The 522,871-nt window shown below is 47.1% G+C and overlaps 3 protein-coding genes and 2 non-coding genes across 13 annotated transcripts; 3 read left to right on the forward strand and 2 right to left on the reverse strand.

Annotated features, from left to right (window-relative positions):
* Positions 33,061-423,853, forward strand: MEGF11 (multiple EGF like domains 11). 9 transcript variants are annotated; one of them, XM_018053635.1, is made up of 25 exons: positions 33,061-33,248; positions 167,918-168,023; positions 172,381-172,482; positions 177,077-177,177; positions 221,723-221,815; positions 336,135-336,381; positions 337,927-338,047; positions 344,555-344,691; positions 348,506-348,718; positions 356,314-356,488; positions 389,014-389,134; positions 390,065-390,228; positions 391,294-391,396; positions 397,226-397,372; positions 397,759-397,893; positions 403,060-403,188; positions 404,813-404,941; positions 405,709-405,837; positions 407,169-407,405; positions 408,880-408,998; positions 411,231-411,297; positions 411,950-412,051; positions 414,547-414,603; positions 422,234-422,440; positions 423,086-423,853. In XM_018053635.1, the coding sequence occupies exons 2-25, from the start codon at positions 167,926-167,928 to the stop codon at positions 423,244-423,246; spliced, it is 3,294 nt and encodes a 1,097-aa protein (XP_017909124.1). In that variant the 5' UTR covers positions 33,061-33,248; positions 167,918-167,925; the 3' UTR covers positions 423,247-423,853. The 9 variants fall into 9 exon arrangements, with proteins under 9 accessions (XP_017909124.1, XP_017909117.1, XP_017909119.1 ...); XM_018053628.1 differs by adding an exon at positions 404,197-404,325 and having other exon boundaries at positions 422,234-423,169; XM_018053630.1 differs by lacking the exons at positions 422,234-422,440; positions 423,086-423,853 and adding exons at positions 404,197-404,325; positions 414,814-414,956.
* Positions 127,992-128,509, reverse strand: LOC102188771 (E3 ubiquitin-protein ligase RBX1). Its single transcript, XM_005685125.3, has one exon. The coding sequence runs from the start codon at positions 128,495-128,497 to the stop codon at positions 128,171-128,173; it is 327 nt and encodes a 108-aa protein (XP_005685182.2). The 5' UTR covers positions 128,498-128,509; the 3' UTR covers positions 127,992-128,170.
* RAB11A (RAB11A, member RAS oncogene family) lies at positions 432,125-452,568 on the reverse strand. The gene is made up of 5 exons (XM_005685123.3): positions 452,384-452,568; positions 445,855-446,050; positions 445,183-445,376; positions 444,168-444,248; positions 432,125-433,886 (listed from the first exon to the last, which is right to left on the reverse strand). Exons 1-5 carry the CDS (start codon positions 452,421-452,423, stop codon positions 433,747-433,749), a joined length of 651 nt encoding a protein of 216 aa, XP_005685180.1. The 5' UTR covers positions 452,424-452,568; the 3' UTR covers positions 432,125-433,746.
* MIR2290 (microRNA 2290) lies at positions 452,770-452,849 on the forward strand. Its single transcript, NR_129665.1, has one exon. It is a non-coding gene; the product is annotated as a microRNA 2290 (primary transcript).
* On the forward strand, positions 452,895-452,966 carry TRNAQ-CUG. The gene has a single exon. It is a non-coding gene; the product is annotated as a tRNA-Gln (tRNA).

A 522,871-nucleotide genomic window follows, 5' to 3' on the forward strand; every position in this document is an offset into this window, starting at 1 on the left:
TTCTTTCTTTACTTATTTAAAATCACGACAGTACATGCTTGTTGCAATACATTTCAACAATACTGAAGGATGCCAAGTGAAAAGGCTGAAGTTCTGCTTGCATGCAAAGTCTACTTCTTCCATGTAATTTACCATTGTCGATATCTGATACATATCCTAGAAGTCTTCCTTATTTTCTTTCCTTCTTTCATTTTAGTTTTTTGGCTGTGCCGTGTCCTTGTTGCTCTGAGTAGGGACTCATTGTGATGGCTTCTCTTTGTGGTGGAATACAGGCTGTAGGGTGCAAGAGCTTCAGTAGTTGTGGCGCATGGGCTTAGCTGCCCCATGGCATCTTCCCAGACCAGGGATTGGACCCGTGTCTCCTGCTTTGGCAGGTGGATTCTTAACCACTGGACCACCAGGAAAGTCCTAGAAGTCTTTAGATATAACCCCAAATGTTTGCAGCTTTTTGAAGTGCTTGTCAGCCTATGAAGCATCAGCTATTGTACTTACAGCTAACGTTTCCCAAACTTTCACTAGCTCCCAGGCCCTGTTCCTATGTTTCTCATTTAATCCTCAAAATAATGCCTTGACTGTAATACTGTTACCAATTACATTCTGCAAGTGAGGAAACCAGAGTACAGGAGGATTGACTAATTGCCCCGGGCCACAGGCTTGAGCCAGCCTTGGAAGCCAAGCAGTTTGGACACAGAGCCCTGGCAGCAATGGCTCAGCCGTGCCACCTTTCAGCTGCTAAACAGCCAGGCACAGAATGGGGTACCTTCTCTACAGTGGACCATGGGATTAACCTAGTCATTTTAGGTTTAGAGAACTGGAAACATTGGGTTTCAAAGGTGACCCTACTACTTGCCTAACTTCCCTGGGCCTTCATGATTTCAAACACAAAATGCAGCTAAGCAGGACAGATGTTGTTGGGTATTGGTATCAACGACTCAATGACTCTAAAGGGTCATGTAAATGTCTAACATGATCCCATTTATCTGAAGAATCAGCTTGCTTCCATTTGTGCTCCGTCTCAGTGGAAGAGTCATCGGAGGACAAACGGCTGCTGACATTGCTTTGCCGTTTGTATTAGGGGTGATTTAATTTCCTATATGTTAAAGGCCATTAATCCTTGATTTTCACTTTTCCCAGCAAATACAATGGCTCCCTTTTGGCTCTCTAAACACCCCGTGAATCCTTATAATCCAGTTTGCAATGATTACTCTAAAATATTCTACTTAACTCTAATTTTTTAAAGAGAAAATTATTGTGCTTGCCAATTGTATCTCAGCGAGGTTAGCGTATGGATACTTTTGCCCCTCTACCACAAAGGGGCGCTGTTTCATTGATTTTTGTTGTGGGGGCGGGTGCTTCAGATAAAGTACCTTCTGTGCTGGTATCTGAGCCGTTGAGACTTGCCTTTCATATACTGTCATTAAAATGCAACCAATTATTTGAGACAAAAACCAAAGCAGCAAATAACCTCAGCGTTAAACAATACCTTTATCCAAGGAGCTCAAAGATCCAGATGCTCCAAAATTAATTAGAAACTAAGCTTCATTGATTAATACAGGAAAGAAAAAGAAAATCCTTTAAGTCTTGAAGCAGACTAGAAGAAAATTCATTCAGTCATGTGGATAGCTATTTATCAGGCAAATATAGGAACATTGCTATTTGTCATTTTAATTTTTTTGTATTTGATGAAATTGCTTTCACCCATCTTGTAGGATTATTATTGCCAATGAAGTATCAGTCATGGTATACAGTTAAAATTAAGTTATACTTGACTTTTTTTACATTTTAGGCCAGAGCAAGGCCTATGTCTGTTTGTATTAGGTTTCTATTGCTGTATAATGAATTTCCACCAAAATTTAGCAGCTTCACTCATTTATTTATTCATTTAATTTATTAATTTTTAAAGTTGCAACTGTTTATTTGGCTGTGTTGGGCCTTAGTTTCGGCTCATGGGAACTTTGTGGTCTCAGTTACCGTGTGCAGGCTGCAGCGTGTGGAATCTTAGTTCCCCAACCAGGGATTGAACCCATGTCTCCTACATTAAGGCAGACTCTTAACCACTGGACCACCAGGGAAGTCTCCAAACACTTGTTTATTACCTTGCAGTTTCTGGAGTCCGAAGCCTGGGCATGGCCTAATGAGGTTCTTGGCTCAGGATCTCACAAGACTGAACTCAAAATGTCAGCTGCGCTGATTCCTTTCGGGAGCTCGGAGTCTTCTTTCAAGCTCACAGGGCTGTTGGCAGAATTCAGTTCCTTGCAGCTGTAGGACTATAGCCCCTCTTCTCTTGCTGGGTGTTAGGCAGGACGCTAAGCATAGGAAGAAGTTAGGAGACCACCCGCGCACCCCCTCCATAGGCCCTTCTACACTTCATATCTCTTTCACCAGGAGAATCCAGTTCCTCTGAGGACCACTGAGGATAGTCTTCTATTTTAAGGTCAACTGATTGGAGAATTTAATTGCATTTGCAGGACCCCTTCACAGTAGCACCCAGATTCGTGTTTGACTGAGTAGCCTGCGGAAGGGGTGTGTGCACTGGAGACGAGAATCCTGGGACCATCTTAGAATCCTGCCTAGCTGTCTTAGTCCGTTCAGGCTGCTGTAACAAAATACTACAGACTGGGTCGTCTGTAAACAACAGAAGTTTATTTCTCACAGTTTCGGAGGCTGGAACTTAGAGATCAGGGTGGTAGCATTATTGGGTGGGGACCCTCTTCTGGGTTTCAGACTTCTCTTTGAATCCTCATATGGCAGAAGGGGCTACAGATCTCTCCAGAGCCCACCTTTTTTTTTTTCTTTTTTAAAAAATTTATTTTTATTTTTAATTCATTAATTCTAATTGGAGGCCAATTACCTTACAACATTGTGGTGGTTTTGGCTACACATCGATGTGACTTGGCCACAGGTACACATGTGTCCCCCATCCTGAAGCCCCCTCCCACCTCCCTCTCATGCATCCCTCCGGGTTGTCCCAGAGCACTGGCTTTGAGTGCCCTGCTTCATGCATCGAACTTGCATTGGTCATCTATTTTACATATGCTAATATACATGTTTCAATGCTATTCTCTCAAATCATCCCACCCTCGCCTTCTCCCACATAGTTCAAAAGTCTGTTCTTTACATCTGTGTCTCTTTTGCTGTTTTGCATATAGGGTCGTCGTTACCATCTTTCTAAATTCCATATATATGTTGAAATACTGTATAGGCGTTTCTCTTTCTAACTTACTTCACTCTGTATAATAGGCTGCAGTTTCATCCACGTCATTAGAACTGACTCAAGTGTGTTCTTTTTTATAGCTGAGTAATATTCCATTGTGTATATGTACCACAACTTCCTTATCCATTTGTTTGTGGCATCTAGGTTGCTTCCATTTCCTAGCTATTGTAAACAGTGCTGTGATGAACATTGGGGTACACGTGTCTGTTTCAATTCTGGTTTCCTCGGTGTTGTATGCCCAGCAGTGGGATTGCTGGGTCACAAGGCAGTTCTATTTCCAGTTTTTAAAGGAATCTCCACACTGTTCTCATGGTGGCTGTACTAGTTTGCATTCCCACCAACAGTGTAAGAGGGTTCCTTTTTCTCCAAACCCTCTCTAACACAGACCTTCTTTTTTTTTTTTTTTCAAAGCCTCTTTTTTAAGGCACTAATTCTAGTCATGAAAATTCCACTTCATGACTTAAGCAACTCCCAAAGGTCCTACCTATTAATACCATCGTCTGTGAGGGTTAGGATTGCAGCATATGAATTTGTCGGGGGGACACAAACATTCAGACCATAACACACATTTGAACTCAATAAGTTATACTTAAAACCACAGTATTTATTAAGTTTCTGAGAGCAGCATAAATGACTTTCTTAAAAAAAGAAATGAGAGAACCAAGCTAGTAATCCAGAGGCTAAATGAAAGTAAATGAATGATAGATAATGCTGCTTTGGTTAATTCAAGCTAAGGAGGAGAAAACTCCACCAATACAAACCCACATTCTATTAATTTTTTTAAAAAAGTATTTATTTGGCTGAACTGGGTCCTAGTGTGGCATGTGGGATCTTTAGCTGCATCATGTGGGATCTAGTTCCTGAACTAAGGCTCGAACCCAGGCCCCCTGCATTCAAGCACAGAGTCCCAGCCACTGGACCACCTGGGATGTCCCTCTACTAATCTTAAGCAGCACGGATTTACACGGGACCCAGAACCTACTAAGGAATCATTGCATAGAGCCCAGCCCCCTTTGCTAACACGGGATCATCTTGGAGAGGGCATCTTGGAGGGCGATCTGGTGGGTAGAACCATCTCCTTTTGTTTTACCCCCTTTAGCTGCTACAGAGGAATGATGCTATATCCACCCCTCCCCCACCCCCACTCCCAGATTGGGATCCTCCCTTAAAATCCCGCTGTGACAGGTGATAGGAGGCCTTGGCATTTTTGAATGTTTGAATTTTAAATTTAAAATGTCGTCTTCATTACAGGCGTCTTTGATTGTGTGGCTGGCTACCGTCATCAAACCCAGGAGAGTGGGAGGCTACTGGTATGTGCCGTCCATCTTCTGTGTAGATTGTGAAGGCGGTCAGAGCCACGATTAAGGAACCTTCTCTGATTGCAGTGTTTTGGTAGGGGAGAGCAGGAGGGTTTTCTTTTCTTTTTTTCTTTTTCTATTAAATCTGACATTTTAAGAGAGATCATTAAAAAAATATTTTCCTACCCAGGAGAAAAAAAGGCTTGGATCTTGGATATCTTTCACTGAAACCATAAGGCTCTTGTTATGTTCATCATTTTAGCCTTCAAGGCCTTGTCTTTTCTGACTTAGAGAACTAGAGGCATTTTGATCCCCTTCCAGTTCTACAATGTTCTTTAATCAGCTGGAGGCATCACTGTTGATCAGAGAACAGTACTTCCTCCCTCCCTAATGCGAACAGCACCTGCCAATCCCCCATCCAGAAGCAAGAGAGAAGGGCTCGTCTCTGAGCCTACAGAGCACTGTCTTCTCAAACGTACATTAAACCATAGAAAAGAGCCTGAAACCTCATTAATAGATGCAGAGCACAATGGTGCATAGAGATAGAAACCAAGCTCACAGACCCACATGTACAAACAACATATTTGTTTATTTACAGCCATTGTCATATGCCTGATACTGGCAGCATGAGGTTTTATTTCCACTAGCATTAAGCTCATCCTCTTAGTGAAAATGTTAAAAGGGTAAGTAAGTAAACAGTGTGTACACAGTAAGTACTGTGTATTGTTAATTGTATCATTGATTAATACAGAGCAGGCTGTAATAAATCACACATTTTTCTTTCAAACCACTTGTTTTAAGCTTTCTCCAATTTTAGAAGGGTACGATCCATATATGAAAACATATAAATGTATATAGATATAAAAATATAAATGTGTGTATATATATATATCACGTATATATTGTATATGTAAAATCAGTTATGATTAGCTGGGTTGTGCTGCAGTAATAAACAACCCTCAAATCTCAGTGATTTAAAACCGCAAAGCTTTATTTTTTGCTCACACTATTTGTCTCTCCACTCTGGGGTGTCAAATGTTGTTTTTTGAAAGAGGGGCACACCAGATGGCTTGTGAGATCTTAGTTCCCTGACCAGGTATTGAGCCTTTGTCCTCAGCAGTAAAAGCATGAAGCTGTAAGCACTGGACTGCCCGGGAAGTCCCCGTCCCTGCACTCTATGTCATCCTTACCAAGACACCTGGACTGATGGGGTTCCTTTTAGCACTTCTGCAATTACTTTGCAGGGGAAAAAGAATGAGACAGTTGTGGACTTGGTGTTAAAGATTCCAGCTGGAAATGACAGCAGTGACCTCTGTTTACATGCAAGTGTATGCGCTTAGCCGTGTCTGACTCCTTTGCAACCCCATGGACTGTAGTCTGCCAGGCTCCTCTGTCCATGGGATTATTCCGGCAAGCGTACTGAAGTGGGTGACCATTTCCTTCTCCAAGGGATCTTCCTACCCAGGGACTGAACCCACGTCTACCCCAGGCTTCTACATTGCAGGCAGATTCTTCACCACTGAGCCACTAGATCACTAGCTAAAGCAAGTTATTTGGTCACACGCAATCCCAAGGGCAGAAGATATCCAGAAGTATTTGGTGAACAGTACTGATTCTCTCTCTCTCTCACACACATATACATGCTATATACGTTTAATATGTAGGTTGAAAAGGGAGGGGAATAACTTCACTTGTAGCCACATGAAGAGAGTCAACTTTGATTTATCATTGTAATATTGTTACTAAGTTTAGAATCATTGAAAACAATGGCATAAGCTATGTTCACAGAATATACTGCAATCATTGAGAAGCATCAGGCAGATCTTTATGTACAGACATGGAAATATCCCTCAGAAATACTGAATTTTGAGAAGAACAAATGGCAGAATATCATACTTCCATTTATTAAAAAAACATAGACATATAAATATATTTATGTGCATATGTCTCTGTGTGTGTGTGTGGCATGCATTGGAAAAGACCTAGAAGAGCTATTACCAACAGTTACTACTAATTGGGAGCACAGAAGGATTTGTGTGGCAGGTAAGAGATCATCACTCTTTTTTACTTTACTTAATCCTGTATTGTTTGAATTAATTACATCCATTTGCTCATGTATTGTTGTGTTATTTTCCTAGGGCTGCCTCAACAAATTACCACGAAATTAGCAAAACAGAAATTTACTTTCATAGTTCTTGAGGGCAGAAGTCCGAAGTCTGGCGGGACCGTGCTCCCTCCCCCAGCTCCTGGGGAGAACCTGTCCCGTTCCTCCTCCAGCGTTGGTGGCTGTTGGGGTTCCCTGACTTGTGGGGTTCCCTGACTTATGGCCTCATCCCTCTGCCTCCAGAGTCACACCGCTTCCTCCTCTTCTGTGTGTCTCCTCTAAGGATATTTGTCACTGGATTTAGGAGCTACCTGGATAATCTATCACGGAGGGATGACTCTAGGTTTGGCGCTAGGAACTGGGACATCGGTGGTGCCACAGGCTAAATTCTCATCTCAAGACCCTTAAGACTCCTTTTCCAAGTAAGGTCACATTTATAGGTTTCAGAGATTAGGACGTGGACATAACTTTTTTAGGGGAAAGTGGAGTGACGGGCACCACCGTTCAACCCACTACACCTATGTAATGTGAAGAAAATTAGAAAGGAAGAGATTTAAAAAAAAAAAAGGAAATCATTATTAACAATGATTACTTCTAGGAGGGAAAAATTTCCAAGTTTTCTATAGTGAACTCATATAGCATTTATAATCAGTAAAAGCAAACAAACAGACAAAATAAGAGAGCAGTAATCACCACCACCACCATAACATGAACCAAAACACAGGCAGGTCCTAACTCACACATAAGCTGCTGCTAAGTCACTTCAGTCATGTCCGACCCTGTGCGACCCCATAGACGGCAGCCCACCAGCCTCCCCCGTCCCTGGGATTTTCCAGGCAAGAACACTGGAGTGGGTTGCCATTTCCTTCTCCAATGCATGAAAGTGAAAAGTGAAAGTGAAGTTGCTCAGTTGTGTCTGACTCTTAGTGATCCCATGGACTGCAGCCCACCAGGCTCCTCCGTCCATGGGATTTTCCAGGCAAGAGTACTCATACATATATACCCTGTTAACTAATGACCCTGACACATTGGAAGGGAATGGAAAGGTCCTGTCCTCACACTTAGTAATGGGGCCAAGTGTGGGACTTAGATTTAGGCCACAGGGCCCTATAGCAACCTTGGGCTCTAAGAACCCCAGAGATATTAGCCTTCAGTCATGCAAGGTAGAGCCTTAACCTAGGACTGTACCCAGGAAGAGCCACCTATGTTAGCGGAAGAGAGAAAATAGTTTCCTGTTGGCTTGTAGAAATTAGATTAATGTCTTTTTCTCAAAGAAGCAACATTATTATTATTTCTGGCTGTGTGGTGCAGCATGTGGGCTCTTAGTTTCCCCACCTGGGACTGAACTCACACCCTCTCCAGTGAAAGTGCAGTTTAACCCCTGGACCACCAGGGAAGTCCAAGAAGCAACATTATTAAGTGGAAGTTAAGCATGAGCCCAGTTTCAGCAGGACAATGTGTCTTATTTCATCTATACTGTGTATACATATTTTTCTAATTAGTTGCCAACTATCTTCAGCTTAAGATTTGGTGTTTGGCTTCTCCTGATCTGCACTGGGCCTGTGGGCAGCCACATGGCAGCCGCTGCTGGGGCTGGGGAGGGGCTCCAGCATGGGCAGATGGGGAACCCATTTAGATGGGGCATGTGCAGCGGTCTCCCTCATTCCCTGGTCTCCTGACCTGACTCTCCTCATTCAAATTGTCCACCCCTGCCTCCCTGGCCACCGCAGGCATTTGAGTTTGCAAACCTCTGATGAACAGAATGAAAACCTTTGTGGTATTAAAGCACAGTACATTATGGGTTAAGTGTGCTTGGGCACACTCTTGCTTCCAGGGAAAAATGCCTTCTGAGTTCCAAATAGCCAACAAATGAACTTGAAGCTGGCAACCCGTTAATAAATTGGCGACTCCTCTACAGTGATGTTTTATAGTCTGCGTAAACAAGTAATGGAAAATGCATATCCGTATATGCACTCAGATATCAGAAATTCAATTCCATAGGCTATTTGGGAACAAAGTTTTAAAATTCTGCTGAGGATGATTATGTATGTCTGAATCTGCATGTAGGCAAGCATGTGTGCACCCTCAGGGTCCCAGAAGTGCTGTTGCTCGGCTCTGGCCAGAGCCTGTTCTCATAACCCTACCTGTGTGGCTTGTTGGGTCATGAGCCAAAATTAGTCTCATCGTGATTGGGTCAGATCCGGGGACCTTTACAGAATTTCCTCTCTTCTATGTTGCCTCCTGGTGGGTGTTTCCAGTGAAGCTCTTGAATTTTTAATCCAAGTTGAGCCATGAAGGTGAGATGAAGTGGGTCATGTGGAGGGTTGCCTCAACCGGGGCTGAAGCTTTTTGGGAAGGCAGTCCTTTTCTGTAATTTCCAGAGCAGACTGCTGACTTTCAAGACCTTCGTGAAGAAGAATTCTCTGAAGGTTTTCCTCTCCTAAGTTAAGCGTTTAATGAGCACCTACTCTGTTCATAGCAACTGATTAAGGCACACACGCAAATTAAGATGTGGACAGTGCTTGCAGACCAGGAAGCTTTCACACTGATCAGGCAGTGGAGACACAAGGAGGCAAAACGATGTCATGTGAAACAGATGAGATGCCACAGGTAATGAGCCATGAATTGCCAAATGGACATGTATTTGAAAAAGAGCATTGCTAAATATACTTGGAGATTCTAAGTATAACAGTTCAGGCCAGGGGATGGCCAAGCAGTGGAGGCGGTGGCTGAACTGAGTGTAAGCAGAGAAGAAGGTGAAACATCAAGCCGACACACGACAACAAGGGAACAGAAGGCGGCTTTCGCTGAGTGACCGGTTACCCAATCCTGGGCTTTGTGGTATAAGCAATGGAGACCCCTGGAAAGCTTTCAAGCAGAGGAATGGTACGATCCCAGTCACACATTGACAGATCAATCTGGAGATGATGTCAGGATGGTTTATTCGAAGAAGGAGGAGGAGATGAGAGCAGGAAGGAGACTGGAGGGATGCTCCTACAGAGGAGAAATGGTTTCAACTTGGGTAGATCAGAAAGTGAATTGGTAGATCAGAGGGGATGGGAAAGAAGGGATAGATGAGGGAGGGTCTTGAAGGACTTGAGAGCAGGCAGGTTGCAATGAATGGGGAGGAGGAGGACCAGCAACGGCATCACAGAGGGATGTCTTTAGGTGTGGAGCTGGAATCTAGGACAACAGTAGTGCCGTGGGCTGAACGATTGGCCAAGTGTGGCAGGAGGTCCACTGAGAGCTGACGAGAAGAGCAGACTGACTTGAGTCCTGCCCTGAGGCCCTCACGGGGCACCCAGATGGCAGTGACCCAGCTCTGATGCCATATTCTCAGCTACCCTATGGTGCTTTTCATCTGCACGTATCCGTCTCTTTACTCGCACTCTCTGGGCTCAACACCAATAAGTGGATGGAACTTATCGTAGACGCTGAAACTCACTTGGTAAATCTCCATGCCCCCATTGCTTCCTCCAGACAGTGGTCAGTAGTCTCAGACCCAGCAGACCAAACTCCACACATCATTGCCTGGTTGGGTGAGGATTTGTACCTGAATGCTGTGAGAGATGTGCGGTGGTTATTCTAGTCTGAATCTCCAGCTTCAGGAAGACCCACTGCTCTGAAATTCAATGAGCTCTTTTATTATGCTTCCAGGGTACAACATTCCTCACTGTCAGAAAGCCCTTCCTGATGCTCACTTTACATTGTTCACACCAAGCTTGGACCTTTGCAAGGAATTTTCTGTCTTCCTTTTTTCGTTTTGGCTTGCTTTGAGGCTTGAGCGATTCTAATTCCCTGACCAGGGATCAAACCCTTAAGAGTCCAAACCACTGGGCTGCCAGGGAATCCCCCACAATGGATTCTCAATATGGGCCTCCTCCCCTGCCCACTTTTCAACTAGGCCCCCTTGACATTTATGAACTCACGTGGCGGGGAGGGGGAGTAACCCCAGAAGAAGAAATTCCAGCAAAGACATTATTATGTTCCCGTTGAATACGCATTACTGCAACACCTTCATCCGAATGGGGGAAAGCAAAGAAACCAACACCCTGACTGTTTGGGGTTGAGGCTAAATGCAGGGACCAAATCACCAAGTGAAGCCTGTTCTTCGATCGGATTGAGGATGCATTATTTAACGGGACTCTGAGTAAACCCATCTTCGTTCCTTTTTATCCTCCACTTCCCTTTGTCCTCTTCAATTTCCTCCTCTTGGGCATCAAGTCATTTCTCTTTGCCCTTTGTGCTCCCTCCACTTCAATCCTCGCCTCCCTTCCTTACCCCTTTGATATTTATTCCAAAAAAAATTACCCAGCCCATTCTGCAGTGGAAAGCCAAGCCCAGGGGCGGGTGCAACTGTTGGAATATATAACCATGACTCTTTTTCAGGTAGCATCTAAGATGCCAGTCTTAGCAGCCTCATTTAAAAAACTATTTATATTCACAAAAGTCTATAATAGCATTTTTATTGTGTATGCCTGCGATTTGGGCACATTTTTTTCCCCATGCCAGTTTCTTATTATCATTCAACACTGACTACAGCCCTAAATGATAATGAAAACAGAAATATTCTTTTTAAAAGGCGATGACTGCTTTCCATGTCCTTTACTATACGGGTGCTCCCCTGCCTGCAGGGGCTGGTTTAGTGTTTAAAACCATCCTCACCCGGCTCCCTCAGAACCCAGGTTCACATCCTTGCAGCATTGAGTCAGCCTTTCATTCTTCTGCAGAGAATAAATTGAATACCAGGCGATTGAGTGTGCGGGTGTCTTTCAGATGAGCCCTGAAAACCCAAAGGCTCCCTTTGGCCGCTGGGAATGTTGGAGCCCTTCCTGTCTTGCTGTCCTTGCCCTGGGTTCCAGAACCTGGCCTGCTCCCAGATGTCACACACTCGCCTTTGAAGACAGACCTTTCTTTGGGCCTTTTTTCCCCCCTCAGTTCCTGCTGTTTCTTTGCTTCTATATCACGACCTGCTGCTTTCACCCCTTGGTTTTCCCCTGCATTAAAAAAAAAGAAAAAATAGAGTAACAAAACAGTTTTCCCTCAGAGTGAAAATGCTACACATACAAGCTTGTTATCTTTATTCCATTCTTATGAATAACTCACCAACTCTCATGCCATGTGTATGATTGACTTACAATTATGGGTTGTATTTTTTTACAGCGACTCTGAATGGTATTCTTCCCTGTCTGTTCCTTAAGCCAAGCCTGGAACTCCTGGGCCACAAGAGAAAGGGTGGATTATATAGACTCCACCCTGTCGTCGTTTTTTTACCCAAAGCCTAGATATTGGATCTGTAATTAGTGATTAGTGATGCAGTAATAATACCTTCCATTTGCCATTTTGTGCCTTTTCAAAAGTTCTTTATGAGTTCTTGTGATTGATTCTCACAAAAATGCTTTTGGCACAGGGAGTGCTGATATTATGGCCTGATTTTATAAGGAAACATACAAAGCGAGGTTAAATGACTTGTCCAGGTTCTTCAGTTCAGTCACTCAGTTGTGTCCGACTCTTTGTGACCCCATGGACTGCAGCACACCAGGCTTCCCTGTCCAACTCCCAGAGCTTGCTCAAACTCATGTCCATCAAGTTGGTGATACCATCCAACCATCTCATCCTCTGTAGTCCCCTTCTCCTCATGCCCTCAATCTTTCCCAGCATCAGGGTCTTTTCCAATGAGTCAGTTCTTTGCATCAGGTAGCCAAAGTACTGGAATTTCAGCTTCAGCATCAGTCTTTCCAATGAATATTCAGGACTGATTTCATTTAGGATGGACTGGTTTGATCTCCTTGCAGTCCAAGGGACTCTCAGGAGTCTTCTCCAACACCTCAGTTCAAAAGCATCATTTCTTTGGTGCTCAGCTTTCATTTAATTTCATGGCTGCAGTCACCACCTGCAGTGATTTTGGAGCCCCCCAGAATATTCTCTGGTTGTTTCCATTGTTCTTACAGGGAGTTCTTATAGCAAGCCTGAGAGGGGCCTGGGATGGAACCGGATTTCCCAATTTCAAGATGTGTGGCTTTCCTATGGCCACTGTGTTTGTGATGAACTCAAGGCAGTTGTTTTACATACAAGATTTCATTTGATCCTGTGATGAACTTAAGAGTGAGCACCTATTATAACCCTCATCTTCCGGAACAGGAAGGAGAAGCCCAGTGAGGTCGAGTTACCAAGGTAATACGGTGATAAACAACGGGCTGGATTTGACCCCAAGGCTTCTTAACCATTTCAAAGTGTGTAGCTCAGCGGGTGTACATTCACATTGTTGTGCAACCCATCTCCAGAAATCTTCATGTTGCAAAACTGAACCTCTGTACCCATTAAACAGCTCCTTAACCCCTTCCTTCCCCTTATCTAGTCCCTAGCAACCAATATTCTAACTTCCTGTTTCTACGAGTTTGACGCTTCTAGTACTTCATAGAAGTGGAGTCATACAGCATTTGCCTTTTGGTGACTAGCTTGTTTGGCTTCGCATGATGTCCTCAAAGTTCATCCGTGTTGCAACGTGGGTCAGAACGTCCTTCCTATGGTGGTTTCTGCCTTTGGGCTATTGTGAATAATATTACTGTGAACAAAGGTGTACAAGTAGCTCTTGAGGCCCTGCTGTCAATTCTTTTGGGTATACACCCAGAAGTGAAATTGTTGAATCATAAGGTAATTCTATTTTAACTTTTTTGTGGCATCATCATACAAAGAAGATTTTAAAACATAAATGTTGTCACTCTCTTGCTTAGAACCCTCTATCGACTTCCCATTACTCTTAGAATAACATCCAAGACCCCTACTCTGACCTACAAGGCCTGATGTAACCACCTCATGGTCAACTCACCAGCCTCCCTTCTCCCTTTCTCTGCTCCAGGCATCCTCAGCATCTTACTGCTCCTGGTGACCCCAGGCATAATCCTACCACAGGAATTTTCCACCTGCCATTCTGTCTGCCTGAAATGCTCTTCTTACCAGCACGGCTCTCACCCTTATCTTATTCAGGTTTCAGTTCAAATGTCTTTTCCTTCAGAGAGAACTTCTCTGACCACCCCCATCATCTCTGTGTCTTTATTTTCAAAATTTTAAAGTTTATTTTTATTTATTTTATTTGTTAGGCTGTGCCAGGTCTTTGTTGCAGCACTCCAGATCTTTTCATTGCGGTATGTGAACTCTTACTTGCGGCGTGCATGCTAGGTCACTTCAGTTGTGTGCAACTCTTTGCAATCCCGTGGACTATAGCCTGCCAGGCTCCCCTGTCCATGGGATTCTCTAGGCAAGAATACAGGGGTGGGTTGCCATGCTCTCCCCTGGGAACTCTTCCTGACTCAGGAAGACCCATGTCTCTTGTGTCTCCTGCAGTGGCAGGCTGGTTCTCTACCACTAGTGCTACCTGCTGCTGCTAAGTCCCTTCAGTCATGTCCGACTCTGTGCGACCCCATAGACGGCAGCCCACCAGGCTCCCCCGTCCCTGGGATTCTCCAGGCAAGAACACTGGAGCGGGTTGCCATTTCCTTCTCCAATGAATGAAAGTGAAAGTGAAAGTGAAATTGAAAGTGAATTCGTGTCCGCCTCTTCGCAACCCCATGGACTGCAGCCCACCAGGGTCCTCTGTCCATGGGATTTTCCAGGCAAGAGTACTGGAGTGGGCTGCCATCGCCTTCTCCGAGTGCTGCCTAGGAAGCCCTTAGTTGTGGCATGTGTGGAATCTATCCCTGGCCCTTTGCATTGGGAATGCAGAGTCCTTAGCCACTGGACCACCAGGGAAGTCTCTCTACATCTTTATTTTTAATTCATCACTTTATCCCTAGCAGGTAAGTAGGGAATTTAAATTAATGGCACACACATAAAACACTAACCATGTGCCTAGCTCTGTTCTAAACACTTTACATAGATTAAATGTAAATATGCTAGATAATTTCCCTAAGGCTCTACAACTGGTAATTGACACAGCTGGGACTGAACCAAGGCAGCGGGGGTCCAGAATCCACTATATTATACTTACCTCAATATAAATGTCTATGTGTAAAATCTGTTTATATCATGTATGTGCTTTGTATTGTCTGTCTCTCTCATTGGGTGTAAGCTCCAAGAGGACAGGGACTTTGCTTTGTTCACTACTCCCCAGGGCTTAGGACAGCATCTGGCATGTATTAGGTTTTCAATAAAAATGCATTGAATGAATGAGTGAATGAATGAAAGGGTTATCTGTATATCATAAAAAGACTCTCCATAGTTTTTTTCTGATAGTTTAAAAAATATGTCTATTTATTTGGCTGCACAAGGTCTTGGTGGCATGTGGGATGTAGTTCCCTGACCAGGGATTGAACCCAGGCCTCTGCATTGGGAGTGCTGAGTCTTCACTATGGGACTACCAAGGAAGTTTCAGCTCTCAGTAGTTTTTCCTCTTGAAGTTGATGGCATCCCCAAAGCATTGCTAGCCAAGAGCAGTCACACAGAGTAGGTGTTCAATACTTACTTATTCAGGGAATGATTTGTCAGCTGCTTGTGGACACAGACATGTGTCTGTTTTATCTCTGTCTCCCCCACAGCCCCAGTCCACTGCTGGGCTGCCCAGCCTTTGTTGCTGTTGTGGGAGAGAAGAACTTATTGAGAGAATCTCATCTCCTGTGTTGTGGTAGTGAATGGGGGCAGTTGCTTTGGCGGAAGTAGCTACAAGGAAACTGAGGGTGTGAAATACAGGCCAGAGACTATGTGCAAGAAATACCGTTTTTGGAATCTTTTATCCTTCTCAATCCTACACCCCTAAAACATCATTTTCCATTGGATTTAGAGTTAGCTTATTTTAGACACTAAAAAAAGTTTGTCAAGTGGTTTCCAAAAAGAGTGTTTCAGAAAATATCCATCATCTTCTTTGTCATTTTCCTCCTCTCTTCCATGATGCAAAACATATCTCCTCTTATTAGCTGTGGGAGAGCTGGAACTTCAGAGTTCTGCCTGGTGCCTTGCACAGAGAAACTGCTCTAGAATCAAATGCCAAAATAACAAATTTTTAAATAAATTGTTCTCTTTAGAAATTGCTATGAGGGATTCTGCTTTTTTGTCAACAAAGGTCCGTCTAGTCAAGGCTATGGATTTTCCAGTGGTCATGTATGGATGTAAGAGTTGGACTATAAAGAAAGCTGAGTACCAAAGAATTGATGCTTTTGAACTGTGGTGTTGGAGAAGACTCTTGAGAATCCCTTGGATTGCAAGGAGATCCAACCAGTCCATCCTAAAGGAGATCAGACCTCGGTGTTCATTGGAAGGACTGATGTTGAAGCTGAAACTCCAATACTTTGGCCACCTGATGCGAAGCGCTGACTCATTTGAAAAGCCCTGATGCTGGGAAAGATTGAGGGCAGGAGGAGAAGGGGACAACAGAGGATGAGATGGTTGGATGGCATCACCAACTCAATGGACATGGGTTTGGGTGGACTCTGGGAGTTGGTGATTGACAGGGAGGCCTGGCATGCTGCCATTCATGGAGTCGCAAAGAACTGGACACGACTGAGCTACTGAACTGAACTGAACTGAACTGATGAGGGATTCAGTTCCACAACTGGGTAGTTTTTAGTTGAGGATCTGGTTGCGGTTCAACATGTTTTTTTCCTCTCTCTAATTTCTAATATACTTAGGAAAGTCCTTCCAGCTACATGTTTTCAACAGATTGTCATCAAAATGAAGGTCAGAATTAAAGGAGACAGGTATCTATTGAAGAGTGGCATCAATGCATTAAAAGGTACCCTGGTGGCCTTAAAGACTTAATGCAGCTTTTTAAAACAGCTAATTTATACACCAGGCTACTGTAGCTCACTCTGGCACACTAGATCACATTATACAGAAAAGGAGATGGAACACACATATAATAGGCAATGGCCAGGCTCCGTTATGACCTTATTTTCACTGATAAAGACAAATCTCATAATTCACTGGTAGCACTGCCAGTCTTTTATCTTTCCCTGGACTCATGAGGATACAAGTCACATCCACTGAGTCCGCTCTCTGTGTGACAAGGAAACTCAGGCAGCCAATCATCGCAAAGGTGATTCATTCATCTGCATTCAGAAATCCTGTTGGTTAAAAAGCAATAAAAGTGTTAGGGACTTTTTTTTTTCCCCCCCTTTCACTCTATAAAAAGTGGCTCACTGCTAAAATATATGTCTTCACTCATCTCTCAGAGCTGCTGTAAAAATAACATTCGGCAGTGGGAAGTGGAACTTTTGTCCAAAGAACTGACGTGTGTATATAGTATTTGTATATTTCTTAGATGTCCACGGACACTTGTCAATGCTTTTGTGTTCCGGAGACCTGCATGGATAAAATTTACTATGGTGTGGGTTCTTGATTTTTAAAGTGTTTGTGAGGCTTTGTAGAGTGCGGGGTTGCAGAATGAAGTGATAAGAGAAACAAGGGGACCAGAGCAGTAGGATGGGCCGCGTGAAGTGAAATATCGAATTTGACTCGCACGGACCAGTTGGTTGTAAGAAAACTCTCTGCTCTCTTTCCCCTGCCCCCTGCCTGCTCTTGCTCCATCTCAGAGTCCTGGTTGCCCACCTCTGCTTCACACTCTGTCCTGTTCTCTGAGCCCTGATTTGGCCACAGAGGCCAGTTGAGGGCCAAGCAACTCAGACATGGCCTCAGAACACACAGCAGATTCCAGAAGACCCCGAGTTGCTCAAGGGAAGCAAGAAAGAGCATCAGAGGGGTGGAGGGTTGGGTGTTTCCCTGTTGCTGAAGGGGGGTGGGTTCCACCCAGCTCCCCTCTGCTGGAGCATTAATCCAATAGGGGAGCCTAGATGTTTATTTTCAGAGCAGGAGCTGCATCTTCCTTAGTGCGCTGCACTGCGCTAAGTGCAATGTTGGTGCTGGATAAATGTTAATAACAGCAGCCATAACGATGATGACAGTCATAACGTGATAACCCCACTTCCTTCATGCCAAGGGAGTTTAAGAGACTTAGCCATGTATTGTGATTGATGTTAATATATCCAAGGGCAGTGTTCCTTGTCTGGCAAACTCCGACCCACTGGTATTTTCCTGTTCTCCCATCTGATCGGGGAAAGCAGGTAGGAGGCAGGAAAGAGACCCCAGAGCCCAGGGTTTCATGGGCATTCATCTTTAGAACTGTCACTCTGAAAATGAGCAAATGCCTCTCATGTGTCTTGTCTGCCAGTCAGACCCCTCTGTCCGCTGAGACCCTAAAAAAACAATAATGATACCTTTATTTTAATTATTCTCTGTTTTAGTTCCACTTCAGGAACGTGCCTTTAAAATAAGCTACACCAGAGCGTCTTCTCTCTCATCTTGCTCCTAATTAAGGACAGTAGGGGGTTTTCTTTGTTTGTTTTTTTTTTTTTTAAACAGTTTTAATTACACTGATCTTAGCTTAAAAGAGGACCCATTTAAATGCTGAGAAGATATGTATTTTCTGACTCAGTGAGGGTTTTCCCCTCTCATTCCTTTTAGAAGAGGACAGAGTTGAGGACCCTTCTCTGAACACCAAATCTTAACTAAGCTTGCCTGGCCCTGGATGAAGGACAAGAAGCCTGGGTGGGGTCCCGGGCTGCAGCAGAAGAGAGGCCTACAGCTTCAGGAGAAGTGCCATTTTGCCAGAAAGAGCAGCCATCATGCTGGGAAGCCAGAGTTGGGGTGTTAGCTCTAGGAAACGCTGAAGCTGCAGCGGTGGCCATCTCAAAAAATGAATGATCCGCTGGGAGCCCTTCCCTGCACTCCATGGCACTTGCCAGGTCACGCATAGGAAGGTGGTCACCAAGCCACTTCCTTTCCTTCTCTTCTTTCTTCTGGAGCCTGGTCCAGCATGGCCTTGGAATACTGCTGCTTTCTGCTGCTTAGAGTCCAAATGATTCAAGGGTAAAAGACTATGAGCACTGAAGAAAGAGCAAGGTTTGAAGCCCAGCCTGGGCAACACTGGTGATGTAGTCTTCAGCAAATGATTTTCCCGTTGAGTTTTGGGATCCTTTTCCATAAAAGGGGATGATGATGCCTTCTTGGGAGGGTAGTTGGGAAGGATGCATACGGTAACGAATGCTAAGTGAGGAAAGCCTTTTGGCACAAGGTTAGGGTTCCCTAGATGTTTGCAGCCCCTCTCCTTTGTCTGATAGGTATAGGGAAGTAGAAGGGTGGGCAGATATTTGAAGCCCTGTATAATAAAGACAGCAGTTCACAAACACACACACAATATCTATCGCTGCCTCTCTGCCTGCCCACATCCCATTCTTTCCTCATGCCCTGTTTCACTACCTCCTCCTTCATAAGGTTAATTCTGATTATTTTGCCTACATGGATCCTGCTCAACTCTTATGTACTTATTGTCTTAACCACACAACTTAATATTTCATTATAAAAAGCCATGGTTTATATATTAAGATCTCTTTCTAATAAGGTATGGAGAAGGAAATGGCAATCCACTCCAGTATTCTTGCCTGGAGAATCCCATGGACAGAGGAGCCTGGCCGGCCATGGTCCATGAGGTTGTAGAGAGTGAGATATGACTGAAGCGGCTAAAAACTAATAAGGTAAGCTCCTTGGGAAGGGACTAAGCATGCTTCTTTTTCCTGTGTCTTTGCAGCGTCCAGCACAGTGCCAGGCATGCAGTAAATGTTCAATAATTGATTATTAAGTACAGTACCATTCCTAGTTCTACCTGAGGGTAGAGGCTGTATTTTATATGTATTTCTTGCATCTCCACAGTAGTCTGCCCAGTGCTAAGCATCTAGGCACTCATAGGTACTCAGTAAACATTTTTCAGGTTGAAATTACCTTTTGCTGTTGAAGGAAGGTGGGTCTGAAGGGTAGTTAAGCCACTGATATGAAAAGTATAGTAAGAGACCCAGGCAGTAAAAACTGAATCTACAGAAGGTTGTGAAATGCCTGGGATCTGGGGAAGACATAGCTTCTTTTATAACAGTTTGTAAATCATGTCCCGGTAGGGCAGAAAAACAATAGCAAAGGCAGTTTGGAGCTTTGGAATCAGGTTTCAACTGGGACATTTTATTGAATATTTGATATGCATATGGGGGCCAGGTCTGGAACCAGGTGGCCTTTGGCTTATGGTAAAAAATATGCTTTCTCCTGACTCGGGGGCCCCCTGGAAACTTGTCACCTCTTGGTGACCCTGGTGACAGCTCCCTGATTCTTCTGATAGCTTTGATCTTGGCCCGTAATCCTTAAATAGACAAAACTTTCAAAGAAGCCAATTTGCAATGAACTGAAAGTCAATCGGGCCACCTCAAGAATGTGAAATTAGGCCTCTGGGGATGGAACGGTAGCTATTTTTCAATTATCCACAGGTCGGAGGCAGCAGTGGGGCTGTCCATCTGGAGTCACACTGAGAAGGTGACCTTCTGCCTCCCCTAAGTGTGATGGGAAACTCAGCTGGACTGCTGGACTGTCTGTCCCCCAGCCCATCATGAGGCTCATTGTCCTGTGTGTGTACATAGCCCTGGCCCAATCCCCTTCCTGGACCCTGACTGAGGGGCCCCCTAGACTGGTGGCCAGTGTGTCCCCTGAACACGGGAGCTCTGTTCTGTAGGCCTTTGTGCCTCTAAGTGTCCACTTAACACAGCAGACACTACAGGAACCTTGAAATGCAGTCTTGTAGGCTGCAAAACCCAGTAAAGTCACAGTCTCCAATCCTGCCTCAGTGCTAGCTTCATGCTGTTCCAGTGGCAACAGGCAGGGGTGGCCTTAAACGCGCAGAACCAGGGGTCAGGGTAAGTTCCACATTATTGTTGGTGTTCCACACAGCCTGGTTTCTCTTTCCCCCAGCCCAGTTTCTTCCAGCCGTCCTTCCCACCATCCCCACAGTGAAGGGCAGCCAAGCTCGGTGGGAGTTCCAGGGCAGCCAGGGAGCCGTCCTCGAGTTCACAGCCTGCACGCTTCCATTAATTCACAAAGCGCTCTCCACCAGGGAGCCAGACAAGCTGCATTATTATCATCATCAATCATGCCGCGCTGAAGAAACTGAGGCAGCTGAGGAGAGGAGGGCTGCCTGAGTCGGCTCATCCAATGGGAGGAGAAGGAGGAGAGAGCGAAAGCGCAGGCAGCCTGGGCTTGGCTTCCTCTGGGGAGCTTGGAGGTAGGCTAAGCAGCCGCCACTGGAGCTGCATTGCAAATCAGGCACCTACCAGGGCCATCTTCATTTTGGGTCTCTACATTGAATACATTTTGATTCAATTTGGATATTCTGGATTAGTGGAAGGGAATGAGGTTTAAAAGAGGTCAGTTCCATTACTCAGCGTTATTAATGATGTTGTCGGCCGTTAAAATCTCAAAAAAACTAGGAAACTAATAAATTTTACATATTGAAAAATCACAGATGGATCAGGCAAATGGATAAATTCTTAAAAGTATTTAATATCTGTTAAGAGGACAGAATGATAAATTCAATATTGAAAACCAATATCAGATTCACAATTACAGGCCATTTATCATAACCAACTTGCATGGACAGCATCTTACTGCGGGGAGCATGGTGTGATTCATAAGCAGAGACCCGGAACAAGTCCATATGAAACGAGAAATAAATCTGCTTTCCATATTGGAAACTTATTTCCACTTCCTATCTTTATTGCCAACAATAATGTTAGCTTTCAAGAACAAATTGTTACACATTAAATCCATGCATAATGAGCCCAATTGAGTCAGAAACTTCCCTAAAAAGAGCTTTAAATTATTCCAAATTGGGATATTAGCTTTAATTCTAATTCCTCTGAGAGAGCCCACCAATCTTATAGTAAGTTTCATCGTTTCAACAGTTTGTTTCCCAGGGTTGGGCCCCATTCTGGATTGTTTCTTCCTCCTTCCCCACCTCCCCTCCCCTGAAGAATTAACACAGTCGGTCAAAAGAACAAAACATGATAACATTTAACAGAAGTGTTCAACAAGCTGTAAGAACATCACAATTTATATTTTTGATTTTAAGATGAATGATTCTGCTTTCTTTGAATCTTTTTTTTTTTTTTGCTGTTTCTTTGGTTGCTCTGGGTCGTCGCTGCTGCACAGGCCCTCCCTACTTGCCGTGAGTGGGGTGTCCTCTTCAGCTTTGGAATCTTTTTTTTTTGCTGTTTCTTTGGTTGCTCTGGTTGTCGGGGCTGCATGCGGGCCCTCCCTACCTGCCTTGAGTGGGGTGTCCTCTTCAGCTTTGGAATCTTTTTTGTTGTTGTTGTTATTATTTGGTTGCTCTGGTTGCCGCTGCTGCACGCGGGCCCTCCCTACTTGCCGTGAGTGGGGTGTCCTCCTCAGCTTTGAATCTTTTTTTTTGCTGTTTCTTTGGTTGCTCTGGTTGTCGGGGCTGCACGCGGGCCCTCCCTGCTTGCTGTGAGTGGGGTGTCCTCCTCAGCTTTGGCGTGCAGGCTTCTCCTGTTGCCGAGCGCAGGCTCTAGGGCTCAGCAGCTGTGGTGCAACCGGCTTAGCTGCCCGTTGGCATGTGGGAGCTTCCCGGACCAGGGATTGAACCTGTGTTCCCTGCATTGGCAGGTGGATTCTTAACCACTGGACCACCGAGGAAGTCCTCTTTGAATCTGTGAGTGACTGGGATGATTTGAATTCAGACCCTTGCCTGTCACAGCCAAGATATCAGCTCAATCAATGTTTTGGCATCTATATGTCCTGGCATCAAGTGGTGGGAGGGGATTTGGCCATGAATTCTCTCATTTTACCTACTCCTCAGGCTGACCCAGCTGACATGACTCCAGTCAAGATACAAGATGGTTTTTTTTTAAATTTTTTCTTGATTTCAAGAATGAGGTGCTCAAATGTATTAATAGAAAATCTGGATGTGTAGGGGGATAAAGCTCCTAACTTCCTAATGGAGGCCACTGCTTAATTACATTTTTGGGGGGCTGTGCTGGGTCTTTGTTGCTCGGGCTTTCTCTAGTTGTGGCGACTGGGGGATACCCTTTGTTGCAGTGCACACACTTCTCACTGTGGTGGCTTCTCTTGGTGCAGAGCGCAGGCTCCAAAGCACCTGGGCATCAGGAGTTGCAGGCACAGGCTTAGTTGCTCCTCAGCATCTGGATTCCTCCCAGACCAGGGATTGAACACGTGTGCCCTGCATTGGTAGGTGTACTCTTATCCACTGTGCCACCAGGGAAGTCTTTGATTACATTTGACATGTGTTTTCCATTGTGCTTGTGTGTCTGTATTTTTTTTTTCTGTGCATTTTTCTTTACACAGTTCAGATTATATACACACAATTTTCTATCCTATGCCAGCATACTTTTTCTGGTTATATAATACTCCATTTTATTAAAACACCCTTTCACTAATGCTGGTCACTTAGTTTGTTTCAAACTTTTCTCTATTATAAATAACATTGCAACAATCATCTTTGTGCATACATATGTGGGTGAATTTCTGATTTCTTTAAGATTTGTTCCGAGAAATCCCATTGCTAGATTAAATAGTGTGAACATTTTATGGTTTTTGATATATACTAAGGCTAAAAAGAGGATCTTATGTAAACCCCTCATTCCCAAATTTTTAAATTGCTTGTACAAGTTGAAGCCACAGCCTATAGGTTAAAACCATGGAGTTTGAAGTCAGATCCATCTGCACTGAAGTTCCAGGTCTGTTATGGATTAGCTGGGCGTCTTAACCACTCAGAGTCTTTATTGCCACACCTATAAGGGCATCATGATACCTACATCTCGGTGTTGTTGGGAAGAGAAAATGTGACGATGGTTTCCACCTGCTTAGCATAGCACCTCTTGACACACAGTAAGTATTCCATAAAAGGCAGATGGTATCGGGCTTTACTTTTTTGTGTGTGACAGAATATTTTATGCATTTTAAAAACAAAATTGTATAAGAATTAAAAAGTTGACGTATAGTTGATTTACAGTGTTGTGTTAGTTTTAGGTGTACAGCAAAGTGATTCAGTTTTAGGGACTTCCCTGGTGGTTAAGAATCTGCCTTCCAATATACAGGGGATGCTGGTTTGATTCCCTGGTTGGGGAACTAAGATCCCACATGCTGTGGGGCAACAAAGCCCTTGTGCCACAGCTGGAGAGCCGGTGCCCCGGAGCTGGAGGAGAGGCCCGTGTGCCACAGCTGGAGAGCCGGAGCTGGAGGAGAGGCCCGTGTGCCACAGCTGGAGAGCCGGAGCTGGAGGAGAGGCCCGTGTGCCGCAGCTGGAGAGCCGGAGCTGGAGGAGAGGCCCGTGTGCCGCAGCTGGAGAGCCGGTGCCCCGGAGCCTGAGGAGACGCCTGCGTGCTGCAATGGAATCCACATGCTCCAACTAAGACCCGACACAGGCAAATACATAAATAAATATTTCTAGAAGTGATTCAGCTATGCATATATATGTATATGTAATATATGCATTTATAACGTGTAATATATACATAAAGGCGCCATATAATTTTAAAACACTTAAGCCTTAATAATAGTAATCTCCATTATCTCCAGAATAAAATTCTAGCTCCTTGTTCAACATCAGAGCCCAGCTCTTTTCCCCCGCCTTTTCCTCCCCTTTCCTCTGCAGTCACATTTGCTCCAGCTGCCTGTGGCAAGCATCCTTCACGGCCGCACCATCTGTCTCCAGTAGCTGCGCTCTCGCCACTTCTCTCTCCAGCCTGTCCTTTCCATTTTCTTCGCTGTTTGTCAAACTCTACTCATGGACTTCAGCTTGGCTTAGGCATCCCCACTTCCGTCATGCCTTCCCAGTGCCTCTCCAGACAAGAAGCAGATGTGTGTCCTCTGTCCTCACGTAGCACCCTGTGTGCACCTGGAGTGCAGAATCTCTCCCTCTCACATCTTATAGGAGGTAAGGTATGTTTCAATCTTTCCCACTACACTGAGAGCTCTCTAAAGGTCAAGATCATGTCTTATTAATCTTGGTTTTCTTTAATGCCTTCTACAGTGCCTGACACAATAGAAGGACTCAATAAAAGTTTGTTAAATGTAACATAGGTAGTGGGTTTGATCAAAGAAAGCCATGAATGGCATTTAAAGGCAAATTGAATTGCAACTGAATTGAAAGTTGATTGGACTTTAATTTTTTATTTACCATGAGATTTTAAATACAAATGCATTTTGCACAATTGTGAAGTGTTTTCTAAGCCTTGAAATACTTAATGCTATTTGCAAAGCATTTCTATGCAAATTGTGGAGATTTTAAAATGTGCAAGGAATTTCAGAGGACCCCATATAAACATTTATCAAAATATCTCATGAGAGAATACAGAATGTGTTCAGTATGTGGGTGGGGACCCTCAAGCCCAGGGAGGAGAGACCATGGAGTTATTAGGACCTGGATTTCCTGCCTTAACTTAAATAATATGGTTAAAGCTGAAGTATAAAACAGGCTTCATATTGACTCTACACACCACTTAACTAGCCTGGTGAAATATCTGGGTCGTGTCTAATTGACAAGCACTATCATTACCATTATTTTTGTTTGCTTGACTCAGTGCTGGCTCTCCAATACCTAGATAGTGCTTGGCACATCATAGGCCCTCAATCAATATTTGCCAAGTGACCAAATGAATCAGCAATCACATTTGGTATGACCCAATCTGCATTCACTTGAAGTTGTTTAGTTCAACCTGACAAATCTTTATAGAGTGCTTTCCACGTTCTGGACACTTTGCCAAGGAGCTGAGGGTATGAAGATGAATAGCATATGGTTCCTGTCTTCACAATCTCAAAGTCTAGTGTAGAAAGCAGACACACACAGATAAGTGCAGTGTGCTGAGGCTGGTGATAAGAAGAAAGGCCTATATAGATGGTGCCAGGTAACCCAGAGGAAGGGTGTTCTATCCAGCTCAGGTGCTTCAAGGAAAACTTCCTAGGGGAGGCCATACCTGAGTTGCCTCGCTGGATGAGCAAGGGTTAGGCTAAAGAAAGAGGGAAGGACACTCCAGAGGAGACATCACTAACAGAGATAAAGGTATGACGTCTTGTCCATGAATTCATCTCATCCCATTCATGTTGATGGAATGAATGGCCTACTATGTTTCAGATATCGTTCTAGGTGCTGGATATATGGCAGGGAACAGAGCAAAGTCTCTTTCCTGGGGGACCTTGTGCTCTGCGGGATTGAGAGCCCACGGGCCTCTCAGTATTGCTGGAGGACCCACTGGAAAGCAGGGAGTGATGGTAGAGGACACTGAGGAGGAGGAGGACGGCAGTCTGTTTTCTGTGGAAGAATTGAATTGATACCTTACCTACTTCCACAAGGAATTTGAGGCACTTACAAAAAGCTAAGGATTTGCCAAATCCAACTTTCACTGGGCAGGAATCCCAAACCCCTTCCTGAGGAGGAGATTCTTCTGTCTCCCCCGAAGTCTCTTGATTGCTGCACGGAGATTGTCAATAGCGTTGGAAAAAAGAGGCTGCTCCTGGACCCTGTGCACTAACTAAGGGGTTAGGGTTGCTTCAGTCATTGGATTGCGACCCAAGGCTGTGAGTGGAGAACCTGGAACATAGTGAGAACTTCATAAATGTGTGTTGAATGAAAATATGAGGGTGAGGACTTTATCTGTAAAGTAAAGGAGTGGTTAATTCCTTTGAGCTCTGACTTCAGCCTAAGACTGAATGGCATTATAAACTTCCTGGAAAGTCAGATGGTTCCTATACCAACACTCTGTTCAACTCAAGTCAAAGGATAAAAAAAGTCACAAGTAAAACGTACGTGGTTTTATTTCCAAGTTCAACCAGCCATCCACCCATCCATGCATCCTTCCAACATGGCAAGGCACTGTGCAAGACACTGGGGATACTGAAATGACTTCATGGAATTCACCATCCAGTTCACCACTGTCAAATAACAGTGAGAAAAGTGCCAACTGAAGTAGGTGAACAGGTAGGGTGAGGGGGCCAAGGGGGGCCTTGCCAATGAGCAGACATTTGAAGAATGAGACTGGAATTTGCCAAGCTTGAGAGAAGCTGGGAAAGGCATTCAGATTCTGAGAATAGGAAAAACAAAACTAGGGAGCCCAGAACACTGTGTTGAATTCAGCACATTCAGGTAAACTGGTATGGGTATCCGCTAAGAATGTAAGGGTTCGTAGATTATTGAACATGGGGAGAAAGGGGAGTGATTAGAGATATAGGGTTTTTTTTTTAAATTATCTATTGCAAAGAAAATTAAGATATTGTAGTATTGAAGAAATATGGCAATATTGACTTGAGTCAGAGGCTTAGTCTCTATCCAATGGTTTTATTGTAGCTACTATTCTTTTGGCAGCATTTGTTTACATTTGCTTTGGACCCCAAATCAAAGCAAGTAGGAATGTGACAAGGGTGTGTGGGTGAGATGAGCTACTAAGCAGTTTATATCCTGCTGACTGCAGACTGCTGTGGTAAAGGGGCTATTTCCTTTGATTTAACTTTTGCCCCTAATAAACCACATTTTATAGTGACTTTTTATCTAGAGAGCATCAATGATATAACGATAACCTACGTAAAATCTGTGGGCTTCCCCGGTGGCGCTAGCAGCAAAGAACCTGCCTGTCAGTGCAGGAGACAGAGGAGACAAGGGTTCGGTCCTCGATTCGGGAAGATCCCCTGGAGAAGGGAATGGCACCCCACTCCAGTATTCTTGCCTGGAGAATCCCCATGGGCAGAGGAACCTGGTGGGCTGCAGTCCATGGGGTCACAAAGAGTCAGACACACCTGAAGCTATTCAGCACACACACAGGAACGTGAAATCTGCACATATGGATACGCTAAATTCATTCATCGATTTTCAGACTCTCAAATCCTCCAAGGATTTTCCTGAATCTCCATTATACCTCAGAAAGCTTGTTTTGCGTCCAATTCTCTTAGCTCCATAAAAACGATTCAGAAATTCACCGTGCTAGTTTCCAGTGTACAAAGCAGAGCTCTTTCTCTTAGACAAATTGGTCTTGGGCAAAGTATGCCACATAAATTGCTTCCAGATCATCTTGAGCCTGTGGGATGACTAAGGGCTTAAGACAAGATGCATTTCATAGCATCATTTTGTACTCTTCCTAGTAAACATGAAGGAAAGAGAACAAGAGATCCAATCTGAGTTTGCCTGGATGCAAGGAAATCTGGCATCTGAATGACACATTTCTTGGGACTGTATAATACTCTATAATAGCGGAGCATCAAAACAAGTAATAGAGTAATAATTTCATGATGATAACCTATAATTTATAGAAACCCATGAAGTGTAGAATTCTGAGATCTCCAGCACTAGCCTCTGAGAGTGAGTCACAAACTCAATTCTCAATTCAAAGCAATTGGCACTTCTGAAGTTTATGTGTAAATAGATCTCAACCAATCTCATTAAATATTCAATCCATATTCAAAGTTATTAAATATTGAACATGATTTAATAAATACAACCAAGTTAATCAATTCTTCGATTGGTGGTTGTGGGTTCATAAAAAGCCTGTGAAAAGAGTCATTTCATTAGAATTTTTCCTGTTTGTTTTTTTTAAGATGCATTTACTTATTATGGCTGCTCTGGGTGTTTGTTACAGTGCACAGGCTTCTCACTGCACTGGCTTTGCCCAGGCTCTAGGGCACATGGGCTGTGTAGTTGCGGATTGCGGGCTATAGAGCTCAGGCTCAGTAGTTGTGGCTCATGGGCTTAGTTGGTCCAGGTTATGTGGGATCTTCCCAGACTAGGAATTGAACCTGTATCCCCTGCATTGGCAGACAGATTCTTAACCACTGGACCATGAAGAAAGTCCTTTCCCCTGTTTTTAAGTGAGTGCAGGAACTGTACCATCTGCCCATATGGGCATTTTGTGTTGTGTTGGGATGCACGTAGGTGTGTTGAGCTGTTAGCTCTTAGAAAGTTGTGTCCCGGGCAGGATCATTGTGTGTAGGTCTTCTTGAGGATGTGCTGGGTGGACTGTTATTGTGTGTCATGTGAGCAGATGTAACCCTGGTGAGTCACCTTACATCCTGCCTGCTCCACAGCTGCTTCTTTGCACCTTGTCAATGGCTAGGATGCAGGGACCCCACATCCCCTCTAATTCTTTGGAAGTATCCAAAGGTTGATTTTTCTCAGGGTTGTGCAAGGGTAGAGTTGGCCCTTTGCTCGTCTTACTTCAGCCCCAGCCCTGCAATGAGAGACATTGTAGCATGGAGGACAGAGCTTTGAAAAGGCTGGAGTTCAAATTTGGGTTTTGTCACTTTCTAGCTACGTGAACTTGGGCAAGTTACCTCTTGTAAGGCCTTTATCGCACGCTTAGTTGCTCAGTTTTGTCTGACTCTTTGTGACCTGTGGACTGTAGCCTGCCAGCCTCCTCTGTCCATGGGATTTCCCAGGCAAGAATACTGGCGTAGGTTGCCACCTCCTTCTCCAGGGGATCTTTCTGACCCAGGGATTGAATCTGTGTCTCCTGCATTGCAGTAGATTCTTTACCCTTTGAGCTATCAGGGAAGTCCCAGTCTTTAGTTTTTACTTATTCTTTTTACAAGGCAAGGCCTGATGTGAGGCTTTGTGATAGACATGTAATAGACATGAAAATACCTTAGAGTCTACTGGGAAGATAGACATTTTTTTCAAGTGCTTTAATATGGCAGATGTCATTTGAGGGCTTGAAAGATCTTAGAAGTTCCAAAATTTTTCCACCATTCACAGATTCCAGCCATCCCTGGTGTGTGTTGGATGCTCTTCCCTGGGACTTTGAACTGGAACTCTGCAGGAAGAGGAAGGGGGAAAAAGGGATCCCTCAACAAGGAAAGGAGGGAGAAGGAAGGAAAATGAAGGGAATTTCCCACAAGCTTGAGCAAAGGGGGGTGTGGACCATTATGTTCTGAGCTTGGACGCTCTGCCCAGCATCCTATCCTTCTACCTGCTTCTGAGGAGGAGGAAGACCTATCTTGGTGACCAGAGTTTGACCTCCTTACCTCCCACCACTGTCCAGGCTGAAGGGTATAGAGGTGGAAATGGACCTGGGCTTCAGATGCCACCTCCGTGGGGAAGAGATACGCTAGAACCGTGTAGAAAGAAGGCTTAGAGAGGCTGGGAGAAGAAGGTGGAGGGTGGGAGCAAGGACTATGACGTTAATTCTGCTTGAGCTCCATTTACTTTCTGTATGACTCTCAGCTGGGGAATTCTTCTCTCTGAACCTTGGTTTCCTCCTCTGTGAGATGGGGGTGATAGCAGTGCTTACCTCATTATCATTCCCATTTTGCAGATGAGAACACTGAGGCATAGAGAGATTAAGCAACCAGCTCAAGACTACATAGCTGACAAGTGAAGGGCCTAGTCTTTGAACTCAAGCAGATACTTCCAGCGTTCCTGCTCTCTGTCATCTCTGTCAACTTTTCTGTCTTATGTCTTCTTGCCCCAGTTAGAGTGGAAGTTTTTAGAGAGCAAGGCTTATAGCTTGGAATAGTGGACTTTTGTCTTCCATTATGCCTTCAGATGAATAGTCTGGTCCTAGATGTTGTCATAACTTCCCAAATAAACTTGTTGCAGTTGGATTGAAACTTATACAGCAAGAGGAGTTGCACAGCAGTCCTTCCCATAAGCAGGCTCTCAGGGATTGAGAAATGAATGATGCGATGCTGGGCTCCAGCATGACCCAGAGCCGACCCTCAGAGATGTTTGCTAAAAGTGTTCCTGGCTCTGTTGGGACATGTGTCCTTGGAAGCCTGCCAGCTGGTGGAGAAGGTGCAGCTTTATAGATCCGTGTGGGTTTTTAGAGTATGGCAGAAAACCAGGCAATCCTTGCCCAGTGTGGAGGGCCCAGCAACCCTCAGCCAGGCAGTTCACACCAGGCAGTGTGGGAGTGTGTGTGAGAGAGACAGGGAAGTGGGTTGCTTCCCACGCATTTGCTGTAGGGGGGTAGGAAGAACTGCCCACCTCCCCAAACCTGTTATAACTGAAGTTTGAGAAGGTGGGAGTTGCAACTCATAATCCACAAGGGAATATGAGGATGAAGAAAAAACATTTGAAAACCTACCTTGCATAATATTAGTTGCTAGTAGTGCTAGCCATTATCGCGTGCAGCTACATGTAGCATTTGGCTTATTCCTCACTGGGCTCACAGGATTATCATCGTTCCCATTTTACCGATAGGGAAACTGAGGTTGGAGAGGATAAGTGGCTGTCCAATGCCACAGTTAGTAAGTAGTGGAGCAGGAATAGAAACCCAGAAAGTTAGAACCCATTCTTTTAACCTTTGGCATTTCTGATACCCACAAGCTGCAGTTGCTCAGAGCTGGAGAAACCCTTGCTGCTGCTGCTGCTGCTGCTAAGTCACTTCAGTCGTGTCCGACTCTGTGCGACCCCATAGACGGCAGCCCACCAGGCTTCCCCGTCCCTGGGATTCTCCAGGCAATAACAATGGAGTGGGTCGCCATTTCTTTCTCCAATGCATGAAAGTGAAAAGTGAAAGTGAAGTCGCTCAGTCGTGTCCAACTCTTAGCGACCCCATGGACTGCAGCCCACCAGGCTCCTCCATCCATGGGATTTTCCAGGCAAGAGTACTGGAGTGGGGTGCCATTGCCTTCTCCTTAGAGAACATCTATTTCAGCCTCTTCAGAATCAGGTGGAGAAATGGAAGGCCAGAGAGGGGTGGTGATGGACCCAGGTGACACAGCTGCTTGGTGACAGCCCTAGGATTTGACTGCAGGACCCAGAGACTGAATGCATCTTTGACTTTTGTGCCCTAGGTGTGTCTCACTGGCTTCAACATAGTCCCAGCCCCGACCAGACGCTTCTTCTGGTTGTGTGATGTGAACAACAGAGGCCCAGGGTTTCTTTATTTGATTTGATGTCCCACGGCAGGGAACTCAAGGTGGTATTTGTGTGGGGTTTTGCCTGGATGGAGGGTCGGCTTCTGGCTGGTACCACGGAAGGGACAGTACTGAAGCGGAACAAATTCTGGCCCCAGCAAGTAGGGATGAAATTAGGAGAAATGTGATCCTGTCTTGACAAAGCCGAGCTGCCGAAGGGGTTCCGTGGGAACCGAGATGCTGCATCTCCTCTCCGGACCCCACTGGGCTGAAATGGGGGTAGTGCCCGGAAAAGCCTCTGGGGTGGGACTTGCCCCACCAGACCCAGAATTAAGTCCCTTATAAATAGTTGACCTGAGAGGGCTAGGTGCTCAGACACATGTATAGACATGCATTTCCTAAAGCCTCAGACAATATGTCTGCTTTATGCACACACACACACACACACACACACACACACACACTCACACAATTATTCTCCTGGGCTTCCCTGATGGTCCAGTGGTTAAGACTCTCTGCTTCCACTTCATGGGGTGTGGGATTGCTCTCTGGTCAGGGAAGTTCCACATGCCGCAAAATAAATAAATAAATAACAACAATAATAAAGCAGTCTCCTGAGGGGTGTACAGCACCTTCTCCCAGTCTGGGCCTTCCCGGTCTGTTGTAGTTCAAGGAGAAAAAGAGACAAACCACACCAGGAAAGCACCTTGCTGCTACTCTCTCCCTGATAAGCAGGAGTGGTTGGTTAAGTTCCCCATTGCTTGGAGATCAGGTGGGTGGGAAGAAGGGGTTCGTCACCTTTGTCACTTGCCAACCAGGACCTCCCCTTCTGCCTGGCTTAGACCCCCTAAGAATGCTGTGAGGCAGTGAAGTGGCCAAAGGTGCTCTTGGAGGAAGAAGGCTTTGTCCTAGTGGCCCTGGGAGCTTGGACCAGGCAGAGAGGCTGGAAGGAGTGGGTGGCCTCTTGTGGCCTGTCCACCCCCCCTCTTTCTGGGGGTCAGTGGAGGAGACCTTCCCAGACCACGGGGAGCAGTGATGGTCTAGGCCTTGCCTCTGGAGTAGACCTCAGCAAGGCGAATCCTGCCCTCTTCTCTCTGGGTCTGTTTCCTTACCCACCACTGCTCAGTGCGGCTGAGTCCTGACTGTCTTGAGTTCTTGGCCTTCTAGCCTTCCCCCCGCCCAGCTGTTTCTTAAGCCCTCTCTCCGGCCCTGGCTCGTCCCTCTCTCTCCTTCCTCAGCCTGTTAACAGCACGACCCCCGGGGGCTTCCCCCCTCCCGGGGGTGGGATTCCCCGACCTGAGCTGAAAGACTGACACGCCTGGCAGGCCACTCTAAGGGATGAGAGAGGAGGGTAAAGATGGGAAAAGGTTAAAAGGAGGAAAAAAATAGTGAAAAGAGGTAGAAAGGGGTTAGAGAGGGAGAGAAGAGGAAACGGAGAGAAAAGAGTGAAAGAACGGAAAGCTGTGTATGTGGGGGGGTTGTTGGCGTTAGGTGAGAGGAGAGGTCAGGAAAGGTTGAATCGGAAAAAAGGGAAACCAAAGGAAAGCTGGAGAGAGAGACGGAAAGAGGAAAAAGAACAAGCGAGCGAGATCGAGAGCGCAGGGTTGGAAAAGAACGAAGAGGGAGAAGGAAAAAAAAAAAAGAGGCTGGAGGTGGGGGTGGAGGGGTAGAGAACGGAGGGAGGGAGCCGCGAGCAGGGAGGAGGGAGGCTGGCAGGGAAGGAGGGAGGAGGGACCGAGGGACGGAGCGGGTGGGGGCTGGCTCGGTGGCGGCAGCAGCAGCCGCGGCTCCAGCCGCCCGCCGGTTCGCTCTCTCGCTCGCCGTTCCCGCAGCTCGCCCGCCGGCTCTGGACTGCCAGCAGCTCCGGCTCCTGGCCCGGCGCTCCGGCGCGGCTCGGGCTCCGGAGGACAGGACCGCAACTGGCCGGCTGAGCCCCGGGCGGGCCGCGAAGCAGGTAGATGGCTAGGCGGGGACGGCGAGGACGCGGAGCCGTGGAGCGCTGGGGGCACACGGGGCCGGGGGTGGGGGGTTCTGATCCCGGGGAGGGGGCTGTGCATCCCCTCGACTAACTTTCCACTGGCCCCGTGGATCCCCGGTGCTCAGCCGGGGTCCGGGCTGCGGAAGCTGAGTTCGGTGCGGGAGGAGGTGAGTGTGGATAGAATGCCAGGGGTCCGGGCAGGACGTGGGGCGCCCCGGCGCGGGCAGGCGCGGGCTCTCTGTCCGCAGTCGGGACGCAGCACCGGCGGCCGGGGAAGACCCGAGCGCAGCGGCGCGGCGCGGTTGTCCCGGGGAGGGCGCCTGCCCGCCTTTAAGTCTGGGGACTCCCACCTCCGAGCGGCCCCGGGCGCGCCGACGTCCGCGCGCAGAACCTGCGAGGCGCGGTCAGATCCCCCACGGTGGCTAGCCTTGCCCCTAGCTACATGTAGCCGAGCCCAGGCTGGTGCCACGCGCACTTTTGCTTTTTGGAGGCGCGAAACCGAACGTCTATCTCCTTCCTTTCTCGTCCCGGAGTCCCGACTCTCTTCGGGGAACTCCCGGACGCCCGACCCGGGGAAGTCCGGGTGGATTCCCCGGAGGTCTCTACTGCCCGCGGCCGTGACCCCAGATCCCGAAGTTCAGAGAAGCGAATCACTGACAGTGCGCGCCTGGAGCGCGGTGCTGAAGTTCCCAACTTGCCGTCTAGCCTTGGGGGGTGGTGCTGGGGATGGTTGGTGGTTGTGGCCTCTTGGAGCAGCAGACGCAGACGCTTCCCCCCTGCACTTCGTTTATTTTCCTGATTTGCTTGAAAAAATACACGAAAAATATGCAAAACCGTTCCTCTCGGGAGTCAAACATTCATGTGTGGGACGGAGCCGCCCCCTCGGCTGGAACCTGGGAGCGCGGAGCCTTGGCTTGACCGTTCTTCAGCCCCGGCTCTTTCTCCCGACCTGGACTCCCGAGTTCCATCCTAGGGTAGCCGCTTCTCGGGATCCATCCCCGCTAGCCCGCGATGCGAGGCTGGTCTGACTCCCTCTCATGTAGTCGTGTTCTTTAGAAAAATATTTCGAACTGCCTCCGCTCCATCCCCCCGGCACTGCAAAGAACGAGGCCTCGGGCAGGTTGGAGGAGGCCTTCGGGTGGTTTGGGCTCCGGGCCATCTCAGCTTGCTCTGGCCAGGGTACTCGTGCCCGAACATCAGCGCCCCTGCTGCGCCCCTTCTGCGCTCTGCCGGGAAAGCAGGGGTTAATGCTCCGGCCAGGTGGCGGCGAGCGCAGCCTTGCGTGGGTCGGCTTTCGGAGCTGCCCGGGGCGCGAGTCCTGTGGTTCCGAGTCCAGTCCGGCAGGCTGGACTCAACACAGTTCGGCTTCCGCGGAGCTAGCGGGACCCCGGCTTCGCAGCCCTCTTTGTTGGGAGTGCTTGCTGTTGGAGAGGTTCTTTTGAAGGGTTTAGAGCCTGTTTAGTGGGACCGACAGCTGGGGGCTTTTGGAGAGGGTCCCTCGGCCCTTGTCCCTTGCCAGTTGGGCGGGGTCCCCGAGGGCGTCGAATCCACCGTCTAAGAGCACCCCATCCTCAGCTCCTTTGGCGGGTTTCCCCCAGTGCGCATACCGCTCTCTGCGTTGCTCACACGTTTTTTAAGCCGCTAGAAATTCAAGATCCACGACTGCAGTCTCCACCTCTTCCTCCCAATTCACAGATCTGCAAACGAGGGCCCAGAGAAGTTGGAAGGATTCGCTTATTGCTAGCTAAGGGTGTAAGGGACCGGTAAACCAGGTCTCTGGACTTCTCATTCAGGGATTCCCCGCCCGCCCCACCCCGCCCCCCATTACTCTGTGCTCTCCTTACCACTTTCTCAGCGCAGGGCCAGTGTTCCCAGCCAGGCCACTGTCAGCCCTCTGCAGTGGACTGGCTGTGTATGAGGCTAGAGGCAGAGGGCTGGTGTCTTGTTAGGTGCTGTGCTTCGGTCACCCCCCACGACAAATCACTTAGGTGACAGCTGGTCCAGTATCTATCCTGTGCCCGCACTGAAGTCTGGGGGTAAAGGGAGCTCTTAAGACTCTGCCCAGTCCCCAAACGTGCAGTCTATAGGGAAAGAATAGTCACTATTTCGTAGCCAAGGGAGGGAGTACAGGCTTCCCAGGTGAAATCACTGTTTGGAGGGGGAGAGGCTAGGGTGGTCCTTGGAGAAAGGAGGGTTTGGAATTGAGCCTTGGGTAGATTTCTAATTGAGGGAGCAGGATCACCCCGGCATGGGCACAAGGCTGGAGTCCTGAGAGGGTAGAAAAGCTCTTAAGTGTTCGGTCAAAAGACAGCAGAGTCAGGACCAGTGAGAACTGGCCTTTGAGTGAGAAACAGGAGGGCAGTTAGAAGACCCACTGCTTAGAACTCATGCCCAGAACCTGTGGTCAATGCCTTCAGCTCCCACCTCTCCTGCACTGCACGAGGATTCTAGTATGCAAAAACAAGAGACATCCGGACCTCTCGGAAAAAACCCTGGCCCAGAGGTCTTCCAGTTCCAGATCCAAGGTGAGCAATTGGCTGAGTGCCCATAGAGCCGAGGGTTCTGACTTCAGCACTTGCTTCAATATTCAGGCACTTGCTTCTCCTTTTCCCTTTTCCCCTTGTTCCCTGGGGTTTGAAATAGTTTCCCTGCCCCTTTCCAAACATAACTTTTAGGTGCTTGAGGTTTGGGGCTTGTGATTGGACTTACTATGGACAGGGCGTTTACCGTGCTAGGAAAATTTAGTCAATAAACAGTTCTTGAGCTTTTAACTTTGTGCCAGGCACTGGGCAGACAGCCAGGAACCAGTCAGGCAGAGTCCCATACCTCACAAGGCTGGCATTCTAGGTGTCATTCTCAGGCTTAAAGTCTAGATGTAGAGTGGAGGCAAATATAAGCGATGTCTGAAGAACTGCTGAAATGGGACAATAGAACAGAATAATCCTGAGCCTCCTCTCTCGTGGTTCAAGGCTCTGAGGTGAAAAGGCTTGAGGCTACTGGCTACGGCATTTCAAAATTCTGTGGGCTACCATGACTCTGGCTCCTGGTTGCCAAGGGTAACCCAGAGGCAGCTGCATTGATGACCTTAGATGTGGCACTGGAGGACTGCTCTGCAGAGCTTCTGCCAGTCAGAGTGGTGGGAGGGAGCTGCTGAGTACTGGCAACCATGATCTTGCTAGGTATCCATAGAGACTGGTGCCAGGTAACTGCAATACTTCTTAAATTCTAGCACCCACAGCTTCTTGGTGAACACTGTAGCCCCATTGTACAGATGGGTAAATGGAGCCCTACTCTGCAGTTTGAGACAGTTATGCAGAGAGGATCCCAGGCCCTGAAAAGTCCAGGTATCCCTTATCCCTGATTCAATTTAGAATAATGCTCTTCCTGTTTTGTAGACCAGTGCTTCTCAGACTTCAATGCAGCATACTTGCTTGAACACAAGATTGCTGTGCTCCACCCCCAGAATTTTTGATTCGGCAGGTCCAGAGTGGGCCCAGTAATTTGAATTTTTAACAAGTTCCCAGGTGATGTGGATGCTCTTGGCCCCAGGACCACAATGAAAGAACTGCTATGTGAGAACAAGGGAAAGAGAGTGATTTTCCTGAGATGATGTAGTGAGGGAGCCTGGGTTCCTGATTTAGCTCTAGGAACTCCAAGAATTTGCCTAGGGATGATCCCCTCCCCCTTACCCACCAGGAGGCCATAGAATTAAGAGAATATTTTATCTTCATCAGTACACATACAGAGAGAATATATCCAATATAATTAGGGAATAAATAGGTGTCCTGTGCTGGGATGTAGGCTCGATGCCCTGTGGCTCTGTGGGGGTTTATTTTAGCACTGATATAATTGAAAAGATGTCATCCACTCCAAGAGCCCCTCATGAAACTTTCATGGCCCCAGTGGTCATTGTCCAAAGAGGCATCTCTTCTTCATTTAAAAGGAAGTCAGAGAGATTGCTTCTCCTGCTAATGGGACTATCTTGTGTTTCATTTGACAGCATCTATGTAATGTGTTCATAGGGGACAAAGAAAAAGTTGAATAGCTGAACAGAGAGGCATTGGAGGAAGTCCACCTCACGGGTTTACAGATGTTTGTGGAATATTTCACAATGTTTTGAAACTGTCTGTTTCACCTGTGTCTCTGATGTGAAGCTGTATCTCAGCAGGAGAGTTTGTTTCACCTTAGCTGGTTGGGTAAGTGTAACAACACATTTTATCCCCAATGTGTTAATTAGACCCAAAAGAAAAGAGTCATAAAAGAGTTGTTCTCCTAAATGCTAGCATTTTTCATCTGGATTCTATTTATTGATTATTTTACAGTTGAGAAGGAGCAAAAAAAAAAAATCCATGTTTTTATAGCAAATAAAGCTGGCTGCAGTAATTATGCAGGCTCAACATGTCTGTTCTGGAGCAGGAAGTTGGAATTCAGCCTGACTCTCAAACATTTGGGTGAGATCTAATTGAGAAAGACATTTCAAAGAACAAATATTTAGGAATGCGGACTTTCGGTGATGGTCTCTGTGGGCGAAGCGTGAGTCCGTTGCTTTTGGCTTGATCCTTTGAGGTTGAGGGGAGGTGATGGGGAAGGACCTGGTAGAAATGTTGAGACCACAGTGCAAATGTGAAGCTGAAACTTAAAGATAATCAGTGAAGCTGAGTAAAGGGAAGAAAGATAACTGATGAGCAAAGGGAGAATCAATTAATCAAATATAGATCGAATACGTATTGAAGGTCCAATCTTGGGAAAGGCACAACAAGGGCAAGGAATAGGATTTTACTTGTTATGTATCTCTCATGATGCTTGGCTCAGGTACCGTAGTGACAAAAGCCCTTGATTGGTGTGGGTATCAGTCAGGGGTGCTGCTGCTGCTGCTGCTGCTAAGTCACTTCAGTCGTGTCCGACTCTGTGCGACCCCATAGACAGCAGCCCAAAACCTGAATTCAACTGGCTGAAACAATTATGGCTTAGCATCTCCTACTACAACAGATGTGGGTCGTCTGCCCCAAGCTTAGTTCTTTCAGTGGTTCAATACATCATCAAAGATACAAATTCTTTTCATCGTTTCTTGGTCTCAAGGTCACAAGTTGGCTGTAACAAATCCAGGTATTACACCCTTACGATTATGTGCAGAGGCAGAAAAGGCAGGAGGGGAATCTTTACCAGAAGGCTCAGTAGACTTTCCCTCAAGTCTCACTGGCTGAATTGTGAGTCACATGTCCATGCATAAGCCAACCACAAGCAAGGGAAGGAGACTACCATAATTGGTTTAGAATAATCTTGATTTGTTGAGTCTCAGAGATGAAAAAATTTAGAATGCTTTTGGAAAAAAGAAGAGCAACCAACAATACCTGCTATAGCATTTAAGACTTGGGTTTTACTTTTCTGTACTTCTTCATAGCCCTGTGACTCTGAGCAAAGTATTTTACTTCTTTGAGTCTCAGTTTATTCATCTGTGTAATGGGAATTTATTGGGAAACTAGATATGATTTAACTCAATAATTGCACTTGATTAGTATGTAAGAAGTGGAAAGTTATTTGATCTCTGATGTCCAAGAATTATAATCTAGTGCAACAGACTTGTAAGGTCTAGACCATGTAGACGATCAAATAATCAGAGAACAGAAAGAATGAGAGAGTAAATCAATAACCGCGACTTGCAGGCCAACCATGGGATGAGGAGTGTAACATCAGTGGGGGCCATGGAAGTTAGAAAAGACCTCCTGGAGGAGGTGGTTCATAGGGCATACTGGAACTCCAGCATCTTAGTACGGATGGGTCATGAGCTTCTGCCCAGCTTACTGTACTGCCTCTTGCTTTTCTTTTCTCGGTGGGGAAATGGGAGCTTAAGCCAAGTTGGGTTCTTATCTCTTTTCTGTCTTTGACAGTGCAAATATGGTCTGCAGCTCTGGGAGGCAGTCACCGTGACCTCCTTGCCAGTCTTCAGTTCCTGGTTTCCACTCCTTTGAACGGCCCATCAGTCTCCACCTCTCAGACATTCTGGTTGCTGATTAGATACTATTATTATTAGGATATCTGGCTGCTACCATAAAGTCTATATGCTTAAAGTGGAATCTAATGTCTTCCCATCTCTCAAGCCATCTGCCCTTCTGGATTCTTCATTCTTGTTGTTGGCAGCACCATCTTCCCAGATGCTTGGGCTCAAAACCTTAGCAACACTTCTGATGCCTGCCTCCCTCTATTTCAAATATTAAAGCACCGACTTTCTTTTCTCTTCATTATGTTTCTTGAATATAAGTCCTCCTTTCTGGCATGAGACGTTCCCTTTGTGCAGGTTCTTTCTATCTCATGCTGGGTGATGGCGGTAGCCTCCTGCTCTGATCTCCCAGCCCCAAGCCATAGTGCCTTGGGGTCGTGGGGACAAATGACCAGAGAATAAATCAACAATTGGGACTTGCAGGCCAACCTTGGTAGGAGGAGCATCACGTCTCCTACAGGAGCATTCTTTGGTGTTCGGCAAATAGAATGGTTACTAATTCGAGTACAGAGGTGGTGATGAGCCTAGAATCCGTGCTGCAGACACATTATATTCCTTGAGGTGCTATTTCGCAGCTTCTCATATCTCCCTCCTTCAGGTCACCCCCAAAAGTCATTTTTATCCACTCATTATCTTACATTTTCCCCCATAGTACTCACTGGATGCAGCCCAAACTCCCCAACAGACCCCTGTAAGTCTCTACAACTTGCCTGCGTCCTTTCTCCTGGTGGGGTGGCTCACTATCACGTCTGACTCTGCTTCGAGTTCTGCCTTTTTCTGTGTTTGAGTCAAACCACCCTTTCCTTCAAGGCCAGGCTTAGAGCTGCATCCTCATTAGACCATCCCAGACCACCAGAGCCCACAGTGATCGCGGAGCACCAGTCTCTCCTTCCCCTGAATTTCTGTAGCAGTTATTGCTGACAGCACAAATTTGGTACTTAACAATGCACTCCAGGGTCATTGTTCATACTCTGGGGTCATTGTTCAGCATTTTATTGCAATGTTCCTCATCTTCCCAACTGGATGTAAGGCCATCAAGGTCTGAGATGGGGTGGAAGCGAATCCTTCTTTGTATCCAGTTGAAATCTGCAAGCACAGGGCACTTCAGTGAATATTTATTGAATTAATAAATCAGGAATAAGGGGAATAAGATTATTTACCTGAAAAGTCAGTTCATCCTCACCCTTTTTTCCTTAACCTCAATTTGGAGAAAAGACTCACTTTGATGAAAGCCTGCCTGCTGTACGCCAGGCACTAGTTTAGGTGATTTTTAGGAGCTGTTGGAACTCAGTCTTGTAAACACCCTTGAGGTTGGGATTATGGTTGTCATTTTACAGATGAGGAAGTGGAGGCTGGGAGAGGTTAAGCGGCTTCCAGGCTTACTCAGCAGCGGGAGGCAAAGGGAGGGCAAAGTCAAGTTCTCTCCTCTACGCTCCATTTCATACATCTTCTGGATGTTCTCCCGACCTGTGGGTGCCCTGTTATCCCAGTCTCTTTTCCCCATTTGCTCTGTCCCCCTGCCTCCTTCCATCTCTCATCTGTGATGAGACTCAGGCCCTCTCTGGTGTGCTGGGGGACTTTTAAAACTGTGATGTTTACCATGGCTCTTTCCTGAAGACCTTCCACCCCCTGTTATGATGTGGCTTGTTTTGACCTCTCACTTTTTGGAAAAGAGATATTTAATTTATTTATTTGGCTGCACAGAGTCTTAGTTTTAGCACGCGGGCTCTCTAGTTGTGGCTTGCGGGCTTAGTTGCCCCATGGTGTATGGGATCTCAGTTCTGCAATCAGGGATCAAACCCATGTCCCCTGCATTGGAAGGTGGATCCTTAACCATTGGACCACTAAGGAAGTCCTGATCCCTCATCTTCTTATTGATACCTTGACTATCTTTCCTGCCACACTCAAGCCTGATCCTGAGATTCCTTTAAGAGCGAAAAAAAAAAAAAAGATGTTCTGCCAGTGGGATCAAGCTGGATCTGAGCCAGCTCTTCTGAACCCCAAGCCCTCCCTTTACCCCCATCTGACCCTGTGTACCCATCCACCCTCACCTGGTACACTCCTGTTCTGTGTCCCCAGCGTCTTACCTGTGGAAGGAAAACACTGCTGACTTACTAATAGGAAGGAGCTCTCTGCTACCTCCCAGTGCTATGAGTGGTGTTCTCCCACCCTTTATAGCATTCTTCTTTCCTTTCATTCATTCATTCTGAAGACACTGATCATTGATCACATACTCTGTATAGCAGGGAACAAACCAAAGCCCTTGCCTTCAGAGTGTGCGCTGAAGTGGGGGAGACAGGTGGTAAAAAAGTGAACATACTATATACTTTGTGCTGGTTGCAATGAAGAAAAATAGCAAGGCAAAGGGCATAGATGGTGATGGGATGCAGCGTGGTCAGGGAAGGCCTCTCTAACGGTGACATTTGAGCAGAGACTGAGAGGAAGGAAGCCATGTGGATATCTGGGGGTAAAGGGCACCTACAATGCAGAGGGAATAGTAAGTGCAAAGGCCCTGGGCTGAGAACGCCTTTGGTAAGTCCAAGGACAAGCAGGAAGGTGGCAGTGGAGAGAAGCAGGGGAACTTGGGAGGAGGTGGGGGCTGCCCATCTCTAGCCTCTTCAATGCCTCAGAAACACTGTCACCTTCTCACAGCTGTGACCGCTGGCTGAAATGACCACATCCGTCCACTTAGCCAGGTCCCACTCAGTCTTCACACCTCAGCTTGGCACCCCACCTTCTAGGGACTTCCATCTCTGCTCTCTCTCATTATCTACCTCTTTCCTGAGCTGCTGTAACTCCCACCTCGCTACTGCACAACGCAGCTCTTCACTACCTGCCGCCTGGTTCACCTTCACTGGGGCTCTGTCTGTGTAGGTCTCACCTTTCTAACAAACTACCTCCTCAAAACTGGTTTAGTCCTTCTCCGCAGGAGCCAGTCCTGAGCTGGCCTCTGTGCCTACCTATCGGAGATGCTGGTGGCAGAAGTGGGAAAGGGCAGGCTCTGCAGAGATCTGTGGGTGGAACCTTCTTCATACCACATTCATAGTCCCTTCACAATAGACAGGAAAACGTTTATTTTGAACCTCCTTGGGACACTTTGAGCTTGAGCCTCTGCTTGTAGCAAGGATAGGAATCTTCCTTTCTTCAGGACTTGGATAAAAGTTTGGCTCTGCTCGGGGCGAGGGAAAGAGGAAGCGGGGTGCAGAGAAAGTCACTTATTAGCCTTTCTTGTTCAGTCAGAGTAGAATAATATGCTTCAGGAGTGAAAGAGGAAGGAATTTACCTAAGATTCCTGAGACTTCCCTGACATCCAAGGTCGGGATCCTGAGTGTGGAGACTGACCGATGAGTGACCTTAACCTTTACCTACTGCAGTCGCCCCTCTTCCCATCCATTGTAGAAGAAAATGAACAATAACCCTGATTTTTAGGGACTCTATCTACTCCCCAGGTTGTTCTCTGCATTAATTTTTAGGCCAATGGTTTTAAAACTTGAGAAATGTACAGATGGTTCCATTTTAAAGGGAGAAAATGCTTCCCACAGACCTCTAATATTGTCATAAATTATTAATATAATAATATTTAAATCTATATAAACAAAAAATTAGAAACAGCTTCGGCTTATAACTCATACATAATCTCAGTGCTCAAACGAGTTTATAAATTAAAATGCAAACTACAAAGCCATTAACTTTCAGATTAACGATATTAATTTAACATGGTAGATGCCGTTATAGTGCGAAGACTAAATCAGCCCTTGTGACATGATCACGGTTTGGGTCGCTTGCTCCACCACATGCCCTGTGGTGACTCAACTCTCCAGTACTCTTCTTAGCTGGAATGTTTGTTCTTACAGCATGCTGAGGGATCGTCTGGCCAGACCTTGTATTTGTGTGTTAGGTGGCCACTTTTTTTTTTTCACGTTAGCGCATGACAATGAAAGGAGATTTAATTCTAGGGCAACAACAGACACTGACCCAAAGCTGGGTCTTCAGACTGAGTGTGGCTGCTTGGGCACTGAAATGAAATCACAACGCTAGTGTGGTGCTTTGGTGCCTAAGGAACTCTGGCTTGAGAAACAAATGTTGAGCGCTCCGAAACAGCGCCCCCAGTGGTTTGAAAGAGTTAATGCTAGAAGTGAGGCTGATGGCCCTGCAATCCTTTAATAGAAATGTTTGGTACTTTTGTTATGTAGCACTGTCTCAAGGGGTAGGTAGAATAGTGTTAGCCTCATCGCACAGGTGAGAAACTTGAGGCTCAGAGAGATTGAGCAGTCAAGGTCCCATTGGACACTGGGGTCATCTGGACTCCATGCAGGTCTGTGGACTCAGAGTCCCTGAACTTGCTAACAGGCTTCACTGCCCCCTCCCTACAGACCCTCACCGGGGTTCAAGGTGCTTTGAGTGATCAGAATACAAGGACTCTGCAGTAACTTGAGAAACACTAGACTCTCTCAGTAGATTCACAGCTTTCTGGGAGTAGTCAGGGTGTTATTCGGTGCAGAAAAGAGGAGTGTAGGCAATAAAGACGGGTTGGATAATGGTTCTCAGATCCTCCAGTGGATGGCAGTAGCAGGAGATGGTGCCTTCCCTGAAGGCTCTTGGGAGGAGTGGATACCAGTGACCTCAGGAGAGAGGATATCTTAACAACTGCTACCTTGATTAGGGCTTCACACTTTAACAAGCACTTTTTCGGTGCATTTATTTTCAAGTTTGTCCTTTTTAAAAAAATTTATTTTTATTGTGATAAAATACACATAATATAAAACTTGCTACCGTAACCATTTTGAAGTGTACGTTTCACTGGTATTAAATACTACATAATGTTATGCGACCATCACCACCATTCATTTCTATTACTCTCTAGTGTGTATTTTACAACAACTTTGCAAAAAAGGTCACCATCCTCAGAAACGGGGGCTCAAGTGACTTGTCCAAAGTCACACCTCAAACCTGTGCCTGCCTCTCAACTGTGACCTTGAGTAATAATGGTGGGGTTGGTTTCCCAAGGGCCTGTTGGGGGGCCATGTGGGATGGCCAAGCTTTCTGAGGTCGGGGCTGAATGGGATGACCTTGGAAGAGCCATCCTGGAATTGATTCTGCTCATTGGTCAGGGTCAGGATGACTCACTGCTGTGTATCTGGGATATGCCTTTCCTTGGATCAAAAATTATTTAAAACCCTCTCCTGCCCTTGGAAGCTGCCCTTCCCCTGCCTGACTTGATTGGTTTATCAACCAAGCTTAAAATAACTACAATAAATAAAAACACCCCAAAACTTTTTTATCCTGCAGTGAATGAGCAACAATCTACATATGCAAATAAATGGCAGGCCTGTCCCTATGAATATTAATTTGGGAAGAGAGCTCAAAGCCCTAAAATACACTCAAAACCATCAGTGTGGCATTTTGCAACTGTTCTAGCTTGCTCTGAAATCACAGCCTTATTATATCTTAAGGTATTATAAAATATAATAAGCTCTAAGCTGACATCCCTTTTGAACCTCTGAGGCTACCAAGAGGACATAGATATCTCAGGTAGGCAAGGCAGAGGCCAGGGTTGGTGGCTGAATCCTGACTCTGGGACTGTGGCTGACCTTGTCCTACCCTGGCAGGCCTAGGCCTTAGCTCTTCTCAGATCCCAGCATTAGCAGTGAGTCCCCAAGGTCAGGGGACAGTTCTGGGAAACACTGAGGGGCAACTACTGGCCTCAGGGAGATAGAAGGTGGGAAAGGGAGGGTCATGAGAATTAGCTAGTCTTACCCCCCAAACAAGGCAAATGAGGGAATTGAGACCCTGGGTCAGTGGGTGACTTAACCCAAAGTGACATGGTGACTTAATAGAGAATGAGAAATCTTATTCATATTTTGCTCTGAAAAGCACATTTCCTTTTCTGTGTGTGTGTGTGTGTGTGTGTGTGTGTGTGTGTGTAGGAAGTGGTGGGCAGAGTGGCATTTAAAGTTTGTATACTTTGGGGGAAAGCATTATTCTTCTAATGTGAACGTTCACCCTGAGACAGGCAGAGACTGAAAATCTAGTCTTGTATTCCATTTGGATGGAAAGAAATGATTGCCTTCCTCCCCCAGGAAACCTCCAAATTAGATTATACAAAGGCCAGAATTAATGTAAGGTTGCATGGTAGGGCACACCCCAGGCAGAGTGCTGAAAGGGCCGAATGGAGAAGGGCAGGAGTGCCTCTGAGGAAGCCAGAGGTTAACCATTGGCTAGGGAGGACCACACGGTGGAGGAGGAAGAGCTGGCAGTGACGTCTGTGCTCTCGCCCAGGGGAGGCTCTGCTGGGGGAGGGGAACGGGGTGGCTCCTTGGTACCCTCCCTAGCCGGGTCTCTCTTTTGTGCTACCTTACTGTAAGCTCGAGCCTATAGGCTCACCTTTGGGCCTCCTTTTCCGAGTCAGTATTTAAATATCGGAATATACACGCCCACCACTCAGTAACTTTGCTTTGTGAGGATCAACTGAAGATTTCAGGTTCCTGCACCTTGCCTGGTGCAAAGCAGGGATTCAGTTGTCCTTGTTGTTTAGTTGCTCAGCTGTGTCTGACTCTTTTGTGACCCATGGACTGTAGCCCGCCAGGTCCTCTGTCCATGGGATTTCTCAGGCAAGAATACTGGGGTGGGTTGCTGTTTCCTTCTCCAGGGGATCTTCCCCAGCCTGGGATCGAACCCACGTCTCCTGCTTGGCAGGCGGTTTCTTTACCACCAAGCTAGCAGGGGGCACCTAGGCATTCAGCACCTCTAGCTTTCTTTCTTTTCCTGGGAGGTTTATCAGACTGGCTGTGCTGGGTCAGCATGGAGATGCGTGCTTCTGTGCTTATGTCTGTGTTTGTGTCTGTGTTAGTGGGTTTCTACTAGTGTGTGTGTGCATGTGTCTGCTTTCATCCATGTTTGTCTTCAAGTGTGTGGTGGAGTGGGTAGCTGTGTGAGTCTGCGTCTTTGTGAGTGACTGGTGTCTGTGTGTCAGTTTCATGGCAGCGTGTCTATTTATGTGTGTTTCTGTGAGTGTTCTGTGTACTTTAATGGTGTGTTGGTGTGTGACAACAACAGTGTTGTGTGTGTGTGTGTGTGTATGTGTATGGTGCATTGTAGGTGTGACGGGAAGAGTGCATGGGGTTTGGAAGGTTCACTGTGCCATGGACCTGGGTCCCCTCTAAGGTGCTCCCACCCAAAGCCCTCACCTGGTTCTGACTGCAGGTCCTAACTGCCCAGGTCCCCTCGCCACTACCTCCCTCTAGAGGCCCCTGGGTGCCTTCTCCCTGGCCTGGCCCTGGATTATTTGTATTTGAGTTTGCATATTACATGCATATTATTTGCATTGTCTAAATAGATTCTGCTTTCAGTTCTGCATTTTCAAGGTAAAATGGAGTTGCTCCTCTTCAAGGTCATTATATTAACAATTGCTGCTTTTGCTTTTACTCTTTCTGGTCCAGGACTCCCTCTCAAAACTGGGCAACTAGGGTAGGAAGAAAGCTCAGAAACCTCTGCTTGTCCCTCTGTTGAGCAAAGGGATAGGTTGGTGGGTAGAGGCGCTGGGACCCTGGGAGGAGCGGCTAGGGAGGACACTTTCTTTTTCCACGGTAGTTGCTTCTGACCAGAGCCAACTGTGTCAAATCAGAGCTGGAGACAAATACACTCCGAATTGTGCCCTATGGCCTGCTTCTCAAGCACCCACCAACACCCCCTGTAGGGGTGTAAAGGAAGGGTCACTGGATGTTTCAGCACCTTTGTACCCATATTTGGCTGGGGAGGACCTTATGGGAAACAAAGGAGCCAAAAATGTTTTTTCTATTCAAACACCTAATACCTTATATACACATACACACACATTCACTTATTTTCTTCCAGTTTTATTGAGCTGTAATTGACATATAGCCCTGTGTAAGTCTTAGAGGTGCAGCGTAATGGTTTGACTTACACACATCATGAAGTGATTACCACAGTAAGTTTGGTGAACATCCATCATCTCATATAGATACAAAATTGAAGAAATAGAAAAAATGGTTTTCTCTTGTGATGAGAACTCAGGATTGATTCTCTTAACAGCTTTTGTATGTATCATAAAGCAATGTTAATTATATTTATCCGGTTGTACATTACATCCATACCTAGTACAGAATTAATAATATTTCTAACACCACAGTAAATATCAACCCCAAAAGCTTCCTTAGGAAGGCTATACTCCCAATGTGTCTTCCTTATGTGCCATCACTGTGCTCTACATTACCCATTTAGATATAAGCGTTGAGTCCTGGCTGCGTGCTTCCTAGCATGTTACCTAACATGTCTGAGCACCCATTTTCTCATCTGTGAAAGGGACAGTAATAATAGTACCTAATTCTTATAGCAGTACATTGGGTTGTTGTGAAAATTAAATGAACAGCGGAGGTAAAGGGCTTAGCTTAGTGCATGGGACATAATAAAGACTCAGTAGATGAGAGCATCACCAGTTCTCATGGGCTCCACTTGAAAGCAGAGGCTCTGTAGTATGTCTTTTACTGCCTAGTAGGAATTGTTTATCAGATGCACCTCAGCCTAGCAACAAGCCTGAGTCCCTTCAGTGTCTTTCGGGAAGTCAAGTTCCCTTGGTGGCGTTTGCTTTTCCATGGGTGGAAGGATTTCCAGAAGCAGCAGGAAGCAGGAGATTCTTGGCCTGTGTCTCCAAGGATTTGGGTCACTTCCCCCATCAAAGGGGTAGCTGTGTCTTGTTTCCTTCTCAAAGTCACGATTCATCTTCTCTTTGGGTCTTTGAGTAAAGCCCTACTGGCACCACAGGCCATCCACGATTGAGTAGAATTTAGCTTCCCAGAAAACAGAGATTAAGGCAAAACTTGGTGCTATTGCTTCCCCTGGGGTAGGGGTGCAGTTCCAGGGCAAGGAGAGTGAGAAGACAAGCTATGCAACAAAGGCGGGAAAACAAATGCCAGCCAGCCACAGCTTCACAAGGAAGTGAGGGAAGAAGGCCAGTTGCTTCCTCACACGGGATGTTTGTGGTTAAGCCCAATGGGACCAGTGTGACTCAGAACAGTTTGCTCAGGGTGGAAGGGAGAGAATCTGTCTGCCAGTGTCTTGGTCTCTTGTTGCTCCAAGTTTTCCCCATGGGGAAACTCCCTTGCACTTCTGGGTCACATCACCTGGTCCCTCTGGGCAGCCGCTGGGGAAGCCAAATCCCAGACCCTGTAGTATGGTGTCTCAGCGAGCCCAGAAGTGAGAAGAGCCAGCCCGTCTTCTTCCGGTGGACAGAGGACGGAGCCTGGGCTCTGCTAGGGGAGGCTGTGCCAGAGTGGCACCCCAGGGGAGCAGTGGTAGGGTAGAGGCGGTGTTGGAGGAGATGCTGGCGTGGCAGCCTGGTTCTCCTGTGAGAAAGCAGCTGGTGGATGGTATGGGAGGCAGCTGCGGCTGAGCAAGTCTGGGGAGGCACCAAGTGGGCTCCAATTCAGCCACCATTACTCAGTTAATTAGTGCACATTTGGGACCAGGTGCTGGAGTCTGGACCTTCCCCTGAAGGCAGTGGGGAGCCATCACCTTTCCTGAGCAGGTGAGAGACCTACTCAGTGCTCAGCGGTGACAGAGTATGTGAGTCTGCTCAGACCACTGTAACACAGTACCACACACTGGGTGGCTTAAACAACAGAAATCCATCTCCTCGCAGTTCTGAGGCTGGAAGTCCAGGATCACGATTCTAGCGAATCTGAGTTCTGGTGAGAGCTCTCCTCCTGGCTTGCAGACAGCTGTCTTCTTGCTGCGTGCTAGCTGGCATGGCTTTTCCTGGGTATGTGCTCACTCACAGGAGGTGGCGGGGGAGAGAGGTAGAGAGAGTGCTTTCTGGTGAACTTCCTAGAAGGATGCTAATCCTATTGGATCAGGGCCCTACCCTCATAACCCCGTATGTACATGAGTTCTTGCTAAGTCACTTCAGTTGTGTCTGACTCTGTGCGACCCTATGGACTGTAGCCCACCAGGCTCCTTGTCCATTGGATTCTCCAGGCAAGAACACTGGAGTTGGTTGCCATGCCCTCCTCCAGGGGATCTTCCTGACCCAGGGATTGAACCTGTATCTCTTATGTCTCCTGCATTGGCTGGTGTGTTCTTTACCACCAGCACCACCTGGGAAGCTCTCTTATGGCCTCATTTGACCATGATTACTTCCTTACTCCAAATACTTACTCCAAATACAAGACTCTTGAGAGTCCCTTGGACTGCAAGGAGATCAAGCCAGTCCATCCTGAAGGAAATCAGTCCTGAATATTCACTGGAAGGACTGATGCTGAAGCTGAAGCTCCAGTACTTTGGCCACCTGATGCAAAGAACTGACTCATTGGAAAAGACCCTGATGCTGGGAAAGATTGAAGATAGGAGGAGAAGGGGATGACAGAGGATGAGATGGTTGGATGGCATCACCGACTCGATGGACATGAGTTTGAGAAAGCTCTGGGAGTTGGTGATGGACAGGGAAGCCTGGTGTGCTGCAGTCCATGGGGTCACAAAGAGTCAGACACGACTGAGTGACTGAACTGAACTGGACTGGACTGAACTGAACGGAACTCAACTGAACTCCAAATGCAACTGCACTGGGGTTAGGGCTGCAACATAAGAATCTTGAGCAGGGAGGAGCACAAACTTCCAGTCCATCACACAGGGGTTATTTGGAGAAGGCCTGTTTTCCAGTCTGCTTGTCTTTGCCCACAAAAGGTCAGATGGGGGGCAGGCGGGACTGCTGCCAGAAGCCCTGGTATTCCCATCTCAGATCAGTGTAACAGAGGCTGAGAGATCACGGTTGCCCATGGAGTTTCACGGAGAAGGCAATGGCACCCCACTCCAGTACTCTTGCCTTGAAAATCCCTTGGACGGAGGAGCCTGGTGGGCTGCAATCCATGGGGTCGCGAAGAGTCGGACACGACTGAGCGACTTCACTTTCACTTTTCACTTGCATGCATTGGAGAAGGAAATGGCAACCCACTCCAGTGTTCTTGCCTGGAGAATCCCAGGGGCGGGGGAGCCTGGTGGGCTGCCGTCTATGGGGTCGCACAGAGTCAGACACGACTGAAGCGACTTAGCAGCAGCAGCATGGAGTTTCATTCAGCAGTGGGAGAAGGTCCTTTCTGGGTCAGAGACCAGAGTGTCTGGGTTTGAATGTCAGCTCTGCCATTTGGAAGCTGAGTGACTTTGGACAGGCAACTCAACTTCTAGTTATTCAACATGTGTTCATGGAACACTTATGTGCTGAACCCTGTCCTAGCTGCTGGGGATACAGCAGTGAATGACACAAGATGAACAGATTGAAACCCGTGCCCTTGTGGAGCTTACATTCTAGTGGAGGCAGCCAGCCTATGAGCAAAGTAAGCCAGTCGATGACAGAGCATGTCTGAAGGCCACAGGGAGTGATGGAGTGGGGATGGGAACACAGTTTTAGGTAGTGGTCAGGGAAGGTCTCATTTAAAAGGTGACATTTGGGGCTTCCCTGGTGCTACAGTGGTAAAAAATAAATCTGCCTGCCAATACAGGAGACACAAGTTCGATCCCTGATCTGGGGAGATCCCACGTGCCACAGAGCAACTAAACCCACGGGCCACAACTGCTGAGCCCGCGCACCCTAGAGCCTCTGATCCACAACGAGAGAAGCCGCTGCAGTGAGGGGCCCATGCACCGCAACCAGACAGTAGCCCGCACTAGCTGCAGCTAGGGGAACGCCCACGCAGCAACAGCGCAGCCAAAAGAAACAGCATGATAAAGAAGATGAAAGCACCAAGGAGGCGAGAGAGGCGCAATGCTACTCTCTCAGGGAGATCTTTCTGCGCCTCAGTTTCCTCACCTATACAATGGGGTTAGGATAGCACCTGCTGCACAAAGCTGCTTTGAGGGGTGAGTCAATCCATGCAGGGCCTTAGCCCAGGCCTGGCGCACCATAGACACTCATTAATGTTGCCTGGTATTATTGTCACTGCCCCTCAGGTAGGATCCTGTCCCTGCCACCTCCGGGCAGCATGCTACAGGGCTTTTAGACTACAGGGGTTTCGGTGGCCTTCATCTCTCCAGGAGTCAGAGCAGCTCTCCTCCAACCCTCCCCATCTCCTCATTAAAAGGGGACATGCACCCTTGCAGCTTGAGAAGCAACACATGCATTTTCTTTTTACTCGAACATCTAACTCCCAGAGGGAACTGCAGGAGCGCCTTTAGCAGTATCCAGGCTTAGGAAGCAGCTTCCAGCCTTTCTCTGGAGCATCTGCAGACTGAGCTGAGCCGGCGTTTATGGCCCAGTTCAGGGCTGGGCTGCGGGGAGGAGTCACCCACCATGAAAATCAGACTCCCAGCAGTGGGGACTTGGGACCCTGTCCCGTTTTCCCCGCCCCAAGTGACTGAACGGCTGCCCGCTTCTCATCAGCAGGCACCGGGAGTTCCTTCGGCAATTGGGACACCATTATTTACTGTCGCAGAGATTTTTGTGGCTGTAATTTACCATCACTGTGAAGCCAGGGACCTGAATCCCAGTAGCCCTCAGTATAGATATTGCATCTAATCAATCCTCTATTACTATGCAAATACATCCTATAGGTTACTGATGTCTTTTCCTTTCAAACACTTAATACATAATTAATGGTATTTCTAATGCCATGGAAGACACCAACCCCAAAAGCTTCCTGCTATAATTTATACCCACTCAGACAAAAAGATTGGTTTATTGGTTCACTTATCATGCAGTAGGGTACCTCTCCTTGCCCTCCCCAGGGAGGGCCCCAAGTGTGGATGGGCCCGGGAAGCACTGGGAAGGCAGCCTACCCTCCAGGTGGCAATAGCAGAGCAGGAGGTTGGCTACGTGCGGGAGGGCACCGCGTGCCAGCTTCTTTATTGATTGTCTCATTCAGTTCTCTCACACCGACCTATGAGGGAGGTCTTCCTGTTATCCCACTCTGCAGATGAGGAAACTGAGGCCAGAGAGGTAATATGACCCAAGGTTAAACGTGGGTCTCTCTGCAGGTGGTGAAATGCACAGGAGAGCTTGGAGATCCAGACTCAGACTGTGACCTGTGTGACTTGGGCAAATGGCTTGACTTCTCTGAATCTTAGTTTCTTAACCTGTAAAATGGTGGCCAGAGTTGCTCCTCTACAGGATTACTGGAGAATTAGAGATAATGGCATGTGTTAGGCACCAAAAACATGCTTGCCGTTTTCCTTTTCTCCGAGTGAATAGTAGAACGTTAAGGTTTTTTGGCCCTGCCATGCAGCCTGTGGGATCTTAGTTCCCTGACCAGGGACTGACCCTGTGCCCCCTGCAGTGGGCGCATGGAGTCCTAATCGCTGGACCACCAGGGAATTCCTGAGAACATCACTTCTGAGAGTATCATTTTGGCAGCATGGTGGTCGTTTTTGGCAGAGAAAGTGATTGGGACGGAGACAGGTGTTGGACAACCTGTCTTCAGGGAACACACCTTCTCTGGGCAGACTGGGCTCCATGAGAAAGAAACCCCGTCACCAGTCCACGTGGGGAGGCTCTTCCCCAGGCTCTGAGCAGCACCAGCCTTAGGAATAAAGGAAACGTGGCTCCCGTCGTCGAGGCAGTGCAGCTGGTGGAGATGGACAGGCTCAGTGCCCAGCGCGATGAGGTGTGACGGGGGTCAGCACACAGGCGCGGGCCCTGATGGTGGGGGCAGTCGGGTGGGGGCGTCAGTGCACGGAAGGGGGTGCTGAGTGGCGGGTGGGGTGCGGGCCAGGCCCAGCACGAGGAGGGACCTGAGAATAAGGAAGGAGGTGAATTCTGAATGTGAGATGGTAGGCACCGCAGTCCAGTTGTTCCCAGGCAGGGGGTTGGGGTGGGTTGCCCATCTTGGCTCTCTCTCTCTGCCCCTCTGCTCTCACAGGGAGGAAATGGACCTGGGTGGGCAGAGCCTGCTCCCCAACCTAGGGCAGGAAGAGAGATGGAGGCTGGGCAGAGGCAGGAGGGACTGCGGATGATGAGGAAACTGCCTGTGAACTGTGGCCAGCTTGGTGCAGGGGCTTACAGGGGACCCCCAGCAGCTCAAAAACTGAGAGTCAAGTTGCTTTCCTTCTCACCATGCCCCTCCTCTCCCCAGCCTTGGAACCCCCAGGCTGCCCCCCACTCTTCCTTGTTCGACCAGTCTAGACCCTAGTAGATGTGGCTTATGCCTCCAGAACAAAGAGCTGCTCCTCATTCAGGGGCCCTCGACTTTGCCTTGACTCTTCCCCATGTTTTGCTCGGGGCGGGGGGTCTCCCTCACTGCTTCCTGTCCCCCTAGTCCACACTCCTAATGGCAGGCAGAGGGATTGTTCTAAAGTGCAAACTGGACCATGTCCCTGTCTTGTCGGAAACTTCTTAATGGTTCCCTGGTGTCCTTGGGATAAAGTCAAAACTTATTAGCACAGCAGTCAAGGCCTGGCTGCCTCTCTCCATCCCCTCTCCGTAATCTACCCTGCGCTTTATGCTTGGTGATAACCACCTGCTTCCACTTCCCCTCTCCCAGGGCATGCAGGGCTGCGTCACACCTCTGAGCCTTGCTCAGGCTGTTTTCTGACTGCAGCGCCCTTCCCTGTTGCCTTTGTCTGGCTGCCTCTCACCATCTTTCAAAATTCAGCCCAGATACTGCCTCCTCCAGGAAGGCTTCCCTGAACTCCTCTCCCTCCACTGGGTGAAGTGGCCTATATTCCTGCTCCTTTGGCACTCTTCTTATTACAGTCTTGTAACTGCAAAACCATAGTGAGGGGCTTAGAAGCAGGGATCTGATCAAAAAGGGACTCAGTATCTAGTGCCATCCTTGGCACCTAGGGCTAAAGATGTGCTGTTAGACTGAACTAGGACAGTCCTCATCCTTGATATGAGGCCCTGATGCCTGCTTGTGGCTCTCCCTGGCTACTGGAGAAGAGGTGGGATTTGGCTGCTGGATTTTAGAGTCTGTCAGTGTTCTGAGCCCCTGGAGGGTCTTGGGGAGTGATGGGGTGGAATGATATTAAGGAACCCTCAGAGGCTGGAGCAATGAAGAGGATGATCCAGGAAATTGAGACACCTGGGTGGGTGAAGTCACTTAATACACTGTTTCCATTTTCCCTTCTGTTCATGTCTTTGGATGTGTGATGTATCATATTTGGGATTTGAATTGTTTTAATCAGCTTCCTACTTTTGATCCCCAACTTGATCTCCTCTCCCCACCATGTACAGCAAAAGGGACGTATAAAGAGGAAATCTTCAAAAAGTAGGAGCCCCTGCAATGGTCTTCAGGGAGACAGTGGCACCCCTTTTCCCACTTTGGGCAGAGTAGGAGTCAAGAGGTGGCTGCGGGGGAAGGCAAGGCAGTGTGACATCACCGGCTTCTGAGCTCCAAGGTGGGAAGGGCAGAGCGGGCCTGGTTCTAGGCCAGGAACTGCTCCGGGGCTCCCCGGCAGAGGCTCTGTGTCCTTCTGGGTATTTTCCACCTTTAATTTCTCAGCATTTTATGAACAGGGAGTAAATCAGGATCCCACACCGACTGCTTCATGTAAAGGATTAATAAACTGGAGATTTATGGGGCAGTGGCTGAGGAAGGCAGTGAGAGGGAGAATGAAATGAGGCTTGGTTCCAAAGGGGCAGGGGCTGGCTCCAGGAGCTCCCTCCATGGTGTGGGGCCTGCTGAGGGCCCCTGCTGGGACCCTTGTCCTTCAGGGCTTGATGGCCAGGCTGCACTTTGGCCTGTTTTCTACCTAGGTTTGACTCTGACAAGCCCAGACTCGAAGGGATGGAACTGTCCTGGGGTCTGTGGAGCTTGATAGACCAGCTTGGTATCGAATCTTTAGAGGGGCATAGAGATATAAGGTCTGGGCCTGGACTCTATCTAGAGTTCACATTCTCTTTGTTACGTTGCAAATAACAGAAAAGCAGGACCCCATCGAGGTACACAACAAGAACCTAAATCCTTTCTGCCTCTTTGGCTGCTCTCCTCAGCGTGTTGGCTCATCCTCCTGCTAGCGCCTCAGGGTGATGAGATGGCTGATGTCGCTCTAGTCATCACCTTCATAAATGACAGTCTTCCTTGGAAGAAGGGGTTGCCCATCTCTTACTGGGCCTCTCCTTTTATAAGCAAGGAAACTCCCCCGATGCCCTACCACAGGCCAGAATTAGGTCATGTGCTCCTTCCAGTCACCAGCATAATGTAAGGAATTACTGTGATTAGCTTAGAGTAATGAAATTCCATTTGGGTTATGCTTCCCTGAGTCATGGTGGAGAGGAGGGGGCACCTGAACAAAAGTCAGGCACTCTGGGGATGAGGAAGTTGGCATGGCTACGGGGTAGGCACTTACTGCAGTGACTTTGGGTAATCTGTTTTAGCTTGTTGAACCTTAGTAAAGTGATAATAATAGTACCTGTCTTATAGTGTTTTGAGGATTAAATGTGATAATGCATGCTGAGTGCAGACCCAGGTGCCTGGCATGCAGTATGTGTTAGTTAGGTGTTCATTATAGAAGCAGCTGAGTGAAGCCAAGCCCAGATTACCCTGTTTGTGTCAGCACTGTGTCAGATGAGGGTGGTGGTATCTCTGGCAGGCTCACATCTGCCGGGCTTATTATGGCCCTAATCCCATGGCATCCTTGATGGCAGCATGGACTGGGTCCTCCACTCACTTGTGGCTTTGGTGAAGTCAGTTCACTTCTCTGAGCCTCAGTTTCCTCCTCTGTAAAATGGGGACGCTATTACCCCATAAGGTAGTTTGGCATGTTAAGGAAAGAAGGCAGGAAGTACGGTCCCTTGCAGGTGTAGGCCCTGCACGCTATGACCTCAGTGAAACTTCCTGGCCTTCCTCTCCCACTCCCCTCTTCCTCTGAGTGCTCATTTCAGAGACTGGAGGTCTAAGGTCATGGTCCATTTTCTTGGGGGTGATAAGGTGAAGCAGGCTATATTAGTCAGTGTTCAGGTCCCTAAGGGATTGGGATGCCAGGCAGCAAACAAGGCCAAAGCCCAGAATTTTAGAGGGGCCCACAGACCAGGGGCAAAGGGAAAGCCAGAGCTCAGATGCTGTGCAGCTGCCCGGAGCCCCCAGAGGCCTTCACTTACCTGTTTGGCTTTGCCGGTCTTAGTTGCAGGTAGGATCTTTGATTATTTTTAAGTTGTGACGTGTGAACTCCTAGTTGCATCAAGTGGGATCTAGTTCCCTGACCAGGGATCGAACCTAGGGCTGCTGCCTTGGGAGCATGGAGTTTTAGCCCCTAGACAACCAGGGAGGTCCTACTCTAGGGGTTAGATGATGAGTGTCTGATTGCACAGCTAATTCTAGCCCCTACCATCTGCTTTGACTGAGGCTGGTCCAGCTGAAGGGAAAGGCCTTCATGACTGAGGGTGGGGAAGGGGACAAAGAAGCCAATGGGCTGGGAAATTGCTGGGCTTGATGGAGGTGGTCTCTATAGCCTGGGGGTCTTGGTGCCTCTGGGCCATCCTTACTCCTAAAACCTGCACCTGGGGCGAGTTCAGCTCTGTAGGCTCTGGACCAGAGACCGTCAGCTGGGGCAGTTTAGCGGACTGGTTCTGAACAAGGCCTCCACGTGCACCCTCTCCCTGGATTCAAAGCTCAGCTCTGTTACTCATCATCTGGGTGCTGTGGACAGAATCCCTTCACCTCTGTGTTCCTCAGTTTGCCCAACTGTAAAATGGGATGTAACTCCAAGGGTTACTGTGGGGAGTGGATATGGGTAGACAGACACCCAGTGTGGGGCCTGGCACACAGTAAGTGCTCAGTGAGGATTAGCTGTTGTTGTTTGAGGATGATAAACAGATGCGTTTCCAGCTTTCATAGAGCAAATCATATTTTCTCTTCCATGGCCCATGGCTTTGCTACCGAGGAGGAGAAGGGTGGAGAGGAAGAATGGAAAAACCCTGCTTCATTAGTGATTGTCAATACAACTGTCCAAAGGGCCAGAAAAGCTGGTGTGAGCACAATAGGGTCCAGAATTGGAGGATTAGCAAAGATGGGAGGGGTGGCAGCTTGAATCAGCAGCTCAACTCCTGGCCCAGGAGAGGTTTGGAGCATTGCTCCTATAGAGAGCTCTGGGGTAGCCTGTGCATGAAAAGCACCCCCAGGCCCCCTCCTCCTAGAGGAAGCCTTGTGGGGCCCTGACATTATTTGGGAGCCTGGAGAGCCAGCCCCTGTTTGGGCCCCATGCACCCTGTCAGCAACCCTGTCAGTTGCTGACAATGCCTGTTCTGACTCAGCCATTAGCTAGAGACTGTCCCGCATCCCATAATAGTCCCTCACTTCCCTGGCAGATTATGTTTGTCCATGTTTTGTCACCCAGGGCTCTGCACACACCCAGCAGGGCTCATCTGTGGTGCAGGTTTTCATGTGGGTTTCGCTTGCTTTGGGTTCTGATGTCTGGAAAGCCCTGCTCAGGGCTGGCAGGGGTCTGGGTGCACTACAGGGCTCTTCTGTGTCATGGGTCTGACGTAGCTCAATGTTTCCCAATTGTGTTCTGGGGAACACTGCTCTACAGAGTGCTCTATAAAGGTTCTGATGGGTCCTGCAGGAAATGGATGGGATTGCTTTGTTTAGCCCCTTTGTTGAACTTGTTTAATCACACATCTTAGTTTCTGGAGAACCCTCTTAACATTCTAAGGAAATGGTGTTAGTGGGACCCACTTTGAGTAACAGTGGTGTAGAAAAGAGAGCAACTGACAAAAAGCAGGGGCGCCACCTCTGCGTTCCCGGTCATGGGGGTGCACACAGGCTGAGTGATGCGGCCAGCCGATCCCTGTCTCTGGGTTTCAGTATCTTCAGCTTTAAAATAAGACTGGTGATGACCACGCCTTTTACTTGGCTTACATAGTATGGTGGTGGTTTTTTTCCTTTAAACTCTTTCCAATGGAAAATTTCAAATAGATCCCCAAGTAGAGAGAGCAGTGCAGTACACACCCCATCCACATCACCCTACTTCAGCGGTAATTTGCATTTTGCTTATCTTGTTTCATCTATGGCACCCCACAAACTTTTTATGAAGATGATTTTGAAGCTGATATAAAATTAAGTCCATGAAAGCACTTTGCAGTCTTCAAAGTGCTATTCAAAGGTAAGACATCTATCTTTACTCTTATTAGGTTTATTATTTCTTATGTCTAAGGTTCAAAGAGCTGCATAAACGTAAGGCATCTTTCATTGTCATTATTATTCTGCTTATAATTTCTACCCAGTCATATCACCAAAAATGCCCAATCATGTGGATACTTATGGCACTCCATTTGTAAGATGATATGGTGAGCTTAGATGGGGTGTAAACCCTAAAATCCAGCCCTGCTGCTGGAGGGGCTTACAATCTAGTGGAGGGATGAGACAGACTGAGGATCCAGAAGACAGCCTGGCAATACCCGGTGCGGCCTGGGCAGTGCCAGACGAGGGATTCAACAATTCTGAAGCAATTCAGGAAAGGAAATGAGAAGAGGGCCCAGGGATGTCTAAGTGTTCAAGAGTTAGTCACTCGTTGTGTCCAGCTGTTTCTGACCCCGTGGACTGTAGCCTGACAGCTTCCTAAATCCTCCAAGCAGGAACACTGGAGTGGGTTGCCATCTCTTCCTCCAGGGGATCTTCCTCACCCAGGGATCGAATCCATGTCTCCTGCATTGCAGGCAGATTCTTTACCAACTGAGCCTCCAGGGATGTCTGGTTGGAGCCTTTTCCTCCTTGGAGAGATTTTCCTCTCCTAGCGAGCCTGGAAGTTTGGCTGAGCCTGGAGGCAGCTGGAGGGATAAGATGCTGTTTCTAGAACACAGGCATCTAAGCACCCAGTGATTGGATGGTTCTGAAGGAGGATAGACTACGTCAGCCTTTGTGAATGATGCTGAGTTGCCTGTCTCCCAGGAGATAACGATGCTATCATCATCTTCCCCATCAGGATGGGGACTCCACCTCTGCAACTTTCAGAAAGAACTTGACGCATCCTCAAAACAGAGGTTGGTACTAAAGAAATGAATGAAAGAACAAACAAGCCCCAAGTAACCCAAACCTTTCTGAGGCTGATTCATGGCCCAGTGGGTCACCCCTTCTAATCACTGCAATCCAGTTCCTCATCTTGCCCGGCTCCCTGTTCCTGACCTGGGGCCATTGGCATCACTGTTGATACTGCCCATCTTTCCCTGTGGTCTGAGCTTTGCTGAGGGCCTTCAGCCTCAAGGACCCTTGCGGGCCCTCTTCCTTCCCCGAGGCAGAGATTCAGAGTTTGCAGCCTTGGCAGGGCCACCAAAGCTATCATTGCTCCGAATCGTCTGCATGGAAGATGGAATCTCAGTATCAGAGTGTAACTTGTCAGGGAACAAACAACTCTCTGTTGGCTGCAGATGCATTTGGCTTGAGTTTTGCTTTTAAAACATGTGAGCCAAGAGAGGATTTCACATAAAAATAGGTATTTCCAATTTCCTTTGAATAATTAGAAGATTTGCAACTCCAGGCCTGCATTCCTGCCTGGCCACAGTGGAGGGAGCTGAGTGGTGGCTTCCTGTCCAGCGAGGGTACATGCTGTCTGGGTCACCACGGTCCCTTGGGAGTCTTGGACTCACTGACATCTCTGGCTGGGTCCCAGTGGGCATTCAGAGTGAGGACCTCATCACAGAGAGCTCCGCTCTATGCAAAACCATAAAGCCAGGTAACCCCAGAGTTATTTCTGCCTGACTTTTTCTGGTCATGATGATCTTGTCATGATTCGATCATGAACATTCTCCCTGAGTGATATATTAGGATCCTGAGAGGAAACGGGTGGCACACTCAACCTGGGTAATTTGATGAGAACTTAATAAAAGGGCTGTTCACAAAGGTTTGGGAAATTAGCAAAGGACAGTGCAGTATCCTGAGACCAACAACCGTATGAGCAGTTAGCACCCCAACGCCTGGGCCCATGAGGACTTGGAGAGGGTACTGCATACAGAGGGCTGTCTGAGAAGAGCGCGGCTTTGCAGAAAGGATGTGGCCACATCTTAGTGATCCTGCTCATTCTCCTCCAACTCCCTGCTGGTTGTCCCGTTGGCAGAACCCAATTGATCATGGGTGAACCCAGAGATCAAGGGAGCCTCTGATGCAACCCATACCTGTCAGCCTCCTGGAACCCAAAGCAGAGGGAGAAATATGCAGAGAAGATCCACAGGAATTCATGGAAAATGTCCAACACAGTGTTATACTAAGTTGACAAATCCAAATCCATCCAGCTGTAGTAGGAGACGGTTCAGTCTGCGTGGCCCAGTCTCAGGGAGCAGCCCCCTCTGTTGGGGGGCGCTGTTATTCCTGGGGGCTGAGGAGCTTCTCTGCTGCAGGCCCTGGCCTGGTTTTCATCCTATCCTCTCCAGTGTGTGTCTGTGTGCATGTACAGGTGGGCCCTCACCCCCTCCACCAGCCACACCCTTCTCTGGGACTCTGTGGGTGTCCGCAAGTGGCCCTAACGCAGCCGTCCCCAACATTTTTGTCACCAGAGACCTGTTTCATGGACCAAGGGCTGAGGGCGATGGTTGCAGGGTGATTCAAGCATGTTACATTTATTGTGCACTTTATTTCTATTATTATTAACATATCAGCTCCACCTCAGATCATCAGGCATTAGATCCCGGAGGGTGGGGATGCCTGCTGTAAAGGGGAGCCCGGGGGAGGAGGAGGAGGAGCAGGCCTGGCTGTACGTGAGGGCTCCGTGGTTGGGGGCAAGGCTCGGGCAGGGCAGCCTCTCTTATGGACTCTATTACCTGAACACTCTCTGTGTGCAGCGTTTTCTGAAGAGCCTTCCTGCTGTGCTGTGATTTAAAAAGCTCCCTCACCCCAAATTACCTTACTCACGAGCCTGCCTTGGATTTTGAGATTCTGGTAGCTTCCCAGCCTCCGAGAGTGTTACAGCGTGATAACCTTCTTGTCCCCTCATTGAGCAGAGGGCAGATGGAGACCCAGAGAAGGGAGGTCCAAGGTCGCAGGGTGGTGTTGGTCTAAAGCAAGAACAAGAACCTGGACTAGCTCTTGGGGTCTTGTGCTTCCACCCCTAGTTACTCTGGCGGGTGTTTGAGGGGGCCGGGGCAGTCCCAGAGGATGGGTGGTTGAGCCCAGGAGGCCTTAGGAGGAGGAATCTGAAGCATAAATGGATCTGCTGTCTCACTGGGCTAGGGCGATCCTTCCCCGGGAGGCTCAGGCAAGAAAGGGGATGAAGAAACGGAAGCTAAGAGCCATTTCAGAGCACGTCCCAGACAGCAGAGCATGGACCATGTCCATGGAATGAACTGGAAGGAAAGACATCGTCTGCTTTTTCCCTTCTCCTCTACCCCTCTGCCCGTTCTTCAGGAAGATGTTGAGAGGCAGGGAGAAGCTCAAAACGTGGGGCCAGGCAGGAGATGCAGCCCCCTGGGGGGGCAGTGGGCATGGAGAAGAGGAGGGAGTTCCCTGAGGAAGGGGGCCTGAACCCAGTTCTCCCATTAAGCCGTGTGATCTTGGGCACAAATCATCTGAAGTGCCAGTCTTTTGTTTTCATTTATACAGAATGAGGAAAATAATGCCTTATGGGATTGCTGTAGGATTTATTTTTATTATTAGCCAATATCCATAATAATGTCAAGAATAAAAGCTATTGTTTACTGAGGCTTACTATTGCGGCAGGCACTGGGTGCATCAGTTTCCATGTATGGTCTCATTTAAGCTTCATGCGTCCCCATGGGGAAACTGAGGCTCGAGATGATTCTCGGGTTAGCAGTAGAGCAGGGGTTTGAGAGGTAGTAACGGAAGACGTTCTCCATAAATGGAACTTCTGGCATGTTTTCTATGGACCTAAGGAAGCTATCTCATCCATATCAGTCTTAGCTCCCCGCGGGCTGTGGGCATCCTGAGTCTTCTTCCACTGTGGGCTTTGTTCAGAGGTCTTTATGGACCTGTGTGTGTTTCCTGCTTCTTGCCGCCTCCCTGGGAATCTTGTCCAGGTAACGATTTTCTAAAGGAGGAAAAGGGCCTGGAAAATGGGAAAACAATCTTCTGGCTTAACCACTGGCCCCCTGCAGCCAGTGTGCTCAGCAGAGCCTGGGGCCTGGAGGGCTGAAGGGCTGCCGCTGGGTAAGTGTGTAAGTGTGTGAGAACATAGGTGTGCTTGTGGACCTGCGTGAGTACCCGCTTGCATGTTTATGTGAATATGTAATATATGCATGCGTGTCTGTGTGAGTCTGAGGCAGGCTGTGGGTATGAAAGTGTCAGGAAGTAGATGTGTGGTAGGAGCATGTTTTCACGTATGAATGTGTGTGTGTGTCTGACGGTATGTGTTTTCAGACTGTGTGTACTTCAGTGTGTGTGCCTGTATTTGAGTGTGCGTCACAGTGTAGCTGGGGTCTCAACCTCTGGGCTGAGCACTGGTACCTCCTGTCACATCAGTGGCAGCATTAGATTAGAAATAAAGCGGACAATAGATGTAATACACTTGAATCATTCTGAAACCATCCCCTCCCTGCTGGGTTTGTAGCAAAATTGTAATTGTCTTCCAGGAAACCAGTCTGTGGTGCCAACAAGTTGGGGACTGCTGGTGTATAGGATAGTGTATTGTGTGAATGCATGTGCGTGTATATCTGTGTGTGTGCGTCTGTGATCATGTATGTGTGTGAACTACTTATGGGAGTGTATGTGAGTGTGTGCTTACAGATGTGTGTCTGTGTGTGAGTGGGTGTGACCCTGATATGACCCTCCAAAGGGCAGTTGTTAGGGAAGTGTTTTAATGACCCACACCTGGTGGGTGGATGAAGCTGGTGGGGTGTAGAGTGGTGTCACCTGCTGAGTGCTGGTCCCCTGATGCCTCACTGGGGCTGCTAAAGCCACATTGCCCTCTGCACAATTCCTCAGACATCACCCTTCCAGGGCGAGCGCTGGGTTTTGATGCTGTTCTGAAGCAGTGTGGCGTGTGGACAGAGGGCAAGCACACTGCAGAGGCCTCTCTTTGGGGTGGGGCAGGGCAGGGCTGCTCGAGTTTCTCCCCGAGGAGGAGAAATGTCTCCTAGGCTGGGCCTTGGCGCTGCTCCCTAACAGGCGCTGGTGGAGGTGCTGGGCTGTGCCCTAGTGCGAATCCGTGCCAGGCCGCTCACCTCCGCGAGGAGTGCAGATGGCAGGGCCAGGCTTCTCCGGCCGGCTGCTCCACTGGCCAGGGCCTGTCTCTGCCACACACTTGCCTCCTGTCTCAGGGTCTCCGAGATGCCCAGGGTACACGGCTGCATTTTTTTCTTTCCTTTTTAAATTTTTTAAACTTATTTATTTATTTTTGGCTGCACCAGCTCTTCGTTGCTGCGTGTGGGCCTTCTCTGGGTGCAGCGAGCAGGGGCTACTCTCCAGCTGTGACGCTCGGGCTTCTTGTTGTGGGGGCTTCTCTTGTTTCAGAGCATGGGCTCTAGTGTGATGGGCATTAAGAGTTGTGGCTTATGGGCTTAGTTGCCCCGCAGCATGTGAGATCTTCCCGGACCTGGGATCGAACCCATATTCCCTGCATTGACAGGTGGACTCTTAACCACTGGATTACCAGGCAAGTCCTGCCACGTTCTTTCTTGCACTCATATCCTCTATGACCAGGACCTTTCCCTGTTGGGGAAGAGCTAGGGGTCTAGTTCTTGGGCTAGGGGCAGAACTGTATACCTCCGGGAGAAATGGGTGCTTAGAAGTGAGATTAATATGAGTTTTTTAAGACTTGCCCATCACTAAACCAAGCCATGAGATTCACTTCTCCGTCTTGGGAAATATTCTAGCTAATCCTTGTATAGCTAGATAGTGTAAAGTCAAGTCTGATGCTATAAAAAGCAATATTGCATAGTAACCTGGAATGTTAGGTCCAAGAATCAAGGAAAACTGGAAGTGGTCAAATAGGAGATGGCAAGAGTGAACATCGACATTTTAGGAATCAGTGAACTAAAATGGACTGGAATGGGTGAATTTAACTCAGATGACCATTATATCTACTACTGTGGGCAGGAATCCCTTAGAAGAAATGGAGTAGCTATCATAGTCAATGAAAGAGTCTGAAATGCAGTACTTGGGTGCAGTCTCGGAAATTACAGAATGATCTCTGTTCATTTCCAAGGCAAGCCATTCAATATCACAGTTATCCAAGTCTCTGCCCCAACCAGTAACGCTGAAGAAACTAAGTTGAACAGTTCTATGAAGACCTACAAACCTTCTAGAACTAACACCCCCAAAAGATGTCCTTTTCATTATAGGGGACTGCAAAAGTAGGAAGTCAAGAGATACCTGGAGTGACAGGCGACTTTGGCCTTGGAGTACAAAATGAATCAGGTCAATGGCTAACAGTTTTGCCAAGAGAATGCACCGGTCATAGCAAACACCCTCTTCCAACAACTCAAGAGAAGACACTACACATGGACATTACCAGATGGTCAACATCGAAATCAGATTGATTATATTCTTTGTAGCCAAAGATGGAGAAGCCCTATACAGTCAGCAAAAACAAGAACAGAAGCTGACTGTGGCTCAGATCATGAATTCCTTATTTTGAAATCCAGACTTAAACTGAAGAAAGTAGGGAAAACCACTAGACCATTCAGATATGACCTAAATCAAATCCTTTATGATTATACAGTGGAAGTAAGAAATAGACTAAAGGAATTATATCTGATAGAGTGCATGAAGAACTATGGATGGAGGTTCGTGACATTGTACAGGAGGCAGTGATCAAGACCATCCGCAAGAAAAAGAAATGCAAAAAGGCAAAATGGTTGTCTGAGGAGGCCTTACAAACAGCTGAGAAAAGAAGAGAAGCGAAAGGCAAAGGAGAAAAAGGAAAGATACACCCATTTGAAGGGAGAGTTCCAAAGAATAACAAAGAGAGATAAGAAAGCCTTCCTCAGTGATCAATGCAAAGAAATAGAGGAAAACAATAGAATGGGAAAGACTAGAGATCTCATCAAGAAAATTAGAGATACCAAGGGAACACTTCATGCAAAGATGGGCACAATAAAGAACAGAAATGATATGGACCTAACAGAAGCAGAAGATATTAAGAGGAGGTGGCAAGAATACACAGGAGAACTGTAGAAGAAAGATCTTCATGACCCAGATAACCACGATGGTGTGATCTAGAGCCAGACATCCTGGAATGTGAAGTCAAGTGGGTCTCAGGAAGCATCACTGCTAACAAAGCTAGTGGAGGTGATGAAATTCCAGTTGAGCTATTTCAAATCCTAAAAGATGATGCTGTGAAAGTGCTGCACTCAGTATACCAGCAAATTTGGAAAGTTCAGCAGTGGCCACAGGACTGGAAAAAGTGAGTTTTCATACCAATCCCAAAGAAAGGCAATACCAAACTACCACACAGTTACACTCATCTCACATGCTAGCAAAGTAATGTTCAAAATTCTCCAAGCCAGGCTTCAACAGTATGTGAACAATGAACCTTCAAATGTTCAAGCTGGATTGAGAAAAGGCAGAGGAACCAGAGGTCAAATTGGCAATATCTGTTGGATCATCGAAAAAGCAAGAGTGTTCCAGAAAATATCTCCTTCTGCTTTATTGACTGCGCCAAAGCCTTTTACTGTGTGGATCACAATAAACTGTGGAAAATTCTGAAAGAGATGGGAATACCAGACCACCTGACCTGCCTCTTGAGAAACCTGTATGCAGGTCAGGAAGGCACACCTAGAACTGGACATGAAACAACAGACTGGCTCCAAATCAGGAAAGGAGTACATCAAGGCTGTATATTGTCACCCTGCTTATTTAACTTAGCAGAGTACATCATGTGAAATGCCAGGCTGGGTGAAGCACAGGCTGGAATCAAGATTGCAGGGGGAAATATCAGTAACCTCAGATATGCAGATGACACCACCCTTGTGGCAGAAAGTGAAGAGGAACTAAAAAGCCTCTTGATGAAAGTGATAGAGGAGAATGAAAAAGTTGGCTTAAAGCTCAACATTCAGAAAATGAAGATCATGGCATCTGGTCCCATCACTTCATGGCAAATAGATGAGGAAACAATGGAAACAGTGAGAGACTTTATTTTTTGGGGCTCCAAAATCACTGCAGATGGTGACTGCAGCCATGAAATTAAAAGATGCTTGCTTCTTGGAAGAAAAGCTATGACCAACCTAGACAGCATATTAAAAAGCAGAGACATTAGTTTGCCAGCAAATGTCCAGCTAGTCAAAGCTATGGTTTTTCCAGTAGTCATGTATGGATGTGAGAAGTGGGTTACAAAGAAAGCTGAGCGCCGAAGAATTGATGCTGTGGTGTGGGAGAAGACTCTTGAGAGTCCCTTGGACTGCAAGGAGATCCAATCAGTTCATCATAAGGGAAATCAGTCCTAAATATTCTTTGGAAGGATTGATGCTGAAGCTGAAGCTCCAATCCTTTGGCCATCTGATGCGAAGAACTGAGTCACTGGAAAAGACCCTGATGCTGGGAAAGATTGAAGGCAGGAAGAGAAGGGGATGACAGAGGATGAGATGGTTGGATGGCTTCACTGACTCGATGGACATGAGTTTGAGCAAGCTCCAGGAGTTGGTGATGGACAGGGAAGCCTGGCGTGCTGCAGTCCATGGGGTTGCAGAGTTGGACATGACTTTGCCGTCTAGTCAAGGCTATGGTTTTTCCAGTGATCATGTATGGATGTGAGAGTTGGATTGTGAAGAAAGCTGAGCACTGAAGAATTGATGCTTTTGAACTGTGGTGTTGTAGAAGACTCTTGAGAGTCCCTTGGACTGCAAGGAGATCCAACTGGTCCATTCTGAAGAAGATCAGCCCTGGGATTTCTTTGGAAGGAATGATGCTAAAACTGAAACTCCAGTACTTTGGCCACCTCATGCGAAGAGTTGGCTCATTGGAAAAGACTCTGATGCTGGGAGGGATTGGGGGCAGGAGGAGAAGGGGATGACAGAGGATGAGATGGCTGGATGGCATTACTGACTCGATGGACATGAGTCTGAGTGAACTCCGGGAGTTGGTGATGGACAGGGAGGCCTGGTGTGCTGCGATTCATGGGGTCGCAAAGAGTCGGACACGACGGAGCAACTGAACTGAACTGAACTGAGTGACTGAACTGAACAGAACTGAATCCTTATATAGCATTTATATTATGACCAGTCCTTTATGTGTATCAATTCACTTTATCTACACAATGGCCTTGTGGGGTGGATTATGTTATTATCCTTTCATTTAATAGATGACAAAAACCAAGGCTCAGAGACATAAAGTAATTTGTGCAAGGTCACACAGCTGGTAACAGGCAGAGTTGGGATTTGACACTAAGTGGTCTCATTTTAGAAACTTCTCTTCACTTCTATAGTATTTTATTTTTCAAAGTAGCAAGTGGTCCTGTTGTTGATTGAAAGAGGTCAATCACTGTCTTGTTAGGCCAAACAGACATCTTGAGGGAGGTTATAATAGTGGACGAAAGAGGCTCCATACTTACCCACCCTGAATAGAGTTGCATCCAGCGGCTCTGGCTACAGGGGCTTTGTCCTTGCATTGCCCTCTGCCCCCGCATAGTAAGTGCCCAACAAATGATTTTAAAAATTTGGCAATAGCTTTATTGAAAAATAATCCACATACCATACAACTCATCATTTAAAAGCATGCAATTCAATGGTTTTAGTGTATTATTTATATTTATACTTACTTATTTGGCTGTGCTGGGCCTTAATTTCAGTGTGCAGGACCTTTAGTTGCAGCATGTGGGCGCTTAGTTGAGGCATGTGGGGTCTAGTTTTCTGTCTAGGAATCAAACCCAGGCCGCCTGCATTGGGCTTATGGAGGATAATGCTGCAACGAAGTTTGTGAACACGTCTTTGCACGGATGTGTTTTCATTTTTGTTGGGTATATATGTAGGAGTGAAATTGCTGGGTCATATGGTAACTTTGTGTTTAACATTTTAGGAAGAGCCAGACTGTTTTCCAAAATGGCTGCCCCATTGTACATCCCCACCAGCAGGGTGAGGGTTCCGGTTTCTCCACATCCTCGTTAACACCTGTTATTGTCTATTCTTTTTTTTTTTTTTAATTTTAAATTTACCCATTTTTTAAATTGAAGGATAATTATAGAATTGTGTTGGTTTCTGCCAAACATCAACATGAATCAGCCATGGGCATACATATGTCGCTTTCCTCTTGAATTCTGTTCTTTTGATAGTTGCTATCTTGATGGGGGTGAGGTGATATCTTGCTGCGGCTTTGATTTGCATTTTCCTAATGATGACTGATGTTGAGTATCTTTTGTGTGCATATTGGCCATTTGTGTATCTTCTTTGGAAAAATGTCTGTTCAGATCCTTTGCCCATGTTTTGATTGGGTTCCAACAAGTTTGTTGAAGGAAAGAAAGGAGTGAGTGAGTGATGGAGATCCTGGGATGTCAAGATGAGTTAGACTCAGTCCTTGCCCTCAAGGAGCTCACAGCTCAGAGCTAGAGACACGCACACACACAACTGAGGATTCACATGGGTGTGGTGAATGCTTGAGAGGCAGTGGGTGTGAGAGGCTGGGTCAAGGAAGGAAGTTCCTGAGGGACTGACTTCTCCAGGGAGATGGGGGTGAGTGGGAATGAGGAAAGTCTATTGAGTTGGAAGAACTTGCCCTGGGAGGAGAAGGCATGGGTGTAGGTGGGGAGCAGCTGGGAAATAAAGAGCAGGGGGACGGTGAGGCAGGTGGGGCCAGGTATCTAGAAGATTGTATTGAATCCAAGGAGAAACCAGAAGAGGTGCCAGCGTGGTTGATGGTGTAGAGTGGCAGAAGCTTAACATGGCTTTAAATTTGCCATCCAGACACTGCTTGTCCTCGAGCCCTCTTGACAGAATTGCTGAAGCTGCTGTTGTGGTACCGAGTGGGTCCTTTTATGTTTTAGTAATTATTCTGTCACCCACCAAAAATAATTTCATCCTGGGAAGAAGGAAGGTTGGGTGGTATTGAAAACTGCTGCCGCATAAGTGCAAGTGGCCTAATTGGGATTCATAAATCCACTTTTTAACAAGCACAATTAGGAATACTTATTGCAGGCCAGCTTGAGGAATTCAGGAAAGTGCTATTAGCAGGAGCAGCTTTTATGTGGCTTTACATAATGGGGTGGAAGACTTGGTTTGATCCTGGCATCCCAATTAATCACAAGGGGAGCAAGCCTCAAAAGTGGAATTTTACCCCAAAGTTTAGTTCTGAGTAGGTTATTAGACAATGCTATCATGGGATGAGGTATGTTCTAGACTGTCCTTGGCGGGCATGGAGTGGCAAATCCCATAAGTGTGGGGAAAGATAAGAGAGATCCTCCATAAGGGGTATCATATGGACAAGCAATCTGTGTTCTATCCACCCTGCCACACTTTTTTGATTTTCTGTTCACTCAGGTAGGTCAAGTGCATTGGAGAGGGTGGTGGTCTGGCAGTAGAGGGAAGATTAAACTAAGGGTCATGATGATTGTGAAATCATTTGAGACTTGGCGGTATCAGGGGAATGGAGGGCAGAAGCAGCAGTGATTGATGGAAGGAGAAACCCTTGTGGGCTAGAATAACCTGGAACACTTTCAGGGGAAAAGCAGGATTGAGCTGGAGCTGGGAGGACAGGCAGGATTTAGGAGTGTGGAAGGGAGAGGGAGTCCTATAACCACTGTGAACCCCTGACCCAGGCAGCCAGGAGAGATACCAGGAGGGAGACAGGCAGATCTGTTGGTGGTGATGGAGCGATGCTGTGTGGGGGCCTGTGTGGGGCTGGACATGAGCTAGGAGGTCTGAGGGCTAGGCCTGGTCCTGCCACGTGTCACTGTAGAGCTGGAGGCAAATGCCTTGCTCTCTGGATCTCAGAGTCATCTTGAATGCTCTCTGAGGGTCCTTCCAGCCTTGACACTTGACACAGCCAAGCCTCCAGCTGTCTACAAAGTTGGGGAGCTGTAGGAGAAAGTTGGAGGGCAAGGCTGAGAAGCGATGGTGGGGTCATTGCCTAGGGAAGGCAAAGGATGCTCCTGGGAGATCCCAGCATGGAAACATAACGCAATAAGGACAGATTGAGCCTTTGGGGATGTAGACTGAAGAGGGACAGCTGACGATCCTCACATGTGTGCTGCCAGAGCGCTCGTGGGTCTGGCCAGCTCAGGAAATCCCCACAGAGAGGAAGGATTTCCAAGTGCTTCTTGATAAAAGGGAGTGTAATGAATGAATGGATGGATGGGAGCATGATGGACTTGGTGCCTGGTGTAAAGGAAAAATCCCTGCTTTGGAGTCAGGCAGGCTTGGGTCTGACCCCCATTCTGCCTTTATGAGCTGTGTGTTGTTGGATATGTTACTTAACTTTCTGAACTGAGGTGTTTGATCTGCAAAATGGAGATTTAATAATATTTCTGTCGTTGTTGTTGAGTCTCTAAGTTGTGTCTGACTCTTTGTGACCTAATGGACTGCAGCATGCCAGACTCCTCTGTCCCCCATGAACTTATGGAGTTTGCTCAAATCTAACCATCTCATCCTCTGCCGCCCTCTTCTCCTTTTGTCTTCAATCTTTCCTAGCATCAGGGTCCTTTCTAATGAGCCGGCTCTTTGTATCAGTTGGCCAAAGAATTGGAGCTTCAGCATCAATCCTTCCAATGTATATTTAGGATGGACTGGTTTGATCTCCTTGCTGTCAAAGGGACTCTCAAGAGTGTTCTTCAACACCATAATTTGAAAGCATCAATTCTTCAGCATTCAGCCTTCCTTATGATCCAACTCTCACATCCCTACATGACTACCGGAAAAACCATAGTTCTGACTATATGGACCTTTGTTGGCAAAGTGATATATCTGTGCTTTTTAATATGCTGTCTAGGTTTGTCATAGCTTTCCTTCCAAGAAGCAAGCATCTTTTAATTTCATGGCTGCAGTCACCATCCGCATTAATTTTGGAGCCAAATAAAATCTGTCACTGTCATAAACTTGTAATAATCACATGAAAGAAAATGAAGTGCCTGGCATCCAGTATGTGGTTAACTGTGCTGGTTCCCTACTTCCTAGTCCTCACCCACCTCCCCGATGTGCACCTCTTTGATTTGGAAAAGTGGGATTCTTACATTTGCTCTGCCTCCAGCTAGAGTCTTGCTGGGACCCTAAGAAGGCACAACACGTGTAAAAAGTACTGTGTACACTGTGTTTTGCAACCATAAAGGAACAACTCTTGTTTTGGCAAGACTATTGGAGTGATAGCTAGGGTCAAGATGGCGGAGAAGAAAGGGAAGGGATGGTAGTTGGGGTCTCTGAGCAGGGAAGGTTATCAGCGGTACCCTATTAACACTGAGGGTCAAATGGCAGGGGAACTTTGCAAAGCTTGGCCTGCATTACCAGAAGGGGTGCTGCTTCCATGGAGGTCTGAGCTTCAGGTGCAGCCCTGCCCTTAGGTGGACCAGGTGAGGGATCTGGAAGACCTGGGCATTAGAGGGACCTGGATTTTCAGGAGAAGCTTGTCTGATCTTGAAGAGTGGAATCAAGCACCACAGTAGGACATGAAGACAAATTGGAGTTGTGTTGGTTGAGGTAAAGATGGACACTATGTGACTCCGTTACGGTTGCAAAGTACAGATGCTTTCATACGCAGCATCTCATGGGTAATGTGTGCACTGCATGTCATTATTCCTGTAGAGGAACTTACATGTGAAGAGCTAGAGGCTCAGAGAGGTGAAAGGACTTGCCCAAGACTACAGAGTTTGTAAGTGGTGAAGCTGAAATGCTGGCTTGGGTTTATCTGCCTTCAGAGCTTTTAGGAGTCAACTTTAAATAGTAAAGACATCTTTTTCTTTACACTTGTAAAACATATTGAATCCTCCCAACACTCCTTTTAAAATATTTTTAATTTGAAATAATTTTAGGCTCATGTAGAATTTGCAAAAATAGTACAATTCTCAGGTACTCGTCACGGCTTCCCCCAATGATAGCATCTTACATAATCACAGTATAAGTAAGAACACTAGGAATTGACATTGCCACCATTCTAGTAACTAAACTACAGATCTTATTTGGATTTTGGCAGTTTTTACAAGGACGTACTTTGTGCATGTGTGTCTGTGTGTACCAGAATTTTATCATATCCATAGATTTATGGAACCACTACCACAATCAGGATACAGAACTATTCAATCACCCCCACAACTCCCTTGTGCTCCCCTTTTATAGTCCTGCCCTTCCTTACCTGCTCCCCTGGTGACCACCGATCTGGTTTCCATCACTCTAATTTTGTCATTTTGAGAATGTCATATAAATGGAGACACACAGTATGTAACCTTTTGAGATGGGCTTTTTTCACTCTGGATAATTCTCTGGAGATTCATCCAGGTTGTTGTGTGGCTCAATTTGTTCCTTTTTATTGCTGAGTAACATCCCTTGGTGTGTTAGTTCCTAGGGCTGCTGTAACAAAGTACTACAGGCGGGGTGGCTTAAAACAACGGAAATGTATTTTCTCACAGTTCTGGAGGCCAGAAGTCAGAAATCAAGGTGTCAGCAGGGCCATGTGCCCTCAGAAGGCCCTAGGGAAGAATCTTTCCTTGTTTCTTCCTAGACTCTGCTAACTGTTAGCAACACTTGGTGTTCCTGGCTTGTAGGTACACTCACTAATCCATCATCACCTGGCCTTCTCATGAGGACACTGGTCACTGGATTTCAGGATTCCCTTTGTCCAGGATGACCTGATCTTTTTTATTTTTTAATATAAATTTATTTATTTTAATTGGAGGTTAATTACTTTACAATACTGTATTGGTTTTGCCATACATCAACATGAATCCTCCACAGGTATACACATGTTCCCCATCCTGAACCCCCTTCCCTCCTCCCTCCCCATACCATCCCTCTGGGTCGTCCCAGTGCACCAGCCCCAAGCATCCAGTGTCATCCATTGAACCTGGACTGGCAATTCATTTCATATATGATATTATACATGTTTCAATGCCATTCTCCCAAATCATCCCACCCTCTCCCTCTCCCACAGAGTCCAAAAGCCTGTTCTATACATCTGTGTCTCTTTTGCTATCTCGCATACAGGGTTATTGTTACCATCTTTCTAAATTCCATATATATGCGTAACTATACTGTATTGGTGTTTTTCTTTCTGGCTTACTTCACTCTGTATAATAGGCTCCAGTTTCATCCACCTCATTAGAATGGATTCAAATGTATTCTTTTTAATGGCTGAGTAATACTCCATTGTGTATAGGTACCACAGCTTTCTTATCCATTCATCTGCTGATGGACATCTAGGTTGCTTCCATGTCCTAGCTATTATAAACAGTGCTACAATGAACATTGGGGTACATATGTCTCTTTCAATTCTTGTTTCCTTGGTGTGTATGCCCAGGATTGGGATTGCTGGGTCATAAGGCAGTTCTATTTCCAGGTTTTTAAGGAATCTCCACACTGTTCTCCATAGTGGCTATACTAGTTTGCATTCCCACCAACAGTGTAAGAGGGTCCCCTTTTCTCCACACCCTCTCCAGCGTTTATTGCTTGTAGACTTTTGGATCACAGCCATTCTGACTGGCATGAAATGGTACCTCATTGTGGTTTTGATTTGCATTTCTCTGATAATGAGTGATGTTGAGCATCTTTTCATGTGTTTGTTAGCCAACTGTATGTCTTCTTTAGAGAAATGTCTATTTAGTTCTTTGGCCCATTTTTTGATTGGGTCATTTATTTTTCTGGAATTAAGCTGCAGGAGTTGCTTGTATATTTTTGAGATTAGTTGTCAGTTGCTTCATTTGCTATTATTTTCTCCCATTCTGAAGGCTGTCTTTTCACCTTGCTTATAGTTTCCTTTGTTGTGCAGAAGCTTTTGAGTTTAATTAGGCCCCATTTGTTTAATTTTGCTTTTATTTCCAATATTGTGGGAGGTGGGTCATAGAGGATCCTGCTGTGATTTATGTCGGAGAGTGTTTTGCCTATGTTCTCCTCTAGGAGTTTTATAGTTTCTGGTCTTACATTTAGATCTTTAATCCATTTTGTGTTTATTTTTGTGTATGGTGTTAGAAAGTGTTCTAGTTTCATTCTTTTACAAGTGGTTGACCAGTTTTCCCAGCACCACTTGTTAAAGAGATTGTCTTTTCTCCATTGTATATTCTTGCCTCCTTCGTCAAAGATAAGGTGTCCATAGGTGCATGGATTTATCTCTGGGCTTTCTATTTTGTTCCATTGATCTATATTTCTGTCTTTGTGCCAGTACCATACTGTCTTGATGACTGTGGCTTTGTAGTAGAGCCTGAAGTCAGGCAGGTTGATTCCTCCAGTTCCATTCTTCTTTCTCAAGATTGCTTTGGCTATTTGAAGTTTTTTGTATTTCCATACAAACTGTGAAATTATTTGTTTTAGCATGCATTGGAGAAGGAAATGGCAGCCCACTCCAGTGTTCTTGCCTGGAAAATCCCAGGGATGGGGGAGCCTGGTGGGCTGCCGTCTATGGGGTCACACAGAGTCGGACATGACTGAAGCGACTTAGCAGCAGCAGCAGCTCTGTGAAAAATACTGGTAGCTTGATAGGGATTGCATTGAATCTATAGATTGCTTTGGGTAGTATACTCATTTTCACTATACTAATTCTTCAGATCCATGAACATGGTATATTTCTCCATCTATTAGTGTCCTCTTTGATTTCTTTCATCAGTGTTTTATAGTTTTCAATATATAGGTCTTTAGTTTCTTTAGGTAGATATATTCCTAAGTATTTTATTCTTTTCGTTGCAGTGGTGAATGGAATTGTTTCCTTAATTTCTCTATTTTCTCATTATTAGTGTATAGGAATGCAAGGGATTTCTGTGTGTTGATTTTACAGATTACTTATTTTGGGCTGCTCTGGGCCTTTTTTCTGCACTTGGGTTTTTCTCGTTGTGACAAAGGGGGGCTGCTCTCTAGCTGTGGTGTGTGGGTTTCTCATTGCCATGGCATCTCTTATTGTGGAGGACAGGCTCTAGGGCCCACAGGCTCAGTAGTTGTGGTACTCAGGCTTAGCTGCTCTGTGGCAAGTGGGGTCCTCCAAGACCAGGGATTGAACCAGTGTTTCCTGAATTGGCAGATTCTTTCCTGAATTGGAGATTCTTAACCACTGGACTATAAGCAGAGTCCCTGACCTCATCTTAACTAATTATATTTGTTAAGACCATATTTTCAAATAAAGTCGTATTTTGAGGATCTGGGTGAACATGAATTTTGGGGTCACCTCAGCCTCATCCACTTGGTATTGGCGCACTATAGTGTGTTTAACCAGTTACACATTGAAGGACATCTGGGTTGTTTCCAAGTTTTGACTGTTACACATAAAACTGCTATAAACTTTCTTGTGAAGGATTTTATTTGAATATAAGTTTTTATTCCTCTGGGATAGGTACCCAAAAGTGCAACTGCTGGGTTATATGATAGTTGCATGTTTAGCTTTTTAAGAAACTGCCAAGTTCTTTTCCAGAGTGGCTGTATTATTTTCAATGCCTCCAGCAATGCATGAGTGACTCAGTCTTTCTACATCCTTCCTAGCATTTGTTCTTATCACTAACTTTTATCTTAGCAATTCTGACATGAGATCCTGAGTGATATCTCACTGTGGTTTTAATTTTCATCCCCCTAATGACTGATGATGTCAAACATCTTTTCATGTGCTTATTTGCCATCTGTATATCCTCTTTGGTGAAGTAGTTCAAGTATTTTACCCATTTTTTCCACTTGGATTGTTGACTTCCTACTGTTGAGATGAGAGAGTTCTTTATAGTTTCTAGATACTAGTCCTTTGTTTTATGATGTGCAAATATTTTCTCCCACTCTGTCTTTTCATTTTCTTAATGCTGTCTTTTGCAGAGTGAAAGATTTGATTTTTAAAAAATTTATTTTGGCTGCCCTGTGTCTTCATCGCTGTGCACAAACTTTTTGCTGTGGCACATGGGCCTCTCTAGTTGTGGCATGTGGGCCCTGGACCACATGGCTCAGTAGCTGTGGTACAAGGGCTTAGTTGTGGTATAAGGAATCTTAGTTCCCCAAGCAGAGATTGAACCTGCATCCCCTGCACTGGAAGGCAGATTCTTGATCACTGGACTACCAGGGAAGTCTTGTTTTTAGCAGTATCAGTGTATCTAAATAAGATTTAGGTCACGGTTCACTTTTTGCCCGTGAATGTCTCATGGGTCTGGTATCATGTGTGGAAAAGGCTATCTATCTTTCCTGCCCCAGCACTTTTAAGCTTCAAGTTGGTGGGATAAGCAGGCCCTTTAGAATGATTTTGCTGATCAGGAAGTTATGCTGCAAATTATGTGGGAGCTAAAATCTAGGTTTTCATGGTCTAAGGACATCCCTGCTTTAAAGATGAGAAAACTGAGGCCAGTTAGTGGCAAAACAGACCCTGGATTTCCAGCAGGGACTATCTTTTGTAAAGCAAACAGACAAGCAAGCAAACAACAAAAAACGAGAAGCTGGACACTTTGACGATAGAACCTATGACCCCCACCTTAGATCCCGGGACACCTATTGAGCCCCAGCCAGGAGGGTGGGGTGACGGGCGGTCAGCAGTGATCTGAGAAGTTGGTCCTAAATGGGAATGAGGTTCAGGTGCAGATCCCAGGGATTCCCTCCTCCTTGGCTTTGAGGAATCTTAACTCCTGCTGGAGAGCTGGTGTGCTGGCAGTGTTTGGGAACTATTGCCATGGCCCGAGAGCAGGCTTTTAGCTTAATTGAACTGAGCGTCTTAAAATGGCAACTCACCAGCCAGCTTTCATTTTGTTCCTTTCGTTTAATTGTATTTTCCTCTAGAGATTAACCAAATCAGTGTAAATGCTTGGTGATTCTGTTTTTTTCTGCCATCTTTAAATTTTGGGGACATATAGACAGGTGATTGTCGACTGTAACTAAGGCAGCTGCGAGCAAACAGAGTATCTCATTCCTTAGCTGACCATGCATGCATGCTTAATCACTCAGTCGTGTCTGATTCTTTGTGACCCCATGGACTGTAGCCCACCAGGCTCCTCTGTCCATGGGATTTTCCAGGCAAGAATATTGGAGTGGGGTGCCATTCCCTATTCCAGGGGATCTTCCCGACCCAGGGATCAAACCTGAGTCTCCTGCATCTTCTGCCTTGGCAGGTGGATTCTTTACCACTGAGCCACCTGGAAAGCCCTTTAGTTGAGAAAGGTACCTAATAAGTCTCATAATAAAATAGTGGCACCGATGTCTCCTTCTGAGAAGGATGCTGGTGAGATGTGCCAAGAGATACTGAGAGATATGGAGAGTGTTTTGGCTGTAAGGGCCCACAGAATGGCGGAGTGAAAGCTGGAGTGAGTAGGGACTGAAAAGTGAACTCCCTTAATTACTCTTCTGGGGCTGAGCCTCCTTCTGGGGAGGCCTTACCTTTCTGGAGGGTTCCTGGGGAAATATGGAATCAGAAGGCCTGCATTCTAGGGTAGCTCTGCCATGGACTGGCTATGTAGACAAAGGCAAATCTCTTCCCTTCTTTGGGTCCCCTTGGCTCTGATGTGAGGGACTAGACTGGACAGGGGACCTCATGTCACCTCAACTTCAGTGGCACCTGCTACATCAGGGCTTGTCTGCTTCATGCCCCCAGTATTAGCATCTATGGAGGGTAAAAGCAGCAAAGTGGGGCAGAGGGAGGTGTTGGGTTGTGATGCAGTCACAACAAAGGCTTCAGCCACCTGGGCTTCTCTGGTGGCTGAGTTGCAACCTGCAATGCAGGAGACCTGGATTTGATTCCTGGATAGGGAATGGCTACCCACTCCAGTTTTCTTGCCTGGGAAATCCTGTGGACAGAGGAGCCTGGTGGGCTATAGTCCACGGGGTTGCAAAAAGTTGGACATAAGTTAATGACTATACCATCATCACCACCCTGTGGGGCAACCTTGCATCAGGGATGGCCTATAGCATCATCCCACCCTGTGGCTAGAGGCCCACACTTTTATGACCATCCTCTCTTTGGCCAACTAACTAGCTGCCTTCAGGTTTGGGATGTGACCTTGAGAGCTCTCTCTGGCTGGGAACAGTTCCCAGAGAGGAACTTGGGAATTAATATCTCACTCCGGGAGAGGGCATCTGGATCAACAATCCCTCTCTAGCGTCCCCTCTTTAGCTATCCTAGCCTGAGATGCATCAGTCGCTGGGGGTGGAAAACCTGACAGTCAGCTGCCTCTCACCTGGCCCAGGGCCTGAGCAGAACTGAGTTCTAGGGCTTGCCTGTCTGTGGCCTCTCCTCTGTGGCTTGCCTGGGACCTGAGCTGAGACAGAGAAGAATAAGTTTGGTGTGAGTTTGTGCAGCAGGGCCCTGAGAAGACAGGCAACATCTTGTTGCTTAGGACCGGCTGGCTGCCAGGAACTGGGCATGACGTTACTATGGGAGGCAAAGGAGGTCCTGAGTGTGACCTGACTGCTCTGTGCCTCAGTGTCTCCTTGGAGTGATGGGGTATCTTTTACAACCAAAGCCTCAAATATGGATCCCTTACACTGGGGGGATTTTAAGTGTATAGATCTCAAAGGAATCTGGTATCCTTCCCCAAAAACCCCACCAGACCAACGACTGCCACTGAGCGGCCACCCATCTCTGCCTTAGCATCGATGGAAATTCCAATTTACAGACTGTGGTTCTGGAAACACTTTGTGACAGAAGCCATCAATCTCTGCATTTCAAATTTATTTTATTCTTCCAGCCTGGTTGCCTGTTCTGCTGTGAACTCTATCTGTCTAATCAGCTTGCAGGCAGTTGAAGGAGAGTGGGTGTCCCCTTGATCTAGGGGCTTTCTGTGCATAATTTCCTTTAATTCATCTCAGGCAGAGCTTGGAAAGCCAGGGTGGAGAGTGATTTTCAAAGTCTCTCGCTGGAGTTCAAAGATGCATCTCTCCAGCTGGACCAGTAAATTACAGGAGTAATTGGCCATGAATTTCCAGTGTGAAATGATTCCCAGGTCCTCCCAGGGGCCCTGACTCTCTTCTTCCCTCCCTCAGTGGAGGTGGTGGCCGTGCCTTTGTGCGTCTGGAGAGCATTTCCTTCCAGTGCTGACCAGACCCCAGGTACCCCAACCTGTTGGCCTTTCTGGCCCCTGGTCCCCCATACCCTCCCGCTCCCCATTTCCATTTGGTCTTGAGCCTGTGCTGATGTCTCATTTGTGGGAGGACTCCAGGTCAGTTGTGCACTCCGTTGCTGACAGAACCTTTATCCTGAAGGCATGTCTTCCCACTTTATTTGCCTGTATGACAAATGCAATTTCTGCATCAAGACTATCAGTCATTTTCTGATGTGATCTATGCAGCTCTGCGTGAATTGAATCAGTTCCGGTATTATTGTGACAGCTTATTTGGTAAGGAAATAAGATGTGTAAACTAAAGTGGAGGTGTGCATGGTGCCATGTGGAAGTTCCAGGGGCTCAGTCACCCCTGCTGGGCCCTTCCATTTCCCCTCTTCCTTGCCCTGGCCTCCCCACCCTTCTGCCCTTGAAGCTCAGGAAAACGATCAATGCAAGGACATGAAGGTGTCCTTTTCAGGAGAGGTAAATATGCTGGGATGTGTCAAAAGGCAGACAGATAAAAAGATGCATTGAGACTAGAATTCGGGTTTAGCATTTTGGTCTTAATGCAAAGGGGTGGGGGAGGCATTGTAGCTTTGAGTGTGAGTGTGAGTTTGTGTGTGTTCAGTCGTGTCCAACTCTTTGCAGCCCCATGGACTGTAGCCTACCAGGTTCCTCTGTCCGTGGAATTTTACAGGCAAGAATACTGGAGTGGGTTCCCATTTTCTACTCCAGGGTACCTTCCCGATCCAGGAATCGAGCCCTCATCTCTTGTGTCTCCTGCACTGGCAGGGTTTTTACCACTGCACCACCTGGGAAGCCATTGCAGCTCCAACTGGAAGTTAATGGTGGACAGACATCCTGACTGTTTCCCTGGATTCCCTGTGTGTCTGCCCCCAATCTACTCTTCAGCCCTTGGGACCATGGTGACCGGGGGTAGCAATCCTGTTCTTATTCCTTCTCTCTTCCCCCTGCCCCGCCATCGTCCTTCCACACATATTCATTTTGCACCAGCTCTGAGCTGGGTCTTGGTCATGGTGTTATGTGGGAGGGAAGTGTCCACTCTCCATGTAGGAAGGATGTCCACAGCTCCCTGAGCTCCTCTGGGGAGATGCAAGACTTGGGGGTTGAGCTGGTGAGTAAGCAGACACCACACAATGCGGCGAGGAGGAAGATGTGTGAGAGTCTGGAGGAGAGATTGAGGTCACTCTGTCCGAGGAGTCCGTGACATCACTGGATTCTACCTGGCCGGCTTTCCACACAAGAAATCTCAACTAACCATGCCACCAATTTCCTTCTCCCTGAGGCCTGCCCCATTTCTCTCTGCTATGCAGAACAGGCCTGGGCCAACCCAGGAGAACAAGGGATTGGTGTCCCCCCTGCCACTGGCCCCAGCCCCCTGCCTGCCCAAGACCCTCCCCTGGCCAGAAAGCTTGATGAGAATGCTTGCTCCCTGCAGTGAGAGGACCAGAGCTGGGAGAGGTCCGGCCTCCCTGGCTGGGAGGGAGAACCTGCAGGAAGCAGGGGCAAAGTTTTGCCTTCAGAAGTAGCTAGCTCATCCTCAGTCTCTTCTACTCCCTGGATGTATCCAGTTGTTTTGGAGTCCCAGATAGCGGGGTGGGTCAAGAGCCGTTTTCTCCATCTTGGACAGTGGTGGGGGACTACCCTGGGCCTCTGATTGTTCCCTGGAGGCAGTTGCTGGCAACATTTCCCCAATGGATGGGGAAGCTGGTCTGCTCAGCTACTGGCAAAATAGAAACAGAACTTACCAGGCTGAGTTCTCTAAAATGGCATGGTCCAAAATTATAGCTACTAGCTACATGTGGTTGTTAAATTAAAATTAATTAAAAATAAATAAAATTTAAAATTCAGCTCTTGGATGGAAAGAGAGATACCATGTGAATGTTAATTAGCAGAAAGCAGGAATGGCTGTATTAATATTAAAGTCCACTTCAGAGCCAAGAAAATTACCATGGATGGAGAGGGATATTACATAATGGTAAAAGGGCCAGTTCTCCATGAAAGTATAGCAGTCCTAAACATCATGCACCAAACAGCAGAGCTGCAAAACACATGAAGCAAAAATGTCAATGTTTGGTCACAGTAATTAAATTTCAAGTGCTCAAAAGCCACATGTGGCTAGTGGCTACTGTGCTGGACAGCAAGATGGGAATATTTCCATCACTGTAGAGCATTCTATTGGGCAGCATTGCTCTAGATTGTTAACCCCATGGGGAGAGAAATTTTACCATTTTGTTCACTGCTATATCCTCACTACCATCTCTGAAAGTCCCCAACATATACTATCATTGTTCAGTCACTAAGTTGTGTCTGACCCTTTATGGCCCCATGGACTGCAGCACGCCAGGCTTCCCTGTCCTTCTCTATCTCCTGGAGTCTGCTCAAACTCATGTCCAAAATCACTGCAGATGGTGACTGCAGCCATGAAATTAAAAGATGCTTGCTCCTTGGAAGAAAAGCTATGACCAACCTAGACAGCAAAAGCAGAGATAAAACTTTGCCAACAAAGGTCTTCCTAGTCAAAGCTATGATTTTTCCAGTAGTCATGTATGGATGTGAGACTTGGACCATAAAGAAAACTTAATGCGGAAGAAATGATGCTTTTGAACTGTGGTGTTGGAGAGGACTCTTGAGAGTCCCTTGGACTGCAAGCAGATCCAACCAGTCCATCCTAAAGGAGATCAGTCCTGGGTGTTCGTTGGAAGGACTGATGCTGAAGCTGAAGCTCCAATACTATGGCCACCTGATGCAAAGAACTGAGTCACTGGAAAAGACCCTGATGCTGGGAAAGATTGAGGGCAGGAGGAGAAGGGGACGACAGAGGATGAGATGGTTGGATGGCATCACCGACTCGATGGACATGAGTTTGAATAAGCTCTGGGAGTTGGTGATGGACAGGGAAGCCTGGCATGCTGGAGTGCATGGGGTTGCAAAGAGTTGGACATGACTGAGCGACCGAACTGAATTGAACATGTCCAATGATTTGACGATGCCATCTAACCATACTAGGTGCTCAGTATTTGGAGACTTGAGGACTTTTGGCTGTGGGACTGCTACTGTCCTGCTTTTGTGACTTTGCTTTTAAGATTTCTTTTTTTTTTTTAATGCGGACTATTTTTAAAGTCTTTATTGAATTTATTACCATGTTGCTTCTCTTTTACATTTTGGCTGCAAGGCATGCTCCTTGTAGCCGCGAGGCATGCTCCTTGTCCAGGAATTGAGCCCTTACCCCTTGCATTGACAGTCCAACCGCTGGACTGCCAGGGAAGTTCCTTGCTGTGTGACTTTATCTATATTGCTTCTCCTCCCAGTTTCTCTTCGCCCATAAATTGGAGGATTGTGCTTATCTCTGAGATCTTGTTCAATTTCAATGAGCTATGATCTTAAGTAACTAGTTGGCTGATTTTCTTTATTCACTAGCAAGGGGTCAGAGAGAGCAGGAGAGACTGAGGGGGCAATTTTTTGAGTTTTAATTTCAGGTCTGAACTAGCTGTTGTTGGAAGTGTTAGTCACTCAGTTGTGTCTGACTCTTGGTGACTCCATGGACTGTACCCGCCAGGCTCCTCTGCCCATGGGGTTTTCCAGGCAAGAAGACTAAAGTGGGTGGCCATTCCCTTCTGGGGATCTTCCTAACGCAGGGATTGAATCTGGGTCTCCTGCATTGCAGGCAGATTCTTTACCGTCCGAGCCACCAGGGGCCAGTTCTCCTCTAATGTAGGGTGTGCAAGCTTTGCCTCCCATCACTTTTCCTTCTTGCCCTTTTCCCTGATCTTGCCAAACAGCTTCTTGGCCCTCTCTAGCTTCGCCCTGTGCCCCAAGATATGCATGGCTGGGAAGTAGGGCTCACCCCGCTCACAGAGTCTGGCCTGCCCTCCCTTCAGCTGTCTGGAGAATGCAGCTCTTGTTCCCTCTGGACACCTCTTGCATCCTGTGGTTTGAGGCAACCTGCCTGAGCCTCTACTTGAGTACTGATTCTTCCCCTGTGGGCTGAGGGGAGTCCCTGGCAGTGGGGACTCTGATCTGGTGGCTGCCTCAGTCCATCTGCCAGCAAGCCTCTGGGGACAGTCCCTGCCATGGGGACACTGTGTTTGTGGGTTGAGACCAGGCAGAGAGCTGGCACCAGAGTGGGGGCGGGAAATGCTGTGTTGTTGGGGGGCAGTGTGCCAAGAGGAGGAAAAGGTCTGTAATTACCTTGATTACTGGGCTTCTGGCAGAGTACAGGGCCAGCCCAGCCTGGCTGCAGGGCTCTGTGGGCTGAGGATTTGACAGTGTTAGAAGATACCTTTTCCTTCACCGTCTCCCTTTCCTGGGGGCCTGGGACAGGGAGGGCTTCCTGTGGCTTCTCCTTTGCAGGCAGTTTCCCCTGGACACACCAAAGCTGTGCCAGGGAGGACAGGAGAATGTGGAAGACGGCTGTGAGCTGGTGAGCAGGGTGAATCTTGCCGTTATACACCAAGCCTGTGGTCTTGGTGTCTAAGTGCCATGTGTGATGAGTATCCTCTGACCCAGGGGTCCCCAACCCCAGGATCTAATGCCTGATGGTCTGAGGTGGAGCTGATGTAATAATAATTGAAATAAAGCACACAGTAAATATAATGTGCTTGAAGCATCAGGAAACCACCCCTCCCCCTCGTTTGTGAAAAAATTGTCTTCCATGAAACCCGTCTCTGGTGCCAAAGAGGTTGGAGACTGCTGCTCTGCCCTGCTAGGTCTCTGTCTGCCTCTCTGCCTCTTGGATTGCCACTGTGTCTCCCAAACACACCCCTGCCCTTCTGTGCCCCTGCTCTATGCGTGGAGTAGGTCTGTTTGGCCTGGACCCTTGGATTTCTGCTTTCTGGTTGGGTTTGGCCAAAGCAGGCTCCTATGGAAGATTGGGGAGTGGAAAGAGAAGGAGATGGGGGGTGGGTTCTTCCTGACTCCCTTCCTGCCCTGGGCTTCTGCCAGGGGCCGTGTCCCTCCATAACTGCAGTCCCTTCCTCTCTGGCTCCCGTCACTGATTCTTCACTTTGCTCCTTCAAAGTGACCAGTTATCAGGGTGGTCATGTCTTCCTACCGAGGCGAATCTCTGAGTGTTTTAACTAACATTCCATGTGGATTCCTTTATCCTACCTTCACCTGTGTAAATAGTCCCTTTCAGTAAACTCTGCTCAGTTAAACACTTCTGGGTGGAATACAATGATCTTTTTGAGTCGACGTATGTCTGGGGATATCTGTGTTTTTATTTAACCATGCTGCATGTGAGGATCTTTGTTCCCCAGCCAGGGATCAAACCTGCCCCTATGCAGTAAATGGGAAAAGTCTTTACCACTGGACCGCCAGGGAAGTCCTGGGGATATCTGATTTTGTTTTGCTAGGCCTGTGCCCTGGGTCTGTAAAGTAATCAGGGTCCTTAGGGCAGTGAATCAGCGTGTTTTTTTCTCTAACTCTGCTGGCAGGAGGAGTTATGTAAGGAAGGGAATATATCCTGGCATTTTGAATATACCCAGAGGAAGGGAGGAACTACTTCCACATGGCTCCCTTATGGACCATGTGGATCAGGAGAGTATCTTACCAGCATTGTGGTCAAAATATTTGACAGTACATCATAGCATCAACCAGTCAGAATGAGGCATTGACCAATGGGAACAGGTTCCTGATAGAAAAGTGAAAGTCGCTCAGTCATGTCCGAATCTTTGCGACCCCATGGAGTCCATGGAATTCTCTAGGCCACAATACTGGAGTGGGTAGCCTTTCCCTTCTCCAGGGCATCTTCCCAACCCAGGGAATGAACCCAGGTCTCCCGCATTGTGGGCGGATTCTTTACCAGCTGAGCCACAAGGGAAGCCGTTCTTAATAGAGTCCAGTACAAATGTTGGCCTGAACACAGCTGCTTGGGCTAGTTTAGTCAAGGCGCGGAACATTTCCATAGCCACAAGGATCCTTCATGCTGCTGTTTTATAGTTACGCCTACTTCCTTCCTACCCCCAGCCCCTCATTGCATGCGCGCTAAGTCACTTCAGTTGTGTCCAACTCTTTGCAACCCTATGGACTGTAGCCTGCCAGGCTCCTCTGTCCATCGGATTCTCTAGGGAAGAATACTGGAGTGGGTTTCCATGCCCGGCTCCAGGGGATCTTCCTGACTCACGGATCGAACCAACATCTCTTGAGTCTCCTGCATTGGCAGGATTCTTTACCACTGCACCACCTGGGAAGCCCATTATATGTACGTAGTTTATCATTTTTCCAGTTTGAGTGAAATATAGAAATTTTATTTCCCTTTACATCCTCATCCTCATCCTTATTTCCCTGTAACTCCTCATCTGTAATATAATAATCTTAAATATTTCCTCTACACATATTTAATACCAACTTAAAGAGTATACAAAAACTTTGCTCCTGTGTAGATCCATTCCCCTTCTCCTTTGTGCTGTTATTTGTCATATAAATTACATCTTTATACATTGTGTGCTCATCAACATGGGTTTATGATTATTGCTTTATACAGTCGTCTTTTAAATCATATAGGAGAAAAAAATTACAAACAAAAATAGATTTAAACTGTTTATTTTATTTTATTTTTTAATTACATTCCCATCACTTATTTTGTAACTGGAAGTTTGTACTTCTTGACCCCTTTAAAACTGTCTTTTATCTTACCTATGTACTGACATTTAGTGATGTTCTTTATTTCTTTATGTGAACTCAAGTAACTGTATACTCTTCTTCCATTTCAGTTCAGAAGATTCCTTTTAGTATCTCTTATAGGGCAGATTTGCAAATGATGAGTTCTCTCTGTTGTTATCCGAGAATGTCTTAGTTTCTTCATTTTTCAAGGGAAGTTTTGTTAGGTATAGAATTCTTTGTTGATAGTTTCTTTTTCCTTCAGCATTCTGAATATATTATCCCATTGCCTTCTGCCTTCTGTGGTTTCTTATGAGAAAATAGCTGTTCTTATTGAGGACCCCAAGTAATGAGTTGCTTTTCTCTTGCTATTTTCAAGAGTGTCTCTAAACATTTTCTGACGTGTCTAAGTGTAAATTTCTTTGATGTTATCCTACTTAGAGTTTTTTGAGCTTCTCAGAAATGTAATAATTTTCACTAAATTGGGGACATTTTCAGCCATTATTTCTCTCTATATTTTCCTGCCCTTTTCTGTCCTCTCATTTTTGGAGTTCCATTATACAGATATTGATATGTTTAACAGCGTACCACAGGTCTCTGGGTTCCTGACATTTCCCCCCATTTTTTTCCCATTCAGACTGGATAGTCTCAATTGAATTATCGTCAAGTTCTCTTATTTTCTTCTGCCTACTCAAATCTGATGTTTTTTCATTCTAGTTATTTCACTTTTTAACTCTTGAAGTTCTATTTGATTCATTTTTATGATTTCTGGCTGCTTGCAAAGTTGTTTTTTTTTTAATTTTTAGTTTTCAGAAGTTGACTTATTATGTACCTTGAAGTGGATTTCTTTAGGTTTATGTTGTTTGGGGTTTGATCTTGAATGTATGGGTTTCCCAGGTGGCTCAGTGGTAAAGAATCCGCCTGCCAAGCAGGAGTCATGGGTTTGATCCTTGGGTCAGGAAGATCCCCTGGAGAAAGAAATGGCAACCCACTCTGGTATTCCTGCCTGGGAAATCCTATAGACAGAGGAGCCTGGCGGGCTACCGTCCATGGGGTCACAAAGAGTCAGACATGACTTGGAGATTAAACAGCAGCAACAACAGTTTGAATTTATGGATTGTGTCACTTGGTGAATCTGGGATGTTTAGTCTATTTTCTATCTGTTGTTCATATTGGGTAATTTCTGTTGTTCTATCTTCCAGTTTACTGATTTTTTTTTCCCCTCTGCCTTGTCCATTCTGCTGTTAAGTCCATCTGCTAGGATTTTTATTTTATTTATTGTTTTTCAATTTTAAAATTTCCATTTCATTCTTTAAATATCTTCTATTTTTTGAGGCTTTTTATATTTTCATTTGCCTCAAGTATGTTCGTAGTTGCTCAAGAAAACATTTTTATAATGATTGTTTTAAACTGTTTGTCATATAATTCTAACACCACTGTCATTTTGGAATTGGCATCTGTTGATTATTCTTTGTCATTGTTTGGGACCCTCCTGGTTCTTGCTATGGGGAGTGATTTTTTTTTTTTAATTGAAACCTGGTCATTTTCATGTTATGTCATGAGCTCCTGGGCCTTATTTATACCTGTGTTTTAATTAGCTTTCTCTGACAACTCTCTGGCAGGGAAAGTAGGGATTCCTGCCTTGTAAATATCAGGTAGGGTTAGAAGTCTAGATTTGGCCCCTATTGACACCTAAGGGTAGGGGTGGGTTTTTGTCCCTGCTGGGCAGCAGTGAGACTTCTGGCTCCCAACTACAAGGGGCAGTTTGTTACCAGCTGGTAGGGATAAACATCCTGGCTGCCTACTTAGCCTTTTTGACATTATCCCTATGGTGGGGGTGGCACATTGGAGTGCTTTATTATAATCTTGCAAGGATGGAGGTTTGGGCTCCCCACTTAGCTTCTGCTGTTGGTGTTTGGCTGGAGTACAGTGGGTGTGGTTTAAAAGTTTTCTGCTTGCTAGACTGCCTTCTTCCTGGTCCTTTGGCTGAGAGAGCAGGCTTTTGTTAGTACTTGCTGTGTATGCACCCGGGCAATTCTAGGTTCCTGGTGTCTTCAGTTCCAAGTCTGGGACATATAAGGCCAAAAGAAAACCCAAGGAACTCATGATAGTGTGTGCTTGTGAACTCACTATCATGTGAGGTCTTGAAGTTTCTAGTTGTTCTGGCATTTTCTTTTTATTTTTCACAATCTTCTTTGTTTTGCATATAGTGTCTGGGGTTTTCAGTTGTACTTAGCAGGAGGAATAGGGGGAAATACACTTACTTTATCTTCCTGTAAGAGAAAAATTCTTAAATTTTGTGTCTCATTGCTACACACTAGGCCAAGCCTCTAACCAAGCAGGGAGATGCAAAGAAAAGACAAGAATGAACGTTTATTGAGAACCCACAGGGTGTTATGTGTTTCTATGTGCAGAAGTTGATTGAGTTCTCACAACTTAGTCATGATGGTTTTATTATTCCTTTTTTATAGATAAGAACAACTTGAGGCTCAAAGAAAATAAGTTTAGGGAGAGAGAAGGGGCTGAGCTGACCTTGAACTCAGTCTCTCCAACTTTGGTACAGGTGCCCTTTCTACCAGAAGTCACTCAGCAGCTAACATCTGGGTTTGCCACTGGCAGCATGAGGCCCAGAAGCATCCTTTGGGACTTTTTTTTCCCCCTGCCTTTTAAATGGTACTGATGAACCTATTTGTAGGGCAGGAAGAGCGGTGCAGATGTAGAGAATGGGCTTGTGGACCTGGTGGGGGAAGGAGAGGGGGGACAAATTGAGAAAGTAGCATTGATGTATATACACCACCATGTGTAAAACTAGACGGCTAGTGGAAAGCTGACGCACAGAACAGGGAGCTCAGCTCGGCGCTCTGTGATGCCCTAGAGGGGTGAGATGGGGTGGGGGCGGGAGGGAGGCTCGAGGAGGAGTGGGTATATGCATATGTATAGCTGACTCATGGTGCTGTACAGCAGAAACTGACATAACATTGTAAAGCAATTTTATGCCAATAAAAATTAATAATAAAAATGAAATAATTTAAATTCTATTCCTAACTCATAAACTTAAAAAAGCATTTGTTTTTTTTAAACGTTTTATTATGAAAACCTGCAAAGGAATAGAAAATTGGAGATAGTAGTACAATAAAAATCCATGGACTGCAATCAACATTCAACAATTGTTAAGATTTTTCTATGTTTGCCTCATCTATTATCTTTTTCACGGAATCATTTGAAAGTAAGTGATGAAATCATGATATTTACTTCTAATCATGTCAGCTCAATCTCCAAAAAAACCCCCATATTTTTAATATAATTATAAGAATAATATCACAACTAACAAAATTAATAATATCTAATGTCTTCTAATACCCAGTTCATATTAAAGTTTCTCTGCTGTCCCTCAAATGTCTCTTATGCTGCTGCTGCCAAGCACTTCAGTCGTGTCCGACTCTGTGAAACCCCAGAGACGGCAGCCCACCAGGCTCCCCCGTCCCTGGGATTCTCCAGGCAAGAACACTGGAGTGGGTTGCCATCTCCTTCTCCAATGCATGAAAGTGAAAAGTGCAAGTGAAGTCGCTCAGTCACGTCTGGCTCGTAGCGACCGCATGGACTATAGCCCACCAGGCTCCTCCGTCCATGGGGTTTTCCAGGCAAGAGTACTGGAGTGGGTTGCCATCGCCTTCTCCAAATGTCTCTTATAGTTGTCTTTTTTCCCAAACTAAGCTCCAGTTAAGAATTGTGTGTATCTGTAGTGACCTTAATGGGAAAGAAATTAAAAAAGAGAGGATATATGTATATGTATAGCTGACCTGCTGTACAGTAGAAACTAACACAACATTGTGTAGCAACTATGCTCGAATAAAAATTGATAAATTTCAAAAAAGAATTGCGCACAGTTGCATTGCCTGTTTGCTCTCTTTCTCCTGTTTCATCTGGCGACTGTTCCTAACCTTGAAGAGTCTAGTTTTGGTAAACTTGGATAGAATGAGAGGAAAGAGCAGAGGTGATTGGGGTCAGAGCTGGGACTGCTTGACTCATTTCCCCCTGGAGTCAGAATTCTCCTTGGGATCATATCCTTCTTGTAAGCAGGTAATTGTGGCGCAGGAGGGGGTCTGAGAAGTAACTCTTCGTGTATTCACAGGACATTTAGGAGAGCTTAGATCTTGTGCTCGAGTTCCTGCATTGGGACCCCAGGGCTTCCCTAGAGCCCCCAGGAGCCCTACCTCCTCCTTCATCGCCAGTTTCAACTAGAAGACAGGAAGTTGAATCCTGCTGCCTCTTGAGAAACCAGATGGAGTGGTGGGTGCAATGCAAAGTGATTTTCCCCTCTTGCTGCAAAAGATTTATCATGCTCCACAAGCACTGCACATTGGCCCGTGTGTAAGGCAGACCCTCAGAATCAATGGATCCGTGTTCAGATCTCCACCAAGGTCTCAGTTGTGCTGCCCCACCTGAGCATTGCAGAAGGTGCTTTGGGAGTGCTGGGGTGGGCAGAGGGGCAGGGGGTTGAGGTGTGTGGGAAAGGGGGCTGGTGTTTGCAAGTCAAGGCTCTCAGAGCCTCTCTCCCTATGGCATGAACTGAGGGTCGGTTTTTTTTCCAGTCATGAGTGGGTTTTTCACGCATTGGAGAAGGAAATGGCAACCTACTCCAGTGTTCTTGCCTGGAGAATCCCAGGGACGGAGGAGCCTGGTGGGCTGCCGTCTATGGGGTCGCACAGAGTCGGAGACGACTGACGCGACTTGGCAGCAGCAGCAGCTGCAGGGGTGGAGGACGGCAGCTGTCTTGCGTGGCCAGATGCTTCTGGTCAGTTCTTTCAGGCCCTCGAGGGTAGGAGGACCAGGTCACCAGGGCTGAAAGAGAATGGCGTCTTCCTCTGTCACTGTTTACATGTGCCCTTCAGATGTATGCTCCGGCACTAGCTGTGCCAGACTGCCTGCCTCTGATGGGACGCTTGCCTCCCCTTGGGGACCAGAGCTCCAGGGGAGAGAACACAGTCTGGCAGTCAGTCCGGAAGGAAACCCGACCACAAGTACCAGAGGAAACTTCCAGAAAGGGAAGGGCTCCTCAGAATCCTGTATTGGATGAACCATTGGGGATGGGGCAGGGCGGTGTTGCTGCTCAGACACTGAGAGAGAGAGAGGGCAGTTGCGGAGGGCCAGAGGCAGACGCTGTGGGGCCAGGGAGGCCCTGGGGAGGTTGGGAGGCTTTAGGGGGCTGTCTGCCAGGCAGCTGCAGTTTGCTCTCCTCCTTGAAGGGGCAGGGGCACGCCCCCCTCTTTTCACTCTGGCTGCGGGGCTGTTATGAGGAGAATAGGACTTGACCTTAGTATGGAAGGACACAGCACCAACTCCCCACAGGCATGATTGCCCTCCATTGCCATTAAATATGTTATTATAAAAATGCAGAGGTCCATTTGGGCTGCCAGGAAGCTGGCACTGGGCTTTGATTGCTGTGAGGGCTGATGGCTGTGCTGAAGACATATGTATGTGTGCATGTGGTGTGTGTATGTGTGTGGCATGTGTACACATATTAGTGCCTATGTATGTGGTGAGTGTGTGAGTGTGCATGCTTGTGTCGTGTGTGTCTGGTGTGTGTGTGCATGTGTGCACACTTGTGTGGTGTTCATCGTGTGTGTGTATGTGTGTACCCATGTACATGAGAGCCTCAGGACTTACAATGGCTTTGGCCCCCATCTGCCATGACACTTTGCACCCCAGTGGCATCAATGTTAAGGTCAGGATACAGGTTTTTAACCATAGGAAACATTACAGGGTGTTAAAGGCATCCTTCAGAAAAACAGTGTTCGGGCAGGGAGTGTTTGCATTCACTGTAGAATCACAAGTTCTTTTGTACAGGCTTCCCTGCTCCTTAAGCATCAGTGGGGTTTGTTTTTTCTTTTTTAATTGGAGTTTGGTTGCTTTACAATGTTGTGTTAGTTTCTTGCTGAACAGCTAAGTGAAACAGTTATATGTACACACATATCCACTCTTTTTTAGATTTCTTTCCTCTCCATCAGTTCACAGACCCTTGAGCAGCGTTCTCTGTGCTGTACAGTAGCTTCTCATTAGTTATTCATTTTATACATAGTTGGGTTTATATGTCAGTCCCAACCTCCCAGTTCGTCCCACCCTCCCGTCCCCACTTGGTAGCCATAAGTTGGTGCATCAGTGGTTTTCACAACCCCTCACATCCCCCCATCATGCATAAACCCCCTCAGACAGCTCTGCTTGGCCTCAGCACCCCTGGGCTCTGTGGGATTGTCCTGCTCTTTTTCTTTCTGGTATCTCCTACTGTGAAGAAGTCTATCCTCCCCGCCCCATCCTGAGGGCAGCTACAGGGTGGGGGCTCCTTCCTAAGTCTTGAAACAGCCTCTCAAGGCCCCACTTTTAGTCTGGAGGAATAAGAGGAAGCAGGCAAAGATAAGAATGGGGGGAGGGGAGCTGTGTCCCTGAGGTTAAGGCCAGGAGGAGGAAGGGGCAAAAGAGTGAAGAAGGATGGATGCACTGGGGTCAAATGTGGGTGAGTGAAGAAGCGTGGGTTTTATTGGGGTCCTAGGAGTTGCCAGTGTGGGTTACCCAAGGTGTGAGGGCTTCTGTTTGGGCTTGCCACGGGACATCAGGTACTGCCCCTTCAGAGACTCTATTTTAAAAAAATACTTGTTTACACATTTTTCTGGCTGTGTCAAGTCTTAGTTGCAGCATGTAGGGTCTGTGTTGTATCATGTGGGATCTTTTGTTGCAGTGGGCAGGCTCCAGAGTGCATGGGCTCAGTAGTCATGGCCCACAGGCTTAGTTGCCCAGTGGTATGTGGGATCTTAGTTCCCCAGCCAGGGGTCAAACCCACAACCCCTGCATTGCAAGGCAGATTCTTTAACCACTGGACCATCAGGGAAGTCCCCAGAGACTCTTCTGACCCCAGGTGGCATGAAGGCCGTTTGGTCTTGACCACAGCCCCTCTCTGATGAGGTGTGCATGCCGGGGCAGCCCAGGCCGCTGGCTTCGGGTTTGTGCCTAAATCCTTCTTTGGCAGAGGGGAGGCTGAGGGATGTGTTGGCTCTCAGCGTTATCCTTAGGGATAAGACCCCAGCCAGGACTCTGTAGAGGCAAATTGAGATCTTAGGGCTGGAAGGAGGCTCCATGCAGGCATCCTAGACTTATCACTAGAACTTTGTACCTTTTGACCACCTTCACCCATTTCACCTACCCTACCGCCCCCACCTCTGGGCAACCATCAGTCTGTTCTCTGTATCTATGTGTTTGGTGATTTTTCTTTTTAAAGTCCCACATATAAGTGAGATTGTGAAGTATTTGTCTTTCTTTTTCTGACTTATTTCACTTAGAATAATGCCCCTAAGGCCCATCCATGTTGTTACAAATGGCAGGATTTCCTTCTTTTTTTTTTTTAATGGCTGAATAATACTCCATTGAATATATGTGTGATATTTTCTGTATCTGCTCATGTAGTGATGGACACTTAGGTTGTTTTTCCATCGTTCAGCTTTGGGAATTATCTGCAGTGAACAGAAGCGTGTAGATATTTTTTCAAGACAGTGCTTCATTTCCTTCGGATAAATACCCTGAAGTCTACCTTTTGGATTGTATGGTGGTTCTATTTTTAATATTTTGAGGAACCTCCATACTATTTTCCATAATAGCTGTACCAGTACACACTTCCCACCAACAGTGCACAGGGTTCTCTTTTCTCCACATCCTTGCCAACAATTGTTACTTCTTGTCTTTGTGATAATAGCCATTCTAACAGTTGTTAGACCTCAGTGAGGTGTTATCTCATTATAGTTTTGATTTGCATTTCCCTGCGATTCATGGGGTCACAAAGAGTCAGCCACGACTGAGCGACTGGACTGAAATGAACTGAACTGAAGTGATGATTAGTTATGTTGAATATCTTGTCTTGTACCTGTTGGCCATTTGTATGTCTTCTTTGGAGAAATAACACTTCACATACATTTTGAGTCCTGCTTTTGTACTTGATCTTATAGCTTGAGGATTTCTTCAAGTTATTAGAAATTTCTGGAAAAATGGCTGCAAAACAGACTTATCTTGTACATATACTGTAATTTTTCTTCCCAAACTCTACTGATAGGTATTTAGATCGTTTCTAGTGTGGACTACATTATACAACATTTTAAGGGGCATTTTTATACCGTTGATATGTTTTGACTATTCAATTACCCACTTAAGTACCAGTCTGGGGCTTTGAGCTGGGCTGTGGTCCCAGGAACGGGGACTGGGTGTGGGAGCTTTTAGGACTGGCCTGGGAAGAGAGGGTCCAGGTCCTGCTGATGGCCAGTGAGTATACAGGGGCTTCTGAAACACCATGTCTAGGAGACTGGGTAGGGAGCAAGTCAGAGGTCTGAAGGAGACAGGTATAGAGTGGAGATTTGAGAGGGGTAGCAGCCAGAAAAACACCCAGGCAGTAGGGCTGGGGGTGGGAAGCAAGGAGGGATAGAAAAGAGGGTGAGGGATGGGAGACTATTTCCAGCAATGGGATCCATGGTGTTTGAATGCCTGGGCTTCCCTGTCGGCTCAGACAGTCAAATGCTTGGACGCTTAGATGTGTCCATCTCTTTGCCACCCCACAGACTGTAGCCTGCCAGGCTCTTTTGTCTATGGGATTTCCCAGGCAAGAATACTGGAGTGGGTTTCCAGTTCCTCCTCCAGGGGATCTTCCCAACCCAGGGATTGAAACTATATCTCTTGTGGATTCTTTACCACTAATCCCATCTGGGAAGCTCCAGATGGTAAAGAATCTGCCTGCAGTGCAGGAGACATGGGTTCAATCCCTGGGTTGAGAAGATCCCCTGGAAAAGGTAAGGGCTACCCACTCCAGTATTCTTGCTGGAGAATTCCACAGACAGAGGAGCCAGGCGGAGCCCTACAGTCCATGGGATCTCAAAGCATCAGACATGACTGAGAGACTAGCACTTTCCTAAGAAAAGTGTTGAGCTCCACTCTGACATATATAAATTTATTAATAAAGTATATACATGTACTGCTTGTCAATGTACACTAAGTATTTAATAAAAATTATTTTTCACCTTTGAGGTAAATAATACAAATAGATTTAATTTTTTTCCCTTGAAAACCATGGGTCTTTCTGTTCACTCTTCTTGGGCAGGAAGCTGGGCCAGGACCATGCAGAGGGTTGCTGGGACTCAAAACCATGAGGAGGAACATCTGGATGGAGAGGAAAGGGCCCTTGGGTGGGTTCAGAGTCACACGCAGTGGGTTACTCCTGAGATGGTTATTTAACATTTTTACGTGGGATTTGAGAGTCAATATTCATGGTGAGCTTCAGGCTTGCTGATGACATCAAGATCATGTGGGTGAGGGGCTCCCCTGGTGCTTCGGTGGGGGTGGTGCCTGGGTTCCATCCCTGGTCAGAGAACTAGATCCCACATGTCACAACTAAACATCCTGTGTGCCTCAACTAAGACCTGGCACAGCCAAATTTAAAAAAAAATAATAAATATTTAAAAAGATGATGTGGGTGGTGAAATACTAAGATGGGAGCAAATAAACTGTAGGGAAAATGGAAGAACTTTATGAGAGATCAGAGAAATGGTAGATGAGGAACAAAGTGAGTGAGAATAAAGGAATATATTTAGCAGTGGTTTCCAACCTGGGGTCTCTTTAAGAAGGATTTCCAAAATTTCAAAAAGAGCTCCCTCCTACCCTGCACTGAACATTCGTGCACGTTAAGAGACCATTTTCTCTGCTTTTATCTGAAATGCTGTTAAGTTCACATGGCAGGTAGTTTCATGCTGATCAGAAGCTCTGGGCTTATGAATGCCTTTGATTAATTTAAAGTTGGAAAAACTATTTTAATTATTTCTTGGCAAGATTTCTTGAAATCCAGGGGACTTTGTTGAGGAGAGGGGCTCAGATGGAATTGACAAAAGGGGTTCTTATGGGAGGAAATGTTGAATTCTTGCAGGCTGATAAGATGTGAGACTCTGAGCTACCCATTGGGTCACAGTCAAGGACAAAGGCATTTTGAAGACTTGATAGGTGTAATTAGAACCTAAAAACACCAGCTCAATGAGAGACAATGGCCCAAAAGACAGAGAAAATTTACATTTAATGAATCTGGAGATGAGACTGCATGTACTGTCCTACTGAGAAGACACAATGCATTGAATTGTCAGATCAGACTCTCATGAAGCACAGATTTACCCAGTATGAAAATGTATGAATAATTTCAGGGATACGGGAGGCACAAGTGAAACAAGGAGAGGTGTGGGACCATTAAAGCAACCCACTAAGTCCTTTTTCATCACCTTGGGATATGATCTGCCCTGATTTATGTATGAGGTCTCTAAGAGCTGTATGTCGGAGAAGGCAATGGCACCCCACTCCAGTACTCTTGCCTGGAGAATCCTAGGGAGGGGGGAGCCTGGTGGGCTGCCGTCTGGAGATTGCACAGAGTCGGACATGACTGAAGTGACTTAGCAGCAGCAGCAGCAAGAGCTGTATATAACTACATTGCTCCCACAGAAGGCAACTATTTTGGCTTTGAAATATCTCCACTTTCTACTCAGTTACATAGCTTAGGTGACAAAAGGGATCCATGCTCCATAAATTCGTAGATTTCTGTATTTATTTACCATAAGCAGTACTACCTTGCGTGTGTGCTAAGCTGCTTCAGTTGTGTCCTACTCTTTTCGACTCTATGGACTATAACTCGCCAGGCTCCTCTGTCCATGGGGATTCTCCAAACAAGAATACTGGAGTGCCACACCCTCCTCCAGGGGATCTTCCTCACCCAGGGACTGAACCTGGGTCTTTATGTTTGGCTGGCTGGTTCTTGATCCCTAGCGCCACCTGGGAAGCCAAGCAGTACTAGACACCCAGGTAAACCAGGTACATATGTTAAAAAACATTCTGTAGATAAGGACTCACTCTTAGTAAACACCATCAGTTTATTGCCAAAGATGTGTCATTAGCCTGTCTCCTATGAGGTTTGACCAGTTGTCTACTTTCTTTCCCAGGAGGCACCCCCCTTCTCCTGCTTACCATTTCCTTCCCAGGAAACCATTTCAAACCATGATATGTTTACAGTTGCTGCAGGCATTAGTTGAACTGTTTCTGGTTTTCAACCCCTTAGTTCCTGGTTGAAAGTAATTGGGATGAAAGCTACATTTTAGGAAAGTCACAAAATAGCCATTCTTTCTATTCCAGACCCTATCTTCATCAAGTAGGTAAACCTTCTATTTTTACTAGGTATTCATTTATTTATTTTTGGCCATACTGTGTGGCTTGCAGGATAAACCTGGCCCTCAGCTTTGAGAGCGTGGAGTCCTAACGACTGGACCCACCAGGAAATTCTCCTAGTAAACTTTTTAAACACGAATTTGTTATGGGTCTCTCTTTAATAGTAGAAGTAGTGTTAGTTGCCCAGTCATGTCTGACTCTTTGCAACCCATGGACTGTAGCTTGCCAGGCTCCTCTGTCTCTGGAATTCTCCAGGCAAGAATACTGGAGTGGGTTTCCATTCCCTTCTCCAGGAGATCTTCTTGACTCAGGGATCAAACTCAGGTCTCCTGCATTGCAAGTAGATTCTTCACCATCTGAGCCACCAGCAGAGCCCCTATAGGTCTCTCCTTACCGCTGCTTAAAACCCTTCAATAGCTCCCATCTCTCTTTAGATCATATTCCAAATCCTTAAGATGGGCTTGTATTATCTGGTATCTGCCTGCCTTTCCAGCTTCATCTCCCACCACTGACTCTTCCTCTGAGCTTCATCTACACTGACCTTATTTTAGTGTTCTGAATAGTGTTCCCTCTTGTCCCAGGGCCTTTGTACATACTATTTCCTCTGCTTGGAAAGCTCTTTCTGTTACCCACCCTTCTCTGGTTAATTCCTAAGCATCCTGCCTCTCACAGCTTGTGCTGATGCCTCTTGGGACTCACTTCACATCGCACATCGTCTCATCCCCACATCTTACTCTAGTCCCAGCTATTCCAGACAGGCTTTAACCAGCTTTGCCCAGATGTGATCTGACAGTTCTCACCTTGGCCCATTCTGCATACCTCTCACTTCCTGTCCCAGGACTTTCCTGACACTGAGGCGGGAGACTCCCAAAGCAACGTGTTCACTGCTGATTCTTGACCACTAACGCCACCTGGGAAGCCAAGCAGTACTAGAGACCCAGGTAAACCAGGTACCAGGTAAACTGAGGCACGTCAGGCTGGGAGCTCTTTCAGGGCAACACGGGGTCTCCCAGTCTGGCAGAGTGCTCCCCTAGGGCCAGAGGTGCTTCACAGAGGGAGTTCCCTGTAACAGGGCCCGGGTCTCCCCCATCAGACAGGGAGCTCCCTGTTGCAGGGACTGTGTCTCCTCTATCAGACTGGCGTCTCTGACAGGCAGGCCCCTTGGCTCCCCTGTGACATGGACCCAGTTGGTGGTAGTGGCAACTGATTTGCACCACTGTCCCTTCACTGGGATGTGAGAAGCAGGGATGATCATTTTTAAAGTCAACTCTTTCCCAGGTGAGAAAAGCCATTTGTTTTCAGAAGCAGCATTTCTTAGCCTTTGAGTCAGTCTTCTTTTTCTTAATGTTTATTATTTAGTTATTTGACTGTGCCAGGTCTTCATTGTAGTACACAATATCTTCGATCTTTGCTGTTGTGGCATGTGGGATCTTTCGTTGTGGCCTGTGAACTCTTAGCTGCAGCTGGCCAACTCTTAGTTGCAGGATGTGGGATCTAGTTCCCTGACCAGGGATCGAACCTGGGCCCTCTGCATTGGGAGCATGGAGTCTTAGCCACTGAACCACCAGGGAAGTCCCTGGGTCTGTCTTTGGATCAGGAAGCAGCAGAGGAAACAAACAGAAGTCCATGGCATCCTTTGAAGACAGAGGGCTGCAAGGGGGCTCCAGCAGGGCGGGGCCTGGGGTTCTGCACTAGCAGAAGTTCACAGGTGCAGCTCAGCGCTTTCCTGCCCGAAGGGGAGAGAGACTAGGATCACAGTCACGCAGGAAAGGAACACGGCTCTCTTAGGAGCGGTGCTGCCCCAGGCTAGGGGGTCAGGGGTTACGCACTGAGCCCAGGGGTTCTGAGAGCCTGGAGGAATGAGGGGTGTCACAGTTCAGGCTTGCCCTTACCCCTTCCTCCTTAAGCGGAACTTGTTTCTCTCCTGTGGTCTCAGGGCTCTGCTTTGTGCTTCAGAATCCTTTACACTCATCACCCTCTGAGGTCAGTGGACAGGAAGTATCCTTCATTTTGTAGATGGGAAACAGAATCAGGGAGATTAAATAATCTCTAGTGGTATATACAGCCAGGAAGAGACAGAACTGGGATCAGAGCACTGAAGCTCATGCATTCTCTCCATCCTGTCATCTCCAAATACCGTTTCCCAAATGAACAGCAAGGATGAAATCATAGATTCATTTGATGTTTGTAGTATCTGAAGAGGCAGGCAGGTACAGCGGAAAGGCCACCATGCTGAGAATGAAAATGTTTTTACCTGCGAGTCAGTGGTCTTAGGTGAGTCATTTAGGATCACTAAACTCAGCTTCCTTGTTTCAAAAATGATCGCCTTCCGTGCTTTAAAGGACAGCTGAGGGGCTTGCCTGATATGATGTGGTGGTTGAGGCTGGAGGCAAATCCTAGCTCTTTTACATTCTAGCTGAGTGACCTTGGGCAAATCACATAGCCTTTTTAACGTCCGTTTTCTTTTCTGTGCCTGACGCATGCCCATTCGCTTCAGTCGTATCTGACTGTTTGTGATTTCATGGACTGTAGCCCACCAGGATCCTCTGTCCATGGGATTCTCCAGGCCAGAACACTGGAGTGGGTTGCCGTTTCCTTCTCCAGGGGATCTTCCCGACCCAGGGATTGAACCCGCGTCTTTTATATCTCCTGCGTTGGCATGCAGGTTCTTTACCACTAGCGCCACCTGGGAAGCCCCTTCTCTTCTGTAAACTGGGATAATGATGAAACCTATATTCTAGGGTTGTTATGAAGATTTTAGTATAATGCCTTTTCCAGAGGAAGCCCTAAGCATTTGTTCAACTGCTGTTCAGTAGATCTTTTTTTTTTCATTAATTCTTATTGGAACATGGTTACTTTACAGTATTGTGTTGTTCTCTACTGTAGACAAGGTGAATCAGCCATATGTGTACATATATCCCCTCTGTTTTTGGATTTCGTTCCCATTTAGGCCACCGCAGAGCACTGAGTAGAGCTCCCTGTTATACAGTCGGTTCTCATTCATTATCTGTTTTATACATAGTCGTGCATTTATATGTCAGTCACAATCTCCCAATTCCTCCCAGTAGATTTTATTAAGAGTGTAACCCAGGCATCAGCTGGAGTCTCCAGGTCCTTGTGGTCTAGATGAGAGACGCTCTAATGCCCCTCCCGTGCTCTCTGCAAGATGTGTTGGAGATGACAGTGGTATACAGGTCACCTGAACTGGGTGGATGACTCAGTCTGAAGCCGTGTAGAAGTGAGAGAGGCTTCCCCTCATCGCCCCTAGGCCTCATCTCATCTTGCCTTCTCTCTCGTAAAGCAGGCAATAGTCCTCCCTGGGTGCCCTCTCCATGGCACCCTCTCATGGTGCCCCTCTGGGCTACCGCCGCGGTGGTTGCCTGGTTTCAGTGTCCTCGGACCCTGAGGAGCCAGGTCTCACAAGCAGCATATCAAAGGCTTTTCTTCCCCTAGAGACAGTTCCCTCCCTAAGAGGGATTCTGGTGCCAGCTGTTAAGATAATGGATTTTTCCATTCAACTATGTGATGCAAAGCATCGATTCAAACCCTAGTGTAGGAGCTTAGAGTCAGGAGGGACCTTAAACATCAGCTGAGTGGTTTGTGCTTAGGCCTTGACAGAGCGGCTATAATAAATTAAATGACCATTCCAAAGATCAGGACTTTACTCCGGCCTGGGCTTAGATAGGGGTGTGGTCCCTGCTGCAGGACAGAACAGCAAAATAGGATTTTATGTTTTGGGGGTACACTTAAAACGGTGAAACTGCTCTGGTTCTCGATCCAAGGCAGCCCTCCATCTCACCCCTGGCCTGGTTTGGGGGGCAGAAACTACTTTTCCTCCATCCCTGGAAGCCCCACCAGGCCAGTGGTAAAATCTCCCCTGTGAACACTCAGTATGTTAGATTGGAATACAATTGCACCAGGAAAGACAATAAATAAGCCAATTAATTTTATCTCACCTGCTTGGAATTGGGGGTCTTTCTTGAACGGAAACAAGCAAATTTATGCAAATGATATGCAAATAAGACCCTTCCTGGATTAACAGAAAGGAAATTGATGCTCTGGGTAGAGCCTAGGGCCTGGCACCGCACTGGATGTAATGTGAATTGAAATGTGCCATGCAGGGTGGGTGAATGGAGTCCCCTGGGGATGGAGTGAATGTCCTCAGCTCCAGAGTCGGGTGGGAGCTGACAGGTCATCTGGAGTGGTGCCCCTCTAGGAGGCTGGTCCAGGAGGGGAAAGGGCCTCGCAGGTCTTTGTGGGAGCACCTGGCTCCAGGCCTGGGTTTACCGCTCACCAGCTTTGTGAGCGTGCGCCTAAACCCGGAGCCCGGTCCTTAGCCTCTCCATTGTGTACAATACTGGGCCCTTGGGTGGGTGTGAGGATTAGACAAAAATGAGAAAGTGCTTTGCCAACCGTGAAATGTGATACCCACATTAATTATGTTTCCCGTGCTTCCCTTGCTCACTGTCATTCCTGTCACTGCCCAGCGCTGCTTCACTGTTCTGCGCCCCCTCCAAGACCAGATGTTTTGCAACTTTGATTCTCTTGGCTTCCCTTCTCTAGTGCCCGAGGATTCCGCTTAATCCTTCCCGCTCGACAGAACACAGGCGACCTATCTCCCTGGGAGAGTTGGGTGGTAATTAGGTTAAATAATTTAAAGTAACTTTTAATTTTTAAATAATTCTAATTTGCATTCGCGCAATTTACTTTTCCTCTCTTCCTATTCCTCTCCCCACCCCCACCGCCTTCCTTGTCTTCAGTTCAGTTCAGTTCAGTCGCTCAGTTGTGTCCGACTCTTTGCGACCCCATGAATCAAGCACGCCAGCCCTCCCTGTCCATCACCACCTCCCGGAGGTCACTCAGACTCACGTCCATCAAGTCCGTGATGCCATCCAGCCATCTCATCCTCTGTAGTCTCCTTCTCCTCCTGCCCCCAGTCCCTCCCAGCATCAGAGTCTTTTCCAATGAGTCAACTCTTTGCATGAGGTGGCCAAAGCACTGGAGTTTCAGGTTTAGCATCATTCCTTCCAAAGAAATCCCAGGGCTGATCTCCTTCAGAATGGACTGGTTGGATCTCCTTGCAGTCCAAGGTCTTACTCAGTCGTTTATTTATTTAAAAGTTTGGGGTATTTTGATTGGTTATCAATTTGCTCCTAATGGCAGCTCGCCAGTCTGACTTGGAATAATCACAGACTGTAAAGCAAAGGCAGGAGGCAAAACCTGCTGACTTGGAAGCATCTGAAAGGCAGCTCTGCCCAGTCAAACAGTCCCTCTCGGGGAAGGGAAATAAAGGGGGAAAGTACAGGCGCTTAACTTGTAGCGTTCTGCCAGGGAGTTCTCGGTGGAGGCTGTGAGAAGCCGGGCGGGTGCCTGTGAGCTGCGGCCCTGGAGTCCGAGCACTGCGCTCAGGTCCCGGCAGCACCTCGGGCAAGACGGCTTCTCCCTCCCGGCCTTGGGCTCCGCATCTGTCTAATGGGTGTACCCGCACCTTGCCCTCGGTGGGCGGGTGTGAGTCTTCAGCGGGCACCTGTGATTGGAAGGTCTCGCGGGCTCTGATCACCCAGTGGATGCTGGCAGCTGTGGGAACAAAGTGATTTCGATCTTTGGGACCAACAGGAGAGAGCTGGGAACTTGGCAAGGTGTTTTTCTTTCTTCCTTTCTTTTTAAAAATTGTAAATGCTCATAGAATTTTATTTTTTTAAATTTTTATTTGGAAATTGTTTCAGATTTATAGGAAAGTTACAAGGATCAAGGTTAACCTTTTTCTACTTTTGCTTTCTCCAGCTCACACTGGCTCACACTCTCTCCCGCCCCGCTCCCTCCCAGCTCTGGGTCTAAACTGTAAGCGATTTTACCCCCATTTGTTAATGCCTGGAGACAATTTTGTTATCACACATGGGACGGAGATAGGTACCATTGGTATCTAGTGGGAAGAGGGCAGGGACATGTCACATATCCTAGGAGGCACAGGACAGGGGTCCCCTCACCACTCTGCACAGAATTATCCAAGCCAGAATATCAGTAGGGCTGAGGTTGAGAAACCCTGTCTTGTGTGTGTGTATCTGAACTGTTTGATAGTTGCTGCTATACCCCTTAATAGTTCTTGTTTTAAACAGTATTTTAAAAAAAGTTTTTATTGGAGTATATTTGACAATGTTACATTAGCTTCTGCTGTACATCAAATGAGTCAGTTATGCATATACATATATCCCCTCTCTTTTAGATTTTCTTCCCATTCAGGTCACCACCCCTTAATATTTCAATGCATATTTCCCCAAAGCAAGGGCACTCTCTTAACATAACCATAGCTCAGTTATCAAAATGTCACGGAATTGACACTGATATAGGGAGGCTTAGGTTTGATGCTGGCTGGAGTCTTCAGGGAACTTGTGGGACTTGGTGTAAAGGGCAGAGAACATGGAAGTGAACAGAAGCTTGGGCTCTGGTCTATTGAGATCAAGTTCCATGACCCTGGAAAAAATTTTTTTGTGATTTTCCTTCCTGTAAAATTGGATTGACAATGGTTCTGTGGCCCTGCCAGGGCTGTAAGTGAGGCGCAGTGACTGGAGAGGAAGTGCTTTGTGAGCACACAGGACTACTTGGGACTTCCAAGAGGGTGCAGTGGTAGAGAGTCCCCCCGCCAATGCAGGAGATTCGAGAGATGCGGTTTCCATCCCTGGGTCAGAAAGATCCCCTGGAGAAGGAAATGGCAACCCACTTCAGTATTCTTGCCTGGGAAATTCCATGGATGGAGGAGCCTGGCGGGCAAGAGTCTATGGGCTTACAAAAGAGTTGGACACAATAGAGCGACTGAGTGTGAGCACACACACACGCACACACACATGCACACACACACAAGACTACTATAACATCACCAACTTCACCTGGAGCCGTCTTGCCAGCATCACCAGAGGCTGGGGTGTGAGGAGCAGCCTCCCTCACCCTGGTCCCTGATCATGAGACTCCAGTTGACAGACTTCCGCCTTCAGGGGCAGAACAGTGGATGTGCCGGTGGCCAGTGGATCAGGCTTCTGTGTGTGTGGAGGAAGGTGACATGGACCTGGGAGGGCCTGCTCTCTTCCCTGCCAGAGGAGAGGAAGGGAAAAGAAGGGGCTGCACCACCCAGGCTCTGAAGATAGAGAAATGCTTGGCCAGACATGTTCCTAGATTCCACTCTCTCTCCAGAACCTGTTCCTTTTTCACTAAAAAAGTAACCTCTCTGCTGGAATTGTCCCAAAACAGTATATTTTAGGATTTGGAATTGGAAAGAAGAAACAAACATTTATTAACTGCTTTCTATGGGCCATCAATTTCTTATATTACAGCTTCTTTTTCATTATCCTATGTACCTTGTGAGATAGATAGTAATTAAAACATTTGTTTGGAGAGGAAAATGGGGCTCAGAGAGGTTAAATAACTCCTCCAAGGTCACACAGCTGGTAGGTGGCAGAACTGGGATTAAAATGTTGATGGTATTTACATCAGAGCTGGTGTTGCCTCCAGTTTAAGCCCTGGCTCAATCATCACCTAGCTCTATGACCTTGGACAAGTTTCTTAACCTCTTTGAGCCCCAGTTCCCTCTTTTGTAGAAAGGTGATAATTATGTCTGTCCTAGCTGCCAAGAGAGAAAGTGCTTTGTTCATAAGTTAGCATTTTGTTATTAGCTTGAGGGGAATTCCCCTTTGGGTTGGTCTCATTCCCTAATACGTGGTGAGTGGGAGGAGGCTCAGTGGGTAATTGACTTAACAGAGTCAGCACCACTCAGTGATAGACAGCCTGGTCGCTCAGAGATGGAACCAAGGGCACATCCATAACCAGATACATGCGAGGGAGTCCATGCCTTTCTTTAAGATCGAGCTCCCACTATGTGTAGAGACCTGGTCCGCTCCCTGACCTCCAGCCCTCTTTCTGGAAGCTACCTTCAGTGACCTGTAAAACTTCAGAAAATAATACCAGCTACTTTATCACAGAGGCCAGTTCTGATGGCTTATGGCAAAGAAGGGATGCCTCAGCATTGCCGTCCTCTGTGACTTTGGTTCTGCAAGCCAGGAGCGGAGTGGGCGGAACCACTGCTGACTGCCCAGGGGGGTCAGTTGCTGCTCCTCCCAAAACTCTGGGCTCCCAGCCCTCAGGGGCAACTCACCATGGATCGCTCTCCTTGCCTCCTAGAGGGTCTGTGCTGGGAAATTCCTTCCCTCCCCTGTGACATCTCAAGTGGTGGGGCAAGTCTGAGAACTGCGGCGCCGTGTCAGCATCGCCCTCTCAGTCTCGGGTCTGGGCGCACGTGCATCTCATTCATGACCGAGTCCCCCTCGAGCCGGGCAGAGTGGAACCTTCTGAAGCGAGGGCAGAAGATTAGCCCCCTCAGATGCCCCCCTCTCCGGCACCTGCTGGAGTGGTCCTGAGACCTGGAGAGGATTTGGGTAGGACCAGACTGTCTTTTCACTTTCATGCATTGGAGAAGGAAATGGCAACCCGCTCCAGTGTTCTTGCCTGGAGAACCCCAGGGACGGCGGAGCCTGGTGGGCTGCCGTCTATGGGGTCGCACAGAGTCGGACAGGACTGAAGCGACTTAGCAGCAGCAGCAGTAGCAGCAGCAGCAGTAGCAGCAGCAGCAGCAGCAGCCGCAGCAACAGACCATAGGTGCTAATGGGAGGGGGGTCCCATGGTGGAGAGAAGCTCAGGGGTGGGAGTGGGGGCTTCTTGGGTTAGTCTCACCACTTGGGGTCTCATGATGCCTGGCTGTTTGCCCAACCCTTGGAGCCCTGTGTGTGGCCCCCCACCTCTTTAATTCCTAGGGCTCTTCAAGAGTCTCTGCAACCTGGCTCTGCTTCCAATGAGCCAGTGTACCTGGTACCTGGTTGCTGACCCACTGCCCCCTGCCCTTTGTTCCCTATGAGGCACCCATTTCTCTCCTCGTGTCTCTGCTCCTATCCCCTCTCTGACCATCACCCCCTCTTTGGGAGGCCCCTCCTGATCTTCTGAGTCTTTGCTCCAACTGGGAGCAAGTCCCAAGGCTTGGCTGCCTCATCTCTACAACAGCGAGCCTGCCTGGCCCGAGGGGACGTTTGCAGAAGTCCAGATCATCCTCTGCAGCTTATCTTCCTCCTCTCACCGACCCTGCCAGAGTTTGGGATACAAGCCCAGAAAGAAAATTATTATATCCAAACACAGTGATGTTGAAATTGTGAAAAGAAAAAAAGCCCCCCAAAGTGAATATGCTGTTTGCTTTATGCAAAGGGTGCTTTGAAAGGAAGATTAAGGATTGGGTTGGACATGAGGGAGACCTTTCCGATCTCTCCAGTCTCCACTGGGTACATCATCAGATCACCTCCACAGAACTTGAGATAGCAGGGGCCCGCACAGGAGTAGGGTGTAGGGAGGGGGGTGTAAATGAGCTGATGGCCTCAAATCCTATACATGTCTTTGCCCAGGGATGGCACAGTCCCTTTAGGAGCATTCACTAAACATTCAACAGCTGAGTATTTATGGTTCACCTCCTGTGTGTCAGATACTGTGTTAGGTGCTGGGCAGAGAGGTGAGCAAAATAGACATGGTGCCCCCTCCCTGGGCTCACAGTGCAGAGAAGGGACGGACCTCAGTCAAGCTCTGGACCGCGTGCTTGGAAGGAAAGGAACATGGTTCTAGGAAAGTGTAGAGCAGAGAAACTGGCCTGGATGGTGGGGGCCATGTAGGCGAGGCCAGGGGAGAGGCCAAGGAAGAGACACCTGTACCGGGACTAGAGAATGTGTGGAAATTCACTGGGCAAGAGGGATCGGGGTGGGGCCAAGAGTGTTATGGACAGAGATCCACAGTGGGGGCAAAGATATGATATAGCTTATATATGGAATCTAAAAAGAAATGATACAAATGAACTTATCTACAAAACAGAAATAGACCCACAGATATAGAAAACAAACACAGTGAGGAAATATGTAGGGGAGGGATAAGTTTAGGGATAAATTTAGGAGTTTGGGATTAACATATATGCACTACTGAATATTATATAGATAACCAACAAGGACCACTGTATAGCACAGGGAACTCTACTCAATATTTTGTAATAACCTGTAATTATTTTTAGGGAAAAAAAAAAAAAGAGAAAATCTGAGACTTCCCTGGAAGTCCAGTGGTTAAGGCTCTATGCTTCCAGTGCAGAAGGCATGGGCTTAATCCCTCCTGGTTGGGGAGCTAAGATCTCACATGCTGTGTGGTATGGCCCAAATTCTTTTTTAATTAAAAAAAATGTGAGAATCTGAGAAGTTTTATATATACATATATAGATAAATCCCAGGTAGCTCTAGTGGTAAAAAGCCCACCTGCAAGAGATGTAAGAGACGCAAGTTTGATGCCTGGGCTGGGGAGACCCCCTGGAGAAGGGCATGGCAAACCACTCCAGTATTCTTCCCTAGAGAATCCCATGGAGCCTGGTGGGCTACAGTCCAGTTCAGTTCATTTCAGCCACTCAGTCATGTCCGACTCTTTGCGACCCCATGGACTGCAGCAATGCCAGGCCTCCCAGTCCATTACCAACTCCCAGAGTTTACTCAGACTCATGTCCATTGAGTCAGCGATGCCATCCAGTCTGTAGGGCTGCAGAGAGTTGGACATGACTGAAGTGATACATCTGAATATATCTGAATCACTGTGTTGTATACCTGAGATTAACACAACACTGTAAATCAACTGTACTTCAAGTTTTTAAAAAAGATAGTGATCTGGGAGAACTAAAAGAAAGTCTGCATGGCTGGGGTGGAGAATGGGAGGACACGGCTTCTCAGAGGGTAAGAGGGGTTGGAGGGGGTAGGAGGTGCCCAGGGCAATGCATGACTTGTGGTCTTGATACCCTGCCATCTTGAAGGATTTTAAGGTGGTGGTGGGAGGAGGCAGAATGGATAAGCAGAGGAGGACTGAGCAGGGTGGAATCAGAGCATGATTCCTAAGCAGACTTGGGGGTAGATGTGGCCCTGGAGCTCAGGTGGGAGCCTGGGAGGAGACAAAGGGATGGGTTCCAGCCCTGAAAGCCTTGGCTAGCTGAAAACTGCCCTACTCAGCCTGAAATGCAAACACAGCATTTTCGGTGTGGTGTGGGTGGAGAGGAGGGCACAGATCCTTGTTTGTTTGCTTTCAGTTTTGTTGAAGTACAATTGATGCAGAGTAAACTGCATATATTTGGAGTGTACAATTTGATGTTTTGACATACGTATACATCTGAAAAACCCATCACCACAATCAGGATAGTCAATATATTCAATATCCCAAAATGTTTCCTTTGTGACTCATCCATCCCCAGGCCCATGTCCCAGCTCTGTGGTTACAGAGCTGCCTTTCTTCATTATGGATGAGTATGCATGTTCTAGAAGTTTATATAAATGGAAGCATACATTATGATAATGTACTCTTTTTTGCCTGTCCTCTTTCATGAGCATAACTACCTTGAAATGTATCCATATTGGGCATGTAGGTTCTTCCTTGGACTTTGCTGCTCATTTTTTATCTTAAGTGAATCTCCTAAGCCCTGGCAGCTCAAATTGGGGTCTAAGGACCTGCAACCTCTTCATCACCGGGAGCTTGTTATCAAGGCAGAACCCCAGGCCCCACCACAACCCTACTTGCTCAGAACCTGAATTTTAACAAGATCCTCAGGACTCTGGTGAAGAATCTACCTGCTAATTCAGGAGACATGGTTTCCATCCCTCGGTCACAAAGATCCCCTGGAGGAGGGCATGGCAACCCACTCCAGTGTTCTTGCCTGGAAAATCCCATGGACAGAGGAGCCCGGCGGGCTGCAGTTCATGGGGTTGCAGGAGGTGGACCTGACTGAGCGGCTGAGCGTGCACACACACAGGACACTGGTCTGCATGCTACAGTTTGAGAAGCACTGTCTGATGCTCTCCGGTCCTCAGTCTGTTTATTTTCCTTGTGGACTGCAGGTGTAAGAAGTTGAGCGGCATTAATTACACTCAGTTAATATAGTAGCTCATTGTCATCATCATGCTTCATGTGGCCTCTGTGTATTTTCTCCTCCCATCTTCCCTCTCATTCTCTCCTGTAGCCACCCACTCTAATGTGGTTGGAATATGTTATAAAATCTGCGTGTGTCCTGGTAAAATATGTAGTGTCATTCTGTGTGAGTATGTGACTTGAAATTACATACATTTTATTGTGCTACAAACCTCCTTCCATTCCCAACTTTTCTCACTCCACACCATGTTTTGGGACCCACTGTATAGCTCTAGGTGCCTTCGGTACTTGGTTTCTTACTGATGCTGAGTTCTCCGTGTGTTTTTTCCACCTGTTACTTATCCATTCTCTCAGTGATGGATGAGGGGCCCGTAAGATGTCTCCAGCTCCCCTCTACCACAAAAGGCTTCACTTTTGTAGCTTGAACCTGAGTCTTCATCTTTGAAAAAGGAGTGTCTTTGACTGAATGACCCCAGTTGCCTGCAGCTCTGATTCCAGTCGCTTATTTTGCTGGTGGAAAGACAGCCAGTTGTGGGTCTCCAAACTGTCAAGCAGAAGATCTGAATAGTTGTTCTCCTTTGAGTTAAGTTTCTGGCTGACACCGACGATAGTCTGAAATCCTTTGATAGTCAGAGTCCCTAAGACCTTCTCTTTTCCCCAGAGCTCATGAAGTGCCTTAACTTCTGATTTTTTTTTTTCCCTGTGAATAATACACCACCTGCTCCAGGGAGCTGAGTGTTGTACCAGTTTGCAGCTCTGTTTAAAATCCCGATTCTGCAAACTCCTCAGAAGGGAGTGACAGTTCCTACTCCTGTGTAATCATTTATAGATCAGGTAATGATCTCCCTCTTGGCTTAATGACAGTTTTGTTCTCAGGGGAGCTGGTCAGCTTCTCAAATACTGCTGACGTTCCTTCTGGTGGGGCCTGGTGGATCAAGCACGGTGCCTCTGTCTGCCACTCATTCTTACCCCTGGTGCCAACAATAGGCAGGAAAAGTCACTTCTTCCAAAGGAATCGCAGGGCCAGTGAGTCTGTGGAGTAAGCACGTGGTGGAGGGAGGCGAGGGGAGAAGTCTATTTACCTTTGGCTTTGGGGTCATTGGAAGACTTTACTTCCCTCCCTATTCTACATGCTGGTATCCTGAGAGAGACATCCTTGCAGAAGAGGAGGCTGGGAGCATCTAGGGGCAGGGTTCTTCTGTGGATAAGGGGACCACTCAATGACTTTTCAATGACATTCAGTAACTCTTATGTAGGATTCTGTAACATGCCAGGCTGCCTGCCGGTTTTGTGAGGCTTAAGGCAGAAGGCCTGGCTGGTTACCCAAGAGAACTTTGGGGGAACTCTGCCTCATTTATGGGCAAATAGGTCAGTGCTGGTGGCTTAGATAGTAAAGAATTCACCTGTAATGCAGGAGACACAGGTTCAGTCTTGGATTGGGAAGATCCCCTGGAGAAGGGACTGGCAACTCACTCCAGTATTCTTGCCTGGAGAGTTCCACAGACAGAGGAGTCTGGTGGGCTACAGTCCATGGGGTCGCAAGGAGTCAGGACACTGAGCGACTAACAATACACAGGTCAGCGCTGAAGGAACCCAAAGACCAGGAGGTTTGTTCCTCTGGACTGCTATGAAAGTGAGCTCTGCTCCCAGTTACCTGGGCTGATGGGAAGCAAGCAGAGATCACACCTGTTTCCTAGCATCATCTCTAAATAAAAAATTACTTAAGAAAAATCAGTCTATGCTAGTGGTTCCCAAGGGTGGCATGTGGATTTGTGCTGGGCTGGACCAAGTTTTCACAGATGAGATTAAGAAAATGAAAACAGTGTAGTGATCATCAACAGTGTGAGACTGTCATCTTGCATCCCGGTATTCATGAAACTGGGATGATAGGAGAAGATTATAGAAAATACCGAAAAGTCCTTTAAGTCAGTGGTCCCCAAGATATTTCATGGACTGAGGGAGGGGGATAATTTCAGGATGCTTCAAGAGCATTACATCTATTGTGCACTTTATATCTATTGTTATTACGTCAATTCCACCTCAATCATAAGGCAGTAGATCCAGGAGTGTGGGGACCCCAGCTTTAAGTGACTAAATCAAGAACTGGTGAATAGTAGGTCCTGTAATGTACATGGGTTTTGGTGTGTGTGTGTGTGTGTGAGTGTGCAAGCAGTTGTGTAGCCATTTTACTTGTCGGTGAACCTCCAGAGCCTGAGAACTGCAGGCAACTCTGGAGTTAGACTTTGATTCCTTGCTTCCAGTTAGTCTGTAATATACATTACTTTGTTTCTAATGAAACAGTGTTTGTTAAGATCAAAATCTTACTTTGGAGAAAGGCATAAATGCCACAAATGAGACTGATTTAGCACATGTTTACGTTTTAATGAAAATATCCAGTTAAAAAATTGCCTAGGTTAAAATGTAAATAAGCAATAGCCTGAAGGTGCTAAGATGTCCTCAACTGAGGGTAATTGAGATTCCCCGGCTCTTCTGCTGCAGATGGGTGGGCGTGGGGCCACATTCAAAGGCCCCCAAACTGGGCTGGGACCTGGGCGCCTCTGTGGTGTCCTGGCCTGCTACTGTATTTAAGTGGTCAGTCAGAGCAAGATCGTAATTAAATTGTGGCCGTAGAGCTAGACAACTTAACTAGAGTCCCCTCATGCTACATGCTCCAGAATTTAATTTTCCAAATAAACTCAGTGTGGCTTTGATGCCCGGGGAGGATCAATAGAATGGAAATTGCTTGCAGTTTCCCCTAAAGTGTTACAATGGATTACTGCTCTCACATTTCCCCTCTGTGCTCCTTTTTTTTTCCCTGCCGGAGAGAGCCTGGGATTCATTCTAGGCACATACTGTTTGAGGAAACAGACAAAAATAAATGAATACAAAGGGAAACTACAAGCCAAGTTGAAGAGGAGGATGAGACCATGACCTCCTCCCTGTGGGGTGAGTGAGGGCTCCTGGGTCAAGTGAAGGAGAAAAGCACCCCTACCCCACTGCTTGGGGTTTATGGAGGGGGTTGTGTGTGGGGTTCCTGTGCTCTGAGAAGGGAATACCTGGAATGTCTGCCTCCCCTCAGTCACCTCCCCAGGAAGGTGAGCCAAATCTCAGGGATCAACCCAGGGTGCTTCCGGGCACTTCCCCACCTACTGATCTGCTCTGGAATCTTGGGGAATGTTCTAGGTCTTTCACTAGATGAGGTTTTATTTTTGTTTGTTTTTTTTTTTGGCTGCGTGGCATGTGAGATCTTAGTTCCTTGACCAAGGATCAAACCTGTGCCCCTTGCACTGGGAGCGTGGAGTCGTAGCCACAGGACCACCAGATAAGTCCCCTATCTGAGGTTTTAATCTGGAGTTTTCAACCATGGAGCTAACTTTACAGGATCAGGTCTCATGTTCTTTTCTGTTCCTTTGGGGGAGATGTCAGTGAGCTTGTACGGTTGGCAGGAAGAAGGGACTGTCAAAGCAAGGTTTCTAGGTCATAGGCCCCTCTAGTGAGGCCTCCGGGGGCTGCTCCCTGGTTTGGTGATGGGAGACAGGCTGGAGCCCTGAGAGGAGGAGGCTGCAGGGCAATCCTCCAGAATTTTATTGGGTGTGTTTGTGTGAAGACAGGGGCACTGTGCAAGGGCAGCCAAGGAAGTGGGCAGAAACAGATTAGTCGAGAGCACGTGGCCTGAGTGCCCATCAGGGTAACATGAATTCAGGTTGAATATAATTGAAACCAACTGCATGCAATCTCTTTATTTTGCTTTTGGGGAAAACGAGGCAGGGAGGTTTGTGCTGCTGCACGCACTGTCCTACCTTCTGGCATGCTGCTTCTCAGTGGAGCAGGTGCTGCAAGGATGTCACAGAAGAGGGAGCCTGAGCTTGCTCCAGGCACCTCTGTGCCCCACCTCCTCATGTGGCACAGGTTCCAAAACCACCAACTCCCCCTGAAGCAGGTGCTGGCAGTGCCTCCTGGGGCTGACAGATTAACCATGTTTTGTGATATCTGGAGAGTGAAAGTTCTAGAAAATTAATTAGTGGCAGTAGACACCGGCTACCCAAAGGCTGAGAAATTGATGGGGTTTTTGTTTCTTTTTTGTCATGGAACAAGTTATCAGCATGTGTGTTGATTGATTTCTTGCTAAATTCCTCTCTTTAAAAAAAAACACTCTTGCAGTTTGGAGTCCCTTGAAGCATTTTAATGAACTCCCTTCCTGAGTCACTTGTTCTTCATGGTGCTGAATCTCCCCTACCTCCTGTCTCTCTCTCTCTCCTGATTCTGATTCTCAGATCTGTAAGGCTTTCTGAAGAGCCAGGACCCAGGTGAGGCAGTCAAGGCACCTAGGGCTGAAAAATTTAAGGAGACCCTGGCTCTCACGGTCTGTGAGTGTAGGGTTGGCACCTGAGAGAGGCAGGGCCTCCTTCAATTTGTATGTTCTCAGTGCCTGGCTTCCTCACCCAGGTCTTGCTATCCTGACTGCCGTCCACTCTTGTACATCTGAGGGGAAGCAGAGTCAACATCTGGGAATTCAGACACAAGCGCTCACGGATATGAACAGAGTCCACAGTAAACTAAATAGACCCTGGTGGAACCAGCCCCACACAAGAGCCTATTTTCCTGTGGTGGCCAGATGTCCTCCACTGACTGGGATGGGCCTTCACAGTTGCTCAACACTCCCTTTTGTGGTCTCTTAGGTTCCTGATGGCACCCCACTCTAGTACTCTTGCCTGGAAAATCCCATGGACGGAGGAACCTGGTGGGCTGCAGTCCATGGGGTCACTAAGAGTCGGACACGACTGCGCGACTTCACTTTCGCTTCTCACTTTGATGCATTGGAGAAGGAAATGGCAACCCACTCCAGTGTTCTTGCCTGGAGAATCCCAGGGACAGGGGAGCCTGGTGGGCTACCGTCTATGGGGTCGCACAGAGTCGGACACGACTGAAGCAACTTAGCAGTAGCAGCAGTAGCAATAGGTTCCTGAGGCACATCTCATCCTCAGAGAAAAGGCCTCAAAAAGGCTGCCGAGCTGGGGATCGGGACAAACTGAGCCCCCCACCCCCCAGGTTGCTTTTTTGGGTCTCGAGCTATTTAGAAGGCATTGGTCCAGGTGAAAGCGAAAAAACAAAAACACAGCTGTTACCAATTTAAAACGTGCCATTCCTCTCATCTCACCAGCCCTGGAACCAAAGGAGAGGAATTACCGACTATATGACATAGGAGGAGAAAGATAACCGTGCATGCTAAGCAAGGGGAAGAGTGGCTGCTGAATACATGATGTAAAGGAGATCGTCACCGCAAAATTAAACACAAAAATATTCAGTCAAAAATAGCTACTGTCTATACACTATAGGCTTGCCATATGTTTTCTACTTTTAAAAGGCTCTTGTAATTTCTGGATAACCCATTTAACTCTCTGGATCCTGCTACCCAACCCCGAATCCTCCCAGACTTCTGTGCTATCAGAGAACGTATTTTCTTGGCTTTTAACCCCTTGTGGGGATTTTTGCAGCCATGTACATGAAAAGTTTCTGGAAAGAGGAGAACCCTAAAATGATCTCGGGGGTTTTCTTTTGTTTTTCTCCCTTTTTTTTTTTTTTTTTGCAGCATCACATGGCATACAGGATCTTAGGTCCCAGATCAGGGATTGAGCCTGTGCCCCTGCACTGGAAACATGGAGACAACGCCAGGGATGGTCTTTCTCTGGCATTTTCTAAGCTTCTTTACTCACATCAGCAGAAATCTCTCAAATCATGGGACTCCGAAAATACTCTCTGGCTCCTTCTCCTCTGCCTCTTTTCAAGGTTTAGCATCTTTGAACAGGGGTATTAGCAAGGGACGTATCAAATGGGGAAGAAGGAGGTGACTGGCTAAGGAATCCTCATGAATATTGAGTAACTTCTCTCAGGTACCGGATGATTGTTGAACTGACGGTCCTCCCCTCAGATGCTTCCATGGGTGACCCAAGTATCTAGGGCTACCTCTCAGGCAGATAGGAACCACCACTCCTTGGTCGCTTGTGGCCAAGGTCCATTCTAAAACCACCTAGGATCCTCCCCAGAGCAGAAGGCTAGAGAACATGGGCTGACTTTGCAGCAGGAAGAAATTAGGGAAGCCAGAGGAAGCCCTCTGTGAAAACAAAGGTTAATTTTTAGACCAGTGTTGTCCAAAAGAACCTTCCACAGTGATGGAAATGTTTTATATCGACACTTTCCAGTATGGTAGCCGCTAGTCTGTGTAGCAACTGAGGACGTGAAATGTGGCTTGTGTGGCTGAGGACCTGAGTTTTACATTTTACTTGCCTTTGATTAATGAATAGACACATGTGGCTGCTCGGTTGACTAGTACAGTTCTAGATATTCAGGCTTGAAGGAGGGTGGCCTGGGGAATGGAGCGGAGCCTAGGAAAGGAAGCACCTGCTGGGAAGAGGGGCTTTGAGTCCTTTTGAGAGAAGCTGGGACAGCTCCTAGGAGCAGCATCTTCTAATAGCAGAGACAGGTCCAGGGGTGGGGCTGGGCTGGGTTTCAGGAAGGATATAACTCTGGTTTTCCAGATTATAGAGTATCAGGGTTTAGGCCACTGTTCTTCCCTTTCTCTGGAAAATTGCACAGAATCGTATCACTTAGAGCACTAGGGTTCATCTGATCCAACCCACCCTTCTACAGAAGAGGCCAGGTCGGGGAAGGACTCAGTGGCAGGCTTGGGCAAAGATTCAGCTCTCTTGATCCCTAGCCCAGAGGTTTTCCCAGGGACCATGCCTCAGTTCACCAGGGCCAGTTTTTTCTTGACTAGGCCCTGCATCCATGCTTCATTCTCCTCTTGGAAGGGGTGGGATCGGGCTGTTCCCAAAGGTCCGTAATGGAGCAACCCTAGTCCTCTCCCCAGCGCATTTCCAATCTTTGGCCTCACTCTGCCTTTTGGGTGAGACTTTTTGGATGACTGCCTATTCCACCTCCAGGTGGCAATGGACGCAGGATCTGCTGATGACTTTTGGATTTGGGCCAGGTAAATGTGGACTTGGCAGTTTCCTTAGGTTCCCAATCCCTCTGGAATAGAATGAGTTGCCAAGAATAGAGCAAAAAGCCCTGAGCAGGCGACCCATCACCAAATGTCCTGAAGCCTGGAGGGAGGATCCTTTCTCGGGGAGATAGCACATGTGAGTGCATGTGTCTCAGACAAAAGGAGGGGGCGTGGCCAGCCCCTTGGAGGACAACAGCTTTGGAGAAGAGACCTCTGGTAATTGAAGGGAATACTGCCTTCATCTGCTGGGATGGGCTGTTGACTTGTGGCAAATGGTCCAAGGGTGGTCTCTGCAGGTAGGTGGCCAGGGGGCTTTCCTGTGGGTCTGGCTGAGAGGGAGGGTTGGACCCTTCCTGAATAGCTCACAGGGTTTGGTGTGGTCTCTCTGGACCCCACTGCCTCATTCCTGGGGGGCTGAGCAGGGGAGAGAATCAGGCATTGGCCCTCAGCTTGGTAGACCTTATTTTATTCCACTGTTAGTTACAATTGGCTGTTTACATCCTTCACTAGTCTAACTCCAGTGCCTACCGTAGTTCCTGGCTCACCGGAGAAGCTGGAATAGAAATTTACTAACTAAATAATCATTTTTTGTAAAGAAGGGCTTTTGTAAAAAGAGAGTCCTTTGGTGAAATTTTGGACCCCCAATCTATTTGGGGTTTGATTGTCGTAGACATGGCCAGAAGTTTGGCATTTTGGGAGATGCACTGTGTCCTGAGTGGGCAAGCATAAAGACTGGAGGAAACAGTGTCCCAGCACGGAGCACCTCTGAGGGCGCTGCCCCAGCATCTGGAAGATGCTGAGAAGGGGGAACATTTGAGCTGATATTACCTTCTGTGACAGGTTCCTCCCAGGATTCCCACCCCTCCCCTCCCCAGATGTGCACTGTGGTTAGGCAGCACACCGAACCTAGGGATCAAAACAGAGTAGACAGAATGGGCAGGCGGGCAAATCTTGTTAGACATGGTCAGAAGACATGAGTTCTGCAGCCAGCCCTGCCATACATTCATTGGGTGACTAACAGCAAGCCCTGATCCTCTCTGGGCCTCAGTCTCTTCATTGGCAAAATGAGGTATATTGGTCAGGGTCCAGCAGAAAAGAGATCTTGCAAAGGTGGGGGCAGAGTATAGGGACCCTGCATAAGAGATATGCAGTGTCCCCACCCCCCAGAGAGTGAGAGCAGGGGCTGTTTCCAGCCCTGGACCTGAAGGATAGAGGAAGGCAGTATTAGGAGAGAGAAAAGGAGAGTCAAGTAATCACCGACCTCACTCTCTTCCCTCCCATTTGCTGCTGGGACAGGTTGCTCGTGGACGCCATCGCGGCAAGTCGGCCTCCCAGACCACAGGGTAGTCTGGGGAGGGAATGGGCCACATCCAGCCCATGAGGGAATGTACAGTGCGGCAGCTGGGGGAGGCTGTCCGAGGGAGGCAGGGCGAGGGGCAGGCGTCTGTTGATTTCCGCTGGCGTCCTGGGTCTCTGCTCCTGGGGACAGGGCCTCCCCTGCCCGGCTCCGTAAAGGTACCAGTCATCCTCCTGCGGCAGGGCAAACTTCCACTGCAGCCGGTCCTGGAAGGGGGCGGAGGGCCCTCTGCCTCCCCCGCCGTCCCCCGCCATCCGTCACTCTGCCAGCCGCGTGAAGTAATGATAGATTAGTGCACATCAGGCCTCCCATCCTGCGGGCCTAAGAGCCGGGGCTTTACCAATCAGCGAGGGGCGAAGCGGCGCGGGGAGCTGGAGGCGCCGGGAATTAATAAGCACTTGGAGACGGCAGGGATATTGAACTCATTCCTTAAATCAATCCTTAACCAAGAAGGATGAGGGAATGAAATTTTGGACAATTAGTGGGTAATGACGACCTTGTGAAAGGAGCTATTGACGAGAGTGTGACAAGGCGGGCCGGGGCGCAGGGAAGGAATGGATGAGGAAAGGGTAGTGAACCGGAGGTCCCGACCCTCCCAGAGAGCAGGGCGGGTTGGGCTGGGGGCGCCCCCAGGTTGGGTCTGGGGAGCCCGGTGGGTAGAGGAAGTCAGCGTGGTCTTCCTGGGTTAAGAAAAGGGCCTCACTAGAGAGAATTTCGTGCCCGAGACTTGGTGACCCAGGATGCAACCCAGCACCGCCCTCCCCCTCCCTCCTCTCCATCCCCTTCTGCTGGGACCCCCACCCTGTGCGAAGTACTGGGCAGTGTAGGGTTAGGGTCTCTGTATCTTGGACAGACCCACAGTTGAATAACAGATTTCGAATAAGGGACCCACAGTCCTCTTCATCCTTGGAATCTCGGGGGGGCTTCATGGTGAGGGGCTTGTCACCATCTTACATCAGCCCCAGCATTATGGGAGCAGGACCAGGGTCCAGAGGCAGGGCCTTGCTTGCCCTCCATCTTGGAGGGAGCCCGCCCCTGCTCTCAGCCCCGGCTTTTCTGCCTCTTTGGTGTTTTCTGGACTTCTCTCTGGCATAGCTGGTCGGGCAGAAACACTGGCTCCCCGGGGCCCCCTCCCCCGTCCTTCACCGTGGCCTCCCACAGCAGCCACAGGCGCCCAAGAGGCCCTTTCTTTGAAGGAGGCGTCTTCAGTGGCTTCCTCAGGAAGCAGAGTGGAGAAGGAAATGGCAACCCACTCCAGTGTTCTTGCCTGGAGAATCCCAGGGACCGGGGAGCCTGGTGGGCTGCCGTCTATGGGGTCACACAGAGTTGGACACGACTGAAGGGACTTAGCAGCAGCAGCAGCAGGAAGCAGAGGCTGTGGCAGGGATTCAGAACGCTGGTGGGGGTGGGGAGGGATGGAGGGAGGGGAAGGGAAAGGAGCCGAGTAAGGACATGGCCTCCAGTAAAGAAGAGCGTTCTGGAGCCTGAACCAGAACGCAGAGTGATCTCCTGCTCAGAGTGGGTCTTTTACATCTGTCAGTTGCTGACTGTCAGGAAAGTGAAAGTTTAGTCGCTCAGTCGTGTCTGACTCTTTGAGACCCCGTGGACTGTAGCCTACCAGGCTCCTCCGTCTATGGGATTTTCCAGGCAAGAGTACTGGATTGGGTTGCCATTGCCTTCTGCAGAAGATCTTCCCGGCCAAGGGATCGAACCCAGGTCTCCCACATTGTAGGTGGACGCTTTATCGTCTGAGCCACCAGGGAAGTCCCAGGAAGGGGAGTTTCTGACTTCCTAGACAGGTGGCAGCAGTCAGCTGAGGGCCCTTCTTGTGGTGGGAGGTGGGGATGGTAACAGGCCACCCAGAGGGCAGATGGCAGGTCAGAGTATTAGCTGCAAAGGCTTTCAGAGCCTCTCTGGCCGCCCCCTTTCATTCCATCAGGGATAAGAATCAGAATCCCTTCCATTTGCCTAACATTTCACAAACTTCAGGATTCCCTGGTGGCTCAGATGGTAAAGAATTCGCCTGCCGTGCTGGAGACCTGGGTTCAGTCACTGGGTGGGGAAGACCCCCTAGAGAAAGGAACAGCTACCCACTTCAGTTTTCTTGCCTGAAGAATCCCATGGACAGAGGAGCCTCGTGGGCTGTAGTCCGTGAGGTCGCAAAGAATTGGACGTGACTGAGCAACTAACACTGCCACCAGCTACAGGGTGCTTAAAAAAATTCTCATGTTATCCTCACAGCTCAGCTCACTTTGCAAGAAAGGTTTGATCTGCATTTTACAGTCAGGAGCCTGAAGCCCCAGGAAGCTGAACAGTGTGCCCAAAGACCATCCTTCTAGAAAGGTGAACCACTAGTTCAGTGGGACCTGAGCCACTGAAACCACTGCGTTGATTCAGCTCAGACTGTCCACCAACTAGGTGTTCCCTTTGAGAGACCCTGCTCTCTTAAGGGAAGAGTGACCCTAAATAAAGCCTGTTGTTAGTGTCTTGCTCATGATTCTCCCCACCCCACCCCACCCACTGCCTGTTTAGCTCATCTCCTTTGCCGAATGCAGGAATCTGAGAGCTTTCCCTTTCTGGACCGAACTCCCCCAGAGACTGAAGGACTTCAGGAAGGAGGCATTATCTCAGAGCTCTTCCCCTCTCAGTTTTCACTCCATCTTCCCCCTCCGCCATTGCCTACCCCAGTTCTTGACTCAAGCCTTACTACAGCTGTTATTATTGTGTGGTTTTAGGGACACTGCGTCTTTAATACAGCTTTTTAGGTAGAAAGATGACCAAAAGGAGCCACATTTAAGTTAGAATGACAATGTAGGTTTCCTACTGGATTTTTTTTTGGCAGACAGTCTCTTAGTAAATTACATCTGATGACCCAAAATAAGTCATGCCCAGGATTTATGCTTTCTGTGGACTTGCAGAGCCCAGCTCCCAGGACAGCAGGAAAAAAGGGAACCTGAAGAAGGACTGACTAATTGCAAAAATTATCTGTGTGTGACTTATCCTTATGGTCCAAGTGCTGTCAGTCTGGCTTCTATTCCAACACCTGTAGGAGGTATGGGACAGCACTGTCAGAATCTCATCCAATAACCTGATGTTGGGGTGGAGTTATTCTGGTCTGGGATGCTTTCTTCTCAAGACTTAACTACAAAAATTAAAATGAAACAAAACAGGGAAGGGAAGCTTGAGATAAGGAACCAAGGACATGGCATCTTTGAAAGTTTTCCCAAAGGAGATGTCAGTGTTCGCTGAGACCGCCAAAATTTACTTTAGCTATTATTACGGATGAATAATTACGGGCAAACCAGCAAGTAATGTGGGTTCACAGCAGGTTAATTGGGATTAATGGGTTTCATTCGATATTTCAGAAATATTCCAGGCAGAAAGGACTGGAAAGGCCCTGAGGTAGGAATGAGCCTGGCTTGCTGGAGGGACAAAAGGAAGGTGTGGCAGTCTGGGGCAGGGAGAACCAGGTGGGCATGATATGAGATGAAACCAGAAAGATGGGCAGGGACCAAATCATGGAAGGTCTCGTATGCTAGGAAGGAATTTGGATTTCATTCAGATTATAAATGGAAGACTCTGGCGGGTTTTAAACAGCAGAGTGGTGTGAACTGATTTGTATTTTTTAAAACTCTTTCTGGCTGCTGGGTGGAGAATAGACTGAATGAGGGACACAGGAGTCCATCGAGGAAGCTTCTGCAAGTGAGAGATGCTGGTGCGGGGATCCGGCTGGGAGCGGTAGTGGAATTGCACATACGCTTTAGAGAGAGCCAGCAGGATTGCTGATGGAGCGGAATCAGTGTAACGCTAGCATCAGTGAGAATGATGGTGTCCTCCTCATGGTGGCAAATGCTAGGGCAGGGGGAGCAGAGGGCAAGGGGGGACCAAGTTCCGTTTTGTTCATGTTGAATTTGAGAAGCCTGTCTGCCATCCAGGGAAGATGTCAAGCAGGCAGTTGGTGATGTGGATCTGGAACTCAGAGGCAAGGGCCCTGCTGTTATAATTCTGGGTGTTGTCACTGTACTGATGGTGTTTAAAAAAGGCTGTGGTGTGCCAAATCACTCGGGAAGTGATGCATGGAGAGCTAGAGGGACTTCGTGGCATCCTTGTCTTGCTCTGCCAGGCAGGGCCAGCCCTGGCACCTGGAGCAACTTTGCTGAGAGCATCTTGTATCCTGGTCGTGTCTTCTGTGGGGTGTAGGAGTCTGTGGCTGTTCCACATCAGAGCCGAGCCTGGGCCAGGGTCTCTGGGTCAGCAGGGCATGGAGGGTGGATGGAGGGAGACCATTCATTTCATCTTCTTAGTGCCCCCCTACACTTTCTCAGCCTCCTGACTCAGGACCTCACAGGGAGCCGGGAGCTTTTCTTCCTGTCCTTTCCCTGTTAAGTCCCTGTAAATCCCCCAGCTGCCCTTAGTCTGGGAGATGAGGACACAGGTGAGAAGGAAAAGGAGAGGAAATGGAGAAGAAGAGAGTGAGAGAAGGGCAGAGGGTGGCCCTGGGAGGGCTTCAGGGGTCAGGAGGACCAAAGGAGAACCAGAATGAGCTGGGGGAGGACAGAGGTCGCAGGACAGGGGGAGGACAGAGAGTTTAAAAAGTGCTCCCTTTTCTCCAGTGCTGGCTTTGGGGACTCGTTCCCTTTACCTACCTGGGAAGTAAACACTGCCCCTCATCTCATAAGGAAAGTGGTCTGAAGCTTTAGGACAAGGTCAGATGCCCTCTGGACCCCCACCTTATACCAGGAACTTGACCTACCCTCTGCACTCTGCACTGCCCTGCAAAGGGATCGCACCACCTCATGGCACTGGCCTCAGGCCTGAAGCTCAGGAGGTTTACAGCATCTGCCTGAGACCACAGGGGTTTGGGGTGGGTGGAGGTGGGATTCAAGTCTTCATCTATCAGATGTCAAGTCTAGGTGCCTGTGCCACCCACCTCCTTTTGGTTTATTTTTCTCAACAACTAAGCCTAAATTCTTTAAAAAAAAAAAAAGATGACTTTGGGGGAGAATATTATTTCTAAAGTGCTGGGAGGGGAAGGGCAGTGGTGTTGCTGTAGCTTGAGAGGATAAGCCTGCGCATGCTCAGAATGGGTGACTGGTGCTCCTGGTGTTGCCCAGCCATTTGGAGGCAGAGTTCTGCCAGGAGAGCCTGGATGCTATTTCACCTCCTGTCCCCAACCCTCCCCCGCCCCGCCCCCGGTGGGCACAGCTGTTGGCGGCTGCAGTCACCTGCCTGGGATCAGCAAACAGATGTCCCTGGGTTTCTGGGACAGTTCCAATTTCAAATGTTCTTTCTAGTTGTCAAACAAATGTACTGCTTTTTAGTTCAGAAATTATGGAGCACCTTATGCATGGCTATAAATCCTGTCAGCTCTTGTAGGTTCTGTCCCAGAAAGGTGCAGCCCTAGAAAGGCAGGATGGTAATTTTAAAAGACTGCTTAGCAACTGGGATTAGGGTCTGAATGGATACTGGAAGGGTCACCTATAGAAGAAGTGGCTTTCTGTCCAGAACTCCACAAAGCCCAGAGGAGACATGCTAGACCTGGTGAGAAAGATCCAGTGGGATAGGAATTATTGTTCCCATTTTACAGGTGAGGAAGATAAGGCTCGGAGAAGTGAGCCACCAGCTCAGGGCCTTCAGTAAGTCATAGATGAAGCTTGTACTTGAAGCCAGGTCCCCTAATTCTTGGTATAGTGTTCTCTCCATTATCTCATTCTCAAGAAGAAAGACCTCTGATGTGGGTCCATCCAGCAGGACTGCAAGGTACAGCTATCCAAGCTGCGCACTGCACCATTTCACTTACATTGGTGTTGAATATGACAGGTGCCCACAGAGTTGTGAAATTCAGCTCTGGGTCCAGGGAAGTCTGGCCCTTCTCTGTCCATCTATTATCCTCCTACCTCAGTCCTTACTGGTACTACAACTGAAGACGTAGGAAGGGTGTTGACTCCCAACCTCCAGCAGTAGGTGGAGTAAGTGATGGCTTCACCTTGGTGTTTTTCGCCTCGTTCAGGCTGCAGTGGGTCCCCCACCCAGGCCAGTGGTCCTGCTCCCAGGTGTACTGTGCTTTTTTGTCCACTCACCCAGCACCATTTGCTTAGGGATGGACTGGAAGAAGGTGGGTTTGGGGCCTCTGGTGGGAGATGAGGCCAGCTGCTGTCCTGACATTTAGGACAGCTTCCTCCTCCCTCTCGCTACCCCCCAACCCACCCACCAACATACATACCTGGAATTAAAACTGTGGCACAAGCTCTTCTTAAATATGACACATCAGCTCCTGCTGTGCAGGGAGAGAGGATTTACAGGTGAGAAATCAGTAGACTGATCTTCACTCTGCTCCAGTGGTCAGGCTGTCGCTGATTGATACCCCGTGCACAGCACAGCCTGGACGGCTCTTTTTTATAGGCTCCGCCCGCCTTCCCATAACTCAGGAGGGAAACTGTAAATCCTCAGAGGCGGCAGAGCAATCCTCTATTAGGACAGCCACCTGGAGTTCCTGACAGGCTCCTCTCTCCAACTCCACATCTCACTGTCAAGGCAGCTGTGAGCGGAGGGGATGTGCCCTGGACAGGGAGTCAGGAGGTCTGGCCAGCTCAGAAGCTGCAGGCTGGGAAGAGCCGGTAATGACCAGGGTCACCTGGTCTGACGAATGGTCAGCCTATGCATTCCTTCTGCCAACAGGGAACTCACTACCTACCAACCCATCCATCTTTGGAGAACTCCCCTACTTCGGGTCACAAATTTCTTCTTCTCTCAAGCTGGGATCCTTCTTCCAAGTGTTTTCATCTTTTTTCTTTTCTTTGGTGCTGAACCGAAGGAACCTGCTGCTGCTGCTGCGTCTTTTCAGTCGTGTCCAACTCTGCGCGACCCCGTAGACGGCAGCCCACCAGGCTCCCCCGTCCCTGGGATTCTCCAGGCAAGAACACTGGAGTGGGTTGCCATTTACTTCTCCAATGCGTGAAAGTGAAAAGTGAAAGTGAAGTCGCTCAGTCGTATCCGACTCTTCGCGACCCCATGGACTGCAGCCCACCAGGCTCCTCTGCCCATGGGATTTTCCAGGCAAGAGCACTGGAGTGGGGTGCCACTGCCTTCTCCATGAAGGAACCTAATGGTAGAGTAATTGCCGTGTTTAACTTCCCCGCTAGAACCCAGCTCATTTAATTCTCCCTATAAAAAACAAGTCAGTACTGTATAATGAAACATGTTGTAGTGGCTTAATATTAAAGCAGAATGGAACAAGCCTGGATGGGTGGGCAGAGCGCTCTCGGTTTCTCCTGTCCTTCCCTGCTCCCCAACACGAGTGTAACAGTTACTGTGAAGACGGACCCGTGCCTCAGTGTTCCCTTTATTTTAGCCTTTGTCAAACCTAGTGTTTCTCAATCATTACAGTGTCTCAGCGTTAGCTTACAGGGTTGTATGCACCCATATGAATACATCTTCAGAAGTGATTTAAGTGATTTGCACAGGCAATTTTGACTATAGGCGATGTTTCCCTTGCATGATAACTTTTGAACTTAACCTCCACCCAAGAAGAGATTTGATCATGTCTTTCTTCCCCCCCCCTTTCCTTTTAAAAAGTGTTTCCCCCTTTTTTCCCCTTTTCTATTGAGGTATCACATAAACAGTCAAATGCATACATCTGAAGTGCACAGTTCAGTGAATTTTTACAAATGGATACAGCTGTGTGAGTCCCACCCAGCTCATGATACAGAGCATTTTGTCTGCCTGCAAGGTTGCTCAATCCCCTTCCTGGTCAATACCATCTCTCTTCCCAGAGGTGACCCTTCCTAGTTGTTGCTGTTGCCACATCTTAGCTTTACTTGTTCTTGACCTCATCTAAATGCAGTCACACTGCAAGCCCGCTGTCTGGCACTCACGCTCAGCATAATGCCTCGTGGCACGCCACGGTGATTCCTTCTTTATTTCTTCTTCTTTTTTTAGGGTATAATTGTCTTCAATGTTCTGTTAGAGTCTGCTGTCCAGTGAAGTGAATCAGCTATATGTGTACATATACCCTTTCCCTCTTGGGTCTCCCTTCCACACCCCACAAACACCTCACATTTCTAATGTGAGAGCCGTATTCCTAGAACCGGCAATGGATGGGCATATGTCCTTCCAAGTGTCTATGCCTTCAGCCCTCTAGACCCTTCCTCAGAGAGGCCACCTCAGGGCTCCTCAGCCTGGCCTCCCACCCCGAGCGGAGCCCAGTTTGTCTGGCCCTTTTCACTTGGATTTCAGCCTCTAATGGCATGTGATTTGACCCGTGTGAAGAGAGTGGGGCAGCACACTCATTTAAAGCATATCCCTTAAGTAGGGGAAAAGTTGGCTTAAAACTCAACATTCAAGAGAGGTGGGAGGGGGGTTCATGTTTGGGAACGCATGTACACCCGTGGTGGATTCATGTCAATGTATGGCAAAACCAATACACTATTGTAAAGTAAAATAAAGTAAAAATTAAAATTAAAACAAAACAAAACAAAACAAAAAAACTCAACATTCAGAAAACTAAGATCATGGCATCCAGTCTCTTCACTTCATGGCTAATAGTTAGGGAAGCAATGGAAACAATGAGAGACTTTATTTTGGGGGGCTCCAAAATCACTGCAGATGGTGACTATAGCCATGAAATTAAAAGATGCTTGCTCCTTGGAAGAAAAGCTATGACCAACCTAGACAGCATACTAAAAAAAAAAAAAAGCAGAGACATTACTTCGTCTACAAAGGTCCATCTAGTCAAAGCTATGGTTTTTCCAGTAGTCATGTATGCGTGTGAGAGATGGACTATAAAGAATCTTGAGCGCCGAAAAATTATTGCTTTTGAACTGCGGTGTTAGAGAAGACTCCTGAGAGTCCCTTGAACTGCAAGGAGATCCAACCAGTTCATCCTAAAGAAAATCAGTCCTGAATAGTCATTGGAAGGACTGATGCTAAAGCTGAAGCTCTAATCCTTTGGCCACCTGATGCGAAGAACTGACTCACTGGAAAAGACCCTGATGCTGGGAAAGATTGAAGATGGGAGGAGAAGGGGACGACAGAGGATGAAATGGTTGGATGGCATCACTGACTCAATGGGCATGAGTTTGAGTAAGCTCCAGGAGTTGGTGATGGACAGGGAATCCTGGCATGCTGCAGTCCATGGGATTGCAAAGAATTGGACACAACTAATTTATTGAGCTGAACTGAACTAAGTAGGTGGAGACTTGACAGAGGAATGGATAAAGAAAATGTGGTACATATAGACAATGGAATATTACTCAGTCATTAAAAAGAATGGGCTTCCCTGGGGCTCAGATGGTAAAGAATCCACCTGCAATGTGGGAGACCTGGGTTGGAGACCTGAGTTGGATCCCTAGGTTGGGAAGATCCCCTGGAGAAGGGAATGGCTACCCACTCCAGTATTCTTGTCTGGAGAATTCCAAGGACAGAGGGGCCTGGCAGGCTGCAGTCCATGGGGTTGCAAAGAGTTGGACACGACTGAGTGACTTTCTTTTTCATTAAAAAGCGTGAAATAATGCCATTTGCAGCAACATGGATGGACCTAGAGAGTGTCACACTGAGTGAAGAAAGTCACACAAAGGAGAAATATCGTACGGCATCCCTTATATGTGGAATCTAAAAAGAAATGACACAAATCAACTTGCAAAACAGAAAGAGAATCCCAGACTTAGAAAATGAACCTATGGTTGCCGAGGGGAAGGGACGGTTAAGGAGTTTGGGAAGGTCATGTACACACTGCTATATTTATTTATTTATTATTTTTTTTTCACGTTAACATAAATATTTTTATTCAAAGTAACTAGTTTTCAAAACAAAAGTTAGAAGAGTGGCACTGTTTTACATTTTTGCAAATCTCTTTTATATCTGACTTAGCAGAAGACAGCTGGATTCGCTGCTCTGTTTTTTCATTCAATACGTTGCTTTGGCTGAAGGAAGAAAAGAAAAATTGGCCTTGTACAGACATGCAGCTGGAAAAGGAACTTTGTGAACCTCCTGAAAGTGTTTCCATTACTCCCGCAAGTCCTCAGCACACACTTTGAGAATCATTGCAGTAAATTAACCCGCCTCTCAGTTAAAGACTAAGAGATTGAAGTAGTGTTAGAACTGGCAGTTCTGTCCACAGCCAAGGCATCTTAAACAAATTAGAAAGGGTGGTGGTGAGGAAGGGAAACCTGAAGTCTCCCGTTAACTCTAAATGACACTGATTTCCAATTTGAGTTCACAGATTACTCCATCGCCAGCCAAGATGACATATTACTTTTTTTTCAAGTTAACTTTTCTAAACTAAAATGAGAAAGCAACATGTCATACACAAAGTTAACACCTGTACAGCGTTCTCACAGTTTATAAGGGCTCTTTCTGTGCCCACATGATCCTGTTTAGTCCTTAGCAGCCACTTCACGGAGGAGGAAGAGCTCGGAGAAGACAGACCACTCGCCCAAGATCAGCAGCAGCAGCCAGGCTGTGGACCAGGCTTCCTCGAGACCAAGCGACGTGCTCACAGGACGGTCCTGCTTTGGCTCTGATGAACAAACACCTCACTTTCAAAACCTGGCCTTCCACCCTAGAGAGGGGCGGGAGGCCCTTTACTTGTGTTCACTTTTTGCATATACACAAAAGACAGCGTCTGTTCTAGAATCCAACTGGATTTTATTTGACACAGAATACGGTATGGCTGCCTGAATAGCAAACTGAAAAGACAAAGCAGAAGAGACACAGTTCTATCTAATTTATAATAAGTAACAGGAGGGCAAGGCATTCAGTGGATAACAAAAACAGTTGAGCTTGATGGAAGAATTCTTTTTCTAGTGCCCATACTTTTGGAATTCCCACTCTCTGTTGTCCAACAGACACACCTGCCGTGTTTTGAGCCAGCGAGAGATGCAGTGGAAGTGGAAAGCATGGTTACAGACGCCCCATGCCACGGTGCACTCTTCAGAAGCAGCGGACGCTTGGTTGGCTTGGCATTCTATGCAAAGATCCATAATGTGGTTCCTGCAGATGGCACAGTTATCAACCACAGTATCCCAGGCCCAGAGGGCTACTGCATTCCACTTTTTCACTTCAAAGCGCTTCTTGCCCGCGCCGCTGTTGGTGCCGCTCGGGGTATCCACATCCATCGCTGCCGCCATTTTGGAAACACACAGTCTCCACACTGCTATATTTAAAATGGATAATCAACAACACCTATTTATTGTAAAGCACATGGAATTCTGCTCAATGTTATGTGCCAGCCTGAATGGGAGGGGGTTTGGGGGAGAATGAATACTTGTATATGTATGGCTGAGTTCCTTCTCTGTTCACCTGAAACTACCACAACATTGTTAATTGGCAATTTGTTGTTCAGTTGCTAAGTAGTGTCAGAGTCTTTGCCATCACATGGACTGCACATCGGTAGGCTTCCCTATCCTTCACTATCTCCTGGAGTTGGCTCAAATTCATGTCCATTGAGTGGGTGATGCTATCTAACCATCTCATCCTCTGTCATCCCCTTCTCCTCCTGCCCTCAATCTTTCCCAGCATCAGGGTCTTTTCCAATGAGTCAGTTCTTTGCATCAGGTGGCCAAAGGATTGGAGCTTCAGCTTCAGCATCAGTCCTTCCAATGAATATTCAGGGTTGATTTCCTTTAGGTTTGATCTCCTTGCTGTTCAAGGGACTCTCAAGGGTCTTCTCCAGCACCACCCCAATACAAAATAAAAATTTGAAAGTTTGAAAAAAAAAAAAAGCAGTAGATGGAGATTGTGCTGTCAGCTTTCCTGATGTGGAACACTCCTGGGCTCTCTTTGCTCATGTGATTGCCATGTCTTTCCTCATCTAGGGCTGTGCTATTGATATTTTGCATCAAGAGCATACCCCTTACATTCATCCCTGTTGTGTTTCATATTCTCCTATTCAGTCTATTGCTTCAGCCTGTCAAGATCTTTTGAGATCCTCATCCAATTCTGTCAGACTTCATATTAGTCAAGGGTCCTGTGAGCCTGTACTCCAGATGTTTGTCCAAGTCATGAGAGCTGTGTGACCTGATGCCACAAGCTGACCTCGGGATGGCTGTATCCTTTAATCAGTGCGTCCAGGCAGCTCTTCCCTCTGCCTGGAGCACTCCTCCTTTAATACATGTGCAACTGGCCCCTCATTTCCTTCAAGTCTATGCTCAAATATCAGTTTTTCAGTGAGGTCTTCCACACCACTCTATGTCAAGTTTCAACCCTTTCTTCCAGTTCTGACATTTTATATCTCTTTTCCTTCTTTCTTTCTGCCATAGCACTTTTACCCACATAACATATATATTATTCACTTATCACCTCTAGAGTATAGGTGCCTCTAGGTATAGAAGTGTGTGTGTGTGTGTGTGTGTGTGTGTGTGTGTGTGTGTGTGTGTCCTTTTCAGGCCTAGGACAGCACCAGGTATGTGGTAGGCAGCTCAGTTGTGTCCGACTCTTTGCCCATGGACTGTAGTCTACCAGGCTCCTCAGTCCACGGAATTTTCCAGGCAACCCACCAGTACTCCAGACCAGTACTGGAGTGGGTTGCCATTTCCTTCTCCAATGTGGTAGGCACTCAACAAATTATCTTACTCACAGTAATTAGCACAGAGTTCAGATGCAGGATAAGGGGAAACTCCCACCAATCACAGTATTTTAAACAAATAGAGGTATTTATTTCTTGCATAACAAGATTTCTGGAAATTGTGTGTCTGATACTGTCATAGTCGTTCCACCTTGTCATTGAAAACCTAGGCTTTTTAACTTCTCTGACTTTACCATCCTGTGCATGTTGGCATGTCACCTTATGGTTACAAAGTGGCTGCTATACTTCCAGGTATCACAATCATGTTCCTGGCAGGAAGTGGGAAGAGAGGGAGAGGTTTTTCTCAGGAGGCTTTGTCTTTTTATTTATGGAAGAAAGTTCTTCTTAGCTGACTTCTCAATACATTTTATACCAGAGTGGTGACATGTGCCCACCCTTATACTAATCACAAGCCAAGGGGGATGAGATCACCAGTCTTAACTCATCCTTTGGGGCTGGTGCCCCTCCTGAGGTGAAAGGGTCTCCATCTATCATATAAACAAATGGGAGTTCCATTACCAAAGAAAAGGTGGGGGGCGGAGGGAATGACTGTTTCATGAGAGACAGTGAACGTCTTTCAGAAGATCTGTTATGCTATTTTCTGTCCTTTGCTAATGTGGAAGGATGGCGCTTAGTCTGTTTTGCCTTGTCTGCAGGGAGGCTGCACCCAGTTCTGGGGGCCATCATGGCCTCGTCCATGCTCTCACTGACCTCTGGAATCCAGCCCAGCCGTGGGGTCTCAATAATCCTTCCCACCAAAGCTCTCCCTCCATCACTCTCCTCCCATCTCCTCGCATTCTACTTCCCCAAAAGGTCCCAGAAGGTGCTCTGCACCTAGACCTGCACCCCAAGGTCTGTCCCATGGTCTAGCCTGTGCGATCGTGGACCCTCTGGCATCAGTGCTCAGGCCTGGATCTTCCCCTTCTGCCCTTCCCTGTGCCGAGAAGCCCCTGAGAGTCTGGCTGTGGTGGTGGGGAATGGTGGTGGGGAATCGTGGTGGGGAATGGCGGTGGGGTTGTGTACAAGGTGTGTCTAGAGCATTCACAGTTGTAGACCAAGTCAGAAGGCTGAAAAACCTGAGAGGATTTCCCCTCCAAACTCCCAAACAATGGAACCAAAGCGTCTTAAATGGCCCCAACCTTAGGACTGGGGATGGGTCATTCCTTCCTGGGGTTTTTGCTTTGTCCTTGGGCCGTGGGATTCCTGGGCCCAGCTCTGGGGTGAAGGATGGGAAGAAAAACGTTTCTGGGTGGGCACAATAGGTGCTAGCACAAACTGGCACCAGGTGTCACGTGGAAGATGGGCCCCATGGGCATTGTGTGTGTCATTAATTCACCAGCCCATTGCCGCCCTCATCACTGCCCCCTCAGAGCTGGTGCTTTCGTACCTGCTCGAGAGTGGGAGGGTTGGACCCACCCCAGGAAGTAGTGAGTTACCCATCACTGGAGATGTTCAAGCAGAGGCTTTGCAGCCCTTGGGCTGGAGTGTTATAGAGCAATTTCCTGCATCTGGGGAGGAGTGTTTCTTGCTGTGGAAAGAGCACTAGATCACTGGTCCCACAGCCTGAATTCTGCTCCAGCTGTAGCACTTGTTGCCTGAAGGTCTTGGAGCAAATCTCTTAAACTCTCTGACCCTTGCTTTTCTCACTTAGAAAGTGGAGGTGCTAACAACTGTGAGAGGATTGTTTGAAATCAATGAGATTGTGGCCATGAAAACATTTCATAAACTTGACAGATTTAGCATCATTATTACTCAAGTTAAGTTTAGGCAATGGCAAGTTGGCAAGAAGACCAACTCTCAAAGGAAAATTCCATCCTCGTTTAAATTGAGGTATAAACCACAGCTTAAAATGTTTCCAGTAGGAGTAAGGGTATTTTTTCCAGCCTTTATTGAGATCTAACTGACATATAATATTGTGGAAGTTTAAGGTGCCCAATGTGATGGCTTAATTCACGTATATATTGTGAAATGACTTCTACAATAAGTTAGTTTAATACTTCCATCACCTCACATAGTTACCTTTCTCTGCATGTGTTGAAAACCTTTAAGGACTACTCTCTTAGAAACTTTTAAATATACCATACAGTATTGTTAACTATAGTCACCAGGCTGTACATTAGAGCTCCAGGATTTATTTGACTTATAACTGAAAGTTTGCATTTTTTGACATGTATCTCCCATTTCCTGCACCCCCTAGTCCTTGACAACTACTATTCTACTCTCTGTTTCTATGAGTAAGGCTTTTCTGAATTCCACTTATGAACAAGATCATACAGTATTTGTCTTTCTCTGACATTTCACTTAGCATAATACCCTCAAGGTTTATCCATGTTGTTCTAGATAACAGGTTTTCTTCTTTTCCTAGCTGAATAACATTCCATTATATATAGATGTAGATGCACGTCATAGTGTCTTTATCCATTTATCTGTCATTGGACACTTAGGGTGTTTCCATGTTGTCTTTGCTATTGTCAACAATGCTGCAATGAACATGGGGGTCAGATATCTCTTCCAGATAGAGACTTTGTCTCCTTTGGATACATACCAAGAAGGGGAATGTTGGGCCATATGGCAGTTCTATTTTTAGTTTTCTGAGGGGCCTCCATGCTGTTTCCCATAGTGGCTGCACCAGTTTCAGTTCAGTTGCTCAGTCGTGTCCAACTCTGTGACCCCATGAATGGCAGCACGCCAGGCCTCCCTGTCCATCACCAATTCCTGGAGATCACTCAAACTCATGTCCATCGAGTCAGTGATGCCATCCAGCCATCTCATCCTCTGTTGTCCCCCTTCTCTTCCTGCCCCCAATCCCTTCCAGCATCAAAGTCTTTTCCAATGAGTCAACTCTTCACATCAGGTGGCCAAAGTACTGGAATTTCAGCTTTAGCATCAGTCCTTCCAAAGAAATCCCAGGGCTGATCTTCTTTAGAATGGACTGGTTGGATCTCCTTGCAGTCCAAGGGACTCTCAAGAGTCTTCTCCAACACCACAGTTCAAAAGCTTCAATTCTTCGGCTCTCAGCTTTCTTCACAGTCCAACTCTTACATCCATACATGACTACTGGAAAAACCATAGCCTTGACTAGACGGACCTTAGTCGGCAAAGTAATGTCTCTGCTTTTGAATATGCTATCTAGGTTGGTCATAACTTTCCTTCCAAGGAGTAAGCGTCTTTTAATTTCATGGCTGCAATCACCATCTACAGTGATTCTGGAGCCCCCCAAAATTAAGTCTGACACTATTTCCACTGTTTCCCCATCTATTTCCCATGGAGTGATGGGACCAGATGCCATGATCTTTGTTTTCTGAATGTTGAGCTTTAAGCCAACTTTTTCACTCTCCTCTTTCACTTTCATCAAGAGGCTTTTTAGCTCCTCTTCACTTTCTGCCATAAGGGTGGTGTTATCTGCATATCTGAGGGTATTGATATTTCTCCCGGCAATCTTAATTCCAGCTTGTGCTTCATCCAGCCCAGTGTTTCTCACGATGTACTCTGCATAGAAGTTAAATAAGCAGGGTAACAGTATACACCATTGATGTATTCCTTTTCCTATTTGGAACCAGTCTGTTGTTCCATCTCCAGTTCTAAGTGTTGCTTCCTGACCTGCATATAGGTCTCTCAAGAGGCAGGTCAGGTGGTCTGGTATTCCCATCTCTTTCAGAATTGTCCACAGTTTCTTGTGATCCACACAGTCAAAGGCTTTGGCATAGTCAATAAAGCAGAAATAGATGTTTTTTCTGGAACTCTCTTGTTTTTTCGATGATCCAGCGGATATTGGCAATTTGATCTCTGTTTCCTCCGCCTTTTCTAAAACCAGCTTGAACATCTGGAAGTTCACAGTTCACGTATTGCTAAAGCCTGGCTTGGAGAGTTTTGAGCATTACTTTACTAGCGTGTGAGATGAATGCAATTGTGTGGTAGTTTGAGCATTCTTTGGCATTGTCAAGAGAACGCACTGGTCATAGCAAACACTCTCTTCCAACAACACAAGAGAAGACTCTACACATGGACATCACCAGACGGTCAACACCAAAATCAGATTGATTATATTCTTTGCAGCCAAAGATGGAGAAGCTCTGTACAGTCAGCAAAAACAAGACCAGGAGCTGACTGTGGCTCAAATCATGAACTCCTTATTGCCAAATTCAGACTTTAATTGAAGAAAGTGGGGAAAACCACTAGAACATTCAAGTATGACCTAAATCAAATCCCTTATGATTATACAGTGGAAGTGAGAAATATCTGGGTTGTGAAGCTCTTTTTTGTACAGTTCTTCTGTGTATTCTTGCCATCTCTTCTTAATATCTTCTGCTTCTGTTAGGTCCATACCATTTCTGTCCTTTACTGAGCCCATCTTTGTATGAAATGTTCCCTTAGTATCTCTAATTTTTTTGAAGATATCTCTAGTCTTTCCCATTCTGTTGTTTTCCTTTATTTCTTTGCATTGATCACTGAGGAAGGCTTTGCCGAAAAGTCCAAAATGCAGTACTTGGATGCATTCTCAAAAACGACAGAATGATCTCTGTTCATTTCCAAGGCAAACCATTCAATATCACAGTAATCCAAGTCTATGCCCCAACCAGTAAAGCTGAAGAAGCTGAGGTTGAACGGTTCTATGAAGACCTACAAGACCTTTCAGAACTAACACCCCAAAAAGATGTCCTTTTCATTATAGGGGACTGGAATGCAAAAGTAGGAAGTCAAGAAACACCTGGGGTAACAGGCAAATTTGGCCTTTGAATACGGAATGAAGCAGGGCAAAAGCTAATAGAGTTTTGCCAAGAGAACGCACTGGTCATAGCAAACACCCTCTTCCAACAACACAAGAGAAGACTCTACACATGGACATCACCAGATGGTCAACACCGGAATCAGATTGATTATATTCTCTGCAGCAGTTTACATTCCCACTAACGGTGTAGAAGGATCCCCTTTTCTCCACATCCTCGCCGATACTTGGTATCTCTTAGTCTTTTTGAGAGTAGCTGTTTGAACAGGTGTGAGGTGATTGCTCCTTGTGGTTTTGACTTGTCCTTCACTGATGCTTAGTGATGCCGAACATCTTTATGTATCTGTTGGCCGTTTGGATATTTTCTTTGGGAAAATGTCTATTCAGGTCCCTCGTCTATTTCTAAACTGAAGTATTCAGTGGTGGGGTTTTTTTTTTTTTTTCCCCTCTCTTGAGTTGTATGAGTTCCTTATGTATTTTGAATATTAACCCCTTATCAGGTGTATGAGATCAGGAATATTGCTCCCATTCTGTTAAAGAGCATTTACAAAGAGATGCCATGTAGACTTTTCTGAAAACACAGAGTTCAAAAGTCACAGGTAGAGGACTTAGAAATCTTTAAGTAGAAGTTGGAGCTGATTGTCTGGCCTGTTTTAAGAGGTTGTTTAGTTGCTAAGTCATGTCCAACTCTTTTGCGACCCCATGGACTGTAGCCTGCCAGGCTCCTCTGTCCAAGGATTTCCCAGGCAGGAATAAGATGTAGGTTCATGCTTGAGTGGGAAGTGCCATAGAAATGGGCCTCTGTCTGAAGGGGGAGTTTGAGGTGAAGGGAATGTCTGGGGAGAAGAGGCGTTTCCACTATTTACCTTCTCAGAGTTGACCGAGGAAGCCCTCACCTCACTTCCCTGCTACTCTTTAGGATCTGGGAGAAACTTTCCAACATTCAGCTTCCTGGGTTCCATCTGTAGAGACTGTATTCAGTGGAGCTGGGTGAGGGCTCAGGAACCTGCATCTTCTAAAGTCTCCTCTCTCCTGAGCCATCCCTGGGTGATTCTGCTGTGCTGCCAGGTTTGGGACTCGATTCAGAGGTGGGTGCGGAGGGCCGTCTGTGCCCAAGGCCAGCAGCTGTCCCTGGATCCTGGTACCCAGCTCTGTTCTCAGCCCGAGGGCAGAGTGGGCCGGCTTTGAGGAAGCTGCTCCGAGGCGGGGTCCAGATGGCTCCTCCTGATGAGAGGAGAGGACTGTGTTTGTGCAAAGCCGCCTTTGGAGAAAGAACTTTAAACGGTTGGCTGCAGTTAAACCGAATTTCATTAGCTTTTCTATACAAAGCCTCTGACTCTTGGCTCTGCCCAGGAGAAGAGGAACACCTGGGGTGGTACCAACTCGGGATGTTCCCAGCAGGCCTCTGGTTAGGGGATGAAAATGATGCAGGGCTTTAAAGTGACCTTTTAAATACTTAGACCTCTTTCTGGCCCTGTATTTATAAAAAATAATCTTTGGAATCTGCAGCGCATTTATTTTCAGCCCATTTGCAAGTTGTTCACGCAAGCGAGCATTTCATCAGCCAAATGGGAAACGCTGTGTCTCACCCGGAGAGCCAAACGTTTCAGAGGGGCAGCAGCAGGAGGGCATCTGGGGATTAATTTAAAATAAAATCCTATTCCCGTGTTCCCATTACCACCTTGGAGGTTGGTGTGTGTATATACAATCTCACACCCTTCTTTCATCTAAAATTAAGAAAAAAAAGTTTGCAGCAGAACTTTAACCTTCCCTTTAGAAATCAGCCCGAAAGGTCAGAGCTGTGCCCCTGTAGATTTCCGGGGCTCAGCTGGGAACTGATTAAAACTGCCAGCCATGGCTTGTCAGCTTTGTCAGAGACAACTCTATAAATTCTTTGTTATTCACTTTGCTGTATGTTATAAATACATTTATCTTCCTCTGTCAGGCGTCTGCAGGACAGGTGCTAGTGGGCTGGCAGTCCTGTTTAAGCGCTTCCAACAATGTCCTCTTTCAGTGACATTAGTGCAGGGACAAAGACGGCAGGAGATTCCGGAAGCAGCGCCGCGGTAGGGCGGTGGGTGGTGATGCTGGTGGGACCTCAGGGAACACCTGGTACAGAGCCCTGTGTGCAGGAGGTGCTCCTCCTCCAGCCCGAGCGGATGTCCTGTGGCCAGACTGGTGGGGTCCAGTGGCGGGATCGTGTCACTTCCCTGACACACAGGGACGGTGTGAGGTGATGTTGGTGGGACAAGACACGTGTGCTTCTTCACTCACTCTGATTAAAGCAGAGTTTTTGTCCTTCTTTTTTGTTTTCCAAGGATTAGTACTATCCTGCCAGCTGTGATCAGGCAAGTGGAGAGTGGATGGCATGGCTCCCTGGGGGTTGAGCAGGGAGGGGGGCAGTGGCTGGGCGTGGAGTCATCACGGGCTGTGACATACCTGCCTTATCTGTGTGTGATGTGCCAGTACTGCGCATGTTCTGGTTCAGGGGCTGAAGCTGCTAGAGCATCTTCAATCCCCTTTATTCACCTCTAAAACCTATAAGCGAGGTGCAGGGAGGTGAAAAGGCTTTCCCACAGTCTCAGAGTCTGGGCTTCCCCTTGAAGCCTGGCGTGTAAGGAGGGGAGAGCCTTGAGGGGCAGGAGCTCACGCTGGTAGCAGGCAGCTCCCAAGGCCTCATGTGAAGGGATGGAGCTGGGGCTCAGGGGGGTTTGGTCTTGGCTCCATGACCTTCCCAGGGCATCTCCGCTTGCTGAGCTCTCTTCTCTGAGTCCAGAGATAATGTAGCAGGGACCAGGTTTGGAGCAGTGGTGGTTGGGAGAAGGAACCAGATTTGGGTTACGTTTTGAAGGTAGAGCCAAGAGAATTTGCTGAGAGGTGGGGTGAGGGATATGAGAGAAAGAGAAGAGTCAAGGATGACTCAAGTTTGGTGGCTCAAGTCCCTTAAATGAGGAAGGTTATAGGAGGGGCAGGTTTGGAGGGGAGATCAGGAGTGGGGTGTGTTCAGTTTGAGATGTCTGTTAGATATCTGTGTAGGCAGATTGAGAAAGAAGGTAGAAACACAAGTCGTGAGTTCACGGGCAAAGCTACACTGAAGTGAGAAATGTGGGAGTGACCTACTAGATCTAATAGGTTCTAACAGATGTTGCTTAAGCTGTGAGACTGGAAGAAATTAGTAAGGGTGAGAAGATCTGACTCCCTCCTCCTTAACCTCTGTTTGCCTCCTGTCCTGAATTTGAGGTATGCTTGCTTCCCAGACTCATAGAGGCTGGTTTCTTTGGGTCTGCGCAGCCTCTTTCCTGCCCCATGCTCCCTGCCATCCTCCGGAGGCAGAGGTGGGAAAATTCTTTGGCCAAGGGGCTCTCCCTCCACGGTCCTTCCTCTAAGCTTCACTGTGTGCACATCCACCTGGTCACTGCAGGTTCGGTGACCTGTGACCTGGGGCTTGGGTCTGGTGACGTAGGCAGCACGGTGAGCACAGAGTGGGTCAGGGTCCCAGCTGGCCCTGCCTGTACATCCCAGAGTGACCTGGAGCAGCCTCCGTTTCCATATCTGCCAACTCAAGATTCAGACACGATCCATCTCCTTGATCCCTGCCTGCTCTAACATCCTGATTGTGGTTCTAATCTGGCCCTTGGTTTTCCCTGAGGGGCATCTTGTTGGCTGTCAGAGAACTTGGTGGTTTCCTGGGGAAAGAGGGAGTTGCCACTGGAGTAACCAGGGAGGAAGGGATGTGTGTGTGTGTGTGTGTGTGTGTGTGTGTGTGTGTGAGAGAGAGAGAGAGAGAGAGAGAGAGAGAGAGAGAGAGAGATGGCTGTTAAAATATTGAACCACTTCCATATTGATTGGTAAATAGCTGGGTTGCTTCTCTATCACCCCAGGCTCTCCCTTGGGACCCACGACCTTCACTGAGACCATATCAAGATCCATCAACTTAAAGGGGTACCTCCAGGCCCAGCGTGAGGATGATTGGTCATTTCTTCTCCCCCACCAGTTGTTAAAAGATTTTAAGTATCATCCCCAGTGTGTGTGTCTTTCTCTGGTAGGTCCCAACAGGCAGGTGGCATCTTAGAGATGCCTCTGTCTCTCACATCCGTCCAAAATCTAGGAAAACAAATATGATCCCAGTAAATAGATGCATCTTCATGACAGGAAGTCACAGGCAGTCTAATGGTGGAATCCCTGTTAAATCTCTGGATTATTTATAACCCAGATTTTGACAGATGCTGGATAGATTATTTAAGCCTGTTTCTTTTCTCCTCTTCTCTGAAGACCCCATGTGCCAATTAATTCTGCAGCCTCTTGGCTCTTGGGGGCAAAGACTGTTTGCCACCAATTCTAGAAGGGATGGCTGGCTCCTAGTGAGGCTGACTTCAGTGTAGTGAGATGGAGAGAGTGAGCATGGGGGTGGGGGGAGGAGAGCAGCAACAGTTCAGGTGTTAAACTACTGAGGTGGAAAATTGCTCTGACAGTTATGATGTTGTTGTTTCAGGTAGCAAGGGTTACACTATCAATTACTTCAGCCACGCCTGCTGGCGTTGCCGGGCTGCCTGTCTTGTGCAAAGCTGCTCATTGCCTGGTGTCAGAGCAGGGGCTTTTGCCTGTCTCTGGGGAACTGGTTGGCAGTCCTGCTCCAGAGATGGCCATGTTCCAGGATCCGGGTTGATGGGACCCTGGGCATCACTGCCCCGAGCTGCTGATACCCATTGTTGGGCACTGGATGGGCCCCAGAGCCAGCAGGGGGGAGGCTGAAGAGGCTGGCATTTAGGGAGCATCCTCGTGGGTCAGGCCCTGTGCCAGGCACTGTTTGTGCATGAGTTCCCATGACCCTATCTGCCACTCTGCAAAGGGAGGCCACTGAGGCTCGGAGAGAAGCCGCAGATTTCTCTGGGAGCCCAGCAGGAATCAGAACTTGAGCCTGGGGTCCTGATTCCAAAGCCCAACCCTTTACTTCTCCATGCCCCAGGTGCCTCCTAGAGGGTGGGATAAGAAGCGGCTCCTCCCTGTTCATTCAGTGGCCAAAGGGAGCAGGAAGTGCTTCCGGATCACACCATGAGTTGGAGCTGGTTTCTTCCTGGGCATTTGATCAAGCCAAGAAGAACCTGCCTTACTCTTTCCAGCAGGCCATCCACTGAAGAGCTTTCATCCATCACCTATTCAGCTCTAAGTGAGACGGCAGTGCTGTGGGAGATGTGGAAACTGTAAACCAGGACCTTTTCCCCTAAAGAGTTGAGAGCCTGGGTAGGAAGCAGCAAGAAATGAGTGTGGAAGGGCAGTCTGCTGTGCTGGAGGTTTTCTATAAGAGGAGTAAGGCAGGAGTAAAGGGGACGGAGGCTTGGAGGGGGTGGTAAGGAAGAGGGGAAAGTGGAGAGGGCTCTGGGGTGGGGGATGGTTGTGGGGAGGTGTGTATAGGCAAGGAGAGGGTGTGCAGAGAGCAGCTTCCTGGGAGGCCTGGATCCCCCAGGAACCCATAGTCTGGTCCTGAAGGGTTCATTCCTGGGCTCTGGGCCCCTGCAGCCAACTGAGCAGCCTGGCCCCTGGGCTGAGCGCAGTCCCCATTGCCATCTGGCGTGGGGACAGGCAGGCTGGGCTGTGACTGCCTGCCGCGCAGGGACCATGTGCATCCTCAAGGCCACAATTGGGGGGGCAGTCCTCGTAATGGGGATGTGCCCCCTTGGGCTGTGTTCTCCTGTCAAGGGAAGGGAGATTTCCAGAAAGTTCTCTCCATGGAGACTTCAAGCACGGATATGGTGCAGAGAGAAGCGCAGTCGGGCGCCCGCAGGGCTGAAGACCGAGGATTCGGGGAGGATGAGGTCTGCCATGCCCCCAGAGGTTCCCAGGCAGGGCCCCTGTCAGATGTCAGGGGTCAGCCCAGGCCCCCGGGTAACCAAGCTGCTGAGTAATTTCTGTTGTGTCCACCATGGGAAGTGATGCTCGGAGGTGACAAACACAGCAAAGCAAAGTTCTGCATCCATGGGAAGTAGGGTGGGAGGAAGGGGAAGGTATGGTTTCTAGTCCCGGCTCCTTCACTGGGCCGCTCCTGCTTTTTGTGTCCTTACTTTGTCTCTGATAAATAGAGACCCTCTTTCTAGTCCTTTCTAACCCCCGAGAGCACTGAAGATCCTGTGAAAGGAGAGGTGTGACTTGAAACCACAGTGGGCTTTTATTGAACAAATGGGGATGCCTAAGCTCAGGAACATGCTCGCCAGTCAACTGCCTCACCCTCCGTGGTAAGAGGTCTGTGTTTCTCAGGGGTCTGGCGGTGCCCAAGCTTGGCTGGGAGCTGGAGGAGGCGGTGGGTAAGTGGTGCTGCAGAGCTGGGCCTCCTGGAGGAAAAGTCCAGGAAGCAGGCAGGGGCTGCCAAGGCCGGGTGGGTGGTGGTGGGGGGTTTGTGGTGAGGGGTGTCCCCAGGCACATCTGCCTGCGCTCTCCTCACCCTGCCCCCTCAGCCTGGGTATTGTCCCATTCAATGCCTGTGATTGAGTTTGGGATAGAAGCCAGTCACTGAAGAGCATCTGGGCAGCAATGGGGCAGGGAGGTGGCTCCTCCCTCCCCCCTCCTCCCAGGGCCTGCTGTGAATAGAGCCGGAAACCCTGCTCCTGGCCACCCCCACCCCCTCCCCCGCCCACAACATGCAGACGATGGGACTGGGGCTGTCTGGAGCCGGGAAGACCGACTCCCCCATAGCTGCTGGGAGCTTTTGTCTGGGGATCCTCCAGACCTAATGAGCTGTTCTCTCTGGGAGAAGCATTTGCTGTAGAAGTAAGGAAATTCAGAGAGAGTAGTGAGGAAACGAGGACCCCCCAGAAGACCAGGAAGCTGAAATTTCTCCCATCCTTTCAGAATCCAGGGATATCAGCCAGGAAGGAAGTGATTATCTGGGTGGTGAGCTCTCTTGATGGGTTGAGAAACTCAGACCCAGAGAGGGGGTGGTCTGCCCGTGGCTGGAGGTAGAGCAGCACCTGCAGCCAGCATCTGACCTCTGGGCCAGGGCTCTCTGCCCACGTCCCCGTCTTCCTGCTGGGAGCGGTCTGGCTGATAAGACCTTGGTTCTCCCAGGGGGTCTGCCAAGGCTGCGAAGGAGAAGGCAGTGATGGTTTGTGGGTGCCCGGGAGGAGGAAGGTTCTGGCTCCTCCCTTTTCTGTTCTCCCTTGAAGGAATCTCCTCCTTGGAGGAGTCTGAGGGGCAGGAGACCTTTTTCTGGGGACTTTGATCAGCACTCTGCAGTTTCCCAGAATGCAGCCTATGTTTTTTGGGGGGTGAGGTAGTGTGTCTCAGCTGATTGGGACAGTCCATCCCCACTCAGGGAATTCCAAATAAGTCAGAGAGGTAAGGCTGGCCAATTCTGCAGTATTCCCAACACATTGGAAGGCTAATGGGCATCTCCTCAACCCCTAAAACGTTCCTTTTTTGTTCCTTGGATCTTTCCTAACTTCCACCGAGACTAAGGGTGATGGTGGGGAGAAAGAGGATGGGTCTGATGGTCTACAGCTGAGTTTTCATCCAAATTTAGTCACTGACAAGAGGTGTGGTTTTGGAAAGTCCTTCCCTCTCTGAGCCTCAGTTCCCCCATTTGAAAAATGGGTGGCTGGATTATGATCCAGAGTATCCTTGCCCTTACATCTTAAGATTCTACTAGATTCTCAGGTGAACCTCTTCATCCGTTTGTCTATTCTTTCTTTCAGCTGACAAGCCTTTATTGTGTGCCTGCTCTATGTAAGTCACCCTCTTTTTAAGGGGTAGGTCTGTCCACCCGTGGACAAGTAGAGTTGACTTCCTCAAGGTACTAAGTCACCACAGGGTGGGGGGAAAGCCCCCCTCAAGGCTCTGAGACTCCTCAAAGAATATTAATTATTCTCCAAGGAAGTCTTATTTCTGAGTAGCTTTCTTTCTCTGGTAATTAACATTACATGTCATTAACAGTCAGGGAACATTGTATGATCAAAGACAGCATAATTTGTAGCAAGATTCTGAGGAATAGCACAATATTTGTTAATTATGTTATTGATTCTTATGGTCTGGAATGTCCTAATTATTCCCGATCCCAACTGGACCTCATGGTGCCTGCCAGGCTAGCTTTGAACTGCTGTCCTCCCCGTGGGTGGCCTGGCCTCCTGCTCTGGGGCTGGTGGGACCACAGCTTTCAAAAGGATCAGAGAAGCTTTGTCTCCCCAGAGCCACATGAAAGCGGGAGCTGCTTGGGACGTGGGGGCTGCCTCTCTGAGGCTCCCGCCACAGCTCCAACTGAGTCAACAAGGGAAATGTAACGTCATGCTTTAATTAGCCAGATGCTGTTAATTGACTTCCTAGGGGCTCCAGCAGGCCCTGCTTCAAGGGGGCAGAGGGAGGGGCGTTCTTCTAGGCCTGAGGCCACTTGCTGCTTCTGATGATGTGATACTTGGTGGTGCCCTGCCGGCCTGGTGGGCACAGGAAAGCCCCCGGGGGTGGGGGGTTGGGCATCAGCGGAAGTGTCTAGGGTAAACCTTCCCGCCTGGCTCTAAAAGTGCTAAATGAGGTGGTGTATTTCTACCAGTGGCATCATTACAAAATGATGCTTGTTTCTTAATCGGCTGTATTTATGAGTGGGCTGAGCTCCCTCCCTCTTGCTGTTGAATCCTGCAATTAACCTTTGTAATGCGTGACAACAGACTTCCTACTCAAAGAGTTTTGTCTGAACCCCAGTGGGCTGCGTTCTGAGTGATACTGACAGAGGGGTGTGGTCTGTCCAGCTCAGGAAGGTGCCTAGGGTATAGGGGTGGGAAGATAGACTTACCCTGAAAAGATCCAGGGACACCATCACCAATAGTAATTAAAAAGCAACTCCTCCCCAGGCTGAATGGGCTCTTCTTTTCTCACAAAGACCCATGAAGTAGGTCCTGCTAGTATCCCTACTTTACAGAGGGGGAAGCTAAGGATCAGAGAGATCAAGTGACTGTCAAGTTTACAGAGCCAGGCAGAATCAGGAATCGAGGCTGTCTAGACCATCTGGTGTTACTACTTGCCATGCCACAGAGGGTTTTTCCTAAGTGGCTCTGGGGCGTTTCTGGAGAGTCTACTGATGCTGCTAATCGGCGTTTCCCATCAGTGGAGCTCCAGGGTGCTTGTGCCTGTGGTTGTGGCTATTTGGGAAAGGGAGGTGAGGAGGTCGGAAAGGATCTGTGGATCGGAGGGCAGAGGGCAGACGAGAAGGCTGGAGAGCTCTTCCTATCTGGCACAGACATTTGACTCCCTCCTCCCCTGGGCCTCTGCCTTTCCTTCTCATGCCTGGTTTTCCCAGCATCTTCTTGCAGCTTTGGACACTGAAACACTCACTGAGTGGCGAGGTGACTTCACCAAGAACCTGCTGCCGCTCAGTGGTGAAACCACATCCAGGAACCAGTCGTCATATTTTGGCAGGGGAAATGAAGCAACGGGAGAGAAGGTTCCTGCTTCAGGCAGCCTCTGCCCTGACGGGATGTCAGACCAGGGGGAGGGAAGGCAACCAGAGACCTGGCTCCAGACCTGCCCACCCCATCCTCCAGTCCCTCAGGAACAGCCGCAACGGGAACAGAAGTGGGGGGACTGTCCAGGCTGTTAGGAGGGAGGTACTGGATGGGCAGGGATGAAGTGGAGGGCAGGGACACAGTGACCAAAGGGCTGCCAGCCCCTGGGACAGGCATGGGGTCAGCTGGTGTGGCCCAGAGATTTGACCGCAGAGGGATATTGTGTCCCAGTCCTGCTGTGTGTTCGTGTTGTGTGATAAGTCGCTCAGTCGTGTCCGACTCTTTGCGACCCTTTGGACGGTAGCCCGCCAGGCTCCTCTGTCCCTGGGATTCTCCAGGCAAGAATATGGAGTGGGCTGCCACGCCCTTCTCCAGGGGAGTCTTCCTGACCCAGGGATCAAGCCTGTGTCTCTTACGTCTCTTGCATTTGCAGGCAGGATCTTTACCACTAACGCCACCTGTAGCAGCCCCCCTACCATCCTGCCTGCTCCAGCCCCACTCCATCTAATCGCCTCTCTTCATATCTCAGTCAGTGGGAGGTTGCTTATTTTTCTTTTTCCTCCTTTCTTTTTATATTCTGGGGCTACTGCCAGGGGACCCTGGGAAGGGGCACTGGCCAGAGGAAGGGGCAGATAAACTGAGACCTGAAGGTCTCCACAAAAGTAATTTCACATGAGAGCAATCATAACAGACTTTTAAAAATTTCATTCTTTAATTTTTTTTTCTTTAACTTGCCCTCCTCTCCCTTCCCCCTGCATCATGCTCTTAGTCCCTGCCCACTCAGGGAGTCCCTCCTGTCAACATCCCTCTCTGTATCCCTCCATATCCTCTAACTCCAACAATTTACAAATGTGTGCGTGTGTGTGTGTGTGTGTGTGTGTGTGTGGCCTGTTTGCTTTAGGAAAGCAGGATTGTACTATGTAGCCTCTGACTTTTCCCTCCCTAGTACCTCCTGGCAATCCTTCCTACTAGACCAGTGTTGCTCTCATGCATTCCTTCTAAGAGCTGCCAGATAAAAAGAAATTATTTCCCTATTAATGAGGATTCACTGTCTTTTCACCTTTTTTTTTTTTTTTAATCAGAAGAGACCCTTTGGAAAATATAACCCTGGCCAAGTCGATCCCTGACTTAAAATCTTCCAGCAGCTGCCTATTTATCTGGGGGCAGAGTTGTGACTCAGAGGCACATTGTGTTCTGGGGTGACCCCCTCGCTAGCTCAGCAGGCACCAATGCTGCTTCAAACTCTGTTCCAGCCAGAATGAGTCAGTTTTACTTCCTCAAATACACCCGTTCTTTCTCTCTCTGCCCAAAGCACTGCTGTCCTACCTGGCTAACTCTTCTGCTTCCTTCAGGTCTTAGCATGTATGCCCCTTCTTCTGGCCATTCCCCTCCCCAGATCCCTTGACAGGGGCTTGGGGTCTGGGTCTTCTGGAAGATACTGGGCACATTGTGCTCTTCCTCCCATCAGCCTCTGACTTGATATGTTATGTATCCAAAGAAAGTGTTAGTCGCTCAGTTATCCAACTATTTGCTACCCTAGAGACTGTAACCCTCCAGGCTCCTCTGTCCATGGGATTCTCCAGGCAAGAATACTGGAGTGGGTTGCCATTCCCTCCTCTAGGGGATCTTCCCAACCCAGGGATCGAACCTGGGTCTTCTACATTGTAGACAGACTCTTTATTGTCTGAGCCATCAGGGAAGTCGTTATGTATTCAGGGCCTTGCCTAATGTCTGCGCTTACTAGGTGCTTCTGGGGAGTGAATGATTGAGTGAAGGGTGACGGATCAGGCCCCGTGAGGAGGCTGGCGTGAATCTTGGGCTGGGCCACCATGTAAGGTGCCTGTGCAAGAGGGCATTGAAGATCAGGGATCAGGACAGAAGCCGGATTGTTAAGGCCTCCATGGGGAATGGGGTTGGGGAGGACAAAGTCAGGTTGGGGCTTTGCAACAGATGAAATCCCTGGGATTCACTGTTGGGTCTCACTGGCAGCCAAAGAGACTCAGGGGGCAATTTGGGGACCTAACAACTATAACTCAGCCACCATCCTCCAAATTCCAGGTCAGGAAGGGTGTCCATGTTATGCCTACCTAAGGAAGAATGGCTTCAAGAGTGGGACTTTTCAGTGTGTTTTCAGGTAGGAGCATTATGGGAACCCACAGGAAGCAGTGAGAGAAAGCAAAGGCAGAGGAGATGAGTGAAGAGCGGTACTGTGCATTCCTTAGGAGGTGTCCATCTTCATAAAGACCGCAGCACCAGGAGCTAAGAGTCCCAGCTTGCTCCTTTGTGCCCACTGCCTTTCAGTGACTCAAAGTGCGCTCCAGGGACTGGTGCCAGCCGGCAAGCCATTGAGTCTATAATGAGAGAAGTCCAGAAATTGAGTGAAAGCACTAGAGCGTGTGTGCACGCTCAGTCCATCAGTCATGTCTGTAGTTGGCCAGGTTCCTTTGTCCATGGGATTTTTTCAGGAGAAATACTGGAGTGGGTTGCCATTTCCTTCTCCAGAGGATCTTCCTGACCCAGGGATCGAACCCATGTCTCCTGTGTCTCCTGCACTGGCAGGTGAGTTCTTTACCAATGAGCCACATGGGAAGCCCTGAAAGCTGGAGATTTGATAGCAACTTGACATTGGTACAGTCAGTGGAGTCCTCTTATTGGATGAGGTATAGAGCAGCGTGGGAGGCGGGAGAGGGGAGTTACATGGGACATGAGCCCCATGAGATCATGCAAGTAGGACCACATATTAGTCTGTGTCTTACTGCAAATTAAAAGCAAACTCTTCTAGACTATGAGGAACTCCCACCCAAACAATGACCAATGACTTGTCTCTCCTTCTCCCAAGGGCAGAGCAAGAAGACAGCAGCCAGTGGGAAGGGACGTCGGTTAGACATCTGTAGGAATTAAAAGTTGTACCTTGCTGTCAATATTGTCTGAAAGAAATGTAGGCTCTTTTCCTCTGAGGTCTTGAGAGAGACTGTCCCTTGCTCCCTGGGGAAGAGAGGTCAATCATGGCATCTAGAATAACCTTCCTGCTGGAGGTTGATGATAATAATTCCCCACTCCTGTGCCATTTATTATACATTTCAAAGCTTTCACTTGCTTTATCTTTTTGACCTTTATGACCATCCTCCACATAGATCAAAGGAGGCCTTATCATCCTCACTTTGTAGAATGGACAGTTAAGAACCAGAGAGGTTAAATCAGTTTCCCAAAGTTGCCCAGCAAATTAAAAGCGAAAAAGGATAGGAGACAACTCCAAGGTATATTTTTTTAATCAGTGGCTAGGAAAGTGGGTACAGGGGAACTGAAGGAGCCCAAAATATAAACAGTAACTACTATAGTGACAGTAGCTGTATTTGCTGAATTGTGACTGTATCAGATACTGGTGTAATTACCTTATTTAATTTTCACAATGGATACAATTACCACCTCCATTTGCAGATGAGGAAACAGAGTCTCTGCGAGATTAAATCATTTATCCACAGTCACCCAGTGACTAATTAACAGAACCGGTGTTTGATTTAGACCAGCTGACTCTAGAGAAATTCTCTGCACCGCCACACGCTGAGCCAGGTGATACCCGCACATGACCCATACCGCCCGCCCCAGCCTGGAACATGAGTTATTATGAGTCCCACAGACAGAAGCTGAGGCTTGGTCATGTCGGGGGCAAGCAGAATTCAACACCCTGAGGCTGGGGTTCAAGGTAGGCCTTGCTGATTCCTGACCTCAGTCTCCTGGCATTTTCTGCAGTCTCTCACAGCCACAAGCTCTGCCCCGGGGAGGCAGGTGGGCAGGCTGTGTGGATGGGTCAGCCCACGCGTGGGACCTAGTTTGCGCCTTCCCTCCCTCTCCTGGCAGCGAGGACCAGAAAGTCGAATGCATTCACTTCAGCACCTGGCAACTGCTAATTATTAACGCCCAGGCCGCTGGCAGCTCCCTGTTATGCCACATCATACAGAAGATTTATGGCCACTTTGAAAGTGGCTTTGAAATGAGACAAAACTCAATATTGAATTTTTTTCATCCCTTTCTCCCTTGGGGTTTCAGGGCATATGATATCAGCTTCCTCCTCATTAGCATATTTCTAACGAGCGCTTATTAAGGTGAATTTCACTGCCGCTCTCTGGGTTTTCATTAGAGGAGGGAGTAGGTGGGGGTGCCCAGCACGGCAGATGCAAGACCTCAGGGCTCTGGGACTGGGGCCTGTGCTTGGCTCCAACCTCGTGGTGAACTCTGCTCTCCCATCCCTGCGGGAGGGCTCCCCCTGTTTTCGCCAGGGGATAGGGCAAAAGGAGCATGGGTGGTGATCCAGCAGGGCTCACCATACTGGTGAGTGGGTTGCAAAGGCAGCAAACACTGGGGCTGACTGAGAGGTTGGAAGGTTCAAGGCACACAGAATCCAATGTGGCCCAGGAGGACCTCACCATCTCCTCGGCCCCAGAGTGCCTTGCCCTTCAAGGAGGCTCTGCTCAATGACCTCCTTTTTCTTGCCCAGTAGATGGTGGAGTGGGAGGGGCACTGAATTTGGGATCCAAAGACCTGGATTTGAGGTCAGCTCTGTCTGTCTGTTACCAGCTGTGTGACCTTGGTTGAGTCTCTTTGCTCTCAGTCCCATGCAAAAACAGAGACCTGTTCATTGATTCACTGATCCAGTCATTAGCTAGTTATCAAACAGTTACCAACATCTGGCATTGTGCCAGGTGCCAGGTGCCCATCCCCCTTGCCTTGGAGGGAAACCCCTCCTCCCTGTTGTCTGTTCTTGCTGCAGAGAATCACTGTAGAACTTTTTAGAGCTATCAGGGACCTTAGCTAGAGTCCAACTCTAGCTCTGAAAGTATAAGACTGTCAGTCAACATCCTTTTACAGATGGAGAATCTGAGGCCCCGACAAGCCATTAAGAGCCTTCCCATGGCTGGTGGGTGATGCTAGAAAGCTAAATTCAGGCCTCTAATCTCATGCCCTTTGCTTTGGCTGGATCATCTGCTTGAGAAGTGATTCTCACTCCTCCTTATCAGAAAACGGCTCAGAGAGGGTCAGTGACTCAGTCAGGGTCACACAGCCAACTGTTGGTAGACCTGGGGGTGAGAGGTCTGGTTCTGGGTTTCCCTGTACCTGGCCATTTTTCTCCACTTTTGGTTGGGCGCTTGGCTCATGCCCTCCTTGGAGTCCACAGACAGCCTCATCAGCAGATCCTGTTCTCTCATGGGCCCTCCCTGCAGGCTGGAGGTTGCACTGCTTGCTTGCTCTTTCCACCTTTATCCACGAGGACACAGAGAGCCGCAGAGCTCTACCATTTGGCTTTAGTGATTGTTCCACAGTGGGTGAAATTGGTTTGAAATAAATGTTTCCGCTGCCTTCCTCCCTGGGGGTGATTTTATCTTCCTCTCCACTTTGTGGAGTGATCCAGAGTCTGGCAAGCGCCTGTTCTCCCTAGATATGTCCTTTTAGATGCAAAGGTGTTGCCACGGCTACTACTGAGTCCGAGGTTTCTTGAGAGCTGGGCGTGTTGGCTGCAGAATTCCACAGTGAGCTGCCCCTTCCCCGTTGCCTCGGATGCATTTGGCATCTGAGCGCTCCATGAGCACAGCTGAAAGTTAGTCTAGGCATGCTCTTGCTTGTTAAAGTATTCAAACATTTTCTGGATGAGGCCCAGAATGGGGCAGGGCGCTGCTCATTCCTGGGGCACAAGCCCCACTGCTTTGCCTTGCTGGAGAACTGGCCCTTTCTGTACTAAATTTCATGTCCTTGGAGGGCAGATGAGGTGCTCAGGAATCATGTACTCAATTATTGATCCTATTCAGAGCTCTTGGCAGTTATTGCTCCCCATACCCCCAATTAGGGCTTTTCTGATAGCTCAGTTGGTAAAGAATCCGCCTGCAATGCAGGAGACCCCGGTTTGATTCCTGGGTCAGGAAAATCCTCTGGAGAAGAGAATAGGCTACCCACTCCAGTATTCTTGGGCTTCCCTTGTGGCTCAGCTGGCAAAGAATCTGCCTGCAATGAGGGAGACCTGGGTTCAATCCCTAGGTTGGGAAGATCCCCTGGAGAAGGGAAAGGCTACCCCACTCCAGTATTCTGGCCTGGAGAATTCCATGGACTGTATAGTCTATGGGGTCGCAAAGAGTCGGATATGACTGAGTGACTTTCATTTTCACCCCCAATTAGCTAGCTTGAGGGGCAAAGAGTGAGAAGTAAGGCTCATCCCCTTATAGGCCTGTCCCTAATTTCTCCCTTGATTCCTCAAATAGGAATAGAGGTGAGATGGATACATTTAAAGAAGATAGGCTAAGGGGTGACACAGATACACAGAGGACACTGTAAGCTGAGATAATCTCATCCCAGGGGTCTGGCATCCTTACCTGCCACCTCGGCTTTGCTCTGGGATCATCACCAGCTCCCCACCCATCTCCTGATGTCACAGCCCTACAGGCCTTAAAGATCATCTTTCTCAGCTAGGTTCAAGAGCCTTCACACCCCTTGCCATCCACTGTATGGAATGGATGGACTTTTCTCCTGTGTATGTTATGGTACAAGTTGTGAACCATCCTTGGGAAAGCCGATAAAACAGTCACTGAAATCATTTTCTGGATTCTTTGGTTCCGATGAGGAACCAGTTAGTTAAGAAAGCCTCCCTCTCAGTTATAGAGGACATTGGCGTACCACGGAGGCCAAAGACTGGCCCAAGCTCACACAGCTGGCGTACACAGCTCTTCCTACAAAAGCACGGTGTCCTTTCTTCCTCTGCTCAAACCTAGTGGGCGGAGGAAGCTCTGATCCAAAGAGATGACCCCCATCCCATATATAGCATGTGCACACACATACCTGCATAGCTGTGCACGCACGCCCGCCAAGTCAGAAGGGCAAAGACAGACCTGGAAGCATAGTACTAGAGAAGCAGGTAGTCCTGAGTTCAAGACTAGTTCATGAACTTCTAAACTGTGAGTCTCTGTCACCTGCCAATGGAGATCGTACTACCTACTTTCTAGGGCCACTGTGAGGATGGGGATTGGCCAGATACCCAACTCAGGGCCCAGCACAGGACAGTCTCTCGGGAACCATTCATTTCCTGCTTTCTTCTGGGGTTCAGTAAGATGCTCCACAGTTGGTAAGTGAATGGAATGTTCACTATTTGAGTCAGTTTTCTTGCAGATTCTCATCCAACAGGGGATATTAACAGAGCATCCTTAGTGAGAGCTGTTATGTATTGAATACAGCATTGGTACACAATGCTCACTTGAGCTCAAACTTCAGCCCTGGTTTACTCATCAGCTGGGTGCACCCAGCCCCTCATCGCCAGCTCCTCCCTGGCCCTCTATCCTTTTCTTTCTGCTCCCCATTTTGGCAGCACCAAGCCTCCGTGTGTCAGAGGTCTGCGCCATGGCTTCACAAGCTCCTGGCCTGCCTCCTGGTCTTCCCATCTCACTGAGTCCCTGAATGTGTTATGACAAATTTAGACATTTGTGGGCACACCACAAATGAGGATTAAAACCCTGGGGAAGCATGGTTAGACTTGGCATAAGCTTCCTGTTTTCTACCTATTGGTGATTCAGCTCTTTGGAGGTTGGCACCTTGCCACTCAGCCTGCCTGCAGAAAGAGCAGAAAGCAACTTGAATTGGAGCAGCTGGAGTCAAAGTAGAACCTGCCCCGACCTCCACCCTGCCTCGAGGAATGGGCGGTTCACGGTTCTGAGTTTTCTGTTGGGTCGGAAGTGAGACAGAGAAGACCTTTCTGGGGTTCCAGCGCTTGCTACCAAAAGGCTTGTTTGCGACTGTGCCTGTTTCCTTTCCTGTCTTGGTGAGTGGGTTATGGTGAGTGGAACCAGATCTTTTCGGATTTATTGAGATTTGGCATGATTTCAGGGTTCTTATTCCTCAAGGCCTGTCCTTGTCCAGGAATGGGTTTGAAGTAAAGGAAATAAAACTGAATAGATCATCAGTACGGAAGCTAGCCTTGGAAACTGCTTTTTGGGAGGTGCGGGGGTGGGGGGGGAGAACATCTCACTGGCTCTGGGGTGGAAATGCACCTGGAAGTGTGGGCAGCGGCTTGGCACCCCACACCCCAGTTAAATGAAGATTTGCAGGTTCCAGCTAACTGAGGTTGGGCTACGTATGCTGTTGTACCCTGGTGCTCAGGATGGCCTGTGCCGAGCTGAGCCTAACTCGGTGGCCTGGCTCAGATGTCACCTGCCTAGTGCCTCAGTCGGCATTGTTCCATGGAAACCTCAGAAGGAACCGCTCTGACACATTAAGATTTTTAATTTAGCACACACCACGCATATATGCCCCCAGACAAAACAGAATTGATTTATAATTCTCTTGATGGAAGCAAAGGCTTTAGTTGCTCCAGAAATAGATCGTTACCTCTGCCACCTTTTGTAATTTTTTCCCCCTCCCATTTTTTTTTTTTAAACACCACTGTGGTCTAAAAATAAGATTTTTCATTTCAGCCCTCTGTCGTCATCCACCGATGCCAGGCATTTATCTTTAGACTCTTAATTTATAGCATGTTTGTTCTGTTACACTTCATTAATTAATGCTCTTCCCAGGCCCCCATGCCAGAGTCTCTGTGTAATACTCTCTTACAGTAAGCAGGTGCTTTTATCCTTAATGAACAATTTCCTGGAAAATACTGAAATAAACAACGAATAATCAGGCCAGGAGCCCAATGAGTCTGGGAGTTGTGTCCCATTCTGCAAATTAAACCCGGGAAGATGAGGGTAGATTTTGATCCTTCAAGGTGCTGTTTTTGATGGCCCATTCCTTTGGAAAGGAGTGCAAAGTGTTGATGAAGGTGAGTGAGCATCTCGCCCCTCTAGAAAACCAGAGAGGAACCATTTTATCACGAATGCTCTCAGCCGTGGAGATGGTGGTCAGACATGACCTGGGCCAGAAAGGCAGCCAAATTGGCTTCTGATCCAGACTGGGAATCATCTCTTGCTGAGACTGTGGGTCAGCAGGGCCTGACTGGGCCAAATTGCAAACCTCCTGAAATTCATCTTGAGTTCCTTTCTCTGGGTCCTGGCAGACTTGTCCCTCTCCCAGAAGGTGGTCCTTATCAGAGGATCCTAATCATCTCAGTCTCTCTCTCTGTACACATCCCCCAGGAGTATTTGTATTGCATCCCTTCTGCCCTCAGCAAGAGGATTGACCACATTTGACTCAGTGTTTTATTGACTATAGTCACTTCCCATCATCCTCATCTCTTTGACTCTGCAGGACCCTCTGAATCAGGTTTTCTTACTATTCCCACTTCACAGAGGAGGAAACTGTGACTTCCAAAAGTCAAGTGACCTGCCCAAGGTCACATAATTGGTAAGAGGCAGATCTGAGGTTAGGACTCAGGAATTGAGACCAGAGCTCCAGGTGCTTGTCACCTATGGAGAACCAGAGCCTGTGGGGTGCAGGGGACAGAGCAGGTGCTGGAGTGAGGTGGCGTTCCCTGGGCTGCCCTGGCCAGGCTGTGAGCCAGGATTCATCAGTGTCATGGACAAAGTGCTGCAATAAATTTCTTTTAAAATCGGAATACTTGGTTCATTTATTATACCAGATAGAGCTGACAAAATCCTACATTATCCATCCATTTTTTGTGTCATCAGATCATTTTGGGTCTTTGAAATGGCATAATGTTTCTAATCACAGCATGTGTATAATCACAGCATGGACACAGGCCACTCAGTTATAATGGCAATCCCCACCCTCCCCTCACCGACCCCGGCTTGATGGCTTCCAGGGCTGCCTGGAAAGCTCTGTAAAGTGGCCTGTGTCCTCAAGAGTAGTGAGCTCAGGGCTTGAAAAATCCTGCTGTTTGGGAATGTGCACCCCAAGGAGCCTTGTGGGAGAGTCTGGGCATGGGGGAGGGTAAACTATAGGGGCACTGACAAAAGGTCCTGACTTTTTGGCAAAATGAAGATGGCTTTATTAAACTGAGAAGCTGAGACCAGCTCATCATAGAAAATGTTGACAGCAAAGTATAGAGAAGAAAGTAAGTTACCTAAAATATTATCACCCAGGTGCCTTTGCTAATATTTAAGCATCTTTCTGGACATCTCTCTTTTCTCTTGCTTGCTCTCAGAACACACATCACACACACACATACAATTCAGCTGCAATGTCCACGCTGTTTCGTAACCTGTTTTTCACATAATGATACATCAGGGTCCTCTTTCTGTGGTAGTGAATGTACGTGTATCATCTTTTATTTGTTTTTTCCTAACCTTTTTAAAAATTATAATTTTTTTTAAATTAAAAAGTTCTTTTCCTATTTTTTTAAAAAATTGAAGCATAATTGGTTTATAATTTGTGTTAATATCATGCATACAGCAAAGTGATTCAGTAATATATATATGTATTTTCAGATTCTTTTCCATTATAAGTTATTACAAGATACTGAATATGGTGCCCTGAGCTATACTATAGGTACTTGCTTTTATCCTTTTTGTATATAGCAGTGTGTATCTGTTTGTCCCAAGCTCCTAATTTATCCCTCTTGCCCTTTCTTCTTTGGTAACCATAAATTTGTCTTCTATGTCTGTGAGTCTGTTTCTGTTTTATAAGTTTATTGGTACCATTTTGTTAAGATTCCACATATAAGCGATATCATATGGCTTTTGTTTTTCTCTGTCTGACTTAATTTACTTGGTATGATGACCTCTAAGTCCATCCATGTTGCTGCAAATGGCAATATTTCATTCTTTTTTTAAGGCTGAGTAATTGTCATATATATACACCACATCTTCTTTATCCATTCATGTCGATGGACATGTAGGTTGCTTCCATATGTTCAGTTCAGTTCAGTTCAGTCGCTCAGTCGTGTCCGACTCTTGCGACCCCATGAATTGCAGCGCGCCAGGCCTCCCTGTCCATCACCAACTCCCGGAGTTCAGTCAGACTCATGTCCGAGTCAGTGATGCCATCCAGCCATCTCATCCTCTGTCGTCCCCTTCTCCTCCTGCCCCCAATCCCTCCCAGCATCAGAGTCTTTTCCAATGAGTCAACTCTTTGCGTGAGGTGGCCACAGTACTGGAGTATCAGCTTTAGCATCGTTCCTTCCAAAGCTATTGCAAATAATGCTGCAAGGAACACTGGGGTGCACGCATCTTTTCTAGTTAGTTTTTGTCTGTTCTGGTTATGTGCCCAGAAGTGGGATTGCCTTACATTTATTTTCTTAAAATATGTTTGCTTTTATGACTATGGTGATGATGATACTCATTATAAGAAACACTAATAAGAGCATTAAAAGAAACACTAAGAAGAACAGAAGTGATTGACTTGGAAAGCAGAAGTCCTGTGATGTTTCTCCCTTCCCCTCCTCTTACAAATGACCACTATTAATGCTCCAGTGTATAGCTTCCATATTTTTCCACACACCAATAGTTTAAATGTTTACATAATATTTTGTTATGTATACATGGTGGGATTTCTTTAGCAAAGACCACCTCAGTGGTGCTAGTGGTGAAGAAATCACCTGTAGTGCAGGTAGACGTAAGAGATGCAGGTTCGATCCCTGGGTCAGGAAGATCCCCTGAAGAAGGCCATGGCAACCCACTCCAGTACTTTTGCCTGGAGAGTCCCACGGACAGAGGAGCCTGATGGGCTACCGTCCACAGCGTTGCTAAGAGTTAGACGTGACTGAGGCAACTTATCACACGTGCACCCTGACTTAAGCATTCAGGTTGTTTCAATGCTGTAATGAATATCTCTTTATTAAGAGAGGACGCAACATTCTTAAACCTACCTTTGGCCTTGGTAAGTTTTTAAAATTCAATTGCAGAAGTGGAATGCTGGGTTAAAGACGTACATGAAAACATTCTGTTGTGTGTTGCCCATTGCTTTCTATGACACACCAATGCCCAATTCACAGATGTGGGGCCCTTCAGGCTTTGAGACAGTTGATATCTGACTTCAGATTCTCCTGGCCTAGATACATACAGAAGGTTCCAGAAGGAAACCTGGAGAGGCTACCCTAGTCTTAGACTAACAACCAAGCCCTCCTGTGTATGTTTAGCTCCTTAGTGGGGAGAAGAGGTGTCCACGGAGTGATGGGGCAGAGACTGCCCTGGTGTGGGCCCTGGGCTAGACTAGAGCATGAGGCAAGAAAGAGTCCAGCCTTCGAAAGGGTGCTGAGGACTGGACAGAAAGGTGGCAGGAACTTAGGGTCCCCACCCTCACAAGGGCACCGACGCCTGCATTTCCAGGGTTGGGCTGTGGCTTGATATTCATGAGAACTTGCTCTCTTATCCTTCCTGTGTAGTCAAAGGAAAAGGAGGCTCAGAACAGTGAAATGAGTTCTCCGTGATCCAGGACTAGAATCTAATTCTCCTGTCTTCACTGCTTTATCTCCTTGCTGCTGGGAGAGGCTGCTAAGTCGCTTCAGTCATGTCCAACTCTGTGCGACCCCATAGACGGCAGCTCACCAGGCTTCCCTGTCCCTGGAATTCTCCAGGCAAGAACACTGGAGTGGGTTGCCATTTCCTTCTCCAATACATGAAAGTGAAAAGTGAAAGTGAAGTTGCTCAGTCATGTCCGACTCTTAGCGACCCCATGGACTGCAGCCCACCAGGCTCCTCCATCCATGGGATTTTCCAGGCAAGAGTACTGGAGTGGGGTGCCATTGACCAACCCAATGTAGCGGGTGAAGAGAGAGAAGAGTGTGACGAGGGGAAGGGCAGCAAAGAGAGACACACTGGAGGGGAACTTGTAGAGTTCGAAGAGTCCTATAGCCTCTGAGCAAACATGGAGTGAAGCTCAGAGATGCAAAGCAACCTGTCCCTGGTCACACAGCAAGTTAGTGACTTAGCAGGCAGATAGGAAGAATGGGGCCGCCGGAAGCTGAGTTGCTCCTGAGCTGAGCTGGACCTCAGGAGGGAAAACCTGAGGAAGAGAGGAAGCGCAGCCACTCTGAGTCCTAACGGAGAGGAGCTGGGAGACTGACCAGACTCAGAGGCAACTGGAATGGAGATGGGCCTGATCCAACATGAGCGGGACCTGTGGGGATGGTATGCATCAGTTGCAGCAAATGTCTCTGATATTTGCCTGGGGCTTCCGCCAGGCAAAGGCCTTGGCCCTTTGAGTTAAGCCGCATCCTGGGTCCATCGCCCTCTCGTGGCCACTCCCATACACCCTCCAGCAGGTGTTTGGGGTCCAGGCGCAGGGCCTGCCTGAATTACTGTGTCTGCAGTGACTGGCAAGTGTTCAGTAAATGTTTGCTGAATGAGTAGATGAGACCATTTGATAACTGTACATTTCAGACTGGCCCTGGGGTCACCAAATACATATAGCGAAGCCCAGATTTTCCAGCAGAAGATTTTTCAATCAGCATTTCCCTAGATCCTTAGAAATTCAAATTCCATTTGAATGCAGAGTTCCAAAGAATAGCAAGGAGAGAAATAAAGCCTTCTTCAGTGATCAATGTAAAGAAAAAGGGAAAACAATCGAATGGGACAGACTAGAGATCTCTTTGAGAAAATTAGAGATACCAAGGGAACATTTTGTATAAAGACGGGCACAATAAAGGTCAGAAATGATATGGACCTAACAGAAGCAGAAGATATTAAGAAGAGGTAGCAAGAATACATAGAAGAACTATACAAAAGAGATCTTCATGACCCAGATAACCATGACACTGTGATCACTCACCTAGAGCCAGACATCCTGGAATGTAAAGTCAAGTGGGCCTCAAGAAGCATCACTACAAACAAAGCTAGTGGAGGTGATAGAATTCCAGTTGAGCTGTTTCAAATCCTGAAAGATGATGCTATGAAATGCTGCACTCAATATGCCAGCAAATTTGGAAAACTCAGCAGCGGCCACAGGACTGGAAAAGGTCAGTTTTCATTCTAATCCCAAAGAAAGGCAATGCCAAAGAGGCTCAAACTACCACACAAATGTACTCATCTCACACACTAGCAAAGTAATGCTCAAAATTCTCCAAGCCAGGCTTCAACACTACATGAACCGTGAACTTCCAGATGTTCAAGCTGGATTTAGAAAAGGCAGAGGAACCAGAGATCAAATTGCCAACATCCGTTGGATCACTGAAAAAGCAAGAGAGTTCCGGAAAAACATCTACTTGTGCTTCATTGACGATACCAAAGCCTTTGACTATGTGGATCACAACAAACTGTGGAAAATTCTTTAAGAGATGGAAATACCTGCCTCCCAAGAAATCTGTATGCAGGTCAAGAGGCAACAGTTAGAACTAGACATGGAACAACAGACTGGTTCCAAATTGGGAAAGAAGTGCATCAAGGCTGTATATTGTCACCCTGCTTATTTAATTTATATGCAGAGTACATCATGAGAAATGCCAGGCTGGATGTGGCACAAGCTGGAAGCAAGATTGCCGGGAGAAATATCAATAACCTCAGATATGCAGATGACACCACCCTTATGGCAGAAAAGTGAAGAAGAACTAAAAAGCCTCTTGATGCAAGTGAAAAAGGAGAGTGAAAAAGCTGGCTTAAAACTCAACATTCAGAAAACTAAGATCATGGCATCTGGTCCCATCAGTTCAGTTTGGTTCAGTCACTCAGTCGTGTCCGACTCTTTGTGACCCCATGAACCCCAGCATGCCAGGCCTCCCTGTCCATCACCAACTCCCGGAGTCCACCTAAACCCACGTCCATTGAGTCGGTGATGCCATCCAACCATCTCATCCTCTGTCATCCCCTTCTCCTCCTGCCCTCAGTCTTTCCCAGCATCAGGGCCTTTGAGTCCGCTCTTTGCATCAGGTAGCCAAAGTATTGGAGTTATAGCTTCAACATAAATCCTTCCAATGAACATAAAGGACCAATCTCCTTTTGGACTGGTTGGATCTCCTTGCAGTCCAAGGGATTCTCAAGAGTCTTCTCCAACACCGCAGTTCAAAAGCATCAATTCTTCAGTGCTCAGCTTTCTTTGTAGTCCAACTCTCACATCCATACATGACTATTGGAAAAACCATAGCCTTGACTAGATGGTCCCAGTGCTTCATGGCAAATAGATGGGGAAACAATGGAAACAGTGAAAGAGGTTTTTGTTGTTTTTTTTTTTGCCCTTCAAAATCACTGCAGATGGTGACTGCAGCCATGAAATTAAAGGACACTTGCTCCTTGGGAGAAAAGCTATGGCCAACCTAGACAGCATATTAAAAAGCAGAGATATTACTTTGCCGACAAAGGTCTGTTTAGTCAAAGCTATGGTTTTTCCAGTAGTCATGTATGGGTGTGAGAGTTGGACTATAAAGAAAGCTGAGAACCGAAGAATAGATGCTTTTGAACTGTGGTGTTGGAGAAGACTCTTGAGAGTCCCTTGGACTGCAAGGAGATCAAACCAGTCCATCCTAAAGGAAATCCTTAAAGGATTTATTAGGAAATGAAATATTCATTGGAAAGACTGATGCTGAAGCTGAAACTCCAATCCTTTGGCCACCTGATGTGAAGAACTGATTCATTTGAAAAGACCCTGATGCTGGGACAGATTGAAGGCAGGAGGAGAAGGGGAAGACAGAGGGTGAGATGGTTGGATGGCACCACTGACTTGATGGACGTGAGTTTGAATAAACTCCGCAATTTGGTGATGGACAGGGAAGCCTGGCATGCTGCAGTGCATGGGGTCGCAAAGAGTCGGACCTGACTGAGCAACTGAACCGAACTGAACCGAACTTAGGAATTCTAGGATTCAGAATTAGAGAGTTGGAAGGGTCTTGAGGTAGAAGGAGGGGATATGAGTTGGCAGGAAACTAATACTTTATTGAGTGCATTCTATGTGCTCGATTCTGGACCAAGCACTTTACCTGCTGACTCATTTGATATCCTCACAGCTCTGTGAAGTTGGTCCTTTCTCATGTGATTAATGTGAAACAGCCCCAGAGTAGTTAAATGACTTTATCCAGGCTATGTAACCAGTAAGGTGCAGTCAGAGTTTGAAGCCATGTCAGTCCAACTCTGCTATTCCCTTCCATGAGTGCTGGCATCAGTGTGCTATGTGACTTGAGGGCTTTAAGTCACCTGGGAGTAGTTTGCCCTTCTGTGGGATGAGGTGTTGACATGCGATGCTCCCGGGTTTGTCCAGGTGCCAGTTCTGGTCCCACGTGGCTTGCTGTCCAGCCTTCACCTTCACAGATCAGTTTAGGGGGGAGACTTGACCAGGTGATGGATCATTCTACAGGGCCCCTTCCTCAAGCTCTTTTCCCATCTGAGCATCTGTGTTTGCATCTCGTGTTTTAGAAATGTTCTTTGCAGAGCAGGAGGGAATGGGGACCAATCCCCGTGGGGCCATACGGCCCTGTGTGACTGGCTTGTCTGTGAAGGTTTTGGGGATGTGGCCATGACTTAATGCCAGGGCGCAAGGGACTCCCCCAGTTCAGAGAACCCCACAGCCCTGGGAGCAAGTGGGAGAGGGGAGCCGAGCAGGCCTGTAGTGGGTTGGGTTGGAGGGGGCTCAGGCAGCTTCTGGGTTGGCCAGGCCAGATGGGTGTGCCCTGATTTGCAATGAAATGGAAAGATGGAGATAATTGCCCTGTGAGAAATGGAATGGCCTCCGAACACAGCTAAATTTTCTCCCTTCATCTTCAGAGGGGCTGAAGGCTGGGGGCGCAGCTGCTGCCTGCCTGGGAATGGGAAGGCTGAGGCCTCAAAGTCAAGGGCTGCGTCTGTAGGAGAGGGAGGCGGGTGCTTCGTGAATTTGTCGGCTTCTACCCCTCTGCCTTCCTGCTTCTCCCCCGCCCCGGGGATATGCTGTGATTTCCCTCTGAAGCTGACTAATGTCAAGACCACTTGGTCTCCTCTGGGCTTGAGGGCGCAGGGGCAGGCCAGCCTTCTGACCCTGATTAATGGGCACTGCAGTTTTCCGTGGTGCCGTTTTCAGGATTTGCAGCCCGAGCTTTCCCGGGCGAGGAGAAAGCAGAATTTACCGGTTTGGTGGAGCCCTAGGACAAGGACGTTTACCGTGTCTCAGGAGGTGACTCTAATCCCGATTGATCCCAGTGGGCAGACTCCTGGCAGGGCCTCCATGTTGACGCTGGGAATTTCTGCTGCTCTTCTGCGGTCACGGAATCACTCTTTTGGAGATTAAGAGCTACGGATTTATTTTTTAAAACTTTTTTTAAGTGCAGGGAGATTAGAAAGCCTTCAACATAAGCCTGGCCCCTGGAGGGATTCCTGGAGGGTCGGAGGCTTCATCAAGGCGAAGGGTGAAGCTCTTAATTATGGGCTGATTGTGGCTCCTCTTTTCATCTGCACTAATCAGACCCCAGCAAGGCCAATAAACAGAGCGGGGCCTGGGGACTGGGGACCAGCTGAGAGCAGTGGGGAGATGAAGGGGAAGGTCAGCTAGACAGGATGATAACCTTGGCATTTACCCCAATGAGTGCAAACTTGGCTTTTTGTTTTATTCGGGAAAAAAAAACAGAGAAGTGTGTCTCTGTGTGTGTGTGTATTCTATAAATAGAAGATAGAAATCTCTCTCTATACCCACATGCTGGGAAGAATGTGAGGTGTTTGCTTTATCAGTCTCACTCTGGGGTTTGCTTCTGCCGCGTCCCGAGCCTGAAAGCGCCTTTTCATGAGGCTCTCGGAACTCTGGGCAGTACCCCCCCACCCCTCCCCGCTGACTGCAGCTAGCTTGAGCTATTGAGTGGGCTTCAATGCCCGCCCTGTGCTGGTTCCAGGAGCAGACATCCCCCGGCGCTGGCGGGGTGGCCCAGGCAGGAGTCTGTGAATTGCTCTCAGGATGTCGTGGTGCCCGCTGTATCCGTCGCCAACAGATTGGTGTCTCTGCGGTATGATGTCAGTGCAGGGTGGGATGCCTCGTATGCTGAGACCTGCTGGCAGTACAGGTTTTTGGTGGCCTCTGTCAGGACAGACACAGGCAGTGTGGCTGGTCCTGGGACTCGGGATGGCTGAGAGGTCCAGGGGAGGTGGTTAGCTGTAGAATCAACAATTTGTGGAGTCAACAAAGACAGTTTCAGCCCCCTCTCTGTACCAGCAATGCTCTGGGTGTTGGGGATGGCAGTGGACACAATAGACCAAAACCCCTGCCCTCAAGCAGTGTGTCTGTGTTTTAATTGTGTGCTAGGAGACCTGGGCTTGATCCCTGGGTTGGGAAGGTCCCATGGAGAAGGGAACGGCAACCCACTCCAGTGTTCTTGCCTGGAGAATCCCATGGAGAATCGAACCTGGCAGGCTATAGTCCACAGGGTCCCAAAGAGTCGGACACAACTGAGCGACTAACACACACACAAAGGGAAGGAAAATGATGGACAGGTTCCAAGGCTCCAAGAGAAGATCTGAGGCCATACCCAGATGGTTCATATACGAGAGGAGCACTTTTCAAAGTGAAGACGACTGTTCAGCAATGTAGGACAGGGACAGCAAGTGCCTGGCACCCATGTGTCCCTCTCCCATCCTGCGCCTGCAACAGACATCACTAATCAACCACGGCATGTTCCCTTCAGCCCCATTCCTCAGGAGAGCATTCCAAGTAGCTACTACCAATCGATCCCCAGCGTTGTGACTGGAAACCCCCAGGGCCCAGAGCCTGACCACTGCCACCCCTGCTGCCCACGCAAAGTTGCTGAGAAGGAAGGGCTCCCGGGAGGAGGCTGGGATGGACAGAGAGCAGGTTCCAGGTGCATGGACCAGGTTCCAGTGTCCAAGATTTTGGCACATTCAGGATGAGAAGGCAGGTGGTAGAAGCGAAGCAGGTGGGGGACGATTTTTGCACAGATGGACTGTGAGGTCATCACAGCTGATCCTGGGGCAGAGGCCATCTGTCTGCTTGCCCTCTGCCCTGGTTTTACGCATCTTGCCTAATGTGGGCAGCTGGTGTCTGGCCAGGTGTTTGTGGCCATCAGAGAGACAAGCTGGATTCCACAGGTGCTGGTGCTGGCAGGGGCCCAGGAGAAGACAGGATCTTCAGAGGATGCTGCCAACTCTGAGGTCTGCTCAGCCTGCAAGGCTGACCCAGGCCAGGACAGAAGGCCCAGGCGAGGCAGAGGGAATCTTTGCTGTGATGCCTCTTTAATACCCAGTGGTAGAGCCCCTTTAACACCAGATGCCAGGCGCAGAAGGCTCTCAAGTGTTAGCATAAACAGGAGGATATGAACTCTGAGGACGCAGATGGTCGGGACTGGGACTTCCTCCAGACTTGATGGAGAGGAGCAGAGTTGACCAAACTAGCATCCCAAAGAACTCTGTTGCTACAGAAGTCACTAGAAAGTTCTATGGGAAAGACTGGGTGAAACAACCAAACAGGTGTCTTTACTCTGGGTCTTCCCAGAGCCCAAGGTCTGCTCAGATACACTGAATATTTAAGATGAGGACATAGCATGCAGCATTTCCTGAACTTAGTCACTCATGGCAACTTTGGTCTGGGAGATTTTATCAGTAGCTCATGGGGCTAGTGCTTCATAGCACCCAACTTTGGAAAATGCCTGCCAAAGTTTCCCATGTTGCCAGTGCAAACCCTCCTAGACTCTCCACCAGCACCTGCACGTTCCTGCCTCCACATGCTGCCTTATGCAGTACTTGCCCCGAAGGCCCTTTATCTGCCCTCCGTTTCCGTATTCTGTCACTCAGCCTTGTCTGACTCTCTGCAACCCCATGGGCTATATGTAGCCCTCCGGGCTCCTCTGTCCATGGTCTATCTTTAGTCCCATCTGCTCTACCAAGTTTTCTATAAGACTCCAGGGGACTCAACTGCTTGCTGCTTTAGCCTCTGAAAATGGACTGTAGTTAACTTGGGTTATTTCTTTGCATCCTGGAAGCATAGCCCAGGGCTGGGCAAGTAGCACTCCAGGAGTTTGATTAGTTAAGGTCCTGCAGAGTAGCTATACCTGTAGGCAGGTGTCAGCCTCACCTCCAGGTGAGCAGGTGTAAAGCAGCCAATCGGGAAAGAAATTTCTCCACCTCCTGAACTTCACTCCCTTCCCCTGCGGCTTACTGTGCGGGGAGCATGGACCAGAGGGGAGGGGACCGGCTGAACTGTTTACATGTTTTCTTCCTCTGAAGGGAAACCAGGGGCATTTTCTTATTTAATTATTAATGCCCCGAATCAGATAGTGCCCGCTGTGTTAACCTCTGTCACTCCGAATGGAGTCAGCCTAATAACCACCAAGGCAGGATTGATTTTCCCTCAGCATCTCAGAAGCATATGTCTTTGGGATCTGTCCTCAGAGAGAGAGCCTGGGGAAGCCCCATTAAAGTTAATGGCGATGAGTTGCCCCCATGTGGGGACGGCTTCTCTGTGGCTGCTCTTCACTCCACCTCAGCGAAGTGGCTGAGACAAGTAGAAACACATTGTCTCAAATCAGATCCCAAAAGGAACTGACTGGCAACAGCCTAGGACTCGACCTGAGTTTCAAACCACTTACGGACACGTCAGAAAGATGAAGTCAACATGCTGGCAAAGACGTCAGGGCAAGATGGGAGGCGCTGGGCGCTGGACCGTGTCACCAGGCTGCAAGCTAGATGAGTGCAGCGTGCCTGGCATGCTGTAGGTGCCAAGCCATGCAGAGGGGAGGGTGCCTGGGCATGGATGGTGTTTGGAGGTGCAGAACTGAGGAAGAAGGGCATTGAGGGCAGGGGAGCAAGGCTCAGGGGTGAGAAAAAAACTGCAAGTGAGACTGGTGTGACCTAGGGAGGAGGGAAGCGTGGCAAGCTTGCCTTTTTTAGACTGGCCATGTTCAAAGAAAGAGCCTGAGGGCTGAGGGGGTCCTAGAGGGGTTGATTCTTGTACCCACAGGCTGGCATCTTTTCCCCCAGCCACACCACCACAGAGGCAGACTTGGCCTCAGACGGGGAACTTTGTGAACACTGGTGATCGGCTGTTCGAGGCTTGGGTGTGAGTCCTGGGGATCACCCTCTGCTCTGTAGCCTTGACACACGCCCATGACTGAGAAGCGAGGCGTCAGATCCACCTGGCTGGCCGTGTCCTGCGCTCCCACATCCACTTCCACCTCCTGCGCGCTTCTCCAAACACCTGTTACCCTCTCTGTGCCCGGGGGTCCAGGTATCTCAGTGGGAATCAGCCAAACTGCCCTGTCCAGATTTGACTCAGAGGGAAAGGTTTTCACAAAGATTTAAACAGATCTCCTCAATTATAGCCAGGATCCAAGTTACATTTGCCACCCCTCTCCCACCAGCATGGATCAAAAGCAGCGAGAGCACCATCTCCACTAGTCCAGGTGGCCTCACCCTTTGATATTCTAAGCTTCATAAATTTGAAGATGCAGCTGGGGGTGGGGGTAGGGCGGGGTGGGATAGGGGGAGGTCCTCTCAGAAAAACGCTCGACATTACAGCGTGGCCCTGGCTCAGATGGTGAAGAATCTGCCTGCAATGCAGGAAACCCAGGTTCGATCCTGGGGTTGGGAAGATCCCTCGGAGAAGGGAATGGCTACTCACTCCAGAATGCTTGCTTGGAGAATTCCATGGACAGAGGAGCCTGGCAGGCTACAGTCCAATGGGTTCCAAAAACACGACTGAGCAACTAACACACAGGATCAGCCAAAGTAATGAGACGGGGACTTCTCTGGGGGTTCAGTGGCTAAGACTCTGACCTCCCAATGCAGGGGGCCCAGGTTTGATCCCCGGTCAGGGAACTAGATCCCACGTGCCCACAGCAAAGATCAAAGGTCCCTCGTGCTGCAGCTAAGACCTAGCACAGCCAAATAAATAAATAAATATATTTTTAAAAAATCCACAACAGAGTAAGGAGACAAGGCCATGGAGACAATCAAGACCAGGCGTCTCTGCCCGGCGGTCAGACTTTGTATGCCTTTCTGTGCGTCCTTTGTTTCTGTATCTGATGCCTGATCAGCCCAACCTGCACCTGGAAGAAGATGCCCGTCCCCCGAACTCAATGCCTGTCTTGGGCAGCTCCTTCTCTTCCCAAAGGGGAAGGTCTCACCTTCTCTGGGAGGAGAATGCGTTGAAATGCCCGGCAGCCCTAGCACTGTGAGGCCCAGGGAGTGCGGAGCCATCTCTCCAGGTACTGATGGAGTTGGCAGGGTGAGCCGGTGGGGGAGTGAGGAGTGGCTGCGGCTGGTGACTGCTGGACACCGCGAATGGTGCAGAATCGCTTTTCTCTTTCGGTTAGCCGATTTTCAGAATCCATTTACCCAGATTATCTCCAGATCTCAAACAGAGAGAAAAGCCTCATTAATCATCAATTGGACCCCCATGGTTACATAGAATTTGTGACAATTTGTTTATCTTTGAAGGAGCTGCTAAGAAAGAGTTTAACAAGGAAAGTACTGAGGCAGGGGAGGAGAGAGTTTAACCTTTCAGGAAGGCAGGCGCTCCATTTGGCTTCCCTCTGAGTGCAGCCTGGGGGCGTGTGCAGCGTCCCTGCCACTCTTCACTGCCCCCAAGAAGGCTGAGCGCTTCCTCGTCGGTAAACTCTGGGCCAACAGACAAGAAATCCTCAAGCTTTTCAAGCCTGGGGACCTCTTTTCAATGTCAAAATATTTTCTATACCATCCCTGCCCCCAGGTATTAGAAGCTGCCTTTTTTTTTTTTTTTTTTTTTTTTAGTGTGGCTGATTGAGAATAAAAGCTCCTCTGAATTCGGTAAAGCTTTTAAGCAAATCACAATCACATCTATGAACACATGAAATATAGCGCTGTCTCTCTGAGTCACAGTATTCTTTCAGTCTGTAGCTGATGTTGGAGCATATATGGATTGCAGGTCCCCTGGAGGTAGCTCTGGGGTCCCCCCACACCCCCACTAGGGTGGGAACCCTCGGCCAGTTCTCTAAGGCTATAGAACCATGGAGTCCTGGACAGGAGGGAGCCTCGGAGGTCATTTCAGCTATTCCTACATTAATGGTTCTCTACCTCTATGAGGAGCCCTCTGATAGGGAATCCTCAGTTCCAGGGACCCCAGGGGGTTGGCATCTGCGTAGGCCCACTTAACACCTGCCTTAGGCTGTCACTTCAGGGGCTGGGATCAAGCTACTTCCTCAAACCCCTTACCGGGCTGTCCAAGCCCTTCACCTGCCAGTGGGCATGACGTGCAGAGACATATCACCCTGGGTGTCAGTAGGTGATAGCCCATGGGAGCAAGAGAAGCAAGGGCCAGCCTTCTGGGCAACTTGTTTGACCAGAGCTGCCAAGAAGGATTTTCTCAGCTTCGCTGTCCCCAGGGCCACACCAGATATCTTTCTTCTCTGTCTTCATTGAAGGAAAGAGTCGAGAGAGGAAGTGAATGGGCAAAGCATAACATAGATGAGGGACTTTCCTGGCGGTCCAGTGGCTAGGATTCCCCACTCCCATTCAGCGGGTATGGGTTCTCTCCCCAGTCAGGGAACTAGGATCTTGCATGCTGCACAGGGCGGCCAAAAAAAAAAAGGTTGAGGGAGAAGGAACAGGGGAGGGTGCTGCTTTTAAGGTAGTGGATCAGAGTTTCTCGGTCCAAGGATAGACTCAGGGGCTTCAAGACACCCTGAAATCACAGCCAAATGGTGTGCATGTAGGCATATTTCAGGGGAGAAGCTCTGTGACTTTCACTAGATTCTAAAAGCAGTCCATGAACCAAAAAACTTTGAGAAGCTCTGGCCAGAAATTTAACGTTTCCCTGACTCAGGCTTCCCACTACCCAGTTACTCAGAACTGGTGAAGTGTTACCGTGTTAGTCAAAGCCTGCAAGTGTGGAATATCAGATGCTCATTACATGATGATGGTGCAGAACTTTGCAGCTTAGCGAACCTCTTCCGCCACTTCATGTAAGGCGCCTCGGTGCCAGATGCCTGGGAAGACGCTGTGATTAATGACACTGCTCTCTTTGTTCTTCCTTGCAGGGCCCAGGATGGTGCGCTCAGTGGCAGGACTCATTGTCTGCTCCCTCCTGCAAATCGTCCTCTCCCTGAACCCCGAGGACCCCAACGTGTGCAGCCACTGGGAGAGGTAAGATGTGGATTTGGATGGCCAGACACTCCCTGGGGGCTTCACCCGGGTCTTGGCACTGCTGGGAAGCCATCCACCAAGGACCTGCAGTCCAGCTGGGGACACAGCACCATCCTGAAAGGCAGGCCAAACCCACATAGATTCTGTCTGAGACTACGGGGGTGGGGATGAGGGTGGGGGCGCTGAGTGACAGGCAGTGTAAATGAGGCAGCCTGGTAGCTGACACCTTCTTTCCTGAATTCACACTTCCAGCCACTTTACAGATGGGGAAAAAGAGTTCCAGAGGGGTTCAGTGACCAACCACTATAAAGATGAGGAGAAGGGACTGTGGTCCAGAGGTTTTGTTCTCCGAGACTGCGTTGCCTTCCTGGTCTCCCAGGACTGGCAGCAATGCAGCAGCTCGGATGTGTGAGCCTGGGGTGTGGGCCGACCGGGGAAGGGCAGCTGTGTTCTGGCCTCGGCACTAGGTCCAGGGGAACAGGCCAGGGCCCTGCAGAGGACCTGACTTTGAAGCACAAGGTGAAAGTATTGATTCTGGTGAGCAGAAAGACAGTGACCGGAGACCCAATCAGGAAAAACCGAATTAAACCCTGGAATTGATTGGCCATGCTGACCAGGATGACTCTGCCACTTAGATGTTAATAAATCAAATGAATAAAATTAAGATGGGGACCCGATGAAGGAAGCGGGTGGTAGAGGAGGGCTGGTGAGTGGGAGAGGGGATCATGCTCCATGCCCGTGAGGGTGAATGTCCCAGCCCCATGGCAGGGAGTGTCCCCTCACCGGGGGACCTGGAGAGACTGGCTGAGGAGGCGGAGGGATGCTGTTGCCTCCAGTGACCAGGTGCTCCGTGAGGGGTCCGGCAAAGTTGAGACTGGAGTGGAAAGGCTGGAATGGAAGTGGGCGGCCCCTTTCTGGGGAAGTGGGAAGGACAGTGATGCAGTCAGTGATGAGATCTTGGTTCACGCCCATCTGGAGTTTTCCATCTGTTAGCCCTGTGACTTTCGGATGTCTCTGAACCACTCACAGACTACTTCTGTCTCTTTGAAATAGGGGGCAGAATTACCCCTCCCTCACAGGCTTGTTGGATGATCAGGGTGCCAGTTTCCTGAAAGGGCTTTGAGGACCACTGCTGCTGCTGCTAAGTCGCTTCAGTCGTGTCCGACTCTGTGCGACCCCATAGACTGCAGCCCACCAGGCTCCCCCCGTCCCCGGGATTCTCCAGGCAAGAACACTGGAGCTCAATTATTGTCTTTTCTTGTTGACGACTCAGCTATGCGGGGACAGTTAACATCGATCCTGCTGCACATCAGGCCCCCTGAAGAGCAGGTGAAAAGCAGAGTCTCGTGGGGTCCTCTCTGCCCAGACTTTGATCCCCTAGGTCTGGGGCAGAGCCTATGCAGATACAGTTTTATAAACTTTCCGTGACTCTGAGGGGATTCCAGGCCCTTTACCCCTCCCAGTTTGGGGGAATGTAAACCCTTTTTTTCCCCAGTGGGTGAGGGAGAAGGCAGGTGACTTCCGCATTAGGCTTTGGTTTGCAGACCTCAGTCTCAGCAGCCCTGTCTCATCCACCTTTCCCAGCTGGGGTACCATTGCTTCCTGCTGATGTCTGTGCTGTATCCTAGCTTCTGGGCGGCCTCCTTCCTGTCTGCTCACCTCTGCCTGCCCAGTGCCTCCAACCTCTCCTCCAGGAAGCCTTCCCTGATGGCAGGACCCACCCTGACTTCCCTCTTCTCTGAGCGCCATGTGTACCAGTGGGTCAGTTCAAACTTAAATCAAACTCTCTAATTTTCTAAATCTGCCCAAAATGAACTCCTTTGGAATGTGAAAATATTCTGATCCAAACCTGCCCTGAGCAGGCATTATGGGCTGTTTGGGCCATCAGCTGAATTACTGCTTTGATAGATGAAAGAGGAGAGACTCCAGCAGCTAAAAGGAGGTCAAGGGGTTCTCCAGCCTCAAGGCGGGAGGCTGCGCAGTGAGGCCCATGTCACCAGACCCCCGTTCCTTCGTGGTTCTTCCAGCTGAGCTCCACTGCCAGCTGTGCACGGATGAGTCTAGTCTGTGTCATTCCAGAAACACACCCTGCCCCCCAGAGACCACTTAGGGAGAATTTCCCAGTTGGATTAGTGCTTCTGGCAGACTCCTCCTTAATTATGCCCCTCCACTGTAAAACCCAGCCGAAAGACCTCCTCTGGCGAGTAAAGCCCAGCTCTACAAGATTAATCTGGCCCCTCATTAGCATGTTGGCAAATGAGCATGTTAAACCACCCAGCCATGAAACCAGGGGCACGCACTTCACCCGGAAGCTTGGAGCTGGTTCAAGATCTGGTTGTCTGACTTCCTCGGCGTAGGGCCCCCCTGGCAGAGCCGGATCTGTCCCCCATAACACTCTCCCCACCGCCTCTGTTGAGCTGATGCCCTTTCTCTGAGCACCCACTGTTCTTATCTGTGCTGGGAGGGACACCTGATCCCCTGGGTGGGGAGTCTGGTCAGCTGAATATGGTCTTGCTCCCCATTCCCTACTGTGGTCAGGGAGGAACTATCCCTCAGTGCCCGGCGAGGAGGTGAGTCACTGCCAGTCGCATAATGATGATGGCCAGCGTCTATTAGGCACTGATGGTATACTCGTTAAGCTGTGTGATATCTCTTGTTGAGCATTTCACCTGCGTCATCTTGCTTTACCTTCCCATCACCCTGAGAGATGCTATCATCGCCTCCCATAATCCTCGCAGTAACTGTATGAAGTCCCTGGTAATATTTGTCGTCAGCTTACAGGCATGGAAATGGAGGCTTACGCTAGTTAAGCATCATATCTAAGGATGCATTGCTAACGAGTGACAGAGTTGAAACTTGACCCAGAGCCCCTGCGGCCTTATCCATTTGCTCTCCTGCCCCCAAGACTCGATGGAGACGCAGGAGCCCAGGGTCATAGACTTTCAGAGCTGGAAGGGGCTTGGGGCTGTCAGGGGTGGGTGACGAGCTCAGTTTCTCCAAGCTGAATTACTGCTCTGATGGATGAACGAGGAGAGACTCCTCATGGAGGTAAACAGGTCCGGGTCATTTCCGCACAGACGTGCCTCTGACGCATATCCATCTCTAAGGTGCTGGTATAGCAGCTCGGCAGGGGCCTCCTAACATCCTCTGTGCGGCAGAGACAGAATTTCCCACCACCCTGAGTCCGAGTGCATCGCTGACAGCTCCTGGCTTCCTTTTCCTGAGCTAGAGACCTTTGACATTTCTGGTGACAGCGAGCCTGCTGGGGATCCACTTGGAGGGGCTGGCCTGCCCCGGCCCTCCTCCCTCAAGTAAACTGACAGTTTCCTCAGCAAAGCAGACGGGCTTTTATAGCCTGGACCTGGCCATCTGGCCCAAGTCAGTTAGCCTTCTGGGGGAAAGCACTGAATAATACCAACTGACACAAAATTAATTCCTGACCTCTCAGCTGAGGTCCTCTCCCCTCCTGCACAGAAAGTGTGATCCTCACTTTCCACCCCGGCATGACTGCTTTCTCATAGCATTCTTGCCAGTCCAGGCAGGTAGAAAGGCTTATTTTGTTAAAGCTGAGAGCTGCTTGCCAGTGGCTTCTACCCACTGGTCCAGTTTACAGCTAATAGACAGGTAACAAGATGCCACTTTGATCAGGAGGTCTGGGGCATGGCCTCGATGTATCCCCAGCTATACTAGAGACATAATAGAGCAGAGGGTACCTGGGTGACCTTGAGGAAGTCACTTAACCAGTCTGATGCTCTGTTTTGTCATTTGTAAGATGAGGCTAATAACACCACTACCTACGTTATAAGATGAGGATTAAGAGGGCTTAAAACACTTAACATAGGACTTTCAAATATGAACAGTTACTGGTACCAGTTGTATGACCTGGGCAAGCCACCTTTAAGCCTTTGTTTCTTCATCTATAAAATGTGACCACTGATTTCATAACGTTGCAGCAAAGATCAGCTTCCATACATGCACTTGGAAAACCATGAAGATCTGAACAAGCATAACGTATTTTAAAACTTGCTGGCTTTGGGCCTTCCAGAACCAAGTAGAATAAGTGCAAACTTTATTCATTCTCTTAAATGAACAAATGAATTAGAACTTCAGAAGATGAGCTGAAAAGATGAGCTTCAAAAGATAGTAAGGGGCGTGTCCTGCATCTTTCCTGGGGTCAGGAAGGTTTGAAACCCGAGAGCACCCAGGGCAGAAGGAGAACGGAGTCAGGCAGGGGAGGTTGGAGCCCTGGACACTTGGCTGTGGGGCCTGGCTCCCCTGGGAAGGGAGACCCCATCCTGAATATCAGCTCCACCTCCCAAGAACTGACCTCAGCTTCCATCTCCTGTCTGGTTCTCAGCTATGCCGTGACCGTCCAAGAATCATATGCACACCCCTTTGATCAGATCTACTACACGCGCTGCACAGACATCCTCAACTGGTTCAAGTGTACCAGACACAGGTGAGTACCTCTCTCAGATAGTAGGTAGAGGGTGGGCGAGGGAAGGGAGAGGCAGCCCTCAGGCTCACCTTCCTCCAAGTTAGTGAAAAGCCCTCCTGGAAGATGGAGTCAGTGCCCCCCTGCCTCCCCTTGGTACCCACTCCCGCTATTCACCCAAGAGGTGCTGCTGGGGGCTTCTTTGTAGTCAGAGCAGCTCATGGGCAGGGCAGGTGGAAAGTGCTCGAGAACGATTACCCTGGGGGGGCATCCCTCACCCAATAACAGATGGGGAGTTAGTGGAAGAATATCTCGGCTTCCTTACCCCTAGGGCAGAGGGGCCAGCTCTGAGGGCTGTTCTTAAAAGATTTGTGGTCCTCAGGAGGGTGGAACCCCAGGCGCCCACAGCAGTGAGCTGCTCAAAAGCACACCCTGAACGGCTGCCTTTAGTTCCCTGTCTCATTTTCCATGCCCCTCCCAGGGCTTCCTGGGATCACCTAGACAAACTGCTTGCTTTTGAATCCTTGTCTCAGGGTCTGCTTCTGGGGGAACGCTAACCTCAGAGGGCTCCTGTTGGAGCAGATGTTGACCCACACAGGGGACAGGGCTTGGAGAACAGAGTGCAGGCTAGAGTCGAGAACCTCTTGGCGCCTTAGCCAGGCTGCCCATGGGAAGAGCTCCATCTGCATGATTGCACGTGGGAACCCTGCCCTCTGGTCTGCAGCCCTCCTGGAAAGTATGCTGTGCTCTCATGGCGCTGGAGAGGGGAAAGAGGAAGGAAGAGAGAACGTGTTTTGATGGATGACCCTGGGCAAGTCATTCTATTTTGGGATTCCCTGTGTACTCATCAAATATGTAATGACCCTTGCCCTACGTGGCTTCCCTGGTGACTCAGATGGTAAAGAATTCACTTGCAATGCAGGAGACCGGGATTCGATCCCTGAGTCAGGAAGATCCCCTGGAGAAGGAACTGGCTACCCAGTCTAGTTTTCTTGCCTGGAGAATCCCATGGACAGAGGAGCCTGGCGGGTCATTACATATTTGACGAGTACACAGGGAATCCCCAAATAGAATGGCTTGCCCAGGGTCATCCAACAAAACATGTTCTCGCTTCCTTCCTCTTTTCTCTCCCTAGTGCCATGGGGTTGCAAAGAGTTGGACAAGACTGAGTGACTAACACTTTAATACTTGCCCTATATACCTACAGGGTCCAGTGAGGTCAGGGATATAAAAAATACTTTGAACAAAGCAGGGGAAAGTGGAGAAAACTGAGGGGTTAGTTACAGGCAAGGTAGCTTTGTTACTTAAGGGAGTGATAATTCAGCAGGTGAAGGGTCAGTGAGAGAGAGGAAGCCTGGCAGGCCTGTTTCCCAGTTGCTGGGCATATGTGTTGCCTCCAGACTTCTTTTGCTTTGTCTTTGTGGGCCTGGTTGCTCCTTGATGTTCTGTAGGAATCATGTTGGGAAGAAACATGGATAGGGAAATTTGCTCTGTGCTAAAAAGCCAAAGTCCTCATTTTTTTTTTGGGGGGGGGGAGGCGGTTTGCTAGTAACTTGCTGTGAAACATTGAACATAGGTTTAATAGCTGCTTTAAAATCCTTGTCTGCTAATTTTAACATCTGGGCCATCTGAGAGTTGGTCTTCATTGATTGCCTTTTCTTCTATAAAGGTACAATTTTCTAGTTTCTCTATGTGTCTAGTAATTTTGAATTGTATTCTGGGCATTATGAATGAAAGAGACTGGATTCTCTTATGTTCTCTTATACTGTTGTTTCTGGTTGGTTGTTTTAGCAGCTAACTAATTTGGCTAAACTCAGTTTCCAAACTCTGAAAGTTCAATATTTTCAGGCTGACTGGACCATTTGTAACCTGCCCTCCACACATGCACTTCAGGGCCAGAATTTGGGGCAGAATTTTTTACAAAGAATATGGGACTTCCTCTTTGTGGTTCTCTCCTTTCTAGGGTTTTCTTTGTCACTTTCTAGTTACTGGGTTCACCCTCAGCTTGTCCTGTGATTCTTCCAACCAGTAGGCAGTGTGTCCTCTGTCTGAATTTTAGCCACCTGGAATGTTGTTGCCTGGGACTTGCCCCTGGGCTCATCTTGTCCTGTGTCATTCCCTTCTTTCAAGTGTCTACTTCCCTCCAATATCTGCCTTTTTTCTCTCTCTAGTGCTGTTTAGGTAGGTTGTCCCTCCGCCACACACACACAGATTGCATAGTTGTTTGCAGGAAGGTGGGTCTCACAGGAACTACTCAGCCATTACTGTATCCCCTTCACCTCCCCTAATTTGCCAAGGTAGCTGCCTGTCGCCCTGGTCAAAGGCAGAGGCAGACAGAGAAGTACTGCTCCCTCTCTGACTCTGTCAAGCCCTGTGCCAGAGCCAGGTTTGCTCTGAGGAGTGGCTTTGTGGCACTTGGAGGCTGGAGCTGCCGTCCATCACCACTGGGGAAGGGTGAGTGAGCGGCTGCTTATTAAAATAGGCTGCATTTCTGAACATGAATTATTTTGCTAAATTATTGAGTTGCTTTGCCGCTTTCCTGATGCCCTGGAGTGTGCATGCTGACAGCTGCGCCATCCGTCTCCTTCAGTGTGGGATGGCTTGTTTGAACACAGCATCCATCTGATAGCAGCCTGGCCTCTGGCCCCTTCTGTCTCCTGTTTGCCACCCCAACACTGGCAATCAGCAAAGATGGGCAAGCAAGAAGCAGGGGTGGGACCTCTCTCCTGGGAGGCTTTAATGATGCTGAGACTGCCTCTCCACTGGAAGGGCTTGGGGATAACCCTGTCTGGTGGGAGGCGTGGACTGCATGACCTCTGAGTCAACCCTGAGTCATTCTTTATCTGGGAGGCTTATACAACTCCTGAGATTGCCGGGAGCTGCCTTACTGTGCCGGGGAAGTAGCTTTGCTTGGAGGCTGGCTTACCTTCCATTATGGGCTTTTGACAAAGTAGAATGACCTTAGTTTACGACATTCCCAAATATCACAGATTTCCCTGGAGTCCCACACTGTCATTTGTCATAAAGTGAGCGCTGTAAGGACTGGGAGGGTCGGCCCAGCCCACACTGTCGGATTCCCTGCCCAAGTCGGCCTGACCCTCCTTGTTAAAGCAGAATAAGGATATCTCCAGTGATGGGGCCCGGCTGCTCTGCACCCGAGCAGGGGTCCCTGGGGCTGGCTCTCCTGCGGTGCTGGTGGAGAAGTAAAAGAGCTCTGGCTTCAAGTCCCAAGGACTTGGGTTGACTCTAACTTTGACCTTGGGAAGTTACTTCCTCTCTCTGGTCTTTAATACCCACTTCAAATCTCCCCCATTTTGACCTTGTGTGTGAAGAAGGGGCTTTGCCTGTCTACCCAGATTTGACTCTCTCTTTAAGGACTCCCTGGTGGCTCAGCTGGTAAAGAATTTGCCTGTAATGTAGGAGATCCAGGTTCCATCCCCAGGTCAGGAAGGTCCCCTGGAGAAGGGAATGGCTACCCACTCCAGTATTCTTGCCTGGAGAATCCCATGGACAGAGGAGCCTAACGGGCTACAGTCCATGGGGACACGACTGAGTGACTAACACTTTCACCTTTGGACTCAGTCCTCACACCATACCTTCCCTTGTCTTAGTGCTTCACAATGACAATCCCATAAGCCTAGCAAGCCACCCAGTAGGAACTGGCTCAGGGCTCAGTTCCCACTGGGTTAAACCCAGTGGCTCTGAAATGAGAGTGACTTCCGTTTGAATCCTGGCTCTGAAACTTTTAGCTGTGTGACCTTCAGCAAGTTATTAACTTCTCACTTTTCTCATCCATAAAACAAAGGGGGAGTTTTCATAAAACAAAATAAGAAGAAAAACTCTAAGGAAGAAAAATAAATAAACAAAGGGGGGGCATACTAATGCTACTGTCTCAGAGAGAGACTGGAATGAGATTCTGCCTGCAAGTGTCTGGCACAGGGCGGAGTCTCAACACCCCCTGCCAGCATCAGAACTGGAATCCAGGCCTGACTCCCCGCCCAGAGCTTCTTCTCTCTGGATCTTAGCTTCTTCTTCTGCAGAGCTGGTGTTGGTTCTGAGCCTTCCCAAGATGGCATGCAAAGCTCTTCCCCAGACGGTGTTATTTTTAGTGTGAGGGAGATTGATCTACTCTCTGGGACCCAGTCAGACTCAGGGGGTCCTTTGGCTGATTTGGCTTCGGTTCTCCAGTTGGGTGGACCAATCCTCAAGGAGCCATCAGCAGTCATGGTTGGGGTGGTGGCAGTTCGCATAGAAACTCCTGTCCAGGTCACCCTGTGGGCTGCTCCAGCCCTGAGTCTGGAGGTTTTCAGAAGCCTCCAGTTATCATCTACAATGTAACCCCCAAAGTATCTTCTACAGCCTTCTAAATATCACTGAAGGGACTGGGGAAAAATCAGCAGGTGTAGCAAACACTGCCGAGTCAGTAATACATTCTGCCTCACGATGGCCCGGATCTCACCATCGATTTTTCTTTATTGTGTTCCTTCATAGTCAAAGCTGCCATGCATTTTAAAGTCATTATTGAATGGCATCCTCGATATAGCTTAACACAAATATCATTCTAACAGGAGTGATTGATTTTCAATACTTTCAAGTGGCTTTCTCTCCTGTGCCTTAGGATCAGCTATAAGACGGCATATCGGCGTGGGCTGCGAACGATGTACCGGCGGAGATCCCAGTGCTGTCCTGGCTACTATGAGAACGGAGACTTCTGCATACGTACGTGGGGGCGGAGGTGGGGAGGGCTGGGCAGGGGGACCGAGGGGAAGGGAGGTAGGGCTGTCATCTAGGCCCTGGGCAGTGACCTGAGGGCTCCAGAAGTCCTTGCCTGCTGCCAGCTCTGGGGGGATAATGGGTCTGGTGCAAACACCTTAGCACAAATTTGTCTATCAGATCAGCCTCCTAAGAGGGTGGATATAAGCACATCAGTTCTAGGCTTTGACAGGATCAGGAGAGTAGTGAACTCTTCTGGAGTGGGTGCCTGAGGAGCAATGGGGAAGAAGTGCTGAGGCCTGGCACAGAACAGGGGTGCTCAAGGAGAAAAGAAGAGGCGAGTGGATCAATGGATGGGGGGGAAAGAGATGCGAGGATGGATGGACCGCTGGGTGGGAGAGAGGCAGCAGGGGAGGTGAAGTCCTTGGGTGGCAAGGCTGTAGTGCCTAGAAGGAGGATGCAAGAATAAGATCCAAAGAGGCTGGTTCCAGTAATTGGGAGGGTTTCCAAAAAGGACCGGGAAATACTGAAGTTCATGAAAGATACCTGCCAACTCTTTCCCTCTTTGTCTACAGAAAACTGAAGCCTCGGTGTCCCCAGAGAGATGAGGGCTAGGTTTCTGGCAGCTGCAGGCCTGCGACACCCAGGAGCCTGCAGGTCTGGGTTCTGGGTTTGGTCTCCATCTCACACCATGTGGCTTTGGGCAAGTCACTCAACCTCTCTGGAAGAATGATTGTAGGGCCCTGTTGTCAGGCTCTCGGGGACTCTTTCCCACTCACCTCTGAACAATGGAGAGGGCCAGTATGGAGCTTTCTACTAGGTATTCGGGGTTCCCTCCACTGAAGGAGAGTGATCAGAAAAGCTAGGAGCCCCCTGTTTAATGGCTGAGAGAAGAATCCAGCCCCAGAGCTTCTGCCTCTTAATTTGGGGAGTGGATTTCCTTGTTAGTATTCTCCTTGCGTTTTGAGAGGGTAAACCAGGTTAGTACCAGACAGAGAATTTGGGCAGAGTGGGCATATTGATGTTGGGAATGAAATGACAATTTTCCCCTACTGATGTTACATCTCCCCTAATGCTGAAGAAACTCAATCCTAATTGCATTACAGGAATGAATGAAAAATGCTCTCACAAATAGGTTCAATAATGATGGTTTCCCAGGAAAAGTACAAAGATACTCACCCAAAGCAAATCCCAAAATATTGCTTGCCAGGAGCAGGCCAGAGGACTGGGCTGGAACAAGGCCTAGGTCGACACTTCTCTTGCGAGAGGGCCACTGAGGGGACCCAGGTGTAGAAGTGAGATCAGGACTAAGGCTTTACTGCTGCTGCTCTGTCTGCTCAAAGCAGAGCAAGAGTCAGGTGTGGAGTGGGACACAGGACTCATTAAGCCCGAGCAGGATGGATGTGAGTGGCCCGTTGGTGCTCAGGGCACAGCGAAATTATAAAGGAATTTTGGTCATCGGCAAGGGCTCCGGGAATGGATGAGTGTATCACCTTTCTAATTTCCATTAGTGGATGTCGGTACAGCTCTTGGAAGATGAAGATGGGGCAGAAGCAGAATGTCCTGATTGCACAGGCTCAGCCTTGCTGACCAGGAAGGGCAGCTTATAGCCTCCCACCCTCTCCTTATGTAACAGCCAGTGACTACCTGCTGAGTCAGTGCCACAGGCCTGTCACGTCCGGGAAGCCAAGCTAGAAAAGCCACTTTCAGGTCTGGAGGCTTTTTCTAGGAGGGCACCACAGAGTTTCAGCAGTGAAATGGGGTATTGTGCATGCTGGGTGATGGCTCCGAGGGGCAAAAGTCAAACAGCCTGGGTGTGCATCTCAGCTCTGCCGCTCCCGGCATCTTCCTCTTTATCCTCCTTATCACTGTCTTCAGGCTGCACACCCCATGTCAGGCACCATTCTGATCACTTTGCATACATTGAGGCATCAACTCCTTACAACAGCCCTCTGGGGTAGCTACCCTTAGTTCTCCCATTTTACAGATGGAGAAACTGAGTCACAGGGCCATTAAGTAACACGACCAAGATCACACAGCTAGAAAGTGATAGGATTTGAATCTAGGCTGTCTGGCTCGAGTCTTCTCTGAGCCACTCTGGATGTGTTGCTTCTCTTCAGGATTTAAGATGGCCCCTCCCAGAACCTCAGTTTCCACTCGTGCAAAATGGGAATAGTAATACGTTTGCCACCAGGCACAGTGCAGGGTAGGGGCTTACATGCCACCTCCCCACTTCCTGGTTTTGGGTCTTAACATTTTCGTGAGTCTCGACCTTTAATTTCTCAGAAGTCCACTGATCTTCTCACTGGGCAAATGCATATCACATAGATAAAGCTACGTGCACACACAACCCTTTGTACACAGTTTCAGAGAGTTCATGGATTCCCTTGAAACCGTTATGGGGTCCTCTGGGCCGTAGTGAAGAGCTTCTGCCATATGCTTGTGTTTATCCACTCCACTTATGTTTGTTGCTTCCCATTATGAAAATGCTGGGGAATGTAGACACCAAGGAGTGATGGTTGTTGCCTTGGGGAGCCTGCCGCCTGGTGGGAGGAGGCGGTCTGGTTCATGAATATGTGCAACAGAGTGTTGTCCATGCTTTGACAGGCATCTCAGGAAAGCAGGGTGTATCAAGGAGTTAAGAGGAGAGGCTGTCTTTTTAGCCACACCCACTTGTTGAGCATTAATGAGAAATCAGCTGTAGACGAGGAAGGCATCACAGGGCGTTTCAACACAGTATTTATTAAATGGCTACGTTATCCTGCCTTGCAAACATGTTAACTGATGGGGCCTGATCAAGGGAAATGGGTTTGGACTAGTGAGAGCGAAAGAGAGAGAGAGAGTAGGGGCAGTTTCCTTGGTGGTCCAGTGGTTAAGACGCTGTGCTCCCAATGATGCAGGGGGCATAGGTTCAATCCCTGGTCAGGGAACTGGATACCACAGGCCACAGTTAAGAGTTCGCATGCCTTAACTAAAGATTCTGCATGCCGCAATGAAAATCAAAGATTCTGTGTGCTGCAACTAAGACCTGGCACAGTCAAAAATATAAATAAAAGTAAATATTATTTTTAACAAGTGTGGTGGGTCATGGGAGTAAGGGAAGAGGTTCACGAAGCAAGTAGACCCTGAGGTGAGGTCATAAGAGGAAGTTTCTAGGGAAGAGTACAAAAATGATTGCAAACAAATATTATCTAGACTGAAAATGGGAGAATTTCACAGCCAGAAGGAAACTCTAAGATCATGGAAGTCAATCTTATCACAATACAGATGGGACAGTAAGGTCCAGAGTGAAGAAGGGACTTTTCCCAGGTTCCCGAATCACAACTGGGGCAGGGCTAGGACTTGAACCTGGGTCCACAGACTCGATCTAGATCCTTTGATGCTGCCAACTCTACCTACTTCAAGTTCATCCTTATATCTTCCTGGGGGCCAGTTCGGTGCTGGGGCCCTTGTAATTTATGTGCTGACCGACACTGGGGGGATGGAGTGCAGAGAGGGATGTCCATGGAGGTGATTTTAGGATGAACGGGAAACAAGGAATGAGGAGCAGGTTACAGGGCCGAGAGTTACCAAGCACCACAGTCTGGGTGGCTTAAACATTCTGGAGTTTGTGTGAGCTGAGTGTGTGCCCAGTCGTGTCTGACTCTTTGCGACCACACAGACCGTAGCCCTCCAGGCTCCCCTGCCCATGGGATTTCCCAGGCAAGAATCCTGGAGTGGGTTTCCATGCCCTCCTCCAGGGGATCTTCCCGACCCAGGAATCGAATCTGTGTCTCTTGCATCTCCTGCGTCGGCAGGCGGATTCTTTACCACTTCGCCCCCTGGGAAGCCTGTTCTGGAGGTTAGAAGTCCAAAGTCAGGCCATCAGGGTGTCCCTTCTAGGGGACCATCTGTGGGCAAAGGTCTGTTCCAGGCCTCTCTCCCGGCTTCTGGGAGTCCTTGGCTTGTGGCTCCGTAACTCTGTTCTTCACATGACTTTCTTCTCCTTGTGCACGTCTCTAAATTGCCCCACTTAAAGGACACTAGTCATATTGGATTAGGGTACAGCCTGATGACCTCATTTTAACATGATTACCTCTGTGAGATCCTGTCTCCAAATAAGGTCTCATTCTGTGTTGCCAGGAATTAGGACTTCAATAGATGGATTTTAGCAGGACACGATTCAACCCATGACAGGCGGGTGTTAGCCACTACCTGGACTCTGTTCCTGCTTGTTGTGGTGGGAGAAAAGGGAGAGGGAACCAGCCAGTCCCCTGTGGGTTTTGTCACCTTTCCACAAAGAGTGGAAGCCCCAAGGTCTGGGAACTTGTGAGAGGAAGAAATAGTAGTGAGAGGGTGCAGGGTGGGCCAGGATGCAGGGTGCTAGAAGAGAAGCCTGTAAAGCTGGGAGCATTCAGGAGCTAAGGCTTTATAGTCCCTGAAACTCTGCTCCTCCCTCTCCACCCCTTGGAGGCCAGAAAACCTCCCAGCTCACCAAAGCCTGGGGGGAACCCATCTCACGCCAGAGTCTTTGGGACCCTGTACAAGAACACCGCCTGTGCTCTGGGAAGGGGCAGGGGGATATTGACTTCCCTCCAAAACCACCTTCCTGGAGCCTGTTTCTTGGCAGGTGCTAGGACACCACTTACTTGGGAGTGACAGCCTTAGCTGATTCTGCCACCAACTTGCTGTGCAACCTTGGGCAAGTCCTTTGCCTCTCTGCACCTACTGTGGCACAGGATGGATCACGCCTGTGTGTGGATGGAGGAAAGACGAAACAATAAATGAGTGTCCTAGAAAGCATAACGCTTGGTACCAATGCAGGTTGGCCTATTTTTCTCCTTTTTGTACCATTTCCTCTGGCCCAGAACTGCCATCGTCATCCCAGAGCCCTTGGCAGTCCTTCTAGAACCACCTGCACCAGAGCTACCCACTCCCTCCCTTTATCTAGAGACAGCTGAGTCCTGGCCACTCCTGGTTGTCCAGGTATCAAATATTTCCTGAAGATCATTGAGTACGAGCACATTTCCTTCTTTCTCCTTTCTTGCAAGATAGGGCAGTGGGCATCTTAGGAAGCTCTGTTCTTTGAAAATATTGGCCCATATCAGACTTGATGAGCTGGGTTATGAGCTGGGTTACAAACAGCACCCAAATCCCAGTGGCTTAAAACAATGAAGTTCTATGTCTTATTCACATTACATGTCCATTGAGGGCCAGCTGGGGCCTGCTCCTTGAAAACATCACCCCAGGACCCAGGCTGATGGAGCAGTCACCCTCTGTGATGTTGCTGGTTGATTTGACAGAGAGTAGAGGGCTTTGGCTGGAGAAGGCAGTGGCACCCCAATCCAGTACTCTTGCCTGGAAAATCCCATGGATGGAGGAGCCTGGTGGGCTGCAGTCCATGGGGTTGCTAAGAGTCGGACACGACTGAGTGACTTCACTTTCACTTTTCACTTGCATGCATTGGAGAAGGAAATGGCAACCCACGCCAGTGTTTTCGCCTGGAGAATCCTGGGGACGGGGGAGCCTGGTGGGCTGCCATCTATGGGGTCGCACAGAGTCGGACACGACTGAAACGACTTAGCAGCAGCAGCAGCAGCAGCAGAGGGCTTTGGCATGGGCTTCCCCAGTGGCTCAGCAATAATGAATCCGCCTGCCAATGCAGGAGACACAGGTTCAAGCCCTGGGTTGGGAAGATCCCCTGGAGAAGAAAATGGCAATCCATTCCAGTGTTCTTGCCTTGAGAATCCCATGGACAGAGGAGCCTGGCAGGCTACAGTCCATAGGGTTGCAAAGAGCTGGCCAGGACTTAGTGACTAAACAACAACAAAGAGGGCTCAGGCAGACCTTGAAGTCAGAGGGCCAGAGGTATTTAGTGAGTAGACTCAATCCTTATCACAGGCGCCACATAGATGCCATGGTAATCACAATGCTTTACCGATCCCTTGATATCCTAATCTCAGAATCACCCGGAACATTTGTTACCATGCATACCCCTGGGTCCCAGCCTCAGAGGCTCAGATTCAGAAAACCTGGAGTGGGGCTGGGGAATTTGCATTTCTAACAAGTTCCCAGGTGATGCTCACACTGCTATAATGGGACCTACTCTTTGAAAACCACTGGTGTTAGTTATGCTAAGGCATGATTGCTGTGCTGGCCTCATCTTTTGGTAAATTGCAAAGAGCCTAGCTGGTTCTCAACAGGTGCGTCTCCTTGATACTTAGGGCTTCTTCTGATGGGAGAAGAGCACGTCTCAGAGTAGCCAGCGAGGAGGGAGTTTCTCTACGCAACCCCCATGTCTCTTATCTCTCCTTGGTCAGTCTCCCCCAGAGGGAAGTAACCCCCGCCCCCACAAACTTCCAGATTGTGTAGTGAAGCCCTTTCAGTGGCCACTGGGAATGCCAAAGCCTCCCCCTCGCTGTGTGGATTTCATCCAGATCCAGAAGTGAAGGGATCAGCCAGAAGTTCTGGGTATGTGGCTGATGGGCTGAGCTCACTGAGGGGTGCGCAGCATACTTGGGTAACCTGGTTGAACAGTCCCCAAAAGACGGACCACCCAGGCCCAATGGGGTCAGTCTGTGTGGGTGACTGAGGGGGAGAAACCCACAGCAGAGATCCAGGAGGTTGGGTGCCAGGAGGGAGTCCGAGGGGTGCAGAAGACTTACTCCAGTAAACTCATGGCATTTTTTAAAGCGGGTTGTTTTTTTTTAAGTTTTGAATATTTACTTATTTGTTTGTTTGTGACTGCGTTGGGTCTTATTTGTAGCACGTGGGATCCTTCATTGCAGCGCATGGGCTCCAGGGCACACAGGCTCAGTAGCTGCGTTGGGGGGGGGTGGGGGCTTGGTTGCCCACGGCAGGTGCAAATCTTAGTTTCCCCAACCAAGGATTGAACCCGAGTCCCGTTGCTTTGGAAGGTGGATTCTTAACCCCTGCACCACCAGGGAAGTCCCTCCTCGTACCATTTTGGGATTGAGGAACCTCATATTTACTGTTTGCACAATCAGCTGTCGTTTACCTTGAAATTTAACTCCTGTTGACTTCTTTGCTGCCATCTCTTCTTGCCTCTCATTTCTTCCTTCTTGGTTCAGCTTCGTTGTTCTTGAAGGGTCTTTGTGTGTGTGTGTGTGTGTGTGTGTGTTTTCCAGAAGGGTCTACGAAGTGATTGGCTCTAATGTTCTAACTTGTCTGAAGATGCCATTATTTTTGCCGTCACTCTTGGTGGGTGGTTTCCTGCGGATGAAGTTCCAGGTTCTCAGTCATTTTCCTTCAGTGGTCTGAGGATGTTTTTCTGTTGTGCTCTGGACTTGGTCATTGCAGCGCTCTGCGGTTTCCCTAGATTGTGTCTGGGTGTGAAGTTACTTTTATTAATACTGTTGGCTTCTCGGAGGTATACATCTTCCTCAAGCTAAAGAGTCATGTCCTTTATCAGTTCTGGAAAGTTCCCAGGCATATCTCTTCAAATATCTCCTTTCCTTCATCCTTCCAGTTCTCTCCTTTTGGAGCTCCCACGTGTTGGACTCTCTCACTGCAGCCTTTGTCTCTCCTAAGCTCTAATTTTTCATCTCTTTATCTCTCCAGGCTGTATCTTGGCCATTTTCCTCCGATCCATTTGTCAAATCCTTTCATTCTGCTAATTAACCTGTCTTTTGAGGTCTTAATTCCAATGACAACATGTTTCATTTCTAGTTCCTCTTTTTTTTTTTTAAGATCTGCCTGTTTCCTTCCTGTAGTGTCCTATTCTTTCATTATAAATTCTAACCCTTCTTTTATTGCTTTAACTATTTTAAACATACTCCTTCTGTAGTCTCTTTAAATAGTTCTCTCTTGAGCTGTTAGTCCTATTAGATCAAGTCCTTAGGATCTCAGTTCTCCTGTTTGTGGAGGTAGCTGATTCTCCCTGATCATGCGTTGTTTCCTCACATAGGTTGTAATTATTTTTATATATATATTTTTTCTATGACCCTTTTTGCCTTTTTTCCCTTCCCCATGTCCTGGGTTGTACAAGAGCCCCACACACTAGTTTCACAGTCACTTATTAGGCACACTAATGGTTTTCACTGACTCAAGACCAGCCTTTGCACTGATAATTTGGTTTGAGATTACAGTGTGTGGTAAAGGCTTAGAGTCTTTTCCCTGCTTAAAAAAAAAAATTGTGAAATTCACATAACATAAACTATTTTGAAGTATTCAATTTAACGGCATTTAGTGCTTTCACCGTGTTGTATAACCATCACTTCTATCTAGTTCTAAAACTTTTTCGCCACTCCTGAAGAGACCCTGTACCCATTAAGCAGTCACTCCCCAGTCCCCGCTCCTGTTTTTCGCTTCTTGTGGGAGACATTTCTCCTCATCCAGAATCCTTGTTTATTTCCTAGGCTGGTTAGGCAGCATTTTCAAGTATCCCATCCTTGGAGCTGGCAGCTCCCAAGGCCCAGTCTGCCTGTGTGGGTGTTAACCACCATGCTCCCAGCCTGGGCTGAGGACTAGGGGTAGCAGCTAGCCAGGGCTGACGTTCCCTGGGCTACCTTAGCTTCAGCACCTGACCTTCTGCAACTCATAAATTCCCCCTACCCTTTTCTCACACTTAGGGATTTATCTTTCTCTTATTAGAGTTCAGGTATATATTTTTAAAGTATTTTCATGATGTTTGGGAGGCATTTTTGTAGCAGGAGGTGCCTACCTTAGCACTTTTTACCTTGTCACTGGAACTGCCCCTGTTTTATAGTGAGTGGCAGAATCAGGGGCTTTATAATCAGACCCTGTGACATTTAAGATTGCTAACTTCCAACAACATAATAAAACAGTAGTATAACCTCTGGTGGTCTACCCAGCCTTTCCCATACAGAGTGTCACTTGGTGTTCCCAGGCTGGAGAGGTGAGTGTTATTGTTACTGCCCTTGTTACAGTGAGGCTTCTCTGGTGGCTCAGTGGTGAGGAACCCACCTGCCAAGGCAGGAGACGCAGGTTCGATCCCTGGGTTGGGAAGATCCCCTGGAGGAGGAAATGGCAACCCACTCCAGTATTATTGCCTGAGAAATCCATGGACAGAGGAGCCTGGCGGGCTATAGTCCATGGAGTTGCAAGAGTCGGACACGACTTATACACTGAACAAATGCCTGCCCGCCCTGTGCAGCAGAGGGAACTTCAGCTGAGTGAGGCCACGTGATGCACCCACATGCACAAGTGCAGCCCAGGGTTTGAGATCAGCTTCCAATCCTGTGCTTTCCCTTCCTGCAGTGGGTTTTCTCTTGGCAGGAGGGACCTATGGCCAGGAGAGGAAAGTGGGTTGAGATAAGAGGGCAGGTGGAGAGGTGTATAGGGAGGGGAAGGGACTAAGGGTAAACTGGTTTGATCTTAAAATTTTGCTGAATGGGTCTGATAGGTGCCAGGATCAGGGTAGTGAGTGGGGGATGTCTGCGTGTGTGTGTGTGTGCGTGCATGCATGTGTACACAGAGATATGGGCTCTGTCTGAAACACATCAATACTAGGCGAAGTGATTCTCTGCTGATCCTCTTGAGAGGCTCCCCTGGGAATCCTGCCTGCCGCCATCACCAGGAACAGTGCTGATGCTGCTCCCTGGGGTCACCAACCGCTGGTGCTGAGCTTTGCTGCCTAGAACAGCATTCATCTTTCCATTTGTCCATCTATCTACCAACATTTACTCGATACCTGTGCCCTGAGGGCACTACAGAGTCCTGGGAATAGAGAGATGAATAAGAAGCATGTGGTCTAGTGGGAAAAAATGGTTATATATGTGTGTGTGCATTTAACTTTTCAAAAGTTCCAGCACAGTATAATCACACTGTAAAGAAGCAGGCAAAGACACAGAAGGTGTCACCAGGCTGCTGGAGGGGAAAGAATGGCTATCACACTGCCCCAGCAGGTCCTCGATGAGTGGCCAAAACCAGTGCAGCCATGAGCATCTCCTGCCTCTGTGGGTGTAGAGCACTGATTTAGGATGCCTGGAGCGGCTGATTCGCACTGACCCAGCTTATACAATACTGATGCCTAACCCTGCTGCCAAACAACTCAGGTGGAGGGAGAGACAAGTACCAAAGGCTTGCTATTGTTCACCCGTGAGTGCTTTTCAGGCCCTCAGTAAATAACTGTTGAATGAATGAATTCATGGTCCAGGCACCCCAAGGCCCAGCAGATTCTCTGGACACTCATCTTGTCAGCACCTGGGTTCCTCGTTTTCTGACCTGGTAGTTTGGGAGGTTTGGAAGCCACGTGGTGGTTGGTTCCATATGCTGGGTCCCCTCGGTCACTCTGTCTCACTGGGTGTGATGCTGCTGCCCCGTCCATCTCTCCCACTCAAAAGTGAGTTCCCCAAGCAAAAGAATCACGTCTTCTACTCCATGGGCTACACACAGGACCTGGCACTTAGTACTGAATAATTATTGAATGAGTGACCAACAGAGCGAATGGATGAAAGAGAATTCATTCTATTTCCTACCCCCAATACTGAGAGACCTCGTAGGAAGAAGCAAACAATTCTCTCGGGGGAATCCAAGGCCAGGGGGGTCAAAGAAGATTCTCTGAAGGAGGTCAGTTTTGAGCTGAGCCTGAAAGATGAGCAGGAACTTGGGAGGAGGACAAGAGATGGGCTAGGAGTATGAGTTCTGAAGCCTTTCGTGCCGTGCCGAGACTATTTCACCTCTCTATCTTTTCTTGGTTTTCTCATCTGTGAAATAAGGTAGAGCTGTGTTAAGTGCCTACCCTTTGGGCTGTCGTGGGGGTTAAATGAGTTACCACAAAGAGAGCATTTAGGCAAGGGCCTGGCACACAGTAAGAGCTCAGTAAATGTTAGCTACTGCTCTTTGTATTAATTTTGTGAGAGGGAGCATTCTCTGGAGAGGGGACAGCCAGAGCAGAGATGGAAGGGCACAGGATCAGCACACCCCCAGCAGGAGCACAGGCAAAAAGGCGGTGGGAGAAGGAGCCAGGGTGAGGCGGGTCTGGACCCTCAGCTCTGCACTGGGCGGACTGGACAATTTCAGGAGATCACTGAAGCAGCCAGTGACATGTTCACCGTGGTGTCCAGCGGCAGCAGTGTGAAGAGCCATGGGAAGGGAATAAAGCCAGGTTAGGAGGTGTGTGCAGGGGCAGTGAGCTGTGGCTGTGCCCCCGACCTTGGTCCTCAGACACAGGAGATCTGGGGTTGGGCAGGCTGTGTTCTGCTGGCTTAGGCCTAAGCTTCCCTGCCAGGCGCCCCCTCCCTCCCCTGCCCCCACCTGTACGAAGTTCCATCAGGGTCTTTTGTGCTGATGCAGCCGTGGAAGAATGTAGGTGCTGCTTCTGAATTATCAGCTGCAGCTGTAATTAAACCTCTGCTGTCCAGACTGGGCAGCCTCCGAGGTGAAGCCTTTATTGGTGTCAGAGTAGTTGGGCATTTATTTAAGTCCCCTTCCTGGTGTCCTGGGCCGTGTGAAGCCTGTGAAATAGCAAACCTGTCCCCAGCCTAACTCCCCACTTCTCTCTGGAAACTGCTTCAAGGTTCCCACTTTCCATCTTCTGAATTCCCTCGACATCTACAGGATCCCACCTCTGACTTCCTTCCGGTCCCCGCTGGGAGTTGGCTGCTTCTCTGAGGTTCACACTGTGCGCTAAACCCCAGGGCCTGGCCTCGGCCAACTCTGACCCATTGCTCCCATGCAGCCTCCTTGCTCTTTCTCCTCGTGTCCTTGCCTCAGCACACAGGAAGCCCTGTTTACTGCTCCCTCTGCCCCTGGATACCACGTGGCTCACTCCCCATTTCACTCAGTGTTTTCTCACATGCCATATTATCAGAGTCTTTCTGACCCCATGTCTGAAATAGCGGTTCCTTCCAGGACATCTTTCTGTAGGTCTTTATCCTGGGTTTTTTTGGGGGGGTTTTTTTGGTGGTTTTTTTAAATATAGTTGACTTACAATGTTGTGTTAGTTTCAGCTGTACAGTTAAGTGATAGAGTTATCCATACATACATATTTCTATCTTTTCAGATTCTTTTTCCTAAGAGTTATCACAAAATACTGAGTATAATAATTCCCAAGGATATATAGTAGGTCCTTATTGGTTGTCTATTTTATATATGGGCTTCCTTGATAGCTCAGTTGGTAAAGAATCTGCCTGCAATGCAGGAGACCCTGGTTCGATTTCTGGGTCGGGAAGATCCACTGGAGAAGGGATAGGCTACCCACTCCAGTATTCTTGGGCTTCCCTTGTGGCTCAGCTGGTAAAGAATCCTCCTGTAATGCAGAAGACCTGGGCTCAATCCCCAGGTTGGGAAGATCCCCTGGAGAAGGGAAAGGCCACCCACTCCAGTATTCTGGCCTGGAGAATTCCATGGACTCTATAGTCCGTGGGGTCTCAAAGAGTCAGTATATGTATTTTATATATAGTAGTGTATATCTCTTAATCCCGAACTCCTAGTTTGTCTCTCCTCGCCCCTTTCTCTCTCGGTAACCATAAGTTTGTTTTCTATGTCTGTGGGTCTGTTTCTGTATAAATTCATTTGTATCATTTTTTTCAGATTCCACGTATAAACAATATCATGATATTTGTCTTTCTCTGTCTGAGTACACTTAGTCTGATAATTTCTAGGTCCATCCACGTCACTGCAAATGGTGTTATTTCACTTTTTCTTTCAGCTGAATAATACTTCATTTACACAGATACCACATCTTTTCCATTTCTCTGTAGATGGACGTTTAGGTTGTTTCCATGTCTTGGCTATTGAAAATAGTGCTCCTATGAGCATTGGGGTGCATGTATCTTTCCTAACTAGTTTTCTCCTTTAATTAGCATTGTTGCTACCTGACATAGAGACATAGGATCTATCAGTATATTTTTTATTTTCTGTCTCTTTAACTAGAATATGCAGTGACGTGGATGGACTGGCCCCCACCTCTCCTGCTCGCCCCTCAATGCTGCTGCTTTCTCCAAATGCTGTGCCCTAGACTCCTCATCATTCCATATTTCACCTCCCCAGGGTCTTGGCAGGTCTGCTGATCCTCTATGCACCACCCTGGCATCTGACCTCTCCACGCACTCACTCTCAGGGACTGTGTACAGGCTGCCCCTGTTTCCTGGAACTGCTGGTCCTGTGTCCCCAGTTTCTTCCTGGAGGTTTTTGGAGACTGAGTGCAGAGCTGCTGATCCCTGGGAAGCCCCATGAATACCTCCCTCTTCCTCTTCCCTCTAGGTCCTGATCTCAGCCCCTTTTCCCCACAACTGCCCTTACAGTTGTCAACTTATTCATCTTCTGCCTGAATGGTGAGCTTGTTGAGAGTGGAGGCTCAGGACCTCTCTGTGTCCCTATCACCCAGCCCAGGGCCTAGCAGGGAACATGTTTTGTGTAGCCTTAGTTTATTAGAAGGAGGACACATAGGCTGGCTTTTCCTGGGGGCCCTCCAAGGACACCCAAAGGAGTGGTCTCTGGGCAGGACCTGAGACCCAGAGTGAAGGGTGGCCTGCCCCAGTTAGGGTCCTCATTTCTACTCACTCCATTCCCGTAGGACCCTAGAGCCTAGTGTCGTGTGTGTGTGTGAAGAGTCTGGGGACCCTGCTCTGGGGCTCTGCGGGGATTGAGTCTGTGGCTCCAGAGCCTGGGAGACCAACTCTGAGTTGGACTGACCTTCTGGTCATGGGGAGGCAGCAAATTTGTTCCTGTAGTGCTTTCTGGTTTGGATTTATAGAGTTCCTCCTCCCCTCCCGGCTCCTTGCCTTCAGAGGAGAGAGGTTTCAGAAAATGGCCATTCTGGGGATTGCGGTGATGGACCGGCAGTCCCCCGTCTCTGCGAATGCTGACTCTCTGATTAAGGACAGCCAAGTGGCTTCATTGAGAGTGGAAATTGTGACTTGGCGCCTCCCCGCCATGGCCACTTCAGTACACTTCACTTTGAAGGGCTTTGATCAGCTCCCTGTCAAGTGGGTGGGGTGGGAGCATGCTGAGGGAGATGGCCAGCCTCTCCTACCACGCGGGCCAGGCATTAGCCAACTCTCAAGGCAGGCCTGAGGGTCAGGTCCCCTCACCTTGTTGTAGGCCCCTTGTCCCTACCTTGTCTAACCCTGGGTGTGAGCATGAAAATACTTAACAACAGATATGGCACTTCTACGAATAGGTTAGAATGGAAGTCTTGGAGGTCTGTTGTGGGGCCATGGTTAATCCTGTAGGTGCTGGATTATGGGTAGATGCGTGGGGGTAGGCTGGGAGCAGGGCAGTGGTGGCAACCACCTACCAACCAGAGCAGAAGTATTTCACTACTGTAATATTCAATCCCCTTCTCCCCCGAACCAGAGCACCTGGGTCTCATTTGACCTGGAGACATGATACATCTGGACCCTTGAGGAAGGGGCATCTCAGCTGGAGCGTCTGGCTGGGGGGACTGCGGGATGCTGTGAGGCTACCTGTGTGAACGCTGCTCCAAGCTCACGCGAGGAGTGTCTGTGCAGCACGTAGTGCCTGACGCTGTGAAGGTCATGAGCACAGACCCTGGACTGGACTGCTCCCTCCTGCCTGTGTGACTGCGGGCAAATCACTTAGCTTCTCCAGGCCTCTGATTACTCCATGGTGTAGCAAGACTGCCTTCCTCATGGGGTTGTTGGGAGGATTAAATAAGCGAATCTATGCTAACCAAGCCCGTGGCAAGTGCTGTGGAAGAACTGCTTTTATTCCATGTGCACATGTATATTCATGAGTATTAGGTTTTGCTATGTGGGAAGAGCTCCCCTTTTGTGTGCTGTGTGTGCACATGTACACACTTGCTGTGTGTGTGTGTCACCCATGGACAGGGCCCCCATCCCCCCCGTCAAGTGCAGATCTGCCTGCTTGTGTGTGTTGAGAATCTGAGCGCACGTCTCCTCCACTCTCCTGAGAGTCACCTTTCCCATCATCCTTCCCCACTTCGCTTTCTCCTTCTCCCTTGCAAGCAGCCAGCGGTGGTGAATTGTCACCTGGGGAGCCAGATCCGCATCTTTGCTCCTGATGGGGTGGGAAGAGGGAGCTGACTGACACTATCAATCTCATTCCTCCGATGGAGACAGACCTGGAACCAAGGGCAAAAGCCAGAGGTGTCCTCCCGTCCCTCGTCAGACAAAACACTGCCCCTCGAGCCACCGTTACCCTGGGCTGAGCCTGACCAAAGAGAAGGAAAGAGGATGTTCCAAATCTGCAAGCTGGGGGGTGGTGTCTCAGGGGGCAGCTGGAAGCCAGCCCCTTTCCCTCTGGTGTGGCCAGGTGGAGGGACCAAGGCTTTGGCCTGTGTTTATCCGCAAGCTTCCGTCCACCAAACAAACTGCAGAGGCTTGATGGTAAATCAGCTTGCAGGCATGATTTAGAGGACTCTTTTTGTTTGCTCAGCTCAGCTTTTGGCAAGGTAAATGCATGAACTGCAGAAAATTTCTTTGAAACAACCGCAGGACTCCGACGCCCTCCGTAAAGGATTCTCCAAATTATATGGACTAGATGAGTATCTCTATTACATAAAGCCATTGCAGTGCCTGCTCAGGGCTCGGAGAATCAAGTCACCGTGCAGGCTTTTTGTGACTCTGCCCCGCCAGCGCCTGGTAATTGAAGATCTCCCTTTAAAAGTATGTCAGGTGGAAAGAGCGGGCTAATTTACTAAGTGGAGGGCCTTTGTTAGGGAGACTGATGCTTTGTTCTGCTTGTCCCTTTTAATCTTGTTTTTGTACAATAGCCTCACATAAAGCACTACCACCAATTTGATTCTGGGGAGGCGGATGGGGCAGGGCCGGGCCTGGCAGGAGGCCACGCAGGGTCTCCTGTGTGTCTGTCTTCTTCCTCATCTTGCAATCCCCTTTCCTCTTCGGGGCTCCTTCCTCCATCCTTAGGGGCAGGCCTGAGCCCAGGAGCAAACTCTGTGGCTGCCTTTGTCTTTTTCTAATCAGAGCACACCCTCCTCCTTTTTAATTGCCTCTCTGCATGGAAACCCCAGTGGCAAGATTCAAGTTTGGGACTCTATTCTCTGCCGGTTGCCACATTTGAATCTCACTGAGGTCTTCAGCCCTAAAGTCAAATGCCATCTGGTGTCTGATGGGACGGTTTGGGTTGGAGGGCCTCCAACAGTCTAGGGTACTAAGCATTTGTTGTCAGAGAGTTCTCTTCCACACTGGCTTCTGGCTCCGAGCAGAGGGGTTCACTGATCGCCGGTTGAGAGGAGTGGGACTTTGCCTCGAAGAGGGGGGCCACCTCCTTGGGGTTTGAGGCCACTATGGTGCTGGTGATGTGAGCCCTGACCCAGCTTTCAGAGGTGTTCTAGTCACCCACTGGCTGTGATCTTGCTGTGCAACCGCATGCAGGCACCCACCTCTCTGGGCTTCACCTCACCCATCCGTCATGTCAGAGACCTATCCGCTCTGAACATCTGTGAAACGGGAGCACCAATTATGGTGACTGTGAGGCAGAGGCTTTTCTCGTTGAAGGTGTTGTGGGGAGGGAGGTGGGAGGAGGGTTCATGTTTGGGAACGCATGTAAGAATTAAAGATTTTAAAATTTAAAAAATAAAAAAATTAATAAAAAAAAAAAAGAAGTCAATGGGCAAAGTTAAGGCTGAGGGAGTATGGAAAACAGAAGCATGCGCCTGCAGTTCTTAGTGAAACGAATTGTTATTGTTCTTGTTTAGTCGCTAAATTGTGTCCGAATCTTTGCGACCCCCATGGACTGCAGCACACCAGGCTCCTCTGTTCTCCACTATCTCCTGGAATTAGCTCAGATTTGTGTTCATTGAGTCGCTGATTCTATCTAAACCATCTCATCCTCTGCTGCCCCCTTCTCCTCTTGTTTTCAATCTTTCCCAGAATCAGGGTCTTTTCCAATGAATCAAGGAAATGGCACCCCACTCCAGTACTCTTGCCTGGAAAATCCCATGGATGGAGGAGCCTGGTAGGCTGCAGTCCATGGGGTCGCGAAGAGTCGGACATGACTGAGCGACTTCACTTTCACTTTTCACTTGCATGCATTGGAGAAGGAAATGGCAACCTACTCCAATGTCCTTGCCTGGAGAATCCCAGGGACAGGGGAGCCTGGTGGGCTGCCATCTATGGGGTCGCACAGAGTTGGACACGACTGAAGCGACTTAGCAGCAGCAGCAGCCAATGAATCAACTCTTTGCATCAGGTGGCTAAAGTATTGCAGCTTCAGCATCAGTCCTTCCAATGAATATTCAGGGTTGATTCCCTTTAGGATTGACTGGTTTGATCTCCTTGCAGTTCAAGGGACACTGAAGAGTCTTCTCCAGCACCACAATTTGAAAACACCAATTCTTTGGCATTCAGCCTTCTTTATGGTCCAACTCTCACATCCATACATGACTACTGGAAAAATCATAGCTTTGACTATATGGGCCTTTGTTGGCAAAGTGATGTCTCTGCTTTTTAATACACTGTCTGGGTTTATCAGAGCTTTCCTTCCAAGGAGCAAGTGTATTGTTCAGTTCAGTTCAGTTGCTCAGTCGTTTCCAACTCATTGTGACCCCATGAATCGCAGCATGCCAGGCCTCCCTGTCCATCACCAACTCCCGGAGTTCACTCAGACTCACTTCCATCAGGTCAGTGATGCCATCCAGCCATCTCATCCTCTGTCGTCCCCTTCTCCTCCTGCCCCCAATCCCTCCCAGCATCAGAGTCTTTTCCAATGAGTCAACTCTTCACATGAGGTGGCCAAAGTACTGGAGTTTCAGCTTTAGCATCATTCCTTCCAAAGAAATCCCAGGGCTGATCTCCTTCAGAATGGACTGGTTGGATCTCCTTGCAGTCCAAGGGACTCTCAAGAGTCTTCTCCAACACCACAGTTCAAAAGCATCAGTTCTTCAGCACTCAGCCTTCTTCACAGTCCAACTCTCACATCCATACATGACCACAGGAAAAACCATAGCCTTGACTAGACGGACCTTGGTCAGCAAAGTAATGTCTCTGCTTTTGAATATGCTATCTAGGTTGATCATAACTTTTCTTCCAAGGAGTAAGCATCTTTTAATTTCATGGCTGCAATCACCATCTGCAGTGATTTTGGAGCCCCCCAAAATAAAGTCTGACACTGTTTCCACTGTTTCCCCATCTATTTCCCATGGAGTGATGGGACCGGATGCCATGATCTTCGTTTTCTGAATGTTGAGCTTTAAGCCAACTTTTTCACTCTCCTCTTTCACTTTCATCAAGAGGCTTTTTAGCTCCTCTTCACTTCCTGCCATAAGGGTGGTGTCATCTGCATATCTGAGGTTATTGATATTTCTCCCGGCAATCTTGATTCCAGCTTGTGTTTCTTCCAGTCCAGTGTTTCTCATGATGTTCTCTGCATAGAAGTTAAATAAGCAGGGTGACAATATACAGCCTTGACGTACTCCTTTTCCTATTTGGAACCAGTCTGTTGTTCCATGTCCAGTTCTAACTGTTGCTTCCTGACCTGCATACAGATTTCTCAAGAGGCAGGTCAGGTGGTCTAGTATTCCCACCTCTCTCAGAATTTTCCACAGTTTATCATGATCCACACAGTCAAAAGCTTTGGCATAGTCAATAAAGCAGAAATAGATGTTTTTCTGGAATTCTCTTGCTTTTCCCATGATCCAGCGGATGTTGGCAATTTGATCTCTGGTTCCTCTGCCTTTTCTAAAACAAGCTTGAACTTCAGGAAGTTCACGGTTCACGTATTGCTGAAGCCTGGCTTGAATTTTGAGCATTACTTTACCAGCATGTGAGAGGAGTGTAATTGTGTGGCAGTTTGAGCATTCTTTGGCATTGCCTTTCTTTGGAATTGGAATGAAAACTGACCTTTTCCAGTCCTGTGGCCACTGCTGAGTTTTCCAAATTTGCTGGCATATTGAGTGTGCCTCACATTGCCTCTATTTGGTTCTTCAAGTGTATTGTAGGAAGAACCAAATAGAGGCAATGTGACTGGCAAAGAATCATGGACCAGTCACAGCCCTTGGAAATGCCGTTTGCTCTGTTACAGGTGGGGGCATCCATATTCCTGGGACACTCTTGACAAGTTCTGTGTGGGTGAGAGATTTATGAGCTTCCTGGGGCCAGGGCCCAAGGACCAGCATAGTTTCTCCTAAAGACTTCATTACTTGGCGAGGTGGGGAGGCGGGCACCAGGCAAGGTGGAGAAACTCCTTTGGGGCTTTTTGGGACACATCCTAGATAACTCCCTTTGGGGGACACTCACCCTCGCAAAGAGGGACTGGTGGATGGAAGCACACTTTGGCATCCCTTGGTGTACGTGACCTCATTTTCTCCTCGAGGTAACTTCCCAGGAACGATTCCTCTTTTTGTGTTATTTTTTGTTTTGTTTTGTTTTGTTTTCTGGCCACACCACTCAGCATGTGGGACTTTAGTTCCTGGCCCAGGGATCAAACCCACATCCCCTGCATTGGAAGGGTTCAATCTTTGGGTTGGGAAGAGTCCCTGGAGGAGGAAATGGCAACCTACTCCAGTATTCTTGCCTGGAGAATCCTGTGGACAGAGAATCCTGGTGGGTTATAGTCCATGGGGTCACAAAGAGTGGACACGACTGGGCGACAACACTGCATTGGAAGCGTGGAGTCTTAGCCACTGGATCACCAGGGAAATCCCCAATTCCTCTGTTTCCAGGTGTAAAACTGAAAGTCAGAGGAGTTGAAGACTTTGCCCAAGGGCACAGCTAGGAAGAGGTGGAGCCAGGTTCCCAGTGCCCTGATGTGGAGGAAGCCAGGCCTGGGAGCCCACAGGAATGCTACTTGTGAAAGGTTGCTCCCTGCCTGTGGCCAGAGTCTCCTTGTCTTAGTGTTCAGGCTCTGCTCAGGTCAGGGGCCTGCTTTGCAGCCCAGCTTTGCCCTTTGACTCGTGAGTGACTCAGACACATCCTTCCCCTCAGAGGTTTGCTTTCTTTGTCTACAATGTAGGGTTTCTGCCCTGTCCTGTAAGACAGTGTGATGGGGCTGTGTAATCACCAGCCCCGGCTAACCCCAGTGTGCCCACTGGGCAGTAGAAATAACAATCTTCTCCTTCCCCCCATGTTACCATCACAGCTAACTCATCTAGCACAGCCTGCATGCTGCACCTCACTTCTTTTAATTATATGTGTGTCCGACTCTTGTGACCCCATGGACTGTAGCCTACTACGCTCCTCCACCCATGGGATTTTCCAGGCAAGAGTACTGAAGTGGGGTGCCATTTCCTTCTCCAATTTATTATTTTTATTGGAGTGTAATTGTTTTGCGATGCTGTGTTAGTTTCTGCTATACAAGAAGGTGAATCAGCTCTCTGTGTGCATATAGCCCTTCCCTCTTAAGCCTCCGACACCCCATCCCACCCCTCTAGGTCATCACAGAACAGCGAGCTGCACTCCCTAAGCCACACAGCAGCTTCCCTCAGCTACCTCTTTTACACACAGCAGTGTATATATGGCAATGCTACTCTCCCAGCTCGTTCCCATATTGACTCATTTAATCCTCACCACAACCCTATGGAGTACGTAGGGTTAACATTCTCATTTCATAGATGAGAAAACGAAGGCACAGAATGCTTAGAGAACTTGTCCAAGGTCACACAGCAATGAAGTGATAACAGCTGGAAGTCAATCCCGGCATCTGGTGTCAGTTTCATGCTGATAACCAGTCTGTAACAGCCAATGGCCTGCAGGCTTAGCTACAACAAGGCCGCATTTGGCCTTAGCTGACATCTTTGGAGTTTGAGGGTTGGTAAGATCTAATTCAGAGAAGGCAATGTCACCCCACTCCAGTACTCTTGCCTGGAAAATCCCATGGATGGAGGAGCCTGGTAGGCTGCAGTCCATGGGGTCGCTAAGAGTCGGACATGACTGAACGACTTCACTTTCACTTTTCTCTTTCATGCATTGGAGAAGGAAATGGCAGCCCACTCCAGTGTTCTTGCCTGGAGAATCCAAGGGACGGCGGAGCCTGGTGGACTGCCGTCTATGGGGTCGCACAGAGTCGGACACGAATGAAGCGACTTAGCAGCAGTAGCAGTAGCAGGGTTTAATTGATATGCTGTTGGCTGCAGCTGCCTTTGTGACCCTTGCAGGTCACCCACTCCCCAGCCAGACCACCTGTCCTGCTCAGTTGCTACTCTAGTTGTTACTGCCTGATGGGATGAAGCCTGATCTGGGGAACCTATATATTTACTTTCAGAGCCTCACTTTCCTCATCTGTGTAATGGGAATATAATAGTACCTTCCATTTAGGCTTGTGAGAATTAGGTGAGCAAACTCATATAAAATGCTTGGAATAGTACCTGGCACCCAGTAAGTGCTTAATAACTTCAACTTTTGTTAGCCACAATGGCAGGATAATGCTTAGAGAACGTCTTTGTTAGGCCGAGGGCAAAGGAATCACAATGTTCAGAACTGGGAAGGAGTCAAGGGTTGGGAGGTACACAAGCCCCCTTCCCTGCCTTCTTAAAGAAAATGTCTGAAACTGTCAGAAAGAATAGCAGATACATATTGTTGAGTACACAGTACATGTCGCAAAGTGGGTGGAGACACCGAGTGTGCAGGAGATGAGCTTTGTAAGTGATGAGATCCCAGTCACGGCCCTGCTGGCTCCAGCGTGCAGCACGGGCTACGGTATAGAAAGCGAAGGTAGGAAGTCTACATCACCATGGTACAGATATACAACGGAATACTACTCGGTCGTCAAAAAGAGTGAAATTCTCCAACTTGGATGCAACTTGAGATTATCATACCAAGTGAAGTAAGTCAGAAAAAGACAAACAAATACCATATGATATCATGTATATGTTGAATCTAAAATGTGACACAAATTAGCTTATCTGTGAAACAATTTTATAGATATAACAAACAGATTGTGGTTGCCTAGGGGAATGGGGGAAGAGAGGAATGGAGTTTGGGGGTTAGCACATGCAAACTATTATACAGAGAATGGATAAAAAATTATGTCCTACTGAAGGGCACAGGAAACTATATTAAATATCCTGTGATAAACCATGATGGAGAAGAATATAAAAAAGAATGCATATATAATATATGTGTAACTGAGTCGCTTTGCTCTATGGGAGGGATTAACACAACATTGTAGCTCAACTATACCTCGATTCAAAGAAAAAATACGACATCTGCATCCTCAGGAGTTCAGCCTACAGCTGTCCCAGAGAGGGGTCAGAGAACCTAGGCTGCCAGTGACAGGAAGCTTCTCTGCCCACTGATGCTTTGAATCTTCCATTGAGAAGATCCACAAATTCCTAAATCACAAGCTTGTCTTAAAAGTCTTTGCTAATAACTTCACAATTCAAATGGTGGAAGGTGGACGGTTGTCTGTCTCTGGTTTGAAATGAGCCTATATCAAAGGCAGACAGTATGAGCCCGAAGGTTATTTCCAGCCTGCAATTCAGAGTGTCTGAGCAGAGAAGAGGTGAGCTGACTCCTGGGCAGCCTCCCTCTGAGTCTATGTAGAATTTCCCTTTGAGTAGGAGGCAAAGCCGCCATGCCTTGGCCCCTGTATTTGCCTTGATCGAGCTTTGAAATGCCAGTCTGACATGTGTACAAACGACACGTGGAGCAGTGTAGACACCTCGGCTGGAGGTCTTAATTGCCTGCTAAGAACGAGAGACGATCCTGATCTGGGAAGCTGCCTGGGGAAAATGGTCCATTTCCCAGAGCAGGACGCAGAGCAAGGGGAGCCATATGGCCCAGCGGTGGAACAGCTGTCTCTCGAGAAGGAACAATTTGGGAGCTTCCACCATCTGGGTGAATGATGAGACTTGCAATTTTCATGCATACGTTAAGGCAACCCACCAACAGAGCAGTCAAGGGGACGGATGATGGAGAGAGATGGAACGTCCCTGTGCCCTGGCCCGCAGCATAGCCATCCATCTTTAGGGACCCTGACTCAGCGGCCGCCTCCTGGCCGGGCTGCCCTGGCAGGGGCTTATGTCTAAGGTCACGTGGGCTGATGCCCTGCTAGTTCCCCTGAGTTCCCTACCGCGTCAATCTTCCACTTCCTCCGGAAAATATACATATCATTCCTTTAACTGTGGCCGCCGCTTGCCTCTTTGGCAGGGCTGGGAAAATCTAGTTGAAGAGTGCTTAGTGGTTTGGGGCTGTTATATTTTCTCTGCTCTATGATCCGTGTTGGGTTAAAAGGGCCAGAGCTGCTTTTCTTGCCGACAGAAGATAACTCAACCTGGACAGGCTCCCTCTGGGAGAATTAAAGGTGATGAGGGACTTCTGGTTGGCTGGAACTGCTAATACCCTTCCCTCAAAGAGGCCCTCTCCCTCCCCAGCTTCTCAGCTGGTTGGAATGAAGAACATACTCCAGCGTGTTTTCATTCTAGAGGTTAGCTCTTTTCCTTTGCACATGCTGCACATCCGGTGGGCAGGGGACAGGGGCGTGGTGGGACCCGCAGCATGCCAGCATCGTGATGGGTGACCTTCCGGCGGTGCTTTCAGGGGGTTGTGTGTTTCTCAGATCGCAGACGAGGAAGCAGAAGCATGGAGAGTTCACATCACTGGCCAGAGGTCCTTCAACCAAGAACCAGAAGACAGAATTCAAGCTTAGGTATAACTGCAAAGCCAGGGCTCTTTCTTAGAGACTGTGCCAGACCCAAGTAGCAGGGGATCTATCAGTGTTAGCTGAGGGTGTCCTCCTTAGGGAAAAGGCATCACTCAATTTGCTCTGTCTCAGGGACTCTCGGTACCCCTCCCACAGACTAGCCAGGAATTTTCATGTTAGAGAGCTTCTCCTGGGTGATTGGTTGGTCTCCAGAAGATTCCTGCTAAAATGTAGCTCTTACCTGAGGAGGTAACATGTTAATCTGCGTGCTTGCTGGGATGGAGAGAGGATAGTATAGGGGAGACCTAGTCAGAGCATACTGGTACCTTCTCTCCTTTAAAACTTGATCTGAAGCCAGCTGTGTCCCCTTATCCTCCTGTTAGGAGGAGTCTCCAACTGAAGTCTCCACAATCGAGGCATTCCCAACCCATGTAAGTGCGTTGGCTTTAGGTTTATCAATTGCCCAAGTCCATGGCCAAGGCATCCCATCAGCGGGGGATGTGGCCGGTGGTCCCCTCCACATCCCTCACTCCCTGGCTTGTGGGGATGAGACACAGCCTTTAGGCTCCTGGGCCCCCAGCCAGAGGAATATGCTCTCCCCAGAAACCCAGGGCAGGGTCTGGATGCCCTGCTGTTTAACCTTCTGCCTCTGTGTCACTTTATATCTTCCTGTTCTTCCCCTGTGTCCTCCTGGCAGGGGTTGCCCTGAAGGCCCACAAGGCAGGGCTTGGGGATGAATGTACTGTGGGGCTAATAGGCAGCTTATAGTGTTTGGCAATTTCAGTGTCTGCCAGGAGGGAACTTTGGGGTAAGTCAAAGTAGCCTCTCCCCCAGAGGGCTGGAGTCTTGCTCACTAATCCCCAGCAGCAGAAGGGATGATCTTGGCCTTTACGGTATAGCTTCTCAGATCCATTCCTTCTCTTCACCCCAAAGTCAGTGAAGCCTGGCTCTGGGATTCAGCCAGTGGATTCAAGCCCACTGGGTCTTCTGTGCTGGTGCCGGTGTAGCAGTGGCCTCTGATCAGTAAAGCTGAGGCTGGAAATGAAACATCTTCCTGCTTGGCTTCCCCCATCTGCCATCCCCTTGAATTTCCCTTTTGCCTGGTGGAGGCTGTTTGAAAGTTCTCCTCTTGTAGTGCCCACTGAGGGGGAAGGGCCAGAGGTGACAGCTATATCAGATGACCTTCAGAGGTGGCAGGGAGCTGGCACTCAGCCCCACGATGGCTGCCTCCCTCTTCTCTTCTCAGGTCCAGCTGGGCCTCCTTCCAGCTGCACCCTTTTCTCCCCCGCTCAGGGGCTGCTACGTGCTGGCACCTGGGAGTTGGCTGTCAGGGCGATAGCACCCAGCACCCTGGCTAGACTTTTGGGGGTTGTGTGTGGATAAGACTGTGTGCCCAGATGATGGAGGGAGAGGAAGAGGCACCAAGGGGGCAGTGGGTACCAGGGAAACCCACACTTAAGGGTGGAGGTTCAGTTTTCTAACCCCAGCATGGTCATATTGGGAGAGCAAGGGCCAGGAGTAAAATGAAGTAGCTGAAGCTCAGAGACCAGCTGCGAGATCCTCTGGACCTGAACCCCAGGCCTCATGTCCTTGAGGCTGAAGTCTTCGAATCAGGAGATCAGGGTGTGGATCCTGACCCTTCTCTACACCCAGATGGCAGGACCACAGACTCTCAGGGTTGGGTGGGACCCTGCAGTCCACAGACCCTGGACACAGCTCTCTGGATACTAACCTCTGCCTGGGCGTGTTGGCCATCATTCACACATTCTTCACATGTAAATGGAAGCCCAGGAAGCTGTGTAGCCTGGAGGCCTCATGTTGTCACAGCCAGAGATGATTATTCAGACTCAATTTGATTGCATTTGTTGACAGGGAACTCACTCTCTCCTAAGGAAGCCCAAGAAGATTTGGGCTACTCTTGGTGAGAGAACGGTATCTATTTTGGTCCCAGAACAAGTTTCTCTCTTCCATATAATAACTTTCTAGATGTTTATGAAACCTCTCTTCTCTTTCTGCCCCCCATTTTCCTTTCCATGGAAAATATCATTTGTTGATTTAGCAGCTGAATTTCAAGCATCTCTATGTGCCAGGCTCTGGGCTAGATGATGGAGAAAATGGACACGATCCTTCATTCAGGGAGCTCACTGTTCAGCAAGGCATCATTCCCAAACTTCTCTACCCTCCTTTGGCATTGTAGGAAGGGCTACAGGTCTGGCTTGATCAGGGTAGCACCATAGCCATACTTTGCTCTCCATACTTCCATGAACCTCTGTGTGAAACTGGGGGAATTGCTTATTCTCCTTGGGCACCATCTGACAGCAACATTTACCTACCTACCTCACAAGATGAATATGTGGGATCTGACATGAATTGGATTTTTACTCTGTTACATACAAATGCAAGGTGTTATTTATATCCAGTCCTGCAGAGGCATGGAGGAAGTCAGAAAAAGAAAAATGTTTATTTTGGCAGTGTCCTTATGACAGTAATTACGGCACCTTTTCAGAAATAGGGTCATCCGTTTAACAAACATTTATTGCGTGCCTACTCAAAAGGCTGAACAATGTGTTCATTTACTTCTTATTCAGACAGCATGTATTGAATGCCTATTGTACTCAGTGCTGACACAATGCGTGGATGTTCAGGGATGAACAAAAGAGATGGGGGTCTCTCCCTACCATGAAGCTGATACCTAACGAGAGACAGCCTTTCAACAGTTGCCCCCCTCCCCAAGTAAATCGAGAATGACACCTTCAATGGGGTGATGAGAGCCAATACTGGGGAGATCTTCAGATGAGAGGATGGAGAAATCAGGGAAAAGAGCAAGGGGCTGAGAGCTGAAGGGTGAATCATGAAACCCGGGGATGGCGAGGAGCTCCAGCCAGGGGAACTGCGTGGATGAAGACCCTGAGGTGGGACTGAGCTTTATGTATCTAAGAAACTGGAAGGTGGAGGGGCTCCTATGGGAGTAGAACCCCTGGCCTTGGCATCGCCACTGAGGCGGGGCACGCAGGCGGGAGTTTGGAGCAGAACTCGGGGGGCATGGAGGCATCGCTGCAGCTGTAGACAGGGGTGCCCTGCCCCGAGACTGCCAGACCGTGTGGACCCTCGCGGGTCTCACCTCTTCCCTTTGTGGGAACAGGTGCCCAGAATGAGCAGGCTTTGGTGGACTGGATTCTGGCTGTGACTCTGTTAACTTGCTGTGTGACCTTGGCCAAGTCACCTGCCTCCTCTGAGCTGCTTGGGGTTCTCATCTATTTACACTGGACAAATAAGTCTCACTATGAACCACACATGGGGAGGGGAGCAGAACAGCAACAACAGAGATCCTGGGAAAGAAGGGTTTTTACAAATTAAATCGCTGGGCAGATAGAAGGTTGCCCTGGTAACTGAGACCTGCCCTCAGTTTCCCTTCCATCCCCTCCCCTTCTCCTCCTTTTGCCAAGGTCAGGGGCTGCCTTTACCTATAATGCAGGCCTGTGGGGAGACAAGGCAGCCAGCAGTAAAGTGAGCACCCTAACAGTGAGTGCCTAGCTGGGAAGTGGTGGAGTTGGACTTTGAACACAGGAACACCAGCTCTGGAGGCCGTGGTCTAACCACAAGGCTGTCCTGCCACACCTTGTGTTTCGCCCGCAGCACTTGTGACTTGGTCTGTGTGCCTTGTAACAAGGAAGTCATTGCCACGCTCATTTTTTCAGATGAGAAATTGGAACGCCAAGAAGCATCCACCCAAGGTCACAGCGCCCAGTCTCCTGAATGAATGGTTTGATCTTGCCTTCCAGAAGACCTTGTTCTGGGCCTGCAGGAGGCGGAGCCCAGGCCTGGGGGCTGTGTGTTTGCACATGGGTGTGTGGGGAGCCATGGAAGTATGTGGGTTGCAGCCCTGACTGCTGCCTTCCGAGGGCTTCTCGGACTCCATGGCAACCCACTCTGGGCCGAATCTTGTGTTGTGAAGGTAAAATGTTTTGTTCAATGCCTGCCATTTGTGTCCCCTGTAGGCGCTCTGGGATAAGGAATGAAAGAAATGACATTAGGGGCTTAAAGAGCTGAATCACTTGTCACTTTTCCTGTAGTTTTCTACCTAGGGGGAAATAACTGTCTTGCCTTTTTGGGCTTTCTGATTTCTGGAAGCGCGTGTCCTTGGGCCCTGGGGAGCCAGCTCTGCTGTGGGCTCGCTCTCTGCAGTGTGAGGCTCGGGCTTCCATGCCAGCAAGCGTCCACCTGGCTGCTGTGCAGTGTGGGCCCTGGGCTGCATCTGCGTACTGGAAAGACCATCAGACAGGTCTCTGCTCTCCAGCAGCTGGTAGCCCAGCCTGTGAGATGAGCCCCCCACATTCAAGGCATAATTAATCATGAGCCAGTTGCTCAAGGAGGCAAGCTGGAGGAATAATACAGGTAGCCAGGGAGGCTGTACCAAGGGCCAGGGCTGAGGGGCTGGAAGACCCAGTTCTTGGCCAGCTCAGGTGTGGGTGACCTTGGGCAAGTGCCTTTAAGTCTTTGAGCCTCAGTGTCCCAATCTGTAAAATGGGCATTGTAACAGCCCTGTCTTGCTGACTTATTGTGAAAGTTGGGAAAGCAAATGAATGGCAAACATAAATGAGCTTTAGAAATTATAAAGTGCTGGATGAATAGTAATATGGTATGCTCTGAATATTCAGAGACAGAAATGTTTTATCTTTCTTTACTCTCTCCTTCTCTATCTTCTTTCCTCCCTTCTTTCCATTCTACTGTCCATCTGCAGATACCCACCAAATTTTTTTCCCTTGTAAATACTGTGCTAGGTAACAGGACAGGGCTTGGGGGGAGGAGAGCAGGGTGCTGATAAAGAACATCTGGTCCATCTTTTAAGGAGTTGGAGATGGGAGCCAGGAGTCACCAGAACTGAGATAGGAAGCAGCCCCCTCCTGGCCAGCTGGAGTTTCTGGCAGGATACCCTGAGCAGAGAGGCAGGGGCTGAACCTTGAAGGAAAGGTGGGAAGGTGGACAGGCAGGAAGAGAGAGGGTAAGGATCCTCTGACATTTTCCAGTAGGCTCCACTGTCAGGCACAGAAAGGAAAGGGTACAGCAACCCAAAGAGGATGCTCTGGTGTCAGCATGCTCTGGGCTGGAACACAGGGTTCTCTCAAGAGCCCATGCTGAGCAATCTGGGGGTCCCATCAGCATCCCTCCCTGGGACTCTGACCGGAAATGACATAGCCAGCTCAGTATATGCTGCAGTCTCTTCCCCTCTCTCCTCCTCCCTCCTTTTGCCCCAACCCATCTTCCTGAAGGACCAGAGGGGCTGGATCTGGATGAGCAGAAGACCATCACTAAAATGGAAGGAACAGGGGGCTTTGTCACTTCTGGGCCTGAGGAGATGCTTAGAGCAGGGCTGTGAATTAGTTGTCTCAGTGGTAAAGAATCCACTTACCAAGCGGAAGATGCTGGGTCAATCCCTGGATCGGGAAGATCCTCTGGAGAAAGAAATGGCAACATCTCCAGTATTCTTGCCTAGGAAATCCCATGGACAGAGGAGCCGGGAGGGCTACAGTCCATGGGGTCACAAAAGAGCTGGACGTGACTGCGCAGCAGTGGCAGCGGTGGATTGATTAGTGAAGAGAGAAGGGGAAAGGAAATGGGGGCATATATGAGAGGAGTGGGAGAGAGGGAAAAGCCCAAGAAGGGAGGAGGGAGGGAGGCAGAAGGGGACAGAGCAAGGAAAGCATCTTACAGGATTAGGTTGATGAAAGTTGGGACAAGGGAGAACAAGGGCCTTGTTTGGAAAAATCAATACTCCTCAGCGTGATACAAGAGTAAACGTCATCTCAGGGAATTCGGGCGATGATGTTTTATTGGGTCACATTGTGCTGAGGTCGGCAGCTGCTGGGAAGTTGGGACAGTGCATCCTTGCCCTGCCAGCCTCTCCTCTGCCTGGTGCTGCAAAGCCCCCAGGGACCCTGCTATCTTCCTAGGATGGGCCAAGGTGACAGAGACTAGGCTATTGCCAGGGATGCAACTTCTCAGGTCCTAACTCAGCAGGAGAACTGACCTTCAGGCAGGGGCCAAGGTTTAGCCACTGGATGAGAACAAACCTTTCTCCGAGCTTTTCAGCCCGGAGTCCCGTCCCCTCAGGGCCCTGCTGTGATGACAGTTACTCTCACTCAGGACTAATAAGGTTGACACTAATGTGTTCTCTCTCCCAGAGGAGTCTCGTGTATGTTAACAGAGGCTTTTGGAGAGAGTGCCTTATTTCTACAGCTTTAATGGTATTTATTTTCTGCACAGATAATACATTCACCTGGTTGAATATTTAACAGTTTACAAAAGAGGGTGTAATAGGAAGCCTTTCTCCCAGTTCCCCCTTCCTGAAGGAAGCCAGTATTAGTTTGGGGGCATCTTTTCAGAGATAGTTTATCCACATATAAGGAAGTATGTATACGCATTCTTCCCCTATGCTTTTTAATTTTTACATCAATGGCAGCATATCCCAAACCCAATGCTCTGCCTTTATGTTTTTCACTTCACCTCTAGCTTTGTGTACGTTATCAGTACACGGAGAGCTTTCTGATTCCTCTTTATGACTGTGTAGTCTTCCACAGAATAGCCTTACTATGCATGTTTCCCCTTCCCCTTGTGGATGGGCGTTTGGCTGTCATAGACAGCGCTGCAGTGAATGATCTGGGGCATTTGCCTTTTCTCAAGAGCAAGTATATTGAGATGGTGCCTTTCCCTAAAGATGTGGGGACAGGCCCTTGGATGAGACATTTAGGAGAGAATCCCTGCTCATTTTCATCTCAGTTGTTGCTGTTCGTGGCTTAGGGCTGCTCATCCTAAAGGAGATCAGTCCTGAGTGTTCATTGGAAGGACTGATGCTGAAGCTGAAACTCCAATACTTTGGCCATCTCATGCGAAGAGCTGACTCATTTGAAAAGACCCTGAAGCTGGAAAAGATTGAGGGCGGGAGGAGAAGGGGATGACAGAGGATGAGATGGCATCACTGACTCGATGGACATGAGTTTGGGTAGACTCTGGGAGTTGATGATGGACAGGGAGGCCTGGCGTGCTGCAGTTCATGGGGTCGCAAAGAGTCTGACATGACTAAGCGACTGAACTGAGGGAGGGGTAGGAGGGGGCGAGGGCCAGGGCCATCCTGCAGAGCAAGGCAGGGAGTGTCAGAGAGGGATGTCTGCTCCCCACCCCGAGTCACCAGGCCTGGGCTTGTTCTTTGCCCCAAACAGTGAGAGGCAAGTGACTCTAGCCTGACCACTGGACAGAGGAGAGAACTGGTCAGGATTGTCTTTGAAACCTCTGTCTGTTCAAGAGAGGTGCTTCATTCACTCTGCCCCTCCCAACACACCGGGACCCCTCTCTGGGAAGCCTTCCCTATTCACCGAGCCTGTGTGCCCACATAGCTCATTTACTGGCCACCCTGAAGATTTAGGCCCGCTCAACAGGCCATATTGGGAAGTGGGGAGGACCGTCAGCCTGGGGCTTGCATCTTGGCTTTGCCACTTAGAAACTATGAGACAGGTGATGGTGGGTTTTGTTTTTTAACATGAAAAGGCTTTTTAAGAACTAAAGTACTCAATGTTCAAATAGAGTTATTTGAAATGGAAGGAAACAGCATTGACCCTGGGTCCAGGGATCACTGGGTTTCATCAGGGAGTTGGAAATGAACTTCTCTAAACTCTATTGAGGGAAGAACTGCAGATGCCCCAGTCATAGAATGTCAGAAAGGCTCTAAGAGTCTGTCTTGTCCCCTGCCCCATCCTGAGTTGTTCAGGTGGAGGGTATGAGTGGTCCAGGGGACAAGTAAACCACAAAGCGAGGTCACAGGCCTCTAGACTCTTTGGACCAGGGATGTTAAAGCATCTTTTCAAAAAGGAGAAGTGTTAAGTTCCCAAGAAGTTAGGATATTCCTAAATATAACTCAGCAGGAAACAAATACAGCCCAGGCTACAAAGGGATGTGATTTGATAAGGACTAATTCATAAAAGGCTTCCCTGGTGGCTCAGTGGTGAAGAATCTGCCTGCAGTGCACGAGACCCAGGAGATGAGGGTCCGATCCCTGGGCAGGAAGATCCTCTGGAGGAGGGCATGGCATTCCACTTCAGTATTCTTGCCTGGAGAATCCCATGGACAGAGGGGCATGGCGGGCTGTCGTCATAGGTTCACAAAGAGGTGGACATGACTGAAGTGACCGAGCAGGCACGCAGTTCGTGAAAGCACCGACTCCTGTGTGTGGGCTTCAGGGGAATTTAGGGATCCTCGGCTGGATAGAGAAACTCACGGGGATGGTGGTGGTGAGAAGGGAGGAGCAGCTGACAGTGACCTTCACAGCTGCCTTTCCCTTCCACTTTGCATTATTTTTATTAAAGCCCTAAATCAGTGATGCTAAGTAGCTCCTGATTTAGCTCCTCATTAGGAATGAGATTTAAAACCAGCAGGACCACAGGCTGCTCAACTTCTGGGGCACATGGCTGTGACGGTGCTTGTAAACCCTGGTGTGGGTTTCCTCACACCAGCTGCTGGCAACAGCCTGGCCCCAGAATCCAGCACGAAATGTTAACTTCGGAGGTAGGAAGGATGCTTCTCCACACGTACGCACCTTTGGTCCCGGCCCCACCCTCCTTAGAAGCTGTGGCTTCCTGTCACTGTATCTGATCAGCTTCAGTCTCAATAGAGAAAAGCTCCCTGAAGGCTTGTCATGTAGAATCAGGATGAAACATGGGCTGGGGAGCAGAAAGGGGCAGACTCAGCAGCAACACAGGCAAGTTCTGAGGAGGCAGATTTCAGTTCAGTGAAGCAAAAAAGCTTTCTAGTAATTAGAGTGGTTCACAGACAGAAGGGGCTTCATTGATTGATTCATTCATACGTTTTAGCAGATGCTTATGAAGCTTCTGCTCTGTGCCAGGTCTGTGCTGGACCCTAAGGTTTCAAGAGAGAAAGGGAGCGAGCATCTTCCTTTCCGAGGCTCCTGGTCCAGAGTTGAAGACAGTGAAACAATCAGAACAGTAACATTTGACCTGTACTTTGACAAGGAAGGGCAAGTGCTAGGAGAGCGTGTATCAGGAGCAGCTAGCCTTTTGAAATGTCCAGGGATGGCTTCCTGAAGTTGGCCATGTTTAAGGTGGACAACAAAGAGGAGGGGAAGCGTGTCTCCGGGAGGAGGGGACAGCATGTGCAAAGGCCCGGAGGCAGGAGAGAGCCTTTCTCTCTTGAGGATGTGGATGTCGCTGAGTGACATTGGAGCAGAGTGGCTGCATTTCCTGCTACTAGGAGTCTCTCAGGAGGGGTTTGGCATGGATTGCAGGAGAGGGGCTCAAGCACTGGCTGAGGTGGTGGAAGTGGGGGTTCTGATTACTTGGCCCCTTCTGCTCTGAAGTGCTGTGGTTCTGAGTGCCTGCTGAATTCTCTGAGTTCTGAGTGTATGAGGGTCATGTGTAGGCTGCCTCCTGCTCTGCCAACCACCTTACAGGCATTGTTTTATTTAGCCCCTCATAACCACCCTTTATTTAGGAGACGCTATTGCGGCAGTCTTACAGTTGGAGAACCCAAGGTGTTGTTAGGGTATCAAGGCCACACGGCTAGCCAAGTGGAAGAACCAGGACGTGAACCTGGGTCTGTCCAACCTGAAGCCCACATGCTTAACCATGTCCCTCTGCCCGGGGTCTCTCTAATGAACATATTTTCACCTGCCAGCACCTCCCGTGGGACTCTGTCATGTGTGGCTGGGAGAAGCAGCTAGCTCCTTCAGGGAGGGCAAGCCACAAGGCAGAACCAGGGGACCAGTTTTTAAATCAGAGCATTAAAAACATGCTCAACAAGCCCCATGTTTTGCTTTCCTTGTAGGCGTTGAGGATCAATTTCCCAAAGGAAAAAAATAAATCAGTTGGAATGTGTCTTTCTGGAGAAAGCCTGGCATCTGTCAAACGGTGGAGGGGGGGCGGGAGACAAAAACCCAGAAAAAGATCTTCTTGGGTCGTGTGCTGGAGGTTGCTGACACAGGCCGTATGTTCCAACATCATTAACAAGTTGAAAAGCTGTTGCTCCTTGCAGGAATGCCGGATTGGTGGTTTGAACAGCTCAGCTGGGAAATCCTTTACCAAGTGAGGAAGGCTGAAGGTCCCAGGAGCGTCCACATGCAGATCTGGGGCCTGCAGGGTTGGTTGTGGGAACTGACTGTGACGCTGGTGTTTCTGTCAGGCCCAGTGGCCGCACATGTTGTTTTACCTGCAAACCCAATAGGAACCTTCTGACAAGTTGGCAGTTTAGTGTTAGTTGCTCAGTCGTGTCCAACTCTTTGTAACCCCATGGACTGTATCCCACCAAGCTCCTCTGTCCATGGGGATTCTCCAGGCAAGAATACAGGAGTGGGTTGCCATGCCCACCTCCAGGGGATCTTCCCGGCCCAGGGATCAAACCTGGGTCTCCTGCATTGCAGGCAGATTCTTTACCATCCGAGCCACCCAGCAATTTTAACTGATGAACAATTATTAATGGGAGAAGGAAATGGCAACCCACTCCAGTATTCTTGCCTGGAAAATCCCATGGACGGAGGAGCGTGGTAGGGTACAGTCCATGGGGTCACAAAGAGTTGGACAGGACTGAGCGACGTCACTCACTCACTCAAGCTATGTGGAGACAAGCCTTGAGAGGCAGGCTAATATATTGGGGTGACTAGTGTAGATACAAGACAGGACCCCAGGGGCATTTGTGATCTGATCCTGGAGTTTGATGATAAGTGGCCCCCAGGGCTCCTGGCTGGAATGTGAGGGCCCAAACCTGACTGAAATCCTTGTTGAACTTTGCTGGAACAATCCTTGACTCTAAGCTGGAGAGTCCCTGGAGTTGTTCTAAAGGGCATTTCATTGTCCCACCATGGGAAGACCTGGGACTTGGCATTGTTCTGGCCTCTTATCTGAGTTACATCTTCAACCCTAACCAGCTTGGCCCACATTAGAGACGGGCAGAGCGCTGGGAGAGGGGAGAGATGTTTTACAGATTCAGATACTCAGTCATTTCCGTGTATATTTATGGGATACTTGCTGGGTACCGGGTTGTGTGCTGGCATGTAGGATGAACTGCAGAGGCCTACCCCGAACTGCTGTGGTTCCAGGGACACCTTAGTGTCCTCGCTCACTCACTGTCTCCCTCTCCCACTCTCACGCTGAGAAAACAGGGACTGCAGCTGCTTGCTTCAGGTATTTCTAGCATGTAGCAGAGTGTCTGGCATGTAGTAGGTGCTTAATAAATGCTTTCTGGTTGAGTGAGTGCTCCGAGGCAGGGGAATGTAGTAGGTGATCTCAAAAGAAGTAATAGTGTGGTTCTTATGTGACAGGCACTGTTCTAAGCAGTTTATATATACTGATAATTTAACTTTGCAACCAACTTCTGTGGGAGAGCATCATTGTCCCAATTTTATTTTTTTATTGTAAATTTTTTGAGAGTGTTTTTTCCCTTTGTTAATGCCCCTAACAACCATGGGACAGTGATTGAGCAGGTTTTATTTATTTATTCATTTATTTATTGGCCTTGCAGCATGTGGGATCTTAGTTTCCTGACCAGGAATTGACACTGTGCCCCCTGAAGTTGAAGCACAGAATCTTAACCACTGGAGCACCCAGGAAGTTCCCATTGTTCCCATTTTGAAGATGAGAAAACTGAGGCCCAAAGAAGTGAAGGAACTTGCTTAGGGGTCACACAACTAGGAAGCAACATTCTTAGACTCTCTTCCGAGTCCATTCTCTCATTGCCTCATGCTCCTGGACTGTGGAAATCAGAGCTGAGCCCTTGCTCCTCTGTGTACAGCTCTCTGAGGGGGTGCTCCAGGCTCTTAGGGGCCAGAGGGGCTCTTTGTGGGGACGGATCAAGAGCAAACTGGAGGAGTGTTGACCGCCTGGGAGTCCCAAGGGCAGGGAAGACCTGGCCAGTTCCTCATTTTGGATTCCTCTGCATAAGCCCTGCCCGGGGAGCCTGGGACACAGCAGGGGAAGGCAGGTGAAGGTGGGTACTTGCATGAATAAGCAAAGGGTGCTGGGAAGCAGGTAGGACCCCAGGCTGCAGGTGCCACCCCCAAGTCCACATTTCCCCCCAAAAGTACAACCGCTAGTCTGTCTTGAGAGAAAGAGCCTGGCAGCCTGGGGCCTCCTCGTGTTCCATGCTCCTCTTTTCTGAGAAATGGAAGAGGAAGGGGGTGTGGATGGTGCTCCCCTGGGTAAATTATAATTCACCAGTGAGTTGAACCTGGACTGTGTCTCCTCCCTTCCTACCCTCTGTCTCTGCAGTATTCGCAGTGCTTAGCTGCTCCCCTCCCTGCCTGGGTAAATGAGAAACCAGGACACTCTATCACCTTTTGAGCTGTAAATGAGCCTCAGGATACTGTGAGACCACATATCCCAGCTGCCCTGGCCAGTCCTGGGAAGAGGAATCTTAATAACACTAGCATTACAAACAAAAACAACCAACAGCAATTATAACCAACCTCTGGTTCTAGGCACTTTGCATGAATTACCTCTAAGTTCACAACTATTTTGTAGATGAGGAAACTGAGGACAAGATAAGTGGCTCAAGGACACACAGCTAATACGTGGCAGGACAGGGACCTGGGCTTTTAGATGAAGCTAGATGCCAAAGGATAAAACTCAGCTAGGGTACCACTGAATTAAGATGAGTGGCTCTGGGCCAATGTGTCTGGTTGAGTGGGGGTGACAAGCCCCTGGTTACCCAGCCCAGGGTCCTGTGGGAGCCTCCCTAGGACCAACCCCCCCACCCATTGGGAAGAAAGGGGACCTGGAGGCCGCAGACCAGGAGAGCATTTGGCCCTTCATGTCCTTCCATCCTATCAGCCCTGCAGGTGAAATGCTTCTTTTTAAAAAAGATTGAGTATTCATGTCTCGGAGCCACAGGTGACTGCAGCAATTAAAAGCCAACTCTAGATGTGTTGACCAGCTGTTTTGGCTCTTTCTGGCCACGGAAGGGGTGGCAGGCTGGTAACTGGAGAGGAAATGAATGATACACATCTGATGAATTGTTTTAGAACTTCCTTTGGTGATTCCCTGACACAGACACACAAGCACCCGCCCCCACCACCCTCACATGCTATGTGACCTTGGCCACGGCAGGATCACGCGTGCTAAGTGTGTTGCTTTGGAACTGGCACCAAGGCCTGTTTGGATGTAGGTCATTTTACCTCCAAGCCAAATCAAATGACAGCCTGATCTGGAGCTCCAGCCAAGAATGCTGATGGAGGGCTGATCAACGTGCCTTGAAACACTGGGGAAAATGGGGTTAGTGGAAAACTCTGGAAGCTGTGTGCTATAGAATTCTGGGAGGCTACCACCTCCTTTCCTTGGCTCCCAAGCCTTCTTTTGTCCTAGCTGGGTATCAGGCTAGCTGGCCAGGGAGCATGGAAGTTTTCTTTATTTATCTTGACCTTTTCATGTAAGTAATTTTTATAGTTCCATTAACTAGAAGACCCTTTGCAAACCACCAGGCAAAATATATTACTATGAACACCTCAGGGACTTGCATGGAATACTAATAGGATTGGGGGATTGATTCAGAGGGCTCATCTCGAGCGAGAGACAGCCTTGACCAGGGAAGGGCTAGTGTTGACTCAGGAGTTCATTTGCAGAGGAGACCCCAAGTCTGACCTAGACCCTTTGGTTCAATGCCAAGATCCCCATGCTGGCTGCTTTATATCAACCCGGCTCAGGATTGATGCTCTGGCCTTGCCTCTGTACCTCGGAGCACGCTTGTTCCCATGCCGAGCTCTGCGTCTACATTTGTGGAATGGATTCTTCTCAAGCTTGGCTTGAATCAGTGAGCCAAAAATTCAAACCCTAGACTCCCAGAGCTGGAAGGAACATTCGAATCATGTCATTCAGCTCCTTCGTTTCATAGATGAGGAAACTGAGACCCAGAGGGAGGGAGGGGACTTGCTAAGTTGGTGACAGATTTGGCACTGTACTAACTTATCTCAGCCTGTGGTCCAGGTGGTGGTGGAGCATGAGGTTAAGGGCAGACCTTTTAGCATCACATGGATGTGAGTTTAAACCTTGTCTTGGCAACTGGATCAGCTAGGTCCTGGTGAGAAACAGATGGTATGTTAACTGAGGAGGGTTTAATAAAACTATTTACAAAGGCTTGAGAAGGGATAATGAACCTGTTGGGTTGGCCAAAAAGTTCATTTGGGTCCCAAACAAACTTTTTGGCCAACCCAATACCTGCCTCAAGGATGAAGTGGAACAATGGATAGTCCGTGTCCAGCAAAGAAGGGGGACTTATATTTGGCTTCTTTCACTTGCCACAGCCACTAGTATCCACCTAAGCAATTGAGGCATGAGTGGCTGCTAGCTTGTCCATATTCCTAGTCCCTCTAGGAGGAAAAGAGAGGACAGAAATGGAGGGTCAAGTGAGCCTTTGTGGCTGCTGAGGGTTATGCTTCCCAGCCTCTTGCACCTTCAGGGGGACCCAGAGGACCACTTGAGAAAGGAGACTGGGCATCACTGGGTGTTTCCTAACCACACTTTGGGCTTTGTTTTACCATCTGGTCATACTAGGGAATGAGTGAATGATGGAAGTATAGAAGGGGGAAAGGGACCTTAAGAGTCCCAACATCCAATTTCCTACCAAATTGGGAAATCTAGAGCAGGAGGGTTCCGTCCCCTCTTGAGGAATCAGATAGCAAATAGTTTCGGCTTTGCTCACCATCAGTCTCTGTGGCGAGGACTCAGCTCTGTCCTTGTAGTTCAAAAGCAGCCTTGGACAATATGTCAGTGAGTGGGCACAGCTGTGCTCCAACTAAACATCTGTTTCTAATAGATGGCAGCAGCATGAGGCCTGAGAATCCGACCCCTGCCCTCCAGCTTCTGCAGGTCCTCTGTACTCCACGGAAATGTTCCCAGGGATGGGCTGCTACCTACCTATAGAAAGAGGCCTCTGAATTACTGAGCCATCCAAGTAATAGAAAATCCTGCCTTGAGTTTGGCTGAAATCTGCCCCTTTGTCTCGTGTGCCTCTGAGTTCCTTTTTTGCTGGGACCGAGTGGCTCCCACTTCTCTTTGACAGCCTGTCAGCTGACTTCGACCTGCCTCCCACTCATTACTTGCTTCTCCAGGCTACACTTGCCCACCATCAACAAGCCCCAACCTTCATGTGATCATTACAGGTCATGGTTCCCCACTCTCTGCATCCTGGTCCTTCTCCTCCATCTTGTAAATTTCCCTTGCAAAGGACAGGGTCACCAACAGCCACTCATGGAGTAACTGTGAGGCATGGTAAGTTCCAGGGATGTTTATGACTTTGGATTTAACCTCAAGGAGCTCACACTCTACTGGGGAGACCAGATCAACCCAAGCTAATTGGGGAAATGGCAGGGCCGGTCAGGAGGAACCTTGTGTGGGTAGGGAGGTTCTGGTGGGAAAATATTTCACCTTCCATAGCTGTGCAGACTGGGCTGGCTGTAGCCCTCTCAGCTTCTTGGTGGAGCTGAGTGATGGAGGCTGTGCCTGGCCTTGCTGACCCAGGTGACTGGGACTGGGGAGCCGAGAGGAAGCCTTTCAAGCTTCCAGCTCCTGTGACATGGTGATGTCCCAGCATCAAGGGAGTGTCAGCTGTCGAAGAAGCCTTTAAGGGTGATGTGCTTTAATGCTCTTATTTTATAGATGAGGGAAGGGGAAGCCACCTGCCCAGGCTCATGTGTCAGGTGGCCTGAGCCTAAACTCATACTTGGGTCTCCTGGCTCTTCATCCAGTGTCTTTTCCAAAGGAATGGAGGACAGATACCATGGGTCCCTGTGAGATTGAAAGTAGAGGTTTACTAGACCACAGGAAGGGCTTCCCTGGTGGCTCAGTGGTAAAGAACCTGCCTGCTGATGCAGGAGACTCAGGTTCAATCCCTGGGTCAGGAAGATACCCTGGAGAAGGAAATGGCAACCCACTCCAGCATTCTTGCCTGGGCAATCCCATGGACAGAGGAGCCTGCTGGGCTACAGTCCATGAGGTCACTAAAGAGTTGGGCACAACTTAGTGACTAAAACAAGACCATGGGAGGAGGATGGGGCTTGGGGGTCAGCTAGTGGGACTAGAGTGCTGGCAGTAGCCTGGGCCTTTCCTGAAGGACAGTGGGCAGATGGCAGCTTCTGGCGACTCTCAGTGAGTGGAACTTCAGACCTCTCTGGTCTAATCTGAATTCCAGGGGAGGTTACAGGCCTGGAGAAGAAAGTGAGTTGCTTGATAGCACTGAGATGGATGCTGGTAGACACAAACCCGGGTCTCCTCACATCTACAGCTGGGCTGGTTCTACAGCCCCCACCATCCCTGAGATCACCCAGGATCCTGTTCTCACGGGTCCAGCGGTAGCCTGAGCCGAGAGGCAGGGTCTAGAGATATGGCGACTTCCCTGTGACCAACCTCTGAAACCAAAGACAACCATGCCTTCTCCATGCTTGCTTTGGTCCTCTCTCCTTGGGACCTACAAACATTGAGCACCTACTGTGTACTGGGCATCATGAGAGCTTTAATAAGCTCAACTGAAAGTGGCCTCTGTCCCCCAGGGGCTGGAGATCTGCCAAGGAGAGACAGGTACTGACAGAGGTAACTCTCTCAAGGTCTGTGTGGATGGCCTGCGATAGATGTTGAGGTAGCATGTGGGGAAGCCTGGCACAGAGAGGGTGCTCAGAAACCGGTAGCACACAGGAATTGGCACTAAGTGGTGAGCACCATCAGCTATCTCCAACATGGGATCCAGACCCCAGGGCGTGTGTGTGAGAGACAGAGAGTTAGTAATAGCAGGTCCTGTTTATTGGGTACTCACTGGGGGCTAGGCTGGGTCTAAGCACTCATTATGTATCACTGCATTAAGTCTTTGCAGTAGTCCATGACATAGATACTATCATTGTCCCCATTTTACAGATGAAGAAACTGAGGCACAGAAGGTTAAACTATTTGCTTATTGTCCTGTAATTGTAACTATAAATAGCAGATAGGGAGTTTAAACATAGGTCGTCACATTCTCTTCCATCCTGGCCTCTCCGCAAGGGGGTGGGGATGGGGCTGCCCTGCATTACTCTGCCCCCATGTCCCTTGGAGCTCACCCCCCGTGTTTATGACCTCAGAGAAAGATGAGAATAAGAGAGACAGCCTGGGGGTGGAGGATTAGGGAAGCTCAGGCATGGCCAAGACCCTGCCGGGGGGCTGAGGACACCCTGCTGGTAACAATGCAGGACTCACTCAGCGCTGACTGGACCCAGGGTCCGCTCTGGGTACTTTGTCGGCTCACTGAATCCCTGCACACAGCCTGAGGCCCAGCCTGTCCCTCTCCCCAACTGAACAGACGGGGACTAACACAGCAGGGGCCGTAACCTGCCTGAAGTCCGGAGCTGATGGGTGGCGCCGCCGGGTCCAGCCCCGGCTCCCTGGGTGCCGTCTGTGCTCTTAGCCGCTGTGCCATGCTGCTCATCACTAAATGCACCTCTAACACCTAGGCAGGACTGAGGCGGGAGGGTGGGGTGGCGGTGAGGGTGGGGGGAAGCTGAGAGGGCAGAGGTTCAGATTTCCCCGCGGAGCCCTCGGCAGAGCCAGCCTCAGGGTGCCCGTGACAGCACCCGGGTGTGCAGCAGGGAGAAGGGGGTTTGACAGAATGCCCCCATTTCAAGTTACAAGAGCCTGAGGAGGAGGTGGGGGTGACAGAACCATGACTCAGCCTCTCCTGGAGGGTCAGCTGGCATGAAGGACTCGGGTCAGAGAGAACTCAGGGGACCTGTATACTCTTGGGGTGGCTGCCGTGCAAACCCCGGCCCTGTGTGGAGGGACAGCCCACCTGGGGTTCCCGTAGAATCTGGTGTCAAGCTGGCTGCCCCTGCTCCAGGTGGCGTCGTGGGTCTTGCCTCTGTTCCCCTCCAGGAGACTCGCCTTGCGGCACCGCTGTCCTGTCCCCTCCCCACCAGATACACAACACGTAGTGGCCCAGTTGCCAGATATGGCTATCTGAACCTCAGAAATTTGCTATCAATATTTCATGCTTCAAACAACACTGTCTAAACAACTCCAATGAAATATGAATGAACTGAGGTTTTTGACAAGCAGATAGGCAAGACAGAATACTAGGGTGATAAGGAGAGAGGGACAATGAGGTCTGGATGGACTGCTGGGACAGCAGCCACATCCCTGGACTCAGGCCCAGGGACTCGGCTTGTAGAGTCACCGGGAGCCTGGGTGCTGGATCCAGGGGTGAGCTGGGGGAGGTCCTCAGCACGCGGTCCTAGGGGTCCCTGGGAGAGGCCACGGGAAGGGAGAATGGGAAGAGCTTGCTCAGAGCCCCCGACGGTGCCTCCCTTGCAGGAAGGAGAGGGTACAGGACAATGGCCAGGGCTTAGGTCTCTAGGGTCAGAGGACCAGAGAGGCGAGGGTTGGCAGGGCACTGGCTAGTCTCTGCCCTTTCTCCCTTGAGCTGCTCCAAGCCCCTGCTCAGCCCGCAGGGGACTTGGCACATTGACATAGCTTCTCTGGCTTGAACCTTCTGGGAGGGAGAGGATGTCCAGCCTGGATGCAGCATGAAGGCCACATGATCGTGGTCACCTCTCGCCTCCCTCAGCCTTCAGAGGCCTCTGTCTCTGGGAGCCTCCTCCTCCAGTTCCTTCCTCCCTGACCAGAGATCACACAGTTCATGGGATCCCAGACCCCCAGGCCTCAGTTCCTCCATGGATAAAATGAAGCAGATGGACGGATTTTCTGTGAGGTGCCTTTCAGACCTAACATGGGACAAGTTCCCTGGTCCACTGCCTGCCCTCGCCTTCCGCAGCAGAACCCCTGTGCAGGGGTCAAGGCACTGCTGTCTGCAGTCAGAAGGTGACTGGAGGTATCTGGGCTCACCTGACAAGCTAACCGGAGGGTCTGCTGGAAGGTGAGGGGCTCAGGAATGGAAAAAAGTGGGGCCTCAGCCTAAGGGGGTGGGATGGAGGGAAGAGGGAGCCGCTGAGGACAGGGCTGGGATGGGGAACCAGGGTATGATGCCTCGTGTCTGGTGTACGCTGGGGACATTGAATCTGAGCTTGTTTAACAAATGCGGTGGGAGCGGGGGAAGCCAGGCAGCAGGGATGACTGACTGGGGTCTTGTTAGCTACTGAGTGAGCAGCTCACTGTGGCTCTAAGTGGAACTGGTCACTGAGGTCAGGGTTTAGCTAAGAAGTGGGTTAGCTAGTAGGCCCCAGCCACTGCCCAGGAGCCGTGAAGTGAGGGGCTCTGGAAGTCTTGAGCACAACCAGAACTCTGTCTGAAAGCCATCTGTACCAATGAGAAGGACTCAAGGGCCGGGGCTCCCCCCAGACACACTACATCCCAGGCTGGCAAGGGTGGGCTGTCAGCAAAGTACGAACCAATGGGGCATCTGAAATGGTTCTTTGGGGTCTGCCTTGCCAGGATGCCTAGGTAAAGCTAAGGCAACAGCTTCAGAGCCAAGGTTTGTATTCAGGAGGGGCCAGAGGACCCCATGGGCTTCCTCGGTGGCCCAGTAGGTAAAGAATCCCCACTGTCAATGCATCAGGCGCAGGAGATGTGGGTTTGATCCCTGGGTTGGGAAGATCCCCTGGAGGAGAGCATGGCAACCCACTCCATTATTCCTGCTTGGAGAATCCCCATGGACAGAGGAGCCTGGCAGGTTATAGTCCATGGGGTCACAGAGTCAGACACAGCTGAGCAGGCACACATGCAGAGGACCCCCCACCCCCCACAAAATGAACTTTCTTGTCTAACCTGACAGCACCCTCTCGCTCGCATTCGGCCAGGCAGTGGGCATGGAAGCAGGGTGGGTGTTTGGAAGTCAGTGGCAGGTCCTCTCAGCTCACCATTGGGGGCCACCTGCTTCCCCGGCCCAGGCCATTTCCAAGCAGAGAGAAGGTGTCTAGTTGCTTGTCAGGAAAAAAGCTTCATCTAGATCCCTTCTGAAAAACTGACAGTGTTGATGGTAGCCACTGATTTCCCAGGCTTACAAAACTGGGGGGATGGGGTGGCCAAGGAGGTTTCTGTAATCCCTCACTGATGGATTAGATGGTGGGGCAGATCTCTCAGGAGCAATGGATGACCTTGAGAAAATGTGGATGTCAAAGGGGGAGAGAAATAATCTCCCTTCCTCAGACTGCTGCCAATAAGCCTTCTCAGCACTGGGGTAGTTGATGGAAACTATTCTGCTATTGCCTCCCAACTCAGGAGGCTGTAGCATTTGACTGAGTGATAAGAATTTGCCAGGCACTTTCTAATTACAATTATCATCATGGCTGTCTCTCTTAATTACTTTCTTATAATTAGCTGTTGCTTTTTCCTCAGCATTTGTGTACTTTGCAGATTTGCTGACATTTGAGAGCCCCAAAAATAGGGCCATTTGGGGAGGAGGGCAGAAAGGTGGGGAAAACGTGAGGGGAACAGATTCTTTTCAGGCAACCTGATAAATGTGGGGGCCTTTGCAGAAAGAAATTGGGGAAACCAAAAGATGGGTCATTTTCTGAGCTGATGGGGAAAGAGAACAGGGGTGGGGTTGTAGGGACTGGGCTTTGTGGAGGGTCTCCCAGGGTTAAACCTTGGAGGAAATACTCTTTTTTAAAACTTGTTATGCCTTTGCCTGGAGAATCCCTTGGACAGAGGAGCCTGGTGGTCTACAGTCCATGGGGTCTCAAGAGTCGGATACGACTGAGCGACTGATACACCTATTCTATGAGATCAGAGTCTATGTGCATGAATTGTCCAGATTCCTGTACTCTTGCCATCCCCATCAGCTGTTTGTTTTTTTAAAAAAGACAGCTTCTAGTTTGATAGCCAAAAATGAGTGTTTCCTTTTTTTGAAGGAAATAACTCTTGAAGTCACCACGCTGCCATTTCTCAGGCTTGGGTTTCATTTTAGGAAACAAGGCTGAGATGAAGCACACCCTGTTGAATCCTTTTCAGAGTTAGTTAAATAACTCAGGTCAGGAGTAGCTTGCTTGTCCCTGAAGCCAGAGATGCGTTCTGAGCATCCTTACAAAGTGGATTGTGCTCCTTGACCAGATGGCTGGTTTTCACACTGGTCTTCCCTCTCTTCTGACCTCCCACAGCCTTGTGTACAGAGGAGTGTGTACACGGCCGCTGCGTTTCCCCGGATACCTGCCACTGTGAGCCCGGCTGGGGAGGGCCTGACTGCTCCAGCGGTGAGTCTGGGGTCTTTGGGGTTTGGGCGGGGCCACAGCTCTGGCTGGGGAGGGACTTTGCCGTGGTTGGATGCTGAATTCTTTGTTCTGGGCTTGGGGTGCCTAGGCAAATGTGGGCATCGGGGAGGAAGCATGCCTACATGACGGTACTTGGGGTGGAGGGCTCTAGGGGCATGGTGGCGGTCTGGAGGGGCATTGCATGTTGTGTGTGGGGGGGAACTGTGCAGTCATCTATGGATCATCTTTGGCTGATCCAAAGGCTCAGTGGGTGCTCACAGCGACTCTGACTTTTGATGGATGAAACACCTCCGAGTAAGGTCTTTGAGGCTTAAAGTGAGATTGAGATGCCACCCATGGGTGTCGACCCAGGACGTCACAGTAGTCAAGGTTTGGGCCTCAATGTGGCTAATTCAAAGGCTCAGTGGGTGCTCGCAGTGACTCCAGGGACTGATTTATGAGACTGGAGGGCCCTGGGATGCCTCTGTGTTCCCCAAAGGTAGAAGAACGGCATGGTTGTAGGGGGCGGTTACTGTGTTCTTACATCTCTCTGGGCGGACCGTTCCCACTCCCTCGGGGAGGCTCTCTAGTGAGCACGAGTGAGGCGGATGCTCTTGGACTGGCCGAGTGACCCACAGCAGCACAGACACACCTCTACTGTGGGACTGCAGCCGAGTGCTCAGGGGCTTCTCTGCCAAGAGTCCAACTGAAGGCGAGGGCATCCCCTTTGGCTCATTTCCCCTATGTCCTCACAGACAGCCCTCTTTCCAGTGGCACTGTTTGGGATCAGTGGTTGGCTAATGTCATGGTCTTGCTTGATTCCAAAGAGTCCTTGATTAGTGTTGAAGCCTAGTTCCCTTCCTGCTTTGAGCTGGGATAGGGTGTCTTTCTGTGTGTGACTCAAGTAGGTAACATAGCCAAGCTGATCCAGGAGGGGTCTAACCCCTATCAGTGACCCGTCTTGGGGAGCCACCTCCCTATTCTGCAGTGGTCATGACAACTTAAGGAATGTTGGGTCCACGCTGGCCCAATATGGTGCCCTTGCTGTCTTCTACTCTCTGCTGGGGTGACATCTTATTATGGTCCTTTTTCCCAAAGGCCTTGACTGGAGTCTCCCAGTCCATCCAGTCTATGGGAACTTACCAGGCAAAGCAAACTATTGGGTGTGATTCTGTTTGGGCCTTGTTTGGGTGGTTCTCTAGGCTTGGGGAGCCCAGGGTCAGTTTGAGGTGCTCCAGAGACTCTCTCTAATGTGTTGGGACTTCCATTGACTGTACTATCTTCTTCCTTCCACCCATTTCCCTGCTTTGAGGTAAGTTGTGCTGAGAAACAGGGCAGGGACTCCCCCAGGCAATGAAAAGTACACCTGGGGGACACGTAAGATAAAGAAATGTGTTCAAGCAGTCTTTCTGTGAGAAACATGTCGGCTGAAATGTTGGAGAGCTTTTCCCCCTCTTATCTTTGTTCTGCTTTGTGTGACTTTGCCTACAATGAATCTTTGATGAGGAACTATCTAACTCAGATTCGGTTAACCCTTCTGGAACAGGTTTGCTTGCTGTTGCCAAATTATGATGTCAAGGGTGGTCTGCTGGAGGTTGAAATAGAGCATGATTCTTCAGGTCCTGAGTGCATACAAATCGCCATTCAGCACGAGTGTGTTTGACACTCACTGTTTCTGGACTGTGGTGGCTGCGGGACCTGGAGGGTTTTCTCAGACAGTCTGTCACTTCGGGTTTCATTCTAGTCCAGTGAAAGAAATGGAAGGGCAGCTGCCTTTGATCAATGGGACTAGGCAGTTTAGAGTAAATCTTGTCCTTGGAGTGTGTTTACCAAGCATGTAGCCCTGTTACTTTACAGTGTGAACACAAGCTGCCCAACTGCCATTCCCAATTCAGTCATCAGACTTGGTGCTGAGCAACTCACAACCTGTTTCCTCAGTAAATCCACCCTCGTGGGTTCAAAAGCCACCACCTTTGCATCTACTCAAGGCATGTACTCCTAAACTCACAGAAAGTCTTAAAAGAAGAATTCCAACCCTCCTTTGAGAGATGGGAGGATTGAATGAAGAGAATTCATAGATTCCCATTCTCAAAATCATTCAGAGCACTGACCATTTAGATGCCCTGCCAAGAAATTTCCAACCACTGCTTGAATCCCTCTATTAACAAGGAGCTCACTGCTTCCTATAGAAGCACATTCTGACTATTGAAAAGTTTTCCCTGTGTTACGTTGAAATCTGTCTCTAGCTTCTATGAGTTGGTTCTCACCCATGATAAAGGCCAGGGCTGGGTGTTGGATCTCCATGACCATCCTTACCATATTTGTGCTTTCTCCCAAGGAGCTCAGTGGACAGCAAATTGTGTGTGGACAGATAGTCATCTTAGAGCAACTGACAGTAGTCACTGAAACCGTACAGATGATATCAGAGTCTCCTTCCACAGGTCAGGCCTTCAGGTAGTAGAAGACAGCGATCACCTCCTTTCCCCCAGTTTTTATCTTCAAAGCTTCTTTGTTTCTTATACGACACTGTCTAAACTTCCTTCTCTATTTAGTTTCTCTCCATTGGCTGTGGCCTTTATTCCTCTTGACTGTTGTTCCTAGATCTGACCACAGATGCAAACTCGTATGGAAAAATAATAATAGATATAGGTACCCTTTATTGAATTTTACTGTGCACTAGGTACTTTAATTCATCTTCTCATTTACTCTTTGCAACAACCCTATGATATGAAAATTATTATTAGCCCCATTTTACAGATGAGAAAGTTGAAATACAGAGAGGTTAAAGAACTTTCAAAGGACACACAGCTAGTAAATGATGAAACTGGGACTACTGATCAAGCAAAAACCTAAGCCTGGACATGTAATTATTATGCTCTCTTTCCTTCTGGATGCTCAGCCTCTGTTAATACAGCCTGAGGGTGAAACAGGTCCTTGATGAGAAAACCAAGTTGCTCACAGGGGAAGGAAGGATCTGCTTGAAAGATGTGGCCCTGAGGTATTGTCGTGGAAGTAGATGAATCAGCCATGGGACACAAATTGTGAATTTGTTTACTCCAAGCGAGCTGACCCTCCCTGCTATCGTGCCTTTGGACACCTGTCTGCCTGTGGGTGGTTATATATCATCTATATGTCGCTAGAAGTCCTTCTATATGTCGCTAGAAGGACTTCATGGGGCGCGTGCCAATGGGGATGGGTGTCTCCGTCAGCGCAGTATCTGGAGATTTCTGAATGGAGTCTCTCATTTGCATGTCTATACATGTGACATACTTGCAGGGAAGCTTGGATTTTTTATTTAGTCAAAGGCATCATTCTTGTTGGTGTTTTTTTCTGATTCTAAAAACATACCTGTATGCTGTGTGCTGAGTTCGCTTCAGTTGTGTCTGGCTCTTTGCAACGCTATGGAAGGCAGCCCACTAGGCTTCTCTATCGGTGGGATTCTCCAGGCAAGAATACTGAAATGGGTTGCCATACCCTCCTCCAGGGGGGACTTCCCAACCTAGGGATCAAATCTACATCTCTTATGTCTTTGCATTGGCAGGTGGGTTCTTTACCACTAGCGCTACCTGGTACCTGTTCATGTTTAAAAGGAAATTCAAATGGCACTGAAAGTATAGACAAAAAGTTAAACCCATACACCCAGGGATAACCTCTTCTGGCCTTTGAGTGGTTGCCTTCCCTGTTGTTTGTCTGCATATTTGCTCTTAAAGCTAGATGAAGACACATTTTTATTAGATCAAATGTGCTATTCTGTAACTTGCTTTTTAAATTCAACTTATATCATATACTCACTTCCTTATCAATAAACATGAATCTCCCTTAAAATTTTTAAGTGGCTTTATAGAATTTCATTCGATGGATTACTAAAAGTAACCAGTCTCTTGGTGATGGACATTTAGGCTGTTTCTGATTTTTCAGTATGTTAGGCTCGTCATCTTTTATCCAATATCTTTGTTCCTTGTTGCTTTCAAAATGTAGATTTTTTTCAGAGTTCAGGAAAGTTTATGGTGACTACATCATATATGACATATGCCTCCAGTGGAGTTTGGGCAACACCTTGGGATGAAACATAGTAACATTTCTGAAGTGACATACGACCGATGACTTCTAGCGACATATAGATGATATATAACCACAAATGGCTTCCACAAAAATTGTGCCTCTAAATAAATTTTGGAAAATTAAAACAAAATTCCTTTGGATTCTTTAGAGATTTGGGGGTTGTGGACCTATGGATAAGGGGCTGTGGTCCTGCATAAAAATGCTGCAAAGATTCTTCCTACATGTGTATCTTTGCCCACGTGTTCCAATTTCTTTTTAGGATAAGTTCCTGGAAGTGGCAGGGAGGATTATAAAGATCCATCATCTGCCTGCTCCTGCCCTCTGTGGTTGCCAAGGGATTTATGACTTTGATAGACGTGAAGGAGACGAATCCAGTAGTAGGATTGGGGGGAACTTTTCATTCTTTTACAGACTTATAACCCCATAGCCTAATTTCTTGAAAGCCTGAATGAATTTCTTTCTGCTCCATAAAGGAAATAAGGTGATGCTGATTTTTCTGGTAGGTAGACACGTCAGCTATTATGGATAATTCCAAGATGTTAGATGAACCAATATGGGCAAATGGAGTGGCTGTATGCTTGGTCATAAACTTCCATCCTATATAATAATGAAGAGTAAAAGGATGAAATGTCAGTTTACACTGAATAAAGACGACAGAGTGACTCTTATTAAATTGCACTAATCTCACAAGTGGAGATAAAAAGAAAAAAAGTTTTGCCATATTGAATATCTAGCTTTTTAAAGTAATTAGGAATATTAAAGCACTGACAATGATTGAGATAGAAACATTATTCATAACTTTTATTTCCGCACTGGGCAATGGTCCAGTATATTTCATTTATGAGGTTTCAGCTGTAAGGAGAAGGATGTGAGCCAATTCCTAAATTAAATATGCCCTGTTAACTTTTATAAATGATACCCAAGAATCAACTTGGAAATTTCAGCCTTCATTGTATTATTTAATTCTTGTATTTCTTGGGGCCTGCTTCTCTGCCTCCCTTCCCAAGGTGCTTTGCAGTTTGGATTCTGGGTTATAGAGTGGCATTTTGGTTTGGGTTTCAGGCCACCCCAGAAGGGAGGATGGTGGGGTAGACATGGAGAGAAGTCCCACTGCCTCTGCTTTCTCCGTAGTCTCCCATATTTTTAGATTCTACTGAACTGGTTTTATCCATGTGCATAGAGTGCAGGAGAGTAAAATCTCATTGCACAGTCTCTCACTATTTGTGGAAACCAACTCCCCCCACCCCGCCCACCCTCCAGGCCTGGTGCTCAGCATGAGACAGGACTGCAGAGCAGGCCTGAGTAATGAAGGCAGCGGGAACCAAACTGGGCCACTACCAAGAGCAGCCTCTGCCAAGTCAAATGTGTTCTTATCTTGAATGATGTGGGGGACCCCTGGCTGACTTGGCTTTCAACTATCCTTGCAGATGAAAATATAACATTTACCAGCTCAGAAATACACTCATACTCCTCAACTAGCCAGGGACTCTCTAGGTCAGTCCTTTTCAAACCACAATATCTATGTGCTAGGGGTTTGTGTGTGTGAAAATATACAGAACATAAAGTTTACTGTTTTAGCCATTTTAAAGTGTGCAGTTCTATAGCATTAAGGACATTCATGTTACCGTGCAGCCATCGTTATCATCCATCTCCAGTGCTTTTTCATCTTCCCCAACTGAAAATCTCTACCCATTAAACACTAACTTCCCATTCCCCACGCCCCCCAACTACGATCAATCACCATTCTATTTTCTCTCAAAATTTGATGACTCTAGGTACCACGTATAAAAAGGATTATATAACATCTGTCCTTTTGTGACTGGCTTATTTCACTTTGCATAATGTCCAAAACTTGCGTCCATATTGTGACATGCATTAGAGCTTCCTTGCTTTTTAAGGCTGAATAATATTCCATTGTATGTATACACTCTCTTTTCCTTACCCCTTTACCCATCAGCGGACACTTGGGTTGCTTGTACCTGTTGGCTATTGTGAACCATGCAGCTATGGATGTACAAATATCTCTTCACATTCCTGCTTTCACTTCTTTTGCATAGGGAGCCAGAAGTGGTTTGCTGGAGCATGTAGTAATTCTATGTTTAATTTTTTTGAGGAGTCACCATACTATTTTCCACAGGGTCTATACCATTTTACACTCGCATTAGCCAAGTACAAGGTTCTAATTTCTATATAGCCTTGTCAATGCTTGTTAGTTTCTATTTTTATTTGTTATTGGTTTGGCCAGAAAGTTTATGTAGGTTTTTCTCTATCATCTTATGGAAAAACCCAAATGAAATTTTTAGCCAGCCCAATATACTGGTCATCCTAATGGGTGGAAAGTAGTATCTCATTGTGGTTTTGGTTTGCTTTTCCTTAATCATTAGTGATGTTGAGTCTCCTTTCGTATACTTTAGTGGCCTTTTCTTCTTTGGAGAAATGTTCATTTATTTTCAACTGGGTTGCCTTGTTGGTACTAAATTGTAGGTATTCTTTATATATCCTGGATGTTAATGCATTATATGTGATTTTAAAATATTTTCTCCATACCATGGCTTGCCTTTTTACTCTGTTGTGCCCTTTGATGCACAAAACTTTTAAATTTTGGTGAAGTCCAATTTATCTTTTTTGTTCCCAGTAACTTTGATGTCATATCCAAGAAAGTATTGCCAAATCCAGTGTCATGAAGCTTTCCTCGTATGTTTTTGTCAAAAAATCTTATAATAGTTTTAGCTCATGCAAGTAGGTCTTTGATCCATTTTGAGTCAATTTTTGCTTATAGTATAAAGTAGTCCAACTTCAGTTTTCCTGCATGTGGCTATCAAGTTTTCCCAGCACCATTCGTTGGAGTGACTTTGGTAGCACTAGTGATAAAGAACCTGCCTGCCGATGCTGGAAACATAAGAGACTCGGGTTTGATCCCTGGGTCAGGAAGATCCCCTGGAGAAGGGCATGGCAACCTATTCCAGTATCCTTGCCTGGAGAATCCTATGGACAGAGGAGCCTGGCGGGCTACAGTCCATAGTGTTGCAAAGAGTCGGACACGACGGAATCACCTTAGCATGCACGCTTGAAGCTATAGAGTTAAAATTTTCACCATGTAATGGCACATTTGTTACCTGAGCAGTGATTACTCTGAGCCTATTTTCCCATCTATAAAATGGGAAGGTCAGCATGTATATTTCAGGTCTAAAAATCCCAGGATGCCATGTTTCTGGAAAGTGAAAATCCATCATCATCTCGCCTAATCAAGGGCCTTCATGCCCTTCCAGCTGCTGACTTCTAGAAGTTGTCTGTTCTTTCCCAGCACCCCTCTCCTCCTGCATAGCCCTCCTGGGATTCCAGGACCTGCAAAGGACTGAGGGTGGGGGTGGTGGGCAGCCCTGAATGGGGACAGTGACTCATACCCTTGCCTCCGCCAGGTGGGGGCACCTGGGGAGCCTTGGCTGCCTCCTCTGGGAGGGGGCACAGAGGGGCGTCCTGCCAACCCAGAGTCTGCCGCTCACTCAGTGTTTTTCTCTCTACACGAAGCCGGCTGTCAAGGTTAAAGCAACTTCAGATGAATCACCAAAAAAGCAATTACGCTCGCTGCTCCCGCGTGCTGCTCTGCCCAGCCCGCGGCCCGTGGCAGAACCGCCTGGGCTGCCTTCTGCCGGCATCTGGTGCGCCCGTGGGCCTCCCCGGGCCGGCGGGCTCCGTGTCAGCGCACGCTGGGGCGCAGTCACCGTGACGGGGACAGAAGGGAGCTGCGGACGTGGCAGCAAATGCTTTTTCAAGGTCTGCATGAGAGGGGCTGCTCTTCACCACAGAATCCTAATTTTAAACAAAAAGGTATTCAGTAGCCGGGCTAGTGCTGCGCTGGCTCTGTGTTATCTGTCCCTTGAGTTCCACTTAATGCGCATGTATTGAGTACTACTCAGAGGCCCACACCCGGGGGTCTGGGGCTAGAGGGGGGTATTAGGATGAGGAGGGCACGGCCCCCATCCTCGAGGAGCTGTGAACAGAAGCCAGACCCACCAGTACCGAGGGGAGGGAGGAGGAAGAGTCGGGAGAGAGAAAGTTCTGGCTTCGATGGGAGATGGGGGGACCGAATGGTTCAGGAAAGCCATATTGGGAGGAAGGAAGGAACCAGGTGTGTGCTGTGTCCCATTTTGAAGGAAGAAACTGAGGCACAGAGAGGTTAAATGATGCCCCAAGGCCCCACAGCCGGTGAGCGTCTGATCTGGGTCTGTCAGACTTTCCCCGGCCACTGGGGGTGGGCGTTGGGGGTGGGAAGTTGAGAAAAGTGAATGCCAACTCAATTGTGAGGAGCCTGTGATAGAGACTGAAAGAGACTTGAGCAGGGTTAAGAGGGACTTTCCTGGCAGTTCAGTGGCTAAGACTCTGAGCTCCCACTACCGGGGGCCTGGATTCCATCCCTGGTCAGGGAACTGGATCCCACAAGGTGCAATAATGAGTTTGCATGGCTCAACTAAGGATCCTGTGTACCTCAACTAAGACCCAGTGCAGATAGATAAGTAAATACATTTAAGAGAGATCAACGCAGCCCCATCCCAAGTCCTGGGGGTGCTGTGGGATGCAGGGGAAGGGCAGCAGGAAGATAGATCTGCTGGCCTCTCCATCTCTCTGTCCTTGAATGTCACCTCCACCTCCCCTTGCCTCTTTTTTTGAGACACCCTGGCCACGGCTCTGCTCTGGAAGCTGGTGAAGAGGATGATTTCTGCCCCCTCCAGAGCTCGTTTCCTCCAAAAGTGCCTGCCAGGAAGAATGGGAAATGATGGGGAGCAGATGCTGGGGGTGCTCTGCTCTCACGGGGGTCCAGGCAAGTATAGGGGTGAGGATGAGGCTGGGCAGGGGGCAGCCTGTGGAGACCCTCAACCCCAGGACTGAGAACAGCTGGTCCTCCCACCCTCCTTCCATCCTTGGACCAGGTTGCTCTCCTGTGACAATGCCCACCAGGAAAGGAGGGGAGACCTGCTGAGAGAGCCCCCTTCCCGGGTCCAAGGGAGGCAAGTCATGGGGCAGAGGGGGCGTGGGACCACTGCTCCTCCTGCTCGTTGGGAGAAGGCGGCATCTCAGGCCTTTGGCCCTTCTCCCTCTGACTGTCAGACCAGGGGACATGACAGGACCAGTCAGTGCCCTCTGAGCAGGGCCAGGGGTCAGCAAAGCCTCGGCACATGCGGCCTATAGGAACGTCAGGTTTTGCACCTGAAGCAGCTGGAAACCGGGTGGCCTAGGGTCTGTGTGTGAGCTGCCTGTTCAAGGGGCTGTCACAGCCAGGGGCGGGAGGCACATTCTACCCACCCCAGCTCTGGCCATCTGGCTCCCTGAGAATGAAATACATAAATAAATGACATGCAGTGAGTCTCAAGGACTAGGAGAGGAAGGAGGCTGGGGAAACCCGTCCCAAATGTGATAAAAGCAGAAGAGAGGGACAACAGCCAAGCTGGCATCATTGATTGGGACTGGCAGGCAGTCCCGCCGCCCCTCCAGAACACCGCTCAGGCAGGGAAAGGACGCTGTGCGCCCCCCTACGTACATGCGCACACGCACGCGCACACGCACACACACGATCTGTACTGCCAGGGTGGGTGCGGGGGCTGGGTCTCCATGGGAAACACAGTTCCTGGGGGAAGGGAATCATGAACTGCTCGCACCCGCGCCCACCAGCCCAGAGGACTGGCCTGGAAGCCTGACGGGGAAGAGAGGAGCGCATTCCCCCTGGAGTCAGGGGCTGGCTGATACAGCTCCCACTCTCCGAGACCTGCCCCCGCCCCCGAGGACTTTGAGTTCCGGCCGAGTCAGCCCAGGCCTGCTGTGCACCCAGCACCACGCCGGACGTGGACGTGATGACGTCATTTCATCTTCCCCCTGCCCCGTGAGCTGGGGATTATGACTCCTGTTTTGCAATGGAGGAAGCAGAGGTCAGAGAGGTTTAGCCATGCTCTAAGGTCACTCAGGACTTCCCTGGGGGCTCAGGGAAAGAATCTGCCTGCCAGTACAGAAGACTGGGGTTTGATCCCTGGGTCAGGAAGATCCCCTGGAGAAGGAAATGGCAACCCACTCCAGTATTCTTGCCTGGGAAATCCCACGGACAGAGGAGCCTGGCGAGCTACAGTCCATGGGGTCGCAAAGAGTTGGACACGACTGAATGACTGAGCAAGGTCAGCCAGCTGCTCCTGAGTGTGTGCAGAACTGCGGAGTAGGTGGCCTTTGAGACTGACTGGGAGAGAGGTCTGGGCTGGCCTCGTACTTAGATTCTTGCCTAACTCCTATCCAGCACTGACTAAACATACTGTCCTATTCATTATCGTTTGTTATTACTATTTCTATCTTTCAGCTGAGGAAACGGGTTTGTAGAGGTTAACTAGCTGGCCCCAGGGCACACAGCGAGTACGTGGCAGAGCCAGGATTCAAACCCAGGCCGTCAGTCTCTGGCAACCACATTTGCAGCTCTGGTTAACCCTTCTTTCCAGGGTCCTCTGCCTTCCCTCTCCAACCCCTCCCGCACTAGGAGGTGGAGAGATAGCTACAATGCAAACCCGGGTCCAGTCACTTCCCTGCTCCCTTCTGCCTGCCTGGAAGTGCCCAATTCCTTGCCCAGGCCTTCAGTGGCCCTCTGGGTCTAATGCCTGCCAGACTTTGAGCCTTAATTCCTTCCCATGACCACCCCCCTACCACCCCTTCCTCTCTTCTAGCTTCCCTTTATCCACTGATCCGCTGCGCTTCTGCCTTCGAAGCCCAGTTCAGGCCCTGATCCCCATAGACCTTGACTGTGTGTACACAACCAGTGTGGTCCGCGCCACCCTGGACGCTTGTTGTTTGATTGTGTTTCCTCTCCTTCCAGCCCCCAGGCCCAGAGACCTTTCTGTGGCAGGGCCCACCTCTTCCTTGTCACTGTGACCCCAGGGCCTGCCCACTGCAGGCACCGTGCACACTCAGCCCGGGGCTGATTGGTATCCAGAGGATTTACTCTCCCTTTTTATCATGTTTTCATTCTTCCAGATGATGCTCTAGTGGTGGTATTTGGACCAGGGAGGAGTGTGGGGTTCTGGGATGGATGTTCAGGAGTATTCAGTCCCACGTCCCTTGATCTTCCAAAGCTTCTCACATATCCACGTTGTCCAAGAATTAAGATGGGAGGCCAGGAGTCAGACTGGTTGATTAAAGAAAACGAGGCCACAACCAGCTGAAAAGTGGGAAAGATGCCAAGAAGGCAGTGGAACCAGAGCTCAAAGGATGAGATTTGAAGTTTTGATAGTCTGGTATGGAAAGAGAGGCCATTCCAGGCACAGACCCACAGAAGCAAGAGTACCAAATGGCAAGCAGGTCCGTGTGGCGAAAGCAGAGTGCCTGGTATGGAGAGTGGGAACACTGAGAGGCTGGGCCAGGTGCTGCGGAGCTCTCACACAGCAGTCCAGGGAGCTTGGGCCTGAGTGCATGGACCATGGGCTCCTTGGCTCCCTTTGCATCAACTGAGTCTGCACTGTGGACTGGGAGCAACTTTTAAACTCCTTCTCCTAACTAACCTGGACTCAAGGTCTGGTAAGGGAACAGAGGGCATGCTGGGGGCTCTGACCTGCCCCTCCAGTCCTGGCTAGTCCCTCCAGGCCAGCTGGGCCACACTCTCCTTCCCCTCCCTGACTTCAGGCGACTGAAGCAAGCTATCTAGGCATGGTATGGGAAGCAGATTGGATGGCTTGGGGGAGGGGAGTCTGCCGTGATTCAGAGTTAGAGAATGGATCTGGGCAGGGGCTGACCCACAGAGGCCAGGTTGGATGTGTTGATACCCATCTGTCTCTCCGGCCAGAGCAGGGGAGGCAGATGTGATGGCCAGGAGAAATATCTAGAACAGCCTAACTGGCTCCCAGGACCTCTGACTTCCAGCTGACCTCTCAGGGACCGCTTGACCCCCCAGCTCCAGGCCTCAGACACCAGTGGGGCCCCAAGGCAGGCAGCAATCACCCAAAAGAGCTGCAGCAGCAAAGGCCGTGGCAGAGCTGAGAAATCTGTCACCGTCTAATAAGGAAAGTCCGTTCTGGCAGCCTGGGTAATAGGCCTCAAATTGAATAATTAATAAAGTTATAAAAATATGTCTACTATATGGCCAGAATAATTCAGCCCAATTAGAAGCAATTATTTCTTGCAGTTAATGCCACTCGTTTTTCCTTGTGAAAAGCTCTCTTAGCAACAGGATAGGATTTGTAGCTTTGGCTGCCTACTTGATGGGTTCTGTTGAGACCGAATCCTCCACTTGGGCTTCTTTCTTTCAGATGAGAATCCCAAGAATGTTCGTCTTTCCATCCATTCGTTTATGCATCTCTCTGTGAAAGTGTTAGTCGCTCAGTCAGGCCCGACTCTTTGCGACCCCGTGAACTGTAGAGGCTCCTCTGCCCATGGAATTCTCTGCGCAAGAAGATTGGAGTGGGTTGCCATTTCCTTCTCCAGGGGATCTTCCCGACCCAGGGATTGAACCCGGGTCTCCTGCTTTGCAGGCGGATTCTTGACCCTCTGAACCACCAGGGACGCCCAACCACCTCTGGGACTCTCTGAAGCCCAAGCATCTCTCTGACCATCTTTCAGGTTGTCCATTCGTCTGTCCATCGTCCCATCTGTCTATTCATCCCTTCACTCACTCCTCCATCCATCTGTCTGTCTGCACATGCATCCATGTATTCATTCATCCATCTACCCATTCATTTAGCAGATACTTCTTGAGTCCCTTCCATGTGCCAGACACTGTTCTAGGCCCTGGGCATGTAGAGATGAGTAAGACCCTGCCTCTGCCCCAAGGAACTCCCAGCTCAGGCAGGGGAACCTTGAATGGTGTGAGTTGTCATTCCTGTTTCTCTTCAGAGGTCCTGCTGAATGATTTTTGTCCTTTATCTCTTATGTATCTCAGGAATATATATATTCCTGAGATACATACATTCTCTCTCTCTCTCTCTCTATATATATATATATATACATATATATGTATATGTATATATATATATATGTATCAAAACACATTTAAAACATTTCATTTCAAAACACATTTCTCTCTATAGAGAGAGATTTGGAGTTACAGCTGGCTTGAGTTACTTAATAGGTTCTTTCCCAAGATGGTTCAGCTTATTCCCCTGTGTCTGAGAGTGTAAGGATCTTGTGGCTTCAAAATATGAATACCCACTGCTCTGGGTCCCAACCTTTTATCAGGCAGAGGTCAGGGGGTGCGGGTTCCAGCTCTGCCCTGGCCCCTGCATTCACTGACCTGGATGTGACATTGACTTTTTCTGGGTCCATCTGTAAAATGTGAATAATCGCTGTGCTATTGTGAGCTCACAGGGACGACAGGAGTCAAGATGCTTAGGGGCACCCATTGGAGACCCAAGTTTGCTTCCTGGAACATTGGCCATAAGTTGAATTCTGAGATAAATCAACTCATACTTTATAGCCATCTTTCTGGAAATCCTTCCACAAAGCCAGTGCTCTTTTCGCAGTGAAGATGCCCTCCTCCTGATTCTCTGCCGGGACACTGAGAATTTTCTCTCTTTTTTGGGCTGCGCTGGATCTTTGTTGCAGTGTGCGGGTTCTCTGTTGTAGCACATGGACTTCTCTTATTGTGGAGCATGGGTTCTAGAGCGTGTGGGTTCGGTATGTGGCGCACAGGCCTCTCTAGTCGCAGTGTACAGGCTTAGTTGCCCCATGACATGCGGGATCTTAGTTCCCCAACCAGGAATCAAACCTACATCCTCTGCACTGGAAGGCAGATTCTCAACCATTGGGCCACCAGGGAAGTCTCAAGAGACTTTTCTTATCCTGCACCATGACTCGATTCTCTAAGTCTCCATAGAGCCCTTGTGGTAAGCCCATCATTGTGCTAGATGAATCTGATAGAAGTATCTACTCAGTTATATTATAATCATCAAGCATTTATTAGGGGCCTGCTTTATTCAGGGCTCTGGAGATGTAGAAAGGTCCAAGCCTCCAGCCTGTCCTAGAGTTGGCCTCTCTGATTTGGGTTCCCTTTTACCTTGTTGTGAATCAGGATATCAGAACTGACAAAACAAAGTGAAAAGGCAAGGTATAGGATTGGTATCCAGAATATTTTTTGAGTCAGATCAACCATTCAAACACTGGCAAAGAAACATGCACTTCATAGGAAAAAAGATATTTTGATGGGCAGTAAGCGTATAAAAAGATGTTCACCTCACTGATAGTCAAGGAAATACAAACTGAAACTAAGAGGTGCCGCCTTGTCACACCCAACTAATTGGGGGAAATCTATTTCTGATAATACCAAGTGTTAGTAAGGATACAGGCAAATATGGACACTTATACGCTGCTGGTGAGTGTGTGAACCAGCAGCACCATTTCAGAGAGAAATTTGACAATTTTAAACAAAACTGAAAATTATACAGGGACTTCCCAGGTGGCTCAGTGGTAAAGCATGTGCCTGCAATGCAGGAGATGTGGGTTCGATCCCTGAGTCAGGAAGATCCCCTGGAGAAGGAAATGGGAACCCACTCCAGTGTTCTTGCTGGGAAATACAACAGAGAAGCCTGGTGGGCTACAGTCCCTGGGGTCACAAAGACTCGGACACAACTCAGTGACTAAACAATGAGAATGAAAGTAATACTAACCCCATCATAACATGTCTCTCAGATATTTTTTCTATCACAACCTGTATTAGGAAACACATTTCATATTGTGCCCAAGAACATAGATACCCACACACTGATATTTTAAAATCTCTTTAATTTATTTAAATGGTAGTCATAACCCTTTATATTGATTTCACGACTGTCTTCTGGGTTACTCCCTGTAGTTTGAAAAACTGTGCTCCAGAGAACCTCTCCAACATGTGGGTCCCTGCATCATTTTTTGTAAAGGTAAAAAGCCGCAAATAACCTCCAGGTCCCTCAGGAAGGAAATGAATAAATTCTAATATATTCATACAATGGGATCTCCACAGCAGTTAAAAGGAATGAAATAGCCCTATACCTGTCTACTCAGATGAATTTCAAATATATAATATTGAGTGAGAAAGGCAAGTTGCAGAGGGCTACATGCATACCATCTGATATCATTTATATAAAGTTTTAAAACATGCAAAATAATGAATATGTTATTTATGGGTACATTCAGATGTAGTAAAAGCATTAAAACAGACATGGTAATGATAAACACCAAAGTCAGACTATACTCAGGGAGGGAGGAGGAAGGGATTTGGGAGTGATACACGAGGCGTTTCAGCTGTGCAATGTTTTATTCTGAAATAAAAATATCTGTAGAAAAATAGGGGAAATTAAGACTTGTTTGATGAATACACTGGTTTAATTTTCTCTGCATTTTGAAATATGCTTGAAATACTCCCCATGCAAGACAAAAAAGACTTCTCCACCTGTCCAGTACCCAAGCTCATATGAAGCAAAAAATGTGTTTGTGTTAAACTGACTTGCTCATTTCTTTCAATTTGGCTTACCAGATGTTTATGGAACACCTTCTATGGGTCTGACAATGCCAGGTGTGAGGTGTGGAATAAGCAGGAAAGTGGGGAGGATATTACCAGCAACAGTTTGGAGCGCAGCAAGGGCACAGACTGCTCTCCCATTCTGGCCATAAAGAACAAATTAAGGGACTTCCCTAGTGGTCCAATTTTTAAGACTCCGTGCCTCCAATGCAAGGAGTGAAGGTTTGATCCCTGGTGAGGAACTAAGATCACCATATGCAATTGGCCAGAAAGAAAGAAAATAAAATCATCTTTAGGGAAAAAAGAGCAAGTTAACACACATGTCACAAAATAGGGCCCAAAGATTATAGCCTGTGTCCTCCTGGGGAATCATGGAGGTCTTCCTGGAGGAGATAAAGACTGAAATGGGCCTTGAAGGATAGAGAGGGATTGACTGACAGGACACTCAGGAAAGGAACCTTGAGTTCCAGAAAGCTCTGGGTCTGCGTGGGAAAGGACGGGTGACAGAGCAGCTCCGGCCTCTGAACTGGGGTGCTACAACCTGCACGGGGACATGCACTTCTGACGGCAGGAAATAGACACACGGAGCGCGGAGGTGAATCTAATTTACCACAAATGCCGAGGACGGCTAGAGTCCTGGAGGCTGCAGGAGATGAGAGACAGCTTGCCTGCTGCAGAAAGGCGCTGCCTCTCAGGGCCAGCCCACTGCATCACCCATCTTCCCATGAGGGCCCCTGCAGGGAAGAGGGGGTTTGAAACTCTGCTGAAATTCTAGACCCTTAAATTTATTTGACCAGCTCTCAATAAATTGCTCATGCCAGAGGCCTCACCATCCATCTCTGGGTGGGCTACACAGGATGTATCTGTCTTTGATGGCTCGGGGACATGTCCACATGTCTTGCCAGGAAGCAAGCCCCTAAATCCTCCTCTGACTTGCTCCCCTCCTCCGACCTTGAGGCTGGTGCCAACTTTGTGTCATCTATCAGCCCTGGCTGGTTTCCTATTAAGGTTCTGCTGTTCCCTTGGAAAAGTCGTCACCTTAAATCAAAGAGTGCATAGGACAAGGGTGGGACAGGGGAGCTGGGGCCAGTGGGGCGAGAGCAGGTCAGGGAGATGAGGTCCTGGTCCTACTGCTGGGGTAAGCAGGAAACTTCTCCCGGACCTTGGCTCTGCAGCCTGCCTCGGACATGCTGTCTAGGACATGCTGTCTAAGGACAAGTTGCCTAAGCCCTGCGTGACTTGAAACGACTGCCCCGGGAGCAGCTCAGAGGTGAAACAGCTTCCTACAGTTCTCATGAGAGCCAGCAGGGAGATAGCTTAGGGAAGGCGGACCGACAGCACTGATCGCATTCACCCTTCATTCATTCCCTCAGTACATTTCACTGTCATAATACATTTGTATTAGATGCCTGATACTGTGTGCCTATTCTAGGTGCTGGGGAGACAGCAGTAATCACAGAGCTTACTTTCTAGAGAGGGAGATAATGAAGAAGCACAGCAATAAATCTGGTAATTCCAAATGTTGGTATGAAGAAAATACAACAGCAATGAGTTCGAGTGAGGGAGGCAGAGTGGCCAGGGAGGCCTCCCTGAGGAGGGGACCTTGGAGCCAAAGTCCTGAACAATAAGAAAAAGCAAAGCCCAGAAAGTTTACGCATGGCCAAGCCTTGACACGTGGCCTCTTTCTGACTCAGAAGAGCAGAATTTGCTTTATGGGTGGAGAGAGAAAGAGTTAGTCGTGTCTAACTCTTTGTGACCCCATGGACTGTAGCCTGCCGGGCTCCTTTGTTCATGGGATTTCCCAGGCAAGAATACTGGAGTGGGTTGCTATTTCTTTCTCTCAGGGATCTTCCCAAACCAGGAATTGTACCCAGGTCTCTTGCATTGCAGGCAGATGCTTTACCATCCGAGCCACCAGGGAAATCCTTATGGGTGGAGGACAATTGCTAAGCCAGGCTCTGTTGATTTACAGATGGATAGCAAGTCTCTGCCCATACAGGTGCCTTCACCTGTATTCTAGTAGGCATGATGGCCCAAGCACCCAAGGAACTCCAGGGCAGGGTGCTTGGGACCGCAGCACTGAGCTGAAATCTCAGAGAAGGTGCAGGTCCCTTCCAGCTGGGAAGAGCAGGGAAGGGCTTCCAGAGGCCAGAACGCATGCAAGGCATCATCTGGCAGACAGGCGTGAGAAGGGTGCTAGGCCTTGATTGTGCTCACTGATTCCCTTGGCTGCTGGCCCCTGGGTGGCTGCATGTGTCCTACTAATTACCCAATAAACCGAGCTGATTCTTGGAGCATCGGGCATGCAGATGACACATATTACCTCATCGGCAAAAGAATTACGGGCAGGGAGGAATTTGGAGTTGGAACCAGCTTTCTTTGAATAACTGGCAGCAGGATGAACAGCGTGGATTGTTTTTTGCCTTGCTGTTGCTGTGCCAAAGGAAATCACCGAGGTTTCCCCTCGTTTCTGCCATGCATGTCTCCCGCTCCAGGTCACAGCCCTGACTAGGAAGCAGGAGCCCCGGATGGTCCAGAGCGCAGGAGATGACGGGTCTCTAATGTAACTTTGGGGCTTCTCTGGGGAGAGCATAACCCACCAAGGCCGGTCTGCTGTTGAAATGAGCAACTCTCTTTTATGAGTCAATATCATTTGCTTAGCACATAAAGATTAGCAGTACAGACTTCTCTGTTTTTGCTCTCGGCTCTAAATGTCTCATGTACACCCGTGGTGGATTCATGTCAATGTATAGCAAAACCAGTACAATATTGTAAAGTAATTAGCCTCCAAAAAAATAAATAAATAAAAATAAACAAATGTCTCCCAATGTGGTCACAGTCAGAGGGTCAGGAGGACAACCGAGAAATGCAGTGACTTGCCATGCCCCTTGGAAGCTGATGGGCTGATGACTTCAAAGGGAACTCCTGGAGCGCAGATGCTAGGCTAGACCCTGGGGACACCAGGTGGAAAGAGGTAGCCCTGTCCTTAAGGAATATAGAGTCTAGGAGACAGGCAGGTGAATCAGTGTGTGACAGTGTTATGCAGGGCAGGGGGTGGGTAATGAGGGAGGGGGCAATTCCATAAGGTGGACCTTGGGTGCAGTTTCCCCGCCTCCCAGGGCAAGTGTGGGCAGCTGAGGTTTGCTCACAGATGAGTTGCCGTGTAGCGGGTAACATCTAGAACGAATGTGCCTTGGAAGTTTTTGGAGCCCAGCTCTCCGACTGCTCACCACAAGCTCTGATTGAAGGGATAGCCAGGCCTGACAGAGTTCCTGCAGCTCCCACGCTTGTTTCTAAACCCAAGTCTCCAAGTTCCTTAGCCAAAGCTGGGCTTCCCAGACCCTGACCGTCCGGGAGGGTAGCCTTGGGGTTGATCCTCTGGCATGCAGTCCACTGCCCCAGAGATCAGATGAATGACTTTTACCCCCGTCTTTCCCTGAATGTCATCCCCAGATCACCAGGGTCATTTCCCCAGGGCTTGAGAAAAAAGAGGGGTCTAGTACTCTTCCTAATTAGGTGCATCACCCACAATGGAATAGCGATTAGGCTGACAACTGACTTCTCGACAGCAATGAGAGAAGCCAGAGGTAGCAGAATGTCTTCAACAGGCCAAGATAAAACAATTGGCAATCTACTACCTTTAAGAAAATAATTTTCAGACAAATAAAAACTGATAGAGTTTACCACCAAAGAGCTCACTAAAGGAATATTAAAGGAAGGACCCTCTTGAAAAAGAAATGGTGGGCAAAGACATTGGTAATATGTGAGCAAAATAAAGGCAACATTGACTTAAAAAAAATTTTTTTTTCTCTTTAAATAGGAAGTTACAGCCCACGAGCCAAGTCTGTTCCATGGTCTGCTCTTATAAATAAATTTTCATACACAGCCACACCCATCTGCTTCTGGGTATGTGTGACTGCTTTCTCATTATAACAGCAGAATTGAGTAGCTGTAACTGGGATTGTCTTGCCCGCAAGGCAAAAATATTTACAATCTGACCCTTTATAGAAAACCTTTGCTGACTCTTATGTTAGAACATTAGAATTTTTGGCCCCAGTGTTTTTGCCCCAAAGTAATAAATGCCTTAAAGACAGGATGATCAAACCTTTTCACCACCTCAGAGAATATAGTAATAACAACAATAATAGTAGCAACAGTAAGGTTGGGCTAAATGCTGACCCTGTTGAATTTAAGAGCACAGGTTCTGGAAGCAAGTTGGCTCCTATACTAACTTCACCATTGCCCCACTTGTGGGACCTTGGCTAATTATACGATGCTTTTGTGCCTTGTTTTTCTCTTTTGTAAAATGATGGCTACTCTGGGGAGTTGTTGTGTGAGGTGACTAAGGTATTATATGTAAATAAGTTGTTACTTACCTGTGCCTCAACAAAGTGAAAGTGAAAGTCGCTCCGTCATGTCAGACTCTCTTCGACCCCACAGAGCCCATGGAATTCTCCAGGCCAGAAGACTGGAGTGGGTAGCCGTTCCCTTCGCCAGGGGATCTTCCCAACCCAGAGATTGAACCCAGGTCTCCCACATTGCAGGCGGATTCTTTACTAGCTGAGCCTCAACAACTTCAGTTGCTCAGTCGTGTCCGACCCTTTGCGACCCCATGAACCGCAGCACGCCAGGCCTCCCTGTCCATCACCAAACTCATGTCCATCACGTTGGTGATGCCATCCAACCATCTCATCCTCTGTCGTCCCCTTCCCCTCCTGCCTTTGATCTTTCCCAGCATCAGGGCCTTTTCCAGTGACTCAATTCTTCGCATCAGGTGGCCAAAGTATTAGAGTTTCAGCTTCAGCATCAGTCCTTCCAAGGAATATTCAGGACTGATTTCCTTTAGGATTGTCTGCTTTAATCTCCTCGCTATCCAAGGGACTCTCAAGAGTCTTCTCCAACACCACAGTTTAAAAGTATCAATTCTTTGGCACGCAACTTTCTTTAGAGTCCAGCTCTCACATCCATACATGACCACAGGAAAAACCATAGCTTTGACCAGACAGACCTTTTTTGGCAAAATGATTGTTCTGTAAATGCTGGTCTGCTCATGTCACCCTCATGGAAAACCTCCTATTGTTGCCAGGCACGGGACCCTGCCGTCCAAACCTGCCTATGCAGATTCAGAAGCAAAAAAGAGTGATGTAAATTTCTGAATTAAATACTCAGTCTGGGGACTTCCCTGGTCCAGTGATTAAGACTTCATCTTCCAAAGCAGAGAGTGTGGGTTCAGTCCCTGGTCAGGAGTTAAGATCCTACATGCCTTGCAGCCAAAAAGTCAAAACATAAAAATATTGTAGCAAATTCGATAAAGACTTTAAAAATGGTCTACATTTTTTAAAAAATCTTTAATAACAAAAAATAAATAAACACTCGGGCTGGCAGCTTCCTCTCTGAACTTAATTAGACTTGGATAGTGAAGGACACTTGTACTTGGGGTCTTTAACTTGGTGTCATTATCATTCCCGTTTTACAGATGCAGAAACTGATGTTGAGACAGGGTAAGGGGGCATGAAAAGCAGGACTGGATCCAGGCTGTCTGACTCTGGAGCACCTGCCACTCCCTGGTGACTCCCGGCCGACTGAGTCCCTGGCTCATTGCAGACGCCCGTGCTTGGCGGGTGAATTCCTCTACTCCAGGGAGTGTCACCGGGGCAGGGGGCTTGGTACAACTGATTACCCAGTCCCACTCCTGACCAGCATCCCCTTACAGAGGGACCGAAGAACAGCCCAGCAGCATCTGGTCTCCTCTGGTTTGGAGCCCACGACCACTGCCTGATGGGAGGGGCCCTGACAGTGAGATTTTGAACACAAAGGGGGAGCGGAAGGAGCACTGGGCTTAGGATTATGATGCCTTGATTTGAATCCCAGCCCTGCCACTAACTTGATGTGTGACTTCTGGAAGTCATTCTCCCTCTTTGGGCATCAGTGTCCTCATTTATCAGATGAAGACTTTATATTTCATTGGATCAGTGGTTCTTAACAGGGAAGGTAGGTTGCCTCTTGGGACATTTTACGTCTGGAGACATTTTTGGTTGGAACACTTGGTGGGGAGGGCGTTACTAGGATCTGGTGGATAGAAGCCAGGATGCTGCTTAGACACCCTGCAGTGTACAAGGCAGCCCCCACCAACAAAATTACCATGGCCCCAATGGGATAGCTTCACTCTTGAGAAATCCTGCCATCTACAAGGGTCCATTCAGCTCTAAAATTCCATCCTTCATTTGTTCATCAAAGATGTATTTATCAGGTAGGTGCCTTTTGTGTATGAAGCAGTAAACAGTTCAGAGTCCCTGTTCTCTAGGGGCTCACAATTTATAAGGAAATTGGTAATAAGAGTTCATATTGGTTAAGTGCTAAGTACATACCAAGTTCTTTACATAAATTGACATCTTTGAGCCACAAAACTATTATTATGCCCATTTTACAGATGGAAAAACTGAGGCTCAACAAAGTAAAGCAGCTTGCCTAAGGTCACACAGCTAGTAAGCAGTGATATCGGCATTTTTATTCCAGAGTGCATGCTCCTAACCTCACAGACCTTCAACTGCCCCAGAACAGTGAAAAGGAGGACAGGTCCCCATCTGCCACTGGAAGAAAGCCGGCTTGAATACTGAGGCCCTGTGGTCTCTTTAGCATGCAAACCACTTAGCAAACTGGAAAAGGGCCTCATGACTATAAACAAGCCAGTAATGACCTGACAGGCAGAGGGGCTGGAGTAGTGCTAGGACCACAGAGACATTAATCTGCTTCCAGCCACTGCTGCTAGAAAGACATTTGTTAGAGTGGTTATGGGAACCATAAAAGGCTATTTGACAGCAGCCTTCCCTACAGTGGGAACCTCAGTCACTGGGAAAAGGGCCTCTTGGGGCTCAGGTGTTACAGGCCCTGTTGGCCAGAGGCAAATCCTTCCATCGGCCACAGATAGGATGCTGTGGAGATGACAGGAAAAACTGTGAGGTTGCCCCAGGAGAGCTGGATTCTGGTCCTTTTAATGACTCTCAAACAGCTGCAAGGCCTGTAAGTCCTGTAGTTGCTCTGGGCCTCAGTTTCTCCATCTGTAAAATGGAAACATTGACGTTTATCTCACAGGGCTGTTTGAGGCTCTAAGAATGCAACAGATGTGGCACCAGATGTGAATGTACTTTACAGAGGTGTTAAGTATCACTGTTGCTGGTGGTGTTTGTAGGAGTAACAGCAGCTGCAGGAACGCTATGCAGGGATGTGTCTCTGAGATTTAATCAAACCTTAGACCTGGGTGAAGCTTTATAGATCCATCTGGTTCAGCTTCCCCACTGAGGCAGTAATAGCTTTCATTCTTCACACACTTAGTTTGTGGCAAACACTGCTCTCAGCACTTTGTCTGCATTAACCCATTTAATCCTTACAGAGAACCTGTGAGTCAGCAGTGAAAAGTGAGGGGGGAATCTTGGTGTTTGCCAAGTGGAAAAGATGGGAAAATCGATAGAGGGGGGAAAATGGGGATACTCTTCCCATTTCACAGATGAAGATGCTGAATCCCAGACAGTACCAAGGTTGCCTAGCTGGTGGCGAGCAGGCTGGCTCCACCTGGGAGCACTGCTCCACCCTCATCCATGGGTGAGAACTGGAGCCAACTGCAGGGTAGCAGATGGATACATACATCTCATCTCCTTCCTGGGGACCTCCACTGCCTCCTGATTGCTGGGTCACGGGGCATCTCATGACTTCAGCTCCCCTGCAGGGAAATGGCGGCAAGATGGCTTGGATTAATGGGGTTTGACTTTTCTTAGGAACTGGGATGACTCTGAGCCTCAATTCAAAGTGGAATGGGCTGACTGGGAGTGATGCCTTCAAGAGACATCCCTACCTCATCAGGAGCCTGGCAGGGAGATGGAAGGACCTCACCTCCTGGGAGCCTTGAGGTCTGAGCAGTTTCTATAATTGGAGTTTGGTGTGAGGACAGTGCAAAAGGCTTGTCTCAGATTGGGACCCATGGGGGATGGGGGTCTCCACTTGGGAGTAGGCTGGAAGCATGGTGGAGGGGGGCCCCTCCCCCAAAGAAATACAGGGCTGAGGCCAGGGAGGGCATTGCAATGCTCAGTTGCAATGCAGTGAGCTGGGTTTTGCACAACAATCCAGGTTTTGCTGATGTTTGTTTTTTTTAAAATTATTATTGAAGTAGGCACATAAAATTTTAAATTGCTGTAGATTCCTTCTGGGCCTCTAACAATACTATACAAACATTATGTTGGATGAGTCCCAGTATCTATGTGGGAAAGATTGAAGGCAGGAGAAGGGGACGACAGAGGACGAGATGGTTGGATGGCATCACTGACTCAATGGACATGAGTTTGAGCAAGCTCCAGGAGATGGTGAAGGACAGGGAAGCCTGGCGTGCTGCAGTCCATGGGGTCGCAGAGTTGGACATGATTGAGCAGCTGAACAACAACTATCTATGTGGGTGATGAGGAAGCCTGGAGAGGGGAGGGAGGGTCAATATCTAGGGAGATGGTTCTGCAGGCTCTGGTGTCAGTGCTGGGACCCTAAGAACCATGTTCCACTGACCCTGAGTCCCCTGCTCTCAAGGAACTGTCTTCCATACACCTCTCATGACCTTGTAACTGAGCTGTCAGAAACCGCACTTTGCAGCCTCCCTTTGTTAGACAGTCTCTTCCTAGGATTTGGGGAGCTCTCAGGCAGAGGTCAAATCTCATAGAGCCCTTCTTCTCAAGTTTTCTGCCCTCTCAAATCCCTGTTCAGAACTGTCTGAAATGAGAGATGGGCAAAGTGGCTTTTTCCAGCCCCAAATCCTATTAACTTGGGGTGTCTCTTTGCAAAATGTAGGGGCCAACTGGTCACCCCAGCTCCAAGGCATGTTTCCGGAGCCCTGGGCCCCAGCCCTTCAGCAGCAGGGCACCTGGGTGGAAGTTTCCCTTTTCCCTTAGAAGATGAGGGGAAGCCCAACAGCCCCCCACCTCATTGTGCCCTCCTCAAGCACCCCCAGCAGTGAAAAGAACAGGGGAAATCTTGGTGTTTGCCAAGTGAAAAAGATGGGAAAATCGATGGAGGGAAAAAAAAAAATCTCATTTTCAAGCTTCTAAGCAGGGATTGCAATCAATAATGCAAAGAGCAGCAGGAGGCCATTAAGCCATACTTGGCAGTGTCCTCCCGCCAGGGTGATGTTTGCTGAGAAGCAAACTTCAAGGGCACCTCAGCACCCACCCCCACCCGCCTCATCTCACTGCCTCTTGGGGAGCTGGTATGAGGGGGTGGAGGGGGGATGCCACTTAGAAATAAGCTAATCAATCCCCCAACCCCTCTGTAGATCCCAGTAACAGGCCATCATATCCAGATGTGCAGTCAAGGGCAACCAAAATGCCCCGGCCAGGGTGGGCTGGGGGCATCCAGGTTGACTGGGAGTGAGAGGTTGAGTCAAGAGAGGGCACACGCCATTTTCCCCTTTGCTTTTTGTTTCAATCTCAGAGATAAACTCGACTTTCTTTTTTTTAACCATCACCGAATAGAATAGACTGGTAGTTTACAGTCTATAATTTCCTAGCTTATTTGGCATACAGCAAATTTTCCATTTCTTTTATTGGAGTATAATTGCTTTACAATGTTGCACTGGTTTTTGCTGTACAAGGAAGTGAATCTGCTATATGTGTGGATATACATTTCCTCCCTCTTTGACCTCCTTTCAATCTTCCCCTATCACACCCCTCTGGGTAATCACAGAGCACTCAGTCCCTTGTGCTATGCAGCAGCTCCCCACTAGCTATTTCCCACAAGGTAGTATATATACGTCAATCCTAAACGCCAGTGTTCACGGCAGCACTATTTACAATAGCCAGGACATGGAAGCAGCCCAAATGTCCAGCAAAGTTTCGTTTTTATATTCTATTTCTGATTACTGCTCCAAAGTATTAGGTGTCAGGGCGTGCTCTGATGGTGGGCACATTATGGCCACGTTCCCTTCTCTTGCCTCTGTCCGTGGTGTTGGTGCTTTCAAAACCTGCGGGATCGTTATGGACATGCAGCCCAGCCAATGAGGGCTTGTGGATGAGCATGGTAGGAGGGGCTAGAGTGTGGAGGGGAGGGGCAGGAAGGGGTCTTAGAAGGAGAAGTGCTTAGTTGTCGTTTGGCAGTGTCTTTGCGACCCCATGGACTGTAGCCTGCCAGGCCTCTTCAGAAACTTCCAGGTTGGTGTGGGAGGCTCAGACTCCGACTCACAGAGCTCCCAGTCTCATGGGGGAGTCTAGCCCCTGCTATAAAAGACAAGGAAATAATAGCACTTAAAATAATTATTCAGTATGTCATTTTACAAACCCATACCCTCCTAAGACATTGTCCTAATTCAGCCATTGTCCTGGAATGCTGCTACACTATGTATTGCTTGGGGAAACTGGGTTATTGGTGGGGTTTGGAGTTAATACAGTGTTTTATTTTCTTGCAATAGTATTCCATCAAAGCACTAGGTGCCTGATATGGTGGTAGGTTTGAACAGGGCCTTTGGAGTCAGATGGATTGGGTTCAGATCCCAACTGTGGAGTTTTTCTGTGCAACCTTGGGCCTGTTACTTGACTTTTCTGAGCTTGTTTCCTCATTAGGAAAAAAAAAATTGAAGACAGTCACACCAATCACATGCTTCACTTAGGAAATAAATGCTCCCAGCACAGTGTCTAAGTAGTGGGTTCATACGACGTACTTGTTTTATTCTCTTTATGTCTTTCCTCTGTGGACTTTAATCTGCCTAATGCAAAGTTAATGGGGAACTTTGAAGTGTGGAGATCTTTCAGGATAAGGAATACTGTAAATTTGGGGCCAATCAAGAAAGGCTCCCCAAAGAAAGCTCAGCATCTCCCCAAGCCCATTCTGGGATCCTCCTAACTCAAGCAGAAATGTCAGAATGAGGAATTATGGCCCAGGGCACAGGCCTTGCACACAGTAGGTGCTTATGGAATATACGGGATTGCAGCCTGCCTTGGGGCTGGAGCTGTGACCTGTAGCTTCTGCTGCCTAAGGACAAGGACCAGGCTTTGTCATTTTCCCAGCCTTTGCAGACATCCCATGGGCCCACCATCCAGGGCCTGTTGGTGGGAAAAGACCACTGTGTTCACCATGACAAGTGCAGCCGCCCCCATCTGGGCCCTGTGTCCATTCACTTTCCCCCTACAGCCTCTTTTCCACCCAGCAGCCAGCATGCACTCTGAAACATGGACGAGACAAGGTCCTGCTTCTGCTCAAAACCTCTCGGAGGACTCCCAGTAGCTAAGATTCTGTGCTCTCGATGCAGTGGGCGCAGGTTCAGTCCCTGATCAGGGAACTTGATCTCACATGCCACGGCTAGGAGTTCACATGCAGCAACTAAGATCCAGCACAGCCAAATAAATACAAAAAAAAAAAAAAAACAACTCTAGGAGCTACTTGGAAATGATATTTAAGTCTCCAAAATACTTAAAACTCCAGGAGTCCTGGAGTGTTTCCAAATATAAGTATCAATTTAGGTACAAAACCATTAGTTTGAAATTATATAACTTGTTAGTATTTGAATACACGTGAAATTTTGAGTAGTAAATATATACCTTTTTACCACCCTAGCTATGGTTCAGGGGACATTTAATTTCTCTGAATACATATCTGTCCTAGTTGTTTTTGTAGATTGTATTTTTAAAATTCACCTCTGAAATATACTTTTTCATTATTCAAAGAGGGATTTTAACAAAAATGTCTATCACACCAAAAAAACAAAGCCTCCATGTCACTCTGTCATGTCATTCAATTTCGTCTTCTACAATTGTTCCCTTGTACAGCTGCTGTTCTGACTTCTGTGAGATTGCTCTCCTGCCTCAGGGCCTTTGTACTATCTATGCCTTCAGCCTGGAACTTCCTCCCCCCAATATCCACATAGCTCACACTCAGCTTATTTTGTTTCCTATTGCTTTGTAACAAGTTATGACAAATTTAGTGGCATAAATATAATTTCTCTAGGTCAGGAATTCAAACATGGCTTAGATGGGTCCTCTACTCAAGGTCTCATGAGGCTACAACCAAAGTTGCAATGGGCTGCAGTTTCATCAGAGGCTCAACTGGGGAAGACCTGCTTCCCAGCTCCCTCCAGCTCTTGCAGAATTCAGCTTTTTTAGTCATCAGACTGAAGCCCATTCACCTGCTGTCAATTAGGAGCTGCTAACATCTAGAGGCCACCCACAGTTCCTTGCCATGTGTCCTGGTTTTAAATATTTTTGCTGTAAGAACCTTTGCTGCAAGCAGTTTCAGCATACAACTAATTGGATGTAAGACAATTTTGCCATGAAAATAAGATAACAAGAAATAGAATAGAAGACATTAAAAAGGACATAATGAAACATGAAAATTAATTGAAATTTTTAAAGATTTTATTGTGAAAAATGAAAACACAAATAATATTTAAATACATTTAAAGTGAGTAGATTCATGGTTATAGTTGTATTTGGGTATGTCTCAGAGAAACTGGCAATACTTTCTCAAAGTTAGTCATTTAAGGACTCAGGATCTAATGTGGGATGTAAGTAATTTATGATGTAAAAATACCTGCTGTAAGTCAAACCAAACTGTCAGCCAGTTATTTTACCCTTAATGGCAAAACCGCCTTAGAGCCAATTAGTTGTGCAATGAAACTGCTTGTGTCAGAGAGGCTTATGGTGACAGTACTGCACAATCCTTGCCATGGGCCTTCTCTGTAGGCCTTCTCACAGCATGGCAACTGGCTTCTGCCAGCAAGGGAGGAAAATCTCCCTAGTGCATATAGCAAAAGGGAGCCTTCTACATAACGTAACACATTACACATGTCACAACGGAGTGCTAGCTAGTCACCCGTGTCATGTTCTATCAGCTAGAAGCAAGTCACAGGTCCCGCCTCCACTCAAGATTGGAGGGGCTTTTCCAGGGCAAGAACAGGGGGCCTTCACACTCACCTTCTTCAAGTCTTTTCTCAAATATCACATTCTCAGAAAGGTCATCTGGATAATTGTAGTTGTGAAATTACAACCCTCCTGTCTCCAGCAGGAGGGCTCTTCCCTGGTGGCTCAGATGGTAAAGCATCTGCCTACAATGCGGGAGACCTGGGATCGGTCCCTGGGATGGGAAGATCCCCTGGAGAAGGAAATGGCAAACCACTCCAGAGCTCTTGCCTGGAAAACCCCATGGACAGAGGAGCCTGGTAGGCTACAGTCCATGAGGTTGCAAAGAGTCGGACACGACTGAGCAACTTCACTTTGTCCCCAGCATTGCTCATCCCCTTTCTCCTGCTCTAATTTTCAAAGAGCGCTTACCGTCTTTTACAGTAATGAATATGTACTATATTCATTTTCTGTCTCCTCCACTAGAAAGGAAGCTTCATGGGGGCGGGGACTTGTCTCTGTCTGGCTCACTGACGAGTCCTTGGTGCTTACAGCTACAACAGTGCCTGGCACGTAGTGGGTGCTCAATTACTATCACTGGGTAAATGAGTTAGATCTTATTTCACTGGCTAAAAGCCTTCCAGTGGCTCCCCATGGTCCTTAGAAAAAAAAATCCAAACTCTTGGCCTTCCTGACGAGACCTGGCACACCCTGGCCCTGGGCTGCCTCTCACTCCCTCCACCCATCCCAACCTCACCCCTGCGGGCTGTGTATCTGTCATGAGGGCCTCCTGCTGTCCCACAAGCCTGGCAGGATTTTTTCTGCTGTGGGGCCTTTGCATTTGCTGAGTTCTCTTCCTGGAAGGAGCTTTCTCCAATCTTTGCAGAATTGGCTCCTCTTGATCCCTCATGGATCAGATGTCCTCTTCCCAGAGAGGCCTCTCTGACCACCTGACCAGAAGGAGGCTCCAGAATCCCTGCTCCCTGCACTGGGGCCCCACTCCCCACCCTGAGCAGGTGACATGGCTGCTGTCTGTCTGTCCTGTGGCTTGTAAGCCCACTGAGGGGCCTTCACCAGTGTATCCATCCCCAGTGTCTGGAACAGTGCCCTATAATCAAGAAATATAGAAATGAATCAGTGAATGAGTCTGAGGCTGAAATGTGGGTGGTAAAGCCTTCCCAGTCTGGGGTGGGAGGGGCTGGGGATGCTAGGGGAAGGGTACAGTGTGGTGGGATATCAGCCTCGGCCTGCATGCCTGGGGATGGCATGGGTGACTGCCTTCTCCCCCCGCCATTCAGTCTTCTCTGTGGCCAGAATAGAGCGTTCTGAGCTCCCCATCTTCGGCTACTCTGGCCTTGGAAGGGTGGTGTCTCTGCTTCCTCCAGTCCCCAGTCTGGGAGCCAGTACCGCTGGCCCTGGGCACCAGCGGTGCTATGCTGTGCTTAGTTGCTCAGTCGTGTCTGACTCTTTTTGACCCCATGGACTGTAGCCCACCAGGCTCCTCTGTCCATGGGGATTCTCCAGGCAAGAATACTGGCGTGGGTTGCCATGCCCTCCTCCAGGGAATCTTCCCAACCCAGGGATAGAACCCATGTCTCCTGCATCGCAGGTAGATTCTTTACCATCTGAGCCACCAGGGAAGCCCAAGAATACTGGAGTGGGTAGCCTATGCCTTCTCCAGGGGATCTTCCTGACCCAGGAATTGAACCAGGGTCTCCTGCATTGCAGGCAGATTCTTTACCAGCTGAACAACCAGGGAAGCCTGGGCACCAGTGGTAGTCTTACCCAAGCCAGAGGCAACCAGCTGCCAGGTATCAAGGGTGCTGGCCCCAGGGGTGCTCTCTCCATCCCCCTGGGCTGTTGTCTCTGTGTATGTGTCATAATTCCTAGGTCTTGGTCCACGTTCAACTCAATGCCGAAAGGCTTCACTGCTCACTCACTGCGCCAGGCACCTGGGACACTAAGGTACACAAGTGTGGGCTCACAGTCTGGAGGTAAGGACAGGAATCCTCATGCAGGAGGGGGACACCTGGGAGCAGCAGGTGCTTGGGGCATGGAGATGAGTCTGCGAGGGAAGAGACTCTGGTCGACTTGGGGGCCTTGAGGGCCATGAAAACGAGTTTGGGGCAAGAGTGTTATCTCTTGCCTTGACCTCCTGCTCTCCTTCCATCTCTGTTTCATGGGTGGCCTTTGCCCTGTGTTTGTCTCTCTGTCCTCTTTCTCCCTAACTTCTGTCCCATCCCTGTCCCCTTACTCTGTCCTCATCCCAATCCCTCGGATCTCTTGTCCTTCAGTCCCTTCCCTTATCTCGCTGACATCATCTCTTTTATCTTTTAGCATATTTATTTATTTATTTGGCTTCACTGAATCTTAGTTTTGGCCCATGGAATCTTTTTTAGTTGCAGCACTCAAGATCTCTAGTTGCAGCATGCGAACTCTTAGTTGCAACATGTGGGACCTAGTTCCCTGAGTGGAGATCTAACCCAGCACTCCTGCACTGAGAGCTCGGGGTCTTGGCCACTGGACCACCAGGAAAATCCTCTGTTCTCTCTTATCTCACCACCCACAGTCCCTAGCTCCCTGTTCCTCTCTCCCCTGCCCCATCTCATTTCCCTTGCCTCTCATCTTTTCATCCCCATCCTCCTTCTCTCTGCCCTCCAAGCTATTTGTCCATCTCTTGTCCCCCCTGCCCCATCTCTCTGCCCCTGCCTCTGTGCCAGTTTCCAGAATTCAAATACATGCCAATACCCCATCTGCCTCTTCCGGGTTTCTGCTCAGATCCTTGCCTGCCCTTCCCTGCTGCCAAGCATCCCAGAAACCCAGGCAGAGAGGTGTGGCTGCTTTTTGAACAAGAGTACAAATCTGCCTTAGTCTCCAGCTTGTTTGTTTTACTATAATTAGGTAAATAAATCAGCACATTAGCTTCATGCTTGAGAGCTCAGCTTCTAGAAGGAGCAGCTCTATCTTACGCACAGAGCGGGCATAGAAGTCCCTGGGGGTCTGGGACATGTCCCGGGCATCTCTCAAAGGCTAGCAGGCCAGTCGATCCTCTCCTGATCCTGACAAACTGGATCTCTGTTTCTCGCCATCCTCTACTCCTGAGCCTGCACAGCCCATGTTTCTCTGCCTTTAAGAGCCTGGGGCTGGGGCAAGTGGTTTGCCAGTCCTGTGGCGCTCTCTGGGACTGGGCAGGCAGGAGGGCCAGGGGCTCCACTGAGTCAGAAGCAAGGGGGTCATGAGGGTGGCAGGTATCCCTTATTAAGCTGCGCTCCTGCTTTTCCAGTCTCCCCATCTGGACCGGAGCCCAACATGGCAGCCGATGAGCCCAGGACCATTAAAGCCCGATTAGCAGAAAGAGGGCCTGCTGAGCAGTGGGCTCTCCTCCTCTGTAGGAATGCCAGAGGCTGAGAGGGGACAGTGGGGTTCTAATGAGGCTGGCAGGATGAGCCAGAGAAAGTGGTACCCAGGAGCAGCAAGACTCGGGGTAGACTCAGGGAGGACTTCCATGTGGTGAGGATGACGAGGATGGGTACAACACCAGCCTGGGCTACCCTGGAGGTGCCACCAGGCTTCTGAGTGAGCTAATGGGCTTAGACAGATGGTTTCTAAGTGGGGCAGGTCCAGAGAAGGCTCCCTGGAGGCAACGAGTGGTGATATTGGAAATGCATGTGATGAAGGGGTACTGACCTACCCACCCCCAGGCCCCAGGCTTTAACTGCTGAGGGGATGGGCGTCCTACAGGCGGGGGTCCAGTGAAGGGCCTGGGATGGCTGGGGCAGCCAGGAGACGGACTTGAGGGCTCATGTAAATGGCTCTTTACTGACCAGTATGGAAACATCTTAGGATGTTAGTAACTGAAGCAGGGATGCCGATGCGTTAAGTTGAGACCATTGCGTGCGTGTGTGCTCAGTTATGTCTGACTCTTTGCAGTCCCCTGGACGGCAGCCCTAGGCTCCTCTGTCCGTGGGCTTCTCCAGGTGAGAATACTGGAGTGGGTTGCCATTTCCCTCTCCAGGGGATCGTCCGGACCCAGGGATCAATCTGGCATCTCTGGTGTCTCCTTCACTGGCAGGTGGATTCTTTACCACCAACGCCGCCTGGGAAGCCCTAGTAAAGCATTGCATGGAACTGATAAGGCGGCACCTTCTCTTTCTGGAAAGGGGGTGGGGGTCGCACTGGAATGGGGCCACCCCTGGAAGGAGGAGACAGGATGCAGTGACTTCTTGATGTCTGCCTTCTGCAGAGAGGGGATATGGCTGTGGGCATGCAATTTTCATCCCTTCCTTGGGACCTCTGGAGCTGTAGAAGGGCTTGGGGATTTGGAGGGGCTTGTCCCAGCCCTGTGAACTGTACCTCAAATCTGTGCCTGCTTCACCACAGTGGAGAGCCTCCAGAGCCCAGTGCAAGGCAGCCCCTCTTCCCCTCGAGGGATGTTTCCAATGGATCTCGAAACTGCTTCCTCAGCTCCTGGCTTGTCTTACCTAAGTAGGCCTTTTGGATTTATTAGCTCTGGGGGTGGAAAGAAAACAGCTTCTTGAAGAAGTGTCTTTAGTGCCACATTTCAAACTTCCAGGCTTGATTGAAACGGTAGTTAAAACAGTTTAAGGCTCTTAGGTAAAGTTGCACTTACCTCCCGGCCTCTGTTCCAATATTAGCCATTTATGGCGGTGGCCTTGCTATGCTGCTGAGAGGCCGTGTTTTCTGGAGAAGTGTCAGCCTCCAAGGATGTGGCCCCCACTTCCATCTGTGAGCCCGTCTCATCGAAGCCACCATGAGGAAAAGTCACGGAATAATAGTGCATTTTAATTAAGCCTCATTGTGCACCCTCTTGTGGAAATGCTCATGTTAAAGAATTCTTTTTACTTTGCAGGAAGCTGGAATATTTGTTCCCCATGTCATTTTTATATTCCTTTTGCATGGCAATTAATATTTAACTCCTGGGAAATAAAGCTGCCACCTGATACTGTCTTTATGGCCTGGTATTAAAATAACTGTTCCTGATAAACTATTGTAATAAAGCATGGAGAAGACCCTCTGGCTGGAAAGGGGTTTAGTTCACGTATTAATTCTACTCAAGGAGCTGGGTCCTAGCAAGTCTTTTTCTCCTAGTTCATTCCATTTTTCATGATGACACGTCAATGAGCCTAAACATAATTATAATAACCGAGGAGAGAGAATATGGTGTATTTAAGAGATGGGGGACCCACTCTGCCTCTCATCCCTCCCATAAAGGTATTTCCAATTAGCGCGATCGCTCTGTAATTATGGTGCCCATAACTTGGCCTTCATCGGCTTCCATCACCCCCAGCCAGAGCATGTCCTTGATGTAATAGAGAAGGTGAAAGCGGCCCATTTGTAGTCACTGGTGGAAGCCCAGCTGTACCTGATATCAACGGTATTTAACTGGGAGACCTAATTTGAGTTTACAAGTGATTACAAGCTGTCCTGTGGGACTCTGCTTACCGACGAATTCTCAAATAAGTTGCAAAACAGTGACGAATTAACTTGTTATACTGTCAAAATCAATTACTGCGGAAGACAGCTTAACTTTCCGGCCCGTTCTCAGGGCCCTTGAGCCACCGCCACTCCCCTCGGCCCTGCCAGAGTGGGTCAGGACAGTGTGGCCCACCCCAGCCTCTGTCACCCCCGACTTCTCCTCCTCTCCTCGCCACCCTCACTTGGCTTCACTCAGAGTCTCCAGTTTGAATTTGGGGAGCTGAATTCCCAGGAGCAGGGAGTGGAGAGAGGGAGAGGAACATCTCCTGACATACCATCTCCGCCTTGAAATGATATTCTCCGCAGTGAAGGCTGGGGGAGATTGATTCTAGCTGGGGCTTTAAGGAAGATAAACATCTGAAGGCCCCAAGATCTTTACTCCGCAGCATTGAATGGAAGGTGCAATTTATAAATGTTCCCTTAATATTTCTGAACCAGATTGGCCAGTAATTTATGGACTGCAATGTTGAGGACTGAATTAATTTTTCCAGTGAGGAAAGTCTGCATGCAGCTTTTGGCGAGAGTCTTTCCCTGCATCTCCGGGCAGAATCAGAGAATGACAGGGTGAGAAGGGACTTCGGTGAGGATGAATTCTACCCTCTCCCTGGCACAAGGAGGGAAACGGAAGCCCAGGGTCACATTGTGAGTCCCTAGCAGAGTCAGATCTGGAGCCCTTGTCTCCAGACGTGTTCTTCATTGCGTGCCCTGAATAAGTGAGTGATGTCTGTATCGTTGGTGACTAGAACCTCATAACCCTGAGGGGTCCTGCTTGCTTCTCTGGCTTTTATTTCTTTTCTTCTCAGCAGATAGCAGTTTCTTTGTCTGAATTAGGAGCTATAGGCCTAAGGCTCAAGGTTGGAGCAGGCTAAGGTTCTTGTCTGCGTGCCTGTCCACCAGGGTGTGTGAGGTTCCAATAGGCAGGGAACTTGTATTTATTGAGTTGAGCACCTAGTATCTGTCAGGGCCAGGGTTGGGCACCAGATCTACATTATCTTGTTCATAATCTGCACAACAACCCTGAGTAGGGTGGGTATTTTGACCTCCCATTTTACAGATGGGGAAAACGAGGCTCAGAAGGTTAAGTCCTATTCCCTCTTGCCACCCCTCCCAACTTCCACCCCTTCTCAGCTCTTCCTGCTTCTCCCCAGGCCTCAGTTCAGTTCAGTCGCTCAGTCGTGTCCAACTCTTTGCCTCCGTTTCCCTCCTTGTGCCGGGGAGCGGGTAGAATTCATCCTCACCAAAGTCCCTTCTCACCCTGAATCGCAGCACGCCAGGCCTCCCTGTTCATCACCAACTCCCAGAGTTCACTCAAACTCATGTCCATCGAGTTGGTGATGCCATCCAGCCATCTCATCCTCTGTCGTCCCCTTCTCCTCCTGCCCTCAGTCCCTCCCAGCATCAGGGTCTTTTCCAATGAGTCAACTCTTCGCATGAGGTGGCCAAAACATTGGAGTTTCAGCTTTAGCATCAGTCCTTCCAATGAACACCCAGGACTGATCTCCTTTAGAATGGACTGGTTGGATCTCCTTGCAGTCCAAGATACTCTCAAGAGTCTACTCCAACACCACAGTTCAAAAGCATCAATTCTTCGGCACTCAGCTTTCTTCACAGTCCAACTCTCACATCCATACATGACCACTGGAAAAACCATAGCCTTGAGTAGACCGACCTTAGTCGGCAAAGTAATGTCTCTGCTTTTGAATATGCTATCTAGGTTGGTTATAACTTTCCTTCCAAGGAGTAAGCATCTTTTAATTTCATGGCTGCAGTCACCATCTGCAGTGATTTTGGAGCCCCCCAAAATAAAGTCTGACACTGTTTCCATTGTTTCCCCATCTATTTCCCATAGAACAGCAAAAAATGAAATGGGTCAGAGACTTCCCAGCAATTGAGAGAGTTCAGTGGGGCACAAACTAGACTAGAGCTGCTCACATGAATCATCTAGGCATCTTAATAAAACACAGGTTCTGATTTAATAGCTGGGAAGGGGGCAGGGAATCTGGGCCTGAAACCCTGCATTTCAAGCAAACTCATATGTGATGCCAGTGCTGCTGGTCTGGGACCACATACTGGGTAGGAGGGGCCTGGATCACCATGCTTTCCAGAGGTCTCTGGCCCAGTGTCATGAAATCACACACTCTTGCAGCTGATACAGCCTTCTGGTGACAGAGTCCATCTGCCTCTGGAAATCTGGGGATTCCTTCTTTTCTTAGAGACAGTTGTGCACATCTGTAGAGGGGGCTGTGTTTCTGTTTGTCTGTGTTGGCTGCCCCCGGTCCTGGTTGTGGTATGTGGGATCTTTAATTGCAGCATGTGAACTCTTGGTTGCAGCATGTGGGATCTAGTTCCCTGACCAGGGATCAAACCTGGGCTCCCTACACAGGGATTATAGAGTCTTAGCCATTGGACCACCACAGAAGTCCCTAGAGATGCCTTAAAAAAAAAAAAAATCATGAACCCTCTCTAGGAAAGAGATAGAAACCCCTTCTCAGAGACCCCCAAATCAGATGGAGGCTGTTCTGTATTTAAAACCTAGGCATGAGGCCACGTAAGGCTCCTCACCACTGTGATTTAATGACTAGCAATTGAACAGCAAATTGGTCCCCTCCGATTACCTGATCTTTGAATCACAGAACTTGCTTTGGGGGCAAGATATTTACTATGAAAACTGAGTTGAGACAGGAATGTTACCAAACATTATAAATAGCACTGGGTTTATTTTCCAAATGCTCCATACTCTGAAATGAGAAGGCTATTCACAGAGCATCAGAATCTAAGAGGCTGCCTCTTTCCTCTCTACTCACCGCAGTACAGATACACACTGCCGAATAAGACATCCTTATGCAATTAGGTTGTGGATCACGTCTGAATATCTCCTTGTACATGACATTTACGGAGAAAAACACTTGCAAATTAAATGTTTGATTAACATTACATCTTTTTCTGTTGAAAATGGGTGAGCATAACTGAAAGCTGCATTAGCTAAAGAATATGAACTTTATAGGGGCTTTATTCTGGGCCTGAGACTCTCAATAGTTTTATTGTATCCTTAGAGCCAATGGCCCAGAGTATTTATACACCATGTTTCATGAAATAATCTGAAGTTTCAGAAGTTGGCACCCCATCAGAGGACAGTTAGCAGAGTTTGAGTGTGATCTTGTCCAGGAGCCTTGGGTAATATATGTTGGAGTTTATGGTGTGTTTTATCAAGAGTGAGTAGGTGAAATGTACTTTCTGGAGTGGGAGGGATGGTTTTCCAGTTCCCAGATTCCATGTTTATATCCACTACTTATCCAGGTTCTATGTCTACACCAGCAGCATCTTCTTTCATTGTCTGCCTCTTTTATAACCACTAGATTTAGACACATTGTCTGAACTAGTCCTACTTCCCTTTTATATTAATGGCTCATTCTCTTCTCTTTGTCCTTTTCATTCCTCTCTTCTGTCTTCCCTTCAGTTCAGTTCAATTCAGTTCAGGCACTCGGTCATGTCCAACTCTTTGTGACCCCATGAATCGCAGCACGCCAGGCCTCCCTATCCGTCACCAACTCCCAGCGTTCACTCAAACTCATGTCCATCGAGTCGATGATGCCATCCAGCCTTCTCATCCTCTGTCGTCCCCTTCTCCTCCTGCCCCCAATCCCTCCCAGCATCAGAGTCTTTTCCAGTGAGTCAACTCTTCTCATGAGGTGGCCAAGTATTGGAATTTCACCTTCAGCATTAGTCCTTCCAATGAACACCCAGGACTGGACTCTTTTAGGATGGACTGGTTGGATCTCCTTGCAGTCCAAGGGACTCTCAAGAGTCTTCTCCAACACCACAGTTCAAAAGCATCAATTCTTCGGCGTTCAGCCTTCTTCACAGTCCAACTCTCACACCCATACATGACCGCTGGAAAAACCATAGCCTTGACTAGACGGACCTTAGTCGGCAAAGTAATGTCTCTGCTTTTGAATATGCTATCTAGGTTGGTCATAACTTTCCTTCCAAGGAGTAAGCATCTTTTAATTCCATGGCTGGAATCACCATCTGCAGTGATTTTGGAGCCCCCCAAAATAAAGTCTGACACTGTTTCCACTGTTTCCCCATCTATTTCCCATGGAGTGATGGGACCAGATGCCATGATCTTCAATTTCTGAATGTTGAGCTTTAAGCCAACGTTTTCACTCTCCTCTTTCACTTTCATCAAGAGGCTTTTTAGTTCCTCTTCACTTTCTGCCATAAGGGTGGTGTCATCTGCATATCTGAGGTTATTGATATTTCTCCTGGCAATCTTGATTCCAGCTTGTGCTTCTTCCAGCCCAGCGTTTCTCATGATGTACTCTGCATATAAGTTAAATAAGCAGGGTGACAATATACAGCCTTGACTACTCCTTTTCCTATTTGGAACCAGTCTGTTGTTCCATCTCCAGTTCTAAGTGTTGCTTCCTAACCTGCATACAGGTTTCTCAAGAGGAAGGTCAGGTGGTCTGACCTTCCTCTTTCAGAATTTTCCACAGTTTATTGTGATCCACACAGTCAAAGGCTTTGGCATAGTCAATAAAGCAGAAATAGATGTTTTTCTGGAACTCTCTTGCTTTTTCCATGATGCAGTGGATGTTGGCAATTTGATCTCTGGTTCCTCTGCCTTTTCTAAATTCAGCTTGAATATCTGGAAGTTCACGGTTCACGTATTGCTGAAGCCTGGCTTGGAGAATTTTGAGCATTACTTTACTAGCATGTGAGATGAGTGCAATAGTGCGGTAGTTTGAGCATTCTTTGGCATTGCCTTACTTTGAGACTGGAATGAAAACTGACCTTTTCCAGTCCTGTGGCCACTGCTGAGTTTTCCAAATTTGCTGGCATATTGAGTGCAGCACTTCCATAGCATCATCTTTCAGGATTTGAAACAGCTCAACTGGAATTCCATCACCTCCACTAGCTTTGTTTACAGTGATGCTTTCTAAGGCCCACTTGACTTCACATTCCAGGATGTCTGGTTCTAGGTGAGTGATCACACCTTCATGATTATCTGGGTTGTGAAGATGTTTTTTGTACAATTCTTCTGTGTATTCTTGCCACCTCTTCTTAATATCTTCTGCTTCTGTTAGGTCCATACCATTTCTGTCCTTTATCAAGCCCGTCTTTGCATGAAATGTTCCCTTGGTATCTCTAATTTTCTTGAAGAGATCGCTAGTCTTTCCCATTCTGTTGTTTTCCTCTATTTCTTTGCATTGATCACTGAAGAAGGCTTTCTTGCTATTCTCTGGAACTCTGCATTCAGATGCTTATATCTTTCCTTTTCTCCTTTGCTTTTCGCTTCTCTTCTTTTCACAGCTATTTGTAAGGCCTCCCCAGACAGCCATTTTGCTTTTTTGCATTTCTTTCCCATGGGAATGGTCTTGACCCCCGTCTCCTGTACAATGGCACTAACCTCATTCCATAGTTCATCAGGCACTCTATCAGATCTAGTCCCTTAAATCTATTTCTCACTTCTACTGTATAATCATAAGGGATTTTATTTAGGTCATTCCTGAATGGTCTAGTGGCTTTCCCCACTTTCTTCAATTTGAGTCTGAATTTGGCAATAAGGAGTTCATGATCTGAGCCACAGTCAGCTCCTGGTCTTGTTTTTGTTGACTGTATAGAGCTTCTCCATCTTTGGCTGCAAAGAATATAATCAATCTAATTTCGGTGTTGACCATCTGGTGATGTCCATGTATAGTATTCTCTCGTGTTCTTGGAAGAGGGTGTCTGCTATGACTAGTGTGTTTTCTTAGCAAAACTCTATTAGCCTTTGCCCTGCTTCATTCTGTATTACAAGGCCAAATCTGCCTGTTACTCCAGGTGTTTCTTGACTTCCTACTTTTGCATTCCAGTCCCCTATAATGAAAAGGACATCTTTTTGGGGTGTTAGTTATAAAAGGTCTTGTAGGTCTTCATAGAACCGTTCAACCTCAGCTTCTTCAGTGTTACTGGTTGGGGCATAGGCTTGGATTACCGTGATACCGAATGGTTTGCCTTGGAAACGAACAGAGATCATTCTGTCATTTTTGAGATTGCATCCAAGTACTGCATTTCAGACTCTCTTGTTGACCATGATGGCTACTCCATTCCTTCTAAGGGATTCCTGTCCACAGTAGTAGATATAATGGTCATCTGAGTTAAATTCACCCATTCCAGTCCATTTTAGTTCGCTGATTCCTAGAATGTCGACATTCACTCTTGCCATCTCCTCTTTGACCACTTCCGATTTGCCTTGATTGATGGACCTGACATTCCAGGTTCCTATGCAGTGTTGCTCTTTACAGCATCGGACCTTGCTTCTATCACCAGTCACATCCACACCTGGGTATTGTTTTTGCTTTGGGTCCATCCCTTCATTCTTTCTGGAGTTATTTCTCCACTGATCTCCAGTAGCATATTGGGCACCTACCAACCTGGGGAGTTCCTTTCAGTATCCTACCATTTTGCCTTTTCATACTGTTCATGGGGTTCTCAAGGCAAGAATACTGAAGTGGTTTGCCATTCCCTTCTCCAGTGGACCACATTCTGTCAGACCTCTCCACCATGACCCGTCTGTCTTGGGTGGCCCCACACGGCATGGCTTAGTTTCATTGAGTTAGACAAGGCTGTGGTCTGTGTAATCAGATTGGCTAGTTTTCTGTGATTATGGTTTCAGTGTGTCTGCCCTCTGATGCCCTCTCGCAACACCTACCGTCTCACTTGGGTTTCTCTTACCTTGAACATGAGGTATCTCTTCATGGCTGCTCCAGCAAAGCACAGCCGCTGCTCCTTACCTTGGACAAGGTCGTCCCTCCTGACCTTGAATGTGGAGTAGCTCCTCTCGGCCCTCCTGTGCCCGCACAGAGGCCGCTCCTTGGACGTGGGGTTGCTCCTCTTGGCCACCGCCCCTGACCCCTGTCTTCCCCTACCACCCCCCATAAACCTAGCCAGGCCTTAAGTTTGAGGCCTGCATCAAATCTCTTCAGGCAATTCCCCATGGGGTACCATTCAATGACCGTGCTTAAAGCAGGGAGAATCCCTGATTACGTTATTTGAACTTTCTGATATTGAGGCTTTTAAAAGAACACACCTGTGTGTTCATCTGTTCACACCCTCACCATTCCCTAGGTCACTTGTTCTGCTCAGGCCAGTGGAGAGCATCTCCCTCCAGAGGGCCCTAGCGTGACTCCCAGAGACGGCGCTGAAGCTTGTCAGGTGAAGAGGCTGGAGTAGGGGAGGGGAGGAAATTCCGGGCAGTGAGAGCAACGCATACAGCGGCCTGGAGTCGGAGGAGGGCGCAGCACAGCCGGGAGATGTTCAAAAGTCTGTGCAGAATGGGCAGCGGTGGGGTGGAGGTAAGGAGCTGGAGATGGAGGGGGCCTGTTCGGATCAGGCAGTGAGGGCCCTCACAAAGAAGCCCACAGAGAGTTTTAAGCCAGAAGAAGTCCTGACCAGCTTTGCATGTTCAGGATCCATCGGTGGCTGGAGTGCAGGGTGGACCATGGTCCATGAGCTACTGCATTAGTCCATCAGGCAGGCACATTGGAGACAGGGCCAGGCCAGGGGGCACTGCCAGGAAGCTTGCCAAGAACTAAGGGCGGGGAGCTGAGCACCCAGGGGGAACAGGGACACTGGTGAGCAGGGGAGAACTGGTGAGGGAAAGGTGAAGGCTTCATGTGGAAGGGCCGAGATGCCAGGGCGGCTGAGTCCTGGCCCTCTTTCCTGAGTCAGGCTTCCAGGGCTCCCAGAAGCTCGGCGCTCATACATCCATCAGTAGAAACCTGCGCCCTGAGGGAGGTGGATAAAATGCCACCAGAGGCAGGACGGCCACTGACTACCAGCAGTGTGCAAAGGAGGTTAGAAGCAGCACTGCTGAGCTGAGGAGCTGAATAGCAGGGACCGTGATGGCAATAACACTATTCTCCGTGTACACTGTATGTTTACATTCATCTGACTCACTCGACTTTGTTGGCGGGGGCACAGTCGGGGTGGTTGTTTTAAGACCATGAGGAACCTAAGGCAGATTGACTTGACTAAAGTCACAATTAATGAAGGATACAATATTTAACCCCTGCAACTTTCCCCTGAGCTTTCCAGGTGGCACAGTGGAAAAGAATCTCCCTGCCAATGCTGGAGATACAGGAGGTGTGGCTTCAATTCCTGGATCGGGAAGATCCCTTGGCGTAGGCAGTTGTGACCCACTCCAGTTTTCTTACCTGAAAAATTCCATGGACAGAGGAGCCTGGCGGGCTACTGTCCATGGGGTCGCAAAGAGTTGCACATGGCTGAGCACAGTTTCACACACAGCACACATCTTCCCCTAGTCTAGTGTTTTTAACATGCAAAGATATTAGGACTCCTTTGAGCATTTGTTCTATCTGGCTCTCTGCTGAGAGCATTGTGGGAAAACATAAAGGATATGAAAAATCCTTACCCTAAGGAAACTCATAGTCTTAATGAAAAGACAAGGTCAACTCAAGGAAGGTAGCAAACAATTGCAAGAGAAAGTATCATTTATCACCCATTCAATTCATCCATTCACCCATCATCCTTCTACCCTCCACCCACCGTTCATGTCCCCATCATTCCACCCACTCACCCACCTACCCATCCATTTATCCATCTATGCACTTGCCCACATGTCCACCCATCAGCTCACTCATCTACCTTCTAGCTATGCATCCATCCATTCATTTAGCATTCATTATACTAGTTATAAATTGGATTGTCCAGATCCCAAGGGGGTTCTTCCAGCTCTTGCTGGATATTAGAATCATGTTGTTTTGGTTCAGTCGTTCAGTTGTGTCCAACTCTGCGATCCCATGGACTGTAGCTTGCCAGAATTTCCTGTTCTTCACCATCTCCTGGAGTTTGCTCAAACTCATGCCCATTGAATCAGTACTGCCATGCAGGCATTAAAAATTACCAATGCCCAGGCCCCACTCCAGAGATTCTGATTTATTCAGTTCAGATGAAGCTGAACTTTGGTTTGTTTTTTGTTTTTAAAGCTCCCTAGGGATTCCAAATATAGCTAAGATGAGGACCTTCTAAAGTGTTTTAGCAGTTCAAAGGTGGATGGGCCAGTGAGGCCTGGGACACACTGTGAACTTCAGAGCTGGAAAGGTCTTAGAAGCCCTCTGCTACAGCCCACCCATTTTAAAGATAAAGAAACTGAGTCCCATTGAAGAGATACCTGGTTCATGTGAAGTCAGGACTTGGCCCCTCACTAGTTCCGAGCACCTTCTCCTACCCCTGTGCTATCAGAGAGGGAAGGTGTCAGGAAGGAGCATACTTTTTAAAAGCTTTTTATTTGCTCACTCATTTTGGCTGCACTGGGTCTTCGTTGCTGTGTACGGGCTTTCTCTAGCTCCTGAGAGTGGGAGCTACTCTCTAGGTGTGGTACTCGGGCTTTCCATTGTGATGGGGTCTCTTGTTGCAGAACATAGGCTCCAGGCACACGAGCTGTGGTGGTTGCAACATGCGGGCTCGGTAACGGCGACTCACGGGCACCAGAGGGTGGGCTCAGTAATCGGCGCACAAGCTTAGTTGCTGTGCAGCACATCTGATCTTCCTAGACCGGGAGTTGAACCAACGTCCCCTACAGTGGCAGGTAGATTCTTAACCACTGGACTACCAGGAAGTCTCAAGGAAGCCTGATTTAAGCTGGGCTTTGAAGAATGGGGAGGCTTGAGGCAGAGGGAGGAAAATCATTTCAAGTAGGAGCAACAGGTCCATGTACGAGGATGTGGACCAGGAATGAGGGTGCTGTGTTTGGACCTTTGTGTGCTTTTGAGGACTCTTTCAATTACAGAACAAACCCAAACACCCAAGCATCCCTTCTGAGGAGCACCCCAACTGGGGCCCCACACTTTCACCATGCACCACGCGTGCGCAGTCATGTCTGTCTCTTTGCCACCGCATGTACTGTAACAAACCAGGCTCCTCTGTCCGTGGAATTTTCCAGGTAAGAATACTGGAGTAGGTTGCTACTTCCTGCTCCAGAGGGTCTTCCCAACCCAGGGACCGAACCTGCATCTTCTGCAAGGGCAGCATCCCTTCTGAGGAGCACCCTGACTTGGGCCGCACACTTTCCCTTTGTGACAGTACCCAGGGCCATTAGGCTGCACCCCATCTGGCTACCGTGGTCCACCATGAGGTCTGCTGTTCTCGACCAGGCCTGTGCCCCAAACCCCTGGACAGTGCAGCCCCACCTGAAAGCACAGGGGAGCTGAACCTGTTATAGGCAGGAAGTTTAAACAATTACTTTGCTCTGATTAAGAAGGGTAATAATGGCTCTCTTTGAGGAGCAGCATTAATGCGAAAGTGGGATGATGGATGCTTGCTCCCCTCCCCCACCCACATAAATCTCACCTGGGCGCCTTTGTTGCTTCCTTATGATGCATGTATGAGATAAATTCTCCAAATCTATTTTTGTGCCAGTGCCAGCAGCCTGCTGATGGAGTAAATAAGAATTATGGCTACCATAATGGCATCACTTATGAGGGGCGAGAAAAAAAAAGCAAACATGTCCACACAGTTCTTATAAATCTATTATAAATGTGGGCTCAAGTTTCCGAGGAAGTTCCAGCAGACTGCACAGCACCCTCACTGTCCCTGGAGTCCCAGTGAGTGACTCAGCAGGCAGGTGCCTGCAGTGACAAATGGTCCCATCCCTGTAGCGTCCTCTCTCTGCCTGAGCTCTAAGCCCGGGTCAGCCATGAGAGCAGAGCCACAGAGCCGTGGCCCAGGAGCTCCAGTCCCTAGGGGCAGAGTGCCTGCCCCAATAACCTTCATTCAACACCTCTGGGACCCAGCAGCCCTGAGGAGGGCAGGCCAGGCTCTCACTTGCTGGGCCAGGCATGAAGAACCCTTGGAGAAAGAGCTGGCTATGGAGAAGCCAACCCATGTTATAACTCTGCCGTTATCCTCCTGGACAGAGTTAAACCCAGGCTCCTCTGTGAGATAAGGGGTCATGGACCTGGCAGGTCTAGGAGGGACTAGGTCTGAGTCACCTCCCGAAAGTCTGGGGTTCCATGGCCAGAAGGAGACCTGCCTTTCTTCTTGCTTCCCACCCCAGCCCCTTTAGGGAGAAGGGGCTTCTTCAGGATGGGGAAGACAATGAGACTCAGGACCCTCCAGGGTCTGGCCCACTGCCCACCCCAGCCTCATCCCCCAGCCTCTCCTCCTGGTCCTCACTTTCTGCTGAGAAACTCAGAATCCTCCAGCTGAGACCTTTGCAGACCTTTCTTCACCTGCAAAGTGTGAACAATTATAATGAAACAATAATAATCATCTGCAGGGTGATCATGAGATGTGCATGAGATGGTGCAGCTGCAGGCCCTCTGTGAGTACAGGGAAGCATAGGTTTGCCATAGATATTATCCCTTAGGGCTCATGCCTGTCTGGGAAAGATGCCTGAGCCCTGCTCCTTGGAGCTGGTGGCCCTCAGTGATTCCTTTGGGGAGAGTGCCCAGCAAATGCTGTGGGTAGGGCCAAGTATCTCTTAAGCCAGGTGTCTTCTTGCCCAAAGATGACATTTAAGCCACCAGGGGACAGCACCAGCCTCATTTGTTGTCATTTAATTGCTAAGTCACGTCCAACTCTGCAACCCCATGGACGTCAGCATACCAGGCCTCCCTATCCCTCAGTGTCTCCCAGAGTTTGCCCCAGTTCATGTCCATTGAGTTGGTGATGTTATCCAACCATCTCATCCTCTGCTGCCCGCTTCTCCTTTTGCTGTCAATCTTTGCCAGCATCAGGGACTTTCCCAATGAATCAGCTGTTCGCATCAGGTGGCGCACAGGATTGGAGCTTCAGCTTCAGCTTCAATATCAGTCCTTCCAATGAGTATTCAGGGTTAATTTCCTTTGGGATTGACTGGCTGGATCTCCTTGCTGTCCCAGGGACTCTCAAGAGTCTTCTCCAGCACCACAATTTGAAAGCATCAATTTTTTGGCACTCAGCTTTCTTTCTGGTCCAGCTCTCACATCCATATGTGACTTTGGAAATCCCAGCTGAGTGGACAGTGGAGAACTTCTGGATGGTTGTGACCCGAGGGCGTCTGTGGGCTCACTTTCTCTGCAGAGATGTAGGACCTCTGACCTGGATTGCTGCCACAGCCTCCTAACAGTGCTCCACCCTCTCTGACCCCCTAAAATCTACTCTCCATCGGCTGCCAGAGTGGACCTTTTAAAGCACCAGCCAGCTCATGCCATCCTCCTGGCATGAATGGCTCCCCAAGGAACTCAGTGGAAGAGCCAAACCCCTGCTGGAGGCGCCTGTGGCCCTTCAGGATCCCTGCCTGCCTCTCCCCTCCTTGCCTGCTCATCAGCTGCTGATCCCTCTGCACATTGCCCGTCTCTCTTGGGAACCTCAGGACCTTTGCACTGGCTGTTATTAGGTGGCTCACCCCTCATTACCTCATGTCTTTGCTGAAATATCTCTGGGAGGCGTTTCCTGACCACTGTGTTAAAAGTAAGCCCCCCACCGCAATACTCCTTTCCTGCTGCGTTGTTCTGCTAGGCCCATCCCACAATTGATATTCCACGTGTTCCACCCATTTATTTGACCTCTCCTTTGTCTCCACTAGCATGCAGGCTCTCTGAGGATGGGGGACCTGTCTATTTTCTGCTGCAAACTCATTGCCTAGAACAGTGCCCAGCACATAATAAGCCCCTAGTAAATGTTAGTGGCTTGAATGAGCTCATGGATGCATGGGTGGATGAATTAAAGACCCAGAGAGGTCCCTGGCTAGGCTACAGGAAACCAATCACCATCGAGGGGCAGGAGGCTGAACACAGTAATCACTGGAAAGCGCAGCCTACCCTGGGAAGAGGGTGGGTTCTTAGCCAGAGGCAGGCAGGGAAAATGACCTTGATCTTTCAGTTCCTTGGATGGTGAAAGACTGAAGCCTCTGGCCCACCCAAGCCTGTACCCTCCTTTCTGCCTACTCCTCAAGAGCAGAGGGAAGGTGTAAGGATGCAAAAACAACTGCATCTGGGAGCCACACGGGTAACAATCCCCACAGTCACGGCCGCACTCACTTTCCCAGGAAGCCAGCAAACCTGTTAAAATGCAGCTCGACCTCCACCCTGTAAAGTCTGCAAATAGCACGGGGCCAGAAAGCACATCCATGGGCCCTGAGTCCCCATTAAAAAAACATCACCTCCCGCACCACGGCACTTGGCTTGCAGATTCTAAATGTCAATAGTTCCCCCAGTGAAGGCAGGCAGAAGGTTGAAAGGTTAGCATCATAGGAAGCTAATTGCCGTCGGTAAATTACAACTATGAACACACCATCCCTTTTCCTTGCCACCTCTCGCCCCACCCTGACCCTTTCCCTGGCTCCGGGGTCCCAGGAACAACACAGTGTAAAACCCAGAGGGTGAACCTCAAATACTCTTTCTGTGATGAGGAAGATAATGGGGAATAAATTCTCATCTTCCTCAAAATAAATGGATCCCAGCTCAGTTTGCCACCAGTCCAGAAAATAACAGCCAGTCCAGAAGTCAACACTCACCAGTTCCAAAGGCAGGGATGACTCTAGGTTAGGCCTCTGGTTCTGTGGGGCTGAGACCCACAGAAGGCGGGGCATACTCTCTGGGTACCATGGCTGCCTCCCCCAGAAGTGCCCACCATGGGCCCTCAGCTCTCTTCTGCAACCCTCTCTCCTGTTACAAGAAAAGCCCTTGGAGTCTTTTCTGAGAGGAAAGAGAGCCTCGATTTGCCTGTCTGTGAAATGGGGATGATGAGAACCTGCTCCTCTCAGGGCTATTTTGAACAGGGTAAGGCCTATAGGGTGCTTGGCACAGGCACTGGGAACTTTCCTATAAGTGCCTTCAGTTCAGTTCAGTCTCTCAGTCGTGTCCAACTCTTTGCGACCCCATGAATCGCAGCACGCCAGGCCTCCCTGTCCATCACCAACCCCTGCAGTTCACTCAGACTCATGTCCATCGAGTCAGTGATGCCATCCAGCCATCTCATCCTCTGTCATCCCCTTCTCCTCCGGCCCCCAATCCCTCCCAGCATCAGAGTCTTTTCCAATAAGTCAACTCTTCGCATGAGGTGGCCAAAATACTGGAGTTTCAGCTTTAGCATCATTCCCTCCAAAGAAATCCCAGGGCTGATCTCCTTCAGAATGGACTGGTTGGATCTCCTTGCAGTCCAAGGGACTCCCAAGAGTCTTCTCCAACACCACAGTTCAAAAGCATCAATTCTTCGGTGCTCAGCCTTCTTCACAGTCCAACTCTCACATCCATACATGACCACAGGAAAAACCATAGCCTTGACTAGACGGACCTTAGTCAGCAAAGTAATGTCTCTACTTTTGAATATGCTATCTAGGTTGGTCATAACTTTTCTTCCAAGGAGTAAGCATCTTTTAATTTCATGGCTGCAGTCACCATCTGCAGTGATTTTGGAGCCCAAAAACATAAAGTCTGACACTGTTTCCACTGTTTCCCCATCTATTTCCCATGAAGTGATGGGACTGGATGCCATGATCTTTGTTTTCTGAATATTGAGCTTTAAGCCAACTTTTTCACTCTCCTCTTTCACTTTCATCAAGAGGCTTTTTAGTGCCCTATGTGATTGCAATTAGGATCTTGTCAGTTAGTCCTGCTGCTGCCTGAGACTTACAAAATCTCTTGTGGGGCAAGTTAGCCTCCTGTGGTCTTGCTTGCCCACTTGGGACCCTAGGATGGCCAGGCAGTCCCCTCCCTGTCTGCTGCCCACCGGGTGACAGGCCAGACAGAAGGTTCAGTCCGTTAGCCAGCAGAGGCCAGGCACTGGGTGTCAGTGGTCCAGTGGCAAATGGCCTCCATGCATCATTTCCTTTGCTTATCACAATGAACTCTGATGTGGGTGGTGTGGGATGAGAAGAGACACTGAGGCTTAGAAGCAGACTTGCCCCCCCCCACCCCTAGTCACATGGCTGCCATGCCCAGCATAGCCCTGGGCTGCAGAGAGAATCTATTTCAGACTTGTCAAAATCCACACAGATCCACACAGTCTCTACTTTTCTTTGAACCTCTCAGAGAAGGGCACCTTCCAGGTGTCCCCTTGGTGATGCTGTGCAAAATCTGGAATTTTAGAGCCGTGAAGCTCCCCCTTGAGTCCTCTAATCCCCATTCCCCTAAGGCTGCTCCAAAGGCAGGTGGGGAAACAAACACTCCTGTGGGGATATCTGAATGGCCCTCGAGTTCTAATCCCCCTCCTGGGGCCAGCATGGCATCGTCTACTTCAGGCCATGCTGCTGCCCCTCTGGAGAGCATGTTGACTAAGGAGCCACATCAGCTTGCAGTCCTGGAGGATGCCCTGCAGGGCGGGCAGCCTGGCTGGCATATCATGGAAGCTGTGCTGCCCGGATTCTTCCAGGCTCACTGGGTTTCTTCCTTCCTGTCAGCTCCTTTTGTTCTCACCTTTTCAAACAGCTTCGCTGGCAGTTTGGATGGAGCTTGTGCGCCAGGGGTAAAGGAAACAGAGAGGAAGTGAAAGGAACCATACAAAGTGTCTATTCTAGATACCAGATGGTATTCTCTGCGGAGTGAAGCAGGCCATTAATAGGTCAGCCTAGAGACCAGAGAGCCAGCACTAATTATGCCCTAATGCTTGGTGTGGGCTCAGATCTAGTTCGAGCCTAAAAAACAACCTGTGAGGTGGCTAAAATCAGTTACATTTTGCAGATGAGGAAACCAAGGCTCAGAAAAGATAAAGAACTTGCTTGGCTAGTTCTGGAAGGAACAGAGGTTCCGAGAGGTTTAGTAACTGACTCAAGGTCACACAGCTAGTAAAGTGCAAAGCTGGGATTCAAACCTGGTTTTGTCTGTTGGGAAAAAGACTCTTTTCATTATGCCGTGAGAGGTCCTAACTGAATCCTTCCTCTGTGGGTCGGGTGTTTGCCTCCCAGGTCTCTCCTTTGAAGGGCACGGGGTCAGCACCACACCCTGTGTGGCTGCCTTTGGACCCAGCATCTTGGAATCTACTGAGCTGAGTCAAATGAGCGTGGAGATGCACTGAAATCCAGTTTTGATTTAGTGCAATCACTGGTGACAGGACCTCCCCTGCAGAGGGCAACTGAGGAAGAAAGCCCCCCTAACCTTATTTTACCCCTTCCTGGCAAGTGATGGCAGGGAGTGGGGTATTGGGTTAACCAGCTGATTGTTACCTATGGAAGCCTGAGCTCTTAGAGTTCATACTCCACAATAAGAAAAGCCACCCCAATGGCCCACACACCACAATGAAGCGTAGCCCCTGCTGGCCACAACTAGAGGAAACCCAGGCAAAGCAATGAAGACCCAGCACAGCCCAATGAGGATATGATCACCTCATTGCACAGGACTGTGACAGGCTCAAATGAGATCATGGTGGGGAAAGTGCTTTGCGAACTGTAAAGCACCGTGCCCCCAGGGAGCATCGTTTGGGTTAGAGGGCAAGGGAGCCAGAATGTGTGCCAGAACCACACTACTCTTCCCTGCTTCGGTCAGCGGTGACACGTGGCACTCCCCTCACAGCCCCCTAGCCAGGACTAGTCCCACAGCCCCTCCTGGCGATGAGGGGCTGGTAAATGTGTCAGAGCATGGGACTATCCGGTGGGCATGATTACCTCTGCTACAGACGGTGAAGCTGAGATGCCATGCCAAGGGACCCTGAGTCAGAAGCAGCTTATGCAGTAGAAGGTTCAGGTCATGAACGAGTAAGATGACCCCTGGGCAAGCACCTTGAGTGGACAAGCAAGAGGGTCCCCACCCCATCACCCTCTCCTGCCAGGCCTGAGCCCTCCAGTGCAAGACCCTTTTGCAAAAACCCTGCTTCATTCTACATCCAGGCGGAGACAGGGTGGGTGCTCTCCGCTCTGTGGCTGGCTTTGTGCTAAGGAAGCTTTGTGTTGAGATGGTGGAGCCTCCTGGATTGCTGTCTCACCGCATGAAGGCCAGCTGCCCTGGAAAGCTGCCTGGACCCACAGCAGAATTTGTATGAGCAAAACATGAATCTTTGTTGTGTTAATCCACTTAGATTTGAGGGTTGTTTGTTACAGTAGCATGACCTATCCCAACGAATTCATTTTTGTACTGTTTGGGCTTTATAATTCAGATTGCCCCCTCTGCAGGGCCCTGCTGTTAAGACTTTACTCTAGTTCCACATTCTGTGGACACATGCCTCTCAGTTAATACACCCCCCAACCCAGTCTTCTCATCCTCCAAGTTAATTCCTAAGAACAAGGCAGATGCAAGAGAAATTTCCATCTGGCATTCTTGTGAAGAGAATCCCGGAGCACTTCTCGGGCATAGGCCCTGTGTGTGGCATCACAGCTACGAATGTGTACACTATCCCTTTCTGCTGTGAAGTTGATTGTGGTGTAGACTGGAGCACAGAGAGAATACAGTGTGATGATGGATGGAGGGGTGACTGGATGGATGGATGATCGCTGGATGGATGATAGCTGGCAAGATGATAGGATGGGTGAAGGGGTGGCTAGAAAGATGATAGAGGGATGTGTGAACAGATGATAACTGGATGGATAGATGGTTGGATGGGTAAGTGAGTGGATAGATGTTGAGTAGATGGATGATAGAGGGACGGATGGGTGATAGATGAATAGGTGGATAGATGGATGATAGCTGGATGGGTGGGTGATATCTGGCTGGGTGGATGGATGGTGGGTGAATGACCGGATGATGGGTGGAAGGATGATGGATGGATGGGTAGATGGATGATGGGTGGAAGGATGCATGCATCAGTGGGTGGTAAGATGGATAAAATAATCATTGATTCAGTACCTATTGTGGGCAAGGCCCCTTCTCATCCATTACCTTCCATAATGCTGATAACTGTTCTATAAGATAGGTACTATTTCCCCAAATTTACGGGTGGGATTGGAAAGAGGTCTGGCTGATTCTGGAAACCAGCTTCTTTCTATAACAGCAATGTCTGTATGCTTTGTGTAAGCTCCCCAAGGGTGGAGAATTCCTCTGCTTTCTCAGATTAGACCCGGATGACCGCCTCCTCTGGGGAGCACTCTTCACACTCTTCCTCCCTGCTACCCCCTGCCCACGCCCCTTTTCTTTGTACCAAGTGCCCCTTGCATCTTCTCCATTTTCATTTCTCAAAACTTATGGACTCTTTCAAACATATACCCAAATAGAAGACTAGTATAATTACTCCTATGTCACCATCACCCAGCTTCTAGAAGTATCAACCTGCTGACCACTCTTATTGCACCCACCTCCCCACCGACTTTCCCAGGCATCCTATCAGTTTATCTGTAAATATTTCAGCGTACGATTACCTGCTTCTGCAGAGCTTTCCTCCTCAGGGGCTGGTATCACGGTCTTTTTCATCCTTAAATCCCCAGTGCTTAGTTGACTATAGGTTGTTCAGGGTGTGTTTGTTGAGAGGATAAGTGACTGAGACATTAGTAGGTGTCTGGTACGTGTTACTGCCCCAAATCAGCTTCTAAAGAATCCTGTTTCTCAGCAGGGCCAGACCTGCAGCCAGCGCTTTTGGATGGAATGCTTGTTTGCTTGTGTGTCTGTGAGAACCTTTCCGCTGCAGTGACCTGGGAATTTTAAGTTGGCTGGTGAGACCTTCTCAAATATGGTTCCTTTAGTGTCAATATCCCAGGGGCATAATTACATTGGCTGTGCAAATACAGGTGAAGGGCAGCTGGGCCACATGTTGTTGGCATTAGTGTGGTCTCTGCCCAGACGTCCCTCAGACGCCCTGCTAGGACCGCAGATGGAGCTGGTTTGGGGCGCTCCTACATCCTGGCATCCCAGCTGGCCTGGCAATGCCCGGTTCATTTGTTTCTGGTTTCAGCCCAAGAAGCGTCTAGAGCCACTTAGCCCTGTGGCCTGGCTACTTTTCCAACAGAGGCATCTAGGGGCAGTTGATATGATCATTGGGTTGGCACCTACTATGGAACACCTACTATGTGAGACAGAGGGAGTAAGACCCAGCCTTGGCCTCAAGGAGCTCTCAATCTGCAGAGACAAGGAAAGTTCTAGACAGAGACATTTTCAATGGAAATATCCATGAACTAACCTCACCCTAGTTTCCTGAAGGCCTCTGCTCTCTCTTTCTATGTCTGGCTGACTTCCTGACTCAGAGGAGGGTTGGAACAGCACCCCCCCACCCGACCCCCATCAAGCGTTTTGAGACATTCTCTGCTATGAGCCTAATTGCATCCCCTCAGAAAAGATGACGCCCCAACCTTCAGAGCCTCTGAACGTGACCTTACTTAGGATAGGGTCATTGCAGATATAATTACTTAAATTAGGATGAAGCCCTCCTGCAGTCGATTGAACCCCTGATCCAACATGATTCTGCATCCTTATAAGAAGCTGGCTGTGTGAAGACAGAGACACTCAGGGAAAGTGGCTCGTGCCCTTGGAGGCAGAGATTACAGTGTTGCGGCTGCAGCCACCACAGAGGACAGGAAGAGGCCAGAGAGGATTCCCCTCTGGGTTTCCAAGGGAGTGTGCCCCTGCCAACACCTTGGTTCAGGCCTCGCCCCCGGAACTGAGAGAGAATGTGTTTCTGTTATTTTTTTAAATTAATTAATTTTATTTTTGGTCCAGTCTCAGTTGCAGCACGTGGGGTCTTTTGTTGAGGTGTCCAGGCTTTTCTTTAGTTGAGGCCCAGTTGCCTCTTGGCATATGGAATCCTAGTTCCTTGACCAAGGACTGAACCTGAGTCCCCTGCATTCTTAACCACTGCACCATCTATTTCTGTTGTTTTAAGCCACGCTGTTTGTGGTACTTTGTTCCAGCAGCCCTAGGAAGCTGGTATGTTCCCCCATGGTTCTGTCCCCAGGAAAGAGGTCTATTTCCTGGAAGTTTGCCTGAACCTTTCCTGGCTTCATTCCAGTCCTGACCAGCTCCCCTAAGAAGTGATACCTGTGCAGGAGCAAGGACCTCCTTCTGTTTGACTTTGGGTTGTTGTTCCCAGATCCTTCTTGTCCTTGGGGTCTGGGGCTTTGTAAATTGCCTTAGGAGCAAGCAAGCAAGATGGTTTTGTGTTTTAGAGTATGGACTCGGGTCCCTGCCCACCCTGGTGTGAATCCCATCCCTGCCCCTTCTCTGTTGTGTGACCCTGGCCGAGCTACTTAACTGCTCTGGGTCTCAGTTTTCTCATCTGTGAAATGGAGGTGATAATATTAGTACTTAACTCACAGGGTAATTAGAAGGCTTAAAGGAATTGACAGAGGGCTTGGCAGACTTCTTCTGTCAGGAGTCAAGTAGTAAATATTTTAGTCTTTGTAAACCACATAAAAGGTTTCTTACACAACTACTGTGCCATTGTAGAGCGAAAGCAGCCACAGACAGCATGCAAATGAACGGCCTGGCTGTGGTTCAATAAAACTTTATTGACAAAAACAGGTGGTGGGCCACATTTGGCCAACTTTTGAATAATGTATTGGAAGCATCTAGTCCAATGTGTCGGAGAAGGCAATGGCACCCCACTCCAGTACTCTTGCCTGGAAAATCCCATAGATGGAGGAGCCTAGTAGGCTGCAGTCCATGGGGCCGCCAAGGGTCGGACACAACTGAGCAACTTCACTTTCACTTTGCACTTTCATGCATTGGAGAAGGAAATGGCAACCCACTCCAGTGTTCTTGCTTGGAGAATCCCAGGGACGGGGGAACCTGGTGGGCTGACGTCTATGGGGTCGCACAGAGTCGGACACGACTGAAGCGACTCAGCAGCAGCAGCAGCAGCAGTCCAATGTGTAGTACTTTAGCAGTTACAAAACCCTTTCTCATACATAATTTAATTTGCTCTCATAAAAACCCTGTGAGATCAAGATTGTGCATATCCTCTCTTCACAGACAAGAAAACTGAGGTCCAAAGAGGTTATCCACCTTTCTCTGTAGGACACTTGATAGAGAGCGTGCGTCTTCTCAATAGCATATGTTTGCTCGCCCTTCCAGCTCACAGTGTGTCCTATGACGCAGTTTCTTTCCCAGTGGATCAGTTTAGCAAGGCCCTGTTGTGTGCTTGGAACTGTGTTTAACTTAGAGAAAGAGAACTGGGGACGTAGGGAAATACTCAAGAAAAGTATAAGCCACACTTTCTACTCCAGGTTTCTGAAAGCTGGCTTTTAATTTGTGAAATGGAATGACAAACCCACCCGTATCAGAGTTGCTCTTTCTTCCATGCAGTCATGCCTGGATTCTTGCTTGTGTTCATGCATTTACTGATGCAGCGAATATGTACTAAGGACATGCTATGTGCTCAGTGCTGTGCCAGGAACAGGAATTCAGCCAGAAACAAACAGGCACAGCCTCAGGCAGGGACACTACCTCCTAAATGGACCCTTTGTGAAAATTGCTGAAAGGTGTGTGTCCATCCTCTGAGTGGACACAGCTCCAGTGGCAAGTTGAGGGCAGGCTGTATTTTAGCCCATCTGCCCTTTGGCCTGGCATTTTGAACAGTGCACAACTCATACAACTGTACATGGTGTTCCTGCTCCCTGGAGCTTCAGTCTAGCACTAGAGGTTTGAGGCATGGAAGTGGGTGATTATAGCAGTGATATGAGTGCTCCAAAAGAGACGTGAGTAAGATGCTCTAGGAGGCCTTCAACTTCCCTCCCCATCTGCCAACTTCAGCCTCCCTGTTTGGAGCTGCACTCTCTGTGCCCACAAATTCAGACCTCAGCTAGACCTCCACTGCCACCCTCATGGGAGAGTGCCTGCCTCACCTTGCTGGGGAGGGGGGGTAGGGTCCTAGCTGGACCACTGGGAGCACATTTGCTGTGAAATATGCTTCCCAATGTACCTAATTTGCATTAATGTGTGCCATTAAAAGGTAATTATTGTATAAGAAAGAAGCTGGGGAAACATCAGTGAAACATCTGGAATTGTTTTAGAGGCTTGATGGAGAGGCCGGCTGAAGGGCCAGACTTTCTGCAGCCACCACGGACCCCCTGCTGCTGCCCCCCAGAAAGCCCTCTCGAATTGCTCCAGGTCACACTCACCTCTCCCTCCCCCTCCAAATTGTTAAGCCATGCATGTTGGTATTTAACTGCACACTGGCTGGCATTAGGAACTGTTTGCAGCTGGGTTACATTATCTCTCCCCAGTTGGACTGTCAGCCTTTCTAATGCCACATTTGGCTTTCTCATCCAGTAAGCCTCAGTGAACATTAAAAACCCAGCAGCTCCAATGCCTTAACTGAAACTTGGGAGGGTTTGCCGACAGGTAGAAACTGGAGAGAGTTGGCTCTCGCTCACGTCACCTGTTGCAGCTCAGAACCCTCAGCCAATGGCTCAGTCCTGCCCCCTCGGGAGGTACCAGGCTTTGGGACAGTGGCGGCTTCCTAGACATTGTGGTCCAGGGGCGAGAGCGGAGCCGGGTGGGAGGGGAGGGTTGGGGTTGAAATTATCTCAACATGGGTTTATACTGAAACCCTGGGGTGGAGGCACTTGGGCCATCTATGCAAGCCCAGTGGGGACCCCTTTCCCAGTCTTTAAAATGGAGATCGTGCCACCTGCATTCTGTTCAGGAGGATGAACTGAAATGCTGAAAGTGAAATATCCAGCTCAGGCAGGGCTTGGCACATTCGAAAGCCACCACACACGTGCATCTCCCCCCTTGTCCCTGAGTCGGGGGACTGGGTTTGCAGATTAGAGTTCCGTACAGAAAATGGTGACGTCCCCTCTCTAGCCATCATTCCCTGCTCTGAGGAAAGTATCCTCGCCACCTCTCAGAGCACAGGGTCTCTGGGATCTTGCTCCTGGGATGTTTCTCCTGCTGGTCTCATCACCATGGAATGAAAGCCTCTCCTGTTCCCTCACACCTGCTCCAAGGAGACGTTTTTCAGTGGAGTAATGAATCCTGGCATTCCTAAAATTATATCAGATAGCCACCTCATTACCTTGTATAAAATGGACCCATTTATCATTCATTTCTGATTTAATAGATCTGAGATGGAGGCCAAGATTCTGCATTTCTAATGAGCTTGTGGGGGGATCCCCAAGCTGGTGCTGCCGTCTGAGGACCACACTTTGAGAACCAGCAGGAGGATGTGCTGGGAATAAGCTGTTAAACCTTGCTGGTGGTGAAGGGTTAAACCAAGCCTTCCTTGCTCCTCCCGCTTCTTTTTTTCCCTTCCTGCTTTGGCTTCAGGTGCTGTGCGGCACAGTGCCAGGGAGACCCAGGTGATGGGATTAGTGAGTTGGCTCAGTGCCCCATCATCTGCTCTGGGAAACTGCGTCATATGGTGGAAAGAACACAGGCTTGGAGGTGGAGCCTGCATTCAGCCTGGTGTCTGCTCCGTAATAGCCATGACCTTGAGCTGCTGGTAGTTTGTAATTGAAGCTGTGGTGACCTAGCTCATCTGGGCATCAGTGTTTCTCATCTGTGTAATGGAGAGAATAATGTTCTCCTGGCATATCTCCCACATTGTTATAGAATGTGCTTAAAATGGGTTGTTCAAAATGCCAAGCAAAATTATAATCTTGTTGGCTTTAGTTCAGAAGAAGAAGATGGAGTGAATTTTAACAATACAAAGATACAAGGCCATAACCACAGAAGGTCTTGTGGGGGTAGGGGAGTCAGTCCCTTAAACATCTCCCCATTTTACAGAGGAGAAAACTGAGGCCTAGATGTAGGAAAGTGACACACCCATGGCCAAATAGCAAAACAAGAAGAGACCAGCTTTCCCCTGAATCTGGTTCTCTTCTCCATCCCAGAGTATTAACTTTCTACCTCTTCCTTTTACTCCATCTTTGAAGAAAAACCAGGTGCATGCCTCAATCAATCATCCTTGTCCCTCTTGGGAAGATGCCAGTTTTAATTGTGGTGTTTACTCCAGTCTTTCCTTCCCTGGTTCTGGGCTTGTCTCCTTTTCTGCTTCTCTAAGCCAAGACTGAGACAATAAAAAAGTTTTATTACATATAAAATTGCTCTGGTAAGTGCTGCCATTAGCTGATAATAAAAAGAAATTTTTGAGTGGTGCAACCAGTTGTTTTTACCTTTCTTGCAAATTGCTCAAAACTCCAGGACTGGTGTGGCCATGAGGATGTCAGGTTGAGGATGCCCCTCCAGGCCCCTGCCGCCCACCCCTTCCAGGAAGGCCTGAACCCAGGGAGGGACCCCTCGGTCACACACTGAGGGCAGCAATCAGGCTAGTGAGGACTTTGTTTCTACCCTGGGGACCTTGATCGGCTAAGTGAGATGAGCTTGTTTCTTCTCCACCTTTGAGAAAATCTAATCTCATAGGGGAATTAGGCCCCTGTCTTCAGAGAGCTCCCAGGATGATGGGAGAGCCCTGCAGGGAACTGGGGTATTTACCCACTGTTCCGGTCGGAGAACTCTTTCCTGAGTTTGAGACCCTCCCCTGCCCCTCCACAGTCAGCACAGGGTAGAGGATTTTCAGGCTATCGTAGCTATCCTTCAAGCAGCACTATATGCCGGGCACTGTTTGAGGTCCTTGCACGTGAGAACTTACTTTGACTTCACAACAACTCTATGAGGTCCAGACTATTCTTATCCTTGAGGAATAGGAGGCATGGAGAGGCCACACCACCTGCCCCAAGGCAGCCATGAAGAAAGCAGCAAAGCCCAGATGTGAAAACTGACAGATGGCGCTTCATTCATCCCCTGACTATAGTAGATGCTTAACAAAGGCTTACTGAGCCATTGACACAGCAGGTATGAGATAGTAACCCTAAACGCTATAGGATTTGGTGCCTGGGAGAGTCAAGGAAGCCTTCCTAGGGCATGTGGGTTTTGATCAGGGGGCTGGACGCCCCTGGGACTCTCTCTCCTTCACCTGCCTAGTGTGACCTAGGCCTGAGGAGTAGCAAGAACTTGGAACTGCTGTTTGCAGGCCTTCCGCACACAGGTGAACAGGCAGCATGTCGTTTTAACACCAGCTCACGTTATTGCTGGAGATGCTGGCAGACCCACCTTTGCCAGTCAGGGAGGGGACCCAGGTAGTCTTTGCTTCTGCACTTCTGCAAGAAGTCCTCCTGACTCCTGGGGAGGCAAGAAAGAGGGAGAAGAAGGGAGAAGGATGAAATGCAGGAAGGAATTAGAGAGGAAGATGAAGGGGAAATTGATGAAAGCTTGTTAACCGATTCAGTGTGCCTGGCACACGTGGATGAATGAGTGATTCGAGACTAGATGGTGGTAACCAAGCTGGATCCAGTTGGGACTGAATCCGCCCACTCCCCCTTGAGTGAATCCGTTTCCCCCCCACCGTTCCCTGCTCTGCCTTGTAGGGCTTTCCTTTAGGTAGGGAGACGTGGACATCAAAGAGTTCAATGGGAATGGGAGGCGCAATGGGACCTGGGGTCAGAGAGGCTGATGGAAAGCACCAGGGTGGTCAGGAAACGGCGGGAAGGATGGCTGCAGTGCGGTTGGTCATAGCGAGACACTGGAGGCCACGTAAGCATCTGTCAGCCGGAGAAGGGTATGTATTCAGACCTGCTCATTCTGTGGAATACTCTGTGGCAGTGAAGATGGATGAAATAGAGCCGTATGTCACAACATGAGTGATTCTCCAAAGCCGTGTTGAGAGCAGAAGCCATACTGTCTCAGCTTGGCTTTCCCAGAGCGAAGCCTGTGTGCTGGGATTTACTTTGGGAGCTCTCCCAGGAAGAGCAGGAGGAGAGGGGAGGGGAGGGGAAAGCCAGCCCAGAGGGGTTATGAGCAGGTCACTGCGGAGCAGCTGCAGACCCTCTGGGGAAGCCGGAAGCACGCACGGGGGAGCCGGTCTCTGATGGAAGTGGGCAGGTAGCCCCAGGGATGCTAGCTCCTGGCACCTCCTGCTGCGCCTGCACAGTCTGAGCTGCCTGCTGGGACTCGGGAGAAAGCCCCAAGCAGAGATGCCACGGGCTGAAGTGGGAGGCTGGCGGAGCGCCGGGAGCAGTCCCACAGCAGTGTTGAGAGCAGATGGGCTGAGGGCTTTGGCATCGAGTACACGGCGCCTGCTACAGCTTCCGTACATATATCTCAACCTTCAAAACATGCAGCGCCACAGCTAACACCGACTAGGGGTCTAGGTGTGGTAAAAACTCAAGACCCTCTTGGCAGTGATAAACATCACATGCAGGAGGCCAGTTACCTCTGGGAAGAACAAGAGAAGTGCGATCAGGGAGTAAACCAGGAGACTTCCGTTGCTTCTGTGATTTTATTTTCCTTTTGAGCTAAGTGGTGGGTACATGAGTGTTTGTCTCGTTACTTTTTGTGTGTTTATAATATTTCATAATAATAATAAACACCATAGAAATCCATGTGGAGGGGCCCTGATATCAGTGATTGGAGCAGGTGGTTCATGGTGAAAGCTGGATGAGAGTGTTGGCTTTGAAGGAGGAACAAGGCTTGACCAGACAAAGTGGGGGGAAGGGCTTGCAGGCAGGGGCACCTCGTGAGCAAGAGCCCAACGGTTGAGACCAGTCTAGTTCCTGCGAGGGAAAGAGTCATGCAGGAGAAGGTAAATATGCACGGTCATGCCCCATCGCGGAGGATGTTCAGAGCCACGCTGAGGAGCTGAAACTCCAAAACAGAAAGACCAGAGTGGCCGAGCAGCAGCAGCAGCGGTAGCCCCAGTAGGAATAATAATAATAATAATAATAATAATAATAGACTACTAATAAAAACAGCTCTGCACCATTACTGATTAAGCTCGTGCTCTGCGTCAGACACTTTGCTACATGCTCTCTATGCACATCAGCTCATTTAAACTGCTCAGCCGGGGACTTCTCTGATGGTCCAGTAGTTAAGACTTGGCCTTCCAGTGCAGGGGGCTCAGGTTCAATCCCTGGTCTGAGAACTAAGACCCCACATGTCTCGCGGTCAAAAACGAAAACATACAATGGAAGCAATATTGTAACATTCAATAAAGACTGGTCCACATTAGAGACTTCCCTGGCGGTCCAGTCGTTAGGAATCCGCCTGCCAGTGTAGGGGATATGGGTTCAATCCCTGGTCCAGGGAGATTCCACGTGCTGTGGGGCAGCTAAGGCCGTGTACCACAACTAACACCCACACGCACTAGAACCTGGGCTCTGCAATTAGAGAAGCCCCGTTGGGATGAGACACTCACACACCGCAACTGGAGCAAGATGCTGAGCAGCAGCAGAGACCAAGCACCGCAAAAAATGTAAAATGGTCCACATTGAAAAATAAAAATAAAAAATAAGCTTCACAACAAGCCCAGGAGGGAGGTACTATCAGTACCCTATTTTACACACATTTGGAAGCTGAGGCCCAGAGAAGATAAGCAGCTGCCCAGGATCACGAGCTTAGTGGGTGGCAGCGTGTGGATTGGAGTCCAGGCTGGCTTCATGCCAAAGCTCAGTTTCTTGACTCTGCTTCCTTGTTGCCTTTCCACGGTGGTTGTATCTGGATGGTCTCTCCCCCACCCCCACCCCAGTAAATTCCTGGATGCAGTGCTTCTCTTGGAATAGCCCATAGTTTCCATTCTGCCCACCTCCTCTGGTCTGTTGATGGTGGAGTGGTGGGGCTGGTGATCGGATTGCAGCATTTACCAGAAGGGTCTCATGTTTGCTAACCCAGTGCTCAGGCCCCTGCCTACAGGGCAGTAGCCTTGCATGTTCTATGCTATGTCCCACAGAGGAAAACCAGCCTAGGCATCAGGGCTTTTTTCTATCCCAAATTGAAGGGACCTTTACTTGGATGGAGCACAGGATGCATTGAAGATGCTCGTAAAACATCCTAACTTTGAAGATGTGGTCCTGATGCTTTAGAAAGGTGGTCAGAAGGGAGACCCAGCTGCCCTACCACTTGGACACCATCCACTGTTCTCACACTAGGCTTATCAGCCCAGTGATTTGGATTTGGGAACAGGATGGGCAAATGCAAGCGGGCCCTAAATCCCACTAACCCGGCACATAAGCCCTCTTAGCTCTCCATTTATTTTTCCCTGAATGGAAATCAGGCCCCAGGTCAGATCCTCAAACCAAGCCTGGGAATTAATTAGGCATGTAATGCTCGTTAGCAGTAATGAACACTCCTTGCTGAAGTCCTTGTGCATCTTGGTGGGGGACGTGGCCTCTGCGGCAAGAATGAAGCATCTTTCCCTGAGCAGGACCTGGACAATACAGAAGCCCCGAAGCCTTCCTGAGGGATGTGCATGCATGCATGCATGTGTGTGTGATGTGTGAGCAGTGTGTGTAATGCATGTGTGGTCTGAGGCTTGCATGCAGTATGTGTGGGACGTATATCATGCATATTGATGGCATAGTATGAGCCCATAAGGGGTGAGCGTTTCAGGCTGTTTTGGATTATATATGTGGGGTGTGTGTGTGGTGTGGCAAGGTTGCATCTTTTGGACATGTCATGTGCTTGCTGCATGCTAAGTCACTTCAGTCATGTCCGACTCTTTGAGACACTATGGACTGTAGCCTTCCAGGCTCCTCTGTCGATGGGAATCACCAGGCAAGCATACTGGAGTGGATTGCCATGCCCTCCTCCAGGGCGTGTAAATGGCTGCAATTTTGCATATGGCGCCTACGTAACATGGGTATCACAGATGTGTAGTGTGGGGACATGAAAAAATTCTGCCTAAATCTGTGAGCGTGCGCTCAGGTATCTGAGCCTGAAAGACTCTGTCACTGTCAGAAGCAATAGATTGCCGAGAATTCCCATGACACTGGGCAGAATTATGATCCCGCTTAGCACTGAGATAACATTGGTTGGAGAAAGGACAGATGAAAAATGTCCCCAGGAACAGAGAAAGAAATTCAACTGGCTCAGCAGAGGATGAACTGGGGCCGTGGAGTCAGGGAAGAACATCCAATTCAAGCTGAAAATCTCTGTTAGCGGGAGGGAGAGGTCCAGAGGACGGAGAGGGATAGCTCATCCTGGAAGAATTCAGGACAAAAGAGACACACGGTCACTGGGAGCACCGGGAGGGCATCGGTGCTGGTGGAGAGATGCAGAAAGAGGGTGTGAGAGGGGAGGATGGAGGCACGGGCGCCCCCCATGAAGCGGAGGAGGCGGGACCGCCTAAAACACTTGCTGACATCTCTAGTTCTGGACTCCCCAGAAGAAAGACACCCTCCCTGCCCCGTTCATCAGTCACGGAAACAACTTTTCCTCTCCTTTCCTTCTTGCTCTTTGTGCTTTGGGTAATGTGACCATGTCCCAGCTGGGACGCTTTGGAGATAAAAAGAGCTATTAATAATTATGCCAGGACAGCAGATGAAGACTGGGACTGTCTCAAGCACATGAGGTGTGGTTTTTCAAAGCCTAGAGGAGAGAAGGGGTGGGTGTGGAGAGAAAGGTTTCTCATTCATTAGCAGGCTCAGTCTATCTCCTAAGCAGGAAGACCGCGTGCGCCATCAGCCCCTTGAACTTGAACATCCTCTAAACCTTTCTCTGGCCCATTCCCCATAGGTACACTGTGTGGTAGCAAGGACTTCTGGAAGACTCTGAGAAAAATCTTACCATCCACAAATATACCCCGAATCATTTAGGAGTACCCAAAAGGCAGGCCACACTTCTCTAAGGCTTAGCCTCATCCAGGAGGCCAGGATGTTTATTTGGACCACAGGAAATCTGGCCAAATACTCAAACAGGGATAAAGTTGGATCCAGAGACCACCCCCTCTCCTGCCCCGAAAGGTCACCACTCTCCTCCGTCTCTCTCCCCTCACATTCATTTGACCAACATTTATTGTTTGTCTATTTAAACTTTTGTATTGCGAAATTGACATTGTAGCAATCTTACAGAAAATATTTAAAATTAAAAATAAATCACCTCTAGTCTTCTCACATTAACACAATAATTAATTTCATTTTTCCTGGTCCCTTCTGATCCTTGTCAGCATGCCTACATTTTTATTATTATGTAGTTATAATGCGCATAGAATTTTACATTCTGAGTTTTTACTTCACATCTTATCGTAAGCATTTCTCCATTTACATAGTTTTCATAAATATTTTAAATGGCTGCATAATCGTTTGTTCAGTTTATATACCATAATTTACTCAACAATTCCTCTATTGTTGAGCATTCAGGTTATCTTCCATTTGGGACTATTATAGATAATGTTGCAGTGAGTATCTTCATACATATATAACACTTGTTATTCTTTTGAGTAATTTCCTTTGGATACTGTATTAGGACTGGAATCACTGGGTCAAAGTGAATAAGCATTTTTATAACCCTTGATCTGTATTGCCATATTGCTTTCCAAAATGATCGTTCCAATTTTCGACATTATCAGTAATGTGTGTACCAATTTTAACATAACATTGTCAGTGGTGCACGTTAGCATTTTTTTCCTCTAAATTGCTAATTTAGGAAGCATAAAATAGGACCTCTGTGTTGCATGAATTTGCATTTATTGGCTTTCTAGCCAGGGTGCACATTTTCTGTGTTACAGGAGACTTTTATTGGATCCTTACTATGTGCCAGGATCCCTGCTAAGTGCTACAAGGGCTACCAAGATGCTAAGACAAGACCCCTGTCCTCAGAGAGCTCATGGTCCAATAGAGGTACAAATGGTTCCAAGAAGAGGCTACACTTCCTGAGGAAGGTGCTATTCAGGCGGGCCTGGAAGGGCTGGCTGAGCTTTGAGCCTGAGAAGGGGGGAAGAGCAGCCTAATGCAGACCTTGCGGCTCGAGCTAAGTCATGAAGGTGAGAAAGCATAAGGCGCATGCCTGGAACTGGATGGGGGCTAGAGAGGGTGGTGGCTGCAAAAGGGAGGCATAGTCAGCGAGAGGAGACTGCACTGTCAGGCCAGGAGCCCTTGGAGGAATGGTGGGTGCTTACTGGCTGGCCTGGCACTCCAGGAGAATGCTGGTAGATGCGCTTGTACCACAGTTCTCAGAGCGCCTTGATGTGTGTGTTGCAGCCATCTTACCGGAGTGTTTCTATTCTCTTGATCTCTTCTGACCCTGAATATTCCTCCAAGACAATTGGCTTCCTTATCCCCATTTTGCAGATGTGGAAACTGAGGCCCAGCTCTGTTAAGTGACTCATAACAGGTCACAGTTTAGGGTGGAGAGCCAGAACTTGAACTTGAGCTTCTGATTCTAAACCCAGTGCTCTCGAATGGGGAGTAGAGAGTATGGAGCGTAGTGGTTTTCAGTCCTGACTGTGTGTTAGCACCGTGGGGAACTTAGAAAGAGAAAGGTAAGACTCTGGTCACCCCAGCTGGTCTGAACCATGGCTCTGAGGCACTGCTGAGGCTGTGGCCCACTGAGATAAGGTGTGACAGGATGGGGTGGGGTAAAGGGTGAAGCCGGGGCTTTGGCATTGTGAGCAGAGAAGAATGAGTCACACCATTGCTTCAGAACATGGTCATGGTTCACTGAAATAAGAGGACTTCCAGGCAGCCTTGCCTTACCATGGGTCCCGTCTGCCCTGCCTTCCAACCTGTCTGCAGGCAGGGCAGCTCGAAGAGATGCACTCACGGGCAGGCACCGCAGCCCAGAGCTGCCTCACGAGACAGCGACTTGGAGGTTGATTGCTTACCAGGACTGCTGGGAGCCCGGATGTGGACTGGCATGGGGCGAGATTTGAACCCAGGTTCTCTGAGTCTTTATGGGGGTCTCTAAAGCTGCAAGCACACTTGTTTCTGTGAGCGTCCTGGCCTGACCAGAGCTCTGGCACTGCGTGGGGAGCCCTGAGAGCATCTGCGTGGTTAGCAAGTCCGGTCCATGCTCAACTGCAGAGCTGCCAGAAGGCTGGGGTGAGAGGGCTGCCAAAAAGATAATCCACCAGATTAGAGATACCAAGAGGTCACTGAGGTTGGAATATGTGTTCTGTGTGTCCTTTGGCGGCAGGTAAAGGAATAAAAAAGAACATTAATACTAATTTATATTTTAAAAAACATTTATTTATTTATTTTTAATTGGAAGAAATTAATTTACAATGGTATGCTGATTTCTGCTGAACAACATGTGACTCAGCTATGAGTATATGTAGATCCCCTCTCTCATGAGCGTCCCACCCACTCCCCATTTAATTAATTAATTAATTAATGTGGCTGCATGGGGTCTTAGCTGTGGCACACTGGCTTCAGTAGTCTGCAGATCTTGGGCTTAGTGGTCCCTTGGAATGTGCAATCTCCAGGGATCGAACCCACGTCCCCTGCGTTGGAAGGCGGATTCTTAACCACTGGACCACCAGGAAGGTCACCAGTTTACATTCCACAGGCATGGTGCCATTTTATTTTCCCACCCATGCTACAGACTCCTGGGGCAGTGACAGCATACCTATTTTAGAGATGCAGATACTGAGGCCCAGTCGACAAGTGCCTTGCCCTAGGAGAGCTGGAACAGTAAAGCTAGGAGTCAAATACAGCCCAGCAGGCTCCAGATCCATCGCTGCCTTAATTATGTGCTTAGTTGTTCAGTCGTGTCTGGCTCTTTGCAACCCTGTGCGCTGAGTCTGCCAGGCTCCTCTGTCCGTGGGGTCCTCCAGGCAAGATACTGGAGTGGATTGCCATGCTCTCCTCCAGGGGAATCTTCCCAGCCCAGGGATAGAACCTAGGTCTCCTGCATTGCAGGCAGACACTTTACCGTCTGAGCCACCAGGAAAGCCCAACAAATCCCACAGGCGTTTACTGAAAGCGTACGCTGGGCAGAAGCCTGCTAGTGCTGACAAGGAAGAAAGACAATAAAGCCAAGGTTCCTTCACCAGGGCTGTGCCACCCAGAGTGTGTTTCCTGGAGCTGCAGCATCTGAATCACCAGAGCTCATTAGAGATCCAGAATCTCAGGAATCTAAATCTGAGTCTTCATAAGACTTCCCAAGTGGTTCTTGAACACATTAATATTCAAAAAGCCTCGTCTCTAGACAGAGGTTCTGCACCCTTGGCTGCACATTAGAGTCCCCTGCCCTGGCCCCGCCCTACAGATCTGAATGAGATCTGGAGCTAGAACTTGGCATTGACTTTTATGTGTCCCCCTAGGTGATTCTAAGGTGTAAGCAAGGGGAAGAAACTGATCTTGGATGTTCTAACCGATTCTGGTCAGGTCTCTCCCTCCCAGCTCCCCTGCTGTTTTCTGCTTCTAAATATTCAGGGCTGTGTGCTGTGTGGGTGGAGGCATTATTGTTAATTATCATCTCAGGGAATAGGTGGGCCAGGAATTCTCCCTTGTTGTGGGGTTTGGAAAGAATGATCTTCAGATGCCTAGGAAGATGGTGCTGGAGGCTTGAGTTAGAAGTTAGAAAAAGTTTAGGTCTGCGAGCACAGTCTGGGTCTCAGGGACAGTAGGGAAGTTCCGGGAGGCCTTCAGTTTCATCACTTAATGACTCACACAGCATGGGTCTGGTGGGCGGGCACCATTATTATTCCCACTTTGAAAATTAAGAAACTGCCGCTTGATGGGGCTTCCCTGGTGGTCCAGTGGTGAAGACTCTGTACTTCCAAGACAGAAGGCACAAGTGTGATTCCTGGCTGGGGTAATAAGATCCCACAAATCTTATGGTACAGCCAAAAAATGTTTTTAAAAAGTAATTGAGGCTTGGATATTTTTAAGTTTTTAGCTTACTTAAGCATATAAGGTCACTTAAGCATATAAGAGCTAGACTTGAACCCAGGTCTAACATTACAGTGCTACCCCTGTTCTGGGGGTAAAAATGGGAGACCTAGGTGATCCCCTTGCAGCAAGCCCCTCCCAGTTGTGCTTTGTCCATCCCAGCCCTGCTCCTCTCCCCACAGCTTCTGTGCTGACTGAGAGGGGAGGCTGCCAGCGGCCAGGGGTGGAGGTGGCGCAGGGAGATGAATGTGTGCACGTGTGCGGGCGTGTGTGTTCCCCCTTTCTTGGGCACCAGCCCAAGTTTTGCATCTACATGCTGGAAGAGAGAGATCAATTTGGCCCTGATACAAACTCCACAGTCACTGAACTGCCATCTTCATTTAGTTAACGTTCTTTCTGGGCAGACCTGGCCGGGATTCATCTTCATTATTCAGTGAGGGAGCTTACTCTGGGCCAGGCTTTGATCTCGGAGCTGCAGAAAATCACCTCTTACAGATGATTTCTCCTGCAGGCCATTAACATGGGTGGGGTGGGGGTGCTGAATTACAGGGAGGGGCCTACCACCATCCCCTACCGCAACACCCCCCCACACACAAACAGCCCCTCTCCACCAAGATAGGCACCCAGTTGACCTCTGGCTCACTTAGCTACGTTGAGCCGGAGGGAAATCCTGGTTACTTCCTCTCTCTGCTCGTGAGAGGACCCCCTATCGAGTCCCAGTGCTGATAACTGACCCCACAAAGCACTTTACAAAGCTCTCTTCACATTCAATTTTCGCAAGCTCCAAAGCCAGACCCACCAGGATTCAAATCCTGGCTTGGTTACTTACACACTGTGTGGACCTGAGCAAGTCACTTCACCTCTCTGAACTACAGTTTCCGTGTCTGCAGCATGAGGTAATATACCACACCATTGTTGAAATGATTCCATGGCACAATCTGCATTAAGCACAGGGCTCGGCATGGAGTAAGTGCCATGTTCGCAATCACTTCTGTGAGGCAGATGTTGCCTGTTTCACAAACAAGGAAACTGGGGCTCCTGCAGGCACCTCTGATTAGCTTTGTGAGTGTGTAAAGACACTTCTTTCCACCTATGGGCTTGCTGTGAGAGGCAGGTAAGAGTTGTGTGGGTGTGTGAAGGCTAAGGAGCCCCAAGGGCTGCCTGCAGGTTCAAAATTCTCCCCAAAGTATCTAAACACTAAATGGAAGCCTGAGGCTTCTAGAGACTCATGGCTCTCTTTTAAGGTGCTCAGAAGGGCAGACAATGCTGGGTCAGCAAGATTCAGAGTCTGCTTGCAGCTCCCCAGGAATATCTAGCCCCACCCTGAGCCCACTCTTCCTTTCTGCCAGCCCTCTGCTTGCCTTTGCTGTTGACCTCCATCCCCTCGGTCCCAACCCTTTCTTGCTCTAGTCTCAGCCCCTGCTTCCTCCACCCTCAGTGGGCCAAGGGCAGCCGGGTGCCCCTCCCCCACGGCCTCCAGACTGGGCACTGCCCCCACCATCCTCAGCTCCATTCTTGACTGTTAGCCCAGTTTCAGGACTTTCTCCCAGGGGCTGCACTTCAGGCTGGTTTTAATCCCCTGTGATTGGCACTTTCTGACAGTGCAGGGTCAGGTCACTTGGTCTGAGAAACTGGCGCTTGGCCGCTATTATCCACCCACTGCGGCAGGGTCTGTAATCCAGACCATTGATTCTGCCATTGTTTGTTCCTTACACACTCTCCAGCACTCCGACCCCACTTGGATTTCTGCAAACTCTGCCGCCAGTAAAGACAGAGGAGGCCTTTTGCCACTGGGGCTATGAGTCTTTGGGAGGCTTCTGCATTCAGGAAGGCCAACTAGGAAAGATTCATACAGTGCCTTACAGATCCAAACAGATGCCTTGTGTTCCCCAGCGTGCCGCCTTGGCTGGCTTCCTCGCACCTGACCACCCATTAGTCTGCCTTTTAACTGTGTCTGCATGTGGCCCGGGCACTTGGTTACTTTCTCCAGTCCCAGCTGGGCCTCAGACAAACTGGGTCACCCTGCAGGGCCACGTCTAATGGCTCTCATGGATACAGCCCTGCTTTTTCCAGGCAGGCTTCAGCCCCAGGCCCCGAGCTGATGGGCAGTTTACTGCAACCTGGAACACAGGGCAAGAAGCAGCTGCCCCTGGAGTCTGTCCAGAGGATGATGAAAAAACAGGATCTCCATCTGGGCTTTTCTTTGAGCCCAGGGGCCCTAGAAATTCAAACAAAAATTCTTTTTTTTCTTTCTCCGGCTGTGCCATGTGGCATGCAAGATCTTAGTTCCCTGCCCAGGGTTAAACCCATGCCCCTGCAATGGAAGCTCGGAGTCTTAACCACTGGATCACCAGGGAAGTTTCCAAATAGAAATTCTTAACCTGGAGTCTGTGATCCCCAATAAGATCATGAACTCCTTGAAAAGATATGCAAAATTGTATGTAGGTGTGCATTCAGATAGGAAGAGTCCATAGTCTCCATCAGATTCTTCTTTTTAATTGGAGGATAATTGCTTTACAATGTTGTGATGGTCTCTGCCGTACATCAACGTGAATCAGTCATAATTATTTATATGTATGTATATATGTATGTATATCTCCTCCCTTATCAGATTCTTAAAAGTGTCTGCACTGACCTAACAATGTGGTCAAAGGGCAGCTGCCTTAGGCCATTGTCATGACCATCAGCATTAAGGTGAGGACTTAGGGGTCACCCAGACCAGGATCCTCCCTTTACCAGGAAACCAAGTGGGCTGGAGGCCAAGTTCAGAGAACACCAGGAGGGCAGAGGCAATGAGCTAGTTGTCAAATTGGGGAGCCTGAACAAAAGCAAGGGGGTGCGCAAAGGGGGACATTCAGGGAAAGTAGAGTTGACAGAATTTGGTGACCAGTTAGTTCCAGAGAATAGGGACGAGGCAGGTGTCCAGACTGGTCCCCAGGTTGTACCTGATTTGGGAGTCAGGGGCTCTCTTGGTGGCTCTGAGTTGGAAGAGAAAAGGAAAGGGGAGGGGACGAAGGAGGAGATTTTGTGAACTGGATTGTCCTTTCCTTTAAAAAAAAAATCTTGTCCCCACCGCAAGCAAGGACACCTCAGAGTGGTTAGTCCTGAATTTCAGTCCCAGCCCCTGGCCAAACAGAAATTCGGCGCTGTGCCTTTCTCTTTGCTTAGGTAACTTTCTACATTCCGCTGGGTCTGGGCGGGGATGTATTTGCTGGGATGGTAAGAGGTGAGGGGACTAGCTCATAGTTTGCTTCTGGGAGAACAGGGTCCTCAGTTTGGACAGACAGGGAGAGGGGGCCAGAAGCATGTGCTCAGGAGAGAGAGTACCGTCAAGCCCAGCCTCCAAAAGGAAAGAGGATTTGCCCACAGTCACGGCCGTGGTCATCTCGGCCCCAGCACCCCTGTCTATCCTCAGGATTGTCTGTTGCTCATACCTTGAGAGAGAACACAGGGCCCCTCCTTGGGGCACCTCTCCCTCGGGAAGAACCTAACCCTGTGCTGAGGCCCAAAACCCAGCAAGTGACTTACACGTTGGGTCCAGCCCACTGGATCCTCCACCGGGCACTCTTGCAGTAAACACCCTGCATTACCTTACTTGATGGTCCAAGAAAGCTCATGTGATGGCATAGTCAGCAGACCTGAGGTCCCTGCACCTGCCACCACATCCAGAAGGGGCCCTGAGCTCAGCTAAGTGTGACCCAGGGCTGGGTGGCCCCCTGTTTGTGTTTGTGCTAAGTTGCTTCAGTTGTGTTTGACTCTTTGAGACCCTATGGGCTGTAGTCCACCAGGCTCCTCTGTCTAAGGGATTCTCCAAGCAAGAAGAGGGTTGCCTTGCCCTCCTCCAGGGGATCTTCCTGACCCAGGGATTAGACCTGGGTCTCCTGTGTCTTCTACACTGGCAGGCGGGCTCTTAACCACTAGCGCCACCTGGGGAGCAGGGACCTTATATCCCTGATCTAGAACCTGGAAGCAGCCGCCAGACCTGCCTGGCTAGCCCTAGCCTCGGGATCTGCCCCACACCCTCCACCCCTAGCTGACCCCCTCCCACGCTTGACCCTCCCCGTGCCTTCCCGTGACTTCCCCTGGCCCCACTCCAGCTTCCAGGCACCCTTGACTCTGGAGAGGCATTTTTTCTCTCTGGGCAGAAACTACTTTGAAATTTGCAAACTCTTGCAAATGGCAGAAATAGCAAGCAGACAGGCGCTCCCACAAGTGCCTGCGCTCCCTCCCTCTCTTCTCCCAGTCTTCCTCCTGAGTTTTCACACCCACCCACCTTGGTTCCACACTTTGCCAAGCCAACTCGAGGAGCTGGGGCATCTGGGAAACTCCTCTGATGCCCAGAATCTCCTGGAGAAAATCCATCAGGCCTGCAAACAGAGGTACTGGCTGCTATCTCAGTCTCCTTGAGACACAGCCTCTTGCCTTCTCATAGATTCTCAGGCCACAGAAGAGCTTGCAGACCGCCCTGGCCAGCTCTCCTCTACTTCAGATTTGCCTTGAGAACAGCATTACTAATTTTTTTTTTTTTTGCTTTATTTTAATGTGTGTCTTCTACTCTCAAAGAGATCATGCAGTTAAAAACAGAGACCTTCTCTACTTTTATTTCCACAAGTCTAAATATAATAAAGACTCATAAATATAAATGATATTAGAGCTGGGTTGGAGTTCATCTTGTTCAACCCTCCTCACCTCCCTGACAGTGAGACTGAGGCTCAGAGAAGCATCTGACCTGCTGAAGGCTTCCTAGTCCTGCACCCACCCTTCCACGACACCTTTGTTGTCGACTGACTAACTGATTGATTGATGACACCATTGAGGAACACCAGTAGCAGGCTAGAAAGGGGTGGGGTAACCCCGAGTTGTCCCTATAAGGCCCTACACCAGTTTCCTGAGGAATGATGGGAATTTCTCAGAGGAGCCAGTACCATTGCCTCTGATTGCACCTGAATTCTTACATATATCTCCAGGGGTAAGGGGACTAGGGCCAGCCAACCTATCAGCACCACCATTTCTTCTGATCTGATGTCCCAGTTTCCCCAAATATTTTCCTGGGGATGTAGAAGGCTTTAATTAGTGAAATGAAAAGACACACTTCAGATCCCGGGCATCAATCAATACCTTTTTATTGTAAGTGACAGAAACCCAGTCTAAGATGGCTTAGGCAGAAAAGAGGATTTGTTGCCTCTTGGAACCAGAAAGAGCAGGGGTAGATATTGCTCTGGGCATGACTGCACCCTGAGAGCCATAATCTGTCTCCACTGTGGCTCTGCTTCCCTGTGTTGGCTTCATTCTCAAGTGTTCTCTTCCCAGAGGAATGACGGAGATGGCAACCAACAGTTCCAGGTCTGCAGTCTCCCGGCAGAACATCTCCAATGGGGAGAAAGCATCCTTTTACTCAGTCATTCCAGCAAAAGCCCCAGAATGGAGTTGCACTGGCCTGATAGGGTCACATGCCTATCCCAGGACCAATCACTGTGACCAGAGAATGGAGTATTCTGATTGGCCAGGCTTGGGTCATGTGCCTTCCCCCTGGGACCAGGGTGGTATCAGCCCCACTCATTCCATGTTTCCTGAGCCTGGGGAGGAAGATACCTTTGTACTGTGAAAACAGTTGCCCACTATCCTTTTTCCAGTTTCACTCCTCCCAACCCCACTGGATTTGCTTAGTGAAAATGTCCTGGCTTAGTTTAGGGTGGGTGGATGAGGGTTTAGAGGACAGGGACAATGGTGGAAGTGGCTTAAAAGCATGAATCCAGAAGGGAGTAAGTTGTTGGGGAGATAAAAGCTTCTGGATAACTCATCTCTTGGCCCTCAATCCCCAGAAAGGATAATAACTGATGAATATAAACTTATTCACATCCGTTATATGTTTATTGATCCTCATTAAAATGTCATAAGAGAGAAGAAACTGAGGCTCAGAGAATGAAGTAACTTGACCAAGGTCACCACCCAGCAATTCAATGTTAATGCGAGGGTCTGAACCCGACTCCCCATCTCAAGGGCTTCCCTGGTCGCTCAGATGGTAAAGAATCCACCTGCAGTGCCGGAGACCTGGGTTTGATCCCTGGGTTGGGAAGATCCCCTGGAGGAGGGCACAGCAACCCACTCCAGTACTCTTGCCTGGAGGCATGTGCTGCCCCAGGGGCAGGAAGGGCAAACTTGGCTGGAGACCGGTGCAGACTGCAGGAGGGGGACAGCCGCTTGCAAATGAAATATTCATGGTGGTTATTAAATCAAGTTTTATTGGAATAAAAATACACTTGCTGAATACATTTATTTCCCCTGGTTCCTTTCAACCCCCTTCTTTCCCTGAGTGATTTGATTTGGGGGCCAGGAAAGATTTTTTTCCCCAAGTAAATTAGACTTCGGTCAGCAGAATAAGATGCCACGTCAGGATTGGCGCTTGACAAGAGAGGAACCTGCTGGGGGGCCTCCTGGATGACTGAAAGGTGGGGGATGCAGGTAGAGAGGAAGGGGGGAGGGGATGCTCCTGGTTCACGTGCAAAACCCCCCACACGCTCACAAACACAGGGGCATCCCTTTTCTCTCTCCCTGTGCCCTTCCCCAGCTAACAATGAGTGGCTGAGGCCAGCATTTGGAACCAGAGAGAGCTCCGCAGGGGCTGTGGCAGGGGCTCTCTTTGTCTGGCTGACCCTCCAATTTTTCTCTGTTTGTTGTTTTTAGTTGCAAAGTCATGTCCTATTCTTTTACCACCCCATGGACTGTAGCCTGCCAGGCTCCTCTTCCATGGGATTTGCCAGGCAAGAACACTGCAGTGGGTTGCCATTTCCTTCTCCAGGGGATCCTCCCAATCCAGAGATTGAACCCAAGACTCCTGCGCTGGCAGGCAGATTCTTTACCACTGAGCCACCAGGGAAACCTCCAGTTCTTCCTGGGGGACCCCAGTCCAGGGGGACATGCAGGAATCACTGACCCGGTCCTCCCTGCTGGTTGTCCTTCTGGTGCTTCTCTTCCTCACCCAACTCTCCTGTGTCTCTTCCTCCATCTCCGCTGATCTCCATCCTCTTTATTGGAGTTCTCAGCCCCTCTCCAGAGACTGTCTCTGCAAATCCTCTCTTGATGTCAGTGTCTTTTGGGCTCTGTGTGTCTGCCAAGTCGGCTGTCTGTTTGCCTCTCTATCACCTCATATTTAGAACTGTTCCACGGGCACACACACAGAGAGTCTCACACACACACCTTAACACACTGCCTCACACTCTGACACCATCACACCCTCAGTTTCACAAACACACATGCACACGCAGAGGCACTGATTCTCTCGTGCCTTATCCCTCACACTCACACTGCCACTGTTTGTCACACACGTGTTCGGGCTGCTGGCTGCCTCAACAGACAGAGCCAGGGTCCTCTGCCTCCACTCCATGGCCTGGGGCAGGCATCAGGGGGTTCTCTGCTACTCTGCACCCACTCCACCAACACCATAGGGTGGCTCTGGGGCCGGCCCAGCCACCCGAAACCACCCTGTCCCTCCACAGGGAGGGGTCAGAGGCAAGAGTAAGAGAACAGGGCTCAGGCAGGTATCTCCTGTCCTACAGGGACACCATCGGACGAAGTGGAAGGCCCCTCCCGACTGGGCCGTGCCACCTGCATGATCAACACCCTGCCCAGTCCCTGGGATGAGAGGGGGGGCTTCATGTGACCCTGAGATAGACTGTCGAGCACCCAAGGGAGACAGATGTTCCTGAGAGCAGAGCCTTGCTTCGCTCACTGTCCATCCCTGACCATTGCCTGAGCCCCCAGGTTTGTCCTGCAGGCACCCGTGCTTCTGAGGCCTGGGGGACCTGCTCGGGTCTGAAAGGCCCTGCTGGGCAGGCCCCGTGTGTGGGTCTGGCTCCTTGGGGTACCTTTTTCTTATCCCTGGTCTTGTCCAGGCAACACACTTCCTGGCGCACCTGGTGCCCTTCTGCTCACCTTCCAGCCTCAACTGTTTCTTATTTAATCCCTCTCCTGAGATATTTGAAAGCCAGGCTCTTTTCTTTTTTTCTTTTCTTTTTTCAAAATATTTATTTATTTATTTGGCTGCAGCGGGTTGCGGCACCTGGGATCTTTCATTGCGGTGTGTTCTCTGCAGCTCTCAGGCTTAGTTACCCTGTGGCATGTGAGACCTTGGTTCCCCCGCCAGGGGGTGAATCTGCATCCCCTACCTTGGAAAGCAGATTCTTAACCACTGGACCACCAAGGAAGTCCCCAGGCTCTTTTCCTGCCAGGAACCCCTCTCGAATCTTGTCTCTGAGGGCCTGTCACCTCTCTTTTTCCTGGGCTTTAAGTCTGGTCACACCCTGGGTCAGGCTCTGTCTTAAACTCTGCTCTGTAGACTGGCCAACAAGTTAGCTTCTTGCCCCTTTCCCCCTTTCCAAGCACGTTCACCCAACACTCTCTTTGGGACACCTTTCTGCACCGACCTGGGCCTTAGAGGGTAGAGAATCCAGCCCAGAGTCATTTCTGTGCCTGGGACAAAGACTAACAAAAATGCCCTCTGCGCTACAGCTCCTTGACCCCTCCAACAGGTGGAGCTGGTGGGTACCCAGGAGAAGGGTGTGATCCTTAGGCACCAAAGAGCAAGCCAGGTCCTGGGGGTTGGGGGAGGGCAGGAGAGGCCCTCTGGGAAGAAAAGATGGGTCCACCTAGCAAAGAAGCATGTTCTAGGAATCATTAACTTACTGACTCACTGGGCAGGCTGTAGGTCTCAGTCCACCATTGTTTTATTGTTTGGGGACATAACTCACATTTCTATTGCATGGTTTTGTTGCTGAGCAAGCTTTCTTCGTTTTGTGATTAAGCAAACCTGCTTTCTTGGGTGATAATTAACTTATAGGATCTCCCATACTTTTTTCTCTATTTACAAGCCCCTACAGGATTAACTATTTAATCACCTACATTGTCCCTTTACACTGCTCTATCAAGTGGTGAGATAAGAAGAACCAGCTTTATCTGAGTGAGAAACTGGTGCCTAGACAGACCTGTCCCTATTCCAGCTTCTTCACTCTGCTAGCTGTGTGACCTTGAGGAAGTCACCTAGCGTTTCTGAGTGTCAGTTTCCCCTTGTGGAAAATGGGCACAGTGATACCCATTTGGGGTTAAATGTGTTTGGCCCAGAGGAGCCCAGCTCATGGCAGGTGCTGCTGTAGCCATCATGAGCAGCAGCATCCTGAGGACCTGTGAGCACCAACAATTCCCTGAGGTGGCACCGAGGCCTCCTGCCAGGTCTACCTGGCATCCAGGTCTATCCTCCCATCTCTGCCAGGCCCGACATGCGGCTGTCTGTTGGCAGATGACAGCTCCATTGCGGTAGTGATGGGCCTGCCTTGGGAGTCCTCCCCTCCTCAAGCCCCTGCTGCTTATGATTATTTAATTGATCAAACTGCACCGGCTGTGCCTCTCCAGAAGCTCTTTCTTGGCTTAACTCTGAAAAGATTAAAAAACAAAAAAAATCAACCCTGCCCAACATCTCTGTAATTAGGAGTCTGGACTCAGCCCTGAGTCCGGCGACTGTGAGTGAACCAGAAGGAGCTGCAGAGTTTCCCCTGTTGGGAGGTGTCAGAGGAGGAAAGAAACCAGCTCCAGCCCCAGCCAGGCCACCTTTGGGACAACTTCTTGTCTCCATAGGCATCCCTTTCCCCATTCACAGGAAGCGGATAATTAAACCAGAGTAATGAAGACTCATTCATTGCTAATTCCTGCAGTGATGAAATGAATTCACTTTCCTATGCAAAGGAAAAAAGAATTTAAAATGTGAAAATAAATAAAACCTCAAATAGTCATATAGCGCTTACTATGTGCCAGACACTCTTTTAAGCCTTTTACAAATAATAACTCATTTAAACTTGTCGTTTTGAAGGTGATATTCGGCTGTCAGCTTGGATTTGTAGCTGGAAGGTTTGTAAAGACAGGCAGTTTGAATCAGAGACAGTTTGTCAATGTTGCAGGCTGTCAAGGGCGTTGCTAAGAGGACGCACCGTATTTAAATTTTGTTTAACTCCTTGCTTCCAGAATAAAAGTTGGATGTGGGAAAGGAGATTTTTATTTTTAAATTAAAGAATAGAGTGACAAATTTTTCATTTTTATTAGAAAAGCCAGGGTTGTGATTATGATTTCAGATAAAATTCCTTTAACCATGTAAATAAGACAGCCTGCTACTCTCTGGCGGCAGCATGTATTACAGGAAAAGTACTCAAGAGGAGGTGATTGTGCAAGCCTGAGTGATAGGAGGTAGAGGGTGGGGTAGCAGCAAAAACTCAACTGATCTTAATTGATCGTTGAAATAAAAAGCATGGAGGGTGAGGATGGAGAGATGTTAAGTGAAACAAGATTGGCCATATTCTAATGATTACTGAAACTAAGAAAAAGCTGTGTTTTTTCAAGTAGTTTTAAATAGGAGGAAAATATTTTATAAACACTAAATTCTTTACCCTATCCCATTCTATAATGAGGCCCAGAAATGTTGAAGGGTCTGTCTCCTATTCTCAAGACAGTGATCTGCCCAGTTATCCCAAGTGGGTAGGTTCTGATGAATCTGCCAGTGGCTTTGCCTTCATCCCCACCTACCTCCCACAGAAGCACAGGGAAGAAGATGAGCCCTGGATGAGCAGAGATTCAGGACCAGGAGAAAGGTGTGGCCTTCCTATCATCCTCCTGAGCTGCAGCCCCTACGGCCATCCTGTGGTCCCCAGGGCTTCTAGCCCAGGGCTTCACTAGGCTAGGCAGGTGACACCTCTTTGAGGATTTCCTGCCCCATATTTGCTTTCCTGAGTTTAATAGACATTTGCTAAGCCCCACTCTCTTCCAAGTACTGTGTTGGAAACTTTCTGTGTGTGTTCTCACCCCTTTTCTGGGGTGAACCCCTTACCCCCATAGGTGAGGAAACGGCTCCCTACCCCAAATCATTATCATTTTTATGACTCTCTTCTCCACCAGATGGTGAGTTTCTTGACCCAGGGGCTGTGCTCTTTTTCATCTTTATTTCCCCATCTAGTAACAGTAAAGAGTCAATAATTATTGAATGAATGATTCATTATTCAAAGAAGGTTATATGATTTACCCAGGTATAATCATACACTGATAGAATCTGGGTTCAGATCTAGCCCAGAGCACCTTTTGCAACACCGCAGCTTCTCAAATGACACTCAAATGCCTCAATTAATAAGACATCTGTAACTTCTAAGCTTGCATCACATGACCACTGCAAGGTGACTAATCCAAAATGCTGTCAGCTGGTGGGAGAGGGGTCAACGTGTGTAGACCGCTTCCCGTGGCTTCCTGGTCCACAAATGACTATGTGTAGTGGTGTTGTGGAGCTGGCTCCCATTGCCTCATGAGAGCTGACTGTGCTGATTTCGTCCCAGCTCTGTGTTCTGTCACTTCATATAGGCAGCTTGAAGTCAGCCATGGTAGGAGTACTTCCTCCATGGAATTGGCAAATACTGCATATGAAGGTTCTGGTGGGGTTTTCTTCCTCTGCAGACCTGATTGTTAAGCCTTTGCAAGCACCCCCACTGACTAGCTTATAGCTGATAATGGGAAGCTCTGGAGTGAGGTGGGCATCTCCATGCGCTTATTTCCTGTGGTTGGGAGGCAGGGAGCTAGTACACCTCATGGTTCCCAGCTGCACGTGTACAGATTGCTACACATCTGTGATGCTGTCAGGAAGTCCATGAAGTTGAAAGAAGAGAATTCTCATCTGCTTTAATTCACTTGTTTCTCACAGAATTGAGTAACACCATGATGAGGAATTGCGGGGCTGGGGGGGAGGGCGGGGGGGGGAGGGCTCCCCAGAGCACTTGATGAGTGACAGGCAGTGCCAATTCTTGTTCTTGAGGTGCTCAGGGAATCTCAAGACAGTTTTTGGTGACAGTCACTCTCCTTCCTGGATTTGTCCTTCTAGAGTCTTTTTAAAAGCTATTTATTCATGTATTTATTTCTTTATTTGGCTGCACCAGGCTTCAGCTGCAGCACACAGGATCTTTGATCTTTGTTAAACATGTGGGATCTTTAGTTGCAGCATGCATGATCTAGTTCCCCGATCAAGGATTGAACCCAGGTGCCCTGCATTGGTGGTGTAGAGTCTTAGTCACTGGACCACAAAGGGAGTCCCCTCAAAGTCTTTCTAAGACTTCCTGGCTGGGGATTATATGCCTGAAAGAAGAATAATGAAAATCAGGTAGTTGTATCGCATAGTTGTATCTCATTTAGCTCTAGAAAAGAGCCACCCTATGAGAGAGATATTATCCCCCCATGTACTGAATTGAATCGTTTCTCCCAATGGCCATGTCTACTTGGAGCCAATCAATGTCACCTTATTTGGAAATAAGGTCTTTACAAATTTCATCAAGTTAGGACGAGCTCATACTGACATACATCCCCCAAACACAGAGCCTAGGAGTCCCACATTCGATTTGCTGCAGGTGCCATCAACCCTACTCATCTCCGTGCCTTCGCCATCCCCACCACCACTGCCTTAATTCCAGGTCTCCTTAGCTTGTGTTTGGACCACTGTGGTGACTTTCTAATGGTCTCTGCTTCATCTGATTTCTTCTCACTCAGATCCATCCTATAAATCAGATCAGGGTCCCTGGACCGCCATCCTGACCATGGCCCTCCTCTGTTCAAAGTCTGCAGTCACTTTCACTAGTCCCAAGGAAGTCTAGATTCTCCTTCTGGAATTTGAAGTCCTCCATGATCTGGCCCCAACCTATCTCTCCAGCTTTGACCCTGCTTTGCCCCTTCATTCTCCCTTTGAATATCCAAATATCCAAATTGAACTGTTTTTGCTTGTTCACCATACTTTCCTGTCTTTGCGGGGCTCGACATGTCACTCTTCTATGGATTGACTGGGCTTCTCTCTGGACCCTCTCACAGCATCATTACAGGACCATGCACATCCTACACAATGTTCACTACTTTTGCTCACCCTCCTATTTCTTTCCTTTTTTCTCTCCTGCAAAGGCATCCTGGTGAACCAATGAAGTCCCAGACTCAATTCTTTGCCCCTATTCACTGTGGGAACGTGGCAAGTTACTTGACCTCTCTGAGTGCTGGTTCTTCATACGTCTGTTCTTCAGCGTGTTGTGGAGATTCAATTAGATCGTGTGTGTAAGGCTCTCAGCACAGAGAAGACACTTAGGAAATGAGGGCTCATCTGGATCCCCTAGGACTCAGGATTACTGGGACATGACAAGTCAAGGGCAGGGGCTCTTGGTGCAGCAGACCTGGGTATGGCATAAGCCCTCGTGGGGGAGGTTGCCATTTACCCCACCACAGACCACCAGACCTCATACAGGACTAGGGAAACAGACTCTTGGAGCGCACAGACAAAACCTTGTGTGCACCAGGACCCAGGAGAAAGGAGCAGTGACACCACGAGAGACTGACCCAGACTTGCCCGCGAGCGTCCAGCAGTCTCTGGCAGAAGTGTGGGTCGGCGGTGGCTGCTGTGAGGTCGGGGGCACTGACCTCACAGTGCGTGCACGGGACCTTTTGAAGGAGGTCACCATTCTCTTCATTACCTCCACCATAGTGTGGCCAACCAACAGGGAGGGAACACAGCCCCACCCATCAACAGAAAATTGGATTAAAGATTTACTAAGCATGCCCTCCCCCATCAGAACAAGATCCAGTTTCCCCCTCAGTCAGTTCCTCCCGTCGGGAAGCTTCCATAAGCCTCTTGTCCTTACCCATCAGAGAGCAACAGAATGAAAACCACAATCACAGAAAACTAATCAAATTGATCGTATGGACCACAGCCTTGTCTAACTCAATGAAACTATGAGCCATGCTGTGTAGGACCACCCAAGATAGACGGGCCATGGTGGAGAGTTCCAACCAGACGTGGTCCACTGGGGAAGGAAATGGCAAACCGGTATTCTTGCCTTGAGAACCCCATGAACAGTATGAAAAGGCAAAAAATAGTACATGGAAAAATGAACTCCCCAGGTGGGTAGGTGCCCAGTTGCTACTGGAGAACAGTGGAGAAATAACTCCAGAAAGAAGGAAGAGACAGAGCCAAAGCAAAAACAACACCCAGTTGTGGATGTGACTGGGATGGAAGTAAAGTCTGATGCTGTAAAGAACAATATTGTATAGAAACCTGGAATCTTAGCTCCATGAATCAAGGTAAATTGGAAGTGGTCAAACAGGAGATGGCAAGAGTGAACACTGACATTTTAGGAATTGGTGAACTAAAATGGACTGAAATGGGTGAATTTAACTCAGATGACCATTATATCTATTACTGTCAGCAAGAATCCCTTAGAAGAAATGGGGTAGCCCTCATAGTCGACAAAAGAGTCCAAAATGCAATACTTGGATACAATCTCAAAAACAACAGAATGATCTCTGTTCATTTCCAAGTAATCCAAGTCTATGCCCCAACCAGTAATACTGAAGAAGCTGAAGTTGAATGGTTCTATGAAGACGTACAAGACCTTCTAGAACTAACACCCAAAAAAGATGTTCTTTCCATTATAGGGGACTGGAATGCAAAAGTAGGAAGTCAAGAAATACCTGGAGTAACAGGCAAATTTGGCCTTGGAGTACAAAATGAAGTAGGGAAAAGGCTAATAGAGTTTTGCCAAGAGAACACATTGGTCATAGCAGACACACTCTTCCAACAGCACAAGAGAAGACTCTACATATGGACATCACCAGATGGTCATTACTGAAATCAGATTGATTATATTCTTTGTAGCCAAAGAGGGAGAAGCTCTGTACAGTCAGCAAAAACAAGACCAGCAGCTGACTATGGCTCAGATCATGAACTCCTATTGTGAAATTCAGTCTTAAATTGAAGAAAGTAGGGAAAACCACTAGACCATTCAGGTATGACCTAAAGCAAATCCCTTATGACTATACAGTGGAAGTGAGAAATAGATTCAAGGGATTAGATCTGATAGACAGAATGCCTGAAGATCTATGGACAGAGGTTTGTGGCATTGTGCCAGAGGCAGTAGCGATTAAGACCATCCCCAAGAAAAAGAAATGTAAAAAGGCAGAATAGTTGTCTGAGGAGGCCTTACAAACAGCTGAGAAAAGAAGAAAAGTGAAAGGCAAAGGAGAAAGATATACCCATTTGAATGCAGAGTTCCAAAGAATAGCAAGGAGAGATTGAAAAAAAAAAAGCCTTCCTCAGTGATCAATGCAGAGAAATAGAGGAAAATAATAGAATGGGAAAGACTAGTGATTTCTTCAAGAAAACTGGAGATGCCAAGGGAACATTTCATGCAAAGATGGGCACAATAAAGGACAGACATGGTACAGACCTAACAGAAGCAGAAGATATTAAGAAGAAGCGGCAAGAATACACAGAAGAACTATACAAAAAAGATATTAATGACCGAGATAATCACGATGGTATGATCACTCACCTAGAGCCAGACATCCTGGAATGCAAAGTCAAGTGGGCCTTCGGAAGCATCACTACAAACAAAGGTAGTGGAGGTGGTGGAATTCCAGCTGAACTATTTCAGATCCTAAAAGATGATGCTGTGAAAGTGCTGCACTCAATATGCCAGCAAATTTGGAAAACTCAGCAGTGGCCACAGGACTGGAAAAGGTCAGTTTTCATTCTAATCACAAAGAAAGGCAATGCCAAAGAATGCTCAAACTACCACACAATTGCACTCATCTCACACACTAGTAAAGTAATGCTCAAAATTCTCCAAGCCAGGCTTCAGCAATACGTGAACCATGAACTTCCAGATGTTCAAGCTGAATTTAGAAAAGGCAGAGGAAGCAGAGATCAAATTGCCAACATCCACTGCATCATGGAAAAAGCAAGAGAGTTCCAGAAAAACATCGATTTCTGCTTTATTGACTACGCCAAAGCCTTTGACTGTGTGAATCACAATAAACTGTGGAAAATTCTGAAAGAGATGGGAATACCAGACCACCTGACCTGCCTCCTGAGAAACCTGTATGCAGGTCAAGAAGCAACAGTTAGAACAGGACATGGAACAACAGACTGGTTCCAAATAGGGAAAGGAGTACATCAAGGCTGTATATTGTCACCCTGCTTATATAACTTATACGCAGAGTACATCATGAGAAACACTGGGCTGGAAGAAGCACAGCTGGAATCAAGATTCCCGGGAGAAATATCAATAACCTCAGATATGCAGATGACACTACCCTTATGGCAGAAAGTAAAGAAGAACTGAAGAGCTTCTTGATGAAAGTGAAAGAGGAGAGTGAAAAAGTTGGCTTAAAACTCAACATTCAGAAAACTAAGATCATGGCATCTGGTCCCATCACTTCATGACAATAGATGGGGGAACAGTGAGAGACTTTATTTGGGGGGCCTCCAAAATCACTGCAGATGGGGACTGCAGCCATGAAATTAAAAGATGCTTGCTCCTTGGAAGAAAAGCCATGACCAACCTAGGCAGCTTAGTAAAAAGCAGAGACATTACTTTGCCAGCAAAGGTCCGTCTAGTCAAAGCTATGGTTTTTCCAGTGGTCATGTATGGATGTGAGTCCAACACTCATGTTGGACTACAAAGAAAGCTGAGCGCTGAAAAACTGATGCTTTTCAACTGTAGTATTGGAGAAGAGTCTTGAGAGTCCCTTGGACTGCAAGGAGATCCAACCAGCCCATCCTAAAGGAAATCAGTCCTGAATATTCATTGGAAGGACTGATGCTGAAGCTGAAACTCCAATACTTTTGTCACCTGATGCAAAGAACTGACTTATTTGAAAAGACCCTGATGCTGGGAAAGATTGAAGGTGGGAGGAGAAGGGGACAACAGAGGATGAGATGGTTGGATGGCATCGCTGACCCAATAATGGACATGAGTTTGAGCAAGCTCTGGGAGTTGGTGATGGACAGGGAAGCCTGGTGTGCTACAGTCCATGGGTTCGCAAAGAGTTGGACATGACTGAGCAACTGAATTGAACAAGTCCCCATGTTGATACTAACAGCAAGTGTGTAGTCTAGAGACCTGGGATAGGGATGGGAGGCCTGGTTTCTTAAGGCCCAGGAAGATGACAGGAGCTAAGACAGAACCAAGATGAAAGGGAGAGATCAAGAGCAGACAGGGCTGGTTCCTTGGGCTACACTGGGTATCAGACTACCCTGCCTGAAGATATGGGCCCCATGGCAGAGGACAGAGACACGAGACAAAAGCTGCCCCTGCCCTCCAGTCTCAGCTGGCACACTTTCCACTCCACGTGAGTGGGAATGGACATGAAGACAAAGGACTTGATTTCCAGCCCCAGCTGTGCAGGGACTCCGTGGCCCATCTTGGGCAAGACCCTGCCCCTCCATGGGGCTCGGTTTCTTAATTTACAAATTGACAGGGCAGGAGGGAAGGATTTGCAAGTTTCTTTCTACAAAGGGGTCAGTGAGATGGACATTAATATCTACCTACTGATACAGCAGCAGAATTCTACATGGATTCTAAAGAAAGCCCAGACCTGCTGGCTTGCAGATGCCACATTGACCCTTTCTTACAGATCCCTCTGTGCCAGGGCAGCCCATAATCAGTCACCTTCCTTAAGGAAGCTAACAATAGTTAGGATGCCTCAGCCCCTGGCCCAGAGCTCCTCTGGAGCAAGAACTAGGATGCCACCCTGCCCAGAACTCCTCGGGGAAGCTCTGTTGCCTGGTGGCCGTGGCAGCTGAGCCCTGTAGTGGGGAGGGAGGAAAGATAAGGGAGCAGCAGGTGCTTCTGGGCCTAGTTTAGGGTGCAGCAGAGATGACAGCGCATCTGCCCTACGTGTGTTTTCTTATTTGTTCCCAGCAGGAAATCAATGATGTCAGAAACCGAGGGATAACTCTGCAGCCCCAATCAATAGACCCTGATTAATTCAGTCATGGCCGTTGGGTAAATTTGCTGCATCATAATTAGAATTATTAATTAAAAATAGGAAATCAATTGACACAAATTAAGCAAAGTAAGAATCAGCTGGGCTTCTTTGACATTGTTTAGGCAGGAGTTGACGACACTGCATGCTCAGCTCTAAGTTGGAGGGCCCACATCGTATGTGACCCCCACCAGACAAGTCCAGCCTCCAGGCCCCACAACTAACAAGGGAGCAGAGTGAGCCCCTGAGCCTCCAAACTCCAGAGCTGGAGGTACCCCAGAAGCATCTTATTCAATAATCTTATTATTAACATTGAAAAAAAAGAATTTGGGGAGAAAAAAGTATTTCTGCTCATTACTTTGCTTTCTCCATTCACATGCATACATCATTTTATCATCAAAATGTATTCATATGGTATGTGGTCACATGCTCTTTTTCCTCTCAACAGCATGGCACAATCGCTTATTCATTTGCCATACAACTATCATTTGAATGGCTGCATAATATTCCATAGAGGTACCATAATCTGCCTAACCAGTTCTCTATTGTTGGCCATTGAGTTGTTTAATAATAATAGCAGCTACATTCATACAAGGAGGCGGGGTGCAGGGGGGCGTGGTCCTTCCTTATAACTTGTACTGCAGGGCTTCCTAGGTGGCGCTAATGGTAAAGAGTTCGCTTGCCAATGCAGGAGACGTAAGAGACACAGATTCAATCCCTGGGTCGGGAAGACCCCCCAGAGGTGAGCATGGTACCCACTCCAATATTCTTGCCTGGAGAATCCCATAGACAGAGGAGCCAGGAGGGCTACAGTCCATAGGGTCGCACAGAGTCAGACATGACTGAGATGACTTAACATGCAAGCGGTGGGCTTTACAGGCATTGTTTTGTCTAATCCTCACGACAGTCCTGTGAAGCAGGTACTATTTTTACTCCCATCTTACAAACAGGGAAGCCAAGACTCAGAAGAGCGAATCTGATCCAAGTCCTACAGCTGGGCAATGGCACACCCAGGAAGGGAGCCAGGCCTCCTGCTCCTGGTCAGGCCTCCAACTACCCCCTCCTGGGCCCCCTTCCTCCTCTGTTCCCCCCTCTTCATCGCTCCCTCATGATCCTCTGAAATCTCAAGGTGGCCACATCTGTTCAGAGCAGTTCCTGGGAGCATCTGTCCTCAGCTGACTACAGAGGTTGGAGTTGCTGGAGGGATGGATAGGGCAGGTCCGGCTGTACCTGGCACGGTTTCCGTACCAGCTATGGGAGAGCCACCGCCTGTGACTGCTCCTGCCAGCCCTGTGAAGCACATGCCCGTCCACATCATGCCACATAGCGAGCTGCTGGGACCCCAGAGCTTTAGCTGAGAAATCCCCTCCCTCTACCTTCTGCCCCACCCCCATGGCCACCCCTAAGCCTTCCCATCTGACCACATCCATGGGAGCAGTTTTCTAATCTTTAGTCCACTGAGACACGGTGGCATACACTGTTCATATGGGCTGGGCCCAAGACAAGTTGCCCATGGGTTTCAGGCCATTTCAGTGGCTCCTGGTGATGGTGCCCCACACTCCCCCGCCTCTCCTCCCGCCCCCCGCACCATCATTTAAGAAAACATCTAGGAATGCAGGTCACACAGATGGGAGTTATCAGGCACTTACAATCTTGACACACTGTTATTTAGTATGAAAAATAAATTATTCACCAGCTTTGTACTACATTAGTAGCAAATCACTGTGACAAACCTCATAGTCTATGGTTGGTCTCTGGTCTATGGTTGGTTTGTCATGCATGATACAACACTAAGTGTACCTAGTCTAAAATACACAGATTGTTCGGCACTGAACAAAAATTACTTTCTAAAATGTCTGCCGCTTTGTGCAAAGTCTTTCAAGCCTTTTTTTCTCTCCCCTTTGTTTATAAGGCCAAATATGGCCCAGAATTTGTACTCACTAGATTCTGCTCAGTGGCTCGAGCCTCTGCTTCTGAAATGCCTGCACTCTGCCCACTTCCTTCCACTCTGACACCCCTCCTCTCAGGCCAGAGTCCCTTGGTCTTGGGGAAAATAGTCTTGAGTTACAGATAAGAATCTGCCTGACAGCCTCCCAGTCCAGCACACATCTACTCTCCCTTCTCTGCCCCTTTCTTCTACCCCCACAATCTGCAGTCCTCCAGCCCCTTGGAGGGAGAGAGGTGCATGGTCCCTCGTGACTCCCAAGAAGCACCGTTAAGGGATCAGTCTTCCCTGTCCTGATAATTTACAGTACTTGTGTGCCATAAAAAGTTAGTTTGAAGTGTTCTCTAGCCAACTTAATTACCACGAGCCTCCTTCTGAAGATTGTTCCAGCTAGTTGAATATTAATCTACAATTCAAAGAGTCCCCAGGCACAGATTGCAAGATCTCGTACACACAAGTAATTAAGGCCACAAGTAGACAGATTCCAAAAACCTGGGAATTTTCTCCCAGAACGCAAGAGTGAAAAGCAAACTTCTGGACAGGAACTCAGGTTTTGCTATTTCATAGGTTCTAGAACATGGGATTTTGTTACATAGTGGCAGGATGATGTCAGCACTGGACTGGGAGTCCAGGGACCTAGTTATAGGCCCTAGGACTCTTTTATCTTGGGCAGTTCACCGTCCCTCCCAGAGCAACAGCATCCTCATCTATAAAAGAATGGAGTTAGACCAGCGTGTGTGTGTGCATGCACATGCCTTTGTTTTCCTAAGGTTGTTCCAAGTATGGCCTTGGCTATTGAGGCTAAACTTTGCATAAGCCTCATGCTGATAATGATTAACTCTGCCATCAGCAGGAGAATGTAGTCAGAGCTGGCAGGAGTACCAGGTGACTCACCTGTGCTGACTCAAGAGGCTTTCTGAAGTTGGCTTGTTCAGTGCTGGAACCATGGACCCCTCAGCCCCAGGCAGGTCAGTGGTATATAGCTACTGAGTCAGAACCTGAGTTAGCTTGCTTATAGCCACCGAATCAAGAGAGAAAGAATTCAGACCAGGAGCGTAGAGAGCATGTGGTGAGGTGCAGTCCCTGGGAAGGGTGAGGGGTTTGTGTTTGCTTGCCAGGCTGGATCACCAGGCTCAACTTTCTCCACTTCCCAGGGAAGCATGAAGGTCCCTGTCCCATTGTATGTCCATCTGGGCAGGATCCCTTTGTGTGGAGACCAGATGGATACCCGCGAGAGCTGTTCTTGGCTCTCGCTCCTCCCTGCAGCCCATCTCTCTGTGCTTACTGCTCTGGCTCTTAGAAAGGGCTTCTATATACAGGTTATTTAATGTCATTCAGATATCTTATTCCTAGTATATAGACTGGAACAAAAAGCAGAATGACAACAGCAATTAATTTTCCTGTCGAGGATGCCAGCAGCTTGGAGAGAGCCAGACTGGAGCCAGGGAGCTCAGCAGAATACTGAGATTTTGAATTCACAGCTCAGAGTCTCTGGGGCCCACCCTGTATAAATCACATCCACTTTGGGGCTCAGCCACACATGAAGGACAGAGTCAAAGGGAACTCTGTTTACTCTCTGGACCCTGATGCTTGGCCTTTCCAATCAGAGGGGAAATGGCAATGAGAGTTGTTGACTTGATCCCTTCTCACCTCCCTCAGAGAGCTCTAAGCCAGCGATTCTTTAGCCCTGTGTGCTTAGAGAACTCAGCAAGGAAGAAACCCTGGGCTTAGGTAAGTAGGACATTTTAGCTGGCAGGAACCAAGTACCATCCATTATTTTAAAGGTGTAGAAGTTGAGGTCTAGTTACCTGAGGTTAAGAAGAGGTGGTAAGAATACACAGAAGAACTATACAAAAAAGATATTAATGACCCAGAAAACCACAATCACTCATTTAGATCACTCATCTAGAGCCAGACATCCTGGAATGCAAAGTCAAGTGGGCCTTAGGAAGCATCACTACAAACAAAGGTAGCGGAGATGATGGAATTCCAGCTGAGCTATTTCAGATCCTAAAATATGATGCTGTTTAAATGCTGCACTCAATATGCCAGCAAATTTGGAAAACTCAGCAGTGGCCACAGGACTGGAAAAGGTCAATTTTCACTGCAATCCCAAAATAAGGCAATGCTAAAGAATGTTCAAACTACTGCACAATTGTAGTCATCTCACAAACTAGCAGGAGAAGGAAATGGCAATCCACTCCAGTATTCTTGCCTGGAAAACCCCATGGAGAGAAAAGCGTGGCAGGCTATAGTCCATAAGGTCACAAAGAGTCGGACATGACTGAAGTGACTTAGCACTGCACACACTAGCAAAGTAATGCTCAAAATTCCCCAAGTCAGGCTTCAAAAGTATGTGAACCGTGAACTTCCAGATGTTCAAGCTGAATTTAGAAAAGGCAGAAGAACCAGAGATCAAATTGTCAACATGTGTTGGATCATTGAAAAAGCAAGAGAGTCCCAGAAAAAGCCTACTTCTGCTTTATTGACTATGCCAGAGCCTTTAACTATGTGGGTCACAAGAAACTGTGGAAAATTCTTTCAGAGATAGGAATACCAGACCACCTTACCTGCCTCCTGAGAAATCCGTATGCAGGTCAAGAAGCAACAGTTAGAACCGGACATGGAACTACGGACCGGTTCCAAATCAGGAAAGGAGTACATCAAGGCTGTTTATTGTCACCCTGCTTATTTAACTTATATGCAAAGTACATCATGTGAAATGCCAGGCTGGATGAAGCACAAGCTGGAATCAAGATTGCCAGGAGAAATATCAATAACCTCAAATATGCAGACGACACCACCCTTATGGCAGAAAGTGAAGAGGAACTGAAGAGGCTCTTGAGGAAAGTGAAAGAGAAGTGTGAAAAAATTGGCTTGAAACTCAACATTCAGAAAACTATGATCATGGCATCCAGTCCCATCACTTCATGGCAAATAGATGGGGAAACAATGGAAACAGTGACAGACTTTATTTTTGAGGCTCCAGAATCACTGCAGATGGTGACTGCAGCCATGAAACTAAAAGAGACTTGCTCCTTGGAAGAAAAGCTATGACCAACCTAGACAGCATATTAAAAAGCAGAGACATTACTTTGCTAACAAAGGTCCATCTAGTCAAAGTTATGGTTTTTCCAGTAGTCACATATGGATGTGAGAGTTGGACTATAAAGAAAGCTGAGCACTGATAAATTGATGCCTTTGAACTGTGGTGTTGGAGAAGACTCTTGAGAGTCCCTTGGACTGCAAGGAGATCAAACCAGTCCATCCTAAAGGAAATCATTCCTGAATATTCATTGGAAGGACTGATGCTGAAGCTCCAATACTTCGGCCACCTGATGCGAGGAACTGACTCATCGGAAAAGACCCTGATGTTAGGAAAGATTGAAAGCGGGAGAAGGGGATGACAGAGGATGAGATGGTTGGATGGCATCACCAACTGGATGGACATGAGTTTGAGCAAGCTCTGGGAGTTGGTGATGGACAGGGAAGCCTGGTGTGCTGCAGCCTATGGGGTCGCAAAGAGTCAGACATGACTGAGTGACTGAACTGAGCTGAACTACCCGAGGTCAGGCAGTTGAACATAACAGAGACTGAAACCCCAGTCTCTTGACTTCCAGCTCAGCATCTCTCCTGGGCCCCATCCCGCCTCCCTCATGATGATAACAAAATGTATGTGTGTGTGTGTGTGTGTGTGTGTGTGTGTGTGTGTGTGTGATTCTTCTCATCCTTATCCAATTACACAGTCAAGCCTTATTGCCTCCATTTTGCAGATGATGAATACTGAGGCTCGTACAGTGCTCCAGCTCACCTAGCAAGCCTTTTGTCATCCAAGAATTCATTTTACTCTTATAACCATCCTGGTGGGTAGGTTTTAGTGTACTCCTTTTCACCAGAGAAAACTGAGGATTGGAGAAGTGAAGTGACTTTCCCAAGGTCACACAGCTAGTCAGTGGGTATGCAGAACTTGAGCCCAGCCACTTTGCACTACGTGAGGAGGTTAGTGACAGAGACGAGGATAGAATGCGTGCCCTGACACTCAGCCCTCAAACCCCTTATAATGTCCCGGGAGAACCCATTTTCCTACCTGGTGAGACTGTCCCTCAGTTCAGTGAGTACCAAATGACACCACACCATTTTTTCCGCTTAGAGATGCTTCACTACTCACCTCCAGACTCAGGTTCTGTGATGCTTGCAAATGTCACCAGGTGCCATCTGGAAAGGTTTTCATTTACCCACAGGGATGCCAACTGGACAGGTTTTGTCAAAACATTCTCGAGAATCCTCTGAGCTTAACTCACCTCTCTCAACCTGCTGCCTGCTACACTCACTGCCTTTTTGGCTTCCTACCCTGAGAGATCATTCCACTTCACACACACTGGAGCAGGAATCACCACAGTATTACCAGTTAATAATTGTATTACACTGAAGTGTTTTTGCAAGCATGTTTTCAAGCATTCTGTCACCTGATGCAATTATCTCCACTTGACAGATGAAGAATCAGAGGCTCACTGTAGGGAAGGAATTTGCAGTGGGTCGCAGAGTCTGTAGTGGCTGAGCTAGAACTCAATCCCAAGCTTTCTGGCTCCCAGTTCTATGCTTTTAGCATAAGGTTGGGAAGTAACAAGCAAATACTACCAGAAGCTGGAGAGTAGGAGAGAATTTTCAGCAGAGCAAATGCCAGAAATCCCTCCAGGAGGGACTTTTTCCTGTCATTTTGATCACCAAAATGTCCTGGAAATTGAAGGATGAATTTGTATCTTAGAGTGACGAGAATTATGGGCTCCACAATACTTAGAGCCCATCTGACCTTTGCTTGAATATCTCCTGCAATGGAGGAGTCTTAGCATTTTCAGTCCTTTGAACATGCCCACCACCTGAACTGAACTGATTACAAGTGGAGGAAGGCAAGGAAATGGTCACCCTGAGAAGAGGATCACCAAATTCTTTTTAAAACTACTAAATACTTATGACATACAGAAGAATAAAGAAAATACTATGAAAAATACCCTCCACTCACATTGAAAAAATATATTAAAAATCACTGCTTTTCCCTCAGATCTTTTTTAAAGAAAGAAAATGTTACAAAAGTACTTAATGCCCCCTTTGCTCCTTCCCCTGTTCAAATTCTCCTCCCTCTATATGGTTGTTAAGATCCTTCAATTCAAAAAAGTTATGTCAGAGCCAAAAGAGTTCCTGGAGACCTGCTTTTCCAACCCACTCATACAGCCAAGACCTGAAGAAGGGATTTAACTTAAGATCTCAGTGGTGGTCCTACATGGCCATTATCTTTTCTTTAATTTCATCCCACTCTTTGATGTGGGGTGAGCCATGGATTAGTACATCCATTTTATAAGTCTTTGGGTTGTTTGCCTTTTTAGCTCTCTACCTCATCTCAAAGATATCAAGTCACCCTCTTTTGCATGTGAAAAGATCAGGAAAGTTCTAGAATCTTCTGTTTCTTCATATGAAAAAACTTGAGTTATGGTAGAGATAACTAAATAATAAGGGAAATCAAATTGACTTGCCATATGGGGTTGAGAATGGGATTGAATGGAGCGGAACTCAGGGTGATGGAGCAGGGCGAACAGCTTCAGCAAAGCATGAGGCACATGAAGGCAGAGTCTGCTGGCAACAGGGTGTGAAGGGTGTCAGAGGGATTTGGGCAGCGGGGTGGCTGGGCCTGAGTGTAGAGGGCTCTAAATATGACGTCCCCATGCATCTGAACTTGAGTCACTGGAGACCATGGAAGAGCTTTACACAAGGCAGTGACCTCATCGGATTGGTCACTTGGAAACATCACTCTGGAAGTTAGGCACAAGTCAGGTGGAGGAAGATACTATAAGTCGGGCACTGGTTTTGGACGCTTGTCACAACAATCTATAGCCACCCATAGCTGCTCTTTCTCCTGGTGCTCTTCTTTGGCAGATAACAGAAAACTCTCAGGCCCTGATGGCTTACCCCAGGCCAGCTTCTCCTCCCCACCCTCCACTCAGCCACTCTCTGAGACTGTAAGTTTGTCTTCATGAGACATGAAAAGAACATGGGAAGAGAAACTGCCATAACCCACTCTCACATGGCAGGGAAAATGCAAAGAGGAGAGTTTTGTTGCCTATTTCTGGCTTGTAACTGTGGTTCAGCTCTGATGATGCGGTAGAAGCAGCTTTGGCCCTCTGGAGACCTGCTCTAGACCCAGCACTGCCTCCAGTTCATCGTGTCACCTTGAAAAATCACTTTCCCTTTCTAGACCCCCATTCTTCACCTGCAAAGGGAGAGGATGGGACTAGCTGCTTGCGAAGGCGGCTGTCGCTCTAATACTTTGTAATTGCATCCTCTTCTTCACTACCTATGAATCCTCTATGGGGCTCAACTCTGAGGCCTGCAAAGAGTCTCTACTCAGCCTTGGTCCTTCATAGTCGTAACTGCTACAATCCACTGTCCATTTATCATGTACTTGCCACTGTGCTAAGCCCTGTGTAATTGCATTTCATCACTACAACTACCCTACTAGGTAGGTGATATTATTATTTTCAGTTTACAGATTTGGGAAACTGAGGCACAGATTTAGTAACTTGCCCAGGGTCACCCTTAAGAATTCAGGTCTGTTAGCCTCCACAGCCATGTCCTCAATGCCTGTACCTTAATGCCCAGCGCCAAGCTCAGATCCATGCCTGGATCCCTTGTTGCTGCTAAGTCACTTCAGTCGGGTCTGACCCTTTGTAACCCTGTGGAACGTGGCCCACCAGGCTCTTCTGTCCATAGGATTCTCCAGGCAAGAATATTGGAGTAGGTTGCCATGCCCTCCTCCAGAGCATCTTCTCGACCCAGGGATCAAACTCTCATCTCTTACATCTCTTGCACTGGCAGGCAGGTTCTTCATCACTAGCACCACCTGGGAATCCCCCTGATGCCCATAGTAGCACCTTCTAAGTTCTCTGTGGTCTGTATCAAACCGTGAGGGAAAAACTTGTCTGGGACTCTTCTCAGCTTTGTGAGTGTCCAGACCCCACCCCCACCCAGAGAGCTGTGCTGAGGAGCTTGCCTTCTGTTTGCTCATTTTAATAAGATCGTTCCCTCTCTTGATCTTGAGTGATGACAGGTAGCCAACTAGAACTAACTACAATGTTGCCTTTGCCTTGAAAGCCTCCACCTGCTCCCCAACTGGAGACAGCTTGAGCCATGAGCTCATTAAGCAACAGAAGCCTGTCTCCCCATCGCCTGGATACCAGCAAGAAAACCTGTAATAGACCTGCTTTTACATTGAGTTGAAAGAGCATCACTCACCCAGTCCTAAACAACTTGCTTTCAGCCCCTCCCCTTCTCCCCTCCCGCATTCAATTAGCTGCCAATTAGGCATCAAGGGTTCCCTAGCCTCCTGCCAGCCCCTGACCTGAAACAGGAGAGGACCTCAGAGCTCTCAGCCCAGGTTCAAAGGCATTTTGATTGTGTGCCTGAGTTTACCCCCACTCTCTTCACTTGGGCCTGGCTTCCTTTCAAAGTGAAATGCTTTAAAGAGAAAAGAAAAGAAAACCACGCACGCTGGGGAGGCCCACTGGGACCCCTCTGGTTCAAACATCCAGTTCAGAGGGCCTCCCGATCACCCTCCCACACAGCTCCCAGCACGTCCTGGGATTCAGCTCACCTACGCCTCCCGCTCCAACCCCTTTGGCTCCTAGTCACTGGGGGAGGGGGATGGAAGGGAAAGGTGGGTAGAGCAGAGGAAAGGAGGCTGGGAGTGGGGAGGGAGGCAGGAAAGATGGAAATGGAGACAGATAGAAATGGGGGAACATCAGAGGAAGCACCTGCTAAGTCTCCGGTCCTCTCTGGGGAGGCTGAGCTACAGATGAGAGTCACCTTTGTGGTCCTTCAGCTGCCAAGGAATCTGATGCTTGGTAACGAAGAACAGCATCCTCTACTGGATTCTGGGGTAGAGTCGCAATCATTCCAGCCTGGGGAAACGGCCCCTCTCCTTCAGTTTCTAAGCCCTTCTCCCCCTTTATACCAGCCAGGCAGGGCTGTTAGGTACAGGTGTTCAGGCTGTGCGCAGCAGAAAGCTGACGTGGAGGGACTCTTATGGAGGAGGGGGTGCTGGATGAATGTGGGGAATCCAGCCCTTGCAGCAGCCCCGGAGGAGCCTCTTGCGCACACAGTCAGAGGTGCGCACTGCCTGGAGGCTGCTCCAGTCCTGACTCTTCCGAGCCACGCCCCAAGATCCCTTCCCTAGCAAGCTGTGCTGTGCTTAGTTGCTCAGTCGTGTCCGACTCTGCAACCCCATGGACTGCAGCCTGCCAGGCTCCTCTGTCCACGGGATTCTCCAGGCAAGAGTACTGGAGTGGGTTGCCATGCCCTCCTCGGGATCTTCCCAACCCAGGGATTGAACCCAGGTCTCCGGCATTGCAGGCGGATTCTTTACCAGCTGAGCTACAGGGAAGTTCCTCCTGGTAAGCTATCTGAGGCCAAATTTCTGTCCCCACCACCCAACTCTAAAGAAGGTAGAGATGCTCCAAAGAAACCCTCCTACCAATTGTCTCCCTATAGCCCATGATGACATCCCTGCCTCCAGGCCTCTGCTCATGCTGCTGTCTCCAGCCTCCTCCACCACTCTCCCTTATGCCTCAGTCCACTCTTCTTTCAGGCCTAGGGAGTCCCACCTCCTCCCTGAAGCCTTCCCCGCCCTGGGGGCCACACCTTCTGTGTGTCCCTGAAGCTCACAGAGTGGGCATTCTTCCTGGGCATTAGCTCCTTTCTTATGCGTCATTGTGACTACCATCCCCTCCCATCCCAAGCCCCTGGTCACGAGGACTGAGGGCAGGAGCCATGCCCCCTTTTTATCCCCAGCTCCTGAACCGTTTCTTACATCGATTTGTTGGTTTGCTCATTGAATCATCATACAGTAATACGGGGCTCCCAACACACAGCAGACAGCCTGCTAGTCACTGCATGTACAGTGGGGAACCAAGTGGACTTGGGGCCTAACAGGGACGCCCTCGCTTCCCCAGGCCACTTATAGCAAGGCAGCAAAGGCTACGGTGACAAACAGCTGTGGCTCTGCCACGGGCACAATCCATGCAGCCAGTGGGACGTGGGGCAGAGAGAATACCCACCCTGCCGTCCTCCACCAGGGCAGGAGCAAGGGGTTAATGGAGAAATGCCCTGGCTCTCTTGCCCTTCAGTTGGGATAACTCCACTCTGTGTTATTTCCGAGATGTCCAGGTGGATTAACACCTGCTGCTCTGCGTCTTCCTTCTTTCCCCCTCGCCACGGAGTCACCTTAGGGTCTGTTTCCGCGGAAGCACAAACCAAATCCCTCCCTGAAGGTGGAGTTGAGGACAAGTCAGGTGATGATGATTATTACTAATCCAGCTCAGCTCCCTGTGAGTTTACCCCCGCACGATACCTGATCAATGGCTTTGTTTATTCATTTATTCATCTCCACACTTTCTGGGAGGGTTTGTTACACAGTACTGAGCACCTCCTACTTGCAAGTTGTTAAGTGAGGTACTTTTTACACCATACACTGACCCCAGCTCTCTCCGGCCTGTAAGACCCACTGTATAGGTGAGGTGAGGAAGCTAAGTCTCAAAGGGCAATTACAGCTTTCCCAGGGTCACACAGGTGGTAAGAAGCAGAGCTGGGATTTGAACCCAGGTCTGTGTGATTCCAAAGTTCTGAGGCTTGATGGGTAAGCATCCACTTCAAACAAGGCAAACAGCAGTAGCCACAATGAGTTTAGAGTGAATGAGGAGAAGGAGGGTTCCTAAAAGCTTCCCTAAGGGAGAGGCATTTAATCTGAGTCTTAATGGATGGGAGGGTTTCGAGAGATGGAGAAGTTTCCTGGGCGGGGTCTGCAGGGCTTTAAGGAGTGAGTCCCACGTGAAGGACAAGGAGAGTTTCTCCAGAGTAGGCTGAGCCACCCTCCACCAGATAGAATGAGGGGTACTGAGGCCCAGGCCACTTTTGCTAAGTTCAGCTCATTAGATTCCCTCTAAAACCCCAGGCCCCCGTGGGCTCAAAGGGTGTCCCAGAAGCTTCGAGTGTAAATATCCCACTTAATGAAGCCACCTGCCACTGCCCACTGCAGGCCACACCCGTGGTCATCAGAAATTCAAGGGTCATTAACCGCGTTCCGTTTGCTTGTGAGCTGCTGTGTTTCTCACCAGCTGACTGACTGGGAAATCAGCTCCCAGAGAGGCCCTGGCCTTCCCTGTAGCCCTGAGTCTCCTCCTCGTGGCTCTCAGCTGCACGGGGGTGCCCACCACCTTGTAACGGGACTCTCACCTCTCCGACTTCTGGCAAATGCAGCACTCACGTTTAGGGATGGCTGAGACAGTCTTCAGGAGTCATTGCTTGATGCCCAGAGACATGAAGGACAACAAGGGGACTATATTTAGTCCCCGGAGGGGGGCACATAATCTGTGAGATCCCAGCCTGCGTGCGCTGCTAGCACATTTTCTGAGTCACCTAGATGCTCAAGCGTGGAGCTGCCCCAACTGGTGCTTCTCCCCATTCATGCCCAGCTGTCTCCTGCCTGGTGGGATGATGAGGGGAGCCTCTCAGAGGCACCAGGCAGAAGGGGGCTCGTGTTCACCCCCTCCACCCACGTCCTCCTAAACCAGAAGGTCCTGGCTGACCCAGGGTGTTGATGGGCTGCATAGAGGGACCATGTCCCTCCTGGCTCAGGGTTGGAAGTCCTGCCCACAGGGAGTCCTGCTTGCCTGCTTTCACAGAGTCCTGGTGAACCCTCCAAGAGCTTCCCATTGCTCTTAAGAGAAAAGCCCAGCTCCTGTTACAGGCACACCTGGCCCGTCTGCCTCATGGAGTCCCTCCCTCTCCCACTTCTCTCAGAACTTACCAGCCCGGCTGCCCCCTTCCAGTCTCGGGTCTGCCAACATTTCCCCACCTCAGGGCATCTGCCCGCACTCTTACTTCTACCCCGAAGGCTCTAACTGTCACCAGGACTGCCTTCTTCTCATCCTTCAGCTCTTAGCATACATGTCGCCTCTCAATGGACCCCTATCTTCATTTACCATCAAGGTATTGTTTGCACCTCCATACCCTTGTTGTAGCTTATGATTCTTGTTAATGGACTCACTTGTTGAGCAAGGGTTTATTGAGCATCTATTGTATATCAGATGCTGTCCTAGGTGCTGGGGATGCAGACGTGAAGGAAATAACTCCTCAGGGAGCTGACATCCTAGTGGGAGTCCCTGACAGAAAACAAAAAGGTGAAAATACGTATATGGTACAGTGATTATGTAACATCAGATAGAATAAGTTCAAGAGAGAAAAAATAAAGCCGGGGGATGGAGGAGAGAACTTGGAGAGGATGGTCCATGATGGCCCTCAGGAGGTGCTGTTTGGACAAAGGCCAAAATAGAGGCCTTTACTACTTTTTTTTTTAATATTGGCTATATTCACTATGTTACACAATATATTCTTTTTTAATTTACTTATTTATTTTTACTTATTTATTTACTGTTGGCTGTGCTAGGCCTTCATTGCTGACATGGCTTTCTCTCCTTGTGGCAAGCAGGGGCTACTCTAGCTGTGGTGCGCAGGCCTCTCTCTGCAGTGGCTCCTCTTGTTGCGGCGCGCAGGCTCAGTAGTTGCGTGGCACGCAGGCTTAGCTGCTCTGCGACGTGTGGAATGTTTCCAGGCCAGGAGCAGAACCCATGTCCCCTGCATTGGCAGGTGGACTTCTAACCACTGGCCCACCAGGGAAGTCCCTTCACTGTTTCTTGCCTGTCTCCACTCCTGGACTATAAGCTCCTTGAAGGGACCCTGGATGCTTTATTCCCCACTTGATCCACAGTGCCTGGCACTCAGTAAAGCCTTATGAAGTGAGTGAACAAATGGACAGCTGACCAGACCTCCTGCCACTGCCGCAGAAGCATCTTTCCTTCACTTCATCAGCAGACCCCAGGAGCAGCTGGTCCCCGTCCTTTGATAATAACTCTCAATAGACAGGAAGGCCATTTGTCACTCCGCCCTCAGGTCTCCTCTCTCCAGGGAAACTGGAGGTCTTCACCCAGCTGTGATGGATAGAGTGTCCTCTGACTGGCAGGCCCAGCTGGGAGCTGCTCTCAGAGTCCCTCCCTATGCAGGGACAAATGGACCATGACACGTTGACACAAATAGCAAGATGGGATTGAGTGGGAAACCTCAAATACCAAGGAGACACGTCTTCCTGCTGATAGGTGGGTCCTAGGTTGAGTGACCTCACTGGGGATGTGGTAGCAGGGAGAATGGTGGATGGGATCAGGGCCTAAAGATGTGGAATCTCAGCTCTCCAAAGTAGGCAGGGGCCTTGGGCAAGCAGCTTTGTTTCTCTGGCCCTATCCATCTGAGTAATGGGAGTACCAATGTTTGGTCTGATGACCTGTAAAGCATAAAGGTGCTTTGGAAAGTCAAGGGTGTACAGATAAGCAGATTTATTCCAAATAACAAGTAATTTGTGCAAAGCCTTTAAAGAATAGTTGCATAGAGCAAGGCAAACCTGCATGTGTTGTCTTTATTGTCAAAATTCTATTTATGCCTATAATTCAGTGGGTGCCTGTGAGCAGAAATTCAGAGCACACGCATGTGCCGCAAGATTCAATGCTCATTTCCTCTGGCTTTGCTATTCTCTCCATGGCCGAGTCTTTGTCTCTGATAGTTTCTCCAGGTGATTCGGAGATCACAGCGTGTCTGAAATGCAGGGAAGCTTAGGGCTCCTTTAGTGCTGCGCCTTAATTTTATGATGAGGAAATTGAAAGCCAAAGAAGATAGGTGATTTGCCTAAGGCCACCCAGAAAGTCTGGTGTCCATAACCCCAAGATAAGACCAGAGGCCAGGAAAGGATGGAGGGTGGAGGCTCTCCTTAGGCATGATATCACTTCGTGTTTCCTCAACTGACAGTGGACATTATGGGGGCGGGCGGGGGGGTGGGGGGTTGCTGTTCAGTTGCTGACTTTTTGCAACCTCATGAACTTCAGCAGGCCAAGCTCCCTTGTCATTCACTATCTCCTGGAGTTTGCTCAGACTCAGTCTATTGAGTTATTGATTCCATTTAACCATCTCATCCTCTGTCATCCCTTTCTCTTGCTCTCAATCTTTCCCAGCATCAGGGTCTTTTCCAATCAAAATGCGGTCTACTGGAGAAGGGAATGCCAAACCGCATCTGTATTCTTGCCCTGAGAATCCAATGAACAGTATGAAAAAGCAATAAGATAGGGAGTTGTTGGGAGGATTAAATGAGATACTACTTATAAAGAATTCAGACAGGTTCATCGATAACAGGGCTTACTCTGTGTTAGCTGCTACTGTCCTGACCATACCAGCAAGCGCCAACGTCACCACACAGCCATTCTGATCAGTGGGTGCCCTGCCCTACCAGTTATTGAGTATTCTTAGTGGTCACATTCATTCCCAAGCCCCTAGCCTTTTAAGCAGCACAGTAGTTCATAGGGCTTCCCAGAAAAGACAGAGAGGACAGAAACCTTGCCCAGCCTGGTCTCCAGTAAAACCGCCTATAAACCCGTCTTGGTTTGCTTGCATCCCTCCTCTGAGCTGTGTTCTAGCCCGTGCCATTCGGGGTGATTTTCTGTGGACCCGAAGTCCAGGACTTGTCGCTGGCCAGTGATAAGTAAAAATATCGATTGTAAAGGTTTAGAAACTTGCAGCTGTTTCGACAGCATTGTGAGAGCCAAGCCTGCGGTTGGTGGACTCCTCTGCTGAGCAGGACATAGCTGTGTGAGTGTGTCAGAGGCTCATGGAGAGGCCCACGTGGTGTGACCGTGGAGTCATGCCCAGGTAGGACCATGCGTCTCAGATGGGTTGGAAAACAAAACCGTTCCTTTCCCAAGGATAGTCTGAGAAGCCATGATCTAGCCTTCCTTCAGGGAAGCAGACTCCTCAGCCTGCTCACCAGACCTTCTGCGGTCGGGCTGTGTGTACCCACCTCCCCCACTGAGGGCCGCTCTCCACTCTGAATTCTCCCTCCCTGCCTTCACAGCCCACCACTCACAGTGTCTTCCCCTTACTTTCCCACCTATTGAAATCTTATCCCTCTTTCTAGATCTGAAGCCAAATCCTCTCTCTTCCCTAAGGCCCTCCAAGGTCCCCCCCACTAACCCCCCAATCTCCCCGTGCCCTTTCACCTCCAGCAAGCGCTGCTCCCAGCCCGTCTCACGTGGTCCACAGCTGCTGCCTATGTGCCTGACCTGGGTCACTCTGTGGCCCCTGAGGACCAGCTGGGCCTCCCAGCCTTTTGAAGCCCCCCCGAGTCTAGACCTTACATCTAAACAGTTTTCAACAAATGCCAGCCCAGCTGATCCAGAGCACCAAGGGTACCAGTCGGCTCCAGGTGCTACCTTTGCCAAGAAGAGAAATGGCTCAGATGTGAACCCATTACATTGGAACAGTCATGGCGTAAGCCCTGCAGGACCACCACTACGTCTGCGGCTGAGAGCAGCCTTCCGTCAGGCCTCTGGGGTGTGACATCAGCTCTCAGGATGAGTGGCTGGGCAGAGGGTTGCAGGTGCATCCTGGCCCTGGCCCACAGCTGACTCTCCACATGACTCTCCAGGCTGCCCTGGCCCAGCTTATCACCTCAACTTGCTCAGCTGGCTCCTTGTGCCCGTGACCCAGGAACAGCTCTACACAACCCCGCCACCCTCCTCCTTCTGCCCACCTGATGAGAAAGACCCCCTCCATCATGAACAGGGAACAAGCGAGCCTGACTCTAGCTCAGAAATGCTCTTTGGCCTCACTAGGGAAGCCAGCCTCCACTTTCGCTGTGTCTTTTCCTGCTTTCCACATATTCCCTGTGGGGACAGTGCCAGAAAGTTCCTTCAGAACAGAGACCCCATGTGCCCCTCTGACTGCTTCTCATCAATGTCCATTGCAGAGCGGGCTGGAAGTGGCTGCTCACTGGATCAGTGTCCATTGCAGAGCTGGCTGGAGGTGGCTGCTCACTGGGTGAGACGGAGGGGAAGGCACTACCTTAAACTGCAGCAAGAAATTCCTCAGCTAGACCAATGGAAGAGCTTTCTGACTGTGAGAGGAATTAAACAAACATTTAAAGGCAGAAAACATCGTAGAAGATGGGATCCACCCCCCACCCCGGCTCCATTCAGCTGCTTAACCCTTTGTCCTTGGGTGAGAACCCAGAGGAAAACTCAGCCAGCTCTGGAGCTGTGGAGGTGGGCCGTCCAGAGCCCCTGTCATGGCCCCAGCCGCAGGCATAGGACCCTTTGGACTCTGTGGATTGCAGCTTCACACCCACTCATCTAGGCTACTCCTATCTCTCTGCCACGGGAGACGCCGAGGCCTGGGTGGGCGGTGCCTTCCAAGGCACATGACAGAGCCTGAGAGGGGCTCTCCCACCAGACAGACCTCCCTGTGTGAAGCAAGTCAGAGTGAAAGGCTTGATGGGAACGGCGGATGAGGCTGTGGGATGAGTTCACACCTCACGGGAGACAGACTTGTACCCCATGACCTTCCGATGTCCTTTCCCGCTCGCCCTGCATCTTCCTCAGACCCCACATCTGGGGGTCCCACTCCCACCCCACAGAGCTTCACCAAATTCCCTTTGATCCCCAACCTCTCCCCCAGCCCCTCAGCCCGGGGTTTGCTCTGGAGCTTTGAAAGGGGGGTGAAGGCTGGGCCCCGCTGGGGAGGGTGCCTGCCTGGGCAGCGGGACCCCTGGCCGCTCTGTGTGTCTTGGCCGCCTTTGAAAGGCCCTTCCAAAGAGGTAATTTCTTTGTGCGCAGACATGATTTATGAGACTTTCTAGGCAAATTGCAGAGATAAATGGTCTTTGGGGCTGGGAAGCTTCAAAGGCAGTGATGCAGGCAGATCAGAGGGAGCCAGGCAGCTGGGAGCTGGGGCCTCATTAAAAGCCTCTGGTATGGTGAAGGAGGCAGGAGGTTTTGAGCAGAGCCGGGGAACCTCAGGCCGGCCCCTGACCCATTTGGGGCAGCCCCAGCTTACCCCCCTGTACCTCACTGACTCCACTGCTGAAGTGCAGGAGGTGCGAGTGCTGGGACCACCAAGGTGCATTTATCCAGAGGTGGGTGCTGCCCAGGGCAGAGGCTTCGAGGACAGAGGAGAGTGGCACATGAATTCTGGAGTCAGCTCTGGGAAAGAAGGGGGAGATAGGGCAGGGAGTCCACGAGTCAGCATCAGCCTCTGCTCCAGGGACCTCACAGGCCTGGGGTCTCACCCCCGAGCCTGTCACTGATGACCTGGAATCCCTCTTTCACTCTGGTCTCATTATCCTCTGTGTATAAGGACAGCACAGGTATAAACGAGTTCTGCTGTGCCTCCCGTCCAGTGCTCTCTGGTTCAAGGCCCTATTTTCAAATGTCCCCATCTGAGAAACAGGCCAGAGACCACACTGGCTGCGAGGTGATGGGTGAGTCACCTAACCACACTTGACCTTGGTTCCTTCCTCTAGAGGATGTGGATAATCATAGCTATGGTGAAGAGCCACGGTTTAAACTGAACTAGTACCTACTGCCAAGTACCTCACACCTAGTTTTCTTCCGCATTACCTGACCACACAATATCGCAGTAGTCTTTGTCTGGAACAGTCCCTGTGAAGTTAATAAACTTGATTTCCACACCTTCCCATCTCCTCTCCCTGAAAGCAGGTTAACACACATGCACATACGTCCTTCCTAATCTGGAGCCTGAGTCTGCTAATTGCTGCTTGAATGTTCACAGATAACTGGGGTATGAATGGCTGGCAATGCCCCGTGATGTCACCGACACCCTCCCACACACTGTGTTACAAACGTGGGGTGATGTGCAGTTTAACAGGGGATTGCCTCAGACGCTGAGGAATGGAGTCCTACCAAGGCAAGGCCAGGCAGCCTCAGCAGTATCTTGAAGCAGGAGTTCAGGGCTGATTTCCAGATGCATCTATCCACAGAAAGATGCAGGGTGCTGTCTTCCCACACCTGCCTGATATTCTGATGGTGTGATATCTGGTTAAAATGGACTTGGTTGCCTGGAGCTGTGGTGGAACCTGTGGCGATGAAGATGGGGAAGGTAATGAGCCGAAGCCACTGATTTTGCTCAGGGCGTTTTGATGTACCTACTGGCTTCGTTCCCTCCTCCTGCCCTGTTACCCAAGACCCAGCCAGCACCCAGGCCCTCTGACCTGAGAACAGGCAGTCTTTCTAGTTGTAGCTGCCCCAGCAACAGCCTTCCCAGCACCCCTCCATCATCCCCAGTCCTGACGGGCCAGTGTTTCTGGTTGCTTGTCTAGTTCTCAAATCAGCTATTAGAACATAGTGAGCACTCAAATGTTGTTTGACAAGCAAATAAATGAGCCTAACTCATCGCCCTGAAGCTGGTTTAGGGGGATGGAAAGAGTTTTAGACTGACCTGGCAAGGTAGTTTCAAATCTAGTTCTCCATTGTGAAAGTGAAGTCGTTCAGTCGTGTCCGATTCTTTGCGACCCCATGGCCACCAGGCTCCTCTGTCCATGGGATTTTCTAGGCAAGACCCTGGAGTGGGTTGCCATTTCCTTCTCCAGGGAACTTCCCAACCCAGGGATCGAACCCAGGTTTCCCACATTGTAGACAGACACTTTACCATCTGAGCCACCAGGGAAGTCACAGGTAAATCACTTGGCCCCTCTGATCAGTTTCCTGACGTGGAAATTGTAGAAGGTACACAAGATGCCCGCCGAAAAAGAGGGCTAAGAAAACCTGTCTGACTCTGAACTCTGCCTTTTGGAGTTTGGGGTACCTTTCCCCACAAAGGAGACATTTATCAATATCTGGAGACATTCTTGGTTATGGAGGAGTGGATGCTACCAGCATCCAGTGGGTGAAGGCCAAGGATGCTAGTAAACATCCTATAATGCACAAGACACTCCCATGACAAAGAATTTTCTGGCCCCAAATGTCAATCATGCTGAGACTGAGAAACTCTGATTTACTTACTTCATGTCTTTGAGCCTCAATTTTCTTAGTTGAAAATGGGGTAATAATCCACCTCATATCAGTTCAGTTCAGTTCAGTCACTCAGTCATGTCCAACTCTTTGCAACCCCATGAGCTGAAGCACACCAGGCCTCCCTGTCCATCACCAACTCCTGGAGTCCACCCAAACCCATGTCCATTGAGTCGGTGATGCCATCCAACCATCTCATCCTCTGTCGTCCCCTTCTCTTCCTACCCTCAATCTTTCCCAGCATCAGGATCTTTTCAAATGAGTCAGCTCTTCACATCAGGTGGCCAAATTATTGGAGTTTCAGCTTCAACATCAGTCCTTCCAATGAACACCCAGGACTGACATCCTTTAGGATGGACTGGTTGGATCTCCTTGCAGTCCAAGCGACTCTCAGGCGTCTTCTCCAACACCACAGTTCAAAAGCATGGTTTGTCTTAAATCCTCTTTGAAACAAGGCAAGGTATGAGCTAAGGGCACAGGTTTAGTAAAAGGATTAGGTGAAACAACCCCATGAGAATACAGATGATCCAACAGGAGGCTCACGGGGTTAGGGTTTTGCTGTGTGTGTGTTTAGTCCTCCACCGAGGTGGCCTTCGGGAACCAGTGGAAATGGAGAGGCAGCCTGCATTCCATGCAGCCGTGGCAGATTCTGCCTTCCTACAACAGGAGATGTAGACAGCATGGCTAAAAAACACAGAGTAACAGGCGTAATAAACAGATCACCAAGAGCTAATGGTGCATCATTATAATCCTGTGCTGTAGGCATCTGCTAGGCTTAGGGACTGTGTCAGGAGATTTGGGCTTTAATCTGCAGCACCTTAGTCTCTTAATATTTAATTCCAGCCAGTTAAGTGGTGGAGAGATAGGGAACAGAGCCATGGCTTGGCTCAGAGCCTGGGTGACCACCTCGAATTTTCCTTTCCACACAAGGGCAAACATACCGTCTACCCTGTTCCCTCTGGCTTGTTCTCAAGTGGGGACAGTGAGCAACCAAGCATAGACTCACCCCAGAAGGGGAAGAGACCCCAGCACATACCTACTGGTGTTTATTTTTTTTTCTTTTCCACTCGGGTTTCTCACAGGATATTGAATATAGTTCCCTGTGCTATGTAATAGGACCTTGATGTTTATCTGGTCCATATACAATAGTTTGATTTGCTAACCCCAAACCCCAACCCAACCCTCCCCCACCCCATACTGATGTTTCTTACTCTGCAGCTAAAGTTCCAATATTTTGGCTACCTGATGCGAAAAGCTGACTCACTGGAAAAGACTTTGATGCTGGGGAAGCTTAAGGGCAGGAGGAGAAGGGGGCGACAGAGTATGAGATGGCTGGATGGCATCATTGACTCAGTGGACATAAATTTGATCAAACCTCAGGAGTTGGTGATGGACAGGGAAGCCTGGTGTGCTGCAGTCCATGGGATCACAGTCGGACACGACTGAGCGACTGAACAACAACGACAACAAATACAGACACCCCCGGCACTTGGAGGGCATAGTTCTTCGTTGTGCAGTGAGCTGATCACTTGTGACAGCCTAATCCCTCCCTCCCCCATCTCCAGGTGCCCTCTTGGGGAGGGTGACCCACTCTGAACAAGAACCACTGGTCCAAATCTGTCATTTTCCGCACAAGAACACAGAGGCCCAGAGAGGAGCAGGGTCTGCCCAAGATTGTCCAGCGTCGGCTCCAACCCACCCTTTAATGCTCCCTCAAAACTGCATCTTCGGTCTGGAAAAAGCAGACAGGCTTGGCCTTTGAGGATTTGCCGGGGCTTTTATTGGGGCCAGTCAGTAGACAAACAACCCTGCTCACTAGGAAGTGACTTTATTTAGCAGCTGAAATGGTTTCCAGCGGCTGCTGCGCTGTCTCTGCCGCCACGCCTGCTGCTTTGTAAAGTCAGGAGTAATCCCATGAACTGGCAGCTCGCCCACTTCTTCTCGGGGTGGGTAGAGGCATGGGGACTAGGACAAGCAGACTCGGGGCCGTGGGCCATTCCTGGGATATGCTCTGACTTTCGCTGCTAAGGAGGAGGGTGCATGGGGACCTTGGTCCAGACTCTTGTACAGGCCAGGGCAGCTCAGGGCCGTTGGGTTCCAAGTTCCTTTCTACCTCTTGACTTTCACATCAGCAGGCAGTCCTCCTCCTTGCTAGTCTCAGGATTGCCATCTCTGGAATGGGAGGAACCACCCATCTCTCCCATCCCCCACTCCTCAGACTCAGCATCCTCCTGCGCATCTCCCTGAAAGGACCCGTGAGAACACAGATCACCCTAAAGACAGTAGTCCTCACCTGCTGAGCTTTTTAAAGTGCCCTGTCCTTGGGCCCTGCCACTCCAGAATAATTATATCAGAATGTCCAGGGCTGAAACCTAGGCCGGAGAGGTTTTCAGAACCCCCAGGGTAATGCTGGCAAGCAGCCACGCAGAAGAGCACTGTCTGAGGACATGAGTGACTGGGGGAGGCTCTGGGTCGCTGGAGAAGGGCCGACCAAGCACCCTTGTTGGCACAACCAGATGGCCTGGGCCCAGCTCTGGGGTGGACAATGGGTGAGATTGCGTGTGCACGTGGGGGACAGGGGAGCTCACCCCAGCTCCCCCTGCTGTAACACATGGGGACCCCAAGGCTAGCAGAGACACCTAACTCTGCTTATATAGAAGCGGTGACAAAAAAGCAATGGTCAACCAGGTTATTGTTCCTAGTAGACAAAGGCAATAAAAGCATAAAAACACAGCAAATTGTGCCTTTAAAAAGTGATCTTTAGGGGCTTATTATCTAAGAAGGTCCTTGAGACACCCATGTTCATAGTGTCATTATTGACAATAGCCAAACTGTGAAAAGAACCCAAGTGTACCTCAAGAGGTGCCTGGATAAACAAAACGTGGCAGATAGTAGAATACTATTCAGTCATAAAAAGGAGTGAAATACAGGTACGTGCAACATTGTGGAACAGCCTTGAAAACGGTATGCTCAATGATAGACGCCAGACAAAAAAGGACTAATTTTGTATGATTCCATTTATGTGAAATTTTGTATGATTCCATTTATGTGAAACATCTAGTTGAAGCAAATTCATAGAGACAGAAGGTAGATTAGAAGCTGCCGGATGGGAGGAGGGGATGCGGAGTTACTGCTCCATGGTTCCAGAGTTCCAGATTAGGGTGATAGCAAAGTTTCGGAAATAGCGGTGATAGCTGCTTAACACTGTGAGTGTCATTAATGCTGCTGAATTGACTGCACATTTTAAAATGATTCAAATGGCTAAATGTATGTTATCTGTGTTATATGACAATAGAAAAAGTTCAGAAGAAATAAATTATCTGAAGAGGATAAAATTACAGGAAATAGGGCCAGTCATGAGAAACCTAGGCTTTACGACCACCACTCCCACCTGAACCAGTTCCTGGATAAGACCCTTGTGGAAAATAAGCCTCTGTTCTCACATCTTCCTGTGAGTCATCCACGGTGACCATCTCAGCCCAGGATGGCCACCGACATCCCACGTCCCCTCTTCCATCAACACCAGGCCATGCCCAGCAGGACAGCAGGGGTTAGAGCTCAGATACCTAGTCACTCCCCAGCTGCATGACCTTGGACAAGATTGTTCACCTCCCTGGCCTCTGTTTCCTAATCTGCAAAATGGGGGTGTAAATAGCACCAGCTATAAAGGGATTGTTGTGAGAATAAACAATATTTTTAATGAGATTTTATTGATTTATAGGCTCCTGTTCTTTTTTTATGTTTATTTATTCACTTGACTGTGTTGGGTCTTAGCTTCAGCATGTGGGATCTTCACTGCAGCGCAGACTCTTTAGTTGTGGCACATGGGTTCCAGAGCTTGTGGGCTCAGTAGCTATGGCACACAGGCCTAGCTGCTCCGCAGCAATGTAGGATCTTAGTTCTCCAACCAGGGATCAAACCTGCGTCCCCAGCATTGCAAGAGAGATTCTTAACCACTGGACCATCAGGGAAGTCTCCTGTTGTGAGAATTGAGAAATTTTATTTTACGCGTTTATCTTATGGCCTGGCACGTATTCACTGCTCCTTCAAGTGTTGTTAGAAATTTGAAAGTATGTCTGTGCTGAAGGTCAGAGGTTGAGAGAGAGAGAGATGTAGCCCCTCCCCTTGTGGGGGAGCACCCAGACCCGGGCCCCACAGCACAGAGAGGTCAGCTGGGGAGGCACGGGCCGAGAAGGGCAAGAGTTGGCCGGACTATAGGAACGGAACAAGCAGACCACAGACTTTCGGGTGCCCCTAAGCCCTCACTCACTGTCCAGAGACGATAACCCACTTGAAAAATTCACCCAAAGCCAAATATAATTAGGAGGAGCATCTGTGACTGAAACAGAAAAACAGTCGGTGAGGGGGTGACATTCTAAGGCCAAACTGGAAAGACTTTGTGATTGTCTGTGAAAGAATGCGAAGTCCTGTTGTAATTTTAATAATGATAGTTTTTATTCACCTTCAACAGGGTAGATAATTGACTTACTGCCTCATTTCTCTGTCATTGTAGGGAATGAGGTGTTTTTAAGTAGATTTTCTAAGATAACTGAAGCTTATCCCTGTGAACCCTAACTTTTTTTTTTCCACTTAATCACTCTAGAGGGAATGTCTACGGAATGGATTACACACTTCCCTGCCTCCTTAATCAGAATATTCTAAATTGAATGGAACTACTTCCTGTCAATTTAGGTGTGAGGGGTTATTTCCTTTTATGTAGTGACTTCGAGTTACTTTGCTTTTTCAGTCTACAGATGTTTTCTGTTTATTTCATGGGCTCCTACTGTGAATAGAGCTCTTGCTTCTTTTTTTTCTTTGAAGCCACATAAAACATACATGCACACATATAAATACACCACATATGCATGCGCACACACACTCACACCCCCAGTCTGTGATCTGAGAACCCAGACCAGGCTTAATGGGACTGCGTTTCCATGTTCTCTAATGCCCTGAACTGCCCTTATCATGGCACTTTCATAGCATCCCATAAATGCTGCTCCCGAGGCTGTGTCCCCACTCGACTGTGACTCCAAGAGGGTGGGACATTTTCTGACCCTAGTGGGCGTTTGGTAAACATTGGCTGAATGAACAAGTAGAAGAATGAAAGCACCCAAGTGCTAGTCCATGGACTTCATGAAAATACCCAGATCCCCCATCAGAGACATAGTTTCACTTCTTACTGGGTTTTGGTTGTGACCCAGTGAATGGAGGTGCCTTCTGATAAGTGAAATGTAACTGTCTGTCCTGGGATGCACCAAGGACTAGCTGGCTCTGGACTCCAACAGTTCAATACAGAGCCAAGGTCTGAGGGCAGTGACCTGGCCTACCCTTGACTATAACCTCGGGCAATCACATAATTTCCCTGACCCTTTATTTCCTCATCTGTAAAAATGGAGAAATGATAAAATCTAATTCACACCATTTTAAGCATCACAAGTGAGCATTTAAAATGTGGTGGTTATTATTACTACAATGGAATCACATCATATATATGTTAAACTCAGGCAAATTTAGCTATATGTGCTTGGCAACAAAAAGAGAGAGAGAAATGATGCACTAGGTAATTCTGCTCGTCTTTCCATTCACTGGGCAGATGTTCCAGAGAGAAGGTGACGTGGGAGACACGTGACTGCTGCGTGCTCCCCCACTCTCTATCCTGGGAGCCTCTTACAGTGTGAGTGCAGCTTGTGATGATAACTGTACTCAGTTTTTTATTGAGATATAACTGACATATAACTTTATATTAGTTTCAGGTCACAGCAAAATGATTCAATGTTTGTATATATTGTGAAATAATCACCACTGTAGGTGTAGTTAATATCACATGCAGTTACAAATTTTTTTCTTGTGATAAGAAGTTTCAAGATCTTCTCTTTTAAGCAACTCTCAAATATACAATACAGAATTATAAATTATAGTCACCATGCTGTATGTTACATCCCCTGAACTTACTTATCTTATAACTAGAAGTTGGTATCTTTTGACCACCTTGCCCCCTTTACCCGCTACTTACCTTTGACAACCACCAAACTGTTCTCTGTATCTATGAGCTCTATTTTTGTTCATTGCTTTTTAGACTCCGCAGATAAGTGAGATTGTATGGTATTTGTCTTTCTCTGTCTGACTTATTTCACTTAGCATAATGCCCTCAATGTCTACACACATTGTCACAAATAGCAAGATTTCCTTCTCTTTTGTGGCTGAATAATATTATTTTGTATGTGTGTGGGTATACACATGTATGTGTGTATACGTGTGTGCATGTATACGTGTGTGTGCGTGTATACAGATTTTCTTTATCCGTTCACCCACTGATGAACATTAGGTTGCTTCTGTATCTTGGCTTGTGTGAACAATGCTACAATGACCATGGGGGTGCAGATATCTTTTCACGTTAGTGTTTCCATTTCTTTCAGATATGTACCCAGGGGTAGAATTGCTGGATTGCATGGTCGTTCTGTTTTTAAGGTTTGGGGGAACCTCCATACCATTTTCTATAGCGGCTGTACCAGCTTACATTCCCACCAACAATGCACAGAAGTTTCTTTTTCTCCACATCTTTGCAAACACTTGCTATTTCTTGTCTTTTGGATAGTAACCCACCAGGTGTGAAGTAATGTCTTCGTGTGGTTTTGATTTGCATTTCCCTGATAATTATGAGCACCTATTCAAGTACCTGTTGGTCATCTGCATGTTTTCTTTGTAAAAATGTCTATTTAGATCCTCTGTCCATTTTTTTAATCAGATTGTTTGGGGTTGAGTTTTTATTTATTTTGCTACTTAGTTGTAAAAGTTCTTTGTATATTTCAGATATTAACCCCTTATCAGATACGCAATTTGCAAATATTTTCTCCCTTTGGCAGTGTGCCTTTTCGTTGTGTTGGTTTCCTTTGCTGCATAGAAGCTTTATAGTTTAATGTAGCCCCACTTGTTGATTTTGCTTCAGTTGCCTTTGCTTTTAGGGTCAACTCCAAAAAATCATCGCTGAGACCAATATCAAGGAGATTATTACCTATGTTGTCTTCAGGGGTTCTTTGGTTCTGGTCCTACATTCAAGTCTCTAATCCATTTTGAGTTGATTTTTACATATGGTGTAAGATAGAGGCCCAGTTTCATTCATTTGGATGTGGCTGTCCAGTGTTTTCAACACCATGTATTGAAGAGACTGCCGTCTACGGGGTCGCGCAGAGTCGGACACGACGGAAGCGACTTAGCAGCAGCAGCAGCAGCCCTTTACCCACTGTATATTCTTGGCCCCTTCGTCGTGAGTTAATTGACTACATATGCATGGGTTTCTTCTGGGCTCTTTTTCTGTCTTCACACCGGTGTCATACTCTTTGCGTTACTATAGCTTTGTTTGGAATTAGAAAGTGTTATGCTTTCTTCTTTCCCAAGACTGCTTTGGCTATCAGACTTGGTTTTTGCCTCACTCACTGTAGTACCAAGTGGAAAATGCAGGGTGAGGCCTACTCAGACTTTGGCAGCTCAGCTTGTATGTGTATTGGGGGCACAATGAAACAGGGATGAGGCAAGATAGGGTGATTGGGATTCCAGGCCTAGGGTGGTTCCATCTACTCAAAGTGATGGACACGATGCAGGATATAGCATGCTTGGGGCTGGTGCACGGGGATGACCCAGAGAGATGTTATGGGGAGGGAGGTGGGAGGGGGGTTCACGTTTGGGAACGCATGTACACCCATGGTGGATTCATGTCAATGTATGGCAAAACCAATACAGAGTTGTAAAGTAAAATAAAGTAAAAATAAAAATAAAAATTAATTAAAAAAAAAAGTAAAAGTGATGGGCAGTTTCCATGACTTTGAGCACTTGACTTTGGTTAGCAAGTGGGAGGTAATGGAGGAGGATTGGTGGGGCTGCTAAAGTGATTCTCCATCAACCTTGTGGTCCCAAAGAGCCCATGGACTCATTGGCTTCACTGGAACCTTGTGCTTTTGTCCATATCCAACACTTGGGTACCACTGTCTGTTTGCTCATACTGAGCCTGCCCCTGGGACACCTTCCCCAATCCCACTCGCCTGCCCCCTTTTCTTTCTGGGTGTCTAAAACCTAGAATCACTGGAGCACAAAGGCCAACTAATCATCTCCTTATCTGCAGGCAGCAGGGTCTCTAGCCATTCCAGTTTGCCCAGCACTGAGAGATTTCTCAGAATGAGGGATTTTCCATGGTTTAACACAGGACATTTTGGTCATTCTGACAGACAAGTGAGACATCTTTTATGGTCCACTTCAGGGGCCATCTCTTCTAGGAAGGTGCCTGATTCCTTAGCTGGGAGCAGTGTTTTTCTCCATTGAACATCTCCTAGTACATTATTCATGCCTGTCCTTGCCTGAACTCCACATGCACCCCTACTCCAGGATTTGAGAGAATGAGGTTACAGTCGAGGACATCTTGTTGTTGTGTGTCTTGTATGCGTCAGGTGAGGGTCAGGCTAGGAAGCGGTAGCAGGCTGGGCGGCCTACCTGAAGACTGCCATTCAGCCCCTCTCCGCAGCCACAGAGTGTGAATTTCTGCAAAGCTGGCTCAGCTATTACTCTGTGAAACATTTAATTACACATAAAGATCTTCAAGGCTGTCTGTCACCTCCCAGGGAAACATTTCTTGTTCCTGCCCCTTCTGAAGTCAGCTGCTTAGAAAGTAATGAGATTGAACTGCAGATGAAGGAAGCAGGGGTGTCGGCATTACTGGTGGGGAGACGCAGCGTGAAAGGGAGATGGGAAGGGTGACAGGGAGTGGAGCCCAGGGAGGGGCAGGGAGTTTGGAGACGTGTTCACAGAGAGTGAGATGCAAGCCGTGAGACAAAGTAATGTTTCAGGAAGAGATGGAAAGAGAGAGATGGGAGCTGGGCTGGGGCAGCTCCAAGAAGGGGAGTAGAGTCGCAGAGAAGAGAGGAGGCAGACTGGAAGAGAAAGGGCCTGGCTGAGAGAAAGAGAGAGCCCACCAAGTAGAGTTTGGCAAAGGTTAAACAGCTTATGGTTTCAGAGTTCCAGTACAGAAGAAGGGTTTGGGAGACTGGATGGACCAGTCTTGGACTGGAATGACCCTGACTAAGAGATGCATTGAGAAAAGAAGCTTCTGAGCTTGTTTGATTATTTAGGGGAGGGGGGTAGAGGTTGATGACCAGCTGATGGAGGCTATTGGTGAATGCTCCCACCGGAACCCCCTTGCTGCCTCCTGTCCGGGGAAGAGTGATGCAGAGACGGGAAGGCTGGTCCCAGCCCCCATCCGGAGAGTCCACGGGGATCCTTCTGCCCTGACCCGCTCCTCTCTTACAGGCTGCGATAGCGACCACTGGGGCCCGCATTGCAGCAACCGGTGCCAGTGCCAGAACGGGGCCCTGTGCAACCCCATCACAGGCGCCTGTGTGTGCGCTGCCGGCTTCCGAGGCTGGCGCTGCGAGGAGCTCTGCGCGCCGGGCACCCACGGCAAGGGCTGCCAGCTGCCGTGCCAGTGCCGCCACGGCGCCAGCTGTGACCCCCGCACGGGCGAGTGCCTCTGCGCGCCCGGCTACACCGGTGTCTAGTGAGTAAAGCCCACATGGGACGCATGCAGAGGGGTGGCTGGGACGGTAAGATGGGGAAACTCGAGAAGGATCAAGAAAGCCCTGGCTGTAAAATCTCCTGCGCTCTGGCCCCAAGTCCTGCAGAGGCTGAACTCCCGGGCCTCACCCACTCAGGCCTCAGATCCCTGCTGTCCAGGGCCCAGGGTGACTGGAACTGGCTTGGAGGACTCGGGATGGGTGCTCTCATGGTGGGAGAAGCTGGCTAAACCTTCTTCTAGGAGACCCTTCCTGATCTGGGCTCCACATTTTGGCTTGAAATTCTCTTCTGATCATAACCCAAGTGCCATTACTGAGCCTTCCAGGCCATTTGAGACCGACGGGATGAGGGCCCTGGGCAGATATCATGCTTAGATTTGGGAAGATCACTGTGCCTGGTCCTCTTCCCCTGCTTTTTCCCCTCATCCAGTTTTCAGGAGAAGGAGTCTGCATGGACAGGATAGTTGTGACCCCTCAGAGGCAAGATTGACATTCTCCTCGCCACCCTTTTTTCTTTTTTCAAAATCGATTTTATTGCAGCCAAAACAGTGGAATTAACTGTATATAATAAGCTATTATATATATATATATATATATATACACACATTTTAAGTTATAGGGAATAAAGTTTATTTTGGCAGAGAGTGTTAAACAAAATTAAAGTTGCATACATTAGTAACATAACTCAACATCCTTAATTTGGTATAAGTGTGACACATTTTCTTGCTCCTGTGATCTGCTAAATCACCATAACCTAAACTGCTTTATAAAACTGATAGATACACTGAAATTTAACTTTACTGTTTTTGCTTACGCTCTAATTCTAAACAAAACTTTTCATAGGCTTTTCAAACTTATCAAAGGCTCAGTGGCTGCCTCAACAGCCCTAGATCCTGAGGGAGCACCCAAGCAATCTGGCCACAGATACATCTCTGATGGAGGGTGTCCCCTGCCCCCATGTCCGACCAGCTCCCGGGCCAAGGCATTGAGCTCAGGCCCAAGAAGACCACATGCAGAGCCTCCCCTGCATCTCAGCAGTGCCCAGTCCTTCTAGAGAAGCCTGTTGTGGGGGCTGAGAGCCTTCCAGAGCCTGGAAGAGAGTGGAGGCCTGCCCCACATTCCCTCTCTTTCAGAATCTAGGCAGATTCTCGAAGGTTGGACGCATGGCTACTTCTCATGGCCTTTGTTTGTGCTGTTCCTTCTGCCTGGCTTGGCCTTCCTCCCCTTATCCCGGTGAAACTAACTTTACCTTCAAGACTCAAGTAAAATGCCTCCCTCTTAGGGAAGATTTCCTCTGCTTCCCCACCCCAGAAGAGCCCTCTTCTTTATACCGAAAGCCCTTAAGTCAACTCCCGTACTGGCCCAAGCACACAGCCTCCAAGGACACTACTGAGTCCCTCTTTCCCCTCCTGGCCTCGTGCCTAGTATAGTTCATATCGACCAGGAACTCAATAACTTCTAGGGAGCCCGGGAGCCTTGGGACTGGCTTTGCATGCTGCTGCCTCTCACACCTCTGCTTCTCTCTGCAGCTGCGAGGAGCTCTGCCCGCCTGGGAGCCATGGGGCTCACTGTGAGCTGCGCTGCCCCTGCCAGAATGGGGGTACCTGCCACCACATCACTGGCGAGTGTGCCTGCCCTCCAGGCTGGACGGTAGGTGGCCCTGCAGGATCTGGGTGGGGCTCTGTAAGAGGTCTGAGCATCCCTGGTTCATATGCACCCTGGAGAGCTAAATTCCTCTCCCATCCTGAATAGCCTCCCTCCTCTTTATGGTCACGGGGATCATTAGACACTGCCGGGGGGCCATGGACACAGCTTTGACTGCTGGGGCTCGTATCTAAATGCTGTGTGATCTGAAGCAAGTTGCCTAACCTTTCTGAACCTGTGGTGCCTTGTATGCGAAGGGGTTGAATTCTTCTCATAAGTTGTGTCTGTCTTTCAGCATGCTCACTTGAGCTGCCGTGGCTCTGAGATGTGGTGAAGGGCCATGGTGTAAAGATGCCTCCATCTCCATGGTGCAGGGGAAGGGAGAGAGCAGGCATGGCCCCCCTGCCTTTATAGAACTTCAGATTGCCAGCCTCCAACCCCTATACTCACAGAGGCACACAGTTACTCTGATTCTGTGGGCCCCGGATTTGTATCTCACGTGGGCTCCGGGTGATTCTGAGGTAGCCTCTACCAGCCCAGGTCCCTTGTCTGGGAACAACCACTGTGGGGAAGTGGGATGGGATTAATCAAATCACACGCCTGAATCCAGGCTTCACGTACAGTGTTGGCCCTGAAAAAACAAAGCCCTCGATCATTCTAGTCTCTGCTTCCCTAACTGTAAAACTGGCATAAAACCAGGGCCTTCCCTGGTGGACCAGTGGTTAAAACTCCACACTTCCACTTCAGGGAGGGAGGGTCTGATCCCTGGTCGGGGAATTAAGATCCCATATGTCATGTGACGGGGCCAAAATGAAAACCATCTGGCATAAAAACAGCCAGCCCCGCACTTCAGAGCGGCACGGTTGGCAGAAGGCTCAGATGAGGGCAGTATAGGACCCAGGTGCCCTGCAAACACTGAAATTCTCTACTGTCATTCATTTTCTATGTCCCTGGATGCCACAGGCAAGCCACAGCCTCCCTTAAGCCAGCCTGTCCCCCCGTCAGTGTCCCCACCCTCTACAATCCCAAGCCCCTCAAAAGCAGCGGGTCACCGAGGCTGACTTTCCCGTTTCAGGGAAGCTCAGTGACACAGTCGGCTGCCTCCCCTGGGACCGGGGCTTTGTGGAGCCAGGAAGGGACAGGGCTGTGGAGGAGGATCAGGATATTTTAGGAGGCTGTGAACGCGAGGTCACGGCCGGGGAGCAGCAGGAGGGACGGCTACAGGGCCTGTGACGCAGGCAGATTGGCCAGAATTCTTTAGAGCAGGAAAAACCCTGGGGGATCATATGGTCCAGCCTTGTCCCAACCTGGCTGCGCACCAGAGTTGCAGTGGATGGGGGTGCGGTGGGGTTAATACAGATTCCCAGACTCCACTGTAGACCATCTGGGGCCCAGGATCTCTCTCTCTCTCTCTCTTTTTTTTAATAAGCTCCCCTGATGATTCTGAAGCAGCCGACCCTGACTTCAAGTCTTCATTTGGAAAAAATCAATCCAGACTATAGGATTTTCTTCTGTGTTTCACAGAACCCGAGGGTTTCTTGGAGGTGAAGGTGGGCGCAAGTAGCCTAACAACTCGGGCTCTGGGACCCACACACCCCCACGTCTCCATTTTAATCTACCAAGAGGTCCTAGGTAAGATTTCACATAAAAACAGGACCTCCTAGCTTTAAAAGGCTTAGAATACCACTGGTCTGTCAATACCTCCCTTTCTCAGATGAGGCAGCGGAGGCCCAGAGTGGCTAAGTGGCCTGGCTAAGGCCATGCCGCTGGTGGAGAGGGAGGTGGAGCTGGAATGCTGACTCCTGAATCCAAGCTCTTGGTGCCCGGCTGTCTCTGTCTCTTCTGAGAACGAAGTGGCCCCGGCCTCTCCCACACCTGCCCGTCTCTCCCACCCTGAACCACCCTCTGTAAAGGCCCTTCCATCTCCAGCCAACTTCCGGAATCCCATCACTCGCAGGCTGGGTCCTCAGAGACCCAGCAGCAGGCAGTGAGGTCAGATCAGGATGCGGTAGGGGGAGAACAGGCCACAGGCAGACCAGTACCTGTAAAGTCCTCTCTAGAGAGATGGAGGCTGATGGAGGCTGGTGATTGAAGAGGGCGGCGGGGAGGAAACCAACACAGATAATTTTTTTCCCCTCCCAATACAGTGAGAGGTTTGTTCTTTCAGATGACAGGAAACTCTGTCAATAGCAGCCTTTGGATTTAGAAACTTTATGTTTTTAATTTTATTGTAGACAATTGCATTTCTATTTTTGACAGAGCATTTAACTTGCAGATTTGTATGAATTATTAATACCCCTCATGCATGTGGTCACAGTGTAATGAAGCTGCTGTTGGGGCCTGAGGCCCCTCCCAAGGAGAGCGCTGGGGCCAAGGGGACGGTGCAGGGCAGAGCGGTCCTCCCTTTATTATCCTCCATTGCCTCATTTGCCTGCCAGCCCCACATGGCTTTAGCAGCACTCAGAGATCTAAAGAGTACGACTGCTCACACGCAGAGCAGGTCCCCAAAGAGCCAAGGTTTCATGCATACCTGGAGAGGAGCTGCCTGGAACCCTGGCCCCCAGGACCCCTTCCTCGGGGACCCCTGGCCAGTAGGGGTATGCCCACAGGTGTATGGGCAATCCGGTGTATGCCCACAGAACACGACTCTTGCCCAGTTGTGGTAAGCCCGTTCCCAGAGGGCCTCTGCAAAGAGCCTAGGGGGCTGTTTCCTCTCTCTTTCTGGGCTTTGAGACCTTTCAGAGGAGGAGACCCAGGTGTGAGGAGTTCACCGTGAGTGGGAAGTGCAGACAGAGGGGAGGTAGGAGATATGATCGCCTGCCTTAGGCATTCCCAGTCTGATGGTGGAGGCTGGACACACACATGTGCATGCACACACATATACACTCAGGAAACAACAGGCCCCAAGAGCTGGGAGATAGAACCAGTCATCATGGAGGAGCATGAGAGGTATGTGTAAAATCCTAGAAGCTCAGGTCTGGGAAGTTTTGTACATGGGGCCCCAAGCCTGACCTGGATGGCCTGGATCATTTCCACAGCACCCAAGCCAACCCCTGTTCACTTTCCCCTGAGGACATCCATGCCACCCGGAACAGCAGTCATCATTACAGGCTTGGAGAGGCTGCATTGTCTCATTGGCTTAACCTCAAGTCCTTCACCGACTTGGCCCCCTCCTTTCTTCTGCTCCATTTATCCGTGGTCTTCTTTATGGGCAGCTGGTTTCCAGATTTGGACAGAACCATTTGGTCCATCCAGTCCTGAGGAACAGGACTCTTGCCTCACTGCGTCTCCCCCACCTACTAAATGCCACACAGCCCGAGACCCTGCCGCTCTAGGAGACATACTCTCAGCTGACTATGGGGCAGGTGTATTAGGGCTGTCATGACATAGCAGCACACACTGGGGGGCTTCGACAACAGAGATGTGTATTCTCACAGCTCGGGAGGCCAGAAGAACAAGACCAAGGTGTTGGCAGCGTTGGTTCCAGCTAAGGCTTCAGCCCCTGGCTTGTAGCTTGCGGTCTCTCCCTGTGTTTCCACGTGGCCTTCCCTCTGCCCTGTCTGTGTACTAATCTCTTCTCCCAATGAAGACATCAGTCATCTTGGACTAGGGGCCACCCTGATGACCTCACTTTACCTTTGCTGCCCCTCTGATGGCCCTGTGTCCAGCCACAGTCATATTCCAAGGTGCTGGGATATGTGAACCTGGGGGACAGGATTCAGTTCATAATAGCAGGAAAGAAACCACAAGATCACAGCCCTCTTTCAGGCTGAAACTCTCCTGTCTTCTCTCTCCCCCATCTCTCCCCCAAAGCTATTCTTCTAACCAGCAGTAACCGATCGATTGTGTGGTTCTCCCCGACTCTTCCCTGTCCCATGTGATATGGGGTCCTACCACCTCCACCTCATCAGGGGTCTGTTTGGGTTGAATATTAATGAAGGGCCCACTCATCTCTAATTTAATGAAGGTTCCTTCCCATCTCTGATCCCACTGAATCTTTACAACCACGTGGGACACTGGGGGTTACCACTCCCATTTTAGAGATGAGGAAACCGCAGCTCAGAACTATCACATGACTTGTCCTCGTTCGGCCATCTGGAAGGAGGTAGACCTGGGGTTTGAGCCCAAGTCCTGACTTTGAGTCCAGTGTTCTTCCCACCCTATCAGGCAGCAGCCCTTCAGAGGTAGCAGATTCTTCCAGCCCCAGGAGCTCGAGCCTGAGGAGGACCGAGCTGTGGGTGGGGAATACTGGGCAGGGGCTGAAAGAGGTGCTCACCGTCCCATCCAGAAAAGGCTCAAGGATGCTCAATTTCCCCAGGAATTCTTGAAAGGAAGCAACCATTCCTATTGGTCTCTTCAGGAAACCCTGATCATGTCTCAGAAACTCTTAAGAGAAAGGGAGTCTGTGGTCTACAGGATGGATGGATGGATGGAGAGTGTGTGTGTGTGTGTGTGTGTGTGTGTGTGTGCGTGTGAGTATAGGAGGGCTCCACTGTGCTCCATGATGAGGACGTAGAAGGTATAAACACAGCCCCCTTAATTGTCAAAGTGGCCTCATCCAGCCCAGGATTGCAGAGAACTGGCTATAAAGACTCCTCCCTTCCCTCAAGAAGCCCTAGAACTTTGGGGGCACAGTGAGAAAAGCAGGCCCAAAGTACCACCCCCGCCACCTCCAGGAAGAAGAGGGACCCCTCATCTGAGTAGCTTTACCCTGCGCCTCTCCTCACGTACACGCTCATCTCACCATCCTCGGCTACTGCCTCTTCCCCTCAATCGTCCATCTCTGCCCCTCCTAGCCCCCGTCTCAGCCCCACACTATCTGACATATATGTAGGGGAGAAATCTGAGTTAAAAGGCCTACTGCTTAATTCATTACAAGTAAATTGGATGATATTGATAGATGACTCTGGTCAGCAGGATTTTCCTGACTAAACTAGCTTCCTCAGGGTTGGCAATTATCGGTGCTTAATAATTGTGAGTTGAACTAATTGATTAATTAATTGTGGGAGAATCCTTGATCTTCATAAGAAAAATGACCATCTCTGGTGTGGGAGAGGCTAGAAAGGCAGCAGGAAACAAAAGTAAGTTTAGATTCCTGTTTGATAAAGACCAAAGAGTCATATGTATAATTTCAAAATTATATATAGTATCTCATACCACAAGGCTACTGCTGGAAGGAAGGGCAAATAGTCCTCTTTCCCACCCCCTGACAGGTCCTACTCCTGAAAGATACCAGATTCAAATCTTTTAGGTGTTTCTTCTGTCATTTCCCTTCATATTTCTCCAAAACATGCTTTACCACCATCTCACAATTCATTAGAGCCTCATTTCAAGTATCTGCTGATTCCTAGTCTCCTGTTCATGTTTTACAGTAATCCTTGGAAAAGCTGGCTGGAAGCCTGAGGGGCAGGAGAGGTGCCAGGCTTGTTGACTGATAGGAGCCTTAAATATCAGTATCTGGAGGTCTTTCCCTTTGACCTCTCAGTGTTCCCAGAAAGAAATCCTCCCGAACCCTGCAAAAGGGAGTAGAGTCTGGTCACTAGAATCCTAGGGGCCGAGCAGGGGAAGAGAGCAGAGGGTCTGACTGTTAGGCAGGCAGATCCCACAAGATCCCCATTTCTGATGGTCCCCCCCACCTTAGCTGTGCTTGGTGTCCCTGTGTCTGAAGCGTTCGTGGGTCAGCCTCCCTAAAAGTACACTGCTGGTCTTGGCAAGGCTATTTGGAATGAGGGTAAAAATCTGGGGACTAATTCCCTCTTTTATAAACTTCTAAACACTCCTCCTGTTCTGCACACCAGCACCTTGGCCCTCCGGCATCTCTGATTCCTGAGCTTTACTGAGCGTTGTCTTCCGGCGCTCCCTTTGCAGGCACTCGTCGTTGCTGAGAAAGCAGAGACTCCAGCAGGTCCTGTTCCTCCACCTGCCAGTCCCTCTTCCACCGCGTGACACTTCTTGTCCTCTCCGGTCCCCTCTCCCCTTCCGTTCCTCCTTGTAGGGTTAGATGTTCCCCCTGCTCCCCTTTACTCTTCTGGTAGCTGGGCTTGGGAAGGAAGTAGAGATAAATGTAGGTTTCCACACCACCGTGCTAATCACGTCTCTGCTTTCTTTTTTCCTCAGCACTGCCTCCTGCACCAGCGTGAGGGCACCTAGCACCACGCACTGGTTATCTGTTTTCTTGTCTCTCTCCCCAGTAGGTTGGAAGGACAGGAATCGAATCCTACCTGTATTTTTATATCCCTGGAGTCTAGTGGAGGGTCTGGTATACAACAGGCACTCATTAGATATGTGCTGAAAGATTGGATAAGCAAACTGGTCTCAGTCTGCCCATCTCTAAAGTGTGGCTTTGGAGTCATGGTGTCCAACTTTCTGTGCTTCTGTGACTGGGGAGAAGGTCCCGCTAAGGGATGGGGTGGTCCCTTGGGCTGTAGCAACCGTGCTACTTCTAGAAGAAGGTGGCCTCAGGATTGCATCTCAGAAGCACCACGTCTGCAGGTCTTCCCTCCTGTGTTTCAGGGAGCAGTGTGTGCCCAGCCCTGCCCACCGGGGACGTTCGGCCAGAACTGCAGCCAGGACTGTCCTTGCCACCACGGAGGGCAGTGTGACCACGTGGCTGGGCAGTGCCACTGCACAGCCGGATACATGGGAGACAGGTAAGGATGCTGTTAGCTATCGTCCTTACTGGTCACGTTGCTCATGTTCACGGCAGCCTTGCAGACAACAGGTCAGGTTTACCAGCCTTCTGCCAGCTTTCCTGTTCCTTTCTCAGAAAGCACTCTGAGTCCTCCTGCCAATCCATCCTTCCTGGCCCTCAGCCTGCTGAGGGCACCCACCTTCCCCCAGCCCAGTGACCCAAGCCTGGAATTTGACTCACCTGGAGAAAGAGGTGGGCACCTACCACCACCCTCTACTTGCTGCCCTCCTGGAGGGAGGCAGCGGCACCAATAATCCAAAGCAGCTGAGCCTGCACTCTCAGTTCACACATTTTGCACTATTCTTTTTAGAAGTGGATTTTTATTCCTGATATGAGTCCTGTCAAAAGGATACTGACATCAGTTTGCATCCTCTGAAGGCCTGTGGCCTAAGAGCAGACTGAACAAGGCCGCCAATGTTCTGGAATCAAACTAACCTTGCCAAGTGGATAACCCACAAAATACATAATGGGAGGGTTACCGGACGTGTGTGTTTGCCATGGCAAGAGGGATTTCATGATGAAAGGGAAGGTGCTCTGGGAGAAGGAGAAAGGACAGCCAGGGTGTCTGATGGTGAGTGAATTCAGATTTGGTGGAGGACATTTGTCCACAGAATCTAGGTGAATCTCCTCCCTCTCAGACTGAACCGCATCAGTCTCTTTGAGCAGAGAGATGGGCAGTAGAAAGGAAACTCTCACGCCCCTTGCCTGCTTCTGCGGGATCCGTGTTTCACCTGGATTTTGTTGCTCTGGATTTTGTTACTCTGCCTCCCCTGCCCAGGTAACATCAGGAAGCGGGAGTCAGGGCTGAATTAACCAATGAGTCCTTCTGGCTCTGACCAACATAGTGGGGCCCCTCCAACTCTCATTGGAGTCAGCCCCAAATCCTAGTGATGTCCAGAAAAGAGATTTTCCATTTTCAGCCTGAAGCCCGTTTACCCCTAGCCTGGAGCCTTTTAAGCCAGATCTGAGCTCTTGGTGAGCATGTTCAGCTCGTGAGCATCCCTGGTGTAGAATGTGGGATGTGGCATCAGGGCACCCATCCCTCTCTGACCTCTGCTGGAGTCTGCATCTCTGAGGGAAGAAAGGGTGGCAGGATTGTGCTGCCTCCACCTTCCCGTCCCCACTGTCTCTCCCAGTGAGAAAATGCTAGGCTGAGCCAGCAGGGGCAGGAACTGGGAGACCCTGGAACTGACACAGGACCCCTTCATCTTGGCCACTTGCATATGATGGCCACAGAAACCCATTCACCACTGGAGACAAGCAGGTTGATAGCGCCAACCGGCTAGATCCCACACCAGGAGACCCAGCCTCATCAGCGCTCTCCATTTCCACTGCCAAGACGTACCAAATGGAGAAATAACCCTAATCCCCCTTGTTGGGACCCAGCCCGTGAACCTGAGACAGAGCGAAGCCCCTCAGACCTTAGCATCCTCTGGCAAGCTTTGCCCATCAACTCCAGAAGAATTCAAAAAGAGGGCCCAGTAGCATTTGGGTTTCCCACCTAAACAGGCTGCCTGGTGTTTAATATTTTGTAAAATTGCCTCCATTAATTTTGTAAGTGACAGCTGCATGAACCCACCCCACATCGTTGCAAGCATATTAAAGTTGAGTGGGTATAATAACGCAGGCCTCCCCGGATAGGCAGAATCCAGTGCAAATTAAACATGAAACATAACGAGGGTTTTGCAGCTCATTTTGTAATTTAATTGAGCAATGTATCTGGTTGTTAATGGTAATATCGGACACATTAGATTGATATGTTGCAAAGGAAGGATGTTTAAGTAGAAAACTAATTCCTGCTGTGATTACCCTTCTGTTCCACAGGCCCCGTTATTAGTGCGCTTTGTGTAAAATTCATTAGCAGTCGTTGCTTGATCTCTAAATAAATAAGTTGTTTAAATTGTGGGTAGAAAAAAAAAAAAGAGGCTGATTATGTAAATGGATTAGGTTGTCAATATTTCATTTCCAGATTCTTTTTCTGGGGCTATGGAGTGTCACTTTGTAAATATGACATGGGTTGGAGACATGCCCTTCAGAGAAGGGAGCTCACACTCTAGGACTCTCTGCTCAATCCTGCCAGAGGGGAGGGAGCAGGAATGTTCCAGTGGGAGAGGAGAGTCTGGAGGTGTCTCCAGGCTGGGGTTTCTTCCCTGATGGCCTAAGACATCCAGGAGAGGCAACCTGAGTGACCTCCGGGGAAATCCACTGTGAGGCAGAACAGGCTGGCGGTGTCCAGTTCTTACCGGCACTGTGTCCTCTGCGCCTGCCTCGGTTTCCGTCCTCACCCCTTCCGCCATATTCCCCTCTTCCTCTCTTCTAGCTCCCATTTCTTCTCCACGCATCCCCTTCTCGCTTCCCTCTTCCTCCATTCTTTCCCTCCCGGAGGCCTCAGATGGGCTAAAATGCAGCAGGACTTGCAGGAAGACAATCTGGGTGCTGTGATGAAGAACACTGCTTCCAACTCAGGACTCAGCAAGATTTAATAAAGAGGCTAAGGCCGTATTTTATTTTTCCCAACATCTTTTATGGCTCCCCTCTGCCCTGATTATTGTAGAAGATAAATAGAAAACCTGAAAATGGAAAAACATAATCATTAAAGCATTCGTAATTCCTTAAGTCCACTCCATTGTTAACATTTTGGAAGTCTTCCCTTTGAGCCTTTTCATGCCAAAAGGGCTCTGTTAGAACTACAGAAAACAGTATTAACAAGAGTAATAATAAGAACTAACACTGCTTATTGAGCGCTTACCATTCATGGGGCACCTTTCTAAATGTTTGTACGCGTTATCTCATTTAATCCTCAAACACATGGTGAGGTTTAATTATTACCATCCCATTCTGTGATGAGGAAGCAGATGTCAGGGCAGTAAGGCCAGTTCCCCATTCTCCACACGTTTGAAGCAGCGTGGGGACGCAGACAGTCCAAAGTCCATAGGCCGTTGCTGTTCATTGGTCTCTAGGATGCAGGGGTGGCCCACCTCTTTCCTCAAACGCCCCCAGGTTCACCGCTTCATTTGTTGCGGTGGCAATGGGTCTACGTCCGTGCATGCTCTATGCTAAGTCACGTCTGACTCTGCGCGCCCATGGGCTATAGCCTGCCAGGCTCCTCTGGCCGTGGGACGTCACGTAGCTTGTTATTTAATGGGTACGGAAGTTTCAGTTTGGGAAGATGAAAAGGTTCTAGAGATGGATGGTGGTGATGGTTGCACAGCAACGTGTGTTCTATGTATATGCTCACTCGGTCATGTCTGACTTTTTGTGACCACATGGACGTAGCCCCCCAGGCTCCTCTGTCCATGGGATTTCCAGGGCAAGAATACTGGAGTGGGTTGCCATTTCCTCCTCCAGGGGATCTTCCCCACCCAGGGATAGAACCCACGTCTCTGACATCTCCGACTTTGGCAGGCATATTCTTTATCACTGAGCCACCTGGGAAACCCACACAATATACATGTATTTAATACCACTGTATACTTAAAAATAATTAAAATGGCAAATTTATGTTATCCTTATTTACTGCAGTCAAAAAAAAAAAACTACACAAAGCCTACAATCAGTGAGATATGATAGTATGAACTCACTCCTGGGGACTGAGGGGAACTGGCCTGGAGAGGGGAACGGGCTAGGATGGTGAAACCACAGAATGTTTCCTGCAGGAGGCAAGGCAAAAGGGGAGGAGGCTGTGAGGAGGTGCAGCACGCCAGGCCCAGGCCCGGAGGACCTGGAAAGGCAGGTAAGGGGGCACCGGCTCACCACACTCTGTTGTGCTGCAGGTGCCAAGAGGAATGCCCCTTGGGGACCTTCGGCTTCCAGTGCTCCCAGCGCTGCGACTGCCACAATGGAGGTCAGTGTTCACCCACCTCCGGCGCCTGCGAGTGTGAGCCCGGCTACAAAGGCCCGCGCTGCCAGGAGCGGCTGTGCCCTGAGGGCCTGCACGGCCCAGGCTGCAGCTTGCCCTGCCCCTGCGATGCTGACAACACCATTAGGTATGACGTGAGGGGGATAGGTGAGCCCAGGGACAGGGACTGGGGGGCCCTGGTGGAGAGGGGGCTCTCAGAGCATAAGCCACCACCTCCACCTGGGTTATCTGGGCAGGCAGTGGCAGAGCCGGGACCTCAGCGATCGCCTTCACTGGCCAGTCTGATCAAAGAAGGGAAAGCCAAGGTCACTCAGTCCATCAAGATGAGGACTGAGGTCACCTGCTCTGTCCACCACCTGCCGCTGCCAACACTGAACCTGGCTGCTGGCATTGAAAATGGGCCACACGGCAGGAGCAAGAGGGTGCCTGGTGAACCCCAGGGAAGCAGGGTGGGAATGGGTGCAGCCATGCAATCCTGGGGGGGAGCGCTGAGGCTGAGCTTGGGGTACCACAGGCCCTGGGGGCATTTTCCTGGAAAACACTTCCCCTCCACACAGTCCACATCTAACCAAGTCATCTCCCAACCCCAAGGGGCCCAGAGACCAGACTACCAGGGCAGAAGAACAGGGCTTTAGCCATAGAGGGTCAGCATTAGAAGAGACCTTAAAAACCAGGATGGCTCACCTGAGGCCTGCAGAGAGTGTCCCCTCTGGCCCTGGCTAGGGTAGAAGAGCAGGAGGGACAGAGGGCAGGCTCGCATCAGGGTCTTGGCTTGGGGCCAGCCTTGCCTTGCTCTCTGCCCTTCAGGGCTTGGGGACACCTGAATTGATGTTGGCCAAACCCCTGCTTCCTGGAAGTAGAGAAGCCAGAGCTGCCCTGGGCCACCCCCCGCCCCCGCCCCAGCTCCCTTCACTTCCCACTTCCTGCACCAGTTGGTACCACCCTCTGGTAATAGATGAGGCTGTCAGGCCCCAGATTAAAGCTTCAGATGAGGCTGTTGGGCCCGAGATAAATGCTTCGACAGCCTTTTATGTGGCCGACTCTTATTAGGATGGTGCAGGGTGAGGGGACTCTCCTTCTCCCCTCGGGCCTGCAGGACAGCTCAGGGGAGGACCAGCTGCCCTGGGCCATGGGTTTTGCTGCTGTTTTCAGGCCAGACAGAGAGGCCTCTGCCTTGTAGCCTTGTCTCTGGGACAGCTAGGACTTAGCCTCAGCTCCTCCTCACTTCCAGCTTTTGCTTCTCCACACATCGCCCAGGAGCCTCTGGTCACTGTAAGCAGAGTCATCTTCACAAGCATTATGGCTTAGACAGAATCTGTCCTCAGTCCTTAGTTCCTAGAGCTGAGTGGCTCGGGCAGTGCTGTCTGCAATGGCAGAAGGTTGGAAAGGAAACCATTAACAGGGGGCCTTGGAGCCAGTGGAGCTGACGTGTATATGACTTAAGCATTGATTCACTTATTCATTCAACAAACACCGAGAGCCTGCAGGGCCGACCATGAGAAAAGAAAGTACCCCTTAACACCTGCCCAGCCCTCAGGAACTTGAGTCTGGAGCACATACCCTTCCTCCCCCTGCAACTCCCCCCCTCCCCCCTCCCCCCCCCGCACCCCTCCCCCACCACACGCACACACATTGAGCATCTTCTACCATATTTCTTCAAATATAAGACAACACCAGCGGTGAGGCTCTGCTTTATTGTATGTACTACTACAACTGAACCATGACATACCATTGACTGCATAGCGCATCCATCAGAGCTATGAAATGTGGGGCAAAAAGCATCTTAGAAGTATTGAAATATATCTGGCTGGCCCTGTTGTGTCATGTGCTCAAGTAACTGTGCCCAGGGGCTGTGTACAGAAAGTCTTCCTGGAGGAGGTGGCTTCTGGGCCAGGTCTGGAGGGCACAGTGAGAGCTCCCCGGCTCTAAGCACAGGGTTTCCACATGGCTGGTTGGGGGTACTGGACAGCTGCCTCAGACTGTCCCGTGGGTGGACAGGCAGCACCAGGAACCCCAGCTGCCACCCCCCCTCACCCCCCAGCAAGCCTGCTCTGCAGGGAAGCCAAGGGAGGCCCGTGTCAGGGACAGGAAGCAAGACTGTTGCTGAGATCCAGTGCAGGAATAGTCCCTGCCTTGGCGATCCAACCAACAACCCCCAAATGAAAGAGCTATTGTTTCCTTCCCAAGCCCGAGCAAGCGTGCCCTGCATAATTTACCCCTCCTCTGAAGGCGTCCTCAATGCATTATTAATCTGGAAGGACTCCCTCTTCTCCGTCGCTAATCTCAGCCCATTCAATATTGATGATTATTTGCTTTACTCTCTATAACACGTGTCGCATTTCAGGGCTTGGGAGCAGTAGCACTTCTTAGGCGTGGGGACTCCGAGGGCACCTGGCAGCCAAGCCCCCAGGCCGGGTTCCTCCGGGTCCACTTGACACCTCCTTGCGGAAGCAGTGTCAGCATGGACTTGCCCAGCTCCACAGCCTCAGCACTGCATGATGCCTGGTACACAGCAGACCTTCAGGAAAAAGAATCACTGAATTCACCTTCAACAGCCCATTCCTCTAGGTGGTTCTGCCCAAGCTCTAAAGTTTCACCACTTTTTCCTGTCACACTGCCCCAGGGACTGAGCCCCCAGCACCCACCAAGTTTTTATTTGGTTTAACTCAAAATTTCTCAGCCTTGCCACTATGGATGTTTTGGGCTGGATAATTCTTTGTCGTGGACGGCTGTCCTATGCATTGCAGGATGTTTAGCAGCGTCCCTGGTCTCTATCCACTAGATGCCAGTAGCACGACCCTGACCGCAACCCCAAGTTCTGACAACCTGGATGGGATAGGGAGAAGCAGGGCTGCCCAAGGTGGAGAACCTCCGCTCTCACTCACCCTCTCTCTCGCTGCACTTGGCTTTGTTCTCAGGGACACGGGGAAGAGCTGTCCTCCTCTGTGTGCACACAGGTCACTCCTCTCTTCTCGTGAGCCTTTGTCCCATTCTAGAGCCTTCTCTTGGGATCCGAGAAAAGCAGAGGAATGACTCTAGGACTCCTACTCCTAAGGCAGTTAAGCCGCAGGTTTTGGTGGGTCTGGGCCCCCTGGATCCTGGCAATGTGTACTTTCCCCTCTCTGTCTCAGTTTCCCAATCTATCACCCTTCATCAGGCCAGTGAGGGTAAAATTTCTTGTGGCCTTTGCTGCTGAAACTTCCACTCAGCTCCCCAAAAGATGCAGTGCGGGGTCCTCAGCAGCCTTGCCTCATTGCCCCACTGGCTTCTGCAGGAGCCCTCCCAAGACAGCTTGCAAGGAAAGCCCTGAGCATCTTTCTTAGAGAAACAAAGACCTCCCAACCCTTGACCAAAGAAAAGTCTCCTCAGCTTGCCCCAGCCTCTTTCTGCTCTGTGCCCCTCTGGAGAGGACGCTTCAAGGAGGTCGAGCCCAAGTGCCCTGGGAAGGAAAAAGTGGCCAGAGAAATTCCCCAGCGTTTCATTCCCTTTATAAACGCTTTGTAGCACACACAAAGCAGCCTCCTTCCTTCATCAAGGAATAACCTTGAGAAAGTGAGCGCCCATGTGTCAGCCCTTGTCCATGTCCCCTCCACAATTGGACTGTCATAGACGAATTCCAGTGGCCATGATCGTGGATTACCTTTGAAAGATTTGATTTAAGCCAACAGATGCAGCATTGATAGAAATCTCAGAGCAGCCAGGAGAGAAAAAGGCAGAAAATTCCACCCTGAAAAGGGTCCTGTATTGTTCAGCTTTCCACTCCTATTAACTTGTGATTAATCTATGTCTGGGGGAAATGGAGAAAGGTGAGGGGGTGGAAAAAAAGCTACGCAAGTGAAGTAGCATCAGTGTTTGCGACTTTTGCCTGAGCCGAACCAGCAGTCGTTTGCCCACCATGTGACCCAAGGGAATGGCTCTGCCACCAGGCCGGGGTGGTGGGGGTGGCGGGGTGGGCAGGGCAGGGGACACCAGGGAGGGGGAGTTGTGACGAAGGTGCTGAGAGCATAGTGGTGGCAGTTTTCTGAGTCAGTGACTGAGTCAGCGGTCATTCCCCACTCTCTCTTCAAAAGGATTTTTGGAGTTTCTATAACAAGTAATCAAATTAAGAAAATAGAAATTATATTTTTAAAAATAGATTTTTAGAGACATGAAAGGAGACAGAAAAATGATTTCGGGTTTGGTTTTGAGCTTTCTGGTTTCTCAGAGTAAAAGGTAAAATTGGTGTTGAGAACTACCCCTGTGCATCCAAAACGCCGGTGGGCTGAGACGGAAAGTGGAAATGCAGGAGGGCTTAGAGGCCAATGTTCGCCAGCTCGCTGTTCATCTAGTATGCTTTTCACGAGTAGTCTTCACACCAGAGCAGGGACCTGTAACAAGCGAGTCTACTGAAGAGAAGGGCAAGAGGGCGCCTGAGACCCTTCAGGATCTTCAGGGCGGTACAGAGCTGATTGTGGCAGTCAGTGCTGCCCCGCCACATGCTTGAATACTTCCAAGCCTGTCAGTCTCCATGACTGTGGATTGAGCCAGGCCCTCTGACCCTAAATCAAAACTTCAGAGGAGGCCCCTGGAAAGTTGGAACTGAGAGAGGCCATGCCTAAGAGCTTTGCTGGAAGCGTTGATGACAGAGAGGAGTGCTCCACAACTGTCTGGCTGAGAGTCAGGCCCACCAAGGCGGGGGTCCCTGCCCCACGGCACCCGTGCAGGCCACTATCTCCCCTTACAGTGTGGGGGCCAGGGACCCATGCAGGTCGGGAAGTCTTCAGACATCCATCCTTTGCACACATTCTTTTCTATATATTTGTAATTTTATTGCTTTTTATCTGTTTATAATAGAATAGATGCTCAGTTTGAGAAAGGGAATATGTAGAAATTTAAAGAACAAACTCAGAGTCCTTCATAATTTCTCAACCCAGAGGTGAGCACAGAAGCCATTCTCTTGTAATTGGTTCATTCTTCATCCACGTCTGTTTCACACTTTTTTCATACTTTAGCTCATGACTTTGTCTTGATAAACAGTTTGCTTATCTCATTTTCCCTTATGTCATATCAATAAACAGGCTGGAAAACATTTGAGTACTTCTCTACCATGCCTTCATATGAATTGTCATAATTCATTTAACCGGTATCCTGGTGTCAGAGGCAGCATGTGACGGTGAATAGAACATGGCCAGACAGACCTGGGTTTGAATTCCAGCTGCCACTGAGTTATCTTTGTGACCTTGGGCCAGTCATATAACCTCCAAGTGCCATCTGAAAAATAGAGGCTCTAATGCCTAACTCATGGGCTTACTTGAAGATTAGAAATATAGGTGTAAAGTGCCTGGTGCTTTAATAGCCTAGTCACATATTATTTATTATTATTTAAATTACTTCAATTTTCCACTGTTATAAATAATGCTTCGGGGAACATCTCCATGCATAAATCTTTCTCCACAACTGTGATCATTTCCTTAGGATAGATTCTTAGAAATGGAATTACAAGACCAAAGGGCCTGAATATTTTTAGGACTCCTGATACATAACCCCAAATTGTTTTCTAGAAACCTTTACCAGCATTGAGTATTGTCCATTTAAAAAAATAATAATAAAGAAAGTAACTTGACATTTTTGGTAGAGAAAGCATGATATCCAGTTGTTGTTTTGACTTGAACAATTAATGAAACTAAACATTTTCCAAAATGATTTTTATCTACTTGTACTTACCATTCAGGAACTGTCTGCTCCTGTCCATCCCTCATTTTCCATGAGAAAATCAGAGCTCCCAGAGGAGAATTGGCTTGGCTGGGCTTCACGCAATTAGTTTGTTCATTAATTCATTTGCCAAATACGTATTAAGTATCTTCCCGGTGCCAGGGACACTGCTGGCCACTGGGGTACGATACAGAAGTGAAAGAGACAGACAACTGCGCTCCCCCCCACCACCACCATGGAGCTGCCACCTGGTGGGGAGACAGATGATAAACAAGTCAACAGAGAGAAAATAATTACTTGTAGTAAAAGTGGTATTCATTCCTGAATTCCTAATAGGGCAGTGAATATGAGCCTGGCACTGGGAATCCACCAATGACCCAGGGAGACAGGCCCATATCCTATGTGGAACTTCGCAGAACCAAGATTTGTGTGTAGGCTCCTCCTGCCAGCCCAGAGTGTGCCTTTCAACCACAGCCCTTGGAACTGGACTTTTAGCAGGGAAGCAGATGACACAGGACATCCAAAAGGCTTGTCTCTACCATCCAGCATCTTCTCCACAGTGTCAGTTGGGGTTCTCCCCGACAGAAGCAGATGCCAAATGCAAGAGGTCTTATAGGAACACAGCTGTGAGGGAAAAGGGGGAAAGGGCTGGGGAGGCTAGAAAAGCATCAACTGCAAGGCAGATCTGACCTGTGTGAAGGAAACAAAGGAGGAAGGAAGGCTAGATGCAAAGTCTTAAACTGAAGCGCAGTTCAAAGAAAGTTTCACAAGATGGGGAGTCTTTCAGCCAAATTGCCCATCAGAGGAGTCCCAGACTTCCCAGGACTATGTCGACCTTAATGTATTCCCGCTGTGCTCTAGCTGAGAGGAGCCCAGGGCGGGAGTGTGACCACAGAGAAAACAAAGCCTCCTGCTTTGGTCTCTGTGGATTTGTATTGTAAAGAGAACTTGTTTGAGAGTCAGGAGATCTGTGTCCAATCCTGATTTTGCAATTCCTTGCAATGTGACTTTAGGTAGATTATCTGGATTTAGACACAGTAGGTGGGGCCATCAGTCAGTTACACTCCCCACAGAAGCTCTAAGAAGAAGATGGTCACCACACTCAGCATCTCCTCTGACATGAATGTATATTGGCTGTTGGATCAGACGCTCCCAGCCAGAGGTTGCCCACCTCTCTAGAGGTCGTGCGAGGCAGCCCTGGCCTCCAGCCAAGGGTTCTTTCTCTGGGCTAGCCAGACCAGGGATGGAGATGATCTTGCTCAGTCTTAAAGAGCCCTGGCAATGCATGAATGGAGGGTGTCCTCTCCAGTACAGACTTGCCAGAGAGGGGAGGCTTCATCTGGCCAGAGGTTCCATTTTAACTCAGCAAATGCTCATTAAGTACCTACAGTATACAGAGCCACTGGGTCTCAGTGCAGCCCCCTAGTACCTGCCCACACACTGGGCATCTCCTTTGTGGGTGAAGCGCTGAACCTCACAGTACACAAGGGAAGGACCTGGAAAGGCTGGCTCCTACTTTGGTCTTTGTATTTGTATTATAAAGAGCACTTGTTTGGGAGTCAGGAGACCTACATCTAATCCTGATTTTGCATTTCCTTGCAAGGTAACTTTAGGCAAATTTTCTAACAATTACGAGCCTCAGTTTCTTGGGCTCATAAGACCATGTAACCTTGGCATGTTCTGACAAATAAACAAAACATTAAGCTAAGAAAAAATTTTTTTAAAGAAAAAGGGACTTCCCTGGTGGTTCAGTGGCTAAGACACCACACTCCCAATGCAGGGGGGGGCCCGGGTTTGATCCTTAGTCAGGGATCTAGACCCCACATGCTGCAACTAAAGATCCTGCGTGCTGCAACTAAGACAAAGTGCAGCCACATAAATAAAAAAAATAACATAAAAACATTAAGCAGTTTAACATCAGAGGCTCTTCGATCCTTCACCATGGGCAGCCCAGACCTGGGGTGGGCAGAGGGTGGGACATGGCCGCATTCCTGACCAGACTGTCCTCTCATCCTTCTCTCATCTGCTCAGCTGCCACCCCGTGACTGGAGCTTGCACCTGCCAGCCAGGGTGGGCTGGCTCCCACTGCAATGAGTCCTGTCCTGTTGGCTACTATGGTGATGGGTGCCAGCTGCCCTGCACCTGTCAGAACGGTGCCGACTGCCACAGCGTCACTGGGAGCTGCACCTGTGCCCCAGGCTTCATGGTAAGATGGGAGGGGGCTCCCATGGCCTCTCTGCCCACCCCCGCCCCCACAGAGGAGGAGAGGGGCCAGAATCAGGGAGTGCAGCCCTGTGCCCGGGGATGAAGGATGAGTGTCTGCATGGGCCGCTCGGAGTCTATGACCAGAGAGCTGCCAAGGCTGTTCTCCGAGGCCAGTCCTGCTGAGGTTTGTAACTGCAAAATGAAATGGAAGGAAGCTGTCTTTCCATTGTCTCCTCACCCTGGAACACCAGTTTTCTTCTTTGTACCCAGCTCCAGTCTGTCCATATCCTGCACACGTAGTATTTTTCCATCCAAATAACCACAGAGCACCTAATAACCACAAGACTTTGTATTTTGCTGTATTTCACCCAGGTTTGCTGCTGGAGCTTCTTGAGTATCCATTTTTAGTGGCTGCATAACACAGCAGGGGTTGATGAACCCCCATGATCCTCAGCCATTCCTTTAGTGCTGAATACTGAGTTGTTTCCAGAGTCCACAACACATGTGCAGTGAGCATCTTCCTACCAAAGGCTTTTCCCCTCCTGTTGCATTATTTCCTTAGGGTGACTTCCCAGGGTCAGTGGGCATCATATATTTGTGGCTCTTGATGGATGTTGCCATATTACGCTCCTCAAGGGTTGTTTAAATCTACACTGCCATCAGTCGTGTATGCTTGTACCTATTTCAAAACAACTCTGCTGACATTCTTTTCTTGTTTTAATTTTTGCTAATTATATAGCTAGAAAATGGCTCCTCAATATTGCTGTAATTTGCATTTCTCTGATTACTAGGGAGAGTAAAACCTTTTCCCTACGTGTTTGTTTACTATTTGTATTTCCTCATGAATTATGCTGGTCTTTTTGAAGTTTGATTCCAGGGAACTTGACACTGCAAGTGGAATCCTGTTTAAAGGTGGTGCATGCCCAGTGAGTGTGAGAACCCAAACATTCAGGCGACCCCCGTGGTCATATTTTTGTGCTATAAGATGTGGTTTGTGTAGTCCAAAGTCAGGCCTTTGGAACAAGCCCAGGGTCACATCTTGCTGTCCTACTCCCCAAATGTGTGACCCAGGGCCAGCGAGTTAACCTCTTTCAGGATCGGTTTCCTGACCTGTGGAATGGGACACCTGCCTTGCAATGTTGCTGTTAGATGTAGAAACGGGCTGTATGGAGTACCTTTCCTCGGTGCTTCTTAGACTTTAGTGAACTCAGAAACCACCCGTGGACCTTGTTAAGTGTAGGTTCTGATGCAGTAGAACTGAGGCCTATGGTTCTGCATTTCTAACATGCTCCCAGGAGATGCCAGTGCTGCTTTGAGTAGGAAGGAGATGGCGCTCACCTGGGGCTGCCCATTGTAATCACCTGGAGAGCTTTGCAAATACTGATGCCTGGGCCGCCCTCCTGGAGATGCTGAAGCACTTGGTCTGGGTGTGGTCTGGCTGAAGCCAGTGCGCTGCCGAGGTGATCCAAAGACCTGCAAGGAAGTGCTTGTTGTGATGTGAGAGTGCAGGTTTGTCTGGTGGTGATGTCTTTTGTGGGCAGGTTTCCCCTGGTCTATAGAACAAAACTCTGTTCAGCTGCCCCCTTCATCTCCCCAAGGCAGGTAAGACTAGATGGAAATGATCCTAGCGACATCTTCAGAAGAGAAAAAGATCTGTCCTCCAGAAGGTTTCCTCTCTTGTTTACCTTTATTGCTGGGAGCTTGGTTCACAGTTCAGTTCAGTCTCTCAGTCATGTCTGAATTCTTTGTGACCCCATGGACTGCAGCACGCCAGGCCTCCCTGTCCATCACCAACTCCCCAAGTTTACTCAGGCTTATGTCCATTGAGTCGGTGATGCCATCCAACCTTCTCATCCTCTGTCGTCCCCTGCTCCTGCCTTCAATCTTTCCCAGCATCAGGGTCTTTTCCAATGAGTCAGCTCTTCGCATCAGGTGGCCAAAGTATTGGAGTTTCAGCTTGGACATCAGTCCTTGCAATGAATATTCAGGACTGATTTCTTTTAGGATGAACTGGTTGGATCTCCTTGCAGTCCAAGGGACTCACAAGAGTCTTCATCACCGTCATTCAAAAGCATCAGTTCTTCAGCACTCAGCTTTGTTTGTAGCCCAACACTCACGTCCATACATGACCACTGGAAAAACCACAGCCTTGACTAAACAGACCTTTGTTGGCAAAGTAGCGTCTTTGCTTTTTAATATGCTGTCAATGTTGGTCATAACTTTCCTCCCAAGGAGTAAAGTCTTTTAATTTCATGGCTGCAGTCACCATCTGCAGTGATTTTGGAGCCCAAAAAAGTAAAGTCTGCCACTGTTTCCACTGTTTCTCCACCTATTTGTTCACAACTTCCATAGAAAAAATGGGGTGCTCAAGGTTTGGGGTTTGGGTAGGAGAGAATGGCTGTTTAGGATTAAAAGTCTCCGCTGGGTGAGTGATCAGGTGACTGAAGCTGAAGTGAAGTGACTGCAGCAGATTGCAGAGGACCTGCAGACCCAGTCCCAGCTCAACTACCAGGGCAGGGATAGACTCTGGGCAAGCGGCTACCCCTCCCAGGGTCCTAGTTCATCATCTGTAAACAATGAGTGTGCAGGGTGGGGGATGAATGCCCCCAGGTCAGGGCTCGAGCAGTTTGGAGGCCAGGCTACTGTCTCTACTGCTTCCATCTGGGATTAAAATAACTTCCTGCCCTTGAACTTTGGGAGACTTGACACTTGTAGGAATCATCTCCACGTGGAGTTCTACCTGCTTGGGGCTCAGGGCTGAGACAGACTGTGAGCCAAGCAGCCCTGCTGAGACCCCGTGGATTTCCATCCATCTCCTCCTGTGCAGGCTCACTGTACCTGCAAAGTACAAAGGCTCTTCAGGGCCCTGTCGTGGGGTGAGCAGGAACTACTCGAGGTGATTATAAGATGGTCAGTTGCTCTCACCCAGCATGACTCATTCCTGCACACACCAGGTTCCCAGGGCGGGAAACCAAGCAATTGCCCTCGCCTCAGCTTCGGAATGAATCCAGTTTCTTGCAATTAGTCAGCTCTGGTCGGAGTCAGGCATTAGGGCAATTAGTTGAGCAGACTTGGCTGAAACCCTCCCTGAAACATCCCGCAGTCAATGATAATTAGGAATGCCTTTATTTGTTCTTTGGTTTGTGAATTTATGCACCTGCCTTTTTCCTTGAAAGAGAGTTCAGTTCAGTCGCTCAGTCGTGTCCGACTCTTTGCGACCCCATGAATCACAGCACGCCAGGACTCCCTGTCCATCACCAACTCCCGGAGTTCACTCAAACTCATGTCCATCGAGCCGGTGATGCCATCCACCCATCTCATCCTCTGTCGTCCCCTTCTCCTCCTGCCCCCAAACTCTCCCAGCATCAGAGTCTTTTCCAATGAGTCAACTCTTCGCATGAGGTGGCCAAAGTATTGGAGCTTCAGCTTCAACATCAGTCCTTCCAATGAACACCCAGGACTGATCTCCTTTAGAATGGACTGGTTGGATCTCCTTGCAGTCCAAGGGACCCTCAAGAGTCTTCTCCAATACCACAGTTCAAAAGTATAAGTTCTTCAGCACTCAGCTTTCTTCACAGTCCAACTCTCACATCCATACATGACCACAGGAAAAACCATAGCCTTGACTAGACGGACCTTTGTTGGCAAAGTAATATCTCTGCTTTTCAATATGCTATCTAGGTTGATTATAACTTTCCTTCCAAGGAGTAAGCGTCTTTTAATTTCATGGCTGCAATTACCATCTGCAGTGATTTTGGAGCCCAAAGAAATAAAGTCTGATACTGTTTCCGCTGTTTCCCCATCTATTTCCCATGAAGTGATGGGGCCAGATGCCATGATCTTCGTTTTCTGAATGTTGAGCTTTAAGCCAACATTTTCACTCTCCTCTTTCACTTTCATCAAGAGGCTTTTTAGTTCCTCTTCACTTTCTGCCATAGGGTGGTGTCATCTGCATATCTGAGGTTATTGATATTTCTCCCAGCAATCTTGATTCCAGCTTGTGCTTCTTCCAGCCCAGTGTTTCTCATGATGTACTCTGCATAGAAGTTAAATAAGCAGGGTGACAATATACAGCCTTGACGTACTCCTTTCCCTATTTGGAACCAGTCTGTTGTTCCATCTCCAGTTCTAAGTGTTGCTTCCTGACCTGCATACAGGCTTCTCAAGAGGCAGGTCAGGTGGTCTGGTATTCCCATCTCTTTCAGAATTTTTCACAGTTTATTGTGATCCACACAGTCAAAGGCTTTGGCATAGTCAATAAAGCAGAAATAGATGTTTTTCTGGAACTCTCTTGCTTTTTCGATGATCCAGTGGATGTTGGCAATTTGATCTCTGCTTCCTCTGCCTTTTCTAAATTCAGCTTGAACATCTGGAAGTTCACAGTTCACGTACTGCTGCTGAAGCCTGGCTTGGAGAATTTTGAGCATTACTTTACTAGCATGTGAGATGAGTGCAATTGTGCGGTAGTTTGAGCATTCTTTGGCATTGCCGTTCTTTGGGATTGGAATGAAAACTGACCTTTTCCAGTTCTGTGGCCACTGCTGAGTTTTCCAAATTTGCTGGCATATTGAGTGCAGCACTTTCACAGCATCATCTTTCAAGATTTGAAATAGTTCAACTGGAATTCCATCACCTCCACTAGCTTTGTTCGTAGTGATGCTTCCTAAGGCCCACTTGACTTCACATTCCAGGATGTCTGGCTCTAGGTGAGTGATCACACCTTCATGATTATCTGGGTCATGAAGCTCTTTTATGTACAATTCTTCTGTGTATTCTTGCCACCTCTTCTTAATATCTTCTGCTTCTGTTAGGTCCATACTATTTCTGTCCTTTATCAAGCCCATCTTTGCATGAAATGTTCCCTTGGTATCTCTAATGTCTAATGTCTAATACGAACGTTGACATTCTAGGAATCAGCGAACTAAAATGGACTGGAATGGGTGAATTTAATTCAGATAACCATTACATCTACTACTGTGGGCAGGAATCCTTTAGAAGAAATGGAGTAGCCATCATGATCAACAAAAGAGTCCAAAATGCAGTACTTAGATGAAATCTCAAAAATGACAGAATGATCTCTGTTCATTTCCAAGGCAAACCATTCAATATTACAGTAATCCAAGCCTATGCCCCAACCAGTAACACTGAAGAAACTGAAGTTGAACAGTTCTATGAAGACCTACAAGACCTTTTAGAACTAACACCCCAAAAAGATGTCCTTTTCATTATAGGGGACTGGAATGCAAAAGTAGGAAGTCAAGAAATACCTGGAGTAACAGGCAAATTTGGCCTTGGAGTACGGAATGAAGCAGGGCAAAGGCTAATAGAGTTTTGCCAAGAAAATGCACTGGTCATAGCAAACACCCTCTTCCAACAACACAAGAGAAGACTCTACACATGGACATCACCAGATAGTCAACACCGAAATCAGATTGATTATATTCTTTGCAGCCAAAGATGGAGAAGCTCTATACAGTCAACAAAAACAAGACCAGAAGCTGACTGTGGCTCAGATCATGAACTCCTATTGTGAAATTCAGACTTAAATTGAAGAAAGTGGGGAAAACCACCAGACCATTCAGGTATGACCTAAATCAAACCCCTTATGATTATACAGTGGAAGTGAGAAATAGATTTAAGGGACTAGATCTGATAGACAGAGTGCCTGATGAACTATGGACAGAGGTTTGTGACATTGTACAGGAGACAGGGATCAAGACCATCCCCATGGAAAAGAATTGCAAAAAAGCAAAATGGCTGTCTGAGGAGGCCTTACAAATAGCTGTGAAAAGAAGAGAAGCGAAAAGCAAAGGAGAAAAGGAAAGATATAAGCATCTGAATGCAGAGTTCCAAAGAATAGCAAGAAGAGATAAGAAAGCCTTCCTCAGTGATCAATGCAAAGAAATAGAGGAAAAGAACAGAATGGGAAAGACTAGAGATCTCTTCAAGAAAATTAGAGATACCAAGGGAAAGAGTTTTAGGATGGGCAATTAGTTTGAGACTCATTCAGTTCAGTTCAGTCCAGTCACTTGGTCATGTCTGATTCTTTTCAACCCCATGGACTGCAGCACGCCAGGCCTCCCTGTCCATCACCAACTCCCGGAGCTTGCTCAAACTCATGTCCATCCAGTCGGTGATGCCATCCAACCATCTCATCCTCTGTCGACCCCTTCGCCTTCCACTTATCAATCTTTCCCAGCATCAGGGTCTTTTCCAATGAGTCAGTTCTTCACATCAGGTGGCCGAAGTTTTGGAGTTTCAGCTTCATCATCAGTCCTTTCAATGAATATTCAGGTCTAATTTCCTTTAGGATGAACTGGTTGGACCTCCTTGCAGTCCAAGGGACTCTTAAGAGTCTTCTCCAACACCACAGTTCAAAAGCATCAATTCTTCAGCTCTCAGCTTTCTTTATAGTCCAACTCTCACATCTATATGTGACTACCAGAAAAACCATAGCTTTGACTAGATGGACCTTTGTTGGCAAAGTAATATCTCTTCTTTTTAATCTGCTGTCTAGGTTGGTCATAGCTTTTCTTCCAGGGATCAAACGTCTTTTAAGTTCATGGCTGCAGTCACCATCTGCAGTGATTTTGGAACCTAAAAAAATAAAGTCTGACACTGTTTCCATTGTTTCCTCATCTATTCGCCATGAAGTGACGGGACCGGATGCCTTGATCTTAGTTTTCTGAATGTTGAGTTTTAAGCCAACTTTTTCACTCTCCACTTTCACTTTCAAGAGGCTCTTTAGTTCTTCTTCGCTTTCTGCCATAAGGGTGGTATCATCTGCATATCTGAGGTTATTGATATTTCTCCCAGCGATATTGGTTCCAGCTTGTGCTTCATCCAGCCTGGCATTTCGCATGATGAGACTCATTAAAAAAGCCCTTTCTTGAGAGTTGGGAGACATTGAGCCTTGGCTCAGTAACCCTGGAAGTGTTGCTTTACCTTGCTGGGCCTCAGTTTCCTCATCTGCAAGGTGAGAGTTGCATTAGTCCTGTCTATTGGGTGTGAGTAGCCAGCATGGCAATGGGTGTGAGGCCATATCCCCAGCTGTCCTCTCCCACCAGAGCTCTTCTTGCCAAGCGAGGATGTTGGAACACGTTTGTGAAGACAGAGTCTCTGAGGGCTGAGAATGGCCCCAGGCTTATCATAAACATGAGGGGTGAGGAGTACTGAACCACCTCTGAGAGCCCAGTAACATGCCTGATCCAGCCAGGTGGTCCCCACCCCTTGAGGCCATAAGAATATGGGGCAGAAACAACCCCATCTGGCACTTGGGGTGTTCTGGTCCTCACACTCTTTCTCCTTAGGATGTCTGACTTGTGCAGGATCACAAAACCCACAGTGGTGGGAGCTACCACATTGCCCCTGTTAGACAATGAACTTTGATTGATGGGTCACCATGGAGCTATGCAAATTTGGGTTCAAATCTTGGCACCCAATCCCTACTACGCCTATTAGTATAGGCATACTAGGGTAAGTAAAGTCACTTACCTTAGTGACCTTAGGTAAGTGACGTAGGTCACTTATCCTGCCTACTTCTGAATTTCCGCAACTATTCAGAGACTTAACCATGAGTGAGAATCTTCAAATGGGAAGTTCATGGCTTAGTGCCTAAAACACAGTAGAGGCCCAGTAATTATTGGTGAACTATGAGAGTGTAGGGAAACGTTGCTTCCCTCAAGCCCAGCACTCCCTTCGAAGGAGAATGTCAGGATGAGTTATGCCCAGGGATTCTCAGTGCGACAGAGCCACACATATGCACAGCTGCTGTCCCAAGCAGGTCCATTTTAGCAGCTGTGCATTACCCTGAATGGTCAGTCTCAGGGTGCACTGCAGCATGGACATACATTTCAGTGCTTATGGAAATGAACATAGGAATGGAAGTGGGAAGAGAGTCTGGGCATTTTACATCTTAGCTTGGCAGCAGCAATGGACTCACTTAGGCTATGAATTGCTGTACTACACTGGGGCTGCAGAGTAAGAGCCCTGGGCTGAAAGACAAGAAACAAAGTTTCTAGCTCTGGTTCTTCTCACTTTGGAAGCTTCCATTTCTCATCTGTAAAATGGAAATGAAGTTCCCTACCCAACAGAAACTATGGTGTAGGAGCTAATCATTAAAATGGCAGTGTTTAAAATTGGGTGTGGCATTGGTTCAGCACCTTGGACAGTTCCCATGAGCTGTTCCTGCCTCGTTAGAACCCGGGATCTTTACCCAGCCAGAGCACCCCGGTGAACGGGGGTAGGGAATGTAGAGTGAGGATCACATGTCAGGGGCCTCAAGGTGGCAGAGTCCTGGCACTGTCCAAGTGAGGGATGATTCACGAAGTAAGGGAAGAGTCTCTGAATTATTGAGGGGACTAGGTGGAGGTTTCCATCCACTTGGGAGTTAAGGGCCCCATCACCCCTCTCCATGGCTTCTCATTACCCACCAAATAAAGGTCAAACTCCAGTCCTTGTAACTTGCCCTTAAAACTAGTTAGTTCACCCTAACCTCATCTGCTACCTGCCGCAAACCTGCACTGTGGCCACACACATTCACTTTCCCCAAACACAGTGTCTGCTTCAGGACTCCACCTATGCCATTTTTTCAGGCTTTTCCCTCCTCCTGAGACACCCTCCCCACTGTCCTTATCTCAGTCTGTGAAAATCCTTCTCAGCCTCTCAGGCTAAAGTCAAAACTGCCTTTTCCATGAGGTGTTCCCTCAATATGCCTCACTTTAGAATTAACCCTTCCGTCTCCTCTGTTCCCACAGCACATGGCTCAGAGTCTGAGTCCCTCCAGCCTCCTACTGCCTTTCCCCGTGCATGCCTACCACATGAATATCTTGCTCAGTACACTTTGAAATGAATAAAAATCTTGGGAAGAGTGATGAAATGCCCGTAGCAGAAGTTCCAGAACTGACCTTTATAGGAAAGAAATTCATGGCATTTCCAAAGGGGCTTGCCAACAGGGTGGGAGCTTAAGTCTACCCATGGGCTTCTCTGCACATCAAATAAACAGGCAGCTGCAGGGGAGACTGGAGCAGCTAGACCCCAACATCAATTCCAGGTTCGCTGGGCAAATGATGCAAGTTTCTACCTTAGCAATACTGTAGAGTGATGTTACTCAGAGATGCTGGAGGGAGATTCTCTGCCTTTAAATACCAGCTTTGCTGAGTATTAGTTGTGTGACCTTGGGCAACATACAACCTTTCCGTGCCTCTGTTTTCTCATATGTGAAAGGGTAATAATAATAAAGCCCAGTGAGTTACTGGGCTGATTAAATTAATTCATACATATAAAATAACTAGAATACCTGGCATATTAGTCATCCTTCAACAAGTATTAGCTATTTTCATCACCACTGTTGTGGATGTTGCCGCTGTTATTTTTGTTGTTATTTATCCAAAGGGGTCCCCCACCTGAAGAGGTTGACTGGTCCTGGCCAGAGTCCCTTGCTGGGGGTACAGGTGGAAATGGAAGTGAGAGGAAGAGCAGAGCTGGAACTTCCTCCCGACTGGGAGCGGCAGGGTTCCCAAGGGCTCCAGGGTTCCCAGGGACAGCCGCAGAACCAAGAATAGACTTTCTCATCACAGCGAGGAGAAGACCGGCTCCTCAGCCCCTCCACGCTCCTCCGTTGACCAGCCTTTCCTTAATTAAGGCCTCACCTAGGTGGCCAGCCTGATGAAGCCTTCTCTGCTGCTCTAAAACTAATTGCTGCCACGTTGGTGCCTGGAGTGAACAACCTGTGAGGTCACTGCCAGAGCTACAGAGACTTGATTTCCCAGACCTCCTCCCCCTCATCGAATCCGTGTGGCTGGGAGATAAGGGACCTTCTGGTCATTCCTCACACAGATGCTCCGTTTCAGCTCAGCCTATAATGGGGATGGGGAGTGTGGGAGGTAGGGAAGGGGGGCCTGGTGTCCCCTCCCCTGGGACTCAAGGCCTATATTTCTCCCCGGATGACAGAATTTCTATTACCTTAAAGGGCTCATCTATTTATGCTGCAATTTTTTGAAGCCCTGTCTGCCGTTATTGAACCTTGCATGCTGGCAAGGGGAACGGGCACTCCATCACCCAAATGAACAAACTCGTTTCCCCATTTTTCTCCCCTTTCTCTGTGCTGTCGGTAGGTCATATGCAAACCTCAGCCACTCAGGCCGGTGAAGGCAGGAGGGGGATGAGAATTACGGAAATCCAGATCAGTGGAGCAGTGATTGAATTTTCCTCCGAGGTTTCCTATGTCCTTTAAAGACGTCACCATCCCCCCGTGCACACACAGCCCCCACCAGCTGGGTAAAATGCGTGTCTGCTTCTTGTATGGCTCCTGAGCTGAAACTAGGGAGCAAGGGCAGCTACGGGGCCAGAAAAGGTTGACTGAAAATTAGAGCCAGGTGACATGTATAATGTGTGTGCATAATGTGTGTGCGTTTCCTGTTGTAATTGTTTTGTTCTTCATCAAACGGAGGTCTGCAGACAGCAAGCCCTATGCCTAGGAAACTAGCTTCTCATTCCCTGCCCCCCACCGTTGACTAGCTTCCTAATTATTACACTAAAAGGTTTTCCTGGATGCTGAGCTGGGGATGAAGAATTTACCCTCTAGCTGCCATGTGTCTGTGAGCAGAGGAGCACAGGGAAATAGCAGAATGATCCAAAAATATAAACAGACACACACACACATTGTCCAGTACTCAAACCCTAGCTCTGTAGTCATCTGCTGAGTGCCCTTGGCCCTGTTATTTATGCTTTGTAAGCCTTAGTTTTTTCATCTATAAAACAAGGGAAATAATGGTATTATGTCCTAGAATTATTTTTAGGATTGGATTAGATAAAATAGGCACGACGCTTAAGAAAAAGCCTGGCGGGTACTGAATGTTTAATAAGTTGTTGAGGTTCCTTCTGTTTACTGGAGGCAAAGGGCATGGACTATGGGGACAGACAGGTCTGGATTGGAATCTTAAGTCTGCTGCTCAGTAGCTGTGTGACCTTAGGCAACATGTTCAGCCTCTCTGAGCCCTAGTTTCCTGTCTCTTAAGTGGGTTAAACACACCTGCCCTTCCTGGTCCATGTGAGCACAAAACAGGAATTAGCCTTCACAGTGGCAGAGTTGAAAGAATGCTCAGTGCTTCCCTAGTGCACCCTCTTATTTTATAAACTGAGGTCCAGACAGGGCAAGTGACTTATCTTAGGTCACACAGCAAATCATTGGCGGACCTGGGATGTGAAGCAAGTGACATAGCTCCCAATCCGATGCTTTTTCCACCTTCGCCTCTGTCTCATGAGTTTTCTATCCCCACAGCAAAAACCTACTGATTTTTCCCAGGGCAGGGAGGGATGGGGGCATCGCCAGCATGTTAAATCATGTTGGCAATTAATCCACAGAGCAGAATAGAGAAAACTGGTTTTATGTCGCAAAGGCTGAGTCCAACCTTCCCCCTCTGGAACTCCATGGTTCATGGCCTTATTAGGGAAAACTGTTGACTCTTCTATTCTAAAAGAAATAGACGGTCCCCATGCCATACCACCTTCTCCCTGCCATGCTCCTCATGTCTCCATCACTGCCCTCAGACTTGGGTCTCAGGCCTAGCACCTGCAATTCTCTCAGTGCAGTAGAAGCTATTGGGGCAGGTCTGAGGTATCCCTAAACAGGCCTTAAACACTCCCAGTTTTCCTTTTGTCCAAGTCTAATGGCTACCCACTTCTTGCCTGGAGAATTCCATGGACAGAGGATCCCGGCAGGCTACAGTCCATAGGATTGCAAAGAGTCGGGCATGACGAAGCAACTAACACTTTCGCTTCTGACAGTGATGGGGTTTCTTCCCCTGCCAGCTCCCACTCCTGGCCACCCTGCAGACTCTGGAGGGTGGGTGTGGCTGGGCCATGAGTCAGAGGAGCTCCCCCAAAAGGTCTGGAGGAAGTGGATGGCGGAGGGGGGTGATAGTGGCCCACATTTGGAACATTGAGGAAGTGTGGCAGCCCCTAGGCCAGGCTCTCTCGTTTGTTTCATACATCATTTTATTTAATCTTTACAGCAACCCTATAGGTAGGGGATGTTAGGATCACCATTTTACAGGTGAAAAAACTGAGGCTCAGAGAGCTGAAGCAACTTTTCTAGTTGGTCAGTGGCCTCCAGGAGTTGAGTCTGTAGCTGTTTGAACTCAGAACCTGCACTTTGAACCGCAAGGGAAAGTTATCTGGAGAGGAGAGGGCTATGGATTTGTGGTAAATAATTAGCAATGACGCTCCCTCAGGCCTTTTCCCAGGATGCGGGACAACCCCAGCCGCTTTATTTCACAGTTGGAGCCTAGTGACTTCCTGCCCTTTGTCATCAAGGGCAAGTGGCTGGCACCTTCAGTATCCCTCCCTTCCTGTGGGGCGGCACTTTACAGTTTACCCAGCTAGCTGTCCCGCCTAAGGTTGTTAATCCTCACAGCTCTCCTGTGAGGAAAGCCAGGCCAGTATGGGGGGCTGTATCTCAAGGATGAGGAAACCCAAGTTCACAGCAGTTATGAGAACTGACCTGTGAGAACCTCGAGCTGGCCTAGAACCCAGGCTTATGGCTCTAAGGCCAAGCTCACCCCAGGACAGCTGTGCAGGAAGGGGGAAGTCAGTGCTGAGCGGAGACTGGCTGGGACTGAGACCTGACCCCCCAGCTCCATCTCCCTGCTGCTTGACTCTTCCCAAGTCCCTTAACCTCTCTGTGTCTTAACTTCATCTTCCGCAAATTGGGGCACAAACTCTGCTCCTAGTATCCTCGGTCTGGGGTAAAGTTGAGATGAGACACATTGTCGAGAAGGCTGGAAGCAACGCAGGGGTGTCACCCAGGGGCGTGAGGGAGAGCACTGGGCCCGGGGCCCACACTGACACCCTCACCAAGGCTTCAGGTCTGGAACAAAGGAGGAACCACTCCCCTCCTGCTACCCCCGCTCTGATGCTCCAAAACCCCACCCAGCCTGGCCGCTCCCCAGCCATCTTCTCGCTAAGTCATTAGCACCAATAATCCATCTGCAGGAGTAATTATGGACCCCAGGAGGGGAAGGGATTCCTGCCAGAGATGTGATTATGTCTGGAAAATGAAAGATGTTGCAGAAAAAGGTCTTGAATAAATTACTTTAAGGTGGGGCTAACAGGAAGACTAACATTGGGAGTAAATGAAAACAAAACTCAAAAGTTCTCTCCAAAAACACTACTAAATAATTGTTCTCCCTTCTCCTAAAAGTTCTGAGTACGAATTCCCCGAGACAAGCCCAGGGAGTGAGGCCCAAGTGGCTCTGCTTTTGACAAAGATGGCCCAGGGGAGCAGGGGTTAGGGAATGCAAAGGAAAGAGCGGGAGCTGAGCAGGCCGGGCCCTGCCTGGTAAGCATGGTGCTCAACCCGGCAGGCAAGAGGGAGTCTCAGCAGTCCTGAGCAGGGCTGTGACAGCAAGGTGCGGTGCCTGACCTTCACCCCCTGTGTGGAGAGACGGCGACATCACAGTCTAGGGACCCAGCACGCAGCAGGTGTCCGGTAGATGCTGGTTCCCATCACTCCCCATGGTGCTTCAGTGGAGGCTGCTAGCTGAGTAGGGCGAGCATGGGCTGTGAGTCAGGGAACCTGAGTCTGAATCTCAGCCTTGGTGCTCACCAACTGGGTCACCGGCTCGCCAGCAGAATCACCTCTTGAGCCTCCCTCTGCTTACCTCATGTGCCTTCTAGGCTGGTATGAGGATGAAACAGGCAAGCAACACCAAAGTGGTGCAGAGCAGGTAAATCTCAAATTTCATTTTTTTAATTTAGTTTTAGCTGTGCTGGGTCTTGGTTGCTACTTTTCTCTGCTTATGGCGTGAGGGCTTCTCATTGTAGCAGCTTCTCTTGTTGTGGAGCACAGGCTCTAGGCATGCAGGCTCAGTAGTTGCGGTACTTGAGCTTAGTGGCTCCTCGGCATGTGGGATCTTCCTGGACCAGGGGTTGAACCCATGTCCCCTGCATTGGCAGGCAGAGTCTCAACCACTGGACCACCAGGGAAGCCCAGTCTTAAGTTTCTTTCCTCCCATCTGCAGTGGGCTTAGGTTCATATTCAGCTGCATGTAACAATCAAAATGCCTAAAGCTTCTATAGCAATTCCTCTGGGTCAGGCACTATCCTAAGAACACTATGTGTGTTAATTTACTTAATCATCACCCCTACCCTCAGAAGAAAGTACTATTATAATCCCATTTTTGCAGACAGGGAAACTGAGACACAGGCTGGTGAATGACTTGCAAAAAGTTTGTTCATTTTACCCCCAATAATGCTGAAAAGAAGTTGCCCAAGGTCCCGTAAGTGTCAGAGCCAGGACCTGAATTTAGTAGTCAAGTTCCAGAGCCCACTGGCTTGATCAGCCTTCTGCCGCTGACCTGCCTCTCCTGTGGGCAACCCCAGAGTCCCCTCCGCTGCCCCTTACTAGGAGGAGACCTGAGCCACGGTCACAGGGTGCCCCAGCCACGCGAGCTGAGCTAGGAGGGGGTGCCACACTCTAGGGCAGGGCTTCCCTGGCGGCCCCATGTTAAGAATCCCCCTGCCAGTCCAGAAGACATGGATCTGATCCTGAAGACCCCACATGCCTGAGGGCAATGAAACCCACGAGCCACGACTATTGAGCCTGCGCTCTAGGGCCTGCACAACTACTGAAGCCCAGGTGCCCTAGCGCCCGTGCTCCGCAACAAGAAGAGTCACAGTGAGGAGCCCGTGCCCCGCGGCTAGAGAGCAGCGTCTGCTCACTGCAGCTGGAGAAAACCTGCGTGCAGCAACAAAGACCCAGCATAGCCCAAAGTAAGCAAATCGATAACATTATTTTGAAAAAAAAAAAAAAAAACACTATAGGGCAACCAGGCACCAGTCAGGGAGCTGAGGGAAAGTGTTAATTTCCCAGGCAGTGGTACGGATGGAGCACCCAGCCATCACCATGACACTCACCTGTTTCACAGTTCTTCCACTACAACACGCGCCCACATCCATCACCACAGGAGTTCCCACAACCCTCTGAGGTTAAATGCCACTGTTGCCATTTCACACACAAGGACACAGTCGTGGCAAGGTTACCTAATTCTGAGCATCTCAGCTCTCAAACCCAAGACCCAACCACTCCCCAGACAAATGCTGCCAGGATGAACCTCTCCTGGCCTGTCTCCCTCTGAGGCCTCACTGCCCTCTTCTCCCTCTGGCCTTTAACCCCAGACAGCCTCTGCCCAAAGCTGGAAGCCACCTTATCCCTTCCTGCAAAGAGGTCTAAACTGAGCTCCCGTCAAACCTGCCTCCCTGAGGCCTCAAGTTCTTAAAGGAGGAGCACATCCCAGGCCCATATTATGTGTAATGATGAATTCTATGAGAACTTGTCTGAGACACCTCTGGGACCCAGAAAAATCTGGAGGAAAGCAGCGTTATAAAGACTTGAATAATTTATAGAGTTGGGGGATGGAAAGGACGGACAGATTGGACAGTGTGTGCTAAGTCGCTTCAGTCGCGTCCAGCTCTTCTCAACACCGTGGACTGTAGCCTGCCAGGCTCCTCTTTCCATGGGATTCTCCAGGCAAGAATACTGGAGCGGGGTTGCCGTGCCCTGCTCCAGGGGATCTTCCCAACCCAGCGACTGAACAGTGGAGGCACCCTTTCCCACCTCCAGTTCTTTTTGTTCACCAGTAGAAGCCTCTCAGGCTTCAGCTTTATTTTCTCTGCATTCATTCTGTAACTTAAAAAAAAATGATTCCACATCAATAAGCCGTGGGATTTGCCTGGGTCTGGACTCTCAACCTCTCTTAAACAGAAGGGAGTAGACCAGACTCCTGCCTTCAGGGGAGGGGTGTTCCAAAAATAGGTTGGGACACTGAGGCACTTGCCTGCCCTTGGGGACCTGCCTTTGTCTACTCTTTAAATTTTTAAAAAGCCTTTATTGAAGTATAGTTGACTTATAATGTTGTATTAATTTCTGCTGTATAGCAAAGTGACTCAGTTGTACACATATATATGTGTATATATATATTTTTGATATTCTTTTCCATTATGGTTTACACAGGATAGTGAATGTAGTTTCCTGTGCTAGACAGTAGGACCTTGCTGTTTATCCATCCTACATATAATAGTTTGCAGCTGCTGTTCCCAAACTCCCAGTCCTTCCTTCCCTTACCCCTCCCCCTTGGCAAGCACCAAGGGGTTCTCTCTGTTGTCTCTCTCTGCCAGTGAGTCTGTTTCTGCTTCATAGAAATGTTAATTTGTGCCATATTTAGATTCCACATATAAATGATATCATATGGTATTTGTCTGTCTCTTTCTGACTTGCTTCACTTAGGATGATGACCTCTAGGCCCATCCATGTTGCTGCAAAAGGCATTATTTCTTTCTTTTTAATAGCTGGGTTCCATTATATGTATACACAACCACATCTTTATCCATTCATCTGTAGATGGACATTTATGTTATTTCCATGTCTTGGCTATTGTAAATAGTACTGCTATGAACATAGGGGTGCATATAACTTTTGAATTGTAGTTTTGTCTGGGTATGTGCCCAGGAGTAGAAATGTTGGCTCATATGGCAACTCTATTTTCAGTTTTCTGTGAAACCTCCATGCTATTTTCCATGACAGCTGCACCAACTTACATTCCCACCAACAGTGTAAAATGGTTCCCTTTCTCCATACTCTCTCCAGTATTTATTATTTGTAGACTGTTTAATGATGGCTATTCTGACAAGTGTGAAGCCGTACCTCATTGTAGGTTTGATTTGCATGTCTGTAATAATTAGCAACGATGAATATCTTTTCGCATGACCATTGGCCATTTGTATGTCTTCTTTGGAAAAATGTCTATTAGCTCTTCTGCCCATTTTTCGATTGGGTTGGGTTTTGTTGTTATTGTTATTGAATTATATGAGTTGTTTGTATATTTTGAAAATTAAACCCTTATTGGTCACATCATTTGCAAATATTTTCCCCCAGTTCATGACTTGTCTTTTCATTTTGTTTGTGGTTTCCATTGTTGTGCAAAAGCTTATAGATTTGCTTAGGTCCCATTTGTTTGTTTCCACTTTTATTTCTATTGCCTTGAGACACTGATCTAAGAAAACATTGGAATGACTTATGTCAGAGAATGTTTCGCCTATGCTTTTAGGAGCTTTATGGTGCTTTTTCTTATTTAAGTCTTTAGGCCTTTTAGAGTTTACTTTTGTGTACGGTATAAAGGCGTGTTCTCACTTCATTGATTTACATGTGGTTCAATTTTTCCAACTGCACTTGAAGAAACTGTCTCTCCCTTATTGTATATTCTTGCCTCCTTTATCAAAAATTAATTGTCCATAGGTGTGTGGTTTTATTTCTGGGCTCTCTATTCTGTTCCATTGTTCTATATGTCTGTTTTTGTGCCAAGACCACACTGTTTCGATTATTGTAGCTTTGTAGTATTGCCTGAAGTCTGGGAGAGTTATGCTTCTTGCTTTGTTCTTTTTCCTCAGGATTGCTTTGGCAACTCTGCATCTCTTATGGTTCCTTATAAATTTTAGGACTATTTGTTCTAGTTCTGTTTTTAAAAAAGTCACAAAAATTTGATAGGAATCGCATCATATCTGCAGATTGCATTGGGTAGTGTGGCCGTTTAAACAGTATTAATTCTTCCAATCCAAGAGCATGGGCTGTCTTTCCATTTCTTTGAATCATCTTCCATTTCTTTTATTAATGTTTTGTAGTTCTCAGCATACAAGTCTTTCACCTTGGTGAGGTTTATTTCTTTTCTTATCAAAGATTATAAGTGTATAATATGGAGAAGTATAGAGCAAAATACAATTATTAGAGAGCAATTGCTCCATAGTCTCGCGTTGGCCTCTGGCACCCATCAACACGAATCAGGCACAGATGTACACGTGTCCCCTCCCTCCTGAACCCCCCTCCCATCTCCCTGTCTGTCCCACCCCTCTAGGTTGTCACGGAACACTGGGTCGAGCTCCCTGTTTCACACAGAAAATTCTCCCTTGCTGTCTGTTTTACATATGGTAATGTATATGTTTCCACGCTATCCACTCAAGTTGCCCCACCCTCTCCTTCCTCCCTGTGCCCACAAGTCTGCTGTCTATGTCAGGACTCCATTGCTGCCCAGCAATTACCGCATGCATACGGAATCTAGAAAGATGGTACTGATGAATCCATTTGCAGGTTTATTTCCAAGTATTTTTGATGCAGTTTTAAGAGGGATTGTTTACATTTCCTTTCCGATACTTTGTTGTGAGTGTGAAGAAATGCAATTGATTTCTACATGTTAATCTCGTATCCTGCTCCCTTGCTGTGTTCATTTATTGTTTCTAGTGGTTTTTGTGTGTCGTCTTTAGGGTTTTCTATTTATAGAAAACTACAACCACTTCACGGATTTGCGTGTCATCTTTGTGTGGGGGCCATGCTCATCCTCTGTGTATCATTCCAGTTCTGATACAGGTGCTGCTGAAGCCAGCTCCTGCCTTTGTCTTTAGGGTAAAATTTGAAGCCTTCCCAGCTGGGACAGTCTAACCTTCAGGCTCCTGTGCCACTGCTACCCTTCAGGCTTGGCACTCCAGGAAATCCAAATGGATTGCCTTACCCTAGAGACCCACCCACCCTCCCACGTAGAGTGTCTCCTCTATGCCTCTTTTCAATCTGGCCTTTGCCTGGAACGCCCTTGCTCTCTATCATCCTGGCTGAATTCTGCCTGTGTCCAGCTCAGTTGTGATCCCCTCATAAAGCCTGCTTGCTTTCTTCCTGTGGGACACTACCTTCCCATAGGACCCTGGCACACCCACTCTAGGGGCACACTGTGGATGAGTCTGTTCTCTCTACCAGACAGCTGCTGGGGCAGGTCTGTCTGATTCCTTCCTTTCCCCTGTCCTGCCAGCCTCCTAACCCAAATTCACTCCCAGGCCTGCACAGAGAATGGTCAGTAAATCTCTGTGAATAATACCCCAGGTCCTTTAGAAGCATCCCATGAGTCATAGCAGTGCCACATTTTGCTTGGACCCTAGTAAACACCCCCATCAGTCCCTGCAGGACCCTCTGTCCCCATAATCTGGTTCCCACTTGGGACATTATCACTGTCACTATAGTTAGCCTGTGGCTCTGTAGGCCACTGCCCCAGGCCCACACTTCCCAGCCACCACCTCAGAGGAGCTGGGTTCTGCAGTACAGATGCTCACATAGCCCATATACTCAAGCCTACAGTGTGAACCCAGCGTGTCCATGCTGTGCACACCATTCTCCAGGCCATTCTCCAAGCCCCCTTGAGGCTTTATGACCAGGATCAGCCCAAATGTCCTGCATCAGGTGCTAAGCTTACCTCACAGCTGTCATGCCGCTGACACAGAACACGCTCCACCAGAGTCACTGCATAGACCATGCAGTTGTGGAGAGGGGAGCCCATAAGCTGCCATTCAAACCGAGACACTGGGACGATAAGCCAAATATGCCATCCTTAACCTGCCCTTCCACACAGGCAGAGCATCTGTACAGCTGATGTGCGTAGGGCCCACGAGTATTATTTACACCACATATATCAGCAGTGTATGTGTTTGCATAAACTCACTGTTTGCACACACATATGCACCACTCTTATGACAGAAAGTGAAGAGGAATTAAAGAGCCTTTTGATGAAGGTGAAAGAAGAGCGTGAAAAAGCTGGCTTAAAACTCAGCGTTCAAGAAATGAAGATCATGACATCTGGTCCCATTGGTTCATGGCAAATAGATGGGGAAACAAGGGAAACAGTGAGAGAGTTTATTTTCTTGGGCTGTAGCCCAAGTTATTTTGTAAAATCACTGTGGATGGTGACTGCAGCCTTGAAATGAAAAGATGCTTGCTCCTTGGTAGAAAAGGAATGACAAACCTAGATAGCATATTAAAAAGCAGAGACATCACTTTGCCTACAAAGGTTCATATAGTCAAAGCTATGCTTTTTCCAGTAGTCATGTATGGATGTGAGAGCTAGATGGTAAAAAAGGCTGAGCGCTGAAGAACTGATGCCTTCGAACTGTGATGCTGGAAAGACTCTTAAGAGTCCCTTGGACAGCAAGGAGATCAAACCAATCAATCCTACAGGAAATCAACCCTGAATATTCGTTGAAAGGATTGATGATGAAGCTGAAACTCCAATACTTTGGCCACCTGATGCAAAGAGCTGACTCACTGGAAAAGACCCTGATGCTGGGAAAGATTGAAGGCAGGAGGAGAAGGGGACAGCAGAGGATGAGATGGCTGGTTGGCATCACTGACTCAATGGACATGAGTCTGAGCAAACTCCAGGAGATGGTGAAGGACAGGGAAGCCTAGCGTGCTGCCGTCCATGGGGTCACAAAGAGTTGGGCACGACCGAGCAGCTGAACAACAAGGCACACTTTCACGCAGGCTTACCGAGAACAGCCTCCAGAACATCTGGGTGTAACAGGGAGGCAGCCCACCACACCCCTCCCCTGCCACAGTCGCATCCTATGCCTCTGCCCCCTCCACGTTGTGCTCACACACTCTAAATGCTCATGAAGACCCCTCTCCCCACCAGCATGGGATTTCCCAGCAGTTTAGAGGCAATGGTTTTGGGCACTTTTTAAAAAACCACTAAGGAAATCACGAAACCTAATGCAGAGCAGTTGGGGCCATATGCTGTCAGTGTTTGTCCAGGAGGTCCCGAAGATTCTAGCTGACTTTGCAGGGACTTTGCCTGACTCTGTCCACAGAGGGAGTCAGGCCCAGAAGGCGAGTAAGAGATGACCTGATCCTCTGTGGCCAGAATCACCCCCACCCCCAGGCCCTCAGGAAATGCCAGAGTGCTTGACAGGGCTCAGTCCTGGGAGAGCAGGAGCAGGAAAGGGAGGCTGCCGTAGGAAGCTCCTTTCTCTTAATTAAGACCTGAGGTCTGCGTGTGATGTTGCGAGCGTCCCCAGGCATCAGCAGCAGCAGCAGCAGCAGCATCCCTGTAACCAGCTTTCTCTCTTTCAGAAAATGTTTACTATTTGATGGATCTTGGCACAGTCCCCAGTCTGACTCTCACTCCCACTACCTGTTATTCCACCTTAGCTTGGTTCCATCAAGCCTTGAGGGCTTCTGGTTTATTTTTTTAATATTTATTTATTTGGCCACAGTGGTCTTAGTTGTGGCATGTGAACAATTAGTTGCAGAGTGTGGGATCTAGTTCCCTGACCAGGGATTGATCCCCAGAGCCCCTGCTTTGGGATCGTGGACCACCAGGCAATTCCAAGCGTTGAAAGCTTTTTTACTTCAGGAGCCTCCTAACATAAGATACAAATGCCGCATAAGAGTTCCCACCATAAGCCCCTAGTAGCCATTCTTGCCCCCACCATCAGCATACATTTAACAACAAATCTGTAGAGAAGCACCTAGGACAGGGCCTGGCATATGGTAGGTGCTCAGGACACTGGGGTCCCTATCACACAGCTGCCCTGTTTGCAGGCAAGGCGGCCAGGTCTAGAGGAAAGAGACTGGGCTGTGGAGTCAGTTGGCCCCTTTCTCACAGCATGACTAAGAGCAAGTGACCTCTCCAGCCTCAATTTGCTCTCTCTCTAGGATGGTTCTCTCTCTAGGAAGGTCATTCCTTCCGTGAAAGCCTGTTAGTGCCTGGCACAGGCTGGCACCAAGGGGTTGGTTAAAAATCTGAGTCTCCTTCCTCCTGTCTCTAGCAGTGGGGATTGGTCAGTCTGTCCTAAGCCAGTGGCTCAGTCCTGTCTATAGGCATGAAGGGGAGTGGATGGGGTAGGGATCAGAGTCCCTGCTCCCTCTTCTTCAGGTCCTTCCCACTAGGCATATACCTTTGTGCAAGAACTTTCCCAGGAATTTTAGATTTGAGAGCCTCCTGATAAGATACAAATACCTCTCAAGAGTGTTCAATAAGCTCTTATCACCCTGTGATGCCTTCTTGGAGCTCATGAGAGGGAATAGTTGGAGAACAGGAAGGGGCTATAGATAGGACAAAGGCATCAACAGAGAGAAGAGAAACTTGGCTTTGCCAGTTGAGTCTCCTGGAGGACCCCAGATCCTGCAGCCAGTAAGTGAACGTAGCCTGAACTTGACTCTAAACATAAGTGTCTTGGTATCTGTTTAGGGACTATTAGGAGTCTGTGCTCCTCTAGGGAGACCTCCTGAGGGGTCAGTTATGTAGCATATTTATGCAAATTAGAAAATGAAACATTCCTTTATCAAGACAGTCTATTGGCATCTGCCCAAAAACTGATGTAATAAATACACAAGCTGTAGTGACTGCCATTTGAGCAGCTCCTGAGGGTTGTGCAGTGCACAGCCTGAACAACTGTACAGAGCAGCCTCAGATCACTGATGGCCTACTCATGTTGGACAGATACAGGGTTTCCAGGCCTAACCTTCAGCCTCTCTCCAACTATCCCCTGGGGGGCCAGATAGAATAACTCAGGCACACAGGCCCTCTGCGATATCCGCTTGGCACAGGGAAACAGGAATGGGAATGGGTGCGACAAGAGGCCTCCATCCCTCTCCCCCTCTCATTTCTCTGGCCCTCTGCTCCTCATGCCTTATGCAGAGTTTCTCTTCCCCAGTGTTTGTTGGCTGTCAGTTGCTGCTTTATCAGTCACACACTAATTAGGTCCAGTGAGGTTTGCTCTGCATTGGAGGGGCCTCTGTGGCTGGTGTTCAGTCCAAGCTGTTCTCTTTGCCTTATGGACCTCGTGTCACTCTTTCTCCCTGGAAGATCACACATGAGTCTCCCCACCTGGGAGTCCCACTGCCTGAGCCCTTCGAGCTGATCGAGTAAAGCCTTAGCTGCTGCTCCCCACTGCTTGCATCATTGCCCGAACCATCTCCCGACCCCATCCTGCCATCCGTGGAGAAATTGTCTTCCCCAAAACAGGTCTCTGGTGCCAAAATTTGGGGCCTATACTGTAAACAGTGAAGTGCACGCCACATGTGTGCTTCTGGTATTGGTGTGACATTGGGCACCAAATCAGCCTGGTGGGTGACCCTGAAGCTCTGGAAAGAGCATGGGAGACAGGGAAAGAGGAGAAACCAGAGGACTAGGGAGGCCACTGTGGAACATCTGGAAGTAGGGGGGGACCTAGCCTGCAACTTCTCCTGCCACAGCCTCGTCATCTGCCTCACCCTGCTCCCCCACTGAAGGATAAACTCCATGAGAGTAGTGTATGCGTGCATGCCAAGTCACGTCAGTCGTGTCCGACTCTGTGACGCTATGGACTGTGGCCCACCAGCTCCTCTGTCCAAGGGATTCTCCAGGCAAGAATACTGGAGGGGGTAGCCATGCCCTCCTCCAGGGGATCTTCCTGACCCAGGGATCGAGCCCACACCTCTTACTTCTCCTGCACTGGCAGGCAGGTTCTTTACCACTAGCGCCACCTGGGAAGCCCCATGAGAGTAGGGACGTGCTCTGCTCTGCTCACCCAGTGTCCTCTGGCCTAGCACAGTGTCAGACATGTTCTGGTGCTTCCAAAACATTTCCTGAATGAGTGAATTAATTTGATCCGTACGCAGTGAGTGCTGACTGTGGTCAAGGTACCATGCCAGGACCGGGGCCATGGGGCTGAGGAAAACAGACCGAGTCTTTACACTCATGGGACTCAGCATGAGGATGAGAATTCTAGTAGAATGAGAGCTGATTTTAGTTCATCACAGTTGTGATCTGTGCCACCAAGGAGCAGGTAAAAGAAGCCTACTCTTCAAGTGGGAAGACAGGGGAAGGCAAAGAATATGGGAGCTGAAGGCCCCCCTGTGCCACGTGCTTAGTCGCTCCGTCGTGTCCAACTCTGTGACCCCGTGGACTGTAGCCCCCCCGGTTTCTCTGTCCATGGGATTCTCCAGGTAAGAATCCTGGATTTGGTGGCCATACCCTCCTCCCGGAAGGGCCCCCCTTAGGTCGCATCGAATTTAGTGTGATGGTTAGTGAGTTCATGGCCTGTCACCACACCTGATCTACGGTAGATGCTCAACAAGCGTTCGAGAGGACTTCCCTGCAAGTCCAGCGGTTAGGACTCTGCAGGGGGCATGGGTTCAATCACTGGTCAGGGAGTGAGACCCAGCGTGCCACACGGCATGGCCAAAAAGGCAGTTAAGTACTGAATGGGTAAATGAATGAGGCTGGGTCACTGTGAGCCAGTGTCTTTGCCTCACTGTAACCCACATACTCTGATGCCAGGTCCAGGGCCCTTTCTTGCCTAAACCATCCCGACTCCTCTACCAAGAAGACCTGGGGGCCAAGCTGACTCCCCTGGCTTCCTGTCCCAGAGTCCTCTCAGCTGAGCCCCATGGCCTGTAGAGCATGCCCACCCCCTCTGCCTGGACCCAGGGAACCCCGTTCACTCCATTTACACTGCCTCCTACCAACAGAACATGCGGAAGGGGACCGGGAGGTGAACTTGCCCAACTGCCTACCCCTTTTGTGTGAGGGAGGATCAACCACTTTCCATCCTTCTCCTCCTTTCATTCCAAGAAGTACTCATTAACCTCCTTCCCATTACAAGGAAAATGGATGATCAACACAAGGAGCCCAGCTGTTGACGAATTCTCCCAAATAGAGCCGAACTACAAAGCAGCATACTGCAGGAGAGAAGATTCAGTAAACAGTATTTGAAACCAATGTAATAGAGCATATAACTCATTACCCACCGGGGTCCAGACCCCTGCTGCCACGTTGCACATGGAGGCAGGTGGAAGGCGGGGAGGACATCTGCAGCTCTGCAGTGGGACCAGCTCTGGGGCATCCGTTCAGCCAGCTGCTCTTTCACATCAAGTTCAAGGTGTTAATAGCCTAGGCTGCATCTATAATGAACAGGCCTTTGGATTGAGGAAGAATTCTCATCCATCCTCCATTTGCAGAATTAAGACACTGAGCAGGAGAGGCAGGCTTCCCCCTACAGGAGCTGGAACCTTGGGAGCCTGCCTCTGTGGGAGGTGGAGGGCTGCCCTTTCCCAGACGGGGGGAAGGGGTGTTGGGAGTGGGCTCTGCAAGTGTAATGGGGATAGGTAACAACACAAGAAACACCCAGATATCAACTTCCAGGTGTTGAGAAAGAGCAAGTGTCTCAGCTTGGCAGGTGGCCTTTCCTCAAGGTCAGGGCCATGTCCTCTGGATGCTCTGTGCTTAGGTGGTGAGTGTGCCATCAGTAGGAGTGTGCAAGGGCAGCATAGGCTACCCCAGAGCTTTATTTACCACACCTAGGCTCTTTGCATACTGTACTGAAATAAGAGCCAGGAGATTCAAGTGCCAAAGCCACCCCTCCCAGTGTTGGCTGTGTGACCTTGGGCAAGTTGCTCTCCCTCCCTTGGCCTGTTTCCTCAAGTGTAAAACAAGGCAGCCAAACAAGGTGATTTGCAACATCTTTTCCAGTTCCGGTACAAGGAGCTATCACCCCACTGAGAATCTAGATGTGAATACAATGAGATCCTGGCTCCCTGAGCTTACAGCCCAGGGCAGAGGCAGGATATGTAACCAATCCCAGGCCATGCATTAGCAGCATTGGTGGCCACCCAGCCGGTGTGATTCTTAGATTCCAGGAGGGCTCCCTACTCTGGGCCTGCATTCCCATCATTCCTCACTTCTTCGGGTTAAGAGCCCCTACTGCAGGCAATAAGATGCTCAGAGAGGCAGAGCTACAGGGTCCTTAGAGATGATCCAGCCACTGGTTCCCAGCTAGACACGTACAGAAGCTGCAGCAGGTTGCCAGGAGCGATTCTGAACATTTTACAAAGGCTACAGGCAATTTTCCATTACCTAGGATGAAGCTCACTAAAACACCAAGGTTTTTCTTCTGCTGTTAATTAGAATTAAATTAACTCTATGTGATCTTCCAGGTGAGCGTGTGCTAATCAGAAGCCCTGATTGGTTGTAGGTGACATCATAGGAATTTCTAGGTCATGGTTGGTGGACAAGATGCTGCCACCAGCATCAGACGGCATGTGGTCACTGGCCAAATTGCACCTGTTCATTACGTGACTGGCCTTGGACACCAGCGCGTGGTGACAGCAGTGTCTCTCAAATTGGGAGAGCTTTGCAGACAGGGGACACTAACAAGGCTTCTTGATGGTGAAAAGTCGGGGAGACTGATTTCAACAGCTGCCTATAGTTGATAAAGGAACCAAGACCTGTGTGTTACCTAGTGTGAACGTGAGTCAATCAGAACAGAAGATTGTTTTCCAGCAGTAAACGTGCTTAGTTGCTCAGTTGTCCGACTCTTTGTGACCCCATGGGCTGTAGCCTGCCAGGCTCCTCTGTTAATGTGATTCTCCAGGCAAGAATACTGGGGTGGGTAGCCATTCCTTTCTCCAGGGGATCTTTCATACCCAGGGATCGAACCTGGGTCTCCTGCATTGCAGGTGGGTTCTTTACCATCTGAACCACCAGGGAAGCCCCTCCAGCAGTCAGGTGTATAGGAATTCTGGATGGAGATTTTGGCGAACAACTTGAATAAAGGCCTTAGGGTACTCCTGGCTGAGGGAGTGAGCAAAGGTGCTAGGCTGCGCGAAGCATGTAAGATGCCGAATGCAACCCCCACCCCCCTACTTTCTTGGGTTCTTGTCCTGTCCTTTTTGCCAGAAGGTGAGAAGATCAGCAGATGTGGATTCAAGGCTGGTCTGGGCCAGGCACTGGGCTGGGGAAGGTGTGGTAGATAAATCCCAGCTCTGCCTGATGGGCCTACTCTGACCTTCAGTCTCTTTCTCATGATGGCGATGAATCTGATCGTCCCTAAGATCCTATTCAGCTTGGAGGGTCTTGTCTTCCTGAGTGGATGCACTCGAGGCCAGCAGCATAATTTTCTGACTGTATGTCTGACCCTCAGCCTGGCCGGGGAGGGTTTGCGCAGGAGATGGCAGAGTGGGACATGAAACCACAGACCAGGATCTGGCCCGGCTTTCCATTTGCACAAGAGCCCCCAGGGAGGCCCAGAGTCGGTGTGGCAGCATGGGACTCATCCTTAGACCAGGCAACAGTCTGCTTCCTGTGTGTAATGGGAGCCACAGACCCCCAGCCCACTCATCTGTCCAACAGTATTTATAGAATACGTCCACTCCATGCCAGGGACTGAGCTAGGAATCCTGGGGCAGCCAAGGCAGATAAGATCCCTCTTATCACAAAGCTTCGTGGTCTAACTGGGGGAGCCAGTAAATAAGTGGGCAAATAAATGCCTCCAGATGCAAGCATGAGTGTGCTTGTGTGCACACTGCCTGGGAGCTGCTCAAGGGCAGAGACCAGGTCACAGGCTCCTGTGTGTCCCTGGAGCCCACTCCCAGGCCTGGCTCAGAATCAGCCCCCACTCAGCAAACATTTGTTGAATTGCTTGGCATGAGAAAGAAAGCATATGGAGATTGCTCAGTCCTTCTGGTTCTGTCCACGGTAGAAGCCAGCATGTACACACAGACATCTCATTTCAATTAAACCACAGTTATCGAGGGCCCATTATACACCAGAAGGACCCCAGGCTCTCAGAATCTAGATGTGAGTACAGTGAGGTCCTGCTCCCTGAGCTCACAACCCAGGGCAGACGCAGGCATTAAGAGCTAACCAGGAGCCACCCCAGTGTGCTAGGATGGTGGTGGCCGTGTGCGCACCCAGTTCCCACCAGGGCAGCACAGGTGGGCTGGGAAGGGAACACACAGGAGGGAAGGATGAGGAAGGAGTCACAGTTTTATACCCAAATCCACACAGATGGATAAATAGACACCCCCAGAGACAGACACACACAGAGACTCACAGGTGTGTACCCTGACTGCTTAAGCATGCATGCATACTAAGTCACTTCAGTCGTGTCCGACTCTGTGCAACCCCATGGACTGTAGCCTGTCAGGCTCCTCTGTCCATGAGATTTTCCAGGCGAGAATCCTGGAGTGGGTTGCAATTTACTTTTCCAGGGGACTTCCCAACCCAGGGATCGAACCTGCGTCTCTTACATCTAACCTGCACTGGCAGGCGGGTTCTTTACCATTAGCGCCACCTAGGAAAACCGGGAAATGCCTCAGCATGCATAGGCATAAATAATGACCCCATCATAATCAAGGCCTGTTAGCGGTGCCCCAAACTGGGGAGATGAATGTGTAAGAGAATGGCCTATTGCAGGGGGGTGTGGCAGTGGGCACCCTGAGAATCGCCAGACCTTGGCCAGGGGATACTTTGAGGTAGGTGGGGCTATAAGTCTAAACCTGAGAAGCTAGGTTGATTATTGGCTTGCCGTGCACGCCCATCACCAGAGACAGCCAATCAATTGTATGCCAGGCCTGACCCCGCAGATCAGAGGACACAAAGTAGGGAATGTGATTTAAAGTTTCCCTGTTTGTATTTGTGCTTATTGAGGAGTTTGAACCTGGTTGGGTCAGGGCCAAGAGGTGGAGGAGGGGGAGCTGTACCAGGCTCACATTCCTTCAGGGCAGAACTGTGTACTTTAGAAACTGCCCACTTCCCCATTTGGGTGTTTTTGCCATTCGGAGCTAACAAATGGGAAGTTTTGAGCACTAACAGCGTGGGGCACATGGTAGCCCCTCAGTGAGTGGTCATTTCATCCCCCAGAACTGTGGTAAAAGTTCAGGCCTGTTCAACTGTGGTAAGGGGAACCAGGAAGACAGCCTGGAGGAGGAGGCAGGAAGCTGAGACTGGGGGCGTGAGGTCACGTGCCCCCTGTGAACACCAGCTCTCCTCCCCTGCACAGGGCCGGCATTTGTTCGAGTGAGAGATGGAGCCCTCTACCAGAGCTGCCTTCTGCTGAAACCTTAGAGGGTTTTGTGTATTCGTTTCATAAGAGATACTATTTCTTTGTAGTAATGACAGCTTTTAGCGTGCTCTCTGCCTGCCAGGCCCTCTTCTATCTGCTTCATGTGCTGTTGTTCAATTAGTCATGCCCAACTCTGCAGCCTCATGGGCCGCAGCACATCAGGCTTCTTTGTCCTTTAACATCTCCTGAAGTTTGCTCAAACTCATGTCCACTGAGTCGGTGATGCCATCCAACCATTTCACCTTCTGTTGCCCCCTTCTCCTGTCCTCGGTCTCCCCCAGCATCAGGGTCTTTCCCAGTGAGATATCTCTTTGCATCAGGTAGCCAACTATTGGAGCTTCAGCTTCAGTCCTTCCAACGAACATTCAGGGTTGATTTCGTTTAGGATGACCTGGTTTGATCTCCTTGAAGTCCAAGGGACTCTCAAAGAGTCTTCTCCAGCACTACAGTTAGAAAGTATCAGTACTTTGGTGCTCAGCCTTCTTTATGGTCCGACTCTCACATCTGTACATGTGGAAACTACTGGAAAAACTATAGCTTCATATGTAATAACTCATTTAATCCTCTTAACAATACTATGAAGTAAGGACATTATTATTCCCATTTGACAGATGGAAGAACTGAGTCCCCAAGAGGTTCAGTAAATTGCTCAAGGTCAGGCAGTGAGTCAGTGGTAGCAGCAGGATGGCACTAGAGTCCATTGTCTAACCCCCAGGCTCTGCCACCTTTGTGGAAAGATCTGGTTCTTCCTCCTTCACCCCTCACTGATACACCATGGGGCCCTGGATAAGCCCCTGCCCTGCTCTGTCTCCCTCTCCTTCTCTGGGAAGCAGAAAGTCTTCTCACCTGGTGACTTCCCAGGGCTGTTGTAAAGCCAGGCTGACTGTCCATATCCCTGTACAGGCTGCTCTGGGAGAAAATGGGACCTGGTGCAGCCTTCTGGGGACAGATATTCTGGGCTGGGTGCTCTGAGTCTTGCCCCCTGGAACAGGGCAGGGTGGGCAGTCCTCTCAACCCCACCAACAGATCCACAATTGGACTCACAAGCCCCTTGAAATCTCCTCAGAGAGCAGGGATTGGGGACACTAATGAGGATTCCAGGAGAGAAACCCCTTCCTCTTAAAGTAAACTCATGCAGAGAAAATCAGACTGAGCATGCAATTTACACCCCGGCCAAGGGCCTCAGAGCTTAATCATATTCTTCTGGGCTATTTGTAGTCCTGGAGAAATTAGAATTTTTCTGGGTAATGGGAGCACTAGTAGATTACAGCTGGTCAGGATCAGCCAAAGACTGGCCTGAGAAAGAGTGGGAAGCATGGAACCTTCTGGTGCAGGACTCCACACTGCCCAGTCTCTGCTCTCTGACCCAGCATGGGCAAGCGGGAGCAGAGAGAAGGGCTAGAGAGGAGCCTCTTCACCAAGGGCCAAATAAGATCTCTCTGTGACCTGAATGGGGATGAGGCCAACTGCCTGGGACCCTGATAGTTGAGAAGTGAGCTCCCCTACTTCAAGGCTATCATTTCACAAATGCTGGAAGTGATGCTCAGAGAGGGGCAGTAACCTATCGAATGTCACACAGCTAGTGGGGCCCAGGTGAGCTCTGGTGTCCTGGCCCATGCATCAGCATTCCCATAGTAAACCTCAGCACAAGACCTGAGAAGTTAGCTGGAGACACTCCTTGGGGGAAGATGGTGGGAATTAAGCATCCCGGTATGTGCACCAGAGCAGACATCCCCAACGAGGGTTCCTGAGTAGGGAAGGCGTGTCCTGGGGACTCTGAGAGCCCAGATTCCCTTCCCTCGCATTCCAGGCTACCAATGTCCCGCTTTTAAAAATATATTTATTTGACTGCACCGGATCTTAGTTGTGGCATGTGGGATCTAGTTCCCTGACCAGAGATCGAACCTGGGCCCCCTGCATTGGGAGCACAGAGTCTTAACTGCTGGACCACCAGGGAAGTCCCCCAACACCGTTTTGAAATATCTCCCTCACCCCTCCTTACAACAAACTCCCTCCTCCTGCTACCCCTAGAACATTCCCAGCTCCCATACTCCTCTGCACCCTTGTTCACACCCTCCCCACCTAGACTGCCTTTAACCCTACTTCCTCTGATTAACTGAATTCTTCCACCCCTCAAAGCCTCTGAAGTCCCCATTCTTGGTAGCTCTGTGACTTGCCCTCACTCTGAATGCCTTACTAGAGCTAACAGCCCACCCAAGGAGGTCTGGTGCAGTGGATCCTGTAGGGTGTCACCCAGATACACGATTCAGGATGAAGGCGTGCAGTTTCCTCCCAACTGCAGGAAACTTAGTAGCTCCCAGATGAGTCTCTCTGCAGAAATTGCCTTCCATCAAAGAGCACAGATTCCCCTGAAGTCATGCCCCCTTCCCTGGGGCAGTGGATACCAATGACTGGTCAGGGATATGGAGCTTCTCTCTCCCTTTCCCCTGGCAGGACAATTCTAAGGGCCAACCAGCTCCAGAGCTTCCTGGCAGATCAGCTGAGGCTATTGTTGCAACTGTACCAGAGTTCAATTTCTGTCTGTCCTTCTTCCTTCCCTTTCCCCTCATAGGGATTGTTCTCAAGAGCCCACTAATTGTTCTGAAATGGATTGTCCCCATTTCAGAGAATTTTTTTTTTTTTTCATTTCAGAGAATGTTTTCCAAGGAAACTGGTTACCAACGCTGAAAACAGAATGGTTAAGCAGCCAGCTTGGGTTCAAATAGACATCAACCATAGTTAGCTCCATGACCTGGAATGATGCTGAGGCTCTAGTTCCTATCTCTTGAGGATATTGTGAAGATTAAATGAAATGATGGTACCTGATATTGAGAAAGTGCTTAATACATATTAGCTATTATTATTTACATTTAACTTCTTTGAGGTTTGGGTAAATGAAAATAGGATATTGTTATCTGCTTCAGGGGGTTCCTGGTAAGAGTCAAATAAGATTGAGAAGCAAAGGGTTAAATTTTGTGCCGGTGTGACCTAATAGAGGTTCAGGGGTCAAATTCCTTGAGGGCTTTGCCCACTCTAGAGCAGTGGTCTGGAGGCCTGACCCCTCCCCCACCCAACTGGGGGGAGGAGGGACTCATTGTATTGCATTCCTATCACTGCTGTAGCAAATTCGCACATCAAACAAAACAAGTGTGCTATCTTACATATCCGTAGGTTGGAAGTCCAGTATGGGCCTCACAGGACTAAAGCCAAGGTGTCACCTGGCTATATTCCTTTCTGGTGGCTCTAGGGGAGAATCTATTTTCTGCTCATTTGGATTTTTGGCAAAATTCAGTTCCTAGGGTTGTGGGACTGAGGTCCCCATTTTCGTGTTAGTTGTAAAATGAAGCCTCTGGCTTCGTGTGTGTGTGCGTGTGTGTGCGTGCATGCGTGTGCGTGTGTGTGTGTGTGTGCGCGCGCATGTGAGCACACGCGCTCAGTTGCTTAGTCACGTCTGATTCTTTGTGACCCTATAGACTATAGCTTGCCAGGTTCCTCTGTATGTAATTTTCCAGGCAAGAAGATTGGCTTCAAGAGTCTCATTCCTTGGCTTGTGGCCCCATTCCTCTGTCTCCAAAGTCAATGCAGGCAGGTGGAGGACTTCTCAAGGCTATCTTTTTAGTTATCTTCTACCCTTAAGGACTTACATGATCAGTTTGGGCCACCCTAGCTAATCAAAGACACTCTCCATCTCAAAGTCCTTAATCATGACTGCCATGTAAGGTAACATATTCACAGGTTTCAGAACATGGAGAGGGGGCAGGGGGGAGGCATTACCTACCATAGCCACTTACCATGGGGCACCTCTGACCCCAAGTCCCCCTCCTTTTCCAGGGGGAGGTCTGCGCCGTTCCCTGTGCAGCAGGGACCTACGGCTCCAACTGCTCGTCTGTCTGCAGCTGTAACAACGGTGGCGCCTGCTCCCCAGTTGACGGCTCCTGCACCTGCAAGGAGGGTAATGTGCCTGCTGTCCCATCCCATCCCCTCACATGTGCACACAGAAGTTGCCCAGGTGGGCTGCCAGCTGCCCACCCACCCACATGCAGAGTCAGGGAGGCTGCATATCAGGTTCCAGCCAAGGAGACTCATGCCCGGGACTTCAACAGCAGGAATGTAATAAAAGGGATTTGTTACCAGAGTGTTAGAAGAGCTGCAGAGATATGCAAGGGAATGTGAGCAACCTGGAAATTCGTAGCTTCTCTCACAGTTGCTACCACTTCTAGGGTGAGAGGGACGAAGGGAGAAAGTGGAGTTCCCAGAGCCTGTGAGTGAGGACCACCTGGTAGGGACTGAGACGGGGCAGAGCGGCTGCAAGATGGTGCTGGAGTACTGAGACAGCCGCCCCCAGAGGTCCTGCTCACAGCAGAGAAAGAAGAGAAGATACCTGTGCCTCTCCTGCCCCCGGCCTCCCGTCACTGGCCAGGGCTCCCGCTGGCAAACCCACTTGAGAGCAGCTGCAGGGGTCAGCCCCCTGAGACACAGAGCAGGGGAAGGGGAGAAGTGGATCTGAGGGCACACAGGCCAGTAAGCAGCCTCAGAATGGGAAACCAGCCTGTTCCCAAGCACAGGGCCCTGAGATAAGCTTCCTGAGTCCGCCCTGGGCACAGAGAGGACCCCCACCTCCGTTGATGCCCTGTCCGGGTAAGATCATCCACCTACAGCAAGAACAGGGAGAACCAGCAGGCAGGAGAGCCAGCTTCTAGCCCCTGCGCTCTCAACAACCATGCTGTGCTTCCAAGTGGACTCAGCAGGTGGGATGCGTGCTCTGCCCCAACTACCAGAGAAGGGTTGGTTTGGGTGCCTTGTCTTGTACAGAGCCGGGGGAAGTGGGCAGAAAACTGCTGACACGTGACAGAGAGGTGACAGCCTTGTTCCTTCCCCTCAGGGTGGCAGGGCCTCGACTGCACCCTGCCGTGTCCCAGTGGGACGTGGGGCCTGAACTGCAACGAGAGCTGCGCCTGTGCCAATGGGGCAGCCTGCAGCCCCACAGATGGCTCCTGCTCCTGCACCTCCGGCTGGCTGGGGGACACCTGCGAACTGCCCTGCCCGGTGAGTGGGGGGCAGGGAAGGATGGGGGTGACCCAGCAGCCCCTCAGACCTTTTCCCTGTGGTTATTTTGTCCACAGAAGTACAGAGAAGAGCATTGGACCAGGTGATGGGACACCCGGATTTAGATCTCAGCCCCGGTTCTAACCTCTCTGTCCGACTTTCAGCCTCAGCCCTCTCATCTGTAAAATGGTAGATACTGGGGATATGGTGACGTGGAGTCACTTTCCCCAGGCGTCTCTTGGTAACCATTATTGACTCTGGCACAGTTAACCTGAGCCCAGATGCAACTGCAGAATCCATGACACAGCGCTACAGGACAGCCCTTCCTAATCCATCAGAGCTGCCAGAGTTGATAATGGCTAAGTTTCTTTCTAACTCCAACAGCCTATAATTTTATGATCAAGGTGTGGGAGGACTAAACCAAGCATTATCCAGCAATAACCGCCTAGACTTATTCCCTGGATCTTAGCCTATGATACAAATAAGTTAAACTAACTGATGGTCTATTGAATGAGTCCTACAGTCCTGGGTTCCAATCCTGGCTTTGCCTCATCCTAGCTATGTTGCCTGGAGCATGTTACTTCACCTCATCTTTAAATTTTGAATATAATGAAACCATCTGATAGAGTTGTTGTGAAGATGAAGAGAAATGAGTTAAATAAGACCCTTGATAGCTAATGTTTGAGCACCCAACAAACATCGATTGCCATCTTCTTACCCAGTAACAAAGAATAAATCATAATCCTTCTTTATATGTGATCAACGTTCTGAAACTGGCAAAGTGCATTTTCATTTCCAGTGTTAATTAATGATCATTATAGCTCTCTGCGAAGTAGGAAAGGACTATCACTTCCCTCCTTCCAGACTGCATACTCCTGTTAATGCAGCCAAGAACATTTTTGGAGTGACTTCACTGAATCCCCAATTATGAAAACAGGCCTTCACTTTGCCCCAGCCCCAGTTTCTCTGCATCCTTGTTGGGTAGCAGCTCAATTTTGTCATCAAAATCCCACAGAAGTGTGAGAACCTCTGGGGGTCTGGATCTCACCATTTCTGTCTCCACAGGATGGCACATTTGGGCTGAACTGCAGTGAACGCTGTGACTGCAGCCACGCAGATGGCTGCGACCCCGTCACAGGCCACTGCTGCTGCCTGGCCGGATGGACAGGTAACCCCCTCAACCGTGCCACCTTCCAGGTCCTGGGAAACTGAGCTTTTGGTATTCTGCCACCTTTTCTTGACTTTCCCTTCGTTTCTCCTTCACTTTCTCTTTTTATTTCCTAGGAATCATCTTTCCTTTATCTCTTCTGGGCTTCAGTTCTCCATTCCATTCAAATTAACAAACGTTAATCGAACGCCTGTTATGTACAGGCTCTTTTCTAAGGGCTGGGGACAGACCAGTTTTTAAGTCAGACAAAAGTGTGGGTGCTCAGTCTGTGCTTACAGAGGATATGGTGGAGACAGACAAGAAAGTTTCGCCGTCCCCCAGGCTTAGACTCCTGGTCCCTCCACGTGTCCTGGCAGTCCACCCCCTAAACATACTGCAAATCCATCCATTTTTCACCAGCCGCTGTCACTCTGCTTGTACACTGAGCACCATCCCTCACCCGGCACTGCCTTGGCCTCCTTCTTGTCTCTGGGCCTCCCCTTTTGTCCAGCTGCCCCTACTCTGAACATGGTGACCAGATCCATTCACATCACACTGAGGCTCAGAATGCCTCAGTGGCATCCCATGACATTTATCCAAACGCCATCCAGTGACCTGGGGTCCACGTGATCTGGCCCTCCCCAACTCCTCCACCTCTCTTACGCCCCCTCCCATCACTCGCTTTACTTCAGCCACATGGGCCAACTGTCTCCTGACTCCAGGCATCAAATGTGCATTCCCTCTGCCTGGATCACTCTTTCTCCTCCTCTTTACCTGATAATACCTTCTCATCCATCATATTTCAACTTAAAGATGACTTCCTCTGGGAAGGCTCTATGCTCGGATACTACCACCTCTGCAACCTGGCCAAGATTATGAAAGAACTCCTTTAATTAATTCTCAGAATACCCTACAGTATTTTAATTCTCAGAATACCCTAACAGCAGAACTTACTTCAATTGTCACTGAACTCTGATTGAGTAACTATTCATTTATTATCTGCCTCCCACATTGACCATCAGTTCTGTGCAGGCAGGGACCAATCCGCCTTGTTCGCCACTGTAGCCAGTGACTGTCACACACTGAGAAATGGTTAAGGACACAGAGCTGGAGCCAGGCCACCTTGGGCAAGTCCTTTAACCTCTCAGGGCCTGAATCTTCCGACCATAAGATGCAGATAATAATAATCCTTATAACTCAGGGTCCTTTGGAAGTTTAGATGAATTAATACCTGTAGGTGCTAACAGTACCCGGCACAATAGTAGATGCTCAGGAAGTGTAAGCCACAAACACAATGTTAATAACATGTTGCATGAATGAACCCACTGGCCATTCCCAAAGTGGTGGACAGCAAGGAGTGAAAAATACAGGCGTGGCTGGCAGGGTGTGTCCTCAGATAAGAATTCACACCAGGCTGCTCAGCAACCTCTGTTCTCCACAACCAGAAAGTCAAGGACTGGGGGCATTGCTTCCTCTGTAGCATCTTCAATCTGACCCCCTTGTCCTGCCCCTTTGTACAAAGCTGGACTCCACCCTGGTTACCAACACCCTACACTCTTGGCTGGAGTCAAATGGAAATCCACTTTAATTTTTCATTGCCTTAATTTTGAGTGAACCGATAAGATTTTAATGACATCTGGTGCTTAAAAATTCTGTCTTTGATGGACAACCTTTCAGCAAGGTCTCTGCTGTTCTAAAGCTAATTTCCCCAAAAGTGGTCCTGAAGTCATTTCAAAGGAGCAATTGATGTTCTGAAATTTGTTCAAGCAGAAGAAAACCAAGGAAAGATAGGGAGGGCTTGGGGTACAGGCCCCAGCCTCCTATTCAGCGAGCCCTCCCCACCTACCCCTGACCACCTAGCCCCTGGCATACTGCTCGTCCCTTGAGTCAACACTTTTTAAAAATTATCATCATTTTGGCTGCACTGGGTCTTCGTTGCTCAGTGTGGACTCTTCTCTGCAGCCTGTGAAGTCTTTGCTGCAGCACAGGCTTTCTCTGGTTGTGGTGCGTGGGCTTTCTAGTTGTGATGCGTGGGCTTAGTTGCCCTGCAGGATGCAGGATCTTAGTTCCCGGACCAGGGGCCAAACCTCCCACGTCCCCTGCATTGCAAGGTGGCTTCCTAACCACTGGCCCACCAGGGAAGTCCCTCAACACTTTTCTTTGCTTTAAGCAAGTGAAAGTCTTCTCCCCTCACCCCCAGTTAGCCACAGGCTTCTTGACTGGCATGATGTCTAAGTCATCTTGCCTTGTACATAGTAGTTGCTAATTCAATGTTTATTGAAATAAGTTGAAAGAAACTGGCCTGTAACCATATATGGATTTTCCCCTTGAAGTGAGGTGATCTTGATGATTATCTGCTCCCATCTCCTCCTGCTACACAGGAGGAAAAGGAGCTGCCCCAGTTCTCAGGACATTACTGCCAACAGGAGGCACAGGATTGCACTGTAAAGGGAACCATTTCTTCATTCAACTAGCATTTATTGACCCAAACCATCACCAAGTCTTTATTTGGCAGCTACTATGTGGCTGGCCCTGAACTAGGCCCAGGAGTAAACAGCAGAGTTCAATAATAGTAATAGACCCTGGGCACCTACTGTGTGCCAGACACTGTCCTGGGTGCTAGAGATGCAGAAATGATGATGGTTTCCCAGCCTATTGGGAAGACCTGGATAGAGTCAGAAGTGTCAATAAACCATGATCCCTGTCTCCCGAGGGCACATACATGAACTAGTCAAATGATAGGTAGGGACAAAGCTGTATGCCACTATCAAATATATGCTTGAATCCCTGGGCAGACATCCAGGAAGGCTTCCTGGATGAAGAGGACCTAAAATAGTCCATGAAGAATGTAGGCTGCTGAGTTGCTACCGGCCTTATGATATGAACTAGAGGTCACAATACATGGATTCTTAGTCTAGCTGCACCCATCAATATAGATGTGTAGAGAGCCCTGAAAAACAAAATCTTAGATTCTCTAAGGTAAAAAGGAGAGGGTCCCCAAGGGGGATTATTATCCCCAGACAGGGGCTAGAGAAGACAGCTAACTGAAGACACCATGCCTCTTCAGAAGCTGTAGTTCTGAGAGAGAACCTCCCTTTAGGCCAAGGCCAGCCGCTCTGATCTCACCAGTGCAACTGACCTTTAGATTCTTCTCTCCATTTAGGTGCCAATGTCTGATGTTCCAAGGTCTTAGGACATAAAAGAACCTCAGACAAGAGCCTCACCCACAGCACCAGACCTAGACTAGAATAACTGGCAGACCCTAGAACCCAGTGGGCCCTTGCAGCCATCTGCAATCTGAGCATAATCACCTTACACCTATGATTCTTAATCTCCAAAAAAAAGGAGGACACATTTTTGACACAAAGACATTTTGAAGATCCCAGACAGGAGAGTAGCTGTATTTCTACTGTCTACTGATTTGGGGGAACATGAGAGTGACCGGCTGCCATGAATTCAGGGGTACTTTTGCGTGCATTGTTTTATTCATCACAGTAATATCAGCTCATAGTGCTAGGAAAGAGCTGTATCTGCATGTGACGCACGTGCCTTGGGCAGCCTAACAAAGAGCGCTTGATGCACAGGTGGGGCCGGAGGCCCCTGTCCGATAGTGGAACTCCGCCTTAGCCCAGTGTGCCTCCGAGAGCAGCAGAGCCCTCGGCCTGCAGTCCGAATCTCACATTTTCAACATCCACAGGCACAAGAATTCCTTGAGGCACATCATGGCTTTTGGTTTTGGGGTTTTTTTCTTTTAATATTTATTTTTAATTGATTGATGATTGCTTTACAATATTGGTTTGATTTCTGTCATGTATCAACATGAGTTAACCATAGGTGTACATATGTCCCCTCCCTCTTGAATCTCCCTCCCCCCTCCCACCCTTTCCCACCCTCTAGGTTATTACCGAGCCCCAGTTCGAGTTCCCTGAGTCATATGGCAAATTCCCATTGGCTATCTGTTTACATATGTTCATGTATATGCACCCATGTTACTCTCTCCATTTATCTCAAACAGCTTTGTGTTTTTTCCTGCCCCAGGTTGCCCTTCAGTCCATTCATGCTATTTGCCACCTCTTGTGAACCTGAAACTCCGCTGAGAGAGACCTCCATTGCGGAGTGAAATGTGACCAACGGATTCTCACTGGGGAAAGATGGCATTTCCTGGGAGAATCTCCCCCCACCCCCTTCCCTCCACTGTTCAGTCACTCAGTTGTGTCCAACTCTTTGCGATCCCATGCCAGGCTTCCCTATCCTTCACTATCTCCCGGAGTTTACACAAACTCATGTTCATTGAGTTGGTTCATTTCATCCTCTGTTGCCCCCTTCTCCTCCTGCCCACAATCTTTCCCAGCATCAGGGTCCCTCCATACAGAGGCATCAGACATTTACTGTCATTTTCTGCAGAGTGGCATCAGAAGCCCCCACCCTGCTGTAGAATTGAGCCGTCACAGGAGGAAAGCCCAGGGAGGGACAGGGAGCTAGGCTGGACGGAGGCGTTGGAGGGGAATGAAGCCAGTTGATCCCCTCTCCCCCACTCTCTGCCTCTGTTCTGCCCCCTCCCCTTTCCTGCCAGCCCAGGTGGGCTTGTACATTCCAGCCTGCCTCTAAATTGGTCCCACCGCTCTCCTGCTGCTGCTAGGGCCGGCTCTGTTCACTGAGCCTGAATGTCTTCCTCCCACTTTCTCTTTCTCATGATCCCTGTCCTTATAACAAGGCAGACATGCTTTTTAAACTAATTCTGCTCCTCTCTGAGCCTCTGGATATTCACTTTCCAAAGCCAAGTTGGTCTCCGGGGCCCCCACAGTCCATTCACCTTATGCATGTCGGACTAGCAGCCTTTCTGCCTGGGAGGAAGCCCCTCCACAGAGCTGGGCATCCAGCCTCAGGCCTTTTAAAATTCCTTCTCAGCCTGCAGGCTGTAATCACCCCCAACATATATTTCCTTTCTCTCAACTCAAAAAGATTGTGTAGGCCTTGTTCTTCTTTCTGACAGATTCCATCCATTCCCCCTTAGGCCACTGTTTGTCAAATTGAAGGTCATTAAATCAATTTGTTGGGTCACAACTAGCTTTTTTTTTCTTAATGAAATAGAATACATCATAGTACAGAGAAAATATCAGATTGCATCATAGTCAGTGACAGTAAATGTCATTTGCAGAGCACTGGTTCCTATTATTCATATGTATGCACGTTTGATATAAGTATTACACTGAGGACTATGGTCAAGAGAATCTGAAAAGAGCCTCCCACTCTCTGGGCCACTGCCCAGGGGCTGGTTGGCTGGGGCCCCGCAGGGACCAATGGCCCCTGGACTAACATGGGTGAGCATGCAACTCACTCCTAGCTCGTGTAGCCCCCACACCATGGCACTTACTTGCTCCACTAACCTTTGCTGTTCAGTCACTCAGTTGTGTCTGACTCTTCGTGACCCCATGGACTGCAGCATGTCACTAACCTTGGATTTCAGCTAACATGTCAAAGTCAAAGGAGACCTTTCATGATCCGACCCCTTCTGATTCCCACAACCTCATCCCATCGTGTACCTTATGCTCCAACACACTATGCTATATTATCCTTCAAGGCATGATTCTCTCTCTCGCCTCCTGCTCTTTGCACATAGGACTTCCTTTACCTGGTCAATTCCTACTTGGTCTTCAGGACTTATACTTCAGCCATTCGCCTCTCCCTAGAAGCCCTCCGTGACCATCCAGGCCTCTTTTTCCCTCCACATTTCCAGATGTGCTTGCCTCTCCACCCCCAGCCCCTCTCTTGCTGCATAGTACACCCTCCCCATCACTCTTCCTTTCGCTCTCACCCCTTACCACTGACCCGAGTCTGTCTGGCCCACAGGCATCCACTGTGACAGCACATGTCCCCCTGGACGCTGGGGCCCCAACTGCTCTGTGTCCTGCAGCTGCGAGAACGGTGGTTCCTGCTCCCCAGAGGACGGGAGCTGCGAGTGTGCCCCGGGCTTCCGAGGACCCCTGTGCCAGAGAGGTAAGGCTGGCCCCCACCCCACAGACCTTGGACAGCTCTTCCTCCCTACTCCTTCCCAGCTGGAGAGAGGCTGAGCTTACAGAGTTGGCCCCCATCAAATCCCTCCCTCTAATCCCCTTTCTCCATCAAATCCCTCCCTCTAATCCCCTTTCTCCCAGCCTTAACTTTTCTGTCCCCAAGTTCAGGGCCCAGCCTGACTGCCCTGTAGAAACAGGACCACCCCCACTCCTCTCTGTAGAAAGGAACAGGCCCTCCGAGGTGTGGGTGGATGCGACTCTCCCGGTATTGTTGAGAAGCCTCTCTCCTTCACTGTGGGGGACTGGACAGGTAGCCAGGCTGGCTGCTGCCCCTTGAGCTGCTGACCACCACCTCCCCTTCACCCCCAGTCTGTGCCCCCGGCTTCTATGGCCGTGGCTGCACCCAGCCGTGTCCCCTCTGCGTGCACAGCAGCGGGCCCTGCCACCACGTCAGCGGCATCTGCGAGTGCCTCCCCGGATTCTCCGGAGCCCTTTGCAATCAAGGTATTCTCTCCAGGGGTGGGGAGAAGGGTGTTGGCGGGTGGGGGTTCAAGGAGACGAGGAGTCCTGGGAGGGGAGTAGAAGGGAAAAAAGGTTCAGGATTCTCACCAGGCTCTGTGGAGGCGGTTCCTCGGCTCTTCAGGGTTTGTTGTTCAGTTGCTGAGTCATGTCCAACTCTTTGTGACCCTATGGACTGCAGCACACCAGGCTTCCCTGTCCTTCACTGTCTCCCAGAGTTTGCTCAAACTCATGTCTGTTGAGTTGGTGATGCTATCCAACCATCTCATTCTCTGCCATCCTCTTCTCCTTTTGCCTTCAATCTTTCCCAGCATCAGGATCTTTTTCAGTGAGTTGGCTTTGAGGGGCTTAGAGCTACCTTAATGAGAATTGGATATCATGGGCCATGAGAAAAAGCCATTATGCAATTGAAGGAACAGGCTCAGAGAAGGTAAAAAAGACTTCTCCATGGTCTCACAGCTAGCAAGTAGCAGAACTGAAGTGAAGTCACTCAGTTGTGTCTGACTCTTTGCGACCCTGTGGACTGTAGCCTACCAGGCTCCTCCGTCCATGGGATTTTCCAAGCAAGAGTACTGGAGTGGGTTGCCATTTCCTTCTCCAGGGCATCTTCCCCACCCAGGGATTGAACCCAGGTCTCCCACATTGTAGGCAGACACTTTACTGTCTGAACCACTAGGGAAGTCCAGCAAGTAGCAGAGGTGAGAATCAAATTCTGACTCCAAAGCCCAGTCTAAACAGATGAAAAATGAAACGAGCAGAGCTGAGGTCCGCATATGAAGTGGCTGCAAATGGCTAGTGCTGCATGTCAAGTGGGAAAGGCAGGAAAGGCTGTGGGAGCCCAGAGGAGATGGTTCGGCTTCACTGGAGATGGCAACTTCCCAGCCCTTCTCTCCTCGCACTCAGGCCAACATCACTAATCCCCCACTACACGCTTTCATGTCTCAGCTGCAGAATTCACAGCTCCCACTCCAGCCAACCTCGTCCACTCACTGGGAGGTGAAAGGGGAGTTAAGCTTATTGCACTGATCTGCAGTTAAAAAATCCCTAATTTGTGTCGTATGCAAATTTCCATGCTGTAGATATTCCCACCGTGGCTGATTTGAAGGTACTAGTGGTTTAACACCAGTTGTGAAATTCCTAAATATTTAACAACCAGGGTGATGGTAGAAGCTGGCTTCAGTGCACATCATTACTTATTGCTGTTACTGGCTTAGTTAGGCCAAGGCAGGGTGGATTTGGGATACAACTCCATCCCGTGCTAGATTTCAACTGGGACTTAGCCTAAAAGACAGATGGAAGAAAAGCATTGTGGGTAGAGGAACCAACCTGGGCAAAGCACAGGGGGGTGGGTCTGTGACTGTCCAGCCACAGGACGTGACAGATTCAGGGGCTGTGGGTGGCAAGGGGACTGGGAAGGTAGTCTGGGGACTCCTGAAATGTTCTGAAGACAAGGATGCAGAATTTGTACTTTAACCCGTAAGAAGTGAAGAGATCTTTGTCTAAGGTAACCTTAGAACTAAAAGCAACTTCAAGGCCATCTATGAAAGAGTTTCATCTGGCTTCTGCTTAAATACTTCCTTTGAGCACTCACTGCTTCCCAGGGGACTGAATCCTTTTGATGAATAATGACCACTGAGCTCGGCTATTTTTGTAAGTGTGTGGGCCGTTAATATGTATGAGTGGGAAGTTTACTCCATGTTGCTTTGAGGTCATGAGAAGTTTGGAACCCCCCCAGGAAACGTATGTGACAGTTTCATTTGCTTGCATCCCTCCTAGGACAGTTTAATCATAACCTGACACGTCGAGGTTTACTTATTAAACATCAGAGACCCAGCCATCAATACAGATAGACTGGGTCTAAATTAGGACCTAAGCAGCTCGAGGAGTAACTCTCAGATCCTGCAATGTCTGATTTATCGCCCGCTGGCCTAATGAGTATTTTCCACATATAGATCTAATAGAGTTTGCTATTAATGGCAACTGCCCTGGTTAAGTCTCAAACCTTGTAAAAAATTGAACTGACAGTTTCTAATGACCGGCTTTTCAGCGAGTTACAAATTACAGACATTGCTTATGCAGAATCATTAAACATAGATTAAATATAACCAGATGTTTTCTTTTCACCAGCCCCCCAGCCTGCTCCCCCCACCCCCTTCTCTCCACCTTTCCTCTCTTTGCCTCACTCTTGATTCGGCTAAGAAGTCAACCAATTAATGCATTAGACTGATCACATTAGCAGCTCTGTGGGTGAATTTGTCAGCCTTGTGTATTTGAGAAAGACTTCAAAGATAAGACTGTCTTGTTAGCAAAGATGAGTTGGTTTCAAGAAGGGGGTCAGTGGAGCATCTCTGGCACCCCACTCCCCACAGAGGGCCAGGACTAGGGGATGGATTCTCAAAATCAGGTACCTCCCAGAGGCTGACCTGTTTTTCAGGAAACAGAAGCAAGAGGCTGAGCTGCAAACAGGTGATGTACACGCCATCCTCCTGGCAGTGGACCTGCCCTAGAAGGAGCTAACGGTTTTGCTAGAAAAGAGCACAGGGGCCCAGAGCAACCGGGGTTCCCACAAGCATTAACTCCAGCCCAAGGCCCGGGGGTGACGGTTATCAGCCCCATTTCAAAGATGAGGAAACAGACTTGCTCAAAGGTACTGGGACAGTGAGTGGCAGGACTTCCAAGCTGTGGCCAAGTTACTTAGCCTCTCAATGCCTCAGTTTCCTTGTCTGTAGACTTAATGATAGGGAGTAATAATGAACATGTATAATAATGAGAGTATTACAAGGTTAACTGCACTAATAATATTTGTGACGCACTCTGAACAGTGGTACATGAAAGAAACATAGAAGTGCTTATTGGATACATAAATACAACTAGCAGCCAAAGTTTTGGCTGGTGAGCCTGGTACACCATGCTGCCTTTATCGTTTGTCCCAATTGCTAACAATGTCCTGGAGAGACACAGAGTGGACACAGATCTGAGGCAGCTGCTGCCCACCATCTAGTCGGGGGAGGGCTGGCAACATGGGGCAGTGTGGCATAGGGAATGGCGAGGGCAGTGGGCCCAGGGAAGTCGCTTTTCTTCAAGAATCAACACCTTCCCGTGATTCTCTGTGTGGCCCAGCCAAGTGAGGGCCTCGGGGATGCAAGGAGGCCATCCTGGAGGGTGTAGGGCTGGCTGGAGCCGGGCTTCGAGGGGAGCATGTCGAGTTGAGAGGAGGTCTAAGGGACAGGGGCCACTGATTCCAGTTTCAGAACCCACTGGAAGGTCACTGCTCCTGGCCGAGTTTGGCCATCTGGGGAATAGTTCTTGAGTGTTGTACGTCGTGCACTGTGCTGGGCACTCAGACACAACAAAGAAAAAGAGAGGCAAGTTCCCTGCCCTCACAAAGCCTGCGGTCCAGAGGGGAAAATCCTGAACTCAGCCTTTTCGCAGAACTTGGCGGGAGGCAGTGGTGGGGAGAAGGGGCAGCAGTTTATTTCCGCATATTCGGCCTTGAGCACCTGTTGTTCTTCCAAGTGTGGTGGGGATACAGACATGGGTGGAACCCAGGCCTGGCCGGAAATGGTTCACAAGCCACAGTAACAGAAGACCAGGGAAGAAACTAATAGACTAGGGTCCTAGAAGCTCAAACAGGGACGTAGCCTCCCAGAACAGAGAAGGGGGTGAGAGGATTCAGTTCAGCTATAATATAAAAAAACAAAAATAACTGAATCGAAAGTGACAAGCTTTGTTTTCCTCATACATTAAAATAAATAAATAAAAAGATCCAGAAGCAGGTTACTAGGAAATGGCGGGGTAGCTTTCAAAGGTGTCAAGGACCCAAGCTACTTCTGTCTTGTTCTGCCATCCTCAGCATACAGTTCACCTCTGGTGTAAGGTAGCTGCTTGAGCTCCAGCCATCTCACCCACAATCTTCCTCCATAATCCACGTTATTCTTCAATAGGGAGGAATGGGCAAATAAAGACATGCATTTCCACTTACCATTGGCCAGAGGGTAGTCACACCTACCCAGCTGTGCAGGTGGCCGGAAGCCCAGTAAACTCTACTTCTAAGGAACAGAACTGGTATTAAAGGACTTGTTGTCTACTATAGAGGGATCACGGGGAAGGTGGCACTTAAGATGAGTCTTGTGGGCAGGGTAGGATTTCCACAACTGGGCACAAGGGTCAGGGAAACTCTGGGAGGAACAGTTAGAGTAAAGGCGTAGACAAGAAAGGCATGGGGTGTTATTTGGAAGATGGTGTGTAGTCTGGTGGCTCATGGTTTTTGGGTGAGGTGTGTTTAAGTGCTGATGTCTAGGATCTAGGTTTTATTCTGGGGCAACAGGGAGCCACTGAGGATGTTTGAGCCGGGCATAGAAGTGCAATGAAGAAGGCTGTGCTTTAGAGAGCTCAGGCTCTAGGAAGCAGGTGGAGGATGGATTTCAAGAGAAATGAGAGGTAGGTGCTTGGTGAACTCATATCTAGTATTTAAAGGAGCTTGCAGCTTGGTTGAGGAAATCAGCCCTTCTTCCAGCAACCAAAGAGTGACTCCTCCAGGAGGGGCTGGGCCCAAAATCCTGCAAGTGACTCAAAGTGGAAATACGACTGGAGCTCCGTGTTGGAGAGCCCCTTATGGACTCAGGACGGTTCTCCTGAGGTGGCTGAGTGGAAGTTCAAGGAATAGGTTATATTTGGGGGAACAGGGACAGACATTTGGGGCTGGCCCCCTCTCCAGCTAACTGCAGACAGACCAGCCACCCCGCATGTCCCTCCTCCTGGCTATAAACATCCTCTGCCCTGAGGCTGTGGGGCCAGTGATACTGATGCAAGTGCGGTCATGGACAGCTGACGGCTGCGGGCAGGGAGCAGTAGGGTGCAGAGGTGTTATTCCCAGCCTCACCACTTCTGTCTGTGGGACCTCAGCCAAGTTATTCTACCCTTGTGGGCCTCAGCCCATTCCTGTCAGAGGCGGTCAGGAAGAAGGCAGCTGTGGGCACAAGAGGAGGAACTCACTGCTGTGGAAACAGGGGTGCTGAGGCAGGCAGTTCCCACCTGATCCTTGACCCCATGGGGGCCACGACTGTGGCCTGGGAAAAGGGGTGTGGCTGTGGGTGGTGGTCTGAGGAGTGCAAGTAGAAGAGCAGGTGCCAGGCTATCCTGTGCCCACAGTGTGTGCTGGAGGGCATTTTGGGCAGGACTGTGCCCAGCTCTGCTCCTGTGCCAACAACGGCACCTGCAGCCCCATCGATGGCTCCTGCCAATGCTTCCCTGGATGGATCGGCAAAGACTGCTCACAGGGTAAGCTGCTGCCCCCCTGGGAATGCCCCCCAGAAAAGCCCCCACCCAAGGTCAGGCCCAGAACCTCTCTGCCCCTGGTGCTTCCACCTCCCAGGGCTGAAATCTCCTTCTGCAGACAGGAGTGTTCACCCGAGTCCCATAGAGTCTCTACAGCTAACATGATGAACTCCTAGGAGTGATCACTGGCATTATTAACTGCTAGTTTTAAAGATATGAACATTATTGGTAATATTATTAACACTGTAAATGCTGCGTATTAATAGTCCTAGAACCTGAGCAAGGAGTAGCCGCTAGGTTTGCATGGGGAGGAAGAGGAAGCAGGGAAGTAAGGTGAGGCCAGGGCAATCTCTGGGTAGGGGTGAGGGCATTCTCTGGGTAGCTCATGTGAATGATGTCCTGGGCATCACAGGGCCAGACAGGGCATTGTAGGTGCTGTGAGGTGAACCCAGTCTGATACAGAGATAACAGGGACGTCCAGTTTAAAGGCAGAGACCCAGCCTCTGCCCTGTGGAGTCCTTGGCTGATGGGTGAGACCCAGCCGGTATTCCTAGCAAGGTCCCAGTTAGATAGCCTGGCCTGAAGGCATTTCCGTGCCGACGGTGGTGTCATCCTCAGGAAGCTCACCAGCCGAGAGAGACTCTCTGCCCTGAGAAAATCCCCATCCTCGTGGGGAAGTTAGCACACACAGTGTTCACACCATAAACACGTGTTTACCATTTACCACAGACACCCACACGCTCCAAATCACAGTCAGTCCCCAGAGAGGGAAAAGTCAGAAACCCTCAGAGCTGGGAGAGTGGACAGAGAATCACCAGGAATCCGGGGTGCCTGGGTCAAGAGGTGACTGGAGGAGTTGTGGCCACAGTGGTTAAGCCCCTTCAAGTCAGGAAATGCCAGCGGGGGCATCGCGGCACCTGGGCTCTGACATGCACTCCCCCTTCCCCTCCCTCCCTCTCCATCTGCCCCTTTCTGCCTCGCCCTCACCCTCTGCATCCCACCCACCCCCAGCTTGCCCACCTGGGTTCTGGGGCCCCGCCTGCTTCCACACATGCAGCTGCCACAACGGGGCGAGCTGCAGCGCCGAGGATGGGGCCTGCCACTGCACCCCTGGTTGGACCGGACTCTTCTGCACGCAGCGTAAGCCCCGCCCTCCAGCCTCCCAGCTATTTGGAATCCCATGCTGCAGCCTGCTGGCTGCCGTGGGCATCGTCCGGGCCTGCAGTGGAGGGAGGGAGGAGACAGGTGCCTGGCTGTGAGCTAACCACTTCACCCTCCACCCCTGGGATTGGCTGGAGAGGGTGGCTGGCTTCAGGGGATTGATGGGGCCCAATCCTGGAAGGTCAGGGCCATTAGGTACCCCAGCAATCACCAAGACCAGCCGCTCCTTGGACAGGGGGCCCTGAGTGGGGAAGAGCAGCCGGTGGCTGCGCAGCAGAGAGACACCAGCCTGGCCTCTGGTTCCAGGGCACCTTTGTCCAAAGGACTCCCCACCCACTTCAGTGTGAGGGTTGAGCATGGAGTGGCTCGGTGCAGGGTCTCACTGGCCGTCACCCCATGCTCAGAGATAGAAGGGAGGTGAGACGAGTTTGGTCCCGACGCAGACCACCACCCTGTTTCTCTCCAGGCTGCCCAGCAGCGTTTTACGGGAAGGATTGCGGGCGTGTGTGCCAATGTCAGAACGGCGCCAGCTGTGACCACATCAGCGGCAAGTGCACCTGCCGCACAGGCTTTACCGGGCAACACTGCGAGCAGAGTAAGCTGCCCTGAGCCCGGGTGTCAACGCAGGGCCTCGGCCTCCTGCCGGGGGAGCCTGCCCCTTCACGGCCCACCCCTCGGGGCCCTGCACCCTCTATTCTCTTGATTTTGGGAGCAGCTCCCAAGGAGAAAACCTGAAGGTTGGGCCTACATTGGTGTTTGAAGTTTCTTCCTCCAATTGGGGTGGGGATGGGCAGGTTGGGGCAGAGCAGAGGCTTTACTAGGGGAAGGAGCTTAATGAGAGAAAGCAAAGCGGACCTTGTTTGATTCCTCTGAAACCCCTGTGGCACCCAGCTTGGGGCCTGGCGCTGGAGGATGCTGTGTAAATATGGACCAGGTGAGGAGGTAGGGGTGGGCATCCCCCACCACAGGGTTATAGGTGTCATCTTGCCCCAAGGAACAAACCAGAACACATCAGGCACCACAGAAAAAGAGGCTTTACTCCACGAAAGTGAAAATGTTAACAGCTCAGTTGTGTCTGACTCTTTGCAACTCCATGGACTTTAGCCCGGCAGGCTCCTCTGTCCGTGGAATTCTTCACGCAAGAATACTGGAGTGGGTAGCCATTCCCTTCTCTAGAAGATCTTCCCAACCGAAGGATCAAACCCAGGTCTCCTGCCTTGCAGGCAGGTTCCTTACCATCTGAGCCGCTTACCTGGCTTACTCCGTGAGGCAGAATCATCCCCGCTGCCCAGGCGTGGGGTGGGCAGGGTGCAGAGTAAGCGCATTGCAGGGTCTCTGCCACCTCCACTTCGTGCTTCACAGGATGCGCCCCAGGAACCTTTGGCTACGGCTGTCAGCAGCTATGCGAGTGCATGAACAATGCCACCTGTGACCACGTCACTGGCACCTGTTACTGCAGCTCTGGATTCAAAGGGATCCGGTGTGACCAAGGTAAGGCACAGATGGCAGAGGTCCCAGGGGCTAGGAAAGGGTTCCGCAGAGGGAGGCTCTGGGGAGATTCCAGCGGGAATGACTGAATTGCGTAAGGACCCTTTGTGACTTCCTTTCATTCACATCCGGGAAGAGACTGGGAGTGGATGGGGTGGGCTGGGGAGGGTACCCAGGCGCCGGAGAGGCTGATGGAGCAGGCAGCCTCTCAGGCGCTGCTTCCCTCTGCTCATCCTTGACAAGTCTTGCAAGCCAAGGAAGGGTAACCACAACCAGTGCTGTGGAAAGGTGAGATGAACGAGCTGGAACCACTGCCAGATTCTGGTCCTGCCATGACCCAAGTGTGCTTGGGCAGGTCACTTCCTTTTGCTGGGGATCTGTTATCCCCACGCAAAGTGGAAAGACACAGGGTTCTGCTGAGACCCAAGGAGCCCAAAGGGGCTCATCCTTGGCTCCAGGTCTACGGTCAGACAAGACTGCAGCATGTAGTTGTTAGCGACCAAGTTGAGATTACGTGAGTAAAGGACTTAGCACAGTGCCTGGCTCGTGAGTGAGCACTGGATGAATGGTTTCTGCTGTTGGTTCAAGGAGACAGGGACGAGAATGGGCATGCAAGCATCCACAGGACAGGAAAGGGGCAAAAGGCATTTCCACTGCACTCTGGCGGGGGATGGGGGCCAGCCCGCATGTATCACTGAAAGGGGTGATACTTTAGGAGGAGCAATCCTGAGCACACTGGTTCAGCACTCACAGCTTTCATTGCCAGTCTGTGATCAGTGCTCACAGTGGGATTACTGTCCCCGTGTTACAAATGGGCAGACCAAGGACTCCGAGTAATACAGCTGGTAAACAGGGAGAGGGGCTGAATCCAACTTTTCCTGACTCCTGAGAAACTCAACTCTACCAGTTACTGGCTGTGTGATCTCAAGTAAGTTACCTAACCTTTCAGTGACTCAGTTTCCTCATTTGTGAAAGGGAAATAATTAGTCTTTATTTCTTATAGGACTTATAAACATCCCTTTGAGGGCTACTAGAAAGAGTAAATGGGTTAATATCTGTAACTCAGTTTTAGAACAAAGTAAAATACTCACTAAACACCTATTATTTGTTTTCCATCTATGATCACATTTGCTCCTTGTCATGACCCTGGGCGGGACTCCACCTGGGTAGACAGACAGCTGAACACACGTCCAAACACGTGATGCTGAAGGGACTGAGGAATAGGGCCAAGACCTAAACCAGGGTCTCTCGACGTTAGAGGAGCCTAGCCACAGGCCGAGGCGACCTGAGAGGAAGCAGGCCTGCCTCCAGCTCAGCCCCGCCTCTGTCTGCAGCTGCCCTCATGATGGAGGAGCTGAACCCCTACACCAAGATCAGCCCAGCGCTGGGTGCAGAGCGGCACTCAGTGGGCGCCGTCACGGGAATCGTCCTCCTGTTGTTCCTCATCGTGGTGCTGCTGGGACTGTTTGCCTGGCGCCGGCGGCGACAAAAAGAGAAGGGCCGGGACCTGGCTCCCCGCGTCTCCTACACACCCGCCATGAGGATGGCCAGCACTGACTACTCCCTCTCAGGTGAGAGCTATGCCCCCAGCACCTCCCGCTGCCACCCCCCAGCACACGCACAACCCAGCAGGAACCCCGCGGTATTCTTGGGGACCCCGGGTTTATTGGTGCAGGTGGGTGGCGGTGCCTGCAGGGCTGGCTGCTCAGACTCACCTAGAGACAGTGGCGGCGAGCAGCAGGAGCTAACTTGGAAAGGTAGACAGGGTCCCCAGGGAATGTCACAGCTACGGTTAGCAGGCTTCTTTCATTTCTCCAGAGCTTCCCCCTCTCACTGGGCTTCAGTCGCAGAACGTCCACACGAAGCAGTAACTTGCCTAAATGCTGCAGGGGACCCTCTCCCCAGCCTGATGTCTGCACCACCTCAGGAAACCAGCCTTGGGGCCCACTGTCCAAGCCCCGTCTCATTTTTGCTGCCTTGGTGAAGGCCTCAGAGCACCCCTCCCTCCCAGTTCCCAGAGTTAGGAGGGCCCGATCTGCAGTGAGACGGGACAGTGCTGAAAGTGTGGGCTATGTCCCTCGAGACAGGTCTGCAGGAACCCAGCCTGTTCACAAATGTGGTACCAATGCCAGCAGGCATTCGATTTGGGAGTCCGAGAGGGGTGGGGATGGGGCTCTTGGGCCAACCCTTCCTCTCCCCTAACCCTAGACTGCTGCCTTAGAAATAAGAACAGCTTTTTGCTTCATATTTTATTAAACTGAAAAGGTCAAAGTGCCCTAACACTGCCCCCAGCCCTGAGCCACAGGAGGGTAGGCCTGCTGGGGGAAGCACAGGATGCCAGCTCTCCATAGCTGGCTCCACGGCTCATGGCTGCCTGAGAAAGCCCAGAGATCACGTCAGCCTGCTGACACGCCATTCCTGCTAAGTGCGGCCTACCATTTGCCCAGCTCTGTGCTACGCGCGGCACATCACAGGCCCAGGCACAGACCCTGCCTGAGAGAGCTGCTGGCCTGGGTGCCGCCCTGAGTTTCAGCCAAAGCTGAGATCCTCTGATGAAGTCCCAAAGCTTACAGATTTGGGGACTTTCTTCTCTGACCATAATAAGCAAGGTTGGCTGGGTTTTCCCAGACCATCCCCACTGGAATTCCCCAGCCCAGTGTGGAGGTCCTAGAATTTGCAGGAGGGCAAGGCCAGGAGTGGGGTTCTCTCTACAGCCTCACTACTGGGATCTGACCCCAGAGGAGGCAGGGGAGGGTCAGCTCAGCCCTACACAGCGACTCAAGGATACTGAGGCTGTCAAACTAACACTTCTCATGCTGGTACCACCGCCCACACTGGCACACTGCAAGCAGGGCCAACACAAGGAAAGGGGCAAGTCAGGCTCTACAAGTTTCCAGGGGGAACAGTAGACGCCAGGAAGCTCGGGGGATGGGGGACTCGGCTGCCTCTCTGCAGAGCACTCTCAAGGCGGCCACACCAAGCATTAGCTTAGGGCTGTCTCGTGGCAGGGGTATGATGGTATGTGGCACCTTGTTCTCTTCCCAGATTTGTCTCAAAGTAGCAGCCATGCCCAGTGCTTTTCCAATTCCAGCTACCACGCACTGGCGTGCGGGGGGCCTGCCACCAGCCAGGCCAGCACTCTGGACAGGAACAGCCCCACCAAGGTACCGGGCCCCTGACTCTCCCCAGTCCCCATCCACTCTCTTCCCACTGAGCCCTCCCCTCTGCCCGGGGAAGAAATTGCACCGTCACTAACCAGGGTCTGCATGGAACCAACTGCCAATACAATAAACAGAGCCCCGTGACCCCAAGTCTACACTCTATGAAGCGTGTATGAGGAAGCCAGCAGGCTCTATGGAGCCAACAAGGGCCATGTGACCAGTACACGCCACACGTGACCAACCCCCAGCATCACTCAGTGAACACACACCCCTATACCCTGTGTGTAACCAGCGGGTGCCAAGTCATGTGATCATCTTGTAATCATCTGTAGCCTTGTCACACACAACCACGTGACCACTTCTGCCTCATGTTAACACATAATGAAAACACCCCACCACTCATCACTGCAGTGTGTTACCAACACCATGTGTCCCACAAGCGCACAGAGTAACTGCCAGTGCTCAGGTACCACCTGACATCCTCGTACCTGGACACACTACATGTTGTCAGTACACACCCACAACATACGTTCCTATCAGAACCACCACACGAGACACGGAAACATCAGCCACAGCCCATGTTCCCACTGAGTCAGGCAGCACTTCAAGGTGTGTACCACCCTGGATAGGGCCCTCCCTCCCAGCTTCCAACATAATGCTGGCTGATGGCAAGATGTCCTTTTACATAAGTCACAGGCCCTTGGGCAAGGACGTCTCAGCACACACATGTACTAACCCTGCTCCCAGTATGCCAGGACCTATAATGGGCAGAGAGGTTCAGAAATGAGAAACAGCCCCAAAAGACCACAAGGTCAAAGGGCTCACACTGCACGCGTGCAGACATACACACCATGGATCATGGGGAGGTTGGGGCGGGGGGATTGGTACAATCCCAGGATTCCTGGCTTCTTGTACCTCTGTCCTGGGTCAGAAACATGTACAAGAGCACAGTTTTCATCCCTAGGCCTGTGCCTTAGAGCTATAGGGATCATTTCTCCCCCTCTGCCCCACAGAAAACATCCACAGACCACAGATCTGGTAGGAGTGCATCCTGAACCCCCCCAGCAACAACAACACAGACCCCGTACAGCCCCAAGAGCTACTACTATCAAGCCAGCACCCAAAGGTCACTCTTCAGGGCTCTCAGCTTCAGTTCTCCTATGGAATGGGAGTGCTGCATGCAAAGGGACCTTGAGGTCCACACGCCAAGCCTGTGACCATCAGCTCAACCCAGCCTCACAGCTTTAGGCCTATCTGAGGAGCCAAGGGAAAGGAGTCCAGAAGTTTTCCAGTAGGAGGCCCTTGATTAACAAGAGCCACGTTATCAAGGCTACAGCAGACCCGAGGGAAAGGATGCCAGGGATGAGGGGCCAAGTCCCTGTGTCCCTGTCATTCTTAGTCTCATTCTAACAGCGAAGTACCAGTCACCTTCTGTCACTAAGTCAGGGGGTGGAGTTACTACAGTGCAGCCCACTTGGTGATTCTCTGGCTCACTTCACCCTAGGGCCCCAAAGCAGTTCCGTGTAGTCAAGAACCCTCAGCCTAGCAGATGTGTAGCAGGGGCAAGCAGCTGTGATGCCACGGAAAGGACATGGGTCTAGGAGCTGAGACCTGAGGTGTAGACCCAGCTCTTCTGTGTGTGACCCTGCATAGGGCCCACGAGCAGCACTCAGGTCCCCATCTGTGAAATGAGAACAACGATCCTTGCCTCACATGAAGGGCAGCTGTGAGAGTGCAGGACGCTATCCGGACGCCTTCCCCTCGTCACATGAAAGGGAGACTCTCCCTCAGCCTGGATCAAGCAGCAGAGGGGACGCTGATGCTGCAGGCAGCCTCGGCGCCGCCCCCTCTGCTGGGGATGGCCTCATGCTGCAGCCGAGACACTGCCACACACCCTGTCTCCCAACGCTCAGCCCCACCCACTGACCTGCCTCCCCCACCAGGGCCAGCTTGGCTCAGGTCAGTTCTTGGCTCCCCTTTGTCCCAGGGGCCTGGAAGCCCTCCAGCTTCAGCCAGACAGCTTAGATGGGGACATATGCTCGGCTCCCACTGGGCCCAGCCACACCATGGTGGCCTGTCATGGAACACTTACCTTGTCCATCCCCCCAACGACCTAGCACCTAGGTGGGTCAGAGTCATCACAGGGGTGGTACACGAGGGTGGGCAAAAGCAAAGGCTGGGCAGGGGCATCTCAAGGGCACTAGATATTAACTCGTTCTCCTGCTTTCCAAACAGCTCAGTAACAAGTCCCTTGACAGAGACATGGCAGGCTGGACCCCCTACAGCTATGTGAACGTGTTAGGTCAGTAGTGGTTTGAGTCTGGTCCCTGGCCATCATGCCCCGCCATCTTCTCCTTCTCCCACATTGACAGGGGCCCTGTCCCAGCTCCAAGAGAGAGTTAGTAGATAAATCTTAAGCATGATTTCCCCCAGGAAAAAGAGGTGTGGGGAGGAAACTCAAGCCCCTATTTCAGTTCTCATAAGCAGATGAAGCCCAGGGCCCCTTTCATTCCTATTAGGGGATAGGTGAGGGTGGCTGTGACCAGGACCACAAGGGAGAAAGCCTGGGTCCAGGTGTGGGGATTCAGGTTGGAGGCAAAAGATGCACTTACCATCTGGGAAAAGGACCCCCTGCCTGAGCCAGGCCCTACCACAAGGTGCCCCATTCAAGGGCTTCTTCCCACTGCCCCACTGCCCTGGTGACACTAATTCCTGAGGGGGGTGGGGTGAGGGATGGGGGTGAGAGGCAGCAAGGCCATTTGGCCTCACCTCTAGCAAACCCCCCTGGACCCACTGGCTCTAGGCTCCCTCGGATGCTACACGGAAGCCCTAATTCCCGTCAACCTGCTCCACCCTGCCTCTTGTCCCCCCTCCCACCCCTGTATTATGCACCCCTCCCCTGCCATACCAGGGCCCTGGGAATAATGGCTGCTCCCTGTCATTCCTCTCACTAGACTCCCATTTCCAGATCAGTGCCCTGGAGGCCAGGTACCCGCCCGAAGACTTCTACATTGAACTTAGACACCTCAGTCGCCCCGCTGAGCTACACTCGCCAGGTTAGACTCCCAGCCCTATACCCTCTATCCCCTGGACCCCTGAGGCCATCCTTTCAGACCAGACCCAGCACCTACCCCAAATCCCCTTCCTATCCCTTAACCCACCCCATGGACCCAGAACTCTCCCTGTTGAGCCCCTTCCCTCTGACAAGCCTAGATCCCCATGGGAAGAAGGAAACCTGTCTGGATCCCTCAGTCATTCCTGCCATCATGCTCAGCGGATATGTACAAACTGCACCTGGTTTTACGTGGAGGGAACACAGCGTAACCACACTCCCTGCAGACCATGGACTACAACCCAAAACCACTGAGAAACGACTTGGGGGTGGCCACATCTTTGGGCCCAAGGGTGTGGATGACAGAGTAGACTGGCCAAAAAGCCCAGAGTCTCCCAGAGGGAGAGCCCAGACCAAGCACTCCTAGATCCAAGGGCAGGTGGTCCAGGAGGGACCTAGAGAGGCTGAGGCCGGATGTGCCAACCAGCATCCTCTGGGCCCATATATTAGGCTCAAACCTGGTAGCTTGGGAAAGATGCAAAAATGAGACTTTGAAGGTCAGTCCCTACTGTGGGAGGAGGTGGGGTAGGAGTTACAGAAGTAGGTCCAATGAACAGAGAATTTGGGCCCCCAACAAAGTGCCCCTGCCCTTGAGGGCACCCTGAACACTCTTGGGGCCTAAATTCAGGCTCTAGCTGGTTCCTAGAGCTCAACTGAAATGCAGCTCTAGCAACCCCTGCAGGTCTCTGGGTCCAGGGAAAGTAAGAAGAGCAAAGGTCTGAACTCATCTACCCAGTAAGTAGTTATGGGCTTCAGAAATCCTGGGCTTATACCCAGGAGGCTGTGCTCCCGGCTGTCAGCCCCTTGAGCAGTGCTCAGGACATTCAATAATCCCACAGAATACAATCCCCACCCCCTGCAACATACACAAACACACACACACACACACACACACACACACACACACACACTCACCACCCTGCACCCCTTTCCACTTGGAAGCATCCTCTGGGCTCAGCCCAGATCTCTCTCTTCAACTACTACAGACAACGCCACCACACGTCATGTTTTGGCTTACACTGATAGGCTAGTAAACAATGGGAAGAGTGCACTGCAGGACATCTGGGTTCTACATGGAGCTCACCTTCTCACTTGTTGGTGCGGTCTCAGACAAGTCATTGCCTTTGAGTCTGAATTCTGTTCTATAAAAAGGGAGTTAACTTTTTAATAGCCTAGCCTCCATCCCTCAGGGAGAGCAAAGGAAGCCCCTGGTCCCAGGGGTTCAGATTGTTGCTGTCCTATTTCTGAAGGGCACAGGTACCTATAGGTCCTTTAGAAGAATAGCAAACTTGAGAAAACTTGGACTTGGCTCTACTCTATCACTCAGTACCATGTGGTAGGCAGGGAGACAGAAGGAGGCTTCCACAAATTCCACTAAGGAAGTCTATATGGAGGCGGCATGAGGAGGTATCAGAACAGCCATGTGTTGGTCTTCGGTGTCAGACACTGGGGAGAGTTAAGTGGACTCTAACTGTATTTTAGTAAGCACTTGCTGCATCCCTTGACTAATACTGCAGCCTCAGTTAAAAGCTGGGGGCGGGGGTGGGGGTGGGGGCGGGCGGGAAGGCTTTGACTGTGAGCTCAAGTCATTACTGTCCAAATTCAAAATATCATATAGTTTCTTTTCTGGGATCACCAGCAGCGAAGAATGTGAGCTTGGTCCCTGAAGTTTCATGTCTTTCCTACCTCTGGCTGGTGCTGAGGACCATGCATTGTGGGAGCCTAGGATAAACTGTGGTAGCCAAAAGGGAAAAAAGAATCCTTGGGATTGAAAAACACTGGCAATACTGTTCAAAGACAACTCTCAATTATGTGCATATAGTCCACCCAAAAAAGTGGGGGCAGGGGACTAAAAGAGCTGACTGGCTGGGAATGACTATATAACCTGTTGAGAGGACTAATCAACCTCAGCTGCCTGTCCACCTCCCTCTGGCTCCCCTCAATTGAGTATCGGATCCACAAGGGGAGAGACAGGCAAGACTAGAGCTATGAGGTGAGAAAGTCTTCACCCTCATTCCAAAATCCAACAGAATTGGAGTTTGGAATGTCATACACCCTTCCCCCAAGCTAAGAACTGGTCCTGATTCATTCCCTATCCTATATTCTTGGAACCTGGAACTTCACTTACAGTGACTGTAGGTGGCATCAGAACTGCCTGTGATCACCTCCAGGAAGACATTCCCCTCAAAGAGGTTACAGAGCAGTAGCGCTAAATATGTGGGGGGTGCTAGAGCTCACCACTTAGGCGTAGGAGCTTTTTAAAGAATTCTCATATGGTCAAGATGACTTAGAGGAGATTAAACCCCGAGTAATTTTCTAGAACTAAAGAACTATTTTCTGGGTAGGAGAGAACAGGAATAATAATAATAATAATACATGTAGTCTAAGTAAACTTCATTCACCCCTCTATTTTTCTTTCCTTTTTCTATTTTTACGCAGGTGCTTGTGGAATGGATAGACGTCAGAACACATACGTTATGGACAAAGGCTTCAAAGGTAGAGTATCTAATCATGATGTACCGTTAGGAAGGCTAAGAAAGATAAAGAATGCAAATCTGAAATTGCCAGGGTTTCTACCAGAGACAAAACTACGCATTTCCTCCCCCCACTCCCCAAAAAAGTTAAAGACCACAAACCTGGAACGGCTGAGTAGCTCTGCCCAGGAGGAGCAATCATAATAATAACAATTTCATCTTTTGATTTCAGTTGCACCTGCTTAGGAAATGCTTGTGGGATTTTTTATAGATGCCAACTAAATGTCTTCGGAAATGCAGAACGTCATTATCCTACCAATTAGTATGAGTTCAATTGATTATGAAATCTGAAATAAAGTCTATCTACTTGCCCCAGAGGCCTCCTGTCATTGCGCTGGCGAGGAATGCCACCCTGTACCTGCTGGCTTTCTGGGGGCGTAAGGAATGAAATGACACCTAGCGTTACTGTTGTACGATGCCCCATCTTTACGAGGTCTCTGTCCCATAGAGCAGAGAAGCTAGGACTAATCCCCAGCACATGAGAACTGCAAGTCAGATCATCCCTCTAGGAAGTATACAGGTAAAGCCACAGATGAAAGGTCAGGTCCTTTCCCAGGCTTAGGGCCTAGGTTTAAAATGAAAGAATGTATGAAATAGGTGGCTTTGAAATTATGTCACTTATTAACTATGACAAACCTCTCCAAGGCCCAGTTTCCTCAATTGCAACGTTGAGATAAGTATGCATGTCCTACGGTCTAACAAGGTTACCCTGAGTATGCGATAAAAATCAGATTGGAAGAGTTTTTGCATACTGTACAGGATTATACTGATGTAACAGAGTTGTCCCTTTGTCTCTGAAATCTATTCAAGAATCTCAGCCTGGGATTTCCCTGGTAATCCAGTGCCTAAGACTATGCTCCCAATGCAGGGGGCCTGGGTTCTATCCCTGGTTGGGAAAGCAGGCCCCACTTGCCACAACCAAGACCTTGCATAGCCAAATTAAATTTTAAAAAAAGAAACTCAGCCAAACTGAAAGAGATAAGACTTACAGCAACAATCCCAGTGGATATCCTAAATCAACCTGTGTACCACAATCACCTGGAAAGCTTGTTAAAATTACAGATGCCCACACCCTGCGTCCCCAAGATTCTGACGCAACAGATCAAGAGTGCTGAGTGCCTCAGGGTATCCTTATGTAGCAGATCACCTAACACTTACAAACCACTGGTCTAGACTGATTCAGATTTCCCATCAGATTTAGCCTAAGATATTCCTGAGACACAACTATTTCCTAACCAAGGAGAGCTAGTCATATACAGCCCTTTGTGGGGTGGTTACTAGAAGTAGGGGGTGCTTACTAGAAGTAGGGGGTGCTTACTAGAAGTAGGGGGTGCTTACTAGAAGTAGGGGGTGCTTACTAGAAGTAGGGGGTGCTTACTAGAAGTAGGGGGTGCTTACTAGAAGTAGGGGGTGCTAGGGGCAGGTGGCGGTGAGCTCTGTGTTCTGAACACAAGGGCAGGAAGAACAAGTCTCCACCAGCACATGTTAAGATGTGCATTGCCCAAGAGAACTATCTGGGGACAGGCAGCCACCCATAGCCTCCTGGTCAGCAAAGAACCCTATACCCTTGGGAGCATCATTCTGGCAATTTTTTTTTTTTTTTTGGACTTAAACCACCTGAATGAAAGCGAGCACCATCATAGTAGATGAAGCTAAACAACAGAAAGGCAACTATACTGTTTCATCACCATGATCCTGGACCTCGGTTTCTCCAAGAGGCATGGGCCCTTGACACCTCTGAGAATACCCATTACTCAAGCCTGAATGAACACAGACAGGCCCAGACACCGCAGTACATGAACACACATTTCCCAGCGCACTTTGTGTCCTGCGCATTGTGGTAAGAGCTGTTACTCGCAGCCACGAATGCGAAACGCAGTTAAGGACAGCAGTGTCCCAGCCTCGGCATCACGCACCCCTGTTCTGTGGGATCATCCATCTGAGTCTGAGTGCAGGGGAGGCCGAGCAGGCTAGCGGCCAGGTTTCGTTTCACCACCCTGACTATAAATCTCATCCTCTAAACTGGAGAGAAAAGAGGGCTATATAGGCAAATGTACCAACAGGTATTAGGGATCAACATACCAGAAACCAGAGGAAAACAGAAAATCACAGGTCACAGCTTTACACGTATCAGGGACATGGAATAAACCCCACCAACTGGATGTCCCCCAAAACACATTCAATAAACAAGTTATGTACCAGGAGTGGAATTATTTCCTAAAACTGCTGGGCCAGACCAAATCAGTGGTTATCAGAGTTAAGAGTGTTAGTGTTCTCTGAACTCAGTGGGAAAGAGACCTGATCTGGGAGTTAAAAGATTTGGGTTCTACGGGGCAATTCCCTGAGAGTCCAGTGGTTAGGACTTGGCGCTTTCACTGCCAGAGCCCACGGTCAATCCTGAGTTGAGGAATGAAGATTCTGCAAGCCTCAGAACTCAGACAAAAAATTAAAAGAAAAAGGAAAAAAAAGAACTGAGTTCTAGTCTTGGTTCTTGCTGTGTAGCCCTGATTCGATCACGGGGCTGTTTTCTGGGTCTTGGTTTCTTCCTCTATTAGGACAGGGTCTCTAAAGCCCTTTCCAGCTCTGACATGCTAAATCTTAACGCAATTCAGTCAATGCTCCGTCTCTCCCGTTACTTCTGAAGACCTTCCCTTGTCATCCAGGAGGGTGCATGAGGCCATTCACACTGCCAACCCCATTCTCTCTAAACACCTTTCCATCTCTCCTTCCCCTTCCTGACCCTCACAATTATTCTCCAACAAACTGCTTCATGACAACACTTTTCTGTCATGCATTTCAAAGTGCTATAGAAGAAATCCTCCCCACTAGTCTCCATCACCCTTATCCTGAAATCCTGGGTCCTACTGCTGCTCACTTTCCCCACCTGTAGGCCCCTTGCTAATCCAACCTTCAGGTGTCTCCTTGCAGTAACCTTGGCTTCCAAGGTAATCAGGAGCCCACTGACATCATGACATCTTCCATTATAAGATGAAGACTTTTTTCAGCCACTTTTTTCCCCCTCCCTCCAGTTCTCCTTCTGGCCCTGAAATCTCCAACTCCTCTCCCCAGTCCTTATCTCTCAATCAAGAGAAAGGTGGGAAGTCAGGGCCCAGGAAGAGAAAAGGCAGTGTGGCCTCCTAATATGAGTAGGCTGAGAAGAAAAGAGATGGGTATTTGGTGCCTGGGTTTTCAGCAATAGTGAAATATTGGCCTTAACTAGATGATAATGTGAACCTAAAGGCTGGGGTTGGGTTTCCCTGGTGAATCAATGTTAAAGAATCCACTTGCCAAAGCAGGAGACTCAGGTTGGATCCCTGGATCAGGAAATCCCCTGAAGAAATGGCAACCCACTCTCGTTTTTTCGCCTGGGAAATTCCATGTCAGCTATAGCCCATGGGGTTGCAAAGAGTCGGACACAACTTAGTGACTGAACAAAGGCTAGTGTTAAGCTCAAATCCTACTCACAAGGTGGCCTTGGAAAGTCATTTCCCCTTCTCGATTTGCTGCTTCCATTATAAGATGAACATGTTTCAACCAGCTCATTTCAGAGACCCCTTCTGCCTCTGATAGTATGTGGCTGTATGTGATTTGGGAGAGGTAGGAACTATGTGAGAAGCAGTACCAGGGCATTATAGGGCTACATCTGCCGGCTTGATGCTAATTACAGGCCTTGAAAGAGCAACTCCCCAGAGCTTGGGTAGCCTTGCTTGAAGCTTCCCTTTTCTTTGCAACACGCCTGAAGTGCAGACACTGGCACAGAAGTGGGGCTATAAAAAGACGAGGAAGTGTCCTAAAGCAGCTGGTTATTCTTCCCCTTGCCCTGCCCTCCCTCAGGGCAGGCAGGTAGATGACTCATCGGGAGAGAGGAAGAGCTTCCTGAAGTATAGTTTTCCAGCTGGCCTTGCCCTTCCCCTCCCTCCAGTCCTTAGAAGTAGAATCCAGATTATTCTGTATTTCAACACCCTGCCAACGCTACCTCAAAACACACGCGCATGCGCACACACTCTTCTCCATCTTTTTGTCTTTACCTCTGGTCCCTTTATGGATGATACAGCTGCTCCCTGAAACTAGCCCCCATTCCCACAAAACCAAGCTTCTCTTTTATCCATTTAGATGCATCCTTTGCTACAGAGCAAACTCTATTTCCCCAAACTTGAAAGCAGCCAGCTTTTCTGGTGGATACAAGAGCTGCACTACTGGTAGGCTGAATCTCTGTTCAGCAAGGAGCTAGTGTCAAGGCTTGCCCAATGCTGTAACAATCGGTCATGGGATGGCCACAAAAAGCCTACAGCTTGGCTTTCTCAGCAGAACTGGGCCCCACAGGTCAAACACCCTCCTTGTTGAGGGCGAACTGTACCTTCAGATACAGATACAGTTTGCAGTTAGGGTATAAGAGAGGAGGCTGTTGTCGTTAAGTCAGGTCCAACTCTTCTGTGACCCCCTGGACTGTCACCCACCAGGCTCCTCTGTCCTTGGAATTCTCAGAGCAAGAATACTGGAGTGGGCAGGCATTCCCTTCTCCAGGGGATCCTCTTGACCCAGGAAGTGAGCCCCAGTCTCCCAAATTGCAGGAAGATTCTTTACCATCTGAGTCACCAGAGAAGTCCATAAACAGGGTAACAAAATGTGAGGGGAAAACATCTTGATTGGGTATCAGAGAAGGTAGGGGTTGTCCTAACTTACTAGCATTAGGCAAACTTTATGAGCTTCAGTTTCCTCATGTCTAAAGTAGTAATATTAGTCCTCACTGCGTGGGCCCCCGGCACAGATGTAACAAGAATCAAATGATCTAACTGGAGTGAGCAGAGACCAGCTATGTGTGCTATAAAGCGAGCTCGAGCTACCACTAATCATCCAATTTTAGAAAATATGTAACTGAATCAGGTGCCAATCAAAGCAAAAGGATGTGCCTGCATGGGGAGGAGGGGCGAGGTGTAGGACTTTCCACTCAGGGAGCAGCCCTTTAAGCAACACTGGAAGTCCTCAGCTTCCACGTAAGCAGCTGAGTCATACTGCCTTACTACTTGGCTGGGAAAGTCAGAGAACCTCAAGTGGGAACAGTTGGCTAGCTGGGGTTCTTAGACTTAATTAACCCCAATCCACTTATACTAAGGAACAAAGTATTCACTAGAAGCAATTTAATGTGGCTCAGGTAGGTCATGACCAAGGACCCACAGCCACCTCCCCCCGATGAGCACCTCACCAGCAGTTAGGACAATCCAGCCTCCCTTTAGCCTCTGCTAGGGCTGGCTGGGACTGCTATCTAGCAAGGATGTTTTCTCAGGACTTCCCTAGTGGTCCAGGGGTTAAGAATCAGCCTGCTAATGCAGGGGCATAAATTGGACCCCTGGTCCAGAAAGATCCCACCTGCCAGGAGCAACTAAGCCTGTGCACCACAACTACTGAGTCTATGCACTAGAGCCTGGAGGCACAGCTATGGAAGCCAGCTCGCCTAGAGCCCGTGCTCCACAACAAATGCCACCCCGAGAGCAGTCGGCACACGGCAACGAAGAGTCGCCTCCACTCACCACAACTAGAGAAAAAGCCTGAGGGCAGCAACGAAGACCAAGGAGAGCCAAGAAGAATTTTTAGAAAATATTTCTCCTCTCTAGGGTTCTAGGCTAGAGAGGGCACAAACTATGAACGGACCCAAGGCTCACATCTCTCTCTCTCCACTTGTGGGCTAAGTTGTGGCACAATGTGCTCTGAGCCTGGTTTTGGAGCTTGCTTTAATACCAATGACCAGTGTGACCCTGGGGAAGTCACTGCCCTATTCAAACCTCAATTTCCTCATTAAGTAGTAAAGCGGAAGGGGAAATAATTATTACTGCTGTGCCTACACTAGAAGGAACTAATAGGTGAATGCAGTTTTGTACAAGATTGAGAAAACGTTAATTGTGAAAACAAACATAAATAACCCTACACTAACAAAGAAGTGTTAGTCGCATCTGACTCTGCGAACCGATGCACTATAGCCTGCCAGGCTCCTCTGTCCATGGGATTCTCCAGGGAAGAATACTGGAGTGGGTAGCCATTCTCTTCTCCAAGGGATCTTCCTGACCCAGGGGTCAAACCCAGGTCCCCTGCATTGCAGGCAGATTCTTTACCAGCTAAGCCACTAGGGAATCCCAACCAAAAAAAGTAAATCCCCTACAACCAGTTCCCTGTTGTGGGAGACTCCTGCGGCGGCACACATGTCAACTACTCTGCAGTCACGTGGAGTGTCCTCTCCCTGGAGGTACCTCCAGTCACCTCCTGAATTACATTACCACTTCCACTTCTTTACATTTTTATTAATTTCACAAGTTGGAGGCAGAAGGCATAGATAAAGAGCGGCCCAAAATGTAATCTATGGTGGTTCTAGGGAAAGATCATCTGAAAATTTTACCATCTGCTACCACTTATAGAAATTTAGAGCTGAGAAACAGAAATTTCACCATCTGCTACCACTTAAAAGAAATTTAGACTTCTAAGATCACTCTTGACTAAAGTCCCTGCAACTCAGTGCTTATTTCTAGAGCCCCCTGGCTGGCAGAGCCTAGGAGGAGGGCCAGAACTGCCAGATTAGTCTTCTGCTTTTTCTGGGCAAATTCTGCCACATTTGAAACAATCAACAGGAGGCAGGAATTTTCCCCCAAAAGGTGAAACAGCAGAGAGACTGAAGGAAGGGTTCCCCTTTCCTTGTGACTCCCAGTGACAAAGAAAACCTTCTTCCTCCAGGGAGCTACAGTTACCTTGCTTCATATTTGGAAATTAGTTTGCAACCTTTCATACCCTAATATACTCGAAAGTCTTAGGGATGACGCATCTGAGAGACACTAGGAGAAGCAACATGAGTTCTCCTGGTATCAGGAAAAGATTCTGTAAAATTAGATTTCAGTGAGCATTCACAAGAACAGGAGTAAGTGACCCCACAAGATATACTGCAGGCTTGCTAGAAAACAGGAACTTCCCAAAGCCTAGCTTGAAACCAAGGTGCTTTTTAAACCTGTTACACTTCAATCTGCCCTGCCTCTGATCATGAGCTTCGCGAGAGCACATACTACCCGTGGGCTGTCTAAAGGTTGCCAAATTGCTGACACTTGTGCCGAATCACACACCTACTGCTGAACCTAAGCTTAGTGGTCAAAAAGAATTCAGAAAAATGTCACAGAAAACAGACAAGCCAAAGAGTCCTGAGGCATGGATTCGGGTATTGGCACTGTCATTTATGTGCCATATGACCTTAGCCAAATCACTTCAGCTCCCTGGGCCATCATCCTCTAAAATGCAAACAGTAAACTATCCTTGCAGGATTTTATAAAAATTAAATAACAGATGTGAAAGCACATTATGAATATCTTGAATTAATCCCTCTCTGATGCTCTGCCTACTAAAACAAAAAAGTTCTTATCCCCCAAAACACGTTTCTTTAAAAAAAAAAAGAACTCTGCTTACCTCAGAAAGCATTTCTCAACGTAGTTAGTAAATGAATCTTAGCCTGTCATAGGCGTTTACAACTTCACAAGTCTGACAGCACATAAACCGTACTCTGCTTTTGGTATTTCAGCGTATGTCCTTGTTTGTCCTAAGAAATTTCTCTTGCCTTGCAGATTACATGAAAGAATCCGTGTGCAGTTCTAGCACTTGTTCCTTGAATAGCAGTGAAAACCCTTATGCCACAATTAAGGACCCACCCATCCTCACCTGCAAGCTTCCAGAAAGCAGCTATGTAGAAATGAAGTCGCCTGTGCACAGGGGGTCTCCGTACACAGATATGCCATCCTTGTCGACATCTAATAAAAATATATATGAAGTTGGTAGGTGTCTCAAATAAGTAACTTAGTGAAAGCAGGGCATCAGTGCAGCATCTGAAGTCAAATCAGCCCTCTCCAGTCCCCATTTTGAAAACATCCCCTTCTTTTGTTGTTTTTTTAAGGAATTCAAAGTGAACTGTCTTTTGCAGGACCTCTATCCACTGTTATACAAGAAATCAAATTCTGTGCCAACTCTGCTTTTTAAAAAACACTAAGTATGAAGCAGAAATACTGGGGGTGGGGAGCTGATACATACACACACACACATACACACACTCCTCAACTGATTGTTGACACAAATTCCTGTTTAAAACAGAAAACAATCAGAACAGTTAGTAAGTTTTGAAATTATCTTGTTCTACTTTCTCCCAGTTGAATCCATGTCCCTGGGTTCACTGATAAGACTCCTACCGCTAAGGTAGGAGGGATATTCTAAGGTCCCTTGGTTTTGACCAGAGCTTGGGATTCTGACAACACACTCACTTAAATTTTCAATCTCTTGAACAAGCCTCAGTCCTAATCCTCATACACTTATCCTAAGTCCTTGGTTTCTCTCCCCACCAAGTTAAATAGAATTCTCTTCCCCCGCCCAAAGAGGCAACTAAAGCTAATCTGTTCTCTGAACTCATTTTTCACTATATTCCTTAGAGCCCACAGTCAGTGTGGTCCAAGAAGGCCGCGGTTGTAACTCCAGCTATATCCAGAATCCATACGACCTACCTAGGAACAGCCATATTCCTGGTCATTATGACCTCCTCCCAGTAAGAAAGAGCCCTGCCAGTGGGCCATCCCAGGACAAGCAGTCTTAAGAGGGATAAGCCTCTCTCTTGCAATGTGCTCTGCTGAATATTCTCTGACTCTCTGAAAGAAGACAATCCCTTGACTTGAAATAATGGTACTGACTGACTCCAGCTGCGTATTAGTTATAACATTCACCTGGAACTAAAGAAGAGCTTCCAAGGGACTGGGTTAATTGTTCAAAAAGTCTGTTCTCAAAATCAAAATCTACCACCCACCCACCCCCAACCCCAAATGCTCTGGATATGATCTTTGAAAACATTTAAGATACAGCTACTCATCAACATCAGCTAAATATATATATTATCTGAAACATGTTGCTTAGAAAGCACGTAGAATAGGTTTTACCAACTTTCCTAAGAGGAAAAGGAACTGGGGAGGTGAGGGGACTACTTTGAGGCACCTGAAATGTATATGTATCTTTAGTTCCTCAATTATCTGCTTTATTGCCGAAGATAATTAGTACATAGACACAAACTGTGTTAACATCAATCCTAAAGCACCTGCACATGTATGTCAGGTCAAATAAATGACAATAGCCAAGCTTACAGAGTTTAATATATAGTCTAATGCTGACAACTTCAATTTTTTTTTTAATAAAACTTTAAGAAATACAAATTAACTCTCCCTCTTCTGCCCCTGGTAGTAGTAGAAGAAAAAAAAGTTTCCAGAGCGCAGCAGCCTCTTTCAGTCAAACAATGATTTCTAAGCCAGCTTTACCAAATCTTGCCAATTCAAAGTTCAAGAACACTGCAAGCCGATCCCAGCCTTGTTGTATCTCCTTAGCTATCCAATTCCTGAGTCATTTCATATGAAATAAAACTCTGAGATGATGCCTTTCAGCAAGCAGTCATAGACTGGTAAGAATTGAGTATCCCTACAAATGGTTATTTGGCCTCCTGAGTTTATTTTGGTTGGCATTCCTTGACTCAGAAAAGTACATGCTTTCAAGCATTTCTTCACAAATCTTGAGCTTGATGTAGTATGGAACCTAAAACTGCAGAAGAGATTCGACTCCCATTTTTAGGAAGTAGAAATCCACTTCCTAAAAGCAGATATAGGAAGTTTAAGTTGTTAAAGTGTATTATGCTTTCTGATGGAACTAAATGAAATGATTAAAGAATGGACTGTAACAAATTACTGTGACATGATGTAAAAACTTTAAGTATATGAACTACTTCCACCTTCCAAGCACCACCTACTGAGATGGCCAAAAATGTATTACAACAGCTTAATGCCCCCGATTCCAGTATTTGGTGTATCTATATGCTCCACTTTAATGAATGTAAGTAAACAAGAGCTCAGATGGGTCAAAAAGCCGCCACTCCCAAGCCCTAAGGAGGACCTCCTCACAAGAATTGAACACCCAAAGGGCAAACTGAGAAAACCAACAGCCACCCCAATACCACTCCATTCCCTGATTAACAGTCCAGGCCACAAAAAATACTTCCAAACAGGTATATAGAAGAGGAACCAAGTGACTGTACATGACTGCAAAGCTGGACCAGCTCTACAGGAAATGTGGGAGTTCTGCAGCCCTTGACACACACTGGAAGTCTGCCATGGAACCCATTAGTTTGGTCAATAACCAGCAAAAGCAAGAAAATAAATGAGTAAATCCTCCCTCCCCCACTTCACTCAAGGCACAAACAAATTTTATTGTTAGGGGAAAATATAACACTTACATGAATGCTGCATGTGTGCATGGGAGCAAGTGATCAGCAATAGCAGATTTACTTTCCAAAAAGCCTTATTAAAATATAAATACTAGAAAATTACTTTGTAGGCCCAAGGAAATGTTTCTCATACATATGTAGAAATATAGATAAGAGACTTACCTCGGTATTTCAGGGCAACAAGTGCTCAAGTACCTTGTCAAGTAAGGATCTAGAAGCATGGTGAAGTCAGATCAACAAGAAGGAACGTGTCTCAGTCCCAGGTTTTACCTTCTTCCCTCACCCTGCATGTACAATAACTGCTGCCTGGCAAACAGCAAACAAGCAGCGTCACTCAAGTTTCAAGGTGCACCTCTTTTTTGCTGAGTATCTTCTGGGCAAAATTCAGCAAGAGATGACATGGTGAATTGCAAAAGCACTGGGTCAAGATTAGTGTAACTTGCCCTCTCTGGGTTCCTTTTTTTCCCCATGTATTAAAAAAAAAAGGGAGAAGCAGAGAAAGGCAAGGGAGCTCCAACCCTAGCTCTAGTATTCTATGATTTTCAAAGAAATGTAATACAACTCAATCAGGCAATACAATGGAGAAGGGAAAGGCAGAGGGTGTGATTAATCTACTGTGACAACAGCAGCTTCACACAGCTAAAAGTTACTGATAAAAGGCATTTCAATCTAAGAGAGCAACTGCTAGGAACTTCTGTCTAGCACTGTCACAAATATGTTCATGGTCAACCTAAACACGTGCACTGTGCATTATACTGGCAACTTGGAAAAATCTATTCCATTACTTTACAGAAATTAAGTTTTGACTCAGTGATGTGCATACAATTCAAATGAATAAGAAAAACAATTATTGTACAATAGCATAATGCAACTGTGAAATGGCAATACTTTTTTAAACAATCCAGATTTGTAATATATTTGTTCACTGTGCAAAGGGATCATACCTTGTACAAAATAAAGTGGATTTCTCAAACTAATTTAACAAGAATGCCTACTGTTGTACTGCACACTGAAAATGTGTCTATAATCTACACCTTAGGTTTAAAGGTACAACTAACCTACATTTTGTGTGGTCACTCTAGAGAGTCAGAAAAGTGAAAATCATCCTGATAAGGGTTTGAAAATAAAAGTGAAACGGTTCTATCAAAGTTATAAAAGTCTTTTCCTTTAAAGTAACAAATGGGAACAACACATTCATGCCCCCAAACGGTGAAAAACTGCACACACATCAGTATACTCAAATAGAGAATTTCTCTGCTTTCACAAATATCTGGACTCAAAGACAAGTATTACAACTTGTGCTCAGCTCCAGAGGCACAAAGGTACTTCTATGGAAAGGAATAAAGGCAAGTGTAATGGCCACCTAATTTGTATAAGTGCAATGAATAGCTATGGAGAAGGAAATGGCAACCCACTCCAGTGTTCTTGCTTGGAGAATCCCAGGGACGGGGGAGCCTGGTGGGCTGCCGTCTATGGGGTCCCACAGAGTTGGACACAACTGAAGTGACTTAGCAGTTAGCAATGAATAGCTGTCTGCCAATAGAAGTTATCACCCACTATAGGACACTGGGTGCACCTGTTTTAGGATCTTTTAAAACATATGCTTGTGACCTAACTGGTAAAGAAGCAGCAGAATTAATTTTGTAATAAAATACAGATGCTAAAAATAGCTTACTGAATGCATTCAATGGTGTATGTTTAAAATTTCTCCCTTATATTTTCAAAATTTTATATGTACTCCTCATACTTAAGCCAAACTAAAGCCTTTCAACTTGTCTGTCAGTTCACAAGCCTTAATGTGGTAGTCAAGTCAACTTAATAAAATGCCTATCCAATCCTAAAGAAAGGCAATCCCAAAGAAGGCTCAAACTACTGCACAACTGCACTCATCTCATACGCTAGTAAAGTAATGCTCAAAATTCTCCAAGCCAGGCTTCAGCAGTACGTGAACCGTGAACTTCCAGATGTTCAAGCTGGTTTTAGAAAAGGCAGAGGAACCAGAGATCAAATTGCCAACATCCACTGGATCATCGAAAAAGCAAGAGAGTTCCAGAAAAACATCTATTTCTGCTTTATTGACTATGCCAAAGCCTTTGACTGTGTGCATCACAAGAAACTGTGAAAAATTCTGAAAGAGATGGGAATAACAGACCAGATGACCTGCCTCTTGAGAAACCTATATGCAGGTCAGGAAGCAACAGTTAGAACTGGACATGGAACAACAGACTGGTTCCAAATAGGAAAAGGAGTACGTCAAGGCTGTATATTGTCACCCTGCTTATTTAACTTATATGCAGAGTACATTATGAGAAACACTGGACTGGAAGAAGCACAAGGTGGAATCAAGATTGCTGGGAGAAATATCAATAACCTCAGATGACACCACCCTTATAGCAGAAAGTGAAGAGGAACTAAAAAGCCTCTTGATGAAAGTGAAAGAGGAGAGTGAAAAAGCTGGCTTAAAGCTCAACATTCAGAAAACAAAGATCATGGCATCTGGTCCCATCACTTCATGGGAAATGGATGGGGAAACAGTGGCAGACTTTATTTTTGGGGGTTCCAAAATCACTGCAGATGGTGACTGCAGCCAAGAAATTAAAAGACGCTTACTCCTTGGAAGAAGTTATGACCAATCTAGATAGCATATTTAAAAGCAGAGATATTACTTCGCCAACAAAGGTCCGTCTAGTCAAGGCTATGGTTTTTCCAGTAGTCATGTATGGATGTGAGAGTTGGACTGTGAAGAAAGCTGAGTGCTGAAGAATTGATGCTTTTGAACTGTGGTGTTGGAGAAGCCTTTGAGAGTCCCTTGGACTACAAGGAGATCCAACCAGTCCATTCTAAAGGAGACCAGTCGTGGGTGTTCATTGGAAGGACTGAGGCTGAAGCTGAAACTCCAGAACTTTGGCTACCTCATGCGAAGAGCTGACTCATTGGAAAAGACCCTGATGCTAGGAGCGATTGGGGGCAGGAGGAGAAGGGGACGACCGAGGAGGCTGGATGGCATCACCAACTCGATGGACATGAGTTTGAGTGAACTTCGGGAGTTGGTGATGCACAGGGAGGCCTGGAGTGCTGCAATTCATGGGGTTGCAAAGAGTCGGACACGACTGAGCAACTGAACTGAACCAAAAATAATGTATTTTTGCAATTTAGAAATTAAGACTCATTCCGAAAAGATGTAACAGACAACCCTCAAAACAGGGAGGCTGGGACTTTGACATCTAAGTGAAAGATAATACATAATCAAGAGTTGTAAGGTATCTACTGAGAATAATAGTGTTTTAAGCCTATGACTTTAAGACTCAGAATACCACGCAATACCATAAATGATAAAGGCAGCAGGTTGTGCACTCAATCACTGCAAGCTGTGCATTCAATACAGAAGATTCTAGAATGATACTACTAGCCATTCATGAAGCCAGAGGAAAGACAGAAGAGGCCCAATTCATCTGTATATAGCAACAGATAGAAAATCTCAAAAGGGGTGGATGACAGCTAAATAAAGCATTCATTAGACTATTATTTATACTTGCATATAATTATTAGGGCTTCCCAGGTGGCTCAGTGGTATAGAATCCTCCTGCCAATACAGGGAATGTAGGTACAATCCCTGGACTGGGAAGATCCCCTGGAGAAGGAAATGGCAACCCACTTCAGTGTTCTTGCCTGGGAAATCCCTTGGAGAGAGGAGTCTGGTGGGCTACCATCCATGGGATCACAAAGAATCAGACTGAGCACGCATGTAACAATTACTATATACTATTTATGTAGTAATTTTCAATAAATTTTTTTAAAGATGCTTAATCTAAATGGTAATTCTCAGACTACAACTCCCAAGCTAAACTAGAATGAACCCTAGGATTTGGCCCTTCACTCTTTCCCATGCTCCTTCTTTATTGTTTCAACACAGGGTTGTAGGAGAGATAAACATTAGGAATATTAAGTATGAACAAAGCACCTTCCCTACCTTTGTGGTTCTTATAATATAGCAGGGATAAATAGAGGGCCCTGGTGATTCAGTGGGGTGGTGACTATATATTTCCTTCATTCTAGCTTTCTGCAAAGCTAGAAAGACTCTGAGCAGTAGTCCAGCCCAAACCCACAGGAGGAGGAAACTCTAGTCTGTAGCACAAGTTGTCAGATTACCTCTTCATTCCAGTTTCTGCCTCCAAGGCCACTGTTTAGCCTAGTAGATGGCCCTGCAGAGCCTTGGGAGTGAGTGCTGAAAGCAATAATCTTGCTCATTTGGATGGGGATAACGTGGTCTGAGATTCTATGGTCTGAGGCAAGGTTAAGTTACATTGACTGAAACACAGAAAAGGAATCCTGTTGGCTATTTGCACCACCATCACTGGTATTAAGAACAGAGTAGTTAACAGCCAATACACATGACATCTGTGCCAGGACCTATCAATTCTATGCTTAATTATGTTAAATAATTCAATTCAAATGTGGAGACTACTAATAATTAGATTACTAATAGCCAATAATGCCAATTATATCATGTGTGTGAACACACAAACCTATACACTTGGATTTAATCATTGGTTCTATTGTAATCAGTCCATGAACTCATCTACCTTACTAGATTCTTCTTAGAGATGATAATTTAAAAAATTAGAACACGAAAGTTTTTAAAGGTTCTCTCTCCCAAACACAAATATATTTCAAATTATATATTAAAAGCCAACGGAATTTTAACAGTAAAAGCCCAAAAAACAAGCAATTCTCAGTTCACAGTTGACAATGCAGCCCCTCAAGTGTTTCTCCCCCCCATAATACAAACGGTACTTGGATGCATATTGCTGAAACACAGTCATTCTGCAAATGTTCTGAAAGCTTTTGTCATATTTAATGGCATTAACATAGGATTTTAATCAAGTTATTGTAAGACCAAAGACATCTTGCAAAGTGTACATCTGACTTTAACTTAGCTATTAAATTTAAATTTTAGTTAGAATGTAAAATAATTTGGTTCTAGTATCTGAAAAACACGTACATTCATAGGATTACTGAATCAAAGCTAGGATACACCCCCAAAAGGATCTAATCCAGTCCCCTGGAGAAAGTGAGGCTCAGAAAGACAATGACTAGAAGACCTGTGACTAATATCCAAGTTTTGTCACCCACTCTATTATACCTACCATGTTCAACCTTTTACCTCAGAATTTAACATACTTTCTAATTGTATGCCTAGTATCAACTTCCTTTCAAATATTATTTCTCTGCCCAATTCGATTTTTAGGAAAATGGATATTTCAATAAAAATTCTCTCTCAGTCTAATCCTGATGGTCTCCTTTACTTAAATGGTAGTCAAGGCTGTGGTTTTTCCAGTGGTCATGTATGGATGTGAGAGTTGGACTATAAAGAAAGCTGAGCGCTAAAGAACTGATGCTTTTGAACTGTGGTGTTGGAGAAGACTCTTGAGAGTCCCTTGGACTGCAAGATCAGTCCTGGGTGTTCTTTGGAAGGACTGATGCTGAGGCTGAAACTCCAATACTTTGGCCACCTGATGCCAAGAGCTGACTCATTTGAAAAGACCCTGGGGAAGATTGAGGGGAGGAGGGGAAGGGGACAACAGAGGATGAGATGGTTAGATGACATCACTGACTGAATGGACATAGGTTTGGGTGGACTCCAGGAGTTGGTGATGGACAGGGAGGCCTGGTGTGCTGTGGCTCATGGGTTCGCAAAGAGTTGGACACGACTGTGTGACTGAAGTGAACGACATTAGCATTTTCTATTAGTTCATTGTTACCATCAGCCTCCTACAGTTTTAAGACATTAGAATGACAACTCCAGTTTATTTGGCATATTGTATAGATGAGCGGAAAAGCTGACCTGCCAAATCCCAGGAAGGAAGGCAGCTCCAGTACTGACCCAACCAGGACAGAAAGCAGCTTTGGGGCACTGGTTTGACTGTTATGCTAACCCACTAAATGTAACAGTGAAAGAAGGTCCTTTCATAGGTTTTGTTCATCGTTTTTTCCACACAGAGAATAGATATCCTTATGAATTTTGCATGACTGTGCATATTTTGTTTTGAATTTTTTTCTCAGGCTTATGATGTTTGTGAGACATCAAATATCCAGCCTTCATTTTTTTCCTTTAAAAAAAAAAAAAAACTCCAGAAATTAAAATTTAACAGGTTGGAATTAAGTTCTAAATTATCCACCTAACCTTTTAATTATTCTGCTTCCAATGTTGGCCAAAACTATCTGAACAGTAGAGCTTTTCTTTTTCTAGATAGAAGAGATGATCACAGTAGCTCAAACCACTGAGAGCATTTGCATTCTAAGTACAAATCACTGACAAATATTAGGATGTCTATTTCCCCAATGACGAAATAAACAAGACTAGCTCTAATGAGCATTCCCAACTCTTTTAAGATTCTTGTCTACCTGCAGAACCCTTTGGCCTAAGTCACCAACTGATACCTCTTCTGAGAATTAGAATTTCGTATTCTCAATGTAACAACTAAAGAAATTCACCCATACCGAATAATTACTACTACTGGACAGAAATCATAAATAGCATTTTCAGAATGACGACATACAAGTTTAAAAAAAGTCAAGATGGCTAAGTGACTTTTCAGGACAATAAAATAGGTTTTTAGAAATTCAAAGTTAAGTAAATGAAAAGCCAAGGTCCACAAGCAAAATACTTCTCAACTTAGATTGTCATAATATTTAAAAACTTAATGTTTCTTGAGACAGTCTGTCTCCTGAGATATTATTCAGAATGAAGATACTTCTTGAAACGCAATCAAATTCATTTTCTAACACTGCTTAAGGTTTCCTGGAATTCTCCAAGATTCAATCATGCCCAAGGCAACATTAACTCTACACTTGGTAAAAATTCAAAGTTACTTTATTCATTTTCAATTCACTATCTAGTCTCTCCTCTTAAAAAATTTTGTAAAAACTTAACTACCAATTTTGAGTAAAATAGCGATGGAGCCTCTTCTTGGGTCACGTGACAATGTTACATACCAAAGTACAGAGATTACTTTCCTGATGCTTTTGGTAATACTTTTTCCAAGAATAATTGAACTCTATGTCTAAAATCAAAGCTCAATTCACATAATGATGCCTCCAATTCAATAGTTTACTCTGTTATCCAAGGACCTATGTGCTTATCATCAGAAGCAAATATTTCATGGCTACATCCAAAGCACTCAAAGGAAAAATATAATCTGACAACATAAAGAATAGTCCCCCTATAACTGTTTATTAGAATGTGAATATATTCCAAATCAGTAACTTTAAAAAAAAAAATCAAGTTACAGAGCATGCATAAAATACAAAGTAGCAATTTACAAGGAGATAGTAGTATCTTCATGACCAATACACCAAAATAATAAAAGGGCTACAAAGGAAAACTAAACAGACTGACCACAGCAATGCCTTCCGTGCGCCCCACACGTCATGAGCACCGCAAAAGACAGAAGATTAACTATGAAACATAGTAATCTAGGCAAGCCCACACACATGTATATTTTGGGGATATTCCACCATCCTGAATAGTATCATTTTAGTTGACACAACTTTCAGAACACTTCAGAGTTAAGTGCTTAATATTATCCACAAAAAAAAAAAAAAAAAAAAAAAAAAAACCTAAATATTAGTGTGCACATTTCGGAATGAAAAATGAGTTGCTCCATTGATTTCAATAATGTAGTGGAAGAAAACTTTCAGGTTTGTACAATGCCTAAATGCATTCTATTTAAACTCAAGGTACTATTTCATCTTATATACTAAAAGAATACATGCCTTTTAAGTGGTACCACTTGAGCAGAAATTAACCTCTCTTGTATTCTTTAACATACTGAAACCAGATATTTAACTGGACTATATTCCATAATATACTACAAAACTCAAAAATCAGCACTGTTAAAATAATTATCCATGCCTACTGTGGCTATGGTGGTAAAACTAGGTTGCATTTACTGGAAGGGTTTTAAGACAAAATTAACACTTCGTCATCAGATACTAAGAGCATTAAACCAGTTGTTGCTTGAGCAATAAAATGCCACATAATATACTGCTGGGAAATTAGAGAAGTTAAATGACTTAGGCTGCCTGTTCAGAGGCACCTCAGATGGAATTCCACCAGTCTCTCCGGTTCCCAGCCTGCCAGGCAGCACTGTGTGACTTATGGCCCCGTAACCATGCTACTACTGAAATCACCACAGTCTTTTGTGTTTATTAAGATAATTCTTGTCCAGAAAAAAGTGTTCCCCCCTCTCTAATCAACTTTGATGTTTACAAAAATTAAAAAACAAAATTTACTAAACTATATAACCCTATTAAGGCATTTTAGAAATTGACTTCCAGAATAATGGAAAATTTATAAGCTCTCAAAATTCTGCTATGTTTATAGGGCAATTTTTAGATTTATGGAAATATACTCTGCACTGAGAGAAGAGTATGTTAATTATAAGCTGCTCTGTGGCAAAATGATAGCTTATTTCTATAGTCTTCTTAATTTGATTTAATCAAGACCAACAGGTCTGAGCTTCAAGGGATCAAGTTCTATTATGTCCTACAGTGACAGCTTCCATGATGAAAAGTAAACAATAACTGAGGAATCCAAACATTCAGTTTATTAAACTAAGGCTAGTGAAGCCATAGCATGAAAAAAAGCTGCAGTCATTCGGGACAAATGGATGATTTTATAAAGCTAAAATCAAAAGACTTGAGACATGGAAAAATTCATAAGTATGAGGAAGTAATAAAACACAAAAATGACCACAAGAATTACAAATATATTTAAATCTCAGACCTGGGAATTGGACTATACACAGCCTTCTAGGGGAGAAGAGAAACGCCTTATATGTTCTGACAGCACTGCACCTTTGGCTTGTTTTCAGTGGTTGGTGGAACATGAATAGGAACCACATTGTTGCTTGGAGACATGTCATTTTCACGTCTGTCTGACATTTGCTTCTGAGAAACAATGCGGTATATCTCTGAGGGGAAAAAAAAAGAAACAGCAACACTCACTGTGAACAGACCCATAAATCAGTGATTAAAAATTAAACATACACAGAGGTAAAAGTTATATTCACAAGAGGAAAAAAATGCAAATAAACTGAACAGAGACTGCATATATTCAAAGCTCTTTTTTCAACCAGCCACTGATCAGTCAACCCATTATTTCACAATTTTCCTTAAGGTAAGAACAGAAACAAAGGCTTTCCATTCCAGAGGGAAAGGTTTACCAATCAGTTAGATAAATCTTGGTCTAAAGAGATTATATACTTTATGGGCTTAGATCTAAATTTCTAACCTTATCAAAAAAACCTACATATATTGACACTGTACCACAGAAAAATATTTAAATCTGCATTATCAGACGCAGTAGGTATTTCTGTATGTAGTGAAGAATACAACTTCATAAACAAGTCAAAATCCCAAAGAACTCTTAGAAAAGAAGAATGGAAAGATACTGTGTATCAATGCCTCCTGAACTAAAGTTAAATCGCAATGAGATAATTATTCAACACAGGCAACTTAAGATTTTCTGTGACACTTAGCCAAACTGTTTAGCATCCACCTCTTCCACTAAATGTCCCCTGCCATATCAGTAAGCAGAAGATGCTGGGGCCAGCCACCACACCCACCCCCTCTCCCCAACGAAGCACCCTGAGGGAACTGAGGATGGAGGAAAGTAATATACTGGCACTAGCTAGTTAAGGTGCATATCAAAAGAATGATTTCAGACTTCCCATACATAGGAAAGCCCTAAACTCATTAACTTGAGATGTCTGGTTTTCTTCAATTTTAAATCCAGACTACCTGATTTTTGTTCCAAAACCTCCTATATATCCTGGTTCCTCTCCTAACTCTTCTGAACAGTTCCTCAGAGCTATCTGAGAGGCTGCCTCCTGGACTTAGGGCCTCACCAAGTCCACCAAAAAAAAATATAATTCTCAACTTTCAGATTGTGCCTTTTTTGAAAATCAACAAACTATAAGGACCATAACTGTACTATTCACTGCTGTCTCCCCAGCATATTAGGTTGGTGCAAAAGTAACTGTAGTTTTGCACTGTTGAACTTCATCATTTGATACTGAAACACATTCTTAAATAAATGTGGTTATCAGTTCAGTCGCTCAGTCATGTCCAACTCTTTGTGACCCCATGGACTGCAGCACGCCAGGCTTCCCTGTCCATCACCAACTCCCGGAGCTTGCTCAAACCCATGTCCTTCGAGTTGGTGATGCCATCCAACCATCTCATCCTCTGTCGTCCCTCTCTCCTCCTACCTTCAATCTTTCCCAGCATCAGGGTCTTTTCCAATGAGTCAGTTCTTCATATCAGTGGAGCTTCATCTTCAGCATCAGTCCTTCCAATGACTATTCAGGACTGATTTCCTTTAGGATGGACTGGTTTGATATCCTTGCTCAAAGGTTATGTTATACATCATTTTAATGCACATTTCTTGCATTTCTTTTTTTTGGCTAATGAGTTATTACTTGCTGTTTATATTTATTTTAGACTTGGCAAATGTTAGACAAAAAGCAAATTTGAGTGATTTTTATTCAAGTTCAAAATGGGCTGTAAACCAGTGGAGGCAGCTCGCAGCATCAACAACGTGCTTGGCCTAGGAATTGCTAATGAACGTACACTGCAGTGGTGGTTCAAGAAGTTTTGTAAAGGAGACGAGAGCCCTGAAGATGAGAACCACAGTGGCTGACCTTTAGAAGTTGACAATGACCAATTGAGAGGATCACCAAAGTTGATCCTCTTACAACTACTTGAGAACTTCCTGAGGAACTCAACCATTCTACAGTCATTCAACATTTGAAGCAGACTGGAAAGGTGAATAAGCTAAGTAAGTGGGTGCCTCATGAGTGGACTGAAAATTTTTTTAAAAAAACATCATTTTACAGCATCTTCTCCTATCCTAAGCAACAACAACAAGCCATTTCTCCATCAGAAATTGTGACATGTGATGAAAAGTGGATTTTAGATGTCAACCAATGACAACCAGCTCAGTGACTGGACCGAGAAGTTCCAAAGCATTTCCCAAAGCCAAATTTACACCAAAGAGGGGTCCTGGTCACTGTTTGGTGGTCTGCTGCCAGTCTGATCCACTACAGCTTCCTGAATCCCAGCAAAACCATAATATGTGAGAAGCATGCTCAGCAATTAGATGAGATGCATGGAAAACTGCAATGCCTGAAGCCAGCATCGGTCAACAGGATGGGCCCAACTGTTTTCCATGACAAAGCCCAACTGCATATCGCACAACCAAACGCTTCAAAAGTTGAACGAATTGGACCACGGAACTTTAGCCTCATCTGCCATATTCACCAGACCTCTCAACAACTGATTACTACTTCAAGTATCCTGAAAATTTTTCCAGTAAAGTGCTTCCACAACCAGCAGGATGCAGAAAATATCTTCCAAGGTCTGCTGAATCCCAAAGCACAGATTTTTATGCTACAGGAATAAAAACCACTTATTTCTCGTTGACAAAAATGTGCTGATTGTAATGGTTCCTAGTTTGATTAATAAAGATGTGTTTGAGCCTAGTTATAATGACTTAAAATTCACAGTCCAAAACTGCAATTATGTTTGCACCAACCTAACAGTAGGGGACCGATAACTAAGTACATGAATAAATTATTATTAAATTCCTCTACAGCAAGTTATTGTTGTTCAATTGGTAAGTCATACCCAACTCTTTGCAACCCCATAGGCTGCAGCATGCCAGGCTTCCCTGTCCTTCACTATCTCCTGGAGTTTGCTCAAAATCATGTCCTACAGCAAGTATCCTTATTTAATAAATAATTATATTTTTAATAAATTGGTCTTACAGTGCACTGCCTAAAAGTAGCTCCTGCTGACTATCTAAACTCCTTACAAAGAATATATCTTACTTTGTTTTCACAGTGCTTCCTCAGAAAAAAATACCCTCTAAAAGTAAGGGAATTCTAAAAATGGGGCAGATTGCCATGATATGCCTATTATGTGGTACTGTGAAGTATAACATATGTCTATGAATGACACCTATGTATTCCTAACAAAAACTGTTTAAAATGAAGTTATCACGAGAAAATACTGAGATAAATCCAGACTGAGGGACAGGCTATAAGACAACTGGCCGAGATTCTTTTTTGGCTGTGCCAGGTCTCGGTTGAAGCATATCTTTAGTTGCAGCATGTGTGATCTAGTTCCCAGAACCAGGGATCAAAGCCAGGCCCCACTGCACTGGGACACAGAGCCTGAGCCACTGGACAAGGGAAGTCCCTTGGCCAAGACTCTTCAACAAACGTTAGTCACAAAATACATTAAAAATTGAAAATAAATGCTTTCGATCTGGGCTATGGCCCATCTACATCTAGCTTCTACAAGGGAAGCTACAAGGGCTTCCCTTGTAGCTCGGTTGGTAAAGAATCTGCCTACAGTGCAGGAGACTCGGGTTCAATCCCTGGGTTGGGAAGATCCCCTGGAGAAGGAAATGGCAACCCATTCCAGTATCCTTGCCTGGAAAATCTCATGGACAGAGGAGCCTGGTGGGCTGCAGTCCATGGGGTCACAAAGAGTCGGGCATGACTGAGTGACTTATATTAAATATGCAGTAACTGCCTATTTAAATAAATGAAATTTAAAATCTAATTCCTCAGTCCAATAGCCACATTTCAAGTGCTTAATAACAACCTATAGTCAGTGGCTACCCTATTCAGTACCCAAATATGTAACAATTCCATTAATGCAATGTGTTTTCCTTGACCAGATCCCAAGTTTAAACTGTAAAAACCAAATCTATAAAACACAAATCTGAATACAACTTGCACATTATATAATACTATATGAACATTAAGTTCTTGGATATATGATATTGTGATTATTTTAATATAAAGTTATGAGGTAAAAAAAAGGCAGAATCATATTTTCAAAATGTCCAAGAATACAGCAACCAAATGCAATGTACAAACATCATTTGGATTTTAGTCTGAACTATTAAAATTTGAGACAGGAAGTTTTAATATTGTTTGAGTAATAGAGGACAATGAGGAATTACTGCCAACTTTTAAGTGGTTTTACTGTTATGGGTTTAAATTCTATCTTTTAGATATACATCATGAAATGTTTACAAATGAAATGACATAATACTTTGAATTTGTTTCAAAACAATGGGGGTGGCAGTAGGTAGAAGAAAGACAGGCTCTGAACTGATGGTTATTGATGGCTACATGGGAGCTCATGACAGTGTCCTACTTTTGGCATGCTGAGAATTTTCCATAAGAAAAAGTTAAAGGAAAGAAAATACATTAACTAAATTAATACTTTTTTTTTCCAAATTAGAAACTAATGTTCTGAAAGCTGAACAAAAGCAAACTAGAATCAACTGTATATGTAAACTAACAAAGACACTGACAGATAGTGTACCTTTTCTTATGCTTTTCTGAGGGAGCAGGTGGCTACAATTTATGCTTTAAAAGGTTGACAGTGGTTCAAAGAACCAAGAGAAAAAAATGAGATTATAATAAACACTGTTGACTGAGTTTTTTTTTTTTTAAAGGATATGAAGGCAGAGCCTTCATTTACATTCTTTCCATTAAAAGGGGATGGGACTAGAGTATGTCAAAGGTAAAAAGGAAAAATCATTCAATCAGGCGAGTAACTAAGGACAAAAGATAACCATCAACTTACTATGAAACTAGAAGGACAAAAGATAACCATCAACTTACTATGAAACTAGACTCTTCAGTCTTTATTATGTTTTCTCTCTAATCCCAAATTGGTTGGCTCTTCTTCAAGTACAAATGATTAAATGAGACCCTCTATAAATTTAACTTCTTTACAAGCAGTTTTGAATGTTGTTAGGGGAACCAAAACAAAAAATATTTTACAGGTTCTTACATGAAAAGCAAATACTGGACAAGAGGAAAAAGCAGAGTTCTCAGAGAACACAGAAAGTAAATAATTAAAGAGATCTCATTATAAGGAAAAAAAAATTGAGCAGCATTATAAAACTACCTGCAAGTACAACATACTGTCTGGCAGAAATGGATTACTCCTACATTGCTCCAATCACCAAAAAGATGCCAACCAAGGCAGTGAAGAAAAAGAAACTATTGATCAGAAAATGAGGAGAAAACTTTCTTTCAGGTAGAATGGGCACTAAGAAGCTACACAAGTAATTTACTTAACATCTCTTGTGGCTGGATGTGTCACTTAGAAAAAAACTTTAATAAGAAAATAGGAAGCAGGTACCTTCAGACGGTAAAGCACCTGCCCACAATGCGCGAGACCTGAGTTCAATCCCTGGGTCGGGAAGATCTCCTGGAGAAGGAAATGGCAACCCACTCCAGTATTCTTGCCTGGAAAATCCCATGGACGGAGGAACCTGGTTAGGCTACAGTCCATGGGGTCACAAAGAGTCGGAGACGACTGAGCGACTTCACTCACTCACCTTCCAGCTGGGATCTGATTAAGGAAGTTTATTTAAGTGGGGGAAGGGGTACAGGACTAAACCAGCTAAACGAGATGCAAATATTTTCCTCTATAAAGGGCATGTTAGAACAAAGTGTATGTGATATACCAACTCCTGTGCAGACCCTTTTCAAGAAATCCAAAGGACAGGTAAGGTTAAAAAGAAGGAATTCTGCTTTATCGTTCATACATTAGGATCTCTTGTAGGAGATCTAAGTATAAAGCAAAATATTAATATAAAACAGCTTTAAATATAACCAAATAAAGTTAAATAAAAGACATATGCCTATTTCTACTCTAATGAAGTATTTATCAAGATGCAAAGTAAATTCTAAGTTAAATGCAATAGTTTCAACCTGGTGAATTAAAAAAGCTAAAATTTTTCAGTCCTTCCAAAACTTGTGAAAATAAGAGGCCTGAATTATCCTATTAATACTACAGTACAGCTCACGTTAGAATTTATTAAAACTTCTTCAAACCCACTGCTCATGATATAAGTTTCCTGAAGGTCAAAAGTGCTCCAATTTGAGTTACTTAAAAGGCCGCCACATGCAAAGAACCAAAGCTACTATGCTTCATTAAAAGATCCTCACTATTCCAATAAAATCAGCGTCTGAAAACTCTAGTCCCACTTTTAAGAGACAATATGCCAAATGAATTAAAATTCTTTCAACTGGGAATTCCCTGGTGGTCCAGTGGTTAGGACTCTGCACTTCACTGCAGGGGACAGGTTCAACCTCAGCTTGGGGGACTAAGATCCTGTTAGCCATGCCACAGGACCCAAAAAAAAAAATTCTTTACCACAGAATTTAGAATTTAGCCTCCATACTACAAAGATGCCTTGGACTTATTAATCACATGGAGAAACCTGGCAGACACCATAACCAACATCACCAGTTTCTAATCAGACAAACCAATATTGTGAGCCTCCTGATATGATGCGCTGAGAACACTTTGTGGTATTCCTACTGAAAGCAAATAACCAGAACTGAATCAAACGGAAACACCAGACAAACCCAAATTGAGGGACATGACAAAATAACTGACCCATACACTTCAAGAAATGTCAATAAACCGAAAGCCACACTGGGGAACTATTCCAGATTAGAGACTAAAGAGTTACGATAACTGGATGCCAACTATGATCTGATCAGACTGTCTTTTGCTAATAAAGACACAACTGGAGCGGCTGGCAAAATCTGAATAAGACCTGTAGCTTAACCATGATGAGACACTATTATCTCTCTTTTGACCACTATACTATGGCTATGAGATACTATATCCTTGTTTTTAGGAAAACACACACTGAAAAAAAGCTCCTAGGGATAATGAGCAGCATGCCTGTCACTCTCAAACGGTAAAGCAAAACGAAACAAAACAGTATTGTTTATATATTTAGAGAGAGGAAGAAAAAGAACAGGAAGTGTGGTAAAATTCCTATCTGAGGAATATAGGTTAAGGGTATTTGCAAATACTTTGTACCACTATTGCAACCTTAAGTCTGAAATTGTCAAAATTCAAATTAAAAAGAAAAAAAGTAATACAGTATGGAAGTATGGATTAATAACATCGCTTAATGAACTTGAAGATGAAAGAAAACAAAGCTGCACTGAAATCTAGAGGCCATACAATGTATCAGACTCACTCACGCACTAACCAACTACCTCCTAAAAATACCATCAGCAAAATTATGTCAGGAAGTTACTGTCAAATTCACAGATATCAAGAATGCCATGGGTCTATTCTAAAATAAGCAACACAAATTAACTTTGAAGTAACAATGGAGATACATTTTCTAATATTTAATTTTGCATCTTAAACAGTAAAAAAGCTAGTTTTTTCTTCCAGTAACATCAAAATACAATACAAATACTCCCTTAATACTGCTAACCTATAAGTCAGAATTAAACCTAAATGAGAGTTCAGTTCTATTTCCTGTTTATTTTCTGTGCATTAATACTCCCATTAGTATACAGAAAAGTTTAGATCCTAACACCTACAAAACAGATTTCCCTGTCATATGCAGTGATCTCTGATCCTACAGATCAACACTGAGATTTACTGCAGAAAAGTTGAGGAAGTAGTGACTAGAGAGAGGCAAAGTGGTAATAAGTGAATCTTTTGTTTGCTTTCAAGCAATATTAATTAAGCAGTAACAAAAGCTTAATCGAGAGTGAATTTTAAGAGAAACAGCCAGATGTTCATCATTCAGGACAAAACAGTTCAATTTTAAGTACAATATATATCACTGCTTATTGATTAGTTCATGTTTGAATGGATCACAAGTTCGATGCTACAAAATGACACATAAAATTGTTAGCCACAGATGAAACAAGACACTTGGCCTCATTTTCCTTAAATAAATGGGCTAGAATTATAACAGAAATTTGATGGGATGTAAAAAAATAACCCAACAAGGACTGACTAAAGTTTTTTCAAATAAGCTTTCTCAGAGGGCTTAAGATGAAGATGACTCACATCTTAAAACACTGAATCTTAGGACTAGGGAGGTTCACTGACTTTAATTACAGAGGAATGAGAACAAACTGGTAAAAGGTAAAACCTACAACTCCTGGGTCTCAATTTAGTATTTAACACACTGACTCAAGAGAAACCACACAAGTGCTTAAAACGAAAAAAACAAGAGTTGAAGACATATGGCATATTCAATCAAATCTTGCCTGCTTGAAACAATCTGCAGTGAAAGTTGACCAAAAGATTTAAAAAAAAAAAAAGCAACGATGTTCCAAAGACTGTTTATCCAACCCTAGCACCAACCTTTATTTACTATTTTTCTGATAAGAGAAAAGAATTACAATAAAATAGATATGTAAATCAATAGTTATGAGGTTTTTATTTCATACCTTAATTGCTACTTAGCTAATATCAAATGTTTACAATGTACCAGGCACAGTTAGGTATTTTCCATGTACAGAACTTACTCATTTTTGGAGTCTAGATTTCCAATAACAGTCAATTCTTTTCTATGGATTAGGTTAGAGACAAAACCTTTTCACTCACAACATTAACAGTCAAGTCAAATTATACCACAAGGTATTTATAAATATAAGCCTTCTCTTGAAAAGAAACTAACCAAACTCCCAAAACATTTCAACTTTACATATGAAGAAATTAAGGCCTAGACAGGTTAAGTAACTTGCCTAACACAGCTCATTAGTAAGTGAAGGAGCCAGGTCTAGAACACAAGTCAGGCTTCCAAGCCCATGCTCCTAAACCCTAAGTTTTACTTGCTACATTTTTACAGTAAAATTAAACGCTAAAGGGCTTCCCTGGTGACTCAGATGGTGAAGAATCTACTTGCAATGCGGAAGACATGGGTTCGATCCCTGGGTCAGGAAGATCCCCTGGAGAAGGAAATGGCAACCCACTCCAATATTCTTGTCCAGAGAATTCCATGGACAGAGGAGCCTGGCAGGCTACAGCTCAAGGGGTCAGTAAGAGTCAGACTCGACTGAGTGACTAACACTTTACAAGTTAAAATCTGTTGGCCTCTAGTACAAGTGCTGCATACCAAGAATAAAATCTTATTACATTATAATTAGAATCTTACTTAACCATTTCTCCATATATACTTTTTAGAACATCACATAAGAGCACTATATATGAAGACTACACTATTTAAATTATGAATTCTTAATATACATTTTTAAAATACTTTGTATTTATTAGACTTCCCTGTGGCTCAAATGGTAAACAATCTGCCTACAATACAGGAGACCAGGGTTTGATTTCTGGGTCGGGAAGATCCTCTGGAGAAGGGAATGGCAATTCACTCCAGTATTCTTGCCTGGAGAACCCTATGGACATAGACGCCTAGCAGGCAACAGTCCACGGGGTTGCAAAGAGTCGGACATAACTGAGTGACTAACACACACACATTTATTAGAGGATTAAGACTGAACTTTCAGATAAATTGTTCATCCTATTAAAGTGAGGGTAAATATGCTCAGTTGCTCAGTCGTGCCTGACTTTGCAACCCCATGGACTGTAGCCCGCCATGCTCCTCTGTCTATAAGATTTCCCAGGCAAGAATACTGGAGTGGGTTGCCATTTCCTCCTTGAGGGTATCTTCCCAACCCAGGGATCTCACTCCCATCTCTTGTGTCTCCTGCATTGGAAGGTAGATTCTTTACCACTGAGCCACCTGAAAATCTCCAAATTTGAGTCACTGTAAATAAAATATTCTCTCACCCCTGAGATTGACATGGTCTACACATCCACATTCCAAAAGACCATGAATTTTATTTCTTTTCCACTACTTTTTAAAACTTTTCAATATGTAATCACTGACTGATTTTCTCCACAGGTGACACTTTGCTTCTTATACAATAATAAATCATAGGAGAATTTTACCTTTTGTTTCCTAAGTTTTTAAGAATATATATTTTCCTAGGTGCTTCTATAACACATCAGAACCAAGAACACCTTTACTGAATTTCAAAAGGGCATTCATCTTTCCATAAATGGGATTTCAATATTTATCTTTTAAAAAAGTACCATTAAGCACTGTTTTGTGTTTATGACCAGGAAGCATGGTATGCACAGACTAAAGTAATAACAGAAGTGAATGCGTTATTTTCAAAGTATTGTTCCCACTATAAACCAGATGAATTAGGATGACTAAAGTTCAGCAAGCAAGGGTTGTAATTTAAGTACAACAGCTCTCAAATGACAGTCATTCTTAGTGCGATTTTATAGTTTAGTTTTCTGATTAATTTGTTTAAATTACCTTTCTACTACTTCTAATTCCCACTGGTCTAATCTAAAAATGCAAGTCTTACCTGTCAAGATTGTCTGAAAAGCAGCTTCCACATTTGTAGAGTCTAGAGCAGATGTCTCAATAAATGACAAACCATTTTTTTCTGTAGGGAGACACAAAACTTCAGTCTTGTCAAATTTAAAAATACAAGGGACATAATACACTCAGACCTTCAAAAGGAAAATAACAACTTTTTAAACCTCAGGTTCTCCCCCACTTCTTCAGCAATAAGAACACCATGCTACTTCCACTTTAGTAGATTAAAAATGAGAATTTTCATTGGCTTCTTAATTAAAACAAATACTTGCTACATCTAAATACTACCATTAGCAATGAATAACACTGGGCATAATGTAGTAAAATTGTCAAATACCCAGCAAATTTCATCCCTTACTGAGCTTCCCCCTAACACATAGCTATGGTATGAACATGGGTGGGTATATGTGATTCACTTAGAATTCTGTTACTATTGTCTGAAACAAAGCTTCTTGACTAGAAAACAGAAAATTTTATTCACAGCATAATCAACAGTGAAAGCTCACAACTTGCACTAGTCAAGAATGTACAATGTTGCCCTCTGGTAGGCTGCTCCTACCACCAATACAGAGTCAAGATGGGCAGATTCTCTATTAAGCCAAGAAAGTTGTAACTCCAAAGCAGCTACATCCCTGTTGGTCCTTTACACTCCCTGGGCCACTACTTTTCAGACCCACATAGAACAAGTCTTGGTAAAACAAAGACATAATGACAAAAAGCAGGAAGCACAGAACAAACAGATTTTTTCTACCACTTCCAGGGAGAGAAAAGACAGTATTTATATTCAATTTTTGGCAGCAAAAACTCAATACTGCAAGTCTATTAACTCAAAGTTAAGCAAGAGAGTCATACAGTCATCATGCACTTTCAAAACAACAAGATCTGTTAAGCATTCATGTTTACCTTTCCAAAACTGTTGCAACCCATTACCCTCACTGGAAGGGTCATGAAAACTAAGAAACACAGAAGCACTGTAATATCATAGAATTCGTACCACTAACCTGCAAAAGCTCTTGCTTCATCTGTAGGAACTGCCCTGAGATGGCGCAAATCACTCTTATTGCCCACAAGCATGATAACAATGTTACTATCAGCGTGATCTCTTAGTTCTTTCAGCCATCGCTCTACATTTTCATATGTGAGATGTTTAGCAATGTCATAAACCAATAAGGCACCTACAGCTCCACGATAGTATCTGAAAACAGAAAAATGTATTTAACTATTAGAAAACAACCATAAGATGGGAGAGAACACCAGAAAAGACTAAGTATATGAACTATATATGTATATATACACACACACACTCACACTTTTTTTTTAACACACAAATTTTAGAATACTAATACAGGAATTCTTTAAAGGAAACAAAACAGTACTTTTTTCCAATACCAAAAGTCAGCTAATCCACTTTGGCAGCTATTTCACAGAACTTAAAAATGCCGAGAGACTTCCCTGGTGGTCTGATGGTTAAGAATCCGCCTACCAATGCAAGGGACACCAGTTTGATCCCTGGTCTGGGGAGATTCCACGTGCTGTGGAGCATCCCCACGTGCTGTGGAGCAAACTAAGCGCATGAGCCGCATGCTGCAACCAGAGTGCCACGCGTGTAGCAATGCAGACCCAGCACAGCCAAAAATAAATACATAAAATTTTAAAAAAATGCTGAGACTTACGCTGATGTTATAGCACGGTATCGTTCTTGCCCTGCTGTGTCCCATATTTGTGCCTTTATTGTTTTCCCATCAACCTGGATGCTTCTTGTTGCAAACTCTACTCCAATGGTGCTCTTGCTTTCAAGATTAAACTCATTTCGAGTAAATCGAGACAGGAGATTACTCTTTCCAACACCAGAATCTCCAATAAGAACAACTAAAACGACAAAGTACTTAATGTCAGATGGATGAGGCACACATATTCAGAATACCATCATGTTTTAAAGCAAAAAAGATAGGGCATCCGATTTTTAAAAAAGGAATGAGGGTAGGGAGGAAGAGCTGAATGCCCTTGATACCAATCGATAAAATCAATTTATTCTTTTAACATGTTTCTACCTGCATAATGACTTCCACACATCATCTACTTAGCACAGATAAAGTATCCTGTCTTACAAATGCAAATTATTAATCATAGGTCTACTAGGCACTGATGACGGGCTAATGAATTAATTTAACAATCAACACTATATCAACCTTATTACCTTACAAGGTTATACTTGAGAGATAAATCCTAAATCAAATGGAACTATCTGTGATATGAAAACGTATTAGACATGAAAGCAACAAAGGATGTTAGTGCCCTAACTATGTTTCTACCTAGTTTCGTCAAAGCCTGGGTGTGACCTCAGGACTCATACCTAGGCAAAATGAATCACATTTAACACAGCAGGCAGCAAGTCTATAAACTTTGCCACCCAGATCACAAAAACTACACTGACCCTCTCATAGTTACATTTATCAGACTAGCAGGAAACTAGAGACCCCTCCAAAATCAAGGAACCCTAGAAAGCTGACTAACAATTCTGACTTACTCTGAGTCAAAAGCAAAGGAAGTCATAACTTTCACTGATGACTTAAAAAAAAAGAAGAAACAGGTTTGACTGATTAGATGAATTTATATCCTCTGATTACCATAGGAGGTAGTTTATTTTCAAGCTAAATACAGTAGATTCTTTCTCACTTAAGGTGATACCACACTTCAAAAACAATGGGGAAATAGGCAGTTAACTTGTTTTAAAGCATTTCTATCTGAATTTAAAGAACAAAATGAGTTCACAGGTTTACAGAATCTGAGCTTGATAACATTTTTTTCCTTGGTAGAAGTTTTATTTATCAGTGTTTCAGAAAATATTGTGCTTATTACGCATCTTCTGAGTTCTTACTAGCTAACTGATTTATTAGATACCAGGAACAGATAATCAAACACTCAAGAGTAACACCAAGGAACAAGACCATGCCTTACTAAAGAGACTGGTATTTTAGGAGAAGGGGGACACGGCAAGGGAAGGAAACGCTGTGAGAGCTCCCTGCACTCAGGCCAGAGGGCAGACTGTCCATTATGCACGAGAACGGATGTAAGCTGGCCTCTGGACAGTCTTGGAGAGAGTACACTGTCAAATGCATATCTTTCTGGCTTCCTCTATCAGCTGATTCAGCAAAAAAATCACCCAGGCAGCAGTGACTCCATGCAGCAAAAGGCACAGTTATTTCCAGTTAGTCAATTAGAGGGTGTCAAAAGTACTACAGCAAACACAGACAACACAGTAAACGCTTCTACCAGCGAACATGCTAAGGTCATGGAAGAAACATCTAAAAACAATGCATTTCCAATTTTATAGTATACTACAGCTGGCTCGTAAGTTAGTTTTCAAGGTCCTCCATTCTATGTGAGGTAAAATTCCAGTGTCAGTAATAAAACTCTACCTTATTAGGAGAGTATACTCACTCAGTAGGGAACTAAGGTTGCCTCTCAGTTCAGAAGGCTGGATGTTCTGCTGATGACACCTCTTTTGAATCTTTCCTGGCCCTACACTAGCACTAAGGTATGAAAGCTTCACTTGAAGCAGGAATAGGAAATGGAAAAACCAAAAAGTTGAACATTTCTACTTCCAAGGCACTCAGATTTATCAGTCAGATCAATCAGTTTAGAAACCAACCACTTGGTTCAAAGCGAAAGAGCAAGACATCTAGACTGACACTGCCAGGACTTCCCTGATGGTCCAGTGGTTAGGACTTCACGCCCTTCCACGGAAGGGGGCACGGGCTTGACCCCTAGTGGGGGAACTAAGATCCCAAATGCCACACGGTGCAGCCGAAAAAAATTAATAAAAATAAACAGAATGGCAATACCTTTGGAAAATAAAATAAATAACTCAAAGAACTCAGTAACTCCATCCCACAAAAACTCTAGTACTTTCAAGTTCTGGTTTCTTGCCTTTTAACCTCCACTTTATCGATTATATTCTGTCTCCCCATTCTCAAATCTTTGCACTGTCATAAACACATTTAGAGAGAACATTTTTTCCCTTGATATAACCAATTAATTTTCACATAAAAATTATTACTAGACCTTTATCTGAAAATAATTCAAGATACATTAATACTTTATACAGTATAAAAGTTATCTCAACTCGACACCGGCAAGGTTGACAAAGAATTATGACTAGCGACTTGTTAAAGGATTATACCTTAAGTGACAACAGAAGATATTGCTTCTTTAAGAACAGCACTGCCAAGATGCTGCTGAGAAATGACACAATATGGAAAACCTCTTCTATGCAGTTACCGAATGAGAAACTGCACCAAGAAAGGTTATATTTAGGCTCACTAAATAATAAACAAACTAGAATGGATTGTTACCTAAACAACTGAAAAGAATTCACTGTGATTTTAAAAACAATTCAAAAGTTCACAGACTCAAACTTAGTTTCTAATCAAAAATAGTTTCATTAAGATGACAATATTCAATTGCTTTTTTAAAATATGACCCACTACATGATCACATCCTATAGTTCAAAAAAGGAATTTGCAGTGACTTTCCTTACTTTTTATCACTAGTATCTTAAAGTTTTTCCACTTTAAACATTTTATAACTGTAGCCATCTACATAAAATATATATATAATATAAAATATAAGTTAAATAATAGAATCTGTATATGAAACATCACATTTCTTAAATAAATCTGATAATATTCATTATCACTTGGTTAACCTCATCGAATACTAAATTCGGTTCATTATATATCAAATACTAGGCTGCTAAAAGCTATAAAAAGAATATACGCATTAACTGACCATTATTTAATAAGAATTTCCAACTCTTCAACCACATTTAGTTTTATACAGTCTGTTACAAACTAATGTACTAGACAAAAATTTCATTCAACAAATCATAATATCTCAGACCTAACAGTTATAACCTGAAGTAACTGATAATTTTCACACTGGTTTATAAATAAACCTGGAGATCTTTCTACTTTCAACTATATTCATAGTCCAAACTCACCAAGAGTCTTTTTTAAAATTAAATAAGGCTGAAGTCTAGACAAGTTTTTCTAGATTCAGCAGAACCCAAATTGCTCAACCATAAGTTGTGAAAGAAAAACTATCAAGATGCAAGACAGCAAAGTTCCTATGATCAGCCCCACTAATAATCAGCTGATGGTTAATTACTACTGACCTTCAATTAGACTGAAAAGAAAATGGTGTAGACTACGTACACGGATATTTTCAGAATATGTGACTCTGACTGAGTTAATGTCTACCACAATATTTGCCAACAGGAACTATGATCGATTTATACTTCACTTGTGTGTCTGTCCCACAGGGACACTGTGTGTAAATGTAGAATTAAAAGTTTTTAAAACAGTCAAGTTTTAAACTTAAAATTCACCACCACCAGCAGTCTCACTGTTGAGCTAAAGATTAATGTTCAAGAACAAATACATAATTTAAAATTTTCCTACTCTCCCCAGATTACACTTCCACTTGAACCACTCCATCTTACACCAATCAGGATATCCTTTCATTCTCAACTGGTTAGAGCTACAAACTAATTTACAATTCCCTCAACTATTAAGTTTGCTAGGTTCTTTTTCCAAGGAGACAGCTGCAGCTCATCTCAGGGAATATCTACATAGAATAAAACCATTTAAAAATGAAATTATTGTTGCTTCTTTTTAAATTAAAATTGTATAAATAAGAAATTGGCTATATAATCATCAAAGAAGTTAAAAAGTGACTCATATCCTATTAAGAGCTTTTTTAAAAGTGGAAATCTTTCTCAGCAGAATTTTTAAAAACATTCTATCAAACAGCAAAGTGTACAACAAATGAAACCAAAACCTGTGGAAATATAAAGTACTTTAGAAGGCTCTAGTTTTAAGTTTCTTTACTAATACTTAAATGCTCTTCCAGTTATAGATTTATGGTTTTAAGGAAAAAAAAAAAAACTTTTGAGAACCACAGTAACTTCTTTACCATTATCTGAGTTCTCAAAGAAGCTAAAACTTTACAGTCTCACTTAATTCTCACAACAGCCCTGAGAGATACTATTTTATTTTTACAGATGAGGGAACTGAGGCTCAAAAAAGTCAGCTTTCCCAAGGTCACAAAGCAAATGTAAGACCTGAGGCAGTAATCTGAAACCAGGCCTGTGCCATTCCAAAGCCCTGGGCTTTCTCAATCATTGTTAGCAAAGTGGTCTAAACCCCAAAGCTAAGTTAAAATCCCTTAAGCCAATCCAAGGTACTAAGTATTTTTGGTGAGGAAATAACTAGGTTCTATAACCAACATTCAAGTTGTAAACCAAACAAGAGAAATACTCTGACAGTCTATCTTGTCCTAAATTAATTACTTCAAAAGCAGCCCTTATGTAAAAAAAACAAATCTCCCTTTAATGACTAAACCCCAGTCTCCAGGGTCTCACTGAAGTAATTTCACCAGACCTCAGAAGCCTTCAGCCAACAGTATGTAAACTAATCCATGTTTCTTTTTTGTATCTGTAAAATGATTAAGTACCCTCTTCTCTGTAAACAACTTCCCACTGTCAGGCGGTGGGAGTGGATACTGAAGGTACTCACTCTGGGCCAGAAAAATATCTGGCCCAGAAGAGTTAAGTCGCAGTAGGCCCATCAACTAGTAGGCCAAGGTTTGCAGAGTACTGGTAAAGCAATGTTTCCTGCTTTGTTTAGTCAACCATACTTAGCACCCAGTGGCAAAGTCAGAAAGAGTCATTAAGCTTAACATTCTTTTCAAACTCCACCCTTCACTGTAAAGCTTTAATAGTAATGGCTTCTTCCTCCCTGGTAATGATCTTTGTTCAACATACTACTGATGGCTGCCCTCCTAACTCAGGACCAGAGAAACAGCATCAGAGAGAGAGCATTCATCCAACAAAAAAAGCATTTACTGTACTTTCCTCTCAAGGAAAACTGTACCCATTATCTTTGTCGATTAAAAAAAAAAAAAAAAAACTATTTGGATTCTTTCCGGACTAACCAATAAGCAATTCTTTTTTTCACTCCCCATCCTCCACTATGTTTTGTCCAAGGGCACTACATGGTTCCCTATCTTATGAAAAATATTTAATTTGACCAAAGAGCACACAACTTCCCCATGCTCCCCCACCTTTGGGGAAAGGTATGTGGCCAACCAGGACGCTTCCCTTCCTGTTCTAAAAACACCAAAAGGCTGGATCCTCCCAGTGTTGCAGCAGGAAGCAACCAGTCCGTAGCGATAAAGCAAGCTATTTGTGCAGCGTACAACCTTTCCTGCTCAGGAACTGGGCCTTCAGGTCTGGCAAGGATAACAGCACCACCCATCCGTAACCCCTAGTCTCGGACACAGTCAAGAGTTATCCCAGGCTGGTTGCCTCTGGGTAGGGAGGGTAGGAGAAAAGAAGGCTGGGTGGGAAGTCACATCGGTCTGCCGGGTCACTGCGACAAGTGCGCGCGTGGGTGCTGGGACAATCCCTCCTGCCCTACCCCCCACCGCCGGGGTCGCACGAGCGACGTGGGAGAGCTCGTAAACTACTCGCCGAGGGAAGGCAGAAAAAGAGCTACCAATGCCGGGGGCCATGCGAGGTTTCGGACCACGAGAAGTGTGGGGCGGGTGGGGGTGGGGCCGCCGACCCGCTCGGATTTTTAACCAGGGCCTGGCCCCGGGGATAGAAGAGGGCGAGGAGAGGCGGCTGTCCGAGGGCAGGGGAGGGTTCGCCCGAGGGAAAAGGGAGGCAGATAAGAAACAGATCTGTATGGGAGAGTGGGCCGAAAGAAAGGTGAAGAACGAAGGGAAAGGCCTGTCGGAGGGGCTCAGGAAGGGTGTATACCGAAGGGGAGGGGGCGCTGAACCCGAAAAGATGGATGGTGGGGGGTGGGCGCCCCATTAAGGGGGCCCTGGAACCCAGGGAGGAAGGAAAGCGATTCGAGAGACGGCAGTCGGCCGCGAGAGGGGCGCAGGGTAGGGACCGTGAGGCTTCCTAAGGCCTCTGGGGAGGTCGCTATGAGACCGCTGTGTGGTGAGGACCCCCATCCGTGAGTGGAAGGAAAGGGGCTGAGCTGGGGGACCTCAGGATAAGCTGCACAGAGAGGAAGAGCTGAGGAAGGCCGATCTCAGGGCAGGGGCATCCCGCGGGCGGGTCCCCCGGGAGTGTCCCGGGCCCCCAAACCGGGACTCCAGGGAGAGTTCCGGAGCCCACAGCCTCACCTTTGAAGAGGTAGTCGTACTCGTCGTCGCGGGTGCCCATTGCGCGGCCGAGAAGCGAAGGGGCGGGAGCAGCAGTGGTACCGGTGGGACCAGGGGGCGTCGCTGCAGGGGTAACCCGAACGCCGAGCTTCAGCTGCCGGACCCGGTAAAGAACCCCTCCCTGCCGCTACGCCACTTCCGGCAGGCCCCCACCCATAAGGGGAAGTACTTCCGGGGGCGGCGCCCCGCCCCTCAGCCCAATAAAGGGGGTGTGCGCAAGTTTGTCGTCTGTTGTCCAAGCTTCCCGGGGTTGGAGGGGTTTCGAGTGGCTTAATGAGCACTGTACTCCCGGCTTACCTCACTTATAGAGGCTGCTCTCCATACATAATAGTCTCTCCCTCACTCCACTCGCCGCTATTCGGGGAAGTGGGGCACTGGAGAGCGCTTCAGCACTGCCTCTGGTGGTCGGTTTGTGGATGGGGGCGGGGTTCTCTAAGGATTAGAGAGCCGAAGGCAGAATCGTGAGCGTGGCGGTTCCATGGTGTAATGGTTAGCACTCTGGACTCTGAATCCAGCGATCCGAGTTCAAATCTCGGTGGAACCTGTATTCCTTACGCTTTTGGTTTGGGTTTTGTTTTTCCCCTGGCCACGATTTTATAAGTCATGTACTTATTCACAAGGTGACTCTTGTACACCTGCGGGGTATATGTGTTCTTGAACTGAGTAGGGAAGGAATGCCACGAAATTCAGTTGCCTAGGAAGACCACATGCATTTCCTTCAGTTCTGTACTCTGTTACCTAGGTGTCTCCTAAGTATCCTCTACACTTCACCCTTTTTGTTTTTTTAACCTCGGCCGTCTTCGATAGCTTCCATGAAAAGTTGATTGCTTTTGTTAGAATTTTCAGCTTCCAACTTCATACGAGGGCAGGCACTTTCCACTCCTTCTCTCAAGAAATCTCTCAAACTGTCTCCAGATGTATTCACAGAACCTCGCCCACCCTCCTCATCAAAATTCATCAAGAACTTCTTGAACCCTGTTTGTCACCCTTTAAGCTGAACCTGGTTACACAGTTATTTTCTTTAACATGCAGAGCAAAGGATGACAATTTCCATTTTTGCAGAAACGTGGATGGGGAGGTTCAAGTGATTTCCAAAGGTCACACACCAGGGCCTCCCTGTATGTGAAGAGACTTATTATGGCTCAGTGGCAAAGAATCTGCCTGCTGATGCAGGGGACTCTGGTTTGATCTCATTCCCTGAAGGAGGAAGTGGCAACCCACTCCTGAAAAATCCTGTGGACAGAGGAGCCTGGTGGGCTATCCAGTCCATGGGGTCCCAAAGAGTGGGACACACTGAGTACACAAGCACTGTGTTTATGCCAAAAAGCTTTACCCATTTATTGTCAAACCTCACTACACCTGTGTGCAATTTAGAGTTTTCATCAAGGGTGCCTGTAGTGAGTAGAATAAAGGCTCTCCCAAAATGTCTGCATCCCAATCCTTGGGAATTGTGAATATACTAGATTATGTGGCAAAGGGAAATTAAGGTTGCAGGTGGAATTAAGGTTGCAAATCAACTAACTTTTAAACAGGATAATTATCTTTGGAGTCTCCATGTGGGCCTAATGTCCTCTCAAGTGTCCTTAAAAGTGGAAAAGGGAGGTCAGAGTGTTATGGTGTGCGAAGGCCTCAACCGGCCCTTTTAGCTTTGAACATGAAGAAAGGGGGCCAGGAGCCTAGGAATGCAGAGGCTTATAGAAGATGGAAAAGGCAAAATATAAATAAGAGGAGATGGAAAAGGCAAGGAAACTGAGTCTTCCCTAAGGCCACCAGAGAGAACACAGCCCTGCTGATACCTTGATTTTAGCCCAGTGATACCCATGTCAGACTTCAGATCTATAGTACTATAAAGTAATAAATTTCTGTAGTTTTAAGTCACCAACATTGTGGTAATTTGTTACAGCAGCAATAGAAAACTAATACAGTGCCATTTTCAGTGCTTTCCAAAGCAGTATATAGCAACAGAAGGTTTACCAAAGGGTCAATAACAGTTCTGAAGGAGTAACTAACGAGCAGAATGAGCAATTCTGGCAACAAATGCCTTAGTTCAGAGGAACTGAGATAATTAGGAAGAACTCCCTGGGGACTTGCCTGGCAGTACAGTGGTTAAGATTCTAAGCTCCCAGTCCGGGAACTTGGGTTGGATCCCTGGTCAGAGAACTAGATCCGAATGCCATAAGGTAGACTGAAGATCCCATGTGCCACAACAAAGACCTGGTGACCTGGTGCAGTCAAATAAATAGGAAAAACAAAAAACAAAGAACTACCTGGAAGAGGAGGAGCTAGCATTGACTCCTGAGTTCAGTTCAGTCGCTCAGTCGTGTCCGACTCTTTGCGACCCCATGAATCGCAGCACACCAGTCCTCCCTGTCCATCACTATCTCCCGGGGTTCACCCAGACTCACTTCCATCGAGTCCGTGATGCCATCCAGCCATCTCATCCTCGGTCGTCCCCTTCTCCTCCTACCCCCAAATCCCTCCCAGCTTCAGAGTCTTTTCCAATGAGTCAACTCTTCACATGAGGTGGCCAAAGTACTGGAGTTTCAGCTTTAGCATCATTCCTTCCAAAGAAATCCCAGGGCTGATCTCCTTCAGAATGGACTGGTTAGATCTCCTTGCCGTTCAAGGGACTCTCAAGAGTCTTCTCCAACACCACAGTTCAAATGCATCAATTCTTCGGCACTCAGCCTTCTTCACAGTCCAACTCTCACATCCATACATGACCACAGGAAAAACCATAGCCTTGACTAGACGGACCTTAGTTGGCAAAGTAATGACTTAGGAAGAAGCAAATAAGGAAGCTCATTTGGGGAAGTGGAGATTAGATGATAAGAGCACGTTAAGTAAGACCATTAATGCCAGAGAAATAATCATGAACTTTTTCCCTTAAGTCATTATTTCTCAATGTGCATCCTGAGAAGGTCAATAGTAGTCCTCAAAGGAAGGATTTCATGCTCAAATAGATTGAAATGCACTGTACACTGTCTCTCCTGCCTTAGAAGTTCCCCTAATACTCTGGTGTTTTAAAGTCTAAATATCCCACTCTGAAGGAAAAAAATTTTTACTGTATGAAACAGAGCATTTCTCAGATTCACCTGTGAACAAAAAAAGAACAGAGTATCACTCATCATTCATTTACACAAGGATTAAATCACAACCCATTGCAGTCACCCACAGTGCAAGAGTGCATCCTGAGGAGAACTTAAGATGAAAAAAACTGGATAAGGCATTCTGTGCTTTAGATAAACAGCCCCTAGATAGCTAAGATGCTTAAGATGGTTAAGCATAGTTAAGTTTTTTCCCATACGGAAGTTTTAACTTTTTATTTACTCAAGTCTCTCACAGTCCTTTGGTTTCTGAATGTTGCATGTCACATAAGAAGGCTTCCTCTCCACACAAGATTTTTTCAAAAAACTTATTTCTTCAAATATTTTTAAAACTTTTTTCTCCATCTGAATTTTATGTAAATTGAGAGTGAAGTAGGGATCTAAATTCGTTATTTCCAAATGGATAGCCAATTGTTTCAACATCATTATTTGAAAAATCTTTTTCCCACTGTTACAAATGTGTAATGTATTATAAATAAATTTCATACATATAAATAACTCTATTTTTTAATCTTCATAATATACCTCTGACAACCAGAGAGGAACACTGCTCAGATGTCCCTTCAAGAAAGAGGCTGTTGGGGACTTCCCTGTGGTCCAGTGGCTAAGATTCCGTGCTCACAATGCAGGGGGCTCGGGTTCAATCCCTGGTCAGAGAACTAGATCCCACATGCCACAACTAAGAGTACGCATACCACAACTACAGATCCTGCTTGCCACAACTAAGACACAGTGCAACCAAAGAAATAAAAATAAATATTCAGAAAGAGTCTGTTGTGAGAAGTGTAGTTTGCTTATGGTTCCCAGTTACCACATCTCCAAGGCCCACACTCCCTCTGGACTGTTCCCAGACAAGGACTGAGCACCGTAGGGATGCTAGAACTGGACCAGTTCTGTCCAAAATGGGCCTCTTCTAATGGGCACTCTTTCTCTAGATCTCTCCATTGCACTGGCTGAGATTTTCTCAGAATTGCATTATAGTCCAAGGTTCTTCCTATCCAATCCTTCTTCTTTCCCAATCTCCTTGCATAGGTATTGAACCTAAATTGTGGTCTAAACACGCTACTTCTCCCTTTTGTCTTTCCCCTCAAATTTATGCTTCCAGTTCACCGGGTCATCTTCTAGAGGACCTGACCCCGATACAGTCCCATTGGTCAACTTTTCTCTTCCTATGCCGATATCACATTGCTTGGACTGCAAGGAGATCCAACCAGTCCATTCTGAAGGAGATCAGCCCTGGGATTTCTTTGGAAGGAATGATGCTAAAGCTGAAACTCCAGTACTTTGGCCACCTCATGAGAAGAGTTGACTCATTGGAAAAGACTCTGATGCTGGGAAGGATTGGGGGCAGGAGGAGAAGGGGACGACCGAGGATGAGATGGCTGGATGGCATCACAGACTTGATGGACGTGAGTCTGAGTGAACTCCGGGAGTTGGTGATGGACAGGGAGGCCTGGCATGCTACGATTCATGGGGTCGCAAAGAGTCGGACACAACTGAGCGACTGAACTGAACTGATATCACGACTTTGCAGTCTATTTTGATGTTTCAGTGTGGATTTTTGGTTTTGTTTTTTGGCTGCACTGGGTCTTCACTGCTGTGAAGGCTTTTTCTCTAGCTGCGGTGAGCAGGGTCGACTCTTCATTGCAGGGCTCAGGCTTCTCATTGCCGTGGCTTCTCTTGTTGCAGAGCACAGGCTATAGGCACAGGAACTCAGTAATTGAGGCTCATAGGCTTAGTTGCTCCGTTGGGGTTTTGTTTAGGGTTTCACTACTGATCTTTAAAAATACCTTTATCAGAAATGAAAGGATTTACACAGGATATCCAAAGATATGAGATTCTTCCTATAATGATGCAAAAGAGGGAGATCTAAGGCTTAATGACTATTTGGAAGAATGATCAATAGAAAGGGGGAAAGGATAAAAAACAGAAAGAGAGCAAAACTGTTGCTGTTAATTTCAGGCATGTCTAATTTCAACAGCTGGTAAGAAAACCAAAAGGAAGTACCCAGTAAGAAGCCTGGAAACATAGATTCAAAAATGTCTTAGCCCTAGAATATATGGAAGAAGCAAATTCTGGAATATATCTCATCTTCCACAGCCTGGGAGCAGCTCTAAATGATTATTGAAAACAAACTGGGAACTGATAGGCCTGTGTTTAAACTCCAGCTCAGCTATTCACTGTTCTACCACTTTTAATAATTTACCTAATTGTCACCCTGCTTATTTAACTTATATGCAGAGTACATCATGAGAAACGCTGGACTGCAAGAAACACAAGCTGGAATCAAGATTGCCGGGAGAAATATCAATAAGCTCAGATATGCAGATGACACCACCCTTATGGCAGAAAGTGAAGAAGAACTAAAGAGCCTCTTGATGAAAGTGAAAGACGAGAGTGAAAAAGTTGGCTTAAAGCTCAACATTCAGAAAACGAAGACCATGGCATCCGGTCACATCACTTCATAGGAAATAGATGGGGAAACAGTGGAAACAGTGTCAGACTTTATTTTTGGGGGCTCCAAAATCACTGCAGATGGTGACTGCAGCCATGAAATTAAAAGACGCTTACTCCTTGGAAGAAAAGTTATGACCAACCTAGATAGCCTATTCAAAAGCAGAGACATTACTTTGCCGACTAAGGTCCGTCTAGTCAAGGCTATGGTTTTTCCAGTGGTCATGTATGGATGTGAGAGTTGGACTGTGAAGAAGGCTGAGCACCGAAGAACTGATCCTTTTGAACTGTGGTGCTGGAGAAGACTTTTGAGAGTCCCTTAGACTGCAAGGAGATCCAACCAGTCCATTCTGAAGGAGATCAGCCCTGGGATTTCTTTGGAAGGAATGATGCTAAAGCTGAAACTCCAGTACTTTGGCCACCTCATGCGAAGAGTTGACTCATTGGAAAAGATTTTGATGCTGGGAGGGATTGGGGGCAGGAGGAGAAGGGGATGACAGAGAATGAGATGGCTGGATGGCATCACGGGCTCGATGGATGTGAGTCTGAGTGAACTCTGGGAGTTGGTGATGGACAGGGAGGCCTGGCATGCTGTGATTCACGGGGTCGCAAAGAGTCGGACACGACTGAGCGACTGAACTGAACTAATCCCACTAAAGCTTGGTTCCTTTTCTGCAAAATGGGGGCAAATGTGATTGAAATATTATATAGCTTGCACCGTACCTGGAACATAGCAAATGTTCATTAATGCACTGGGTCTCAATTGGGGTCAGTTTTGACCCCAGGAAATTTGAGTATCTGGAAACCATGTTCGTGTATACTTGGGAGGCACCACTGGCATCCCGTGGGTAGAAACATTCTATAATAGACAGGATGTCTCCCCCACAACAACAAATTATCTGGCCCAAAATATCAATAGTGCCAAGGTTGAGAATCATGAGTTCATTTTAAGGATTATCCAGAGGCCAGGCCAAGACCTATGATGGGAAAAAGGCAGGATGCAGTGAGCATCACCACTCCATCCTGCCTCATCTTCGAAAAGTTGAACATATCCCTCAAACATCAGAAAGGATGTCCAAGACAGACATACCTCTCTTCATAAAGCAGAGCTCAGGGACCCCCCAACCTGATACAAAACACTTCCATATGAGGATCCTATTTGTTAAGTAAACAGAGCTCAGTTTTCTATTTCTTGACCCAAAAGGATTTTTTACAGTGTCATTCACTTTGTAACTGTTAAACCCTACATATCAGTTTTGTGCACATTTTTGTAATAACATTAGGTTTGCTTCACCATAAAAAGAATTTTTTGAGAGAGAAAAGTAAACAGACCTAATGAAGTGATGAGATTTGTTTTCTGTGCTTTTTGCCTTTTCTACTGAGTATATTGTAAGGTAACAAATTGTATACAAAACCAGGAAATTCTCAACTTTGATTCTGATTATAGTCACTAGAGCACCAACTAGTCTTAAAGAAAGAAATAATTTTAAAATATTTATTTATAAACATATTCTATATAACTATATATAGAATACATGTATATTATAAATGGCTTATTATTTATAAGCAAATGCTATGTAGCTCAGCATAGACTTTTTTTCCATATCATGAAATCTGTATTAGAATAACTTCTAACTTTTATTTTAACAGTTTACTCTTCACATATTCTTAGCCTTTTAGGTTTGGTACTCATAGATTATAAATCATATGGCACAGTCATTTTTCACAAATCGAAAGGAAGGACACCAAGAGAGTGAAAAGATCACCTGTAAGAATGGAGAAAATACTTACAAATCACATATATGATAAATGATTAATATCCAAAATATATAAAGAACTCTGACAACTCAACAATAACAAAAAACCAACCAAAGTCAAAAATGGGCAAAGGACTTCAATAAACATTTTCCCAAAGAAGATTTATGAACCACCAATAAGCGTGTGAGAAGATGCTGAACATCATTAATCATTAGGGAAATGCAAATGAAAACCACATGAGATACCACTTCACACTCATAAGGATGGCTTTTATTAAAAAAACAAAACAAAATGAGACAGAAATAAGAAGTGTTGGAGAGGATGTGAAGCAATTCGAAACCTATACATTGCTGATGAGAATGTAAAATAGTACAGACTCTGTGTCAGTTTAGTGGTTCTTTTAACAATTACACTTACAATTACTATATGATACAGCAATTCTACTTCAAAGAAGTGAAAGCAGAGACTGAAACAGATACATGTTCACCAACATTCACAGCATGGCCAAAAGGTGGAAACAACACAAGTTGCATCACAGAGGAATGGATAAACAGAATGTGTTATATACTAACAATGGAATATTATTCAGCCTTAATAAGGAATGAAACTCTGATACATGCTACAACATGAATGAATCTTGCAAACAGTATGCTAAGTGAAATAAGCCAGGAGCGAAAGGACAAATACTGTCTGATTCCACTTACATGAGATTCCTAGATTGAGTAAATAAATCCTTAGAGGTGGCGGTAGTGGTCAAGAACCTGCATTTCAGTGCAGGAGGTGTAAGAGACCTGGGTTCGATCCCTGGGTCGGGATGATCCACTGGAGGAGGGCATCGCAACCCACTTCAGTATTCTTGCCTGGAGAATCCCATGGACAGAAGAGCCTGGTGGGCCACAGTCCATAGGGTCAGACACGACTGAAGCAACTTTAGCACAGCACAGCACAGAAAGGGAATAGGGAGTTTTTGTCTACTAGGTACAGTTTTCGGAGAAGGCAATGGCACCCCACTCCAGCACTCTTGCCTGGAAAATCCCATGGATGGAGGAGCCTGGAAGGCTGCAGTCCATGGGGTCGCTAAGAGTCGGGCACGACTGAGCGACTTCACTTTCGCTTTTCACTTTCATGCATTGGAGAAGGAAATGGCAACCCACTCCAGTGTTCTTGCCTGGAGAATCCCAGGGACGGGGGAGCCTAGTAGGCTGCCGTCTGTGGGGTCGCACAGAGTCGGACACAACTGAAGCGACTCAGCAGCAGAGGTAGCAGCAGCAGCAGCAGGTACAGTTTCCGTTTGGGATGATGAAAAAGTCCTGGAAATGAATAGTGATGATAATTATAAAATTATCATAAATGTACTTAATGCCACTGAACCATTTAAAATGGTTAAAGTGGTCAATTTTATGTTATGTATATTATTTGTTTATTTGGCTGCAATGGGTCTTGGTTGCCGCATGAAGGATCTTCATTGCGTCATGTGATATCTTAGTCCCCAGATCACGGGTCGAACCTGCATACCCTGCAATGCAAGACAGATTCTTAACCACTAGACCACCAGGGATATCCCTGTTAGATGTATTTTAACACGCACATAAAACTAAAAGGAGTTGGATCTCAGTTTTTAACAAATGGACAGAAACAGGAAACAGCAGGTCAAAATAAAAGGAAAGATAGTTGTAGAAAATGGATGCCAGAGGATGGGGAATGCTACTGTGAATTCCTCAGTCTTCCCAGGAACTCTGTGTGCCTTTTCCTGACAGCCTCCCAGAATTCCTGTCGGCTAGCTGCTTTCCAGCAGCTAGAAAGTTAGCTTGTTCATCCTCATCCACACCCAACCCAGAAATTCCACTATGGCAGAGAAATTTCATTGAATAAATGCCAATTACCAGCCCCCTTTCATCCTCACACTCCTACCCTATGCCTACTGTGTGCTTACTACTGCATCTCAGAAGAGGGAATTTGCTTTGGCACCGTGGGACTCCATCAAGTCTATGTAATCACCCATGTGAATAAGAGCCATGCTCGCTCAAAAGAAAAGAAAAACCTAGCTCACCACCAGAGTCTCATTTTTGTTTCTCCATCATTTACTTGGAAAAAAGCTAGGACTATTAGTAATTTAAAAATAAAAAAACTCAATACTAAATTGGTCAGGGTTGCCAAAAAAGAAGATAACAGTGACCCTTTTAGAACAGAGGAATAATTACTACACGACCTAGTCAATCCACTCCTAGGGATTCATCTAAAAGTTGTGAAAGCATATATACATACTAAAAGTTGCATGTGAATGTTCGTAGCAGAGTTATTTGTAGTAGCAAAAACTGGAAGGAGCCCAAGTGTCCATCAACAAGTGGATAGACAGGTAAATTTTGGTACAGTATATCCACACGGCGGAACACTATTTGGCAATAAAAAAGGAACAAACTGCTGATACATACAACAAGCTGGATGAATATCAAAATCATCACGCTGAGTGAAAGAAGCCAGAGAAAACCGGACATAATGTATGATTCCATTTATACAAAATTCTATAAAATGCAAAAAAGCCTCTTGATGAAAGTGAAAGTGGAGAGTGAAAAAGGTGGCTTAAAGCTCAACATTCAGAAAACAAAGATCATGGCATCCAGTCCCATCACTTCATGGGAAATAGATGGGGAAACAGTGGAAACAGTGTCAGACTTTATTTTTGGGGGCTCCAAAATCACTGCAGATGGTGACTGCAGCCATGAAATTAAAAGACGCTTACTCCTTGGAAGAAAAGTTATGACCAACCTAGATAGTATATTCAAAAGCAGGGACATTACTTTGCTGACTAAGGTCTGTCTAGTCAAGGCTATGGTTTTTCCAGTGGTCATGTATGGATGTGAGAGTTGGACTGTGAAGAAAGCTGAGCGCCGAAGAATTGATGCTTTTGATCTGTGGTGTTGGAGAAGACTCTTGAGAGTCCCTTGCACTGCAAGGAGATCCAACCAGTCCATTCTGAAGGAGATCAGCCCTGGGATTTCTTTGGAAGGAATGATGCTAAAGCTGAAGCTCCAGTACTTTGGCCACCTCATGAGAAGACTTGACTTATTGGAAAAGACTCTGATGCTGGGAGGGATTGGGGGCAGGAGGAGAAGGGGACGACAGAGGATGAGATGGCTGAATGGCATCACGGACTCGATGGACGTGAGTCTGAGTGAACTCCGGGAGATGGTGATGGACGGGAAGGCCTGGCGTGTTGCGATTCATGGGGTCGCAAAGAGTCGGACACGACTGAGCGACTGAACTGAACTGAACTGTGAGACTACCACCACTATCGAGATAACAGATGTATTTGTTATCCCCTCAAATGTCCTCTTATCTTTTAATCCCTCTCTCCCTTCCTTCAGTTCAGTTCAGTCACTCAGTCGTGTCCGACTCTTTGCGACCCCATGAATCGCAACACGCCAGGCCTCTCTGTCCATCACCAACTCCCGGAGTTCACTCAGACTCACATCCATCAAGTCCGTGATGCCATCCAGCCATCTCATCCTCTGTCGTCCCCTTCTCCTCCTGCCCCCAATCCCTCCCAGCATCAAAATCTTTTCCAATGAGTCAACTCTTCACATCAGGGGGCCAAAGTACTGGAGTTTCAGCTTTAGCATCATTCCTTCCAAAGAAATCCCAGGGCTGATCTCCTTCAGAATGGACTGGTTGGATCTCCTTGCAGTCCAAGGGACTCTCAAGAGTCTTCTCCAACACCACAGTTCAAAAGCATCAATTCTTCGGCGCTCAGCCTTCTTCACAGTCCAACTCTCACATCCATACATGACCACTGGAAAAACCATAGCCTTGACTAGACGGACCTTAGTCGGCAAAGTAATGTCTCTGCTTTTGAATATGCTATCTAGGTTGGTCGTAACTTTTCTTCCAAGGAGTAAGCGTCTTTTAATTTCATGGCTGCAGTCACCATCTGCAGTGATTTCGGAGCCCCCCAAAAATAAAGTCTGACACTGTTTCCACTGTTTCCCCATCTATTTCCCATGAAGTGATGGGACCGGTGGTCTCACAGGGTACACAAACATTGTAATTAATCATATTTCACACTTCCTATGTGGAGTTTATTGTTTTTTTAAAAAGAGACAACAGGAAAGCACAAAAGAAGACAAAAGTTTTTCCTTCATCCCTAATATTCTTTTTTTTTAAATTTTGAATAGTCTATTTTTTTAGTACAAATAGATTCTTTTTTTCCCCTAAACTTTAAACTTTTTATTTTGTATTAGGGTATAGCCGATTAACAATGTTGTGGTAAATTCAGGTGAACAGTGAAGGGACTCAGCCATACATATATAAGTATTCAATATTCTTGAAAGCAAGGTTGGAATACCCAGATGCCACACACACGCACACACACACACACACACACACACACACAAATCATTGCAGCTCTCACACTCACTAATCACTAGTCAACAGCATATTTCCTTTACAGTATCTCTGATATGCATCCGTTCCCATTCTTAGCCACTGGCCCACTCTAAGCCCTCCACCCCCGTTGTCAAGTTACAGCCTAGTCTTACCCTCCATCCACCATGCAGGTGGCTGCCAGGATAATCTTGACAGAGGACATCTCCAACTCCTGTATTTCAGTCATCATAGAAAAGCTATCGATGTACATCCATGCCTGAAAACAAAAGAGTCTAAAAAAAAAAAAGTTAGTAGTGACTGTCTATGGAGAGAAGGTGATTTTTATTTTCTCTCTTTTTCTATATTTTACAGTAGTTTTTCTTTAAAGTGAAAATAGCCTTACTGGTTTTGCTTGTTACAAAAAGAATGAATACTCACTGTAAAATATTCAAATAATATGAACAATATGAAAGTATAGTAAAAATAGAAAATGAAATTTGTTTCCTCCTTGTGATCAACATTGTGGTTTCGTCGCCAACATCCACTCTACGCCTTCCATCCAGGAAACAGCCAGGCAGTTTGGGTGGGATTATCTTCACTCACAGCTTTGGAAATAGCTTCTGGAATGGTCTAAACCAGCAATTCTTAACCCTAACATCCAAACCGTTATATTATAACAAGCATTTCATAACACTGCCTTACCATCCTGACTTATAAAATCAATAGATCATGTATTGTGATATACCTTCTATTATGACATAATGCTATAACCTAAAGGAGAAGTAAGAGGAAAATAATACCTTATGAAATATTATGTATTTCAATATGGAAATGCTTGGGCACAACTATAATAGAAGATATAATGAAGTAGTTAGATGTTTGTACCTAATGGCAGAATCACCATTTGTTGGACAGTTTTTGAGAACTATGTGTCAGGCCCTGGCTTAAATTTATGGGGCAAACAGACAGAAATCCCATTTCATGGAGCTTACATTCTAACAGGGTAGTGGGATACAAGCAACAAATAATTGGCGTAATACATCAGAACATGTAAGTAAATTATATATTAACATTGTAAGGTGATAAGTATTACGGGGGTAAAAAGTAGAACAGGGTAAGGAAAAACCAGCATTCAGAACAGAAGGGAAGGAGGTAATAAGTTGCAATTTAAACTAGTGGTCAAGACTACTACCCAGACCGTAACGTTCAGTTTGAAGGAAGTAAGGGAATGAATCATGAATGATACTTCCAGGGGGAAGTATCCAAGCAGAGGGAATAGCCATGCAAATGCTCAAAGGTGGAAGCCTCTGTAGGGAGAGTCTGGGCTGTAAGTAGCCAGTGAGGTGGCCTGAAGTGAGTAGTAGGAGAAAAAGCAGAAGTAGGAGATGGGTCAGAGAGGAAGCAGAACCACGTCTCCCAGGGCCTCAAAGCACACTGTAAAGCTTGCATTCTGAGTAAAATGATGCAACATTAGAAGCTTGAGAAGCGAGGAATGACATGCTTTGACCCACATTTTATTAATAAAAGGAAAAATCTGGCTACTCTGTTGAGAATGGATTGGAAGACCAGCTGGAGAGGTTGTCATAAGAATCCAGGTGAGAAATGAAAGCAAGAGCTACAAATGCAGACTAAGATTCAGTAGAGTATTTTATCTGAGATGTCACTGATGGTAGGATACATCCTGGCTTCAGAGATAAAATATGCAATGTGAATTGCATTATGCAGTGTGAACTGCAATATTCAGAAGTGGTGTCAGCTGTTCAAAACGATTTTCTGAAGTAATGAACAAGTCTTGGTTAAGTTCCAAATGAAACAAAATACTATTTTCTCTCAATTTACCCATAATTCTCCCATCTTAAAATTCAATTCATATCAAGACCATAAACAAGTAGTTCATGTTCACATATAAAATGGAGTTAGGGTCTAGGTTCAGATTATTATAAATATGTTTTTAAAATCTACATTAATGCCAAACAGGACATTAAAAGCCATGCAAGATAAGGGGAAAATCTGTGATGTTGGATTGTTCCCTACATTATGAGACTCTTGAGAGTCCCTTGGACTGCAAGGAGATCAAACCAGTCAGTTCTAAAGGAAATTGCTCCTGAATATTCATTTGAAAGACTTGCTGAAGCTGAAGCTCCAGTCCTTTGGCCACCTAATTCGAAATGCTGACTCATTAGAAAAGACCCTGATGCTGGGAAAGATTGAAGAGGAGAAAGGGACGACAGAGGATGAGATGGTTGGATGGCATCACCAACTCAATGGACATGAATTTGAGCAAGCTCTGGGAGCTGGTGATGGACAGAGGAGCTGGTGGACTGCAGCCCATGGGGTAGCAAAGAGTCAGACACAACTTAGCGACTGAAAAACAATACACATTATGAAAAATCTATTCTCTTTGGCCCATATTCTAAATACTCACTCACTGTGACAACCAAAATTTACAAAGAGATCCCTAGGATGATTCAGGAACAGACACATGACCCTACATACCATCATGTCCAATCAGAGCAAAGCCTAGGGCTGCTGTTTGACAAAGAGAAAAAGGAAAACCAGTACTTCTGGCACGGCCTGAATGAAGAAGCCCCATGCCCGAATGCGCCAGCCACCCTCCCACCGCCAGGGGGAGCCCTCCTTGGGATGAGGCTTTTACCTTTTTTTAATGTAGTATTGTATTTTTTTTTAATTATGGTAAAATTTTTCACTTTCATGCATTGGAGAAAGAAATGGCAACCCACTCCAGTGTTCTTGCCTGGAGAATCCCAGGGATGGTGGAGCCTGGTGGACTCTCGTCTATGGGGTCGCACAGAGTCGGACACGACTGAAGCGACTTAGCAGCAGCAGCAGCATACATAAATGTAATATCTTAACCATTTTAAAGTTTACATTCACATTATTGTGCAACAGATCTCTAGAACTCTTCCCATCTTGCAAAAAGAAACTATACTCGTTAAACAACAACGCCCGTTTCCCCTTCTGCCCACAATCCCGGCTAACCACCATTCCGCTTTCTGCCTATAGGAGTTTGGCCTTTCTAGGGACCTCAGTGGTAAAGAATCCACTTGCCAGTGCAGGAGACATGGGTTCCATTTTTGGGGTTGGGAGAATCCCCTGGAAGAGGAAATGACAACCCACCCCAGTATTCCTGCCGGGAGAATCCTATGGACAGAGGAGCCTTGTGGGCTGCAGTCCCTGCTGTCACAAAGAATCAGGTGTGATTGAGCACACTGTCACAGGTACCACATATACGTGGAATCATATGGTATTTGTCCTTTTCTATCTGGTTTATTTCACTTAACATAATGTCCTCAACAAGATTTTACCTTTGAAGGCAAGGCCAAGACAGAGCAAAAGCTGGCCGCTGAATTACATTGTTGAACTCCTGCACCAACCCTTCACCAAAAGCCCACTTCACCTCTGAACATTTTGGTTACTTGGTCAATATATTCCATTTATTATTTAAGCACATTTGTGCTTATATTTTCTATTATTTACAGGTAAAAAGATGATAACTGATACCCTCCCTTTTTTCCCTCAAATAGAGTTATCAGTTTGGTATATATTCTTTTAGACTATCTAATATACAAATAGAGATATTCATTTTATTTTTATATATGTGAAATCCTGTAATACTGTTAAGCAACCTAATTTTTCCTCTGACTTCTTTCAATGGTAATAAATACAGATTTAGCTGTATTTGTTTTAAATATTAAATTAATTTAAAATTAATTTAAAAAAATTCTTTTTGAGGTCTATTTTATGGATGAACAATAGTCTATTTAACCAATTGGTAAACATTTAGAATCTTCTTAGTGTTTTGATACTTATAAACATGCTGTAGTGAACTTCCTTCTTCACATTTACTTCCTTTGAATACATATCTAGAAGAAACGCCTTCCCCACAGTTGTACAAATTTCTATTCCCAACAATAATTTAAGCATTCCCGATTCTCTATATTCTTTAAAATATGGAGTATTGTCCATCATTTTCATCTTTCCTAATGTAATATATAAAAATAATATCTAACTTTCATTAGATTGGGAAAAAGTGGAAACAGTGGCAGATTTTATTTTCTTGAGCTCCAAAATTACTGCAGACAGTGAGTGCAGCCACAAAATTAAAAGACGCTTGCTCCTTGAGAGAAAAGATATGGCAAACCTAGGCAGCATGCTAGAAAGCAGAGACATCACTTTGTCAACAAAGGCCCATAAAGTCAAAGCTATGGTTTTTCCAGTAGTCATGTAAGGATGTGAGAGTTGAACCATAAAGAAGGCTGAGCACCAAAGAATTGATGCTTTCGAACAGTGGTGCTGGAGAAGACTCTTGAGAGTCCCTTGGACTGCAGGGAGATCAAACCAGTCAATCCTAAAGGAAATCAACCCTGAATATTCACTGGAAGGACTGACGGTAAAGCTGATTATTTATTTAAAATAATCACCCATAATTAACTACTCTAACATAACTCTTCATTTTCCTGTGTTCTCTCCCAGTCTTTGCTTTGTGCATACATATTTTAGGGGCTTCCCAGGTGGTGCTAGTGGTAAAGAACCTGCCTGTCAATCAGGAGACATAAGAGATATGGGTTCAACCCCTGGGTCAGGAAGATCCCCTGGAGTAGGAAATGGCCACCCACTCCAGTTTTCTTGCCTCGAGAGTCCCATGGACAGAGGAACCTAATAGGCTACAGTCCATGGGGGTCACAAAGAGACAGACACGACTGAAGCAACTTAGCACACATATATATATTTTTTAACTACTAGTTCTAATTATTCAATTAAAAAAAATTTAGTGTAACTAATTTTAAACATATACAAAGTAGGCAGAATAAAATAGTGAAGCCAGGTACCCTAACCCAGCCCCCAAAACATTAAACTGAAATCAGTCGTGTTCCATCTACTTTACCTGCTACTTGCCCCCACCCACATTTTCTGAAACAAACCCCAGATATCATATCTTTCCATCGGTAAATATTTCAGTAGTATCCATTCAATTTTTCATTCACCTTTTTGACTTGTAGTCTAAGGAAGACAAAGACATTAATAATTCAACTCAAAAAAACAAAGTATTCTGACGTTGGCAGTGAGGATTGATCTGAGGTGCAAGGGAGAAATGTCTAAAAGCTACTATGTCTGAAGAGCTTTATTAATGAATCTTTTCATTTCTTCCCCCATCCTTCTTTTTGTGGTAAGGTACAAGAGAATCCAAGTAAAATCCCACATGTTGTCACCTACACACCAAATCGAATATAACACGGGCCAAATCATGGTATCTCTACACATGAAAAAATACCCATCAAAACAGCTTTTATTTAATACAACTAAATCTCAAAGCAGTTATTAGTCATCTTCTCCAATCAGCAATTTTTAAGGATTTCACTATAAACCACCTTGGACATTGTGAGGTTTGTTTTTTTTTTTTTGGCCTCACCACAAAGCATATGGGATTTTAATTCCCAGCCAGGGATCAAACTACTACGCCCTGCCTTGGAAGACAGAGTCTTAACCACTGGACTGCTGGAAAAGTCGCATATTTAAGTTTTTTAAGATTTCAGTATGATTATCCACTGGTTCAACATTTCTTGGAAGACAGGTTACCATCTTCCTCCCTTGTTCCATTAATTTATGTTGCAGTATTGTGGATAGTGTCACCCCTCAGCCCTTTAGAGAACAGCAGTATTGAGGAGGTGATATTAAAACCCATCCCCGAAAGAGATTTGGCAAACAAGAAATCGTCATTATTCCCACACTTAACACATACAGCACTTGGTATTCTATTAGAGTAACTCGCAGTGTAAACTGGGGTGGGGGTGTTGCTACAGACTTGTCCTTATTAGTTGTATAACCTTTTTAGACTACTAGTTACAGTTCTGAGTCAATACACCGTCCCTTATCCCGGCTCTACCCTACAGGACAGATTTTACTGCAGATGAGAAAAACCAAGACTCAGAGAGATTAAAGATCAAACACTGGCGGGACTTCCCTGGGGGTGCAGTGGTTAAGAATCCGCGTTTCTACTTCAGGGGACATGCCCTCGATCCCGGGTCAGGAACTAAGGTCTCACATGCCAACAAGGCAAATAGATCAAACGCTGGCCTGTGCTGCAGTCATGATCTGAAGCCCAGCATATCAGTTGGGATGATTTGGTTGCAAGCCAAAGAAATTTGCTAAATTCAGCCCAAAAGGGGGAGCATTAATTAGAGGCATATTGAAAGAATGAAGGTAGCTGAAGGAGACAGGCTGGAACCAGGGCAACAAGGATGACCCCATCCTCTGGTCTGGAAAGTGTGAACATCAACCTGTTTTTCATCTTTGATTAAGTAATTTGTACAAGATTTGAAGTTCAGGAAAAGAGACCTTGACTGGTTTTTAACTTCAGAAGGAGGACAAATCATGTAATTTATTATTCCATGAAGAAGCTCATGCTTTAGAAGAATTAATTCTTCTAAAAGAATTTAGAATGCAGCTTTGAAGGGTGAAATAGATGCTGGGTTGCAAGAGAAAAAGTACTGTGGTGACATCTTGAGTGCACTGTGAAGACCTCCCTTCAGGGAAGGACTTGTCCCAGCTCAGAGAGTTGCTTGCAGACAGCCTTTGCTGCAGAGAGCTACCTCATCCACGGTTACACCCTTCCAGGGACAGCCCACATTACTGAAGTTAGGTAGAAAGGCCTTACTATAGTCAAAGCTATGGTTTTTCCAGTAGTCATGTACAGATGTGAGAGCTGGACCGTAAAGAAGGCTGAGCGCCAAAGAACTGCTGCTTTCAAACTGTGGTGCCGGAAAAGACTCTTGAGAGCCCCTTGGACTGCAAGGAGATCAAACCAGTCAATACTAAAGGAGATCAAACCAGTCAATACTACAGGAAATCAAACCTGAATACTTATTGGAAGGTCTGATGCTGAAGCTGAAGCTCCAATACTTTGGCCACCTGATGTGAAGAGCCCACTCTTTGGAAAAGACCCTGATGCTGGGAAAGATGGCGGGCAGGAGGAGAAGAGGACCACAGAGGATGAGATGGTTGGATGGCATCACCAACTATGGACATGAGTTTGAGCCAGCTCCGGGAGTTGATGATGGACAGCGAAGCCTGGCGTGCTGCATGTAGTCCATGGGGTGGCAAAGAGTTGGACACAACTTAGTAACCGAACAACAGCATTTCAGCTTAGTGCTGGGACAACTCTGTAAGGCCATTTTTGCTCCAGAGTCCCAGAAGGGCTAACTGAGTTTGTTGTACAGCCTGTAGCACAGCACAGCTTTTCCCTGTACCCTCTCCTGCATCCCTCTTCTCCTTCCATAGGTATTGATTCTGAGAGATTATTTATTTATTTATTTATTTATTGGCTGCCCTGCCTGGGTCTTAGTTATGGCATGCAGGATCTAGTTCCCTAGTCAAAGATAGAACCCAGGCCACCTGCATTGGGAGCATGCCATCTTAATCACTGGACTGTCAAGGAAGTCCCCTAAGAGAATTTTTTACAGTAAATATCCTGTATGATTAACTCAGTCTCAGAGTTTGCTGTTCAAGAGCCCAATCTGTAAACATCTGCATTCACTGATTCTGACTCCCAAGTTTTCTACATTCTTACCCCACCAAATGTAATCATGGAATCAAATGGAATTAAGACTTTTTTGGTTATTGTAATATATATACACATACATAAAAAACATAAAATTTATCATTTTAACTGTATTTTTCAGTAGCATTAAATATATTTACACTGTTGTGCAACCTCATTATAGCTTTTTATGAACATTTAGAATTATAAACCCACAGAATATTAGAACTAGAGAGATCTTTATATACTAAAGCATGCAAATTCATCTATCAGAACCTAGCAAACATAAAGAGAAAGAAACAGAAAGACTGATGGGTGATGAGAGAGAAATAAAGCAGGCATGCCCCTTTTTTCACATGCAAGCAAGAAGTATAAATTCACTGCTCCCACACAGACTCCAGTTCCCTACCACTTCTCTGAGGCAGGCATCTCTCCACGATGAGGGTGATTGTGGATTTAAGATTTATATTTTGCTATAACATGGCACCAAACACAAACCAACCACTTCATCTGATTTCAATTAAAAAAAAATTATACAGAGGTCTGCCCTCATACTGGACAAAAACAATTATCTGGCTGAGACTCAATAAAAGTTGATGTGTCAGGGCAGCTTAAGGCCTTCCTAAGGGATTTTCAAGGGTAAATTTCACTATATTTAATTTTCATCTTATATGCTGACCTTATAACCTCACTTATGTGAAATACAACCCCTTTTAAGTTAACCTGCTTTGCAGTTATGGCATTAACTTATATAAAAAATCATGATATTGCGAAAAGAAAAGAAAAAAATGTTTAAGGTGAATGGAAGGACAGGGTGAAAATAAACTGAAATAAGTTCTTATTAGATTTCTTATGGGTTTCCCTATTTGTGAGACTCTATAGCAGCTAGCCGCAGAAGGCAATGGCACCCCACTCCAGTACTCTTGCCTGGAAAATCCCATGGACAGCGGAGTCTGGTAGGCTGCAGTCCATGGGGTTGCACAGAGTCGGACACGACTGAGCAACTTCCCTTTCACTTTTCACTTTCACGCATTGGAGAAGGAAATGGCAACCCACTCCAGTGTTCTTGCCTGGAGAATCCCAGGGATGGGGGAGCCTGGTGGGCTTCCGTCTATGGGGTCGCACAGAGTCAGACATGACTGAAGCGACTTAGCAGCAGCAGCAGCATAGCAGCTAACAGCGCTGTTCAATAGAAATACAATGCCAGCCACCTAAATAATTAAATTTTCTACTTAGCCACTTAAAAAAAAATTTTTTTTTGGCCACATTGCACAGCTTATTTCCTCCACTAGGGATCAAACCCACACCGGATAACCAGGGAATTCCCAGCCACATTTTTAAAAAAGAAACAGGTAAAATGAGTAACAATTCACTTATCCCAATACATATCCAAAATACTGTCACTTCAACATGTAATCAATGTAACAGTTGTTAATGACCTATTTTACTTTTTCGTAATGTGTATTTTGCAAATACGATGCATCTTAACTTGAACCAACCACATTTCAAGGGTTCAGGGGCCGGTCACATGTGGCTGGTAATTTCCTTATTGAACAATGCAGGTGTCAAACGTTCTCTGATAACAGAGAAATCTCTCATTCCTCTGCAAAGCTTGGTCTAATTGGGTAATGTTTGAGGGAAAGATGTGCAAATATATGTGGCTCTGTATCAAAGCTTTATCTACCAGAACTGAGAAAGACTTCCACACATCCTAGATTTAAAGTGGACAACAGTCTGACTTTTGGCAGAATGAAAACCCAAACCCAACTCCTTAATGCACCCTTAGCAGAGAGAAGCAACATCTCCCCAGGCAGAACATGAATCAATAGTTTCCAATTCCCCAACAAGCAGTGAATCATTAAAGTTTCATAAGGATAATTCTCGGTACGTTCCAATCAAGTCTGTGAATTATAGACAAGAAGTCTATTCTTCAAGCCTCACTGCCTTCTATCCCAAAGGAGAAAACAGCAACAGCTAATAGAGAAGGCATGAAAAAATTACCCAAGTATTGAACTACTGATTTGACTTAAAACAACAAGCTCAATTCTTTACAACAACATAGACAAATAAAAGCAAGAGCTCAATTTTTACTGCCTTGAAACAAAATTGAAATATGGAACTGCAAACAGCTTTAAGACAAATGATACCGATTTTATAACCTTTTACTCCATTCTGTTAATTCTCTGCCTACATAATACCAAATTAAAGAGAGGACTAATTTATTCATATACACTTAGGCAGGCAAAAGCACACACACACACACACACACACACACACCCCACACACACACATTTGATGCAGAAATCTTGAACTCAACATAAAAATTCTCCCATAATTAGTGAAACCTGCAGGGTCTTGGCAACAGCAAACTGTGAAGCTGACCTGTTAGAAACACCTTCAAATCCACAGCACACAGAACTCCCTGGGAAACCCTGCTGCAGAAACACTCAAAGTCAAATACTACAAATAGATGGGAGGGAGGTTCAGAAGGGAGGGAACATGTGTATACCTGTGGTTGATTCATGTTGATGTATGGCAGAAACCAACATAACAGTGTAAAGCAATTATCCTCCAAATAAAAATAAATAATTTTTTAAAATAAAATACATGATAACCTAAAAAAACTTATAAATTACTAAGAGGAAGATTAAAAGGGGGAGAGGCAGAAACGACAAACAAGAGAAAGTATACTCCTAAAACTCAAGATAATCCAGCAATCTAGAGAGAGTGTTAAATACGTTGCTCTCAAATTTTTTAAAGAGTAGATACTTTATGGAAAAACAGGACACCATACAAAAAATAGCAATATAATAAAAGAACCAATTAGAAGTTTCATAGATTAAAAAATAAAATCACTGTGTAAAACACTTAATGGACAGATTACACAGAACAGTTCAGTTCAGTCGCTCAGTTGTGTCTGACTCTTTGCGACCCCAAGGACTGCAGCACTCCAGGCTTCCCTGTCCATCACCAACTCCCAGAGCTTGCTCAAACTCATGTCCATTGAGCTGGTGATGCCATCCAACCATCTCATCCTCTGTCATCCGCTTCTCCTCCTACCTTCAACCTTTCAGCACCAGGATCTTTTCCAAGGAGTCAGTTCTTCCCATTAATGGCCAACATATTGGACCTTCAGCTTCAGCTTCAGCATCAGTCCTTCCAATGAATATTCAAGACTGATCTCCTTTAGGATGGACTGGTTGGATCTCCTTGCAGTCCAAGGGACTCTCAAGAGTCTTCTCCAACACTTCAGTTCAAAAGCATCAATTCTTCGGTGCTCAGCTTTCTTCATAGTCCAACTCTCACATCCATACATGACTACTGGAAAAACCACAGCCTTTGTCAGCAAAGTAATGTACACAGAATAGTAGACATAGCTAAAATAAATTAATGGATTGCAGCATAGAAAAACTTAAAAAAAAAAAAAAAAACTTGAAAGTGAATCAGGTTACTTCCCTGGTGGTACAGTGGCTAACCCTCTGCGCTCCCAGCGCAGGGGGTCTGGATTCGATCCCTGGTCAGAGAACTAGATCCCACATGCTGCATCTAAGATCTGGCACAGCCAAACAAACACATGATTTTTAAAAAAGTAAATCAGAAACATGGAGGATAAAATGAGAAGATTTCACATATACTCAATAGGAGTTACAAATAAAGAAAATTGAAAGGGGGATAGTATTTGGAGAAATATGGATGAAGTTTTAAGGACTTTTTTTCTAAACTGAAGAAGCCCACCCAGCCAAGCAGGAAAAATAACAACACACACTTACCTAGACACTTTGGAATCAAACTATGGAACATTGAACTCAGAGAGAAAAATGTTAAAACTATCAGAGAGATGATAAAGCTTATCTTCACAGTCATGACAATTTATTAGACTTATAGCAGATTTCTCATGCGCACGTTTAGCCAAATCACTGGGTGGTCCCTATATCCATCCCTATCTCTAAAGACCGTTAGTTATAAAGGAGAAAAAGAAACCACTCCCTTTTCAAAAGCCTACATTATAAACCTTATTCTAGGTGTTGTCGAAAGCACATTATGTAGCTACAATCTCAATATTTTAGAAAATATTCCACTCCCATGCCAAATTTGGCTCTTAATTCCACTTAACACATAGCACAAATATCAGACCAGTGAGTGTGTGCTCAGATTCTTTGTGACCCTATGACTGCAGCCCACCAGGCTCCTCTGTCTATGGGATATTTCAAGCAAGAATGCTGGAATGGGTTGCCATTTCCACCTCCAGGAGATCTTCCTGTCCCAGGGATTGAACCTGAATCACTTGGGTTTCCTGCATTGGCAGGCGGATTCTTCAGCACTGAGCCCAGCTGGGAAGCCCATCAGATCAGATATCATGACTGAAAATCTCAACAGCATCTGGTCTTGAAAGTCTAGATATTCTAAGAGCCCTCAAGATAAGAATGATTTTCTGGAATTATTGTCTCATATGGAATGTGGCACTTTATATTTTCCAAGAAGAATAGTAAAAATTTTTCTAACCAAAATTCATGAAGATACAATTTCAAAAACATCTGTACTTTCCAACTTGACCTAGAAATAAAAATATTTTAACTGATGATTTTAGCTATGTTTACCTTTGGGATTTATTAACTTAAAGACCTACATTTTTAAAAGAGGGATATCTTTGTGCAGATGTCAGTTGGCTTTTGTATATTTGTCTCCATGTGCAAAACTCTAGGTATTGTGTTTGAATTTTTAAAAAATACATATCTGTTTCTATGACTTTCTTTCTTTCTTTGTACATCTCCATGTCGCTGTCTTAAAACAAACCAACCCAGGCTTTCTCACTTGGTTCCTCTGTCTGCCTTTCCCTTTCATGCTCTAATTATGTCTCTTCTCTCACTTTCTGTCCTTATCTTCCCTCTGTTTCTTTTCCTTAGCTTTGCAATATTGAAAAACATTTTTAAATAATTTGAGAAGTAATATAGAGGACAGAGCACAGGCTTCAGATCAGATAGTGAGGTGAAGTGAAATGAAAGTCCCTCAGTCCTGTCCGACGCCTTGCAACCCCATGGACTATATACAGTCCATGGAATTCTCCCGGCCAGAGTGGGTAGCCTTTCCCTTCTCCAGGGGATCTTCCCAGCCCAGGGATTGAACCAAGGTCTCCCACATTGCAGGCGGATTCTTTACCAGCTGAGCCACAAGGGAAGCCCTCAGGTCAGATACAGGGAGTGAATGAGTGAAAGTCGCTCAGTCATGTCTGACTCTTTGCAACCCTATGGACTATATACAGTCCATGGAATTCTCTAGGCTGGAGTGGGTAGCCTTTCCCTTCTCCAAGGAATCTTCCCAACCCAGGGATCAAACCCAGGTCTCCCGCATTGCAGGTGGATTCTTTACCAGCTGAGCCACAAGGGAAGCCCAAGAATACTGGAGTGGGTAGCCTATCCCTTCTCCAGGGGATCTTCCCGACCCAGGAATCAAACCGGGATCTCCTGCATCACAGGCAGATTCTTTACCAACTGAGCTGTGAGGGAAGCCCCCCAGATCAGATAAACAGGGATTCAAATCCTAGTTCCTCACTTTCAAGGACTATGGATCTTGAGCAAATTATTATCCCTCTAAACTTTATTTTTTAACTGTGAAGTGGGGAAATGATGCCTACCCCAGAGTGTTATCAGGATTACTAGAGACAAAGTATGTAAACAAGCCAACACAGAGTAAGTATCCAAGAAATACTGGTTCACCTTTTCACTTGAATCAGGTTTTATGTTCTTTGTTCTTAATTCTGAAAGCAAATAAATGAAATGTTTTCTATTTCTCTCCAAAAATTGCTTTATGCTTAGCCAACCTGGACTTATTTTCTGCTACTAATAATTAGTAGGTTTTTCCGATGGGAAATTATTGCCCACCTATCAGTGTTTCTCAAATTGTGTTCCACAGAACACTAGACATTAATAGAGGTCATATCAGTTTGCATATGATGTCTTCATCTTGTAGATTCACGGTTTACACCAGCCTATTAAAAGCAACTCTACAAGCAGTTTCCGTGAGCAACTGTAATTCAGTGTTTTCTGTCATTAGTTGACCATATTTATTTTTTTGTGTAACACCTAATTAACATCTTGCACAGCCAATCAACTCCTTTTAGAAAATGCTAATTTAGAGAGACGGATGGACTTTTTATGTACTTGAAGCAATTTTCCATAAATATAACTTCTTTCAACAGAGAGATAAGAGCTAAATAGCATCCAATTGCAATTATATTCTTTGAAAATAAATAAAATTATATTTTTGGCAAGAGTCTAAATAACTCTAATTTGGAGTTGTGGATTATATTGGTTTTGATTGTTTTGTTCTATTTTTTAATGTGGCTATCAAACGACACTAGCTGAGCGCATCCACAGAGCATGAATCACAAAGACAAATCACACATGCTTTCTTTAAACCTCAGTTTTCTTGTTACTAATGTGGGAGATTAGAGGCTTTTCTACAGTCTTGCTGTGAGGACCCAATGAGATCATTCACGTGAAAGTGCAATCTATACCAGCACAGCTTGGACTGGTTAAAAATTAATGCCTTTGGGCTATTGTTCATTGTTAAGGTGGGAGGAGGGAGGAACATTTAATGGTTCTAAAGAGAAATAATCAAGGATGTCCAGTTAGGCAAGAGGAACTATCTGAGCTCAGACCCAACCAGCATGAGACTCTTCTTTCCAAAGCTTTTAAGAGTACACGAACCCCACAGATTTAGATCAGTAATGCTATAGACCATTCAGGTATGTAAATTCCCTGAGCTATCAGGGAAGCCCCCAGATCAGATAGACAGGGATTCAAATTCTAGTTCCTCATTTTCAAGGACTGTGGATCTTGAGCAAATTATGTTTACATAGTATGTAAACCACTAGATCATTGAGGTATGACCTAAATCAAATCCCTTATGATTATACAGTGGAAGTGAGAAATAGATTTAAGGGGCTAGATCTGATAGACACAATCCCTGATGAACCATGGACAGAGGTTCGTGACATTGTACAGGAGACAGGGATCAAGACCATCTCCATGGAAAAGAAATGCAAAAAGGCAAAATGACTGTCTGAGGAGGCCTTACAAATAGCTGTGAGAAGAAGAGCGAAAAGCAAAGGAGAAAAGGCTAGATATACCCATTTGAATGCAGAGTTCCAAAGAACAGCAAGGAGAGATAAGAAAGCCTTCCTCAGCAAACAAATAGAGGAAAACAATAGAATGGGAAAGACTAGAGATCTCTTCAAGAAAATTAGAGATACCAAGGGAACATTTCATGCAAAAATGGGCTCAATAAAGACAGAAATGGTATGGACCTAACAAGCAGACGATACTAAGAAGAGGTGGCAAGAATACACAGAAGAACTGTACAAAAAACATCTTCACGACACAGATAATCATGATGGTGTGATCACTCACACTCATTTAGAGCCAGACATCCTGGAATGTGAAGTCAAGTGGGCCTTAGAAAGCATCACTAAGAACAAAGCTAGTGGAGGTGATGGAATTCCAGTTGAGCTATTTCAAAGCCTAAAAGATGATGCTGTGAAAGTGCTGCACTCAACATGTCAGCAAATTTGGAAAACTCATCAGTGGCCACAAGACTGGAAAAGGTCAGTTTTCATTCCCATTCCAAAGAAAGGCAATGCAAAAGAATGCTCAAACTACCGCACAATTGCACTCATCTCACACACTAGTAAAGTAATGCTCAATATTCTCCAAGCCATGCTTCAGCAATATGTGAACCGTGAACTTCCAGATGTTCAAGCTGGTTTTAGAAAAGGCAGAGGAACCAGAGATCAAATTGCCAACATCTGCTGGATCATGGAAAAAGCAAGAGAGTTCCAGAAAAACATCTATTTCTGCTTTATTGACTATGCCAGAGCCTTTGACTGTGTGGATCACAAGAAACCATGGAAAATTCTGAAAGAGATGGGACCACCAGACCAGCTGACCTGCCTCTTGAGAAACCTGTATGCAGGTCAGGAAGCAACAGTTAGAACTGGACATAGAATGACAGACTGGTTCCAAATAGGAAAAGGAGTACGTCAAGGCTGTATATTGTCACCCTGCTTTTTTAACTTGTATGCAGAGTACATCATGAGAAACGCTGGGCTGGAAGAAGCACAAGCTGGAATCAAGATTGCCAGGAGAAATATCAATAACCTCAGATATTTAGATGACACCACCCTTATGGCAGAAAGTGAAGAAGAACTAAAGAGCCTCATGATGAAAGTGAAAGAGGAGAGTGAAAAAGTTGGCTTAAAGCTCAACATTCAGAAAACTAAGATCATGGCATCCATCCCATCACTTCAAGGCAGCTAGATGGGGAAACAGTGGCTGACTTTATTTTTTGGGGCTCCCAAATCACTGCAGATGATGACTGCAGCCATGAAATTGAAAGACTCTTACTCCTTGGAAGGAAAGTTATGACCAACCTAGACTGAATATTAAAAAGCAGGAACATTACATTGTCAACAAAGTTCCATCTAGTCAAGTCTATAATTTTTCCAGTAGTCATGTATGGGTGTGAGAGTTGGACTATAAAGAAAGCTGAGTGCTGAAGAATTGATGCTTTTGAACTGTGGTATTGGAGAAGACTCTTGAGAGTCCCTTGGACTGCAAGGAGATCCAACCAGTCCATCCTAAAGGAGATCAGTCCTGGGTGTTCATTGGAAGAACTGATGTTGAAGCTGAAACTCCAATACTTTGGCCACCTGATGCGAAGAGCTGACTCGTTTGAAAAGACCCTGATGCTGGGAAGGATTGAGGGCAGGAGGAGAAGGGGACAACAGAGGATGAGACGGTTGGACGGCATCACCAACTCAATGGACATGAGTTTGCGTAAACTCCAGGAGTTGGTGATGGACAGGGAGGCCTGCTGTGCTGCGGTTTATGGGGTCACAAAGAGTCAGACATGACTGAGCAACTGAACTGAATGTTGTAGTGCATAATCACTCAATCGTGTCCAACTGTTTGCAACCCCATAGTCTGCTAGGCTCCTCTGTCCAGGCAAGAATACTGGAGTGGGTAGCCATTCCCTCCCCAGCAGATATTCCCAACCCAAAGATCAGACTCAGGTCTCTTGCATTGCAGGCGCATTCTTTACCATCTGAGCCACCAGGAAAACCCAGTAAATGCTGTACTGTTTGAGAAAGATATATCTAGATATATTATGAAAGGCATAAATGTTCATTTACAGAATTAAAAGCAAGCAAAACTACCCTCAGAATTACCAGAAAGACAACAGAGAATCTACTGAAAAGTCAAAAAAAAAAAAAAAAAAAGATATTCCAAAGAAGAATAAAAATAGAAAACAAAATAGGAGAACTAAAATTATATATGATAATTACAATCATAAATGTGAATGAATTAACTTATGAAAAGAAAAATACTCAAATGTGTCAAACAAACAGATTCAGTCTACAAAAGCCACAGTTAAAACCAGAAGTGGAAAAAACTCAGTGCTGGTGACAGTGAGGCAAAGATGTTTTTAAGTTCAGTGTTAGTGGGAAAATTAATTGGTATAACATTTCTGAAAGGAAGTTTGTATCAAAATGTAAAATATATACAACACTGTATTAAGCTAGCTCACTTTGAGAAATTAGCCTGAGGAAAAAATTGCACAAAAGCAAATAGCCAGGCCCAGAAGGGCTTCTTGTCTGGAGAGAGCAATAGGGGCTGGTCATGCAGACACAACTACCACGCCACCACTAAGGCAGTACTGAAAGCTACTCTTAGGGCCAAAGTTGAAGTGTTACTAAAGGCACTCCCTTCTCTTTTTGTTTGTGTGCTTGTCTATAAACATTTCTTAGTTTCTCTGGTGTCTATAACAGCAAGGAAGGGATTTTCCCCAAGTTCAAAATCTACAGTGACTCATCTCTGGGACTTCCTGAGGCTACTCTGTGCATTGAGCAACTGCACACGGATTCTTATGCTCTGCCTGCAGCAGTGAGACACGGCAAGCCTAAGAGAAGCCTTCTAATGCTTTTATTAATTGTTCGAGTCAAAAAAAAAATCATGTGAATGTATGGCAAAACCACTACAATATTGTAAAGTAATTAGCCTCCAATTAAAATAAATAAATTTATAAAAAACAAAAACAAAAAAAGAGCATCGGCGGGGGCGGGGGGGGGTGGGGAGTATCAGTTACTTTTTAAAAGCAACCAAACAAAGGACAGAGTGGTCAGCGGTGTCAGAGTAAGATAAGGACTGAGAAGGGTTCAAAGGACGTAGCAAACATCGAGGTTAGCGAGTGACCTGGCTGAGAACAGCACCTGTGTGGTGGAGGGAAGGGTGGCTTTGAGAGAGAGGAGGAAGTGAAGAGCCAGAGAGAGTGAATTTGGACATCTATTTCTGGAAGTTTGGCCATGAAAGAAAAGAGGAAGAGTAATGGGTGCTTGAAGGAAGGAATGAGGAGGAGGCAGGAAGAGGTGTTTAATTTTTGTTTTGTTTCTGTTTTGTTTTTAAGATGAAAAAGGAGCCTATAGATGATTCAGCGAAAAGGGCCTTCAACAGAAAGAGGAATGTTGTAACTGTGGGGAAGGAGGAAAAGCCACAGAGAGGTCAATCGGAGAACTGCCTCTCCAATATCACCGATTGGAATAAAGATTTCCCTGCAGGGACCAGAGCCACTATTTTGAAGAGGAAGGTCTTGCTTCTACCAGTTAGTTTTAAACTGGGAGTGCTCACCCAGTTTGATCCTAAAATGGAAAAATTGTGATGAAAATGTTCATTTTCTTCACTGTGGTGGTTTCACAGGCATGTGTACATGTTGAAGCTCATCAAAGTGTGCACTTCAAATAGCATAATGTATAGTATGTCAATTTTCCCTCGATCGAGCTATAGAGAATATTTGTGTGCTGCTAAGTCACTTCAGTCGTGTCCAACTCTGTGCGACCCCATAGACGGCAGCCCAAAAGGCTCCCCCATCCCTGGGATTCTCCAGGCAAGAACACTGGAGTGGCTTGCCATTTCCTTCCCCAATGCATGAAAGTGAAAAGTGAAAGTGAAGTCGCTCAGTCGTGTCCGACCCTCAGCGACCCCATGGACTGCAGCCTTCCAGGCTCCTCCGTCCATGGGGTTTTCCAGGCAAGAGTACTGGAGTGGGGTGCCATTGCCTTGTGTGGGTGGTTTTAAACTGGCATGCCTCAGACAACAGGGGGCGTGGTTGTGCACAACAAGATGGGAAAGGGTTTGCCTGAATATTGGTTCTATGGTTGTTTATCTTGATCTTTTCTTAGATGACAGCGCTCTGATTTATAGGCAGTAACAGAAAGCAATTAAATAATTATAGGCGTGAAGATACCGGCAAATGGATATGTAAAGGTTAGACTAAAACTTGGAGCTGCTGCAATATTCTTGAGTGCCTGTGTATCCCGTATTCGCAGACTCAGCAGAGAAAGGATGAGATAGCAGGACAGAACATTTCTTCACAGTCACCATGGGACCCGTATATGGGATTCTCAGGTGGCAGAGATTACAGTTGATGCCTTCCAGAGGACAGAATTTTGTTGCAAGTTTTTGGGACTAGGTCAACACCCGCATAAATATCACACTACTGGCTGATGGGAGAGATGATGGGAACAGAACGCAGAAAAAAAGTGGAACACTCCAATGAAACCACTGAAAAGGTAAAACGAGCTGTGAATGTGAGATCTTTTTTTAAATTTATTTTTAATTGGAAGATAATTGCTTTACAATGTTGTATTCGTTTCTGCCATAAAACAATGTGAATCAGCCTTCCTCCCACCCCTAACCCCATTCCACTCCTCTAGGTTCTCACAGAGTACCAGGTAGAGCTCCCCGTGTTGCACAGCAACTCCCCACTAGCCATCTATTTTATACGGAAATGTATATGTTTCAATGCTAGTCCGTCAATCTGTCCCAACTTCTCCTTCCCCTGCTGTGCCCACAAGTCTGTTCTCTATGTCTGCATCCCTATTCCTGCCCTGCAAATAGGTTCATCAGTATCTGGATGTGAGATCTTAATGCAACTTCAACAGTTGTTAATGCAACACAGGTGTTAATCCACACCCTGGGTTTTGCAGGAAGGGGGACCCTTTTCAGGGCCCAAGAGTGGGCTCTTGTCTAACGCTCAGAAATGAATTGTCTGAGGAGACACATGTGCTGACAAAGCAGGAGACTTTATTGGGAAGAGGAGCCCCGGCGCAGAGCAGCTGGGTAAGGGCATCCAGGACAATTGCTCTGTCACATGGCTTGCAGTCTCAGCTTTTATGGTAATGGGATTAGTTTCCAGCTTGTCTCTGGCTAATTATTCTGACTCAGGGTCCTTCCTGGTGGCACGTGCATCACTCAGCCAAGATGGGTTCCAGAGAGAAGGATTCCGGGAGGTTGGTAGGACGTATGGACTGGAGTCTCCTCTCTCTTTTTGAACTTTCCTGGATTCTTCTGGTTGGTGGTAACTTGTAAGGACCTCCTATTGTAAGATAACTCATGCAAGTGGTTACTGTGGTGCTTGGCCAGGCAGGGCGGTTTGGGTCAGTGGTTCCCCTAACAGTTTGTGAAAAGGATACACATCTCCTGGGGCTCCTCTGCCTCTCCCAGATATTAATAACGTGTGGCCAGTTTTTTTGATTGAGTACACTGGAAAATGGCTCCTTCCTTCCACCCACGTCCCCATCCATCTTATCTATCACAACACCACCATAAAGTAGACGTTATTAGCCCCACCTCATAGCTGTGTAAAAAGAGGTACAGAGAGGAAAAATAGCAATGTCCTACTGTATAGTATAGGGAACTATATTCAATAGCCTGTGATAAACCATAATGGAAAAGAATACAAAACAGAATATAAACGTGTATATTCAGTTATTCTTTTCCTTTGCTTTTTTTTTTTTTTTTTTTGCCACACCATGGGACTTGTGAAATCTTAGCTCCCTGACTGGGGATGGAACTCAGGCCCCCTGCTATGGAAACTTGGAGTCCTAACCATTGGACCATCAGGGAATTCCCTTCTCTGTTATCTTTTAAAACACTAGTGTCTCTAAAGTTTTAGTCATTAGTGATATGTGACTATTTAAATTAGTTAAAATTAAAACTCAATAAGAACCTCAGTTTCTCACTAGCCACACATCAAGTGCTCAGTTAGCCATGTGTGGCTACAATATTGGACAGCACAGGTGTAGAACATTCCCCATCATCACAGAGTACCAATGGACCATGCTGCTAGCACATTGCTATCATGTATCAAGAAGAGACAGTTATGAAACAGGAGGGAAGCGGGCAGGGACAACCTTTAAAAGAATGACACAGCCATAGGATATATCAAAAACTGGTTAAAACCAAGTAGATCCAAAGTGGCAAGGAATACGATTTCCAATGGGCCTTGAGCTCATTGTAATATATTAGCACAAGCTAAGTGACACACCCTCCAGTGCCATGACAGTTCCAAAGCTGACCATAAAAGGCCAAAAAATGGGTGGTGATCCAATTCTTGTAAATCCCCTTCCCTGAAAATATTAATAATCCTCCCACTCATCACCATGAAATTACCCAGCCCATAAAAACTAACCACTCCATATTTTAGGGCCTCTCTTGCCTTTTGAGATGGCCCACACTTTGTCTGTGGAGTGTGAGTCTCCATAAATATTATAAATCCACTTTTTATCTATCACTTTGTCTCTCAATGAATTCTTTCTGTGATGAAACATCAAGAACCTGAGCTTTACTAAGTCCCGAGACCACGCGTGTGATCTCAGTTAAAAGACCGTGGAGGTGGAGGTGGGGCTTTCTTGGCGGCTCAGTGGTGGAGAATCCACCTGCCAATACAGGAGACACGGGTTCAGTCCCTGCTCCAGGAAGATCCCACATGCCTTGGAGCCACTAAGCCCATGTGCCCCAACTACTGAGCCTGTGCCCCAGAGTCTGGGAGCCGCAACTACTGAGCCCGCACACCTAGAGCCTGCGCCTTGCAACAAAAGAAGGCACCGCGACGAGAAGCCCGCACACCACAACTAGAGAGTCATCCCTGCCTCCCGAAACTAGAGACAAAGCCCACGCAGCAGGAAGACCCAGCACAGCCAAAAATAAATAAATAAGTACAAGTATTTTCTCAAAAGGTTAAAAAAAGCAAAAGACTGTGGGCTCAAGTCCCAACCTGAGTTACAAGCTTTCGGTTAAACACGTGAAATGCTTACCTTTACCTGATTCTGCCCCTCTTTTATCTCCACTGTCTAGTTCGGAGTAGTCTCTACAGTCCCCTCTTCAGGCCAAGTACCCAGAGGGCATGCCCAGGGCTGGTCTGCCAGCTCTGCAAGGTACCCAGCACACAGGGCAGACACCCGGATTGTGATGACAAAGACGGATGCCTGACACTTTGTCCAAGCCCAGGAGACACCAGCTCTGAAGCAATCTGCAGTGACAGCACCAGGGTGGGAAGTGAACAGCCTGTTTCTGCAAATTTCCTGTATTTTTGCCAGCTATGTCAGAATCTGACAGAAGCAGAAAGGATTAAGGGAGAAAGTCAGAAGTGAAGTGAGGGGAAGACAGTAGTGGTGCTAAATATACCAAAAACTTGGTAATCAAATGGCCTTTTTCTAGTTCTTCCAGGCATTGAAGTTCATCCTCCAAAACCATGAAGGAGAGAGACTTCATGTGCCATTTCTATAATGGGAATAATGTAATCGTCACTCGCCCTCTTAAAACACCCACCAAACATGAATTTATACAATTCTGGATCAACTTCTGTGTTAAAACCACATCCTTCTGATGATTAAGACTCTAGAATAAGCCTTGACATAAGATGTTGTTTTTTTTTTTTTTTAAGGAGAAGATAAAGGCCATTAGTGACCATTCTCCTCTCCTACTCTTATCGACCCCTATTCCTTTGTTCTTGAGCTATACTGGGGATTTGGAAGCCCCAACCTTGGTACTCACCCCTCCCCAGCAGTTCTTTATACCCATGGGAGAGTTATTTGAGGACCAGCAAAGCTTTTGGCACTCTTTAGCTTTCTCTATCTCTTTTATACTTTAATAAATCTTTATTACACAAAAGCTCTGGGCGATCAAGCCTCATCACTGGCCCCAGATTGAATTTCTCTCCTCCAGAGGCCAAGAACCTCCGTCTTTCATGGCTCAACAACAACCTTTCACTATAAATTATCCACCCCATCTAAATGTAACAGTTACCCACACATTGCTTTGCTGACTATGTTTCTCCAGTTCTTCCTGTAACTTAGGAAGTAACATCTTCAGAACATTATAAAACACTCCTTAGATAATTTAGAAGCCCTCTTTCAAGGCCCCGCCTCACTTGTATATTTTTTTTAAATACTGCCTCTGGATTCTTGGTCTTGAATTTGAAACTTTTACAGCTGCTTCAGCACTTCCGTCCCTGAGAGAGCCTGTGGCCTTGCTCCAAACAACACTGCATGTCTTCCTCTAAGTATCTGGGTTTGTTTTGGTTTTCTACAACTGAGCTGTTGCTCTCTGAATGGCTGGAGCCAAAGCCTGCTGGGAAAAAAACAGGAATGGGCCCCTGCAGCTCCATACGCAGAGCCAAGGAGCTTGGAAACTTCTGGGAGGAGCAGCTGGGTGAAAAGAGGCAGGCCTCTATGGGATTCCAGATCACATCCTACTGGGACACAAATGACCCTGGAGGGCTGTGCTTATAGTTTCTCAAGGGCCTGGCACTTAGCTCTGCTGTCCCAGTGACTCACATGATAATTTTCCAGGCCTTCAAACTGGGTCAACAGGCTTTGTTTCTTCAGAGAGCTCCCCTGGGATGCACTGGAAGAAAAGAGACTGAAGCAGACGGAATGGGGATGTTTGGCCAGGTGATTCTTTCTGCTGACTTTCAGCCGGAGGAAATATTACCAGTATTCAGGCCAAAAGTTTGGAGAACTGAAAGCTGCCAAGCATCTGGACTGGATCAACATGCACAAGAGTTATTAGTTAAGAGTTAACCTCACTGCTAATAGTGGGTTTTGTCATTCAGGAACAAAAAAGATACCGTGTGTCTGTGTCTGTGTCTGTGTCTGTGTGTGTGAGTGTGCTCAATCAGTCGTGTCCAACTCTTTGCAACCCTATGGGCTATAGCCTGCCAGACTCCTCTGTTCATGGGATTCTCCAGGCAAGAATACTAGAGTGGGTTGCCACTCCAGATCCTCCTCCGGTGGATCTCCCTGACTCAGAGATCAAACCAGCGTCTCAGGCAGATTCTTTAGCACTGAGCCACCTGGGGAGCCCCCAGGTAACTTGGGAAGACCCTAAATCAAAATGTTCACTTCTCACAGATAAGAAAGACAGCAAGCTTGTGCTATGAATCATAGAAGCTTCCTTTAACTGTGTGACCTAATCCGCTTATTTATTAAGCAGTGGAATCATCCTGGGGCAGTATTTCTCAGATTTGAGAAATCACAGACCCCAAGAACACATCTGAAGAAATTTTATAACTTAGAATTAACAGTTTCTCATCTGCCTGCAGTGCAGGAGATCTGGGTTTGATCCCTGGGGTCAGGGAAGACCCCCTGGAGGGCGAAATGGCTACCCACTCCAGTATTCTTGTCTGGAGAATCCCATGGATGGAGGAGCCCGGGGGACTACAATCTGTGGGGTCACAAAGAATCAGACATGACTGAGTGACTCAGCATGCATGCATAGAAGCATTATTCACAATGGCCAGAAAGCGGGAACAAACTGAAACTAAGCAAGACACTGTGGGGCTCTCCTGGGTACAAACCCTTCACGTTTCTTGTTTGTAGGATATAGGCTTCATTCAGTGCCCTAGACCTTTGGTGAGTTCCAAAGGGATGATTCAAACGGTTGCTAATCAGGGAGGAGAGGGAACAGAGAAACAGGGCAGGAGCAGTCAAGAAACAAAAATGCAGGGACTTCCCTGGATGCCCAGTGGTTAGGTCTGCCTGCTTCCGCTGCAGGCAGCACGGTTCCATCCCTGCTCAGGGAATTAAGATCCTGCATGCCCGTGGCATGACAAAACAAACTAACCAACAAAAAACAACAGCGCAGGGGTAAGGTCCTTGTCCTTTTGAAGAAACATATAACAACATCTCTGAGTTCTCCTGCAGGAACCCAGGTGGAAGAGGGTATCTTTAGGTTGAGCACAAGATTCCTAGAACAACCACCTTGTTACTTCACCACCAACCAACCAGAAGAAAGTCACACAACTTTCTTTGAGAAGAACCCTCATCCCAAATTTTGCCCACTGGGGAGTTCAGGTTTTCTGAGTACAAGCTGCCCATTCTCCTGCTTGGCCCTGTAATAAGCTGCCTTTCTCTGCTCTAAACCCCGATGTTTTGCTAGTCTAAGAGTTAAATTTACATGAGACAGATTAACAGGAGAAAATCATGTAAAATTTACTTACACAAATATGTGGGTGGCACCCAGGAAAATTGAATAACTCACCAAAATGGCCTCATTTTAAATAACTTCTTTAACTAAAGACAAAAGATGTTTAGGGTAGGGAGAGTCAGTTTTGAAAGGTTAACAGGAAACGCACAGTAAAGTGGTGCAGATTTAAGTTGCCTTCCCACCATGGTTTCTAGAGTTTGGGGTTCTTCCACAGAGAAGGGGGAGATTTCCCTTACAAATGTAAATATTTCTCCCAAAAAGGCAACTTCTACTTGGTTTTCAGAGCCCTTCCCTGGCTAGGGAACTGACACCCTGCAAGCTGTGTGGTATGACAGAAAAAAAAGAACCAGAGAAACTCACCAAGAAATGACCTGAGGCCAGATGAAAGGAGTACAGGCCCTGCACACACCCAAATCTAATCAGCAACCCTGCCCTTGAATCATTGCTATAAAATTCCTCACCAAATCCTTCCTGGTTGGGACACACAGTTTCTGAGGCATAAGCCCACTGTTATCCCCACTTTGGCAAAGCAAAGCTACTATTTTCTTCTTCAACCACATCTCTGTCTCTGAGATTCGATTCACCACCGGTGCATAGAGGTTGAGCTTTTGGCATCAGTACCAATTAATCTAACGTGGAAAATTCTCTAAGAACATCTCCTGCTGGGGCCTCACTTGGGTCATGGATTGACCACCCCTGATCTAAACACTATGACCTTCCAAAAGTGTCTGAAGCAATGGAATAAAGATGGATGCTGCTAACTGAAGTCAGAGGGGGAAGAGCAACAAGAATTTATGTAAGCAAGGGTGATAGGGACAGAGTAAAGGAGCGAAATAGGTGACTAAATAGCTAATCCCACTAGGGGATTGTAAGCAGAAAATATATAGGAGACCTCTGTAAGTTAATGATTATTCAAGAAAGCAGGTTTCCCTAGCCACAAAACCATCAGGCTCGCTTAGCAACAAAACCATGCAGCAGAAGCACTAGCCGTGCCCCCAAACAATAAAACGATGGTCGCATGAAACCCACATACTGTCCAGTGAGCTCAATAAGTTAATGATCACTAGGACATGCTTTCTGCACACATAAAAAACAGTAATTTGTGGACCTTGCTTGATTATGTAAGGACAAGAAAACTCCCCTACCCAACCTGAGGGGGAACAGATGAATGGAAGCATGATCTCTACTCAAAAAGACAAAGAAGTTCTCCCCCTTTCTGCTTCTCCTTTGATTATAAAAATGTAGTCCAGTAAGTTCTCAGGTTGTGGCATTTCTTGTCCACCCTTCTTGCCCCGCCAAACCCCTCAATTCTAATCTGTCACTTCGCCTCTCACTGAATTCTCTTCTGCATTGCAACATAAAGAACTATGGTACCAGAGCTCTTCGGAGCCCCTGAAATGACACCAAACAGTTGCAAGGGAGGTTTTCCCACATGGTTGGTTTGCACAAGGGCAAAAGTCAAGGAGTACAGGATGTGGTTCACAGCTGGCTCTTCTATTGTTTAGCTAGAGGACAACTGTCTCTACTCTCTGATCTTTTTTCCCCTCACCTAGAAAAAATTCAGATAATATCCCACCTCTTTGGGCGGTTGTTCGGATGAGTTCAGTTAACCAAACTTTTACTGGGCATCTGATTTTTATGTATTAGACATTGAGATAGTGCTGGGAGGAAATCAGAGTGGCCCCTACCTTCAGGGGACTTCTCTGGTGGCTCAGTGATATAGAATCAGTCTGCTAATGCAGTAGATGTGGGGTTTGATCCCTGGGTCAGAGAGAACCCTGGAGAAGGAAATGGCAACCCACTGCAGTATTCTTCCCTGGGAAATCCCATGGACAGAGGAGCCTGTCGGGCTACAGTCCATGGGGTCACAAAAGAGACATGACTTAGCAACTAAACAATAACAACTACCTTCCGGGAGCCAGGGTCTAGTGGGGGAGACTACTATACTGAGTGCTATGGAAAGAAATTTTAAAGGACTCTGAAAACTACTAAAGTTCTACAAAATATATGATAATAATATACCTTTATTATCTAATATGAGTCAATGGTTGATCTGATTCCTGACTCTGGGTATTTTCTAATGAGAATATTTTTGTAGGGACTTCCCCAGTGGTCTAGTGGTTAAAAATCCACGCTTCCACTGCAGGGTCACAGGTTTAATCCCTGACTGAGGAACTAAAATTCCACATACCTCACAGCCCAGCCAAAAAAAAAAAAAGAATATTTTTGTAGAATTAAGCATTGAGGCACTTATTGAATATCACTTACCTGGGCATTGACTGAACTCACCATTTTCCATAAAGACATTTTCATGTTGTGCCCACTAGGTGTCTCAATATTTTGCAAGAAAATAGAAAAGCACAATGTTTTCACCTGTATCTTGAGTCAGCTGTAATATAAAGATATTACTCGGCTAAAATCTCAACTACTTTCTAGCAACCATTGTGAAAAATGCCAGTAAGTATAGTTTCCTCTCTTTGAGAAGGGAAGAAAATTTCTTTGTGGATTCTCATAATCCATGTATCTGCAAATTATTCTCCTAAGAAAACCAAGAAGAGATTGGCTTGGAAGACCAAGAATAAGTTTTTCCACCAAGTGAATACTAAGACCCTACATGCAAGAACAAGATAAAACCAACCAACCAAACAAAACACACCCTACAGGCATCAGCATTGCATCCCCACTGGTTTCCTGGGCTAGAAATTAGTTGTCATCTACATATGAGGTGACATCCCAAAGTACATCATAGTATTTGTGTACCCAGGCAGAATGTGTTCCTCTCTACTTTCACAGGTGTCAGTCAAAAGATTCATTTTCACAGTACAAGCCAGGGTCCCTTGCATTGTGAATTTCAGGGTTGTAAATGACACATAACTGCTTATCCCAGTGTTTTCACTTTTGTTGTGCATGACTTTTCTTTAGATGGCCTGTGGTAGAACCCTTTGCCTTGTGAGTGACATCAGAGAGGAAGCTACCAGATAATAAACAGGAGACCGAATGCCCTCAAAAATCAACTGCTATTTTAAAAGCTCAACTCATCAGGCTTTCACAAACTACAAATGGAAGTATAACTGGATATAACCTTTCTGCAATGCAATTTGGCAATGTCTAGTCAAGAATATATTTAACAGTGTGTGTCTGTCAGAATCCCAGAAGGAAAGGGATTTCTTCCAGGATGGTTCAAATGAGGAGACTTTAGTAAAAGGACTGCTTACAGATGGGTAGCCCCGGTTAAAGGAGTAAACAAGGGTTGTTGAGGCCAGTCAAAGAACAACATCCCTAGAGATAAAGGGACAAGGCAAGGAAATAATCTTCTGGAACTCAATAAGGGCAAGAACAGTGGAGGAGGAACCAGTAAGAAAGGAGGGGGAGGCAGGGCTTGGAGGTAGGGACAGGCACGCAGCCACTGCCTCAGAGCAGGAAGACAGAGAGGAGGAGAAACCTTGACTTCTCTCTTCTTGCTTCTTGATCTCCTCCTGGTGCCACCAACTGAATGAAGCTCAAGGAAGCCAAAGGCACGAGATCCCAGACTTGCAATCTATAAAGAGACAAAGAAGAATGAAGAAAAGCAGAGAAGGGGTGGGAAGAGGACTGGAAAATAACCAGCACAAGACGATAATCTATTTCTAAGAATATACCCTAAGGAACATAACCAAACAGAGAAGAAAAAATCACATGAAAGTACATTCTTCATGGTTAAGGGTAACAGTGAACAAAACGAAAACAAGCTAATTTCCTTTAATAGGAGAACGGATAGATAAATGGGCTTCCCTGGAGGCTCAATAGGGGCTTCCCAGGTGGCACTAGTCATAAAGAATCTGCCTACCAAGGCAGGAGACTCCAGAGACGGAGGTTTGATCCCTGGGTTGGGAAGATCCGCTGGAGTAGGGAATGGCACCCCACTAAGCATGCATTCTTGCCAGGAAAATTTCATGGGCAGAGGAACCTGGCAGGTTACAGTCCATGGGGCTGCAAAGAGTCAAATGTGACTGAGCACGTACAGACAAATATATTATAGTGCATCCATACTTCAGAATTGGTGCCATTATTAACATTTTTGAAGAATCTGTGGCGATATGCAGAAATGCTTACAATAAAATGTTAATTAAGAAAGAAGGTACACAGCTATATGCATAGTATTAGCTCAATTCCATTAACACCTAAATGCAAAGGGAAAAACACCTAACAATGTGGGTTTTTAAAATTTAAAATATTTAAATTTTAATATAAAAAAGTAACTGCTACTTTTAAAATATAAAGTTAAATTTTAAATTTGAGTTTAATAAATTAATGGCTGCAATAAAATTTAAAATTATACTTGAAGATGTGTACAAAAATGTATTACTCCCTTATTCTCCTCCCTGCTTGGAACTCCTAACAACATTAATAATCTCTTTTTGATGATGGGACATAATAATTTTTTTCTTCACAACTTCCAATATTTTTCCTTTTCACAATAAGCATAGAATACTTTTGTGATCAGGGGAAAAAGTCAATGCCAAAAAAAGAGTCGATCTCACTGAAATGTACTCTACTCAATTTAAAATATTAATAAGGGATACAACAATTGTTTAAGTAAGTTAAAACCAGTGACATGAAAGGGGAACCTCAATCTATGTCTACTTGATATCTGGACAAAAATGAAAGAAACATCATCAATTTCTACATGATATCAAATATCCAGTTATTTTAGATGATTTTGGTTTTTGGCTACATTTTTCACTCTTCGCTTGGATGACAGGCATCATATTAATTCAGCTTTAGTTGAACTCATTCTTATTTTGCAACTCTGAAAAATGTAAGAAATTCCTACAACCTAAAAGTTGTTCCTCACATTGAAATAATTATGCTCTCTCTTCTAAATTTTATATTTTACTCTTCAGTATCACTTTTAACTATATTTTATTTTTTTAATTATCAAATAATAAACCAATACATTCTTGTTTTAAAGATCCGAGCAATATAAAGAATACAAGTGTCCCTGGTTCACCTGCTCACACTTTGTCTCTTTCCCCTAGGTAACCTGTTTTCAGTTTGTCATGTAACTCTCAAGACATTTGCTTAGTATTTTCATGCATATATCTCCAGGATCCTTGGATTTCCTTGGTGGCTCAGATGGTAAAGAATCTGCCTGCAATGTGAGAGACCTGGGTTTAATCCATGGATTGGGAAGATCCCCTGGAGGAGGGCACGGCAATCCACTCGAGTATTCTTGCCCGGAGAACCCACATGGACAGCGGATCCTGGCGGGCTACAGTCCATGAGGTCGCAAAGAGTTGGACACGATTGAGTGACTAAGCACAGCATATACATATAGAATATATAGTTTTGTTTTTATTTTCTAAAAAATCAATGCTGTATTGTACATATTATTCAGCAACTCACTTTAAAAACCCAGGAAGGTTTTTTTAAAAATTTTTTTATTTATTTTGTGGTTGTGCTGGGTCTTCGTTGCTGTGCAGGTTTTCCTCTAATTCCGGCAAGCAGGGGCTACTCTCTCTTTTTGGTGCACACACTTCTTTTTGCCGTGGCTTCGCTGTTGTGGAGTGTGGGCTCTAGAGCATATGTTATGGGCTCTAGAGACTCAGTTCAGACTCAATAGTTGTTGTGTATGGACTTAGTTACTCTGCGGCATGTGGGATATTCCTGGATCAGGGATCAAACCCATGTCTCCTTCACTGGCAGGTGAATTCTTCACCACTGAGCCACCAGGGAAACCCGAAACTCATTTTTTTTTCTCATGTTGAAGCTCCACTTCTTTTTTTTTTTTTTTTTGTAGTGGTTACACAATTTCCATTGTTGACATATTCTAGTTTTTCTGATCACTCCTGGTTGATGGCTCTTTGCGTTGTTTTTAGTTGTCTGCTATTTCAGACAATTCTATAGTGAAAACCCTTACACATGCCTCTATATCTATATGCAAGCATTATTCTCTACAGGAGCTGATGAAAAATGGACCTTTCCTGGTTTGAAAAGTGTGTGCACTTAAATTTTTACTTGGTACTATCGAGCAAGCTTCCATGAAGGTTTATCGATTTACACTTTCAATAAGAAGATGAAAAGATGCCAGCCTCACTAATAATCAGGACAATACAAATTCAAATAAAATAGGATACCATTTCTACCATTTAGGGTTCACAAATTCAAAAGGATTGACAATGCAAAGTGTGAGGGAAGATAGAGACATATATCTTCACATAATGTTCTTTTTACAGCCAGCATCCACACATTATGGAAGATTCCTTGGAGACTTCCTATTAAAAGTGATTATGCTAGACTGTTACGATAAATAAACAGGATATTTCTGTTACAGGATCATTGATTTTTATATGTGCTAATAGCCACCCTCTGTTAACATATACTCACCCAGAGTTTTTATCAGGTATTATTGTTTTGCAATTACTAATTTCTCATTCTTTTTTTTTTTGGCCATATCATGTGGCCTGTGAGATCTTCGTTCCCAAGGATTGAACCCCTGCAGTGGAAGTACCGAGTCCTAACTACGGGGCCACCGGGGAATTCCCTATGATTACTAATTCCTTAATTTACCAAGTAGATAAGAATTTCTTCTCTTAACAACCACACTTTGGTTTATAATTTATAAAATACTTTTTCATTCTCATAGGTTACTTCAGTTGATTTCTGCCTCAGTGACAGTGTGAGATGCTATTTCAGATGAGGAAACTGAAGCTCAGAGACCTTAAATGATTTTCCAAGGTCACAGTTATAAGTGGAAGGGCTCAGGTCTTCTGACTCTCAGTTCCATCAGCTTCTCACTTTCTTAATTTTTTTAAAACAAAGTGCAGCTCAAGTCCTCCTGTCTCTTCCATGGACTTCAAGGCATCCCGAATGAACCATAGGGGGCAGTCTGGTGCAGCAGAAGATAGAATAGGGTGGAGGCCTGTTGCGTGAGAACTGGCTTTTTGTTTCTACTCTGTGCTCCCCTAGCTGTATGATCTTAAAGCAAGTCATTTAGTCTCACATGGCCTCAGCTGCCTGTTTCAAAAAATAGACATGATGGGATTTCCCTGGTAGCTCAGTGATAAGGATCCGCCTGCCAATGCAGGGGACATGGGTTCCGTCCCTGGTCCGGGAAGATTCCACCTGCCGCAGAGCATCTAAACCCCGTGTGCCACAACTACCGAGCCTGAGCTCCAGGGCTCTCGAGCCACAACTACTGACCCTGTGAACCTACAGTCTGTGCTCCACGACAAGAATACATGCTGCTTACTTACCAATATTGCAAAAAGAGATGATGCTGTGCAGTTCCTTCCAGTTGTGAGATTTTATTTAAGCCAGATGTAAGCTATAACTGATGCTGAGCTGAAACTCCAATATTTTGGCCACCTCATGCGAAGAGTTGACTCATTGGAAAGGACCCTGATGCTGGGAAGGATTGGGGGCTGGAGGAGAAGGGGACGACAGAGGATGAGATGACTGGATGGCAACACCGACTCGATGGACATGAGTTTGGGTGAACTCCGGGAGTTAGTGATGGACAGGAAGGCCTGGCATGCTGTGATTGATGGGGTCGCAAAGAGTCGGACACGACTGAGCAACTGAACTGAACTGAACTGAACTGAAGCTAGGGTTCTTTCTCTGCTCATACATTTTATGAAATACCATTTTTTGCAATGAATTTATACTTTGAAAATATGAATCCACGAAGAAAGAAATTTACCATACAATGCTTTTTTTGAAGTATAAAAATGTTCCCTTATCTTTTTTCTTTCTTTATATGTATATGTGTGTATATATATATAACATTATATGACGAAACCCTTGCTGAAGGCTACGGAAATCCCCAAAGGAACAGCCACTGGTTTCAGGTAGCTGACTGTGTCTGAAAAGACATTTTCTGCCTGGATTTCTCATTACTTGGCATGATTCCAATTCTGCTTACATTTTTGTTGCCTATTATTACAGATTTTTAAAGTGCTTATTTTCCCATCCTACTCCCAATAGTGTGAAAGCTTTAACCCCAGTTGTTCTTTATAGTTCCAACTTCCGTAAGAGCCAGAAGGAGTCTTAAGAGAGCACTTGATCTGGTCTTTTATCTTTGAACAAATGAAATATTTTTCCATTTAACAGAGGCAGCATCCAATGCCCAGAAAGCCTGTAGCTTATTCAAGGTTTCATAGCTAGGGAGTCTCCTCGTGTGAAACTTATTCCATTCTTAGCGCATGACAATTTATTGGTGATCCTGGCTCTTCCACAAAAATCACAACGAAAGTCAAAATAAGTAAACCATCAGATCATTGGATGTTTTTATTTTATCACACTATAAATTTTTCTATTTCTAACCATATTTTGATGCATTATTTATGAGGGCCATCTGGTCACAGGTTTACCAAAAAAACTAGAATTTTAAGTGTGCTTCATTTTTTCCAGGAAAAACACTGCATAGCTTGGATTTATCCTTAACCTGCTCATCAGTAACTCAGGAGGCAAACAAATTTGTTAATGACATTCTTAAAAAAAACCTGATGTATAATTAACATATAATAAAGTGTTCAAATCTTGCATATAAACTACAAACATTCTTACATGTGCATACACAGTATAGAGAATTACCAGCACCTCTGGACACTCCTTGTGCCTGGTACTAATCATCACCCTAAGGGAAACCACTATTTTAACTTCTGTTGTCAGAAATTAGTTTTGATGTTTGAAAAATTCTGGATTTGAACTTCATGGAATCATACAGTATGGACTGTTTTGTGTCTGCTTTCTCTCATTCAGCATTCAGTTCAGTTCAGTCGCTCAGTCGTGTCTGACTCTTTGTGACCCCATGAACTGCAGCACGCCAGGCCTCCCTGTCCATCACCAACTCCCTGAGTCCACCCAAACCCATGTCCATTGAGTCGGTGATGCCATCCAACCATCTCATCCTCTGTTGTCCCCTTCTCCTCCTGCCCTCAGTCTTTCCCAGCATCAGGATCTTTTCAAATGAGTCAGCTCTTCGCATCAGGTGGTCAAAGTATTGGAGTTTCAGCTTCAACATCAGTCCTTCCAATGAACACGCAGGACTGATCTCCTTTAGGATGGACTGGTTGGATCTCCTTGCAGTCCAAGGGACTCTCAAGAGTCTTCTCCAACACCACAGCTCAAAGCATCAGTTCTTTGGCACTCAGCTTTCTTTACAGTTCAATTCTCACATCCATACATGACCACTGGAAAAACCATAGTCTTGACCAAACAGACCTCTGTCGACAAAGCAATGTTTCTGCTTTTTAATATTCAGTCTAGGTTGGTCATAACTTTCCTTCCAAGGAGTAAGAGTCTTTTAATTTCATGGCTGCAATCATCATCTGCAGTGATTTTGGAGCCCCCCAAAATAAAGTCAGCCACTGTTTCCACTGTTTTCCCATCTAGTTGCCTTGAAGTGATAGAACGGATGCCATGATCTTAGTTTTCTGAATGTTGAGCTTTAAGCCAACTTTTTCACTCTCCTTTTTCACTTTCATCAGGAGACTCTTTAGTTCTTCTTCACTTTCTGCCATAAGGGTGGTGTCATCTGAATATCTGAGGTTATTGATATTTCTCCCAGCAATCTTGATTCCAGCTTGTGTTTCCTTCAGCCCAGTGTTTCTCATGATGTACTCTGCATATAAGCAGGGTGACAATATACAGCCTTGATGTGCTCCTTTATCTATTTGGAACCAGTCTGTTGTTCCTTGTCCAGTTCTAACTGTTGCCTCCAGACCTGCATACAGGTTTCTCAAGAGGCAGGTCAGCTGGTCTGGTGGTCCCATCTCTTTCAGAATTTTCCACAGTTTATGTGATCCACACAGTCAAAGGCTTTGGCATAGTCAATAAAGCAGAAATCGATGCTTTTCTGGAACTCTCTTGCTTTTTCCATGATCCAGCAGATGCTGGCAATTTGATCTCTGGTTCCTCTGCCTTTTCTAAAACCAGCTTGAACATCTGGAAGTTCACGGTTCATGTATTGCTGAAGCCTGGCTTGGAGAATATTGAGCATTACTTTACTAGTGTATGAGATGAGTGCACTTTTGCGGTAGTTTGAGCATTCTTTGGCATTGCCTTTCTTTGGAATGGGAATGAAAACTGACCTTTTCCAGTCCTGTGGCCACTGCTGAGTTTTCCAAATTTGCTTGCATGCTGAGTGCAGCACTTTCATAGCATCATCTTTTAGGATTTGAAATAGCTCAACTGGAATTCCATCACCTCCACTAGCTTTGTTCTTAGTGATGCTTCCTAAGGCCCACTTGACTTCACATTCCAGGATGTCTGGCTCTAGGTGAGAGTGTATGTCTATGAAATTGTTAACTATATTCTAAAAATATGATTCACTGTCTGGCTCAGTTTCTCAGAGAATCTCTCAAAATTAGGCACATAATACACCAGCTACACACAGGTGTGTGCGTGTGTGTTTGTGTGTGTATACACACACAGTGCAGCTGAGAGAGAACTTTTAAAATGACTAGCCTAGGATACGGAGGAGGCAATGGCACCCCACTCCAGTACTCTTGCCTGGAAAATCCCATGGACGGAGGAGCCTGGAAGACTGCAGTCCGTGGGGTCGCTGAGGGTCGGACACGACTGAACGACTTCACTTTCACTCTTCACTTTCATGCATTGGAGAAGGAAATGGCAACCCACTCCAGTGTTCTTGCCTGGGGAATCCCAGGGACGGGGGAGCCTGGTGGGCTGCCGTCTATGGGGTCGCACAGAGTCGGGCACGACTCAGCTGAAGTGACTTGGCAGCAGCAGCAGACTAGAATAAGCGCTACTGCTTGCGTCAGTTTCTGTTCTTGTATCATCAATTTCCGTCTTCTTTTAAATGACCTCTGATCTATCCAAGTATTCTCTTTTCTTCCCCCATTAATGGGTAAATAACTTGTACAATTTTCTTGATTTATATCCAGCATTCCCCATCAGGGCTCCACAAGCATTGGTCTAGATGTTGGAAATGGCCTCAAGCTATCATCTGACACAGACCTCCCTCATTAGCAAGAAAAGCATTATCATTCCCTATTTTCAGACTTAGCAGATAGTAACTGAGTATACATAATCTTCAATGTACTTTTCTAGGTATTATGAAGAGAGTACAAAAAAATAGCAGGAAGAGCCCTACCCTTGTGAACTTCCAGACTATCAGAAGCAGTGTGCTATAGATAGCTACATGAAGGATCACAAGACAAGCCATAAAGTGCCAAACGATACCACTAACTTCAAAGAGAAAAAAACGTGTGAGATCAGAGGGAAAGGTAATTTCTAGTTGGGGTGATGTCAGGAAAGCTTTGTGTTGTTGGTTAGACACTAAGTTGTATCCAACTATTTGTGATCCCATGGACTGTAGCCCACCAAGCTTCTCTGTCCACGGGATTTCCCTGGCCAGAATACTGGACGGGTTGTCATTTCCTTCTCCGGGGGCTCTTCCTGACTCACAGATTGAATCTGTGACTCCTGGACTGGCAGGCAGATTCTTTACTGCTGAGCCACCAGGAAAGCCTCATAGGGGAGTATTTGTATTAAGAACTAAGACGACATAGCTAGGTAGGGTTAGTCACGCAGTGTTGGAGGAGGACAGTTTAGATAGAAGACTGTAAGGACGAGGACGTTGCATTCGGAAATCATGCGTTATGTGCAGGGAGCTAGAATGCTCTTTGACCCAAGAGTAGAGCAAGTGATGAAGCAACTGAACACCCAAGGCTATATAGCACTACAAGGCCCTAGAATAGGGACTGAATCCCAGGACTCTTCCTTCTGTGGTGTTCTTCCCATAATTTGATCAAATAAACATTTTAGCCACTGCATGCTTTCCTTACAACTGCCCATTATATACTGTCCATTAATTAATTGATTCAACACTTATTGAATATCTACTACATACCAACACAAATGGACTCTGTGGTCTCCAAAGTTGATTTGGTGTGTTATAAAATAATTTTTTTTTCCAAATGGAGAGTCAAGCTAATATAATATTGGGCCAAGACAGATTTCCTTTCCCTTTAATTGCCAGAATTTTATTGAATTATGCTTCAGAGCAAATACTATAAATAACAGAGAGAATTAAATAAACCACAAAAAAGGATCTCTGCATCGTTTTTCTACATTACGTCAATACCCTGAGTCTTACATGTGTTTTTTCCATTACTACTTTTGCTTATGTTTGAACAAGGGGTAATACAAGAGGATCTGAAACCTTCCATTCTTGAGCAAAAGCTTAAAAACATTCCATATCATCTAGTACAACAAAACTCACTTCCTTTCAGCTTATCAACCACCAAAAGACATTTCCCCTTTGTACTTGTTATTTTTAATGTAACTATGGAGACGTAACACTTTTTATGCAACTGATACACATGATTCGGGTTTAATGTACTCATCTTCTAAGAAACATTTTAAAAATTGTGGTCACTATTAAAGTTTTGAGCTACTTTGGTATTTCAGTGTAAATCCAATACATGTGTTAGTAAAATTCATGAGGGAATAGTTAAGTACCAGGGACTTCAGAGTCTTAATAATTCCAATGAATTGTTCCTAATTTAAACTCTGGGGCCAGAAAATTATTATTTGAATAAATTAGGCTGTTAGGTTGTTCTATAAGTTGTAGAGTTTATAAAGCTGAGTTTTGAGAGTTACATTTCCAGGCATATGGCAGGCTAGACATTCAGACTGTCCTTCCTAGCGGACACAATTTTCTTTTTCTGGCTGCACCATGCAGCTTGCGGGATCTTAGTTCTCCAACCAGGGACCGAACCAGCCCCGGCAGTAAAACAGTCAAATCCTAAACCATTGGAACGTAGTGAATTCCCTGAAAACAATTTAAAAAGCTGAATTAAAAAAAAAAAATCCTAAACCTCTTAAAAGCACCAAAACATGGACTAGAAAGCTAAGAATTATAAGCTCAAAGAGAAGTGAAGTAGAGCCCAGACAAATACATGGACAGCACTGTCTAGGTGTAGAACCCTAGCAGGCACCATTTACACCCTATTCACAAAAATGATACCCCTGGAGTTGCTCAATCCTATGTCCTGAGATCGCTTTTGACCTAAGGCATTTGCTCAAGCTGGTGAACTTCAGCTTTGGCTTCAGTGGGGCTGCAGAGCGGGGTCAGGGGAGGGGAGGTAGTAGGACAGAAGGTAAAGCCTAGGCATTAGAGAATCCTATAGGAGACCTCTCTTCCGATAAAACTTAGACCTTATGGGTAGGGATGAAAAAACCTACACACCCAACACACCCAATTATCCTCAGATGATTACGAGGAATATTCCTGTGGTGCTGAGCAGAACCGAGGATTAAAAAAAAAAAATCTGTCCCTGAAAATTTTTAACTTATGATACAGCTAAAATAGGTCCAAGGAAAGTTCTACCACTATAAGTTAAGTAGGCCCTGGTATATGAAAGAAATAAATGCAAATCTTTTCTGGAGGAATGTACTTCAATAATACACAAATGATTTTCTAAGGAAAATGAGCATCTCCCAGTAACAAACACTAAGCCTCTCAAGACTAAAGTTACTATTGATTGAGGACCAATAGAAACAATATCCAAGAGAAACAACAGAAAACTCCCACAAAGAATTCAGATATTTGAATTATGGAACAAAGAAGGTAAAATAACTGCTTTATTTTTTTGAAGAGATGAAAAAGTGGAAAACATCTATTCAAATTAAGAAACTATAGAATATTTTAAATTCTACAGTAGATATTTTAAAAATATAATTTCTAGAATATAAAAACAATAACTGAAATCAATGATACAATGGACTGGTTTAACAATAAATCAGACATTAATGAAGAGAAAAGTAATAAACCAAAGAATTTGACTATAGCAGATATCCAGCATAATTTAAAGAGAAACAGAAGAAAGGGAACTTGAAAGAGTAGTTAATAGATATGGAGGATAAATAAGACATTCTGACATACATCTATTTAATCGGAGTTCTCAGTTCAGTTCAGTCGCTCAGTCGCGTCTGACTCTTTGGGACCCCATGAATTGCAGCACGCCAGGCCTCCCTGTCTATCACCAACTCCCGGAGTACACCCAAATTCATGTCCATTGAGTCAGTGATGCCATGCAGCCATCTCATCCTCTGTCGTTCCCTTCTCCTCCTGCCCCTAATCCCTCCCAGCATCAGAGTCTTTTCCAATGAGTCAACTCTTCGCATGAGGTGGCCAAAGTATTGGAGTTTCAGCTTTCTAGAAAGAAAGAAAAGAGAAAATGGTGCTGAGGCAATATTTGAAGAGGCAATAACTAAGAATTTTCAAGGATCAGTCTGTTTCAAAACACAGATTTAAGATACCAACTAAATTCCAAGCAAAATTAAAAACAAAACAAAAAATAATTTCATTTTAGCACAACATAGTGAAACAGCAGAATAGCAAAACAAAGAGACCCTCTTAGAAACAGACTTCTAAGTCCCTTCAGGAGAAAAAAATTACTGCCAACTTAGAATTTTACCCCCAGGGAAAAAAAGTTTCAAAAAAGAAGATTAAAACAATGATATTTTTAGATAAGCTAAGTGAGTTTGCTTTCATGATGTTCATAAAAGGAAATTCTGAAGCATGTACTGAAGAGAGAGAGTGATCTCAGATGAAAGGTTTAAAAAGTAATGAATGAAGAGCAGAGAAAGTGGTCAAGATGGCTAAAGCTAAACTAAACAGATCTTGAGTATGTAGAACAAGAATAAAGTTTTCTGAGGTTAAAAAAAGATTTAAAATACAACAGTGACATAAAACTTGGAGGCGAGTATATGGATTTGAAGTATGTAAAGTGCTTGCTGTCTGGGTAAAGGGAAGAACTTTGATAAATATGTATGCTTTAATTTCAGTGCATCTGAAATTGTAACACGCATCAGAACAATCTGAAGGGCTTGTTAAAACATGAGTCTTGATTTAGTTGTCAGGTGGGCCCAAGAATTTACATTTCTAACAAGCCCCCAGCTTGATATTGATGTTCAAGACCACAGTTTATTTTACTTTTTTCAGATTTTTTAAAATGTGGACCATTTTTAAAGTATTTATTGAATTTGTTACAATATTTGGATTTCTGGCCATGAGGTATGTGGGATCTTAGGTCTCTGACTAGGGATTGAACTCACATCCCCTACGTTGGAAGGCAAAGTCTTAACCACTGGATCTCCAGGGAAGTCCCAAGACTACACTTCAAATAGCACTCTTGACTAGCCATAAAACAAAACAAACAAACAAACAAAAAAAATCCAAACAATACAAAATCCAAACTATTAGAGGGGGAAACATTGAAATAAGAAAAAAAATAATCCAAAATAAGGTGAAAAGCCAAATAAAAATAGAACCAGAAGAACAAGTGGAAAGGAGAAATCAAGATGATAGGTACAAATTCATATATATTAGTAATTACATTAAATATGAAAGGATTAAATCCTTCAATTAAAAGATAAAGATTGATACAAAAAAATGAGCTCAAAATGGATCACAGACCTAAATAAAACTTTTAGAAGAAAATAATAGGAAAAAATATTTGTGACCTTGGGTTAGGCAAAGAGTAATTAGATACAACATCAAAAACATGATCTGTAGAAGAAAAACTGGTTAATTTGGATTTCAGCAAAATGAAGTATTTTTTAAGATTATGAAAAGACACAATTGAGAGAATGAAAAGATGGCTATATAGGAAGAAGATATTTGCAAATCACATATATGAGGAGTATATAAAGAATTCCACATTCAAAAAAAATAATAAGGAAAAAAACAAGCCCAATAAAATATTTACTTCACCAAAGAAGAGGTGTGGATGGCAAATAAGCAATGAAAAGCTGTTCAACATCATTCATCATTCAGTTCAGTTCAGTTCAGTCGCTCAGTCTTGTTCGACTCTTTGCGACCCCATGAATTGCAGCATGCCAGGCCTCCCTGTCCATCACCCACTCCTGGAGTTCACTCAAACTCATGTCCATCGAGTTGGTGATGCCATCCAGCCATCTCATCCTCTGTCGTCCCCTTCTCCTCCTGCCCCCAATCCCTCCCAGCATCAGAGTCTTTTCCAATGAGTCAACTCTTCACATGAGCTGGCCAAAATACTGGAGTTTCAGCTTTAGCATCATTTCTTCCAAAGAACACCCAGGGCTGATCTCCTTTAGAGTGGACTGGTTGGATCTCCTTGCAGTCCAAGGAACTCTCAAGAGTCTTCTCCAACACCACAGTTCAAAAGCATCAATTCTTCGGCACTCAGCCTTCTTTACAGTCCAACTCTCACATCCATACATGACCACAGGAAAAACCATAGCCTTGACTAGACGGACCTTAGTTGGCAAAGTAATGTCTCTGCTTTTGAATACGCTACCTAGGTTGGTCATAACTTTTCTTCCAAGGAGTAAGCTCGGGGAAATATAAATTAAAACCATAATGAGATACTACAAAACACCTGTTAGAATAATTAAACTGAAACGATCTGACAATACCAAGAGCTGGTGAGAACAGGGAGCAACTGAATTCTTTCATGCATTCTCATACTTTGTTGGAGGCCAATGCACAACAGTAAAGCCACTCTAGAAAACAATTTGGTAGTTTTGCTTTGTTGTTTTTTTTTATAAAGTTAAACATAGAATCACCACAAATGCAGCGATCTCACTCCCTGGTATTTACCAGAGTGAAATTAAAGCTTATGTTCATTCAAAACCCTAAACACAGATGTTTACAGTAGCTTCACTTGTAATAACCAAAAATTAGAAACAGTCCAGATGTCCACTGACTTGAGAATGGTTAAACTTTTACATCCATAAAAAGAACACTGTTCAACAATAAAAAAAGAATAAACTTTTTTTTTTCGCAGGGGAATAAACTCTTGACACACACAAGAACATGGATGAATCTCAAAAGCATTTTGCTTAGTGAAAGGTGTCAGACTCAAAAAGTACATATTATTCAATTTATATGACATTTTTGAAAAGGCAAAACTATAGGAATAGAAAACAGATTTGTGATTATCTTGGTTAAGGGTAGGGTGAGGGTCTGCTCACAAAGGGGTATCACAAGGGAATTTGGTTGGGGCTTGTATTCCATATCTTGATCGTAGTGGTAGTTTGAACACTAGGCATTTTGCCAAAACTTATTTTTATCGTATGTTAAATAACTCTTGTTTTTGTTTTTAAGACAAAGATTGTCAGATTGAGCAAAAATTTAACGGGGTCTCCAACAGCCTTTGTTGGCCAAGTGCAAACTTTGGTCAAGAAAAATCAAATTTATTTCTCATTCTGAAAACACTTATAAAATTATGTGCAAAACCTCATTAAAAAATGAATCATATTTCTATTTTTAGATTGTTAACCTATAGCAGGAAATAAACACCAATATACACCAGACTTAAATATACTTTAATGTACCATAGTTTTTGAGTATTTTATACCACTGTAAAACATAAGATTAAGAATCAAAAGAGGTGGTTGAAACTGTCTGTCTAAAACTGTAGGAGTCCTTGAATTTTTTCACTTTGCATCCAGCTGTTTTGCCATCATCAGAGGGCTAATTTTAGAATGAGTAATCTTCTTATAAAATACAGTGTAATTAAGAAAGTAGAGTTTTTTTTCTGTAATTAAGAAAGAATTTTTTTTTTCCTGAGACTTCTAATTCAGAATTGTACAGGGTGTTCGGTTTTCTAAACCAAGCCAGCAAACCAAGAGTAATCTGAACCATAAATCTGAGGCCAAGTCAAGAAACTTTTAGTTAAAGAATCATATTTAACTTCTACAAGAATTGAATTCCAGCTCCTTTATATCAATATACTTTGAAATGAAGATAAAATTACAAATAAAGTTTTTACTCAATCTATGAGAAGCAATACGGAAATCATAGCATGTGGTGGTTTATTCTTTCCTGCAAATTAAATGACTACATTTGCTTTGTAATGCAAGTAAGCGAAATCTCCTTGCTTACTCTTGCTAAAGCTGCTTTCCTTGTTTTCTTGTTCTGATGGGAATCGTCAGCAACGTGGAACATGCTGCCGCATTCTTAAAGCAATGACGTATATTGTGATGTAAACAGTCAAACCTAAACCTAGTAATTTAGAGCACATTGTTATAGCTTTCCCTATTTCTCAAAATAACTGGAACTGAGGGCACACCAAATCTCCACCTTTTGTTGTGCCATGTAGACACTGCCACAAATTAAAGAAATTCTTCATTTTTCAGGTCAAAATTAAGCCATCCTTTTCGGTCTGCTATACAGGTGAACAATGACTTTTCATTAATTACCTACAAAACAGATTAAGAGAAGACAATTTCATGCAACATCTCACAGTTTCAAGTGCTACATGAGGAAGGATGTAAGCGTGCTGATAAAGCTTATATAGTGTATGAGTTTTCTGTTAGACTATTAATAAAAATGCTAATTTCTAGAATAAATCAACGACCCCACAGTCATCTAAAGTAAGTCATTCCAGTGAGTCAATAACCCAAGACACTTCTATAGAAAAATAAAGAACTGAAGGAAACTAGCACCTTTGAAATTTTTTATTTATTTTTAATTGGAGGATAATTGCTTTATAGTGTTGTGTTGTTTTCTGACATACTTCAACACAAACCAGTCATGGGTATCTACAAGTCCCCTGCCTCGTGAACATCCCTCCCTTATATGGCCCTGGAACCATGCTTTTTCTGAAATTTTAATGTCACCTAATTACTATAAGAGTGCTCCCGGTCACACAACTAAAGTCGTTAGAGAGCTCATGTTCATGAGACCATTAACTGGCTGAACACACTTTTGCATGGTTAGGAAAACTGTATTACAGTTCAGTTTGCCCCTGGCTTGTGACGTTTTATGGGTACCCTGCAATTTACCCACTGCTACTAAAAAAAAAAGATTTTAACTTTCTTCAAGTTTCCACGTGAAAAATGATCTTATTTGGTAGACATGGAGAAAAATGTGGAAGAATTACTCTCATTAGGCTGGCTTTGAGTGGATATCCTATGTTTACAAAATGTTTTGAGAGAGTCAGATCAGCAGTTCCAGTGACAGCATATTATACCGTTATCAGGAGGCACGTGCAGCCTAAGGAGAATTTTCAGCCTATCAGAGTGGCCCATATGTTGCTTATTTATCATTTCAATTTCATATTAGAATCAAAATTGAAAAAGGAAAACTTTGAAACTCAAGCAAGTCATCTGTGACCAGAGTAATGAGGTCTCTTGCCAAAAAAACCCCCCAAACAAACAAAACAGAAAGCCCAAAAAACAGAGATTAACAGTTTTGAGAATCAAGCTTTGGTTTCAGAGTATTATTCCAGCTGTTTAATTCATTTGCTGATGCGGATCAAGTATGCAGACACAGTAAATTTTTAAAGGGTTTATGTGCCCTCAGTAATTTTACCATTTTTAAGAGAAATGAGAAATACTATAGTAGTGACCAAGTAGTAGCAATTACTTATTTTCAGAAGCTGTATTTTACTGACTAAAGCAGCACTTGTAGATAATAGGATTATTTCTTGGCTGTAGCACTATGACTGTACGTTACAAAACCAAAAACTCTCTGATATAGATAAGGTATGGGGTCAATGAAAGAATAACATTCCTGGACTTTCCTGGTGGCCCAGTTGTTAAGAATCCACCTGCCAATGCAGGAGACACAGGTTCAATCCCCAATCCAGGAGGATCCTACCTGCCACAGAGCAACTAAGCCCATGGCCACAGCTACCGAGCCCACACTCTAGAGTCTTCAAACTGCGACTACTCAGCCCATGTGCCGCAACTGCTGAAGCCCATGCACCTTAGAGCTCCACAAGAGAAGCCACTGTAATGAGAAGCCCGGGCACCGCCACTGGAGAATAGCCCCCACTCGCCACAACCAGAGAAAGCCAGAGCACAGCAATGAAGACACAGGGCAGCCCCAAATAATGAATAAGTAAATAATGTTTTAAAGTGAAATATTTTTTTAAAAAACTAATACAGTCTTCCAAAAAGGTGATAACTTCCTTATAAGAAGAAACACGTGAAGCCTAGCAGTCACCATTTCGTTTATTCCATACGATTGCTTAAGTTTTCAAGTGGGCAGTATTCTATTTCAAGGCCATTCTGTTGCAAAACTTTGCTATGTGGTTGTAACATAACTGTGTCTGTTGTAAACCAAAGAGAGCAGGGGGAAAAAAAGAAGAAGAGACCACAGGAAAAGGTACTTCGTGTAACTTTTCATGTGAGGGTCTTAAAGTAGGTAACGGATTATTAAAACAAAAAAATTTTAAGTTTCCTGAGCTTCTACCTTGAAGGTTTTCACCAAAGATTAAAGTGGCCTTTCCGGAGACTCTAAAGTTTAGCACAAAACTGGATTAAGGACAACTAATGGTCTAAATAAATGATTGTCATCGTTACATGAGAACTGCAAAGACCAACACAATAAGAACAGATGAGTGTTTACTAAATATCAATAAGGTATGTAGTCCTGTGTGATTCCTTTTGAGGTTTCAGGGTTTGAGATGGGTGTTAGTGATAAAAATAGAAGACCAAAAATTTATTATATAAAATAATTGTGTTGTGTTGAGGCTATTTTTGGTTGATGGAAGAAAATAAATATGTCTGAGGAATTTCTTTCGTAAATGCCAACTTGTGTGGATATATGTAGAGATCTGAATGTTTTTAATAATGATGATAATTAACCATTTTTCTACCCAAATACATAAATTGCTATGTCATGTAATTAAAAACTGGGACAATACATATTCACAAAATGAAAGATGAAAGATATGAAAAGTCCATCAGATAATTATAGACTGGATCACAAAATACTCAAAAGGACAAAATGATTAAGATGTAGTTGGCAAAGGCCAACACAATATTGTAAAGCAATTATCCTCCAATAAAAAATAAAAAAAGATGTAGTTCGGGTTGTAGGAAGGGAAATGGTTAATTGAAAATGAAAGGTCAGGTATTTACCCCTCCGTCCCAAAATCTGGACTAGGATTTGCTAATGTCTTAATAGATTCTCAGCTGTGAATAAGACCAAACAAATAAACATTTTGCCCGAAAGCTGCCTCCTGTGTAGGCCTTCTAGTCTTCATCCTTCACAAAAATTCCTTTCCCTGTTCCCTCTAAATTTACAGATATGTTAAATTAAAAAAAATTTTATTGAGATATTGTTGATTTACAGTACTATAGTAGTTTCAGGTGTCAACATAGTCATTCAAATTTTTTATAGATTATACTGTAGTTACAGGTTTTAAAGGACAAAAGTTTCTCAGAGGCATGTGCACAATTCTTGAAAAAATTAGCATCATAACTTCCTATTTCAATAAATTTAACTAGGTCAAATAGAAAAACATTGAGTAAGGTTTCTTAGGCCCGGAATGTGAAGTTTCCCTGGAACTATGAGCTAATAACTATGTTCCAAAGGCACAGCTTTTTCACAAAGAAAACATGCGTCTCAAGTGTCTTTCCTGTTCTAGCTCTACATCTAGTAGACGGGTCTCATTATAACAAATCTTATTTCATTGACAGTGCACTTACTCAAGCAGTAATAGTGACAAGAACAAATTATTTTGGAAGATATTCTCTGACCCACCTTAGTTAGCAGCATACATGTGTCCTGTCTAAATGATATTCTTATTCATCCAAATCAGCTTATGGTCCAGTTACTCAAATTTTTTGGAATTCTTAGTTCTGAGGACGGAGGTAGGCATTAACAATTTTCCCCAAACTTCCATCTGCAACTATTTCTAATAGAGTCTAACCTCCAGATGTGCTTGTTTCAACTTCCTTGTTGCTTTGGAAACCCCTACGTAACATCATTTAGAGTTATTTTGCATTAATGTAGTTCCTTATAAATAGATTCATTCTGTTCTCATATTAAGCTATGAAGATTTGCTTTATTTTGGTTGTTTTTATACATAGGACTTACTAATATTCCACAGTTTTTCTTTTCCCTAAATATATGCATGAGTTGAAGTATTAAAAAAGCTTCTGTATTAAAGTTTGTAAATCATATTAAGTCTACATAGGCAAAGGGTTGCACTTTGCATATATTCTATAGAAAAAGAAAACCAAACCTAAGTAAGTAAAATGAAAGGTCAAGTAAGCAGTCCAGCAGAGACTCTCCCAAAGCCACAACCACTTCTTACCCTAATTCATAGTTTCATTACTGGCCACACTTTTATTTTGCTTACTTCTTTTAGTGCATTCCTCAGATCTGTTACACATGCTTTTGGATAATAACACGAACCTCTACTGAATTCCTCCTCTAATACAACCTGGCCAGTTTCATTTGCATTCTAGGTGTACTATATGATACAAAGGCAATGTTGTGAAGACTCAGGAATGTAATGGTAATAATATTTCTCCTTTTTAAAAAAATATTTATTTTGTTTATTTTGCTGTGGCAGGTCTTAATCGTGGCACATGGGAATCTTCAATCTTTGTTGCAGCATGCAAGATCTTTTAGTTATGGCATTCACACTCTTAGTTGCCACTTTTGGGATCTAGTTCCCTGACCAGGGATTGAACCAGGCCCCCTGCTTTGGGAGTGTGGAGTCTTAGCCACTGGACCACCAGGGAAGTCCCTGGTAATAATATTTCTACTGTCCTGTCTCATCTTCTCTACTTTAAGCCTATCACCACTAATGTGAAGCTACTATTAAACCAGAGTGACCTTATTTATATGGTCAACCAAATACCTTGCTTAGTATTTTTTTCAATTCCCTCGTTTGGCTTCACAGGCTTCCCTGGTGGCTCAGCTGGTAAAGAATCTGCCTGCAATGTGGGAGACCTGGGTTCAGTCCCTGGGTTGGAAGGGAACAGCTACCTACTCCAGTATCCTGGCCTGGAGAATTCCATGGACTGTAGAGTCCACGGGTTACAAGGAGTCAGACATGACTGAGCAACTTTCACTTTTGGCTTCACAGAGTACAACAGACATATTGATGAACTCCTAAAAGATTTCAGTATTGTTCTTATTACATGGAATTTAGTAGTAATGAAAATGAGGGGGGGGGCATAAATAATGTAATTAAACCAGCCAAACAGTTATAACTAGAATATCTGGACTCCATGAGCCATTACATTTTGACCAAATGGCTTGTGTAAGAGGAAGTGACCCTGTTAGCTGTTCGTTTGTTACTTCCTGATAGTAAGATAAAGGTAAAATGCTTTTCTTTTTTTTTTAATGTAGATTTTCTGCAGTAATAATTCATTGAACAAAATTCAACTTTAAAATATTTTAAACATTCAGAAAAGTGACAAAAACATAAGTACTCTTACAAATTTAATAAATGCTATCATCTCACTGTATTTGTTTAGATACTTCTTTAAGAAACAATACAATGTCACAATCGAAGCCCCGATTTCATTTCGTTTCCCACACGCCTTCTTCAGAGGAAGCCACTATCCTAAAGTTTGTAAGCGTTCCTTTATTGTAGAAATTTGTTCATGTTGCTAGATGTCAGTAGATTCACTAATATTTCTTAGACAATTTTTTTTAGTTTTATTGGAATATAGTTGATTTACAATGTTGTGTTAGTTTCTGCCATATAGCAAAGTGAGTCAGTTATACATATATCCACTCCTTTTAAAATTATTCTCCCATACAGAGTATTGAATAGAGCTCCCTATGCTCCCTATATAGTAGGTCCTTAACAGTTATCTATTTCATATATATTAGTGTGTATATATTAATCCCAATCTCCTGATTTATCCCTCCCCCATGCCCCATTTCCATAAGCTTGTTTTCTAAATCTGAGATTTCACTAATTTTAAGTATTATATAAGATTCCATTGCATGACTGTGGACATTTAGTTTTTGTCATCGTCACTGTGAACAATACCCTAACAAACATCTTCATAGTGTCTCCTGGTGCATATGTGCATGACTTTCCCTAAGTGCAGGAGTTAAGTTTTTATGGCCAATACACATTAAGAAATAATTTTATATTAAGTTCCTGTACATGCATACATGCACATATCACCACAGGCTAAGCTGCCTAGCAAGTAGATCTGAGACAGAAATTTGTGTACAGGCTGTTTATGAGGGAGTGTCCAGGAATCAGCACCTGCTGGGAAGTAAAAGAAGCAGGAATACGGGCAGAGGTAGTTTTGTGCTCTAACAAAGTGATAACAAAGGCCTCAGTTGATCCCATATTCACTGCAGTGATTATTCAGAGTCATTTGGAATCAGGGCAAGGGGATCAGGCTTTTTTTTATATATACCTGCACTGCTCAGTTACTGAATATAGCTGCACCCAGGAAGAGGGTGTGTGTGACCTTGGGCAAGTAGCTCTCTTCCAGGAGACAGTCCTACAGAGGGACTCACCCAAAAGCTGTAGGCTGCAACATATCTAGCAGCTCAGAGAATTAATCATTTAGTCCTGGAAAGGGAGAATCTAGGTGGTGCACAAAAATTCACAAAATAATCCTTACCCTGGTATTTCTGTTCTATTTCATTTGTTTAAAAAAAATAAATGTTTATTATAACCCTTAAATTGATTTCACAATTCACTAATGGATCATGAATTACAGTTTGAAAAAACTGCTTTAGAGTATATACCCAGAAATGGAACTGATGGATTGTAGGGTATATGCATTTTAAATTTTAGTAAGTATTGTCAAACGGCTTTCCAAAGGGGTTGGGCCATTTGACATTCCCCGTAGCAGAGCATTGAGTTCCAGTTTTCCTACAGTCTCAAAAACTTTGGCATTGTCAGATGTTATATATATACACACAAAAATACAGTAGCAGGTAATACAGTAGACACTTTGAAACACATCCTTTGGTGAAAGTGAAAATGTTTTCAATACTGTATTATACCAAGACATACTTCCTGCTAGCTTATCAACTACCAAAAGGCATGTGCATTTCCCTGATAATTAGGTAACGTTCAAATTTTAGTCTTGCAAAATAGAAATCTATTCTTGCAAAATAAATCTTTTAACCTTGTGATCTTTTTTATGGCACCTAGAGGAGTGCCCAGCATATAATAGTAAAATACCTGCAGATTGAAAGAGTGAATACCTAGACACATGGCATTTTTTTTGTTTTCACTTTTTTTCTTTTAATCTCTGAAGCAATGTGGTTTAGTAGATTACTGGCCCAGGAACTGTGAGGCCTGGGCTTTGATCCATTCCACCCATGGGATTTGGTAAATTTACTCCACCTTTCTGAGGCTCAGTTTTTTCATCTCTTAAACAATAATTTCCTATGTATCCAGCTTACTTCATGAATACTGAGTTCTCAGAACTGACTTCATATCTTTGTAATAGAGAAAGCAAAGAATTTAGGGATCTAGATTCTAGTCTTCAAACTCCTCTCACTATTGTATGTTTATGACCTTGGACAAATCACAAGTAGGTAAATGTTCACTTTCTAGAAAATAAGATGCTCACTAGATGATCTCTAAGGTTCTTTCTCAAAAATCCTATGTTCTGGGTTATAGAAACATGAAGTCAGTTTATGAAAATATCATTCTTATAAAGTCAACACCACATGGGTCACATGATACATTTTAAATCCACTTCTAATTGCTGGCCCCACCTCAATCACTCTGCAATCCAATCCATTTAGCCCTACCCTTGTCCAATTGCCCTATATGTTACCTGAACTCCACCCTTAAGATTCTCATTTGCAACTGATGACCATTTTTATTACTGCTAGTATTTCAATACTTGGTTCTAACCTTGTGGCAAATAGAGCCTTGTGCTGTGTGATTACCAGGAGAATCTGAAATGGAAGAATACGTTTCTCTTTTTTTAGTGACTCCATTAACTCCTCATTCCCTTTTATCACAAAGTTGGTTAAAGATGAATGGTATTGTTACATACTCTCCTCAATGTGACATTAAGGGCTCTCCGGTTGTGCCTTCTTCCCTGTAGGATTCAGTACTCTCCAGACAGCATTGCACAGGCAGGCGGGGGTTTGCCAGCACTGCCCTATTATGCCTTCTCTAAAAGCTATTTTTCCACTTCAGTTCTAATACATTCAAATAAAAGATAGCCTCATCTCAACTTCTGTTTCCTTTTTAGTATAATTTAAAACTCTGTAAATTATTATTATAACATCTAAATTCTATTAAATCAATATGCTGATTTTATCAAATTTCAAATGCAGTTAAGATAATTACAATCAAACATGAAAACTTGCAGACTTGTAAGTAGAGAATGTAGAGGAAGGATATTTGTTTCTAGGAGATAGTAAAGTGACTGACATAAGGGCCTAAACTAGCCCTAGGAGAGGCTTTGGAGATCTTTATGTTTGCTTATTTCTAATTTACGGAGAAGGCACTGGCAACCCACTCCAGTACTCTTGCCTGGAAACTCCCATGGATGGAAGAGCCTGGTGGGCTGCAGTCCGTGGGGTCGCTAAAAGTCGGACACAACTAAGCGACTTCCCTTTCACTTTAAACTTTCAGGCATTGGAGAAGGAAATGGCAACCCACTCCAGTGTTCTTGCCTGGAGAATCCCAGGGACCGAGGAGCCTGATGGGCTGCCGTCTATGGGGTCACACAGAGTCGGACACGACTGACGCGACTTAGCAGCATTTCTAATTTAAATCTTTATTATTAGTCTATTATTCTCCAAATCCTGAATAAACTAGTTGCTAGAGTTTTTCCCTTCTGGATTAACTTTATCCTTAGTATAACTAACCAATCCATCTCTTTGTATGCATATATGTGCTCATGGACAGTAGAGGCTTAAATGCTTTCTTAAGTTCCATTAAGAGCCTCCTCTCATGAGCCTGAAAGTATTCTGAATGAGAGGGATCAACATGCTGGAGAAGAGAAGCGAAGAACCAGGAACAGATCCTAACGCCCTGCTCCTCTTAGGTAACATCGAGACTGAACACTGATGAACTTTTCCACCCTGAGTAGAAAGAAAGGAAAATAGGAAGCTAGCAACCTCAAGCTATCTCTGGAAAAAATGATCATATTTCTTCTTTAGAAAGATCAGCCTGGCAACAAAGGGAGGGATGGATGAAGGAGAAAAGACAGGAGATTGGGAATCCAATTAGTTGATTGCTACAAAATTTCAAGTAAAAAAAAAAAAAAGCCGAAAAAACAGGGATTAGTAGGAATGCAGATAGAGAGGTGAAGAAGGATATGCTTAATGTTAAGGAGACGGTATCAACTGGTTTTGTTGTTACTGTTGTTTGGCTGTGCTGGATCTTCCTTGCAGTGCAGGGCTTAGTTGCACGCACAGCCCCATGGCATGTGGGATCTTAGTTCCCCAACCAGGGATCGAACCTGAGTCCTCTACTCTGGAAGGGGAATTCTTTACCACTGGGCCTCTAGGGAACTCCCTTCACAGGTTTTGACTTTTCTGACTACTGTATAGTGAGTCCTATTCAAGAAATTAGAGAATATAGGAGAAACAGGTTTCCGGTCAAGATAATGAGTTTACCTTTGAAAATGTTGCGTTCAGGTGCACTTGGGACTTATTTGTCTGGAGGCAAATGAATATACAATCCTGAAGCTTGGAAGAGATGTATAGACTAAAGATGTGTTTGTCTCCTAGTCTGAGGGATTATAAAGAAAACAGAAGTATTATATTTTTAAGCTTTTTTTTTTCATTGCAGGTGTTTCCCCTTGCCGGCAGTGTTCTTTAAGCTTTGACAATAAAAAGGGCGTCCCTGTTGTCTACCCTTGCAGGACGCATGTCTGGGCCAATCAATTAAAAAAAAAAAAAAGACTCACAGTGTCTGATTTGTTTAGCTTCGTGTTTCCCAAATATCCTAGCTGTAACAACAGTGCTGAGTACATGAGAAAAGATGACTCATATTTCCTGCAAGTCAGCACAGATATCCATTCTTCCAAATTGTTTGAACCTTTGGCCACTCCCAAATAGAGTCAAAGTGTTGGAACAATTTATGAGCATTTGTTTCATTTGTAGAGAACAATTCTAGTACATCTGGAATAAAGTTTCAGAGAAAAAAAAGAAAAGCTTTTATCTTGTATCACCCCAACCCCCATATCCCAAACAAGGTGCTGTCACCATTTATAGAGGGCTGACTCATTTGAAAAGACCCTGATGCTGGGAAAGATTGAAGGCAGGAGGAGAAGGGGACAACAGAGGATGAGATGGTTGGATGGCATCACTGACTCAATGGACATGGGTCTGAGTAAACTCCAGGAGTTGGTGATGGACAGGGAGGCCCGTTGTGCTGCAGTCCATGGGGTCACAGAGTTGGACATGACCAAGCAATTGAACTAACTCCCAGGTGGTGCTAGTGGTAAAGGACACACCTGCCAATGCAGGAGACATGAGAAACATGGATTTGATCCCTGGGTAGGGAAAATCCCCTGGAGGAGAACATGGCAACCTACTCCAGTATTCTTGCCTGGAGAATCCCATGGACAGAGGCACCTGGTGGGCTACAGTCCATAGGGTTGCAAAGATTCAGACATGAATGAAGTGATTTAGTGTGTTCATGCATGCGAGCGTGTGCACACACACACACACACACACACACACACACACACCTTTTATAGAAAGTCTAAGTTCTCTTTTGATTGGTTCAAATGTCATCTATCCATCACCTTGAATCCATACACTCTGATTTAATCAACTTCCCTAGGCTCCCACAGCAACAAATTTAAACACCTAGTGTGGAACTTCTCAGTCTGCCTGGGAGCATACTTTGTGCCTTTAATATGCACTTATCTACTTTCATTCCCTTTTGTGCCCAGCACAGTGCTTTGTGTATAAATGCCAACTGAAGTGAAATTCATAAAATGTTCTGAAAATATTTGGCCATGGACAATGATAGTCAAGATATACTACATAAAAATAACTTCCTTTTGCAGATCATTTAAAAACTAAATGTTGGATTTATTAATAGCAGGAATTGTTGAGAGAAGTAAAAGCATTAACTTGAGGAAGATGTTGAGAGGCGATAATTTTCAAATTTGTGGGAAAGTGCTGACTCAAAGATATGACTCCTCAGCCACAGAGAGGGTAAAGAGAGCAGTGTCTCAGACTGCTGCAGCCCTCTTGTCCTTAGACACTCAAGTATCAGGTTTAGAATTTGTTATTTGCAACAGGACATTTCTCACTATTATTCTTACAAGTTGTTCAGATAATTTGTCTTTGACAAGTATTTCATCAGGTTTATGGGTTTGTTTTTGTTTGTTTCTTTTTTTGGCCACACCTCTTGGCATGTAGGATCCTAGTTTCCCAAACAGGGACTGAAACTTTGCTCCCTGCATTTGAAGCTCAGAGTCTTAATCAGGAATTGCCAGGGAAGTCCCAGGTTTGTGTTTTTAGGAAGAAAGATGATAATCTGACAACACTGCCAATAAATTTCAGTTTGTGGATTAAATACACTGGAATGTCATTCTAACACTTTCACGGTGAATAGAACCATGTGTTCTGCTTTGGGAGATATCTGAAGATTTTCTATAAGACCATCAATTCTTGGTGGAAGGCTTTCTCATCCATAAGGAAGCTGCAAGGGACAGATATCAAGAACAGCTTTCTAGAATACTCTTCCAAAGACATGGATAAATTTTTTAAAAGATATAAAAAAAAACTTCTGGTTTAGCAATTAAATAGATTTAACAGGTGGTGAGCATTAGGTGGAACAATAATTGAGTTTCCAGTGTTTTAAACTGTTACTGGTTTCATAGTTTTCCTTCATGGATTTTTCAAGCCACAGCATTAAAAACAAAATTTCTAAGAAACAACCAGATAGAGTTCCAGGTGTGAAAGATAATGTAATCTCAGAAAAGGCATGGAGCCCAAGTTTCTAAGGCACATTTAAAAAAATCTGGCTGTGACAGCAAGGTTAGACTCCCTTAGCCAAATCACATTTAGGGTTTAACTGTGACTACTGTGACAAATTCTGAGAGGACTCATGATATGACTGTTAAGGATTCTAAGGTACTTAAATGCATTTCCTGAGCATGCAGTCAAATGCTCCTTATTGTCTTTATACTGCCTTTTAGTATGTTCTTTCAGAAAGTGTTACCTTTGATTAAAAAAAAGAAACATTCAAAACTTTTCAACTTTTAAATTTTGTTTTGGCTGTGCTGGGTCTTTATTGCTTTGTGTGGGCTTCTCATTGCAGTGGCTTCTCTTCCTGCAGAGCACCGGCTCTAGAGTGTGTGGGCTTCAGCAGCTGTGGCACGTGGACTCATTAATTGCGGTTCCTGGGCTTCAGAGCACAGGCTCAATGTTGTGGCACATGGGCTCAGGTGCTCTGTGACATATGGGATCCTCCTCAAAACCAGGGATCAAACCCCTGTGTTCTGCATTGGCAGGCAGATACCCAACAACTGTACTGCCAGGGAAGTCCCAAAACTTTTCAGCTTTTGAAGCTTTTTAGAATTCCACTCTATAAACTATGCTTACAATTATATGTCTATAATATTTTAACCCTGGAGAAGGAAATGGCAACCCTCTTCAGTGGTCTTGCCTGGGAAATCCCATGAACAGGGGTGTCTGGAGGGCTACAGTCCATGGGGTTGTAAAAAATCGGACACACCTTGGGGACTGAGCATAGTAAATACTTTAATTGGCATTCTTTAACGCAGATGAAAATATGTGAATTTGTTTGACAGTTAAGAGTGAGAGGTTCCTAATTGAACTCTTTTTTTTCGCAGCTTTATTGAGAAGTAATTGACACACAGTGGACTACACACATTTAAAGTGTGCAACTTGCTAAGTTTGATCTGTGTATACATCTGTGAAACCATCACTACCATCTAGATAGTGATATCTAGACATCCATCCATCCAAAAGAGTTCCCTCTTGCCCCTTTATGTTATAATCCTCCCCTTTCAATCACTGATTGACTTACAGCCATGCCCTCACATTAGGAAGAAGAATCCTGTGAATGATATGGGCAGTGGGGAGGAAGGATCTATCCTGGAAAAGAGATTTAACATTTTGTTTAGTAGAGTTAAAATGCTGCATCTGGGATGTGCTCAAAAATACAAAAAAAGTGGTCGACTCAGTATTTTCAGGTCAAGATCTTGATCTTTTGAACTTTATGGAATGCTGGGTTATCTGAAATGTGACAAAAATAGGCTTCCTTCTCTCTTGCTCTTTTCTAATCCATTCTTCACAGAAGATTCCTTTTTTAAATTAAATTTACCCAGAGCTGGAAACATTTATTTTGTAAGGAAAATTAATAGCATTAAAAAGATACATAGTTAGAGTAGTTGGACATAAATAGAGCAACAGGTTGTCCAGGCCATCTTGGAACGCACATTTACAACACCAAAGGGCACATTTTATGGTAACAGAACACACCTTTTCAGTGCTGAAAATTAACTGATCCTACATTAGTCCTCCTCATTAGTATGATGTGTTAACCATCTTGAGCTAAAAACTGACACTTATTTCTTACTCTTACTTCTCAGTTGGTGATTTCTAAACTTATATGGGGGAATTCCCTGGCTGTCTGGTGGTTAGGGGCTTCCCAGGCGGCACTAGTGGTAAAGAACCTGCCTGCCAATGCACGAGATGTAAGAGACGAAAGTTCGATCCCTGGGTTGAGAAGATCCCTTGGAGGAGGGCGGGAAACCCAGTCCAGTATTCTTGCCTGGAGAATCCCAAGGACAGAAGCGCATGGCAGGCTACAGTCCACGGGGTCGCAAGAGTCGGACACAGCTTAGCAACTAAACCACCACCACTGGTGGTTAAGACTCATTGCTTTCACTACTGTGGATCTGGATTTGACTCCTGGTTAGGGAATTAAGATCCCATAGGCCACCAGGCACAGTCCCCCCCCGCCAAAAAAAAAATCATAATAATAAACTCACATGGTGTAATCCATTAAACCCTCAAATGGCAGTAAACAATCCTACTGATCACCAAGGCTACTGCCATTTTTGAGGGGCGTGGGAGAGGAACTTACCAGATACCTTTCAAAAGTACATGTCTTATAATGTAGAATAGGATTTATAATACACTCGCTACGGAGTTTCAGTTTGGGATGATGAAAAAGTTCTGGAAACGGCACAGTTCAGTTCAGTCACTCAGTCGTGTCCGACTCTTTGCGACCCCATGAATCGAAGCACGCCAGGCCTCCCTGTCCATCACCATCTCCCGGAGTTCACTCAGACTCACATCCATCGAGTCCGTGATGCCATCCAGCCATCTCATCCTGGGTCGTCCCCTTCTCCTCCTGCCCCCAATCCCTCCCAGCATCAGAGTCTTTTCCAATGAGTCAACTCTTCGCATGAGGTGGCCAAAGTACTGGAGCTTCAGCTTTAGCATCATTCCTTCCAAAGAAATCCCAGGGTTGATTGCCTTCATGATGGACTGGTTGGATCTCCTTGCAGTCCAAGGGACTCTCAAGAGTCTTCTCCAACACCACAGTTCAAAAGCATCAATTCTTCGGTGCTCAGCCTTCTTCACAGTCCAACTCTCACATCCATACATGGCACACACAGCCAAAAAAAAGAAAAACACATTTAGAATTACAGCATCAGTAAACTACATATTCATAACAGTTCATATTCTTTTCCTTAGTAGCACTCTGTGCAAAAATGAGTAAGAATCACTGATTTGGATTACTACTTGCAGTAAGTAGACCACTAAATGTACTTACCAAATAGCATTGCGCTGATTAGGGCTTCCCTGGTGGCTCAGACAGTAAAGCATCTGCCTGCAATGCAAGAGACCTGGGTTCTATTCCTGGGTCAGAAAGATTCCTTGGATTAGGAAATGGCAACCCACTCCGGTACTCTTGCCAGGAAAATCCCATGGATGGAAGAGCCTGGTAGACTACAGTCCATGGGGTTGCAAAGACTCAGATACGACTCAGCAACTTCCGTTTAGGCAACTATATATGACATACAAAACACTTAGAAATTACATTATTTAACAATTGTCAATGAAAGTGGTATTTCTCCATATGCAGTTTTATGTGATGTTCACTTTTTATTTTAATAAGGGAACTGAAAATCAGAACATATAATTTGAACAATTTAGTGCTGAAAGAGGCTCAATCCCAGGTTTTTTATTTTACTTTAAATCCAGTTCTTTGGCCCATGCTGTGCAGTGCCAAGTTGTTCCAGTGGTGTCCGACTCTTTGTGACTCTATGGACTGTAGCTTGCCAGGCTTCTCTGTTCATGGGATTCTCCAGGCAAGAATACTGGAGTAGGTTGCCTGGCCTTCCTCCAAGGGATCTGCCCAACCCAGGGATCCAACCCACATATCCTCACGCTCCCATACCGGAGGCGTATTCTTTACAGCTGAGCCACTAGGGAAGCCCTCTTTGGCCCATATACTGCTTGAACTACAGATACAATGTCATACTGCAAACATCACTGTTCTCAATTCCCTGCTCTAACAGGCATTGCTTCCTCTTCAATAGCTTTCAGCTGCAATTACAATAAAATCCAATCTTGTTTCATTGTCTTCCTAGGGCCTGGGGAAATGGGCCCTCACTTGCTTACACACTCACCTCTTCAGTATCAGGGCAGACTCCTCTTTGCACCACAAATTCCCTGGCACTATGGACTCCACTCAGTTCCAATAGCCAAGTTCCTTTCTACCACAGGTCTTTTGCATACCCATTTCCTCTGCCTTAATTCTCCAGGGCATTTCTCAGATTACTGGCTCCTTCTCATGCCTCAGATGGACCTTTCCTTTTTTTTTTAAAAAACTATCCTGGTATTTGCTGTCCCAGAATTCTGTTCATAGCCTTTATTCCATGTAATAATATTGAACATTGATTGAGTACTTTCAGGTACTACGTTAAGCACTTCACATATATTATACCATTTAACCTTCTGAGCAACCCAGTAACAGTAATCAGTCTTTATCATCCTCATTTTTCAGAAGCAACTTGCCAACAGCCACTCATGGTGGCACCGTAGCCAGGTGTATGTAGGCCATAACCCATTAATCCAATGTAACCTACACCCCTTCAGTCAACAATTGGTGTTTCATCGATGTACTTTTCAGAGAACCCTCCTGAATCCCCTATTTCACCTGACCTGCAGTATCTTGGTACCGAAAGCAAC

Source organism: Capra hircus, chromosome 10 (assembly GCF_001704415.2).
Source record: "Capra hircus breed San Clemente chromosome 10, ASM170441v1, whole genome shotgun sequence".
In the NCBI taxonomy this organism is placed as follows: Eukaryota; Metazoa; Chordata; class Mammalia; order Artiodactyla; family Bovidae; genus Capra; species Capra hircus.

Excerpts from the sequence above, each read along its gene's own strand:
- LOC102188771 (XM_005685125.3), bottom strand. The coding sequence starts at position 128,497 with ATGGCGGCAGCGATGGATGTGGATACCCCGAGCGGCACCAACAGCGGC.
- MEGF11 (XM_018053635.1), top strand. The coding sequence starts at position 167,926 with ATGGTGCGCTCAGTGGCAGGACTCATTGTCTGCTCCCTCCTGCAAATC. Across the intron at positions 390,229-391,293 it reads CCTGCGAACTGCCCTGCCCG|GATGGCACATTTGGGCTGAA; the intron begins GTGAGTGGGGGG and ends CTGTCTCCACAG. Across the intron at positions 397,373-397,758 it reads AGGACCCCTGTGCCAGAGAG|TCTGTGCCCCCGGCTTCTAT; the intron begins GTAAGGCTGGCC and ends CTTCACCCCCAG.
- RAB11A (XM_005685123.3), bottom strand. The coding sequence starts at position 452,423 with ATGGGCACCCGCGACGACGAGTACGACTACCTCTTCAAAG. Across the intron at positions 446,051-452,383 it reads GTACGACTACCTCTTCAAAG|TTGTTCTTATTGGAGATTCT; the intron begins GTGAGGCTGTGG and ends TTGTCGTTTTAG. Across the intron at positions 445,377-445,854 it reads TACCGTGCTATAACATCAGC|ATACTATCGTGGAGCTGTAG; the intron begins GTAAGTCTCAGC and ends TTCTGTTTTCAG.